At 42.1% G+C, this 576716-nt stretch overlaps 7 protein-coding genes and 1 long non-coding RNA gene across 37 annotated transcripts; 3 read left to right on the forward strand and 5 right to left on the reverse strand.

The window, feature by feature from the left end:
- The first annotated feature begins 24725 nt into the window (after positions 1-24725).
- DOCK9 (dedicator of cytokinesis 9) lies at positions 24726-122153 on the forward strand. 23 transcript variants are annotated; one of them, XM_033147840.1, is made up of 57 exons: positions 39313-39815; positions 58070-58186; positions 62210-62299; positions 63064-63146; positions 64259-64328; positions 65408-65503; positions 65883-66017; positions 68199-68373; positions 69571-69638; positions 72115-72189; positions 72287-72427; positions 72974-73177; positions 73271-73393; positions 75173-75255; positions 76003-76125; positions 77065-77144; positions 77226-77413; positions 77556-77621; positions 78905-78997; positions 79662-79785; positions 80176-80297; positions 80871-80957; positions 81437-81526; positions 82225-82340; positions 82478-82547; positions 82652-82777; positions 84028-84099; positions 84707-84853; positions 86167-86250; positions 87413-87524; positions 87843-87884; positions 90012-90190; positions 91243-91359; positions 91470-91590; positions 92562-92695; positions 94986-95100; positions 96407-96473; positions 98163-98210; positions 100650-100786; positions 104269-104384; positions 105715-105852; positions 106328-106510; positions 106965-107078; positions 107709-107924; positions 108728-108785; positions 111658-111764; positions 112294-112416; positions 113249-113362; positions 113589-113594; positions 113998-114033; positions 114717-114863; positions 115186-115396; positions 117051-117241; positions 118327-118427; positions 118524-118662; positions 120118-120125; positions 120990-122153. In XM_033147840.1, coding segments are annotated over exons 1-57 (6291 nt in total). In that variant the 5' UTR covers positions 39313-39653; the 3' UTR covers positions 120991-122153. The 23 variants fall into 23 exon arrangements, with proteins under 23 accessions (XP_033003718.1, XP_033003722.1, XP_033003734.1 ...); XM_033147827.1 differs by lacking the exons at positions 39313-39815; positions 120118-120125 and adding an exon at positions 24726-24971; XM_033147825.1 differs by lacking the exon at positions 120118-120125 and having other exon boundaries at positions 39314-39815.
- Positions 122154-135994: 13841 nt separating this feature from the next.
- Positions 135995-171218, forward strand: SLC15A1 (solute carrier family 15 member 1). Its single transcript, XM_033147849.1, has 23 exons — positions 135995-136118; positions 142356-142384; positions 144530-144614; positions 144719-144860; positions 148424-148543; positions 149386-149485; positions 150270-150360; positions 151668-151751; positions 154427-154509; positions 155456-155542; positions 156432-156521; positions 157054-157098; positions 158256-158288; positions 158396-158484; positions 159660-159741; positions 161593-161718; positions 163001-163147; positions 164408-164457; positions 165208-165315; positions 167461-167560; positions 168734-168880; positions 169685-169792; positions 170853-171218. The coding sequence occupies exons 1-23, from the start codon at positions 136115-136117 to the stop codon at positions 171042-171044; spliced, it is 2142 nt and encodes a 713-aa protein (XP_033003740.1). The 5' UTR covers positions 135995-136114; the 3' UTR covers positions 171045-171218.
- Positions 171219-175954: 4736 nt separating this feature from the next.
- STK24 (serine/threonine kinase 24) lies at positions 175955-211390 on the forward strand. The gene is made up of 11 exons (XM_033147858.1): positions 175955-176080; positions 184024-184254; positions 199300-199356; positions 200864-200972; positions 201162-201319; positions 202177-202362; positions 203584-203729; positions 204841-204964; positions 206696-206764; positions 208890-209026; positions 209877-211390. The coding sequence occupies exons 1-11, from the start codon at positions 176036-176038 to the stop codon at positions 209914-209916; spliced, it is 1302 nt and encodes a 433-aa protein (XP_033003749.1). The 5' UTR covers positions 175955-176035; the 3' UTR covers positions 209917-211390.
- Positions 211391-215660: 4270 nt separating this feature from the next.
- Positions 215661-216604, reverse strand: LOC117046082. The gene is made up of 2 exons (XR_004426511.1): positions 216546-216604; positions 215661-216194 (listed from the first exon to the last, which is right to left on the reverse strand). It is a non-coding gene; the product is annotated as an uncharacterized LOC117046082 (long non-coding RNA).
- A 626-nt stretch (positions 216605-217230) lies between these two features.
- Positions 217231-395897, reverse strand: FARP1 (FERM, ARH/RhoGEF and pleckstrin domain protein 1). Of its 7 annotated transcripts, none has more exons than XM_033147852.1 (27): positions 395836-395897; positions 352007-352201; positions 289937-290041; positions 285734-285776; positions 283145-283223; positions 279055-279152; positions 277242-277356; positions 276095-276242; positions 275520-275615; positions 273610-273773; positions 267793-267861; positions 266739-266814; positions 264255-264498; positions 249965-250155; positions 248090-248179; positions 247285-247418; positions 235302-235383; positions 232386-232623; positions 229962-230092; positions 227600-227668; positions 226371-226460; positions 225344-225426; positions 224835-224947; positions 223518-223681; positions 220583-220690; positions 218748-218899; positions 217231-217833 (listed from the first exon to the last, which is right to left on the reverse strand). In XM_033147852.1, exons 2-27 carry the CDS (start codon positions 352175-352177, stop codon positions 217752-217754), a joined length of 3135 nt encoding a protein of 1044 aa, XP_033003743.1. In that variant the 5' UTR covers positions 352178-352201; positions 395836-395897; the 3' UTR covers positions 217231-217751. The 7 variants fall into 7 exon arrangements, with proteins under 7 accessions (XP_033003743.1, XP_033003742.1, XP_033003748.1 ...); XM_033147851.1 differs by lacking the exon at positions 395836-395897 and adding an exon at positions 395323-395604; XM_033147857.1 differs by lacking the exon at positions 395836-395897 and adding an exon at positions 395066-395186 and having other exon boundaries at positions 266751-266814.
- A 6851-nt stretch (positions 395898-402748) lies between these two features.
- IPO5 (importin 5) lies at positions 402749-438435 on the reverse strand. Its single transcript, XM_033147860.1, is given in 30 exon segments — positions 402749-403477; positions 404180-404321; positions 405731-405959; positions 406142-406361; positions 406972-407094; positions 410264-410319; positions 410884-410995; positions 412764-412888; positions 412891-412924; positions 414213-414258; positions 414260-414318; positions 415158-415279; positions 415360-415389; positions 415392-415491; positions 416516-416528; positions 416530-416597; positions 418598-418816; positions 418932-419105; positions 419186-419275; positions 419356-419480; positions 420646-420752; positions 425901-425988; positions 426816-426936; positions 427063-427185; positions 429585-429689; positions 431147-431243; positions 431627-431729; positions 432278-432470; positions 434418-434498; positions 438282-438435. Coding segments are annotated over 30 exon segments (3291 nt in total). The 5' UTR covers positions 438381-438435; the 3' UTR covers positions 402749-403390.
- Positions 438436-444623: 6188 nt separating this feature from the next.
- LOC117045101 (single-stranded DNA cytosine deaminase-like) lies at positions 444624-450370 on the reverse strand. Its single transcript, XM_033145883.1, has 3 exons — positions 450319-450370; positions 446547-447126; positions 444624-444755 (listed from the first exon to the last, which is right to left on the reverse strand). Exons 2-3 carry the CDS (start codon positions 447087-447089, stop codon positions 444630-444632), a joined length of 669 nt encoding a protein of 222 aa, XP_033001774.1. The 5' UTR covers positions 447090-447126; positions 450319-450370; the 3' UTR covers positions 444624-444629.
- A 27485-nt stretch (positions 450371-477855) lies between these two features.
- Positions 477856-500499, reverse strand: EDNRB (endothelin receptor type B). Of its 2 annotated transcripts, XM_033147861.1 has the most exons (8): positions 500383-500499; positions 498212-498729; positions 489440-489552; positions 487947-488151; positions 485305-485454; positions 481475-481608; positions 479183-479291; positions 477856-478393 (listed from the first exon to the last, which is right to left on the reverse strand). In XM_033147861.1, the coding sequence occupies exons 2-8, from the start codon at positions 498683-498685 to the stop codon at positions 478262-478264; spliced, it is 1317 nt and encodes a 438-aa protein (XP_033003752.1). In that variant the 5' UTR covers positions 498686-498729; positions 500383-500499; the 3' UTR covers positions 477856-478261. The 2 variants fall into 2 exon arrangements, with proteins under 2 accessions (XP_033003752.1, XP_033003753.1); XM_033147862.1 differs by lacking the exon at positions 500383-500499 and having other exon boundaries at positions 498212-498924.
- Between the last annotated feature and the right edge of the window lie 76217 nt (positions 500500-576716).

Here is a 576716-nt window from a genome sequence, read left to right on the forward strand (position 1 = left end):
TAAAGTGGCATCACTTCTTAATTAGAGCTGTAGTAATTTAAATAAGCTCAGAAATCTGGGCCTGCTTCCAAGTCCAACCTATAAATACTTACCCCTTTATATAAATGGATCCTTTTCATAATAGGTGTGAGTTCATTGCAGTTGTGTTGAACTATATTTATTATTCTTGGCTCAGAGGATGAATAATATGTACAAGTTTATCCATGTTAATAATTATGGCCATATTTCAAATTATTTCTTCATTGTACTTGTCCACTGGAGCAAGCACACTTCTATTAATATCACTCGATTCTTCTGCTGTTTTAGTTTAGTGGAATGAATGAGAGCCTTTCTGGGAGCAACCTTTCAGGAATGCAAGGATGGAAAGCTCCCCTGTGGACTTGGTGGTAAAACATAGCTAGTATATTATTAAAGTGACAGGACAAAACAGGCTGCACGAAAAGAATTTTTGAAGGACTACAAAACTCTTTGGCTGCATTCCTAGGCCAACTTAATTGAATTCATTGGATCCTACTTCTGAGTAAATGTGTGTGATCACATGGGTTTATGGGTTACAGAAGGCATGGGGAACCTCTGACCCTCCAGATGTTGCTGAACTACAATTCCCATCATCCCCTGGGTTAAGGAAAGAGCTATAGTTCAGTGGTAGAGCATCTGCTTTGCATGCAGAAGGTCTTAGATTCAATCTCCGGCATATCCTGGTAGATCTAGGAATGTTTCCTGGAAAGCCACTGCCAGCCACTGTAGACAATACTGAGCTTGATGAACCAATGGTCTGACTTAGTATAAGATTGCATCCTATATTCCCATATGTTAATAAGCATAGTACACAGAAAAGGTCACAAACTTTCTGAAAACTGTCCATGTTATTTGTAAGAGAAACATGGTTTTAATATGAGTCGTTATCAAATATATCTTCAGCTACATTCACTTCATAATTCTCAAGCAAGAAGTAAATGTTCTGACGTACATAGGAAGCTGCCTTATACCAATTCAGAGTACAGTACTGGTCCATTTAGCACAGGCAGGGGTCTTTTCCAGCCCTAACTCAAGAAGTCGGGAATTGAAGCTGGAATCTTTAGCACCTGATGCCACAACATTGCTGAAGCAAAGCAGGCGTGGATATGTCAAGAAATCGGGAGAGGAGACTGCTGGGAGCCCCATGTGGGACTACATGTAAGATATAGCTTGCTGTGGCAGGAACTTGAGTAAATAGATGTCTCCTGCTACCTATTGGGAAGCAATGGATGATTGGAAATAAGACAAAGAGATCATAAGCAGTTCGGCTTAAGTGCCAAGGAGCCTTGGCATTGGGCAACTTCCTTTGTATGAGCGATGCCCTACAGAAATTCTGGCCCTAGTCCAGTCATCCTTGCAAATCTCCAATTGATTTCCTATGTTTATTTTTCAGAACGCAGTATTGCACTTCTAATATTGCTATTGAATACTGTAATTATCAAAGGTGTGACAATGTATAATTGAGCAATTGGGAGGATGCTTGATATGGAAGAATGTGCATGGAGCTGAGGAATCAGGAAATCCTGTGACACAAGAAAGGCCTTGCCAATTAGTCACTCTGTCTCCATAAATATAAATAAGTACACCTGAGCTTCATTTTCTATTTGTGTGCCAAGAGGACTGCAGTATTTTATTTCTTTTAATGTGATGGTTGGTTTATTAAATGCATGTACATCAGTCATGCAGTAAATTATGCTTATAACTTCTCTACCCAGTGTAGCCCAAAATAGAAATATATTTGCATATAGTTAACTATAGAAACTTAACAACTTTTTATGAGACAATCAGGAGTCCTTTGTGTCAGACTCTGGTGGTGGCCAGGAAGGATTCAAAGTCTGAGCCATGTGAACCTGTTATCAGTTTATATAACAGGGCCTAAAAGGAGCAGCATAATCCAGTTCCTTAAGCACTGTTTACATATTTATATGGAGTGACTATTAAAATATATATGATCCAAACATTTTGAATTACAAGCAAAAAGGCCATATTATTTTCATCCAACCCAAACCCACTAAAATAAGGATTTTTTATTATTATTATTATTATTATTATTATTATTATTATTATATGCTAAAATTCCCAGATGCATTAAGCTATCTCAGTAATTCAGCTGCTGGTGAATTATGAGAAAGATACATCATTCCTAAGAGTCAGATGGGACTGAATTGCTGCAAAAGTTACTAACATTCCTGGGAATGTCATCATGGCACGTTATTTGTCATATGATCTAGTTCACATAGCATTTGCCCCTGAAAGATGGAAGAAGATTTAGTCTAAAATGACACACTCCCAAAGAATAAAAAGTCCCCCCCCCCCCCGAAGATGATACATTTAGGCTGCACGACACATATGATGCAATATATGCTAAGCAGTAAATAGGCTTGAATACATAACATCAGAATAACTGCAGATATGGAATCTGTTTAACCACATGGATTACAAGAAACTGAGGACAAGCTCTCACATGCCGGAGGAATGCTACACAACAGAGGTTTTAAGGCGAGGATGGGGATAAAAACAAATAAAAGATTATTCATGGGCTGTAGAACCACAACTGGGGAGTGAGTAGGACCAGCTGTGGGATGCTCCTTCCCAACGAAGAAATTTTTGGCTAGTACCACAATAACAATCAGTTTTATGTCGTTAACATGATGTTAAAATTTTTCTGCCTCCACCCCCACACCATCCATTTTGGCAGCGGGGGAGAAACGTGGGGAAAATATTAAAGTAGACAGAGCACTGGGGTGGACAGAGTGTTTTAAACCTGTCTGGCCAGTCCTGATGAGGATGCAAATTGTTTCCTTCCTACTCATCAGATGGATCATTTGAGAAGTGGAGAGAAGGCAATTACCCTTGTATCTTAACTGATCTGTATTGATCAGTGGGGCCGGGGGGGGGGGGCTGTGTGCACAATTCCTCTGTTTGTGTGCTTGTGCAAGTGAGGTGGGGTGCACACATTCTGCATAGGAATGTGGCCCCTGGAGGGTTGGCCATGAGTGAATGTGGCCCTTGGGCCAATAAAAGTTAGTTGTACCTGGTCGAGAAGATGTAGTAGTGGCTCATATATCTGTTACTCAGAATTGCTTTGGAGGTGATTTTTAGCATTCATGTTAGGAAAAGCCAGCTTTCACACTGAAACCTACAATTCAGGTTGCTGCTGCCATGCCATCCCTTAAGCTACCCCAAGTTTAAATGTATGTAAGTCTATCTACACATTTACTGGTAGCTAAGTTGCCTTTCCAACTTGCCATTTACCTCCTTTCTGTATTATAATTTATGAATGCAGGCTCCGATCCTATATCATAAATATGAGTGTGATATGTTATACTGTGAATATGGAGGTGACCTGAATATTACTTATCAAGTTATGTTTTCTATATACAGGGCTGCTTCTGTTGTGAAAGAAAATACCACAGTTGTTGCTACCAGGTCCTTCTACTGCTTTTTTCTCTTTAGAAAGTGGTGTTATTGGGCATGCATGAAAAGCAGGCTCATCTCTGTAATATAATTTTATCCTTCATTGCTTTTAAACTGTTACCACATGCTGTATATTTCCATTTCTCATGCCCTATTGGCCTTGGCAGCAAGTTTAAATTGAACGAATTTTTCCTCCTAAAATTGACTGCTTATGCTATTTACCCAGCATCCCAATAGATTTCTATTTTTGTATGACTGCATTCCTAATGACTTCCCCAAATAAATATTTTTAATCAGTATTCTATTCTCAGGAGGTAAGGCAATGAATGTTCAGGCCTTCAGATTGTTAGTATAGTAATTGTTGAGGGAAAGAAAAATGGAAGTTTAAAAGTTTATGAATTATAATGCTAATTTTAAAATGCAAGGAAGAGAGAATACAGTGGTACCTCGGGTTAAGAACTTAATTCGTTCTGGAGGTCCATTCTTAACCTGAAACTGTTCTTAACCTGAGGTACCACTTTAGCTAATGGGGCCTCCCGTTGCCGCCGCACCACCGGAGCACGATTTCTGTTCTCATCCTGAAGCAAAGTTTTTAACCCGAGGTACTATTTCTGGGTTAGCGGAGTCTGTAACCTGAAGCGTCTGTAACCTGAGGTACCACTGTAGTTAGAAGCTAGAATATTTATTTATTTATGCAACTTAGAATTAAATCTAAAGAAAATTAAGAAATGAGATATTGTCTTTGAAATAGGGCTGCCACATTGGAAGTGTTTATTTATTTTGTGACCCCCCCCCCAAAAGGGAGAAAACATGGATCTTTTGGTGAAAAAAGCTCAGCAGAGTTTTTAAAAATAAAAAACTCAAACTCCCCATATTTTCACTTTTTTAAAATATTGCAACACTATTTTGAAATCCATGGTCCCCCAGCATAATTGTGCAGGCAATAATTTCTGTGTTTCCAAGAGATACTAATCTTCCTTGGCATTGTACTTTGGTATTCTTTAAAATCCTCAATAAGAATTTAAATATTATTTGGGCTGGGGATGAGTGGCACTTAAAGGCTTAGTAGTATCACATGGTTTTAAGCATCTGTATTGACTGCCAGTTCATTTGTGGGCCCAAATTTAAAAGGCTGATGTTTAAAGTCCTAAAAGTCTTTGATCCAGAGTTTCTCAGGTAATCCCTTCTCCTGTATAATAATTTATATTTATATAATTTATATTGTATGACCCCCATAGCACTTAAGTTTGTCTGATGAGATCCTGCTCTGAATTTCATTTTATAAGGAACAGAGGCGTAGGAAGCGGGATGTGGGTGTGGATCGCCCCGGGTGTCATTACTGAGGGGGGTGACAAAATGTCACAAAATGAGGAGACCCCCCCCCCAGCAGGCTCTGGAATGGCCGCTTCAGTTCCTGTGGTAAAAGAGAAGAGAGGTTGAGTGTTGGGTTAAATCTTGCAAGGGTGTGAGAAGAAGAAAGAAGAAAGAGCTGGGCAAAGGGAAGTCGAAGCAGAGGACATATCTCTTTGTCCTCCTTGTTTTCTGTACCCCCCAAGAACAGCCTCCATTGTCCTGTGCAGGATAGCACTGACCATAGCGCAGCTGAAATGGGGTCTCATGAAACTGGAGAGAGAAAGGGAAGGGGTTAGATGCTGCCTCCTCCAAGTCTCCTTTGCTACCTTCTCCCTCCTGCCTGCTCTTGCCCACCCGGAGCTCCCCCTGGAGTTCTGCCCCCACCCACCCCCCGCAACCCCACCCACCCCAAAGACCCCACTCACATCAGCTGGAGAAGGGCCTCCAAGGCCAGGGCCAGGCTCAGGAGGCGATCCCTGAAGCGCTCCAGGTAGCCAAGGATGTCCTGGAAGAGAGAAGAGGAGGAAAGTCAGCTCCTTCTGGGAGGACCTGGGACAACAGGGTTCAAATCCCCACTCAGCCATGAAGCTCCTACTTTGCAGGGCTGCTGTGAAGATAACAATTGGTGGCAGGGAGAACCACGAAGGCCACCCTGAGCTCCTGAGAGGAAAGTGGGCTAGGAATGTCCTAGTAAATGTAAATGATGAGAGGGGAGAGAAAAGGGGAAAGAAGGGAAAGAGTGTGGAGGAGCTCTCTGGAGAAGACTGGCCTTGTCGAGTTCCAGAGAACTAAGGCTATGCAGGGGACCCCAGGACTCACACCCCACCCCCAGGAGACCAAGAGAAAGCAAAGGAATGCTACTTACAGTCTGCACATTTTGTTCTCGAAAAATTCCCACCCTCCTCTCTAAACTAGCTAACTATCTAAAATGCCCACCCAAGCCTAACTCTGGCCCCAACCCCAACCCCAGCCCTAAGCCTAACCCTAACCCTAACCCCTGCCCTAACCCTACACTTACCACCAACTATCCCTCTATGCACAAAATAAATATATACAAAATATATACAAAATGTGCACAAAATAAAAATGTAAAATAAAAAATATGAAAATAAAGAATAAAAATAAAATAAAGTAAAATAAAAGTGTTAAAATAAAAAAGTAAAATAATAAATAACATAAAAATTAATAAAATAAAATGAGTCAAATAAAAGTAATAAATCAAATAACAATCAAATGAATACCTTTCCTTCTCTTCTCCAACCACCAACAACTCCTCTCTCTACTACTCAACTTGCATCACTACAAACCCACAATGGCAAGTCAGTGGCTTTTAAGGGAGAAGCAAGAGATGTCACAAAGGAGGGCAGGTCCTTGTCACCGTGGCAACCCCCCACCCAACAAGCCCCCAAGTTCTGGAACTCTCTCCTAAGGAGATCAACACCACTCCTTCCTGCTAATTTTATGAAACTTAGCAAAAACACTTTCCTGTTAACTGGTTCTTTTTCTGGCCCTTATACAGATTATGTTGCTGCTTCTTTGCAGTTTTTATAATTTGGCTTATTTAGATTGTGTTATTGAGGTTTGTTTCTAAGTTTGTGAACTTTTTTTTTTAACAACTAAAATGAGAAAGTGGTTGTAATAGATTACTCACTTAATCAGAGCCGTCTTAAGGGGATCTGCCGCCCTGGCGCGGCTATCCCTCCGGCGCCCCCGCCATGCCGCCTCTCCGCCGCCTCCCTCCCGCGCTTGCCGCCCCTTGGGAGGGGGGTGGGCGAGCGGGGGGTGAGGGGCGTGGCGCTGGAGTGGCGCGGGGCTCTGCGCGCCCTTCCAGCGCTTCCGGGATGGGAGGCGAGGGCGGCCGGCTCGCGCTCCCGCGCAGCTCGCGCTCCGCGCGCAGCTGGACGGTGCGGCGCTGCTGGGCAGCTCGCGCTGCATCGGGCGGCCGGCCGGCTGCGCGCGGGAGCGTGAGCCGGCCGCCCTCGCCTCCCAGAGCCCCAGCTGGAGTGCTGGAAGGTCGCGCAAAGCCCCGCGCCGCTCCAGCGCTCCAGCTGGGGCTCTGGGAGGCGAGGGCGGGCGGCTTACAGCCCGCCGGCGCGCGAGTGCCCGCCTGCCCGTGGGGGCGGGGGCGGGTTGGGGAGGAGGAGCCCGGTATGCCGGCGGGCTCGCGGGGGCGCCCCTGGGGCGCCCAGCGCCCTGGCGCACCGCGCCACCGGCTTCTATGGATGAGACGGCTCTGCACTTAATTTGAATTTTTAAAGTACAAACGAGGACAGTTGTTGAGCTTTCTTTTTTACAAAAACACAAAAAACCCCGCAATTTTTCGATTGACTTGCCTAAGATCCAGAACAAAGTGCCGCCTTTCAGAAATTCCTCCTGGACGTCAATTCCGCCTTTGAAATCCTGGTCAAGTACGGCAGAAAAGCTGGACGTATGGCAACCCTATTTTAAAAAGCAGTAAACAGCAGACAGATAATTTTGGAAGGAATGGGAATCAAACACACAGTTCCCAAGGACAGCCCAGTTCTCCTGGAGTAATCCAGTACTGTACATAAAAATGCTACTCAACCTGCAAAGTTAAAGCCAGTTTGGGATAATATTTTAGACAATATTTAGAGGCAAACATTAAAGCATAAATGAAAGAGTTTCTGGAAGTGGCTTTCTCAATTTAACACCCCCCCCCCAAATCAGAGGAACTGAAAGCTGAGATAAACAGAGGCTTATTCTTTGAAACATTTATGGCAGTGGATTGCAAGAGCTGTCTTCAGCTGATTGATGGCAACTCCGCTTACTATTGTCTCAGCTACTGAGGTGTTGTGAAATGTTTAGCTTCTCATAAGTTAATAAAACAAACAAAAAACCCGCCAGCACACAAAGCCTAGAGACAGACACAATTAAAATCTCACACTCACAAATATGCACTTACAGAGATCTTGTACCCTTCTGTTGCAGTGGAATGCACCACAGCTTCATCAGATAAAAGGGGTGATAGTCAACTAAATTTTACTCAGAGTAGACCTATTGAAATGAAATAACTTGACTAATCTAGGTCCATTAATTTTAATGGATCTAAATAAAACTTAGCTGAATACCACCCAAGATTTACAGATGGCTTGTAATGTGTGTACGTAGTCTCCTGGAGCTAAAATAATATGGAACGGCAATCTACACAGTCCCTGCCGGTTCTCACTTAATTATTCCAACAAGCGTAAAACTCTTGCAATTTGTTGGGAAACTGAACACACAAACATATAAAGGAGCAAATAAATATACCAAGGACAGGGCCTGTTAACAGAGGCTGCACGGTGGCTTTAATAATGATGGACTCACCACCACCACCACCACCCCCCGATTATAACAGTTTCTGTTTATAATTTCCATTTATTTCAGTGGGGATCGCTTCCAAGTTAGCATCCATAGGACTGCCCTTTTGTAACATACTTTTATTCAGTTACCCTCTCCCCATTTCCCCGAGCAGTGAGAAATTTAAGGGGCAGAGCATACTTGCCTTTGGTTATATTTAGAAGGATTGATCCCCAAAGGCTTATGACCTTTTACAATTAAATTTATTTACCGATATACACTGACCAAAGCTGGAGCCAGACAGCATAGCTCTACTGCCTTTGCAGAATTCAGAGCTAACTCTTTCCCTGTTCCTCTAAAGACTACACCTTCTGAAGTTCTTTTTCACAGTGAACTCTTATTCATCGCTTCCCTTAGCTAGGGAGAAGAGAAGAGAAGAGAAGAGAATGGCTCTGACCTTCCAGAGCTATCTCCAGCTATTTCCTAGCCACTCTGGGTCATTTACCTGTAATTCTCCTAACAATCCTATGGCTGCCAGCTTATCTGCTTACTACGGATGGAAGAGAAATTAAATTCAGTTCACATTTTAAAGGGAATTTAGCTAATCTGAAACAAGATGCAAACCAAAATGCAGCTGTCTTTCGAAAGCCACACTTTTCTGAAGAAGAAGAAGAAGAAGAGTTTGGATTTGATATCCCGCTTTATCACTACCCGAAGGAGTCTCCAAGCGGCTAACATTCTCCTTTCCCTTCCTCCCCCACAACAAACACTCTGTGAGGTGAGTGGGGCTGAGAGACTTCAGAGAAGTGTGACTAGCCCAAGGTCACCCAGCAGCTGCATGTGGAGGAGCAGAGAAGCGAACCCGGTTCACCAGATTACGAGTCTACCGCTCTTAACCACTACACCACACTGGCTCTGAATTTTGCAATGCCGTTCTCCAGTCAAGATATTGGCATCCATCTGTCCTGAGAGACAGTGGAGTGCCCCTCCAGGGGTGGTGAAGTCAAGCCACTGCATTAGCAGCACTGAAGTGTAATCCTTGGGGAGCAAGCCTGTGCAGTGTGTATGGAGGTCCTGGGCTGCCCAGATGACAAGGCCTCGCCAATGTGGTCCAAAGGAAAGCAGAGCAATATGTTTGACATCAGCTTGGCAGCAAGAGTTGCCAGAAAAAGGGGGGGTACAAGGCACCATCCAACCGATTCAGGGACAGCACTCTGAATTTGTGTAGGGTTTAGAAGAGAAAAAGAGTTTTGATTTGATATCCCGCTTTATCACTACCTGAAGGAGTCTCAAAGCGGCTAACATTCTCCTTTCCCTTCCTCTCCCACAACAAACACTCTGTGAGGTGAGTGGGGCTGAGAGACTTCAAAGAAGTGTGACTAGCCCAAGGTCACCCAGCAGCTGTATGTGGAGGAGCAGAGATGCGAACCTGGTTCACCAGATTACGAGTCTACTGCTCTTAACCACTACACCACACTGGCTCCTTATTCTTCACGTCTCCCATATATATCCCTTAAGGCAGTGGAGGTTTGGGATCAGAGTTTTCCTTCTCCTAGATGGGCTACCTTCCTAGGTTGATGGAGCTCCACCTGCTTGTCACTTTCTTCTACAGCACATGCAGAAACCACCTTGACTGTTGAACCCACTATTGGTCTTGTCCGCTCAATCAGCCAGAGTCTGTCTTTGCATAGAGGGGAAGTTCCTAACACAGAGGGTTTGAGACCCATCGGCTACCCTCACTTGGTTTAGCTGGCCAGTCAAAATTGTTTCCCAGGTGTTGCCACTGTTGCATGCTTATAGCTTCTGGGAGCCATAGGTGAGAGCTGAGTGCAGGTTGGGCACCAAAGGTGGACAAACTACCCCAGATGGAGCACAATGTGTCCCCCACCAGAGTTACTACCTCTCCCCTAACACCTCATACAAGTAAGGTGTAGAAAAACATATGCACTAGTGGGAAAATGTGTGTATAAATGCATACATTAGTGAAAACAACATATGAAAATGCAATTTATTAGAGATGCTTCGCAAATGTGTATATTGGGCAACATTCTCCCCAGAATGCTGACGAATTTTCACAAGGGCTTTTTATTAATAAATCACATACTGATGTGGAAATGTGGGGAACTGAACTTAAGATAGGAAAAATGAGAAATTGAGAGAGGCCAAAGCTGTCAGATCTCCCCATCCCTACTGTTGACTGTTAAGAAACTGTTATGTACTGAGCTGAATCCTAGAACAATAGGATCGAGAATGCAGCAGTCTGATTGGTCCTAGAACAATAGGATCGAGAATGCAGCAGTCTGATTGGTCCACAGGAGCCACCCAATCCAGCTCCAGGTGGAAGTGAATCAGCAACCTGATTGGCCTGCAAGAGCAGCCAATCAGGCTCCTGGAGAAAGTGAATCCACAACCTGATTGGCCTACAGGAGTAGCCTGGGATTAGCCAATCACATGGGGCCCATTGTGTAAATAATATATATATATCAGACATTTTGGGGAAAGTTTCATTCATTGCTACTACCGTGTTTCTCCTAAAATAAGACATAGCCATAAAATAAGCCATAGCAGGATTTCTATGCATTTGCGAAATATAAGCCAGTCCCCGAAAATAAGCCATACCCCGAAAATAAGCCATAGTGACGCGGCACCTCCCATTAAAACAGCCTGGAGAGGCGTGGCTATGCAGCATACCGATGCGACGTGGTTAAAATAAGACATCCCCTGAAAATAAGCTATACTGTGTTTTGTTGAGGGGGAAAAAATATAAGACGGTGTCTTATTTTAGGAGAAACACGGTATGAGCTGAATAAAGAGCATGAAATTCACACTTGACTCCGAGTATATTTCAGGAACTTTAAGCAATCTTTCTCCCCACCCCCCACTCCCCGCATAAACCCTCTCCTTTCAAAGCTCTCAAAGTAAGATGGGACTTGCATGTCACAAAAAAGGAAAAATGTCATCAAAAGACATACTTGCATGAAATGTGCATAAAAAATCATATCTGTATAAATGTAACTTTAGAAGAAGAAGAAAATACTATACTATAGAAATGAAATATAGCTAACCCTAGAGGGTAAGACTCTGACAAGGTGCCTAGTGCTAACGGGCAACTTCAAAGCCTTCTTATAGTTCTTTATCTTTAAACGAGTTAAATCCAATAGAGGACACCTTCAAACGGAGGGTTGTTGTCTGTAAGGTAGGATTCTTATCCAGCTTATCACATGCTGCAATACGTCAACTGTTTAAAGATGGTGAATAAAGGCAATTGTAATAACGCTTTAGTGAGAGAAGCAATAAAAGAGGATTACCGGTATGTTTCTTTTTTCAGATGCTCTGTTACACTCATCGTACAGACTTTTAATCTCTGTCATTGGCTGAGTTGTTTCACACACACAACACCAGTGTGGTATAGTGGTTAGAGTATTGGACTAGGACCTGTGGGACAGGATTTAAATCTCCACTTAGGCATGGAGCTTGCTGGGTAGCCTTGGGCCAGTCACCACCTCTCAGCCTAACCTACCTGATAGGGTTTTTGTGAGGATAAAAAGGGAGGGAGAAAACCATGTACACTACCTTGAGCACCACTTCAGAGGAAAAGTGGTAGAGAAATGTAGTAGTAGTAGTAGTAGTAGTAGTAGTAGTAGTAGTAATACATTAATAACTATAATAAAAATTATTTATTTAATTAATTAATAAAACAATTGAGTGAACATCAGTAACCTGAATGAAGAGAGATACATGAAATTAAAACTGTATCAGGAAGTGTACTTGGAAACAAAAAACTTTATCCGGGGCTGATAGAACAAATTTTGAGGATGTGAGGCCCATTTGAACCAACCAGCCATTCTCTGTCTATAAACCTCTTGTACATGGCTGTTCCGATAATTTTTTTTCAGATTAATTCATTTGCTTTTTTCCATGAGCTTCAGAAATAAACCCTGTACACGTTTGCTTTGGTTCACTGCAACTCTGTCCTTTTAAGACTAGGCACAAAGGGATTAAAGCCTTCAGACTTCAGGTTTGCCTGGCTGCAAATTCAGATGTTTGACTTACAGTTCTTGACTTTAGGGAAGTTGGATTTGTTTCTGTATATTTATGTTGCCAAGGAACAAAGAAACGGCCATTATAAGAATTTTCCTGGTGCTGGTTGTACACAAGAATTTCCTTGCGTACAGTAATCATAATTGTCTTCAGCAGTGGTTTTTTTTTTTAATGGGGGTACACAGTACAAAATTGTATGGGTTTTTTACACACATTTACTTATAAAAATGCATTGCAAAATTCTGAGAAGTGAGAATTTCAAAGGATAGCCATGTTTCAGCTCACATAGTGTTTTGGAAACTGCAATTAGGTAGGGATACATCAAACTGTTAAATTAACCAAATTTTCTTCCCTGTCACTACTACTCACAGCAGGGCTTTGATGGCCAATGCTAGTGGAATTTCTGGCTGACTTGGCATTGGAAAAGAGCGACCCCTTCGCAGAAGTACTCTGCGAAGGGGTCGCTCCAAGCAGATCCTTGACTGGAGCAGATGACAATGTCCAGGCCAGAAGGGCAGGACTGCTCTAGCCACCCAGTGCTTTTCTCAGACAGCTCATTTATTATTAATTATATTGAGGATATACTTACTTAAAATGGATTGGACCCTTCTCTTTTCTGCATTGCTCCCAATAATTCTTTTGTTTGAGTGTCTGTAAGTACAGTACAATGAAATTAAAAAGATATCCACAAGACAGTGAAAGAACACTGTTCTGGAAATAACAGAGAATACGGTACATGCTCATCAGATGTTAGATGCTAAGAAGGATAAAAATTAAAGCAGGTGGATGGATTAAATCAAATGAAGCGCTAGGCTTAGGCCACAATAAACTATGTGCTATTAGAGGATATTAAGATAATGATCATTTGGGTTAGCCTACAGCCTAATAAGAATTCTGGGATTGTAAATAACTCTTGAAGGGTACAATAGAGTTCATGACTTCTTTGTTGTGAGAGAGCACCAGCTCATCTTCATTTTGGGAGCCAAAAGTCTCTAATTTATCTGAAAATGTTAGGTGGCCGCTTCAAACAAGGGCCTTGGTTTCCCACTCATATCCTTTATTGCAGGAGGTAGAAAATGTTTTCATCTCAAGGAGCACATTCCCTTTTCCCCAAATGGTGGAACATCCATTGGCATGGTATTGCATCACTTGTCATTCCCTCTCTACCTCTCCCTTCTCAGATGTCTGCGAAAACATGTCCTAAACTATGTGGTAACATCTCCACTTTTCCTCCCAGAGCTTAAAACAGTGTTTCAGTCTCCCTGCTGACAGCCCTGGGGAACAAACTGCTTACTTTGATTAAAAGTTCTGCTGCCCCCCTGCTGTACCAAGTCCTCAGATTTTGGGAAGACAAAATCCCCCACGCTACGACTCCCATAAGCTCTGATGCAATGGGATTTATTCATTTAAGGAACTTATACCCCACTTTCCTGTATAAGTCTCAAAAGTGACTTACAGTAAAAACAAACCACATACAAAATTTAAAATGCAGATTAAAACATCAGAAATAGAAACATTAGAATAGCAGTCAATGTACAAAGGCCTCCAGGGTGGGGGAATGTTTTCACGTGGTATCTGAAACTTAGCAGGCATGGTGCCTACCTGATTTTTAATAGGAAGGAGTTTTACAAAGTTGGGCCCTCTGCAATTGAAGGCCTGAGTCGTGATTGACATGAATTGTGCTTCTGGTCCATCTTGGTGTTGTCACAGCCTGCTTCAGTCCGTCTGGTAGGAAATGGAAAGAGGAAATTATCGTGGGTGATGCCTACATTAAGGAACAGCAGCCCCTGCCCACAATCTGGTGAGCATTTTCAGTGACGCGTTTTCCCCAACAGTTAACATCATTTTTTTATTTACCCAAGTGTATATGAATGACATGTTACTGTGTTGTTGTTGTTGTTGTTCAGTCGTTCAGTCGTGTCCGACTCTTCTTGACCCCATGGACCAGAGCACGCCAGGCACGCCTATCCTTCACTGCCTCTTGTAGTTTGGCCAAACTCATGTTACTGTGGTTGATGTTATTGTTGTGCTGTGTTTTGATACTCGTGTGAAAAGCAGTATATAGGTCTTTGAATAAACAGGGCTCCTTTGGGAGGAAGGGCAGGATATAAATTGAGTAAATAAATAAACTTAACAAAGAAAAATAAATAAAAAGTGGGCAGCCCACACAGCAGGACATGAACACAATACTGTCTCCTTCTGTTGTCCCACAATGACTGGTATTCAGAGGCATAGTGCCTCTAACTCTGGAGATAACAATTTTTTGTTTTTATTATTATTTAAATTTGTTTACCACCCTTCATCTGAAGATCTCAGTATGGCACACAACATAAAAATACAAAATAAAAACACAAAATAAAGAACAAGAAAAAAACAAACCCATAATCACCCTCCCACAAACACATTTTAAATGTTAATCAGCCAAAGGCCTGGTTGAAGAGGAACTAGAAGCAATTTATGGCTTAATCCTCCATGAATTTGTCTAATCCCCCTTTAAAGCGATCCAAATTGGTGGCCATCAGCATTTTTTATGGTAGCAAAGTCCATATTTGCATTACGTTCTGTTTGAAGGAAGTACCTCCCTTTGGTTTTCCTGAACCTGCTGTGTGTTCTAGTGTTGTGAACTTATGTGAAAAACACTTTACATTTACTGTGCATAATTGTATAAACCTCTCTTATATCTACTAAAACCCCCCCCCCCAACTAAGAAGTGTCATCCCTTTGTTTCAAGGGATGAATAAAGAAACAACTCTTCCTGAAGGAGAAGCAGAGCCTCCAAAGATTTAACAGAATTGTACAGAACAAGCTGGCACCATCAGGTCAAAAGACAGCAGCAGGAAACAAGCTTCCCTCTTGCATCTCTGCGACATGCGTAACTGACACATTGATTTTTATTTTTTTAAGAGGAATGTATTTTACAACCTTTTGCCATTACACCATTGTGCCAGTCAGACTTTAGATTTTGTCTGCATCTTTGCCAAGTCACTTAAGCACAGGATGTTGCCAAATTGCTTTTTAAGCTCACCAGAGAGTTTGGTAGCAAGGATTGGGTGGAGGCTGTTGTGGCAAAATTTAATGAAAAGCACTGGACCTCTGCCATTGTTTCAGTCGTGTCAGTCATAACTGGAATGGTTTAGTTAAATAGGCAGGGATTTGTTAAGTGGGGTATGTTGGGTCTATAGGTTAGGTCACTGCGAACCTTAAAACACTCTCTCACACAGAGACACATTCACATGCACACTCTTGCCTTAAAGGAACTGTCAAGCTCTTAATCCTGCAAATTATCTGAGTAAATCCTATTGTTTCTGCAAAGAGATTTATTTGGGGGGGTGGGGGTGGGGCTTACATTTCAACCAGAAAGTAAACAACAAGCTTCCAAAAGAATATTTCCAGTGCTTGCCTCAAGTTAGATGTCAATTGAAACCTTTAAAACAACCAACTGAAGTATCCGTCTCATGATGGCAAATTAAGAAACCTAATATCCATTCATAATTATAGTTTGAAATCCAGTTTTAGCAGTTCTTTTCTGCCATAAAGGGGGCAAGGGTTGGGGTTTTTTTTTAGGTCAGCTACCCAGTAAAATCGACAACCAGCTGAGTCTGTCTGGTGAGTTTAGTTTTATAAGCAAACATGTACCTGCAAACTGATATTAATACTTTTTAATTAACTGCTCCCATTATTCCTGCAACAGGTTATGAGTCAACTGTGCCTAGCTACTACTAGGTGTCAGATAATACACGACAGCCAACGCATGTGCCACATCCTTAAAAAAGAAACAGGGTTTGGATGGAGAAGGTGAAAGAAAAATCTGCTTGCTGGCAGGGATTTAAGCTTACTCAGCTGTTCTGCCATGAAGCACTTTTATGGAGATATATTTATGCTATGCAAACGGCAAGATTTTTACAGCTGAATACCACCCTAACTTGCTCCATCATGCTTTTCTCTGAAGTCAAAGGCGCTGACGCATAGACAGAAGCACAACTGAATATGGGCAGGCATAATGGAAAGGAAGATGTTAGCACTGAGAACTTGCAGAATCAAAATCATCTGTTCAGTTTAACTTCCCTGGCATTAAACACTGTGTTTATCTAAGCTGGTTTGTGTGGTCTGGAAACATTTGACCTTGATAAGTACTGTTGTGCACACCCCAATCTCTGAGCAGTGAGAGACTTTAAGGGTTCCAGCCAGAGGTGTAGGAAGGTCAGGTGGTACCCGGTTATTATTGTTGTTGTTGTTGTTGTTGTTGTTGTTATTTTGCCTGCAAAAATTGTTTTCCATTATTTCATATTTTCTTACAAAGGAATGTGGATTCTGGGCCTCTGATAACAAGTTGGCTACTATGGACAGATTCTTAAATCTACAGGCTGTATTGTGTTTTGGCTTGTGTTATTTTATTTATATTTATTTATTTATTTTAAAATAAAAATGATTTTTTAAAACCTGCAAAGTGGTTTACCAAAACAAAAAACATAACAACAGTTAAAATTAGCAATCCTACTTTAAAACATACAAAAACTAAAATATTAAGATTGAAATTACCGGTACTTCAACTTCCTAAGCATCTAGGTATGCTTGCCTAAAGAAGAATGCTTTTAGCAGGTGCCCAAAAAGTGTCTAGCAAAGGCATGTGCTTTGTTGCAATAGGCGGGTCAACCTTCCAGGGACACACCAGTGTTGGATGGCACCAGAGGCTAAAGTTTGCAGAGCAATAGACACGGATAGGTCACATGGGTAGAACCTGTCAGAACCTAGGATTTACCATATTTTTAGTACTGATTACTAGTTAGTCCTGTATAGACATACTCTTTAAATACCCTCCCAGCTGTGTGGGTGGGCAGCTCCTACACAGCTGAGAGAATTCCAAACACTGTAATATCCTATACTGTACATGTTTACCGAGAGGTAAATTACTTTGAGCAAAATGCAGCTTATCCCTAAAGCAACAGTCAAGATGACTCAACTAGAGTTGTGTGGGTCAACTGCTTGTTGCTATAGCAAAAATCCAGCTCATCCACATCCACATGAATGGCTCATTTAAATGTTCTCCCAGTCTCACGGAAGCTGCTTATGGAGAATAGCTCCCACACAATATGTCTAGGTGCACCTAGCAAAACATGATTTTACTGGTTGGACTAGTATGTGTACTGGGTGGTTTGCAAATTCTTAAATACACTCTAGGCCTTTAGAGGCCAAAAACTACTGTGACTCCAAACTACACAAAGCAGCCTTTGGGCTACTCTAAAATAACATCACTAGCAGGAGAGCCAACAAGAGGCTTTGTTGTCCTGGCAAAGAGATAGGAGTTCACATACTCCACCTTTTACTTACGGTATATGTAATATTTGAACCTTCTACAATGTACAGCAGGGATGGGGAACTGTTTTTCAGCCCAAGGGCCACATTTCTTTCTGGACAGCTTTCTGAGGGCCACATGGCAGTAGTGGTCAGAACATGTTGGCAGGCTTCTAAATACAAGAGGCTGGGAGACAAGTCTACTCTTGTATTTGCATTTATGATTTTAAAAGTGGCTTCAGTATGGTTTCCTGCACAGAAAAAAAGCATGGAGGCTTCTGGAGGCCTGCCTGATGGGAAAAGTAGCTGAAGGGGTCAAATTGGTCACCTCAGTGTAGGTGATGTTATATATCTTGTGAGCAGGACATAGCTTGAGCAATCCAATCCCCACCTTACAAGAAGATTCCCCTCCGAATATGGGTCAGTTTTTCAGCAGTACATATTTAATAAAGTTAACAAAGGAGTGAATAACACTACTGGTTGCTGCTGCCCAGGAGGACCCCCCTGCCTGAGTGCCTGAGGGCCCCGTTCCTGCCACTCACCATCTGGCCCAGGGCGGGGCCTGGTAAGGCCATAAAAGGACTGCTACTGCCTCTGCTTTGCTGCTGGTTGCTGCTGCCCAGGAGGACTCCCCTGCCTGAGGGCCCCGTTCCTGCCACTCACCATCTGGCCCAGGGCGGGGCCTGGTAAGGCCATAAAAGGACTGCTGCTGCCTCTGCTTTGCTGCTGGTTGCTGCTGCCCAGGAGGACTCCCCTGCCTGAGTGCCCGAGGGCCCCGTTCCTGCCACTCACCACCTGGCCCAGGGCGGGGCCTGGTAGGGCCTCAGAAGGACTGCTGCTGCCTCTGCTTTGCTGCTGGTTGCTGCTGCCCAGGAGGACCCCCCTGCCTGAGTGCCTGAGTGCTGCTGCTGTCCAGCTCTTTTTTAAATGTTTTTTTTTCTTTTTTTTTCTTAAATGTTTTAAAATGTTTCTATTATTATTATTATTTCTTTTCATCTTTTTAAGTTTTCTTGTTGTGGGGGTGGGATAGATGTTTAGTGGGGTTTTGAGTTTTGTATAATTTTGGTTACTTGTAATTTTTATAGTTTTTGGTTTGTATTGTTGTGTTTTGTTTTCTGTTTTTATATAGGTTTAATTTTGTTCTTAAGGGGTGGGGTCAGGGCTGCCTGGGAGGGGGTCCCGGCCAACAAAATGGCTGGGGCAGGTTCCACAGGGTGGGATGCACTGGGACAACCGATCTCAGTGATCACGGGCAGGAGGAGGAGTTACGCTAAGACCAGACCATGTCATTGCCGAGGAGGCAGGTTTAGTCGTTGTCTGAGGACTATTCCTGCCTCCGGGTCTGGTCCTGACCGGACGGATACTGGATTCAGCAAGGGATACCCACATGACCTGAAGATGCTGTTGTGCAATGCCAGGTCAATGTTGAATAAAACCACTGCCATCCACGACTTGATTGTGGATGGTGGACTTGACCTGGCATGTGTAACAGAGACTTGGTTGGATGAAGCGGATGGGCCTGTCCTTGCCGCTGCTTGTCCACCAGGTTTCTCTTACGCACAGAAACCCAGGCCATCTGGGCGGGGAGGGGGGGTTGCAGTGATTTTTAGGAAGTCATTAGTTTGCACCAGGCGTCCTATTGGGAAGACCCAGTTCTCTGAGTGCATGTTCTGGAAGTTGGGCAATAGGGGCAGTACAGGATTCCTTTTGGTGTACCGACCTCCCCGCTGCACCAAGGATTCCCTGCCCGAGCTGCTTCAGGTCGTGGCGGATGTTCTCCTGGAGTCACCTAGTTTGGTCGTCCTAGGGGATTTTAACATCCATGCCGACACGACCTTACAAGGGGCCGCTCGGGACTTCGTGGAAAGCATGGCCTCCATGGGGCTGTCCCTGAATAAGTCTGGTCCAACTCATAGCCGAGGACATGCCTTAGACCTGGTATTCACCTCTATGGATGTTGGTGATCTGACATTAAAAAAAAGTGAAACTAAAGAAGTGCCATGGTCAGATCACTTCCTGGTACAACTGGACTTCTCCGCAACCCTTCCCCTCTGCAGGGAGGTGGGACCAATTCGGATGGTCCGCCCCCGCCACTTAATGGATCCAAATGGTTTCCAGAGAGTGGTAGGGGATACTTTATCCCATGTTGATGGCCTTTCAGCCGATTCCCTGGTGGCCCGCTGGAATGTGGAGCTAACCAGGGCTATTGACTGTTTGGCTCCGAAGCGCCCTCTCCGGTTGCATGGAGCCCGGACAGCCCCGTGGTTTTCCCCGGAGCTGAGGGCGATGAAACAATCGTTGAGACGGCTAGAGCGCCGGTGGCAGAAAACCCATTCTGAATCCGACCGAACACAGGTTAGAGCTCAACGTCGAGCCTACCAAGTGGCGATAGCGACGGCGAAGAAGACTTTCTTCACCGCCTCTATTGCATCTGCGGAAAATAGCAGCAGGAGACTCTTTCAGGTGGTTCGGAATCTATCGGAGCCACCTTCGTCATCGGGGCCTGGTAGGGACCCCAAGATCTCCTGCAATGCGTTTGCAAAGTTTTTTGCAGATAAAATCGCTCAGATTCGGAAAGAGATAGACTCCACCGTGGGAGCAGGGCCAGGGCGGGAGAGTGCCAGAGTCCTGTCTAGTCCAGTTGCGTGGGATCAATTTCAGTCTGTTACCTCCGAGGATGTGGACAGGCTGCTTGGACGAGTGAAACCAACCACCTGTCTCCTTGATCCTTGCCCATCCTGGCTTATAAAAGCTAGCCAGGAGGGGCTGGGCGATGGGCTGCGCGGGGTGGTGAATGCTTCCCTCTGTGAGGGAGCCTTCCCAGCCCCGCTGAAAGAGGCGGTCATTAAACCGCTTCTTAAAAAAACATCTTTAGACCCGGCCAATATGGCCAACTATCGCCCAGTCTCAAATCTACCATTCTTGGGCAAGGTGATTGAGAGGGTGGTTGCTGAACAACTCCAGGCACGCCTGGAAGAAGCGGACCATTTGGATCCCTTCCAATCGGGATTCAGGCCTCACCATGGGACTGAAACCGCCTTGGTCGCGCTGGTCGATGATCTCCGGCGGGCTAGGGACAAAGGTGAGAGCTGTTTCCTAGTTCTGCTGGATCTCTCAGCGGCCTTTGACACCATCGACCATAACATCCTTCTAGACCGGCTAGAGGGGTTGGGAGCTGGAGGCACTGTTATACAGTGGTTCCGCTCCTTCCTCCTGGGCCGTGTTCAGAAAGTGGTGGTGGGGGATGAGTGTTCAGACCCCTGGGCTCTCACTTGTGGGGTGCCTCAGGGTTCTGTCCTCTCCCCCATGCTTTTTAATATCTATATGAAGCCGCTGGGAGAGATCATCAGGGGGTTTGGGCTGGGTGTTCATCAGTATGCGGATGATACCCAGCTCTACCTCTCTTTCAAATCAGAACCAGTGAAGGCCGTGAAGGTCCTGTGTGAGTGCCTGGAGGCGGTTGGAGGATGGATGGCGGCTAACAGATTGAGGTTGAATCCTGACAAGACAGAAGTACTGTTCTTGGGGGACAGGAGGAGGGCAGGTGTGGAGGATTCCCTGGTCCTGAATGGGGTAACTGTGCCCCTGAAGGACCAGGTGCGCAGCCTGGGAGTCATTTTGGACTCACAGCTGTCCATGGAAGCGCAGGTTAATTCTGTATCCAGGGCAGCTGTCTACCAGCTCCACCTGGTACGCAGGCTGAGACCCTACCTGCCCGCGGACTGTCTCACCAAAGTGGTGCATGCTCTGGTTATCTCCCGCTTGGACTACTGCAATGCGCTCTATGTGGGGCTGCCTTTGAAGGTGACCCGGAAACTGCAATTAATCCAAAATGCGGCAGCTAGACTGGTGACTGGGAGTGGCCGCCGAGACCACATAACACCGGTCCTGAGAGATCTGCATTGGCTCCCAGTACGTTTCCGAGCACAATTCAAAGTGTTGGTGCTGACCTTTAAAGCCCTAAACGGCCTCGGTCCTGTATACCTGAAGGAGCGTCTCCACCCCCATCATTCAGCCCGGACACTGAGATCCAGCGCCGAGGGCCTTCTGTCTGTTCCCTCACTGCGAGAAGCAAAACTACAGGGAACTAGGCAGAGGGCCTTCTCGGTAGTGGCGCCCGCCCTGTGGAACGCCCTCCCATCACAGGTCAGGGAAATAAACAACTACCTGACATTCAGAAAAAAACTGAAGGCAGCCCTTTTTAGGGAAGTTTTTAATGTTTGATATTGTTGTATTTGGTTTCTGTTGGAAGCCGCCCAGAGTGGCTGGGGAAATCCAGCCAGATGGGCGGGGTACAAATAATAAATATTATTATTATTATTATTACTGTTCTCCACAAAATAAACTAAGAATATCCTGGCAGTGTAGGCACTTGCCCCATCTTGCCACAGATAGCAGAGTTTTACTATGCTGTAGAGAACAAAAGCATGCCCAGGAATTTGTGCCTTCCTTTGTTGTTGTTGTTGTTGTTGTTGTTTAGTCGTTTATTCGTGTCCGACTCTTCGTGACCCCATGGACCAGAGCACACCCTGGCACTCCTGTCTTCCACTGCTTCCCGCAGTTTGGTCAGATTCATGTTGGTAGCTTCGAGAACGCTGTCCTATAGCCAATCGATTTTGGAATGTGCTTTGAAGTTTTTATTTAGGAGGGTATATTCACTCTGGGCTCCACAGCCAAAGTGTTCCATTTACAAAATCACTCTTGCTGCCAGAACATAGCTGACTGTTTCTCCCCTGGCTTTTCCTCCACTACTTCCAGTCACCTGCCTCCATGGATCTGGGCTTGATGAAGCAGCTATTATTGCCCTAGCTGTTCAAAAGCCCTTTTTAGGGATCTACATACTGCTGCCACTATGACTATCCCGCTTCTGTTTTCAGTGTGTGGTGAGTGTTTTTGTGAATAAACCTGACACACTGAGAGCCACCCCCTGTCTTTGTCATTTCCAGTTGATGATGTCAAACACCAGGAATCCTGTTCAGGTGATGAAGTGGAGAACTCCAAAACAAAAGGGGAAGGGTCTGCTGAACACACCCCAGAAACACTGCCACCTGATGACTCCATGGAAGAGTCAGAGTAGCCAGAAACTCCCTTTCTCTACTGCAGTCAGATACTAACTGAGCTCCTTAAAGCAAAGCAGCAGCTTGCAGTACTGGAAGGGCTCACAATTAGGAGGCAACTGTGTTGACCCTATATAGGGCTGAGGCTCAGTTTGTTCCTTGATGAAGCAACATGGGAGCTGTGTGTTCTATGCGGGGTAGAGCACATCATTAAACCTTCTCTAACTAGTTTTGCCTCATCCAGTGTTCCACTTCAGTCAGCTCCAGAGTATGACAGATGAGTCTAAAGATGGTAACAAAAATAAATAAATCACTTCTTCCTCAACATACGACTTGCAAACATGCCTTAGTGAACCAATGTACCACTGTATTAAAATATGTGCCCTAAGTTACTTCGCTCCACCATATTACTCATGATAAACCCTGAGAGTTCCGTTGTTACCCATGAAATTAGGACTGACATGTAAAGAGGTGTCTAGGATTGTTCTACCCCCTTAAGCAATACCTTTTTCCCTTTGAAATTTTCTTATTCTTGCGAATATAATTTTTTGGGAATTTTTAAGAATCTTAACATAAAATGTATATTTGAATCAGTAACACAATAGATTCCAGTAGCTCGAATGTCAATTAGGGCCAGCCCTACTGACAGCCATTCTCTTGGACAGAGGTTCAGAGAATGTGAAACCTATCAGATGTGTCTGGTGGCAATAGTTTCTGGACTGGAGAAGCAGGTTGTCCCCATCTACTTTTCCAGGTTCCCAGCCGTTTCACTTTCTCCTGTACAACTCAGCTGAGAACCACCAGCATAGCCCTGACCTGGGTCTGTCATGCCAGGCTAGAATATCAGCAACTGGCAGATTGCCAGGTGTTGCTTTTTCAAGGCAATCTCCTGCTCATGGGCATAGCCAAGGAGGGGGGGGCAGCTGCCCCCATCAAGTAAAACAATAAAAATACTTAACTAACCAATCACTTTGGTTCTGCCCCCCCCAACAAAAATCCTGGCTATGCCCACATGCTCCTGCTGTAACATTCAAGTGTAAAAACAGTGATGTAACTTAAAAAATGAAAAATGTTAAAAGGCTACCTTTTCCCTTGCCTTTATTCTTTGTAGCATTGCACCATAGTTGTCAAATAAAAGGCTGTGCGGCCTTGATAAATAAAAATAATTCTAAATGAAAGTACTGCTGTACCCCTGTAGAAACGCTACCAAATCTACTCCTGTAATATGGAGACAGGAATTTGGCAGTATGTAGTTGGAATATTTAAAAAATTGTAATTTGTGGGAGAAATCTGGAAGAGTGCTTATGGACTTGGAACAGAATGAGGTGGCGGCCTTTTAAATAAGTAGAGCCTGAGCCATTATGGCTCATTATGGATTGAAGCCGGCACCTGGCCTTGTTCCTGGAGTGTTTTAAGGAGCCAGCACAGATGCTAGAGCTCTCTAGCAACATGCATCACTTACAGTAAAGAGCTTCCTTGCGAAGCCGCCTTTGAAGCTACATGGGGGGAAAGAACTCACAACGCAAAGGTGATTGGAATACAACTGGTCCTTTAAAAAAACCCGCTAATGCTTTAAAAGTAGTAAATCTTATTTATAGAATGTGCAAATCATATTTATACACACGCATCCGCACCGCCGCCCATTGGTTGGGAGTTATATGCATGGCACTTAAGGAAGAAGACCGGCAGGCACATCGCTCTGCCAAGGGCATGCCTTCCACAGCCGCCCGCCGTCATCCACTGGAATGACCTGCTGGTACTCAGTACTGCGCTAGAGAAAGCCAGGAGAGAATAAACGCCGCTCTGGGATGGGATTTCCGCTCCCTGACAGCCACGCCCCCTCCTCCCAGGCACAGCCAATAAGGGGGCCGGGGCCTGGGTGGTGCAGGAGAGCAAGCCGGGCAGGTAACGCGAGGCCCAATCAGGAACTTCGCCAGGGCCACGCAGGTTGGGGAAGCGGCTGGGAACTTCGCTCCTTGTGGGGCGAGGAGGGAGCAGCCGGGCCCCGCCCCTCCCGCGGCGCCCGCGCCAATCAGCTCAAGCGAATCCGCCTCCGCTTCGCTCTCTTCACCCCCTACCGCCCACCCTCTCCCGCGTGCCAGTGTTTGGGGGCAGGCGCGAGCGGGCGCCGTTGGTGTGTGTGTGTGCGCGTCGCCCGGAGGGAGGGGCCGCCTGACAGGAGCGGCGCCGCGAGCCAAGACCAGCTGCGACACTGACTGGCCGGCCGGCAGCTCGCTCGCTCGCGCGGCGTTGTTAGGGGATGGTGGGGGCGGCTACAGGACGCCGCCTGAGGAGCCTCCAGGCAGCGCCCTGAGAGGGCCGGGGATTCCGCCAGGGCCGCCGGGAGGAGCGAGGGCGATGGCAACGATGCCCTTCCAGCCGGCGCTGGGGCCCCCGGAGACTCGCAAGTTCACGCGGGCGCTGAGCAAGCCCGGCACGGCCGCCGAGTTGCGGCAGAGCGTCTCTGAGGTGGTGCGAGGCTCCGTCCTTGTGGTGAGTTGACGGCGACGGGGGTGGGAAACGCACACACCTGACAGGGATATCCATCCAGGCTCTGCCCCGCGCCCGCTTCTTGCCCCGCCATTACTTCTCGCATGGAGGGTGGGGTGGGGGTGGCGTCGTTGAACCTGGCGCCCTGTTCCCTCCTCTCCCCCCCCAATGGACCTCCCTGAGATGGACACACCTCCTCGCCATCTCCCCACCTGGCCTGACAACACCCCCCCCCATCCTCCGCCGGGCATGTCTCCTCTCGGAAGCCTTACTTGCTCCGCATCCCCCCCCCCCTCTGTGGGGGTTTCCTCCTCTTCCAAGTCAGGGCGTATCCAGGGGCCAGATCCTGGCCTCGTTTCCTCGGGAAGGAAACCCTTTCCCTAAAAGGAAAAACAAAACAAAAAACCTGTGCTTCCCTCCCAGGGAAGCGTGCGTGAGATCGCAGCCCAAGGCAGAAGAAGCAAAAAGAGGAGAGGACGTCTTGGGGAGATTTCTCTTCCCCCCCCCCTCTCCCCTCTTGCCTCTCTTTTCTCTCCTAATCCGCATGTCGAAATTTGCATGGCTCAGCTTAACCTAATCAGCTGGGGGGGGAGAGCTCTTGGGTGGGTGGAGAGAAGGGGGACACAGCCTGCTTCCGGCCGGGCTTTCCTCCTTTCGTTTTCCATTCCAACCTGCGTATATAATACTCAGACCCCATTTCCCGTTGCTCAAACCCTTCTGTTTCCCGTTCCTTGCATCGGGATGCTGAGCGCACAGGAACGGGAAGGAGAGGGTGGTCCTTTCTAGCTGCGGCGTCTGTCTCCAGACGTGCGCTTCTCCCTCCCCCCCCCACCTCTTTTCTTTCTCTCCCTGTAAAAACTTCCGTCCATTCACATTGAGTCCCGCCCTTGCTTCCTTCCCCGCGATATCTATGAATGAATGAGTGGCTGGAAAACTTTGGAGGGGGATTTCATATTGCCTGCCCGCACACGAATAAACGCCGGGAAACATTTCTGGGTAATCTGCAGATTTGTTCAGTTCCACCCCACATCAGATCACAAAACCCAACAATACACTCAAATGTTGTGGCTGTACTGATATCATAGTGAATGTTTGATTTAATGTTTAAATATTTTTACCCATCCCCAGTTATGTTTGAAAGTCTGGACTGCATTCTTGTTACTGCCACTGTCCTCAGTTCTATGATTTTCTGTGGTCTGCTGTCTCTTGGTGTATTGTTTGGAATGGCAGATGGAGCACATTCATTTTATATTTCTGTTTAGATTGGCAGCTTAATTGTTGCATCCCTCCTCCTTTTACACTGGGTATAGTACTGTAGCTATATAGTAAGCTAAACTGAAGATTCACAGCAAGGATAGAATTTATTTCAAGCAAAACATGTGTTATAAAATCTTTCATAATCTACACAGAATAGAATTTATATTTTGGCTGCCTTTATTCTAATGCCTACTGCCTTATTATTCACCTTGAATCCGTTGCAAGGTTTTAATGAGATGATATTTGCTATTAACAGTAACTTGGTTTAGTCATTCACAATTAATTGTCTTAAGAATTTGATGCTGCTATCTAATCCTGTTTCTACCTTTTGACAGGACTGGCACTTAAACATATTTTTAGTATCTTAGAATTTTTCAGATAGTTCTTGGCCATGGATGTGTTTATTAATTTATAAAAACAAAGTGCTGTACAGTAAAACAAAAGTTAGACAAGTCTTGCCTGCAAATAGATAAAAAGAGGGAGAAAGGGAGCTTTAGCATTTCATTCAGTGATGTGTATCACTTTGCTAAGGCACTTGGATTTGTGATTAGGACTGGTATGTATCACATGACTATCCTGCTGATAGGGTAAACTTTTTGTGCACATTAATTGCTTGATTGTGATAATCAAGTTACTTTTATTGTCACAAGCAGAAATGCCACTGCATTACCATATTGAGAAGATGGTTGTAGCTGGCAAAGTTTCAGATTCTAAAAAACCTGTTCACTATACATCTGCAATGTGCTGAGGAAAACATGGCCACCATGAGCTGGACATATGTCAAGAAATGTTTTTAAATTCTTGCTCTCAGCATTGTTGACTACTTCATTCTCAGTGACTTGAAGGTTCTTCTGACATACTAACTTGCTCTCCAGTTTGTCAGAAATAAAATGTGATTAAACAAAGAAACATAGAAGTGAGAAAATGTACAGCCTTTTAAAAACTGCTGAAGCTAAATTCTATCTGGTTACAAGCTTTTCCATCACCACATAACTCTTAGTTGTTAAAGGCTGAACCGTAAGTAGTGTACTGATCAGGTTTTAAAGGAATTGCTTTAGTATGCAATGCAATATGACAGACCACTGCTTCACAGATATCTTAGCTGTCTTTCTACCTTCTCTCCCCTCTATGTAAATTTCATTGTATATTTTTCAGTTGTACTGCCAAAACTCTGTATAGTGCATTTTCTTTACTATGTGAGGTATTCCTCCCTCTGTGCTATTCTATATATTTCTTAGAGTTAATGTTGCTTAATATGTTGGAAATACTATGGACGTGTTGGCGAATAATACCACATGTAGTTAATATGTTCTAAAATCTTGCTCTTCTGGGCTTGAGTTCTTCTGTTTATTGTATATTACTGGCTACCATAGTGAAAATGTTTACCAGCAGAGGTACTAGTCAACTTGGATCTGGGAAATACCCTCTGTGTTAGAAAATACTTTTTTTTTCATGCTGGTGCACACTAAATCTACCAGTAGTTGAAGCCCGGTGATAAAATTAAACCACTGTCTCTCAATCTGGTTCTACTAAAGTCTTCAGTCTGTTTTTTTTTTTTTTTTTTTTGAAACATTCAAATCATTTATTTCAAATCTGTTTTTGATCTTCCTTGGATATAGTGCTATCATCTGGATCCTTGTTATCTTTTGTCTTTCATGTTTGTACATATTTGTTCTGCTTGGTCAGTTGGCAAAATATTGCCTACTGAAAAATATTTGGTTCCCCTGATTTTGGTTGCAATACTGGTACAGTGGACATGTGGGTTGCGAACGTGATCCGTGGGGAAGGCACGTTTGCAACCCACAGCATCCGTAACATTTGCGCACACGCGGGTTGCGATTTGGCACTTCTGCGCGTGCGCAAAGAGCGATTTAGCATTTTTGCGCCTGTGCGAGCGCCGAAACCAGGAAGTAACCCGTTTCAGTACTTCTGGTTTCAGCGCGGAGCGCAACCTGAAAACACGTAGCCCACAGCGTTAGTAACATGAGGTATGACTGTAGTATCTTCTTGTCTTTCTTCCTCAAGGTCCTTGAAAAATGAATCTCTTCCTCATCAAGGCCCTTAAGAAGGATCTTAACAGTGCATGGGTTCAGAAATAACGAACCATTAACACACACATGAGAGCTGGCATGAACCTCTGACTTGCACAACTATATTCTCCTATATATTGGAGGGGAGGAGACTTAAAGTTTCTGCCAACATTAGGAACAAACAGTGGTTTGTTGCTTCTTACAAACACTGTAAACAGTGGTCTCTACAGACCAGTTTTTTTTGTTTTTTTTACAATCTAGGATATCAAATCTAGATCTCATCCTGAGTCATGGTTTGTTATACCTGAACTGCATCAGTGAATATAAGTAAATTCCTTTATTAGACCATTTTGAAGCTTTGGGGGTGTGGTGATGCTTCATTCCAAGGTTTGTTTTCTTGTAATAAGGTCATACATATATGATAAAGAACACTATATTAGTGAGGGAAAGCTGTTTGCTTTCAGTTAAAATTCGTTGTGGTCTCTTACACTAACATTATTTTAGTTTTTGATTCATACTAATACTCCCTCCCACCTTTGTCTTCCTTTACCTTTACAATCTAGGATATCAAATCTAGATCTCATCCTGAGTCATGGTTTGTTATACCTGAACTGCATCAGTGAATATAAGTAAATTCCTTTATTAGACCATTTTGAAGCTTTGGGGGTGTGGTGATGCTTCATTCCAAGGTTTGTTTTCTTGTAATAAGGTCATACATATATGATAAAGAACACTATATTAGTGAGGGAAAGCTGTTTGCTTTCAGTTAAAATTCGTTGTGGTCTCTTACACTAACATTATTTTAGTTTTTGATTCATACTAATACTCCCTCCCACCTTTGTCTTCCAAAGCTGCTCCTATTACTACTACTACTACTACTACTACTACTACTACCACCAATACTACTAAATTTAGATTCCATCCTTGTTCCTGAAGGGCCCAGGGCAGCAAACAAAAGAGTATTTAAACAATACAATTAAAAGTTTTTAGAAAATTAAGGGGGGGGTTAAAGTCATGAACTCTCACATCTATTGATGTGAGTCACTACTTTATCTAGCATTGGGCAACCTCCAGCCCACTGGCCTAATTGGGCCCAGCAAGTTCCCTGATTGCTGCTTTTGCTAAACAGTGCTCACTGGGCCCATACCTGTGGCAAAGAAACATTTGCAGGCATTGCCAATCAGTCCTGTTCCTTTGCAAGTACTGTACCAACAATCAGCAGATTGTCAGTGCTTACAAAACCCTTGCCTGACAGCATGTCTTCAAAGTCCATATGCTTATATTAACCAGTAATAACTGTATGTGAAAAAACTTTGTGAACTGGTAGAGGCACTCATTATGGAACTATAGTGATTCCATAGTTTTAAGGGGGCTTGCTTTTTCAACATTCAGTCATTATAAACCCCAAATGCTCTTGGTTGTGAAAATAAGATGATTTATCCTATCAATATGATATTTGCTATGGGTAGTGTAATTTGAGCAAATTGCAGAAAAATTCTATAAAAATGGTTGATTTACAGTAGTTTTAGAAAGTTTGCTTTTTAAAATTACAGGTGCTTCAAATGTTAAGTGTTTTTCTAGTCATCAAATACACCGTAAAGGTAAAGGTACCCCTGCATTCAGATTCTCATTTTTGTCTTTTAGATTATATAATCTAATCAGAGATATTGTGGGAGTCTGCCCTTCAGTGGAAATGCATTGTGTATTTATAAAACTATCAAGTTTCTAAGACCCCATTTTAAATGGAAAACAATGTATGTCAGGAATTCTGTGGGTGCAAAGAAGTGAAGGAAGTCCTGGCAAATGCAGCACATGCCTGATTTAGCAGATGGAGTTGCCAGGGTAGAGCTGCATCCTAGCTGCCATCAAATCAAGCAGAAGGTGGGGATAGTGGCATCTAGAGATGTGAATGCCTGAAAAAAGAGGAGGAAAATGAAGGACCCCCCAATTTTCCTGTCCTTCCCCATTTGTATTTGAAAAGCAGTGACCAACCAGATGCATAGGCAAAACTTGCATAGGAAGGTGCCTTGCACTGAGTCAGACCACTGGTTTGTCTAGCTCAGTATTGTCTACACACTGATAGGCAGTGGTTTCCAGGATTTCAGACAGGGTTATCTTCTGCTCCTACCTGAAGATGCCAGGGATTGAACCTGGGACTTTGTGTATGCAAAACTGAGTCTTTACCGATGGCTAGAGGCTTGGCATGCCACTTGATGGATCTGATCAACCCCACTGACTGTTGGCTTGCCACTTTGGCTATAAAAAGTAAACATGCATTTCAGTCTGTCATAATGATCACTTAGAACTTCTCCTTTTGCTCACACTTACCCTTGGTCTTTCAGCCCAATCCTTTTATCCTCTTGTTTGGAATTTTTGGGGGATAGCTTGCTGAGATTTGTGGTGTGTCAAATTTTAACATATGTTTTGAAATGCTAAACCATTAATTCTGACAATCAACCTCTGGCAAAGTTTACCGGTATTTTAAGTTGAGCACAATGTTTAACCAAAAGTTAAACCAGCAGAGTAAAAGGTAAAGTTAAAGGACCCCTAACAGTTAAGTCCAGTCGCAGACGACTCTGGGGTTGCAGCACTCATCTTGCTTTACTGGCCGAGGGAGCAAACGTTTGTCTGCAGACAGTTTTTCCAGGTCATGTTGCCAGCATGACTAAGCCGCTTCTGGGGAAACCAGAGCAACACACATAAATGCTGTTTACCTTCCCGCCGGAGCAGTACCTATTTATCTACTTGCACTTTGCCGTACTTTCAAACTGCTAGATTGGCAGGAGCTGGGACCGAGCAACAGGAGCTCACCTCGTCGTGGGAATTCAAACCGCTGACCTTCCGATCGGCAAGCCCTAGGCTCAGTGGTTTAGATCACAATGCCAGTCATAATTAAAGCATCCTCCTTGTAGATATGCTCTGCTTAAAAAATCTAAATATTTAATAATATTAAAGTAGAACCATCCTGTGACAGAGCCTAGTCCTGTACAGTTTAATGCATAAATAATGGGTTCACCACCTCTTATTTCTTTTGTGTATCACTAAATAATAATTTGCCCCACTGCCTGTTTGCCTCCAGTCTTGTGTCCTTTTCTTCATCCTTGGTCTACCATCTTTATTCTCTCCCCTGTATATAGGTGGAATCTAGACACTTATAAAAAAACGTTGTGGAAAATGCTATTTTTTTAACGTTTTGAAAAGCATATTGAATTTGCCATAACTCATCATCACCATCTAGTGTCCCATTTGTATAATGCACTTCACAGCACACTTAAAATGTTTTATTTGCAGCTGTAAAGCTGAGTGCTTAGTACAGTATGACTTTTTATTAATGCCTTTCTCTAACTCAAATGAAATAATGTAGGGGAAGCAGGGGAGATTGGTGTGCAGCTATGCCCTAAACTTCATTATTCCCCTCACCTGGAAATAGGAAGATTGGAACTGTAAAGCCTAAGATATGAGGATACAATATGTGGGACCAGAGAACATGTTTATTGCTTATTAGAACAACTTGTCTCTTAAATGAAAGTTACCCATTCCAGGGGAAGTATGTAGCTTCAAAAGTTTGAATTATAAGACATATATTTAAAACTATTATTTTTGTTTTTTAAATACACACTTAAAATATGCTTTGAGAGCCAGAGCTATGATAGACCCTAATCTATTTGTGTTCATACATATTTTTTCCTTTTGAATTCCAGTGGATTATTCTGTAATCTAGGAGCGGCAAGATAAAATGCCATTATAATCCTGGGGCTGTCAATTTGGTTCATGAGATTTATCACTAGCTACTTTACCTCAGTGAAGCTCCTGTGAACACTCTTTGAATTTTTGCAGCCCATTTGCAGTGATGAGAATTTAACAAAATGAAAGTGTTTGAACATATATTTCATTCAAAAATTGTTTTACTTTATGGACATATCTAAGTAAGATCTTTCTCTTAATCAGACTCCTGATCCAATTCTATGGCTCAGGCCAGACAATACAAAAATGATTTGGTGCTATGGGAATTAACTTGTGCTCACATGTGCCTTCCCTTGCTTCAATATATTGCTTTGTGGTTTGTTCAGACCACAGTTTCCTATGCCCAGAGAAGTTTGACATGTGTCAACTTGATTGTCCTTTTGGCACCAAGCAGAGACTGAGCTTTTTAGATACGGTTTTAATCCTGCTGTTTTATGCTGTTCTTATGTTTTAAGCTTTTGGGGGGCACATTTGGTAAATTGCTCTAGGAATACAATTGAATTGCAATATAAACAGACTTATTGCTTGTTTCTGCCTGCTCTGAATCAGCTCCATGTATGTGGATTGAGTAGATAAACTCTAACCTTTCTGTAGTGTTAACTTGTAAAATGTTTGGGAAATGGATTAAGAATTAGTCATCAAAGTTGTTGTATTATTTACACACACACACACACACACACACACACACAATTTAACCTAATCCTTATATTTCTCACTGAAATATAAGTTCTCAGAAAGTAATTTGAGAAATGGGCTGCACAGTCCTATGCACGTTTGTTCAGAAGTACATCCAACATTCACTGTGTTCATAGGATTGCAGCTTTAAGAGAGTGTCAGAGAAGCATGACATTTGAAGTTACTTACATAATATAGTGCTTGTCACCATGCATATTAAAGTACATTTGACAGGTGTGACTCTGCCAATATGCTAAAAGAGAACATGTCACTGAACAAAAAGCATTCTGTCCAAAAAAGAGGGCTTTAAACATAAAGTGCTAATCTGAGAGCACCCATTGCTGGAATATATGGACTGATAGCATGACTAAATGAAACTTGAAGTTAGGCTTGAATTTTTTGATGATCAAGTCCCCTATCAGATTTTATTTGAAAATTTCATTACAGCTATGCCTGTTTTTCAGCCACTACAGGGGTATTCTGATTCAAGTCCTTTACCTGTAGATTCACTAAACGTTTTTTCAGTATACATTGGTGCCCACTTAATTGGTATAAAATTTGATGAGGAATTCTGCATTCCTTATTCCAGTAGAAACTTGTTGAACATTTTTTTCAGAAGTTGTTTGGTTTTACTTACAGTTTAATGCCTTTCGGCAAGATCAGCAGCAGAAAAAATTGAGAGAGCATGCCTGCAAATTTGAATTCCACCCTACTGACTTAAACCAGTTACACATCGTTTGTCTTGTCATTAGTTGAGGATTAATTAGAGCTCATGAAAATTCACAGAATACTGAGTAGGAATTTGAGCTTTGGGAAGCATGTTTCTCTCCTTCCCTCAAATCTTTTGGTTGTAAAAAGGTACTCCTCTCACTCACTAAATGATCCTTAGAGGAGAAGGCACTGAGTCCTCGGAGCCCCATTGGCCACTCCAGCCCCCTTCTCCTAGTCCAAGACTTAAGCTTCCAGTCCTGGCTGGTTGAGGGCTAGTGCCTGCCCAGTAGTTGACAGGAATTCCTGTCAACTTGAGAACAGTGTCCAGGCTTGTATGTCCAGGCTTCACAGAGTACAGTAGTAAATTTAGAGTTAAATGTAATCAGTGGTATCTATCCTTGATACATCTATGATGCCACCTAACCCTAGAACATAGATTGGTTGTAATAGACAAAAATATATGGTTGCTTTCATCTACACAGTGCAATTTACCAAGTCCCTAAAATAACTTTTATCTAAATTGAAAATATGCTTTATTTGAATAATGTACCTCTTCTCATGAGAAGACTCCCTGGAAAAGACCCTGATGTTGGGAAAGATTGAGGGCACAAGGAGAAGGGGATGACAGGATGAGATGGTTAGACAGTGTTCTCGAAGCTACTAACATGAGTTTGACCAAACTGCGGGAGGCAGTGGAAGACAGGAGTGCCTGACGTACTCTGGTCCATGGGGTCACGAAGAGTCGGACACGACTAAACAACTAAACAACAACCTCTTTACTATTATCTCATTTTAATTAACTTCAATATTTCCCCAACCATTGAAATTTGGGGCAACAGTGTACTTTATAATGAGAAAAAGGAACAATACCCTTAAATGAAAGATTTATAATTAATTTGCACTTAAACATTTTAGTAGCTGAAGCACTGAATATTTATTTTGTATTGTGTGAATTCACTTCCATGTTCCTGACCAATACAGCTTGTTGATTTTTAAAATACGGTATTTTTAATATAGTGCTCAGGAAATGCCCCATTGGACTGAGCAACAGTGAATTCACTGTGATGTTTTGAAGTAACATGCATAGAATAGTACTGCACATAACTTAAAATGTATGTACTCCAACCACTAGATGGAGTAATATGAAAGCATTTTAAATAAGATGCATCATACTTTAAAAAACTGTATTTGAAGACTTAAATTGTATTCTTTTGGGTTTTATATGAAATATTTATCACCAATGAGAAACATATTTTTCAAGTCATATCTGTAACATTTTTAAGCTTGTGCATAATAAACCAAAATATTTCTAGTAGAAGGTAGTATTCAAATCAAGAAGCTGCTTACCTTTGCTTTAACTAAACTTTCTAACAGCATAGCTTATACACTACAGAAGAAAAATGCTTTGGTTTACATCTAGGTAGCTAAAGCACTCCTTGATCATATGTACAAACAAATTAAGATCAACTAGTATTAGCAGTTTTCTCTACTGCTTACTCTAAAGGCTGGAAACAATATTTCCAATTTCTAGGCTATTATCAAGCACTGTAAGAAGAAACGCCTGCTTGGAGTGGCTGTAATAATTAATAGACAGAGAAGGGAATACAAACTGATGTTCTGTATAGGGTTGCACTTGCTTTGAACAAACAGGTTTGTTGTTTGGGGGTGCTGCAGGATCCATCTCTCTCACTTGAGGCTCAGGTAGCCTCAGAGGAGGTGGAGGAGGAGTTTGGATTTGATATCCTGCTTTATCACTACCCTAAGGCAGTGTTTTTCAACCTTTTTTGGGCAAAGGCACACTTGTTTCATGAAAAAAATCACGAGGCACACCACCATTAGAAAATGTTAAAAAATTTAACTCTGTGCCTATATTGACTATATATAAAGTAATTCTCTTGAATTTTTCAATTTTTCCCACAGCACACCAGGCAACATCTCGCGGCACACTAGTGTGCCGCGGAACAGTGGTTGAAAAACACTGCCCTAAGGAGACTCAAAGCGGCTAACAATCTCCTTTCCCTTCCTTCCCCACAACAAACACTCTGTGAGGTGAGTGAGGCTGATAGACTTCAGAGAAGTGTGACTAGCCCAAGGTCACCCAGCAGCTGCATGGGGAGGAGCAGGGATGTGAACCTGGTTCACCAGATTACGAGTCCACTGCTCTTAACCACTGCACCACACTGGCTCTTTGACCAGCTATATGCCAACTATAGCCATTCTTGGACAGGGATAGCTTGACCACAGTGATTTATCTATTTATGCATTGGTAACCTCGAACAGAGACTAATAATTTAGCTTTTGTGATGGGGGAGTCTCTCCCTGGAATGTGAGGAATTTGGCAGTCCTTAAGGTATTTGGGCCCAAGTTGTCACAGGTCTTATAAATTAATACAAGAAACTTGAACTTAGCCAAGTAGGTAAAAAGATAAAGTCTAAGGACTGGACAGTTAAGTCCAGTCAAAGGCGACTATGGGGTGCGGCACTCATCTCGCTTCAGGCCGAGGGAACCAGTGTTTGTCCACAGACAGTTTTCAGGGTCATGTGGCCAGCATGACTAAGCTGCTTCTAGGGCAACAGGACACTGTTAGGAGTGCCAGAGCGCACAGAAACACCGCTTACCTTCCTGCTGCAGTAATACCTATTTATCTATTTGCACTGGTATGCTTCTGAACAGCTAGGTTAACAGGCTGGGACAGAGCAACGGGAGCTCACCCCATTGTGTGGATTCGAACTTCCAACCTTCTAATTGGCAAGTCCAAGAGGCTCAGTGGTTTAGACGCGCTCCCCTTACTTTGCCAAGTAACACAGGAGCAGCCAGTGCAAACTTTTAGTCACCAGAGTTATGTGCTGGTAGTAGTCTGTCCACTAGCATGGTGTGGGGGGGCCCATTGCCTTAGGTGCACAACGGAGGGGGCGCCTGAACCAGGTGCCCCCTGCAGAGATCCCCGGCGTGCAGCTGGGTGAGTGTGGAGAGTGAATAGCAGCCTTTGTGCCTTGTCTGCCCAGCGTGCAAGCATCCATTTATCAGGGGTGAGGGCTGGGCGAGAAGATGGTGAAGAGCACCCTCTGTGCCTCATGCCTGCCTGTGGTCTTCACCCTCTATTTAACCCAGCCCTCATTCCCAACAAGCAGTTGGGCCGCAGCCGGCAACTCCACTCCTGGGTCAAATCTGACCCGGGGGTGGAGAGATGAGACAGTGGCAGCGTTGCTGCCTCTCTCGGCTGGGTGACACCAAGTGAGGATGCTTCCAAGCAGCATTCTTGCAGCCGGGCTGGGTGCAGTGGCCTCCCAGCACATCATTAACAGGGGTAGAAGTCAATAGCCCTTTCACCAATTTTAATGCATATGCTAACAAATTTTAAAAGACTCCCTCAAAGACAAAACAAAGAAACTGGGGACAGGAAGCTAGAAAATGAAACTGCATGGGCCAGGTACCAAAAAATAAGCACAGGTGCAACATAGGTGAATATAAGAAACAGGAAATATCTTTTTCAAAAAATTTCTTTTATTAAAGATTTTCATAATACAAGCAGAACAAGTGGAATACCGAGTTCTCTCCTAAAGGCAATTCTCAGCCCCACCAGCTACAGAAGGTAGCAGCCCATCCCAGCTCTCACCTGGGATCCCTCTTTCCTTCCAGCCTCTCATCTGGTGGGACCAACATAACCTTGTCTCCAACCCTGGAAACAGAAAAAAATATCTGATTGTTTTGATATCAGAGTGGGGAACCTCAGGCCCAGAGGCTGAATGTGGCCCTCCAAACCTCTCTCTCAGATCCTCAGAACTCTCACCAGGACACTTCTCTCGTACCAAGGCCATAGCCCTCATCAGCCCTTCTTTGTACAGTGGTATGTCCAGTTACGAACTTAATTTGTTCCGGAGGTCCATTCTTAACCTGAAACCATTCTTAACCTGAGGCGTGCTTTCGCTAATGGGGGCCTTCCGCTGCTTCCATGCCGCCAGCGTGCGACTTCTGCTTGCATCCCGGGGTAATGTTCGCTACCAGGAGACCTACTTCTGGGTTAGCGAATCTCGTTACCCGAAGCGTTCATAAGGAGGATGCTACGTAACCAGAGATTCCACTGTACTCTCAAGTGTTTTTGTCTGACTGGAATGTGCCCTCGAACTCTGATAATACTTCTTGTTTGTCTGGATAGAGAGGCGTTTGTACGTATGTGTGTATGTGTGTACAGAGGCTAGCCTACTGTACAAAGATAACATTTATATGCATTACTTTGTCTACCTTTGCCCTTGCCTGCCGCTGGCATGTGACAGCCCTCACCCAAGAAGGGAATGTGGTACTCAAGGTGAAAAAGTCATGCCAAGTTTAGTCCTTGGAAAAGGAGTCTTTGTCATTCATGAACACCTTGCTTGAAATGGATTTTAGAACACAGAACATTTGGAAGGAAAATGCAGTTTGGTTGAGTAATAGTGATAATGATAATAATTTAATTGTTTATACCCTGCCCATCAGCCTGGGTTTCTCCAGCCACCCTTGGTGGCTTCTAGCAAAATATAAAAAATAATAAAATGTCAGACATTAAAAACTTACCTTAACAGGGCAGCCTTCAGATGTTGTCTAAAAGTTGTGTAATTCTTTATCACATTCTATAAGCACCTAGGGACCCAGGTGGCGCTGTGGGTTAAACCACAGAGTATAGGGCTTGCTGATAAGGTCAGCGGTTCGAATCCCTGCCATGGGGTGAGCTCCCGTTGCTCGGTCCCAACCTAGCAGTTCGAAAGCACGTCAAAGGGCAAGTAGATAAATAGGGACTGCTCCAGCGGGAAGGTAAACGGCGTTTCTGTGCGCTGCTCTGGTTTGCCAGAAGCGGCTTTGTCATGCTGGCCACATGACCCGGAAGCTGTCTGCGGACAAACGCCGGCTCCCTTGGCCTATAGAGCGAGATGAGCGCTGCAACCCCAGAGTTGGACATGACTGGACCTGATGGTCAGGGGTCCCTTTACCTTTATAAGCAATAATATTTTAAATTTAAATTCAGACTTCAATCCTGATATTAAACATATGGGATTGGATTTGGCTAACTGGTCCTGCTAGCAGAAGCCCTCATAATAACATACGCTGGTGCAATGTTTCTTCCCCCTCCCTCTCCTTGCTCCGCCCTGTTGGCTTGGGGGTGTTGGTAGAAGCCTGAGAACAGTACATGGGAAGAGTAGGGTGAAGATTTCTCCATTAGGCAAGTAGCAATGTGCACTAACAGAATGTTTGTTTCAGCATGATGATAAATTCCTCCCATAGGGTGGTATTCAATAAAGTTTTAATTAGAGTAGATCCATTGAACTTAATGGCACTAATGTGGACATGCTCATTTATATAAATGGCTATTAGTTGAACACCCCTCATTGTCTTGTTTTCTGTATTCACTGTGAGTTACTTTCAAATACGCAGTTTTATTCAGAAGTGTTAAATATGTTTGTTCCATTCTGAGAGTGCATAGGATTGCAAGTTTACAGCACATTCCTATACGTGTCTACCTTAAGTCACATGGAATTCAGTAGGGCTTATGACCAGATAATAGAGTTTAGTATATATTTTTTGTTTGTGTGTGTCCCCAGTTAAAATAACAAGGTGTGTCCTCTTTGTTTGGACAAGGGGAAAAACCAAAAACGACAGAACAAAATCTTATGCTCCCTGGTGGTTTTCTACTCACAGTACAAGCGTATAAAGTGATTTGAAATAGGCTTGCACATTAATATGTGTTAAAGTGTTTCCATAGCAGCAGTAGGTGGGACAATTCTCCTGAATTTTGATTTTTATGAAAGGGCTATGGTTCCCTGTCAGTTCCCCCACCCAATGCAGTACTCCCCCACCCTGCAATATTTAGGTCAAGTAAAGAAATGTTGAATTTGAAGCTAAGCATTCTGGGGTAGCCGTTTCTTGCAGCAGATGAGAATTCTTTGTGCCTGACAGTAGAAGCAGCAGCAGCATCTTTGCTTTAATAAGATTTGAGGATATTTGACAAATGGAATTGAGGCAATTTATTTAACAATATTATGTTTCAGTCTATTGTATTAATAGCATTTGAGAGAGCATTCTCTTTGAGAGAGGGTTATATTGTGAGGTGTGGCTCTTGCTGAAACCACAGGATTTTTGAGCACTCAGCTAAGCAAGCTTACAATATGGTCACTGATGGTATTTAATCTGAATAGCTACTAGCTGGACTTGGTAAAGAAGACTGTGCTTGTGAAGCAGAGGAATTAATCTCTGAAGAGATCATTTAGCAAGAAATGCAAGTTGAATTGTTTCTGGAATGGGTTGCACTACTAGCGTGATTTTATTTAAAGGTATTCGTACAGTTATTGAGAGAAACTGTTCATATATTTGCAAACATCAAGGAGAAAACAATGCTCTGGAATATGCAGCAAATAGTTTGACAAAAGAAGATTCTGGACTATTGAGCCATTCATTACTGGTAAATGTTCACTTGTTTCATTAAGATTTTTAAACTGACTTAATATGATTATGATGTTTTTTATATCTAGTGTTTCAGAAATGGTCCAACAACTACTGAACACAATGCTGTTGAGTCTTTATTAGCACTACAAATGCTATTTGGAATGGGATTTTAATACTGCTCTTATTTTGTGGAAAGCAACATATCTTTCATAGATATGCTTACTGTATTCATAATTATAGGAAGCTCTCTGTTGTACAAATGTCCAAATCATATATTTGGATCTATTGGCATTACTAAACAATGATTGGGGTAGATGGGGGGGAGTTATTTCTCTTTCCTGTACAATATATGTGGTTTAATGTGGTTGATTGAAAGGATGAACTGAATGCACAGAATACAAAAATAAGTCATAGCCTCTAAGGCAGGTTTTTATTTATTATAGCCAGGTGTTTTGTAGGTAAGTGTTGATAACCTGAAGAGGGCTGCTTCTTGGTGGTGGTGGCTAGTAGGTACCACTTGCCTAGTAATTCGTTTAGTAACTATACACTGTAAAAGCTCATTTGAATAGTTTTTGGAATTACCTAAGGCTGATTCTTGTTCCTTTGTGTTTAGCACGGCTGTTTTGGGAACATGCAATCCTGTACAAGTCCCATTGAACACAATATGGATTGTACTTTTAGGTTTTGTTGTAGATAGCAGGAAAAAGTAATTTCATTAGTTTTTATGGAATTGATCTGTGTCTAACATTTTCTAATAAAATCAGAAATGTTGAAGAGAAAATGATATAGTGCAGTGGTTCCCAGTTAGCTATCCACTGCGGATCCCCTGTTTTTAAAAGCCAAGCCATGGACCCCCTACTTTTTGAAAATTTAGATGTCTCTATGGTAGTTTTTTGTGTGAATGGTCCCATGGACCCCCTGGGTGGGTTACTGATACAGTGCAAGCAATTTTATTGAAGACAGAAGTTCTGGAAATTAGGTAGCTAATGAGCCTGATTCATATAACCATCCAGTATCAAAAGAAAATCTAGATATAGAATCTTCTTAATTCACCTTTTAAAAATAGCATTGTGCTAATATTTATATATTAAAGTAGCTAGATGCCTGCAGACTTGTGGAGGTAAGTGTCAATCCTAAATCTGACACATTGGTATTTTATGGAATGTGTGTTCATTAGAATATGCTTAAGCTAAAAACAAAAAATCTCATTGCCTTAATTATGAAGACACTTTAGTTTTAAAAGGCTGTATAAGGAGAACTAGGTTACACTACTGAATTTCTTTAATCATTACCACATCAGCGGATGTGATTTCTCTTCGAAAAGTTTGAAAGGAAATATTGGTTAGGAAAACTTGCAAATTTAGACATGAAGGTTATTGGGTGCTGTTCTGAGTGAGGACACTGAAAAATTTCACTTCATGGACTTCCGGCGGCGACGCCATCGCGGGCGGTCGTGGGTTGCCTCGGCAGCGAGGTGACCCAGGCTGGCCCGGCGGTTGGAGCCCCGCTACCGCTAAGCGGGGCTCCGGTGGGGCGCGGGAAGAGCGTCCCGCGCCCTGGGCTCCCCGGCGGGCCCGTTAAAGCTCCGAACTCTTCCCTCGTTCCCCCTGTAAAGGGGGAGTGGGGGTGAAGGGACAACGGAGCTGGGCCATTAGGGGACATGCCCCAACCGGGTCAGCGAAGCGGCGGCCGCCGCTCGCGACGAGCGTCAATGTTCTCCCTGCAAGGATGGAAATTAAGGAAGCCCGGTGGTTGTGAGTACATGATTTGATCTGCATTTCGTTTTTAACGACCCGGGAGGTTACATGAAAAGGAAGTCTTCCTCCCTTCGGTGGATAGAAAATAACTGTCTTAAGAGACTGCTGTTACAACGATGGTTACAAAGTACTTTAATTTTGACAAGTGAGACTGTTTCGATCTCCCTTTGGGGAGCAAGTTAGTGGAGAATATCTCTCTTTAAAATTGTGCTCTTTGCGCCCTGGCTACAGGGAAAATGGCTGCGAAAGATTGTGACTGAGTGGAAATTTACTGGCACTAAGATGGAAAAGTTCTGAAATTGAAACTGTAATTTGATACCTATGCCCGCTTCTGCCATGCTGCGATTTGTTTTTGAGTTGGTTACGAACTATGGATTGACTGATGATCAAAGGATTACTTTCTTGAGACTGGATCTGCTTAATCAAAAATTGGTGATATTGAACCGGGATATGTCAGAAAAGACACTACCCACAGAGGAGACTTTTCAGGAAATGGCTGCATTGGAAGAGAGCCTTGGCAAAGAGCTGAAAGGGATGATTGAAGAACAGAGTAAAATGGCTTGGCGACTCCGGAAAAAAGAAACGTCCTTTGGGGGTGGCAGACCCAGGACGGGGAAGATTTTTATATCTAACTCTCGAGGTGAGAGCTCGGGAGTGTTGGCGAAAAAACTAATATGTCTACAAACAAAAGAAGAATGGTATTTTGAACCGGAGAAGCTGGAAGAAGAGGATGTGCGTACCCTGATGCTCTATGCAAGGATTGTTATGGACTTTGTCTGGATCTGTGGACTTATAAGGAAAGAGGACATCTCGAGGAGCGGCTCCGGAACAAGACGGGCAAAGAAAATGGACAGAAGGGGGATAGGGTGAATTGTATTAAGGGTAAAGCAAAAATGATTTATTATGGTACCCTGAAGCCGGTGTGTTAAGACTTTAAGCTTTTGAATTAGAAAAGGGATATTTGGACTTCTTTTTATTAGCAGCAGTTTAAGGGAAAGAAGATGTTAGTTATGATTTGATTCAAGAATAATATGTTAAGATATTGAATTCTGTGATGAATTAATGCGAAGTTACAATATGATTTGATTTTAGTTAAGTTAAGAACTAGAATAAATACTGTAATTTAGAAAATAAGATTTTTAAGAAGAATGTTTAGTGTTGAATTTCTTAAAATGTATTAAAAAATTTTTTTAGAATATGAAGTTATTAAAAGAATATTTGGAATTGGAACCGAAGGAGAATAGGCAGGGGAAGTCAAAGCTAAAGATTCGACCAAGAACTTTTTTTTTTTGTAGAAGAAGAAGAATTATTGGTATGTTTGTATTTGTTTATTTTTAGTTGGGGTGGGTAAGTGTTGGGTTAATGTTGGGATGGTGTTGGATTGTCTGTTTGTTATGAAAAACTAATAAATTCTTATAAAAAAGAAAAAAGAAAAATTTCACTTCATTTCAAATTATCACTTACGGTAAATGTAAGCAAATATAAAATTTGCCTAGGAACAGATCAGAAGACTGAATCATGACTTTGTCTTAAAAGAAACTCCTTACTCCTCCTCTATGCTCTTGGGAATACATTACCAGGATTAATATTAAAGCTAGTTTCTAATATAAATTTACACTCCATAGTCTTGTGCCTTCTCTTAGACTACTCCATTCCATTTTCTTTCGCCCCCTCCTCCTTGTTTTCTATGTGTCTCTCTTTCAAGCAGACACTCTGTGGCCAGTGAGGCTGCTCATTCCTAACTTATCTGTTTTGGGAATATGCTTTGTTCAAGGCACTATAGCATGCCCTGCCTTGTACGATGCAGAAGATGTTTGCCGTTTGGCTTTCTCAGTAAAAGCACATAGATTATATACTTGTTAGGGGCTGTGGCAATCAACTTCACTTTGTGTGACTAGGTGACAGGTCAAAATGTGTTTATTTTAGCAGACTCCCCTAATATTTCGTGTTGTGAAGAAATAGAATGCCTGGCAATTTGTATTACAGTGGACACTCGGGTTGCGAATGCGATCCGTGCGGGAGGCGCATTCGTAACCCGCAGTGCCACATTTGCACGTGTGTGGGTTGCGATTTGGTGCTTCTGCACATGCGCCGAAATTAGGAAGTAACGTGTTCCGGTACTTCTGGGTTCGGTGCAGTGCACAACCCGAAAACGCACAACCTGAAGTGACCGTAACCCGGGATATGACTGTATGCAGATTTATATGTGTCATGTGTGGAGTTGGTAGTGATTGGAACAGCATTCAGTGCCAGAGTATATTTAATATTCAAGTGCATGCACTTCAGCATTCTGGGCTATTTTATTTTTGAAAAATGTGAATTATTCTGGATCATTGTGTTTCAGCATATGATGCATCTTTGAAGATAGCAGTACCTAGAAGTGGTTTTGTTGCAAGGCCTCCAATCATTTCCCCAGTTACTGGGAAAGAACCACCCACTAGCTGATGGAAACAATAATTGGTTTAAAACAGCCTCCCTCAGCCTGGTTCTTTCCAAATGTTGTTTGATGTGACTCCCAACAAGCCCCGCCAGCATGGCCACTGCTCATGGATGATGAGAATTGTAGCCCAGCAACCTCTGCAGGGCAAACTGTTGGGAAAGCCTTTAAACAAGTGAGTTTTGACATAATTTCTGACAGTGGCCTGGCTACAGGTTCCTGGGATCTTGCAAACATGCAGGCTGCTTCGAGAGAGGCACTCACAGCTGTTTTTCTCTTCAATTGTCATCAAGCTCTCTCATCCCTAAGCACATGTTATAATCAAGAGCTTGTTTGTGTTGTCCTGATAAGCAGTCATTTGGCTTGTTGTGATTTGCAAACCAGGCCAAGATATATGATTATGCATAAAATAAATTAGTAGAAATAATACCTGCGGTTGGTTGAAAAACCTGTGCTTGGTTATCCTGTTTACTTGGCTTGTCCTATATTCATCCTTTGGAAATACAGGTAGAAATGGTGTCTTGTTATTAATTTCATTATATCTACATTGAAAGGTAAATTAATTAAATTCATCAATATTAATAACTCTCCATTTAATATTTTAATTATCATTATTCCACAAAACACTTTAAGATTGCCCAAATGGAACTAGAAACTTTATAAAAAATTTACAATTGAAAATGCCACTGTCATTGTGATTTAAAAACCAGTTTATGGCTAAACTAGTTTGGTTACAAATAATAGTTTTTTAATAAGCAGATATGAACAAAGTTTCTGTTAAGTGCAATAATACACATGTTTCTATATTTTAGTTATGTTAATGCTCATTACATGTCACCCAGTACAATGCCTCAGTGTTTACAAGTGGAGACTAGTGAAAATTTATTTCTTATATTCTGTACCTTCTGTATCCATTCTCTATTTACACAGTAGTAACACACACTGCTAATGCCACCCATTCATAACACTTATTCACGCACAGTCTTAACAGTTGAATATCCATTGTAATAATGGTCCATGTTCCTTTTCTGCAGCCCTTCTCATCAAGTGTAAGTAGCATCTGTTTTTAGTAGGGCCGTGCACCAGATTTGGCTTCTGCCTCAATCTCAAGCCAAATCAGATCTATTCAGAAGGATTTGGGCCTCAGTCAAAGTGAGTTGAGACAGCCACAGACTGCTTAAGTTAGGTTGGATTGCCCAAAGGATCTGAATAGAATAGAATTTTATTTACGGCCATAGGCCCATACAAGTAAAAAAAACACATAGATAACAACTTGTGCAAGTGGGAACAACATCCAAAGGATCTGGGGCTGTTATGGGGTGGGGCATCAGGCAGGAAGAAGAGGCATGCATTGGGTTTCCCATGAAGAGGCAGGGTCCTACCAGATGCATTGCTGGTTGTGTCTTCCCAGGAGAATTGAATGCAGCTTTGTTTACTTCTGAGTTGAATTGTACAGGGTTGCACTCTCAGGCTGCAATATTATGCTTTCACACTTTTTTGGAAGTAAGTTGACAGTTGCACAAAGATGATTTCTAGTGGGGTAGGGTTGAAATGATGAAAGCTTCATGAATAGGACATGAGAATGGGTGAAAGGGCAGGGAAACCAAACAGGTAATTTATATCAGGCAAAGACATCCTCATTCCCTCTTCACCCTCTGGTGTGGACAGACAGCAGGAGATGTGGAAACACATCAGTGCAGAGCATCTGTAAAACAACATGCAAATTTGAATTTAATCAGTGTGGTAATGTGAACACAGGGACGCGGGTGGTGCTATGGGTTAAACTACAGAGCCTAGGGCTTGCCGATAAGAAGGTCGGCGGTTTGAATCTCCGCGACAGGGTATGCTCCTGTTGCTTGGTCCCTGCTCCTGCCAACCTAGCAGTTCAAAAGCATATCAAAGTGCAAGTAGATAAATAGGTACCGCTCTGGTGGTAAGGTAAACAGCGTTTCCGTGCGCTGCTCGGGTTCGCTAGAAGCTGCTTAGTCATGCTGGCCACATGACCCGGAAGCTGTACGCTGGCTCCCTCGGCCAATAAAGCGAGATGAGCACCGCAACCCCAGAGTTGTCCGCGACTGGACCTAATGGTCAGGGGCCCCTTTACCTTTAATGTGAACATAGCATTCGACCTACTGGTTTGGGATAATTGTCACCCAGATTCCAATATTCTATCTTGGACAAAGTGTTGGAACATATGCTGGCTGTTCAACTCCAAACAGTGTTGGAGGATGCAGAATCTGGTTTCTGGCCTGGTTTTAGGATAGATGTAGTCTTGGTTACCTTGGTGAATGACTCACACTAGGGAAATGGATACAGGAAATTCAAGCCAGTTGATTTTCCTGAGCTTCTCGGCAGTTTTCAGTACCACTGCCCATAGAACCCTTTTGGAGCACTTGGCGTTCAGCTTGAAAGGCATGATGTGATGGTGTTTTTGGTCCTTTGTGGATAATTCTTCTCAGGCGGTGCTGAAGAGTGACTTCTGTCCTCACAATGATAATTGACTTAATGACCATTTCAACGTTCTGTTCTGTCACTCATGCTTTTTAACATCTACACGCAAACATTGGGAGAAGTCATCCAGAGATTTTGGGCTGAAGTGTCATCAGTATGTAGTAGTACATTATATTTGTGGTGGTGTCCAAGTCAAAGCAGAGTAAACCTATTGAAATTAATGGAGTCAACTAACTTTTAAATTTTAATTTCAGTGGTCATATTCGTGAGTATTACTAACCCTATGTGTTTTATATGTTAGTTTGATTTTAAGAGTCACGTGTTGATTTTTTTTCTAATTTTGGGGGTATAAATCCACTAAATAAGTTACTTATTGGCATCCCATTATCTCCTGAACATTTCTTTGTTTCAATAGTTTGTCACTTCTTTAATTCTGCTAACTCTTCTGTCTTTTGTTTTGCAGTTTTTATCAACTGATTATTAATCATGTTTTATGTTCCTGTGTTTAATTTATTTTAGCTGCCTTCATTGGTTCAAAGCTTTAACTAGAGAGTTGGAAAATAAGTGCTTTAATTGTATAATCCTTCAGCTTTCTATTTAAGGCTAAACATTGTTTCTAAGTCACTATGTTTGCTTTTCTTATAAATCAGCATTGACAATAGTGTTAGGCATTCAGATCTCCTTTATCTACAAAATGATGCTATTCATTCCAAAAATCCTTATATAGAAATATGACATCACATTTTATCTTGAACTCTTTTTGCACCTTACTGTGGCTTATTGTTGTTAAGATTTAACCCATTTCTGTGACTAAATACATTTGTTTGTCTTTAAAACGTCAAACATAATGTTACATCTGTGTTTTATGTGGGTGTGAGAGGGAGGAGAGAGCAAGCAGGCAGTGGTAGGGTTATCTGTGACATCCTTCTTCTTCCTGTTGAATGTATTATCTGCTTCTGGAGTGAGAACTTCAAGGTATGGAGGATATGAAGTAAACTCATAATTTTCCATATCAGAAACTAACATGTCAACACAATCCCTATTCCTAGTAATGTTTATTGAATACATAATTTGTTCAGACTGTGGCAGAAATCCACCCAACATTCATGGGAGAATGTGGAATGATCTTTTAGAGCAATCAAATGAAACTGTATTACAGTACATAGCATGACAAAGGTCTGTAATTTTATCAGGACAAGTTATTTGTTGTTTACTGGGTTGGGGCACAGTAGAAGCTATTGGTAATTGCGGCTCTGCAGCTAGGAGAGCCATCACCAGAACTCTCCTGACCTGACCTCTACCTTGTCCCTCCCCATCCTGATGAGTGCAACACTGTAGGCAGGAGGACACCACACCAGAAGCCACTACTGCATCCTACTGTAATCTTGTGGCTGCCCTGAACCTTTTGTGATATGCATATATTGCCCACATCCTGTTTAAAACTTGACCACACTGTTGCTTCTCTCCACAGTAGCCACAATACTTTACTCTGCAAAATATTGTAGAAATAGACATATTTGGGTGGCTCAGTTCAGTAATATCAGTGCAGAGGTGCCACATTAAAGGTTCAGACAATTTTCTTTGCATGCTCTTGAGAAAAGTTGGCTATTTCATATCAACAGCAGTGTTAACTGAGAGAACTTTGACTTGAGTTAGTAATTAATTTCATGGTTTAAGTTAATAATTTTGAAAATATACTGAAATGACAATACTGAACTGTAAGATTTTCATGGGAAAAATTGCTTTCTGTTCCTAACACTGAAAGGGATCCGCCTTCTCTTCTCCCACACTCATTTTCTCCCCCTCCCAAGGGGTTGGCCTTCATATGTCATGCATTCCCACCCTAACTTGTCTCAGACTGCCGCAGAGTAGCACAAATACTTGGTTTTCTTTCTAGCTTGAGGGTGGAAGAAGCTTTCATTTCCTTGAGATCACTGGTATGCTGCTGTTGGAAGAGAAAATTGCTGAAGTTTACAATTGTGTTAAACCTTTTGGTTAAGAATGCTGGCAAGAACAAATAGTAAAAATATGAAAAAGGAACTGGTTATAGAATCTCCACAAAAGTGTCCAAATGCAGCAAGTTCTGAGGCAGAAGTGGACAGTCCAGTTGAAGTTTTGGTAAGGTGATATCTCTCTCTCTCTCTCTCTCTCTGTGTGTGTGGGTGTGGGTGTGGCTGTTTAGAAATCCTTGAAGGCTTGTAAAGTTTCTTAATTTTCTTTGTGATAAACAGTTGCATCTTCTAAGATTCACAGTTCTGTTGCAATCTGCTAGTGTGATTTTCAGTGACTAATTTCTGTATGAAACATTTGGTCTCTCTTTATAGTTGTTAAAAACACTTTCTAATTTGTTTTCTAAAAGTCTGCCTAATATTAAATTAATATAAGCAATCTAAAATTGAAACTCTTAATCCTTTGATTTTTTAAATAATATGATAAAGCAAATGTTCTGCTGTCCCCAGTTTAATTTTCAGTGTAGGGTGCATTTAAAATACTTGAGTGTTTGAAATGTACAGATATTGTTGCCTTTGTTATCTTGCTGTACACTTCTTAAGGGAAACATTTTTTGTATGTGCAGACTGAGAAATCTAGTCCTCTTGTTGAGCTTGATTATATTCAGGGGTGAGGGAACAAGGCATGCAATGCACTGCTGAGGAATATTATGCTCTTTGCGACTGATGAGCTTCTATGTTCCACAGGCGACCTGTATAGTTGTACAAGTTGTACAAGAAGTTTCTTGTTGTGTACTCTTTTTGTAAAATCTGCATTAATTTTGACATGTATTGTGTTCATTTGTTTTTGGGGAGGAATGAGAATATTATTTCTTAATAGCTCATGAGTTGTGACACCATAGGAAGTATGGTGGACCTTATTGTGTGCGAGGTCCACCAACACTGCACTCAGATAATTAGTTCTTTCAGCTGTTTGGCAAGACATTAACTAGAACATTGTGTTAAAACAAAACAGCTGCAAGTGAGCAATTGTTCCAGTTGGCAGGCACTCTTCATTAGACCTAGGTGTATTGTTTGTTAATATATAAATGACTAATATCTACTAGACAATTTTCAAACATGCATGTTCTCCATGGAGAAATAAAATAAACATGGCAAATGTTTTGCCAGAAAGAGTTTCATTTTAAGGAGAAAGCAATGAGCAGTATGCTAGATTCCTGCTTGCTTCTGTTTTGAATATCCTTCCTGTAAAATCCTTGTGGATTTTGTATTTGGATGCACTGTACTTTCCTAAGTATTTGGGAAGGGCAGTGGGGGATGGAAAAGGAGACATGTTATGTCTTAATAGCTCATGAGTTGACCCCAAAGGAAGTGCACACTGCTAACAAAATTGAATGGAGATGTGAGCCACATCCCTTGTTTTGAGAAACTTGTAATCAATGGGTGTATAGTCTAAATAATATCCAAGTTTTCATCAGAGATACTCTAAGCAAGTTTTCTTTTTCTCACCCCTTCTTTTGCAATGCTTCTTTGTTTAGACCCATTGCATTTTCACTCTTATGTTATAAACAAATTAAATGTTAAAAGTTAAGTTATTCTGCATGCTGGTTATTGAATTTATTTTGTACATTTCAAATGAGTTAAAGAGGGAGACGAAACATTCATAACTTCATATTTGTTGTGTAACACTGAAGTGGGAACTATATAGAGAGATCTGCAAGTTTGTTACGTATTATGCTTGTGCATCTAGTTCACAGGAAAGATGCCAATTATGGTTGTAAAAAGAAGTGCTTTCTGTTTTCCACCTGGGCCCCAGGAAGACAGAATATTTAGCATGGCTTGTTGCCTTTCACATGTAATTTCAGAATGTCTTGTAATGGTTAAAGGTAGATCACAAATGAAACCGTATCGCAAGGTGGATTTCTATTAACCATAGAAATAATATCCTTGTTCAACATAATAATAAGCCGTTGCTTCACGCTATGTACATAAGTTAGAACGAACCCAAGCAAAGCCTTGGGACTATCCTGTCCCCATGCGACTGGGTGAAGGACTTCTGCAGCATTATGTATGAACCAAAAATTGTTTAAAACACACACAATTTCTAAACAAACCAACTTCAGAACATGGGTTCATTGTGCATGTAGTGCTAAATTACAAACAGTAACATGAAAAGTCAGTCCATTATGGTTGACATTAAAAAAGTGAGTTTTAGGTGGAAAGTTGAGTAGTGTTATCAGTATTTCTTTGTGTATTTTCTTAGAAAAATTATACGGCAGGATTCAACTCATTGGACCTGCTAGCAAAAGCCCACACAACTACTTATACTTCAATCCTACCAAATGAAAGTAAACTTGATAAGGATAAGTCCTGTACGGAAATACTCCTTTTCTCCTACCTCTTCACCATTCATGCTTTTCACGAAGAGAGAGAAGAATGCTCCAGATACTTTGCTTATAGCTTACCATGTTTTTGCAGTAGGGTGGGGAAGTCATGGTGGTGAGGCAGAAGAGACTGGTCTTTAATTGTGTAACTAAGGAGAATGTATATGCTGATTTCCTACATCTTGCTTCCCTTTCTCCTTTCTTCAACTTCCACAGCTCCTTTACTGGATCAGCTTCTGGCTGTAATCCATGTTAAGAGTAAAAGGTAAAGGTAAAGGATCCCTGACAGTTAAGTCCAATCGTGAACGACTCTGGGGTTGTGGTGCTCATCTCACTTTACTGGCCGAGGGAGCCAATCTTTGTCCTCAGACAGTTTTTCCGGGTCATGTGGCCAGCATGACTAAGCCGCTTCTGGTGAAACCAGAGCAGCACATGGAAACGCCATTTACCTTCCTGCCAGAGCGGTACCTATTTATCTATTTGCACTTTGGCGTGCTTTCGAACTGCTAGGTTGGCAGGAGCTGGGACTGAACAACGGGAGCTCACCCCATCACTGGGATTTGAACTGCCGACCTTCAGATCGGCAAGCCCAAGGCTCAGTGGTTTACACCACAGCGCCACCCGCCTCCCTATGCACCCGCGTCCCATGTAAGAGTAGTAATGCTTAAATGCTTTTACCACATTGGACACACAATTATTTTAACCAATACCCTTTTGAGTCCTTAATTATTTAACTTCTCTTGTATGGTTTGTATGAAACAAAGTATTGAGGAAGGAGCAGAAATGCAGATTCTACTGAGACCTTTCAGACTTTACTTCACATGAATGGGTCTCAAATTCCAAATCTAGGCACATGTAGGATTGTAAAGATGAGGACAGAAGTAAATGAAATATAGAAAAATACAGATGGTGGTAATCACAAATGGTGATCATTACCTTGTTAAGAATGGCCATTCACAAAAGTAGTTAATACAGAAATTATGGCGTTGATAAGCCAATTAGCACGTGCAGTGTGGAAAAAATACCAATTGTGCTGATTCAGTCTACTGTCAGATGTAGTATGCTTCTGAATACCAGTTAATAGAAACTGTAGAAGGGCACAGTGTGTCTGAGCTCAGGTCATGCTTGCAGGTTTTCCATAAGCATCTGGTTGGCTACTGCAAGAACAGGATGCTAAACTACCAGTAGATAGGTCACTGGCTTGTCTTATGTTCTTATGATAGTCCAAGAGCTGAACTGCAGACTTACAGAGCCAGAGGGAATGTAGCTCTCCAGGCAGGGGGGGTTGGAGTTGCCCCACACCTGCTGCATGGTTTATTACTTTTCAGTGGGCCCTTTTCCTGTGCTACAAATAACTCTGTCCACTACTTACCCCAAAAGGTCACAAGATGTAGTTCTGAATACATTTAAAGAGGGGAGTAACTACCGTCAAACTTGTGCTTCCAAATGTGTGTGTTTCACAGGGGTGAAGTTATTTCCTAGCATCTTGAGGCCCCAAAATAATCACTTCAGATGTAGTATTGTATTAGCCTATAACTTTTTCCCTGTTAGACAAAGGTTTATAGAATGGAAAATATCTGTAAGAGGGAGCACAGGGGAGAATCTGCTTTCCTGGAAAGTGTGTCACTGTAAGTAGTGCCAAAGTCAATATGTTGTCCTCTATTCTTTTGTTGAGAATGATGAAATATCCTTCCTCTTACTGAGGATGTGAACTCTAGAAAATGTATCAGAATATTCTCTTAAATGAGATGAATATTGTTAGGGCTATGCAAAGGTGTGTAAGGCATTAGTTTCAAGAATAGCATGCAGTCTTAGCGAGGGCCCCGCGGCTAAGGTTAGTAGATTTCCATATGTTACAGTAGGGTAGAAAGGATAGGGATATTGTCCATTAGAGCCAAATGTAATCCATGCTGCTCAAAAGAAGATAAGAGCAGGTTCACTGGATCAGGCCAAAATACCATCTTAGTCCAGCATCTTGCTCTTACAGGACCAGCCATACCATAAGCAGCACCTGAGTGTATGAACACTTCCCACTTAGACAGTGGAAATACAACATAGCCATCATAGCTAATAGGCATCATATGGTTGTTTTATTTATATTTATAAACTGCTAAACCTTACAAAACACCACAGTGACTTTTACAACAATTTCTATTTGTTTGTTTAAAAGTCATAACCCGCTTTCCACCATGCAGGTCTCAAAGCAGCTTACAACAACAAATAAAGCAGAATAAATAAAGCAGTTATCCCAAGAGAAATCAGTTACTGCCCATGAGTCTGTTCATCCTTCCTGTAAAGCCTGTAGAAATAGAGTTTCTGGCACCTGACAAAATATGTACAACCTCATAGCTGGGTTAACTTCAATGGGCAGTGTATTCCACAAGGCAGGTACTCTGTGTGGAGGGACTTCAAGTCACCATGAAACAAATCTCTGGTACATGTGGCACCACAAGCAGGGCCCCCCATAGATAAGCACAGTGAACAAGCAGGGCTTTATATACAAACAGTAAAATATTAAGTTTGGCCCAGTAGCTTATTGACAGTTTCTCAACACAGGTATTATGCCCCACATAGAACTCATTGCAATAATTCAGTTGTGATTTTACCAATGTTACCAATGTCTAGGAATATCTGTAGTTGGCACACCAGCCAAAACTTATAGTTACTACTGTTGGCCACTGAGGCCACTTGAGCCTCCAGTGGCAATTAATGGATTAATAAGTACTCCTAAACTATATAAATATTCCTTCGTAGGTACTATAACCCCATGCTGAAAAGATAACTGACCTATATCCAGAACAGCAGAGCCATTCACCCACAGAGCCTCCATTTTACCAGAATTTGGCTTCAGTTTATTGCTTTATTAATATTTTGGGACCATAAGGTTTGAAATACATTCTTTATTTTATTGTGTACCTACCTAGCAGTTTGAAAGGACGTCAGGTCCAAGTAGAAACGGACAGGGGTCCCTTTACCTTTTTACCTACTTGTGGTTGCAAGATGAAAGGGGAAAATAATCCTATCTTGTCGGCTCAACACGTCAGTACAAACAACAAATAATCTTCCAGTTCTTTGTAAACCTTAGCTTTTTCTTCAACAGATTAACTACTTTGCTAGAACATAGAAGTAAATATGTACAGTGCCTTAAATCTTAAAACATTGTTATGATAGGGAAAAATAACTTTTGCTTGTATTCAAACAACAAATTTTATGGGAAATCTACAGTAAATTAGGAAAGGAGTTTAAAACTGGTTGTGGGTAGAGATAAGGAATATAACTGTCCACACTGAGGAAGAGGTTGTAACTTTTTCCAGGCTTGTCTTTAACAGTAATATTTTTAGCTGCTTTAATTAGTTATTTTTCCATTGGAAATGTGTATTTATTGGGGCTTGATCCTCTAATTTACACTGTGTGCGTATACTTTGCTTGAACTTTTCATGCTATTATCAGTATCTTGTAATCTTACCAGATGCCTTTTTTCATAGGAAACTTTCCATGATATGCCTTATTTTGAAGCTTTCAGGAAATAGAATTTCAGGAAGCATATTTAAAAACAATAGTCTGAGCTGTGTTTGTAGGAGATATTTCCACCTGATACCATAAAACCAGTGTTCTTTCTTAGTGTTGCTAATAGACCTGGGCCCTTGTCCAGAGAACCACAAAAGCAAGAGAACTTTGCATACACATAGATGGGCTTGTTCTCTTACAGTGCCAACTGGAATTGAAGCAGGAACTTAACACAGTGCTGATCCGCTGTTGACAGAGTATAAACAGGGGAAGGGTGTGCCTCTAGTTGTGTTTCTCCTATTGCAGATTGGTATTATGAAGCTTTAGAGAGAAGACTTTTGCATGCTTACCTGTTAGACTGGTGAGGAGAGCACAAATATGGCAGTTGTTCAAGTGTGCACATACAGGCAGCGGTGTCTGTGACACAGCACTAACTGGTTCACCCATAGCCCTCCCCACAGTTGGCTTCTGCACCTGTAGTATGGCTGATCTGGAAGATATCTGCATATGTGAATTGCATTCTCTGGATGTATGCAACTGGAAGCTCTTTCACTAGCTATAAAAGAGCTTCAGTATCATTCTGCATCCCAGTGGTAACAAGTGGGTATTTGATCATGGATTAATAGTCATTATTTCCCCACCCCATAGTATCATTAATCTAAACAGTGGTGTGAAAATTACAAATTACAGAATCTAGCTCTTCTATGTATATTTTCTTTGGTGGAGGAAATAAATTATGGTTAGCAGTTTATGCACAGGGGTAACAGATTCTTTAGGCAGTTTGTTTCCCTTTTGAGATTAACTAAGAACTAGTATTTGTTAATAGCACCAAATGGAACTAATTGACATGAAGGGGTGTGATTGGATCTCAGCTAGAAGAGAGATGCTATCATTGAGCTCTATGTTGTGTCCTTTCCCAAGGGTGGGAGAAGGGATATGTGGTGGGGGTGGGTTGCCAAAATGCCGGGTGGCACTTAGCGCGCGACCTGCAGCGCGCCCAAACCACGCGTCTCTCCTGGGAAAGATGCGGTGGCTTGAGCATGCCCAGGCTCCGTGCTGCCAAAACAGTCCACCTGCTGCCTCCCCCTCAGGATGGCTGAGTGGGAGGAGGCTGGCAGACTCCTCGGAGGCCCCGCGGAGCATCCTGCCCCAGCTGGCCCTGCCCCATGGGCGGTTGGCCCCACTCCCGGGCGCAGAGCACGTGCACCATCCCCAGGCGCCCAATCGGTTTGCTCTGCTGCTGCCCTTTCCATCCTCTGTTTATATGGCAGGCTAATCATTTAAAACCAGAAACAAATTTAGCAGCAATACTGTTGAATTGAGAAACAATTTCCTTTGAAAAAGATTCTGAATTAAATTTAGATTAGGAGTAAACAAAAATAGCTCACCCACAGATTTATTGGCTTTTATTGGCTCAAAAACTCAAATCAGAGTTGATCTGTGTCCTAATACTAGAATGTTGAATCCAAATGGCTTCTATTGTGTTTTACTCCTTTGTGCTGCACTGTTGCTGTTTCGAACACTGAGAGAAAAATGAAGATAATAACTAAACTTGTGTCTACAATATTCTTTTGGGAAAATGTCCCTGGAGTCCTTAATGCTTCTGTCTTAGAAGCAAGGCAGAAAATTTGCTGAAACTCTTAACTGTACACATTTCAGCATTTAAAATCTGCCACCTGGCTTATGCAGGCAATTAAGAAAATGGATGGTCACTGATTTTAAATGTATATGTGTTGTATTATATATAGATATTATTGTAAACTGCTTTCATGTTTTTTATGATACAGTAGTATAGAAATATTTTAATAAATAAATAATACACATAATAAAAATATTTCTGGTTTGCTATCAAGTGTGGTTATTGCTTTCACATACAGTTGTGTGAAATACCTATGTCACGGCAATCTGTTTCTAATAAAACCTGGATGGGTAGCTATATCATATCTGTTAAAGTTTTGATACTTTTCTGCTGTACGCCTTTCTCAGAGTAAGGTCAGTTACCTTTATGTTCTCTTTTTATTAGTGTTCCTTGATTAAAGGAATTTATCTTTCACATTCATTGGCAATGGTCAACTGCTTGTAATAAGTCTCATCCTGATTTGTTCATTTGCAGAAATCATTAGATTTTGCTGGTGGTTTCGGCGAAAATATGACTGTATAACTAGAGATGTAATGATTTAGTTATCTAGCTGTTGAGTAACAAGTGGGATATTATGGTCAAGTTGTATTTCAAACAGAAAAACGCTGTGTGTGCGCGCCTTGTCGTATTTCTTTAGGGTTTGGTCTATTTTATTATGTCAATAACAGTTTCCACGTTTACTTTTGTAGTTAAGTTTGCCTATTCTTTTGCATGTGGGTGTTCTTTTTATTCTTTGAACTAAGTATGCTCCGCTAAACAAACAAACAAAGCATACTTTTCTTTTCTATAATAATGTTCTCTGTAAAAAAAACAATAAAAAACTTAGTTGCACACTCCCAGTTCTCTAGCCTCTCCTTTGATAATGTTTCTTTCCAAATATAACATTTTGTTCTTTTGAACTCCATCCAAAATGACGTTTTATTTAACAGGAATGTTCCCATGTGGTTGATATTAGAAAATCTGAATTAACTTTGACCAACCTATGTGCAGATCAGTGTGCCTCCAAAGAAGTCTTTTTTTTTTGAAGAAAATCTTAACATATGCCGTATCTTCCTCTGAATCCTGAGATAGGAAAAATTGATCTTTGGTAGAAAGTATTCTGACTTGCCTTAATTTACTTCATGCAGTTGTTAAATGTTGGGACTTAAATTCCCACATATTGTTGCTGATACAGAGAAATTTTACATATTTTCCAGTAAAAGGAGCATTCAGGAGAAAAATACTTTATGGGAATTCAAGCAGAAAAGTGAACTTAAACCATTCTAGTACTATTTTCTGCCAGCTTCCTTCCATGGTATTTACACAACTAGAGCCTTTCTAGATAGCAATAAAAACCTTATCAAGACATGTAAAATGTCCTATTGCAGCATAATTAGTATTCACACTTTCAGCTAGAGGTTTACCTGGATCCATGATCCAAAAGTATTTATTTATTTATTTGTTCAGGGATTCTATAAAAGAGAATCATTTGCTCACTTGGAGTTGAACAATAATTTACATAGTTTCTTTATGTTATAAGTAGAGTAATTTTGCTTAAATTGTATGTATGTATGTATGTAAGTATTTTTGTATAATGGCTAGATGCATAAATAGATTAGATAGTGGTATTACAGTGATATCCAAGCCGTTAGAATCAGATTGTTTAATTGCAGCAAAAGATATTAGAGGTGTTTGCCTTGTGTTAAGAAGGGCTGCACAATATTCAGTGATAAGAGTAAAATATGTACCTCATTTGTAAACTAGGAGAATACTTGAGAATAATGCAGCTATTAGATAAAAGTGAAGCATCAGCTTAATGTCATAATTCTGTGCTGATTAAAATGAATGGATTGCTTTATATACATAAACCTGCATAATTTGTATTTTGAACTTAAGTAAAACTTGTATTTCCATTGTGTACAGCCATTTCTCCACACATGTTGGCTATATTATTTTTATACAAACACTTTGTTATCTGTAGTTCAGTTCAAACTCTGTTTCTATGGTATTCTAACTTTATTAAGTCTGCAATCCTAAACACACTTAAATGGAGCTTAATGTGTAGAATTGTGCTGCAGTAGCCCATGGGTATACACAAATCCACATTAGTATATTTATAAATAAATTTGTGTTATCTGATAACTTAAATATTTCTATTTCTTTTTAGGCAAAACCAAAGCTCATTGAACCATTAGACTATGAAAATGTCATTGTTCAAAAGAAAACTCAAATCCTCAATGATGCCTTGCGTGAGATGCTACTTTTCCCTTATGATGACTTCCAGGTAGTGTCTTTAATTCCAACACTAACAATTTTTAAAAAAACGTTATTGTGTATTACCTTGTTAGCTATACAGCATCAAATGCTATTTCCTTTAAACCTAGATTCACGCTATAACCTAACTGATTTTACCGGTTACTATTGCTTCCCCTCCCTATACACACACACACACACACACACACACACACATATAATGGTAAACTTGTGATTTACCATTATGAAGAAACAAAGCTATTGTTTCTTCTTTGCTGCTTACTTGTCTCCAGACTCTGTTCAATGTCTTGGTCCTAATCTTTAAAAAAAAAAAAGATTTTTTTTTTAATTGAGTGACTCCTTGTACATTTATGTCTGCATGCTCAGATCAACACCTGAGGTTCTGTGTCTTGCTCTGTGTGTCTGATGTGCAGGCAGGTACAGATTCTCAGTCATGGAATCTAGCTGCCCTTAGGGGCGCTGGTGTAACTCCCATCACTGTGTGGTTTTGACATATTGTGACATCTTGGTTGTTAAGCCAGGGTCTTTGGGATTGCACAACTTGGCTTTCGGCAAATGGCTGTGTAGCTCATTTCCCCACTGTCTTTTTTGTGTCTTTTGTTTGCTTCTGTGGCTTTGGTCATGTTCATTTTTTTGTTGTAAAACTCTTTCTGATTTTATTGTATTTTGTATCTGTTATTAATTTGATTAACTGTTGTCAACTTTGTATTCTTTTTTGAAAGAAAAATAGAATACAATTTTTAAATAAAAAAGAAAAAGTATGAAATTTACTATGTCTAATCACCTCAATGTAACTATGGGATCCCGCCCCCCAAGACAGAGTTCTTTATTTAAAAATATACATAAACAAATATTCTGCTTCCAGAATAAGGTTAACTCAATTGTGTGCGGGGAACCTTTTTTAGTCTGAGGGCCACATTTTCTTCTCAGCAATTTTCTAGGGGCCACACACACCAGTGGTGCACACAGAAGCAAAAGTATGTGGAGCAAAAAATGCCCCTCCTTTATATAGGAAGCTATTCTCTACACAAACTCATGCATCCGTTTCTATCCCCAATCAAGGCAAGCAAAATGCACCATCAGAGTTCAAGGACACATTCCAGCCAGTCAAAAACACTCAAGGAGGTTGCAAGGCAGGACTAGAGGGCGCAGTCAGAGGTGGTTAGAAAGAATCCCAAGGGCGAGATAGAGAGGCTTGGACAACTGCATTTGTCGCTTGGACCAGAGGTTCCCACCCCTGATATAGAGTCTTCCATCCACTACTTAAAACCTGGTTGTACAGCTAGCATAAAAACACAACCAGCGGTGTTAGTTTGTCTCACAAGAATACTTGGATTTCTTACTGCAGCCATGTGAAAGTATTTTAACTGCTCTGGGATTGACCACTATAACTGGCTGTGGCATGGTGACATTGGTTTAAAAAACAACAACACAGCAAAAACTATTCTGAAGGCTATCCAGCTATCATGAAAGTAACTCAGATTGGTATGTAACCATATTGACAGAGATGGTGCAAAAAATGAACATGTAACATAGCATGGCAGACCTGCTTCATGTGCTTGCTGTATCTTCTTGAGACTTGCAGGATCTACTGGGGTTTTACTATTCATTAAACTCCTTTAAGAAAATGATCATGGTTCTGGCTTTGAGATTTCTCTGTTTCTTGTTGAAGGCCCATGTAACCTGATGCAAAGTAAAATGAGTGATTTTTTGTTGTTGGTATTTGCCTGAAACGTTTGATATAAATACTGGAATGCTGCAATGCTGATTTTTTTTCTGGATATGAGCATGTTACTTCTTTCTCTTCTTTCTCTTCTTCCTTTATTTTTTATTTTTTTCTCTTTTCTTTTTTTGGTAAATGGCCTTTGTTTTAAAGAAGGATGCCCTTCTTCTTTAAAGGGTTTGAACTATGTTTATCTGTATGTTTGGATAATGCTATTTTTAGCAGAACAAAGGAAGAAGTATGTTGAGTATCCATGGAAAGACCAGTATTGAATGCAGGAAGCAGGTGTGACTGCAAACAATAGCAAATGTATTTGTGGCTTAAAGAAAGTTAAACATCTTGGGATTTGTTAGCAATCCAGTAAGACTCCAAATAAGTTTAAAACCATCCTAGAGTGTAGGCCATAATCTCGATAAGAATTATTGGGAATACATCAAAGTTAATATGCATAATGTACTTTACAGAACAAATTAAACTACCAGTTCTGCCACAGAACTGACTTCCTGATGTACAATTTGATTTGTAATACAATAGTAGCCATATTATGTTATTGTACTCCATATAATATGTAATGTCATACTCCATTGCTAATAGCTATTGAGAGAGTCATAAGACTGTTACATCAAAAGAGGCAAATCACTTGGGGATCCTTTGCTTGAAGTTATGTACCGTATATGAAGATTTGTAGATGAGGGATTCTTGCGGTGTAGAAGGTTGGGAGGGGCATGAGTCTCATAGTTCATACACTGATGGGAGGAGGGGGATATAGGATATGCCAGGGGAGGATTGATTTAGGGGAGGAAAGAATTATTTTGACTAAAAATATAGCTGAGACAAAAAGTTATTTCAGTTTGAATTTGAGATAGGCAAAAATGGGGGCTGATTTTCCCTTACAGAATATTTTTGGGGTAACTCCCCATAATTTTGGGAGGGAGGGGACCTCTCAGTAGCAACTACAGCTTTTTCTTTCTTTAAATTGCTTTTCTGTCAGCTCTTCCAGTGCTATGTCATAACATTAGGTGCTGCACCAATCCACCACATCTTTTGAGGGCAAAGTATGATTGCTCTTTTTTCTTTATCTTTTTAAAGCAAATGAGGAAAGCTTCCTGAAGCTTAAATACAAATTAACCTTCACTCCCAGGAATAGTTCCAAAATATTTCCCCAAATTTGCTGCCCCCAAATGGGCTGATGAATTAGGGGAGTGCATTTTTTCATCTGCACTCAGAGAAAGAAAATGAAGGCCATCCGTCTGTTGACCCCAATAGACAAAACATAGGTTTGTGGCATTGAGGAGGAGAAGCTGCTACGAGAGAAATGAGGAGAAGTGACATCAGCGGTGGGTTCTAGTGAGCTCTTGCTGCTGCCACCACTTCTCTGATGTGGAAGGGCTTTAGCAGGGACAAGCAGTGGAAATGGCAGTAGTGGTAGTGGCCGGGTGAGGCAGCACTTTTCCATTTTGTCTCAAGCAGCGAATCAGAGTGAGCCGCCGCTGAGGTTGCTTGTCTGTCTAGTCAGTTAAACTTCCAGCCAGTCCACACCCTTATGAAAATTAGTCTTCAGTTTTGTGTTTGTCAAACACGGCCTTAACAACTGTAGAATAAAGATGCTTAAAAAGTTTAATCTGAGATAAGAGGTGAAAACAAACCGGGACAATTTCTCTTGGCTTTTTTCGTGATTCAAAAACAGGATTGTGAGCACTAAGGGACAGAGTCCTCTCTCAGAATGATATGTATGATGACTAGACTAACAAAATCCAGGCTACAATTAAAATGTGTTAGTTATGAAGTGTGGTGTAGTGGTTGGACTAGGGCCTGGGAGGCCATGGTTCAAATCTACCCTTGGTATTGAAGCTCACTGGGTGACCTTGGACCAGTTGTGCCTCTCAGCCTAACATACCTTACAGCATCATTGTGGGTATTAAATGAGGAGGGGAGTGTACACCACCCTGAGCTCCTTGGATAAAAAGGTGGGATAGAAATGTAATTTATAATAATACTGTAATGACAATTTATTTCCATAGTGTGTATTTTGCTATTTTACATATAGTTTGAAAAAAATATGAATTAACAAATTAATGAAGAACAAACCTTTCCTTGTGAGCTATTTGATTTTAGAAATCATTTTAGTTGAATTTTATATTCATTTCAGCTGCAGTCCTTGCCATATTTATTTGGGAGTAAGCCACATGGAACTCAGTGATGCTTTGTCTGAGTAGACCTTGATAGAATTGCATTGGAGGATGTAATTAGCACTTATAAATACAAGTAAAAACTACTTGCAATTAATTATACTTTAATCTCTCACTAAAGACAGCAGTACTGAAACGACAGCATCGATATGTATGCTCTACAATTCCTGATAATGCAGAGAAAGAAGCTCAGAGTTTATTTGTTAAAGAGGTAATGTTTCTAGTGTATTTGCTACTTGATTTCCATGCTTTGTATTTTTAATTTTATGTTGTAGCAAGTAGAACATGCAGCAAAATGTTGTTACATAGTTATCAACCCTAAAAGGAATGATCCTGTTGAGGGCTCTAGCTAGCTGGAACAGAAGACATATAGTTTTGTTGATGCCTCTTGGGAGTTTTAAGAAGAGTTTTAAAAAGCTTTCACTTTTTAGTGTGTTCTGTGAAATGGTAAAGACATTCTGACAATACTGCTTTAAATCACCTATTCTTGTCTGTTCATACATGTGTTATTTTTATGACAAATTAGTTGCTAGCATAGCTTTAGCTCTTATAACAAGTTTGACCAACATGCAAGATAAGCTAGTGTTGAAGTGAAAATAAGTGAGAATTGTTATGTTAGCAGAGCATGGGTGGAGTAAAAATGTACTTCCTCTGATCGAGGGTTGAAAAGGCTTTGCTGCAATTTTAGCCAAATTAGCAGCAGAACAAGCTAGTTGTATATTCAGATGTATATTCAGTAATATTAATTGTGTTAAATTTTGTACAGTATATGGGTGCATTTTAATTGTTTTACTTTTTCTTACTATCCTTATTTAATGGGGAGAAATGCTTTTTCACTAATAACAAATCTCATCGATTTTTTAAACTGACAGTTTTAAAGGCAAAAATTTAAATAAAAAGCTCTCACACTGCTAAGAAAATCACACTGTTCTATAAAGAATCTCACTCAACGCTATGTTTTCACATTATTTGCAGTGCATTAAAACGTATAACTCAGACTGGCATGTTGTCAATTATAAATATGAAGATTACTCAGGAGAGTTTCGACAGCTTCCAAAGTGAGTAGGATTTTCTAGGATTATATACTACCAATGTACTTGCAAAAAGATGCTTGTAAACTTTGGATAACTAATCTGAGGCTGTGTGGGTGATTTGGTGAATGACAATTCCTTATCTTTGTGCTGCTTATGTAATGTTTGAAATAGATTTGCCTCTCTTCCTTGCCCCCTTCGGATATTCAAGGGCTCCTTCAATGAACACAGAGAGCAGCACTGCAGCAGTAGGCTGTATCAATGTGCTTCCTTATATGCTCACATACTTGGTTAGGCACTTCTGCCTATGACTGGGAACCCTGTTTCTTCAAGATTTATAGGCCTGTTGAAAGAAAGATCCTGCATGCCCCATACATGTTTGGTACATCTTCTTTGGAACTACTGAAAGGGGCTTGAGATCCCCGAATTGCAGATGTAGGTACAAGTTACCGGTACATATTTCAGTGGAAACAATGCAGGGCACAGGAGTCATTGGGCTCTTATGCTATTTTGTTGTACCGCCATTGTATCTGAAGTTGCTATGTGTGGGAACACTATAAGGAATGTTAATTTTAAATGTCTTAGTTTCATTTTTACCTTTACAGTGCACCTCTGAAAAATGGGAATAATTGGAGAGGCAGACATTTTTTGGAAGACAACAAATTCTCCTTTGAGAGGACATACTTGTTGCTAACTCCATTTTATTAAAGAGCATAGAATGTGCCAAATAATGCAAAACCCCAGTAAACATGGGAAGGGGTGAATGTGATCAGTGTGTTAGTATTGGCGGAATATATAGCGAATATGCCCCAAACACCTTAATTAGGATCATTGTAGATTGAAGGAAAGTTCCTTTTAATAGTTTCTTTGCAAATAGGAACTTAGTTTTTTTATATTTTTTGAAGAGAAATAGAATACCATTTTGTAATAAAATACAACTGTGCTGAACATGGAAGGCTAATGCCATGCACAGTGTCTCACCTGCCACTGCCCCCACAAAAGCCCTACTACTTTTACTTCCATTTAGGAAAACTAATAATATATGTTCTTTCAAGTATGCATACTGTATGCATTGACCATTCATTACCCTAGTCATCCTGAACTGATTATTGTGGGATGTGGTATTCTTTTTTTCTTAGCAAAGCGACCAAATTAGAAAAACTTCCAGTTCATGTTTATGAAGTTGATGAAGAAGCAGATAAGGATGAGGTAAGCATATGACTTCTGCTTTCAACTAGTCAGTTCAAACTCTTGTAATGTAATAATTATTCAGATATTCTAGCATGGTAGAGTGTCTGATGGTTATCAGAGATGTGTAAAATCTCCGTCTGAACGCAGTTTTTAGTTTGTGATGCATATCTGCTCCCAGAGTTGGCAGCTCAGTAATCCTAGCGCTATTGTCAACTCCTGCTGACTTCACTGTAACTGGTAGAAATTCTCTCAGACTCTCTAATTCAAAACTAGAGAAAGTGTCATTAAATCTCAGTAGTTAAATGTGAAACAAACAAAAATTTAAATAATAATTTAATATGGCCATTGGCACAACCTATCAGCATTAAGTAGTTTTTGCTTGATTCTAAGGACATTTGAAAACATGACCTGTGTGCAACTTTGATGGGGAAATGACCTGATCTACAGGAACCAGAAAGTCACTTTCTGTTATAAAATTATTGTGTAATTAGTTAGGGCATTGTCTTCTTGATTTAACAGATGGTGTGATATGAGGTACATTCAGAGTTTGTAAATTAATTCTTTATTCTCATATCCTGCCTTATTCCCTCAAGGAAACATATGTTAAAGCCGATGCAATCTTGATCTACCACAGTAGCTTCAAACTGTTGACTACAATTGGCAGACAAGTTAATAGGGTCCTCAAAGATGTAGAAATGTAAATTGAATTTAAGGTTGGAAAAATGAGAAACGGAGAGAAACTGAAATTGACTTATTTATTGATCTCTAGTACAGTTGTACCTTGCAAGTTGAACATTTTGGCTCCCGAACGCTGCAAACCTGGAAGTGAGTGTTCCGGTTTGCGAATGTTTTTTGGAACCTGAATGTCCTCCGCGGCTTCTGATTGGCGACAGGAGCTTCCTGCAGCCAATTGGAAGCCATGCCTTGGTATCCAAATGTTTTGGAAGTCAAACGGACTTCCGGAACAGATTCCATTTGACTTCCAAGGTACCACTGTATATATAGAACCAGCAGCTCATGATAAAGGACCAAAATATGTATCACTGTCTTATTGTAGCCTTTTCTTTTTTTAAAACCAACCAACCAACCAACCCCAGGATGCAGCCTCTCTAGGATCTCAGAAGGGAGGAATTACAAAACAAGGATGGCTATACAAAGGCAACATGAACAGTGCTATCAGTGTTACTATGCGGGTAGGTTTTATCTCTTCTGCTAAACTTTCAGTGGACTGTGGTATTGCACACAGTTGCACATTGTCAATATTACTGATTTCAACAGCACTTCAGAGTGTGTAGTGCATTGTAGCATTGGGGTTGAAATCCGAAGAACTCCCTACTAAAGATCTGTGAAAGTGCATTTTCACTTTCTCCTCTGACAACCACTCTTCACAATGCTACAGGATGTTTCTGAAGCTGCTTTTGGGCCGGGCAATATGACCGTTCCTGTTTGGGGGCTTGCAAGCCCTTGTATGTTCCTAATAGGGTCTTTGGATTATGGTGCATGGAAATTGAGTGCTTTTGTGTGTGTTTTGTTAGTTTCATATTTTTAATGTGACTACTTTTTCATAAATAGTCATTCAAAAGAAGATTTTTTCATCTACTCCAACTTGGTGATGGATCATATAACCTAAATTTCTACAAAGATGAGAAAATATCAAAAGAACCAAAAGGGTCAATATTTTTGGATTCCTGCATGGGAGTGGTCCAGGTAAGTAGAGAATTATACCGTTTAATATGTTGTTTAAGTATTGTACAAACTTAAATCTTTATGTTCCTTTTGTCTCTCTTCAGTACTTTTGGAGTTGATAAATAGGTTTCGGTGGCAGTCATAAATAGATATAGTAGGATGTTTACCTCGTTAAACACACTGTACTTTTGAATATACACGATTGCTCCCTCAGTGCATATTGAATAATAGGGATGATTTAGATAAACATAATGTTTCTATGCTATTAGTGAGCAAATAGTCTAAAATAATGCGTGCATTTTTATATTTTAAAAAATCAATAATGGTAGCACAGTTCATATCAATATTTTAAAGAGTGCTCTGTTTTTATATAAAACAATCAAGAAATATTGCCACTAAGTGTTCTGTTGGTTGCTGCTGTCAACTGATTATTTGTGATTATCTGCTGACTTAAGTTTTATGCCTCTGAGTTAAGAATGGAAAAATAAATAAATCACAGAATGGAATTTAAGATTGCATGAAGATCTAATAGAAGCACAAACAGTGCTGCAATATGACTGTAAAATGTTTTGCATAACTTCTTGTGTGGGATTTCAGTTGTAGGAGCTTCATCACATTCATAGCTGTACTCCCAAATGTTTTCACTTGACCTTTCCGATATTAACTTCTTTTTTTATATTAAAAAAAACCCTTTGAAGCAAAGTATAACGTAAACTCCAAGTCTAAATCTTGCCAGTAACAAATGCCAAAAATGGGTTGTTTGCATCTGTGTTCTGATCAAAGAACACTATGGACTTGTTCTGATAGAACAAACTTGGAAACAATTGGGTTCTTGGATCTCTCCTAGTGATTATTGCATTTCAGTCATAATGGCAATCATACATTCTTACAAATTGCTTTGCAGCAATAAACATCTTTTGCTTATATTTTGTAGTATTCTAGTTTACAGATTTTGTAGACCTGCATCAGAATGTGTGAAATCGATATTTATGTATGTATGTATGTATATATTTATATATGCATGCATGCATTCATTCATTCATTTATAAATGGTCCCATGTGTGAAATTTTATCTTAGGGTTAAAAGAAAATAGTCGTAAGTATTCCTCACCATATGATAAAGTTGGTTACTAATTCCAATTCTTTATCTGTGTGAAAGTTTGAAACATAGCTCAATCACAAAACTTTAAAAAGAGCTGACATTTGCACCTCTGAATCCCAAAGAGTAGTTGTGGCTCTCTAGGTGTTGTTTGACTACAACTCCCAACTTTCCTAATGGCTGGTCCTGCTGGCAGGGGTTGGTGCACCTAAAGGGCTTCATGATGGCTACTCCATATCATAAATTTCAGTGTCTGGGGACTTGCCCCTTTGGGATCCACAATAATTTTCTCCACTCCAGACAGTTGCTAGGTCCCCTCTGCTTACATAGTTGATTCATAGTCCATAGCTTTAGAGCTCTCTTCTGACCTGCATCTTTTTGGCACTCTAGAGTCTCCTACTTCCTGTATTTCAAGTCCCTTCTCCACAGTACAATATGGGCTACAGCAGCACATTTGGGAAATGTTGCCAATGGCCCACAGTTAATTAAATTTACTCTTAATCGTGGTGTCCACAGTGCAGTAATTTTTATTGAGCTGTAAGGACTATAAAAGTTAAGATTTTCAAATGAAGCCTTACACTTGCTTGATGAAAATAGCTGCTTCCCCTCTTCTCTTCTCTTCTCTTCTCTTCTCTTCTTTTCTTCCCTATTCCCTTCCAAAATGTTCAGAGGCATGCACACAGATAATATATACGGTATATTAACTAAATTAGTTATTTATCTTACTATTATAAAACAATTAATACAGTAATTTAACCTAAAAACAATTCTTATGTTGGCCCTACATTATGTATTTTTTATTGTTATATGTTTAGCTACACACCAAAAATTACACCCTGCCTAAAACATATGCTTAGATTTAATTCTGTGAATGTGAAGCTAGAATCCCTTTCCCACTTGCCAAGAAAAAGCAATCAAAAAGGGCTTCAAAAAGTTAACAAGCTCCAGGGATTTATGTTGAACATGTTTATGCACGATACTGTTCTCCACTTCAAACAGTTGCATTTGCCCAATGCTTATATATGTGTGATGACCTCAGATGACAAAAATAAATAAATAAATCCATTGCAGGTAACATGTTAATATCCTTTATTATATTGCAGAACAACAAAGTCCGGCGTTTTGCCTTTGAGCTTAAAATGCAAGACAAGAGTAGCTATCTTCTTGCAGCAGACAGTGAAGTAGAAATGGAAGAATGGATTGCAACTCTAAATAAAATTCTCCAATTAAATTTTGAAGCTGCAATGCAAGAAAAAAGAAATGGAGACTCCCATGAGGGTAAATGCAAGTTACGTTTGCTCATAATTTAGAAAATGTGATTCACTAAAATAAAGATTTGTAAGGATTTCTGGCTACTAAATAAAATATAGTAACTACACACTTCACTTTATTCAGCCACTGCATGAAATACTGTTTCTTTGTGCAGCTGCTAGCTAACATCAATATTCTTGAAGGGATTACCCCTTCCACTGAAGCCCCATTTGTCTTCTTGCATTTGCAGGGGTGGCAGGTTTCTTAGGTTTGACTATTTTTCCTTTAGGTTTGGGATGATATTGCCAACTTTATGAAGGGAAGGGGGGAGGGGTCAGATTAAATCTGTATCTTGTTCAGCATTCAGTTTCCAACAATGGCCAGCCAGATGCCTTTAGGAAGTTTATGAGCAGCACATGAAAGCAGCAGCCCTCCCTTGTTGCTTCTCCCCAGTATCTGGTACTCAGAGTTATACTGTGAACATGAAGATTTTATCTACCTGTGATTACTAATAATTGTTAATACAAATATCTACCATGACTATGTCTAGTCCTTTTAAGATTTATGCTTGCCATCATCTGAGATGGCCTTAAAGAATTATCTGAATGATTTGGTGATGACTAAACTGTGAATCATTTTATTTAGGGAGTGCTTAGAGTATTGGGTGGCGCTGTGGTCTAAACCACTGAGCCCTAGGGCTTGCCAATCAGAAGGTTGGCGGTTTGAATCCCCGCAACGGGATGAGCTCCCATTGCTCGGTCCCTGCTCCTGCCAACCTAGCAGTTCAAAAGCACGTCAAGAGTGCAAGTAGATAAATAGGTACCGCTCCGGCGGGAAGGTAAACGGCGTTTCCGTGTGCTGCTCTGGTTTCACCAGAAGCGGCTAAGTCATGCTGGCCACACGATCCAGAAGCTGTCTGCAGACAAACACTGGCTCCCTTGGCCAGTAAAGTGAGATGAGCGCTGCAACCCCAGAGTCGTCCATGACTGGACCTAACAGTCAGGGGTCCCTTTACCTTTACCTAGAGTATCACGGTAAAAAGCAACTGGTCCATAAGATGGTGGCTAGAAAAAAGTATTGAGGGAATTGCTGATTACAGCAAAAACATCTCAAGTTAAAATTTCCCTTCTCCATATTTCAAGTTAATCCTTACAGCATTTTGGTTATAGCACTTTCCTAAAGTGATCAGTGAATTTTTACAGTTTCACTTTTTAAAATTTCCAGATGATGAGCAAAGCAAGATGGACAGCTCCTCGTCCAGTATAGATAGCTATTTTCCTGAAAGTGCCAAGGTAATGTGCTTTTTAAAATTTTAAAGTTTGGTATGTCAGTAAAGGAATTACACAATCTAATCCTAATTAATGGGAGCACTGCTGACTGTGTTATTTTGCTGAATGTATATCAGACAAGTATTTCTGAAATAGCTATTTAATAGTTTCTAAAACTTACAACGAAGTTTTCCCCTCCATTGATAACCAAAACCACCCCAACATGAAGTTGCTATTTTACACGTTTATACCACTTATACTGAAGAATGTAATGGGTGGACTAGTCTGTCTAGTTTAACTAAAGCAATCTATAGAGGCTCAACTGTAAGACGGATGATAGTTTCCAGTATCAGATCTGTGATTCATCAACTAAAGCCTCTGTGCTTTGCCATCTTCTTTTTTGCTGCTTCAAATTATTCACTTATTTTTAAAAGGTAGCATTCCCTGCTCAAAAACAGACTTCTTGTTCTGTCTGTGCAATGGAAAGACTGAGCTTTTAAGATAAGCTTCTCTGTGCCATCATGAGTGTGCCTAGATAACAATATGCTGGCCTTGAACTTCCTAAAATAAGACAAATAAAAGTTTCTTATCTAACAGTGCTTGGTGATTCCAGACACTAGGTAGCAAGATCAGTGAGAAAGAGAGGGAGGAGAGCCACATTAGTAGCATTCTTCATAGAATTGCACGAGTTCCTGCTACTACAGAAAGTTGCTCCCTTCATCCAGTATCCAGTGATGCTGGATGAATTTTAACAAGCATAAACTAATCATCTATCTGTGATAGATTGGACTACATTTTGTTAATTTATTGAAGTTAAGCTGGATATAAAACTTAAAAGTGTGAAGAATTCTAAAATTTGTACTTTTTAAAGCACATATACTGTGAAATAGGAAATGTTTGGTTTATAGGCAATAATTGAGATTTGGCTCCTCCTTGAAAGTCTGAACACCTGCTTATTATATCTAATCTTGGTGCCACAAATGCAGCTTCCTGTTTCCGTGAATGCTAGAATCTATTTTGGCATGTATGTTTTTGTTGTATGCTGTGTTCCCCTGCCTTCCAGGGGCTGTGTAGTTTTTGTTCCTATTTACAATCAGCTTATTTTGTTTTATTTTCGAACCTCTCCAGAAAAATCCTGAGTGCTGTGAACTAGGCTCTAATGCTCACCATCAATCTGTTAGCTATCTTTTTCTATACAGAAACAAATCTACATTTTACATAGGAATGGAGAACCTGTAAGCATCCAGATGTTGTTGAGCTCCGACTCCTATTCTCTTCTGTTGGCCATACAGAGGATTTAATGGAGCCCAACAGCATTTGGAGAGCATGTGCAGGTGTCCCATCCATGTCTTAAGCATTCTCAAAAGTAACACAATGTGTGCCCTATGTATTTTGAATGCTTTCTTGTTTTGTTTTGTTTTGTTTTTAATAAACTTTGTGGCAGAATTTCCAATGGTAATATGCTACTTATCATATGTCCTCTTCATTTTCATGAACTACCGTTGCAGAGGGTTTTTTTGTTTTGTTTTGCAGAGTTCACTGTGCCATCTTAATTCTTAGCGTAGTGCCAAAATCTCCTGTCAGTCTTCTTCTTTATTTTTGAACCAAAATAATTCTAGACAGGATGTATGTTGGTCAGGAAGGTTGTGTTTTAGTACAAAAATAACTGAAAAGTAGTTCTTGCAAAAATAAACTTTATTCCTGGACAACTGTGCAGAACTGAATATGTTGCCAAATGTGAAAGTTTGCCCCATTGTTACACTATAAACTTTGTCTCAATGACTTAATGCTTCCTTTTCATTTTATTAGTTTTTCTTCTCATAAGAACAGGCAGTCTTTCTGCTCTACTTCCTTAACCTTGGCACTTGTTACGGTGATTCCTTTTCAACTTTTTGTTTTTCAACTCCTCACACTCTTGATATACCTGATATACCTTTCTATACTTTGCAGTGTAAGCAAATATGTATGCTTCAGGGTTACAAAATCTCTGCAGATGTACTTTTGGAAGCACCCACTTGGATTGTGTCTGGGTAATAATAATAATAATTTATTTATACCCTTGACATCTGATGGGAGGGCGTTCCACAGGGCGGGTGCCACTACCAAGAAGGCCCTCTGCCTGGTTCCCCAGGGAGGGCATTCTCTGTGGCATACCCTAAGCCTCAGCTTTGGAACTGCCTCCCCACAGAGGTGCATATGGTGCCTTCATTATACAGCTTCCAATGAATGCTGAAGATGCAGCTCTTTACTCTGGTTTTTGATGCTTGAGATGTACATTTTTAGGATCCACTATGCTGCTGTGATTTTACGTTCTAATCTGTTATATTTGTGAGAACTCTGTGAAATGGTACCAATTATTCACTTTTCTCTAGAAATATTTCATAAGTAAATTATTGTTTACTGCAAAGAAAAATCGTAACATATGTTTACAGTTAAAGAAACAACCTTTTGTGTCTGTAGTAAAAATCCTGTTTTAAAATATTAACTTATTATTTTGCAGAGTTCCAGAGATTCTGAAATCAAATTCAAAAGTGAAAGCAGAGTTAAACTCTTTGCATTGGATCCAGATGCACAGGTTTGATAATTTGGTAGGAAAATTGAAATTTTTAAAGAAATAAGTATTCTTTTTTGGCAAGTGAGACATTGCTTTCTCTCTTCTATTTATCTTAAAGAAACTTGACTTCTCTGGTATTGAGCCAGAAGTAAAACCATTTGAAGAGAAGTTTGGGAAGAAGATTCTGGTGAAGTGCAATGATTTATCTTTCAATCTGCAAAGCTGTGTGGCTGAAAATGAGGAGGGACCAACAACAAATGTAAATACTTCTGAGAGTTCTCAAGTCTCTTGATATTGGAATGATGAATCAATATCATGCCGAAACCCCCCCCCCCTTCATTTACCCCCTTGATGTATTAATGGATGTTTAAGGAAAACAAAAAAATTGAGGGACATAATTGCACCTGTAGATGTTTGTCAAGAGTTTTATGAACCAGCCCAGGAGCAGAATCAATGGCTATTGCCAGCAGAAAGAGAGAAAAGAGGAAAGGCATAAGTTCTGTGGAACATCATGAGTAATTGTTGTTGATTACATAGCAAACATGGTAGTGCCATATTATAGTGTGTGGATTTTTGTTGTTGAATAAAATGCATTTTCCTAAAAGAGAGCATAAAATCTTTAGATATTCGGTGGTATAAGGTATTTGGCTCTCTATAGAGGGTCTAAAATACAATTCTAACACATTGAATTTATGAAGTAAAAGTCACTGTATAGAATAATAACTGCTCTTTCTATGTGCCAATTATCAAGTACCCATTATTTCTTTCCCTTAATCCCATGTTTACTTTTTTTTTTAATGCCCAGGTAGAGCCATTTTTCATAACGCTGTCACTTTTTGATATAAAAGATAACCGGAAGATTTCATCAGATTTCCATGTGGATTTGAATCATAGCACAGTGAGGAGTATGCTAGGTAGTGCATCTCAACAGGTATTAAATGACAGCAGTGATTGCTTACATCGGATTCAGGATATTATTCCAGAGATAATGTTACAATATCCCAAACAGGTAAGGAATAAAGAAGTCACTATTTCCACTTCTTTGCAAAATAAAGACCTCTATTTTCATTTCAGTGTCAATAAACCAAGCATTTATTTTCAGGGAATATTCTCAGTGACGTGTCCACATCCTGATATATTTCTAGTGGCCAGAATAGAGAAAGTCCTGCAAGGGAGCATTACTCACTGTGCTGAACCATATATGAAAAGTTCTGATTCTTCTAAGGTACACTCTTGACTGTTTGACATCCCATTTGTAAGTCTCAGTTTGTTTGTGATGCCATAAACACTGGAGTATTAAAATGTAGTACATATATTCAAGGCAAATGAACTTTTCAGGGTCAAAGATCAGATGATGATGATGATGATAATAATAATAATAATAATTTATTATTTGTACCGCATCCATCTGGCTGAGTTTCCCCAGCCACTCTGGGCGGTTTCCAACAAATATTAAAATACATTAAAATGTCACAGATTAAAAACTTCCCTAAACAGGGCTGCCTTCAGGTATTTTCTAAATGTCGGGTAGTTGTTTTTCTCTTTGACCTCTGATGGGAGGGCGTTCCAAAGGGCAGGTGCCACTACCGAGAAGGCCCTCTGTCTGGTTCCCTGTAGCTTTGCTTCTCGCAGTGAGGGAACCGCCAGAAGGCCCTTGGTGCTGGATCTCAGTGTCCAATCTGAACGATTGGGGCGGAGATGCTCCTTCAGGTATACAGATCAGATTCTGAATCCTTTGTTAAACATGAATGTTCAAAATGTGGTACAATATCTCTCTTGAATGTTATGGCTCAGTGCAGACATCACAAACCAGGTCTTCTCAGCTTTGGTTTGGAGATACACTAGGGGCTTTCAGGTTCTGTTCCTTCTCCCTTTTCTCCCTGCTTGCTTGAAAGTTCAGTCTTTCACTTCCTGGCTTTTTCTAACCATAATTTGCTATGACATCAGAGCTGGAGAACTGTGGTTAGTGCCTTGCTTTCAAGCCATCATTTGCTGACCTGCTTCAAACCTTCCATAGTCAAAGGCACCAACATAACAAAAGTAGTCATAAACAAGAAATAAATCATTAAAAAAATACACAACCAAGGCAAACAGTTTCCACAACACCAAGCAACACCCCAACCCAATAATCTGTTCAGCAGCCCCAGCTTTTGTAGCTGAAATCAGTCAGGGCCCCGCAGAACTTGAACTGAGGTTCATGGTTGCCTTGAACACACATACAAAATTTCACTCTTGATTTCCCTAGCTCAATTCAGACATTATAAACCTGGTCCTCCAAATCATATTTGGAAACTTAAGAACATACCGCTGGCTCCTCACCATTTGTGTGTAGGATTCCTCTTCCCCTTTGATTTTTTCTGCCTATAGTTTGTTATGTTGTACTTTTGTATTTTTTGTGTTGTAAGCCGCCTTGAGCATGGTTGGAACAGTGGAAAGGCAGCATACAAATAATACCATGTATATATGCATTTTAATAATCAAGTAAAGTAACAGAAATGGGAAAAGGAAGAAGGGAACCCAGGTACTTGGTGAGAATAATTATAACACATATAGATGTGTATGTGTCTTGCTTCATACTGTGTCTTGGCTACTATTGTAAGTAATAGTGTTAAAATCTTCACCAGTACCTTCCAATCCAAAATTCCCAGTCTGGGAAAGAGACCCTTCTTGTGGCCTGTCAAGAAGAATACAGTGGTACCTTTGGTTACAAACTTAATTCGTTCTGGAGGTCTGTTCTTAACCTGAAACGGTTCTTAACCTGAGGTACCACTTTAGCTAATGGGGCCTCCTGCTGCTGCCACGCGATTTTTGTTCTCATTCTGAAGCAAAGTTCTTAACCCGAGGTACTATTTCCGGGTTAGTGGAGTCTGTAACCCGAGGTATCACTGTATCATGAAGGATGAGTATTTGAGATAAGTCATTCTCAGTGGAAGTGAGATTAAATAAATAAATAAACCAAATGTTATTTGATCAAAAACTTACGTATTTCTATTATCACTTACAGGTTGCTCAAAAAGTTCTGAAAAATGCAAAGCAGGCATGTCAGCGGTTAGGACAGTACAGAATGCCATTCGCATGGGCAGCTAGGTAAAGACAGGCTTTTTTTCTTCAAAGTGTATTAATTTGTGTGCCTTTTTTATTTTAGTCAAAACTCAGTTTAGTATTTGGGACAGAATTCCTTGCATTTAGTGGGCAAGGCTAAAGTCACTCTCAGCCTATTGTATTTAAGTCAAAGGACTTGGAAAAAACCAGATACTATTTTAGAAAAATACATTGTGTAGGTTAGGAGGTCCCAAACTGTGCTCTGTTAACCACCAGTGGTCCGTGAGCTTTATTCAGGTGGTCTGTGGTGTTTCTGTGAATTTGTGGCTGAGAACACAAATTCACTGTATTAAATATTCATGCTGATTTTTAATTGTGTTTTTATTGCTTCTTGTTGTATTTTATTTCATTACAATCTGCATTCTATGGCATTCAAATTATAATCAATAAAATGCATTATATAAGAAATAAAAGAAGCACTAAAAGTACAATTTATAAAAATCATGCCGCTTCTTGCTCATTGCATTACAGTTGCTGCAACATGCAGAAAAATAATTAAGTAGTCTGCCAAGACCCTCAGCAATTTTCAAATGCTCCATGGGGAAAGAAGTTTGGGAACCACTGGTGTAGGTATCGTTACGCAATAAATTTTGGCTTCCTTTCTTGTGACCATTTATGCATATTTCAGTGAAGCAGAGTTTGCCAATATAATTTCAGGATGTCAAGCATTCACTTACTTTTTTCTCTGTTTCATTTTGTAATGAGATTCTTATATAAGAGTTCATGTTTCAGGACACTGTTTAAGGATGCATCTGGGACACTAGACAAAAATGCACGATTTTCAGCACTCTACAAACAAGACAGTAACAAGCTCTCAAACGAAGACATGCTTAAATTGTTAGCTGATTTCAAAAAGTGAGTACTTGTACATATTTATTATTTAGAATACTTACATCCTGCATTATTGTCCTTAAGGGCTCTTAAAGCAGCACCTGGCACCTTGGTTATATATGTTTAGGCGCTAGGTAGAAAAAATCCTCTTCTCCCAGGCCTTTGGCTAATTAAACAATCTATGGCCTTTTATACTGTGGAGTATTGTTTTTGTTTGCTACTATGTTGTGTATTTTTGTGGTTTTATATTGTAAATTATTAAATTTCTATACCATTCTTCATCCAAGGATCACAGGGTGGTATAGAAATTTAATAAATATTCATAATAATGTGGCTAAGACTAATTCAAACAAATAAAGTAATATCTCTTGAGCTGAGTCTGCAACAAGCTTCTTTCCATAAAGAAAACAATCTGAGTATGAGTGGAAGTGCTTTCTACTAATGCAAGTTCAACTTCAGAGCCAAATCTGTTTTCACATACATCTGTCAAGTGCTTGCTGTTTATCATGGAGGGCGGAGGCACCAAAGAAGGCCTTAATGAATGCCATCATACCATAGGCTCTGGGTTGACCTCTCCTGTTTTAAGGTTTCAGTTAAATGGGTGCTGTGGAAGAATGATTTTTTTTTTTTTTTACAAACAGATTATAGGTGAGAAGTTTGACTGGAGACAGTGGTCACTACAGCTGTTCTTGTCATAAGGCTAAAAAAGTCAAGTCTGTGAGGTTCAAATTGTCAAGGGAAGTTGCTAAATTGGACTTGGTGTGGTTTCAGTGAAAAGCTGCACAAATTTAGGAGATAGAAGTATTGCCAAGGAATGTAGTATTTACCTATCTTTCTGGGGGGAAAGACTTTGTCATGCTTTCCAAGCCTTTTGGGTGTTTTCTTACCTATTTGAGTTCTGCTGTATTATCCATCCCTAGTGATTTTTCTGTTGAGTCACTTTGTTTTTTCCTTCTTCCATAGACCTGAAAAGATGGCCAAGTTACCAGTTATTTTAGGAAATCTAGACATAACAATTGATAATATTTCTCCAGACATCCCAAGTAAGTATAGAAAATTACTTTTAAATAGCTGAAAAGCATTTTTTTCTTCAATTTTTTTATTGGTTTTTAATATATTTTCAGATTTTGTTAGCTCATCATACATTCCCATGAAACAGTTTGAAAACAGTACCAAGACAGTAGTAACGTTTGAAGTAGAGGAGTTTGTTCCCTGTATACCAAAACACACTCAGCCTTTCACCATCTACAACAATCACCTTTATGTTTATCCAAAGCACTTGAAATATGACAGTCAAAAGTCATTTGCAAAGGTGAGTTAATGGGCCACTAATAACATTCAGATTCAAGACCAAATTGAATCTGAATTGAATTTGGTGTTCTTTCTTGGAAGTTTTGGTTGCTTGTCTGGCACTTCTTAGGAAAAACAAAAATCTCTGTATGTGCTCTTTTTAGGCAAGAAATATTGCAGTTTGCATTGAATTCAAGGATTCAGATGATGAAGATTCCATACCTCTAAAGGTTTGTTGATCTGACTTACAGATATTAGAAACAGTTCATTCAAAAACTTGCTGTTTATTATTCTGTGCAGTTAAGGTGTCCTCAAATAGGAACTCAACCTCCCCCTAGTGGTTGAAGGCAGGAATCAGTTTGCTTCAGAATAAGTTTATGGCCTTTTCAATTAGATTGAGTTACATTTCCTTTAGTAGGGCCTTTTGTACTTTTAGCCAAGTATTGAGCAGGTTTCCTCAACCTCGGCCCTCCAAATGTTTTGAGACTACAATTCCCATCATCCCTGACCACTGGTCCTGCTAGCTAGGGATCGTGGGAGTTGTAGGCCAAAAACATCTGGAGGGCTGAGGTTGAGGAAGCCTAGTATTGAGTATGTGATCCTTCTGATGATTTCAGTGAAAAAAATAGAGTACTGATTATTCAGACATGCTTTTCTCAGTAAAGTATTATGCAGAGTATGCTTTAATCACAGCTGCTACTTAATTTTGGTTTATGTGTCCCTTACATTTGAATATAGTTTCTAGATGATGCAGTGTGAATTTATAGAATAACTTAGGCAAAAAGACAGGTTTCTGCCTCCAGGAGCTTATGGTCTAAAATTGTAGACAGTCTAGTTGCATAAAACAACTACAGTTCTTGTGTAGTTGTCATACATTGAGTGGGAGCATTGGTTTATCTAGGCCCAGGACTATCTACTTTAACTAAAATCAGTTCTCCTAAGGCAGGGGTGGGAAACTTTGGGTCCAGGGGCAATGCACTTCAGTATCCCCCTTGGGACTCTTCCCTACATATCCTCAGGCCTTCTCTACATCCTCCTCATATGCTTTTGCCTGGTTGGAATGCGACCTTGAAACATGATAACACTTCTTGTTTACCTAATGGAGAATGGTGTGTGTTGTGTGTGTGTGTGTGTGTGTGTGTGAGAGAGAGAGAGAGAGAGAGAGAGAGAGAGTGTTTTGTATGGCTGGAATGTGGCCCACCTTAAAATATAAGAGTCAGATCACTTACTCCCATATGGCATCTCCTGGAGGCATTCCCAAGAGGGAATGTGACTCTTGGCTAAGAAAGTTTCTCCTGCTATATAAGGTATCAGGCAGATTCATTTTCCAGCCCTGCTACCTGAGATCCTTTCACTAGGCTGTATTTTGGCATGTTGCTGCTAGTGTTGTGTTTATGGAATGATATTGGAAGTTCTCTTTGGATTTTTTAACAGCACATCAAAAAATGTTTCATTCATGTTCTTGACCTAAAATACAATAGAGTAAGTCTTTCTTTTGTTATTTGATTTTTAGTGCATCTATGGCAGACCCGGTGGACCAGTATTTACAAGACAAGCATTTGCTACAGTTCTGCATCATCACCAAAACCCAGAGTTTTATGATGAGGTATCCAATTGTACACTTGCCAGTTTCTAAAAATATAGTGAGATGAAAGTGGAACTGGTTCCTTGAATTAGAGCGCAACTGTCTTAATCAATTTATCAGGTAGCTGTAGGTCTGCCTCAGTTTCCATCTTACAGTCCTGTTGTAAGCATACCTGGAATGTTCTGTTGGATATTATTGTTCTAGTTCAGCCTTGTTGCATATTTAAACTCACATATTCACTTTTGTAATTTAATTAGAATTTTTAAGGGTAGCACTTTACTACTGTATTTTAATACTGTACACTTAAGATTATATTAAGCTGAAATCATGCAAACTAGTCAAAATCTGTATATGCTACCCATTCCATTTTAGATAACCCTGACCTAATTCATTTGATCATGCAATGCACTCCACTATATTGGAGGGAAAGTCCACTGTGTGTATTTTTTGCGTGATCACAGCTGCCATCTCCATTGAAATGATTCTAGAGTTTCACATATATCTGTCTTTTTTTTTAGTGCGTATAATCCACTTTTCACCAGTTGCTCCCAGTGTATGATCTCTTGTTCTAAATCTTACTTTAATTGCATTGAAAATTATTTCCTATATGTACATTTTATGAGGCATATCACAACACTATTAGGGCTATTTTCTGAAGCCAAACTTATATTTTTCTTCTTCTTAGATTAAAATAGAGTTGCCCACACAGTTACATGAAAAACATCATTTGTTGTTTACCTTCTACCACGTCAGCTGTGATAGTTCAAGCAAAGGGACTACCAAAAAGAAGGACATAATTGAAGCACAAGGTATGATTGACTTGGATTTTCTGTGTTGAATTCAAAGTCTGACATTGATTTCATAGTTTCTGAAGATTTATCATTAAATCTACCATTTTCTTGTTGCTGGGTTACAATAAAAAGAGTCCAATGCTAAATATATTTACTGACTTTAATAGCATTTTTAGAGAAATAAGTTGATTGTCAATTGCTTTTTAAAATTGAAATTACAATCTAACTGCTGTAGATAAAAATGTGTGCTTTGTTCCACTGGGTAGAGTCCTCCTTACATGTTAACAGTATTTTAGGAGAGGAAGTATAAGACTCAGCAAGTCTTGCTAGATGAGGCTATGTTATATTACAGTATATACTTAAGGTGTGAATATTATAAATGTTTTTTTTCCTTTGCATTTCTTGTAGTTGGGTATTCTTGGCTTCAGCTGTTGAAGGATGGCAGAGTAGTGACAAATGAACAACATATCCCAGTAGCTGCATACCTTTCATGTGGATATCTCAACAATCAAGAACCTGGCATGATCAAAGTAAAACAACAACGCAATAATGATTGATTATTTTTCATAGAACTTGATAAGGCAGAGTTGTTAAAACACACACACAAAAGCAAACATTAATTTTTGTATCTAGAATATGCAAGATGTTCAAAGTGCTTTACTAAATTTTTGTCATTCTCAACTTTCAAAGTGTCAAGCCTGCTTACTGTATACCTGTTGACTGTCATGTGTTACTGACTGACTGAAATATTTTTCCTTGCAAATAAATGAAAGCACCAATAATTTATTATGGTTCTTGCTACAGAAAGTACACCATGCATTTAGAATCCTTGGTTTGCTGAACAAGCCATAGTTCAGTGTTATATTTAAACCAGGCCAGTATATCCATATTTGGCATTTGTTAACTCAAGAGTAGATGGGAAATCTTTCATTTGTGCTAAAGAAACAAACCATTGTTGGACAACATATGGTTAATTCATGGTTTGCTTTAAAAAAACACATGGCTTTTCTGCATGTGCAGTCCAGGCCAACATGTCCATATTTGGTGTAATAACAATACCTATGTAATATCAACTTTATTTTAACTTTCTTCTCTATATACAGCATTCTGGTTCTGAAATTAAATGGGTAGATGGAGGCAAACCACTGTTGAAGATTTCAACCCATCTGGTTTCCACTGTATATACACAGGTAGGCTATTCCACTAGAGCTTTTTACCACATTTTTTGAGTTGATTGTGCTGTTAGATTGTACATAACTGGAGGGCAGGCTGACAAAAGTCTGTGTTCAGTGATGGTAGGGCTGAGTTGGAGTGCGGGGGGGGGGGAGAAGTGAAAAATAATTTTTGGTCTTCTGGTGCATATTATAAAATATTTGCTGTTAAAGCACACCAAGCAAGCAGAAGCAAACTTCATAAGCTTTGGCTGTGAGATTAGTGTAGCTCCAATAATCGGGAGTTATGCAAAGTTTAAATTGCTGAGAATTCTGTCACATTGCTTTATTCTTTTCAAGCTTAACTTTGATGGATGCTTGAAAGGAGGAACATTTTGGTTGTATTTACAGTGGATTTCTTTTATCTGGAGGTGATGACATTGCAATGGTACATTTGATCAAATCAATTTGAATTATGTATTAATTGACTTAACCTGTTTTTGTCTTTCTTTTCCTAGGACCAGCACTTAAACAATTTCTTCCATTATTGTCAAAAAACTGAGTCTGGAGCTCAAGCCTTAGGAGTTGATCTTGTGAAGTATCTTAAGGTATATAATTTATATCATGGCTTGCTAGTGTAGACATAATACTAAATTATAGTTAATCTTCCTTAATTGTGGCTTGACATGTAGCCTGAATTTGAGTCTTCCTGTGGTATGCCACAACACAACATGGGGGGAGGAAGTGATCACATGTAACTAGCACATATTTTAGACTTCCTTTATATTTTAGCCATACTATTACATTTTGCCATGCAAAATATGCACATTGCAATGTTGCAGCTGCAAAATATTTTCAACATTTAATCAACATTTATTTCACAAATGTCTTGACAAGCATTTTAACATGGCAGCATTAGCCACTATCATATTGAACACATGTCAGCTTATCCCACAGCATGATGCTTTTGTGCTGATTTCAGTATTTGCTGCTGAATTGCTATTTAATAATGTATCCTGTATATGTATACCTTCAACTCCCAGTGCACTCTCTCATTTACCCCATCTGCTTGAAATCGGACAGGCTATGGAATAGCATCAGATGTTGCATAGGAAACAATTTACTTATATTATTAGATTTCCACGTTTCCTCTTAGAATAAGTTATGTATAAGTTCTGTTATTTCAATAGAACTTGCTTCCAAGTAAAGTTTCTGAGGATTGTTAGCTTTACACTTCTGATTTTTTTTAAAGTACGTTTTGCTTCTCATACAATTCTAATTTCATTTTATTATTTTCTTAATTTAGAGTCTTCATGCTATGGAGGGCCATGTGATGATAGCTTTCCTGCCTACTATTTTAAACCAATTGTTTAGAGTCCTTACTAGAGCAACCCAAGAAGAAGTTGCAGTGAACGTGACAAGGTAAGCATTTTGATGCAACAGTCCTGGTACATTTAATCATCTAAAATGCAACTTTGGGGTATTAATTTGTCAAGGTTGTTCTAATTTTTGTCAAAGTACTTTGCAATGATATTTTATGGTCACTTCATTTTATTTAGGGTTATTATCCATGTAGTTGCCCAGTGTCATGAAGAGGGGCTGGATAGCTACTTGAGGTCCTATGTCAAGGTAGGATTCATACAAAGATGCTTTATCAAAAATTGTACCATTAACATCTGTAATAATTACTTCTGCATTATGCAAAGCTAATTTTATTTATTTTTCTTGCCAAGTATGCTTACAAAGCAGAGCCTTACATTGCTACTGAATATAAGACCGTACATGAAGAACTTGCCAAATCCATGACAACAATCTTGAAGCCATCTGCTGACTTTCTCACAAGCAACAAGCTGTTAAAGGTATATATTGGGGGTGGGGAACATTGATTGCTGCTTTTCTTGGTATTACCTATTTAACTGTGCAGGGTTGTTCTATAACCAGATTGGAGTCTTTAGTGCTGCTGAGGCATTGCTTTTCCATAAAGTGGAATTTAAGTGGTGATTCCACACTGTGCTTATTATACAGATATATTATCTGGGATTTGCCCTTCCTCATGGCTATGAACCTTCTATAATGTTTGCTCACAAGTAAATTATATTCAGCAAAGCCCCTTTATAGTGCTTATAAGTGTCTGGTTTGCAGGACCTACCTCTTTTGTTCCTTTCTGATGATTATGACTAGGGGATTACTGTCTATTGGTTGCCCCCGTGTTAGTTTCTTTTCCTGCAAGGAAGAGCTTTAATTATCCACTTCTTCTTTTTTCTATATATATAATTTTTGTTGGTTTTTGCACATGTTTTCCAAACATAACACCTCATCTTATACAATATAACAAACCTTTGGCTATCACAGCCTAGAACTTCCATCAACCTCGACTAATGGTTTTCTAACTTTCTTTCTGATTTTGCATTTTATTTTAATAGCTATTGCTATAAAATCCAAATCCTAAATAAACTCCTCCTTAGTCATTTTTCACAATAATTCATATAGTTCTCCTTACAAAACTTCTTGCAACCTTACAAGCGATGTCAATTGTTTACAATTGTATTTCAAATATATCATAAATTTCTTTCAATCTTTCAGGAAAGTCTGGTCTTGCTGGTTCTGAATTTTCCCAGTTAGTTTCGCCAACTTGGCATAGTCCATCAGTTTCATCTGCCACAAATTATCCATTTATTTACATTTCTTTTCTTATATCCTCTCAGTTTAAGCGAAACTTTTTGAACAGCAGTTAAGTTACTATTCATTACTATTCTGTCAGCCACAATTAACAGGAAGCAATCAACTGAGCAGGGCCGGCAAAGAAGAAACTTTTAATTAAAAGCTTAGGAGACCAAAAAGTCTCAATAGCACTTTGGTTGTACTGCAACTTCATGCTATTGCAAAATATAAAAATGGTGGCAAATCATATATTTTTTTTAAAAAAAAAAAAAACATGAGGAGACAAGACAGAAAAAGCTGGACTGCAGCAATTTGACAAAGTTATCTACATTTTTTAATTCCATTGAAAACCCATTTAACAATAATCCAATTAACAAGAAACATTTTATGTATTACAGGTATAAATGGACTGCTTGTATAATGTGTTGATTTTGTTTTGTTTTAATAGTACTCCTGGTTTTTCTTTGAAATTCTAATCAAATCAATGGCCCAGCACCTGCTAGAAAATGCTAAAGTAAAGGTATGTATAATATTCTTATATTAGTAAATAGCTAGCCTCTTAGTCCCCTTAATTCTAGGCACTTCCAATTTTTTCCTATATGAAAACGGAACAATGCATTAGTCCAATTATTTCTTCCACAGCCTCCCAACCTGGTGCCCATCAGCCCCAGTCAGCCTGGCCAGTTTATTTTTTATATTTTTGTAACATATGAAGGAGTATCAAACATAATTATATCAAAGATGTTCCTGCTCTAAATAATCCAACAGCATGCATTTTATTAGAGCCAATGTGGAATAGTTGTGCTTGACATAGTCTGGAGAGACAGAAGTCCAATGCTGCACTCACCTGTGAAGCTTGCTGGATGACCTTGGGTTGGTCATTATCTCTTAGTTTAACATACTTCACAGGATTGTTGAGAGGATAAAATGAGAGGGGGAAAGAGAGCCATGTGTGCTGGAGAAAGGGCAGGATATAAGTGTAGTTAATAATAAGCAGATGCCAGTGATACTCAGAAACTTTTTTTGTCTTTTCCTCTTGGTTTGAGTTTTTAACTACCAATTCTCAAACACCTGGTAAGGGTAAAATGATAATTCTGTCAACTTCTGTTGGTTAATTTTTTTCCTAGTTGTTACGAAATCAGAGATTTCCAGCATCTTACCATCACGCTGTAGAAACTGTTGTAAACATGTTGATGCCACACATTACTCAGAAGTATAAAGATAACCCAGAAGCTTCAAAAAATGCAAACCATAGCCTTGCTGTCTTCATAAAAGTGAGTATGTTTCTTTGTTGGCCTTTCTTGAAGAAGGCTTCATTTAGTCAACATAGCAATACCTGAAGTGTTACGAAAATTTCTCCTTGGCCCACAAACCAATCTTGGCCTGGTAGGAGGTCCAGTTTGCCCCAAACCATGCCCCTGAGGTCAGTTACTGGGTGGGTGGGAGCACATTGTTAAATCCTGTACGAAACAGGCTGCATGCAGCCAAGGCAAGGCAGGGGCATTTAACTCCCCTGCTCTCTCATGAGTTGATGACCAGGGGTTAAATCCTGTTCAGTTTGACAATATTCCATGGAAACTACTTCCTCATTCAGGAGGAGGGTTGTATTGGACTCTTGCTAAACAGCAGCAGCCATCTCAGAAACAAAACTTTACAAACTCTTGCATTGTGTTTGTGAGAGGAGTGCTTTTTCTCAGCTGATCTGCAAAATGCAGGGGGAAGAAGCCACCTTTTGCAAATTGGCTTTGAGAGGGACCTCTCTTGCACATGTTGATGCCTGCAAAATGCAGCTTCTGTGCCCCCACCTCCTCATGGGGAGGGGAGAAAGAAACACTTTGCTTGCCCTGTGTTTGATGCTTTGGGAAGTGTTGAACACAGGGCTAGCAACCTTCTATGTGCAGTATTCCCAAGCAGCCAACATCCACCAGGCTTGGGAACCCTACGCAAGGGATTTTGACAGGTAGTTGGGTGTGCCCCACCACTGTCTTAACAATTGCTCATGCAGAACGCAAACTGTTCTTAAGCTTTTCTTTTCTCTCATGGTCAACATGATGCAGCAGGTTTAGAAGGCAATAGCTGGCAATTTCTCTCCCCACCCCACCCCCAATAAATTGGCATATGAAAGAAAAGTATGTGTCAAGAAAATAGATAGTGTAAATCTTTGTGATAAAAGCTGATTTGGAATGTTCTGCTATTAATTATAGATAGTACTGAGATAATAGAAGGTGCAGCACTTTTGAAATAATAATCCTGCAGTTTTGGGATATTTTGCCAGTTATTATTGATCCTGGATTGATAGTGAAGACTATGAATTCATAGTCTCTCATCATAAGTGGTTATGTACAATAAAATCTTGTTTGAAATGTGGTGTACAATAAGAAGTTCAGATGAGATTATTAAATCTTTGATTTAATTTAGAAATATATAATTTATGAGTCATGAATTAAGCACCTGGTGTTTGGCATCCAAATGCTGCTTTAGGCTAGTTTAGTTTTTATAGATTTTTTTTCTTGGAAATAGCTATAAAAATATAACTTACTAGCTACCATGACTTTAGAATGCTCTTGTGACTTTTTTGCTTTTGCAGAGATGTTTCACCTTTATGGACAGAGGATTTGTGTTCAAGCAAATTAATAACTATATCAGCTTCTTTGCTCCAGGAGATCCAAAGGTATTGTATAGCTTTGTTGTAAGAAATTGTGTTGCCATTGTCATTTTGGGTTTTTTTTTGGGGGGGGGTTGTCCCAGGTCCCCAGCTTACCCAGAGAACCCCATTTGGCTCACTGTGTGGGCAGAGTGGGTGGAAAAGGCTTGTCCTGGATGCGATCCCCTCTGCAGCACTGACTGACTCATAGCACAGATAAGTCTTCTGCGGCTGAACTAATGTGAGCTTCCATTTGGTTGATTGAGGAGCAGAGCCTGGCAGTTTAACCCTACTTGCCACTGAGCAGCTCTCCTTAAGGGATCTTGGACTATTGCTTTCTACCTAAAACAGAGCTCACAGGTGGAATGAATCCTAGTTTGCCTGAGAGGCCCACTGGACTTTCCCACACCCAGATTGCGCTGTACTCAGGCCAGCTCCTCATTTCTGGTTGAGTTCTGCAGATGGGGCTGTGCGATGGATTTGTTCCTTGTCCCCATGCTAGACCAAACCCAGTTTGCTGTAAACGGTGAAAGTTGTGTCTTTGTTACACCCATGAAAGGTCTGTGTCCGTACCTTTGTGTCCTGTAACTGCAGCCTTCATGCATTCTGATACATATACTGTATATTCTGGCGTATAAGACTATTTTTTAATCCAGGAAAATCTTCTCAAAAGTCGGGGGTCGTTTTATATGCCGGGTGGAGAATCTGCGGTCGAGTATATCTCAAACTCTATATTTTAACTGGGAAAGTTGGGGGTTGTCTTATACGCCCAGTCGTCTTATACGTCGGAAAATACGGGTATTTTATGGGCAGTGATTTTTTCTTAGTTGCAATATTTAAATACATTTCTAAAGCAAAGCTTTGGTTTGCAAGAATATCTCCATCTTATCTCACAAAGCAGGCAAGATTTCACCATGTGTAAGCTGGAAATCAGTTAAACAAAAAGATCTGCTATATTTAATATTTCTAATAAAATTAGAAAAAATATAATGAACCCTCATGTTACCAGAATACGTGTGTATGAAAACATTGTATGGAAATCAGACAGTGTGCTGTTTGTTTATTGGGTCTTAGCCATCCTTTCAAAGAACTGAAACCAGACATTAAAAATCTTTTTGCTTGCTTATTGAATTTAAATACGTTAATTTCGTTAAACAACCAATTTTATGACTTGAACATATTTTTGCAGACCCTCTTTGAATTCAAATTTGAATTTCTCCGGGTAGTATGTAATCATGAACACTACATTCCTTTGAATCTGCCTATGCCTTTTGGAAAAGGCAGGATTCAGCGATACCAAGGTAAATTCACATTTGAAAAGTTAATTTGACATTGTTGTCTTGTAAGAAAAATATTGAAATCTAATGTGACTTGATACATGTATATTGGGGTTCTTTAATTGTGAGATGGAGATTTTATTTCTGTCTCCTCTAATTTTTACCAGTTTGTATAATAAAGTGATAGAGTGAAAGCAGATAGGTAAGTAATTTAGTTCTGGTGTAACACACACACACTGAATGTCTCATTAGCATTGTTTCTTTGTGTTGTCTCAAACAAAAAAGGCTATTTGTTACTTATTGGTTTTGTCCTACTTTGCTTCTTTTTTTCCTTTGAATTAGCTTTTCTTTCACCAACAGTGGAATCCTATGACACTCCTATAGGTAGGTGTGGAGTGTGCTGTTTGATCCTACACTGACTTTCTAATTTAAAAACCATGGTGACTTGTGCAAAAAGGAAGAATGTGCAGTAATTCCATTTGTGAGTCATGCTACACTGCTATAGATAAAATAAAGCTTTTAAAATAAATTTGACGTGCTTATTTGGAAACAAATTGAAAATGCATGAACATGCACTATAAACTGATTGAAAACATTCCAGAGCTTTCATCTTGCTAGTACAAGCCAGAGTATCAAGAAACACTTATTTTATTTCAGTTGTCCTGTGCTTGCATGGATGCTTCAAGCTTGTGTGTATTGAATAGCAGCTCCCCTGCACTGCATTGCAGAATCCTCTTGATACAGAAAGGGTTTTCAAAAGTATTTTGTGATGTGGCCTGCTACTCAGAGGGAATAAATTCCCTCTGGGTATGCCCATGTTCTCTTTGGAACCTGTTTTGTGTCAGCAAGCTTTGCTGATGCTAATTGTGGAGCAGCAGGTGTGGGATTTGTTGTAAACCTTTTTTCAATGAAGACTATGGGGTACTTTGCAATGAATCACATACCTAACTTTCTCCAGCAGTCATAAATATTACATTATCCTTTAAAGCAAAATTTCAAGTTCTCAAAATTCAAAAGGACTCATTCCATCTTTCCACTTACTGGACGTATTCTATACACATATGCACCCTGGTGGTGTCATTGGACCAGCAGAATGGAATTATTATGCATGAAGTGAGGCACACAAATATAAAGACCCAGCCTTCTAAGGATATATTAATTCTGGGGTCTCCAAAAGCTGCCCGATCAGCCTCTTGTTGTCTATAACATGCTGACACAGATGGTAGATGCTCACTACAGCTAGAGTCATGGGGGGTGTTTTCTTCCTGTTTTTCTTATGTTTTACAGTGCTTAAGCAAAATAAGGCCTTTTCCACCATTTTCCAAGTTCTATTTTCATTTCTTTGGATGTATTTCCTGGAAATATCTGTGTCCAATGCATCACATTCTAGAGGCGGTGCTTGCATTTTTTCCAACCAAGGAAAGGAAGGCTAACTGTGTGTCCAGTTCTTGGGCTAAATAAAAAAGTAGTATTAAAAACAATAAGTTTGATAGTACAAATGCCACTGAATTACTAGGTGTGCCATTGGTTGTTTTCTTTTTAAAAAAATGCATGTTCAGTTACCTGACCTTTTGCTTGTAGTCACCCACACTTGCTTGGTTTTAGCAGAACATATTTGTGCGAAAGTGTGGTTGTCTGAAAATTACTTAAAATGCATAAATGTTGCTCTGTAGCCACATAAAGCATGAAAGAGATTGACTTGGACCACAGCAGACCACCAGTTGAGTTTTTTCCCCAAGAGTTCATATTTAGTCAGTAAGCCACCATGTACTCAAGTGTGTAAATTACTGAATTACTGTCAGTATCAGTGACTCTCCATTTACACAGGGCTTCTGTTTTGGGGCCCCATGCGCATATGTGAAATCACGTGAAATAGAGAGCACCCTGGCAAGTCCTCCTGGCTCAGCAGGAGGAGACCTACTCCAGAGCCCAAAGAGGGAGGGTCTCCTCGTGAGCTGGAGGGGCTGCGAGGCTTTGTTGAGATGCTCAGCCCTCCCATCTCATCCGCTTTGGGCTCTGGGAAGGGTCTCCTCATGAGCCAGAGGCTTGTTGAGGCTGCTCAACAAAGCCCTCCTGCCCCTCCGGCTTGTGGGAGCCAGAGGGATGGTGGGGCTTGGTTGACCAACCTAGCTGACATGCGTGGGGAAGCCTCTTCCCCACGCATGTCAGCTGTGGAAGCTCCGCCATCCCTCCAACTCGGTTGACCAGGTGATCCCCATTTCCTTGTACCACTTCTGGGTATCTGGCACTGTGTGTGCGCATAGTAGTGCGCAAATAGAATGTACATAAGCTGGGAATTGCCTGTAATTCATTACTGCTTAAACATATTCATTTTTAGTCTTGGCTCTGGTTATAAAAAGCAAAAGAACAATCTATAGATACTCTATTTTGTTTTTCTAATAAATGAGAGGACATGGAATGTAGTAAACATTGTGGTGCTTCCAAATGGCAATGGATTGCATCTTTCTGTATTAGAATATACCCTTTCTTAACTGTGGTGTTTGCTTTCAGACCTTCAGCTTGACTATTCCTTATCAGATGAGTTCTGCAAGCATCACTTCTTGGTAGGACTGCTGCTGAGGGAGGTGGGAAATGCACTGCAAGAGTTCAGAGACATCCGTCAAATTGCAATCAGTGTTTTGAAGAATTTGATGATAAAGCATTCTTTGGATGACAGATACGTTTCCAGGGTAAGTGTATTTTCAGAAGCTTTTTTAGTTAGATTAAGTACGGAGGTTTTGTGACTTGGGTCCTAAGAAAAGTTCATTTACGGAAGTGAACTGAAGAAATGTTTATTATCCCTTCTTCCTTGTAACCGCCTGTGCCCCATGATAATCCTCTGTGGGGGAGGTTGAGGGGCTCTCCTGAACAATGTGGGATGTGGGTATATGAGACTATTGGGAGATGAAAGAATTATCCCATATTATTAGGCTGCAATTCACAGATGAGTTGAAGTTCATGAAATGAAAGATCACCTTCCCATCCTTCTCCCAACAGACCTTCATGCCCTGTCCCCACATTGTTCAGGAGGGGGCACCACCTCTCAGGAGAGGCTTTGTGGAGGTTATTGGTAACTGCAGGAGGGAGAAGGGGATGGAAATATTTCCCTCTATGAACTTCACTAAGCTAGCCTGTGTATGTTACAAAATACCTGCAGTGCTTATTTACTGAAGTTTCACAAATAAAGTCAGTCTAATCCCAGGGCTCCTGTACTCATGCTTTAATAGTAGATACAGAGATCATAGCCAATACAGGGTTCTAAACTTACTGCACTTCTCTGAATAGGGGGAGCCTGTCTGTGCACCAGAACACTTTTGTCTTTCTATGCAGAGATCCTCTGAGATGAGGTTCAAGAACACTGGGGGAGATGATCAAAGAGCATTTTGCCTGTATTGCCAGCTCAAGCAAGAGTGAATCATTGGGCAAAGATAGACTTGCTCACCTGGCAAAATATGCTTCTTGCACTATAAAATATATTATTAATTCTCACTTTGCCATACTTGTTGAACTTTTTCTTAATTGCTAACATCGTGATTATCGAATTCAGATTCAGTAAACTTGTGACTCCCACCTGACTGCAAAAAGGATATGTTTGAGGGCTTTCAGCCAACATCTGTTCCTTTTAAATATGCAAGAACCAAAAATCAAGTTATAACTCTAGCTCCACAATAGTGAATATCTGAAATGTGAGTGTGTGTATATTCCCATTGAATAATAAGAGAACCAAAATGTTTTGGTACAGAGCCATCAAGCGAGAATAGCTACGTTGTATTTGCCAACTTTTGGGGTGCTGATAGAAAATGCCCATCGAATTGATGTCAAGGATATTTCACCTTTCCCTATTAATGCTTCCAGCAGTGTGAGTGGATATTTTTATTTCTGAAACTTTAAAGCTTGAAAAAATTCTAGTGTAAAAATATACCACTTTTAGGCATATCAAAGGAAGTGAAATTATTTCTTTTTTAACAGAGTACAAAAGATGAATCCCTTAGCTTACCAGCTGCAAATCCACTGGTGACTCCTCAAAAATCTGTGAATACCCTTGATAGCAACCTCCACAAGGACGTGTTTGGAGCTATATCAGGCATTGGTAACCATTAAAAAAATATTTATTTACACTTCTTTTAATTAAAGCTTTTAATGCCACATTGTGAAGAGCAAAATGTAGCCTTCTAAGAAATAAAATTTGATACATTACATGTATATCTTTTATTGGTGAAAATGATCTTTTGAGGGATGTAATGTAGATGTGGCATAGTTAATGGTGTTTGAACTTAACGCCACTGAGACATGGGTTCAAAATTTGAGTCTGTTGCTGATGCCATGAATGGGTTGGGTATTATCTTGTCAAGTGATGGAGGCAGGAGAGCAAAGAACTGTGTGGTCGCTCCTCAGTTTTTTCTCCTGCCTGACAGAGCAGTTCATTTTCCTGCTCTCACTGATCTCTCTTTTCAGTTAGGTTTTTAAATTAATTTTCCATCTAATTTTGATAACTTTCCCATATACTTCTTCATCCTTTACCTTACGGTTGCTCCTTTTTTCAATTTCTGCATTCTATTTCTAACTTCACATCCCTTTAAGCCCTTATATTACTGAAAAATATCAAATTTCCACACAGTTACAGAGCTTGTTCCCATGAAACTCTCTCGGCCGAATCTACTTCATCAGTTGGTTATAAGGAAAAAATGGGTACTCATTAGTTTCTTGAATGGGATACAAAATAATGAAGTCTCTCATATAATCGAGAGAGAGAGAGAGAATGGGATACAAAATAATGAAGTCTCTCTCTCTTTCTCACACACATACACATACTGTAACTAAATAAGTCTGTATTTCTTTGCATTCAGATTATCTCCTACTGATAAATCCAGATGTTATTGAATTCTGTCAGCTGAAACATGCACCCAGCTGGCAATCGCTTTAAAGGCCAGGTTTCTGGCATCTACCTAGCATATAGATATTGGAAGGGTCATTGAATAAAAGAGGAGCAGTTGAATGCATGTTGAATCTCACACCAGCAGAGCCTCTAATGTATCCCTTTTCTACCATCTTATTATTCAGCATCCCCATATACCTCTTCGACTCCAAATGTTAATTGTGTAAGAAATGCAGACTCAAGAGGTTCTCTTATAAGTACAGATTCAGGAAACAGTCTCCCAGAAAGACATAATGAAAAGAGCAATTCCCTTGACAAGGTAAGGGTACTTTTATATATTTGTGCCTGTAAGAGAAGCTTCTACACAATCTAATCTTGCTTTTTTGCTACTATAACTTACTCCACTGAGGGAAAATGAGTAGCCATTTCTAGTTCTTCTCTTATTCTACATTAAATAAAATGTGTGTAGCTGTAAGGGGAGGTCCCTATTGAGTGAACATTAATTTTTAGAGGAAACCATGCAACTGTCTCAATAAATATGTTATATTTATTGTGTGTATTTACTTACGTGTATATATAATACCAACTTATTTTGGCTATTTTTAGACTTAATGAATGCAGGAAAATTCACAATAAATAATTATTTTTAGAAAATATAGTACCATTCTTTGAAGGAAACTCTTAAATCACCAAGGGCTGTCTCCAGTAGTAGCCATACTCAGTGTAAAGCCATTAAAATTAAGGGGGATAACTTAGGTTCATTAATTTCAATGGATCTGCTTAGATTGTGACTACCATTGGATACAGCCCTATTTGTCTTAGTTCACTGGTATAAATCCACATGGTTGCTTTCAGTGAAAGAGTTTTAATAATTAAGTGTGTTTACGTTCAGTTGCATTTGCCTTTTACCTGTCATATTTCTAACATTTTGAGGTTGGATCTTGTGGCAGTCATACCATGGTTTAATGTTTTCTTCTTGACCCTGACATGCCGCCTTGTGGCAGAGGGAGAAACTTCTCAGAAGGCATTCTGCTCATACATTATTTACTAGTGGAGAGGAACGAGAACACTACCATTCATCAAAGAAAAAGCGTGTTACAGTGGATTTTTCACTATTGACAGTTCCATCTTTACCAGAGAGAGATTTCCATGCTGTTGTGTCTCCTCCATTACAAGAAGTATTCATTTTTTTGTGGTTTATTTGGTTAAGTTTCTGAGTGCAGTTGGTTGCCAATTTTGCCCTGAGCATTGAAGAAGCTTCTGCTGGAGAGGAAGCAGTATCTTAATTGTTTGAAAGTATCATGGCATACTAAAATGTAAAAAACCACACCATCAGATTTGTTAATGATTTGCACACTGTAAGACTACTTCTGCTAAATGGCAAAATTGTCATCTAATTATTATTTTTTCTTCATGGTAATGGCTTGATTTGCAGTGTGAAGCAATTGACAGTAGTACTGAAAGTTTAAAACTTGGTGTAGCCTTTTTGAATATCATATGTTCAAGTTATACTCGCTTCTTGCTTGACATAGCTGCTATTTTATTATACAATTCATGATGGTACTTATCCTAGCTGACTTACTTCTAAGCCTTTCTCCTGGCTGATAATATTTTATTTGGGCTGATTGGTTTCAAAGCAAGTTGCCTTTTGGGGCTAAAGTGATGGGTGTAGAGCTTTCCTGCAGCAACAAATATTGCAGAAAGTCTTTACAACTCAGGAATGGAAGTCAGAAGACCTGAGTTGATCTTAATAGGATTGAAAGACTAATCTGCATGTGTAAATGTATATTTTTATCTCAAAATTAGTATGCCTGGGGGAAGGCATGCAGGCAGACACTTGAAAGAAGGCCTGAAACACCTGTAAGGCGTATTTAATTAATTAATGCAAGTTTAAGCATTTACTGTCAAATTGTCTTTGGCTTTTGTGTGATATTCCTGTTTCCTGTGTGTCAGATGATCATGCATGCCTACCAGATATTCTGAAACTTCCATATAGTTTCTCTTCCATTTTTGGCAGTTATGATGGTGCATTATTTGTGTTGGGTCTTTTTCTTGTTCAAAGTTATACCATTACACTTCATTCCTTGCTCATAGTCTTCTCTAATTCCACATTAGTTTAAGCTGTTGTGCGTGTTTGCGGTGTAGTACTTTTGCTATTGTAGTTTGAGGCTCAAAAGTAATAGCTTTATGGTTTGGCATTTCCACATACAAATCACATATTGAAGCATGGCTGTGTCATATATGTACCTTTAGATACTGACCAATTGCCCTAAAGAAGATATGCATTTACTTTAACTCTTATCCTTAAGTAGTTTTTCTTGTTTACAAATTGAAGGCTTGAGAAGAGGTAACCATGGAATGTGTACAAAAAGGGAATTGGATCTGGGCACAATGTACAAATTTAGATCAGTCTATATGCTGGTGTGTCTTAGCAGCTTACACTATCAACATGTGAGTGTTCCTCTCCCCACAAAAGGATCTCGTTTGTGATTTAGGAATGTTCCACCTTTGTCCTTGGATACCCAACTCTCTCGGTTTTGAGAGGCAGTGTTTGTGCCGTAATGCATTAATATGAGCCTCTTGTCCAAGTGTATTCCTGTATTTTTCAGAACCAACAGATTTGCCCTTTGGGAAGTTCTGTAGTTCGATGTGACAAGCTTGATCAAGCTGAAATCAGGAGTCTACTGATGTGTTTCCTTCATATTTTAAAAAGCATGTCAGATGGTAAGCAAAAGCTTTTCACTTCTTAAATTCTGACAGGGAGTTAACACAATAACTTGGTGTTTCAAACCCCTGTTCAGTAACAGCTGTCATGTGTAACTTGGAATGTAATAGCCTCTGTTTGATTCTCTTCTGATTTATATTCCTCATGCTTAATTCTGCAAAAAAGTTTTCTGGTTCTGCTGTTATTTATCAGGGGCTAAAGACTTGATTCCTTCAGTACCTCCTGCTTCCCTGCCCCAGAACTCATCTTTGAATTTGGCATTCTGCCAACCAAATACTTGCTAGGGGATGTAAACTTGTATAAATGAGCAGAAAATGCCCACAAGATGAATGCTTAATCCAGACAAGACAAAGGTACCATTGGTGGGTAGTTTATCCCTCTACAGAAGTGGAGTTCAGCCTGTTCTGGATAGGATTCCTCTCCCCACAGAAGGATGAGGCTTGTGGTTTAGGAGTGCTACAGCTTTGTCCCTGGATACCCGATGTGTGTTAGTGGCATAGAGCATCTTCCACCAGCTAAAGCTCCTTCTGGTCTGAAATGGAGAATCTGGCTCAGTTATCCATGCTCTGCTAAACCTCCATATTAGACTATTGCTATGCATTGTATAAGGGACTGGTTTTGAAGACTGTTCGGAAACTCCTGACAATTGCCAAGCACAATTCAAAGCTCTGGCATATTAAACCTACATGGCTGGGGGCCTGAGGGAATACTTCCTTCCATATAATCCAGTTTACACACTTAGATGATATCTCATCCTAGTTCCCCTGCAAACCTACCTAATCCTTCCCAAATGGGTATCGCCCAAAATATCCTTTGAATTTCACATTTCTACAAATTTTGTAATCCAGTTCTTCAATCAAAAAAAATGAGCAAAAGGTAAAAATAAAATACAGAAATGCTTCTTATTAGGGGGTATTGCTTGCATATTAGGAGAAATGTGCACTGAAATGCAGAGTAATATTCCTGAGTAGTTTTTTTTTAATCACAAGCTAATGTGGAAATGTGGTGAACTGAGTTTAAGACTGAAAAAATTAGAAACTGAGAGAAATTGACAGATTGGCCCATCCTTAGTTCAAGCTATGTAATCTTGAATAGTATAGAATAGAGAGCCTATACAGATGTGGAGTAATAAGCTGTGCACTTGTACCTCAAATGCATATTTAGAAGGCTGTCTGCTGTTAGATGTGTAGTCTCAAACCAGGTTTTGCTTTGTGTAACATACTAGGTTTCCTGCTTCCTGTCCTTAAAACTATTCACATCAGTGATACTCACATTTTATTAATTGCTTTATCCAATACATTTTAGATGCCCTTTTCACATATTGGAACAAGGCCTCAACATCAGAACTTATGGATTTTTTCACAATTGCAGAGTGAGTTGGCTTGGCTATTACTATAACTCTTTGTATAGTATAGTTATTAAAGTCCGTGGTAAATGTTGTATATACTATATAGCATTGCAACTTTTCAAAATGTCCTGGTAATGGAGAAATCTGCAATACATCTCACAAGCTCCCAAGGTGACATGCACACATTTATCTCCACACATACAGCATTAATACCATGTCAACAATTATAAGTGAATCAGCTTGAAGTTTTTCCAGAAAACAAATATTTGAGCAAGTTTTTCAAACAGGATGTAAGCAAACCTTGTGTGTGTATTCTGCTCCACTGTTGTTCACATATAAATTGGAGATAGAAATTATTATTTTATACTTCATGAAAAGGGATGCAAGATAGGGGAAATTAAACCTATTCCCTTTCCCCCATCTTACCTTGCTGCATTCCATTGTTCCAATGTTATTATCATTCATACAGTATATTAATAAGGTCTTGTGATCTGCCTTGAACATTTTATTGTAAACACAGGGTAATAATAAATATTGGTTATACCACTTTATGGAAATGCAGAATTGCACTTAAGATGCTAACAGATTTCTATAAACATTGTTGGGAACTGAAGGTCCTCAGTCAGATACAGATCTAACACACAGCTGTTTGCATCAATCTGTTTGTCCCTAAGAAGGTCAAAAGAGCCCTGCTAGATCAGACCAAAGATCCATCAAATCTGTTACCCAGCTGCCCGCTGTGGCAAACCAGATGGCCCCAGGAAGAGCATGGAGGAAATAGCTCTTCTGCATTATCAGTCATAGGTCGTATCTCTTGATATACCAAATCCCAAATTTGTCTTCTATAAGTGATGAGCAAAGTTATTTTATTATTAAATATTTTGGGTTGCCTGTTCTCTGGACATTTATTGATTACTTTTTGACATTTCTGACTGCCTGTTAATGTTTTCAGTGAAGTTACCTAATAATGTGAATAAAACACACACTACCCCTGCTCCCTAATCTATTAATGATGGGATGCCAGCTACTAGAAACCCAAATAAGTACACAGTTATAGCTCTTTGAGAAGATGCTCAAGGTAGTGAACTTTTAAGGAAAGGTTGCTCCACAGGGCAACAACGTGTTGTGATGCCCCCATCACACAGTATCTGTGTGTGGGAGATGTTCTCTAGACTACCTTCTATAATTAGAGGTTACTATCAAGACCTCTCTAGCATAAGTAGAGCCCAAGGCAGATCCTGGTAAGAATGCATTTTGACCCTAAAGAAGACAACATGCCTATAGGCTTTTCATTCATTACTACTTGACTGATGCTGCTGCCATAGCATTGGCATAAATATTTTTGTGAAGGTGGCAGATTGGCTGTGAACTGTTTCTTCACTGTTGGGGGTTCAGGAATTTAAATGTACTAAAGATCATTGAAGACACAGGTACAATCCTAACAACTTGCTTTTCATTAGACATGGTTTAGATTGCACTACAGTACTAAAGAAAGTGGGGGGAAATTGTCAGTGATAATTGCTATACTGTTTTAATAAACAAGACAGGCATAGAAACTACTGCATCTTGGCTTCACTCTGCATGAGAGCAGAAAGTGTTAAACATAACTTGTTTGGCAGAAAGGTGACAGCTGTAACATGGGATTGAGGTAGAGAAGTTTTTACTGAAATTATGTCTTAGTTTTAAAACTAACTCTCACTGTGTTCTTTGCAGAGTGTGCTTGCATCAGTTTCAATACATGGGGAAACGATACATCGCCAGGTACTGTGTATAACCTAATGGTGTAACTTTGTTGCGGCAGAATGCCTTAAATTCTTGTCAATTGAATAATGTTCAGTTAATACTGGAAAGAGATGTCTTTGTATTAGAAGGTAAGTAAATGGCCTTTGTAGTGCTTGACACATGTTACCTGTGTTGCCTTACTAGCACTGAAAACTCAACCCAAATTGCTGCACTACATAGTTATGGATTTTTGTGTAGACTATTAAAACGGGGGAGGTTTGCCCAAACTGCCTTGCAACATTCTCAAAACCGTGCATAGTACCTGAATGATAGGCTGTGAATTATTCCTACCTCCTGTGCACTCTCCAGTCAGACTAAACAAGGCTTTGTAACACCATATGTATCTTTTCATCCTATCCAATGCTGGCCACACTGGTCTTAGTTCCATTAGCTGCTTGTATGGAAATTTACCCTGGTTGTTGCAATATTTTGATGTTAGAGACAGCCTCCACATGGACTTTTGGCACAAGCCTGTTACATGCTAGCTGATGTTACTGTGACTTACACCAGACACAAATACAGGAAATTATTACTTGGATATATGAAAGATAAAAATACAACATACATTGCCTTTCTTTCTCTCCCAAAGAAGATTATCCTATTGCCATTAGTTGATTTTGCTTTTAATCTTTGACAATTTCTTGAAAGGGAGCATGGAAAAATCATAATAAAGCATGCTCTGTGAATCAAACTGAATACGTATTTGAACTCACCTAAAAGTGTTGCAACACTTATATGGCTCCCCAGCCTACTCCCAGGGGGAAATGCCATTTGGGGTTCTTTGAACCTTAGATATTTTTTTTCAGCTTTAGATTTGTTCTGCCTGCTTCCTAATGTTTGGGCCTTGTTTTCATAAAGCAGCTGAGGCGGTAAAGCAGTGTATGAGCTGTAAATCACTTCAGATGGCAGGTATGAGCTCTTCTGACCAAAAGATCCCTCCATACAATAAATTAGATGTCAGGGAGAAGGATGCTAGCCTAGCCTTCTCTTTGAGCTTCTGATTTATAGGGATAGCCAAGTAGTATCTTCAAGACATTGAACTATAGTGTCCATTATCCTGATTATTGGCTATGTTGACAGGGCTAATGAGAATTGGAAGTTCAGCATCTGGAGGGCGTTGTTGTGCTGGTTACTCTTGAGTAAGACCTCACATGCAGACTGAAGTGATTCAGTACATACATGGTTTTACCATCCAGAATTAAGACACACATTTCTAATGTGGCACTGGTGCTTGTGTTATTTCTCTGGGCTAGGGGTAAAATATCCTTTATTTCTTTATTGTTGCATTTTTCTTAATGTACTACATGATGTTTAACCATTTTATTTAAGAATAATACATGTTGTTGCTCCTGAAAGTACAGTTTGAGCTTTTGTCCACTTGATATAGTTGTATAAGTAGGAATATTCATAATGCATTAAATAGCTCTTGATGAATTTGTTAAAAGACTATTTCACCAATAACATACCACTTGGTTGTGTTGCATGTGAAAACACTGAACTGAAAACTATGCACGTTTCTGATATTCATGTGATTATTGAAGTGATTCACAAATATTTCACATTGAGAGGCACCAAAAGAATGTGCTAGCAAAAAAATAGTGCATGCAATCTTTACACACCCTATGGTTGAGGAAACAGGGATTTGTGTAATTCTGGTATTGGTTTTCATTTCTTGTCAGCTCTGGTGGTGGTACACACTAGGAGGTTAGTCTGTACTGATTGCTAACACAGATCACTTTTCTATTTCCTTCACTTGATTGCTGGCAAGTTTAACAAAGTATATGGCTCTACTCCCTTCCTGCCTCGGTAAGATACAGGCATTAGTATCTCACATAATTTTGCTCTTACTGCATGTGTGCTTACTAAATACTCTCTCAGATCCTCCTTAAACTTTTTATAACCAATTAACATCACACAAAGCTCTCTTAAAAATTATTTGTATACATGGTAGCACATTTACTATTCTGAACTAAATGTTTCTAAAGCAAGTTGTGTGCTGCTGCTTTCAAGCAACTTTGAAGCTTTTGGACTGAGAAGGTACTTGCTGTGATGCTTTCAGAATTCTGCCTATTTTAAGCTAATGTAAAATGACTAAAGTACAGTGGTCAGGTAGAGTTAGTCTTCCTAACTGAGTCTGTCTTCCTAAGACTCTAACTATGGCTGACTACCTCCAGTCTATCCAACTGTAAATAATCCATTGTGGTCAAGAAGTAAATACTATAGTCCACATCCTTTATGTACTGCCTTGACTGACTGGATAAATTTGCCAGAACTTTAACTAAAATAGATAATAGGCTGCATTGTATTTTCATCTTCTAGTCGAGTTTTTGCTTGGCCTGCTTAACTAACTCTCACCCTCTCTTGCTGCAGTGCAACATGTTTAACTTTTGCTTCTGTCCCATTTCACTCATCTTGCAGGAACCAGGAGGGGTTGGGACCCATAGTTCATGATCGAAAATCTCAGACATTGCCTGTTTCCCGTAACAGAACAGGGATGATGCATGCCAGATTACAGCAGCTGAGCAGCCTGGATAACTCTCTCACATTTAGCCACAGTAAGTTCCATGACATAACACCTGAAATCTCATCCAGTACCACAACACCAGAGGCAGGTTGAAACCCACACCAGAGCATGTCATGGACTTTATTTTTCTAGGTCAAGCACCAACATGAATTCTGTTCACAGCTGAGTGGAAGTACCAAATGATGACACAATGTGGAACATGGTTAACTACAGCATTTTAACATGCTATACTCAAAATTTTGTATACGTTGGTATTTGATGTCTGCTACTTCAAATTTATGCACTCTGTGGTGTTCATCTTGAACAACGTTTTCAACTGCCATTGAGAACTTTCATTCTACTCTTTCTCAAGGACATTTTGAAAACTGTGAAATGTGCTTGGTTGATCATGTGACCATGTTTTGTCATAAAGTTTTAAAGGGGAAATACGCTGAAATAGCATAAAAGTACTGTGAAAGTCCATGATTTAGTTTGGATGTGAAGAAGCACCCAGTAATGAAGTGACTTTTTCTGTGTTTTCAGTGTGAGAAAAATATCAAGTTTGCTTGGAATTTCTGTAGACAATGGTAAGACAATCAGGTTGAAGTCAGCTTCTGTTGGAATTCTTGAAATGAAATCTAGATTTGAGTAATCTTTGGAAATATTTCAGCTGCATCATTAAGAATATCACTTGACTTTTGTGAAGCTTCACAGTATTCAAGACTCGGCAGCTTGCTGAAATAAAACCAATAATAATAATAATAATAATAATAATAATAATAATAATAATAATAATAATAATAAAAGCCTGAATAATTTTAACAAATGCATCTGTGTTTCTGGAAATTGGTAGTGAGCAGATTTAAGTCTTGGATACTTTTTCTTCATTATAGCCTGATTGTAAGGCTATAATCTAGCAGTGTATTCCCCATTTTTTAAATTTTTCACCCAGACCAGACACAGAAAAGATTGACAGAGTGACAGCTCTTTCTCAAAAATACGTCACAGAACCTCCAAAATTATTCTCCAGAAGACTTCTATCCCTGACTTCATTTTTTTTGGCGGGGGTGAACAGATTTTCCAAGACACTTTTTAAATATGGACATGGCACTGCTGCATGCAGATTGATTTGACTGAATACTGTCTTTGTGAAATTGGAAGTAATTTCCACTCAAGCAAAGTGGTGGGATTTGCCCCTCCATCTGGAACTCCCACACCACCTGCTCTGGAGGGCCCCAGGACCAGCAGACAGAAGGCAGAAAACCCCTGTTCCACAAGTGGAACTTAGGACCAAAATCATCATTTTTGTTCTATTTTAAAACGCTCATGTCAAATCCCATTTTGAACACAGGCATTTAAAGAGCACTCCAGGAATTTGATTGGAACAATTTTTGAGAAGGAAGGTATTCAGGGGGGAAATGGGTGCATGCAAATCCCCATGTCTCTGCTTGAGCCTTATGAGATCCTTAGATTTCTTCTTCTTATAGCCATATTTCATACTTCTTGCAGCCATATTTTGCCAAAATTCCTTTGCCATTCACCTGATGTTTAAATGAAGGTTCTTCTCTGCTGCTTCCTTTAATGTACAGCAGGGCTGTGGAACCTTTGGCATTCCAGATGTTTATGAACTACCCATCAGCCCTAGCAAACATTCCCAAATGGCCAAGGATAATGGAAGCTGTAATTCAGCAACATCTGGAGGGGCAAAGGTATTAAAGGGTCACCTTTTTCCTAAGTGTAGGTTGATCAATGCTTCATATTTCTGGGAAGAAAATTTGATTTTAAATTTTGCTAATTGGTATTTCCCCCCTTTTAAAATGACTATACCCATTTCTTAGCAGCTTATTTACTGAATTTATGCTCCCCAAGAGTAATATGTCTTTAAATATTTAAATAAATAACTCATTTTAATAGTGCTTTTTATGAAGATAGGAAATAATGGTGTTCAGTTAAGGAAATACAAGAGCTATGTACATTTCTAACATACCTAGTCTAGCTTTTTATTGGTTTTGCAATAGTTTTAGTGCAAATTCAGTTAACTGTATATGAGCAAAAAATCCAGAAATTAATTGTTCTAACAAAGTGGAGATACAGGAATGAAAGGTAGTTAACCTAAAAAAGGGTTAACTCCACTAAGTTGCTTGGGTTTGCAGTGATTTTAGATGCTGGTTTGTGAGGTGCCTAATGCAACACCAAGCCCAGTGTTGCTCGATCAGTTCCAGTTAATGCAATTTGATGATACAGACAGGATACTTGCAATGATGTCCCTAACTACCTATTCATTAGATAGTTTTAATAAGCCAGGATGGATAAGGATCTATCTGGGGTGAGCTGACTGAATGGGTCAGAGGTGCGGTAAATACATCTTTGTGTGATGGGGTGGTGCCCACTCCCCTTACAGAGGTGGTGGTGTATCCACTCCTCAAAAAGCCCAATGCAGTGCAGTAACTGTAGACCAGTCGTCAGCGCTCCTTTCTTGGCAAAGGTGGTAGAGAAGGTGGTTGTGGAGCAACTGCAGGTGTTCCTGGATGAGCCTGATCATCTAGATCCAATCTGGTTCAGACCTGGTTTCAGAACTGAATCAGCCTTGGTTGTCCTGATGGATGCCCTTCATCACAAAAGGGACAGGAAAGTGCAACCCTTTTACTTCTGCTTGATCTCTCAGCAGCCTTTGATACCATTGGCCATGTTATTCTCCTGGATTGACTTAGTGAGATGAGTATCCATGGCATAGTATTACAATGGTTCCGTTTATATATTCAGATAAGAATGAACGTAAATGCACTTGTGAGCCCATTCTATGCAACCATGAAGGAAATTGCCCATTGCATCTCTCAAGGATGCATGCTGGGGACTTCTTTCCTTCTGTCTGTGTTGCAAATGATTAGAGCATTTAAAGACTCCTGATGCAGCAGAATTATCTGCCTTTAGAGGAGGCTAACAGTTGTCTGTCTGCATGAGTCTGCTCAGGTCTTGTCACCTTCCAACAAGCAGGCATATCCTAGAATGAGGACTCATTAAGAAATGCATGGATTGTGTTTTTTGAAGGTGGGTAATTCTTAATCTTACATTCTTAGTATGAGGGTAAAACTTTTTGATATGCTTTCAGTTTTAAATCATGAAAAAATGTGCTTCAGCTATCAGAAGTCTGGAAAAGAACTGTCCTAGACCAAATCTCAGAATTTTTGAAAATTATTTTTCAGTTGTCACTTATCTAGGCTAATTCCACCTATGTGTAGACCATAGGTCTGGGATACAATTAGAATATTACTGTAACTCATTTGTTATTTATGTACTCTCAGCCCTTACTTTTTGCTTTAAGCTATCTGAAACATAAAGCAATCATTTACACGACCCAAGCTTGCAAATATGTGCACATATTGTATACTTGCAACTGCAGCATTCCTGTAAGGCACATAAGAGTTCCAGCTTTGCTACTATTTGATTACTGTAGTAGTGTTGGTATTAAAAGGTTGGAGTTTTGTCAGAGTCTGGTACAGAGTTCCAAGTAACAATTGCCTCAAATTTCCACAGGTTATGGCCATTCAGAAGCAGATGTCCTTCACCAATCTTTACTTGAAGCCAACATTGCCACTGAAGTTTGCCTTACAATTCTGGACACTTTATCTTTATTCACAATGGCATTCAAGGTATGTGCTTAGATACCTGTATAGTTAGGGGTAGCCATAGTTTTTATCCAGAGGTAGCCAACATAGTGCTCTCCAGATGCTGTTGGACTCCAACTCCCATCAGCCCCAGCCAGCAATACTGATAATCAGGAATGATAGGAGCTGTCATCTGACAACATCTGGAGTATAGGCAGCAACCAATTTGTGCAAGGGTTACACCCCAAGGCACCACACACTTACGTAAAATCATGTATAATTGGAACACCCATTGAAAAACCCTTCAAACAACCCCTGTTTGTGATGTTTCCAGGTCACCTCTGAGTTTGACACAATGTGTATAGCCACACTCGTGCTCATTCATCAAGTATTTTAAGGAACACCACTGCAGTTGGGTCCCACCCAGTTGGGAATCACTGTGGTATGTCCCAATCCAGTGGGCTTCATCATCCACCGCAATAAATAAAATGATTGGTCTTACCTGAAAAGTAGATTTGTAAGATGACAAATAGATGAAGACACCGGAGCCCTCCCTGCTGTTGTCTGCAGTTGTGCTAATTTCAGACTGCTGTCAAAGCTTTACTTAAGGGTTCACTTTGTTCCTATGTTTAAGGGGTTATGTTATTTATTTTGGGGGCATGCCATCAGCTGGATGGAGGTAGGCAGGTATGTTCAGATTTATTTTCTATGTACGTACATCGATTACTGCTGCTTGGTGAGCCTGAAAAACAGATTAAGCCTGCCTCCCACAATTCTGTGCTCCTGCCTGTTGAGTTACAAGGTGGCAACCGATGGTGCATGGCGTCCAGCCAGCTTCTGCTGCACACTTAGCTTATCTCGTCGGCTCCAGCAGAGTACAGCAGCAGCATCTTGCAGCAACTTGTCTCTGTGTTAGGAACTTCATCAGGCAATATATCGCCAGTACACAGCTTCTTTCTAAACTACGGAAGCATTTATTGTACAGCGGCAAAAAGACCGGGAGAAAGCGGAGACATTGCTTACTCCCTCACAACAAAACAGAAAGTAAAACAGTTCACATAGCACAGCAGAAAACCCGTATGTGAACACAACACACACCCAGTGGCAGGACGTCATTCCCATGAGCTGTTAACCCTGTAAGCTCTGGGTCTCTTCACACTACCTCCATCACTTGATTACCCAATCAAGTGTCTTCATTGTTCACGTTACCAATCTGCAGTTCAAGTAAGACCAATAATTCTTTCCCAGATATTTTTGTGCAGATAGCCACCAGGGAAGCATTCCACTAACAAGTCTATAAGGTTTCTAATGGCTTTTGAGGCCTTAAAGTAATTCATCTGTGTAGGTATGAAAATAAAATTCTCTTAATTTTAAGAATCAGCTCCTGATGGATCATGGGCACAATCCTCTGATGAAAAAAGTATTTGATGTGTACCTTTGCTTTCTGCAAAAAAATCAGTCAGAAACTGCATTAAAAAATGTCTTCAATGCCTTAAGATCACTAATTTTTAAGGTAAGTAGTCTTCAATTTATAATTTTTTCTCTCTGTATGTTATATTGATTGGGGGGCGGGGTTCTGACAGACCTGAAACACTGAAATCCTGCCTAAGCTTTGGTCTTGTTTTGAGACAACAACTACCTTCTGTCAGGCTGTCAGTATATATTTTCTAGTCACTTTAAGGGTGAAGCTTTACAAAGTTGCAGATTTCTGCACATACCATGAATTACTAGATTTGTGAGGTAGACAAGCTAGCAAACCCTTTGTACAATTACTGTATTTGCAAAGCTGACTTTGGGACTTCTAAACAAACTGATGCACATATCTACACTAAGGGTGTTTGTTTTTAGAGACCCTTTCTAATGTGTTACAAATTAAATAGCCAATTCCCATGTGACATTTTTTTGAACACTTTGCTATTTGAAACTTGTTACCTGATGGTTTCATTTTATCCTACCTTTTAAAGAGTAAATGTTTGTGTGTTCTACAGTTTCCTTCTACATTTTATGAGGGAAGGGCTGACATGTGTTCTTCACTGTGCTATGAAATTTTGAAGTGCTGCAATTCCAAACTGAGTTCAATACGAACAGAAGCATCACAGCTCCTTTATTTCTTGATGAGGAATAATTTTGACTACACAGGAAAGAGATCGTTTGTGAGGACACACCTACAAGTCAGTACAGTTTGTTTTTATGTATTTAAGGGGTTTTAAGGAGATGAAATGCTGACCTTTTCTGGTATCATGTCTAAAATACTGGATTGTGTGTACTTAGCAACATAATCTTACAACAGACTGCAGCTACATAGTGCATTGAGCAGTGCACGCGCACACACACACTGTAAGTTGTGTGTGATGATAAATGCTGCATGCCCAGCAGCTGTGTGGAAGGGTCACCCTTGCTACTGCATATTGTATCACTGCAGTTTTAATGCAAATTATTCATATACAGGTTTGCATTTCCCCCACAAGAGTCTACAAGTCTATTTTTTATATTTGTTTACTTACACAAAGTTACAGACTGCTTAATATTTAGAAAAGTTTCAAAACTGTATACAGAATTTATAATACATACAATATAAACCCCAACCCGAATTCTACAAGATTTATGTTTCTGCTTCTTTACTAGGTTATCATTTCTGTGAGTCAGCTGATTGCAGATGTTGTTGGAATTGGTGGAACCAGATTTCAGCAGTCTCTTTCCATCATAAATAACTGTGCTAACAGTGACAGACTTACTAAGGTTTGTAGTAGGCTTTTTCCATTTCATTATAAAATTATAAAGAAGGTTCTGGATCATCAGCTTCATTCCCATGGCATTGATGCTGAAACCTCAACATGTAAACAGCTTTTGTGGATCAACCATAAGAAGGTTATAGGCATGTATAAGCAGAGAACAAAATGTACAGAAATGCTGTAGAATGAAAAATACAGAAGCAGTCATAAAATGAAGTCTTGATGAAGTCTTATTTGAAAATGCCAAGTTGTTCTTGATGCTTGAGAGAAAAGGGGAAATCTCTGTAAAATCTTTTCAGATCATAATAGTCCATGTTTGAGACACTAGTGTAAATATTCATTGTATAATATAAGTACATACAAAATTAGCTTTTAAAATAGTTACATTTTAGAGTTGTTTTACTTTGAAGGAAACAATGTAACATTAACAGGAGTAGATGCAATTAATAGTCAAGGCCATGTTCATGCAGTTGGGTTTCTGAGGAATAGTCCACACAACTTTACTCTTCTTTCATACTACTTGATTATTCCTAAAGGAATTTCAAGCAACAGGTCATTAACTGGATAGGTACAGTTTAGTTTCCCACTGCTTTGTGTCCCTTGTTGAGCTCATCTTGCCACCCTTTTCACATTATAGCACACGACATTTCCTTCTGATGTCAAGGATTTGACAAAACGCATCCGTACAGTCCTAATGGCTACAGCACAAATGAAGGAGCATGAAAATGATCCAGAAATGCTTGTCGATCTTCAGTACAGTTTGGCAAAGTCTTATGCCAGTACACCTGAACTCAGGAAGACGTGGTTGGATAGCATGGCAAGAATTCATGTTAAAAATGGAGATCTTTCAGAGGTAAGCAAGACAAGTACTCTACTGGTTTTTGAATAGAATAATAGAATAATAATAGAATAATAATTTATTGGCCAAGTACATTTTTCAATATACTTGGAATTTGCTTTGGCTACATTACAATGTAAAATACATTATACAAACAATAGTAATTTACAGAGCAAGAGCCGAGGCTGCCCTTCTTGGCGCCTCTTAAGCTGTGTTGGTGAGTGTAGGCCCGCCTCCTAGGCCCGATGGAGTTGGCCGGAGGAGGGAGCGGTCTTCCCAGACACTCACAGCAGCAGCAGCAGCAGCAGCAGCAGCAGCAGCAGCAGCAGCAGTGTTCCGGAGGCTTCTCTGGAGCCTCTTAAGCTGTGGCGGTTGAGTGTAGGCCCGCCTCCTAGGCCCAATGGAGTTGGCCGGAGGAGGGAGTGGTCTTCCCAGACACTCACAGCAGCAGCAGCAGCAATACTATTCTTAAAGTTAAAAATAATTATATAAATCTATCACACACATATTGAAGAGGTTGAAGAAAAATGTGCCAACACAAATTAGAAAGAATTGCTGTGCTGCTCTAACATTTTAAGTTTGATTCAAGATATACAGTAAATGCACAACTTATGCAGGGGTTAGATTCTGGGGATTGTGCCTAAAGCCAAAACTGCATATAGTCAAAATATAATGGGTACAATGGTAGGTGGGATTGCCAGAGTTTATATATTTTTAAATTGCCAAGCATGTAAAGCTGAATGTTGCAGGCTTGCTGTATACAGAACTTAGTCACAACAAAAAGTGTGTAGTAATGGTTGCTATTGTTCGTATTTTAGGCAGCAATGTGTTATGTCCACGTAACAGCTCTGGTGGCAGAGTACCTTCTCCGAAAAGGTATGTATCATGCACCTAATCCATTGTTGTTGGGATATTTTAAACTGCTGCTTAAATGGTTATATACCAGTCTGCTTTATAGTTTGTGCATTTATGTTTTATCTAGCCAGTTGTAGTTATGCATATTGTGTGGATAAAGGTCCCAAAATAGTTTAATAAATAACAATTAAATTAATAATCTTTGTATTTAAAAAATAGCAATAAAACATTTAAAGAAATATCTTAAGACTGTTACAGAAAGGAAAATCCAATGTAATCTCATCACACTCCATCTGTTAAACTGTCACTCAGAATGTTTGTTTACAGGTGATACTCAAAAAATTAGAATATCGTGGAAAAGTACATTTATTTCAGGAATTCAACTTAAAAGGTGAAACTAACATATGAGATAGACTCATGATATGCAAAGCGAGAGATGTCAAGCCTTTATTTGTTATAATTGTGATGATTATAGCATACAGCTGATGAAAACACCAAATTCACAATCTCAGAAAATTAGAATATTGTGAAAAGGTGCAGTACTCAATCCATAACACCTGCAAAGGGTTCCAGAGCCTTTAAATGGTCTCTCAGTCTGGTTCAGTAGGAATCATAATTATGGGAAAGGCTGCTGACCTGACAGTTGTGCAGAAAACCATCATTGAGACCCTCCATAAGGAGGGAAAGCCTCAAAAGGTAATTGCAGAAGAAGTTGGGATGTTCCCAAAGTGCTGTATCAAAGCACATTACTGGAAAGTTATGTGGAAGGGGAAAGTGTGGAAGAAAAAGGTGCACAAGCAGCAGGGATGACCGCAGCCTGGAGAAGATTGTCAGGAAAAGACCATTCAAACGTGTTGGGGACTTTCACAAGGAGTGGACTGAGGCTGGAGTTAGTGCATCCAGAGCCACCACACACAGACGGATCCTGGAGATGGGCTTCAAATGTCATATTCCTCTTGTCAAGCCACTCCTGAACAAGAAACAGTATCAGAAGCGTCTTACCTGGGCTAAAGAAAAAAACTGGTCTGTTGCTCAGTAGTCCCAAGTCTTCTTCTCTGATGAGAGCAACTTTTGCATCTCATTTGGAAACCAAGGACCCAGAGTCTGGAGGAAGAATGGGGAGGCACACAATGCCAGATGCTTGAAGTCCAGTGTGAAGTTTCCACAGTCTGTGTTGATTTGGGGTCCATGTCATCTGCTGGTGTTGGTCCACTGTGCTTTATTAAGTCCAGGGTCAATGCAGCTGTCTGCCAGGAGATTTTGGAGCACTTCATGCTTCCTTCTGCAGACGAGCTTTATGGGGATGCTGACTTCATTTTTCAGCAGGACTTGACACCTGCCCACACTGCCAAAAGTACCAAAACCTGGTTCAATGCCCATGGGATTACTGTGCTTGATTGGCCAGCAAACTTGCCTGACCTGAACCCCATAGAGAATCTATGGGTCATTGCCAAGAGAAAGATGAGAGACATGAGACCAAGCAATGCAGAAGAGCTGAAGGCCGCTATTGGAGCATCTGGTCTTCCATAACACCTCAGCAGTGCCACAGGCCGATAGCATTCATGCCATGCCACATTGAGGCAGTAATTGATGCAAAAGGGGCCCAAACCAAGTACTGAGTACATATGCATGCTTCTACTTTTCAGAGGTCCAATATTGTTCTATTTACAATCCTTGTTTTGTTGATTTCGTTTAATATTCTAATTTTCTGAGATTGTGAATTTGGGGTTTTCATCAGCTGTACGCCATAATCATCACAATTATAACGAATAAAGGCTTGACATCTCTCGCTTTGCATGTCATGAGTCTATCTCATGTTAGTTTCACCTTTTAAGTTGAATTCCTGAAATAAATGTACTTTTCCACGATATTCTATTTTTTTTTAGTATCACCTGTATTATAAAGCTTAGGGTTCTCTTCTCCTCCCTCCTCCTTTTATTCTCACAACAATCATGTCTGTGCAGTGATTGCATGGTAATAGTTGTTCAGTGGACCGCTCTATCGCACTGGTGAGCCTTTTAAATATATCAGCATCACAGGATGTACCATCAGAAAAACAGCTTCTTCTCTGTAATGTCTAAAGAGCACCTATACAGTTTTTCTGTTTGCTATGAAGGCACCTCACTTCTATTTTGCTACACTGGGTTACTGAAGATAATTCTATCTAATGCCAGCCTGAATAGTCATTAGTAGCCATGTGTAAGAGGCCCTCCTGTTACCCAGGTTTCCATCTTAGGCTTTGAAGGAACCAAGGCTGTGAAAATAAACATGCTTACTATTAACTTGCAATCAGTAGAATTTTGTCCTATGGTTCAGAAACCCAAGAGCATGGTTTCTGATTATTCAAGTCTTTACCAAAGCACTATACTGTTTAAGAATAAAATCCAAACCTGCTGCTGACCCCCTGCATAGTGGTGCTACTGCCACATCTGCAGCCTAGCCACTGGCAGTGGCAGCAGAAGATTTGCAGTGGGGCAGGGGGTGGAGCAGGACTTTGGGACTGGCTGTAAGAGCAGCTTGGAATCCAACAGATTCCAGGCTGGCTCAGGCCTGCCCTTGAATGCCCTATTTGGGGACTGTATGCTGGCAAGGATACTGCCAGTCTGCCTTCTGCCCACACATTCAGCAGGCAGAAAGGGGGGGGCTGCCCCAGCAGAGTGGCACAAGCACTAAGTTGATAAGATGAAACCAGCTGAGATTGCAGAAGTTAGTGAAGGGATGCCTCTACTCAATCCAGTACCCCCCAACCAAGCATAACTTGAAATTAGATCTATTCGCTGCAATTTAAGACTGTTAATTTCTTTCATGCCTTTGTGGGATTTGCTGTTCCTCTCTTCCGTTGATCTACTTCTTCAAGCGTGTTGTCTGCATTTTTCCCATCCAATATAAATAGGAATGTTTAAACAAGGCTGTATAAGCTTCAGAGTAATCACTCCAAATATAGATGAAGAGGCTTCTATGATGGAAGATGTTGGGATGCAAGATGTTCACTTTAATGAAGTATGTAAACTTAATTCATACTTATTTCTGTATCCTTATAATAATAATTTTTTTATTGAATTCTAAAATGTCTTGCTTGCTGTCTAACCCGAAGAGTTCATAACACATTGAAAATATTTTTAACCCTCGGAAACACAAACTAAATAATAAATAGCATACACCATTACTCACTTTATAGCATGTTAAGACAAAGAGGCCAAGTTATGCTGGGGATGCTATTAAACCAAGGCATAAGTTCAGGGCCTAGGGAGAGAGCATTGAGGAACCTTGGACCTGGCAAATTAAATGTTAACCAAACGGGATTTCCACATAACTCTAGAATAGTGTGTGAAGTGACACTGCAGACTGTAGGAAGAAGGGGAAATTGGTGAAAATTGCCTCTCCCTTTCCACTGTCAGGAGTCTTTACTGGATCAGAAACACACTATACTGGAAATTAATCCTTTTTTATGCTGTTTGAGAAAAAATAAAATTAGATTGCTCTAGATTAGTCTCTATCCACATGTGTGTGCTTTTCTTTCTGTAACTAGGATGTACTGATGGAGTTGTTAGAACAGTGTGCAGATGGGCTGTGGAAGGCTGAACGTTATGAACTGATTGCTGACATCTATAAACTTATAATTCCTATTTATGAAAAGCGAAGAGATTTTGAGGTATTTGATACAAATCTATTTATGCTATAATGATTTCATTTGATACCTGTTAATGCTGTGGGACATTGAAATAGGTAATGTTCAGCTAAAGTTACAGCGAAGTCTCATTGAAAGTTGTGAGGATTCATTTGATTGCAACTAACTTCAAAGTGCTGGGGTTTATTTACCTTTAAAACTTTATAAGGCTTGGGACCCCATTACCTTATGGAGCCTCCTTTCCCATATGAATCTAGCCAGCTCTTCAGATCAGCTTTGGAGGCCCTTCTCCAAGTACCTCTTCTAAGGGAGGTGCAGAGAGTGTCTAGATAAGAAAGAGCCTTTTCTGAAGTGGTTCCCATTTTTGGAATGTTCTTCACAAGGAGATGCAGCAAGAGTCCACCATCTTTTTGGAAACATGCTTCTTTAGATTCCAAGGCAATGGAAATTTTGATAGCTGCATCCTGCTCATTCAATGGATGGTTAGCTGTTTACTGGTTTACGGTGATAATAATGTTATGGTAGGATATGTGTATACTTGGGGGAATGTTCACTTTTAGTTATAATTCTTGCATGTTTTAAATATTTATTTACTACTTAAAGTCAACTTCAAATATAAGATGACATCTAAAAATGTAATCATAACTTGTTCCATTGCTTTCAGTGGTACTTAGTTATCCCTAATTTTAGCTAAATTGAGACAGTTGTGTTTTCCAAGCTGTTAAGTACTGGATTGTTTTGATACAGTTTGCTAACGATATATAAAAGCTTCTATTTTTTCTGTTTTGTGTTGTTCAGAATATACTAAATATCTAAGTGCCACCGTTTACCAAAATGTGTTTTCCCATTTTTTTAGAGGCTAGCTCATTTGTATGACACATTGCATCGGGCATACAGCAAAGTTACAGAAGTTATGCATACAGGAAAAAGATTGTTGGGAACCTATTTCAGAGTTGCATTTTTTGGACAGGTGAGCATTGTCCAGTGCCTTTCCTGAACTTTAACTTAGCATATGAAAATTTGCAATTTTTTGCAATGTATCCTTTTTAACAGCGTGCATTAACTGCTTTGTATATTTCTACTTGCATGTATTTGAAACTAATGAACTATTGAACTAATAATTGTATTCTGAATGAGAAATTTCTTCAGTAAACTTTCTTTTTTCCCTTTTTTCCTTTTTCTATTACTTTCTTAAGGCAGCGGTAAGTTTTTCAATAATAGCTATTCATAGCTATTACTTAAACACTGCCTTTGGTGTTTTGATATATTATGTTGGTTCGCTTTCAGATCTGTATTATCTTGCTTTAAAATATTAATATATTTAGTTCCACTTGCAGAAGAAAACTGCACATGTTCTATCTTTGTACTGCATGCTGATACAAAGAATCAAACATTTTCACTTTTATATGTTATTCCATAGTGGCAAAATACAGTGACTGCAGGGGGTGGGTGGGTGGGTGTGACACATGAGCGTGTGTATTCAATGAAGGAAACACAGTTTTAGATAGAAATAGTTGATAAAAAAAAAAAAATTCAGTCAGGGCACTGAATTGTACAATTTGAGTGAAGTAACATTCCATTTATTCTATTGTCTCTTATGACTAGCAATACCAGTTTACAGACAGTGAAACAGATGTGGAGGTAATTACAGAAACTGCTGTCCAAAACAAGCAATGCAGTAAAAACTACTGCATATAAGCTTAGTTTGTTGTGGGTATTTTTGTCAGTCTAGTTTGCGTTTATACATGCTATGTTGTGATCCTTGCACTACACTGTCCATTTCATCTTCAGATAGGAATATTTATTTTTGCAACTTAAAACATTAACTCAGATCTGACATTCTGTATGAAAGCAGACACCTGTTTCACATTCCATGGGACCTGTTTTGGGCTTCAAAGTAAATTATAAAATAGGATTTTATTAAAATTTATCTAGATAAGGTTGGTTTATTTGTATAGAATACTTGGCCATATTTTGTTCAAAATAACACGGCTTTCTCAGAGGACTACCATATTGGCATGTGAAACAGGCATGTGAACAATGAGTATGGAAATAGAGTGCTGTACCCTCAAAACATTAAAGTTGACATATCATGTAATTTACAGCATTCCCTTAATAATATTGTAATAATTTTCAATGCATCCATACTATAATAGCTGTTTTGCTCTCCTTATCTTGATTTTTCAATATCACTTTCTCTTTTTCTTTTTGCTTGCAACCTTTGTGTTATACATTGACCTTGCTTTAATTATTAGGAGTCATTCTTTTTTGGACCTTTGTTTGTTTAGAACTTAACTGTTGTTATTGGTTTTTCTTTTCTAAAGGGATTTTTTGAAGATGAAGATGGAAAAGAATATATATACAAAGAGCCTAAACTCACATGCCTTTCAGAGATTTCCCAGAGGCTACAAAAACTCTACTCAGATAAGTTTGGATCTGAAAATGTCAGGATGATCCAGGACTCTGGAAAAGTAGGACTTAACTAATAATATACAACTGATTTATATATAAATTAACATGAGCTCAAATCGAAATTTTCTTTCTAGCCTGCCAGTTCTTAAGCATAGTAAAATGTGGTTCCACAAAGGATGATCATCTACTTGTGCAGTACAAAAAATACCAAATGAATGAAGCAAGAAGGACCTCGGTGGCATACATTGATAATTTTTATATTGAAGGCACCATAAGAGTTTTTAAATTTTATTAATTATAATCAGCGTATTAGCTCAATTAACCTTTTAATAATGTAACTTTTAAATAATTGAGATTTTAATTCTCTCAAATTCTTTTAAGGTAAATCCTAAGGATTTGGATTCAAAATATGCCTATATTCAAGTTACTCATGTAGTTCCATACTTTGAGGAAAAGGAACTACAAGAGAGAAAAACAGAATTTGAAAGAAATCACAACATCCGTCGCTTTATGTTTGAGATGCCATTTACTCAGATGGGCAAAAGAAGAGGGGGAGTGGAGGAACAATGTAAACGACGCACCATTCTTACAGGTACTAGGTCAAAATTTGCAGTTCTTTGGGACAATGCTTTGATTTCTAAAAACCAACAACCAAAAGAGAGCACTTGACACCTTTCATTGATGTTTTTGGTCTATAGTACCTGTAACATGCTTCCATTTAATCCAAAAAAGCCACAGAGAAATCTTTGCTAAATCCTGCATGTTTTGGGTCCTAATATCAGAGCCTAACTGTTCAGCAGGACACTAACCTATAACTAACAACTAACCAAGTTAAAGCTATTTCGTGCACTACACTCACATTTTGTACATGTAAAATGTTATTAAAATTAATGTTTTGCAACCACATGAATTATACTGCTATACTTACTGGGGAGCTGGAATTGACATAAGGGTACACTCTGACAAATATGGGTTACCACAATATAATGTGTGAAACAAAGACATACAAATTGATGCTCTATCAGTACCTTGGACGTTATTGATACAGTTTCTCCGGTCTGACAGGAAGCTGTTTAACAGCAAGGTCATGTTTTAGAAACACTGGTAACTGTGATCCAACTCAAAGAGAAAGGTCTTGGGTGTATTTTAAATCCTGTATAGAAAGGAAGATATTTTATGTTCCAGGCAGTCAGCTGTAAAATTAGACACAGGTATTCACCTCTGGCAGCAGGTGCTCAGAAACAGGATCCTCCCCATTCATTCCTCCTGAGCCATTCCCTTCTATTGGAGATCAGAGCTATGTGTGCCACAGGCTTGCCATACAACTAGCCTACTACCTTCAGGCTCAGTGGAGTATGCTACCCAATTTTGCTTCATCCCCAAACTGGCCTAGTATGTACTGTTGCAGTCCAGTGAATAGTTAATAGGTAGGTAGGTAGGTAGGTAGATATTTAAGTTTACTCAAACATTTATTGCCTCTCAATTGCCTTATGTTCATGCGCAAATATGTCAAGGCCAGGGTCCAGTTATTTTGCATGCTGACTCATGGGCACTCTTTGCACCAGGATTACTGGTAGCCTAAAGACTGACACTGCATGTGAACAACTGTTATTGCTAATAGCTAATCTCCTGGCAAAGAACCAAGTGGAAACAGTAGTGTTGTCATCCTTCTTTAGATAACAAAATGTGAATTACATAAACTAAACAAACAGAAAAGCATAGAAAGACACATGAAAGCATAGAAAGACACATGCTTAATTCCCCCCCCCCCATCTGTTGGTTTATACAGTTGATACTTAATCATTTGTCCTTTCTGGATAGAGCAGCAAGTAACTTTCATGGGCTAGCAGACAGTACTATACATGTCCCACATAATGAGAAGATACAAGCTAGTCTTCTTCTGCAGATCAGAATTTTCCCAGGGGCAAACAAACACTGGACAAAAAAAGCACACAATCTGCAGAGCAGGGGTAGCCAAAGTAGTGCCTTCCAGATGTTTTGCACTAAACTCTCAGTATCCCAGACCACAGGCGATGAGAACTGGGGCTGATGGGAAATGTAGTTCCAAACATCTGGACACATCACATTGATTAACCTTGCTCTATAGAATTATGCTATTAAAAGATATGATTGTTTGTTTACAAGTCTACTTGTTCCCAAAATAAAAGCATTGACTTGCAAGTTTCTTAGTATTTCAAGATAGCATGAGTTTGTGTAAACATAATTTCATTGTTTTCTTTTCCTAGCTATACATTGCTTTCCATATGTAAAGAAACGGATTCCCATAATGTATCAACACCATACAGATTTAAACCCAATTGAAGTTGCTATTGATGAAATGAGTAAGAAGGTTGCTGAGCTCCGGCAACTTTGTTCATCAGCTGAAGTAGATATGATCAAACTACAGTTGAAGCTGCAGGGTAGTGTTAGCGTTCAGGTATGTTGATAAAATTGATTATAGTGTGGAGTTTTCCTTTACCTTAAAATCGCCTTATAAGCTTCTTCCCGCTTTAGAATTCTGTTTGTGTGTTTGTGTCACACTGATAAAATAATATGCAGTGCCAACAATGCCCATTGAATAAGAGTGGTAGACTTTGATCTTTGAGACTAAGTTTTGCTCAGAAAAACCTATTGAAATTAATAGGCCTAACCTATTCGTGTCCATTTATTTCTGTAGGTCTATTCAGAGTAAAACGTAGTTGAATACCACCACAGGTTCAACACTGCAATCACTTGAGCAACTTGTTAATTCTCAACCTTATTTCACAGGAAGCCCCTTCATTTGTAGTTCTATTTGGGTGTTAACCCTCATGAGATTAATGCATAAGCTTATAAATCACCTGAAGCAGGGCTTTGCTTGTAGAGCAAGCTGCTTGCTACAGGTGTGCCCTCCGGTAAGCCCATGCACAGGGGAGAGCAGCCAGGTACACTTGCCCCAGGCCTTGGAGGGCTAAGGCTACTGGGGAGAGGGCTCCAGGGGCCTGCCATACCAACAGTCATGCCAGGAATGGCCTGTGGCTCCCAACTGACCAGGAACTTAATGGGTGAAACACGCATGACTGTCCGTATGCACTGCAAGGCTTCGATAGTAAAATCTAGACCTGTGTTACTGCATACAAGTGTGTAGCATCAGATCAAATTAGGTGCTGGCGCTGTGGTGGCACATCTCATGGAAAAGACTCAGACAAGCTCTGCATGGGCATGCCCTCCCATGCAGGGTTGGTGCCAGGAGGCACAACCCCACTCTTCCCTCATGGAGTAGTTAATCATATGAAGGATAATGCCTGTGCAGAGCTTCTGTCTAGTTAGTCACTTGTGTGCAACTTGTTCCTTTCAAGGGTGTGAACTCAGTAGTGTTTTTGCACCAGAAGGACAGGATATAAATGTTTTAATAAATACAGGCTATTTTTCAGAAATGTCTTTGACTTGTGTATAGCCCTATTCAGAGGGATGAGCAAAACTGGTTTTAATATTATTGCAGGGGGGTGGGAACATAATTTATAACTGTTTATATATTTTTAGGTTAATGCTGGGCCGTTGGCATATGCCAGAGCTTTTCTGGATGATACAAGCACCAAACGGTATCCAGACAATAAACTAAAGTTACTCAAGGAAGTTTTCAGGTAAAAAATATGAAAGTTTATTAAGTTTCTTTTTGGAACCTTGAGATTAGAACCATTCTCAATATATTTCATTTTATTAAATTATATTTATTTCAGACAATTTGTTGAAGCTTGTGGGCAGGCCTTAGAAGTAAATGAGCGGCTTATAAAAGAAGATCAGATAGAATATCAAGAAGGAATGAAGGCTAATTACAGAGAAATGGCAAAAGAACTCTCTGAAATCATGCATGAACAAGTATGTACTGATCATTAAGTATTTCATTCAGGTCATCCTGTTTTGATTGAGAAGAAACAAATATTTTTCTTGGAATCCTTTATTATTTGAGTATTTAATTCAGAGGATCCAATTCTTTAGTGTATTCCTAAGTGTAAATTGCTGTAAATTGCCAATAACAATTTATTGCTTTGAGGGTGGTGGTTGTTTTTCACACTCAAGTTTCTTTCTGTAAGCCACCTTAGGGGAAAGACGGAGCATAAATAAATGTGAAACAATTATAATATATATTTTTATGACATTAAATAATATAATGATGCTGAAGGAAATGGGTTAAGACTTCCACCCTGGAAGCGTTTTATCTAAAGTTAATATTTATAATAGATGTTAATGGATAATGCCCTTGAAGCTTATGCTATGATTTATTAACTGCTGTAACAGAGTTATCTACCAACAAATCCTTTCATTTCTTCCTTTGTGGTTGGTACAATGCAAACACTTTCATGAATTCAGTTGTATGGGGGATTTCAAAATAACAGAATTACAAAGAAAATCAGTTTAGTTGGTACATGAGTCAGACTTAAATGCAGTAGCCTATCTTGCCTTAAGCCTGCTAGTTCTGACATGAAAAATGAGCACTTTTCTCTCCCTTTTTCCATTCTTGTCCCCTAATAAAACAGCTTAATTGATTCTTATACTGTACTTGGCAATGTAACACTAGAATATGGTCATTCCACAAGTACACCATAAGTTGCTTTGCTAAAAGAATGACTTCTGCTGTGACTGTGTTCCAACGTTGCATGATGTGGGTGAATGTTCAAGAATTAATATATTTCTAACCATTCCTCTACAGCAAGGAGTGGGGAACCTCAGGCTCAGGGGCTGCATGCTTCTGTATTTGACATTTGAACTTTCCTCAGGCCACTTCTCTGAGCCTGCTTTACACCCCAAATATTTTTACCTGGCTAGAATTTGCCCTTGAACTTGGACAGTGCCTCTTGTTTGTCTGGACAGAGCGTAGAGAAGAGGGGTGGGCTAATGCGAATAGAAATTAGCCTACCACGCCAAGATAAAATCAACATTAATTGCTCCACCCACTTTTGTCTCTGACTCTGCCCACCACAGGCTACTTTCCCCTGCCTAGAAGACCCTTGAGCTAAAAGGGTTCCCCATTCCTGTTTTACAGATTTAATTTCAATTTGAAGGTCATGTATTTTTCTATTGGAAAATGTAATCATAATGGAAGCAACTCTTAAACACCAAGGAAACAGTCATTTTATGGAAATATAAGTGCATAGCTTGCATGTAAATTTGGTTGTACTACCTATTCTGCAAACATTGGAATGTCCATTTTGCTTTCTTAAATAAATGTTTCAGAGATCCCCCCCCCCGTTTAATACATTTTATAGAAATCTTAATCGCCATCTCTCTTTCTTCCTTCCCTTTTCCCCTATGCTGCTTTGAAAATGTGATCAGCTGGGATGGTAATGCATTTTTAGTTTCTCTTTCAAGTTCTGAGTTTTGTTTAACTTCGTTTACACAATATATAATGTAGAATTTGTAGTGCAGAACTGAGGGGAGACTTAGATTTGTTTTGTTTTAATGTTGAATAGTCAATCATTCTGCATATACTGTTGCTTAACAGAATGTTCATCAGGCAAAGAATAATGTTTTGCTACACTGCTTCTTACAAAACTAACAGGTCAATCAGATTTTTTAAAAAAGAAGAAGAGGAGGATCTAGTTTCTTGACAGTAGTTAAAGGGTGAATTTTAGCTAAGCATCTTTATTTTCAGAACCAGTCACAAAATTAAACATATATTAATTGAGGTCATCTGACCTATATCTAACTTTTGTGTCACAATAGACTTGCTCCCTATCATAATTCCAATTATCCAGAAATACATTCCATTTAAATCAAGTTGGACTTTGCTTCCAAGTAGAGATGGGGGAGAAATTTAATCCTGATTGAATTTAAAGCTGAATCTACCTAATTCCCACTTTTCGAAACAGTATGCAAACCAGAAAACAGCCATCCTTGGAAATTCACAGTTCTCCCAATTTTGTAATGCGGTTCCCCTGCCAAGCAATATGTAGAAAAATGTGTATTTGGTAAAAATAATATACAAAACTGCATTATATTAGAGAAAATATGCCTTGCACAGATGTATGTGCTAGGCAGAGTTGCATACTAAAATGTCCCCCCCCCCCCACTTGCTGTATCTGATGTTAGGTCCCCGTTCACATTTTAGCTAGAAGCCAAAGGACAAACCCATGGTTACCCCACTCTTTTGAAAAACCTTCTCCTCCCTCAACCATGTGTAAGACATGTGTTTTTCTCTCTTTAAGATTACCGCTATGGAAGAAAAAGCCAGTGTAATGCCCAACTCGCTACACATTTTCAATGCCATTAGTGGGACACCAACAAGCACAACAGTTCATGGGATGCCCAGCTCTTCTTCAATTGCATAAGCATTTTGTAACGGAAAGCGCTCCTTACCTTGGAACACAAATGGATCTTTGAACATTTGCAAACTCAGGATGAAATCCAAATCTGAAAGAGGACTGTGAAGATACTAACGATTGAGCATGCTTAAATCTTTGGGTCAGTCAGGGATAAGGAAATAGTAAGAGGTAGATTTCTAAAACATATACTGATGGTGCACATATTTTTTATATTCTGCTGGCAATATTACAACACAAACACAGAATTGTTCTGGGGAACTTAAACTGGTTCTTCTGCTCTGATAATGGTATTCTAAAATAAATGGCACATTATAGGCAAGTGTTATGGAATGTAAGTTTGCAGACATAAACCATAAAAGTGTTCTTTGATATATGCACATACAAACGGATATAAAGTAAAAACACTATTAGACTTAATAGGCACTAATTTGAGGGGTTAATGTAGGTAGAAGTAGTTTTTTGTACTGTTGACTAACAGTTGTGCACCATTTTATACCTTGTTGGCATTTTGGAGAGCATATGAGCTTAAAATTGATCAAGCAGGTGCATCCAACCAAAGGTTACCATATGTTACTAACTAACTATATATTAAGCAAGACATGTACATATTTGTTAATACAACTCATAAACCCTGTACATAAATGAAATGCATTTCTAAACATTTTTAATATTCATACCAGCTTTCATCCTTCTACAATTGTGATAAATTCATGTTCATTCCAAGTAAATGCTCTATTTTCTTTTACAGTTATTGTATATAAATACAGTAAGTGCAATATGAGGTTGTATACAGTTTCTATAATGTTATGCACTGTTTTTAAAAAGAATACATAATTTTTGCCAAAGTGATGGAGTATATAAGTGGTGATAAACTACTGTGGCTAAATGGTGATGTAATTTAAAGCTTTTGCTATATTGTTTTAAGACATGAATTAGTAATTTTATATTTGAGAAAGATAAAGGGTTTTAATTTTATTTAACTGGAATCACTGGCCTGCTGTAATTAAACATTATGTACTTCATCTATATTAAAAAGGAATTAATTTATGTAGTGTGTGGTTGGATCATTTTATTTTGCTGCTGTAAAGGAACACTATGTATTAAATCAATTTATGGAGGGTGTCGCTGGGCTATCAGGTTGGTTTTAGGATGACAAGAGGAGCAAAATTCTTCAGGGACATGATTGGCTCCCCATCACTTTTCCGCTCCTGCCTGCAATGAGCAGATCACCTCTGCTTCGCTTCTGTTTTTTCTGTCAGGTTTACTCACTTTTCTTTGCTACCTTTTCTTTATTTGCCTTCTCCAAATCTCTTCTTGGCTCCGCTAATATCAGTTGCCCTTAATCTCCTTTCCTTTACTAGGGGAAAAAAGAAAGGAAGGAAGACAAAAATTATTTACCTCAGATTCCCTCTGTGTTCTGTTTTCCCGCCTTTTTTGTTCCAATGCGCGCGCACACGCACACACACACCCTTGCTTTGTTTGCTGGTGGATGGGGTTTTTTTGCCTGCTCTTTTGGGTCAGAAAGAGAGGAAGGCATATTTGGCAAGGCAACCTTTGAAGCAAAAGCAAAACGGAAGCGCCTTAGCTAGGACCGAGGCCTCAGCCCCAGTCGCTCTGGAGTGCCATTTCTCCCGGTTTGTGGCCTCAGGGTTTGTCTGATCCGGTGAGTCTCCTCATGACCTGCTGAGTTCTGTCTCCTCATGGTATTCTGAGCTCCGTTCCTTCCTCCTGATACAGGTGAAACTCGAAAAATTAGAATATCGTGGAAAGGTTCATTTCTTTCAGTAATTCAACTTAAAAGGTGAAACTAATATATGAGATAGACTCATGACATGCAAAGCGAGATATGTCAAGCCTTTATTTGTTATAATTGTGATGACTATGGCGTACAGCTGATGAGAACCCCAAATTAACAATTTCAACTTTGGGGTTTTCATCAGCTGTACGCCATAATCATCACAATTATAACAAATAAAGGCTTGACATATCTCGCTTTGCATGTCATGAGTCTATATCTCATATATTAAACTCCAGTAGCTAATGAAAACAATGGCTTTCATAAATGGACTTTTCAACAGTATTCTAATTTTTCGAGTTTCACCTGTATACTGAACTTTGTAAGCTTTTGTCTTCCCGGGCTACCTGGCCTTAAGCTCTTTTCCATGACAAGAGGTCCAACAGGCCCAGTTAGCCATGACCCTCACTGCCCTGGGAAGCCTCTCAGGGCGAAGGAGGAGGAGGAGGATCAAGCCTTGCAGGCAGTGGCAGCATGCCAGCGGGAGACAGGCCAGACAAACGGAGTTTGAATCGAGAAAGAGGCAACTGTTACGGGAAAGGCGAAGATCTTCCCAACCCTCCCTTGCCCACATGTGGACCTCCTCTTCCCCAGAGGCTTCTTCATTTCTCCCAGCTTAGGGGAGGGATGGTTTAAATTCACAGGATTTTTGCTCTCCGTCTTCGGATGAGGACGGCTTAAGGGGCTTCCTGAGGCATCTTCTCCAATTTATGGCCAAAAAGAACAGCAGCAGACTTCCAACTCCAACCTCATCCTAATAATAATAATAATAATAATAATAATAATAATCAGGTTTGCAGTTGACTCCCCACTTAATTGCTCTGTTGAAGGAGGCTTTGATTGCATCCATTGCCTCTGAGGGAGGAGAGTGAAGTGAAAGTGAGGTCACTGAGGAACTGCAATCCCACTGTCTGTTTCAGGATGTGAATCATATGCCACTAGTGTGCAGTGCCTCTATGTTTGAATTCCTCTCCCCAAGAAGCACCCACCCCCACCCCAACTCATTTTAAGAGATTACTCTGTATTGCTTTGCCAAGTTCTCCTGGCTTAAAGATACACTGTGCAGTGGCGGGGGGGGGGGGAGTATGGAAATTTGTATTGGGCATGTAATTTACTGTACTGACAGAGCACCACACCTCTCCTACTGTCCACTATCTGAAATAGCTGGATTTGAGCAAAATGCTTCCATACTTCCCTCCTTGGCTAAGGGGACAAATGAAATATTTTTGCTATCTGGGCTGCCCTTGATTCACAGGACAAAGGTGGCTCTTAATTTGCTAAAGAAAGAGAAAGCCCAAGTCCCATTTTATCCTCAGCAAACAGGAAAAAGCTCTTCATTGGATATTTATTTCTTTGTTATGTACTAAGCTTGGATCCCAGAACAATGAGCAGGTAGGATCCTAGAAGGCAACACAATCTGATTGGCCTGCAGGAGCAGCCCAATCAGACCCCAGGAGGAAGTTAATCAGCCTATTAAGCCGGTAGGATACTAGGATGTAACAACTGATTGGCCTGCAGCAAGAAACATAATCAACCAATCAGACGTTACTCGTTGTGTAAATAATGTATATAAAGCCTGAGATTGGGGGGGGGGGTCCAATCACTCTTCCTATGAGCTGAAATAAAGAACATGAAATTACTACTCGACTGAGTATATTGAGAGCCTCAACTCATTTGCAACAAAACTGAAAGGAGAAGGAATTTAGATCCACCCCTTTCCTATAGACTGTTTGGGTGTGTTGTATCTCCCAGTCATCCCTCATCAATGACTGAAACCTGTTCTGCAGCGCCCACCAGTGTTACAGTTCATCTCGTATGCAGAGCCTCATACCTGCCCCTGCCCCCCAAAAGGCACCTGGATCAGGATCAGACCCAGAAAAAGGGTATGTCCCCACAGGGCATGATCAATCCAGGGAGACTAGGAGGGCTAGATAGCTGGGGGGGGGGAGTAAAGTACCACCTCCCTCCCTTGAGGCAGATCCCAATTTAAATTTTATTCTCAATAACTGTGCACAACTGTATTCTACACTGTGACTACCATTGAAATACCCGTAAGGCTTAAATAGCTATGTAAAAGGTATGCCCAGTCTAATAAAGAGCAACAAATATACATCAGTGATGAGTTGTCCCCTTCCCATGGTTTACCGTAGCCCCTAGCCTCATTTTCACGCTGAAGTGAGCTGGCTGAGGCATGTTGTACGGTTTCCATAGAATGGTGTCAAGAGTCCAGAAGAAATAGAATGGACTGTGTGCACTTCAAATTGTAAGAGAGGGAATAACATATTTAAATATGGGCCCCCAGCAACAGAAGAGGAGGAAGAGTGATTTGCAGCAGCTGGCCTTGTGGCCAAGACATCTGATTGGAGAGATTTAAAAAGGATAGCTGGGTTAATACTGCTGACTTCTGGGTTTTGGAATTGGTTCTAAGTATAATTTGAAATTCTTGCTACACCAGGATTTTTGTAGTTTTGTTGCCTCTAATTTATATCTCACTATTTCAGTTAGATTAGTTTACAATTAAAATCCATCACAATGGCAATCTCCTCATTTTACTGTTGATCATCTTGCCTACTACAGTATTTGCAGTTTCACTGACACATTTTAAGAATGGACACACCCTCCCAAGTGTTTCACGTTTAGACTGGCAGAACTGGTTTTGTGAGAGTTAACACCTAATATTTAGTTTCTCTAGCTTTAGTTAGTTGTTTCGCACACTGGAAAATATCCACCTAGTGGCAGAAGGTTTGTCTTGTCAACTGAGATGACACTGCATTCTGGAAGCAGCAGAGTTTTTGAATTAATATTTTATCTATTTAGGCCACACAAGGGTAATGGAGGAAGAAACTTCTAATTTCATACAGCTTTGGTAATCTTGCTGATCCCCATCCCCATTAGGAATGGGGAACCTGTGAGACTCCAGATGTTGTTGGACACTGTTAGCATGGTCAGTGGTCAGACGTTGTGGAAGCTGCAATCCACCAACATCTGGTTGGTGTTAGTTTTTGATGTTTGAAGTTTTATTCTGTTTAATATTCTGTTGGGAGCCGCCCAGAGTGGCTGGGGAAACCAAGCCAGATGGGCAGGCTATAAATAATAAACTACTAGTCCCATGAGAGTCCCATGGACTGCAAGAAGATCAAACCTATCCATTCTTAAAGAAATCAGCCCTGAGTGCTCACTAGAAGGACAGATCCTGAAGTTGAGGCTCCAGTACTTTGGCCACCTCATGAGAAGAGAAGACTCCCTAGAAAAGACCCTGATGTTGGGAAAGATGGAGGGCACAAGGAGAAGGGGACGACAGAGGAGGAGATGGCTGGACAGTGTTCTCGAAGCTACTAACATGAGTTTGGCCAAACTGCGAGAGGCAGTGAAGGATAGGCATGCCTGGCGTGCTCTGGTCCATGGGGTCACGAAGAGTCGGACACAACTGAACGACTGAACAACAACAACAGTAGTAGTAGTAGTAGTAGTAGTTGTACTCTCTGTAAGGAGAATTATGCTAACAGATCTCTGGTTTCAACCTAGAGCCAAAGGCTGTTCTCACACCATGCATTTAAAGCACATTGTCTCCCTGCCCACCCAAAAAATATAAAAAATCCTGGGAACTGGAATTTATCCTCCAGGACTACAATTCCCAGGACTGGGGGAAATCAGATGTTTTAAATGTACGGTCTGTGTGCATGCTGTGCAGCCTTAATTCACACATGCACTATACAAAAGAGTTCCCATTCTGCTGACAGTAGGGTCAGAGGGAGTATATGGAACCTTTTTCAACCTAGATTATCTGAAAATACATTAGAATTTTGCATATCACAGTTACATAACAGCTAAAGGAAAGAAATTAATTATACCTTCATAAGGTCTATGTTTGGAATGTAGGTAACACAATCACTTACTCGGGTTTGGCCAATACCTTTATAACCTTTGCCTGAATTTAACAGAGGTGACTCACATTGGTTGTGCTTCCATCTTCAGTAGTTAGGGATGTGTGAAACTCTGATTAAAATCCTTGCACCACCCCTTACAATTTTGCAGATATTGTACCCGAATAGAAATCTCTGGATTTGCCTCATATTTCAAGGTAGGCAAAATCTGGCATTAAGTGGGAACCCATTGAGTTTCCCTTAGTCTTCTTGACATTCCTCGGCTTCTCTCAACATTCCTTTGATGTTTTGCTGAAGCAAGGAAGCTCCACACCCACTTCCAGCCCAATTTGGTGTCAGTGATGTTTGTCTGGAAGGAGATACAATGTGAGACTGTATCTTGTGCGTATGTTTTATTCATATTCAGAATGTGGCAAGCACCTAAATGCTGTCCCAAATCTAATGTGAGAAAAGCCATGTGAGCACAGATTAAAAACCCAGCACTGGAAACCACAGTACAGTGGTACCTCTGTTTTCGAACAGCTTAGTTCCTGAACAACTCGGAACCCGAACGCTGCAAACCCAGGAGTAGGGGTTCCGGTTTTTGAACTTTGCCTTGGAAGCTGAACATGCTCCTGAGATTCCGTTTCTAATGTTGTGCAGCAAATTTAAGTCGTTTTACCCTTAAGCAGCAAATTTAAGTTGTCAGAATCTACCAGTCACAGTTGCACACAGGAACCGCCAGAAGACTAGAAAGAAATCCAAGACAGAATGACACTACCAGGTGAGTCAGTAGCACTTACCTTTGTTTGGTATATTTTTTAATGCCTTCCTCCTCCTCCTCCTCCTCCTCCTCCTCCTCCTCAAATCAGACTTGAGGTCAAGCCTTTTGCCTCCAACTAGGATAGTATAATTTAGATTACAACATAACTGTGGGCAGCTTCTGTTTAGAGGTGTTTAAAGTTTCACAGTGAATTCCAGTATGTCAAAACAAACACAACAGGGAGGGAGCCTGTTGCACTTGGAGCAGGGAAACAGGGCCCGAATCCCTGTTCAGCTATAAATCTCTTTGATGTTGTTGTAGGCAGCTCACTTTCATTCTTATCCTAATTCGCACTGTTTTAAAATAAAATGAGAAAATAGCACCATGGGCCATCCTGAGCTCCTAGGAGCATGGGCAGGGACATAAATCTACACATACATAAATATAGCTGCGTTGTTAATAAATGTTTTCTGTTTTCACTTGATGTTGTATTTAACTGAAATATTGTTTTAGTGTGTTTCAGTGTCGTTCCCGACTCTGAGATTGTGTGAATGATGAAGAGCAGGTTACAAATAATATAAATGCATAAATAAATAGTAAGTAAGTAATCTCCTTTCTCCCTGGACTGCAGAGGGCATTCTTAAACCTTTAGGAAGCAGGCAGAGGAGGAAGGGATTTGTCTTCCTCAGTTGCTGCTCTAAGGAGAGGGAGCCTTCCTTCCAGCATCCCCAGTTATCCCTACCAGAGCAATGGCAGTGAAGCAGAATTCCAGCTAAGCTCAGCATTTGCCATCACCAGTATCATTAGTGTTGATCAGGATGAAGGGGGGGCATTCCCCCCCCCTGTTTCTGCCCCTTGTCCCAGTGCTGGTTTCAGGCTGGTACAGATGAGAGGCTTGGAGCTTCTTAATATCCAGTAGACCAAAGCTCAGCTCTGTTTCACACCATCCCATTATTCACCATTTTAGGGCCCTATACTTGCTACCATTTGTGGATGCACCACCAACAGAAGTGTTCCAGGTGCCATGCTTTCTAGTGATTGGTAGAAGCCAGTAGATGAGCATGTATACAGTATACTATTTCCTAACCTACTCCATCAGCAATAATCAGGGAGTTAAGGCTGCATTCTTTCTATCAACTAGCTTGGAAATTATGTCAAAGAATCAATAAAAAAACATCCTTTTGTTGTAAACTCCCCTATAAGAACAACTAAAAAAAAAAGTTGCCTTTTCCTACTTTGAAATATTGGTGTAAATACAAAACAAAACTTGAGAGCATCCAACTACTATGGGGTACAAATTATCTAATTATTTGTGGAAAATCAAGGCTATTATTTCATCGCTTTTTTAAAAAAAGTTTTCAATCTGACCTGGAAATAAAAGTTTATTGAAGATAAGATTTGAAACATGTACTTTGGAATCATGATGCTTCTTATCTCTCTTTCAGTTTCTATCTAATTCTTCCATTAGAAACAGGATAACACACACGATGATGAAGATTAGACCACCAATAAATAATTGTGGGTCCATCCAATCTGTTGTTTTACTGCAGGAGTTTGCAGCAACGTCACTGGTGCATTAAGACTGCATTCGACGTGGGTGTATACTGCATCCCGTTTTATCAGTTGTTCTGAGATACTTCCCTAATGTTTTCACATTACTGCATCCACGTTAGCTTCACTATTATTCCATGCCACCATATTTTCATTTGTACACTTTTGTGTTTATGTTGGGATTGCTGTGCTAAACCATCCCTTCTTTCACGGGGGGGGGGGGGACCTTCACAGAAGATTCTGATATCTGGCACCAACAAAGTAAGTAGGTGGGGTGGCTATCTTATAAATATGTGGATACGTTTCCTTTTACCAGACAGCAAACTCATTTCCTTGAGCAGAAGGCTGTCTCAAATTGTTAAACACAGAAGAAAAAGAGTCAAGGCAGGAGCAGGGAGCAGGGTTGCGATTTCAGTCTTGGACTTTTCCTAAGGCATGGGTGGGGAACATGTGGGCTCCACTAAAGTTAAAGGCAAACCTTATGCATCTTTAGATAAGAATCAGTTACCCAGTAGAAAAATGTCCCTATATTTTTGTTGGGTATATGCAACCTTGCCTGCCTGCCATCAGTAAAGGGCAGAGTTGAGACTAGCAGATAGTCAATGAGAATACACTTTGTGGTTTCCCACTACAGTGGTACCTCGGGTTAGAAGCTTCAGGTTACAGACTCCGCTAACCCTGAAATAGTACCTCGGGTTAAGAACTTTGCTTCAGGATGAGAACAGAAATTGTGTGGCGGTGGCATGGCGGCAGCAGGAGGCCTCATTAGCTAAAGTGGTACCTCAGGTTAAGAATGGACCTCCAGAACGAATTAAGTTTTTAACCCAAGTACCACTGTAAACGCCTAAGCTCTACCCCTTCCTTCTGCGCTCTCGCTCTCGCTCTCTCTCTCCCTCCCTCAGATGCCATTAAATTAGCTCCAGGCCCCAGTCATATATTGTAGAATCCAAAACCACTCGTGAATATGAAGTGACCTTTTTTGTTTACCAGTGGGACCTTCTGTGTGTTTTAACTTTTAACTGTGGGTACATTTTTTTTTACTACTTACACCTTTAATCAGTGTCTGCCTGCCCATGAGACAGAATGAATCAGCTGTCCTGTAGCAGGATCCTATGGGGCACTCCCCCCATGGCTGCCCTGCCTGTCCCTGCCACCAAAGTCGTGTGACCCCAGTGAGGCTTCAGCAGGGGGGACAGCAACACCTTCCCATTTCACCTCAGGCAGCAAAATGGAATGGGCCTTTAATGCTATGACTCTTTTCAATATTGGTATCTACATTTATGCATGGAAGGTGGAAAGAAAGTCATAAGAACCATGCATTAGGCAACTAATCACAACCTGATTGACAGCCATATAGCACTCGTTTCCTGACCTTGAAAACATCAGTTTCAACACCATATTCAAATGTGCCATGAACTTCCTCAAACCCTAATATGTTCTAAAGAACATCGGGTGGGGAATTCTTATATAATAAATACAATTTACATGGCAACCATGATCTGTCAAAAGCACTTCCCACACTAAACAGCTGTATTTTGGTTTGGCTTCTCAGCTGTGGAGAAGGAGTTGGGAGTTGAGAGAGAGTCCTGCACTTCTCTGCATTCCTTTATTTTTCATATTTTATTTTCAACTTTCAATAATTTATCAATTTAACATCCAAAGTACTTACTTATTCATCCCTTCTAGACTTCTCCACACCCCAGCTTCTCTGTATTCCTAGGGAAATAAAAATTTACTAAATATATAGCGTAACGTCTGCCTGTGGTTTTTTTCTTCCTTTTATTTTACTACCTTACATCACTTATTGTTTGAGGTGAACATAGGAAGTTGTCTTATGCCAACTGAGACTATTGGTCCATGCATGGTTTCCACCAGAAGTCTTTTCCAGCCCTACCTGGAGATATCAGGGTTTCATGTGAGACCTTTCCATGCAAAGTTCCGTTCGTGTTTAGTGAGCAGCCATTACACACATAAAAATAATAACAACAATAATTCTGCTAATAGTAATGGTTTACATTTCCACTCTACCACTGAACTAGCCACTAGCCCTTTTTGCTTTATTTCATAATTAGTAAGCCTTGTATGGAATTTGTAAGTTAATTGTTCCTATATAATATCTTTAAGAATGATACAATTGTTTTGATTCACGTCATTCCCTCCAGATATGGATGTGCATTTCATTCATAGCTCCACAAGACTCATTTCTCTATTAATCATAATTTTCATCATTGCTGAAATTTTCAGGTCATTTGGCTGCAAAACTACTGAAATCCCCTGTACTTGTTTTTTTGCTAGAAAGCATTTCCACATAATCAAACTGCTTCCTCTAAGACTTCTGAATTACTCATCCTTTATCACTAGTTTCAACATAATTTAATTTATTGAGTGGTGTGTGCAATACTTTCAGGAAAGAGAATAATAATTAGCATAGTCTGTTCCATGAAATCCAAGATTTCCAGAGTTCAACATTTGATTCAAGCAGTGGGAATCTTTAATCATCAGTAGTCTTTTCTGCATCTGTGTAACTGTCATTTACTGTTTATACAAAAATTGTTCTTAAATTTTCTCATCCCAAAACTATGAAAATGCATTTTTACAGAGGAGATTCATGTCCACATTTTGCAAACACCTCTTCCCTAAAGAGTCCAGGGATGTTCAAGGCAGCCTCCACAATATGAAGAGAGAGCACAGATATTTTTGTAAAGACACCATAACAATCTCTTTAATTTTAAATGTACAGGCAGAGAAAAAAAATAGAGGTGCAATAACAATTGCATATGTGGGCAAGTAGATTCCAAAGCAAGAAAAATCCTAGAATCTCGAAAACGTATTTCTCCTAACCAAAATAACAACCTTCCCCCTCATACACACACATACCAAACCAACCAACCAAAACCCTCTTTGCCACACCTAGAAAATCAATTGAGTTGATACAAAAGGGTATCTTTAGAGTTGGTATTCTCACAGTGAGAGGCTTTTGGGTATACACTTTAAATACCATGTTTCCTGCTTTAAGTACCATGCCCAGGGATTTGTAAATGTTATGCAAATATCATGTATTGTTTCTGGCCTTATTAGATAACTAGCCATGTTCCTTAGTTTAAACCAATGCTATCTTAGACCCAGTTTCTCATTAGAATGGAGGACCCTTTGTTCCCATGTAGGTCCTGGGTTTATTTTTCTCAACAAGTAGCTACTAGTCATGATACTACCGGTATATACTACAGTATCTCTAGGATCGGAGGCAGCAGGCCTCATCTTAATACCTATAGGTATTGGCATACCTATATTAGGTATATAATATTATAATAATATATATAGTAATAGGTATTATTGGCAGGTCATAAGCATGCCAAGCTGAGCTCAGTGGCTGATTTTAAATATACTGTTTGCAGGGAGCCAGGGTGGCAAAAAGCAAGCATCTGTATCCTTTTTTCAAGGTTCTACAGATTATTTGGCTACTAACTTCAAAAAAATTATCTTCCTTCAAATAGTTTAAAAATATGTTTCTTTTCAGTTTCCACTTTGATGTCACTTGTGCCAGGTAAAAACCAGTGAAACACAACTTTACTTTGAAGCCATGTTAATGAGCACTTACCACTTCAAATACCATAAGCACTATTTGAATGATGGGAGCTAGAAGAAACTTTGGTCTGATCCAGCTATTATTGCAACACTTCTCCTGTTTCCTGTGCGTGTATATTTTGGCAGTAATTCCAAACAGTGCTTAATACCTGGTTTCAAAACAGGACTAACCACCACTTCTCTCTGTAGTGAACCATCTTTGGCAAATATATTAATTTGTTTATTTGTTTGTTTAGTGAGTTTGCCTTAGGACAGCATCAAGCATAAATTGAAATTTTAACCAGAAACCTACACAGTCTTTCATGTAGCCACATAGTGTACCTTTTACTATTCATAGATAACAAGAATAACAAAGCGGATATGAAACCTCATGTTGTCCAAAAATGGGCACATTGCTTCCTCCTGGATAGTTTGTTCTTTCAAGGTTCTAGCTTAACACTCTTTTGCTGTTCAGGAATCTTGAAATTTTAGGCAGCTTCACATAGTTAGGAGGGAGCTAGGATAGGGAATGGCAAACAAGCTTTAAAAAAGTGTTTAAGCTGCATTCATCCATAAAGTTTAGGACTATGGTTAAGAGTACCACTGATGAAATCCAGGGGGCAGGAGGCGTTGGGGGGGATGTCGCCAGTAATTATGACATATAGCAATCTATACCCATATTCTTCTGTTATAGCAATGTTTTCCAGATTGATGATTACACAAGCAATACATTCAAGAACAAGAAGTTGACCCAAGGTTTGTATAGCTTTGTGTGGTGTGAGTATATACATAGGACAGTATATATATTAGGACACTTCCCCACCCACCCACTACAAGTCTGAAAAAAATGCTCCCTTCAGGGGAATATGCCAGCATAGCACCTGAAACATCATTTGGGTTTCTTGCTATTTTGATTTTGTACAAGGTTTGTTTTACATTAAATTTAATGCATAAAGAAATGGTTAAAGGTGTAGTAAGAATAAGGGTTAGAAAATAAAGGTACCTCACGAGACCCACGTTGGGCAAAAGACTCCTGCATTGCAGGGGTTGGACTAGATTGCTCTCATGGACCCTTACAACTCTACATTTCTATGATTCTATGAATCACACTATGTTTCCTTTTACAGGTAGGTAGCCGTGTTGGTCTGCCATAGTCAAAACAAAATAAAAAAATAACAAATAACAAAAATCCTTCCAGTAGCACCTAAGAGACCAACTACCGTATGTTTGTTCTTGGTATGAGCTTTCGTGTCCATGCACACTTCTTCAGATACTATGTTTCCTGTAACTTCCACAACCAAGTCAGAAGCTTTCTTAAAAGAATTTTTTTTGAAAAAAATTAAGCAGTGCTTGTTAAGATTCTGTACCAAGTCTTACCAAGACTATTTCAATGTGAGCAAAAGGCTTTTTTTAAAGGAAACGAAACACTTTCTAGATAACCTGCAGCTTAATCTGCACATGTGTATCCAGAAGCAAATTGCTTCAGAATGCAGACACAAGATGGGCTGCCACCACTTGCCTCCAATCAGCAGAATTGACTTTGTAGTATATTAAAAGAAATACAGTTTGCAACTTTGAAGTGGACACTATTCCATAAAAGCTTGTGCCATTGTTATTTTTTTTTAATCACGGTGCCACAGGGCTCTTTATTGTTTTTCTTGCAGCAGACTACCATGGCAGACTACCCTCTGGAAATCTTTACAATATTACTTTTACTACTTATTACAGTTCAGCCATTTGTTTCTTTAATCTGAGACCAGATGGGACCATTTCTAATGTGAATTAACAGTACTAGGCGCATTTATCTCAAAAGTTAAATCTCTGTGCAGCTTAAATTCCCCAGTATTTATAATTTTAACCATAATATTCAATCCTATGCATATTTGCTTGGGAGTAAACCCCATGGAATATAGTGGGACTTACTTTTGAGTAAACTTGGGTAGAATTCTGCTGTAGTTTTCCTGTTCTGCAATATTCCTTTTAATGTCCTCTACAGGCATCGGAATTGCAATTCTATAACAAAATTCACATAACAAGAAAGTTTTAACATCTTAGCCAGACAATGTTTCTTTCAGCCATAACAAGAAAATGTTTGGATCCATCTTCAATGTTTATATTGTTGTATTAGGATCAATATCTGAAAATGTAATCAAGAAATGTATTAATAATCAAGGTAAGTTACAACTGACATATGTGTGTGGGGGGGAGGGGCTTACCCTACTCTTTTGGTAGTAATTTGTTGTTATTGAAAACAGTTTTTTTTATTGTCGAGAGCCACCCTGAGACCTTATGGTAAAGTAATTGATATCATCATCATCATCATCATCATCATCATTAGAGTTAAAGCAGAAAACTCAACTAGTGCCATACACAAATACAAATAATGCAAATAAATATTAATACTTATCAAACCTTTATTAAGCATTTACATGTAAAATCGCAAGAGAAAGAATCACATACAGGAACACAAATAAATATTGTTGTATCAAACTATATCAATCTTTTAATATAAATATATAATTCAAGTGCTTAAGTAGATTATATAAATGTACACCCATTGTTCCTTGGTATCTGCATTTCTTATCAGTTACCTTTTATTCTGTGTTTGCCCAATGCATTTTCTAGCTCATGTTACTTTCAGTCAGGATGAAAGACCCAGCTGTTAAAAAAAAGCAGCTGGGAGGGGGGAAGGCTTTCTGTTATCCCCCCCAAAAAAATTATTCGTACATACCTTTTAATCCTTCGGTTTAGTCCCCCCCCCCCCTTAAGTCTCTTCCTCTCTCCTGGCACAAGCACATTTCCCCAGTGTCTCCACCTCCTCCTAAAATATTCCTTTTCTCCATCTTCTTCTTCTTCTTCTTTTTTAACTGTTTCACCTTATACACCTCCTAAAACCTTTCAGCTCTTACAGCTAAGCACTTCTCTCCCCTCCCCCCCCCATCGGAGTCTCTGCACGACAGGTGGAAATTCAACAGGTCGTGTCCTGGCAGTGCAGTGAGAGGGAGCGATGGCAACTGTTAGGTTTCTACCAGGATGCCAGTGAAGGCCAAGGTAAAAAGGTGGTGGCGTGGGGACCTCCTCTCTACTCCTGTGAGAGGTACTAAACCTCTTTCTTCCTCTTTGACCGCTTCCCTCCCTTTTTGTGTAACTTAGTGGGTCGACGAGGTCAACGATGGCCTTGGCCGATTGTCTCTGTGGTGATGGGGAAAAGTGGTTCCTCCCTCCCTCTCTCTCTCTCTGGGCGCGCGTGTGTTTTCCTTCTCGGGAGCGAGGGCGGCCCATGATCCCGCTTCCTCCCCGCCTACCACCTCTTCAGCTTCCTTGGCCCAGCCAGGTAAGTGGGGGGTAGGACTTGGCGCCAGGCCAGCGGCAGAGGCTTTAAAGAACAAAACCCCGTCCGCGTCCTCCTTCCCTCCGCAGCGTGCGCTCGCCCGCCTCAGCAGGACCATCAGTACCATCCGCGGGCGCCCCGATGGGTACGTATGTGGGAAGGGCTGGCTCCAGGCGCTGCAGCCGAGGCACCTGTGTGGGTTGCGCGCGTCGGCGCACGCGGGAAACGCGCGTAGCCCTGAGCTGACCCCGGTGTTCGTGCGCGTGTATGCGTCTGCGCGCGTCTATATACCCACTTTCCTGGGAGTCGTAACAGGGTAGCCGCTCGTAATAGGATGGCAGGGCTGCAGTCGTCTAGGGCTACGACCTGCAGCGCACGGTGTCGCTCAAGCAGCATCCTCGCCCGGTGCCTGCTGAGCCTCTGCTCAAACACCACCTCCAGCCCAGGAGAGCCCAGACAGAAGAGACGGGCGCTCTCCTTGTCAGGCGAGAGGTGGCCGGGCGGGAAAAGAGCCGTGCGCTCCTGCAAGCTGCACACGCTGGAATAGCCTTTTCCACACAACCGTCCGAACTGCCGTCTATCAATGCGGGTGCCCGTGTTAGTGTTACCAAGCGCTCCTGCGCGCCCTGAATGAATAAGTTGTCTTTATCTGGGGCGGGTGGGGGGCGTGAGCAGCCCTAGGCACTGAGGGGAAGACTTCCTTCAGGAAAACTACGAGCGCCGTGTTCTGACTCAGGCCCATTTCAGCTAACAGGTCTCTTCTCCCCTCCCCAAGAAAGGAGAGGAGATGCAACCCCCGCAGCTGTATCCCTGACTGATCCACGCTCAGTCCCACCCCAACAAGAATCCTGGGAACTGTAGTTTGCCAAGCTTTCTGGGAACTGCAGCTCTGCGAGGGGCCAAACTACGGTTCCCAAGATTCTTTGGGGGGGTGAAGGCGGGAAACGTGTTTGAAATGGTGCGGGGGCGCGTTCGCTGAATCCGTGAGAAGGGACTCGACTCTCAAATGCCTGGGAGCAGCGCGGAAGTGCCCCCCGGGATATTGGGGGCGGGGAGCGAAAGAGAGACACCCCACAAAAAAAGTTCGTTTCTGAGCGAGCCAGCGCTCAGGTTGTCTGCGGGCCAGTGCAGGCTTCCAAGGGCAAGGAGAGGAGTTTGCTGGGTCTCGGTTCTCTTCCAATGAGGGTCTGCTCTGCTTTCTAGGTGGCTGAACGGTGCTTTGGAGCCCCCACAAGAACAGCTCAGTCGGTAAAACATCAGACTCTTCACCTTAGGGTCGTGGTTTAGATTCCTGCATTGCAGGGGGTTGGACTAGATGACCATCGGGATCCCTTCCAACTCTACAGTTCCATGAGTCTAACATGGTGCCCTCCAGATGTTGCTGGACTACAATTCCCACCATGTTCGGCCATCAAGCATGCTGGCTGTGGCCGAAGGGAGTTGGAGTCCAGCAATATTTGGAGAGCACCATACAGTCTAAAGCCAGGCATGCTTCTTAGAGGCCTGGAGGTGTGACTGGAGAGGTGGCTTGTGCTTCTGAAATCTAGGACAGTAGCTCCCAAACTGCTTGAATATTGCTGAGGTTCTTTTTTTGGAGGACTGCTTAATCGCTTATCCGCCTTTTGTAGCAATTGCAATGTGCCATGCCGGACACTCTATGAATTATAATTGCATTTTTAATGCTGCTTTCATTTCTTATAGTGTTTTTTGTTGCATTAGCATTCCAAAGACTTTGAATTGTAATGCAATAAAATACAGTTTGAGAAATAAAAGAAGCAGCAACAATGCAGTTTTTAAAAAAAATCAATGTGGATATTTAATAAGGACATGTTGCTGAATAAAGCCTGTGGACCACAGCTAGCAACTTCCTCTCACATAAGTGGCACCTTTAAAAGATTAACAGGTTTATAGCTTTCCCAGATTAGAGTCTGATTCAATGGACTCTGGTCCACAAAGCTCAGAGGCAGAACCACTGCTTCTTATGCAAAGGTTTAGCCCCCAACACTGCTTGTCAGTTGGCCAGTCACTGCAGGCAGTACTGAAAAAGATGGGCCAGTGATCTGGCCCTGATATAAGGCAGCTTCCTATTCCTAAACTCATATCATCGCAATCTATTGTCAGTCTTCAAGGTGTCACAACATTCCTCTTCCTTGTATTTACATGGCTCTCTGGCAGCTACTCCCAAATACAGGTTTGCATTCCCGGTTTTCACCAGAGCTTGGGCGCATCAAATTTAAACTCACTCTTGCACTTAGAGGCAACAGCCTATAATGAAATGCAGAAAAGGGGTGTGTCACATCAACATATTTAGGTCATTGGTATTCATGTATCCAGAGAGAGCTATTTCTTGTTCCTTTATACTTTCAGTTAAGTGAGTTGTTTTTTCTAAAAAGAGCAACACAAATACTGATTTGGCATGAAAACAGATGGGTTAAGTAAATAACCAAGTGAAGAAACTGGGCTGATGAGCTTGTTGTCCGGCTAATGTACTGGTCTTAAGATAATTAGCTTTTAGTGCATGCAACTGCTACCACCTTTCCTTGGCAGGGCTCCTATGCACTTAACAGCTGCAAAACAGACTCAGATTAAATGAGTGACACTTGTTTCAGTCACTCTGTTTCCACAGGGAAGGGGTGGAGAATCAGTTTCATTCCTCATCTTTGTAGCAAATCAACTCTCCTGTTGCTATTCCTTTAAGAGCAGCTAGGCCTCCTGTAATAAATAGGTGGTGATGTTTAGCCATGAAGCAAGAAGGTAAACCTGATGGTTTCTGCATAACAAGACTCTGAGAAAGAGGCCAAAGCAACCTAGGTTGTCTTTCTTTCCCTTCCCCCACCCCACCCACAAGTAGACAACCCTAGGGGTGAGTTTAGCTTCAACAATTGACTCCAAAAAGACATCTCAGTTGTGTCCAGTGAAGCCTTATTCTGACAATGCATGTGGTTTTAGAAGTGCAACCAAATGTCTTGTGATACATACTTTTTATTAACTCATATCATTAGTGTTTAAAATACTTTTTAATAATATATTTTTTAAAACAGATGCAGTGTGTATTTTAAAAACCAGAATGTATACCTTTATGGTGGGTGGGTTGGTGGGTGCATCCACATGTGCCCAGAGAGAGAAGTATTTGGACCATATTACTATTGAGTTAAAGCTACAATCTAAATAATACTTTTAAGGCAGGAAGCTCCACTGAACTTAGAGGGACTTGCTACAAGTAATTCCATGTCAAGGAAAGACCTTTATTACACCAACCCAAACACCATGATATACCGGTAGTGTCCAACCTTTTGAGTTCTCTTAATCAGACTAGATAGTAAACAAAGCACAGTGGGGATTGAAACTTTGGCAATAATAATATCATGAATCTGCATCTAATCGGAGTCTTAAAAGAGAATGTGGGAGAAGGTAGTAAACATTTACGGTAAATCTGGCTCTTTTCGGTACCGGACACCAAGCCAATGCTTACTGAGAAGAGGCGTGACAAACCTGATCTGCATCTCCTGAGGGTGGAGAATGCTTGCTTTTACCCATGTCTGTTTCCATCCTTAAGTGAAACTGCAGCTTCCTTGCTAATTGCAACAGGAATAAAGAGAAACTAGGCAGCCTTAATATTAACAAAGTTAGAAATTAGTTTTTCTGATCTTGGTAACAGCAAATGCTATGCCATTGCTATTCCCTTTGTGGCTAGTTCTATCCATTTGCACAGGAATACTTAAATCCATCCTGAATTTCCCGTATCGGTGCAGTAGTGTTGCACTGATTCATATTGTGCATGTTCAAATATTGACACTTCCATTTGCAAGTGCAGAAAAGGCCATTCACCCCAGAGGCAAACTGTTCATCTGTGGTAAAGATGGAAACTGGCAATCAGTGATGTATCTTTCCTTTGTACACAGGAACAAACTTTTGTTTTGTTGTTTTAAGTAGAAGAGGTGATTGTGTGCTTGAAACATTTATTGTACATTTAGGTCCCATTATCTGAAAATCAGAATTTGCCTTATAGGATGCTCAGGAGTTATTAAGTACCATCAGTTTTGCATTATCACTTAAGTGTGTTCCAGCTATTTGTTTTTATCAGTTTTTGCAACTTCATGCAAAAGCTGGTTGTTGCATCTATGAAGGGATGTACAGAACTACCTTATCATGGACCAAATGAGATGGAAACAGAATTGCACAGTTTTTCCAATGGGCACCATGCACTGAGTAGGTTCTTAGTCCCACCAAGGTTGTTGGGTTTTTTGCTTCTGTGTTATGTCTGAAGATTAGCTAACAGTACTGCCAGTTGTTTATGAACTCTGGACCACATGTTAATAGCTGCAATAGCTTTCTCTTATGACCAAGCATATAGCTGTGATAGAAATATGCTTATTTCACAAATCAGGATGCTAAAGTACAAATCCTTCTTGTTCTAGAGTCTTATCTTCAAGATAATGAAGCTGGGTACATAGTAGCACAATAAGTGCTGACATTAGTCATGCAAACTTTTAAAAGCCTGAGGTATAGACTTTAATTTCTTTATTCCCATGATATTTACAATGGGCAAACTTAGCTAGAAGTTGAGAAACTTTAGAAGTGGGTAGCTAACCCATGGCTTTTCAGATGTTGGACTGTAACTCCCATCATCCCCAATGAGTATTGGAACCTAATGCCATCTGGAGTGCCACAGGTTCGCTACCCTGCTTTAGAGGTCTCACTTTCAGGAAGCAAAGAAGTCATTCTGTCACAGGTACATATTACCTGTACTTAAGACATCGGAATTCTAGGGGCAAGTTCATTACCGCTAACTAATGAAAACCCGTTGTTTGATTCCAGCGGTACTTAAGTATAACTGCTACGGTTAGTTGGATCAGGGCCAATGCGTGGCAAGAGATAGCAATCATAAGAAACTGCACAGTATCCAGCACAGTTAAGATTCAGGGAGCTAATCCCATTTTTCTGTACCCCCCAGTACAAGGCTATATAATTAATTGTACATATCTCTGAAGCACCAAGTGTGTACTGATAAAAAGGGGAGACCATTCCTTGGAGCATTCCTGGAAGGGCAAGTTTGGAATAAAAATAAAAATGGAATAAAAATGTAACATTGAAATTCCAGAAGTGAAAAAGTGCTTAGGGCAACCAAATTTGACTATTGCACTCCAAATATCACACATTAAATGTGAAAAGTGCATCATAATCTGTGTTCTGCGTGTCCATACAACCATCTTCTTTTAAAATTTTATTATGTCAAAACACCTTTAATCCCCCCCACTTGTGGACTGAGCAGATGAGACCAATAGTGGGTCCAACAGTCAAGAAGGTGGTTTCTGCAAATGTTGTACAGTAGAGAGAAGTGAGGGGCAGATGGGGCTCATCAACCTGGGAAGGTAGCCCAAGATCAGAGACAACAACATCAACAACCCTGATATAACTATCACTTATTTAAAATTGAAATCCCTAATATAAACAAACAATTTAAAGGTTTAATGAAAATAAGGAAGGGTGGGACCACTGCAGTTGGAATGAAAGCAGAGAGCATTGAACTTTGCACATATGGTGACCACTTACAATGCCTTAGCAGGTCAGGAAGACCAATCAGATCTGTTCTCCGGTCTCTAACTTCTGTTTAAAAATTGGATTTTCTTTTATTGGCAACCCCAGTAGATTCTACTGGGCACCATTTCAGATATTGGAGTGGAGTTGCAGGGGAGTGAGTCTCAAGCAAATTGGTAAATTCACAAGGCTGATATTTGGTTACGTACAAAATTGAACGGTGGGAATTCAGTCTTGGATAATTATTTTATATGTATGTGCTTATACCTCTTAATAAATATTGGAATATGAGCTTGGCGTAGATACTTGCACATTTGTTTAAGGTAAAGAGATTTTGAGCTCTTGATCATGCATGCCTGCTATATCTTTATAATAGTGAGTAAATGTGGAAGCCACATTGAGTTGGCTGAAGGGGGAGATAGAGAGGATTACCTGTACTTAGAGTTGATCAATGGTGGATCACATTCAAAAGTGTGTGTGCTATTTCTGCTGTGTAGGAACACTACACATGAATCTACTGTGCGCTCCACATATTTTACAAGATTAATGTGTGAATTATGAGCGAATCTACTTATAACAGACCTCTGCATCTTTTAATCTTTTGCACCCTTTTATCCTGTGATATGGAACCTGTGGCTAGATGGCATTTATTATACTTCATGCCTTTCATAGGCCCTTAATTTCATATTCGGTCCTTATGTCTCTATACAAAAATGTGGCTAAAATCCAGTTTCCTCAACAGTAAATTAAAATAATGTATGTGCTCATTCTACTATTAGGTAAATTAATTCAGGCTACTTATTGTTTTTTCTCCACCATTCCCCTCACCCCTGTCTCATTGCAGAGAAAAATACAGGACTTCAAGGCCGTTCGGTAAGTGTTTGTGCTGCACAGTTTGGCAGCTTTAGTTTGGGTGAGTTGTGGATGTGCATGTGTTGCGAATACACTTGAATTTTGCCTAGAACACGTCTAGAAAGTCTTAAGTAATTTAGATTCCTTTTTTTAAAAAAAGCAACTGCTTCCATCACTATTTCCCATTACTGTTTATATGATTTATAAAGCTCCTTGCTCATGCCTCAGTGCTACAGGAGTTGAGTGGCAAGCACAGATAAGATGCTGTTCTTGGTGATTGCTCCACATATCTGAAGTTCTCTTCAATTAAACATTTGCTGACATTTAAGCACAATGCTCTTCTAGAAGAAATAGAACACATCTTTAAAAACCGTAATGGAATAAGGAAATGTTGAATGAGCTGGGTATGTTTAACCTGGAAAAACGGTGACTGAGAGGAGATATGATAGCCATCTTTCAACATCTCAAGGGCTGTCACATGGAAGATGGAGCAAGCTTGTTTTCTCCTGCTCTGGAGGGTAGGACTTGAACCAATGGCTTCAAGTTACAAGAAAAGAGATTCTGACTAAACATCAGGAAGAAATTTCTGACAGTGAGAGCTGTTTGACAGTGGAACGATTTCCCTCAGGAGGTGGTGGACTCTCCTTCATTGGATGTCTCTCAGCAGAAGTTGGGTGGTCATCTGTCAGGGATGCTTTAGCTGAGATTCCTGCATTGCAGGGGGTTGGACTGGATGACCCTTGGGGAACCCTCCCAACACTACAATTCTGTGACTCAAGGATAAGCACAATTTAGTTTTGTTCTACATTTAACTGTTACATATCTGGAAATGAATGGAAAAGGCTACTTAGAACCAAACAAACAGAGCAGCAACCACAAATCTAAATTGTGTTTGTTAGATGAGCATGTCACGATCTTTTCCTACGAAGTTCAGAGCAGCATGCATAGGTAGTTTGTTTTACCATCCAGCTACTCCCTAGGCCTCTAGGTCAGCCTTGCTCCAGGGGTGAAACTGCACCTCACACTTTCACATCATTTTCTGGGCCCTGCCCACACGTTTTTCATATTAATGGATGAGGAAGGACGCTGTGACAATTCCTGACAGCCAATACCTCTTCAGCTTATCAGTTAATGTTTAAGCAATGCAACCATTGTTTGATGTACCAGAATTTCTGGAAACATTATTGTATTGATGCAAGCTTGTAACTGCTCTGGTGTTTCATGTCTGGCCCAGGCTTAGCCATGCAAAGCCTAACACGTACATTGGCATGTGGCCTTAGAAAGTATCATGAAAATTGTGGGTGTGGCAAAACAGGGGATCCTCCAGTTGTTTACACAATATGGCATTTAAATATTTAATTTTTTTAAAATAAAAAAGTCATAGTATTTTATAGGTTAAAAAATTGTCTTATAATTTTCCATCAATTAGTATTCTGTAGCTTATTCTTTTATGATAAAAACAAAACAAAACAATTACCGGAGCTGTCAAGGGAGGAATTGCATTATTTTTCCAACAAGGAAAATACTTGCCCACAGACTCCAGCAAAAAGTACATTCTTTTACCACAATCTAGCTGAGTTGAACACGTTCAGGCCTATTGAAAAAAAAAAAAAAAACCAAAACCAAAACTTTAGTATACTTAACCAATGGGTTTGATTGTAGCCTCAGTCATTAGTTTATCCAGAATGCCTGACATCAGCCCTACATCTCTGAGCAGCAGCCAATGGGCTGATGCCTGCTGCTCTCCCCACCCCCTATGTTCCCCTTTAGAAAATTATCTGGGGCTGGGGGCTGGCATCTTCATTTCCCACAATGGGCTACATTGTGGGAAATTAACATGGCTGCTCTTGGACTCAGCTGCCTGATGCTGACCGAAGGTTACCTGGAGGAGGCTCACTGAGGTGGGTCCCCTCAAACTTGGACTCTGCTCTCCAAAGACTCATATGAGGAGCAAGGCCTAAGAGGCGTGTGAGTGAAAGAATCCATATTTTCTGTTTGTTGCAGAAATAGGTGTGGGTTGTGTTGTGTTGTTTGTTTTTTGCTCTCCATCCAAATCTGTTTCTGTTATGTTGTTCTGCTGTGATGTTATGTATGTCAGTTGCCACCTCTCCCATGGAATGTCCTAATTATTGATGCTAATCTTCATTTGATTTTCTGTTCCATCAGCCCGGTTGCTTTGGCTACCCGCTCAGCATCTTCTTCATAGTCATCAATGAATTCTGCGAAAGATTCTCCTACTATGGAATGCGAGGTGATTTTTGCCTTTACTTCTGCTGGATGCTTGTGGCTATAGCGACAGAGTGCTTTCTCCCCTCCCTCCTTTCCCTAATTACTCTCCTTGTTTTCTTTCCATAGCCGTGCTTGTGCTCTACTTCAAGTATTTTCTCAACTGGAGCGACAATCTTGCTACAGCCATTTACCATACATTCGTTGCCCTCTGCTACCTCACACCTATCCTTGGAGCGCTTGTAGCTGATTCCTGGCTGGGAAAGTTCATGTGAGTGCAATTTTAGAATACCAGAATAATTCTGTGGAAGATGCAGCTGAATTGCGTGAAGAGAGTCAAGCTGTTTCATTTGAAGGGGCATTACTTAAAAGAACTCTGGGCACAGAGGCCTGTGACATTGGTTTATATAAAATGTACACGTATTAATTTATATGTATAGATGCCTGTGGGCAAATTAATGGGGTGAGTAGCTGGGGTCCCACCAGATTTCCAGTGTCAGCAGTTTGAATCCGTGTGACAGGGTGAACTCCCGTTGTTATGTCCCAGCTTCTGCCAACCTAGCAGTTCGAAAGCATGCCAGGGCAAGTAGATAAATAGGTACCACTGTGGTGGGAAGGTAAACAGCGTTTCTGTGTTCTCTGGCTTCCATCATGGTGTCCCGTTGTGCGGTTGAGTCATGCTGGCCACTTGACCCGGAAAGCTATCTGTGGACAAACGCCGGCTCCCTTGGCCTGAAAAGCGACATGAGCGCCGCACCCCATAGTCGCCTTTGACTGGAGTTAACTGTCCAGGGGTTCCTTTACCTTTTTACCTTTTTACATATACACACACGTCTTAAAGATGGGAAAAGGAGCTTTTGTGGAGGTAATTAAAGCTTTGGTCTAATACTAAGATGAAGTTGAGCTTCTACTTCTCCCTATTAACCTCCAGGCAGATGCTGTGCGCTAATGACAACAGCAAGGCAGGCAGAAATCCACCAAACCCACCTCTCCTTGGGATGGAGACAACAATATTTGAATTTCTGCCTGTTTTGCTTCTATAAAGATGTAGGCATTGGCCTGGGCACATCATGCTAAGCTGTCATGCAAATGTGCAAATATGCAGGCTTCCATAGAGGAGATGGCAGATGCTTTTACTCTTTCCTGGATGTTTTGTTGCTGCACTGAGCGAAGCCATGGCTTGACAGGCTGCATACACAGCAATCAATTTGCAGCACAAAAATGTAGCTTTCCTCAAACTTAAAATCATTCATGTTTGCCCTCAACGTACTGCTTTTAATGTAGGTCCATTCTAGAACCTGCCATTCACAAGGGTTGGTGTGATTATTCGATACACAGTTTGAAAACTCTCCCCTTGATTAGGTTATCCATGTCTTTTCCTCTGTGCCCCAAGTGAATGAAGCAGGACATGGGAATTGTGTTCTTAGTACGGTATATGCCGATGCTGCATATATCTGTTTTCAAAAGGACACACTGGGGCAGTGCAATCTGCTATGAGCTTGTATTTTCAGAATGAAACCAGTTTCTCAAGAAGCACTTTTAATGGGCAAAAATATGCAATGGATTTAGATTGCATTTGTACTTCATAGAAAAAACAAAACAAAAAACGTGCTCCATCTCCATTGATTCGATAATGAATGTGTATATGTAGCCTTAGTGTCTTGTCTGAAACCAGACTAGCAATGAGTTGTTTTAATTAGGGTTTGTCTTATGGTTGATGGTTTGTGGTTTATCCAGGGCACCTAAACCACAAGCCTAGATTCAGACAACATGCCAAACCATAGCTTAGTTTGGTACAATGGCAGAATGACCGAGAAGCAGTAAGATGGCTGAAACCTTGAGTCCTGAAGGCTACATGCCAGTGCCATGGATTAGCATGACATGCAAACTAGGCCAATGCACATTTTAAAAAAAAGTAAGCTGCAACTTTGTTTTGTTTTCTTTCCTACATGGAAATGAAATCATGTAACCTTTGAAGTCTTATGAGAATAGTTACTTAGTAGTTAATATTATTTGTAAAACCTTTTTATAAGCTCCACAATTCAGCTTGCATCTCAGACGTGTATCATTGTTGGTTTTGTGCATTTGGGATGTGGCATAATCCTTTTGTTTTACAGTACTTATAAAATGTATTAGCTTATTTATTTATTTTTTAAAAAGAATGCATACACAGTCATACCTCGGGTTACGGCCGCTTCGGGTTGTGCGTTTTCGGGTTGTGCACTGCGCTGAACCCGTAAGTACCGGAACGGGTTACTTCCAGGTTCGGCGCATGCACAGAAGCACTAAATTGCGCTTTGCGCATGTGCAGAAGCACCGAATCGCGACCTGCACATGCGCAGACACTGCACTGCGGGTTGCGAACACTGCGGGTTGCGAATGTGCTTCCTGCACGGATCACGTTCGCAACCCGAGCGTCCACTGTATGTATCTATCTCTATCTCTATCTCTATCTCTATCTCTATCTCTATCTCTATCTCTATCTCTATAAAATCTTATACAAATAGATACTGAAGTGTAGATTGCCAAACAATTCTATCGGAGAGAGGGTGTGTACAAGAGCTTGTTAACTATTCTAATGAGTATCAGGCAGGCTGGCCACAACAATTAAGAAATGTTCAGGTCTCATGTTGCCAGTCCCTGCTCGGTTGTACACTGTGTGTGCCTTGAAGTTCCTCTCTACTCGGTTAGACTGGGCATTCCAGTTTTGTGGGAGAGAGTAGATGCCATGGGTGATACTTGTTGCATGTACAAATTGGACAGCGCGAATTACCGGTACGTAAGATACAATACGTTGTAGGTCATGTGTCATTACTGTAGCACTGAATAACCTACAAATAATAATCAGCACATTTTTCTATCCCTTTTTCCAACATGATGACCCACCTTGGTCAGGAAAAGGGCTGTAGCTCAGTGGTAGAACACATTGCATGCAGAAGGTCCCAGGTTCAGTTCCTTGCTTCTCCAGGTAGGAGTGGGAAAACCTGGAGAAGTGATGCCAGTTGGTGTTGTCAAGTCAACACGATGCTAGATGGACCGTAAGACACATTCCAGTCTTCCTGAAATGTTTTCCTGAGGAAAGAAGTTTCTCTTCCCGAATTTAGTCAATGCTGTGTTTTGCATTTTCTTTTTGAGCCAGCTTAGTAGGATTGCTTAGTAAATCCCTAGATGTTTTTCTTTTAATTGAAGAAAATTGCAATGCAGCAAATGTAATCTGAAAGCAGAAAACGGGTTTTGCACAGAGGCCTACTGCTCTTGCTGCATAGAAATTTTGAGTCCCAGGGATATGCGTAGGCACGGTTATTACAATTTATATAGCAAACACAGTTGCTGCACATACGTTGCTGCTTTCCTTAGTGAAACCATAAAGCAGGAGCAGGACCCTAGTGCCCTCCAGATATGGTTGCACTACAGCTTCCATCATGCTTGATCATTGGGCAGGCTGACTGGGTCTGATAGGACTTGGAGTCCAAGCACATCTGGAGGGTCATCCCCTGCATTAAACTGTGGAATTACCCTTAGTTGGAGCTAAACCCCATTGAAATCAACTGGACTTACTTTTGAGCAGATGTTGATAGGACTGAGCAGTTAATCGTTCACCGTACTTTACATATTTGGTATATTGTTTTCACATACAGAGCAAAATAGGATACTGAGCATGGAAGCAGTGCAGCAAACAAATGTTGAACGGACATGGAGTGCTCATGTTCAACAACAACATGCTCACCTCTTTGTTGTCATGCTTTAGTTGTCTAAGCAAAATGCAGCATATTCAAGAAAGATAAGGGATTGTGTCATTAAAAATACATATTTTGTCTGCTTTCTTCATAACAGGACCATTGTTTCCTTGTCGGTTGTGTACACAGTTGGGCAAGCGGTCTTGTCGGTAGGCTCCATACATGATTTGCTGGATCAAGACAGGGATGGTCAAGTAGATAATGTTGCGATTCCCATGTAAGTTGCAGCAGTTACTTCTGCTCTCCTTGTAAATGCAGATTGGAATCGAGTGGTTCAATGTACCCACAAATCCTTTGTTTACTGTGGTTTGAACTGTTGCAGCCTTTGTTCCTTTCTTTGCATAATCATATGACTCCTATCACATGGCAAAGTCCAAGGAGCTTTATTTTGCTATCTCAATAAAACTGCAGCTATCCTTTGGAGGAAGTGTTTCAATTATTGTATTTTGTTCGTGCCTTGAAAACTGCGTGAGACATGTTGTTTTTGGCATAGAACTGTCAGATAATCCTATCACCTGCTTGAAAAATAATTGCATATGCATGAAAACTTATTGCCAGATACACAACATGGAGATTCAGTTGAAAACTGACTTTAAATTTTGCCCCTTGAGGCACCATAGGTCAGCAGAAGCTCTCTTGTCAGAGTAGAGACATACAAAAGGAGGAAAAACTTGTGCATTCAACAAATCAGCAACAGCACACCAGAGAACAATATGGGTCAGCGGCATTATTAGGTTGTGACTCAAGGAGCTCAGGCATGGAGTCTTCTGTGCTAGGCCCCAGATCTATTGTCTCTCCACCCTATATATCTGTATACTTACGGAGTATATAGTATGTTCACTTATGGAGAAGCTCAGCATGTTCACATTTACTTCTGTTACATGTGATTGCTTTGCATTTGGATTGCCTACCAGCACACAACCCAGTTTCTTAAAAGATCATTCTTTGCTGTGAGCATATTTGTATATTTAAAATAGTTGTAGCATACCCAGGGACCTTATGGTGAAGGGTGGGTAATAAACTGAAACAACAACTATTAATCTATTTCTGCTATTGCAGTGCTTTCTCTATGATCGGTTTGGTCCTTATTGCTTTTGGAACGGGAGGAATCAAGCCCTGCGTATCAGCCTTTGGTGGAGACCAGTTTGAGGATCATCAGGTAAGAAGTTCCAGAGGAGAGGCACTTAACTTGGGCTTTATTTTTATTTGGAGGAAGGTCACTAAAGGCTTATCGGCATTTTGTAATTTATTTACAAACATACTGGTTGAGCCACATCAGATCTCCAGAGACAGGCAGGTCCGCAAAGGCACTTTCCAGAGCTTGCCTTCTCATTGTTTCATCTAAAACTCATATCTGAAAATGTTCCTATTGGGTTTTTTTCCACTTACACCTACCTTGTCCTCTCCATCTCACTGGAGTATTGCTGTGCGGGAGGAGAACGAATGAAGATGAGAAATTTTCTCCAACCATTTCCTAGCCTAGTTCCCTGTAATTTCCCTAACATAAGACGTAGGCAGTTCTACCAATGGCTATTATGGAATATCAGTTTGTAGTCATTGAAGCTCCATTAACCCTGTCCTGTCGAAATAATAATAATCCACCCAAGTCGCAACACTATATTGAAATGTAGAATTTGCTTCTTAAAATCTATCATGGTGGTTTTGCAAAAGCATGATTTATTTATAGAAGCCCTGCATGTATGTATGGCTGTGTGTGTGTATACATACACACAAACACAAACACACACACAGACACACATATACAGATGGACATTTGTCTCCTGAGACAGACAGATGCCAGTGTATATAAAGCCCACACAGTCAAACACTTGGCATTATTCTCTGACCATTAGCTGAATTAGCAATTACTTTGCAGTTTGTGCTTTTCAAAAAATAGGCTTTCAAAAAGATATTTTACGCTAATTTTCTCCTTTGTATTTCAGGAAAAACAAAGAAATAGGTTCTTCTCTATATTCTACCTGGCCATTAATGCTGGAAGCCTTCTTTCTACTATAATCACACCAATTCTTAGAGGTAAAAATTGCTTTTCTAATTAATTTGTGTGTGTGAGAATATTAACCATCCAACATCAGGGTCAGGGTTCTAAGGGTGTGTCCAGACTGCTATTGCCATAATTACTCGAATGTAATGTACACTTTTTTTGGCCAAATTACATCACGGAAATTAGGGTGCACATTGGATTTGATGGCACATTTACATTCGCCAGATAATACTTTTTTGGTTTCAAGGTTTTGAAAACTGGGGTGCGCATTAGATTCGATGGCTAGATTAGATTTGCATAAATAAGATATTTTCAGATGGGATTCAATCACATACCACCAAATTCAGGTTGTGCAAGCTTAAATTTCCCTACAAATCTAGACTTTTAGCAATAAGGAAAGCGACGGCACTGGAAAACGTGAGATAACTTGCTTGATACAATGTCATCTAACCTCCCCAAAACAAATCAAAGTGAATTCCCAATAAATAGCCTGTGTCGTCTAACCTCCCTAGAAACGTAGTGCAGCAAACAGGTTGTCTGAGAGCAGCCTTAAGAAATGATGGCAAGGAGACTGGGCAAAAGTGTACACAAAAGTTTCAGTGGTGCCATTTAGTGATGACACAGCAGGAGTTATGCCATTTTTTTATTGGTAGGATTATTCCTTTAGGAGCATCTCAGCCTCTGGCCCATTCACTGAGCTGCATGAACAGAATTCCACTGCTGCTGCCCCTCTACAATTCCTTATCTCCACCCAAAAAGACATTTTTGGAGGGTGAAGGGACTGCCTAGCAAGTGTGTGGTGCAGCATGGAGATTTGTGAGGCATAAAATGGAGACACACCTCTTTTGTCGGGCGAAGATCTCCTTCCACTTCTGCAGGGTCCTGTTGGATGCAAGCCACCGGCTCTGTGTAGTAAGGAGACCATCATTAGCAACATTTGAAAGGGCCTATGCATGCCAGAGGTACAAATCTTTTGGTTGGAAAAAAAGAGGATAACTTGCCTGTGTTAGTAGTATCAACATTATGATTTTGTAAACATAAAGTCATTGTACCAAATGTTCATAAAATACAGGGCTTTCCCCCCCTCAATGTAATCCTGAATATATGAAAGAGCATGTCTCCATACCTCACTGGGAAACTCTGCTCTCTCCCATCCAAATCTGAAATGAGACTCCTCCTGAGAAATATTTATAGTGGTTACTCTGAATATGTGTGAGAAAATAAATAAATAAATAAATAAATAAATAGGCAGAGGTAGATGGGTAAAATGTAGCCTACACAGGCTTCTGCTTGAGGAAAGCGTCATGATAATATATACTGCTTATTTATTTTGATTTAGGGGTAGAATGTGGAATTCACGTCAAGCAAAAATGTTACCCTCTCGCATTCGGTGTTCCTGCTATACTAATGGCCGTTGCACTGTGTAAGTCAAATGCTTTTTTCATTTTCCACTTACCTGTCATATTTGCTTTAACTCTCATTTTCTGCATTTTGATGTAGTCTGGGTTGCAGAAGGAGAAATCGTGCTCTTTCTTCATTGATTTTTAGCGTGTGTTTTTTACCTGCAGGGCAGCAAGGGTAGGATGGACAATGACAGGAATATAATTGCACTGCAATTTTGAAAAAGAGGGTTTTTTTTAAAAAAAAAGATTTTATTTTTTTTAAAAAATGTAGTAGTACTATTAAAATAGAAATATCAGAAATGGGATGCAATCTCTCTGTTGATCATCAGATCAGATTTACTCAGTGTAGACCCACCGAATTTAATGGACATGGCTTATGTCCATTCCAGTGGGTTTTTTTCTGAGTAGAACTTAGTTGGATAGAACCCATAGGTTTTCTGGTACTCACTTCTTTGTTTCATCCTACCTGGATCAACTGTGTATAGCCTATGGAAATGCAAGCCTTATTTTAGACCCACATCTTTTCCGCAGCTAAAGTAAAAGCAACTGGACCAGTTTCTCGACAGAAAGGATTAGCAACTCCCTCATCTTCCCACCTGCGTAGGTCTTCCTCATCAGATTGCAGCCTTAGTCTGTAATATGAGAGCTGTTCCTCCAGTGAGGGAGTGCTCAGTAGCTTGTAAACTTTTTGTGACTTTTAGAGAGCAAACCCTAACATTACACTAGGTTCTGGAGCAGCACGCCAGGAACCTGCTGTTCTTAAATTAATGCTTGGGAAGCTGTCAGAGCTAGTAGGAGGAATGTGGTGTTGAAGAAGGAGTGGGTGGGAGAGAGGAGATAAGAACTTGGGTGGCTAAAAATGAAACGTGTGTCGTTGGGAAGGAATATGCAATATCATGCTATGGTGAACTGAGAGGAGATGGGGAAAGAGTTAGCAAACAAAAACAGCTGTAAGTAAAGTGGAAGGATGATAAGGATAGGACTTTATTTGGAGGGGGGAAAGGGTGTAAGAAGGGTGTGTGGCTAGTCTTACGTGCTCAGGGGCACACATTCCCTCTTCACTTCAGCAACCCAGGTAGTGATGGTTGGTGCCTATTGGTACCATAGCTGTCAAGTTTCGGATTTGAAAATAAGGGATCAGCAGTCTCACCTATCCTGGGGACAGTCACATGTCAGTGGTGGGCGGAGCCAGAAGCAAAAGTGGGCGGGGCTCAGGCTCGGAGTGGAGGAAAGAGGAGGGCAGCCAGCAAAGAGGAGGGCAGCCATGTGCTCTGCGCGATGGAGCCCCATCGCCTTCTTGTCTGATCCCATCAAAACAGGACAGGAAGCAGCAGCTGCTCAAAGGCAGCCAGGCTCCGCCCGCCAGCTAACCCTATTGGCTGGCTGAGGGGCTCGGCGGCAACGGATAGGGGCTGATGCAGGGGGAGGAATACACCCCCCTGTAAGCACGGGAAATGGCTCCCTCTTGCTTTGATGGCGGAGGCTTTTCTCTCCAAGTAGGCGAGGTCTTCCCACCCAGTCCCTGGCCAGCAGGGGAGGAGCTGCTTCCATTAAAAACGGGAAATTTAAGGGAAATAAAAAATAAGGGAGAGCAGCGGGAAACTGCTTGAAATAAGGGAGAATCCTGGGGAAAACGGGATACTTGACAGCACTGATTGGTACTAGTTGGGTACAAGGTGGGGGTACCAACAGTAGGTGGTGCTACAGCCAACGAGAAGCAGAGGCAACTAATTACAGTTTTGTCTACATCCTCCTCTGCTTAATTCTGCAAGGGCCGCACAGAGCTGGAAGCAGTGCCACCCCCTACACTAGTTGTAAGAAGGCAGGTTGAGATTAGTGGTCCCATTCACTCTAATGGACCAACCTCCACTGAATCCAGATACTAGTCACAAGGCCTGATGCTTCGGCTGCCAGTGGAGACCTAAACCTCTGTATTTTGCAATGGTATCCCTTGCTGATGCTTGCGGGCAGTTACAGTGTCATCCTGTGTGAAGTTTTTGGTGGAGAAATGAGTTAAATGTCAATGAGGAGGAACTCCTTTGCCACAGCTCCTACCTGAGCTAAGTTGTGGAAGTATTACACTCTGAACACTGTGATTGCTGTACTAGATCTCGAAGTGACTTCTTCAGCCGTTACGAAAATTTGATTTACCAGACTGCCTTTTGGCGCTTGAGAATTTGTCCCTGTCAAAGTGTCACAGTCGAAATGTTGTTGCATATCTTTCCCTCTACTGTAATTTGCACAGGAATATAAGCTATTGTTTTATTTCCTCAATGCATTCTTTTCACCTGGAAAACTCAGATGAATTCTACATATCAGTTTTTATGGCAGATTCCAACCCAGAAAATAAAGGGCTCCTCCCCCTACCTGTAACCATCAACATTCGGTCAACAATAATTAAGAGGAAGATGAGTTCAAATTGTTTGCATTTTACTATTTTTGATTGTGTATGGGTTTTGTTCAGTCTGTGGACATGTGCCATCCCTCATATTCTCCCTCTCTGTTTCTTGCTGTGGTTTTTCTTGATAACCTACGCTGTATTTGATGTTTTTATGGCCTGTGGCCCAAATAAACTGTGACCTTGACTTAACGTAATGTTCATGCTCTCTGGATCTCCTTGCATGGCATGGTCTTGCCCTGTTGCAGATTGCTACAGCCTCAGCAAATCTTGGGTGTTCTTTATTTTTCTCTGCAGTTGTGTTCATAGTTGGAAGCACCATGTACAAAAAAGTTCGACCTCAAGGCAACGTAATGGTCCGCGTTGCCGGATGTATTACGGTAAGCGATATACAATTCATGGCTAGCATTTTCAAGGACAACTGTTAAGTGTCACAAAATTAAGTATCTAATAATTTATTTTTTTTATTTCATCCCCCCCCCCGAGTTTGATCCTAGAGAGAGAATGGTTTGTTACACTAACTTCAGTTTAAAACTGATGTTAATGTGCTTGTTGAGTGGTCATGCCACTCAAATGCTGTGTACACACTATACTATTTCTCCCCTCGAAGGATTCTAGGCACTGTACAGTAGTTTGTTTGCTGAGAACTGTAACTGTGAGGGGTGAAATACAGGGCCCAGAATTATTTGAGGAAAATAATTTCCTTTAAAGATATGTTGTGTACACAGTCAAACATTAGGATTACATTACCTGTATAAGTCCCTACGATAATTCTAGATAGATCAGGGTTTCCCGAACTTGGGAAACTCGCCAGCTGTTTTTGGACTACAATTCCCATTATCCCTGACCACTGGTCCTGCTAAGTAGGGATGATGGGAGTTGTAGTCCAAAAACAGCTGGAGACCCAAGATTTGGAAACCTTGATCTAGATTGCCTGGAACATTGTGAAAAAGTGATCTTTAAAAAGCAAACAGCTGCCAATAGCACCTATGTCTAGACATATATATATAGAGTACAGAAAAACAGAGGTTTTGAGGTCTCTGCTGATATAACTCTGTGAAGTACAACATAATACATTTGCATTTAAAATGCAGCAACTTATATTCATAAACCAACTAAAATAGCTCAGTTTACAGTAAACCCATTGAAAGGAGGGGGAGGTGGGCAGTGATGACAGTTGCCACATCCTGTTGGCAGCGTTTCTGTCTTTGCTTCATTTTGCATTTCGGGCAGCTGGGAAGCATTTTCCTTTCCACAAGAATTTGTGAACTAATTTGGGGGAAAACAACAACATTGTTTAACAATTTGTAAATGGTCTCTTTGCAGTTTGCTATTGGAAACAGATTTAGACATCGCAGCAAGCAATACCCCAAGAGGGAGCACTGGTTGGACTGGGCCAGCGAGAAGTTTGATGTAAGTTGTGCTCTTTGTCTGTTCAGAGAGCTTAAAAACCTGTCCCCTTATATGACATATTTGCCTTATACTTAACAATGCAAAGTTTAAGGAGATTCCATGACTTCTGGCACCTTTTACCCTTTATAAAATCTCTCTGCCTGTCACTTCCAAGTCCAGTAGATCACGCAGGGATTTACAGCTGATTGGAAAGGCAACAGCCATCAAACAAGATCTGAATCCACAGAGTTCAGAGATTTAAACAAGTGCTTGAACTAGTGTCAAATTAAAAGAAATAGCGCTCTGTGTGTAAGCATCGCTTAAGACTTTAAACAGTGTAAGGCAGCATTCTATGTCCAGTAAGTCACTAAGCTGATCTAATGGAAGCAGATCAGAATCAATAAATGCAATTGACACAGTTGTGCCTAATCTGCAATGGAAATCAGGTGTTTAATTTACCGATTCACTTCTTTGGCAGATAAAGATACTGCATTGTTTCTGAAACAGAACCAGTAGTCTCCTCCTTGTGCAGCCTAGATTATGTGTGGTCCAAATTGGCTGCATTTGGAAATGTGCTTCCTATATTCTGTATCTTAGTTGTGTCACCTCATCAGCCTTATTGTTCTGGCACATTTGGGCTCTGCCTAGGCTGAGACTCAACCCTCTGGCATAATTTTAAGCCTAGGATTACCTTTCTCTGTATTCCAATAATTTTGATCATGGCCCATACATCAAGAGTTACAGGACGGTCGCTTTGTGATAAGGGGATGGGCCGTTTTGTGATAAGGGGGTGGGTCGCTGGTATTTCTGAACAGCATTGTTACCTTCTCTAATCTATATATGGAAAACCTCATTCTTAAAAAGTTGGTATTTTATTATCATTATGATTCGTTTCACTCCTTTGTTACAGAAACGACTTATTGCCCAGACAAAGATGGTCTTAAGAGTGCTGTTCCTGTATATTCCTCTTCCCATGTTTTGGGCACTTTTTGATCAGCAGGTAACTTTGGAAAGAAAATTGTTAACAATTTATTCAGGTGTTTAAAAAGCTCCTATCCCCACCCCACCTCATCTAAGTCATGATACACTGTTGGATATGCACTGTTTATTTTTTCAATGTTATTGTTATAATACTTTCCATTATTATTTGTACCGGTAGGTGTTTTAGCCAGCAGAACAATCTTACTCGTAAAAAAATTAATTAATTATGTGCCCACTGATGTAACATATGTGATTATGTGTGAGAGAAGGCACAGCAGATTTTTCACCTATGATTGTCCACTTAGAAGTTATTTTTATTTTCGGTATTCCTTTGGCTGGCAAAAGCTTCTAAAAATTAATTGTTCTTGCCTTTTGGCATTGTTGATAAAATTACTTATAAGGTTTCTTACCCATTGTTCTTTACAACATGGACACAAGGTGTCTTATTAGTACAGCAAATACTTTTGGTATTCTGCAGACACTTACTGTACCCTGAGGATATTTGGTGACAATAGCTTTTTAAAAGAAATTTCTAATGTTTTGTTTCAAAGGGATCACGATGGACATTGCAGGCCACAACAATGGATGGAGATTTTGTAAGTTGTTTCTTAAACTTACAAACCTGCTTGAGCTCTAGGCAGATCTTAGTTTGTATGTTTGGATACACACCGCTGGAAGCGTGCCCATTTTCCTGGCCTAGCAAGTGATATTTGTGTGCTGGCCTGCTTGGATGCAGAGGAGGGCAACAAATATTGCCAGGGAGTCAGACCAGCTCCCCTACCAGTAAAGTTTACATTATTCAGAACTTTTTAGTTTAGATGTGATATTGATTTACACAATTATGCATGGTGAGGTGAAAACAGAGCAAAGTTTTTCTCGTAATAACTCAAGGTTATCCAAAGAAGCTGAATAGTTCAGGACAGATGAAAGGAAGTACGGTGGTACCTTGGTTTATGAACTTAATCCATTCCATAAGTCCGTTCTTAAACCAAAGCGTTCTTAAACCAAGGCGTGGTTTCCCATAGCAGCGGGGGACTCAATTTACAAATGGTACACACTCAACAGGAAGCGGAACATGTTCTGCTTCCAAGGCAAAGTTCACAAACCAAAACATCTACTTCCGGGTTTGCAGCGTTCTTGATCCAAGTTGTTCATAAACTAAGCTGTTCCAAAACCAAGGTACCGCTGTACTTCTTCAGACAATGTCTAATTCAACTATGGAATTTGCTTCCACAAGATGTGGGGAATGGCCACCAACTTAGAAGGCTTTAAAACAGGGTTTCCCAAATTTCTCCAGGTGTTTTTGGACTACAACTCTCATCACTCCTGACTGCTCGTCCTGCTAGCTAGGGATGATGGGAATTGTAGTCCAAAAACAGCTGGAGACCCAAGCTTGGGAAACCCTACTTTAAAAGAAGTTTAGACAAATTCGCAGAGAATAAGGCTTTTGAACAGATATAGGTCATGTTGGCTATATAACTACTTCCCTAACTGGAGGAAACATGCCTCAGAAATGATACCAGTTGCTGTGGATCAATAGTATGAGAACGCTGTTGCTCTCATGTTCTGTTTGTGGACTTCCCGAAGGCATCTGGTTGGCCACTGTGAGAAATAAGATGCTAAATTAGTCAGAATTTGGTCTGATCCAGCTGTACATGCATGGATGCTCTTGGCTAGATTGGGCAAGGATATTTTAAGTTTCAATTTACAAGTACCTTAAAAGTAAGATACACATCTCTCTCTTTCTCTCCAGGGCCCTGTTCAGATTCAGCCAGACCAGATGCAGGTGCAGTGAGCTTTTACATTTATGTTTTCAGCTATTTCAAGTGACATTTATATAAGCTGTTTGAAAGTTATTAACTTTCTCGTGTTTTCCCCCTTTCCTCTCAACAGACTGTAAACCCAATCCTCATTGTTATAATGGTCCCAGTTGTAGACGCTGTTGTTTATCCTCTAATTAAGAAATGTCACATAAATTTCACGTAAGTGAATGTGGTGAAATTCAGCAAGTTAGGTGGCAGTGGGGGAAAGATACAGACAAGGTGGGGTTGGTATTAAAAAAACATTTTTAATATGACAATTGCTCTCCGAAGTTTAGGTGGGACCGCACAAAGAAAAAAATTCCTGGAAATTATCTTCAGATAAATTTTGGCCTTACCCTCAGGCAAATGGAAAAAAAATGTGGCTTCATTGCTGAGCATCAATAACTAAAACTAGAGCACTTATTCTATGGGCTATTATTGCATATGCCCAGGGAAGATTTTGTGATGTCTGAAAGTGGCCGGAATGAGCTTTGAGCCTGCCATTTTCCTTAAGTGCTATAAATAATGTAGTGAAAAAGCTATAAACAACGTGGCTTTCTCGAGAATTTAGGCTAGTAATTAGTGTTATAGAGACCCTAAAACAGGGGTCCCCAAACTAAGGTCCGGGGGCCGGATGCGGCCCAATCGCCTTCTCAATCCGGCCCGCAGACGGTCCGGAAATCAGCGTGTTTTTACATGAGTAGAATGTGTGCTTTTATTTAAAATGCATCTCTGGGTTATTTGTGGGGCCTGCCTGGTGTTTTTACATGAGTAGAATGTGTGCTTTTATTTAAAATGCATCTCTGGGTTATTTGTGGGGCCTGCCTGGTGTTTTTACATGAGTAGAATGTGTGCTTTTATTTAAAATGCATCTCTGGGTTATTTGTGGGGCATAGGAATTTGTTCATTTTTTTTTTCAAAATATAGTCCGGCCCCCCACAAGGTCTGAGGGACAGTGGACCTGCCCCCTGCTGAGAAAGTTTGCTGACCCCTGCCCTAAAAGCCATGGGAATACTTAACAAGTTGCATCTTTGCAAGTAATTTTTCCATGCGCTACTGGAGAATACTGCTAATATACTCACAGGGATAATTCACAATGTGCAATCATTTTCAAAGGCCTGTAAGCAGCAGTGGGTTTAATGACAGCTTAAAGTTTCAAACTGTGGCAGGGAACCTGTGGCTGTTCAGATGTTATTGGGCATCAGTTCCCATCAGCATCATCCAGCACAGCCAATGAGCAGGGGTGATGGGAGTTCTAGTCCAACAAATATCTGGAGAGTTTCAGAGAGTTCCCTGTCATTGTTCCAAGCCAAGTATGCTTCTGAAGATCTGCTTGCTCCTTCTTCCTTCACCAGGCCTCTGAGGAAGATGACAGTTGGCATGTTGCTGGCTGCTTTGGCATTTGTCGTTGCTGCTGTGGTGCAGGTGCAGATAGACGTAAGTAAAATAAACAAAAAACAAAAAAACTAGCAAGGCCTAACCATTTAGCTTTTTGTCTTCATTTTTACCACTAAGGAAAAGAACAGAGGTTTGATTTTGAAGTTAAAAAACAACAAATGTTTATACAAATCAGACAAACAGAAATACCAAATCCTGCAAATGAAACATACAATGAAAATTTGAAAATACTTAACATGCTCCCTGCCCAACATCCTTCTTAGTGAATTTTTATATGAGGGAATGCTGAAAAGATAGGATGAATTATATTTATGGGTACAGGTAGGTAGCCATGTTGGTCTGCCATAGTCAAAACAAAATAAAAGATTAAAAAAATCCTTCCAGTAGCACCTTAGAGACCAACTGAGTTTGTTCTTGGTATGAGCTTTCGTGTGCATGCACACTGCACACGAAAGCTCATACCAAGAACAAACTTAGTTGGTCTCTAAGGTGCTACTGGAAGGATTTTTTTTTAATTTTTTATTATATTTATGGGGAAAGCGAGAGACCACTTTGGAGAACATGCAGTTGAATAGGGTCAAAATTCATCTGAGAAGGGAGGGCCACAATTCAGTGGCAGAGGACATACTTTCCTTTCAGATGGTCTCCAGTTACAGCACCAGTATATCTAGTTAAATGAATATAATGTACTAGGCATACTGACAGATGACCTGTCTTAAGGCAGCTTCAGGTTTTCATGCGATGATATAAAATGCTACAGAGAAAAGGGGTGGAAGGATCTGCCAATTTTGGTTCTTTTGGGTTCTCTTTCTTTTCCAGTCAGGAGAACCAAAAAAGGGGCTCTGTGGGAAACGGGAAACGGTTGAGGGCCCCTCTTTGAGAGCCAGTGTGGTGTAGTGGTTAAGAGTGGTAGACTCGTTATCTGGTGAACCGGGTTCGCGTCTCCGCTCCTCCACATGCAGCTGCTGGGTGACTTTGGGCTAGTCACACTTCTTTGAAGTCTCTCAGCCCCACTCACCTCACAGAGTGTTTGTTGTGGGGGAGGAAGGGAAAGGAGATTGTTAGCCGCTTTGAGACTCCTTTGGGTAGTGATAAAGCGGGATATCAAATCCAAATTCTTCTTCTTCTTCTTCTTCTTCTTCTTCTTCTTCTTCTTCTTCTTCTTCTTCTTCTTCTTTCAACTTGTGAATAGTTAGTAAGAGAGAGGCGCAGTTTGCTAGAGGCAAAGCAGTAAGATGGAAAGAGACAGAGAAATGCGTGATTCCTGTTTGAATCCAAGGCTGCGGCTGTTGGGGAAACAGGCCCTCTTGGGGTTTTGATGCTGTGAAACCCTGCATCGTAGACTCAGGTTGTATATATGTGTAAATAAAGCATATATCACAAGGACACCATGATCTCTGCTTCATTTCCAAAGGAAACACAAACCCTGGCCTAGAATCCCAATAACTTCTGCATTGCTTGGAGACTGGGGTGGTGTGCAACCTCCCTTCTTATTTTATATGTGATTAAATATTGGCCACACTTGCAGGGCAGAATTTAAGAATTGTAGGGTGAATTAGTCATTCCTTTCTCCCACCCATTATACTTCCATGCAAGTTTCCTCCTCAGTTATGCAACTTAGCCTGAAATGGACTAATTTGCTTTTGCCAGCGGAGAGGGGTGGGGGCCGGGGCGGAAAACACCTATTTTAAAGGCCTGGGGATTTGCAGGAGAGAATCAGTAGCAGTGGGAAGGTTTAAGCAAATGACTTGACTTCCATATTAGTATGAAAAACAAAAGATTTGGAAACCTTAGGTGTTTCATTTAATGTACGGTTTTGCCCTGGGAAAGAAAGAGGTGCTTTTAAAAAAGGTGACCCTTTTCTTTTTACACATTTTTCTTCCTCTGCAGAGAACTATTCCAGAATTTCCTGCGGCAGGCCAATCCCAAATCAAAGTAATAAATATGGGGAACAGCAGTGCAACAGTTCGCTTTGCTGGTACCAATCAGAATGCTGAAGTGGGTTCTGCAAATTCAGTAAGTTTTGAGAATTAATTTTGCATTTAATTTTAACTTTTATATTATTTGAATCTGTGGCATGTGCGTTTTGGGAAAGAACAATTCCATTTATTCATATTTTGGTGTTTTCACTGGTGGATGGTTTGCGATTTAAATAGTCCAGAAGCAGAATTAGTACACTGAAATTCCATTTAGACCCCACTTTAACATCCAATAGGGTTCTCAGGACAGCTTCAGTCAGTGCTTTCTTTAAGAAAAAAGGAAGGTGCTCACCATGAAGTTGTTACTGTAATTGCCACAACATCTGGAAAAAAGGTGCTGGTACTATGTACCCTTGAGTATCCTCAGGAAAAAAGCACTGGCCTCAGTAGCTAGGCAAATCAATTTTTCCCCATATTTTCTGTTGCAACAAAAACATTTTCCTTCATTCTTATTTTTTTCTAATCTAAGGGTGGTTTTACTAATCTAAGTTTTACTTAGAATAAGCCCATTAAAATGAGTGGACTAAAGTCCGTTAATTTCAATGGGTCAGCTTTGGGTAAAACTTATTCTGTAGAGTTGTTGCTTATTGCTTATCCTTCTTAAAATGTGATAGTTTGTGCAGAATATCCTAAATGGAGTGTAATTTCTTACATCCTGGAACTGGTGCTTCTGTTATATCCCCAAATATTGTTTTAGGTTTCTTGTTTTATTAACAGCATCCACCTTAGCTCCAGGTCTATCTCAGTTGGATTCAGTGGCGGAGCAAGCCGATTGGGTGCCTGGGGTGGCGTGTGTGCCCTGAGCCCAGGGGTGGGCCTCTGCAGGGCCTCCAAGGAGTCTGCCTGCCTCCTCCCACTCAGCCGCCCTACAGCTAAGGGTGAGGCCGCCGGCGGACTGTTTGGAGCAGCGCGGAGCCTGTGGGCGCCCAAGCCACCGCATCACTCCCAGGAAAGATGCGTGGCTCGGGTGTGCTGCAGGCCCCGCGGTGAGTGCCACCCGGCATTTTGTCAACCCCTCAGTGGTGACACCCTGGGCAGATCGCCCCACCGCCCCCCTTCTTCCACCACTGGTTGGATTACCATAAAGGTTGTTATACTCCAGTTTTACATGTTATGAAAGAAGGAAAAGGTTACATCAGTGTTGATTTACTACCTCTTTTGAGAGGGAGGGAAAGAAACAAACACCCTATGAACCTCACATGCACTGTGTGTAGCTGTAATTGTTGCGATCTGTAATATAAGAGGCAAATAGAGCTTTATCAAAGTTCTTTGGTGAAAGGAATGTTAACTGTTTCATTGTATTTTATCTTTGTTTATAGACAGGCTACTTCACTTTTGACACAGGAGAGTTAAGCAATATTGAAATAAACTATGGGAATGAATTTTCAAATCGAACATTTGTTTACGTGGGAAAAGAACGCCACACCCTTCAAATATCAAATAGATATGGGGTCCAAGCTGAGCTGGTAAGTCAGTTTAAAAGCTAGTTAAGAAACCAGCCTTTTAGTTTCTGTTGCGTGTCAAAATAATACTCAGGAAGTCCAATGCCAGGTGGATACTTCTGGCAGCTTTCTGGAAAAAAATTGTATTCGTTGGAAGCCTGAGAGAAACTGAAGCACAAAAAACGGCTAATACACTATTAGCACTTCAGTCCTGGGACTCAGCTATACAGCAGCAAATAAAACATTTTAAGTGTGTTGTAAGTGCATTATACAAATGTGACACTAGATGGCAATGGTGAGCTATGGCAAATTCAATATATTTTTTCCAAAACGTTTTTTTAAAAAAACATTTCCACAACGTTTTTAAAGTATGTGTCTAGATTCCACTGACATTAATCTTGGTTAAGGATAACCAGAGTACTGTATTCACCAATGTTGATAGCTGACTTCAAATCTTTGTTAAGAGGGCAGTCTGTTGTCCTCAACGGTGATTAACACTGATGCTAATTAACACTTGGCTTGTAATTCTATACAGAGGTGCAGCCAGGGCCTGCAAGGCCCTCCCTCAGGACCTCCATGACCCTGAGAGTTGCAGTTGTTGGGGGGCAGGGACAAACAGGCCCAACATCTGCACTTGGTCAGGAGGCAGCCAGCTAGGCATGTAACTGGTTACAGGTGCTCACATTATTGTTTTGAATTTAGAATATATTACCCTTTTCTAGTGGTGCTTATTCCCAGGTAAATGTGTTCGGCATAATCACGATGCTACGATGATTGAAATGTTTTCAAAATGTAAAACCACACATGATCAAAGTACTGGTATTATTATTATTTTTTAAATGGGCTTGGCAAGCTTTGTCCTGCTCTGACATATCAGGAACGAAGAAGCATTTCTAAAACATGGAATAGCAGTGGTGGGGCCAGGGAGAAGGGAAATGTTAATGATGTGCTTCACAACTAAAATATCACACATGGCTGCCCGAAGAAGACCTTGTGAGACCATTAAATCCAAGGTCTAAAACTGCCTATGATGTTATGGTCCATAGAGGGATATCCCAGGATCCATAGGTCTCCATCTTCACCCATATTTCAAAGGGGGACACAATCCACCCCCGTTTTCAGTTGCATAAGCCTTTAATATGGGAGTATTGATTCAAAGTTGAACAAGAACTGTTTATGAATGCTGAACTATTATTTGTTCAAAGTACAGTATTGGTTAAAAATGAATGGCATTATAAAATAGCCATTAGACTCCTCTAACCCAAAATCTATCTGTTCTCTAAGCTTGTGGATGGCATCACAGAAAAACCAGAGCAAGGAAACAATGAGATCAGGTAATATATTCGTTTTTATGTTTTTAAAATTTATTTTAGAAATTGACTTCCGTTCAAAGGGAAACTAGTCCTGTGTCATTTCCCCCACCTTAATCACTAGTGATTTTCAATACATAGGGCATTCTGCTGCAAGTTCCTCCGTTCTGCCCCACACGGCCATTCCACCTATTGCTGCCTACTTGTGGGTACAGAACAACTCGGTATAGTGATGTGTTGACTATCCCTAGGCATTACTTGAGCCTAGTGTAGTGGGGCTGAACTTTTTGGCAGTATGCATGCATGGACTATAATGTTTCATTCCTGTATGAATGATGCTTCAATAACAACGGGATTTCATAAGCTATAACAATTTCATTTTTAAAAAAAATTGGAGCAGAGAAACTGAGCTTTTCAGCTACATAAACATTTCTTAATCTTTCTTAACAAGGTTGTTTAGCAACATCTGGAGGGCCAAATATTCACCATTCTTGAGTTATCCATTATATAAATGAAATAAGAAATATGTTATTTCACTTAAGATGCACAAACCTTCAGTCTTGGTTGTCACAAATTCATATTACCTTGCATGGAGTCTCCGGACTCCATAGTTTGTATTAATAGTTTAATACAAACATTTGGGAATGCTTGCAAGGGCCAAGGATGATGGGAGTTGTAGTTTAGCATCAACTGATGGGCCAAAAGTTCCCCACATCTACAATAACTGATAAATTGTGCTGTTTAAAAACACTTCATTTAAATCATGTCTTAAAGGTTCATAAACAACATGGATTCAACTATTAATATCACTATGGGTGGAGTTACCTTTGGATATGTGGATTATTTTTCTCCAACAAACTACACGGCTTTCCAAAGAGGAGAGTAAGTATTACTGTTTGTTTGCCAGATTTTTTAAACCTGTCCTTCACCAAAAGGTCGTGGGGTGGGTTACAACCATATAATATATACCATATTTTTCCATGTATAGGACGCCCCTGTGTATAAGTCAACCCCTATTTTTTTGAACCCCTAATTAAGAAATCAGTATTTCTGAGTTTTTTGGGGGGGATATTAAAGTTGTTGAGCTACTTTGGGGTGATTGCCCTCAAAGTTATTGATCGCCACACCAAAAACATTGTTTATGACGACCCCCCATTTTTACTCAAAAAATTAAGAAAAAAAATCGTCTTATACACAGAAAAATACGGTGCAAGTAAAAACTTTAGTTATAAAACAAATTGTCTTATTGTAATTATTTGTCTCAGTGCCAACATTTGTTTGATGAAGTGGGTTCTAGTCCATGGAAGCTTATGCTACAACAAATCTGAGTATCTTTAAGGATACTCACAGGATGTCTGCTAGGTATATTGGGCAGGAAATCTGTGATTGGATCTCTGAATGTGTTTACAGTGTTTTTCACTGCAATAGAGCTATGAGGCCCGGAATTTGATTGATACACTGGTGGTGGTTGAGATATTTTTAGCCCCTTTTGCGCTGTACTGTTTGCCCTGTTCTAAATAGCCCCTTCTAACTGCTGTTAGTCTTGTGAGGGAGAAAATGTGTACACTTTTTGTATAAATAAAGATGGCAGCCACCACAAAAAAATGCTGCTGCTGTCAAGGGCTGCCATTTTCCCCACCGTGTCCTGGAACAAATGGCAAAGTCCAAGGTAATTATGAGTAAATAAAATGTTGGCTGCCAGAAGACAGGTGGGGGGGGGGAGTCAGCTCGAAAAGAGAGAAGATGATCCAAATGTGAGAAAACACATGCACGCTTGACCAATAAGTGCTGAAACGAACCATGAGTTTAACAACAAAAACAAATACATCTTACACACGCCTACAATATTTATGATGCCTGGTAATGAAAGTAAATGGGAGGTAGGATGGCTGCCCAGTAGCAGCAAAATAATTTGCCCCCATTAATTGCTGAATTTAGAAAGCCCAAGAATAAATAAAACCCAGAGGTGTACTGCAAACTCAGAAAACCTTGAAAGCTGGGTGAGTTTTGGAAGATTGCATTGGGGTTGGCAAGAGAGAAAGCTGTGTAAAGCAAATGCTCTTTTTCTAGTATGGGACCCTCTGGCTTGTAGGTGGATTTTGGCCCACAGAGCCAGTGTGGTGTAGTGGTTAAGAGTGGTAGACTCGTAATCTGGGGAACCGGGTTCGCGTCTCCACTCCTCCACATGCAGCTGCTGGGTGACCTTGGGCTAGTCACACTTCTTTGAAGTCTCTCAGCCCCACTCACCTCACAGAGTGTTTGTTGTGGGGGAGGAAGGGAAAGGAGAATGTTAGCCGCTTTGAGACTCCTTCGGGTAGTGATAAAGTGGGGTATCAAATCCAAACCCCCCTCCATTTCACCTGCAAGGCCATATTCCCCAAACCACACCCACCTGCTCCATACCTGACATCATATGTAATGTCAAGTACGGGACAGGTATAGATATGACTAGATCGACTGCTTGCAGAAAGCAGGATTAAACTTTGACAGTGACTCCCGTTTACCTTTGCAGGCCATCTTTAACAGGGCCTGCCAATCATCATCATCATCACCATAGTGTTGGGTTATTGGCAGGTGGGTACTCCTACCCACCTGTCAAAGCTGGGGTAGGGGGAGATACAGATTTAGCCTGCCAAGCTGAAAAGGTTGCCCGTGTTGTTCTACAGCCTCATAGTTCCTGGTGAGAAGTCATTAAGGAAAGATACATTCATTGGGGTAGCTTTTACTTTTAAAATGCTATGGAATAATATAATTCATTCTGATCACTAGTAACGATGGTGCACTGGGAGCGTGGTCAGAAAAACTTCCTTAGACAATATCCTACCACAGCAAGCTTTAGAACTGGGAGTAAGCAGTTAACCCGAAATGCACGTGGTTAATGATCGTAAGCTGAACAAATAATGCTCAGGCTGTTGCTCTCAATACTAGCAATTCTTCTTCTTTCACTATAGCTTCATATAAGTGAATTAAATTGGGTAGGTTGTGTAGATCAGACTTCATTTCCCCCCCCCCCATCTTTCCCCTCAGAAAAGAAATCACCATTACCATTCTCAGCGATCTTCGTAACTGCAGTGGCAAGTCTTTGACATTTGGGTATGGCAGCGCTTACACTATTGTAGTAGAGGGGGTAAGTTGTTTTGCTCATCTTTAAGGAATATTGAAACACCGCTGGCAGTTGCATGAACGTTTCTGGGTACCTGTTAACAATGGCGCATGAATTATTCCACATGAATTATAATGGTGTTTTTTTTATCCTCGCTATGGCTTGCTATCTGACCATATATATCAAGATTAGGGAGTCTTTGACCCTGCAGCTGCCATTATCCTTGACCATTCTCAATGCTGGCTAAGGCTGATGGCGCCCAACAGTATCCAGAGAGAGCTATAGGTTCACCAGTACTGATATATAACAAATATCATACCATAACCATACCAAAGTTACCAAAGCAATATATATATATATGACTAGAAGTATACTGCTGTTGTAAACACATGTGCCTTCATAAAAGATTAGCACTGAAGAGTTGGTATAGCTAATGATGGAAGTCACAGTAAATGTAAATAGGATCTGTTTAAACTTAAAATACACAAGCCACTTTATAATTTGAAGGCTTTTGGTTTCAAATTAAAATATACCCAGATGATCTGCTATCTGTTGAAGATTTGGTTGCTATAGTCTGATAGACTATCTGACTTTTAGAAGACCTCTGAATGCAGCCCTGTATAGGGAAGTTTTTAATGTTTGATATCTTACTGTGTTTAGATTTGTTGGAAGCTGCCCAGAGTGGCTGGGGCAACTTGGTCAAATGAGCTTCTTCTTCTTATTATTATTATTATCTGGTAGCCATAATGTACAAATTCCATATTTAATCCATAGTCATGTGCTCTTCTCTGCACATTGATCTCTTTATATGAACATGCTTTACCATTCACTTTAGCGGAGACTGTATCTCCCTTCAAGCATTCCCTTGTTTCTTCTGTTGAAATGAATGGGGAGTCTTTGGTGACATGGAAGCTCTGTCAGTGTGCACAATGGAGATTTTGTAGCCATCAGAATCTCTGGACGAGTGCACCTGAGATCATTGTATTTCTCATTGTTCATTTGCTTATAATAATCTTTTTTAATGTGAACAACTTAAAAAAGAATGTTTCCTTTTGTAAAGGTGTAGTCTTTTGCAGTTATTCATATTTTATGTCTTCAGTGCCAGTTTACGCTTTGATTAAAGTTATTTTTAATTTGTGTTGCCTATTTAAAATGCAGGGCTTTGTGTGGATTAATGTAATTTGGTTTTCCTTTCAGTGCAACAGCAGCGAAGTACTCCTCAACTATGTTGAAGACATTCAACCCAACACAATCAGTATGGCCTGGCAAATTCCTCAGTATTTCATTATTACCTGCGCCGAAGTGGTCTTCTCAGTCACTGGACTGTCGTTTTCATATGACCAGGTAGATTTCTTTGCTTGAGAGATATCTCTGTTGCAACGGTAGCCTTGAGATGTTATAAAGTAGAAACACATACAGACTGCTCCCAAGGAAATACCGGCAGTAGGGTTTGCAAGTGAGCTTGTAGAATCTGTGTATTTCAGATGGATCCCAAGCCATCTGACCCACATAGCTTAGTTCTGTGGCATAGTTCTTTTAACTCAGATTTGAAATTTTTCAATGGTGTTCTCATTATGAATATTTTTCTAGTCTGCACAGTACTTCCCATGTAGAAACTGATACAGTTAGAGCATGTGATCCAGTAAAGCCAAGCTCTGGGTTTTTTTGTGACTAGGTGTGATCAAAAAAGAACAAGGAATTCTACTCTGTTCCAGAAGTAATTTCTTAGCTTGCAAATGATTACTAGCTACATCCAACCACCAGGAGGGCAAAACTCATATAGCAATCACATCAGGATTGTTAAAAACAATTAATAGAAAGCTCAACAACAGGGTGGGTGGGTGGATGTTTCTTGACATTTTTTCCTCCATGGGAACTGCAATCCCATTGCAACCCCAGTAATACCCCCTACGTGTGGATGGCATTCATCCTAGTAAGAGCAAAAAACAAGTGTAGGGGTGATTTTGGTTGGGACTACAGTGGGGAAGGAAAGTGTTGCACCCTCTGCCTCCTGAGTTTTGTATTTAATCCATCCCCATAGCCTTAACATAATTGCTAAATATGCAATTGGCCCTTGAAAAGCCAATTTTGGATAATAAATATACTGTACCTTAAAACAATGTGCAATTAAATAACTTGTTTCGGTAGGCTCCTGCAAACATGAAGTCTGTTTTGCAAGCTGGATGGCTGTTGACAGTGGCTGTGGGAAATATCATTGTTCTTATTATAGCTGGAGCTTCAAAAATTGAAGAACAGGTAAAGTAAACTTTGTCTTAACATCAGGGCTACAAGTTTTTATATACAGATATACTGGTGAACAGTATTGCATGGGGAGAACAGTCACTAAAACACAGCTCTGTTACTATGGCAGAGTTGTAGTTTCAGTAGAATACTGAGCATGCAAAGATGTCAATAAGATGCACAGTGAGAAATACAGATGGCTTTGAATCCTTGATCTCTAATGTGTTGGAATCTTTGGTATAGGTTCCATGAAGTCAGCAGGGGTCCAGTACATTAACAGCGCAATCCTATGCATTCAGAAACATGTCTTGCTGTGTTCAATAAGGCTTGTGTGTTCATATGGGCTGTATATCCTGTATCCTGTATGGGTGGGGAGGGGGGATAAGTCACTGGAGAACCATCACACTCAATCTCTGGAACTTTAATTTTTGTACAAAAGCATATGGTTAGGTCGGAGAACTTCAGAAAATCTGGTGATTCTGGATGGTAGCAATTGTGACATGACTTGCAAATCTAAAGATGGAAGACTTCAATTAAAGACTCAGAAGTTTTAAGTTTTTGCAGAGCACAATTTTGTAGCCCATAGCATAGCCAAGGTTCTGTTAAACCTATAGAAATGGAAATCTCAATGAGGTTCTCTGGATACCAGAATTTCCATGTTAAGCGCCAGACACAATCCTACAAAATTACCCCTGTTCCTTATCCACTGCTTTTGTGCAGTGCAAGGAAATTTGTTCCCCATCAGGCTGCAACCCCAGTTATCTGACAGTAAGCCACATTCAATTCAACAGGACTTATTTCTGAGTAGACACAGTTAGGATTGCAGTCTCAATTTTCCTGAACCATGTGTTACTTCCTACAAGAGGTAAGCTGGACAGTTTGGATTCCCAAGGGCATCTCATGTGGCTGTGCTAATGTTTGAAGCAAGCCTTAAAATAATGTAAAGACTTCTGCTAAAAATGCTCTGTTCTTTGAATTAATGCATAAATGCTTATTCGTTAGCAATAGCATGTTGTATATATGAATATAAATATATATAAATCTAAAAACTTTCTTTTTAACTTTTATTTTACAGTGGGTAGAATACGTTCTGTTTGCAGGTTTACTAGTTGCAGTTACTGTTGTTTTTGCCATCATGGCCTATTTTTACACTTATGTGGATCCAGTTGAGGTTGAAGCTCAAATGGTAGAGGATGAAAAGAAGAGGGAAAAGGAACTGTCATCTTATGAAAATGGAAATGCACCCGTTTTACAGACTCAGATGTGACCATACACTAAAGGCTGAACGGGAACATAAACTGTCATCGGGACAACTGCATCTCTAGTCCGAGACACATAATTGCTGCCTTCTCACTGGGCAGGGATGGTTAGTGAACACCGTCAAAATACACCCTCCCTCCCGAGGGCGAAGATTAAAAAATCTGTTCTCCTGTGAAGAAAATGAGGACAACCCCACCCCAAGTTCTTTTCCAGCAGATTTTGCACTTTTAAAAAGGGATCTGAACCTAATTGCACCTGGCCACCAATGAAAAGACATTCAAAGTATTATTTTTTATACAGAACTTTAATTTCATGTTGTAGCAGAAGGCAAGTGCTCCTGTCTCACAAAACATACAGGCTTCAGAGGCTCTTTGATATGCTGTCCCACAGATAATGATTGCTATTATATGTATGTAGGAGGTTTTCCTCCTGGAAACACGTATCTGAGCCAGTTGAATGTTCATGACTCTGGTATTGCACTACACACCTCTTCCTTTGTTTTCTGCCAGAGGACTGCCAAATCTAGCTTCAGGTGCCTACTGTGGTAGAGATGAACAAAGAGGAATTGCATTATAAAAGAAGCAAGGGGAAACGAAATAAAACTGTGACTCCAAAAATTAATAGTTTGGTTTACTTTCTCAGAGGAAGAAGAGAGCTGGGCTTTCTGTTTCATTACTGTTGAGGATCAGGATAGTGCAGGAATTGCCAGCCTTTTGTAAATCCATGGCCCCACTACATCACCGCAACCAGGAACGCACCATATTCATTACAATGAAATGCTAATTTAAGGGGGTGTAGGAGGCTCACAGCCTTCGCTGGCTCTGCCTTGAGTGATTCTGCCTGTCTGAAACATGTCTGTGAGCTCTGACAAAGCTCCTTGTCTGGGTGGAAGATAGAGAGGAATGTGAATATAACCTGACCTGGTGTACAAAGGTAAAATTACATCTGTTGCTTTGCCCACTTTTACTTTTGTCCTTGCCCTCCACTCTCATGTGGCCTTTGGAAGATTGTCCGGAAGGGAATGTGACCTTTTGCACTGCAAAGGGTTATTTATTCCTGGTCTCTATATAGTGCTATTTTTCTAGAAAAAAAGAGGTGCTGGAACTCGCCATAAACACCTCCCTCATTCTCTTAGAATGGCAATGGTGAGGTGCCACTTGAGAGGTGCCAACTGAGTTCTGGCAAGTTCCAGCTTTTTTTTTTTTTAAAGGCCTGTCTGTATGACTTACGGTAGATACCACACCCATTTTGGACTGCCTTATAAACAAACCAAAAAAATCAAACAAGTGACAATCTAAAGAGATTTCTTAAGGTATAACAGAGAGGGATTGGCAATTGATGGTCTATGGTGAGGCCCCCTTTTTGTGGTAACAGACCAGGGCTCTCTTCAGCCACATTACTGCAAATTCCAGGACACATGGATGTTAAAAGGTAGCTGGAGTAATTATACACTGCTGCTACCGGGACCATAGGAGTGTGTTAAAAGTCGGAAGCATCGGTAGAAGGATTTTGGGAGATCCATCTTTATGTGGGTGGAAGGAAGGATCAGATCAAGTAAAATAAATGATTAAATCATCCACTGGCTGTCAACATAGAAACCTAAAAGCCTATAAAATCCCTTAGACCTCCACTTAAAAGGTGAAGGGACCCTTGACCATTAGGTTCAGTCATGTCAGACTCTGGGGTTGCGGTGCTCATCTCGTGTTACTGGCCAAGGGAGCCAGCGTACAGATTCTGGGTCATGTGACCAGCATGACTAAGCCGCTTCTGGTGAACCAGAGCAGCGCACGGAAACACCATTTGCCTTCCCGCTGGAGTGGTACCTATTTATCTACTTGCACTTTGGCGTGCTTTTGAACTGCTAGGTGGGCAGGAGCTGGGACCGAGCAACGGGAGCTCACCCCATTGCGGGGATTCGAACCACCGACCTTCTGATCGGCAAGCCCTAGGCTCTGTGGTTTAACCCAGAGCGCCACCCGCATCCCTAGCCCTCCACCTAGTTGCATAATAAATATGATATATATTTAGAAACAAAGAGTGGAAGGCCAAGGGATCACCAGCGATATGGCAGGGAACAATACACCCCCAGTCCCCTTCCACCACATTAGATTGGCTTATATGAATCTATGAGCCATGGGTTCTGAATTTATGCTTTCAGAAGGGGTATGTATTATTATTATTATTATTAAAATCTGTATACTGCCCTATACCCACAAGTCTCAGGGTGGTTACATCATAAAATCAAAATATGAAAACACAAAATACATAATAATAATAAAAAAACACGATATGGTTGTGATCCCTTTAATAGTTTGGGTTTCTAATTGTACCCACCTATTGGTATCATCTAATGTGTGGGAAACAAAATGTCTAATTGGGTTTGCTTGGCAATACTTAGTTAAATCAGGAAGCCCCCATTTCCCTCCCCCCATTTTAAAGGTAAGCACACCAGCTTTCCACCTTTTCTAGGTCATTTGCAAGCAAAAATAAAATAATTCAGCTGCCGCTGCCAGCTCCAAAGCTGTTTAAAAGAAACTGAAATTGGTAAGCTCTGAGTAAGAAAAGTCAGCTTAGGAGGAACAATCGTTTTAACCAAATCTAACCTTTCAGGAACCGTCAAAATCATTTCCCTGCACTTTTTTTTGTCACAAGAGATTGCTTGTCAAATGGGTTTAAATTAGAAATATATGGACGTATGCCAGAAGAGGGAATTTCAGCAGGTGGAGCTTTTACATAACTATGAAAGTTGCTGGAGCCCTGCCCTCTTTGCCAACTGGCCACTCTATGTTGAGGCATAAGCACTACACATTCTTGAGACGAATTATCTTGACAGCCTCCCTTGTGAAACCAGTGAGGTTGAGTGTGTTGCTGTAAACTCATCCAGCCCTCTTGGTGTCATTAAGCATCTGCAACCTCTTTTGATTGTGTAAGCGTTGAGGTTGTGGGTGTGGCGCTTTTATTGCATTAAAACAGAAACTTCTGATAATTGTTAATTGATCATCCCAAGAAAGGAATGTATGCCATTATAACCGCATGAAGAGTTGTTAGGAAATTTATTGGCCGTCTCTGTCAAAGCCTCACACAGAAGAACAGAATGGATAACCTGATGCAGATTCATGTTTTTGAACTACCTGAGATAACATACCCTCCAACATTTCTCTGATGAAAACAGGGATGTCCTATTCCATAATAATAATTGTGTTATTTATACCCTGCCCACCTGACTGAGTTGCCCCAGCCACTCTGGGCAGCTTTCAACATATATATAACAACATATTAAACATTAAACACTTCCCTATACAGTACAGGGCTGCCTTCAGATGTCTTCTAAAGGTTACTTATCTTCTTGGCTGGGGGGGGGTCACTTAACTCCATATCTTCCAACATTTCTCCAATGAAAATAGGGACGTCCTAAGGAAAAGCGGGACATTCTGGGATCAAACCAGAAACCTGGATGACTTCTGTAAATCTGGGACTGTTCCTGGAAAATAGGGACACTGGGAGCGTCCGAGATTAGCATGACTACCTTATCTTATTTTCAGTTTGTGCCCCCCCCCCCCTCTGTTGCCCTTGCACCAGAGCCTTAAGAAATCCCTTTGAGCATGAAACACACAGGACAGTTAACTGAAGTTTGCTTTTTGTAAGGCAGACTTGCAAGTAGCCTCTCTCGCTTAGCTGGCTTGGGCTGAGAGAGAAGGAAAACAACACTCTTAGCTATGTAGACAGTGGCACTAGAAAACCTGCACGACTTCTAAACCGCTAGCTGGACCTAAAACAGCCATAACTGCGGCAGTCCATTTCCACACAGCAGAGAGCTGAAGAAGCCATGCACCTGCTCGCCGCAGATGCCTCCTGAATCGAATCTCAAGGTCAGCGCGTGCGAATTCCTGCACCGATTTCCCTCCCCAATCCGGGGAAAAGTGCTGGGAAGGTTGGGGGGGGGGGAGAGAACAAGAAGAGGAGGACGCGCGCCCGGCGCGCAGCTGCACCCTCTCCCCCCCCCCGCCCTCCTCAGGATCCTGGCAATTACCCAGTCAGCTGCGCCTGGCTCCGCCCACTTCCGAATCGCCCAGGGTCACACGAGAGGGAGGGGCGAAAGTGGAGTTGGTGGGGATGTGGGAAAACACACGACACAAACGGAGACATTTGTCATTAGGAGTTCGATTGGATTGGGATATATATCGTCGTTGGCATCCGTCCATCTGAGAAACATCGGAAGCAAGGGGGGGCCAATCTGAATAAAATATAGGGAGGGGGCGGGTAAGCACCACCCCGCAAAATCGACCCCAAGACGCCACACACACAATTTGAATGGCAATGCCCATCAACTTTAGGGGCATATATTTTATTTGGGGGGGGGGCGAAGGAACCTCGGCCCCTAGGAGTTGGCTCCTATGATTGGAAGAGTGCGCCATCTGGGGCGAAGACATATCTATATATCCATATGAATAGTGCATCTAAACATCTACAAGCGAGTTCGCTTCCCGAGTTTTCACAGAACTCTTTCGGGGGAGGAAGGGAGGGGCGCCCACCTTGTCCGCCCCGTCGCCGTGCGCCAATAGGCCCGGCTTGGCTGCGCGAGAAACGTGGCTCCTCCTCGTGGCCTCGTCCTTTCCCTTTACGGACCCGTGCGCGGAGGAGGGTCAGGATTCGCTCCTCCTCCAGGTTCACCGCCTTTCCCAAACCCGGCTGTGTTGTGCGCCTGCCCGCCCTCTTCCCTGGCTTGCGCGCGCGCACACAGGCGCACAGAGACCCGGGAGTCCTCCGCCCGCCCGCCCGCCCGTCCCTTCCGTAGTCGGCTGGTAGGCTAGCCTAGCCCTGGTGGACTGGGGTTGTGAGGGGGGGAAGGAGCAAGCGGGTGATGGGGCTGAGGTGAATCCTTCCGTTCCTGGAACTGCTTCGAGAGAGAGAGAGAGAGGAGGAGGAGGGAAGGAAGAAGGAGAGGGGCCCGCGCGCAGTAGGGGCGGTAGCAACTCTGCCTCTGCCGCTTCCGTCATCATGGCTCACTCCCCGGTGCAGCAGCCTGGCCTGCCGGGCATGCAGGTGAGAAACCAGCCGCCGCCTCCTGGCTCTCCCTCCATCCTAACCCACCTCCCTGCGTGGGCTTCGAACTGCACTCGAGAGGCCCCCAAAAATGGGAAAGCAGAGGGGGAGGTGGGTGTTTTTTTTTTTTGAGGGAGCAACGGTCCGTTACACACAGACACACACACTTCCTCCTCGCCCCCCCCCCCCCGGGTTAGTTTAGTGGTATGCAGGGGTTTGTTTCATCCTGGGGGGTTGCTAACATTGGGTTGGGTGAGGGTGGGGGCTGGGTGAAGCTGACTAACTTGTAAAGGAGCTGGAGGGAGCGTCTAAATGAGCAGTGTGTGTGTGGGGGGTGAGGGGACAGACTCCTAGCAATGCAGAGTCGAAAGGGGCTACGAGGGTCAGAGCTGACCCCCTGCTGGGCAGGAATCTCCTGGTCCAACGTGGGGCTCGAACCTACAACCCTGAAATTTAAGAATCTCCTGCTCTGTCAACTATTCAGGCCGCCTTTTGCAAAGGGAGGGGGTTGGTGCCTTGCTCAAGGTACAATCCAGATAGTTTGCTGTTTTAAATTAAGGGGCAAGCCTTAATTTGTTTTGGGTTCTGCTGTCACCTGGGGTCTTGAGAGCAGCTAGCAGTAATGCAGCTGTGTATCCTGTGGCCAAGATCTTTTAAAGGGCTCCCTTTAGAAATAACAACATTTCTCACAAAAAACCTACCGGTATGTTCTAATCCACTACAATTAAGGCACATAAATGACCATGGTCATCACATCTGGGTAAGGGTCAAGTACTGTATGAGGTTTATTAAAAGGTACAAAGAGGTAACTTTTTGGCTGACTTTGGCTGGTGTGTGTGTGAGATAGAGAGAGAGTGAATGAGTGTGATTTAGCGAGTTTTACCTTAAGTTTTTCTCCCCCTTTTTTGTTTGTTAGCAAAATCCATATATGGCCTCCCTGAAGTAATATTTGGGTGTGTGTGTGAGTGAAACTTAACTGTAGAGTATTTAAAATACTAGCCATTTCAGTAATTGTTTTCATGTTTTAAGGAAGGAGTCCATCTTCTGCCTCATTTATTGTTACCTGTGAGTTTTCCATCTCTGTGGAAAACTTCTTTGAAACTTGTTTTTCATCTGTAGTGTCGTAGCATTTGCATTAAGTAGTACAGTATAAAATAACACCTCTTTGAGTGTGCATAGCAAACAGGGGAGAAGAAACAAAATAAAATAATTCCTTCCAGTAGCACCTTAGAGACCAACGTTTGTTCTTGGTATGAGCTTTCGTGTGCATGCACACTTCTTCAGATACACTACTTCAGATACACAGCAGAGAAGAACTCTGCTGTGAATTCGGATGTGCATTCCTATTTTGTATGTTAAGACGCGAGTTCGGTTTTCCAAACTCAAAAGCACTGCATTTTGATGGCCTGCAGGATCCCAGGAAGTGGTGGCACACATATAGGGCTTCCTATTCTGGCCTGGTGTTGCTATGGCCTAGCAAGGAGAAGTACCAGTAGTGCGAGGGAAGGACTGTGATCCACCAGACCAAGAGATAAGTGACTACATACACACAAGAAGTGTGCATGCACACGAAAGCTCATACCAAGAACAAACTTAGTTGGTCTCTAAGGTGCTACTGGAAGGATTTTTTTTATTTTTTATTTTGTTTTGACTATGGCAGACCAACACGGCTACCTACCTGTACATACACAAGGAGAGAGAACTTTCTTCTCAGCCAAGCTGAGTAGCAGAACTAACCCAGACTGCAGCTTTCTGTTCTTTGCAGGCCGCAGTAGATCTGAATGGGTTGCATTTTGCCTTGGCTAGAAAGGGGGCCCAAGAGTTGAGCTGCCTTTTCTTCTGTAACTATGCCAAAAATGGGAAGGAGAAGCTGGGGAAAAGTGTGCTTCCTTGTTCTGTACTTGGAAACAAACAGGTATATTTTATTGGGGCACAGCTGAGACTACAAGCCCATCATTATGAGGTAAAGTGTTGAGGCTGCATTACATATCATGCTTGAGGGTTTTTATGCAAACTTATTTCCAAGTACACTGGAGTTTCTGGATCTTGTGAGGCTCTGGAGCCAATCAGAAGCTGAAAAGAGCAAGCAGCGTTAGGAAGAGTGAGCTACTGCCCTCTAGAATGGAGGAAGCCTGCTTCTACAGGAAACTCCAGTACTGGTACTCGTGAGAGGCAGATCTGAGCCTTTTTAAGCGACATGCTCAAAAACGACATGGCCCAGAGTTCTTTTAATTCCTGCTTGGCATTTCCTGGGCACAGACACTTAGGAGTTAACAGGGGTGTAGTAGGTGACTGATAGCAAGAGAAAAGCAAAGCACTAGAACTATTGTGACAGTCAGATCCCAGGGACAGGTGAGACCAATAAATAGATTCCAGCACAGATGTGAGTTGTAGCTGTGATTGTTACCACTTGCACTCAGGCGCCTCAAAGCAACTTGCCCACAAAACAAAAAACAGAAGGGATTAAAATAATGTAAAACCAGCAATAAATAAAACTTTAAACACTCATTCCAGCACTGTATTTAAAACCATCAAGCCCTACCCATACCACTTAAAGGATAAGTCCCACAGAGGCTACGGTAACTGCCTTGGCAATTAAAAACCATAAGCCTGGGTCAATGAACAGGGTTTTGCTTGGCAACTAGAAGCGCAGCAATGGCTCCTGGCATGCTTCGTTGGGGAGAGCCATTCCACAAGTGGAGCCATTGTGGGAAATGACTGTTCTCATGTTGCCACCCTGCACACTTCCTGCGGAGAGTAAGCCCGAAGAAGGGCCTCGGGTGCAGGTTCTGGGTTGGTTCATGAGGAGAGAGGCGCTCCTTGAGGTATGTGTTAGACTGCTGGTCCCCTAGAGCAGTGTTCCCCAACCTTGGGCCTCCAGCTGTTTTTGGCCTACAACTCCCATCATCCCTGACCACTGGCCTTGCTAGCTAGGGATGATGGGAGCTGTAGTCCAAAAACAGCTGGAGGCCCAAGGTTGGGGAACACTGCCCTAGAGCATCTATATACGAATAGAGATTAGATTCTAGAAATATAATCAGCTCTAAAGGGCATTTGCCAGTGCATTCGTGGTTATATATGTGCATCCGAGCACAATTCAAAGTGTTGGTGCTGACCTTTAAAGCCCTAAACGGCCTTGGCCCAGTATTCCTGAAGGAGCGTCTCCACCTCCATCTTTCAGCCCAGACACTGAGGTCCAGCTCTGAGGGCCTTCTTGCGGTTCCCTCACTGCAAGAAGTGAGGTTACAAGGAACCAGGCAGAGGGCCTTCTCAGCAGTGGTGCCCGCCCTGTGGAAAGCCCTCTCACCAGATGTCAAGGAAATAAACAACTATCTGACTTTTAGAAGACATCTGAAGGCAGCCCTGTTTAGGGAAGTTTTTAATGTTTGATGTATTACTGTGTTTTTAATATTCTGTTGGGAGCCGCCCAGAGTGGCTGGGGAAGCCCAGCCAGATGGGCGGGTATTAGTAATAAATGATGGTGATGATGATGATGAATGCAAGTCAGGTGGTCAAAAATGCAAGGGGGACTAAAAGAAGCTGAGGAACAGCAGTCAGTCATCAAGTGTTTTCAAAATGGACAATAGATTTTGGAAGGGAGGAGGCATTTTCTAAACAAGTTTGTGCTGGGCCTATAGAAATGATGTTAGGGTGCTGCCTTGTACTGCTTTTGCAGAGCTGCTTCATAAATGGTTTGTTGCAGGGAGGGCAATATCTGTTTCAGAAAAGGTTTTGGAGGTTGCTGACATCATGAATAACAAGGGATTATTCCTGACCAGCTACTGGGAACCACTGGAGAGAAGTCATTTGAAGCCCTGTAGGGTTGCTGACATCATGTGATCAGCTGGGTTAAAGGACACCAGGGGATTAGGCAGGATATGGTTCCTCCTTTTGAAATCTGGTGAAGTTCTTGACTAAAACAGGTTAGACAAGAGTTGCAGGGGCCCCGGTGCAAGAGAGTTGCCAAGGTGCAACACTAGAATTTCCTGGTTAAACTCGGAGGCTCTGTTTTCTAGATTTGTGTTTTTTGAAACCCTATCTAGATCTGCAAAACATATATTTTATAGTTCATGGGCTGGCGCATTGGAAAGGGAACCGAAAATAGTGATAACTGTAGACAATATAAGCACATTTTCCCTTAAATTAATCATCCTGTTTTGAATGGCAAAAGGAAATTTTGCCTCTTTTAAGATAACAGTATTTCCATAGGAACATTTTGATTATATCTATTCCAATACGATTACAGTTTTTACTGTAACAAGTCTTAATCTTAGCATTCTCATTGCCCTCACAAATACTGTAAATTTCACCGAATGTAATGTACCGGTATCTCTTTTCTAACCAGTCCTCAGAAATTCCTCTTTATACACTTGCTGCTATAATCAGATAACAATAATAATCTTGTTTGTGTTTTGCTTTTCTATATGCACTTGTAGGTATTTCACTTGTAGGTATTGAATTCACTGCTAGTTTTTGTTGGTTACCTGTTTGTCTTAACCCTAATTTATATTGTCAATTATCCATATCCCTCTAGGGTTGGTAACACTAGTGAAACTATGAGTCTTGGAAATAAGTTTGCAAAAGCTAGTTTTACACACTCAAACACTCTCTCTCTCTCTCTCTCTCTCTCTCTCTCACACACACACACACACACACACACACATACACACACACACACACACGCTCATTTGTAGTTGGGGGTGGGGAAACAAAAAAGAGCCCCAACTTTTAGAAAGTTTTTGGGCCTGGTTGCCTGGGAGTAATTCATATGCTCTGCTGGCTAATTATAAGCTTGAATAAAGCACACACAGTAAAGGATTACATTCTCATCAATTTTAATAGCTCTTTCAGTTAGTTCTGCAAATCTGGTTCTGTAGAGCTCTGCTGTAAAGCTGAAAATGTAAAACTTTATTGCAGTTCGTAATAGAAAACTTGCCTCCCCAGAGAAAGCACATATGCTGCCTTCTTATTAGCATGTTTGTGTGCAGCTTTGTTGCTCTTAGCTAGTTATTCTATAGTTAAACAGGAATTTTATGTTGTCTTATGTTCAGTTTGGCATTTATATACAGTACATACTGTTATGGAAGCCACTTGTAAAAATGAGTGGGAATATGAGGGGGGTGTATATAGAAACTTCGCAGGCCCAGTCTTGTGCATAGCTGTCAACTTTTCCCTTTTCTTGCGAGGAATCCTATTCGGAATAAGGGAATTTCCCTTAAAAAAGGGAAAAGTTGACAGCTATGGTCTTGTGGTACGTTTACATTGCTGGGGGAGAGGGAACAGGCCGTGGGACTTTTCTTTGTGTGGTTAGTGCTTATATTGTGGACTTGATGGGCCCTTGTTATTTTTAAACAGGGTAAAAGATTGGTCCCAGGGTATGGTCTAAGAAGGCCTTGCAGCAAGTAAGCAAGCTTTGTTAGTGCCTAGTACACCACCTTGAGTCCCATGATGTGGAATATAAATGTCCTAAAATGTCTGAGGGCCTTCTGGTGGTTCCCTCACTGTGAGAAGCGACATTACAGGGAACCAGGCAGAGGGCCTTCTTGGTAGTGGCTCCTTCCCTGTAGAACACCCTCCAATCAGATATCAAACAGATAAACAACTACCGGGATTTGACTTTTGGAAGGCATCTGAAGGTGCCCTGTTTTTAATGGTTGATGTTTGTATTTTTAGTATTTTGTTGGGAGCTGCCCAGAGTGGGTGGGGCAACCCGGTCAGATGGGTGGCTAATCATCATCATCATCATCATGCATTTAGTCATACTCAAATTTGACACTTTTAGAAAATTGGTAGAAAACAGACTCTGTTTCAAAGCTAATCCTAGATGCTTCATCAACACTTTCTGTTACTGCTGAGTTGTAGTTTGCATGAAATTTAGCACAATGTTCCATTGACCTTCTAGGAAGAACTGAATTCTTCTCAGAGACAGTAGTTTCGATAATGTGGCAGAGTTCTAATAAATTAATTAGTTAAACTTTTGACAGTTGCCCTGGGTAGTTGGGGTGTCTGCTACTAGTCAACTCTAAACACAAGCTAACAGGGTGGATTTGATTTAAATCAAACTGATTTAAATCACTAAGTAAGGCTCAGGGTGGATTTAAATCAAAAAAATCCAATTTAGATAAAAAAAAATCCACCCTGAGCCTTACTGACTAGTGATTTAAATCATGATAGATAATATATAAAATATATAAAAGGATGTGATATAGAGGAGGGAGAAAGAAGATTCTACCTAAACATTAGGAAGAACTTCCTGACAGTAAGAGCTGTTTGACAGTGGAATTTGCTGCCAAGGAGTGTGGTGGAGTCTCCTTCTTTGGAGGTCTTTAAGCGGAGGCTTGACAGCCATCTGTCAGGAATGCTTTGATGGTGTTTCCTGCTTGGCAGGGGGTTGGACTGGATGGCCCTTGTGGTCTCTTCCAACTCTATGATTCTATGAAATCAAATCCACCTTGCAAGCTATACATACCTATGCTTGATCTCAATTCATCAACCCTCATCTCGCATACTGTGATGCCTTGAGGTTAGTTTGGGCACCATGGAAGCCAGTCATTTGAAGGGGGGGTGATCCAGATCGTGCTTGGGGCTTTGTTTCTCTGCATGCATTATGGCCAAGCACATGTGGCTTTCTTAAATGTGCCTTGTAAGCGATGTCAGCCATTTCTATGCTTTTCTGTTATTAAAAGGTGGAATTGTATGAAACTGCACAGCATGCATTCATGGCACAAAGTTCTCATGCACACATGCACTGCATTACAACTGCAGCAACAATCCTATATGTGAGGCTATTTCGGCCTTCCTCAACCCGATGCTTTCCAGATAGCCAACATTCAGGGTTGGTGGAAGTTATGTTAGCTGTGGTTGATGGGAGTTGCGGTCCAGATTATCTGGAGGTCACTATATTGAGGAAGTGTAATGTATATTATGTAGTATGACAGCATACATTGGGAGTGTAAGCTAGACTTGGTCCCTAGTAACTTGGCGGATGGAATTATAATGAGTAAGATGGAATTATTGCCTTTCTAACACCCTTGCCTTCTTAAGATCATCCTTTCTGCCCTATTACTTTTTACCAGCATACATTTTACTTGCCCAAATCACCTTAATTTTTCAACCCCTCAACTGCAACAGCTCCATAAATCCAAATTCTTAAGTGTAGATCTTCCTATTAGCTTGTGGTTGGCATAGAACTTGGTTTTCACGGTGCAAATTTTGGGTTCATTTAGACATTGAGGTTCTGGCACTTCATTTAGGGACACCCCTGCTTTTGCTGGTAGATCACATGGGACGCGGGTGGCGCTGTGGGTTAAACCACAGAGCCTAGGGCTTGCTGATCAGAAGGACGGCGATTCGAATCCCCGTGACGGGGTGAGTTCCCATTGCTTGGTCCCAGCTCCTGCCCACCTAGCAGTTCGAAAGCACATCAAAGTGCAAGTAGATAAATAGGTACCGCTCCGGCGGGAAGGTAAACGGCCTTTCTGTGTGCTGCTCTGGTTCGCCAGAAGGGGCTTAGTCATGCTGGCCACATGACCCGGAAGCTGTATGCCGGCTCCCTCGGCCAATAAAGCGAGATGAGCGCCGCAACCCCAGAGTTGGACACGACTGGACCTAATGGTCAGGGGTCCATTTACCTTTACCTTTACCACATGGGGCTCAGTATCTAGGAAAGAGAATATTACAAAATTACATACGAAAACTTGTTTGCAGATAGTTTGAACATACTGTAGAATAGGCCTTCCCATGTTTGTTTGAAACAATTCTTTTAAAACTGTCAACCTACAATATTTGTACTGAACTGAGATCTGCAGTATAAATTAAATTATTTGATGGTATAATCCTGTGTATGCTACTTGGGAGCAAGTCTCACTTCTGAGTGGACATGCCTTCAAGAACTCAGAATCATAAAATGAAAGGTGTTGTTTTTCTTTTCTGTATTTCTGCAGAATCTGAAAGCAGATCCAGAAGAGCTCTTTACAAAGCTGGAGAAGATCGGCAAAGGTTCATTTGGTGAAGTTTTTAAAGGAATTGACAATCAAAGTCAGAAAGTTGTTGCTATAAAAATTATTGATCTTGAAGAAGCTGAAGATGAAATAGAAGACATTCAGCAAGAGATTACAGTGCTGAGTCAGTGCGACAGTCCATATGTTACCAAATACTATGGATCTTATTTAAAGGTAAGAGGTTTTATGTTGAAATGTCTTATTTAAAATATGCACGTTTTACAAATCAATATATGTGTGAAATTGCAGAATAGCTTTTAGCGGAAGAAGGATGTTTTGAATACTAGACTAAATGGATTGTTTATCTTTTCCATATGTTTTTTTTGAAAGAGTTACATAGTATCTCTCTATTTAGATATCGAAGTGTTATTAATTTATGTGTTGAATATTGATAAAAGTAAACCTTTTTGTTGTAAAACTGAACAATCCTGGAGGCTGTGTGTGTGTGTGTGTGTGTTACGTATGATATTATACATACACACTCTTGCTTGTTTTTATACCAGTGCTAAACTTCTGCCAAAGAGAGGGCACTGATTGCTTGATATCCTTGATGCCTCTACTTTAGTGTTTTGTTTAAATTTCTGAGGTTTTGAATTTCTGAGTTTTGAATTTATCTTTAAATTAGTTATTTTGTATGGTGTTGCTGTTGTAAGCCACTTTGAGACTTAAATGGTGAAAAGTGGGTTATAATTTTTTAAAAATATATATATATGTTACCCAGGGTTGCCTGCATGGCACTGGAAAGTGGGCCAGTAAAATTCCATTTGCGCAACGGAGAATGCCTACCTGCTTCTCCAGTGGAGCTCCCCAAGTCCCCTTGGCACCCCAAGCTTCAGGTTTTTGAACCGCCAGAAAGGCCTGGGATGTAATGGCAGGAGAATTGGAGAAAATCACATGAAAGCAGCTTTTAGGCTCTGGAGTCTTCTCTGATTTCTACTCATGTATTTCAGTTAGAAAATATGTAAACATGGAAGTCTTAACTAGATTGCAGATACTAGTTGGTCGCCATTAATAATATAATATCTGTTGCCCACCCTCCATTCCAGGGTCCCAGGGCAGGTTACAGCGATTCAAAACACAACATTAAAAACAGTTTAAAGTAAGTTATAAACTCTTACAAGGTGGATCCTAAAAATAAAAATTTCAGGTGTCAAAGGCCCAGATAAAATAAGTGCGTCTTCCGCGTTTTCTGTGTGGGGAGGGTATTCCACAATTTAGGGGCTACCATAGAGAATTCCCTCACTCAAACCACCCTCACCTGGGTAGTGGCAGTGGAACTACCAAGACACCCCCCCTACTGCTGCTGATCTTAACACCTGAGAGAGTCTATAGAGAAGACCGTGATCTCTCAGATACTTTGGAGCCTATGTTATTTAGGGTTTTGAACACCAGTGTGAGCACCTTGCTCACGTTGGACCCAGAAATAAACTGGCAGCTAATGAAGCTGTTTCATGAGTTGCATATATGAATTCTGAATGGAACCTGAGCTAGGAATCTGGCCACCGCATTTGGGACCCATTTAATATTTATTTCACAAGTTACATACAGGTACTTGTATTTGAATGTGCAGAAATTGGTTTTCTTTGATGCTAGCAAACCAGAATGAGGGACTGTTTCTGGCAAGGTTTTCTTTTTGTGTCACAGACGACGATTACCTCAGACTGATACAGCTTGGAGACATATTTACTCAGGCCTTCATGCATGTGAAACTAGAATATGGCCGTGAAGTTTTTCAAAGCATAATGATAGTGTGAAAATAGAGTGGAAATATGGTTGGATGGCGTGCTTTTGTATTTTGTCTAACCTACTTCTGGCTCTTAGATGGTGGAACGTCTAATAGTGAGTTGGGTTGATGTGTTGGGTGCCATGATCATGGAAGATTAGAGCTGCATCCAACAGATAACTGGCTGTTTTTATCAATCCCTTCGTCTTAGCTTTCCATAGAGTGATTAAAACAAATAGACTTTACTTTACTCAAATACGTGTTTCTTCTAAAAAGCAGAGCAAGTTCAAAAACAGGAAAACGAAATCTTGCTGAAAAAGGGAGAAGGCGGCTCATGTATTGGAAAAAGAATGCAATAAAATTGTTTCCTTGTCCCGTATTTACTGCATTCTTATTCTATCTTTCATTAAACCAAAACCAAGGAGGCTTACAAATAATACACAGGGCTTAAATTCTCAATGTAAAATCCAATATTGGGGGGGGGGGGGAAATGAAACAAAGCATTTAACAAAGCCACAGACCTCTGTAGGCTTAGCATCGTCTTTCCTTCCTCTGCAGTGTTTGAGTGGTTTCTACAACACTTCCTAGTTCAGTATAATAGATTGTGCTTATATCTCTTTTTCCATTTTAATCTGCTGAATGATCATTTGTCATTCCACTGTATGTTCTGTATTGGTGAGAATGCATCATATGCTGTAGATCAGAAATGATGATCTTGATCAGTCTTCTCTGTCTCAAGTGAGTAAATGTCAGTGATATTCTTGATGGCTTAAAAAAGAGAAAAAACCCCAGCAATATCATAGTTGCGTTTTGTCGTCGTCGTCGTCCCCCAAATCCCAAGGTCATTTTATTTAAACATTTAGGTTTACATTTCACATTAATTCCATGGCTTCTGGAAGCTTACACAAATATGTGTAATTTTATATTTTTAGAAAGGAAATAAAAGAAAGAAACACAACCCTTCTTTGAAAACATTCCAGAAAGAGGCAGCAGAGCAATTAGTAATTGTGATATAGATCTTCGTGGGAGGAGTGAGAGCACAAACTTCTAGTAGTTTATGGTCTTAATAACTCGTTATGCCTCGAATGTGTCTGTCCTCCTGTGTCTGGTGACGCTCAGACATTGCTATATCCCATATATTATTTTCCCATATGTTCAGGGGTAGCCCTCCTATCTCTTTCCCAAAGCTGGGAAAGTGCTAATTTGACTTTGGGAAGGAGGAGGCAAAACTCTGCCCCCCCCCCCTTCTCAAAGCCCAGCACTTCACCCACCCATCTTGGGGAAGGCACAGCAAGGGTTGGAGGCATCAAACATTGTTGAGGGGCTGCCAAAAAGGCCCCAGGGGTCGCTCGTTGGGCCATCGTCCCATAAGTGATTAGGAGTCCCCAATGCATACGTCCATTTGAATGTCATGGAAGTGATCTAGGTATCTGAAGAAGTGTGCATGCACACGAAAGCTCATACCAATAACAAACTTAGTTGGTCTCTAAGGTGCTACTGAAAGGGGGAAAAATTATTTTGTTTTGATGGAGGTGATCAACATGAGATGAGGAATATAAGACCAGTTATGAAGTTTCCAAAATGATTTCCAGCCAGTGGACAATTGGCTCGAACAGGTTCCATAGCCACACTCATAACATCTTCCCTGTGGGCCCTGCTACCTGTCACGGGTGCCACTCCCTCTCTGTGGACTGAATATCTTAAGCAGGGTTCCAGTTACAGGTAGGTAGCCGTGTTGGTCTGCCATAGTCAAAACAAAATAAAATAAAAAATTCCTTCCAGTAGCACTTTAGAGACCAACTAAGTTTGTTCTTGGTATGAGCTTTCGTGTGCATGCACACTTCTTCAGATACACAGGGTTGTTTCTTTGCCGGGAACCTTATGCTATGAATTGCATCCAGAGGTGCTGGGGCACCGGTGGAACGTTGCTTGTGCGATGGAACAAACAGTTCTCCTTTCCCCCATCATGCATTGTTGAAATCTGCTCCAAACTGTTGGGGGCCCCCTCCAGAACAGATATTGGAGGCATGGGGAGCCTGCAGGGAGGATTTGAGTGAGAAAAGGACAGCCCCATTGCTTGAGGAGTAGAACTCCACCCACACCATGTTGGCTTACAAACCTCTATACTATTTGTTTATTTCCCCTATGGAGTCATTGGTATCTTGGGTGGGGAGTGTTTGGGTTGGTGGTGGTTCTGGCAGTATCTGTGTTGGGCTGTGCAGCAGACTCTTCCGCAGCATTAGGATGTGGAGTCACAAGTCCCCTCAGAGCTGTCTGGCATTTTCTCTTGATTTGGTGACCTAGTTGCTGCTCAAGGCCAGGGTTATAAAAGTTGGGCAGTTCCCGCAAGGCCAGCTGATAGGCTTGATGGAGTTCTTTCAGCGAAATGTAGAGAGAGATTTGTTTTCGCTGATAGCTCTGCTTGCTGTATATACACAGGCATGTTTTCTTCGTTCTTTTTCCAGCTCAGCTCTGAAAGTGCTGGTTGACTGCAAAGCAGACATTGACTCAGAATATACCAGATCAGTATATGCACTTCTGGCTTGTAGTGTCCCTTTTCCATTTCACATGGGTAGTCAGGGCTTACATAAATGTTGCCAGTGTTAAATGCAGCAGCTGCAAGGATTCCTTTGTTTAGGAAGCTCTGGGGTCCTTCTGGCGGTTCCTTCACTGCAAGATGTGAAGCTACAGGGAACCAGGCAGAGGGTCTTCTCGGTAGTAGCGCCCAGCCTGTGGAATGCCCTCCCATCAGATGTGAAGAACTATGAAGGCAGCCCTGTGTCAGGAAGTTTTTAATGTTTTATTATGTTTTTGTATATGCTGGAAGCAGGGCCGTCTTACCCATAGGCACTAGGGGTGCGGGGCACCTGGGTGGCAGGCTCTCAGGGGCGCCAGGCCGAGGGTCCGGGGCCCAAGAATTGAGTCTGGGGAAGAGCCCGCCCATTGGTCAGAGTGCTGTGAGTTCGGGGGCAACTGTCCAGTGAGACAACTGAGGCAGCCGGCCGGTTCCGCTCTCCTGTGCGCCTGGGACTGCGCAACTGGGAGGGCGCCAGGCAGATCTTTGCACCCCGAAGCTGCATATGCTTAAGACAGCCCTGGCTGAAAGCTGCCCAGAGTGGCTGCGGTAACCCAGTCAGATGGGAGGGGTACAAATAATAAAATTACTGTTATTATTAACATGTTCCCAGCTTTAATAATAGGTAATAGCGCTTGAATGTCACCAGCTCTGTCTCATAGCACCATGTGAATGCAGTGTGCATTGCATTTATTGCTTGAGTTTCAATTTGCATTATGCTGGATGTTCCACGGTCTTTTCTCCGATTTAAGCCAGAGGTTGGCACAGAAGTGGTATGGCTAGAACAGGGGAAGTTGGGTATTGCACAAGCAACCTTAATCTGTCAAAATTCTACTCCCATTGCATACCTTTTGAGCAGTAGAGTAGAAGCCAGAGCTGTTCTGGCAATGAAACCTGTTTTTTTGTGATCACCTCCCTGGCTCTTTCCTACGCCTTCATGAAAGGCCTTTTGAGGCCAGTTCTACAGCATTCTTGGGCGTTATGCTATTTTGAAAACTCGGCGAGCTTCATTATTTAGAAGCGTCTAGCCTTGGTATGCAGAACCTCTTGTAGAAAAGCAGAATCACAGTCCCTTATTGCAGTGGCTTTCAACTGTTGTGCAGTGGCACCCTGGAATGCATTGAATGATGGTCAGGAGTGCTGTGGGAAACAGTGGCCTCTGTCCCTCATTCCTTCCCTCTCTCCTCTGATGCCCTCTTGTGTCTCTGCCTCCCAAAGGCTTGCATGGCTATTTGTTGCAGCAGCCCTGGCTACAAGCTCCGCAGGCAAATGGTGCCTCTGGTGCTGGCCAGGGGGTGCTGGGTGCCAGGAGCTGAGGTGGCCTCGGAATAAGCAATCAAGTGGGTGAGGGAGCTCAGCCAGCCAGCCCTTGGGAATGGACAAACAAGTCCCAGGCTCCTGTAGGGCAGTGTGAGGAGGCACCTCTCTTTGGGGGCAGGGGTGGGGCAGCTCAGAGACCAGGGGCAGCATCAGTGGCTGCCCAGAGGACTCCCAAGGAGAGGGGAAAGGAGACTGAGGGAACACTCCGCAAGGGAGGGTGTTCAAGAAAGGGTGAGAGGCTTCCAGCTCTGCAGGCAAGGGGTGACATAACTGGGCCCCTGAGCTGCTCAGGGGTGCTGCAGAAAGAATTTAGTTGGTCAATGGAGCCATGGACTCAAAAAGGTAGAAAAGTTCTGCCTTATTGCATGCCTTCAGATCATTGCTTTAGGCTATGACATGGAATCAGTGCCTGCTCAGCATTCAGGCTTTTTGTGCTGCAGAAGGGTTTTTCATTTAGTACAGTAGGTGAGAGAGACAAGTTGGTCTAATGAAAAAGACTGCAGTACCTGCTCTGTACTTGCTAATCTCTAGAACCACCTAGATGACCAATATTTACATCATACTATAGGTATGAGGGTGGCGCTGTGGTCTAAACCACAGAGCCTAGGGCTTGCAGATCAGAAGGTTGGTAGTTCAAATCCCCGCAGTGGGGTGAGCTCCCATTGCTCGGTTCCAGCTCCTGCCCACCTAGCAGTTCGAAAGCACGTCAAAGTGCAAGTAGATAAATAGGTACCGCTCTGGCGGGAAGGTAAACAGCGTTTCCGTGCGCTGCTCTGGTTCGCCAGAAGCAGCTTAGTCATTCTGGCCACATGACCCAGAAGCTGTCTGCGGACAAACGCCGGCTCCCTCGACCTATAGAGCGAGATGAGCGCGCAACCCCAGAGTCGTCCGCGACTGGACCTAATGGTCAGGGGTACCTTTACCTTTACCTATAGGCATAGTTCTGGAATCAGAACAGTGACTTGCTTTTTAAAAAATAAATACAGTGTATCTGTGTCCGACTTTGATCCTTGGTGCAAGTAGTAGTTGCTTCTCAGTTAGGAACTTGTTGCATCATTGAGGGAAGTTGAGTCAGGAGGCATTCCACTTGGCTGATGAGTAAGAAGAGCCACCTTTGCCATGTAGGTGAGCTGAGGTACAGGTTCCCTTTGCTGTTGTGTGATTCGGGGAATGTATCCTCTCTTCCTTCTATAACATCAATCTGTGTATTTGAGTCTATATCATGTCCCAGTAGGTAGCCCTGAACCATTTGGCTTTTTAAAGCAAGGCTATGAAACCCAAGTTATACACCCTCCATGGGTCATAGAGTGTAGTCACACAAATCCCATGTACAGGTACCATCCCTCTTAGTACCGGGGTTAAAAACTCAGATATATAAGCTAGGTGCTAAATTTCAAATCGTGGGACTATCAATCTGGCTAGTTCAGATGACAACTTTGAGCTAGGTTAAGAGCTTTGAGAACCTAAAGAAGAAAAGCCACTTGATCCATGGACAGTCCACATATTTATTGGCCTATTCCGGCTTCTTTTTCTTAATGGTGACTGCTCCTTCTCAGGCTGCACGGAAAAAGCATTTTGGTTCCAGAAATTCATTCTGATTGTGCAGATAAAATACAACTGATAGAGTTCTACAGGCTGGGGTGTTAGTGTGTGTAAGCTGTCCGCACCCAGTGATCCCCGGATGGTGGAGATGTCAGGCACCATCTTGGCGACAAGGCATCTTCACTTGGCCACAAGTGGTCAAAAAAAGCAGGTGCAAAGGTGCCTGGCTAATTTCGAACGCCGCTAAGTACATTCCGTTTGGAATGTTGTGTGGTATTGAGGGATGTACGCAGGATCAGTGCTGTTCCATTGTTCCTCTGTTGACCTTGTTCAGTAACAGCTCACTAGTTTGACTGTTCATACCTTTGGATCTCCAGGGGGGGGGAGTTGTTAACACATTGTAACATGTTTTAGTGCCTGCATTTCAAAAACCAGTCGATATCTGTAAATGTCTTTATTTATCTGCACTACAGAATACTCTATAATTGTATACAGTCATACCCTGGAAGTCGAACGGAATCTGTTCCGGAAGTCCGTTCAACTTCCAAAACCAAAGCGCGGCTTCTGATTGGCTCTAGGAAGCTCCTGCGGCCAATCAGAAGCCCCATCGGACATTCAGCTTCCAAAAATAGTTCGCAAAGTGGAACACTCATTTCCAGGTTTGCGGCGTTCAGGAGCCAAAACGTTCGAGAACCAAGCTGTTTGAAAACCCAAGGTATGACTGTACTGAATAAACCTGCTTCTGCTGTATCAGAATAGGAATACTTTTTCACCACTAGATGGCCCTGAATTATTAGTCTATTTTGTGTAAGGAAGGTTTGTGGTCCCCCCCTCAAACTTACTGGCAAGCCAGCTTTCTTTTAAAAGTCTATTTAAACTCAGATGGAGGAGAGGAGGGGAAATATACTGCTCATTCTGCCAACCTTTACGGTTTAGAGTAAGTAAACTACTTTAAACGTAGGGATGTGATAACAAAGACTACTTACAAAAGCCCAGACTACTTGGAGCCAAATGGTGGTTAATGGATTGAGATTGAATCCTGACAAGGCAGAAGTATTGTTTCTGGGGGACAGGGAGCGTGCAGGTGTGGGGGTACATTTCCAAGCACAATTCAAAATGTTGGTGTTGACCTTTAAAGCCATAAACTGCTTTGGCCCTGCATACCTGAAGGAGCGTCTCTTCACCCCCATCATTCAGCCCGGGCACTGAGATCCAGCTTCGAGGACCTTCTGGCAGTTCCCTCGCTGCAAGAAGTGAGGTTGCATGGAACCAGGCAGAAGGCTGCCTTGGCAGGCAGAATGCCCTCCCATCATATGTCAAGGAGATAAACGACTATATGACTTTTAGAAGAACCTGAAGACAGCCCTGTACAGGGAAGTTTTTTAATGTTTGATGTCTTACTGTGTTTTAATTTGATGGAAGCCGCCCAGAGTGGCTGGGGCAACCCAGTCAGATGGGCAGCATATAAATAATAAAGTATTATTATTATTATTATTATTAATTAATTAATTAAATGGGACATCTGTCCAAGAGGCTTACATAATGGGCCTGAGACAAGGTGGAATGGCAACACGGTTTTTGACAACTGAAAATGAGCCAGAGGGAGGATGAGATCTTGGGGAAGTGTTTGTATACTTAGGCAAATACTCTGTTTCATAACCAACTGCAATGTGTCAGTAACAATACAAATAACATGCAGATATCATCCAAGTGGCAGTTCATACTAGAAAGCAGCTGGAAGAGAAGGGAGGCAGAAGTTGAAGAAAGACCTGTGAATGGAGAGGAGAGTGTTGTCCTTTTCCCATCCTTGGAGTTTCCTCTGGGAAACTCGCCAAACCTGCTGCACCTGGAACTGGGTACGGAGAGCGCAGCCGACTGCTCAATGGACATGACTGTGATGGACAGCCTGAGGAAGCTCTGCCCACCTTGTCCATGAAAAAGCAAGTCTAGAGTGAGAGACTAGGGTTATGTCCGCAGCAACCCTGCTCTTTGTGAGACGCTTGTGGGTGGGCTGAGAGTTTGTTTGGACTCTGGGTGAGTTCCAGGGTGGAGCCCTGGGTGAGAGACAGGAAGCTGATAGGGAGGGTGTGTCCAGAGGCAAGAGAACTAATATTGTCTTATATTTATTAGTAATGTTGTATTAATGGGAAATACTTTTATATGTCAACTCTGTGTTTTTGTAGTATTTGTTGCTTAACCTGTCTATTGTTGCTTTAGTTTTTTGTACACTGCTTAAGAGATATCTGTGTCTGTCTGTCTGTCTGTCTGTCTGTCTGTCTGTCTGTCTGTCTGTCTATCTATCTATTTATTTATCATCTATCTACCTATATCTGTCTCATCTCTATCTATAGTGGTGCCTTAGTTCTCAAACTTAATCTGTTCCGGGAGTCTGTTCGACTCCCAAAACCGTTCGAAAACCAAGGCATGGCTTCCAAGTGGCTGCAGAAGCTTCCTGCGCTTAATTGGAAGCCACAGAAGCAGCTTTGGATGTTTGACTTCTAAAAAACATTTGCAAACTGGAACACTTACTTCTGGGTTTGTGGCATTCAGGAGCCGATTTGTTCGGGAGCCAAGCCATTCAGGAACCAAGGTACCACTCTATCTATCCATTTAATCTTAAGCGATAGAGAAATGATATAAATAAATAAAAACCTTCACTTTGTTGGACATTGCTTTCATGTCAGGGAATACCTATTTGCGTTTCAGCTCCTTTGTTGGCCCATGTTTGAGTAGCATCAGTCCTCAGGTGTGAAATTGTTTCTGCTTTCTTTGCTTTCTGCTTTGGATTCTCTCTCTCCTCCCCGACCCCCTTTGTGGTTTACTATTTTGGATGGATGGGGATCTTCCAATGAAAAGCGCAAACGTGCTATGTGCAGAACCAGAATAACTTACCGGTATCTGATAGCAGGGATCTTTGGGGCAGCTTGCAGTAAGAACTGGTTGTTTAGAAGATAACATTGAAGCTCAGTATTTCTCCATTCAAAGGGATGTAGTCCAAGCATCCATCATGATACGAGGGACTTAAAAAGAGGTAAGCATCTTAGAAATGCTCACCAGCCAATGGCTTCTAATCAGTTCTGCAGCCTGATTTGAGAATGATCTTCAGCCCAACATTTTCATCTCTCAAAGATTTCCTTGTGGAATTATAGAAACCCTGAGATTGCAACCTTCTGATTCCAGGCCTTTTCGTGTTAAAGGTGGTACACTACAATTGGCAAGGTCAATCTAGTCAGCACAAGGAAAGAGAGGAAGCTTCTCGTATGTTAAATCATTAAAATGTATTATTGGTACTTGGATCTGAAGCAAAACTAGAGCTTCGGTGTCTGGGCTCATCTCTGAAGTGGATACCACGTTGATTTGACATACCACAAATGAGTATTTCTGCTTTATGCTCCCTCTTATCTTTACCAGTCCTTTTCCGCAACGTTGGACCAGTTGCTGAAGTGGAACTCAGCAAGAACAGAAGAAATACAGCTCACTCACTGATCTAGTGAAATCGGCTCCTGCCCATAAAACCTAGGCTTCAGTAAATCAGTTAGCCTTTACGGGTTTTCGTTGTCTGCATTTCTTGCTGCATGAGACTAATGCTGTAATTTTTTTAAAGAAACATCTTCCAACCCTAGTTTTCGTTGATGATGCTACATACTTTATTTGTAAAGGTGTTTTTGTTTTTCAATGCTTATAGTGTTACCTGGAGAAGTGAGATTTTAACAACTGGAAGATAGTGATGAAAGGAAACCTAGATAAAATGGTTGCTGAGGTTGGTCTCTGAATGTAGGAATAAAATATTTGGGCGACTTAAAGTACTTAAGTCTCACTTTCTTAGTGGACGACTTCCAAGCATTTTACTTGTAGAGGCCTTTAGAACATTGTAGGTTACATCGTTTATTAGAACTAATACAGAAATGGAAATGAAGGACTTTGCCTGCCATTGTTTAGTTCCCCAACCATAGGCCAAGGATCCTGTCTAAAGCATCTCTGTTGCAAAGAACGGTCCACTCTCGACTTCAGTGACAGATTCCCTTCTTTGTAGGACTTTGATCTTAAGAAGCTTGCTCACTAACGCCTCCTGCCTTGGGGATCAAGTCTTCTTCAAGACATTTAATCAGTATTTTTGGACATATTCTATTGGGCTAGAGATTTCATGTAAGTTCAGGCAATTGAGTCCCATGCTTCTTCACTCCTGGAGTTCAAAAATTCTTCCTAATGAGAGTCTTAGCCCTTTGTGGGTGCAGGATGTCATCATCTCTTATATTGGAGAAAAGCTCAGCCTTGTTTTTAAGAAGTGTTATTTCCCACTTTTCTCCTCCAAACTGAACAAACATACTGGTCTTTCCTCCTGCTTTTTATGAGCCGTCAGTTTTAGGCCTCTAATAATCTTTATTTCGTTTCTATGGATACTTCCAGGTTTTTGTCCCAAATGGATGTGACAAGAGTTGAATATGACACAGATATCATCCATTTGAATATACAGTCATACCTCAGGTTGTGCTCGCTGCGGGTTGCGCATTTTCAGGATACGAACGCGCTGAACCCAGAAGTACCGGAACGGGTTACTTCCAGGTTTCCGCGCACGTGCAGAAGTGCTAAATGGGTTGCGAATGCACCTCCCGAATGGATCGCGTTCGCAACCTGAGTGTCCACTGTAATGGGGGAATTAGCATGAATCACCTGTCCTTTCTTACTTAATGCAGCACATGTGATATTGGCTTCCCCCCAAACTGTTTCTTTGGCTCTGAAACTTGCGTTCATGCCCACATATTTTAATGTTGTAATTCCTCCTTGTGCCATTTGCGGGATACAGGGCACTTTCCTGAGCTCTTCCTCCATAAATATCAACTTCCACTTTTGAGAACAAAGTAAAGAGAAAATCTATTTCTAGAAAAGGGGCAAAGAGGCACCGTTGATCTGAAAGTGGGCCAAATACTCAAGAATCTAGTGAACCCCCTCCCCCTTACATTCATTGAAATGATGGTAAGACATTCATGGGCAATACATTTGGATAGAGATATTAGGTGGTGCAATGGGTCAGTCCATCTGGCTTTGGACCAGAAGGTTGGTGGTTCAGTTCCACCAAGGGACAGCTGTGGACAGGATTGAAGCATTGCAGTGGCTTGAACTATATGACATTGGGGGGTCCCTTCCAACTCTACAGTTCTGTGATTCTGAGAGGGGGAGAATTGATGAAAAGCAGTTGCAAATAGCATTTGCTATATCGACTAATACTGTGTTTGCAGAGTAAGAAGACCCTCTCCCCAGGGTTACTATGTTGGCCAAAATGTTCATTCAACTGTCAGAGAAGCAGAGTATAAAGGGATATTTTCCTTAGTAAATAGTTTCACTTAATTGAGCCAGCAGTTTTGCAAGCAAGGCAAGTTTGGCTTTTTGGCCTTGAAAGCGCATTTAAATACACAAAAGAGTGCATGTAGCAATCAGAGCTTTCCATTTATTTTTTACAATTTACAGCCTTGCCCCTCTCTGCAAACTGCTTTTGCAGCTTCTGGGAATTTAAGAAGCGGCTTCGATGGCTGAGGAGGCGAGACTGTAGTTGCCTTAAAAAGAAAAGTTAAAATCTCTTATGCTCATGTTGAGTGAGCTGCAGACTCTTTTGGATTTCATCCATTGACTCTTTAAGAAACTGTTTGCTTCTGTATTTGGAAGGAATGAGTCACAAGTCCTCAGAACTGCTAATATTAAACAAATTGATTGCTGGCAGTGAATTGTGCTTGGATGGTATTTAAGTGTAGGGTTGCTGAGGTTGTGCACCGATGACTGTGCTGAAAAAAAATCCTAAGCCTGAGATCCATGTATGGTAGAAATGCAAAATAATGTTAATGGTGTAGTTGTTGTTTGCTTCATTTATGAATTGTTTATGTTGAAGCACTTTGAAGCAATTTCACAATACAATAAAAGCATGTATAAGACAACAGCATATATAAAAATTTCAGATCTAACACAGGTACTGATTAGGATAAAAATCACTGCTTAGCAGACTTGCTGAAATAGGAAATGGCGTCTTCATAATAACCTTTTAAAGTTGAGGAACGTTTTCTCCTGGAGCCTGAAAATATATAATGAAGGCGCCAGGCGAACTTCCCTGGGAAGAGCATTCCACAGACGGGGAGCCACTGCAGAGAAGGCCCGTTCTCGAGTTGCCACCCTCTGGACCTCTTGAGGAGGCGGCACATGAAGGAGGGCCTCAGAAGATGATCTCAGGGTCCTGGTAGGTTCGCATGGAAAGAGGCAATTCTTGAGTTATTGTGGTCCTAAGCCACTGTAGACAAAGATTGGAATAATGGGCAAGCTGTCCTTTGAGGAACACTTGTCAACCATTATAGATCTTTGGTTTGAGGGACCCCTGAAGAGTTTTTGGACAACCCTAGGGATCCTTGGAACATAGCTTGAAAGCTACTCTTATTCAAGTATATATATAGTTATGGATGTGTCTACTCAAGTATATATATATAATTATGGATGTAAAATTTCTGGAATTTTGAAGACAATTTGCCCCTTTTGGAAGAAAACTGAAACCTTTGGGGAAATTGAAATATATCTGTGAGGTTTGCGTGATGGTGCTTCACGAGTAACGGAGCAGGAACCCAAACAGTCTTTTGGCAGTTTTATTGTGCAAACTATTTGAAGTGCAGAGCTACAAAAAGCATGTCTGTCTCAGTCGCTGGCAGAATCCGGGAGTGGCCCCTTCCGGCTCCTTCCCCAGCATAAGAGCTTTGGCACCCCAAATCTCCTCCTACCCTCCTTGCGTTTCACCCCTCTGCGCAATTGAGGCGCCGGAAATGGCATGCTTCCCTCCTGACCAGCCAAGCGAGGTGAGCGCAGGGTCTCAGCAACATCCCCAAGCCATCTCCCATCTCCCCGCCAGATTCCCTGTTTGCTGCTCCTGGCTGGCTGAGGTGCTGGGGCTCTCCTCTCCCGGCTGGCCCCTTCCCTTCCCTCCCCACTGGAGGTGTGGCCGCTTTTCGCACTGGAAGAGGTGCTGCTGCTCAATTGGCGTAGTAACGGACCCTCCGTTTCCCTCAGCAGGCCAGGTGGCAGTTCCCTGACAATATCCATTAATTGTTTTCTTATGAAACCTAAACTTATTTCACTGCTTTAACTTGAAACACATCATTTTTAAGTTGACATACAAAGTGATACTGTTTATGTTTACGAAATGGGTGTTTACTCTGAAGACTCGCTCGGTTTAGTAGAGCTTATTTTCCAGGATAAGGGCCTCGAAAGTATATGTTCCTTAGTTTTGCAGAAGCAAAATTGCAGGAGAGAGCTGTGTGTGTGTTTATATATTTCCCTTCAGTCAAAACCAATTCCCAGAGTAGCTTATGAATATTTGTGGTAAGACAATGCTTGCTCCCCAGGCCTACATTTTAAAAGGTAGAGCACAAAAGGAAAAGGGACTGGGCACTAGTTTTTACTTATATATAAAATATTAATGAAAACTACGCACCTGAACATAAGACGCGCCTAGTTTTTAGAGGAGGAAAGGGGGAAAGCCCTTTTTTTTGAGGATCAGCTCAAAGTGGTGCAGCTTTTTTGCAAAGGGAAAAGCCCTGTTTTTTTGAGGATCAGCTCAAAGTGGTGCAGCTTTTTTGCAAAGGGAAAAGCCCTGTTTTTTTGAGGATCAGCTCACAGTTCTGCAGCTTCTAGTCCTACAGCCATTTCTACAGTTTCCAGACAGATAATCTAATCAGCCAGTCATATGTTGCTGGGGAAACAAACAGCCTCCCTCTGCATTCAACAATGGAGGCCTGGGAAAGGGGGCAGGGGCTGGAAAGGGAGCCTTATCTCTCTCCTTGATCACTTGCTGAACAGCTGTTCAGAGGCTTCCCTTCAATACCCCCTTCTCTCTTTGTAAAAAAGCCCCTAGGCAATTCGGCTCCAGGGACCATGCATTTGCTCCATAAGACGCACAGATATTTCCCCTTACTTTTCAGGAGGAAAAAAGTGTGTCTTATGGAGCGAAAAATATGGTATGTAAAAAAGTTATTAAAATTCTTATGTTTTTTTGGTTGATATTTAGATAATTATTTTTCTACCTTTACAGGATACAAAATTATGGATAATAATGGAATATCTTGGCGGAGGTTCTGCTCTTGACCTTGTAAGTAATCAGCTTATAGTAATGGAACTAAAGGGTGTTTATCTGAATTTGCAGTTGTTTCTATGTGCATCATAAATTCAGAGTGATGTCCAGTGATGTCCGATTGCGCCTTAAACAAAAAGACACCCAGCATCTTTTCTTTCCTCTCCAGCACTCCTGCACCCCAAAAAACTGCTCTGGAGATGCCCCAATCCTCCAGGTCAGATCTTAAGAGTGCAAGGGGGAAGTTGGGAAGAAGAAAAGTTGTTGCTACACTGGATCTCACCAATAGGAATTTATTTATTTGTTGCACTTATTCCCCACCCTCACTTTGATGATTCCAAGCCAGCTTCATTTAAGCTTCATAAATTTGTGGTAACTAACTTTAGTAAGAGGGTAAATGTATGTACCTGAACCATTAGTTCTTGGCTTCACAATATAGGAAAAAGTACTTTTGATTGTGTCATTTGATTTTTATTGGAATAAATGCCCCATTCTTAATCATCTTCCTTGGATATTGCGATTCATATGTGACAAGGAAAACTGTGAGCCATGATCTGCTGTACAACAACAATTTATTTATTGCATTAGCCCTATGGCCATAGCACATAGTAAAAGACCAGGCAGTAGCCTGACACGATTATGCAGAGAATACAACAGATACAGTTAAAACAATTGGGAGTAAAATCGTACAGGTTAAAACAAATAAAATAAAAATAAAAAGCACTAGCAGGCGTGACAAGAGTGTCCATGTTGGGAATATACATAAGACTAAGGCTAAGGGAAGTTGGCCAAAAAGGTGGTCCTGAGTTTCAGGGCCTGTAATATGTAGATGGCCACTCCACGTGAAACCAAGGGGTTGGCATCCACCAGTAGATAATTCATGCGGTCATCGTCTCTGGCGATAGTCGGCGGGATTAGAGAGAGAAGCCTGGATCTTATTGAGGCATATAGTGGGCAGTAGAGGAAGAAGTGAATAAAGTCCTCTATCTTTCCATTGTTGCATGGGCAGAGTCGAAGATTCAGAGGGGTATTGGAAAATACACCCTGTAGGAATGCTGTGGGAATGGCATGAAATCGAGCCAGTGTAAAGGCTGTAATAAAATTGGAATAATGATGAGTTAGCGGAGGCTGTTTGCCTCAAACGGCCTTGTCCTCCTAGAACAGCCCAGTCAAACACTGAAAACTCCATAGGTATTGAACTGAGTATTGATTTGAGGGGAGCAGATTCCCTTCCAGCTGATTCTTCTGCATCCTCCCTCCGATTCCTCGCACCCCATCCCAGTTCCCAAGGGGAAAAGCTTACACCTCGAGTTGGCATTTTGTAATGCCACTGCCTGAGAACATGAATGTGCAGAAAATAAATACTTCTGTAGTTTCGTGTCATTGCTGATTTCTCACGTTTTGTCTTCTATTGTGCATTACTGTCTTCAAATTATTGACTTCAATTCGCCCACCCCCAAAGGTTTATCAGCTGTATTTGTGCGACGTTTATATTGGAAAAAATAATATGTTGTGTTTCTCCTAGTTAGAACCAGGGTCTCTTGATGAAATCCAGATTGCTACGATATTGAGAGAGATTCTGAAAGGCCTTGATTATTTGCATTCAGAAAAGAAAATCCACAGAGATATTAAAGGTAAAACTTTGTAGGGTATGTATTTTAAATGCTTTGGGTTGGATCCAGTCTTAGTCATGGTTAGAGTAGTCCCATTGAAACCAAATCACATAAGCTAGTCCTTATTTCTGTGGGTCCTTGACTAAGCCAACCTATTTAGCTTAAACATTCGAACTCAACATTCTTTCTCAAAAAATATATATTTTCCAGCTGCTAATGTCCTGCTGTCTGAACAAGGAGAAGTCAAACTAGCCGACTTTGGTGTAGCTGGACAACTAACAGATACACAAATAAAGAGAAATACCTTTGTGGGTACACCGTTTTGGATGGCACCAGAAGTAATAAAGCAGTCAGCGTATGATTCAAAGGTAAGATTAAAGTAGGACCGCTTAGGGTTCAGAGTTGGGCCTGGAAATCTTTTCTTCTGTTGTCTTCGTTAGGTGAAATAATATTATTCTGCCATGCTGAAATACACACGCGCGCACACACACACACACACACAGTGGTACCTTGGTACTCAAACGACTTGGCTCCCGAACAAATCGGCTCCTGAATGCCGCAAACCTGGAAGTAAGTGTTCCGGTTTGCAAACGTTTTTCAGAACCCTAACGCCCGACACAGCTTCTGCAGCTTCCGGTTGAGTGCAGGAAGCTCCGTTTGTATATATACTGTATGTTTTATTATCACTTTTCACAGTACAATAAAAGACAGGCTAGTTACAAACACACACACACACACACGAAGAGAAAGAGAATAAAAGAAGAAAAGATAAAAGGTACAGGATCCTCTCTCCCCAGTATATCTTATCTTTTTTCCCATACCGAAAAGGGCGTGTCCTCCCAGCCCTCACCTGGGGGTGTTCCTCTCTTCTCCCAGCCTCTCATCCTGAGAGATTTCTGCTTCCTTGTCTCTCGCACAAGGACCTTCGGACTGTACATTATGCTGAAATTTTCTGAGGAGGATTTACCTGGATCCCTTTTGTATACAGCCCTTAATGCTCACGCAGGTGTTTAGGATTATAATATTTCCAGAATTGTGATGTAAACGGGTTTAAAAAAACAGACCGCTCATGTTTGAGTGCTTATTTCAAATACCTAAAATTAAGATGCAGAGCTAAGGGTGTGCGTGAATGATCAGTCAGTGAAATGAATGAAATTTTGCAGTTGGTTTCAACTTATCCTTTGCCTCCCCCCCTGCTGTAAGTAAGATGGCTTCTGTGTTACAGGCAGATATCTGGTCACTGGGCATAACAGCCATAGAGCTTGCAAAAGGTGAGCCTCCACATTCAGAGCTGCATCCCATGAAAGTTCTCTTCCTGATCCCAAAGAACAACCCACCAACATTAGAAGGAAACTACAGCAAACCTCTGAAGGAGTTCGTTGAAGCCTGCTTGAACAAGGACCCAAGTTTTGTAAGTTGTTTTGGTTCCCCCACACCCCATATAGCTTTGCTCATGTTGCTTAACGCACAAGTTTGAAAATGGAAGGCTGAACCGTCGACAACATTTTAATGTTGTGTGTATTGTATGTATGTTTTTACAACACAAAATGATTTTATTCTGACACACCCCTATTTTTTGTGGCGCTTTATCCTGAAAATGTCTGCCTTTCTCCTTTCCATGTTACTTTTAAAAAACAGATTACACATTGAATTTAACAACAACAACATTTGTACCCTGCCTATCCAACTGGGTTGCCGCAGCATTTCATTCAAAACAGCCTCTTTCAGTTAAGATAAAGGAGAATTGAGAGGGTTTTTTTCAAATACAGTGGTACCTCTGGTTGCGAGAGGGATCCATTCCAGAGCCCTGTTTGCAACCTGAAGTGCCGCGTCTGCGCATGCGCGCAACGTGATGTCATTTTGCGCTTCTGCGCATGCGCGAATTGCCGAACCCGGAAGTAACCTGTTCCAGTACTTCCAGGTTGAGTGCATTCGTAACCCGTGACGAACGCAACCTGAGACAATCGTAACCAGAGGTACAACTGTAAAAATCTTCGCCAAAACCACGTTCATTTCATGTGAGTTTCACTTTGTCTATTCAGTCCACATTTTGTTCAGGCTGATGACAAACAGGTGTCACTTCCGCAAAATTGTTTAGCTTTCTTATCTTCTCTAGGATCAAAATATTTTGATGGAGGTTTACAAGCTACCTACATTTTAAGCTGTTTCTAACTTTTTATGATCCATCTATACTACTGATTAGCAGCTACTTTTGTCGTGGAAGCACTTGGATGGGGCAAAGGGTTTCAGCCAGTGCATTGACCACCTTCCTGTTGTGTGCAGTGGTTGTTTCTGGAATGTGGAATAGGGAAATGCTTGATTGGCAGATAGGGATTTAGGTAGCTGTGCATATATTGCATTGATGAGTCCATCTAAAAGTATTAATGAATCTATGCCTAAAGTCTACTATGTATATTTTTATTGAAATCTATGAGAAAGGAATAAAAGTAATACAGGAGAATTAAGCATTCATTAGCCACAAAGACACATTTCTTAGACTATACCAATGCCTGATGTCTGTCTTCAGTAACTGTATGTTTAGCATTTTGGTGGACTTCAGTTTCTTTTTCTGTTGTCTCCTTGTAAATCAGCTGAAGTGTATTAAGCAAAGAAACTTGCTTTTGTTTTTAAGAGACCAACGGCAAAAGAACTCCTGAAGCACAAGTTTATAATACGGAATGCAAAGAAAACCTCTTACTTGACAGATCTCATTGACAGACATAAAAGATGGAAGTCGGAGCAGAACCATGATAACTCCAGCTCTGAAGATTCAGATGGGTAAGCGTGAAAGCAGGAGAATACTGCAGATGCAGTGGGGCAAGCTTCGAAAAAACAATGTATCTTGGACATACTCAAAATTAAACTGCTAAAAAGTAACGTAACTTTAAGAGTACAGACGTACCTTGGATTCCGAATGCCTTGTGAGTCGAACAATTTTGCTCCTGAATGCCGCAAGCCCAGAATGAGTGTTCCGGTTTGCAAACGTTCTTTGGAACCCAGACGTCCGAAGCAGCTTCCGATTGGCTGCAGGAGCTTCCTGCAGCCAATCAGAAGTCACGCCTTGGTTTCCAACTGTTTTGGAACTATTTGGGGTAGCATCATAGATAAATGAAACCGTAAGTGGGATTTGAGAAAGAAATACAACAATTTTATCAAAGTTTTGTAATAGATTTTTTTTTTTTTGTATAATTCAGCAGGAAAGGGCGGGTGATAAAAACACCATGAAGATAAGGGTGGGAAGTCAATCTCTAAGGTTTTATTCAGTTGGAAATTAATTTTTATTTTTTGAAATTGTTAATCTAAGATTTGTTAAATTCGTTAATCTGGTTGTTGCTTTTTTTTAAAAAAACAAACTTAATTAAAATAATTCCCCCCCCCCAAAAAAAAATGAAGTGTGGGAGGGATACTCTGAAGCAAGCATGCCCCAAGCCTTCACTCAACGGCACCCTCGTGTGTAAGAGAGCTGTAGGACACAATGAAAAAGTGCTGTTTTTAAAGGCTACGTTGCTGAGATTGGGAAGCCTCTTAAGAATCTCTCTTTCAAGGACAAACTACTGAATTGTTGTTTTTGCAAAATAGTTACTGCTGGGTTGTAGAATATGTATCTGTGCATTTCCTTTACAATTCACAGTTACTGATTTTCATAATGTGAATTAATAAAGCTAATAATGTAAAATTAATGAAGTCCAGCACCTCCCTAAGTTCTGAAGGGCCCCCATCCAATTATTAAAAACTTATTTCAGACCACTTTTTCATCTTATAATAACTTAGAATTTTGGTGATGGTGTTGGTTTAAAGTACTGTAATCATGTTTGAGTTTGCCAGCTTAGTTTTATTAAAAGCAGATGACAATCATATGACTAATGTGGTTATTTTCTTTGCAATAAAGGGAAACAGATGGCCAAGCCTCAGGTGGCAGTGATTCAGGTGACTGGATATTTACAATCCGAGAGAAAGATCCCAAGAACCTTGAGAACGGAGCTACCCAGCTACACGAGTGGGAAAGGAACAAGGTATTTACAGACACTGGAGGAAACAAGAAACTGAAAGTATTTTAAGTTGCAATGCATGCTTTTCAACTTTCATTATCACAGCTTACGGCTCTGTGAGGTTTCTGTGAGGTTTCAGGTTGTACCCAATGCTGCATGAGCAGTGTTTCTCTTGCTTAACAGGACTTGCTCTTCCTCTCCATACAGCCACAAAATTAGCTCTAGGAAGTGCCCTAAACCAGGGGTAGGCAACCTAAGGCCCATGGGCCACAAGCGGCCCACGGGGGTCGTTAAACCAACCCACGAGCCGCCCCCGAACCGAGCCGCCCACTCAGCGAGTCCCTGCGTGCTGCGCTAAGCCAGTGCAGCTCAGTGCAGGTACTCGCTTCTGCGGCACTGAAAACCGTGTCTCTGCAGACGCCAGGCATTGTGGGCGCGTGTGCTTACACACACACGTGATCCGGCCCACGGAGGGATCTCCACTGGAGTGAACCGGCCCAGGCGAGGTAAACCTTGCTGACCCCTGCCCTAAATTTAGTGGAGCAGTCGAGAAGGTGTGCAAAGGGCTGCAGGAGGAGAAGAGGGGGACCTTCCATTGCACAAGCAGGTGTTGGTTGTGGAAGCAGAACAGCAGCATTGGGTGCAACCCTTTGTAACTCTCTGCACATTCAGAACTCAGCGTGCAGACTCCTAAGTATAGGTTCCATAGAAATCCCCGTGAAACGAAATGGGGTTTGGGAACCTCTGGCCCATGGGCCAAATTTTACCCGGCAAGGGTCCCAGTTTGGCCTGAGAGGCAATTTCCCCCAAACCATGCCCACCTACCCCAGTGGTGTCAGATGTGGGGCAGATAGACACAGCTGGAACCTGATCGCACAGCCGATCTTTGCAGAAAGCAGCTTTGCCAGCCCTTTGGAAGTACAGAAAAAAGGGCTTTCAAAGCAGCAGTTTCCTGTGTACAGCACTTCCCATGTGCCAAGTATAGGGTTGGCAAAGCCCCATGCACTGTGGTTCCCCAGTGCCTGACAACCAACCAGGTGTTGGGCATTTGGGAACAACAGTGAAAAAGGGGCTTTGCCAGATCTCTGGGACGAGTAGCTGGCAGATGGGGTATTTTTTTTTTAATGCTATCTCTATCACAGAGTCTGTCTAGCCAAACGTGCAATTCCTTTGTGCAATGCTGCATCTGATGATGCTAGCAGCAGCCACTGTATTAGTGCCGCTGAAGGATATTCCTGGGTTGGCATGTGGCAGTGATGCAGCAGTTGTTTGCCATCCTCAACACTCAGTGTGCTGGTGCCCGTTTATGCATTAAACGTGCACATGTGTTCCTCTAATGTCTTCCCTTGCTTTTGTTTCATATTCCTGCAAATAGTAAACCAACTGCTTCCTGAAGTTTTACCAGATATATACTTCCCACCCACCCCAAATTTATTTGGTATTGCACAACTGAAATATTTCAGAATCCTAAAGTACACTTTGCTACATAAAGTAGTTAATTGTCTGTTTAACTACATTTCCTTGCTATTTGTAATACAGCTTTTGTTATGTGATATACAGAAGGAGTTCCACTTGTTCAAAATTGAATTTCAGCTTGCAATATTAGTTTCAAAGATGCATTAATGAATTCTGGATGTATTTGTACTTGGAAGTGTGTTGCATAAAATGTAGAATATAGGAAAAGAATTAGAAAAGGTTCAGTATATGCACCTCGCTTGATGTATTATGGAATTGTTTATTTTTTTTCTCCCAAAGGAAAATACCATTCAGAGGCGTCCTTTATCTCGGTGCTTATCAACAATCATAACGCCATTATTCACAGAGGTAAATTTCCATCAGGTTCAATGTTTTCCAGTCAACGTGAGGACCACATTGCCTTGTGGTCAGCCTTCCTGGTCGGGGGACTCATGCCCATGGTGGGTGGGGCCAGGTACAAAATGGGCGGAGCAACATATATGATCCCCCCCTTTTGTACAGGAGGCTACATTCCTGACATGCAAAAGTCTCTCTATATACATACATTCCTCCCTCTTGGCAAGCTAGAGATGCTTTCGCCATTTAAGGAACCATTCCAGCCAGGCAAATGCTCTCAAAGAGACTGCGGAGCCTGGCATAGTGAGGGTTGTGGTCTGGGTAGGAGATGCAGTGCCTGGGGAAGCGTCCCAAGCACCAAATAGACTCTGTGTATTTGGCCTCTGAGCCTGGCGTTCCCCACCCCTGCTTTAGAAATGATGGGAGAAAATACAGGAAAACAAATGTAATCAGTTTTGCTTCTTTGAGTACATGTAGGATAAATGCAAGATTATTTTTTTTAATGAGAATTAGAGCAGGGTTTCGCAAACATGGGTCTCCATCAGTTTTTGGACTACAACTCCCATCATCCCTAGCTAGCAGGACCAGTGGTCAGGGATGCTGGGAATTGTAGTCTAAAAACAGCTGGAGACCCCAGTTTGGGAAACGCTGAGTTACAGTGATGTTTTGATCCCTTCATATTGGAATAGTAGTAGTAACAGTTAAATATCTATATAGCCCTGTTCAGAAGCTCAAAGACTATCCTGTCTTAGCAATAACTCTGCAAAGAAGATCAACAGCATTCTTGCTGCGCAGCAGATGGGAGGCTAGAGCTGAGATAGAGCAGCTTCCTAGCCTAAGGCCTAAGGGGATTTTGGGAGAGATGTAAGTTTGAACCGGGACTTGATGCTGAAAGGCACTCTGGCATCCTTTCCACCTTTCCTAGCGATGTTTGGGGCTGTAGTCCAGCGATATCTGGCAAGATCCATGTTGGAGCAAGGTTACACCATGGTAGCAGCAGGGGATAGACTATCGAAGCTTGAATATAATATGCAACCAGAGTTGGGAGTATGCATTACTGCCTGCAGAGTACTTCATAAAGCTGGTATCTGTCCATCCTCTGGTCTTCAGGAGTTTAGAGCAGTTTCCCAAACTCGGGTTCCCAATCTGTTTCTGGACTACAATTCCCATTATCCCTGACCACCGGTCCTGCTAGCTAGGGATGATGGGAGTTGTAGTTTAGCAGCAGCTGGAGACCCACGTTTGGGAAACCCTGGTTAGAGAAACGCAGTGGCTGTGATGAAGCGGCATTTGTTCCTTCTCCCTCTCCTCCCTGTTCCCTTCCTGGTTTTAAGGGCCTCGTGGTGGGAGGTGGGGATATTAGCAGTTATGTTAGTGAGCCAGAAGGAGCAGCAGTAGAAGTCCTTCTCCCACCTCTATTTTGAAGAGGGGGGGGCAGCTGCTGTAGCGCAGCCCACATTTCTTAGTCAATGGGCAAAGAGAAGCACCTTGTGGTGTGAGAGGTGCCTACTGTTCCCCATAACACACACGCATGGCTGCTTTTTATATATTAGCTGTGTATTCAAGCTGTGTAAACTGTTAAGTCTTGGGCATGGAGTGGCAAACTCCTATTAGGAGACGAAAAAGGCCTCTTTCCCAATGAAAAGGCAGCCTGGTGATTCACTAAATGCGTTGATTGCCATTAGAGGCAATTTATTTGTGCAGTGAAATTACCTTCCTTTTTTTTGGCACAGCAGCCTCCTGGATACTTCTGTGAGTTCCTGGTGCTTTTAAAGGGAATATATCGTTCAGGGAGGGAGATCAGGATGGGAAAGGCTATTGTGCTGAAAATAAGGGACGTGACCCTGCTATACATGTGTCTGTGTAGAATGTTGCCCTGCATTATGGCTCTTAAATCATGCATTTATAAGCAGTTGTCAAGTTAAAGCCCTGCTCATGCTTTTAGAGATTCCTATCTTCCTTAGCTGAGATTTGCTTGATAACATACAATAGTTTCAATTTATGTTGTAGATCTCCATGCAGTCTTTAGAACTAAAGTGTGGTGGTACTTGATTTATTTATTTTTTTAAAAAACCTTTTAGATTGTATATGCATTTCAAATGGTTACATGGCTAACACCCTTTTTATTTTGATTCAGCTGAAAGAGAGGAGTCAAGCTTGTGGGGGGAACATGGGATCCATAGAAGAACTGAGAGAGGCTATCTATTTGGCTGAAGAAGCATGTCCAGGCATTTCAGATACCATGGTGACAGAGCTCGTGGAGAGGCTTCAGAGGTAATAGTAAAGTCAACTATCAGGAAACAGTATTACCCAATTCAGTGTGATTTCTTCAATGGTATCCTAACCCACATGCCCAAAGAGTATGAAACCTGAATTCTCTGCCAGAAGATGTGAATTCTCCTAGCAGAAATCCCAGCTTGTTTGATCTCATGCATATTAGATAATATTGTATGATTTAGTAAGTGGGGTCACACTCCTACAATCAAGGATGTCACAGGGCATAAGTTAATAGCAGAACCATTGACTCTTTAATCAAAGGAATAGTCTTGAGTTATTCACTAATTTACTGTTTGCTATCAGATTGGATATACAGTGGAACCTCGGTTGCCGAACACTTCGTAAGTCGAACGTTTCGGCTTTCGAATGCCAACAACCTGGAAGTGAATGCTTCCATTTTCGAACGTGTATTGGAAGTCGAACAGCTTCCGAGGCGGGTTTCTCCATTTCCCCCCAATGCATTTTGCCGATCCGCAATTGTCAAAACATTTCGGAAGTCGAACGGTCTTCCGGAACAGATTACGTTTGACAACCGAGGTTCCATTGTCGTGGCAGGTTTAAGACATGGACAAACTCCAGATCTGAGCAAATGTATTATGAGAGCATAGCAAATTGCAAAGAGAGTAGAATTAACAGAGCATATGAGGGGCAGGGGAGGGCCAGCTGGACACTTTTTAGAGCAGTGTTTCCCAAACTTGGGTTTGTTTTGGATTGATTTTGGAATCTTCTGAGATTGCCTCCATCTCTAGAGCCATAGGCTTGAAAAGATGCATGATCTTATCTGCCATCTCAAAATAGCTTGATCACCGTTTTTGCTTTCATGACACCATTTCTCCCCCCCCCCCAGGTATTCAGTAACTGGAGGAGGAAGCACACCATCCCACTAAAGTATTGTTTCATGGCGTTTGCTTGTTCGATGTGGCTCCTATAGGCACCTCCTCTAATGCTGGTCTGCCACTGTTTCTCTCAGTGGTGAGCTCTCCAGTATGTGGACATTCCTGAAGGTGCAGCAACACAAATGGACAACTTAGCAAGGGCATTGTTTTTCAGCTCTGTATAGTTTTTTTTTTTAAAGAAAAAACAATAATGCACATATTCAAAGGAGGTATCTTTTTAAATTTCTGAGATGTATATTTAGGATTGCAGTTAGGAAACTAAAGCTATTGTGAAATCTCAGGTATCTTGCTTTAAGTCATTGGTCTTCAACTCAACGATCCAGATCCAGAAGCGATTTACGTCTCAATCTAAAAGTGGGTGCCCCAATGGTACGGCCATTGTTTTCTTTCAGGGTCTTATTTTAACAAAATGCGTAAGATTGGGAGATGAAATAAAGGGGTGGGGACTAAGTGGGTATCATATTTTAGGTTGGGATTTAAGATGGATCTCGGACCTGAACAAGTTGAAGACAACTGCTTTAACTCGATGAATCTGTGAATTGGAAAACATACCATTGGCTCTGTGTACAGATTTGTATATAGTCACTTTTTTACTCAAAACTTGCTCAATGTGCATATAGAATCCCTCTGTACAAATGGCCAAGTTCTCTGTAGATGATGCTAGTGAGGTAAATATTTTGGCAGGTCACAACTGATTATTGGCTTGCCTTTTGTTATATGAAATTTTCGAACCGTATGACAAGACGTTTGACTTGACCTTGTATTTGTAGGTCAAAAAGCTGTGCTATAAAAAAATCTGGTTTGTACCTCAGGTGCAAAGTTTGCTCTAGTTTTGTTACACGGTGTTATTCTTTTTATTAATCTAGAGTTGGGTTTCTAATCATGGTACGACATTGATTATTTCAGTTTCCTGAATCACTTGGTTTGAGGTTCTCTAATACTTGTTTGCTTTAGTGGGTTTTTTTTTTTTAAATCAGTCTAAATTGTGCCAATCCAAAGTCTGAATTCAGTTTTATTAGGTTTTGTTTTTTTTAAACTTCCTTGTAAAATCGGAACATCTCATACAACTATATTAAAGATATTTTTTCTCTTGAAACACCACTTAAGAGATTCTGGCTGGATAATGGCAATTTGTAAGGCGGTGATCTTATAAACAATATAAAATGTATGAAGCTTATGTATATGAAAACTTTTAATCATGATCATTGAGAGATACATTTGATTTAACTTGGTATCCAAGATCCATTGTTAAGGGGGGAGAATACTTGAAATTTCATCAAAACTTAAAATAGATATTCTCACTGCTGTACTTTAGTTAAATATCTGTATATTTGCTTGTTACATCTTTTGTGGTTCATCTTCTGAACTCAGCCTCTTTTATAATGGGCAGAAATCAGTAGAATGTCAACCTTTTGCCTATTGGGAATATTTTTTTGTAAATGCTGTATAAATATCTGATAAGATATTCCATTGACTCTATTTCTTTTCAAGAAATTCCTTGAGGTGAATGGAATACATCAGTGTGAAGATGTAGCTCTCAAGAATTATTAAAAGGGGCTAACAAAAGAAAATCGGTTGCTGACAATGACTTACATCACAATCCAACCATGTCTAGTCAGGAGTAAGTCCTATTGATTTCAGTGGGACTTACTCCTAAGTAAAGGAGGGTAGGCTTGCAGCCTTAGTCAACATTTTTAATATTTCACAGTTCTGAGTGAACATGAAACCTTTGTTTTAGTCTTCAATAATATTAAACATGTTAAAGTCCAACTTGAACTCAGAACCTATCCTTTTGAGTCCAACCATGCCTGATCACACCTCGAGTGAGAACTTCCTATGCCATATGGACTAAAGATGAACCAGGTGTGAAAATGCACTTCCAACACTTATACCGCATTCTGCCTGCTAAAATGGTCTGATGTAAACTGATTTTGCCACCACCTCCTCTATAGGGTTGCCCCTAAGGCTCCCTGAAAAGACTTGCCTGAGGGTTGGAGCGCTCTAATGATTGTGGTGGGCTGTGACACGAGGCACAGAGGGAAGGGGGGGGGAATCTTGTAAAACACAGAGGAGGTAACCTCTGGAAGTGAGACCAGCCTGCCTGAATCATATGAGTCGAGTACTGGTGAAAAAGAGGAATCTTTTAGTCTGAAGTGGGTACTCTGTGGAAAAACTCCTCACAGACACGTGATCCAGTTTTCAGGTATGTCTACATGGAGCCTAAGACCTAACAGCATTTTCCAAATGGAGCTTCTAGAAATTATTTGTGAACTGTTACTGTAAGAAAAATAATTGCAATTCACTTTGTTAGGAGTATTCAGTTTGAGATTGAGGCAGAAAACACTTTTGAAGATTTGGGCATCGGACTTCAAGAGACATCTTGACTTCTTCTTTTTTGAATTGGTAGGTTTTTTATGCGGTACTATATTTGCATAATTGGGCAGATCTTATACAAAGATGGCTTTTAACAGAGGTGTTTAGTTGAAGACTTCCTGAAAAATTTAGGGATTTGCACCCCTTTCGTATGCCTATTTACCAAAGTCTCACACTTTAATTCAGTTGGATTTGCTCCCAAGTAAACATGCATAGGATTACAGAACAATAATTTTTGTGGGTGAGGATGTGCAGTCGTGGTGTCCCGCTTATGCAATGGACTGTACTTCTGCGGGGTTACTCCTTCTCCTCCTGTGCACCTCCAAAATTTGCTTGCAGGTGGGAGGCTGCAGGAGGGAAACTCCTGTTGCGTTTGATGTCATGACATTCGCTCTCACCCTCCTGTTAGAAGATAAAGTAAAATTGCAGTTCTGTTCTGGTTATGATCAAATTCGGATTGTAGTTCCAAATCACCTCTCAAACTTTGCTACGTTTTTTACTTTGACCTTTTAAGTTAATGGGTGTCACATTTTAAAGGTTAGAATTGTGCTCTTCTAGGGAAATGCAGCATTGCGATGTATGATATCTGCATTTTCTGTGTGCATGGTGTCAGCAGGGCCATTGGCTTATGCTTCCTGGTACTGATGGGAGTTGCACTTCCAAACATCTAGAGAGCACCATTATGGGAAAGGCTGGAGTAGCTAATACAGCTTTTCGTCCCTTGTCCAGGGGAGGTTTTGGTCTTAAACAATTCCTGCTAGTGAGCACCAAACACTTCCACAGTCACTCTAGAAATTTCCCACTTTTTCAAGATTTAGTATAATTAGGGCGCTAAGTGAGCTGTAAAAATAAACCCAAGTCTTTCAAACAAGAAAGGCTTCCCGTTTGTGTGGGTCGGGTCACTTTTCATGTGTTTCGTTAGAAATCTGCTTCTGTTGCTGTTGCACTCTTGTAGTTGGGTGTAGGAGGTTAGGTGGCTGTTGTGTTGGTGCACAGAACTTCTGGTGAAATAGTGAAAGTCTCCTGTTTTCTGATTAGGTGCCATGGGCTCTTTGGTTCCCCCCAATAGTTGGTCGTTTTGGGAGTTGCATCTGGTCTTGTTCTGTTCTTAATCGTCATGTAGCGTTTTGTGTTTTTGGTACCTTGCAGCACGGGCGTTTTTGTTAACTTTAGGAGAAGTTCGGAGGTTTATTCTTCTAGTTGTCCCCTCTATGCAGCACACCCACCTCTGCCTATTGATTGGGGCGGGTAATGTGTGTCTTGGCTTTTCTACATAATGATGATTTAACATGATTACCACTTCCGTCACCCGTTTTCAAGAGGAAGGATCACGGGCAGCTGCAGGAGATCCTGAGATCTATTCCTATACACCTCCTTGTTGTAGCCATTGCAGAAGCATCTGAATTGGCCCCACATTTTCTTTATAGACATTTGCTACTGAATTGAAGTTGCAAATGCACAGTGGAAAAAAGATTGGAAAAAAAGGATTACCCTGCGACACCTGAAAGATAAGATTTGTTGTGGTGTTTTCATTGGCTAGAGTCCTTGATCAGATGGCATGTAGGGTTAGAAGTTAGCAGATGCACATACATGTAACCAGTGTGCCCAAATGTAAGAGACATCAGGTCTACAAAAGCCCTGGTGGTGGGTCTTGTATCTGCCTCTCGTGTTTCGTGACCTTTTGGCGCCACTGATTACAACTTTTCTCCGGTACTTGCGTGCATCTAGATCACCCTTTATGCATCTGATAAACACTGCCATAATCAATTTAAAGAAGCAGCGTAAGATTTAAATTTTTGTAAATGAGAAATCCAGAAATCTTTTGAAACAGAAAATTTTCCACTTCTAAAAACAAGTTGTTCCATAAAATTAGTAACATAGTAAACAGATACAGAACTAGTTAACTTATGCAGTATCAGAGTTGAAATTATTATTAATTATTATTATTTTAGGTACGATCCCTTGGGATAATGCATGCATATATAATATAAACACACAGTTTTTGGGTGTGCAGAAAATTAGCGTTGACAGGTTTCAGTGCCTTCCCCTAAAATTTAAACCATGTGAGGTGATATATGTTATTAAGTCACAAATATTTTTTATTGTAATATTTTATGTAAACCTTTGAATTTGTTCCGACTATGACGTTTAAACACATTTGCTTTATTGACTCCCCCTCCCCATCAAATATTTCACTTAATACTTTGGGCTGTGGGGGGAGGGGAATTGTGATATTTATACAGCACATAAAATCATCTCCTTTTACTCAAAATGTAAATTAAACATGCTAAAGCAGATCTCCCATCAATTTAGGGCATCAGAAATTTCTCTGGAATTTTTCTTCTTCTGGGAAACCTAATTGAAAGTCTTCCAGTCACTAAGAACATAGGAAGTTGCCTTATACTGACTCGGATCATTAAGTCTGTCTAGCTCTGTATTGCCTATGTCATGATGGGGAGCCTGCAGTCCTCCAGGTGTTTTTGGAACAACTACTCATATCATCCCTGACCAATGGCTCTTCTGGCTGGGGCTTATGCACTTCCAACAACTTCTGGAGGGCCTAAGGTTCCCTCCCCTAGATTGAATTTTTCCAGAGGTTATTTCCCCCCCAGCCCTACCTGGAAACGCCAGGGATTGAACCCGCAACCTTTGGGCACGCAAAAACGTGTGCTGTACCCTACGTAGTCCAGGAGAGCTTACACCACAATAAATCAAGATGTGACAGTACTCTGTTTGCTACAGCAAGCTTAAGGCAGCTACCCCGTTTGAATCCGTTACAATATAGTAGAGTTTATCTTTAGTTCGTAAGCAAAAGGTACAGTAAGCAGACATTGGACATCTTTCCGTATAAAATCAGTTTTGGTGAGGAAGGCAGACCTTAACATATCAGACCAGGGTGTCTATTAAACAAGTACATGCTAAGGATATGTTGCATATAATCAGGAGCAATCACTTGGCTAAGGAATTTGCTCATGTGGTTGCTGTCCTCCTCAGCATGTGTTGGATTCTTTTTACAGGTAATTAAAAGAATTTCCTGGCTGGATCAGATCAAAACCTAGTCCAAAGCCACCTGCCTTTAAGAAATGCACAAGCACAGCAATCTGTTGATAACTAGCCGTTCTCCTCCCTACCCCGAGTGTCTGGTAATTGGGTATCTATTGTCTCTGTACATGGAGGTCTCATTTTTAGCTATTGTGAGAAATACCCAATGAATAGCCCCTTATCCTTTTATCAAATTCTATTTTCTTCTGTAATGCTGTTCTCTATTTATAAGCCTGTATAAAAATTGCTTATGGTCACACATCAAGCTCTTCTTCAATTCCTTGTATGTTACATGACACAGAAATAAAGAAACGCAACAATTTTGGGTGTGCGAGTGTGTTTATGGGCAACATTTTCTAGGAAAACAGTTTCCAGTATTTTAAGGAACACTGAGAGAGAAGGGACAGCATAGAGGGGATTCAAAGCAGCTCATTTATATGTGTATATGAGAATTTCGAAACTTTATTTATAGCCGTGATGCGCAGGAATTTTACTTATATACAGGGAAATGTACATTAATTTGTGGTTGTTTGTTCCTGTAGGTTGCTGTCATATGAGAAGGTAAGAAACAATACTTGTCTGAATTAGGTGGGAGTAGTAAACCCAGCACGAGGTGAAGGTGAGGGTTTCACACATAGCACAATTACAAACTGCAACTAGATGTCCCTTGTTTTGCACTCCTGGGATGTATGTTGGTTGTTTTTGTTATACTGAAAGATGGTGCCTAGTTAACCTGGACTGAATAGCTTGCAGGCATGTTTACAAGACAGTCACAATATTAGTTATGCTAAATTAGCATGTATAGGTTGAAAGTAGTAAATAGCAAGATCAAACTTCATTGGTTTTGTTATTCCCTAAAGGACACAGGTGGTGCTGTGGGTTAAACCACAGAGCCTAGGGCTTGCCGATCAGAAGGTCGGCGGTTCGAATCCCCGCAACGGAGTGAGCTCCCGTTGCTCGGTCCCTGCTACTGCCCACCTAGCAGTTTGAAAGCACGTCAAAGTGCAAGTAGATATATAGGTACCACTCCGGCGGGAAGGTAAACGGTGTTTCTGTGCACTGCTCTAGTTCGCCAGAAGCAGCTTAGTCATGCTGGCCCCATGACCCGGAAATTGTATGCCGGCTCCCTCGGCCAGTAAAGCGAGATGAATGCCGCAACTCCAGAGTCGTCCACGACTGGACCTAATGGTTAGGGGTCCCTTTACCTAAAGGAATACCACTGGCAAGTCATGTATTTTGCATTTCTTAAAAATGAGATTTTCTGCGTCATACTGTTTTTTAAAGTAGGGATAGAGAAATTTGACAGCTTATTACCTTAAAACTATTGGGTGCTTTAAGATGTTGATATACTTCATTCCCTTTTCCAGTAAACTACATTCTGAACCATTTTTGCACATTGTGAAAAGGGCAAATGTTGCGCTTTCCAGCTGGGCTACATTGGATTCTAACATAGCAAATGCAAAAACATTTAAGGATGTTGTGTCTGATTGCTTTCAAATGTATATACACAAAATGTGGATTGATTTCTAGTAGCATTTCTAAATAAAGGTGTGGAAACATACCACAGGAGAGAGATAAAACGATTCTTCCAAAACTCACGATGCATTACATCTGTTACTGTCTTTACTGAACCACAAATTAGTGCAACAATTCTTGTACCAGACAGCTGTTGACATGTTAGACCAGCTTTCAAATTCCCCTTCTCAACCTTCACAGGACATCAGTGTTCTAAATATTGCACAGGGTAATCATGTAAACTGTTCACCTTGCAGAATTTCATGTACTGGAACATAATTTGTGCCACGGAAGTGTAGCCTAGAGAGAAACTTCCAACCATATTTGACGCAAATGCTCTCCGCTTCTGGTAAGATGAAATGAGCAGTCTACAGCCTTGCTTGGTAACTTTAATTTTTAGAAGTAAAATGTGTAGAAACACTGAATAATGTAATTAAAATTACCCCTCCTTGCTTTGAGACTGCCCCTTATGAACATTTGAAGGCTGTTAATGCATACATAGGAAATACATTATTATTTTTTAAAAAATGGCAGTTTACTAATTAATCACTTTGAGGGTTTGTCTGAAAGAAAAGGCATTTTGCTTTCCAAAAATTGTATTATTTCTGGTGCAAATCTTTGAGGCAAGGAAATCGTCTTTTGGCACTCTAAGGACAATATTTTAATACTGGCACAAGCTAAAAAAAAAAAAAAACACACCGAAGGACAAATACGGGACAGTCACTTGGCCGATAATAGTAAACAACCCTGCTTGAGGCAGTATTACAAAAAGCTGCTCCAAAACAAGTTTTTAAAAAAACGAATTTATGTTTTTACTGAACTTTAAAAGGAGAAAGAATTCAAATGTCCTCTAGAAAAGCAGCAATTGTTGGAATGAGCAATTTGGAGTTCAGTCATCAATAAGCATGGGATTCCTCGTGACTTAAAACGTGGACGCGTGAGGCTGGGCTAGTGGCACTTCGGATTACCTCCATCCATCTAAGCAACACAAAAACAAAAACGAATCCTTAAAACAGTGCATTTCTCCTTAGATTTGGTTGTGTGCCTTTATTGTACAACACGCATACACCTCAAGTATTTTAATCCAGTGGGATATTTGTATGCTCATTCATAGAGGCCTCTATTTATAGCATGGAGTGGGGACTTCCATACATACATTTAATACCATAGACCACTGGTTCTCTTAACTTTTTCCCCCTCTGGCCCACACTGTATTTTTTACTGATGGGAAATACAAAGAAACAACTCCAAGCAGTGCCTGATTTATAACAAAAGACACAACTACCACATTTTTCACTCCATAAGACGCAACTAGTTTTTACAGGAGGAAAGGGGGAAAGCCCTGCTTTTTTGAGGATCAGCTGAAAGTGGTGCAGCTTCTTTTTCAAAGAGGAAAAGCCCCATTTTTATGGGGTTCAACTCACATTTCTGCAGCTTCTAGTCCTACAGCCATTCCTACAGTTTCCAGACAGATAATCTAATCAGCCAGCCACATGTTGCTGGGGAAACAAACAGCCTCCCTCTGCATTCAACAATGGAGGCCTGGGAAAGGTGGCGGGGCTGGATCTCTCCCTGATCACTTGAACAGCGGCTTCCTTTCAACACCCCCTTCTCTCTTTGTAAAAAAAAGAGCACGATCTGCTTTTGGCCCCTAGGTAATTCGGCTCCAGGGACCATTCATTCGCTCCATGAGATGCACAGACATTTCCCCTTACTTTTTAGGAGGAAAAAAGTGTCTTATGGAGCGAAAAAATACGGTACTTTATAATAATAGTAGTTGTCGTGTTCTATGTTATAGCTCATGGGACAGCTGCAAAAGGACACGAGTAATTCTGCCTTGCAGTAAAGAGTTAAAAAGCAATGACATTTCAGCTCACGGAAAACTGACATACCTTTCAAATGTGTATTCGCTCTCCGCCCTGAAATAGTACACATGGGATTTGAAGTGTAGCTTAAAGACATAGTCTTTATGAATGTTCTCAGATTCGGAAGGAATGGTAAGTGAGTAACCCAGCAGAGGGAGGCTAGCTAAAGGATGATTGTCCTAAAAACAAAAGAGAAATCGTTCACCAAACAGACCATCACCTGTAGAAGTCACTTCTCTTTATCCAGAATACTGCGTCCCCACAATTTTCACTGACTCTTGGGACCTAAACAGAAAATGCCTCTCATATATGGCCCTTGGTAGGCTCACAGCTGGGAGGGAAATGAGGCATCTGGGTGCAAATCCAAAAGCTATAGTCGTCATCAGATTGACACTATTTGAAGTGAGTCACTCAAAGGCCCTTCAAAGCTCCGGCCATCGGGTGGTTTTTTTTTTGGGTGTGCGTGTGTGTCTGTCTCTTTCTTCGGGCTCCTCCGACCCCCTATATCAGTGATGGCCAAACTTGGCCCTCCAGCTGTTTTGGAACTACAACTCCCATCATCCCTAGCTAACAGGACCAGTGGTCAGGGATGAAGGGAATTGTAGTCCCAAAACAGCAGGAGGGCTAAGTTTGGCCATCATTGCCCTAGATGGATGCTGTGAAGTGAGTCTGCATGGAAACTATTCACAAGAAGGCTGCATCCCTTGTTGAAGGAAGTGCTGCTTCCTCTATCCCTCTACCCCAAGAAGCCTGTCATCCTATTATTAATCAATTTCTTACCTCACCCTTCACCCAAGGCACCGTGTGTGTATGACAGCAATTTAAAAGTCAGTGTTAAAAATAAAAAATAGAGCATGTACCCAGATGGAAATCTGTCAGTGCTCTTGATGAATGGGGCAAATGGACAGAAAAGCCATGCCAATCTCCACCCACAGTGGTCGGTCCACTAGGAGTGTGCTAATTCCCTTGATTTTCTATATACACCTGTCTGCACTATTTTCAACAGTCATTTTTCCTCTCAGCAAAAATATACCAAAAAGGGAAGTTTTTTGTGCGGTTGTTTCATGCAAATAAGCAGATGTTTGCATTGCAGAACTCTGACCTCTTAAAGCAGTAACCACACCATGGAATAATTCCCAAGTTAAACACTGAAGTGATTTTTAAATAACTGCAGCGCCTTTCAAGTGCCTTTGGACTAAGCAGTAATGTTGAATGCTAATGTTTTCTTTCCCAAGTGCTCAAAGTAATGGGGAAGTGGCCTCAAATTAACATGGTGATCTTTTTTATTCCCCTCTGCCCCATCCTAGTGAACAAATGTTGAACTTTTTGCAGAGGACAGTGGCTGGACCGTTTGTCTTATTTAGCCCCCATGTGCCCCTGACCTCACATTTCTAGGGAAAGTGTACGAGTCAAAGCATCTACTGATACGGTAGCAGCTTCCAAGCTGATCACAGTCAGGGCCTAGCCCAATACTTTTTGCACCAGAGGCTGACACTTCGCCATTCCAGACTGGACTGGCAGTGAAACTTTCCTTTGACATTGGTGATGGCATGATATCCACCACCACACCTGAGGCAGCAGGCCAGATTAGGGGACCAGAGGCTGCTCCTGAACATCATCTGCCTAAAGCAGTTGCCTTATTAATATTAGGGTGGAGCCTGAGCCTAGTTAAGCATTTTCAATTTTTCTCTCCATGCATGGAAGAACTTGGTCTGTATCCATGAAGTTCACAAAAGCTTCAGTTATCTCTGCAAATGCATCCTTTGGGACAATCAACAGTGTACAGCAAGGAACATTTTTTGTAACATGTGAACAGTTAACAGTTATATTCATCTCTTGACTTCCAACAATCAGTTACCTACCTGGTGGGATTTGTAGAAAAACATGCAGAAATTGGTGAATACCACCCAGAGCTTCTGCCAGCCATTGCTGTTTTTGAACTTTCTCAAAAGGTTTCCAGAGAGTTGATTCTGAAAATGAAGAGAGATAGTGCAGCAAACTTGAGTTAAGTCATATGCAGATGGGGAAAAAACAGGCTGATGGAAAACAGGCAAGCCTCATGTAAAATCATACTTTTCTAATAGAAACTGGCTGACTTTTTACTCCATTGGTCATTTACCATTATTAAGAGTTCCAGATTCAGAATTCCCTATCATTCTTTAAATGAGGCTTGCTTGTAAATTGATTTTCTAAGGAAAGAAATCATCTGCTGTTACCTCATTCCAAGAAGAAGTTCTATATCTATATTGGGGTGGGAGGATGTTAGCTTTAATATTATACCAAATTAGCAACCTTGTTACAGGAACAGGCATCTCTACACAAATGATTTAAGTCCTGCGCACAAGCGCAGATGTTTAAAATTACTAGGAAAAATGAAAGCACATCCTTTAATTAACTGAAAGCACCAGATATAATGCATGAACAGAAATAGCCCTAGGAAATGGGCTCCCCTGCCTCCCCTCCCCCCCGCAGGTCTGGAACAGTTTTACTCTTGTGCAAAAACCTGGAACCTGAACATTGATTATAAGGGTTTTGGCTGAGGTATGAAATGAGCAAGTTAAGTTGGCAGTCTTCAAACATAAGCACCTGTAAACCTCCTCTCTGGGAAGGAAGGAAAAAAATGACAGCTAATTTGAGGGATGGTGTTCTGCTAGATGCAAAAATTCAATTTGTTTTGGTGAGCAGGATATACTGAAGTTTTTATCCAGAATCCTAAGGTTCACCAAGCAGTGATGAGTATAAAATGTTCAGGGCCATGTGGACTTGCGCAATGAATTAAGGACAGGGTGCCTCTGTGAACATGCTCAGTCCTGGACAAAAACTTAGGTCTAGTTCCTTCCATCCTTGCCCCAAAGCCTTCTTTGTTTCATAGCCTAATCTGGGAGGGGCTTTTAATTGTTGCGATGGTTAGAGATTTTGGAGTCCAGAGAGCTTTGCCAATCTGCTGCATGTCACCCAGAGATCACTGCCTTCTGGCCACCCCCGATTTAATTGATGTGCTTTGACAAAGGAGTGATAAACACACGTTTTAACTTGAAAATATTCACTGCCTCTGCTCCCTAAGTGGAATATATTAACCATTGCTGATATATTTTATTCTGCTTCTGGTTTAATAACATAATAAGCTGTCCCCACTAGAATTTCCCAAAGGGACAGACAAACAGAATGTTCCTCATATCACCAGCAATTATAGCAGTGAACTGATAAGGTTATTTTATTTTATTTTAGAAACCAGCTGAATTCTGAAAACCCGACAGGGTGTTGAGTATGCTGGAGTACAAACGTGCCTGTTCTCCTTTTACTGTTCCTAATTTCTGTTTCCGTTACCTCAGCACTTTGGAGGGTATCATAAACGGACAGGCTTTGCATTCGGTACCAGCAGACATATGAAATGGTAACAGGCCGCTGATCACTGATCAGTCCAGCAGGTAGGGAAGAACAGTCATTGACAGTGAGAGGATCTTCCACAAGAGAGAGAGAGAGACAGAAAGGAGGGAGAGACACAGAAAGAAAGCATAAACTACGATACTGATGTGACATTACCCACAGACCTAAGAGACAGTATGACTGCGACTCTGCCTGCCAAGAGGCAGTTGCGGAACGGAAGACAGATGTATAAAGTGTGTGATCTGCTTCTAGGCTGCTCAATAGTTCATGCCGATCATTTAAACTCAAAATAAATGATGTTAATGAATAGGGGCGGGGGAGGGTTAGCAATGCTAACATGTCCACTGAAGTACTCATTTAACTAAGTTCCAAGGAGATGCACTGCTAACTAGGTTTGTATAGAATTGCAGCCCAGGAGGAGAATTTTGTACCTGCACGATTTAGTTGATAGCTCTGGTGAATCAGTGCAGGGGCACTACAGCTAATCGGTAAATCTCCAAATGGTTGTTAGCTGCCCCATTACACATTGCAACTTAAAAGCAACCTAGAGGCATTCTTTCTGAGAATGGGTGTCTGCAGGTACCTTGAAGAAGCTAAACCAATTTATAGTTTACTTCAAGTTCCGTGTTATCCTTTCGTCCAGAACCAATTTTACTGAAGATTTATTTGCTTTACAAGAACTGTTTGCTCATTCTGTTATTTTCCAGCAACACTGAGGCAGTATTATCTTCAAGGAAGTGACTTTCAAAAGGCTCATGATCTCTTCAAATAGTCTCTTTCTAAAGTGCTGGAATTAATTGTGGAAGTTCCACAAGAAAGCTGAAATTAGCTGTCATTAAGATGCAATACTGTTGCGTGTATTCTGCATTTCAATGAGCTGAAGCATCCTGATTCAATAGCCAACTGATCTGTGTAAAATTGGTTTAGCTGTAGTCAAATACATCATCAAAAAACACACAGAGACTTCCTGTGATAGAGAGAACACAAGTGGAGGGAGGCAGATGAGACCGAGAAGAGAACATTTCAAGAATCCAAATGGAAGAAAAAAAAAACGGCCTAAAACCAAGTTGCATTAAAATGCAGCAGCCAGAGTCAGGAACAACATCCTTTCCGAGATTAAAAACAAAACGGCCAACAGCAACAAAATGCTCAGAGGAAATACTATCTCAATATTTGGAAATTAAATTAGAACTGTGAAAAAAATGCAGAGTTTTAACCAAAACGATTCATAATTTGCTAAAAAAGGAATTTGTTAAAATTAGGTTTAATATGTAATTGAATGCCAACTCCCCAGAAACAAAGGGAGGCATATGGTTGGTTGTTGTTTCCTCTGAGAGGGCGGAAAGGAAATTGTCCCTGAAGAACAGTCCTCTCCAGGGGCTGCAGACCAGGTTGTTCTGAGGCAGATACCTCCACAGCAATACTAAAGTCGACCATGGAAACGCTGGTATTTCTGTGCCAGCAGACGTGCACCGTCGTGTTGCCACGGTGAGGTGCCTGACGTTCAAGGGAGGTGCGGGACGCATTGAGATCGTCTTCCGATTCCTGGTCTACAGTGGATTCCTCGGGGGATTCTATGAAACGCAGGGAGAAACCATCTCTTTTTCCCCCCTTGTAGAAGATACAAACTATGAAAACATTAAGCAAAAGGCTACTTCTGGTAAAGCTTAAAACTTTCCAAACCTGTGAAGTACAGTGGTACCTCTGGTTACGAACGCTTCTGGTTACAAACTCCGCTAACCCGGAAGTAGCTGTTCCTGGCTGCGAACTTTGCCCCAGGATGTGAATGGAAATCGTGTGCTAGAGGCGCGCATGCAGCGGGGGTTCCCATTAGTGAAAGCACACCTCAGGATAAGAACGGTTTCAGCTGAAGAACGGTCCTCCGGAACAAATTAAGTTCGTAACCAGAGGTACTACTGTACTGGGGAAAGAAATAGGTTTTTTTTAAAAAAAATATTCCATGTTCTATAGCAAGAGAAAAATGATGCCACAATCCAACATGGAATTTGTATGCTTCGTCTATTGCTTTCTTTAGGCTCGAGCACACTTTTAATTCACTGTTGCACTGTGACCTCTGTAAGTAAAACAACTTTGCGTGCATTTTGTTCTCCTGACCCTCTTGAGCAGAGCCTTGGAGGAGGAGGAGAGGGGGAAAGGTCACATTGTGCAGCAGGTCGCATTCCACTGGTCAACAACTTAGTTGAATGTGTTCAAAGGTGCATTGCTATGCACACTTGCATAGTGGGAAGTATACCACATTGGACACAGCGGGACGTATTTGCAAGTGGAAAAACCATAGGATCTGGGTTTTTTTTGGATAAGCTCACCCAATTCTGTATGGAAAGCGATACATTCTCAGTGGCAATGTTCTGGAGCACTAACGGTATTTTAATGCAATCCTGTACATCTCACTTAGAAATAAGTCCTGTTGAGTTCAGTGGAGTAGGTATGGGATTGCAACCTAACTGTAGTTCCTAAACTTTCTTAAAATGCACCCTTGCTAGGGTTGCTATAGCTGAATAAAAATAGTGATTCAAGGCACTGTAAAAAAATATTTCCATGCATTCTATCTGAACTAAAATGAACTAGGGAATAAAGGTAATGCTGATCATACATCTTTAAATGTGCAGTCAAAAGAATTATTTATAGCTACATTGTCATGCAGTAGACTACTTCATACTACGTGGTTGTGTTTTCTGCAAACTGCAGCCTTAAGTCTGTACTTACTAGTGTCTGGTGGGCTGCCCCCTAGGAATTCAGGAGTTGGGCCATTACAATTCTCTGCCAAGTCAATAGCCATCTGTATGTCCTCAGTCCACTTGTCCATTTCCGTGAGGCTGCTAGGAACAGGAAGGGAGATCTTCATTTTACTGCAAGCAGCTATGAGTTTCACAAGCTGGTCAGTTTTTTTTTTAGCTGAATGCAAGTTTTCAGCCCGTTTCCTTAAGCTACACCAGGCATAGGCAAACTCAGCCCTCCAGATGTTTTGGGACTACAACTCCCATCATCCCTGACCACTGGTCCTGTTAGCTAGGGATGATGGGAGTTGTAGTCCCAAAACATCTGGAGGGCTGAGTTTGCCTATGCCTGAGCTACACACTAGTTTTAGTGTGTTCTCATATGTTGAAAACAACTGATAACAAATGTATTTACAGTGAACTATTATAATAAATTGCCTAGAATAATAATATTCTTTTGACAAGTTGCAAAAAGAGAGAGCGCAAAGTTGAAATTACCTTGCAGCCACAACAATGGACTGGTGTTGACCTCTCAGTGTGAAGCAGTGAGGAACCCCCCATTCTTCTTCGCTCTCTTCAATCTGAGGATATGGACATACAGATACCCTCACAAGACAGGAAAGGAGACAACGATCTGCAGAAATGTTAAGGTGCAGAATGCAGCATAGTTCTGCACTATATGAATAAATACGTGGACGGTTTTGTTTCTGGAAAAAAACTAAGGTTGAATTCCCATTGCAATGCTCAGGAGAATCTGGCAAAAAATGCAGTCCCTGTTAGCTTCACAATTCCAGCAGTACACGCTCACTTCAATGTCAGCAAATGGGAGGAAATGCACGACTTGGGCATAGCCTACCTCAGGCATAGGCAAACTCGGCCCTTCAGATGTTTTGGGACTACAACTCCAATCATCCCTGACCACTGGTCTGGTTAGCTAGGGGTGATGGGAGTTGTAGTCCCAAAAAATCTGGAGGGCCGAGTTTGCCTATGCCTGGCCTACCTCTTCATGACCACAGGAAATATTGCATTTGGATTTTGAGCAAGCCTGCATGGATTCAAAATCACAACTAAAAATAATTCAAAAAAGGTAACTTGATGGATGTTTGTGTGGATCAAAATAGTATTAGCACACCCCTGGCAGTATCACAGGTCACCTCTGAGGCTGAAGCAGCGGTTATGTTTCAGTGGTCGATGCCAAATGCAAAGTTTCTATTTTGAAAACTATTATTTTCCATGTTCCTAGAGAATCCTCTTGTTTTAGGCTTTGGTTATCATCTGATTTCACATGGTTCTCAGCCAACAGAGCCACTGTGTACCAACACAAATAAAAAAACGGCTATGATTTAACCCCAGGCCATTTATCACAGTTCCCTAGAACAGCACGCATGCATTCTCATTTTAATTTGCCTCAAAAATTCCAGAAATGGCTTTCATTTCATATAAAGACACAAAAAGTATCAAGTGCAACGTAATATGATTTGAGATGTCCAGCAGCTAAACTGATCAATCCACAGCTCCTACTTACCATCATACCATATAGCGGAAGCTGCCCGTGGACTTTGAATTGATTTGATGCTGTTAGGCCTCTGCTTGTGTACAGCAAAACATCATTGAACTAAAAGGCAAACACAAGAAGGAATGTAACTTTGGCTGAAAAACAGGAGATCTAAAGGTTTGGTTCATAGGTCTAGCCATCTGGAGGTAGCACACAGAGCCTACAAATGTGTCCATCACTCTGTGTGTAATGTATATTGGATCATCAGTATGTACCTGTAACCGTCCCACTATTTATGCCCAATGGGCCCACATTCGAGAGCACACACTATTTCAGAGGTCTAATCACATGATCCAACAGTGTGCAAAACACTTAGACATGCTTCCAATATTGGGCTGTTGTCCCCACCCTTGGCATTCAATAGCCCAAATATATCTCAAGTGTTTCATGATGTCTTAAGATCACAAAAATAAGTAAATAAATCTTGAGACACACAGGACGCAAAGGGACAAACCATCCCCAAAGATGGTTTGCTTTGCTTTTTAAGCTGTGTATTGGCAAGGTAGCAGATTCTGGTATTTCAGGAGCTGGCTTTGTTGCATTCTTGAACCAGGTGCAGACCCTTGAAGTCATGTATCTGTGGCCTTTGGGACTCAAAGATGACGCACCAAAGGTTGAAAATATCAGTTGTTTTATTGTAATATGTACCAGATCACTAGTACACATTTATGCAAATAAAACAGGAAGACGAAAGGAAAGGATAGCGGACCAGTTCAGACATAGATCTTGTTTACAAATCACAGTGAGCCGTAGCTAATGGTTTGCCATGATTCTTTCTTGTCCATTTGTGTGCTACCCATGCTGTTAAGACCACATCCATGAAAGATGATCTTACTTGGCTATGAGCGATCGCCAGAGACGATGAGCTACCCATGCTGAGGAAACCAAACATGATCCATCATGTCTGAACCAGGGATCATGGCTTGTTTCACTCCCAACAAAACAATATCTGCAGTCAAGGTTTGTTCTTGGCTTAGCGATCATGGTTTGTTGGGAGTGAAACCACCATCCTAATTTGGATGAAACTCTATGCCAGGGGCTGTGATTTGTTTCCCCTGTGTGTTAGTGTAGTGTTGTTTTCTTAAGATTATTTTACATCAAATTTCTTCTGTGAGCTTCTCCCTCCCACCACCTTTTCCATCACTTGGCATTTATTGCACGGTTGTGTTTGATTACACACAAACATTCCTGCCACTTACCAGGAAGAACATCCGCGGCTGTAAGCCTTTTCCAGACAACTTACTAAGGCTACCCAGTCTAATAAACTCCTGTGCAGGAATGGAAACAAAACATGCCATGTCAGAGCAGTATTCAAACATCTGGCTGAAAGTCTGGGCCTAATTAATCTTGCATCACTTGATTTATTATGTTATGCCTGCCCACCCCACTACACACAGGAGGTTTCCTCTAGGCCACTTCTGCTGTTCTGCCCATAAGGCCTCGCTCCGACATTCAGAAGTTATGAAATGGAAGTTGGGTGACACTTAGGAAATCGTCGGAACTGGTTGCAGAGCAATGAGGTGGTTAAGTGGGATTGTCTATCATGGTGGGCACTGAGCAAAAGGGGAAGGGGGAATTAGAGGACAGGATGCAATTAAAAAAAATAAGAGCCATGGTAATGAGCAATAAACAGAACCCAGGAACAGAGTTATTACAGCATAACGTCATTTAACGAACTTAAGTCAGAGGGGAACCAAACATCTCTTAATTCCTTCTGCACCTCCATGAGAGGCTGGCAATATATTAGCCAGGAAGGCTACACAGAGAGCCTTGTTGAGCAAATGCCAGCTCAATGTGGAAAGAAGTACAACTGGCTCATCCTCAAAGTGTCCATTTATAGCAGGCTGCTTCCGCATGTAACTCCCAGCAGCGACGGCACAAAGACAGGATGTGAGACAGGAATCATTACATGAAAAATATATTTTACAATGCAAGGGCTTAGATCCCCTAGGGCAGGCATGTCCAACAGGTAGATCATGATCTACCAGTAGATCACTGGACGTCTGTGGTAGATCACCAGTAGATCAGTGGCTGCCCCCAAAGAAGCTAAAAAAACTTTGGCTCCCCTAAAAAAAGCTCAACACCTTTGCCCCACACCCCTAAAATGACCTGAACCACCAAAAATAGGGCTTTCCTTCCTAAAAAGAAAAGCTCAGTGTCATTTTCCTCTTCCCCAAAGAAGCTCAACAACTTTTACATGACCCCCCCCCCAAAAGGGGGTAGATCACTGCCAGTTTTTAACTCTGTGAGTAGATCACAGTCTCTTGGAAGTTGGCCACCCCTGCCCTAGGGTGAAGGTATACAGTGTTGGTCTATCTAGAACCACAGCTCTTGGTACAAAATCCACCTATGGTGCATTTATTTTCCTAGTCCAATTGATGCAGAACCTGCCCTCCCTTAACAGTGCCGGTAACTGGTGCCCTAATTCTGACTGTCAAGTCACCTGCCTCCAACATATGCAATCTTTGTATTTTGTTTGTTTCTGGGAAGTAGTGTTTTGAAGCAGTGGCTGAGAAACAGGATCCTTTTATGCATTAACCAAATGAAGGGGATCACTTGTACAAAGGAGTCCTGTAGTGCTAAGGTAAGAGAAATGCCTTTTACTGTCCAAGAGCAGACAGGATTTATCTTATTCCTTAATGCTGTGGGACCAAATGTGTTAAGATAAAGAGATAAGCCTCTGCCGGCTTTTTCAGAGGAAAAGGCTATGGGGAAGAGGTTTATCTCCAGTTTTAGTGCTATGGTCCAACAGATGCTTTGCATGACCCCAGGTTCAAATCCCTGGCATCTCCAGGGAAGGCTGGGAGAGACTCTTGCCTGAAACTCCAGAGAGCTGCTGCCAGTCAGTGTGTAGACAGAATCAAATGGACCAATGATCTGAGTCGAGGGGGAAATAGGAAGCTGCCTTGCGCTAAGTACGCAACCAACATCATTTGTGAATTGGTAAGACAAGCTCTCAGTTATCAATCTGGGGCAAAACTCTCAGGAGAACTTGTAGAAGCTTAAGTCTATCATCAACTTATGGTTGAAAAGGTACGTAAACCACAACCCCCAACCCCACCTGAAACTCTCCCAATTTTAGTGAAACCACAGCCTCTCAAAGCCATTCAGAAACAGTGGCTATGGGGGCCATCAAAAAAGGGTAAGGAGGTCTGCCCCCCCTTGCTTCTCACCCCTTTGGTTTAATATCCTCCTTTTTGGGCAGAGCCATATTCAAACAACAGGTAAGTAGTCGTGTTGGTCTGCCATAGTCAAAACAAAATAAAAAATAAAAAAATCCTTCCAGTAGCACCTTAAAGATCAACTAACTTTGTTCTTGGTACTGAAGAAGTGTGCATGCACACGAAGGCTCATACCAAGAACAAACTTAGTTGGTCTCTAAGATGCTACTGGAAGGATTTTTTAAAAAAAATTATTTTATATTCAAACAAGACATTCCAAGCTCATATAAGGAGTGTAACAACTTTCAAGACACTTCTCCTTCACCCCAATTACTGTACAGTATTTTTAAAACACCGACCCCCCGAGGGATATGCTCCCAAATGTTGTTCTGTCACTTACCCTTCCTGGGATCACCAGATTGTCAATACCTATCAAATCTTTCTTCAACTCGTGCAGCTTCTGGAAATTTTCCATCTTCAGCATACTGCTGTGAAGCTGAGCGACCGCTTCTGAAATCTCTGCCAGAGCAGCTGCGAAATGGAACACATACACAGAAGAAGGTGACAGATGAACTACCTGGGCCGGAGCTGCATTCCATGGGTCTCCCTCTGCCAAATGCACGCATAATAGGCAAGGTTCGTGCAATGCAATAACGCACCTGGGGAGCCAAATAGTTGTTCTTGCAGGCGCATTTGTAACCTCGCTGATGCCTTGCCCCTCTCCTTCCTGGGAAGCCGCAGCAGTGAAGGGAGGTCATACAAGGGCCGTCACTCCACCGACCATGACTGCACGCAAGATCTCATGTTACCGCTCTGGGGGCAGATTTAGTCTTGCCAGCTCCCGCAGCCAGATCTTTACTCAGGGGTGGTGCAGTTTTGTTTTCAAAAGCGCCAAAGCAAGGAAACAGTAGGCAACGGTGGGGCCTCCTGATTCTCATCCACCATTCCCTTTGCCCACCCATTTCTCTCGGTGACTGATTCCCACCCCCCCCCCCATCCCGCTTAGTAGGTGAGCCAGGAGAAGGTAAAGGACCCCTGGATGGTTAAGTCCAGTCAAAGGCGACTATGGGGTTACGGTGCTCATCTTACTTTCAGGCTGAGGGAGCCGGCGTTTGTCCACAGACAGCTTTCCATGTGGTCAGCATGACTAAACTGCTTCTGGTGCAACGGGACACCGTGACGGAAACCAGAGCACACAGAAACGCCATTTACATTCCTGTCACAGCAGTACCTATTTATCTACTTGCACTGGCATGCTTTCAAACTGCTAGGTTGGCAGGAGCTGGGACAGAGCAACGGGAGCTCACTCCATCGTGGGGATTTGAACCGCTGACCTTCTGATCGGCAAGCCCAAGAGGCTCAGTGGTTTAGACCACAGCTCCACCCGCCAGTCCTGCTACTGGTGTAGCGAGCACGGCATGAGTTCCAGCAGGCTCCATCTTGGTGCGAAAACTTAGCAACCCGCAACAGCTAATGTAAATAATTTCAGGTTCTACTTTAGCTGTACTTGCCCCATGGGTCTGTATAAACACATTTAAGTATTATACTGTATAGACTAATAGCAAGTGCAACATTTTGTTATAAGATTCTCTTGTCTCCTTTTATTATACTGGGATTCTTTCAAGGAATGTTATTTCTGATTAAAAAAAAACATGGTTCCTCTGGATTTCAAGATAATTAAATAATCTTAGTCTTCCATCAATTGATTCTTTTATCTTGTGGGTCTTTAGTGCACACATTTCCTTGTTTTAAAGCCCCTTTCATGCAGTATTTTGGGCATGTTTCAATATCAGGCATTTTTGCTTCTCTATTCTGTATTTAAAACCACACATTTCAGCTACCTTTTACACCCTCTGGTCATCACATTATTCTGGATGGCTGCCCAGAAATGTCATAAGAAGCTTGAAAGACTGAAATGCTAATACCCATAAACGACGATTGTGTTGTGTTTGTCTGTGTTTTTAAATCTCTCTCTAGAGGCTCTACCTAAGGAACCTATTGGAGTGCCATGATTTCCAGTGCATCGTTACTTCCAATGAAGCTGTTGTAGTGAAATATAAATTATTAAGCATTTCCACCCTCGTTTCAGCATTTTGCACAATTGTTCAGTTGTTTGTGAAATGGACTCGTATGGGAGAGTTGGGCTGAAATCCTATACCTATTTATCCAAGATCCAAGCCCCACTGAACTTAAGGGGAGAGATTTACCTGGATCACTCTGTTAAGGACCCAACTATGCATTACACAAAAATACATACTGGTATAACTGAACTCCACCTGTCCTTTTCTCAAGAAGCAGCTCCTGCAGAAGCCAGTATCATAGAACCATAGAGTTCTGGTCCAACCTCCTGCAATGCAGGAATCTCAGCGAAAGCATCCATGACAGATGGCCATCCAACCTCTGCTTAGAAACCTCCAAGAAAGGAGAGTCCACAACCTCCCAAGGGAGACCGTTCCACCGTCCATCAGCTCTTACTGTCAGAAAGTTTTTTCTGATGTTTAGTCGGAACCTTGAAGCCATTGGTTCGAGTCCTACCCTCCAGAGCAGAAGAAAACAAGCTTGTTCCCTCTTCCATATGACAGCCCTTGAGATATCTGAAGGTTGCTATCATATCTCCTCCGAGTATCCTCTTTTCCAGGCTAAACATACCCAACATACCTTAGATTGGTGACACAGCACAGCAGGTTACTGCTTAACCTCCCTTCCCCTTTTCTACTCTAGATCACCTCCTTCTAAAGCAGCAGAATAAAAAAATAAAATAAAGGGCTGTCGGGGTTCAGTCATGCACATCTGCATGCAATATGTCCTTAGGAGCTCGACTCACCTCTGGAGTCCCTGAAGTCCACGTGATTTGGTGGATAATGTTTACAGAGCCTTTCCATTATCTGCTTGTAGTGCATAAGTCTGTGCAGAGGCCTGAGAAGGAAGGTGTTGAGGGGTAGATAACAGACTTTCTGCAACTCAAAGTCTCTGCATAAGGTTTCCAGCTTTCGAGAATTCTTGATCCCATTCTCCAGCTCAACCAGGACCTCGGTGTGCTTCCGCAAATGAACCGTCAGTTGCTAGATAAGGAAAGGGGTGGGGGAGAGACGTAGTCATTATTTAGTACATCTTTAACTCTGCATCTTCAGCGCAAAGACGCACAGTAAAAAGCTACGATGGTGTAACTATACAGGTGAAACTCGAAAAATTAGAATATCGTGGAAAGGTTCATTTCTTTCAGTAATTGAACTTAAAAGGTGAAACTAATATATGAGATAGACTCATGACATGCAAAGCGAGATATGTCAAGCCTTTATTTGTTATAATTGTGATATTCTGGCATACAGCTGATGAGAACCCCAAATTAACAATTTCAACTTTGGGGTTTTCATCAGCTGTACGCCATAATCATCACAATTATAACAAGCAAAGGCTTGACATATCTCGCTTTGCATGTCATGAGTCTATCTCATATATTAAACTCCAGTAGCTAATGAAAACAATTGCTTACATAAATGGACTTTTCCACGATATTCTAATTTTTCGAGTTTCACCTGTAAAATCAAATGCAACACAATGCAACATCACGAGAAGATAATGCGCAGTAGAGACAAACACATACGATAATAACACCGCTTCTGTAGTGGCTTAAAAGGTTTTTACAAGGCTAGGAGAATAGAAAGATCTTTGCTTGAAACAAAGTCACGAGTTGTTTGAGGTGGGGTGCCACAAAAACTCTGTCCCTGGTTGCCATGTGCTTTAGCTCAAAAGGTGAAAGTACCTGGAGGAACGTCCCTGTCAGTGATCTCAGTAACTAGGCAGACTGGAAATAAACTGCATGTGAGACTGAAAAGGGGTGGAGCCGTGTTGTTGCCATACTGAATACCACTATTCTTTCTTGTTTTCATGCCAGCAATGTAAAGGGTTTAGACCAGGGATAGGGAACTTGTAGCTCTTCAAGTGGCACTGGATTCCCAACAACCATCTGCAGCCCCAGACCATTTAGGAAATGGGCAGGGACAATGGGAGCTGTGGTCCAGCAGCAGACGAGAGGCCACAGGTTCATTACCTCTGACTGACACCACGGATATCTTAGGGAACTCCTAGCCCTACATCAGTCTTCCTCTGCTGGTACTCTTGACAAACCCAATGAGTTTCTTCTCTTGAGTGCCTTCAAAAATCTGTCTTGTCACTTCTCCGTTGTGACATCCTCCCTATGGAACGCTCAGTGTCCCAACAACACCCACTTTCGGAAAGGCTGTGAGGAACTTTGGCCCAAACATCTGACCATCTTGGACACTGGTTTGGAGATGCTTTGCGGAATTTCCCTCAACCTCTGAGATGGGAAGCTTTTGAATATTACACTCACCATGTGGAGGTTATTACAGCAGCAAACACATGGGGTTGTAATGTTCAAATTAAATGTTATGGTCAGCCTTGGAAAAACAAGAGTTTTGTACGCCCTGTGTACTATCCATCAGCACAGGCTAAGGAGAGCTTGGAGTGTTATGGATAAAAGAGCACTCCACAAACTGATGGAGCAAACCCAGACTTGAATATTGCCTCAGTAGCTTTTCCCACCCAGTTAACTTCCTTGTGGTTGGAGTTGGATGCTGCTCACATAGCCTCCAAACTTATTTACCTACACGCATGTGTGGACCAGAAGCACAAACAAATGGTGCTTTCATACAAAGATCTTGGTTCTGCATCGCAAAAAAATGACCCTTATGATACCATTAAAAAAAAAAAAAAGGTTTGAATTGGTGACCCTGCGCTTCTACTTGCAGGAAAAGAAATACCGGTACATTAAAACTTACCCTTGTGTGTTTGAAAACCTTATGGCAAAAAGGTGGCCTACAAATTTTAATACTATTGTTTCTATGATGACTTAGACATTTAGACAATCCAGAGTTTGCAGCTGTGGAAACCCCAGTCTAATCGCTCAGAAATTCATTGACTTGTTTTTGTTCCAGTGAGCAACTGCAGCACAAGTCACAATTTTTTATTGCTTAGCCAAAGGCCACCACCAATCACACAATACAATACAATACAATACAATACAATACAATACAATACAATACAATACAATACAATAAAAAATATGATTAAAGGCACAATTTATTGAAAGATCCAGTATCTTTTGCAATTATCATGATGATAAAAGTTGTAACACTCACTACAAAAATCGATCATATCCTTTTACAATGTAAGGGGTTCACAGCCCTCTACTATTTCACATTCTTCATCTACCTTCATTATTCTAAATCATGCTGGCGATCCATCATAGGGGATTTGGCCCAGATCTAGGAAGCTAGCTAAGTCTAATACGGTCCTATGGGTCTGGTTTGTCACCAAGATCAAAATGTCTTTTCCTACTCAGTCCTTTTTGACTTCCAATCACTTTGCTAAACACTTATGTCTAAGACAATTATATAGAGTGCACTGCATCCACTCTATGTTCCAGCTTTTCCACGGCTGGTTGTTCACACCGACACTAGCTGTCTTCTGGGGTAAACAATCTGAGCCAACCAGACATAACTGTAGAAGGGAACCTATTAAGTTTTCCCAAGTAATACAGCAGGGACTGTGTGATGTTGTTGTTCAAAAAGAGAGCAAGCAAGCATGGCTGCATGAACGCCTCTGTGTGTGTGTGTGTGTGTGTGTGTGTGTGTGTGTGCATGCGTGCGTGCGTGCGTGCATGCATAAACTGGTCCTATATGATCCACACTAGGGTTTAAAGGCTGTGCATAATTCATACCTTCATATTCTGGATGTTCTTCAGCATAACGTCCCCAATTCTTTGGTAATCTCCTTTCAAGTGGGCATTAGAGCGGCCTTCCCTGCCAACAACAGAATTATCCCATGTCAGTCAAGCATTATAACCGTATCATCACTCAAAGAGAAAAAGGATTTTCTACATTAAAAAGAAAAGAAAACCCCCAACATTGCTCTGTGCTGCTATTTAGGAGTCGTATTAATGTGCTGTTAATTCCCACACGAGGTACATTCTTCCTTTGCAACAGCTTGAGTTTCTGACAGTGCCGAGGCCATGAACTTTGCAAACCTATGAAGTTTTGAAGACAAAAGGGCAAATGCATCCTTTTGAAAGCTACAAGGGCCAACAGCTGGAGGGGGTGGAAAAAGAAATACTGGGATAGTATCAGAAAGGAAATTTAACACGCAGTGGGAAAAGTGACACACGCATTTGACAAATACTTGTAATGTTCGATTCTAAAGTCCCAGCCCACAGTATCCTGGGATAAACTTAAAGGATGCTAACTGAAACCCTTGCCTCCTTGGACTGAGCTGGAAATAAATCAATTTTACCCCCCTGCCCCAAAGCGGGACCCAAAACCAACAAAAAAATTATAATGCTATAAGAAATATAGCAACATATTGATATTTGCCTGTGAATACTAAAAGCTATGCTTTACAGCAACAATTCCACTCTCCACTTATCGGCATCTCAATATTCAATGCTAATTTTATTACACTGGGAGAGCAGTAAAGAATAAATACCTGTATTGACTTTTTTTTTTTTTTTTGCTAAGGGGAAAAAAATCTTAAGCTGGTCCTGTAGAAATCAACATAAAGCTTAGCCAGAAATTAAGCTTTGAATATAAGGAGTATTCAGATTTTGGGAAAAGCTCTGAGCAGCTGTACATATAAGAATGATGATGTGACCATTCAGTTGCAGCAAAGGTCATTTTACCACTACACACCTTTGCTGTGGACTGAATTGATTTCCTAGTTTTGCTCTGAGTGCAAGTAGGCTGCCTGCTGAGGTTCAGAGGAAAGGAGAAATTGTTGGATGCTGACATGCTGAAGTAATTTTGCCCCTTAAGTCTTCTTGAGTGCAGGACTATACCCAAAGGTTGCCTTAGTTCAAACAATGGCTCAAAAGGTTCATGCATTCCAAACTACAATAAGGAAAAGCAAAATGTAGAGGATTTACACATAGCCCCCTCAAAACAGAAGGCAGTCCTGAAATAACATGAGGAATGACTGAATTATGGCATTTTTCCTGGTAAGGGAATATCGCTCTTGTCCTGACATGAAAATGGAGACCAGAACAGAAAAGGATAAAGCCCAAGGCAAAACATCTGATCGCCACTTGTTGCTATAGTCGATAGGAAGCCATAAGGAATCTGCTGCATCTTTACAAGAAAACTGATCTCCAAACACAGGAAGAAGACAGATGAAGCAGAGGGGATCAAAGATGATAAAAACCCAATAATTGTTTTTACAACCTAGGAATTCTTTTAACTACCTTCTTTAATCAACTCAGATTTCAGGAACCAATCTTCATCAAATGTGCCTCTGAGATAAAACAAGCAAGATGAAATGTAGTGGCTGGGCATCTGCAGTATAAATAATACTAGCTTACTGTTACTGTTTCTTGCGCTGACACCCAGCTGTTCCTCCAAGGCGCTCAGAGTTGATTGCACACACGGTGCCCAGCTGGCCTCTCATTCATTTGGCACCGAGAGCCAGGCATTTTAGCTTTGATGCCTTCAAGACCACTCTTCCGAGTTTATTTTACAGGATTTTTATTTGGGGTGGGTGGGTAAGGATTACTGAGATAACGTGAGGTGCTTTGGGTGAGTATAGCTAACGCCAAGAGAAGTTAACTTGCATCACAGTCTTACACACGTCTACTCATACACAAGTCCAATTGAGTTTATTATTTATTTGCTTACTATATACAGTCATGGGGGAAAAGGAAGTACACTTTCTTTGATTTCTATGGTAAATACAACCTCAGATGAACAACAACACATTGGCATGTAACACTGTGGCAGGAAGAATCAGCCGCACAGATATAAGATATTTGGGGGGGGGGCGCCCAGCTTGCAAGTAGTACATGTGAAAAGGATCTAGGGGTCTTAGTAGACCACAGGCTTAACATGAGTCATCAGTGTGATGCAGCAGCAAAAAAACAGTTAATGTTCTTCTAGGCTGGGGGTTGGCAAGGTTTACCTCACCTGGGCCGGTTCACTCCAGCGGAGATCCCTCCGTGGGCTGGATTGTGCGTGCCCCCACAATTTTCGGTGTCTGCACATGGCAGACGCAATTTCCAGCGCTGCAGAAGCGAGTCCCTGTGCCACACTGCGCCGATTTAGTGCACGGGCAGGAACTCACCAAGCGGGCGGCTTGGGGGCCGGTTAAATGACTCCTGTGGGCCGCTTGTGGCCCATGGGCCTTAGGTTGCCTACCCCTGTTCTAGGCTGTATCAACAGAAGTCTAGTGCCTCAATCAAGGGAAGTAATAGTATTGCTCTATTCTGCCTTGGTCAGACCACACCTGGAGTCCTGTATCCAGTTCTGGGCACCACAATTTAAGAAGGATATTGACAAGCTGGAACGTGTACAGAGAAGGGTGATCAAGATGATCAAGAGTCTGGAAACCAAGCCCTATGAGGGAGTTTAGCCTGGACAAGAGGAGGCTGAGAGGAGATAAGATGTTTATCTTCAAATATCTAAAGGGGTGTCACATGGAAGATGGAGCAAGCTCCTTGTCTCCTACTCCGGAGGGCTAGGATGTGAACCAATGGATTCAAGTTACAAGACAGAAGATTCCAACTAAGCATCAGGAAGAGAGTGGAACAGACTCTCTTGGAACAGACTCTCCATTGGACAAATTTAAGCAGAGGTTGGATGGCCATCTGCCATGGATGCTTTAGTTGAGATTCCTGCATTGCAGGGGGTTGGACTAGATGACCCTCGGGGTGCCTTCCAGCTCTACGATCCCTGAACAATGTGGAAAGGGGCACTGGTGACTGCTGAGGGGACAATGGGACAGGGGAACCCCCCCCCCCCCGGTGAATTTCCTTAATGGAGCCTTTGAATTAAGGGGAACACAGTCGAGTCTTTGTATATTAAAATGTTAAGACGAGAAGCCCCTTGAGGTCAAGCTTTTCCTTCTTATTTCAGACTCTAATGAAGACAAAATAGACCACATCCAGCCTAGGTTAAGTAATGAGCCATGGCCTTATAAATCAATCACAAACAGTCTTTTTAAAGAGGGAGAGAAGGCTAGGAGGAAATGTATTCATGACCTCCTTTTAAAAAAATTCATTCATGCCAAAAGTGGGGGTTTCTTATGTGCAAATTCAATTTTACTAGCTCTGTTCTATGTATGACTACTCAGAAGTATGTCCCATCCCTATATACACACACTTGCTTGGAAATAAACCCTAAGTAGACATGGCACAGTAAAAATGGGAGGAACAATCTGGCTTTCTACAGCTGGTGAGACTAATCTGACATACAGGTTATATTGTATATGCTGAAAGCAACTAGCAAGGCTTACTTGCAGAAACTGCAAGGAGATAAAAGTCACTCTACATATTTTACTTGCCTCATTATTTTCAGTCAGCTTATTGTTCAGAGCAATGGGTAAAAACTAGTAAACCCCCCTGCGGTGTTTTAGCCTGCCTGGGAAAACTAATACATTAGAATAAAGAACTCGCTGTGCAAAGGAATAAAAAATAATCTAGGATAAATCTTAACGCACAGGATTTCCTCATGCGAAACATAAAATTTAAATCACAGGCCAGAGAAGCAAATCTGCAGTTTGTTACTGACCTTGCTTTCAGTCAAAACCTCCCAAGACAGACCTATAAATTGTTATGAGTTTGGGGTTAACACATTCCCCTGGACTAGTACAAGCTTGCCAGAACACAATAAACAACAGTTTGCAAGCGCAGTCTCCAGAGGGGCTTCCCAGTGGCCTACTTACTTGGCATTATGGAACGACTGAAGAGTTTCTATTGCCTATGAATGCACAACGAAAGTAACGGATATTTGAATGCACAACAAAAAAAAGTGTGACGTTAGATAAAAAACAGGAAAAGGGTGAATATGAAACAAGAATACAGCTTCCAGGACTAGATCAATATTGTTCTTTCTTAAAAAACGGCCCATATTGAAATCATTCACCATCTCAAACAATTCTATGTCCATGAGCAGAAATGCCTGTCTAAGGCCTCCTTTGAACATTCCTTAAAATGCCAATAGATGAAGTCTTAATCATGTTTTTGTAGTATCTTGTCACAGGAGCCTGTACGCCTTCGTTTTTTCAAAGTAATGAGTTTTGTTATCAAAATTGTTTAGGTTAGCTAACCTGAGTTCAACTAACATGAAATAGTTTGGGAGGATTCTCCCTCTACTGCTCTTTATTCTTTTGGTTTGACTTTCGTAGCTTTCTGTAGTTTCTATAATTAATTTCCCTCTGAGGAAACAGACTCTATCCAGTGAAACGAGGAAGAGCCGGCATCTCGTTAGGGTTTTTGTTAGGAGGGTTTTCATTCGAGTTGTATATATTTTTTGTCTAATTCCATTTAGTTGTTTAGGGGCCCTCACCCCAATTTTTTGGAGTTGCGTTTAGTTAAGTTTGGGTTATATCTTTACTACATCTCCATCTCGTTTCAGGGATAGTCACGGCTGAGTATTTTATACTTTTTTCCTTGGTTATTATATCCCGTGACTGTCTTTCTGTTTTTTTCGCTTTTTTCAATAGATGAAGTCTTAGCAAATTATGCTTTCTGCATCCCCACTACTATAGAACGGGCAGGGTGCTTCTGCCTAATTAAATCTGAAAGAAAGAATACTCCAAACAGAAGAAAGCCTTAATATCGATTTGGCTCCACTGATTTGGAAAATATATTCATATGGTGACTACCCCTATCCCTTTTGGGCACAGGCAACCCTACAAATGAACTCATTCTAAGGAAGGGCTTAACTCACTTTGCACAAATATAGGGCTGGAGGAAAAAAATACGTCTGGTGCAAGAGGTTAATTTTCCCCACCGCAGACAAAACACTACATGGAATACCTGCTCAACACAGACAACCGCTGTTGCCACTACATGTAGAGAATAAACCTCTAACAGTGGAAGCAAATAATTGGGTTGTCATTGTGAAAATGAGAGTGACTAAGGCCCGGATTCAACTAACCCAGTGTGCTAGCAGAAGTTAGTGCTAAGGAGCAGTACCAGCGCTTCCACTGGTCTACTCCCTAAAATCCGCGCTAGAGGGTCAGGAAACTCCCAGAACAGCACGCGAGGGGGAAGGAGAATGGGGGTTGTCCCATTTCGCATGCAGAAGAGTTTGTGCTGACAGAACAAGAGTGCAATGTTGAATTCCTCCCTTAAAATATGGCTGGACTTTAAAGTGCTGTGGTTCAGCATTCATGATGGACAATTGTGTCCTTTAACTGAATGCAGCAGGATCCCAACCTTACAGATGTTTACAGATAGACTTGTAGAGTTGGAAGGGGCTATGAGGGTCATCTAGTCCAACCTACTGGAATGCAGGAATCTTTTGCCCAATGCAGGGATCAAACCCACAATCATGAGATTAGGAGTCTCTTGCTTTCATCACCTTGTACCCTCGGTTGGAGTTACAGTCCAACAACTTTTGCTGGGCATCAGATTGGGGGATACCACCATCCATAAAAGCACGCCCTTAAGAATAAGCAAATCTTAAAATAGGCTTCCACCTCTGGTAAGATTTAGGAATAAGTCAGAGGAAGCAAGAAATATTATATCATATATAAAAATTTATAAAATAAGCTAAACAAGTCCTACTACAAGCTTCAGCTCTGCCAGCTACATTATTTCCAAGGCATATTCACTCGAGTTGTCAGGCAGACGATTGGTGAAATCTTAGAGGTTAATGTGCCGTACAGCTGAGTATGCTCAGTATAAACCATTTATATTTCTGCAAGTCTATTTGTAAACTGAAGTATTGGACAAAGAAAACATAGCAGTTCAAATCTTTACAACTTACCTATTTTGTGGCAGAATAAAAGTGCCATTAAATAAAGAAACAAGCCTTTTGGTCTCAGCTTTTTTTTTTTTTTTTGTTTCAAAAAAGCTTAGTAGAAAGCTTTTCGTTTTTATCCCCTGGCACTTTTACAGAATATAAAAAGGGGTGCAAACCTTGTCCTGCCTCTTATTATTTCTGCTCTTCAGCTCAATACTACTTATCACATTTGGCTCATGCCCAGCAAGCCATGTGTAAAGGAAAACTGATTTCGTTTCTGTTTGATCGCCACCAAATATAATTTACTCTCCTGAGTAACACTACTAAACTCCGGGTTTTCTAGATATGTACTATGCCAATGATTAAGGAGTACATTAGAATTTAATTCCTTTTTCTTCTTTGACTATTGATGAAGAAAATTAAAGATGCCAATAGAGAGGGAATAATTCATTAAAGATCAGTGGTCAATTGAAAGAGTAAGGCTACCAGCTGAGATATATATTAATCTATCTATCTGCTCAAGGGCACAATGTGGGAGGGGAGGGTTTAACAGGGATGGAATAGCAAAACAAACACATTTCCAAATTACTCTCAATAGGTAGGAAAAAGGTTTCTTAAACGGTTAGCCAATTCTGATAAGTCACCATATCTGCCTCTTATTGCCTCTGTTTTTAATAAATCAGGATTAGCTAGAATCACACAGTGGGGAATAATCTTATAAAAACCATTAGCTCCTTCTGGCACCATTCCACCTCTCTTTTGAAAAAGGGCTTCTTTGACCTTAGAGCTGAATCCCTTCTTGTCATCGATCTCCTGCTCAGAGGTTTAAATATATTGTCTACATTAAAGATCTAGAGGGATTTAAGAAGTTGATGAGCTGATTTGGCTATCAGATTGGTGAAGCTTAATACCAACAGTAGAAGCTGTAAACTTGGAGGTGCAAACCTGTAGGTGCCACCACAGAAAAAGTGTGCATAACTCAGGAATAACGTTTATCCTTCTCATCAATAAACTCCAATCTCCAAATCCAATCTCTGGGTTCCATCCAATGTTGCACATGCAGGAAACAGTTTGTGCAGTCTCTCTTTCCTTTCCCATACTACTGATATCCTCCAGCCCTCTGGACATTGGAACAGCTGGGAAGGGGCTACTGAACATTCTGGGATGTGGCATATGGTGTGGCAATTTGAGGGGGGGGGTTTGCCTAAAATCAGGCAGAGGAATCTTGTACTACTGTCACGATTCCTTATTTCAGGTGATTGCTTCCCCCCAAAAGATAGTTCAGAAGGTTCAGTAGGCTCCACACATCTGTTGCTGCCTTGGTCATCCAAATAGGTTTTTCAGGAGGGGGAACTGAGAGCTGTAGAAGCGTTAAGACTGCTGGCTGCATGAGCTGCCTTCTGCTTGTGCAATGTTGGCTACAGCCCGCCATGTTGAAAGGATCTCATGGGTAACAGGAAATAATCTTTGCCTGAGACCTTAGGGAGCTGTTGCCAATACTGGGATAGAGGACAGAGCAACAGAAGAGGGGAAATTAATGCAAGTGCTTTATGTGCTTCGTTGAGTTCAGGGTCTGGTCATGAAACAGTGGATAGTTAGGGCCATGGTTTCCTGACATTCTGCCTCCAGAATACTCTTTCCACATAAGCTCATGTGCCTAACCCAGTGGGGGCACCTGCTACAGAATCCCATCCCTGCATACTGTAAATGACAACATTCTAGGCTGCACACTGTTCATACAAGGTGGTACTGACAGGTAAGATGCCACCTGACTACATATTATAGAGGGAAAGTGGGAAATCATGGGAAACTGGACTGCTAAGCAGCTTGCCTTCCTTTTCATTGTCAGGCCCCGACAATCTCTAAGGAACACAACGTTTTAATGGAACACAATTTCAAACTATGCTTGGGGGTACTTGACAGCTATGGCAGGTTTAAATATAGCTTTTGTTACTTTGTGGGCCTTTCGGCAAGGCTGTGGCACCATGTTGTACGTTATGCTTTTGGAAGGCTTACAAACCGATGCCTGGCAAACAGATCACATCTGTCAAACGAACACGTCAAAAAAACCTTGCTTCGGAGACAGTTTTTATCTACCTGCCATTGCCCTAGTTCTGAGACTATGTAACAGCAAAAATATCATTTCTGGAGAGGTATTTATTACACCGTACTAAAAACTGCATAAGTTGGTGAGATCTATCGAAGCTTACTGTCTCGGACTGCTGAAAAGACCAAATTGTACTCCACATTCTTGCAACGGAATCCAACCAGGTCTCAGCACAATCAGCGTCAGAGAAGTATAACTCCAGGGTCCTCCTTTATATCGCTGTAGCGTAAGACATATGGCTACGGTTAATCTAAATCGCAAACCCTCATCTATCAGCAGCTCTTCTTTCCTAATACTTGGGAAATCCTTTGTGGATTATGAGAGCTAACTCGCTGAGAAACAATGCCACCTCTAAATGAAATTACACATTAGTACAACCAACACAATCAGGCACACGTTCATAAATTTTATTAAGTTTAGCCTACTCCTGCTATGGAATCTACTTTTTATTTTGCAGATAATGGACACCTTTGCTATAGAAATGGCGTGTGAGGCATCAGAAGTGGGTGTCTTCTCTGTGAAATAACTTTCTTTCAGTAATATAGTGAATAAATATTTTGCCGAGGTTGCTGAAGTACAACTGCCACTTTATGTCACTGCGTATTTACAAAAAGCTGTCTAACTTGCAAAGGGGCTTGCCTGAGTAAAGTTGACAGCATTTTTTTTTTGTCTACTGATGAAGTAGACTATGACATACAAAAACAAATGAGCTTTACTTGCTTACGTCACTTTATAGATGACGTAAGCATCTCCATTATTATTATTACACCACCCATCTGACGGGATACAGACAAGAATGCAGGCAAGATTTGGAGATCAGCTAAGAGGGGATGCATTTTAAATCTGGGAAGCTTGAATCCTACTGCAATGCTGCAAGTTGAAATAAATGATCCTGGGAGATCCCATGAGTACCACACATGCAATTCTTTAGCTGCAGACCTTGCTCTGAATACAATTCCCTTTCTGTCACAGCATCCAATAAGCCAGTGTTTTTCAACCTTTTTTGGGCAAAGGCACACTTGTTTCATGAAAAAAATCACGAGGCACACCACCATTAGAAAATGTTAAAAAATTTAACTCTGTGCCTATATTGACTATATATAAAGTAATTCTCTTGAATTTTTCAATTTTTTCCCACGGCACACCAGGCAACATCTCGCGGCACACTAGTGTGCCGTGGAACAGTGGTTGAAAAACACTGCAATAAGCAAACAACTGGTTTGGTTGTTCACCTACTTGCTGCGAGGGGACTAAGGAAGGCAGGGTCACTTCTGATCTTTCCTTGGGTACAATGGGGATAGGAGTTGAGACATAATCTAAACACATTCTCAACAGCATTCATGATAAGAGGAGAGAGCAAATCCTCTGTTTTGTGCTTAGCTTTCAGCGGTGCTGCTAAATCATTAATTCAGAAACAAGGGGAAATATCATTTACAGCATTGTTCTGGAGGAGGAATGTTTAGGAGAAATATTCCCCAGGGAGAACATCTACAGACTTAAACACTTTTGTTCGGCATCCTAATGTTTTGCTTCCATAAATACTAGACTCCTCCAATCTCTTGTTTTGCTTTTGTTTCGAGTGACTGATTAAAGCAAAATTAAATTGATTAGCGCTCGTCAGGTCTGATTGCACGATTACAGTTCCCTCATAGTACAATTCACTTCCGAAATGAGGTCAACCAGCTTCTCCTATTGCACAGAGATACCAGAGGCAAAAGAATAAAGGTTACGAAGAATGATAGAATTCTGAACATGCTCAGATCATTGATTAGGTTTCTGCCAGCAAAGAAACGTCTCCTTTGATGAACATTTCTTTCAAGTGGCATGTCTCTCTGACTAAGTGTTATTTTATTTCTCCTAAAGCTAACAGGTGTGTCCCTCTGTCCCACCAGCTGATTAACTGACTTGCTTTCATCCAATACAATAAACAAGTACCATATTTTCCAGTGTATAAGACGACTGGGCGTATAAGACGACCCCTAACTTTTCCAGTTAAAATATAGAGTTTGAGATATACTCGACCGCAGATTCTCCACCCGGTGTATAAGACGACCCCTGACTTTTGAGAAGTTTTTCCTGGATTAAAAAGTAGTCTTATACGCCAGAATATACAGTAATTAAAATAACAGTACCTTTTAAAGGCTACTATGCAATGTAGGTAACAGTTTTGGCATGCAGGTCATTATTATATATTTGTAAAATAAATTTTGTCTGAATTAAGAGGTGTACAGGTTCAACAAGATCGGTTCTGAAAATCATTTACGGGGCTTTGAATTCAGCAGCCCACATTTTATGATCCAGATGAACCAATTTTACGGATTAATCAAACAAATGAATGTTTTCGGCCATGATTGAAGTTCTATTTTATTATTTTATAAAGCTTTGCAGCTTGTTGCAGGTGGTTCCACTAATTTCAGTGGGACAAAAGCTTTAGCACTACAATCTTCTAATGCTTGCATCTCATTATTCTACTCCTGGTGAACATCACACAAAAGAGAGAAAATAAAACATAACATTAAGTTTTGCTACCAAGCATCTGTAGTTGGTAAGACAAATCTTGAACAAATCAAGGCGATCCAGCTTTGTAATATACCTGTATCACAATTGAAGTGGGTGTGTTAAAAGATGGAGGGGAAACAGAGACTTTTCTACAGCTGACCTACACCAAACCATTCACATGACCTTAATGCACATATCCCCAATATGCTCTCCCAACCCGGATTTTCAAAGGGTTTGGAACCCCAATATTCTGTTTGCAGAATATTTTAAAAATAAGGTAAAGGTAAAGGGACCCCTGACCATTTGGTCCAGTTGTGTCCGACTCTGGGGTTGCGGCGCTCATCTCACGTTACTGGCCGAGGGAGCTGGCGTACAGCTTCCGGGTCATGTGGCCAGCATGACTATGCCGCTTCTGGTGAACCAGAGCAGTGCACGGAAACGCCGTTTACCTTCCCGCCAGAGCGGTACCTATTTATCTGCTTGCACTTTTGACGTGCTTTCAAACTGCTAGGTGGGCAGGAGCTGGGACCGAGCAATATGGCCTCCCAGCAGTCTGATGAACTGGTAGATCAGGCCTGGGGGAAAAGTAAGAGATAGACAGAGGTGGAAGCATCTGGTGAACTGAAACGATAATGGAGTGTCAGTTACGGCAAGATATTCGAGAAGTTGAGCACGGCATTGCCCTCCTCTGATAGAAAATAGTTTGGGGAGGGAGACCCGACTCAGCAGAAACAGAGCACGGCCTTTTATGCCCCTATTCCACTCCACAGGCAAAGCAAACTTTAAAAAGATGAACGAGAAAAGGGTATATTTAGGCAAACAAGTGGATCTGGCTGACTAATACCAAAGTTCTTTTAACTGAATAGGTTAGAATGCAACATCTAAGGGCACAAACAGAAGCAGTGCAGGATATCTGATAAAAATCTCCTACAGGGAATAAGAAAATTAATAGCAGCTTTGGGTTGGAGGAGATCAGATTGGGACAATGATCCTGACAGTGCAGGGCTTAATCCTTTCTTTCGCATGCTGTATTCTCACTCAAAGATAGATTCTCCACCCCATGATCTGGTTTGCTTTTTGCCATGTGGAGGAAAACCTTCCGATTTTATTCATTTATTTGTACATTTACAGTGTGAGGGAATTTGGAGCTGGAAAACAGAACAGGACAAAAGGGTTAGATCCCACTGCTTTGGTATAAATCCAGTCAGTGCCCCTCCCCCTTTATTAATCTTTCAAAGTAATCAAGCACCTCCTCTTGCTGGAACGGACAGCCAACCCATTCTGCCGTGAAGGAAGGCGTAACAGAGCATGAACCTATTTAGCACGGAAAAGGAACATTAATAAAAACAAGTAACAAAACTGCTTACCACAGGGCAAGCCGCTGCTCTATTTCCTTTAAAAAGTTGGTGTGAAATTTGTGCAAAGGTTCAAAGTTGGAAAAGATGAGATTCTTCAGTGCTTCTGGCATGCAGTCTTCTTTGCTAACTGCGCTCTGGAACCACTACAAAGACAAAGAAAAGCAATAAGGCAGGCCACCCATGGGACCAACTCTGTTGAGTAGCATAGCCTTTCCATGGGGCTAAAATAGCCCTAGGTTCTGCTTGGTGAATGACTCTCCCCAGCAATATCACACCACAAATTTGCATCTTGGCTCAGCCAAAGGGTGCCGTATATAACGGAAAAATAGACACAGCATGCCTTATAAACAAAGTAAATTAGCTTCTAGAATGTGTTTATTGAGAATATATAAAATGTTTAAGAGTTTACTGTGTTGGGGGCGGCGGCGTTATATGAAGGGTTAAGTTTAAAATAGCATGTATATGTTGGTGACCGGTGACTGGCCAAGAAAAGCTGGGTTCTTTTTACTGTGTTAAAGGATTGTAAAAATTTCACTTCCGATTAGCTTGTGGCATATAAATTCTTGGTCACTCGTTGGATGAGGAGAGGCCGCTCAAAGTGGGGGAAATCAGGAGCCGGCCATTGCCTCACCTATTCCCTATCTGGTAGAGAGAAGGCACTGAGCAAAATATATCAATTAATTTTCAGTATTTTTTTTCCCCCTACCAAGAAGAGGGTTGCGAGAGAGGGAAGGCACAACCCCCTGGAATCCCTTAAGTTAAGTTTTGTCCAGAAAAGCTCATGGTTGCGTGAGTAATGCAAAAGCAAACATACCGACGTGATAACTTCAAGGTCTTTCAGGTAAGTTCGTTCTGTGGTGGAAACTTCTTTAGCAATGAAGTATGCTTTGTCAGTTGGAAACCTCTGAAAACAGAAAGAAAGAAACATAGGTTTTGGTCTTTACCCAAAGAGTAAGCTCACAAATTGAAGAAAAATAATAAGGAAGGAGGAGTGGGCAGAGAAGCAATCAGGAATTGACTCTCCTTATCCATTTCTGGATCAAGATTGGTTTTTGGCTTATATGTACCTAGTATTTTCAGTATTAGGACACAATAGGGGGCATATACTGCTTCCTCCACATATGGAAATATGGACAAGAACTGTTTGCATGCAGGACAGTTAGCACTCCATGTAGTAATTGACCAAGAATGATTTCATATCCATATTCCAAACAAAGCAAGAAGTACATGTCATACCTCTGAGAAACCTAATGAATTCCGTGATTCACAAATGGCAAAGGAAACATCTAAGGCAGGCATCCCCAACCTTCGGCCCTCCAGATGCTTTGGATTACAATTCCCATCATCCCTGACTACTGGTCCTGTTAGCTAGGGATCATGGGAGTTTGTAGGCCAAAACATCTGGAGCGCCGCAGGTTGGGGATGCCTGCTCTAAGGTTTACATATAAAGAAACTGCATTCAACTAATGGTGTGGTGTCCTACTACCTTACCCTAAAGACATAAACTCTTCCAGGCAACGCAACAACTTTTATTGCCTTGCCTCCATCCAATGATCAGTGATGTGTTAAGCACATCCTGAAGCCATTTCTAAGCAAGCTTACGCAGAAGTAATCAAGAGTTCACTGGCACTTGCTCTCTAGTAAGCACAAAGCAGAATTGCAGCCCAGGTTTTCTTCATTGTGATGGTTGTCAGTGGGGCCTTGTCAAACATGGATGTATTAAGATTTGGCTGTCTACAAAGAGCAAGAAAAAAAGCTCAAATCTGCTGTACAGCCAGCCAGCCAGCCAGCCAACCAACCAACACATGGAATGGAAAATCAGCCTCCAGGCTTTTGACTTCATTCTTCCTGCACTTTGCCTGCCTTGTCGAGGAAGGCAGCTGAACCCTGCTGTGTGCTCCATTAGAACAATCAAGGTTAAGAGCTGCCTAATCGTGCCTTGCGACTGAGAGCAAGAGCAGAAAGAAATACAGGAGAGCAGAGAGTTGGATGTTATTGGGGTGGGTGTAAGCAGCATCAGACCTAGTGAGGTGGTACTAGGAAAGAGAAAGGCATTGAATCCAAGGGATTTGGATTTGGGGTGTGTGGGAGCAGATAGGAACACTGTTCCCTAACGTGTACAGAAAGCTTTTCTTTGCATCTATGGGGAAGCATTCAAATACGAGCAGACACCTTTGGTCTGACTGACACATTGCATCAAGAGCTCAACCACATGAATCTGCTGACGGTGCAGTTCAACATCAGAGGTAGGTGGACAATATTTGCGGTAGATGTGGCCTCCTATACATGTGAATCACTATCAATTTAACCACAGAAATTCATTGCATCACCTACTTTGTGGTAACAGGAATTTATTTTTCAGTTTTGGTTTTTTTTAAGTTAAAAAAGAGAAGTCATTTGTGCAAAGGAAATGCCGTCTCTCCATGGTAGAGCACATGGCGCAAATCAAAGGCTCGCTTCCCAGCAGCCCAGTGACTTTGAAAGATCACTGCTTGAGCCTTTAGATCTGTTAAGTGTTAAAAAAAAAAATCAGTAGCAGACACTTATGCTCTGTTAAGCATATGCTAGTTCCTTGTATAAAAAATGGAGGTTGGCTAGACTGAATCTGATAGAATAATGAATGCAGCTATAATCCTATGTGTTTTAGACATGCCAGATATCGTAACCAAAATGGTAAGAGCATCAGTACCTTCCTCCTGACTTCCTCTTCATCATCAGTGCGGACACCAGTTTGGTCATTCATCAGAGGACTGACTAATGGAGAAGCTTGCCTGTTATCAGGACTCAAATTAGGAGACAACGTTGCATTTGTCATCGTTGGTCCGCCTTGGGAATTGATGGACAATTCTGAAAGGTGGGGGCTGCCAGTGAGAGAGCCTGCTGAAGGAACAACAGAGTAAAATTCAGAATATGTTAGAAATATTACTCTTTAGCATATATGAAAATTATAGCCAAGAACCTCAGCCTGTGTAAATGAGATGGTTCCAGCTAGTTAAATTGAGCTACTAGTTATCTGAAGAGCTAATCTGCCTATTTAATGCGTATGGAGAATGGACTTGAATAAGATTCACATTGTATTACAGCAGTGAAGAAAAAAAGAATGTAGCCTTGCTTTATCATCTGCTTCTTTCCTAGCATGTGATGAATCAAGTTAGAACAGCTTTGGACTTTATAGGGGCGCAGCTTTGTGGGATGTATGAGTTTCTGTTGTTAGATCTTATTCAACTCACACATAGGCGTATTTCAGATGCTACAATAAAGTATTGTTGCTCCATCTCCCCCTTCATGAACAAAAGGAAGACGTTTTCAAGCTTCTTTTTTTAGTTTTAAACAAACCAGCTTCCCACTATACAGTATCTGACTATAGGAACTGGCTTTTTCAAGTTAGTTGAAGCAAACCGGGATCAAATTATGGTTTCAGATCCCAGATTAACCAATTAACCATGGTTAAAACCAATCACCGTTTCCTGCATTCAGGCACAAGAGGAAACTGCATTTTGTTCAAAGCCATGACAGGAAGTTTTAAACCTCCTCCTCTTGCACACAAATGGGGGAGCACATGAATCGGAGGCTAAGACCTGCTCATCTTCATAACTTTGAATTGGGCCATACGGTCAAAGGACCTTGGTGTTAGCTCCAGTAGGCAATAAAACTGTCCGATCTGCAGCCAGCTCAAAAAAAGTAAAGCTTGCAGCTTTCACTATAAATTCAAAATTTATGGTTTTTATCATCCATTAGTACTAATACCCTATTAGTAGCACCCAAAGAAACAGAGACAGTGAGTGTCCCTGTTTGGAATTTTACTCACTGAACTCCAACCCCCATCACTTGTTATGCATAGAGATACAAGCAAAGTCTCCTGCTTTATCCTCTCCCCACATTTTTATTTTAAAAATCCATCATCTTCCTCATCACTTAATCTAAATAGAAACGAATGGGGATAGGGGTGGGGTTCAGTTCAGATAGTTGGGGAAATCCTGTAATCAGGGGGGGGGGGAAATCAGATGTTTAAGAAGCACCCACTCACCCTGCAGTCAGGTTTTGTGGGAGAGAGTAATACTGTCCAAAGAGGACATTGTCAAAGCTGTAAATTTTCTCAGTGCTCTACTATTAGTTTTAGTAAATGTAGAAACAGTAAGAGTTACCCTATAGTTAACTGGCGTTTTATTCACCCTCCTACAAACTTAAACTCCAGAAATGCAACTGATTAAAATTATTTCACAGGGTGCTAACAGAATAAGCATTAGAAAGAGCAGAATCTAGGAGGAGGAAAGTGATTTTCTATGTCAGTGTCACATCTAGAACAGAGGGAGCAAACTACTCAAGGCCTCTTGCTACGTACAACATTAATAAGTACAGTGTACCTTGTCAAGTTATTCCACGCTCCTCTGACTGTTTTGGGGTTGAAATGCTATCATTACATTGATACAATAGAAGTTATTTTTTTTAAAAAAAGCATGTGAAAGGACCACTTCAAAATGTTCGCTGTTGTTAAGCCGAAGAAGAGTGTACAAAAAAGCGTGAAAATGTACAATTGTACACTTTGGTGGCTACGTGGAAGACAATGGCCCCAAAGGGCTTTAAATGCTATCCTCCTTTCTTAGATGAAATCTACCATTTCTTTTTGACATAAAGTAGTCATCAAGCTCACATTCACTATATATTTCCAACCACATATTTCTGCAAGCCATTTATCTTCCTTCACGCTTTACAAAAGCATCTTAATTTAGGGAAACAAATATGCTGTCAGCTAGTACAGCTAACAATACCCATCATGTTCACACACAAATGATAGGCTCTTTATTACAAACATATCAAGAAGTTTCATCTGAAATTTATCTTGGAAGCCCCAGTAAAATATAGCACAGCATCAAAAATTCACAGAGATTATGATCAATTCATTTTTCAGCAGGACCTAAATAGTGTATACATTTTTGAGCTGCACTAGCAAGTTTCATATTTATCTCATCATCTTTATCAGCACCAAAGCAAATTATGCAGAGCAAATGGGATACTTGCCTGAAGATAGATTATATAAATATATGCATGCCTCAGTGAAATAAATTTACCCACAATTCCAGGCTATGCAGATGCTCAGGAAAATGTGAGAGAAAGCCAGAGCTTGTTACACAAATGTCAATTTTATTGACACTAGTACACAACTGTATACAGTAATTTCATAATAAAATTAATGCAGTTATAAGAAAAAGAAGAAGGGAGGGGCCCTAAAGTCATGAAATCGTATTTTCTAAGTTTACAACTGGTATGTTTTCAAACGACATGTACAAAAGACCTACAAGAATCATAGTATCACCTCAAATATGTAGTAAAAACACAGAAATTCTGGCACCGTGCCTGCCCACATGACAGAAGATAAGAAACATTAGCATCCATATGTGTAGTTTTTCTGCTTCTCGGACATTTAAGCACCTGAAAACTAAGTTTGCGGACTGGCCACAGCTAATCGCAGGAAGTAGCAGCTATACATGACCAACGACCTTGTTTTTATTTTTCTAGATCTTCAACAACTGAAGTGGTGTATTTGCCATTATTCAGGAGGGCATCTGTATGGCAGCCTGATGCAAATGCTTGGCCTGCCCCATCAAAACACTTACTATAGTGCTGGGGGTTCCTGTCTGACTCGTGGCCCAGCTAAATTGCATGGAAGCTCCAAAGGCATCAGCAAAGAGTCTCTTGTGTGCAGCCTTCTGCAATTCTGAACTGATGTTTCGCAGTTCTCTGAAATTAAACTCCACCAAGGTTTGGTTGGGAGCAGTTCACAGCAAATAAAGTCTGGAAGTCTGATTCCCTTGAGCGTTCTTAATTTAATAGCACCCAGTGACCACCAAATGTAAGATACTGTAGTTGCGTTTCCAAAAGCTTAATTAATACAGTGTTTTGCCCCTGTCAAAATATCCGGGAAGAAAAGACCAAACAAATATAGAATTGAGATCTAATCATTTCCTTACTTGCAGGTGCATGTGTGGAAGTTGCCACACACATTTTATGCTACAGGGTTGGTGGACTGGAATCTGGGGATTAGCAATGGACAGGCTATAGGAGTCAAAATGCAGAAATATTTCTCCGTTACCCCTTCGCTGCTTATAAGGACGAAGATGATGATAAATTGCTCCTTCACAAAGACCCTATGTGGTCAGACGCAATTCCTAAGCATTCATGGTCGGTTGATTGATAACAGCATAACCTAGGCCTGCTTTAATTTATGCTACATTGCAAATTCTGTCTCAGTTGTGAGAGTTATTGGATGTCATATCTGTACCAATATTGACAAATTATCTATCTTTCTATTTACTGAAGGCCAAAGGCTAGGAACTAAAATGGAAAGAATGCTTCATAGCATTTTATTCATGCTGTATGTCATGATCGAGATTAAAACCAGCCTCGCCTTTTAAGCAGAACTCTTTTTGCTCCTTGCCTGCCAAGCAGATGCACTGCTTTGAACTTATCACAATGCATACCAAGATACGTGATAAGCTACATCCTAGAAATGCTATGTAACTTCCAAGAGCTCATACGAGAACAAAGGTGGAAGTCTTCTCTCCTTAATAACCATCTGTCAGTCTTCAAAGTCTGCTGTTTCCTACAAGGAGTTGCAGAAAATCACAACACGTTACAAACATACTGTACGATTTGAAGTTCACTTCAGTCACATTAGCTTTGGGGGAACGGTCCACGTGGTGCCTTTCTGTAAAATGGGGCACCTTTGGGAAATGCTTCCCATGAACACATATATAATTGCCCTGTAGAAAACAAGTGATATTTCAGGGGGCCCTAAGGTAGCCAAAGAAGTAACTCTAGCCTTGAAGTAATGAATGCAGTATTTTCCTGGTATAAGGCTTATTCGTTAGCCAAAAAAATTAAGATTCCCTGGAACTCTTCTCTCTCAAAACTCATTTCTCCACACAAGCAAGGACTCAGCTGATGCCTTGAAGGGTGTCTTTATATAAATATTTAACCCCAAGCAAGCATTTGGATTGCTAAACTTATATGTAATTACACATAGGATTGTACTGTCTTTAGATCTATGTCTGCATAGCTCCCAACCCCAATCTGTTTGATGCCCAGCTGAATAATGTAGATGACGTGTAGTGCGAACTAATCCCTAGAAGGATTCATAGCAAGTCTATAAAAAAGGCTTTCAAATAAGATTAAAATTTCCTTTAGACTTATATAACTAAAAAATTTGCATCACTGAACTGGGACACTCGTAAAATTGCTATTTTGGACCTAAAAAATATTTAAATGCTGGTTATTTAGTTTTTTTTCCTTGGTACACACTAGAGTCAGAAATGCAAAATGCCTCTAAATCAAACTGATGCATTCCACATTCCTCATACAATAAAATGGAGGGCGAATAGTAATTTTAGCTTCATGTCAAAGCATCCAGATTGACTTTAGAACCTGAAAATCAAGTGGTGTTCTTGTCATTCCTCAGATCATCAACAATAAAATATGGATTCCCTCAAGCAAAATTTGAGGTGGAAGTGCTGGAATGGGGTAGGGACAGGTTGGCTTATGTATAGCTATTTTTAAAAAATTAAAGAACCACCACCAAAAAATCTATCAACCTTTTCTTCAAAAAAGAAAATGAAAACAGACAACGTACTCAAAAGACTGACAGAAAGCAGACACATTCAGTAAGAATGTGCTAAAGAAATGTAGATTTATAACTAGCATTCAATAATAATGAATAAAGGTATTACCGACAGCTATAGCTAAGATACTTGAGTTCATAAACTCCTCACCAGTGTCAAGACAGTTAAAACAGAATTAATTCTGAGTTTTCTTTTATTCCAAAGATCCCCCTTTCCCAAGTTAAAGAAAAGGAGCCTGTGAAGATTATAAGGAACAGAGAAATGGCTGATTTGTGTGGCCCCATGTCTTTGGGGGCAGATGAGTATTCCATTTCTGAATCAGGAAGATCCACCCTGCGTCCTGCACAGAGCTACAATTTTCCTGCTACAGTTCCTAGGATTCTTTGATGGTTCAGAGAGGGATGATATTGCTTTAAATGTATAGTGCAGAGGGGCCCAAGGAAGTCATGCATCCCCTCTCAATTTCTATGGAACGTGCAATGCCACAGCTTCCTCTTGAGCAAATTTATGGAGCAAGAGGTTTTCAAAGGGGAGATGCAGCAAGAGGTTTCAAAAATAACATAAAATAAAAATAATGCAATTTCAGCAAAGATATGGGACAGAGGCTGCCTTGCTGAGATAAACAAAAGAGGAAGGACAAAAAGGTTTTCTTGGGTTCTTAAGGCTTTAAATGGATACCTGTGACAGTGGTGATAGGGCATGATTTGAGAGTATGGAGCATCGTACCAATGAACATGTCGCCCTGCACTTGGGTCAACAATTTGAGCAACAATTAAGCAAGGAAAGGTTTTACAGCAAGATACCAGTTAGAAAGGGTAAAGCCTTCAGTACAGGTAATAAAAAAGCAAAACAAAATTAATGTCATGCATACATAGGATAACTTCGGCCTGACATGCTTACAAACAGTCACCAAATTCAGCATTAGGTTTAGTAGCCAGGAACCCCTTCCTCTTGGGTACAGAATCCATGCTGAAGTGATATATAATAGTATTAGACAGTGGCAGGTACAAAACTGGACAGTAACTGCAGCAGCTAGCCTTTGATGGAAAATAATGTACATCATGATAAGTCTAATAGCGATATGGGTGGGGGGACTTTTAAAGGCATGAAGCATGTCCCTTGTCTATCTTTCTTCTTTCCATCGCTGAACTAAGCAAAACAAAAAGGGACAGGGAAAAAATAGTAGTCTGAATACAGTTCCTTAAAGCACACATGCATGTAAAAATAGTTGCTTATTCTAAATAAGATGCATATTAAACATTACAGAATATCTGTGTATCTGAAGAAGTGTGCATGCACACGAAAGCTCATACCAGGAACAAACTCAGTTGGTCTCTAAGGTGCTACTAGAAAGAATTTTCGATTTTGTTTTGACTATGGCAGACCAACACGGCTACCCACCTGTAACTATTACAGAATATGTTTGCCTGCACATTCTAGGACATTGGTCCAATCCACATGTGCAAGCAAGCATGTGCTGCAGCTACTGTCCATTTTGGCTTCACATCTCCCTAAGAAAGCAGTGATCCTGCTAAAAAGCAATTTTGTAATGGATTCAATCATTTTAAGTGCTGCCTTCACTGGAAAGTGAAGGGCATGGTGGCTCCATATCATCACCATGGTCCAAATATTTGTGCAGAAGGTCACATTCTTTTACTCATCAGTTTCTCCATTTTTATTTATTTATTGCAAAGTAGGATCTTTGCAGTAGGTGACCACGAAATAATGAATTTTATAGATGAGTGCAGGATCACTGTGATAGGAGGATATTTCCATTTCCAAGTGGGCTATTTCCCCCTCTAGCAAAAAAGTCATTGGGGCAGCGTGGCAAACAATGCAAGGAACAGAAGATACACCATGCTTTGAGTATAAAGACAGAACAATGGGAAAAGGCTTTTTCCTCCCATAGAGGTACATGCTGAAAAAACATACAGTGGAATATTTCTTTTTTAAAAAAACAAACAAACGAACCATTGTTAAACAAATGACAAGAATGAGAATGAAGATCCCAGCAATTTTTTAAATTGGTATTTTCTTAAGTTTTGAATTTTCAAGCCTATAATTCAATGTGTAAAATATATCAGGGAAGTGCCAATGGTAAGAAACATAGCCGAAGTTTGTATATTGGATCAAGTCACTATCAGAACAGCAATAAGGGGTGGGGTGGAGATAAGAAATTGGGAGTGGAATATTTCGTGCCCTTTCCTGAAAAGTGAGCTCTGAAATAGATAACTCTTTCCGAGCCCAAGATTGATAATTATGTTGGAAATTCTCCATAAGAAGTAATGTTTGTATGACATCACGAGCATTTTGCTGCAGCTGCTGTGTTACGGTTGCCAAACGTCCATAATTTCCCGGATATATCCGGAATACTGCAGCCAAAAAAAGCCCAACAACTTTTCTGTCTGGATTTGTACTGTTTGAAATATGGCAACCCTGTGGCATGCTCTCCGTGTAAATATAAAACAGAGTGTTTGCTTTTCATTCACAAATGCTCTTTTGCACGGATTCCTGACGTGAGCTTTATTCTCCTTGTTGGAAAAAGTAAAATGCTAGAGCTGCTTTAATGGATAATTAGATAAAACTGATCTTTCTATAAAGCACAACAGACAAGTAATCAAAATGCTCCTTCTCATCAGTGAGGTGAAAACCCATCGAAAGGGTGGGTATACCAGACTGCTTCGCAAGAACCAGAGAAACTACCGGTATTCCTAACCTTTGCAAGAATCTTATGGGGGGGGGAGACCCACATCTATAGAACAGATGATTGAGAGTGGGTGGGTTCATTAAAAATAAATACTGCTGTATTTAGAAAGCGAACCCTCCAAAAAATGGAGACACAAAAAATATTGATCGCCACACACTACTAATACTACATTAATTTTTAAGAGGAGCCTTAAAAGGAAGTGCAACTTTTTTATTTAAAAAATAATAATCTAAAGTGAAGATCAATGTATGGACAGCTACAAAGATTCTGTAGATTCTTAGGACTGATAAGAAAACAAATCTGCAGGGCATGTCCAAGTACCACAGAGCATGTGAGAGACTTAAAGGGGAAACCATGTCATTCTTTGGAAATTATTTTTGACTTGGGTTCACTTTGTATGCCCCACAGAAGTGACAAGGGAACAACTGTTGGCTGTGCCTCCTCTCCCAACACTTCTCACTCATGTGAATGGGCAACCTATTCAACCTCCAAATGAAGAAGACGGAATGTGCACCACTCTCTCTAGGGTAAATGTGCATCAACTCTCGCCCCATAAGAGCCAGAAAAATCGACAGAAAGACAGGAAGTGTCACTCCCTTAATGGTTCCTCTTTTGCTTTCATGGAATGGATTTGCCCCACCATCAAAAATGCCCATTTTACTTTGCTTTAGTAGCAAATTTCCAATTTACTCTTAACTCTATGCACAACACAGAGAGCAGACACAAAGGAAGTAGTGAATACTAACAATAACAAATTCTAATTGGCAACAGGCTTGTTGTTTTCATATTTACAAGTTACAATTAGGAATCTGATGTGCTTAAGCTACACAATTCATTTTTTAAAAAAATCTGAGCTGCGCTGTTTAATAGGACTGTAAATTTGAAAACAAACAAGAGCATGATTTTATGTGGCTGAAACGGCAATACCAGCCCTATGGTTAGTGGTAAAGCTAAATTGTGCCATTTCCTTTGAGGATATTTCAGTGATGGAAAACACCATTATATAATTAAGTATTGATCAAGGTAACATCTCTGTTACTAAAACAAGGACAATAATCAGGAATCATTAGAAAATAAATCATAATAAAAAAATAGAGCTGCCTATAACACGATGCCTTTAATGCAAATCTAGTGTGAGAGGGGCAAATTTCACGACATTGATTAGTAATATCTCTCTACAAATCGATGGTGCAACTGTACTCAAAATACAGCCTACAGTTTTGGTTCCCACACCTCAAAAAGAGTATTGCAGTGCTAGAAAGGGTGCCAAAAAGGGCAATCAAAATGATCAGCCGGCTAAAACAACTTCCCTATGAGAAAAGGCTACAACATTTAGGTCTTTTTAAAAATGCAAGTACAAAGAGAAGCATGATGGTGGTCTCTAGTAATATTAGAACCCAGGGTTGTCCAATGAAGTTCAATGATGGGAGATTTTAGACAGAAGGAAGGAAATACTTTTTCAAACAGTGGCATATTTAAACTTTAGAATTTCCTGTCACAAGATGCAGAGACTTTAATATGGCTTTAAAAGGGGGGATAGACAAATCCGTGGATGACAAGGCTATCAATGGGCGCAAACCCTTACGGCTATATATTGCCTCCAGCATCAGAAACAACGGTCCAGTTTGCATGCAACTCTTAAGCGATATCGTGGCTTAGTGAGAATGAGCAAGAGTGCTCGTACCCAGAGAGAAACCGCTTTGCTTCTCTCCTGCTCCTTACTGATGATGTACGACCTGGCACAAAGCCATTCATTTGGCCTAGCATCACACATGAACTCAATAGTTTGTCTCACTTCCAGCAAACCACAAACAACCACCCAAGGTTATTTCGGTTTCCTGCTTGTAGTTTGTTTTGGGGAAGACAAAAGCACTAGCCCAGGTTTGCACATAATGGTAATCCAGACCATGTTTTATGGGTAGCATGGCAGCAGCACAACCGGGAACGGGAGCAAAATGGCTGCGATTTTCTCTCTGGGTACCTGCATGCTTGCTCACTCTTGGTTAAGCTCAGCATTGCATGAGAATGAGGCCCAGTATGCCCCTGAATAGCACTTACTAAGGATCACAACCTGAAGAGGGCTATATTGCACTCATATTCTGCTTGTGGGTTTCCTATGCATATTCATTGGCAATGTATGGAATACCCCATTTCTCTTTCCCCCCTCCCTGGACCCCAAACACATCACGCGGAGGCTATGCACTTGGATTGGGTAATACAAAATCCCATTTATGCTGTTTCGTTTCTGCACGTTCTCTACAATGCTTAGTGAATGCGCACACAATGGTAGGTGGTAATGCACATTCTCCATTGAATCCACATCATCACCACAACATAGACATTTTGTAGACCAATGGCCACTTCTAATCATAACATTAAGATGCTTTAGCTTAAGGAGGAAATGAACTATCATGCAATCGGCTTGAGAATGCCGGGGGGTGGGGGAGACCATTGAAACAACTAGTGCTTTTGTGAAGCACCTACCAAGCCAGTGCTTTACTCCACAATACTTTATTTCTATGCTATAATTGCCAGAAGTCAGCACATGCCAATAAAGGACACACTGTGTACATTCTATCTACACTTTCAAGTGGGTTTTTGTTTAGTTATGCTTTAAATTAAACATTCAGTAGTTAAAGGCAATGATTTGACAAACTATTCTAAGCCCAAAACACAGATCACCTTCTCAGCACAACATTAAATAAAACCTTCCCTTATTAGCCCATGCTGCCGCCTAACCACAAAGTCACAGATTTGATTACTTGTTCTCTTGTCTACCAACTAAACAAACATCTGAACTGCATTTACACCTGCACTGAACTTCACATTAGTATAACAAAAACAGGAGAGAGAGGAGGTTAAATATTCCTATACATATGTCAGCATCCCAAAGGCCTTTAAAAAACAAAACCCTAACCCTTTGGATTGTTAGAATCCTGTAAATTCCAGTTCCCCTTAAATAAAAAACAGCCCTCACAATCACAGAAATAAGTTTGCTCATGCAATGGCAACTATTTCCAATGCAATCTATAGTGCAAACATGTTGCCCAACCTTGCTGTCTACCCTGTTCCAGGAATATGTAAAATACTTAAGAGGACTAGGCAACTATAGATTGAGTTCTGTTAAAATATTCTTACACTCAGAGTTCCAAGATGGCGGCACGCACAGACGCAGCGGCTCAGTGCTCTCCCTTTTTCTTTTAACGTTTTGTATGGCTTTTATTGTTGTTACTTGTTACTTGTGTGAGTACATTAGGCTGGAGAGCAAATGTTTAAATGAAAAATGAATAGATTTGTCACTTTAAGAGGGTAATAGCTCATTCCTGAGGGAATAATGGCAGTTATGGCAGTTATTAAGACCTAAGATGGCGGCGCGTAAGATCTGTACAGCCGGCAGGAACTCCTAAGGGTCGGGTTACAGTGCGAATAAGCTGTAAGAGCTGATTATTTTCACCCAGACATTACGGTGGAAGTAGCTAAAATATCAAGCTCTCCATGGATTACTATTCCCTTAGGGAGGAGTGGAAGGTGACGCAGAGAGAGGAAGCAAAGGTGGGGCTGTCAGGCTCTATAAGCAGCCAGCAAGACTACTGTGAACATCATTGCTAGAGATTTTTAACCATGCTGAACTTAAAACTCTGCTCTGAACTTGACCGACCATAGGTCTCTTTTCCTTGTACCAACATACATCCCCTCAGGAAACGGGCTCTCACTATAACAAAGACTGTTAAAATCTGGCATGAATGTGCTACTCACCAGCTGAAGGACTGTTTCAAGAGATATTTTCGACATCTATGCTATATCAATCGCTGCACAAGTACTGTTTTTGTGTTGGTTTTTTATGGGAAAGCATCCAATTTCATTGTATTTGTACAATGACAATCAAGAAATCTTATCTTATCTTATACCACTTAACATGTCTTGGTTCAAGGCATCAGAAAAAGGTTATAAAACGTATCGATTTTGTTCTATAAAAATCTAAAACCATCAAAATATAGAACTGCTCAGGCTTAAAAAATGTCCTGTAACTGGCTCGTTTGCTTTCATGAGAATGAATAGTTGGAATCAACTGTACTCAGCTAAAGCTGCCCTCTATTATTTAATTCTGACACATTCATTTGAGAATACTTTCCCCCCATACTTCCTCCTCTGACCCAGCTAAACACATTTAGCAATGGTGGTAAGGTCACTGGGTATAATTTGCTACTTTTCTTTACTCAAGAAAGTTTCCTGAAACACAGGGTAAATTATTTGTCTTACTCCTTATAGATTTTCTGATTCCAGTGTTGTTTATCTTATTACACTGTTAAATGAAAAATAAAGCAAGATTGGAACATTCCATGCCTTGCTAGATATGCAATATTCAGAGTCTACCTGACCCCCATGTCCAAGAATGCAGCAGCTGGCAGGGTCTGCTTGTGCAAAACCATTTCAGATATTCACAAAAATGCTGACCAGCAGTTGGGTGGTGTGTGTGGGAGACTAACTCTAGTAGCCTACTGCCCTCCCAATCAGATAGATGATTGCTTATTTTTCAGAAACGGCTTGATCAGGATATGAACCATGTCTGAAAATGTATGTACACTTGGTTTCTCAACCAGCTAGGGATGCACGTGTAAAGCCTGCTTTAACACAGCATCTAATCTAGATACACTGGGGTTCCTGTTTCGAATTGGCCCCGTGATTAATGATGACAAAATACCCAAGAAGAACATTTGCAAGTAAGATCTACTATGCTGAAAGCAATCTTACAACCAATGTACTGTATAGAAATTATGATTTCTGATGTTTAAACGAGCCCAGTAATAACTACAGGAACATACCACTGAGCTTCTTTCAAAAGACTGCTTCCACACACACACACACACACACACACACACACACACCCTATTTAAAGTTTGCATGTTCCATATTCTTCAACATGTTCAAATGGGAAAAAACTTGTTTAGCTCACAAACGCAACTTTTCATACTTTCAGCATAAGAATGGTCTGTGGTTTTGTTGGGCAAAATATAGTATTGCTTCCTTCAAAAACGTGTCATTAAGCTTTTTTATTATTATTTTAAAATATGCCTAGATTTGATAATACCCTTTTTTTGCATTTTGATTGCAATGTAAAACTTTAAACTCTAAACTGAGGCACTGGATGGCAAGCTCTCCTTTAGAAGGAGAGAAAAGCACATGTGTGTACCATGAACTCAAATCACATTGCTTCTTGAATAACGAACACTGCAATCCTATGTACATTTTACTTGTGATTAAGTTCCACTGAAAACAGTGGGAGATGCTTCTAAGTAAAAATTAATAGGTTGGGGCTACAAGTCATCTCTATCTGGCCTATACTTCATTAAATATGACACACAACTAGAGTACAGATTTCTTCTTAATGAACAAATCTACTAACAGGGTTGTTAGGTGAGGAATCGGGTCTCCTTCCCGCCCCCCTCAAAATCCACATGTCACTAGTAGATTTCACCACCTCTCTGTATAGCAGTAGCTCCTTCTAACTTCTCAAAAGGAGAAGGTTTAAGAGGTTGACATGCTGCTTTGTTTATGCACTCAATGAACAACCCTCCAACAAATCACTTTCCTGTTAGGTTGGTCTATTCCTGGAAGCGCTGCTTGGTTTTCTCAGCAACTGAAGACATGAACGCCATCTTCATCACTGAGACCCAAAGACACATCCTCTACCTCTTCCTCTAGTTGGAGGCTGCCAAATGAATACTTGTTCCTTGGCATAGGGGATGAATTGAGCACTATGGGATTTCCAAACACAAGAGGGTGGGTGAAAGGATTGACCATTTCTGAATCCGAGTCACTAGACTCTGTTCCACTGCTGGTAGAACCTTCCAGTATCTGGATCGTAGACATATGGTCCATCATGCCCCTAGCATACAAGGACTGTATAACTGGGCTTTGCTTCGACTGACTAGCAGCTGGCACACCGTTTGCCATGTTTTTACCTTGTGAAGGGACCATTCTAACCGTCCCTCCTTTATGATACCGATCTGCTCTGTATTCTTGGTTTGGAGAGGAAGATACCTGGCTCAAGATAAATGGGTCTGTTTCAGATCTGTTGCACGCATTTGAAACCACTTGCATATGTGGCCTCTGCGAGACTGGGGAACGCTTGCTGTAACTGTGGCAACTACCGGTATATGAACGAGTGTCATCATCTTTACTCCTAACCCTACAGTCATGCCCGTTTTCGGAGATGTAACTCTGGGAGCCTGCTCTACTGAAACTCATGTGAGGACTTGATCCTTTGCTGCTGGAAGGCAAGGGAGTAGCCAATGGACTACGGGTATCTGGACCCCTAAACATTTCATCAACTAGAGTGCTGTGCCGTGGGACTCTGGGACTCCCACCAACATAGAAGGACATACTAGAAGGGCTGCCATCATTGCAGTCTTCAGTGAGATGGTAAGATGCCTTTATAGAGGAGATGGAAGAATCCCTATATCTAATTCTATTACGATTTTCACCTCTATAATCAACGTAGGCACCACTGGTCGAATCACCCTCATAATTGTCATTTGTTTGGGAATGTGAGCGGGTTATCTGCCCTCTGAGGAGGTCATATTCACTATCTACATCACTGCAGTCAATGAAAGGAATTGATGTGCTACTGCCACGAGCAGCTCGGGATGCAGGACCTGTGCTCGGTTGCTGCGTCTGAGATCTACTGTGCTGTGATCTGTCCTTTGTGACCTCCTCTTCTTCCTCCATGGCTTCCATCACAGCACCGTCCAGCCTCCTGCCTTCTTTTTCGGGGCTCTTTTTCAGGGAAGGGCTTGTGTGGTGTCCACCATCTTCCACTGAAACTTTTAGTTCCTTCCCCTGCCGGCAGCTTTGGACTGCTGGGGAATCAGCACCGTCTCTATATGTAAAACTACAGCTCTGGAAAGAGAAAGGAAAGAGATGAGAGGCGACAGGAAGATGACAAATCAGCACCAATCTCAACATCAAGTGCTTTACAAACGCATCATACAACACAGTGCTACAAATTTAAATATGCCTTCAAGCCTAGAGAATAGAAGAGAGGAGAGCTCATTCCTTTGGTCAACTTCTGCAGCACATAGGACCCCTGATAGAGAAAACCACACCTACATGCTTTGCAGTTGCGTGCGTGAAAAGTACCAGATTCAGTCCCTGCCACCTTAGGAGAGGTTAAACAGGTGATGTGGAAGACCTCCACCTGAAACCCTAGCCTAGAGAGGCACTGCCATTCACCACGGACAATATTGAGCTAAATAGACAAAACAGTCTGACCTGGTAGATGGCAGGCTGCCTATGAGAACAAAATCTAATGTCCCACCAGAGTTTTGTGGATTGTCTCTAGCTTATGGTACATTATCAAAGGAGCTCATGAGATTAAAAGGTTGTGAAATGCCATCGTTTTGTTTCTATTATGTGGTTGGGGAACCTGTGGCCCTTCAAATGTGGTTGGACTCTAACTCTCATTAGCTGCAACAAGCATGGCCAATTGTGAGGGATGATGCGAGTTGTAATCTAGCAACATCTCTGGAGAGCCACCGATTCCCCATCTCTAGTATAATATGGATCTCTAAGTCATGTACTAGAATGAATACAATACAGGAGGACATGCTTGTTGGGGGACGGGAGAGGGCCTTCTTGGTGGTGGCTGCTTTGAGAAGTCTCTCCCTGGAGAAGTTACGACTGGCTCCCTCCTTGCTGTGCTTCTGCTGGCAGGAGAAGACTTTTTTTGTTCCTACAGGCTTTGGGGAACTGACTGCTTTTAATGGAAAGGCTGGTGCTGTGCTGTTTTTATTGTAATTATTTGTATGTTTTTAAACAGATTTTATATATGTATGTTGTTTTAATTCTATTGATGTTTATTTTTAAAAAATATTTTTTCCTATGTTTTTAGCGATTCTTGTTTTATATGTAAACCGCCTTGAGACCCACCAGGGAAAAAGGCAGGGTATAAATAAATATTATAATATATATATATATCTCTGTCTGTCTGTCTGTGTGTGTGTGTGTGTCAAAACTACTGGCATATACAACAAAGAGGCAATACAATTACCAGAGGGATTCAAACAAACATTTTTTAAAAATCATTACATGCCATAGGAAGTCATACCAGCCAACCCAGCTTAAGGGAAAAATTATTTATGAATTGAGAACTTTTAGCCAAAATGCTTATAAAGACCATTACTGTTTCTTTTCTCAGCAAGATTATTTTTTCTTCCACCTAGCTTTAACTGGAATTTCACCAACAGACATTCTCTTCTTTTGAGCTGCTTCTAGGCAACAGATCAAGCTTCTCTCAGAAGGCAGCCTTGACCACAAATTAGTAACAGGTTTCCTTGGCTTGGCTTTATTTTTACCCTTTAGATTTCTGAAAATCGGGATTGTGTTGGGGGGGGGGAGTATTGTTTTATTCCCTGCGCTCACTGAGTGAAACCGGGTTAATTCTGGGGTCAATTTCTTCAACATTCTCAGAAAGTAGAATGGAACTGTTTACATGGATCATAAAATGACACATTCAATCCAGGATTCTCCCCGAGGACCAGCCTTTTATTTACTCCATGCCTCAGGGGCCAAGTTTTACAAGTGGCCAGTGTCACCCACCTGCCAATCACTACATGTCACAATGTCAGGAAGAACTTCATCTATGCTGGCAGGGGTAGGGCATGTGGGCATGCCTTGGCTCAAATGGTAAGCCCTGGAGGACCTAATTAGGATGGCAAGTTCTCCAAACCTGCCATGTCCTCTTCCTCTAAACCTTGGAAAGAAGCCTACCCTGTGTAAAAACTATCCGTAAGTGCACATGCAGATTATATACAGCAATGCATATCTGCATAATTTATTTAATCAACGAGTGACATATGAACTTGCTAGGCATGCAGTTTAAATATTTTAATGTGTGTAAGGCTTGCCTAAGAAGTACAATTAATAAACACAAATAAAAATACTGCTACTGCTTTCTACTTGGCTTGGAAACATTCCAAACCAGATAAAAGGACGAAGTTGCTTAAAGCTGCAGTGTTGCCATTAATTTGGCCTCTCCTGACTGTGAATTATGGTACAGTGCACAATACTAAACATGGCCTAGGCAAGAAAAACAGAACTATTGGACATTTTTGCTTACAAAAGTATGAAATATAACTGACTTGTTTTGGCACCTCTGAATGCTGTTCTGAAGGCTTTGTTGTCAAGCTCCTAATAGAGTGAATCTTGCTGTGTTTCCTGGAAAGGGGTAAAAAAAAAGAGGGGGGGGGAGCGAACATATTTTGCAACAAGTTAAAATGCATGTTATTTCCCACCCCTGTGAATAAATCAGTGGCAGACAATCATTTCTCTAAGCACAGCTTCAAACAGACTTCTTGTCCAAAAACAGATTTCCTCTCTGCCGTCGTATATGTATGCGGTAATTCAGTGAAGCTATGTGTTATATAAATGTCATAAAAGGAAAGGACAAGGAACTAAAAAATAAATCCTCCAACTCCAAAAGATGACTCAGAACACAAACCTGTCGCTAGGATCATTCTACAGTTTAGCAAAAACATTGAACTCATCATGTCGCAGACTGGCTTAGAAACACATCTGGCAATAGCATGCAGCAATCCAACCTTCTATTGTCTCAACATTTTACTGCCTGTAGCCGGTTGCGCCAATTTGCTCTCCTCATTCTGTTTTGTTTATTTAATTAAGAAATAACTGTCTACCTATCTACAGATCGCCTGAATTCCTATGATCACAACACCAGTAATTTGATCAGGTTTCATGGACCTGGGGTCAAGATGCAGCAAGCCCTGTAATACCTCCCTGTTAACAAGCAGGAACTATTTTGCAGGCCATTCGTTATAGTCGTGACCCAAACACAGGGGACAAAAAGCAATAGATAGCTAATTAGAAGGCGAAAACAAATAAACAAAAAGTTCCAAAACTCCAAAACACCTTAGCACAAAACTGGGAAAGCAGAAAGCAGAAGTCAGGAAGTGGGGTGGAGGGAAAAGAAAAATCTATGTCACACTGTTTTTCTTCTTGTGTATATTGCCGTTTTCTTCTGGGAAGACTATTCAAGCCAAGCACACTGTCCCTATTTTCCTGCAGCTGTGTCATTTGGCTAACTGGGCTGAATGAGCATGCATGAGGCCTAAGAAAACCCTCAAAAAGTAAACAGAGCAATTTATTTTTATTGTTGTTGCAAAGACACTTTCTAACCTTTCAAACTGTACTTTTTTGTGTCCTCCTTCTTTGACATAGTCCAGAACCTGCTTCTGAGTTCGGCCACTGGGAAGGAAACAAAACAAAACCAAGAGTTAAAACCATGAAAATAAAAGGCTGTGGAAGTACATTCTTCTAGTATTAGTGCATCCATAACTTTGGACAGTTTCTGATGCCAGGCATGGTTATTAGTTACCAGGGACAGTAAATAAAAGCTGGAGAATCTGCTGCTATGAGAATGCCTCTGAAAATGCTCCCTCTGATGTCATCTCATCCACAATGCCTGGGAGTATTCATCACTCTGAATCAGCACCATCACTCTGTCAAAGACTCTGTCCCCACCGGCTGCAGATTCTTGGAAGTGTCACGGAGAGGCAAGGAGCCTCTCAATGTGGTGGCACTGATTTATCGCTTAGCATGTTTTGGCACCACAAAAGCTCCTGCTCTCAGGCTACTGCTAAAACCATGCATTTCTTGCAAAAAAAGCCGAACTGATTTTCTACCTACATGCCTCGGGTAGGAGGAACCGGGCTTCCAAAGGTTAACAGAACCATTGTGTTACTTTCTACTTCTTTAGCATAAAAATGTTCCTTCTACATTACATATATGAGTGATATTATGTTCAGCTGCTCATGACATGATTGCAGGCATTCACAACTGGTACCCATTAAACTGAATGCAGTCCTCTGGTCATATATGGTGGGCCATGTGGCCCCCAGTAAGCCTCTGGCTTTTGCTGCCTGTCTGAGAATGCAAAAATGCTGCGCTACACCACACATCAGCTGATAGGCAGGGAGGCTGAGCAGCTTAAAGAAAGCCCCGCTGCGCCTTAGGTCGCTTCAGGACTTCCTCCACCCTCATTGATATCCTTTTGGGGCTCCAGGGAGGGTCCCCTCAACAGCCACAAGGACTCTCAAGCTCTCTCCTGCCATTTCTGGGTTTGAATTGAATTAATTTAATTCTTTCCTGGCACTGTGCATATATGTAGTTGCACGCAAGTGAATCGCATTTTAAGTGGGGTGTTGGGGCTTTTGCTTTAACTGGAAAAGCCTCAAAAACAGTTTAGCACTTGGAAAACACCAATGGCGTCCAGCAACGCTTCTTGCTGCCTTTCCCTCTGCTTCTCCAGTGCTTTTGCAGAGTTGTTCAAACTTCTCCTGTGCAACGGTGTGTGTGCCTTTCTTGCCAGCAATAACTTCCACAGAGTCCAGCTTGTTTTAAGCAAGCGAGCTTTATTTACAAGCATAAATCACAGACCTTCTTTCCCCGGAGATACGGACGACATGTCTCTCTCCGGTTAAAAATGAAAGTAGACTGAATAGAAAAACAGTGCGTCACAAATCACACAGACATCCTGTATACAGCAGATACCCCGGATGTTGTGACACATCTTCCCTATGGGCGGGGCGAACTGTTGAGCTTATTTAACCCTGTAAGCTCCAAACCTCACATGGGGGGGGATGCCTGCACACCCACACCCACACCCCTATGAGTTCCATAAGCTGTAAGGTTCTCCAAGAGATCAAATGGTTTGTTACTACAAGCCAAGACGACTGCCCAGTCACTCTTAAGAGCAGAAAGATTTGTCAGACATTGAGAAAACTCGTGTTCCGTGCCATTCAACCTAACCTATCGCAAAGACTAATGAATTCTCTTGTGGGAACTGTTTCAACAACCTCAGTAATTTACTGGTATGTACCTGCATCAGGCAGTTCTACACTCTTATACCACTTCTAAGGAACCACCACCACAATGAGTTATGAATTTTTAAGAATACTGTTGTTGAAATTCCAAATTTTAATTGCCCAGGTGGAACCAGTTCAGAAAATTTGGTGGGGAAAGCTGCTGGTCGCTGCTATTAAATGTCATATTTATTTGATTCCCACACCCCTTTCCCCAGAGAGGGAACACTGAATTATGCATTAGGCTGCATACACAGAGGCACTGAAGCTGGAGCTATGAAACTCTGTCCTATTAAGCATCTAAGGAAAACTCATATCTGGCTTAAAACTATGCTCAGCTATTCAAAATGGATGAAAACATTAATAATTCAATTTAATGCTATTTTAACATTAGAAATACATAATGCTAGTCATACTATCACCTGCTTCACCACATCTACAAACGTGTAGTAGCCAGCTAGTAATCAGTGTCTCCTGCCCCGTGTGCATATGCCACAAGAGACATGTATGTGTCAATCATACATGATGCCATGCATGCAACTGCTTGCACATAGGCAGTATTTGTGCAAGAAATCTGCCATGCGTGAAACGTCTCAAAAAGTTAGCTCTGTGGATAAATAAAGCAAAACACACTCTTTGCTATCAAGAGTATGCATTATTATCCGAACAATATATTTTCCTTGTGAACTAGGCAATCAGCTGATAAACTATGATTTAACATGCCAATTTAATTTTCTGCTAGGAAGCTGTCCCTATAGATACTAAATGAAAGAGTACTAAAGATTCAAATGAAGATGGTTCTGTCTCTATGTGATATTTTTTTTTAAAAAAAAGATTAACAAATAGGGGATGCCTTTAGACAGAAAGATGTCAATTTTCTATTTGCATTAAAATAAAAAGTACCCGGGGCATTGCTACTGTCAGTCTCTTACTAAGCTCTTCAGAATACTTGAGGATACCATGGTTTTGCTTTTATTAAGACTCTTCAAGCAGGGCTGGGGGACGTGTGGCCCTCCAAATGTTGGAACTACAACATCCATAATCCCTTACTACTGGCCCTTCCAGTTGGGCTGATGGGACTTGGAGGACCACATGTTTTCCATCCCTTTCTTAAATACAATCCAAACATATAGACTAAAACAATTAGGCTAAAGCTGCTTCTTAAGACAAGAGGAAAGGCAAACATATGATCAAATACGAACCCCAAAAGTCAGACTATTGGTTGGCCCTTTTAGCCCAGAGTTAGCCAATGTGGTCCTCTCCAGATGTTGTGGAACACAAATCCTATCAGCTCCAGCTATTGTGCCAGAGATGACTGGAAGTTGCACTCCACAACATCTGGAGAGCATCACACTGGCAACACCTGACCAGTGTGTAGATATTCAGTGACTAACTCTCCAAGGCCTCCAAGGTTGGGTTTGGGGTGGGGAGAGATATCTAGGATGAAATGAAATAGCCCCTAATTATTAAAGATGCTTCAGGCAGACTTTTACTACAAGTCTGAATAATTTCTAGGACATTCAGTGAGTAGTGTGTAGATCAGCATAAACGACCACCGCAAATTACATGCTTGGGAAACTGCATCCCTCAGCTATCCTGAAAATAAGCATGAAAAGCTTGGTATGCAGAGGAAACATCACACAGAACTCAAGCAGTCGAGATAAATGGGAAAGCAACATATGTGATGAGCCACAGAGCTGAGACAGCAAAAGAAACAGAGGAAGTCCCAATTCTGGTGCATTTCTCTCACTTTAACTTAATTTATCTAGGTCATAATGTAATTAAAAAAGCAACCGGACTATAAAAAGTGAATCTTGAAATAGCCATATATGGCAGGGGTCAGCTAACTTTTTCAGCAGGGGGCCAGTCTCCTGTCCCTCAGACCTTGTGAGGGGCCAGACTATATTTTGAAGAGGGGGGAAAATGAACGAATTCCTACGCCCCACAAATAACCCAGAGATGCATTTTAAATAAAAGGACACATTCTGCTCATGTAAAAACACGCTGATTCCCAGACCGTACGTAGACCGGATTTAGAAGGCGATTGGGCTGGATCCAGCCCCCAGGGCTTAGTTTGCCTACCTATGACATATAAACTCTCCTTGATAAATATAATAAATTTAAATCCCCAAATTCCATCACCCAATTGAAGTTCAACCCTAAAAAGGAAGCCTAAACATATATATGAGAAGGAAATTGCTTTTTATGTAATGTAGTTGATAAATAAACTTCCACAGAGAGGCTTACGTTAATCTGTTGGAGTAAAACCAGTAAAATATTGCAGCACCCTAAATACTCCCCCCGCCCCGGAAAGCAATTCAATATTATACAATAACAACCAAACATTGATGAAATCATATCGTCATATAATCTTTGATAATATTCTTAACAATATCCTGCCAACTGGGTGCCCTGTAGATGTTTTAGACTACAACTCCCACCACCCTTAACAACTGGTCGTGCTGGCTGGGGCTGATGGGAACTGTAGTCAAAAACATCCAAGAGGCTCCAGGTCTGTGAAGGCCGTTTTATGACACACACTGTTGAAGACTGCAAGGCAGTAAGATTTCACTCAGACACCGTAGAACCCTTCACAAAGCATTACACATCTTTCATTGTCACATTTGATTAATTTTATCATTTATTTATTTATTGAGTTTCTTAACCAGGCTATTTTTTTAAAAAATGATTCTATCTTTTTGCCAATTCAAAATCACTTTTCTATTATTTTCATATGTTCTGCCTTCTCTGGTTCAAAACAGATGGCTTATGTTTCAGGCACTTTATTAGAGGACCAAAAATTTATTGCCAAATTAGCGCCGGTGGAATTTCTCCTTTTCCTACAACCGGGCAATTGCAATACCGACAGCTATTAGGAGGTATTATACTTTCTAATTTTGTCAAGTGAGCAGCAGTCACCTGGTTGCCTTTTACAGCCAATAATGTCCATGTGTAGGTGGTGGCCTACCTTTTTAATCACATCATAGCATTATCTCCTGTGCCTTTCACTTTGCTGAGCATCAGAATTTTCCTATCCCCTGCTGCCAAAACTGTGTCCCAATTCCTCTTCAAAAGTATCTCAGTGTATCATATCTTTGAGGTGCTAGCTTGGATGTTCCCCTGGGTCAGTGCCTCCTTATGACTGGGGCGGAGGCCTAGACTCCATGAAATGAACATGATTTCCTAACAGGCCTCAGATATTTTGTGAATTACTATGCTGGTTCCAGGGTACGGGGCTACCTGCTTAGCTGAAGCTGGCTGTAGCGGAGACCACCTAGGAACATTATGTACGCCACCTTAATATTCCACGATGGGCTTTTTAAATGTAAGAAATAATTCCTCAGTATGGGCAACCCTTTGCAGGTATTTTCAGCATTAATCCACAGAGACAACTGAAGGGCTATGATGCCTCACTGTCATAGACAACGTCTACTTGATTCCACAAAGAAGAGACAGAGAAATCACCAGTTGCATCTCAATGTCACTTCTAGCTTTTAACCCCACTCGCAAATTTCTCAATATTTCGCCTCCCCTAGCATTCAATAAACCTTTCATCAAGCCAAGAATGACAAAAACTGGGCCTGATGTGCACTGTTAAACTGAACATTAAATTATAGGTACTGCCATTTTTGATGTGGCTCTCTCTGTGTTCATGCATGTACGCATTAGTACTCAGGAAGACAGAATACATGATGCCTTAATAAGTCTAGTCCTTAGTCTGAAACTGTTCAGTATAGAAATGTTAAATGCAAACTGAACCATGGAAAATAAATACTGTAAATTTGCCTCTATTTCAGTAATTCTGTCAATACATAATGCTCCTGCTCCAACAAACCATGGGTTGTGCAAAGGGAACTCACAAGAAACTCAAGTACCCCCTCTTTCCTTTATTTGCTGGTTTATTTCCTGTCTACAAACTTGGAGGGAGTTTTGTATGGAGCCTTTAAACTAAAGTTTCTGGGGTTGGATGTCAGGGAAGGAGGGAAGAGGGTGTGCTCAAGTTTATTGCTTGTTTCCATTGCAACAAACTATGGTTTGCTGGAGAACATTATGTCCGATCTGAGCCAGTACCTCAGGGTGGGTGAGCACACTCTTCTCATGGATTACTGTAGCAAATAAAAGTATATTTTACCTGAACCTAAAGGATGAACCTCTGGTAAAGAGAACAGGTTTAGGCTTTGGTTTAGGCTCCTCAAATAATCTGAAGAAGGCATGGTGCTCTACACAGATCTTCCAAAAGGCTTTGCAAAAATCCCGACTGGCCATCAGGAATTCTAGGGTGTCCTGGAAGGAACTCTGAAAGATAATGGTGGTAGATTTAACACTGGAAGGAGGGTGAACATCGTCCAAGTGCAAATGTGGACATTTCCCTCCACTTTCATCTGCACCAACTTCTTGAATAAAATGCAACACATTTCCATTAGAATGTAAAAAAGGACATTTATATTGCATAAAATTAAAGCAAGCAATAACAATGATCCTTTTATTTTTACGATTATTTATTTTAAGAATGATATGGCTTTTGAATCTACCCAGCATCTACTATGCTTTTCTATACCATACAGTACCTAGACAGAAAAGGACCCTACTGAGAGGCTAAACTATTCATTTTGTTATGTATAATGTAAAACAAGGCACGTGGTTAGCTCAATTGGTTAGAGTGTGGTGCTAATAATGCCAAGCTCGCAGGTTTGATCCCTGTAAGGGCCAGCTGCATATTCCTGCATTGCGGAGGGTTAAACTAGACGATGCTGCTCAAGGTCCCTTCCAACCCTACGACTATGATAATGGAACGTAACTTTCCTGAAAAGTCATTATAATGGAATATTATGAAGCCCTCCACCTATATCAACATGACTATCTGTTTCCCTAAAGTAATCATTTCTCTTGCTGACCCACTTCATCTGCCTCAAAGAATTTAATGCCAGCATCAAAACATTCATTTTGTGAATGCTACAGGAGAAGTGACAGGCAATATTTCAGAACGGTGAGAGCTAACTGGAAACAAGAATCTGCTGAACTGTCAGTTCCTGATATTCAAATCTAAGAGATAAGACACTAGCTTCCACTCAAGTGGTAGGACTGCACCATTTTGGACCACAGGTTTGGGGGTGGGGGACTCCCATGACTAAACAATTCCTCCCACGCAGAAAACTAGTTTTCAGGGTTCTAATTAAGGCTTACTTAAGTCCTCACCTGTAGTCTGAAGTGGCACAGCCCAAAATGCAGGTTTACCAGTTCAGTGAGAACTAGGACTAAGCCTAGTGAACAGAACAGAGTATTTGGAGGTAGTCAATTGTTACGTTATTCCCTAGGGAGATCACCAAAAGGGGAAAGGATAACATACACCGGAATCTGATAGGCAGAATCGGAGGCTGATATATAGTGACTTTCCAGGGCTTGACTTTCATAGCCAAGCTGAGATTTAAACCTGGATGTATTGGAGATCAAGTAGAAGCCCTATAATATAGAAATAATAATAATAATTTATTAATGTGTCCTTTTGTCTTAATGATGATGCTCCTACGCTGGAGCGGCAATATTCTCTCATCTCACTTCCTATCTCTGCTCACCCTTCCCCCAATCCATTTTACCATCTTCACTGGCCCATTCCTTTCATAATTTTACGACCTCTCCCATCAATCCTCTTCTGAATTTACCATTGGCGGCCTATTTCCAAACCAGGGTACATTTTGTAAGAGGTACTACCAGCAACTGGCTTAATGGGGCAACACCCAAGATCAGTTTGCGATGGAGGCAAGCAGAACATCCAATGAGCTCAGCAGCTATGATTGGACTAGCACAGAAATGGAGTGTCCCAAATGAAGTCAGCATCTGTCAACGCGGGAAAAACAAATGTTCATTTCCTATGTCACAGTTCAGAGCCCACTGAATTGGGCAAGGTATAAGCTCACAACTTTATGCAGAGATAAAGGTGGTTTAACGAATCCAGTATGAAAAAGCTGAATGGAAATAATACATTTTATGCTTTCGTCAGGCATCTGCCACTTCAAACTGCCTTGTGCCATTCCAGAGACTTACGTTTGCATCTGGCCTCAACTTAATAAGAAAACGCTTCCTCTTAAAGCTCAGTTTTCGAACTTTAGACCAGTTGAAGGCATTGATTTTGGTGTGACCCTGAATATGAAGAAGAACGGAAAAGAAAAGGTATGAATACGTTTCCTCCCCAACAAACAGGCCTTCATTGATCTGCAAAATTAATTTTAAAAACTAACAAAAGGTGCAGTTCACTACACTCAAACTATTTTAATTTAGTCTGCCTGCTTAGCTGCCTAAAACAAATAAGGCAATTCCACTGTCAGTGGCACAATAAAGGAAACTGACTATAATGACCTATTTCTACTTTCTGCTCAACTAGGCAATTATCAGTGCCAGCCCAACTACCAAAGAGTTAGAACCAGGTCCTTAAGGCTTTAACATCCAATAACTATCTGCAATGGGGCAACTGCCCTAGGACTTCCCCATGGGAGAGGCCATCTCTACACTGGCAAACAGTTACTATAGGGTACTAGCAGACTGGATCTCACAAGATGGCAGCTATGAGCTGACTCCTTCTCATTTGCAGTCTAGACTGAACTATGATTACAGCTTCTCACCTGAAACACCAGAATGCCTGTATGGGCAACTGCCAGGTTTATCTTAGTTCCTTCCCTGTCCTTGGCTGGATGCAATCGGATTCCATACATTTCCAAACGACGGGCAATCTCAAGCAGCTGGAAATCTGACTCTGCTGGTGTCTGTCCACTGAAGGAATGATAATTGATTTTACACAGGACAAAGAAGGTTTAAAAGAACCATTAGAGCTTTTCACGGCAGATGTTGTTTCCTGCTCAGACTTGCATATAAAGTCACTGTGAAACAGACCCTAGCACCAATTTGACGGTTTGAGAGACCTAGTACAAATAAATTTCATAGCAATTGAATGTCCTTGCATGCTTTGTGACTATCTGCTGGAGCAACAACTGGCACACTAGACAGCAACCACTCATATGTTAAACATTCAAAGAGTAGTTTCAGGTGTACCAGTGAAGCAAAATGAAGACATGCAACCTTCTCACACTTCCTGTACAACACAACTTGGTGTATCTTCTCAAACCTGGAATCTCCCATTTAGGAAATGAACCATTTCCCAATGGTGATAAACAAGATTTCCCATTGGCAATTGAATATGATTTTGTAGTTGATGTTATATATAAATCCCACCCCCCAAAAGGTGATGAGTTGATACTATATCCAAACACCTCTGTGAACACCCAGAGAAAAGTTGCACCACGGTTTGTTAAGTTTTGACACACACAAGTAGTTAAAACAACACAAAAGGTTTTGGGTGGCTCTATTCACAAACTGGATAAATAAATGTAAAAAAATAAAAATAAAACAAAAGAAGAAACAAGCAAGCTGAGCAAAAACAAGCTCACCTTCTTTCCTTTGTGTCCTACTCCAGAGTCTAGTTTTTGTGCTTTCTACTACACAGGTACTTATACATCAAACATTGTCTTTCTCCCTTTAATTTTTCATCCATCCCCCAAACCACTTCTGCAATGCCTTATTGGAATGCAAAACTTCCGTTCTCTCTGCTATTTGTTAACCCACCTCTGCCCTCTTTCTCTACTCTGTTATGAAGCCCTGTCATCTCCTCAAACCTTTCTGCTGGTTTTCTTAATTATAAATCCTAAAGACCAAAGCCCTGCTTTATAAGACAACAGCACTAAGAATACTTAAGCATTAAATAGTAATACTTACATGTGATTACGATGAAATTCCATGATTTTGTCTTCTAATGCTTCTTGCTGAGGTATATACTTGTTCTTTGCTAAGTGTTCACGATCAATGGTTTCGTCAAAATCCCCAATCTCAGCTAGGGAGAGGGGGGGGGGGAAAGTGCACTCAATAGATGAAATGTGTGTATTCCAATGCATGTTTATTTATCAGTAAGCTCTACTGAGTTCAATAGCATGCACTATTAAGTTGTATGGATGCTTATTCTCAGGGTGGAACAAACAGAAAATCCTGAAAGATGCAGTGAGCGGTGAATAACAGAGCACTGTACTTGTGGCCCTGAACATTTCATGCAAAGGAATGAAAACAGGGAAGAAGGATACTGAGCTGTAGGGTCTGCTGTCAATTAGCAAGGATCCACTGGGATCAAACCACAGCAGTGAGATTTCTGAGGGTTTAGCAAATTACACAAGAACCTCTTGGAAACATGCAGCACTTTCCAACTTATCACAAAGCATACTGTTCTTTACAGCTGCTTTTCTCAAACTGCCTGTTTTTCTTCTGTTAAAGGTAAAGGGATCCCTGACCATTAGGTCCAGTTGCGTCCGACTCTGGGGTTGCGGCGCTCGTCTCGCGTTACTGGCCAAGGGAGCCGGTGTACAGCTTCCAGGTCATGTGGCCAGCATGACTAAGCCGCTTCTGGCGAACCAGAGCAGCGCACGGAAACACCGTTTACCTTCCCGCCAGAGCGGTACCTATTTATCTACTTGCACTTTGACGTGCTTTCGAACTGCTAGGTGGGCAGGAGCAGGGACCGAGCAACGGGAGCTCACCCCGTTGTGGGGATTCGAACTGCCGACCTTCTGATCAGTAAGCCCTAGGCTCTGTTGTTTAACCCACAGCGCCACCCGCATCCCTTTTCTTCTGTTACAGGACCTCTATGGGAATAGTAGATGGCAATGTGATGCCCAAAGTAGAAAATCCAGAGGGTGACACCCCAAACAGTGATTAAACTATGATAGTAAATGAAAGAATTGATAATTGGGTGCCTTGTGACAACAACCCAACTTCTGCAGCCTCATCTCACCCTGTCCGTCTGCATTTCTATCCCTACCAGTTTCATCTTACTCGGATGACACATATGAGACAGGATAGGGAAGATTTGGCACAGTAGATGATAACCAGTTAGAGATACTCTGGAGCGAAAATGCACTGAGAAATGCAGGAACTTTGATGAAGAAAAATAGTGGCATGTGGCTCTCACTGTAGTTCTCTTTCAGGCATTTTTGCTGGCACATGTCACAATTACACTAATGAGGAAAGACGTGTATAAGGTTCTAGTCACACATCGGAGAGCACAGAAAATCACACGCAGGCCCATCAAAACCACATGAAGGTAACCACAATAGAAAATGCCTCACAACAGATACCACCATGAATTAGCTGCTAATCTAGCAGACAAATTATGAAGGGCAAATTCTTCCTGCGCTAACAGAAAGTGAAAGTAAGTAATACTCTAAATCCCACCAGGTGTGTGTTTGTTATGTTTGTGTGTGTGAGATTTATTAATCTCATTTCCATTACACATATCCCAGTGACAAGCAAACAGCAATTACTTCCTACTTCCATTTTCGCCATAGTATTTTGAAACAACCTGAAGAAAATGGATGCCACTCAGATACTAGCCCAATGTATCTTTGTGAACATACATTTATGGATATGGCCACTGACCTTAATCTATTGAAAATGTATTTATAAGTCAATATTCTACCTGGGCAACAAGCACCTTATTCTTCAAAATGCAGGAAGGGTTTGGAGATGAGCTAGTTTTACTTACACTGTACGATGTGTGAGATTAAGAGAGCAGCACTGGTGTCGTTACAGGTTAGTCTTCCTTGGGCTAAATCCTGCTTTACCTGCAGTGCAAATAAGTACCTGAAAGCACAAAAAGAAAAAGCAGTGGAGGAACAAGGCTTCCATGGAGTGGCAAGGACATGGAAATCGAAATGTTAACTCATTACTTGATAACACGGGGAGATTTAGCAACGATCCCTTCCACATCACTAACAAGAGATAACTGCAAAATAATGTGGCGGTTGTACAGTCTTCATGGAATTAATTATCACCTTTCAAATTATGGGTGTCTGAAATATAAGCACTATCTGGATTTCCTAAACTTGCAACTAACAAAACAATTGTCAGCAGAGTGTAGTGGTTGGACTAGGACCTAGAGTCAAATCTCCATTTAGTTATGACATTCACAGGGCAACTTCAGGCCATTCGCCACCTCTTAGCCTAAACTACCTCACAGGGCTGTTGTGAAGACAGAGCAGAACCATGTACTGTATTTTTCGCTCCATAAGACACACTTTTTTTCTCCTGAAAAGTAAGGGGAAATATCTGTGCGTCTTATGGAGCGAATGGTGGTCCCTGGAGCCGAATTTCCCAGGGGCCAAAAGAGGATCATGCTTTTTATTTTACAAAGAGAAAAGGGGGTGTTGAAAGGACCCACTCAGCACCTGATCAGCAAGAGATTGGAGAGAGATAAGAGTCCCCGGCTCCCTTTCAGCCCCGCCCCCTTCCCAAGGCCTCCATTATTGAATGTGCTGCAGAGGGAGGTTGTTTGTTTCCCCAGCAACATGTGACTGGCTGATTAGATTATCTGTCTGGAAACTGTAGAAAAGGCTCCCTTTTCCTTTAGAAGCTGCAGAAATGTGAGTTGAACCCCATAAAAACGGGGCTTTTCCTCTTTGCTTTTCCCCCTTTGCAAAAGGAGCTTTGCTTTTCCTCCTTTGCCAAAAAATGCTGCAAAACTTTTAGCTGATCCTCAAAAAAAAAAACCCAGGGCTTTTCCGTTTGCAAAAAAAGCTGCAAAACTTTTAGCTGATCCTCAAAAAAACAGGGTTTTTAGAGGAGGAAAACCAGGAAAAAAATATTTTTAGCCTTGTTTCCTCCTCTAAAAATGAGGTGCGCCCTATGGTCTGGTGCACCCTATGGAGCGGAAAATACGGTATACAAGCTCCTAGGAGGAGTGGGGAGAGGCAAAACAGGTAATAAATAAATCTAGTTGTTGCAGGAATTTCACATTTTTAACCACCAAATGATACCCCCCCCCTTTTTTAAACAAACTCATAAACTATGCAGGCTAACAATCGCACCAGAAAACATTATATCCTATTTATGTTGGATATAGGACTTTTTTAAAAAAAATGAAAGAAAAAAAGAAACCAAAACTCTACCAAGTGCTTAAGGCAGTGTTTTTCAACCACTGTTCCGCGGCACACTAGTGTGCCGCGAGATGTTGCCTAGTGTGCCGTGGAGACGGTTGGGATTTCCCCCCCTACTTGGGTGCAGATGTCGCGGTATGGCCGTTACGGTGGAGGTGAGTGGCGCGGGTGGAGAAGAGACCGCAGCGACGCCTCTCTTTGGCTCTTTTCGAGGCCCCGCTTAGCTAAATTCGCGGCGCCTAGGAGGGGACTCCCCTCGGGGTAACGGCGGGCGGGGCTTGTGGCCGGACCTGGCGGGGTTTGTTTTCCCGCCCTTCGGCGCTACTGACGCTGCGCGGGAAAAATGGAGGCGGCGCCAAAGATGGCGGCGCCCAGGGCTGCTTCGCTCGCCTTCTGCAGCGATGAGATGGGCGGGCTGGTCGAGGGAAGAAGCCGCGAGGGCGGCACCGCGGCGGTGCGTTTGGCGGAGCCGTCGGCGGAGGGAGGGCGGTGCGAGGGCGGAGAAGCGGCGCCGGAGGGCGCGAAGGGCAGTTGCCGCTGCTTGCTCTTCCTCTGCCGGCTGCCTGCTCGTTGGCGCGCTTTCCAGGAGCCTCTAATAAAGGGAGCGGTGGCCTCCCCCTTTCTCCTTCTACACGCGCCTGCTTAAACTTTTGTGCCCCGAAGTATGTGAAGTGCGCTTCCTATGCAGTTTTTTTTAATTAATTGCTTTGAGTATCTCGGCTATAACATCCAATTAGATTGACAGAAAAACTAGGCGAAATCTTTTGCGTTGATACAGGGTGTCGGTATAATAGTATTATTTTCCTCCTTGCCGTCGCTTTGACGTGGGCCCTTCCCCGCCCCCTCCATAAGCTGCCAGCATGGATGCTGGAAACTTGCGTTTATGATGGTTGCAGCCCTCCTTTTGCGGTTCAGTGGGAGTGCAGTTTGGCAAGTGAAGTGAACATAGCCTGAAATTGGCTTAAGACTATTAAGGACGTGTATTTTCTTGGAATTTTCCATAAAAAAATCTTTTTTCTTTTGCGGGCACCGGACTGTGTCCTGGGTATGGGGGGTATGTGGATTTTTTGACATCATCTTCCGACTTCCTTCCCGCCAAAGCACAGTGTGCGCAGCAGCGGAGAGAAGAATTTCTGTTTACTTACTATTTCATAATAGAGTAATTATAAAATACTTTCTTTGTGTTTATTTGATTCCTATTCAAGAGAATTACTTTATATATAGTCAATATAGGCACAGAGTTAATTTTTTTAACATTTTCTAATGGTGGTGTGCCTCGTGATTTTTTTCATGAAACAAGTGTGCCTTTGCCCAAAAAAGGTTGAAAAACACTGGCTTAAGGCACTGTTAGATTGGAGTTTGGCTGACTTACTAAATTAAACTTAAAAAAAAAAAGTTTAGCATTGCATAAGAATGTGGCCACTCTCTCTGAGATTTCCATTTTAAGATCCACCACATTTTTCTTATTCAGAGAGCAAGTGAGAGTTATCTTCTCAGAAGAGGGTATCAGATTAGTCTGGTCTTTGATTTTGATTTTTTAAAGAACCTGTGCTGCCCTATGTTCCATCTGCTAGTTTCTTCCATAACTTTCACAGGTTGCCTATACCTGAAAACCAGCATATTAAAAAAGCAAATGAATAGATGAATAAAAACGAGTGTTTTCCATTCACTGTCCTTCCTTTTAATATTTGCTCCAGGACCTTGCCTGCTACTTAAGATAAGTTTCCAGGACTGTTGTTACCTGTCTTTATTGTCTTTCAGGAATATAAACACCATTCTCCACCCATAATCCTACTACCACCAACCCTTATTAGGACGTGTTAGTTTAAGAAGCGGGAAATCATGGGGGGGGGGGAGAATCAGATGAAACAGAAAAGGTGATGCTAAAACTTCAAAGAGGTGCAGATAAGCGAAAGCAATTAAAATTACTAATATGCATTGATGATTCAAAGGTCTATAGTACTGAAACTCAGCATTTGGCAGCACTTGAAGCTCGCTATAATGCTAGGAGAATTTGAAACAGTAAAACCCTCCCACTAAAGTATGTCATTTATATATTCACTAGAGTTGCACACCCTGCAGTTTATACAGTTATGATCCTGTACACAAAAAAAATCACACACACACCCCATTTTAAAATAGAAAACTCATCACTGAACTGGAAAACAGAGAAGCACAACTAAACTTGTAGGAGGAGGGAGATGTTTATACCTACAACTTGGGCCAGATACTGATACCATGGTCTCTCAGAACTGGAGAGCACAAATAGGCACCAAAATATAGTGTGAAGACCACAGGTGCCCTATAGCCCTTGAACAGCCTTGCACATGAATTTTATGTCTACAGCATGTGGGTGTCATGGAAACTGCAGTTACAATGGACAGCCCACACATTTACAGAGGCATCCAAAATGTCACTGAAAGCTGAAGCCACAAATGGCATCCTCCTGGCAATCCAGGAAAGAAGAGGGCCAATCTGTTAAGGTCTCTAGGCCCTTTCCTTGCTATACCAGCCAGTGGCCCCATCCAGATTAATGTCAGACCAGGCACTGGAATCCAATTCAAAATGAACTCCTAACCCCCTGTCATAATCTGGTTTATTTTTTTTCTTCATTCAGCAGTATATCTACATGCATGCTTCCAGTAGCTGTCAATCCCCTGCTTTAATAAGGAGCAAATGAAAACGGACGGCAGTACTGACCTTGTTAACTCCTCTTGCAGTTGAGCATGATCAGGCGGGAAGAATTTCACCACGAATTTTAGAATCACATGCTTAGGCCCTATGGGGAAGGAAAGGGGGATGGGTGAGAAGAAACCTAAAATTCTGAATTAAGTAGTTTCCTTCTGCACACACAAACACCTTTGTCTGAACTCAGGTGTGACTAGTACCCATCAACCACAATTACCAATGGACACCCATTCGCTTTGAGCCAAGACTTCTTTTGCCAAAATAATAGCACAAAGACAGCTTTCAATTTTTCTTATCCTTGTCGATCAGAATGGCCACTGGCAAGTGTGTGCTGCTGTGTTAAGAACATAGAAAGTTGCCTTATACTGCCAGTCTGTTGGCCCATCTAGCTCCCAAACCTGGTGCCCTTCCAGATTACACTCCCATTAGTCCCAGCCAGAACGATTCTACTTTCTGCACAGCATGACAATGCAGCAATCTCAGACCAGAACTCCAAGCCTGAAAGCCCTTTTATTTTTAATAAAACTAAAGGCAGTGTGGACATTTGTGGTCAGATGATCTCTACGTCCACTTCCAACCACATAATAAAACAATGGCTAATGGTGTCCCCCCCTTCCCCACACTTCTTCAATTATGGTAGCCATTGCCTGATTAAATGCGGAAGCTGACCGACCCATGATGGTGTGAGTATCCCAAAATAATTTCTTTAGAACTATGTCTAGGGTTGTTCAAACCTGGGTTCCAAATGGGAAGGTGTCATCTCTGTAGTTGACACTCCAGAAAGCTCTGGAAACTACGTGCTTCATGAAACCATTTTATTTGAAACATGCAGGCAGTAGCAAAATGTGGAGGTTGTGCATAGGCTGCTTGAGCAGCCTATAAGACAGGGGTCCCCAAATTAAGGCCTGGGGGCCGGATGTGACCCCATCGCCTTCTAAATGCGGCCCGCGGACGGTCCGGGAATCAGCATGTTTTTACATGAGTAGAATGTGTCCTTTTATTTAAAATGCACCTCTGGGTTATTTGTGGGGCATAGGAATTCGTTCATTTTCCAAAATATAGTCCAGCCCCCCACAAGGTCTGAGGGACAGTGGACCAGCCCATGGCTGAAAAAGTTTGCTGACCCCTGCTGTAAGATCCTATTCTTGTTACAAGTAACATACAACTCATGATTATTGCATTGTTGTGCAACTGTTATGCTTTATGTATGTTAAGAACACAATATTGGTTTGTGTTTCGAAAATTGCAGGGCCAGGTTTATCCCACCATGCTGTCTTATGTGTGTTTTTGTACTTTATGTAGTATTGCTGACGCTGATTATTTGTATGCAACTATTATTGTTGTACTGGGGGGGGGGGGAGAAAGGCCGCAATGAAGACATGGTTTTTTTAAAATACTCTTCCTTAAAGGAATAATTCACTTCATGTGGGGAATGCTGGGTGTATGTGTGGGAACATTAACAAAATGCAACAACCGACAAGTGAAGTGTATTCAGCCACCCCATCTGCAAAGATAAGTTCTTAAGGACTGCAGACATAAATTGCCAGACTTGCCTAGCTTCTAACCTTCTTTCTGAAACCACCCCTTGTGACTTCCTGCATTGCTCAGAGAAAGAGAGAAGAGAGCAAGCACAGACGCACGGGAGTAAACAAATGGTTTCAATCATTATAGCATATTCTTTTTCAAAGCCACATTGACAGGCTTTGAACCAGGAGAAACTAATGCAATATAAATTAATTCAAGGTGTAAGGCAGCATTCACATCCATGTGTCTAGCTTGTTTTGCAACTGGCAAATAAAGCTGAAAACATTTCACCATTGCAAAGTCAAAACAATACACGGCATTCGAAAGGAACTAGTAGTCCCCTGGTCCAGTTCAAATAAACTATGGTCTGTACTGTGAAGGAAAATGGTTTAATTTCCTGAAATGGGAATGTTTACTTAGGTTGAATTGCTGTGTATTTTTAGCTTGGGTTTTTTCCTTTGACAGTAGCTCTCATGCAATTGGCTGAAGGTGAGTCACATGAGAGAGGCATTCTATTCTGTTGTGACTATTATTCCTGTAACTGTCGTTTTAACTGTTTTCTTCTCCCCCCCCCCCTCTCTCTCTCTCTGTGTGTGTGTGTGCTGAGAGAGACTTCTCAGGATACTGCTGAGGACAATGTGTGTTAGTGTGATCTCTGTGTACACACACAGAAACACCATGGACTAGCTACCTTTCCCTGGATCTGTCCTGTATGTGTAACGAGAGGTGAGAGTGCACCTTGCTTAGCCTGTCCTGCCTCCAACATTCCTGGACTTCTACATAGTAGAGGTGCAATATCTGAACAGGACCTGCATATATAAAGTCCAATTACTGCATACCCACTTTGCATGCTCAGCAGCCCAGATAAAATCTTGGCACTGACCATGCAATCAGGGCCTACACATGTTGAATTTTCATACATAGACCCTATTAGAATGCTACCACCTTAGCATCCATGGAAGAATGTGGGTAAAAAGAGATGTCATGCTCTTGCTCTCCACAAAATATTGGAAAGAGCTGAGGTGTTTATGGATTCACGCTTGTCTTATCTATATGAAGAAAACTGTTGGTACGTACTTCTGATCTGTTTCACGATAGGTTTCAAAAGATCCAACCATACCTAGGGGAAGGATGGAGAAACGCACATGATCAGCTCTGAGAATATAGCAAGAAATATAGCAATGCAGTGTAGACGACAACTAAATTATGAGATACAGCATGCAGCCGTCTTCACCACATTTTAACAGCCAGCCAGTCATCCAGCACACATTTTCGGTTTTCAGATTCCTCTTTCTCTGCCAAGGGAAACTAAAAGCCTAAACCGCCATTAAACCTCAACCAAAGGGCCTTGAAGTGTATGTAACAAGAAGTATTCAACATTTTAAAGACCATGGCAAAACCTCAACTAGTAGTGGAATGAACAGTCACAAAAACCTCCCATTGAAAAACGGGACAAGGCTGTTAAATTGCTTAATGCTGTGAGGGTGGTACAGCTGCTATTCTCCTGTAGCTCTATTCCATGCTTCTTAGGTAATTTGGGGATATAGAAAGCACACACAAGGGGTGGGGATCATGGCAGTGTTAAGACACCCGGAGTAGTGACCAAAGAGAAAAGCTAAATGATCTTATCCTTCCATTGTGGCTTCTGCCACTCTGATCAGTCCCTGGGCTGGGTGACTTTCTGGTTGGCCAGTCAATTAGATGCATTGCTTACACAAGCTGGTTCTAGCCTTCCCTGTTGCAGGAGGCAAGTAGAGAGCTGTGTTATTAAAATACTCATGTGGAAATATGACTATTAGTCATGACTATATGACTAAGTGGAAGTATGCCCCTGAACACCAGTCTTGGGGACCGACTATCAAGAGAGGGCTACTGCTTCTGGGCTTCCCAGATGCATCTGGTTGGACACTGAGGAAAACAGCATGGGACCTTTGGCTTGATACAGCAGGGCTCTTATGTGAATTCCTCTGCTATCAAAGTAGCATCCAACAATTCCATAGGGAGAGTAGTAAACATGCAGCTTCCATAATATAAAGGCTTTTTGGCCTGAGCAACATTTGATGATGCTTCCACAAATTCCTGGTGTATGAATGAAAGTGTGGGAGAAAGCTGAGCACACATGGAAAGTTAAGATACAGACGAAGCTGACCATCTTTACAAGACAGAGATAACAGGTTCAGTCTTTAATACTATGCACAGTTAGCAGGGAGTAAACCCCCACTGAATTCAATGGGACTATCTTCTGAGCAGACGTGCACAGGACTGTGATATCAGTAACATGCCATATTAATATTAATAGAATATAGTATGCTTGGTTGTGTTTAGATGCAACTTTTATATCAAAATCCAACACATGTCTACTCAGAAGTAAGTCACAGTAGCTTACTTACTCCCAGATAAAAATAGGTATAGGGCTGCAGCATTAAATGAGCATGCATTTATTTAAAAATAAATAAATATATAAAATATATCTCTTACAAAAAGAAAATTCACCTTTCTCCTGGAAATGAACTATTAAAAAAATAGGCTTTAGAAAGGAATACAGATGACTCTCCGGGGATAGTACATAAAGCAAAAATTGCATACAGTAAAAACACAAGGGGTTCAATGGTAGGTGGGATTGCTGAAGTATTTTTTCTAAGACACCTGCCCCCTTTCCCTTTTATTTATTTTTTAAACTTTGCGAAGTATGTAAAGCTGAATGCACAGAAGTTAAATACGCATAAGCTGCAAGTTATCTGTACGCATATTTGGTTTTTTATTTACAATCTTATAATTATTACAATACTTTTCATACATCAGAATCATACAGTAAAATACATCACACTGTAATTCTACCTTTCACAATAATTTCTTTATCCTACCACCATAATCCCCTTATCACACCCCTCTGACTTCCCTCCGTCACCAATTTGACTTCCATAAAAAAAGAACGTTGTAAACTTATTCTTGCATTCCAAATTTTCCTTTTTATTAATTTATATATTGATTCACCTGATTCATTTCTAAATTTTCTATCTTGTTTACTTCATATCTCTTAATCAAGGCATGATAGTATATTAGTTGTTGAGCAATATTTTACCATGTAACCCTCATAGCATATCCATTCATCTTTTAGCTTTCGTTTGGATTGATTATTGCGGCCGTTAATTTTGCCAATGATAAATACTCACTTAATTTGCAGATCCATTCCTCCATTGTTGGGACCCTCTGTGCTTTCCAATTTGCGGCTATGACTACCCTAGTGGCAGTGCTTGCATACAGGACCTGTACGCATATTTGTCAAGTGTGACCTTGAGCAGCTTTAAATTATGCAAAGGCAAAACTCATTTCCAGTATCCTTGTTACAGAAGCATAGCCCCAGGAGCCACATTTGAAGAAAACCCAAAAAACCTGCGAAATATTTAAATTATTCAGCCTCCCCCCTTCATTTCTATATTATTAAAAGAGCTAAAATAGCAATTTAACAAAGGCATTTTTCATTTCAAGGTTCTCTTCTTAAGCACATGAAAATGTACAAATAATTCCTTTGAGATGCAATTTGAAAAGCAAGCTTTTTAAAAAACCTTTAAAGCGCTGGTCATTTATTTGTTAGCAACATCTTAATGTTTGACGGCATTCCATTAACTCTACATCTTGTTTTTTTTTAGCTTCACATTTGGCACAGTGAAGAATGTCGTGCACTGCCAATTTCCAAAAGAAAATGAGTAACTAAGCTACAAATGACTGGGCATCCTGCACAGGAGGAGGTAACTGTGCCTTGTTATTTTTCGCACAGAAATTACAACTGGAAATGGATAAGAAGCAACTCAGGTCAGAACCTCCTTGCCAGCAATATGTGATTTTTACCCCAGTCAAAAGGGTAGTATAGGAAGCCGTTGCCAAGCTACGATAGGTGGTCCAATTTTTCTAGCAATACTCTGCTGGCAGAGATAAACAAATGAATGGACAAAACAAATGCCATTTACTGGAACACAGTTTGAACAAAAACATTGCAAATTATATGAAGACTACTTAGCATTCATCACCTACAGGTGAAACTCGAAAAATTAGAATATCGTGGAAAGGTTCATTTCTTTCAGTAATTGAACTTAAAAGGTCAAACTAATATATGAGATAGACTCATGACATGCAAAGTGAGAGATGTCAAGCCTTTATTTGTTATAATTGTGATGATTATGGCGTACAGCTGATGAGAACCCCAAATTAACAATTTCAACTTTGGGGTTTTCATCAGCTGTACGCCATAATCATCACAATTATAACAAATAAAGGCTTGACATATCTCGCTTTGCATGTCATGAGTCTATCGCATATATTAAACTCCAGTAGCTAATGAAAACAATTACTTACAAACAGGGCAGTCTCATCATAGGGCCTGGGTGGCGCGGCGTGCCAGGGCGCCGGGCCCCCCAGAGGCGCCCCCACGAGCCCGTCGGCATACCGGGTGCCCCCTCCCCAACCCGCCCCCACCTCCACGGGCGGGCTGCAAGCCGGCCGCCTTCCGGAGCCCCAGCTGGAGCGCTGGGAAGGGCGCGCAAAGCCCCGCGCTGCTCCAGCGCCACGCCCCTCATCCCCCACTCGCCCACCCCCCCTCCCGAGGGGCAGCCAGCGCGGGAGGGAGGCGGGCGGAGAGGCGGCATGCCGGGGGCGCCGAGGGATCGTTGCGCCACGGTGGCCGATCCCTTTAAGACGGCCCTGCTTATAAAGATGGACTTTTCCACGATATTCTAATTTTTTGAGTTTCACCTGTATGGATAAAGACAGCAGCTTTCTTGTTTTAACCAGCTTTTTTTTTAAGATATGATTCTCTGTACACAAATCACATGCAGTTCTGAAACATGTGGAAGTTAGCACTAAGGAGAGGGGCTTTTCTGCAGAGGTATCACAACTCTGGAATACCCTCCCTAAAAAGGTAAAGTTAGTGCTAATTTCACGATATGTTTAAGCAGCAGGTTATTTTTCTAACCATTAAAAAGGCTGTGCAGTGTGTCTGCTTTTACTTTATTATTTTGTTGCATCCCTGTTATTGTTTTAGTACTCTGAATAATGTTGTGTCTATTGTACACTACCCTTGTGTCTTTGGAAGACAGTTTAGAAATACTTTAAATAAATAAAATTTAAAAACTACAACCAGCTGCATATGCCCAATTTTGTTTTTCTTCTTCCAGTACCAGAATAAGAAAACTGGGAAGCATTTTAAATGCAACTGCAAACAAGCCCACTCCCATGTTTTTGTTACGATGACAAAATATGCATATAAAATGCTTCTTCACATACCATGATCTTTTTATGATCCAGATACTCAAGGCCAAAATAGTCACCTTCAACAAGGTTCAGGTGAGTGCAGACTGCATCCAGCAAAACCTTCCCTGGTGCTCTTTGCTGTAATTAAAAACAACAAAAGGTTACACGCTGTGCATCCACATGAAAAGAAAAATAAGTTAGAAATCCCGTTTCCTTGGTGAGCACAAAATGCAATTAATTTATAGTTAGGCGTTCAATTGAAGGAAAAGCAGTAGCTAGTTTTATTTGGGTGCCAAAGTGTTGCGAGTACTGACTCAGTTGTGGATCTTTTTCTCATTTGTATTGTTGCAAGGATTTATTATTATTATTAAAAAATTTCTTGATTTACAAAAGTGTGTGCAATGTCTCTCTCGTATTTTTCCGTGTAACATTTTTACAAATCAGTTTTGGTTGTTGAGACATTAGGGAGAGAAGGGGGAAGGAGGTGGGTGGGATGGGTGAGGTGGGGTGACGATGTTTCTATTTTCCTTAATATATGTAGGGTTTGGTGTCAGCGTTGTTTGTGTAGGTTCTCTGTTGTTCGCTTGTGCTTCTTTGGCGGTGAGAGAGGTCGGGGTTGGCGTAGGGTGTGATTGTTCATTTGTGGTTGGCTGTGGTGATATTTGGTTTCCTGTGTGAGTGGGGTGTGTGTGGGTGTTTTTGGTGTTGCAAGGATTGTTGAAACTGAGATGGGCAAGAAATGGCCCAGAACGTTCATTATGTGTGCAACTTCTTTATAGCAAGCCACTCTGTGCTCAATATTCATTTCTGCACTTATTCTGATTAAGCAAGGTAGATGATTACTGTTAATAGATTTGTATGGCCATTCTCAAAGTTCAACTTGTAACCATTTCCACAAAACCGCACTGCCATTTTTCTTTACAAATCCATATCTTAGTGGTTTCAGAAGCCACACCAGTCGAGCTGAGTAAGATACACGCACTGGACCGAATCGGAAGCTTCACCTTCCTGTTCTGCCATCCCTCAAATAGCAGCATCAGAATAAATTATCCAAAACAGTAAAAAGAGCAGAGTAACTACTACATTGTGGGAAAGGATGGAGGGATTTAGGAATCATTTTTGATCCGATTATGCATGCAGCCTTAAAAAATAATGAAAAACAAGACCCACCACCACAGCCAGCTCCTGGGAAAGCACAAATTCCACACAGAATCAGGCAACCAAATGGTAACTCAGGCTGGACCTGAGTTGTCTGTTCGCCCTGTGCTGGTGTCTCTGTGACCTAGGCAACAAAGGTGACAGCAGCAGCTCCGAACTGGACTGAGCACCTGACTTCTCCTGAGAGGATGGGCTGGGGTGTGCTGAGGAGGGGTACTGAGATGGGAGGTGAAGAGAGAAACGAGCTGGGGTGAAGTGGGTGGGCAGAGTGCTGGGTGACTACCCCGGGATCTGACTCATCCATAACTCTCTGTGACGCACCCCATCCCCAACCCAGAGCCTCTCCCCAGGGTCACCAGCAGTTTCAGGCTCGAGAAACTGTTGACCTTTCTGGCTTCAGTTATATATTCCATTCAAGTGAGGGGACTTCACAGTAAAATCCTATGCATGTTCACTCAGAAGAAAGTCCCACTGTGCTCAGTTGGGCTTAGTTTTTTTTCCTACATGTGTTTAGTGTTACCGCCTAAGTTATGTGTTCAGCATTCTTCATGTCTGCTAGTCACTTCCACTTTGCTCAGTCACAGTCTCTCTCCCCCACCCACCCTGCCAAGGAACAAGGATATTTATTCTTCTTTCATTAGAAAAAGCTCAGGGTCTCCAATAGCTTTAACATTTGCTTGACCCTAAAGAAGTTCTCAATCAATAAACAGATGATCTTCTTCTATGGTCAAGAACTGTGTGTACCTCATTCTTTGAGATGACCTTTCAATAAGGAAGTGGTTGAAGGAGAAAAATGTGCAGCAATGTTTACAGAACCCATGTCCTGGAAGATTTTCTTTCTTTCTTTCTTTTTAATCCACTGCTTCTTTGAGCAAATTGATCCTTCTAAATTTAAAGAGATTCTTCATCAGCCTAGTTAGACACTGCTATCAACACAGTTTTAAATCCAACCCCAAGTGATTTTGGATTATGATTTTGTAAGCAAAGTTTCTCATAGGCTACTTGCACTCCAATAAAGCTCTAATAACAAAATAGAGGTTTCGTGGGGTTTTTAATTATCTCAGTCAGTCATTTTTCTAAATAGAAATAAAATCTAATTGCAGGCATTAACATTGATTGGCTCAAAATATTTCATTACTTGTTCTTTCAACATTATCTGCTACTTTCATCATTAATCACTGTGCCTTTTTTCTCACTGTGTCTTCCTTTTCTCTCACTGTGGAATAATGTTTCTCTTCTTTCTTTACCCCAAGCACAGAACCTTAAGAGTCGTCTTCAACACCTCTCTTTCTTTTTCTTCTTTTCTTCAGTCTTTCCATGCCTACTTTTTAAACATTAGGCTACAATTTCTTTCTTTCCTCAGCGTTTGATTACTTCAGTTCTCCCCTGCCCTAGTTTGCTTCTTTCTCTGCTTCATTACTATTTAGATGCTAGCAATGTAAAAGGTTCATTAATGGCGCTCCCAACACACAAGTGAGCAACGGGTTTTCTATTATTGCAAGTGAAGAGAGGGCTGGGAGAATCAAACCCAAACTCCATTCTTAATTCTACTACTCGGTTGGCTTTTTCTGAATCTCATTTTGATCACACTGATCATTTTATTGTGCTTCTTACATTTGCTTCTCTTTGCTTGCTGGCTTCTATTTAACTTTGTACAGAATCTAGTTTTGAGGCAGTTTTGATTATTATAAATATCGTTCAACCACCTTTTTCGGGAATTATCTTGTCTGTAGAATCATTTTTAAATATAAAACACCAAATGTCTCTTGTTATTAGTAACCTGAGAATGAAAATCATTTGAAAAGAAACAAGTTCTGTTTGTTTATCTACCCATGAGTGCATTACATTGGGGGGGGGGTCCCAATGAGTTTTTAACAATATTGCTTGGAAATGGAAGTTGTACGTAATGAGAAGTGAGTTTTTCCTCTCTTCTCCTGAACCTTAAGAACTAATTTTCAGGTTGATGAAGAAGTCCACAAACATGAATTCAGTAACTGTGTTTTTCTCATGAAACTGGTCCAGGGAAATAATATTGACTCTGGAAATGAAGGTCCCATTTAGCTATCATTAATAAAAGCTACTACAGATGCTTTTTTAAAAGCCAGCTAAGCTGGTGGCTTTATAACATATTGTAGTAATGGATCCCATGTTTAAAGAGTAAATATTGAAAACATCTTGCCATTATTTTGAAGTAACATGCAATTCAAATGAACAAGCAAATCTCTGAATGCAACCAAGTGGAGGTGATCCAGCATGCCAAGTCAGTGTGTGTGTGTGTTTGTGTGCGCACAGGGAATACTTTTTGTATGTAATAGAACTCACTGACCCCCGAAGTGTCCCTATTTTCCAGAGACTGTCCTGGATTTACAGAAGCCTTCCCAGTTTCTGATTTGATCCTGGAATGTCTCGCTTTTCCTTAGAACGTCCCTATTTTCGTCAGAGAAACGTCAGAGGGTATGGAGTTATGCGACTCATGAGCCAAGGAGATAACTAGCTATACAACCTTTAGAAGACACCTGAAGGCAGCCCTGCCTAGGGAAGTTTTTTAATGTTTAATGTTTTATTATGTTTTTATATGTGTTGAAAACCACCCAGAGTGGCTGGGGCAACCCAGTCAGTTGGGTGGGGTATAATATTATTATTATTTTGGAACAGGGCATCCTTATTTTCATCGGAGAAATGTTGGAGGGTATGAACTCATTGGTGTGGAGTACCATCACCCTTTCTTTTGCTATCCATAGCAGCCATTTTGTGTTGGTACCCACAGCACTTCTATCAATGTACAGTGGTGCCTCGCAAGACGAAATTAATTCGTTCTGCGAGTGCTGTCGTCTAGCGAAAATTTCATCTTGCGAAGCACGGACGGGGGAAGAGCGGTTGGAAGGGGGGGAGTAATTGCGAAAATTTTTCGTCTTGCGAGGCGAGCCCATAGGGAAATTCGTCTTGCGAGTCAGCCTTTCGTTAGCGAATGCCTTTCGTCTAGCGAGGCATTCGTCTAGCGAGGCATTCGTCTTGTGAGGTAACACTGTATGAGTACTGGCACCTCATTTATTTTTTTAAGCACTGTGTGTGTGTACTCAGAAACACCTGAGCTGCTTACAAAGCAATCTCTCTCTCTCTCATGTGTGTGTGTGTGTGTGTGTGTGTGTGTGTGTAGAAGGGGAGTTTGTTATCACTAATGGCTTATACATTACAAGGAAGTAAGGAACAAAGCTTGGCAGTCATTTTGATGTACCTTGTAGATGTAAAGGTATCATCATAAGCTAAACTACTGACAATTTTTTGTCTTTAACAGTACCCCCAAGATTGGCACCTGAGGCAGGATGCCTAACCTGCTAGATGGTACTAAAACAAGTACTGTACAATGAGGTTAAGCAACACATAATGGGTGTATAAAGTTTAAACAAAAAGAACTGGCATTATTTCCTCCCCACCCCCTTACAGTTTTTGCAAGTAATGAATGAAGTGCATCTCCCCCACCCCCAAGCCTCCAAGCTATTCAAAAGCACACTGTGTCCCTTGTTTCTTCACAGGGGTTGAAACGAGGTTCAGAATGCTCATTAGAAGTACTTCAGATTGAATTTCATAGTCCACAATTTCTGCAGAGCAGCATAATAGTACCATTCAGATTAGTTTAGCTATGCAGCAAACACTGTGTAATGAGGTATTGGCAAACTCTACCCCTCCCCACTCCTGCTCCTAAGATGTGCCTCCAAAGTTGGAAGGGAGACAAAGTCCAGTTTTACCACCATGGATTCATTTTATAGGCAGTTTGTGACTTGACAGCATGCTCACAAATAATCTCTGCAAGTTTTGGTGTTAATCTCCCCCCCCCCCTAATGCCTGAGTTTTTCCTTTATTCAGTTTTATTTTCAAACTACAGTACCCTTTACTGAAATCATCAATACATAACACTAATCAAATTATCAATGGAAGTATAAGGGCATTTACAGTCATTTAGTTCTATAGCTACAGACAGACACTGTGCAGATAACCTGACGGCCACTGAAAGTAGTTGCCGCCATGTGACTTCTGCTCTTCTCTCTCCCCTCCCGTGTTAACGTCCAGTAAGTAAATAAGAACCATGATGTGATGCCCCTGTCTGTTGATATCAGGCAGCCGCCTTTTACTGTTTCGTTTTGACGCCTGCTGAAGACATTCTTATTTAGCCAAGCCTACCCAGATATTTATGAGTTTGTGTGCTTTTAAGCAGCTTCACCTGTTACTCCTTATTTGAACCAGTTGGGTATGCATTGGTAATCTCGACGCTGGACTACGTGGGGCTGCCCTTAGGCCCAGCCTGGAAGCTCAAGTTGGTGCAGAAAAATGCAACAGCTAGACTACCGATGGGCTCAAACACCTGGTGGTATGTGATCTCTCTGCACTTGCTGCTCATATACTACTGGGTCAGGCTCAAGGTTTTTATATTAATATAAAAGGCCCTGAAAAATTTGGGTCCAGGATACCTTAAAGCACGGGTTGGCAAACTAAGGCCCGCAGGCCGAATCAGGTCCAAACTGCCTGCTAAATCTGGCCCAGGAATCGCTGTGTGGATCACCAGCACACATGTTCTTTCCCTCTCCCTCACATGGCGCCGCGTCCTCCCTCCCTCCTCCTGGCTTCTCCCAACCCTGCCTAGAGGCGGAAGGGGACTAGGCTTTCTTGGTGCCAGCCCCTCCCCAGAGTCCTTTCGCGTACCACTCGTCCCTCCGCCGCCAGCCCCTGCCACTTGCGAGACACAGGAGTTGCAGTTGGCTGAACGCCTCTCTCTAGCGGCCGCCATTTAAAGCAGCCCCTCTCCAGAGTCCTTTTGCTCATCATCCCACGTTCCTTTCCCCCCCCCCCAAATATAGTCCAGCCCCCCACAAGGTCTGAGGGACAGTGGACCGGCGCCCTGCTGAAAAGGTTTGAGGACCCCTGCCTTAAAGACTGGCTGCACTAATATATCCCAATTCAACAACTGCAATCAGGAGAAGCACTGTTCGTTCGAGCCCGTGCTACAGAAGCCAACCTGGCTTCAAGGAGAAATGAGCTGCTTAGTGTTGCTGATCCCAAACTACATAGTACCGGTACTCTTCCAGCAGAAATTCAAGAGGTATCTTCACTACTGACTTTTAGGCATCTCTTGATGAACTTTTAACACAGACAGGTGAATGTGGTTGTTTATATTAATAAAACAGAGCAGTGTTCCCTTAGAAAAACATGTCTCTGCACGCAAAAAAAAGGCATTCCTTTGTGATTAAAATAATTGCTTTTGTTTCACGATGTTACATTTAAAATGATTGTTAAATTATATTAACTGTTTTACAAACTCTTTTCTTCGTTCAGATGAAATTAAGGGGTAAAAGGATCTGACAGCAGAACACACACTGCGAATTAATCAAATTATTTCTTACCTTTCCCCACACACATGAGTTTCATATGCCTGGAATTAAACTTTGAGAATTGACCTTTTACAGACTGCAGGCTGCTGAACAAGAACTCAAACTTAGAATCTGGATTTAAAAAGAAAAAAATGAAGGGTTGGCTAAAAAGCAGGTTTCCTCATGGAGGCTCACAACTGGCAATTAAAAACAAACAAACTGGGCGGTACTAAGGATGCAATAATCCAAGTAATTTCAGATGACAGAGAATTAAGCAGTTGATTGATTTCTTTGCAGGCTACTACGGTTAAACTGTGTGTTTTAATGGCATTCCCAAGTCTAGAAACCCAGCTTGCCATTTGACAGCTGCAAAGCAGTGTGAGGAGGACACAGTTTGGAATGAAGGAGTGCCAGGAAAGAAGGGGGAACCTTTATCATTCTCCACCTAATGCTTTACCCTATGCAACCCCTTCCCCCAGCTGGAATTGTGGATGAGGCTTTCCTCAGAGAAAAGCAGATGGGGTGAGGAGTTTAAGAGGAAAAAACTGGACATAGGGAAATATCTCTAGTACAAAGTGTGCTTCTTTCCTTTTCTCTGAAGCTTTGCAAATTATTACTGCCTACTTTGGCCCTTGGCTCTAAACAGAGACAAGAGGCATGATGTTGCTTGCTTGCCAGGCTTAACGACTACTTATTCCTGCTAATGCTCCTACAATTCAAAGCAGAGAAATCTCTTTCCCCTATAAGGCCTAGCAGGTTCCTTCCATGCATACTAAAACACTGAGGCACGAAAGATATTTCATACCGAAAGTATGAGTTGCCGAAATAGTTTTCACAACACACTGCCATTTAAAAACCAAGGAATCAGAAGGGAGGATTGACCCCCCCCCCCAGTGCTTCACATCTTGGTTGGCATCAGTTTGTCTCGAGACGCAATGGAAGAGACGTGTTTGTTGTTGTAGATGCACCATGGCGATTCTTCTCGCTACACACCTCCCAGCGGCCATATCTCCTATGGTCACAGTTGTGGATGCTTCACATATTTTGGGAATAAACCCAACACTGGGTACTGAGGTCTGATAATAAAATACTGGGGGGGGGGGGGGTGCCACTCATGAGACCCTCTGTGGGACTGACAACTTTCACTTCGCCTTGCAAGCTCCTGTATCTACTGAAATTCTGTTCTTGAGGCTGGGGGACACTGGAACAGTGTGGAAAGTAGCAGGAGGGGGGCTACAAAGGGAAGAGAGAGTCAGCAAAAGTTGCCTTCTTCAGCGGGAGCTTACACTGAATTTTAGTCTTTTCTGTGAATGAAAGGATACTGTGGTAAGGGCTTATGGAATCTGTAGTCCATGGGTAGGCAAACTAAGGCCCGGGAGCCGAATGCGGCCCAATAGCCTTCTAAATCTACACCGCGGACAGTCCGGGAATCAGTGTGTTTTTACATGAGTAGAATGTGCCCTTTTATTTAAAATGCATCTCTGAGTTATTTGTGGGGCATAGGAATTTGTTCATTCCCCTCCCAAAAATATATATAGTCCGACCCCCTCACAAGGTCTGAGGGATAGTGGACCGGCCCTGTGCTGAAAAAGTTTGCTGACCCCTGGTCTAACAACAGCTGTGGTGACATTTGTTCTCCATCTCTATCCTAGGGCCTATGAAATAATAATGAATGATAGTTAACAGTCTCATGGAGTACTGCAGGGAGTTCCTGCAGGGTTTTCCAGCTGTTGGGGAACATGAGGGAGTGGGGGAGTGGTTGCTGCTGCGAAAGGGAAGTTAAAATGTCCCCCTGTGGATGCTAGCTTAGATCCTTGTCCCTGAGCCTAGGCACTCAACCTCTTCACCAGCTCTATAGAATCCTAAAAATAGCTACCTGTCCACCAGCCTAACACAGAAATGTGGGCAGCTTGAAAGCTTATAAACTATTTCAGGAACAGGGTTATCTTATGCCCCTTGCACAGACCTGGCAATTGCTCTTTGTTGTATTGGATGAAGTAGTATCTACCGTAGCTCGTGATACAAATCACAGTGTGTTGTGGAGAGGAAGTTGCCTTTGGCATTCTTACTAGAGAGGAGAAGGGGTTACTGCATCCAGATGTTGCACTGTGGAATGCTGCTGTCAGGATTCCCCCACCCCTCTATTTCCCTGAATTCAGTCAGCAGTCTGTGGCCACGGAGCCTGCTCAGTCGTTTTTTGGGATCCTCCTTTACTCCAAACTTTCCCCAGAGTCTGCTGAAACCTCCCCAGTGTTTGTTTTGGCTAAATAGCAATTGCTTTCACAGTCTGAACAATGGAAAGGAAGAAAATGCGAGGCTAGCCAAGTATTCCATTGATTAAAATATTTCATCCATTTCCTTTTGTTTTGCTACTGTGAACCTTTTAGTAACTTGAAATGAAGAGTGCTTGGAAGTAGAAAGAAAGAACACCCATGGGTAATAATATCAAAATAGCAAAAATACTCTGCTAAGAGTTATGCATTTTAGCAGAGGGGACTCACAATTATCTATACAGAATACTCCTAGGATTCCCTTTGAATTCTCCACATGGAAGAGCATTGACAACAGTGGAAACTGAAGTTCAGAACAAGTAAATTAACTGTAGATTTGGCATCACATCTACCCAGCTGTCACTAAATAGCAGTGTATGTTTCCCCATTCTTCTTCATCAAGAAAGGATCTGATTACAAGATAAAGGATCGTGTCTTTACTCCTATCTTGCCTACAATCTTCTGTCAGTTATATCAAGATAGTTTTGCAACTGATTGCTAACATCTCATTTCACACAAGATATAAATAGTCAAGTCAATACCCAAGGAGTCTCTGTTATCAACCTACTTGTATAAAACTGAAGCTATGCAAGACAGACTTGATAACCAGACAAAAACAGCAGTGTGTCTTGTGGTACCTTAAAGGCTAACCAATTTATAATTCCATAAGTGTTCATGGACCAGAGTCCCCATTTATCAGACTTTGGTCCACAAACATTTATGCCAGTGTACATTGTTCGCCAGAAGCAGCTTAGTCATGCTGGCCACATGACCCCGGAAGCTGTACGCCAGCTCCCTCGGCCAGTAAAGCGAGATGAGCACCGCAACCCCCGAGTCGGACCTGGACCTAATGGTCAGGGGTCCCTTTACCCTTACATTGTTTTAAGTCTTTAAGGTGCCCCACAAGACTCTTTGCTACCGGTAATTTCGATGCAACAGACTAACATAGCTGCCTCTCTGGAAATTGAAAACGGGGGTTTGTTTTGTAAAAACAACAACAAAAACCCCACGTAAACAGAAAACAAAAGTAACTGGCAATGCTGTGAGTTATCAAGCAGAAAGTTGTCAGGTCTCTATATTTTCTGTAAAGTTCAAGCTTGCTCCACAATATAGGGCCAATACAGAATACCCAATATATATGTTGAAGAACATCTGTGAAGTTTCTTATTTTCCTGGCTTTTACTAATTGTTTCGTCTTCCCTCCAGTTTACACAGTTTCAAGGCATTACAGCATTACAGGGTATTCTATGGAATGAACAATCTCAATAGCCTCCTTTATATCAAACATTACTCCCTGCCACAGCAGCCTCAGTGCAAGGGGATCACACTTTCAAGTCCTACTAAAATGAAAGGCAACATAGTTAAATTGGTGGTTGTTTTTACTCTTTCCTACTACATTTGAAAATTCCCATACATTGCATTTCATGCATTCAAAATTTTTTATTTCGTTAGTTAATGCCGCCCAGTCTCTGTGGCTCAATACAGCTTGTAATATAAAACCACTGGATAGAATACTTAGTTAAAGAACAACCAAAATCACTAAAAACTTATTTCCAGTTAACGGATTACCCATGATTGCTGGGAAAGCAGCCCAGACATTTCTTCCAACACTTCAAAAAGACGTTCAGGCTTTGGCAGGAAAAAGATTGCCATGGTTCAAGGGTGATCACAACAAGCATCATTCACAAGCCCTTACTGTATGAACTTTGCACAGAGGTTGGTTAAGAAGCGAAAGCAAAGAATGAAGTGCTTTCTAAGGTACCAACGGTCTATTTAGGCTTAAATCGTAGATTGCAAAAAATATTAAGGAAACAAACTCTCAAGGAAATCTCCAGCATAATTTATAGGGAAGTAGTAAAACATATGTACATCTCTGGCAAAGTGAAAGCCATGTATCCACATGAAGAAATGGCATAGGGCACACACACCACACAAATACTCCTATGAGGAACTAGCAAATAGTAGCCCACACACAAAATCTGGTGCACAGCCCAAGGACGGATTCAACTTTTCAGCACTGAGAAATAGTCAACACCAGATACGAGAGAGGAGAAAATAAGTGGTTGCTAGGATACTATGGAAGCCATCCTCTGTTGCTCTCCTTGATCCCTCCTATCCATAATTACTATTTCTCAGCTACCATGAAGGTAAGCTGAAAAGTTACATCACTGAAGATGATGCCTCTTAAAGGAGAAGTGGTGGGAACAGCTGCAAAGCAACTCCTCTGCTACCACTTCCCCTCACTAGCTGGTAGTCTCCCGCAGGTCAGAAACCAACACTAAACTAGGCATGCCTCAATCTTTCACCGTAATGCTACTTCTGTGTAAAGTGACGATTAAAAAAATTCCTCTGGAAATACCAGGAAATTACAGTTGGTTGTTTTTTTAAAAACTATCATTCACTTCTTACTCACCCTAAATGGGTCCAGTTCCAGTCTGGGTGGAATGCTAAAGATACAACTGGCTGAGTGATTAGGCAGTCAGCAATGCTTGTAAAATGCTCGTAAATGCTGTCCACAGAAAGCAGAGTCCCCATAATGTCTGTCTGGTAAAGTGGCATGAAATCTGTCCAAAACGCTTGGGGATTCTTTAGCACCGCAATAGATGCTCAAATAAAATGCACACCGCAGAACAGGATATGAACCGCTAAGTCCAAGAGGACGTCAGGGGCAGTTAATAAGCAGAGTCAATAAAGCTATCAGAGGCAAGAAGTCTTCTTTCAGAAAAGGGAAGTATTGCCAAAATGAGGGGAACAAAAAGGAACACTGCAAGCAAACAATAATGGGAGGGGTGGGGAAATACTATGTTTTGGGAAATACTATGATAGAGGGTGGGTCCTCTTATGGATCGGCAACTGATTATGTAACAGGAAGTGTACAGCAGGAATAAATGGAAAGGTATAAGAAGTAGAGTTGTATATCCCATTGATATTAGCCGTGATGGCTATGTACTATCCTCCAGTTTTGCCAAGTGCTGAGCATCACAAGTGGGCAGAGTGCTTAGAGCTCAGGCCCTGCTGATGGCCTTCCCAAGATGCTCCTGGTTGTCCACTGTGAGAAGAGGGTTCTGGACTATATGGGCTTTTCGTTTGATACAGCAGGGGTTGTGTTCACGTAAATCACACTAAAATCAATACAGCAAAAGCCACAATAAAGCATCAACAAAATAGTAACGCGTGGAATGGTGAGACTTCCTTGGACTATGTCTAGTGGCTTCCGTTTCAAAGTCCTTTATTACGACATCACTATCTGGCAATTCTCTTTGCGGCAAATTGAGTTGATAACAGAATATAGTATTATGTCAGAGAGGAGGGGAGGTTCGTTCTTAAGAGGAAGAAACAGGGTAACTAAGATGCTGGCCACACATTAAATACAAATGAAGCATGGCTCAAAACACGTCAGTAGTATTTCAAAAAGCAAACAGATGCCTATTTAGAGTGAGTGCTGCTGCCAGGATGTTTTCTTTAAAAAAATAAAACCAGGAAGGGGAAAAACAACTTGCTTAGAAAACACACACCTACATACGAAATATTTATACAAAGCTCTTATTACAGTCTCCCAAGGCAGAACAATAGAACCACTATATCCATAGCCAGCTTACTTGGTGGCCCACAGTGGTCATATTTTCATAACTAGCACTTTTCAACGGCTCTATAATACACGTATTGCTTTTCTTTCCTGCTGAAGGGGAGGTGTTGGAGATAAGAGGCTAATAAAAATGACAGGTAGGATGTGTTAGAATGGTATAAATTATGCCTTACATCTAGAATCCTGAAGTATATTTATCTTTGCTTGTCTGGACTGCCAGCTGAAGTTCGGCCAGGTTCACAAACTTGACTTTAAGAACATTGTGCCACAAAACTACCACAGAAGAGTGGTAGTTTGTTGGTTCTCTTCTTCCCAGAACCAAACAACATTCCTTCCTTACCTCAGACCTTTTCTTTGGAAGGTGTTTCACATTAACCTCTCTCTCTTCAGGGAAACTGAACTTTTGAGCTATACAAACAGAGCCCAGTTAAGCTTTCAGTCAACTAATGAAATGCCACAAAGTTGGCAGAATGTTAGATCATTGCTTGGATTTAGTTGATGTAAGTGGATTGCAGTTTTACCTTTGATGTTTGCCTGGCTAATTCTTGAAGAAAATATGGAGCTATAATGTAATCCAGCAGATGCTTTTGTTCCTCAGAGCCCTAAAGGCGTGTGCAATTGTACGCTTAAATCACCTGTTTAGTTTTGATACTGTAAACTAGCTGTCCTGAGATCATGCAGCTTAGGAGGAGCTTGTTATCCAAATCTTGATAATCTGAAATTCTTTGTAATCCAAATCTGTTGATTTAGAAGTTGTTGCATTCAGTCTGCCGAGAAGCAAGTAGCTCCTTCCTAAAGTCCATTCTACAAGTGTATCCTAACCAAGTTAGGCAGCACCTCTTAGCCAGCCTGTACTCTATTTACAAAATCAGTTTCCTTTAGGGTTCCAACACTTGAATTCACTCCAGCCTTAGATTTGATTACATGTTCAAGGAGAAAATTAGGAAGTTGAGCAGAGCAGAAAGTGACTCAATAAGCGCTGGCAAGATTAGGATTATGAATTAACCTCTTTTTCACCTTAGGATAATACTGATCATGGAAGCAATAGCAAAGTCACCATTGGCGAGCCAAGTTCACAGTTCCACAGAGAAACTTGGTAACCTCTAAATTACCCCCAAATCAGTCAACGGACAGAAGTTAACTATAATATCTTGCAATCTCTTGTTTGTATAATGTAAGGGTTTGTTATATCGGAACAACCCAAGTGAACCAAATCTGGACAAGGTAATACTGTGTAACACCCCCCCCCCCACTTGATTGTGCAAACTTAATAGTTCACTTGTCTATCAATGGAATTTCAGGCACACATTTTTCGGGGGGGGCAGTTACCTGAGAGCACCTTGAGCACCTGAACAAAATATTACGCCACCTCTGCTCCGCCTAGATTCTATCATGTGTAGCAGCTCTTAGTGACACTTCAACAGACTAAGCTAGAGAAGTCTTTCAGTTTAACCAGTAAACTTTGCATAACTTGCTGCATAAACAGACAATAGGTACTAACAGAAGCACGGGAGGGAAAAGTCCCGGAAGGATGGATAAGCCCGCAGCAAGACATCCCCTTTTCACCCTTGGCTTCAACCATTATTCCAAGATAAGTGCAAGAGGCAGCATGATATTTTCAATGGCAAGTGGTGTCACGAGAGAACAGATTGTCTGTTTTATGAAAACTGAATCTTTAAGTAAATTAGATAATTAGCATCACAATCCTACACATGTCGACTCAAAGGCAAGCCCCACTGAGTGCAATGGGCTTACATCCAGCATTATTACACATGACTTAGTACAACTTCAACATCATCATGAACTATTTGTCATTTTAAAAAACTATACACATGCTTGTATGGGGGCAAGGCTTGTGCAGGCAACCCAGCACCTGCTTTCAAACACTGTGTGTTCAGACAAATACCCATTATGACTAGGGTAAAAAAAAAAATCACATAGATCACATAAAACAAGCTAGCACATGTGTTTCCATGGACCACAAGTGGTCTTTGAGCTTCATTCAGGTGGTCTGTGGAGTGTTTGTAAAAATACCAGAAATAAACTAAAGAACATCTAGCACAGTGCATTACAATTGCTTTAACATGCAGAAAAATCATTAAATGATTCACTGAGACCCCCAGCAGTTTTCAAGTGGTTTGGAAGTTGGGAAACCATTGGGATGGGGCTTTCCCCAAAACCTAGCCAGATGGACGCTGTATGTATGTATGTATGCATAAATATTCACCAAATAATTAAGTCACATTGTTTTGCTACTATCAGAACACATGCAAAATATACAGAACACCAGCAATACATACAGAAGTCACTGCAAGGCGAATGGAGTTAAACGAATTTTAAACAAAACAGGACATGTCTGTATTTTAGAGGCACTGCCAGATCTCCAGTGTTCTGGTTTGTAGCTGGCTTGCTGTCCCAGTATCTCATGTGCTGCCAAATTCTAACATACAATGAAAACCTGCATTCGCAGGGCAAACAGATGGGCGGGGTACAAATAATAAATTATTATTATTATTATTATTATTATTATTATTATTATTATTATTATTATTATTATAAACATGTTGTAATCCTGTCAATAAATACAGACGTCTGTTACAAGCTTCAAAGCACTGCTTTCTTAGGAATTAGAGTTACAGTCATATTTTGTCATTATACAGCAGTTTGTCTATTTTATGATAGGAACCCTAGCCTGGAATTGCAACCATACAACTGCAATAAAAAACAAAATACCCCCACTCCAATTAAGACATTTCTTCTGGCCATACAGTTACTTTAGAGCGGGTATTTTCAACCTTTTCAGACCCAGAACCCACTTTTAACCCAAACATGCTTTAGAGACCCATTTCTTCATCTATTTTTGAATGGTGGTAGACATACTCCTTTAAATCAGTGTTTTTCAACCTTTTTTGGGCAAAGGCACACTTGTTTCATGAAAAAAATCACGAGGCACACCACCATTAGAAAATGTTAAAAAAAATTAACTCTGTGCCTATATTGACTATATATAAAGTAATTTTTCAATTTTTCCCACGGCACACCAGGCAACATCTCGCGGCCGTGGAACAGTGGTTGAAAAACACTGCTTTAAATCTCCAGTTGAAGTGGGAGAAAGCTGCCATGGCTTTTTCTGACTGTTCCTTGCCCTAGTCATGACACTTGTCCTCCTGCCAAACCACATCCTGTGGTGACATTCCAGGCATTCTTTACTCTCTTTTTCGTTGGGAAAACTAAACAAGTCCTTTCCTCATGATATAATAATTATTAATGCTCAGGAGGAGGCAGGTGTGGATGTTCCTTTCCAGAAGAGCCTAGGTCTTGGGCCAAAAATTATACGGCCATGCAATGTTGAAGCTCTGGGACCAATGTATATATAATCTAAGGCAATCAAAATGGAAACCCACCCATAATGCTAAATGGGTAGCTGGGGTGGGGGAAGAAAGTTCAATGCATTGTAAAGAGGAAATGTCACTGAATATTTATTTATTTGTTTGTTTGTTTAAAAAGCTCATTTGTTCCCATACCCTCAACTGTTGGGATTTCCCAGGAGTCTGGCTCTAATGCAAATGCAATTATTCTCTTTTACAAAAATTTTGTTTTATATTTTCATATGACAAGAATGGACAGAAGGGAGCCTACTATTCACTTAAAAGTTTAACGCAGGTCTGCAGCAGGAGAGCTCATAGCATGAGCCAGATTAAGCAGTAATATAGAGATAATTTCATATTTGAAGGTTGGAAAGGAAATGGATGTGCTTCCACTTAACACACATCACTGAATTCTAAATGCCATCTATATGGTTCTTCTATTGTTTTCCTAACAAGAATTATAAATCTTCTGAAACTGATAAAATGTATCTAGGAACAATACTGGCAGGCAAAGCACTGAGAGAACACTGCACACACGCTGCTCAACTAAATCCCTCACTTTTGAGATTGCAGCTGAATAAAAATTTCCCAGCTAAATATAGATCTGGAGCTATGTTGCTTCTAAGCTGTGAGTTGAATTTCAGAACTTGCAAAGCAGTTCCCAAAAGATGAAAAGAAACCAAAAGCTGTCTGATGCATATGGAGAGAGAGCATGGGAAGTTTCAGGAGAAGGCACATGATCCCATGGTCTCCTGAGTTTTACAGCCTTCCTTTCTGCCAAAATATGTACCTGAAAACGGTGGTGTTTCCACTATTAAATGAGTATCTTTGGAAAGGACAAGGGAGACACTCAAGACTTTGATGTGTACCTTTCACTGAAACTTTATGAAGTGTTAACAGATTATCATGCTCTACATTCGATTTAGGTTGTGTCCACACAGCTGTCCCATAACTAAACATGATGTTTTTGACTACCCTTCTGGTCCCTGCTCAGTCATTTAGGTATCAACGACGACTGCAACATGGTTCCTTCTTACATCATTTTGGTGATGAGGTGTCTTGGGTCAAATAGTGAATAGAAACTGAGCAGGTGCTGATACAGGTGCTACAAAACATACAACCCCAAGAGAATCCATGGTTGTCCATTGCTAAGCCTGAGAAATTTGACTGATCCTGTGATAAATTTTAAACCTCCTTGGGTCAGTGCGAACTGTACATAAAAGCTTGGGGCACAGAGTTTTTGGCTGACTCGGTGTATTTGGCATTGGTACTGAGCCCACTGGAAGGAAATGGGCTACTCCACAGTTACTAGATCCTGCAGCCTGGGGAAAGTTATGGAGCTTTCGAGAATGAGCTTATCAGTGCTTTTCAGGATCCCTGCAAAAGAGATAATGACCTCAAAAGCCTGCTGAACTTAAAAGCAAGGGCACCGGTCTGAATCAGATTTCACATCTACTTTCAGACTGCTGTCCAGGGATATGGGGTGGAACGAAAGAGCACTACAGGATTTATACCAGCATAGTTTGAACCATGATGTTCTGAATGAACTGGTAAACGTTCCCACTACAGTGGTACCTAGGGTTATGGACCCGATCTGTTCTGGGGTGCCTTCGTACCCCGAAAGGTCCGCAACCTTTGCGCCGCTTCTGTGCATGCGCGATAGAGTGCTTCTGCGCATGGGCGAACCACGCAGAACACTTCTGCACATGCGACGAAACCCAGAAGTAAACACTTCCGGATTTGCCGCGTTTGTAACCCGAAAAAACACAACCTGAAGCGAACTTAACCCAAGGTATGACTGTATCCAGTCCTTGCTGGATTTCATCCAAGCTTGCCTCAAAATTGAAGGGAGATTGGAAAACCAGTAGAGAGCAAAAAGAGATCATAGTGAGCCATTGGCAAGGTTGCAAATATGGCTAAAAAATGTACAAGAGCCAGGAACGTGGGATAGGACCAAAGGAGAGGAAACTGTATTTGACCATTGGACTTGCGTCAAGGTATGTCAGAGTTCAGAACACTCAGATTTCCAGCATGCCCTATTTATATAATAATATTTTGGGAGTAACAGTAATGAAACTTAAGTCTCCAGACTATTCTTTCCCCCTCTTCCGTTCAATCGTTAAGGCAAGTATAAAAGGAGCTTATATTCTGCACATTATCATAGTCACGTCGCTAGGGCTTCTATAAGCTGTGTTCTTCCTCGTTTTCCATTTTACAACTACCACCCAGAATATGCCTTCAGTACCCTTTGCAGGTTGCCTCAGCTTGAAATACAAACTGTCACAAAAGATACATCATGCCAGCTCAATTCACTATGCAGCCAGCTGAATAACTCTCTTCACTGGTGGTGAATAGTACATTTCCAGGGTATGAAAAGGTGGCCTTGTAGCTTCAGCTCACCTATCACTTCCAAGCTGCTAGGAGCGTTTAAACATGAATAGCACAACCCTGTCTCTCTTGTTTAAGGTTACCTATACATAAACAACACATGTTAAATCTATCCTCCCCTCTCCCCCTCCCTAGCTTATATAATAAAAGTTCCAAATTCCCTTCTAATAGTCACAGAAAGAATGTAGTTTTGGAAAACTGAATTGTGTTAAATGTCACTGAATCACAATGTTGGGTGCGGGGGTCCTGTAAGCCATGCAGTCCAACCCCCAGCTCAGTGCAGGAAATTCAAAAGTGGAGGATCCTGTTAAGGAATGCAGTTAATGGGCTGATTCTCCATGAGTCAGAAGAGATGACTCATTCCCCACAATGCACCTGGAGGCATCTTGTGACTCTTTGTCTATGTTACTGGGCAGATTTGGCAAGTAACTACTGTACCGTGTTTCCCCGAAAATAAGACATACCCATGAAATAAGCCGTAGCAGGATTTCTATGAATTTGCGCAATATATGCCATACCCCCAAAATAAGCCATACACCGAAAATAAGACATAGTGACGCAGCGCCTATCTTAAGACATTGTGGATAGGCATGGCTATGCAACGTACCGACGCAGAGTGGTTAAAATAAGACATCCCCCGAAAATAAGCCATAGTGACTGTGAAGAAGTTAAACATGGAGGGGAGGAGGGCTACCTATGAGGAAATATTAATGAAAACAGATAGAGGTTGGAGATTGAAACCATATAGCCAGATCGAGGATGCTTTTACAGGATGGTTGCAATATCACCAAGTTAATGATATGCTTATGAGTGATAGGAAAGTTGGATTTGAGGATAAAAAAAACTAAGTTTCAAATCGAATTGCTGGAAGGTGGAAGCAAACTGCTAACTAAAATGTATAATTTTTTGTTAGAATGGTTTAGAATCATAGAATCATAGAGTTGGAAGAGACCACAAGGGCCATCCAGTCCAAGCCCCTGCCTTACTAAAGATGAACAAACGAAAGAAGTGATAAAATGGGCAATAGATTTTGGATACAATATTGAGTATGATGCATGGTTGAAATTGTGTAACGAAAGTTTGAAATTTACTGCATGTGTCATGTTGAAAGAAAATGTAATGAAAATGATGTATAGATGGTATTTAACACCGGTTAAGTTGGCTAAAATGTATAGGATGAGTGATAAATTATGTTGGAAATGTAAAAAGAAAGATGGAGATTTTTATCATATGTGGTGGACATGCGAGAAGACAAAAGGGTTTTGGGAATTGATCTATAATGAACTGAAAAAAATGTTTAAATATACCTTCCCCCAAAAAACAGAAGCTTTCTTGCTAGTCATAATGGGTGAAGAGATTGCAAAAATAGATCAGAGATTGTTTATGTATGCAACAACTGCAGCGAGAACATTACTAACCCAAAAGTGGAAGTTACAAGAGTTACCAACGATTGAGGAGTGGCAGGCGAAGATGATAGATTATGCGGAACTTGCAAAACTGACCTGCAGGGTCCGAAACCAGGATGAGTCAAAATTACAAAGAGACTGGAGTAAATTTATTGACTATATAGATAATAACTGCAGAAGTTTGAAAACACTAGCAGGGTTGAAGTAAGCCCTACGGCATGGACTAGTTGAGATATTAAGAGACTGTGAGAATAGACTTGTTAAGAAAGCCTACTGTCGGGAGGGGGGGAAGTCACAGCTCGGTGGAGCTAAGGGAAATAAGATTGTAAAAGGTTGATTAAAGAAGAGTTATTGTTCGTTTGTGTTCATTTATGTTTGTTTTTAAAGGAAAATTTAATAAAAAAATAAAATAAGCCATAGTGTGTTTTCTTGAGGGGGAAACACACACACACACACACACACACACATATGTTTATCAATATCAGTGTCTTATTTTCAGGGGGAAACGGTATGTATAAAAGGAACTGTGTATAAAAGGGCTCAGGTTACAGTGTGCTGTGTGGGCTCTAGGAGAACCGAGAGTTGTTGAAGGCTATCTGTTGGAACTGTGAATTCGAGTGAAGACTTCTTGATGAGATTGTCTGAGGAAGAAGTTGGAAAAGTGGTCAGACTTCGGAAGTCAGAAAACTATCAGTTGCAGGACTTTGAGCAACTGAACTTAGGTCTTGGCTGTGGACGTTGAAGCAAAGAACCCTCTCTGGTTCAGAGAGAGAGAAAACTAATTGTAATATCTGTAAACAGTGTGTGTATGTTGATGTTGGCCTAGAAAAGACAACTCTGCTAAATGGCTGGTTTCTGTGGTGAGCTTAACCAATTGACTGAGCTTCTGCAGCATATACACCCAACAAATTCCTGACCAATGGCTGTTCAGCTTTTTGCTTGAAGACTAGCACTGAATGCTAATTGTTTCCATTGTCAAAATGCTTTTACTGTCAAAAAGTTCCTCCAAAGTTTCACACAAAGTCTACTAAACTGCAATTTAAGCTTATCAAGACTTAGCCTTGCCCCTCTGAGGCACTGGACCATTTTATGCATTCACCCTCTTCAATGTAATAGCCCATCTGATATCTGAAGAATGCCATCAGTCTTCTCTGCTCTAGGCCAATTACCGGTATCCTTTTCTACAAAAGCAATTGTGCATATGTCCAAATAAATGTGTTTAGCACCACGACAGCAGAAGCAAGCTCCATTTTATCCCTGTAATCATGGCGGTGTGAGTAGTCATGATAAGTGAGTTTTAAAAAGCAAAAAGAGTATTTACTTTTTATCAGTGGCACACTTTTTTGTTGGCGGGGTTTTTCTCTCTGATATATCAGGGATGTAGAAGAAGCTGTCAGACATGGGGTGGTGATGTGGGTGAGAAGATAAGTGTCAACCATGTGCTTCACAGCTGAAGTAATGTACATAGCTGTCTAAAGTGTGGCCCCTGTAGAACCACTAAGTCTTAGACAATGGACTTAGCTGCACCACTGAGTGCATATGAAGCCCAGTAAGTTCTGCCACTCAATTCTGGACCTCATTATTTCACCTCATGTTTGATTTTTAAACATTACCATCTGCAGTGTATGTATCAGACAGACTCCTTTTCATGTGCAGTTTTTTAAGAGCTAACCGTAAAGTAATGAGACATATGTGAATGCTTGCAGCGATAAGACGGAAAGAAATAGAAGGGGAGATGAAAACAAAACAGTATGCTAAAAATGTCTGATTGGTAATAATATGGAAAGCCCAGCACTAACATCCACATGTAAAAATTAATAACCAGTCACATGGTTGAACTCCTTTTTAAAAAAGTATAAATCATTTAAAGGCTCCAACTCTTTTCAGTGCAGGTAGCTTTTAATGATTAGCAATCACTAAGCACAAACACACGCTGTTAACACTTAATGTGGAAAAGTATTAAACGAACAAAATGCATGAATTATGAAGGCACTGGTTGTCAATTTCAGGTTTAAATTATGGCCAGTTTGCAGGGTCAGGAAGCAAGTTTAGGAGATGAGCCATGGATGAAACACAACTTCCCTTGCAATCTAATGCTGGGTGATGATCCTCATCAAGAAATAAATTTAAAATACTGCTCTTGTGTTGGAACCTCATGCCAGCCCCACAGCTTGTGAAGCCCCACATGTGGTGCCCTTAATTGACAAGAGCAGGGAGAGTAAATGAGGAAACAAGGCCACAGATGACTCTGCCCGGATTAAAGGACAGTCATCTCAGGCCCGCACATTTCAGCTTTATGGTGTGCTGCTGCTATAGCGAAATCCCACAGCATGAGGCTGTGGTAAGGGCAATAAGAAAAGAAGCGGAGCAATTTAGTATGCAAATAGTTTATTTTATGAAGGCATCACTGCAGGCTTTCTGAGTTAACAGCCTATATCCACCCTGAATGTAATTTCTCTCTCGAATAGTTCTCTCTCAGTAAGAGAAACTACTTCGTGAAATGACTATTACATGATCTAGTTGGTGGGTACACACAAACACAAATGAACCAACAGAACAATTTTGCAAAGGTTTCCGCACATTGAGTACTATGAGACTGTTAGTGCTGCCGTAGAAGCACTACCCTACGGAAAGTCAACAATATTAGTAAGGACAGAAAGGAGGTATGTTTCAACCCCCCAGGGACTTAGTCAGGGCAATTAGTCTGCATTGCTGAATTTGCTTTGTGCTTCAGCCCAAAAATAAGGAGTTGCTTTTCAAGGCTAAACGCTGGTGGCAGAAGCTTTGTATGTGGGCCTTTTCTCTTCCATTTTTATCAAATGAGAAGAGTCTGTATCAAACCCTTAGAGGTAGTGAATTTTGGCTCATGTCTTAGACTTCTGTGCAGAAAAAACTCAGTGCAGTATTTCCTCCCTTAGCTTTGAATACAAATTATAAGAAATCTTTGTTTCATTGTTCCTGTTTTGGTTTTTTCCACTTGTTGTCAGGTTTTACCTGTTTATTTAGGTTTAGGAATCTTAATGCCATCAAGATGTTAAAATGGTTTTTTTTTAAATTCCATTTGATTAGCTCTAAGCATTGCATCTGGTGGAAGTTTTCTCTTTAGAATTCTGCTTAGTGGTAGCATCTGGCTGAGCAAACTATTGGTTCAAAAGGATATAAAGTGTTGTATCCAATTACGTTTTGTCAGAATAGACCAACTGAAATTAATTAATGGACATGACACAGGTACATTAATTTCAATAGGTCTATTCTGAGCTAAACTTAGTTGGCTACAATACCAAAACTTTCATTTTGTACCACAGAATACCTTGGATATGAAAATTATATCTAAAAAGAGTTTTATCTTCTATATATTTTGGGAAATGGTCTGTTTGTTCTCAAAAGGCTTAGCCGCCTCTTGTGATATTCATGCCAAATTTGGCATGAGGGTTTATGAGGTGGGGGTGGCAGTTTTTTTCATACTGGCTAATCAAGATGGGTCAACCCAAATGTGATTTGGATGCCAGTTTGCTCAATTTTTGGTGTGTTAAGTTCAAACTGCACCAATTTCAAACTTGGCCCAAGGGTTCCCTAGATGCAGGCAGAGGTTTTGTTGACCCTAGGATGCTGGCTGCCATTTTGAATCAAGATGGCGGACTAAAATGTCACTTCAGCATGATGTTGCCCAATTTTTTGGCAGAGGTTCGGCCGCCTCTCGAGATACTGGTTGTATTTTTTGTCTGGTTATATTTTGTGTCTCACTATCAGGCCTTTTGTTGGTTTGAAAGACCATCAAAATATGTTTTGAGAGGGAATTGTTTCTCTCCTTCTGATTACCGGTAGTCTGTTTTGAAATATTCTTATTGATGTTTTATATCATTACATTTTAAATTTTACCAATAGGGCACATGGTAATATACATTAGTTTAATATCAGTTTAAGAGGACATGTTCTATTTCTTTACGTTTTGTACCTTATCCTCTATCTATTGTTGTTGTTTCAATTTATATTTATGCTGTTTGTATATTTACAGTGATCTTGAAGAAATAAATTTCCAGAACTGTATTGTACCTGCAATAAATTGCATTTCTAGCACCTAGAACTCCTATCTTTCTCTCTCTCTCTCTCTCTCTCTCTCTCTCTCTCTCTCTCTCTCTCGCCTGCCAAGTAAAGAACAGACCATACTAACTCTTTAGTATAACAATGCTTTTTGTTCAAACTCTTGATGGAAACAATTATGCAAAACCAGAGCTACATTTGCACAGTGTAGTGAAAATACCTGCGTGTGCACTGGTGAACGCCAATAACCCTCAGCTTCATTTGGAATTGGCTCTGTATTTATCAGTTCTCTCAGCTAAATGAAAAAGGTCATTTGTTTCCCTTTCCCCCTTGGGAGTTCTTTCTGAATAACAATTTATGCATGTGAGCTTGCCCTTACTGTATTGCCTCTGATATTTTTGCAGTTTCCCCCAACAACACCACTGCTAACAAAACAAGTAAATTGGGTTTGCATCTGGATAGAGAAAGCCATCATCAACTGCTTGCAAGAAACAAATTGGGATTAATTGAGTCAAATATACTCGACAAATAAAATACTGCTTGGTTAGGTGGATGAGTGTCAATGAGAGTTAGAATTAAAAGTCTATTGCAATTATAAAATTATTTTCAAGCAGCAGCAGGCTTTGGGTGCCTGGTCTACTGAAGTTGGACCACACACATTTTGCCCTTGGAGCTGGAGAAGAAAGCATTTCTAAGAGGAATGGCACTTGATTTACAATACATCCAAGTTGGATTCATTAGTCTTATAAACTATGTAAACTATGAACCTTAGTGATATCACTAGGGTTGATATCATTCCACTGGATGGAATGCAACCCGTGACGCAATTCAGCACTTCTGCGCATGCATACAACCCTGCAGGAAACTGATGGAAGTACTACTTTATGTAAATCACTGTAGGTATGAACAGTAAACTTCCAAATGAGATCAGGTTGCATTATTTAGATTCTACACATTATTTTGTGTCAATAGTAGCTAAGCAACAACAGCACTCTGCTTTGAATGCAAACAAGTTAAACACACACTAAAATAGCAGCAGCTTTCTTAAAACTTGTGTGTGCTCACAAGCACGCTCTTCTCTACTCGCTGGTCTTCCTTTGAGGGCTAGTGATAATTTTATCTCATCTGAACTTCTCTTTAATAACTGTTGACAGCCACAGATGCCAGGCCCTTGGTGAGAGCATCTGTTTGCCTATTGAGGATTAAGTTAAACTACTTACTACTTAGCCTTCAGTATAGTAAATCCATCTCGCCTACAGACCACAGACTGCCGTAAGTATGCTAATCATATAGAAAAAGATACGACAGCCAAATTGTAGTGAGATCAAAAAAAATCAGGCATAGGTAGATGTTCAGCTCCTGTCCCCCAACTTTACTCCAAGCTTGGTGGGGGGCGAGAATTCACGTACCCACCCCTCTAACAACACTGTTTCTCAAACCCTCATTGCTGCATTTCATCTTTCATTAAAAAAAATGGTCGAAGCAAAAGGATTGTGATGCACGGTAAAAAGTCCTTGGTTATCTCAGACCAATGCACAGAAGCAGACAACTTGGACTTACCTTGTCTCTCATGCAACTTAAGACGGAGATGAATATACATTACTTGGGTGAATCAAGGGGAACTTTTGCCTGGCACTGTTTTAGAATGTGTAGGATAAAACCATAAAGTTCAAGGATGACATGTGTTGGACAAGACACAAGAACGTATGCCTGGCAGCCAAAAACTTGTTGAGGCACCCTACTCTAAGCATACATATTCAAAAATGCTCATTTATTCCCCATAATTGGTGTTGTTGCCCTAGGAAAAAATAAATATATAATGAAGAGTTCACCATTTGACCTGTATACCACCACTGCACAATTTTTGCAATGTAATTAATTTTTCCTTAGGTTTTTTTTTAATCCTTTGTCTCTGAATGAATAAACAATTCAGAATTAAATTCCTGTGCCACAGACATGTAAGTGGATACAAAACAGGCCCCCTTGTTCCTCAATGGTTAATTAAAATTAATTAAACTCATTGATACCTTATCTAACAGCTCCCAAAGCACCATTGTTCATGTAATCCAGCTAAACTTTATATTAAAGAAGGATTTAAAGGAGATGACTCTTATGGCTTTGTAACAAAAATGCATATTTATAAGAAAATGGCAGTACAGGGCCCCCATACCATCTTTGAAGATATTCACATCTGTGACAGCTGCTGTAGCCTAATGCTTAAAAAATGAGTTGAAAATCAGAAAGTCATTGATTTAGCTCTCACCTCTGCCCTGAACTCACTAGACAAGAGAGGTCACCTTCTCCCTCTCAGCTTCAGTCCCACTCTCCAGCATGGAGGTGGTAATGTCAACCTCGTCAAGCTGTCGTAAGAATTACCTTTCAAAAGAAGGTTACTATAACTGAAGTACTTTGATTACACAAGAGTACTACAAAAATATTCAGATCGCTTTCACACTGGGTAAATGCTGTGGAATAGTTACACATTGTTTTTACGGGGCAACCATGCAACCCTGGGAACAAAACAGTCTCCTCTTGTTTCCCCCCACATTCAATTTCTGGTGTGTGCATCTTCAAAGCTTTGTTGTTGTTGTTGTTTAAAAAAAACTTGATGGAAAAGCTGCTCAATTTCTTCAGATAAAGATGATCCCATTGTTATTCCTGTAGGGTTACAGACGCACAACCAGTGCTTCCTAAACTCCCTAGGACGCTTGAAAAATTGCTGCAGGTTTGCAGATGACTTAATGGTTTTCCTGCCTATTATAGCAATTTTCTGCCACCAGTGGAGAAGCAGCAATGGCAGCAGATTCCGGCGAGATCTTGTGCACTCTGTGAGCTCTTGCTGGAATTTGCCGCTGCTTCACGGCTGCCACACTGCAGACCAGGTAGGGAAGGTTTCAGGAGTGGTGGGGTGGCAGCATGCCAGCATCTTCCCGTTTTGCCTCTGGTGGCAAAACAGGACACATTGCTCCTGGCTATGCTAGATGCTGAAGGATTCTTACTTGTTTTTACTGCTTCTCTTATCATTTATTGTATTAACATTTGAATCACAAAGAATTCAAACTGCAATACAATAAGAAATAATAAAGCAATAAAATTCAATTAAAAATAAATATGAGTATCAAATATCTCCAACTGCAAATGCACATTCCCTGAATGAAGCTTGCAGATCGCTGGTAATCCATGGACCACCGTTTGGGAACCCCTGGTATACGCTGTTCAGTCATTTTCTAGGCTGTGACTTGCAGGATATAAATGTGATTATCATCACATTTATATCCTGCTTTTCCTCCAAGGAGCTCAATGGTGTACATGGTTCCCCCCGTCCTCATTTTACTCTCACAGGAACTCTGCGTGGTATGTTAGGTGGATATATTTACTGGCCCAAGGTGACCCTCTTCCAACATTTGAGATTGGGGAAATAACAAATGTATACTTGGCTGGAAGTGGAATTCTTCCTTCACCTGAGTGGGTAATCCCTAATGTAGAACACCAACGGCAGGGTTCCATGCCCAGAAGCTGCTTATGTATTATTCCTGCATTAAAGGTATGATTTTCACTTCTCTAACTGCGGCATTAACTGCTGTAAGGAAGAGCAGATCTAAAAGTCAACCTGTGCCTTTTGGTTTAAAAAAAAGAAAAAATTTAAATCACAAAAGGAAAAAAAACTGATTTAAAAACAAGCTTCTCATTTTGCGATGTATGCATTTCCTGAACTGCCTTTCTCTTTATTTGTTTAAATTGTATCTGGGCCTTTTGTGCTTCCGTATCAAATCATTAATTGCTTTTTGCCATCTCTAATAAGACATTGTCTGGAATATAGATTGGAATGTTCTGAAATAGGAAATTAAGCTTTGGAAGCAATGTCAATTCAGTGGCGGTGATCTTCTCAAATCCTGGAAAGATGTTATTTCATATTGCTTCGTAACTAAGAAATTGTTATTTCATATTGCTTCGTAACTAAGAAATTGTTATTTTTAACCAGGTGTTTATAATTTTGTGTGTGATGTTGATGCTTAACTATCCCCATGGCCTAGTTAATCTTGCTAAGATGGTTTCCTCTTTGGCCATCCATATTTGTAGCCACTATTTCTTATTCTTCCATAATTAATTTCAGAGCATGAAAGTTTACTAACTTCTTTCTCTTTAAAGTTATTGAAGTCACATTTCAGGACAATTAGTGATAATGTTCATGTCTAACTGCAAACTGATGTATTTTGTGCTCTTGACTACTGATAGGGACACCAGCAATTTTTTCTATTATTTCTTAATTAAATTTCAGGCAGTTCAATAGAGCTGAGAACAGGGGCCATAAAGGACACCCTTGACTTCTTCCTTTCTTCTTAGCAATGGTGAATGAATCCAATCCATTTGCTCAAGTTGCTGCTGTTGACCGTTTGCAAACTTGTCCAGTTGCATCAGAAATCACTGTTCCGTAACCATTCTAGATAGCATTGGTTTAATAAAGCTCTGTATCTTAGCTTTGGGACTTTCCAAAGTAATGCTTCTTCCCACTGGCACCGTTTCACATCCCCCTTGGGTGTGTTCTCCCGCCATACATCCGGAAACTGTGTATGTGGAAATTGCTTAAATGTCCAGGAAAATCTGGACCTATGGCAAAAAAATAATGTGTTTTTTTTTTTAAAAAAAAAGTTCAACACCTTTGGTAACCAGACTATTTGAAACATGGCAACCCTACTTATACTGATTAAGATTCCCCAGGGGATGAAACTCTACTTTCTAGTTTCTTAACCTTCATTTAAAATGCCTTCTCCAGTCTTGAGAAAAAGTCATGTATGGGGGAAAGTGAGAGAAGAGTTTTCCAGGATCACCATAACTTTTAGGAACAAATGTCTTGCAACTACACCTACAAAGAACTGAGCTGAAAAAGAACTTACTGCCAGGCTAAAGGCTTTCTATCCAATTATTTCCTGTCATGCGTGAATGGACGTCTTTCTGTACACAAACAATGCATGGCATTTCCTCTACATAACTCACAAAGAAAATAATTACAGGAAAAACATGACACTTTGCATAATAAATTGACAGGTTTGCAACAGAAGCCAACCAGTCTCCCATTTGTTTTCTATTTATAAATTGCATTTTAAAACCTCCAAAAGCTTCTAAGTGGCTAACCACACAGGAACCATAAAAACACACCGAAACCTCCACAAATCAGGATTCCAAGAAAGTTACGGTATCACCCTGGCAGCCAGGGAGATCACTATTAAGTGAAAGATGTATCATACAGAGCAGGCATTAACAGTGGAGTCCTGACCATGTTTACTCAGAAGTAAGTCCTACTGAATTCAGGGGTGCTAGGCCTGCAGACTAAACCAAGGAAGATTTCTAACGCTTCAAGACACACAACAGACTGCAGTGTAATTCTTTACAGGTGGCAGGAGGTCCGAAATCCCAGAGACAAGAGAATAACTTGAAAACCTAAGGATGTGGTGCAGATAGGCCTACATAATTAAGATGTGTTTACAATCAACTTGGTCACTACTACAGTAGAGAGTCAGAGGTGTCCTCAGGCTTCCAGCCAGAACAGACACTGCTATTTACCATTGAAACTTAACTGTTCAGTTTATTATAAAACACAATTGAGGCTTCTAACAAGGTCAGTTATCTTATCAGTATCATAAATAACCACCAGGGGTGGTTCTTCTCAAACTAGAAGGCAGATGGCCACACCAACAATTATTAACTCGTCAATTTCCGCAGTGCTGTAGCAATTATTTTATCGCATTCTCCTTATAAAATTAAATCCAGTTTCCAGACACACAATTCATTGTACAAATGTAACACCTTTCCCATTCGTAACATATTTATGCATAAAGGCATGGTAGCGAGCTGACATGCACCACCCTGTGCCTCATTAACAAGCCAAAAATGTCAATTTTGTGTGTGTGCTTTTTCTGTTATCATGCTGCCCACACTAAAATCACAATCTGTTGGCAAGAAATTACAAAAAAAAGATGCTTGTAAAAGCAATTGGTGCTTCAAACACACAAGTGCAGATATGATACAAGAAAATACCGTATTTTTCCGTGTAGGCCTACTGGACGAGGGTTTTTTTGACTCAAAAATCACGTCAAAAAACTGGGGTCGTCCAATACACGGATAGTGGCATGGGGGGGAGGAGCATTGTGCCGCCAACCAGCTCGATCCCGCAATGCCACAGCGAGCGATCTGGGGGGTGATTCCTGCCTGCAGCTACATGGGGGGAGAAGCAGCTTGCTGGCGGGAGCGCAACTTCCCCCAATGCCGCTGTGCGCGGCAGGTGCTCCCTGTGCTGTTTTCCGCGCACGGAAGCATCAAAGAAGGTTGTGCTCCTGGAGCGCAACTTCCCCCGATGCCACCGCGCACGGGAAATGACCCGGGGAGTGTTTCCTGCCCGCAGCTGCGTGGTGGGGGGGTGGGAGAAGGCTCAACAACTTTGGGCCATCTCCCCTCATTTCCCCTAAAATAGGGGGGTCTTATACAAGGGGGAATCCTATAGGCGGAAAAATACGGTAAACACCTTATTGTATAGTTTTGGAAAACAATCCTCTGATGTTGATCTTGTCAACCAGATACAAAAGCCGAGGCTGCTGAACAGACTCTTGGGCTGGGGTGTTATTTACACGGGGTTGTTGGGAAGGGGTGTTGTTGCCATTTGTATTTTATTTTAGAACTTATTGTGATTTATGTGGAAATTGTTTAATTTGGTTGTGTACTTTTTGATGTTTTATTTATTGTTCATGGCTACATTTGTCATGTTTGTAATTATGGTTCCCCCCCCCCCATGCTGTAAGGCAGCTTAAGCATGGCTTGAACTATGGAAAGGCGGCATACAAATAAAATGGATGTTTGCATGCATGTAACCAATAATTTGAGTGGAGGAACCCTTCAGTTTTAAAAGAGAAATGTGCAAAAATTTTAGAACGGCGCAGAAATTAATGTTGCAGTCTTGTGAATTACAGGCTTCCCACCAAATTCCATACGACTTTTTGCATAAAATTGCTGTTATCAGCCTGACAGTCTTTCTTGGGGGTGGTCTTGCAATGAAAAATTATCCCAGATTACCATTTAAGAAGTATTCATGATGAGACATGTTTTATCATATTAAAATGTAATCTCCATTAGAATGTATTGTTCAATGGGGATTATGAATGCTGGACAACTGCTCTGCTTTTTCCCTGGAACAGGTTTAGAATTTTTAGAGTGATAAGAATTGTCCTCACAAGTATTTCTCTCATACACACATATTCATTCCATGTGAAAACTCAGCAGTTCAAAATACAGTTACACGTTTCTCAGACTTTTGCCGTTCATCGCAATGAAACAGATCCTAAGGTCAGGTTTTCTGTCACAGCGGTTAATGAACAGTAGAGTCTTCCGCAACATTTTTTTTTAAAAAATCTCCCCTAGCCAGTCATTAACCAACAGGAAATTCCAGACTGGGAGATTCTCTTTCAAAAACCCTGAGTAGTTTCTGAGCAAATTTTTATTCAGACTAGCAGGGTAATTTGTTGAGGTTGTGACAAGCTTGAAATCATGAAAAAAAATTGTCCCAGTCAAGAAGTCTTAGGACATCAATAGATATTGCAGCCCAAAGGGCCAAACAAGTAAGGATACAGGAGTACTTGTTTTGTTTGTTTACCTTTAAAAAAGGCACAGAGGAAATTCAATTTGATCAGAGTAGCAACAATGGCAGATAGGCTGTTGAATGTCTTCTCCATATTCCATTTCTTCAATCTAACCTCCCAGCGGCAATTGACTCCATGGGATTGGCAGGGGGATGTATGTGAAACGCACTATAATTTCCCCCTCACAATGCTATTAGCAAAAAGTCTAAATACAGCACACACATACACACCCATTTCGCACATGTGCAAAGTACGATTTTCGGGTTACGAACGGCACCCTGGAACCAATTACCGGTAAGTACGTAACCCGAAGCACCACTGTACAAGTTGCCGTAAGCCAGTAGTTACATTTCATTTTCCCTGCAGCAGGAGGAGTGGGTTAGAATCCTGTGGATCTCTTCCTGAGAGGTTCTCACCTCAGCAGAATATACACCGGCATTATCTTCCCCATCCCAACTGAGCTAGGACCCAGCAAAAATGATGTAGTTGCTCAAACACTATTTTAAAGGCTCATTTTCCCTCTGCCAGGCTTAGTTAGGCTGGCTCAGCCAGCAGTAGTCCCATGGCTGAACCGAGTTTGGATCTGGTTTAACTTTATGCTGTCTTAATTTACACTGGTTTATGTCATTCCAGCTTCTTGTGTATATAGGATTGCTCCCTTACTGGATATACAAGAACAAGTCTTAACTATGATTAACTAAACAAGATATGTAGAATGTTTACCTGCTTAATCATTAAGCTTATTATTTTAATTATCTGAATGTTTTAAATAGCAGTTTTATTGATGTTATTGTTTTATTATTTTTATAAACAGCTTTGAGGTTTTCCTTTCCAATCAAATAGTTATATAAGTTTTTATGGCGTAAATAAATAAGTCTGTCCGCGACGTTTCATGTATTGCAAGTGGGTTACACTTTCTCTGATTTTGACTGTTGTGGGTAATGAAACAATTCCATTTTGGGCAAAAGTCATTTTGTCAATACAACTGGGATTTATGGAAGTTGTAGATTTCCAGTTCCTGGCTAGAATTTGTATAGTGACAAGTTAAACTAGTCTGCGCATTGTCATTTTTGTATGAAGCTCTTTTCAAAGATAATACTATTTTAAAACACTTGCTTTATGCTTGAATAAAGAGTGTTTTGTTCACAAGAAGAGAAGTTGTGTTTAAAGTACCATAAAGGAAAAGGTAGGTGTTCTGAACAGCAGGTTAAGTACTGAAATGTTCAATGCACAAACGTATAGATATGAGGAGTCACAATGGGTTACTGGATCTATGCAATTAAAAGAACTATCATAGAAGTAAAATAGAAAATTCTTTCCAGTAGCACCTTAGAGACCAACTGAGTTTGTTCTTGGTATGAGCTTTCGTGTGCACGCACACTTCTTCAGATTCTTCAGATACAGTATCTGAAGAAGTGTGCATGCACACGAAAGCTCATACCAAGAACAAACTCAGTTGGTCTCTAAGGTGCTACTGGAAAGAATTTTCTATTTTGTTTCGACTATGGCAGACCAACACGACTACCCACCTGTATCATGGAAGTGACTCGCAGGACACACACAAGTATAGCAAAGGAATTATGCGAATAATAAATAATATCCACAAGGGGGGGAAAACCCCAAGGGAAATTTTGGACAAAGTAACATAAGAAACTAACGAGATAATAAGGAACTACAGTCGTACCCTGGCTCCCAAACACCTTGCAAGTCAAATGTTTTGGCTCCTGAACGTCGCAAACCCAGAAGTGAGTATTCCATTTTGTGAACGTTTTTTTGGAACCCGAATGTCCGACGGAGCTTCCTGCAGCCAATTGGAAGTTGCGTCTTGGGTTTCTGAACGTTTTGGAAGTCGAACAAACTTCCGGAACGGATTCCGTTCAACTTCCGAGGTACTGCTGTATAAGAGAGAGGTTCAGAATGGGGGGTGGGGAGTATGTCATCTTGAATAAAAAGCTCTCTAATGTTTATCACAGCATCATCCTTCCAATCAGAATACATACATTCTTTGCCTCTTTTCCCCGATCAGTGCTAGAGGTCATGGACTTCTGTCTCCGCTGAGGAATATAGTTCTTGCACGCTCCCAAACAGCATCAAACACGGCCTGAATTCTTGAGAAGAAATTTGGAGCTGTGATGAGGAGCTTTCTCCCCCCGCACCCTTCTAAGCCCTGCTGACAACCTCCCATTAAATCAGATTATTTAATAATTTAGTGAGCTGATAAGGCATCTTTGTGTATAGTCCAACACAGAACGCGGAGCTTCTGAGCAACTGGCACACTCCGTATTAGCACATTAACACGAACGGCATATAAATAGGAAATATCCCCTCAGCTGAAGAGGCCAGATAGTGAGGTAGGTGGCATCGGGATTCACTCCCAGCCCTTCTCGTCACATTTTTTTTTGCTGTCATGGCAACTAGATCCAGCAGCAGCAGCAGCCTAGTTAGCTTGGTTTTCAACTTCACAGCAGCACTGCTTCAGAAGAAAGAGCAGGATGCCGCTGGCAGAAAGACCAGCAGTTCCCGTGACTGCATGTTTTCTGCTTTCCCTTTGCTGCTGATCTTGAACTGATTCTTTAGACAAGGATTCCCGTTTGCCCAGATTGAGGAGCTGCTCTGTTTATCAAAACCTTGGTCTGCCTTTAATAAAAACAAAGAAAACACTAACAACAACCAAACTGTTTTTATTTATTTTCATGATACAGAAGATCAATGTTGAGGAAACAATTGTTACAGCAGTAAACAACATGTAACGTGCCCTGATAAAATTGCAGACTTTTATCATGCCATGTGTTACAAGTTTTATTTGATTACTCTTATGAGGTCTGCTTTGAGACAGTCCATGACCTGCCTCATGTTTCTGCAGAGATTTTTGTTGAGCCCCTTATGAAGAACACTGGCTTTAACCCTGTGTTTCACTGGAGTAAAGTATCTTGTCTACCCCCCCCCAAAAAAAAAGCTTTAAAAAGGAGTTAAGTGCTCAGTATAGATGGGAAAGTGTTGGTAGCCAAGGTTCCTGATAGGCCCATCGCTACTGACGCAGGTCTCTTAAAACCATTTAAAATAACATTTTTTAAAAAATTGACTTGGAGCTGTGAGGAGAAATGCAGGGTAGGGGCTGCCATCTACCTTAGCCGCAAGTGCCTCTGGGCCCTGACCTGGGCTGACCCAGAGAGCCACTGCCTCACCTAGCTATTCTTTTCACAACACGGTAGCATGGCTTTCAGAGGCATCACCTATCCCAAATGCTGTCCTGCTATACTTCTTCTTTGGCGATCACTCGTACCCAAGTAAGAAGAAGAAGAAGAAGAGTTTGGATTTGATATCCCGCTTTTCACTACCCGAAGGAGTCTCAAAGCGGCTAACATTCTCCTTTCCCTTCCTCCCCCACAACAAACACTCTGTGAGGTGAGTGGGGCTGAGAGACTTCAGAGAAGTGTGACTAGCCCAAGGTCACCCAGCATCTGCATGTGGAGGAGTGGAGACGCAAACCCGGTTCCCCAGATAACGAGTCTACCGCTCTTAACCACTACACCACACTGGCTCTCTGTAACTGACTGTGGAGGCCAATTCTGGATCCACACGTTCTTCCACAGTGGGGACATACGTTTCCGGGCGGGAGTTGATCACGGTGAGGGTTTGCCAAGTGTGCCTTCCTCTTAGCTCATTTCTCCCTTTCGTCCTGAGTTCGAGCGTCTTCAAAACCCATGACACCTTTGGTAAAGGCTGTTCTCCAATTGTCCGTGTTTGTACTACTTTTTTTTTTTAATTTGCCTTGAGAGAGTCTTTAAACCTCTTTTGTTGACCACCAGCATTACGCTTTCCATTTTTAAGTTTGGAATAGAGTCGTTGCTTTGGAAGACGATAATCAGGCATCCGCACAACATGACCAGTCCAACAAAGTTGATGTTGATGTTGAAGAATCAGTGCTTCAACACTGGTGATCTTTGCTTCTTCCAGCACACTGACATTAGTTCGCCTGCCTTCCCAAGTGATGTGTAAAATTTTTCGGAGACACCATTGATGGAATCTTTCGAGGAGTTGGAGATGGTGTTTATAAGTGGTCCATGTTTCACAAGTATACAGTAAGGTTGGTGGTACAATAGCTTTGTAAACAAGCATTTTGGTTTCCCTGTGAATGTCCACCTCAAACACTCTGTACTTCAATCAGGAGAAAGCTGCTTTTGCAGAGCTCAGGCGATGCTGGATTCTCTGGTAACCTGGGCCAGGTTGGGAGTTAGATACCAGGGTGTGGTACTGAGGGCCCTAGTGCCCAGAGCCCCTCAAACTTTGTGACAGCCCAGAAAAATGACATCGCTTGATTAGCCATCAATCCTTCGGCCTATATGTACCTGCATAAGACAGTGAATCATAAATTCCTTGGTTCAAATTTTGTCTGTGTCATGAAGACACAATTTCCTCCTCCTCTTCTCTTGCCCTGCCCCAAGCTTTTTATGCTACATTTTCTAAAGCAAGCATAGGCACTGGTCCTGTTAGCTAGGGATCATGGGAGTTGTAGTCCCAAACATCTGGAGGGCAGAGTTTGCCTTTGCCTGTTCTAAAGTAACTTAAGGACAGACACACAAAGTTTTGTTTTGTTTTTCTTAAAGGATCTACACATTGTGCTGTGTTGCCAATCCAAACTATAACTGTGCAGCTGGCATTAACATTAGATTCCTAGGCTCTCTGTAGCAGTAGCAAGCAAGAAGCAAGCACCAAAGTGCAGCTCTGAGGTATTCTCCTGAGCTTTCCAGCTTTGTAGGTGATGCCTTTTCAACTTGGTTATTTGTGTTCACGTCTTGAGTAGCGACAGATTTGAATAATGGCATTAGATCTAAGCAGCAGCTATTGATAGCTTCACACCGACTTGCACATATCACCTAATATCTTAAGTGGACCTACAACATACATGCAGAGAGAACAATCAAAAGAGAACAGGATCGCAGGAGAAATTAACAGCACAAGAGGCTATGAATTGTCCATTCTTTTTGCCATATTTAATTGGAATTCGCTATAACCTTGAGAGAGCAGTTTAGAAAAGTTGAAATTCAGTGCCCAGCAAGTGTTACTCGAAATGCAAAGCAGATTTTTTTTAGTTCACTATGCAATTTCGATACGCTCAGAACAAAATTATTAAAGAGTGGAAAAGTTGTCTAGACAGTTAAGCTTTCTCTCCTATAATTCCCAGTCCATTTTCTCATTACTCATTGTTCAGTTAAACATAGATATTTACACCACCTCTACTCTGCTAGCACAACACTTAGCTGTTCCAAAAAAAAGGAAAAAAGCAAACTAAGCAATTCTTTATCAGTACCGGTACATAGTGGTTCATTAGGCCGCTCATATAATCAAAATCTTCCCTCAGGTTTTTATAACACAACTAAACAACACCTTGCCACTACAACTAAGCCACATGGTTTAGTTTTCCAGCATCAGATTAGAATGGTTTTTCATTTAGACACAAGTCTCCTTGTCTCTCTTGAATTCTTGATGCTCAGAGGATTACTGATAGGGGAAAAAAACAAATCTCAAGAGAACAATGTATAGGAAATCAGTGTAATTTCTACCAGGGTGATTTATGCCGGTGTAACTTACCCCTATTCCAAACTCCATTCAGGAGAGTCGCTACCGAGGCAGCAATCCTTTGAAATTGGGTTGGACTTGCAGCACTGTTCTTGCAAGTGTAACTTCTGCGGGGTTGCTAGGTCATGTGACCAAGCTGAAAGGAGTCCGGAATATGGAAAATTCTCCCCCTGACTCATCCATCCCAGGAACACGCCTTTGGGGGGGAGGCTTACGCTAGCTATGGGTCAGCCGAGTCCCAGCTGAGACATGATGGAGAGTTTAGGTGGGCAAATCTGAGCCAGGATGAGGGACTTCAGCCAGCTCAGAGGGAGACCCACCTGTTCCAAATTCTGCTCCTCACAGTGGATCTTGGGTTTGGATTGCTCCTTAAAACTTCATTTTAGTTTTATAAATGATTTTGAAATTGTTTGGATGTATTGGCTTTATTATATTGCAGCTCACCGCTGCAGGAGTCTTTTTATTTTTAAGAACCTCTAACACTAAGTAAAGAGACCATGCACAAAAAGGAAGGGGTGTTGAAACTGTGGGTTGCTTCTTTAAGGGGAACGGTTTGGGAAGTGCACAGGGAGAACTCTAAGGGGATATCCGTTTATCTAACTTCCACTGAACAGTATGAAAAGTGAAAGCAACTGGGATCTCCCACTCTTGGTTTCCTCCCTTTCCTTCATAGTTTTGTACAGTAATACCTCTGCGAACATCCACCTTGTCTAGCATCCATTCTGGCAAACGTCCACAGCAAACCCGTAAGTACCGGAATGGGTTACTTCCGGGTTTGCCATTTGCGCATGTGCAGAAGCGTAAAATCGCGCTTCACACATGCGCAGAAGCACAAACTGCTCCGCGTGCGTGTGCTAGCCAGGGCTCCGGAATGGATCCTGGCCGCAAAACAAGGTACGACTGTAAAAGCAGAATTTTGTTTGTAATAATAATAATATTTATTATTTATACCCTGCCCATCTGGCTGGATTTCCCCAGCCACTCTGGGCAGCTTCCAACAAAAATCAAATACATTAAAATATCACACATTAAAAGCTTCCCTAAACAGGGCTGCCTTCAGATGTCCTCTAAATGTCTGGTAGTTGTCTATCTCTTTGACATCTGAAGGGAGGGAGTTCCACAGGGCGGGCGCCACTACCGAGAAGGCCCTCTGCCTGGTTCCCTGTAGCTTTGCTTCTCGCAGTGAGGGAACCGCCAGAAGGCCCTCGGCGCTGGATCTCAGTTCGTCAGTTAATAAAATAAATTCTGTCAAGCTTCTGAGAATCATAATTCATGTTAAGATAACCTTGGCTGCTGCAATAGGTAAAAACAGGTAAAGGACCCCTGGACAGTTAAGTCCAGTGAAAGGCGACTATGGGGTTGTGGTGCTCATCTCACTTCAGGCTGAGGAAGCTGGTGTTTGTCCACAGACAGCTTTCCATGTGGCCAGCATGATGACATCGCTTCTGGGGCAACGGAACACCGTGATGAAAGTCAGAGTGCACGGAAACGCTGTTTACCTTCCTGCCGCAGCGGTACCTATTTATCTACTCGCACTGGCATGCTTTCGAACTGCTAGGCTGGCAGAAACTGGGACAGAGCAACGGAAGCTCACCCCATCGCGCAGAATTGAACCGCTAACCTTCTGATCAGCAAGCCCAAGAGGCTCAGTGGTTTAGACCACAGTGCCACCCGCATCCTTGCAATAAAGGGTGTTGGGGAGGACCCCAGCCTTCTCCTAAGCTTCCTTTAATTCCTTCTAAATTCAGATATGAACCTTTCTCAGAGTGCAGCACAGAAACACAGCTTTCCAGTGTTGACTCAATCACAGCCCCTCTTCCCTGCTGTTAAGCTGTTTTCCCTGAGCAGCAGAGAGAGATGGGATATCAAAGCATTTCCCACCCCCCTTGCTGGCACATCTGATTGAAGGGCAACAGTCAAACTCAGTTGAATTTAATAAGCAACATTAAATATACTTAACATGGAAGCCCCAAGGTGTAAAGTGAGTAAAGGCTGGTTAGGCTTTTAAAAACAAGTTCCAGTAGGTTAAAAAAAGAAACATAACATAAATAGATTGTTTAATTACAAATCAATCATGTAAGACTTCTAAATTAGCTCTGGGATATTTATGTGGGGAATTATTTCTGTATGTGTAATTTATAAGGAGATTCCAGTAGATTGGAAGTGGGAAATATATTGGTTTTTTCTATGCCAGTACAAGTGTATAGTAAATCTTAATTAGGGCCAGAATTCTACCTTTGGAATAGCCCAGAGAGAGGCTGGCAGGGCAAAGTTGCCCCACCTCCATTTTAATCAAATATATTAAAAGCCCCCACCCCGCAATTCATACAGCTGAAAATACTTTTTATACAAATCTAGCAGGATAACCCAGCTCAGTGGGTTCAATGAGGAAATAACATTTTAACGGGATTTTCCCTTAGTTCAAGATTGTGTCTTCACAGAGCCATATGCCACACAGAAACATTTGAAAGGCAATTAGCAAACAGCAACAGCTTGCTGTATTAATTATTAGTTTATTTTCAAAATAATAATAATGAAACAATCCTGCTTCAGAGGAAAGTAGTTTAGGTTTAGGAATTGATAATGAAAATGTGTTTCACTGCTTTAAAAAGGAAAAGCAAGATAAATCAGAAATCAACCCTGCCAACAGATGGATCCATGCCAGGCTGGCTTCAGGCTGGCATTTTATTTAGACCTCATATAACCCATGTTATAAGACAGCAGGGGCACTGGTTGCCAGTTTAAACACTCGTGATGATGTTTGAAGCCCTAAACAACTCAAGTCCCAAACCTGTGAAAAACCACCTCCTTCCCTTGCTGAGATCACCAGAGAGTGTCCTCTTGTTCCTCCACCCTCAGCGGCCTGGAGGATGGTGGCCCCTGAGCTGTGTAACTCCCTCCCCACAGAGGAGCACCTTCATTCTACAGCTTCCAGAAAATGCTCAAGATGCAACCCTTATCCATCCTGGTAAAGGTAAGGTACCTCTGACTGTTAGGTCCAGTCGCGGACGACTCTGGGGTTGCAGCGCTCATCTCGCTCTATAAGCCGAGGGAGCCGGCGTTTGTCTGCAGACAGCTTCCGGGCCATGTGGCCAGAATGACTAAGCCGCTTCTGGAGAACCAGAGCAGCACACAGAAACACTGTTTACCTTCCTGCCAGAGCGGTACCTATTTTATCTACTTGCACTCTGGCGTGCTTTCGAACTGCTAGGTGGGCAGGAGCAGGGACCGAGCAACAGGAGCTCACCCCATCGCAGGGATTCGAACCGCCAAACTTCTGATCGGCAAGCCCTAGGCTCTGTGGTTTAGACCACAGCACCACCCGCGTCCTCATGACATTTAACCTGCATATTTTTAGGAGAGATTTTATTTTTGTGGTTCTAGGTTGTTGTTTTCTTTTATAATAACATTTATTAAATTTTCCATTCTAGGTTGTTTTAAACAGTTTTTAAAACTGGGACCCTAGGATGAAGGGTGGGTTAATAATAATAGTAATAATAATAATGATGACTTTTACTAAAGAAACACTTTCTTGGGTTCCCCCTTGGGAATGCAGCAAAAAGCAGCATTCAAGTAAAATCTTTAGATTTCTCCATAGCAGGTGAGTCTCGACACAATCTCAGCTACATTCTTCTAATTACAGGTAGAATCAGGAGGAATAGACAAAATAAGCCTACACAAGTTATAAATTGTAAGGTATTCTAAGGACTGAAGGCTTATTGAGTTTCCAAAAATATCTGAGCTCCAAAATGCAGAACAAATTTTATTTGCTCACTGAATTTCTGGCATAAAATATCCAAGACAGGCAACAAAAGTGAGCACATGAGCTGCATAATTTGGCTACCAATCTTCTTGGTAGTGCTTGCTAAATGGTCTGGATTTATACCAATGTGTTTAAAACAGATAACATATAAGCACATGTAAATATACAAAACTTCAGTGAGGGGGGGGGGAATAGCTCTTCCTCCATTTTAAACACCCTGCCAAAATCCAGAATTCCTGCCTGACTCCAAAATTTATTCCTGGTGCTAGTTATCTTGCTTTTAATATTTGCACACTGTGAACTCTGATGTAAGCATACAGTTTGCTGCAGACCTTTAGCTGTAAGTGGGAAATAGGAGACGAGGAGAAAATAATGGAACCAGATCTTGGGTTACAAGCAGTTTGATTTAAAGGAGAATGATAGACAACGTACTGGAGCTGACCAAGTGGGACTTACCCCCCCCCCCAGGTAAGATTGCACCCTTAGTCTAGACCACTCATTTTCTCCAGTGGTTAAAGACTGCCGTTGTTTATAAAAAGCACTTTGATTTCATGGACCACAGTGCTTCTTTGGGTGTCAAAACATTATAAAGATGGCCATTTCCTCATTTCTCCTTTCAAACATGCCTTGAGCAAGTACCGTAGACTGAAAAGGAGATTTGTTTTCAGAAACAAGCTGGCTTTGCTAGTCCTCCCCTGGGAAAGGGAACAGGGGGCATTGGAGTGCAGCACTTGTGAGCAGAGACAGGCCTGTATCGCCAGCAGCAAACCGCCAATTAAGGCAAGTATACTGCAGTTATGAGAGGAGATAATTGGTGCTGGTGAATGCAAACAGCAAGCTAAACACTGCTTGGAGTTGCAGTCCATGGTTTTCAGCAGCCTCAGTTTATTTGAAATACAGTTTATTTGTAACGGACCATACATGTCTGCAGTTGGGATTCTCCCTCCTGGATAAGAAATGTTTTCAAGGCATCAACTGTGGTCAAGTATGTTCAGCCAAGAGAGATGTTCAATGTAGCTGACATTAGCAACATGGTGTTTGCCGAGAGTCTGGGGAATTGTTTTGTGCAGAATCGTGTAAAGGAGCGGTTGGCAACTGGAGGCCCTGATCCTAACTATGACACCCACAAGCATGCATTCTGTTGCTTTTTCTTGAATGGGGCTTTTTCTGCCTCTACAAAAAAGTTGCTGATCAGGGCTATAAACCAGGCATAGGCTATCTCGACCCTCCAGATGTTTTGGGACTACAACTCCCATCATCCCTAGCTAACAGGTCCAGTGGTCAGGGATGATGGGCGTTGTAGTCACAAAACATCTGGAGGGCCAAGTTTGCCTACGCCTGCTGTAAACAATACTAGAAAGAAGGATTTGCTCTGTTTCTGTCCTCTCCTTGTCCTCAATGCTAAAGAGAAATCAACTCCCTGCTGCTTATTAGAGTGTGAATGAGAGGTATTGAGTATTCATTGATATTTTCTATAGGGTGCCACAACCCAAATGGGGAATTTCCTGATCCTCATTATTCCTGCAGGCTATTAATTATGTTAACAGTGGTTTCAAGAGAATCAGGGGTGGGAGTTGGGAAGTAAAATTTAACTGGAAGATTGTATTCATTGGTTATACAATTATTATTATTAATAATAATATTTTCGAAAACTATCAAAATCAGCTTATGTCACATTTTAGTGCAGTGGTTTTCTGCTTTAGTGTTTCAACTTAAAATCCACGGATTTGTAATATGTATTCGTGCTTCTAGTATCATTTTAGGAAAATGCAACAGAGAACAAATTCTATTTGGTACCATTTCTATAAAATGACATCTGGTTTGGAGCAATACTTTTCTTTACTGCAACTCTGTTAAGAAAACAAGTCGTAGTTTTAGGGCTTCAGTGCATACTCTCTGCCTATTTGGACGGAAGGTTTAACAACATTCCTGCTCACCAAAGGCTTTGTATCTGTGAGTCTGGAGAAGTTGAGAATATATCACACTACTTTTATTAAGCTGTCCCTCGTATGAGTCCCCCAAGGTATAAATTTCTCATCTGTATCCTCCGCTCCTTGCCAAACAAGACTCTCCGTTCCCTCTGAACAGGTTTGTAAACTGCTAGCAGGCAATGACATATTGCTATCCAGGCTGCAAAATTTGCTCTGGCTGCTAGAGAATGAAGAGCAAGAGATAACACAATAATGCCCTAGTTGGGTGAGTGAGATGTGGTTTTGCTCCTTCATATCTGCAATACCTATGCACTAATTCATAGAGTGTCCGGGGTTCCCTTTGTTCCACGAGGAAGTCTTTTGTTGCTGTTCCTTTTCTTATGTGTGTTACTTCAAATATATTTGATATAATGTGTCAAACTGATCTGTATTTTCATACGTATTTTGCGTTTCTATATGTATTGAATGGTGGTGGCCTACAGCTCTATGCAATAAAGTTTCATTTCAGTTCAATATAAACTTTGATGAAAATGAATATTTTGTGTATGTGAGGGAGTTTGTTTTGCAGAAGAAATGAAACATTTTAATGCATGACATAAAGAATCATACTGTAAAATGCACCACTTCTTTAAAATTGCACGTGATAGGTTCATATGCATTCCTTTCAAAGAAATTCACAATAGTAAAGGTAAGCCATGCTTTCAACATGCTACTAGAGAGTAACACAATAGCTGGGTTCTTAAAAGGTAAAGGTACCCCTGACCATTAGGTCCAGTTGCCAATGACTCCGGGGTTGCGGCGCTCATCTCTCTCTATAGGCCGAGGGAGCTGGCGTACAGCTTCTGGGTCATGTGGCCAGCATGACTAAGCTGCTTCTGGCAAACCAGAGCAGCGCACAGAAACACCGTTTACCTTCCCGCTAGATCTACTTACCTATTTATCTACTTGCACTTTGACGTGCTTTCGAACTGCTAGGTTGGCAGGAGCTGGGACTGAGCAACGGGAGCTAACCCCATTGCGGGGATTTGAACCACCGACCTTGGCAAGCCCTTGGCTCTGTGGTTTAACCCACAGCGCCACCCGCATCCCTTTAGCTGGGTTTTTAGTGTCACATAATTTGAAAGAACCATCTGAATTAAGTAATTATATTAATGGCCCAATCCTGAGCCAACTTAGTTATTAGGATGGAACATTCAGAGTGTTGTCCCAAAACACAAAATAAGCCCATGATCACATAATACTGCCATCCTGCCATGTTGTTATCTATGATTTTATTATGGTTTGTTTTATTTTAAGTTATGGGATATGACAACTCCATATAAGTTAGCTTGATTTATTCGAGACAGCTAGGATGTGAGGTGTCACATCGGGTGTGAGGAATAATAGAATTGGTTTAAACATTTCAAAAAATAGTATTCGTTCATTTCCATTTCCGTTCTACCCTTCATATAAACCCCATAGCAGGAATTGACAATATTAAAACACCCAGAATAAAATTACATGAAGCAGCGCTACCTCAGATACCTGGTCCCCAAGTTGTTTAGTGCTCTGAAGGTCAGTATCAACACTTAGAACAGGGGTCAGCCAACTTTTTCAGCAGGGGGCGGGTCCACTGTCCCTCAGACCATGTGGGGGGCTGGATTATATTTTGAAAAATAAATAAAAATGAACGAATTCCTATGCCCCCCAAATAACCCAGAGATGCATTTTAAATAAAAGCACACATTCTACTCATGTAAAAACGCGCTGATTCCTGGACTGTCCGCGGGCCAGACTTAGAAGGTGATTGGGCCAGATCTGGCCCCCAGGCCTTAGGTTGCCTACCCAAGATTTAGAATGTGCCCAGAACTGGACAATTAATCTTTCAGGATTGGTGCTGCATGATTTGACAGCTGTTCCTTTCGGTATTCAGAAAGCCACATTTTGCATTTTGTAATTTTGCATTTTTCAAAACTCTGGTTTAATGTCAGTTAAAAAACCAGGGTAATAAGACATCTTGGCTTATGATCCTGGTATGTCAACCAAAATTAAGCCAGATTTCTCCAGTTTGGATGCAGTGGGAAACCACAGTTTAATGCAAGCCAAGATCTCCACCCCCAAACCAGCACACAACAAGGAAGTTCATGGCACTGCAAGCCAAAAACCAGAGCCAGCATGTGTTCATTCATTACTTTCTCCAAGAAACCACCGGTATATACTAAGATGTTTCTCTTTTCATTTATAAATATTTTACTCAGCTACTTAATTGCTAATTAGCAGACAAATCCTTAATTAATACAAAGTTAGTAGCTTACCACTGAATTGATTTGCAATTAGCATGTTTTATCCCAGAACTGCTCAAGAGTCATTAATCATTTTCATGATCTTTCTCTACCAGTATTTTCATCGGCCACAGTAAGTAGGTCGCAAGGAAGGGGGCAGGCCAGGTTGGGGGAGTGATAGTTAACTTTCAATTTGTTAATTTCCATAGAAAATGTAAAATTCATTCATAAAAGCACAAAACGTGTTATTTAAATTCAAATTAAGAACATTAATTTAGTAGTGCTGGATTTACTGACATGGAATCTTGTGAACAGGAACTTGCCTGGTTGGCATTGGGAAAAGCTTGAAGCTCAGTGATAGATGCTTCCATCAGTGGCAAATGGCCCCAGGTTCTGCCACTGGTATCTCAACTTAAAATGTTCTCAGGAAGCAGGGCTGAAAATGACAACTGGCTGAGACTGTGCTGAGGTGCTGTCAACGGCGTGACTCTGTATATTCAGGAATCAATGCCATATGGCAAGGCAAGGATGCTTCGCAACAGGAGAAAACAACATGGCGTTGTGGACTAGAACTCTATTGTCAGCCCCAACCAGTATGGCCAACAGTCAGGGACAATGGCAGCTTTAGCCCAACAGATTCTTGGGGGGGGGGTACCTAATTGGCTAATCCTGATTTATGAGGTGGGTTTTAATACAACAAATTACCAACAGGTGATCAGAGAGACTGGTCAAAAAATAATAATACAGTATGTGAGTTTTTTGATCTATTGAGGAGACTGGCTTAGCCTCTACTCCAGAGTTTTGAGAGCTCGTGGATGTGTGTGCGCACAGAAATCTCAAAGGAGCAGATTTATCAAGTTCACTCCAAGGTATGGGGCAGCACAGTAGAATGTGCAAAGGTAGAGCCATGTAACAACATAAGGTTTTGCATATACACAAGAAGCCCCTGGACTGGGGCAAATGGGCAGCACAACGTTTTCCATGAAACTGGTCTCAATTTAGCTCTCCAAGTACTTGCCAGCACTGAGATCAGCTGGCAGCTTCCCAGTGCTCATGGGAAGAGGTCAACAGTGAATACCATGAGCCACAGCAGCCCTGTGCCACTCAGATAATTTGGTTCATATTGTCATCACTTCCCTTTAAACACACATACAAAAATTCCCCTCTATTGAATGCTATGTTTCAGACGTTTAAATATTGTACTTCTAGCTCTTAATCAAATTGTTTCCGTGCATTCTATTTTACAACTGAAACGCAGCTTAAAACCTAAGGCATCTACCAAGCTTCTTACTCAGCTAGGTTATCCGTTTATGAAACATTTATGGCAAAAGTATTTGTAACATGACAGACCTTCCATCAGCCCAGGTAGTTTGGGTACAGTAAATCAGGTGGTGTTGACATGTTTGCAGCGCTTATAGTGATCTGAAAGCAACACACTTTTTCCTCACCAAAAATATAGTCAACTGATATCCTAGCTCAGTGGCAATTTGTATGAAGATGATCTCAAGTACAGTCCCTAAATCTCCAGTTAAAAGGAACCCTCTGCAGCACACCTTGGAGAGTCACTGCGAGATCAAAGTAGAGCTAATACGAGTTAGATCAGCAGCATGACTCAGTATAAGGTAGCTTCATAGTATATATAAATACACACACACACACACACATATATCTTACTAATGCATAAAACACTCCAGCATTTTCAGGTATAATTACTTGCAAATCATGTATTTATAAAATGCTGTGCATCAAGCTTTTGGAATGCTACCACTATACATTTTCAACTTGCAAAAAGCCTTTTAAAAAATGAAGTTTCACCAACACATGTAAAAAAAGCATGTAACCACAAGCAGCTGGTGAGATTCAGTCCTGATATAAATAGACTCAACATGAAAACATGAATTCCTAAACTGCTGAGAATTCAGAATCTTGCTTCACTGCTGGGATTAATTTCTTTCCAACAGACTGGCTGTCTAGAGAGTTCCCATGATTCTGTAAATGAAAACATATGGATGTGTTACAGCCAACAGTGGGAGTGGATGCACTCTAACTGATGGGTATTCAAGGGACAGCTCCATACAGAGGAAATTGCTGGTTTGGCAGCTGTTGGGAAACCTAACAAGGCCATATAGTGGAAGTTTTCCTGCTTGCTGCTGTTCTTGTCTGTTCATTCTGGAACTCAAACATACTTGCTTATTTTCCAGAGAGAGGCAGACGAGTAATGGTTATCCTTCCTAAATAGAAAATCCTTTTTGGATATAAACAACAAACTAATGGGGGAGAAGACTTATTTTTATCTACCTTGAGTCCCAGAACAGTAGGCTTATAACACTTTTCTTCTTGCAAAACAATGAATTAATTAAGAGAACTGAGGGAAAAAAAGCAGGTGTTGAGTGTGAAATCAATGAGTGTGAACTGAAGCAGCATAGTAAATTAGATTATATGCCAGGAGTTTAATTCAAATCTTCCTCCAGTTTAAGGCTTCAGGGGTGGGAGGTAGGGGTGGGGGTAGTATCCTGTTTTGCTTGTTCCTTGATGACATGTGACTGAGGGATACATTTCTTCACAATCACAATTTCCCTAAGTTTAAATGTTTGAGAGGTTTATAGTAACTATTGCATGGCTGCCTTACGCCTGGAATTTCCTGGACATAGCCAGGATTTGTCTGTCAAAAATGGTGTCCTGGCGGAATTTGAGGAAACTGGTTAAAATGTCCGGGGAAATCCAGGTGTATGGTGTTTATTTTTTGGCGAATTTCTCCCCAAAATAGCAACCTTAAACTATTGTACTGCTCTGCCACAGTTGTGTTATCACAATTTTTGTAGCAATTAACATGAGCCTAATCAAGTCCTTAAACACCACACCTTCACACCCTCAGTGAACATTGCATTAATTTTGGTGTTTTAACAATGATTTGCCTAGCTGAAATGTGAATCTCCTTGAATACTTCATTCCGGCATTTTACTACCTGAAAATGAATATAAGTGCCCCATTGGTAAAGTGGGCAAGGGGCACTGTGCCCAGCATGTGTGTCAATCTTACTGGGGCACATCATCAACAGTGGCTTCTCTCCAATATACACACAAACAGATTGCAACAGTTTCACCTTCCAGATGCTACCCCATTGTCTAGATGGAATTCCCCTTCTTTCTGTCTGTCTCCCAAATTGCCCTAAGGACAACCCTCTTTTCTGTGGTATCTTCCAATAATGTAGACTGCATCTTTGAAACTAGGCCGCTCAACTCATCTGCAACACCAAAAACTAAGGCTTCGAAAGGCTCAAGACCTCTGGTAGCTTTCTCCTGAACCTGCCTGTTGGAAATAAAACAATTCATCTAATGGATATTAAGATATTCAACTTATCTAACTGAGCTCTCATTTGTTTTCCCCAAGAATGGAAATCACAGATGTTGACACAGAAGTCCCAAAACTAGTACAAACCCTCTCCTTAGTCCCAAAACTCTCTCTGTGTGTGTGTCTACACTGTAGGAGGGTGGTATTAGTGGTGGGGGTGGGGGTGGACAGAGGTATCTAAGATTAACTTAGACTGTCATGATTTCCATTAAATAAATGTGCATCATGAATACATTTTGCAATTGTATGGAAGTTTGTTGGAAGGAAGTGTTGTGCCCAGAGTGAAGTCCTGTGATCCTCACAGGGCTTGTCTTTATTGCCCAGTACCAGATAAATTAATTGGTGCAACGAAAAGCTTTGTAATTCTTTTCATGTGGAAATTCCTCAGCCCCACCCATAGAGTGCCCTTTTTGCAGTAAATCTGACCCCTTTTATTCTAAAAATAAAGTAATTAATGGAAGTTTGCCATTTTCCAATAACCTTTTTTTTGGAATTAAAATAGGAAACACCTGAAACAAAAACAAAAAATGCAACTATTCTGCCTTAAAGTGATAACTTTAAGCTTATCCAGATTTTCATTTCATTCCTAACTCTGGGCACAGGCTTAAAGGCATACTGTTTGTTAGAGATTTCTTGGAATCTGAGCTCCGGGATATCTGACAGGTTTAAAAACAAACCCAGGGTTTGTGTTTCCTTTTGGGAATGTGGCACCGTGGATACTAAGGTATATTTATGATATATGGTTTATTTACAAATATACACAACCTGAGCCTGTGATGGAGGGGCTCGCAGCATTAACAGCCCAAGAGGGTCCTGCCTCCTCCAAAGGCACAGCCATGGATGCAAACAGAAACCAAACATTGCTCTGAATCAGTCTCCAGCTTGCTGCTTTCCTTCTAGCTCATATCACCATCACCTGTGCTCCCAACTCTTGGCTATTTCCCGGAATTAGGCAGCTTGATTAGCTTTTAACACTTGCTGGATGCAGGGATGAGGGTCTCTCTGCATACAGCCTGCTTCCCTCCACCCCAAACTCCTAACACCATGATGCAGTCCAAGTGAAGCACTTTAAGTCATATGTCTAACTTGCTGGGAGTTGAAATCTTTCACATTGAAATCAATCAAATTTAAACAATGCTTCATTTTTACCAGATCATGTGCTCCATAAAAATTCATTAGATGTTTGGAATGGCACCATGCTTTTGGAGCACACTTTTAAAGGTTTACTCACATATGGTCTATATAAATCCTTATTTATCAAAGCAATGGGAGGCAGGCACTTTACTAAAACTGGGTAAAAGATGATCATTCTCAAAGACTGAAATGCAAGCTGATTTCTCAATTCCCAGTGTTGCTATTCAGAATTAAAAAAACCCAGAAACAACCACTGACTGTTTTTCTAGGGCTAATCAATGAAGTGAACTTTTCCCAAACTGGACAGGAACAATGCTCGACATGTTTGGCATTTCACTGTCATGTTCTGTTGTGCTTAGAGATTGTTTTGTTCGAATGTAGCTGTCAAGTGTTTACATGTTGAAACTATATTCAACTGTTTTACAGAGTGCGGTTCAAAGTCAACACACTGGCAACTGTGAAAATTTAGTTTATCTGTCTTTGCTTTTTAAGATGCTGTCTAAGCAATGACAAACCTAGACAGCATCTTAAAAAGCAAAGACATCACCTTGCCGACAAAGGTCCGTATAGTTAAAGCTATGGTTTTCCCAGTAGTAATGTACGGAAGTGAGAGCTGGACCATCAAGAAGGCTGATCGCCGAAGAATTGATGCATTTGAATTATGGTGCTGGAGGAGACTCTTGAGAGTCCCATGGACTGCAAGAAGATCAAACCTATCCATTCTCAAAGAAATCAGCCCCGAGTACTCACTAGAAGGACAGATCCTGAAGTTGAGGCTCCAGTACTTTGGCCACCTCATGAGAAGAGAAGACTCCCTAGAAAAGACCCTGATGTTGGGAAAGATGGAGGGCACAAGGAGAAGGGGACGTCAGAGGATGAGATGGTTGGACAGTGTTCTCGAAGCTACTAACATGAGTTTGGCCAAACTGCGAGAGGCAGTGAAGGATAGGTGTGCCTGGCGTGCTCTGGTCCATGGGGTCACGAAGAGTCGGACATGACTGAACGACTGAACAACAACAACAACAACAACATCCACAACATAGCATGCAAAGAGGTTCCTTGGAAATGAATATAGCTCATGCAACACAAAAGCTACAGGAAAAGGCATGCTCTATATTGCTGACCTGGATTTTGAGTACAGACTCTTTGCACCAAGAAGAGTAATTAAAAACACAAGTACATATGGTTGCAGAAGATAGACCCTTGTAAACTATTTGGCTAACTGCATACTTTGTATATATTTGCATCTCTTTCCAGGATTAAAGGAAAGAACTACAAGCAAGAACAGACACAGAGGACCACGGCAGTTTTTCTCTATAGAGAATATGCAAGATATTATATTCCGGATCAGCCTTGGTGTGAGAAATTAGAGAACTATTCCTGCTGCTCCTTGTGTTTTCTACAGATCTATTTGATCCCTATATTACTGACCATGGGGTCACGAAGAGTCGGACACGACTGAACGACTGAACAACAACAATTATTACACTATCCCCATCTTAACAGGATTTGAGCACAATAATTGCCCGCAGGACTTAAACCTTATATTCACAGGCGTGAACATATTCTGAAGATGCTGGATTCTACAGTCAGTATCAAGTTCTGCACGAACACAGGGAAATTACGGAACAGCAGAACCCATGAGCTGTGACCCTAGCAGCAGCATAATTTTATTTTATTTTTGAACCAACCTTTTAGGAGCCTGAAGCCCAGCTCTGTGTTATGAAATTGATGGGAGTTTTATAAGTGCTGTAATTCCAAAACGTCTGCCACTCCGGGTTCTCCTTTACCGCAAAGATACTAATTTGTACATGTGGGATCTAACAGGATGCGTTAATCCCTTTTAATAGTTTGCGTCAAGTCATAGATCAAGATGTTGCTAAATATTTCATTACTCAGTGGGAACAGGGAGGGGAAAACCCTTCCACAAAATAACACACGTTTTCCAAGAAAGCTCTCTCGACAGCAGTTGTGCTTTCATTTTTTCGGGCAATAAAGTAGACTATAAATTCTGCAAAAATAAAAGGCAAAATTTGAGATGGGAAAGGGGCATATTATGTGAAGGAGAATACACTTTCCATTGGGTGCTAGTTTGGGTGGGATCCAATTTGCTTTCAAAGCTTTGGAGAAAGAGAGACTCAAACCCTACCCCCTCACACAATTCCCTTTGTTGTTGTTGTTGTTGTTGTTGTTGTTGTTGTTCAGTCGTGTCCGACTCTTCATGACCCCATGGACCAGAGCACGCCAGGCACGCCTATCCTTCATTGCCTCCCGCAGTTTGGCCAAACTCATGTTAGCAGCTTCGAGAACACTGTCCAACCATCTCCATCTTTCCCAACATCAGGGTCTTTTTCCAGGGAGTCTTCTCTTCTCATGAGGTGGCCAAAGTACTGGAGCCTCAACTTCAGGATCTGTCCTTCCAGTGAGCACTCAGGGCCGATTTCCTTGAGAATGGATCGGTTTGATCTTCTTGCAGTCCATGGGACTCTCAAGAGTCTCCTCCAGCACCATAATTCAAAAGCATCAATTCTTCGGCGATCAGCCTTCTTACAATTCCCTTACTTTACTTCTAAAGCAAAGCCAAAATATATATGCAAATTTATCTTATTAAAATCAGCTTTTCAATTTTTTTCTCTTCTCAGTTCTTAAAATACAGAACAAGAGTCAGGTGTCTGAGGTGCTATAACATTTATGCTCCTTTCCTGAAGCCAAAGATCAGCCAAAATTAAACAGAAGCTTAAAAACCACTTATTTTACTCTTGAGAATTCTTAGGGATTATTTGAGCTTACCTAACAGTATACCGTAGTTCCTCTCTATCTCAAGTTGCTTCTTTCTTGCAGAAAATATATATCCCCAAGAGAACCGTAACATTTGGTATTCTGCTTTAATTCCCTTTTTCATTTGGGAGTCTAAAAATATTCACAGCAAGAGCAGGGGAGGAAAGCAAAATGCCCCACTGTTCTCATAATTTGAATCTGATATTTCCTGAAAGGGAGAAATATCTCCCTTAAAAAAAAAAAAAGTCCTTTCATTGCCATGGATCCCAAAAGCAAGCAAGCAATGTTCAAGGAAGTAAAATGTAGGTTCTGTAAACTTCAGTAACCTGGTAGATTAAAAATAAATAAATTTATAGTCTACTTTATTGCACGAAAAAAATGAAAGCACCCCCTTTTCAACCTTCTTTTCGTCATTTCTGGATAGAAAATTCAAAAGTCCGCAAAAAACAAGTAACTAAAATCGCACTGTGAACATTCATATTAACTATGCAAATCAAGCAGATGGGTACATGTTTTCCCCATACAGTATATGCATACATCCTTTTGAAAACAAGGGTTTGGGCAGGATTTTTGCACAGAGTTCCTGAGCTCACTTCATATGTCAGACTATTTCAAGCTAAAAAGAATGCGGTAGGAGTTTGTTCTCTCCTTTTCTCAAGTGAATGCTCAGCTGGCTTGTTCCCAGTCCCTCCTTCCTAGTCAAGAGTGAAAAGGAAGCATATCCTGCAGTTATCAACCAGCTGGCTGCCTTCTATCCTCTCAGACACTTGGGCTTAATGCACTTTCAAAAAGTGTTCAACTGCAGAGCTTGGACCAGGGACAGCGTTTTGGCAGGACATGTTTTCTCCTTCAAATTCATTTCTCTTTAGCGGGTCCCTAAACATGGCATGACAGCAGAACTAGAGAGAGCCCTTTCTACAGGGAGAAACAATAGTGTTTGTGCCAGTGAAAAGGTTGGGTCCACTTCCAGGAAAGTGTTATATAATATATCCTTAAACATTCCTCAGCAACAGGAGGAAGGAAAACCAATGAGTAAGACCCCGCAATGAATTTCCGGCCAATGGATTACAGTGGTACCTTGGTTTGCATACGTTTTAGATTACAAACATGTCAAACCCAGAAGTGCGTGTCCCGGTTTGCAACTTTTTGGGGGATTAAGCTACAACCCTTTTTTTTTTATTACGAACAAAAAAATTTTGGAGGCCCCATTGGCAAAAGCGCAGCTTGGGTTACAACCTGTACTTTTGTGGATGAGAACAATGGTAACCTTGCCAGTCATTGCCCCCCTCCCCCCAGATATAATGATGCACTTCGTACAAGCCACATATAATAGGGTTCTGGTCATAATATCAAACGCCTTTATGCTCTGCCCAATGCAAAATCAAGACAACACTGAGCACAAAAAAAGGCCTTGTCATTCAATCTGACAACAATTGCTTTTCACATCCTTCCTTGTGCTACATACTCTGTCCTAAACTGGGTTGTTGTTTTAGTGGGAACAGCTTACCCTTTGCCAACTTTCCAGCACCTAATTTGGTCCTTGAGTTTGTCTGTGTGAAATAAAACCACCAAGCACACCAAATGATATGTTATATATAGTTAGTTGCAACTTAAGCTGAATAGTGGAAATGCGAGAAATTGTGACTCAATTTGATAGGCATATACCGTAGTTCGGTTGCATGGCTCGGTCCAGACTAATGCAAACCATCTCTGGGGACTTCATTCATTAGATTCTTATGTTACATGACAGGCCATTTCAACCTGCCTTATCTATGGCAGCCCAAACAATGGATTGACCGGCAGCAGCTAAATCTAAATACTATTATTGGCAACTGGGATGGAGCCAAGTGTCTTTGATCCCTGCCAGGGAAACCACCCAAGCATTTACTGCTGGGAAAGCCACGCACAGGATTGCATGGGATTTCCTTTGATCAACGGAAGAAAGCATCATTTGTGCACAGGCATTGTACCAGCATTAAGACCCTTCGGCCGGATCCTAAAGAGTTCCCAACTGAGTGTCACACAGCAAGGTCAGAATACAACATTAAAATTGCAGGCACCTCTCACTTGGACCATCAGGCAATGCTGACTTTCTTACCTCAGCAGAGATCAAATTAAAGTATGCTAATTAACAAAAATAGATCCATGCTTTAAAGAGCTGGTGCAGGAGGCAAAATTATTTCTGTTCAATTTGCTCAACAGCTCCGTTCTATATACCTCTAAGCCATAGCTGTCAACTTTCCCTTTTTTTGCGGGAAATTCCCTTATTCCAGCGCCGTTTCCCAATGCAAGAAAAAGGAAGGCTAACAGCTATGCTCTAAGCAGAAGCGTCTTTTTTAAAGTCTAGCATGGGCTTTGCAGCACAATCTCATGCATGTTTACCTAGAAATCAAGCCCCACTGTGTCTTACTCCCAGAGAAATGGGTAAAGAACTGTGGCCTCATAAATTTCTGGTGCAACTTTTGGTTTATTGAATTGCTTAGTAGAGTTGAGGGTCCAGGAAGACAGGCACATACACATGTTTGCTAACATCTAGGAATGTGAAATATTTACTTAGCCCTGCACAGGCTTGGAGTCTAAAAATATGACGCTGGCATCTAGGAATTTGAACTATTTTCCCCCAACCCTGTTGTAGATATTTTAAAATACAACCATGAGCTGAGAAGTAGCAGAGATATAAAGCACCATCACAAATTAACAAAAGATTTAAAGTTAAGAGAATGTATTCAAAACACGCACAAATTTATTAAAGTGTTCAAGCCATTAAGATTTAAGGAGACTGAAGGGAAAAGATAGATTAATGACTAGACTCAAAGTCCAAGCAACTCAAGTACAGTTGTGTTAGCAGGATGGGTGGGGAGAGTTACATAAATTAAATTAAACTGAAATGCAGTAAGTCAATTGATGGTTTTCACTAAATAGTGTCTAGCATACACATAGGCCAATTCCCTTTACAAGTTCATAAAATAACGCATTTAATGGGAACCACGTGAGTCAGGAAACACAAAACCAAGCAGGAGAATCCACTGGTGAAAAGACACGGAAATATCTGGCTGACGTACAGGTCACTTGAGAGGAAAGGTTACAATGGAAAGAAAATGGAAAAATATAGCTACTGCTATCTCATGTCAAACTATGCAAAAAATAATTATTATTTGGCACTAGGCTACTGAAAAGCAAACTGGCACACAACTACCAAATGAACATTTGCTATTTGTTTTAGAACAGCGACATTGTTTTTGCAAATTGTGACAAATCGGTGCTTCAGTTTCTGTTAAGCATTACTTATTTGATCACCTTATCTCTCCACATTCTCCCATATACAGACGTTTCCAGATATTAGAGCAGCCTCTCTCTATCCCACTCTTAAAAACAAGTCTCCTGTTCTACAGGACTTCATTTTGCAAGGTAACTGCATGATTTTTGCAGGCTCTTCCCTGTATAATGCCCATACCAGTAGAAACAACTACTCGCCAAAAGAGATGGCCAAAGACAACATGAAATAGAAAATCAGCCGGGGGGGGGCAGGAAACCTTGTTTTTTGGGTTGAAGAAACCACAAATAAATGAATATGCTTTGAACATTCCGTCATAATGCTGCTTTTAACCATGCAGAGCTGTTTCAGTGGTGGTTTACATTACTGGGAGTACGTTGATTGCATTAAATCAGTTTTGAAGCTCGTATGCCCGATATAGAAAGGTGGGATCTAAATTTCAGAAATTACTGCTGTTGCAAAATGCTCCTGGCATTACATGATTGCAATTGTGGGCCATCACATCATAGGCGAGTTCCATATTCACCTGGAACTCAAACATCTCACTCTAAAGATGTGCCACTGCCCCGCGTGTGCAGCACGGAAACCCGGAAACTCGTTTACACTCCCTCCTACACCAGTTTGCTTGTAACACACAACGCTGCTTTCTCGTTTTTTTTTTTTTTTTTTAGTCAGAGCTTGCATCACCTTGTTTTTACATCAAATATTGTGCCATTGCCCCCAACTTTACAGCAAGTGACATCTTCTGGAGGGAATTTATTTGGGGGGGGGGACGACGACAATACTGGGGAAAAGATCTAAAAAAGGTCATGGATCCAGTATGGTTGGTGGGCCAACAAAGGTGGAGTAGCTTTGTGCATTCAGCTTCCAGGTGACAAAGAGTTGCAGCCAACAAGAGTGTTTCGATACTGAGAACCAACATGACCTAGTGTGGCATAATGGTTAGAGTGTTGAGCTAGGACCTGGGAGGGCAGGGTTCGAATCCCCACCCGGCCATGAAGTTCACTGGATAGTAGTAAGTAAGTAAGTAAGTAAGTAAGTAAATTTTTATTTATATCCCGCCCTCCCCAGCCAAGACCAGGCTCAGGAAGGCTAACATTAAATATCAAATACATTGAAACACAATCAAACGATTGATTAAAATACACCTTAAAAATTAGAATCGGGATAAAATTAAATGACTTCCCATGTAATTACAACCACAGGGGTCGGGAACCTCAATTATTCATCAGGGCCAGCTATCCATGTTGGTTCCACATGAGCCAATAAAAGGGCCAAAGAGATAACAAAGAGATGACCCCACAGAGGGGGGGTCAGACCGAAGGCCAGGCGGAACAACTCCGTCTTGCAGGCCCTGCAGAAAGAGGTCAAGTCCCACAGGGCCCTGGTCTCTTGTGACAAGAGTGTTCCACCAGGCCAGGGCCAAAGCCGAAAAGCCCTTGGCCCTGGTTTGGGCCAGTCGCCATCTCTTAGCTTAACCCAATTTATAGGGTTGTTGTGAGTATGAAATGGGAGTGGCTTTGTTGGGTGTTATATTGGGAGTAGATGAAGTGAATATGGTTTATATGCAGCAGACAGACAAGGACTCGTTTTAGTCCCTTACCCTCTGAATTTTATTTCTCTCTCTCTTAACCTTCCTTCCTTCCTTCCCTCCCCCTTTGTTTTTATTGCGTTTAGATCACAGTTTAAGTCTGGACCAAAAACAGAGAGGAAAAGATATTTAATATTAAGTTTTGTATTTTTCCTCTGTAAGCACGAATAAAATTTATTCAAAAAAACACTAAATCCATGTTTTATCATTCTGAAGAAAACATTACTATTTTAAAAGATGAGGCACATGACCCCCTACATTTCAACAAACGCAATGTAATTACACTTTGGCTAAAAGTCTTCCGTCCTTTTAGGATTCTGTGCCAAATGTGTTCTGCCAGGAATTGAAACTACTGCAGTTCCAAGTTACTGAAGAGAAATGTCACTTCCCTTTTCTTAATTCACAAGACTCGGCTTGGCTGTTGGGACTAACTACTCGCTGAATATTTAAATGCCCTACTTTCCATTTGGGAATAGTTTTGACAGTGACGACCACATAATTTCAGGCATGGAGAATTTCAGGCACGGAGAAGAAAGCCTCAGAATGATGAATAGATGACACTTGACTTGCTGTTCATTTCTGAAGTTGGAAGGAAGGGCAACTTGCCTGAAAGATTGCTTTGTGGTTTCTGCACAACTCCCTCGAATGACGCTCCTCTCCCCCCGCCCCCAAACCTAGAGCTACAAATCTTGCAAAGGGGCAGAGAACAGAACTGTACGATACAACAAAATAAGCTCTTTGGAGGGTTACTTTGCCCATTTACAAGCTGCCCGGGAATAGAGTTTAGAGGACTCATCAGTGTGATGCACCATTAAAAAAAAACAGCAGACACTGTAAAATCAAAGAAACACAAAAGCAGAGTGTCGAAGAAGCTGCTGCAGCAGCAAGAACAACTGCGAAAACCCAAGCTATAAAAACGTGTTTGAAAGCCCTGGCAAATGAAGAGAGAATCTTTGCCTGGCACTGAGCTCGGAAGAAATTCATTCTACAATTGAGGCCCTTATCTGTCTTGTGGAGGTTGGGTGGGGAATTATTTGTGTTCAGATGATTAAACTGGGGTTTTTATTTTTTTTTAAACACAGAGGCTATGGGTGCTTCATAGAACTACAGTGTGTTTTCAGTCCTGGTGCAGGTTCCATCCCCCCCCCCCAATGCCTTTTTAAATAATAGAGCCATAACTATCAGCCACACCAATCCTTTCCTCTATTCCATTTAGCATCACAGCATCTCGGCTGCAAGCAGGGGGAGCAGAAACCCCTTTGTTTTATTGCCTACCCTAACTATTCTGCATGTAGGCCTATCCACCTTTGCTGCCCAATCCTCGCCTGTCCTTTACCTCAGCTGGTGGGTGAACGGACAGCTGCAACTGCTGGATAATGCCAACCTCTGGCACAGGTTGTGAATAGAAGCACACAGAAAATAAACTTTGCTGAAGCCTCAGAAGACCGAGGGGGAGGCAGGCAGGCAGGCAGGCAGGAGATGCTAGGAACACGTTTATTTATTATTATTGTATTTATTAAATTTGTATACTGTCCTTCATCAAGAGATCCCAGGGCGGTACAATATCCTCATTAAGTGTTTCAGCCAACACAAACCCCAGATGAAATTGGGAGAAAACTGTATACTGCCTTGACCTATCTTGGGTCCAAATTGGACAGTCCAATGCCTATATTGGAGGATGAAGAGTACAAATGTCTCCAACATGAGCTATGCAAAGAAGGGAGAAGCTATGCAAGAGGGTGGAGAAAGCTGTGACTTTTTATTGGGAAATAATTTCTATTGAATTTTTAAAAATGTTTAAAAGTACTTTTCAAAAAACAAAAAACAGAGTCCTTTTTGTTGGGGATAATTCAAATGGAAATTCCCTGGAGTTAAAAAAAAGGCTATTTATATATGTTACTACTGCGGCCCGTGTTTCGTTAGCCCAAAAATGGAAAATGAGCGAGGTCCCAACTAAAGAAGAATGGCAACTTAAACTGATAGAATATGAACAGCTTGCTGACCTAACAAGAAAATGTTTATTGAATATATTGGGGGGGGGGGACTGTATACTTGAAAACGATGGCAGCATTAAGATAAATTCAACAGTAAACAAGTTTTGATGGATGTATTAATGGAATACTGAATGGTTTAGTTCGGGGGTCAGCAACCTTCGGCTCTCCAGATGTTTCGGACTACAATTCCCATCATCCCTGACCACTGGTCCTGTTAGCTAGGGATCATGGGAGTTGTAGGCCAAAACATCTGGAGAGCCAAAGGTTGCCTATGCCTGGTTTAGTTTATGTAAAATATGCAGTGATTTATGATATGCAAATTGAACCATGGAAAGAGAAGAAGAGAAGTCATTAACATCTTAAGGTTGTTTAATGAATATTTTAAATTGTAAAATAAAATATTATACAGGGGGAAATAGAGAAAGCTGTGACTTTCCTGAATCTTAAACTTATTTTTTAAAAAGAGCAGGGATGTGGAGGAGAGTAACGAAGATCAACCAGCCAATGTATTTAATAATCTACGAGCTCCGTGAATCCCTTTATTTTACCCATAAGCAGAATAAAGAAAATGTAATTAACTTTCTCTCACACTCAGCTGTAAACCCCTGGAACAAAATAATAATTAAAAACCACCCGTATCCGACAGGAAAACTAGGAAACTAGCACTTCTGCTATTTCTTTTAATACAATTTAACATCTCCCCAAGCTTTAATGAAAGGAGAAAGCGTTGACCTCGGGTAATGCATTGCCATCCTACTTCCAATCAAATCAGTGTCAGCAAGTCCATGGTGTGTAATACAGTCTGTGAGGAAGCCATCAGTGAAAACACAGGCTTCATGCACTGAATCCCTGCGTGGTAGTCAGAACTAGCAGTCTGGAGGCAAGCAAGCAGAGTTCAAAATCAGCAGGGCGCCAGGTGCAAAGATTCTCCATTTGCGAGCACCTCAGAAAATCTGGGTGTCCTTTTTTTGTGCCTGGCTGACACTCAACGATTACTGAAATGTATGTGCTTTGAAGCCCCGAAGTACATGTTAAAGATAGACAATATGTTAAGGAGTTTAACAATAAAGAGTAGAGTGTTTTGAAAACTGAAGTATGGTACCAATATTCTTATTGTAAACACCAAATTAAACACGTATTAACAATTTCTGATATAAATGTGATATTGACCATGTGTCTCTTATGTGACTTGTGTATTAGTTCATGCTTATCAAAATAATAAATAAAAATTGTTGCCGTCCCCCCCCCCAAATGGCGACTCGACATTCTGTTTTGGCGCCCACAACCCAGGTCCCAGAAGCCATTTGGCTCCTAGCTTTTCTATCCCAGTTCCTAACACTGCGAGCAAGCAAGCCGAAATGTACAGTGAGAGAGCAGCTCCATCTGTTACTGAACAACAGGATTGGACTTGCTTTTCAGTCTGAACAGTGTGAGCAACTTCATAGGCCTCGTGAAGCCATATCCTGGAAATCCTGTTGTCACTGCTATATTAGCTTTCATTTCTACAGTTCTTGTGCTGTTGGTTCCGTTGCTGGTTGAGACTGGGTGTTATCAGCCAACTGTGTAACGGGACCTCATGGCTGCTCATGTCAAAAATGAGGAGGAATGCCTTAAAACGACAGCACTGATACAGGGCAAATCCCTCCTTGAAACAGATGGAAAGTCAATCCTGTAAGGCTAATCAACTGCCCTAAGGTCACATCGTAAGCCAGCTAAAGAGAGAGTGAAAGAGTTCTCTTCTTAGCATTCCAGACATTCAGAACCATGCTAACCAATCTGAAAACCGTACACTCCATTGGTTCCTCGAACCAAAACATTTAAGGAAGGCATTTATCAATCTGTTACTAGCATGCTTTCACCATTTAGACATTATTAAGGAGACCAAACTTGCAGCCATGCTTTTATATCATTTACCCTATCTAGTCAACACAGGTAGTCTAGATGTGAAGTGCTGGGAAATATGGAGGGTGTGTGTGTCAAACTACCTTTGCAGAACATGTTGGGATTAACCCAAACTCTCCTGAACTAGTTCAAGTCAAGAGCATTTCCACAGGGCAATATGTGGGACTAGTTCTATGCAGGAGCGAGTTGATTTGAGTTGGCTGAGCTCAGCTGAGACAGCACAAGAAACTGCAGCTCCTCCCCAACCCTGCCAACAGTTGCAGTGCGAGGGAATGGGGGGGGGGTACATTTCTCCTTTTTCTTCACTTTTTCACTATGACATGATTGGGGAAAGACGGAGAAAGAGAAACAAAGGAACAAAAAAAAGTCCTCTGCTTCATCATAAATTCGCACCGCATCCAATGATTTTTCCAGGGTTCCCCACCTGTTAATCAGAACTGTGCTTAGAATGATTCTGTAGAATTCTCTGTATAAATAACAGTTACAGGTGGGTAGCCGTGTTGGTCTGCCATAGTCAAAACAAAATAAAATAAAAAATTCTTTCCAGTAGCACCTTAGAGACCAACTCAGTTTGTTCTTGGTATGAGCTTTCGTGTGCATGCACACTTCTTCAGATACCTGCATGCACGCGAAAGTTCATACCAAGAACAAACTCAGTTGGTCTCTAAGGTGCTACTTACTGGAAAGAATTTTTTATTTTATTTTGTTCTGTATAAATAACGTAATAGAAGCATATTTGGCCCCTTTACATATAAGGACCACACATGACTTGCAATCACCACTTGTCTTCATGAACGGCAAGGAAGCAGGTCAGTCCTTTCCAGCTCAGCGCATGTTTCATTCAGAACTAATTCGTAATGTGTGCGCTTTGTTATCAGTGCCCAAATAACTAAGAGTTTTGTAAGAAGTGGTCCTCAGATAACCGAAGTGTTATGTAACCACCTTTGTCGAGGCAATGGAAACAAACAAGCCAATTTATGAACACAAAGTATTATATTAAAAAGAACAGGGATTCCACTCCAAGATTGTCAAAGGAGCTAATTGTGTGGGGTTTTTTTAAAGAACCTTTTCATTTAAGATAATTTAATTAATTTGCATCCTAGTATTTTGGTGTGACTGTCTATGATTAAAGTGTTGGTTCCTAAAATGGAGGACAATGCAACATAATACCAACCTTTAAAATGTACACTTTTCTATGAGAAATACAATGGGTAACTCGATCCTCATTGCAATTTCAACCCATGTGTACATTAAACACAAAATACTAAAGTAATATTGTGCGCTATAAAATTGTAACCAGGCAGCAATAAACCACAGGCAATGAAAATCATCTTACCGGAACTTCAAAAGCTTCCTGTGCATCATCCAGCATCTGGACTTTGATAGAAATAAGTTTTCCTGTAGGGGTTGTGGGCAATTTTTGTCCGTGTTCCAAAGTACTGATCCCGGCATTTTCCTGAACTCCTAACCGGGATCCTGCTGTTGCTCTCTGCTCCAATTCACCCATGTTTGGAGGAGCTAGTTTCTATATCTGTTAATGGGAGAGAGAGAAAGAAAGAAAATATGAAGCCACATTACATAAAACTGTTCGAAGACAATAATGCACACAGGAATGTACTACTTCACACCATTTTGTATGGTATCTGTCCTCATAGCATATTTTTTAAAATGGTGTTTGAACCCCCTAGTATCTTGCTGTTGTTGTACAATCCACTGTAGGTTTAATCAGAAGTAAGTCCCGCTATTTTCAACGGGACTTAGGAAATGTGTAATGACTACAGTCTTGGTTTATTCATTTTATAAGTACAGTGGTACCTCGACTAACGAATTACTCGACATACGCATTTTTCAACTTATGAATGAAAGAAGTGCCCGCATGCCTACAAATTTTTCGACAGCCGAAGGACATCCGTTGCCGGTTTTAGATGGGGTTTACTTGACTTATGAATTTTAGATGCGGTTTACTCGACTTACGAATTTTTCGTTTCCAATGTATTCCTATGGGGAAATCGCTTTTTTCGACTTACGAATTTTTCGACCTACGAATGTGCATTCGGAACGGATTAAATTCGTAGACAAGCTAAGCAGTAATTGGAGGGAGGAAATATCTTCACTTTCACCAATTGCATTGTTTGCAATTCTGTGTGGCCAAGTTCACTCATAATTCTAGATGCAACATGTGCAAAAAAATTAAATGAGCAAAAACTACTACTTGTTCAAAATGCGATTTAACTAGGAAAAGTTCCATGTCTTCACTGATCAGAACCTGAAACAATTAAATGATATGCAGGTGAAACTCGAAAAATTAGAATATTGTGGAAAAGTCCATTTATATAAGCAATTGTTTTCATTAGCTACTGGAGTTTAATATATGAGATAGACTCATGACATGCAAAGCGAGATATGTCAAGCCTTTGCTTGTTATAATTGTGATGATTATGGTGTGCAGCTGATGAAAACCCCAAAGTTGAATTTGTTAATTTGGGGTTCTCATCAGCTGTGCGCCATAATCATCACAATTATAACAAATAAAGGCTTGACATATCTTGCTTTGCATGTCCTTGAGTCTATCTCATATATTAGTTTCACCTTTTAAGTTGAATTACTGAAAGAAATGAACCTTTCCACAATATTCTAATTTTTCGAGTTTCACCTGTATATGCCGAACAGGTCCAACGGAAAGGTAGATGGGATACAACTAGAATCAAACTGCACCAGACTTGGAATTAGTTCAGAAAAACTTAAGCAGTAATGGAAATAATCAAACTTGCCTTTTTCATGCCTTCCCCCCTCACATAAAGGAACATAACCAAATAAGGAAGATTGCTACATCACTTTGGAAGAAAACGCCCCACCTTTTATTATTGCACACTTGAAAGCAAACTCAAGGATAGGAAACTATTTCAAAGACATAACTTTAAATGAACTTCTAATTCTTTTGCAATCTCACATTTTTCTATCTTCCATGGAAAGGCCAATTGTCGATGCAACAGATCTTGCCTTTTTTAAAAAATTCTGTTGCTTTATTGTTTGATACATAATGCAAGGGCCCTTAGTCTGATCTGTCAAACTATATATATTATTATTTTTTATTCCACTCTTTTCTTTTGTTCTTCTAACAGCCTGAGTCCTGAGACTGAATCTGCTGCTACCATCTATTTATTTAGCTGGGTAATTGCCTTTCCATCTCTCCTGGACTTGTATGCCCTGATCAATGATCATTAACAAGCATGTAACAAAACAGGAGGAACAGGAATTTAACTTTCTGGCTGAACAAACATACAGTAATAATAGACCCAGCCATTCCAGTCATTTTAAACACAGTCATATCTCCAGGGATCAGAAGCAGGGGAGAACGGCAGAAAGGAAATGTCTTGTTGCTGTTTTTTTTAATTCAATGTTATTCAATATTTCATATTAGCATGTGAATTTAACAGCCTAAATAATGCAACACTGAAAGCACTAATGCCACCCATGCTGATATGGGAATCCCTGGCCACCAACAGACCAGTGGTTTGTTTGTTTTACAAACTGTTTTCCAATGAACCTTAACTCTCCTGTTCAGAGCAGGACCTGTGAATTGGTAGAAAGTCAAAGGTTCCAGCTGGCTACCAGGTACATCCAAATTTTGTGGACCTTGCTACTGTCCATCCTTTGTATAGTCCTAGAAATTAGATGTGGCAACAGATGCTTATTTGGTGTAATTCAGCACACACAGATTAGTTCTGTAGTATGCACCAAAGTCAAGAATTCTGCCTTAGTATACCAAGATATGTAGGACGATTTTTAAAAAAAATCTTATTACAGAATCTCTTTAGAAATACTTTCAAGTTTTGCATTGTTTGTAAACAAATCAATTATTAATTTGGAAAACTAAGGAATGCTTTCTATGGGTTATTTTGTTCTCTTCTGCTTAATTAACACAGACAGAAGAGACTCCTGGTCAATTTGGTAACAAGCTAGAATGAACTTCTGCCTTGCTATTAAAGCTGATGACACACAAAGCAAAGGAATAAATATTTGCTTGTTTTACTGGGGCAGCAAATAAGGTTATCACTGGAACAATGGCATGCCTATCAAGGGCCAATTTGGTGCCCTCCAGCTGTTTCGGACTACTGTACAACCCTCATCAGCCTCAGCTGGCATGGCTAATGATCAGGGATGCTGAGAGTTGGGCCTCAAAATGTCTGGAGGGGAACAGGTTGAAAAAAGCTGCACTATATAATCCCCAAAACCTCCATGCTTCAGAATGCTCCAAAGACAGGCACTTAATGGGATAGGAGTTTTTTCTTCCCATATTGTCCCTAGGGAAGTATCAGGTGAAGGCTACAAATTCATGCAGAGAAAAGTGAACAACTGACATTTATATTCCTTGATCCTAGCAGATTTAATCCTCTCTTAAGGTCTGGAGTAGGCCAGATCAACCACCATGTACAAAGAACCATGGAATCAGAGACTTCTGGTTGATCTTCCTCTTCCTATAATTGAGAGGGTTGGGAGAGAAAATGCATGCCCTCCCAGTGGCTACTGTTGGGAGAGGACCTGAAGGGAAGCAAGGCCCCAAGTCTTGGGTCTGGTGGCCGTGTGGCAACATGAGATTAAAGAGCAGCATTGTACAGTACCAATCAGCTTGGGTGTGGGTGTGGAAAACCGGAAACTAAACCGGAGAGACAGTGGCCTCACTCTGCCCTCCGTAGAAGGGGCACAGTTTTGGCTGCAACTACTTACTGCAATTGCCGTTCCGAGTTTCTTTGCCACCAAATTAAAAATAAGCAAAACAGTCAAGTAGACAATTACGTAATACCCCACTGTAAAATAAAAGGGTTCAGCTGATCTTCTATAGGAGTCCAATGCTGGGTAAAGACAGAATGTTTCCTTCAAGAGGAAGGCAACTACAGCAAATGCTGTTTCTACCAGATTATTATCTCACCTGCAATAGGGATATCTTAATTCTTTGGGTAGTTCATGGAGTAATCGCCTCAAATATTCCTGACGCAGGCCATTTACGGCTTTAAAGGGTCAATATCACCACCCTGAATCTGGCATTGAAATGAACAAGAATCCAACAGAGCACTCACAAAACTGGTGTAATATGCTCCGTGCCTAGGGCCCAAACAACAACAAAATATTCTGGACTAGCTGAGGTTTCCTTCTCATCTTCAAGTCCAGCCACACAAAGAGCGCTTTAGGGTAGTCAAGTTGAGAAGTTGTTACGGCATACAAAATGAGGACCAGTTTCTCTGTCCAGTTTCTGCACAACTTCGTTTCTGCAAAGCTAACTCTGTCATTGGCATCAGTGCCTGGGCCATTCATCCAATGCTATGGATCAAATCAAGCAAAGGGGGTGCTCTGGTTGAAGTCCCCCCCCCCCGGCAGCTTGCGGTGCTTAAGGGTTTTTTGGTGTAGTTACACAGCCTTCAGAAGTCTCCTAATTTCTCTCTCCTCATTTGAGGTTTCAACCTCAAGGCAAACAATGGATGGATACTAATAAATTTCCATCAGAGCAAGTTTACATTATAAAGATCCATTATGCAAGGGCTGCTCTCCCCAGAGGCGTTCATTTTGTCCAACTAAACAAAGAAAGGATTCTTCAGGAGTTGATGTACTGGAATAGTTATCCAGCTCAGTATGATGTTAAACACATAGGAGAAACACAGGGATAGAAAGAACAACAAAGGTCTGTAGCTTAGCAGCTAGAGTTTTTTTATATATATTGCCCAGAGGAAAAATACTAAAAGTGCTTCTGAGCACATACAGAATTCCCTTCCCTTTCCACAGAGCAAGATCAGTTCACCACCTACAGAATTACAGAGAACTGCTTAACAGCCAATGGATTGGTTTTCCATAGGCTTAAGTCCCTGTCCTCCTCTTTTTAGAAATAATACACTCCCCCCCAATCCCTTGAAAGTATACTGTAAACAACTACAAAACACAGCCTTTCTGCCCAAAGATTTCAGTCCTGGTTTATACCCTCCAACTCCTATCCAGCCGCTTTTCACAAAAAACGAACGCACCCCCCTCAAGAACAAAGCAAAGAGGAAAAAATTCTGCACAGAAACTAGCAACTTTTGTTCTACATAAACTGGTTTTTTGCTTTGGGTTGTTTTTTTTGTAACTGGATCTCAAGCAACTGGAGCAAGTTTGGTGTTTTCTCAAAGTAAGTGGTGGGGAGAGATTTCATCCAGTGATGGAAGCCAGCTGGAAGCCGTCTCTGCAACAGACAAGTCCCAAGGAAACGGAGGGAGTGGGGGAGGTTGGACAAGGCAAAATGGCTTTCCTGAAGTGGAGAAGTTAGGAGAGAGCAGCAGAGAGCAGCCAACAAACACTTGCAGAGAAATGGGAAGTAGAAACACTTGCCGGCTCCTCTTCAGACATTCAATTGGAGTAAAGCAAGGGAGTGGGCAGAATTAAAGACACAGCAGTCTTGCAGCACAGTTTAGCGGAGCTTAATGGGGAAAGCTGCTAGCAGTTTCAAAATACAGAAGGGCAAAATACTGACTTCTCTTTTCTCAGTACTCCATCCCAGCTCTGGCTGCCAGGATTACATTCCTGGTCACCATGGCAACTGTGGCAACCGTATTTGTGGGTTCCTGGATTCAAGCCGAAAAGAAATTTGAGGAAGACAGACATGCAGGCAGTGTTAGAAACTGGGATAGAAAAGCTAGGAGCACAATGGCTCCTGCGACCTGGGTTGCGGGCGCCAAAACAGAATGTCTAGTTGCCATTGGGTGTGGGTATGGGTGTGGAAAACCTTTTATTATTTTGATAAGCATGAACCAATACGCAATTCACGTAAGTGACACATTGTTAATATCACATTTTTTAAACAGAAATTGTTTAATACAGGTTTAATTTGGTGTTTACAATAAAAATATTGGTACCATGCTTCAGTTTTCAAAACACTCTACTCTTTATTGTTCAACTCCTTAACATATAGCCTATCCCTAAAATATACTTTGAGGCTTTCAAAGCACATACATTTCAGTAATCATTGAGTGTCAGGCAGGTTGGGAAAAAAAATGGCACGCAGACTTTTTGAGGTGCTTGCAAATGGAGAATCTTTTAAGTGCGAAATACCCCTGGTGCCCTGCTATTTTCAAACCCTGCATGCAGGAGAAATGTAAGACACCTGAGGCCTTAATTAATTATTGTCCAAGGTTTAAGGGTCATTAGAAACAACAAGGAAAACTAAAGAAGCAGTCATGCTATGAGCAAGTGGAATAAAATTTAAGTAAGGAAAGACAATGATTGTGCTACTTAAGAATTTTTAAAGTAATCCAAAGATTGTATTAAAATGTAATGAGATTTGAAGTGCTGCTGTTAAGAACCATGTGCAGGAACATTTCTAATACAGTAGTTGCCTGTTAAATTATTTAAAATTTAATTTAATTAATTCATTTAAATCTAGCTTAAAAGCAGGGAGAGAAGGCAGGATTAGATTCCCCCCCCCAACCACTGGACCAGCCACTGGTCAGATTTGCGCATCACTCTGAACATATGCTTAAAATGATTTAATGTGGACACATAGTGTGCTGATACACACTGCTGAAAAGTTCTCACTCCACAATTTCACATCTGTTGTTGTCACGCTGCTAGGAAACAAGCCAGGGTCCAGCTTGTTGCAACATTTGTTGTTGTTTTTTATAAAGAATTTATTAGTTTTCCACATAATACAAACAAAACAAAACAACAATACAACAACAAATACAACAAAACAAACACCAATATTTCTTATTCATCTTAAAAAAAAAAATTCTTGTTTCAAATCTTACTAAATGACTTCCCCCGTCCTCTCTCCTTTGTTTCCAATTCCAATCCACTTTGATAACTTCTCATCTTTAAATTTAGAATCATCAAAATTATCTAAACAAACTTCTTAATATTCAATTATTACATATAATGTTCACAATAACAAACAAACTTCTCAATATTTATTTTTAACTTCATGATATAACCTATTACTTCTTAGCTCCAATCTTACATCTAACTTCTCATATATAAATTTAAAATCATCAAAATTATCTAAACAAACTTCTTAATGTTCAATTATTACAAATAATGTTCATAATAACAAACAAACTTCTTAATTTTTATTTTTAACTTCATGATATAACCTATTACTTCTTAGCTCCAATCTTACATCTTATTTTCTTAAACTGCTGCTAATAAACATGTCCAATATCTCTTCACTAGTTCAAAATCTTAAACTCTTAACACACTGACTTCAGGGTACCATGGTGAGCCGTCCTGTTTATATTTTAAATAATCTCACCCTATCCCTCTTCTAACCATTTTCCTTCGCAATCTCGGGGTCGCTTCCCCGACATTTCTCCATCTTTTTACCACAACATTACCCAGAATGTCCTCTTTTCCTTTGAAACCAACAGACCAGACACAGTCCATAAATATCCTTGCAGGGGGCTCCAGGAAACTCATATCTTCATCTTCCAGCATCTCCATTTCACAGTTGCATTCATCTTGAAATTGTAGTTTCACAAGTCTTTTGCCCATCATTTCCGGGCTCCCACCCCAGAAATTGGATATAAATTGTATTCCAACCCTAGGTCTCTCACACCAATAGGGTCTTTCAGCTTCTTGGAGTTGCGCAGTCACTGTACTTTGTTTCTCAAAAATTTCCTCAAGTTCCCCAGCAAGATTTTTTTCCAATTTAGCAAAGGTCTTTCCTGTAATATATAACTTTTCCTCAAGATCCTGGTTCAGCAAAATTAATTTCTGGCTTAACAGTTCTAATTTCAAAAGAATAATCCTTTGTTCATGAGTCAATTCAGAGTCTAACGCCAGTTTAAAAACGAAACCAAGCATGGTAGAAGTAGGCATAGGGTATCAAGTTTCAGTACTTTTCCATCTTCAACTATAATTTTCAGCCGCCATTTTCCCCCGGGTCAGGGTAAAAAGAATGCAGTCCATCATTTTCCAAAAAGAGATATTTCCGAACTCTTAATTTCCCCAACGGGGATTCAACCAGTCTCACTTGTTAAAAGTTCCATAGAAACTTTGTATCCACTACTGCAGCAGCAGCTCACAACAATGTTATCTTCTCCGATCAGCAAAGGGAGGAGGAACGGGCTCCTTTTTTACGATCCTGCTGGAGTGCCAAATGCCATAAATTTTAAAGCCAATTAACTTCGTACTCACGGCCTCCAGTTTCCTTCTTTTAAATGCAAAACAGGTAGAACGACGCGCTCATGCAGGCGGCAACCGCCGCATCGCCGCCCGGTTGGGGCAATGCCTCCACAGCCCGACGCTGTGGACTCTTCACTCCTTTTCCCCTTTTACAAGGGGATCGGGAGAAGAGTTCAGCGCCATAGTGGGCTCGCTGGAGAGCCCAAGCCGTGGGACGCTCTTCCCACGGCTTATCGGAGCCCCGCTGTGCGGTAGCAGGGCTCCAACCCCCGGGCTGGCCTGGGTCGCCTCGCTACCGAAGCAACCCACGACCGCCCAGCATGGCGTCCTCGCCGGAAGTCAGCTTGTTGCAACATTTGAACCTTGGCTTGTAGTTTGTTTCCATCCAAACAAACCATAAACGATTAACCATGGTTAACCCGTATCTATAGGTGCCCACAAAACTTTACCCTGAGCACAGCTTATGAATGGACTTTACAGTTGAGATACATAGAGCGTTCCCTCCATTTTCACCTCAGAAGCCCAAGAATGAGTCTGTCATGCATAAACCTTTGCTGCTTCATTCTTAAGAGATCAGGATGAGACAAAAGGGCAAGAGGATTTTCAAGTTAAACAAAAATAAAAAAAGCTCCTTGTATTGTGCCTGAAACACATAATTCACCAGAGAACCACAGCTCTGCTAGAAAATGCTCACAGTGGTGCTCACCTTGCCAAGAGGCAGGTCAACATGTTCCCAGCAGCTGAAGCTTCCAGGCAATAACAAGAAGCCCTTCGACAAATGCATTACAGTACTTCAGCCTCAAGGTTACTAATGAGACATAAATAACAGAAAAGGTAAGGAGCCCTTGCTAGTCACTTCCAAAAAGTGACATGATTAGCTTCAATACCCAGAAAGATTTTGCTTGCTCATTTATTGCAAATATGTGTATCCCACCTTTCTAGTATATATGTAACTAGCTGGCCCAGCCACGCCTTGCTGTGGCTCTTTCCCCCCCCCCCATTCTCACCTGGTTTCCCACAGCTTATCCCCACGAACTTCCGTGTGCCCCATTTCAGTCTCCCCCCTCCCGTTTTCGCCTGGTTTCCCACAGCTTATCCTGATGAACTTCTGCATGTCTCCTCTCAGTCCCCCCTCCCCCCGTTTTTGTCTTCCTCCCACTCACGCGGATTTATTCCCCTCCCCTGCACTATCCGTGGTCACTCCGAAACTATGTTGATCTCCTACCTCCCTTCTCTCCGGTTCCTCCCACCCCCACCCCCCGGTTTCGCCTGGCTCTCCACAGGTTGTTCTGTTGAACTCCTGTGCTGTGATTTGTTCCGTCACCTCCACACTCTCGTGTCTGTTGCTCACTTGTTTTAAAATGGGAATTGGCCGAGCCTGAGGCAAGGAGTTGTTATGGTGGTGGTAGCTAAAGGTTGATTCAGCCCCTCCCCCGCCAACAGCCTATTGACTGAGGCGACCTCAAGTTCTGCTCCCCCTCCCCCCCTTCTGAAGTCTGTTGTTGTAAAGCATGTGTTCCTTTGACATCCACTGGAGGGTGCTTTTTTGCACAAATTCGCAAATTTACCGGGGAAAGGTGTGCTATTTTTGCAACCTAGTTACCTAAGAACCTTCCCATACGGCCAAGGAATGTTGTGTCCAAATTTGAAGGCAACCGGTCAAGCGGTTACAGAGCAAGGCCTTCGCATCCGCGCACCCATCTTGAACATATAGATCAGGGGTGGCCAACTTCCAAGAGACTGTGATCTACTCACAAAGTTAAAAACTGGCAGTGATCTACCTTATTTTGGGGGGTTCAGGTCAAAGTTGTTGAGCCTTTTTTTAGGAAGGAAAGACCTGTTTTGGGGGGTTCATGTAAAAGTTGTTGAGCTTCTTTAGGGAAGAGGAAAGCGACATTGAGCTTTTTTTCGGAAGGAAAGCCCTATTTTTCGTGGTTCAGGTCATTTTAGGGGTGTAGGGCAAAGATGTTGAGCTTTTCTAGGGGAGCCAAAGTGTTTTAGCTTCTTTGGAGGGAGCCACTGATCTACCGGTGATCTACCACAGACGTCCAGTGATCTACCGGTAGATCACGATCTACCTGTTGGACATGCCTGATATAGATACTCAAACTACCCAAGTACATGGCATATTACATCGCCATTATTAACGAGAGAAAGGAGCACATATGAATGTAGCACGGCCAATTCTGTCAATTCAGTTGAACTCAGTGTTGGCTGTCATAGTCTTCTGCAGCAAAGCAAGCAATCTACCTCTTTTTGCTGGCCGCACACCAGTGTTAGGAACTCAGACATGTAAGCTAAGTGCCAAATGGCATCTTAAATCTAAGTTACAGTCGCCACAACGGAATGGCTGTTCGCCAGCGGGTTGGGACTAGGTGACCCTCGGCGTCCCTGCCAACATTACAATTCTATGATCTCAACTACATTGCTTGACTGTAGCTTGCTCTTGCAATAATTCACTTGTCCCGGTATGCAAAAAGGAGAAACGCACACAGTGGAAATGGTACTATGGACTAAGGCAGAGGTTTTTAAAAGGTGGTCACCAACCTGGCACCTGGAAATCTCCCATGTAGTCGCAACTGGGCCCACGCCAATAGCCAATTCCTAACACTGCCACACAACCATGCATTCTATATTGACCCAAACTGGAAATGTGACTACTGTTCACTGTACAACACGGATGAAGGAACAGGTAGCTGCCAATATATTTTGAGCTTCATGGAATTTTTAGAAGATTGGGGCAGGGGGGGGTCACATAGTAGACTGGTGCTGCCAAGGCAACCTGCAAGTCCTCTGGAATGGAATATAAATGCAAAACACAACTCCGGCCCCTTCCCTAAACCTCAGACCTTAGTCACCCTATCCTCTGCTAACTGGGGACTTCATGGAGGGGGGTGGTGGATGGAAGTTTCTCTCCTAAAAAACATTTGCCCTCCCTCGCTTCGTCATGAATTCTGTGATAGAAATTAGCCAGGTGCCAGGCACATTTAGCGAGTGGCGTGGATGCAATTGCAACCACATGGAGATCTCTGGATCTCGCCATCTGGCTGGCCCCTCCAGTTTCATTAAACAGGTAAGCAGAAGAGCTTATTTATGGCATTTGTATCCCACCATTTTCTCCAAGGAATACATGGTTCACCCCCTTCCTGCAACAACCCTGAGAGCTAGGTTAAGATGCCATGACTGGACAATAAACAACAACAATAAACGTGATGGGGGGGTGGGAAATGGTACCTTGACATTCCATTGTGCCAAACATAACCTGGGGTTGGGGTGCCATTAGCTTCTTGTTGTTTAGTTGTTGTTTACTCTTCGTGACCCCATAGACCAGAGCACGCCCGGCACTCCTGTCTTCCACTGCCTCCCGCAGTTTGGTCAGACTCATGTTGGTAGCAGTTTGGTCAGACTCATGTTGGTAGCTTTGAGAACAGTGTCCAGCCATCTCATCCTCTGTTGTCCCTTTCTTGTGCCCTCAATCTTTCCCAACAGCAGGGTCTTTCCCCATTAGCTTATATATGTGAATATCTAACACTGGTTAGCCAGTGTGGTGTAGTGGTTAAGAGTGGTAGACTCATAATCTGGGGAACCGGGTTCGTGTCTCCACTCCTCCACATTCAGCTGCTGGGTGACCTTGGGCTAGTCACACTTCTTTGAAGTCTCTCAGCCCCACTCACCTCACAGAGTGTTTGTTGTGGGGGAGGAAGGGAAAGGACAAAGTTAGCCGCTTTGAGACTCCTTCGGGTAGTGATAAAGTAGGATATCAAATCCAAACTCTTCTTCTTCTTCTGGTTGGTGACAGGCATTTCAGTACTCATCAGTGCTTAAGGCAGGCATGTCCAAGGTCCGTTTTTGGTGCCTAATCCAGCCTCCTGGCAGGTATTATCCAGCCCCCATGGCAGTTTGTTTATTTATTCCATCCTAAAAAGAACTCAACAACTTTGTGGTAAAAGCTCAACAACTGCAACCCTAAAAAAAAGGTCGGGGGGAGGGAGAAAAACTAAACCATTTCAACCCTAAAAAACTTCAACCCTCTTTGAAAAAAGTTTGGGCACCCCTGGCGCTTTAAGGCAAAGCATGCAAAACCTTAGATTTTTTATTATTTTTAAAAAGAGTCATAGAGGTAAAAGATATTGTGGTGTAATTGTAAAGCTATGCATTTGGGTGGCAACAACGATGGGAGAAAATGAGTGGCAAACAGCCAAGCAGTGTTAAGTGAAGGGACTGATTATCTGTGCAAAAGACAGCGAGAGGAGAGATAAAGAACCAAAATTTATCAGCTAAGCCAGTGTCATCACTCATCATGTAGGAGCAAATATGAAAGGCTTGACAGATTTGCCTTTATAAAATAAAAAACTAAAAAACAGATGCTTTAGAAGAGGCTGCATAAAGAATCCCCGCTGGGTTTTGATTGGCAGTATGATTTTAACTTCCACATTTGCTTGTTTGGATGTTTCAAGAATACTGCCCTACTTTCCTACTGTGCACAGCATAGAACATTTTTCATCGTCTAATTAGAAAAACGGCATTCGTCCAAAGTTAGACTCTGGTTAACTCTGAAATGAATCCACAAAAATAAAAATAAAAGCTATTTTAAAACGTATTGGCACCTAGGATCAATATTTAGTAGCTCAAAAGAGGAAGTATTTTTAGTTTCCTATCTCTCCAGAAACATTGAACTCTCACTGCACTTACTGGCTGCTTCAAATCCAAATGATTTCTGGCACTTATTCAAAGTATGTCTATGCTTGTATTTAGTTCTAGTTACAGATAGGTAGCCGAGTTGGTCTGCCATAGTCGAAACAAAAAAAATTCCTTCCAGTAGCACCTTAGAGACCAACTAAGTTTGTTATTGGTACTGTATGAGCTTTCATGTGCATGCACACGTCTTCACAGTGTAAAATCCAATTGACAACAACATTGAATCTCTACAAGTGCAATGGACCTACAAGAAAATGTATTCATCTGAATCTTACAGTTCCACTTTCAATCAGCTGAGTAACCAATATTACCCATGTGCTATCATTGCGAAGATTTGACTGATTCACCATTGGTTTGTGAAAACCAAGGTGTGCCTTCTGTGAAATCTTAGGCAAGCTTCCCGTCCCCCCGTTCCCCCAAGTCAGCCTCGGTCCTGTATACCTGAAGGAGCGTCTCCACCCCCATCAATCAGCCCGGACACTGAGATCCAGTGCCGAGGGCCTTCTGTCGGTTCCCTCTCTGCGAGAAGCAAAACTACAGGGAACCAGGCAGAGGGCCTTCTCGGTAGTGGCGCCCGCCCTGTGGAACGCCCTCCCATCAGAAGTCAAGGGAATAAACAACTACCTGACATTCAGAAAACACCTGAAGGCAGCCCTGTTTAGGGAAGTTTTTAAACTGTGATATTTTAAATGTATTTTAATGTTTGGTGGAAGCCGCCCAGAGTGGCTGGGGAGACCCAGCCAGATGGGCGGGGTACAAATAATAAATTATTATTATTATTATTTACACCAGTGTTGGCCAAAGTTGGGTCTCCAGCTGTTTTTGGATTACAACTCCCATCATCTCTTGCTTGTAGGACCAGGGGCCAGGGATGATGGGAGTTGTAGTCCAAAAACAGCTGGAGACTCAAGTTTGGCCAACACTGAATTACAAGAATGTCTTAACACAGGCATATATTTTTTAAATAAATAAAACTGTTGTACCAGCTGGAAGATTTTGTACTCACTCTCTCTCACACACACACTCTTTAATGTGAAAGCCAAGTAAGATGTGCATAATGAGTAAAGTAATCAGATTTCTTTCCAGGCATCAATGAAGGAATTGTGGAAGAATCTAGACAAGTGTGCCCAGTCCCCAAGGAGAATGTGGACAACAGTGCAATGAGAGAGAGAAAGGAGAAAATGCCATGTTCTGCTTGCAAGCTTCACATAGGGCTCTTTGAGAACAGGATACTGAACTTGATGGGCCATTGGCGTGGTTCAGCAGGCTTTTATCGTTTGCATGGAATAGAGCCCATTTCATTAGATACAATATGGAAAGTCATCAGATGTATTGATAAAAATGCTCATACAGGGTTCCCCCCCCCAAAAAAAATCCCTCCTATTTTAACATATAGCCAAAAGACAAAACAAACAACATGTATATTCCAGTACTATACAAGAGCACAAATGCTCTTATTCAATATTCAGGAAAGATACTTTCATTTCTTGCCAGATGGCACAGGTTGTACCAAATTCACAATGGCATACGCCCACGGTGCTATGTTTTAACTTGGCATTGCTGCAGATCTAAGTTTACAGTTGTTTCAGGCAACGGAAACGGAAACCAGGATCTTAAGTACCAAAATTAGCTGCTAGCTAATTGAGATGGAAAATAAACAGCTTTCAGTTATTCTTGACTACATTACAATACTGCATGCTAAGTGGGATATTTTTTGGTGAGTTTGAGTGTAGGCTACTGAGGTTCTGCTGATTCAACAAGGCTGTAAAGCAGGGAGTGCGAATCACTGCTGCTAGAACAGTGATGCCAAATCGCAGCACATTTCAAAGGGTTAATTTGATATATTAGATGTTCAGGTCAGCCACACGACGTGTAACTCAAACAGTAGTCCATTTTCATTGCTAATGGTGCGAAAGAATTCTTGAAGTGGAGAGCAAGAGTTACTACGAATGGACCATTTTAATGCAGCATTTAAGAGGAATAAAGCTACCGTAATCCAAAATGGCAACGTGCTATCTTTTATGTTGAATTTGTAGGAAACCTACATATACAGCTTCAGTGAGAAATATCTCCTAAGATGATAGAGGAGTTGTTGTTTTTTAGATGTGAAGCACTGTAAAAAAAATAAAAAATAAACCTACAAGGGTGGTTGTTTCTTTACATGCTCTACTACTGTCCAATTTTGCACACATAAATGTTGCAACATATACAAGGGTAGATGATCAATTTAGTCCAGGAGTGAACTGGTTTTAGTTCAACTTTAAAGGTAAAGGTACCCCTGACCATTAGGTCCAGTCGCAGACTACTCTGGGGTTGCACGCTCATCTCACTCTATAGGCCGAGGGAGCCAGCGTTTGTCCGCAGACAGCTTCCAGGTCATGTGGCCAGCATGACTAAGCCACTTCTGGCGAACCAGAGCAGCGCACGGAAACGCCAGTTACCTTCCCGCTGGAGCGGTCCCTATTTATCTACTTGCACTTTGACGTGCTTTCGAACTGCTCGGTCCGCAGGAGCAGGGACTGAGGAATGGGAGCTCACCCTGTTGCAGGGATTCGAACTGCCGACCTTCTGATCGGCAAGCCCTAGGCTCTGTGGTTTAGACCACAGCGCCACCTGCATTCAACTTTACAAACAAGCAAAAAGTGCTGCTTCTCCCACTGCTAAGCACTCGCACTGGCTTTGGCAGGGCACTTTACCTTTCTGAAAACAGATTCAAGTTCAGAAAGCATAATTCTAAGGAAGCAAAAATTGGCTACTCCAGCATAATCTAGGGCCTTTCACAGGATTCTACGGCACACAATGGCCTCATTAGAGTCTCATCCTCTAAAAGGGTTTAGAAATAGCACTCAAAAGTAACATGGAGATCCCTACTGCATCTCATTGGCTCCATTTGGACCTCATGCTGAACTGTGGTATAGCAAGACATGAACGAACCTAGCCTCCTCCTAGACTTATTCTCTTCCCTTCTCATATAGCCAAGAGGAGAAGCTTAGAAGCTTTCGTTTCTGCTTTTAGATAACTGTGGCTTCAGATATTATTGAACCTATGGAACTATTGTTAACATTAATTATGGTTAGTTTAAATAAGCCAGCTTCAGAAACCATGGTTGGCTTGTTTTAACCAGGGTTAACTAAAAGCAAATGTGAAAGCTTCCTAACTCTTCCCCTTTGCTGCATAGGTTGAGGACAAGGAAGCACTTCAAACAATGAGGTAAGCCCCCGGTCCTTAAATTAAATGTTCCATGTAGTCTGGTATTCCATCCCACACACTGTGTAAAACAAAATGTCTAATCAGGCAGAGGCATCTAGCATTCCCTTTGGATTCCTGGAAAATAGCACACATTTTACCAGCAATATTTGACCTCAAAATATGCCAGCATCCTTTGGATAAACACAGCTGTCATACTACAGACTAAATAGACAATTATTTTTCTCAGTACTCTAGCATCAAAGTTGTTCTCCACCTTCTGATCTATACCCACCTCCCACCCATGCACAAAAGAACAAAATTAGACAGCGCAGTTCTCTGAACATTATAGAGACAAAGCCAAAAGAAAAATCAAGATTCATAAACTCACAGGCCAAGAATGTAAAGCTGTATACAGATAATAGTTTTCAGAAAAGTGAATGTGGTTTGAGAAAGAGCATGCTATAGATCCCTGTTCAACCAAGTTTCCAAAATATAAAAACTACAAAATATATTTACTAGGTATCATGGACTGGTTGGACGAAGAGGAATGGTGGGAGGAACCAGCTGGGGAACTCCCAAGGGAAGTGGTCAGAGGAAGAGGAGGGAGAAGACTTGGAGGTGGTGTCGGAAGCTGAAGAGGTAACAGGGCTTGGTGAGCTGGGAGAGTTCGTGGCAGAGGAAAGTCCAGAATCAGAAGCAGGAGATGAGAAGGACTGAGAGGCAGAGATGAGTCAGACTGGTGAAGAGGCATGCGTGTCTCCCCCTCCTGCTGCAACAAGTTCCCCTCCCCCTTGGTCTCCCAGAACCAGAAGAGGCATAAAGTGAGAGGAGCAACGACAGACATGCAGGCACAGTCTCAGATTGCTTGGGAAAGACGCAAGTGAGGAGGATACTTAAGGCAATTGTGCGAAGGTGGGGACCTTCATTCTCCACAGCTGCCTCATAGGGGCAAGACTAACAAAGAAGAGTTGCTGTGCTCATTAGGCCTGGCACTCCTGAGCAGGCCCTGTTTTGGTAATAAAGAGTTAACTTAGCGTGATTTACTGTTGGCTCACTCTTGACACTAGAGGGGTAAAGTTGGACTAGCACGCATATCATGAGTAACAATCCTCCTTTCAAGCCACCTTCTTCAGCTCTAAGGAAATATCAATCCATCCTATGGAAGCAGTTTACGAAAAGCATTTTTAAGTTTAGGACAGGAATTTGCACATAATGGCAGAAGCTTTCAACTCCTGCACATTAACAGAGCTTGTATTGTGCAAGTGAGATACAGACAAATAGATATAGATATAGATGATACAGATTGATAGATAGATAGATAGAGATAGAGATATAGAGATAGCTATATAGATGCTCAACATGGTTCTTACTTTATGGATAGTTTCAGGGTACAGTAGCTATGAATGAAGTCATTAAAAGAGAGGAGGCAGAATCTGGTTCAGTGTTAGAAATAGGTATGAAAGACAGGAGCTAAATGGCATATTAAACCTAGGTTATGGGCACCACAATGGAATGTCTAGGCGTGCTTTTTATAGCAAGAATACAAAGCTGAAAATGAACAAACTGCAGCTAAAATCTTATATTCATTTTTCACATGGTCTAGTCCTCATCTGAAGACTGCAAAAAAACAAAGCCATACTTCCCCTGCCCAACCCCGTAATAATATTTTAAGGGTCACTTCTCTAGTCCTTAGAGTGTGGCTGGAAGTGGGGAGGTAGAAAAAGGTCCTCCTTTCGTTCCAGCAGTGGCAGTTTTAATCTGAAATCTTAGGCTCAGTACTGCTGCTAGAGCTAAGAAACCGCTCACACTAATGAAATTCCCTGTCGCAAAATGCGCCTAGAACAATGGGAGTTTCAAAGGCTGATCTGGGTGCGGGGGAAATGAGGGTCTCACAAGCAAATAAACCAACACATATATTCATCCTGTCAAGCACGAGAGAAAAGGTGAATTAAAAGAAGAATAGCCGTGGAGACAATTACCAGTAAATAAGAAACGAAAGAGAGGGCGGCAAAGGAGGAAGGAGTTTGAAGAATTGAAAAACGTGGAGTGGACCCAGACTAAGTCAGTTGAACTAACTGGCCATCAAAATCAATGGGATTTCAGTGAAGTTTTGACTAACTTGGTCCACTAACTACAATGGGTCCTATGTTCAACAAAGTTAGTCTGCATCCAACCCGTATATTTCTATGCACCTCTGACTCCTACAATTCCTCTCTTCAACCCTAGGTGGTACCCACTTTGGAAAACACATTTTTTAAAGCTAAGCCTCATCCCCCTTTATAAACAATCTTTCCCCATTCAATAGCCAATGCCATGGTGATACTATTTTTCTAGAATCCAGTCTGCAGAGGAGGCAGGAAGAATGAAGTCACCATTAACATATTCCAGTAAAAAATTGACAAGTGGAGGAAATCCAAACTTCATGCTCTGGTGCCGCAAAAATGCTACTTTAAGAAAAACGAAGCACACACAATATTCCTATTCAGTTCTCAGATACCACAGTAATGCCGTGGGAAAGAAATGGTAGCACACAAAGCTGCCTATAACTTGTTGCAGTTTCAAAGTCTGCCAAAACAGTATTTCAATTCAGTAGTATTTGTCAAAGGCCTGCTCACTAAGGAGCCTTGTTAAAAAAGCTTGGAAATAGCGTAAAACTGCAAGAAGCCAAAGCAGTTAAGTCAGTCCATTCATTTAGATTTGGAAAAACAAAGGCTTGAACCCTGAGTTTCCCCTCCATTCATGTAAAAGGTAGGCAGGGCCGGCCCATGCACAAGGCAAGGTGAGGCAACCACCTCAGGCAGCAGAATCCAAAGGGGCAGCAGGTCCCGATTTAGATCTTTATCCCCTCCCCTTATTCCCAATGTTCGAAATTAGCCAAGTGCCAGGCACATTTTGCACCCCTTCTCCTCTGGTGACTTCTGTTTCAGTGTACCTGAAGAAGTGTGCATGCACACGAAAGCTCATACCAAGAACAAACTTAGTTGGTCTCTAAGGTGCTACTGGAAGGAATTTTTTTTATTTTTTATTTTGTTTTGACTATGGAAGACCAACACGGCTACCTACCTGTAACTGTGCATGTTATGTACATCTTATGTAAAGGCTCACCCCTTCCTCCCTGGTGAGGAGGGAGGCACCATTTTGTGGTTTGCCTCAGGTGCCAAAATGTCTTGGGCCATCCCCTAAGAATAGGTATGATTTCTTCAAACTCCCCTTCCATTTGCCGTCCTCCTGACTGCCCACTCCCCCCAACAAGACAACAATCCCCAGGATTTGATTTTAGGAAGCCCAGGAGCATAGCTGTCAACTTTTCCCTTTGCTTGTGAGGAATGCTATTCGGAGTAAGGGAATTTCCCTTAAAAAAGGGGAAAGTTGACAGCTATGCCCAGGAGGCCGCAGAGGAGAGGGAGGTTGGAAAGGCCTGCTCCATTCACAGAAGGAGAGTTGGGCTCCAAGCCAGCATGCCTTTTCCAGGTGAGGAGATACCAAGATACAAGTTTTTGACATCCCTTTTTGAACAGCTAGGCTTATCTGAAAAGGCGTCAAATGATCTCATCAGCAACAAATACAACCACATCATAAAAGGGACAGATCTGTTTGCAAGCCGCTCATACAACACAAAAGTGCAAACCTTAATGGCATCTGACATTTTATGAGTAAAAAGCGCTCCAGCATGTACTTTCTCTCCTCCATATTCCACAGTTTAACTGACCTGCACTTTTAATCTCCGCTGGAAAAAAATAAAATAAAGGAACCCATTTATAAAGGTAAATCATTGCTATAAAATTTATAGATTCCAGAGGGGAAATAGCCTCACACTCTTCAAATTCCTATCAAAAGGAGAAGATTGAGGACAAAAGAACAAAGCAAACCAATAAAGTGGTTATTGGGGGGGGGGGGGAGGTAGAAAGACTTCCTAAAAGATTTAAGGGAAGAGATAAATTGTAGCTCACAAACTGAAAAGAGAGAAATCATTCAATTAAAAATGGATGGCCGAAGAAATCGCTTTCAAGAGCCCCATAAACTCAACCCATCTGTGGATAAACTAACTCAAATACTACATATTGCATGACAAAGCACTTAGAATGATGTCGAGAACAGAAGGTTTCCTGCAAACATTTATGAGGGAGTGGGAAGTGATACATGTTAACAGACACCACAAGTATTTGGAGGATGTAAGCTCTCAGGACAAAAGATTAAACAAGGAAGTGGCATGGCTGAAAAGAGGAATGGTTTCAAGACAGTGAAAAATTACATACAGAAGAGGTTCCTCAAAACAAAAATGCCTTTTTTTTCTTTTTAGAAGATTAAATGCCAGGGGTTGGGGGAAGAGTTTATATTTATGAAACGTAAATGTTGCCATTTTATATACGAATGTTGGTAACTCAATGAATGGTCGAAAACTCAAACAATACATTTAGGTGACTTATCAACCAACATCCACTGGAATGGCAGCCAGAATTCAATTGTCTGTATTCTGAACCACTAGTGCATGTACAGCATATGTATTTTCAAACTTTAATGCAATTCAACATTCCATTCTGGCTCCTTAAACCAAGGTTACAGTCACTATATCTGAGTTTCCAACACTGGTTCTGAACTCACTCATCCCAGTGGATCTTGGGTTTGGGTTGCACTGTAAGGCTATTTATAATGATTTCAACAATTGCCTCCAGTCTCATGTTTCCTGCCCACCAAACATTTTGATTCACAATTTTTTGTGTTGGAGCAACAAACAGCATTTTTACGTAGGATGCCTTGTAAAATTTTAGCTAGTTATAAATCCCCACTATGGAGCTGCTAGAAATAGCTGGGGATTTACTTCCTGAAACCAGCTTTTCTTTCATGTTTGTGGGCTAATATTTTCACAGCTGAATTAGCTGATCATACACCAGACAATCTCTGGTACAGAGTCAAGAAGCACGTTTCTGGCCTGCCACTGGCATTTGTAAACAAGACTTAGTAGGATTCCTGTTGGTCAAATGCACGACTTCAATGCCCTGATTAGCTCTCTACTGTTCCTCATTATCAGCAGAAACAAAATAAATCATGCAAAATAACTACCGGTACATACAGATTTGCCTAAGTCAGTATAATTTTACACAAGTCACTGAATTTGGGTTAACGCAGAGTACACTACTCAGGGTTCATAATATTCAAGAATGTGGGGGGAAAACATACTTCTTAAAAAGACACTGTTGATTAATCCATACAGTAAAATTAAACTATTGAAACCACAATACTGGAGAACATATTTAAGAGTCATCAGTAAGCATAATTGTATCATATCCACAAATTCATTCATATGTTACACACACACCCATCAATGCAAAAATATTTGTTTAAGCATCAAATCACTGCCATTCCTGTTCCCATAAACGTGAGCTAATTTAGAAGCAGATAATCCCTAAACAATTTCAAATATTCAGAGGTCGAGACTTTTACCTCTGCTTTTCAGTCACGACTGCGAATTGTCATTCTCTGTAGAAAGTAACGGAGCTCCCGCAAAGCACAAATGTTTTCCTACCTTGATTTGTGAGCACACACATTGACACGGCAAGACTGCATCAAGAATTATTAATCCAGTTTTCCAGAATGTGTTATGCAATATATTCAATACATCTTAAAGTGAAAGGCAGAGCTTAAAAGACAATCCAAGTTTTAAAAAGACAACTCGCTGACAACAACTGTGGCCTGTTTATTAAAACAAGTGATGTTCTGAACAAACAAACAAAAACTACTAGAATAATTCTATGCCAATAAACAACATTTTTCTGACTGCCCATCTTTATGTAGCCAAAACACCATCTATGTACAAGAGAGGTGACAACAGGATCAGGGAAACTGCAAGGTTTGCAGAAGTGGACACACACACACACACACACACACACTTAAGGGAGTAAAACACACACACCAAAACCCCCCGCTGAGCATGCTGCAGAATACTTATGGCCCGTGGGGAGGAAGGGGGCAAAGGGATGTAATATGCTAGAAAAGGAAATGGCTGATGGGTTGGCATTTAGAATAGGAACATTCTACACTGGAACATTCTGTTGCAGGTCCCACCTGTTCTGCTAAGTATCCTTTCAAACTACAGAGTAAGCAATGAGCACTTTGTGATGCCACTTTAAGCAGAACTGATTTACTCATGCATTAGTAAAGGGATTAGTATATTGCAAAGGGTGGGGTTTTGGTTAGAGTGCTGAACTAGGACCAGGGAGGTAAAGGTAAAGGGACCCCTGACCATTAGGTCCAGTTGTGTCCGACTCTGGGGTTGCGGCGCTCATCTCACATTACTGGCTGAAGAAGCCGGCGTACAGCTTCCGGGTCATGTGGCCAGCATGTCTAAGCCGCTTCTGGCAAACCAGAGCAGCGCACGGAAACACCGTTTACCTTCCCACCGGAGCGGTACCTATTTATCTACTTGCACTTTTACATGCTTTCAAACTGCTAGGTGGGCAGGAGCTGGGACCAAGCAACGGGAGCTCACCCCGTCGCGGGGATTCGAACCGCTGACCTTCTGATCAACAAGCCCTAAGTTCAAATCCTCTCTCATCATCCATGAACCTCAATGGGTGACTGTGTGCCTGTCACATTCTCTCGGCCTAACCTAACTCACAAGGTTGTTGTGGTATTAAAAAAGGAAGAGTGGGGAGAACTGTGTATGCCACCTCAAAGTCCTAGGAGGAAAAGTGGAAGATATACCAATATATATATCACCATTTTCCTCTGTGCTGAAAACTAAAGCATTCAAAACATGATGAATTCAGCATACACTAGACAAATAAAATACTTCCCAAGAGTCACACTGGGAGTTCATGCAAAGATCACACTTCTCTACAAATCCAATGTTCATGTTTGCACATTCATGCGCATACCAGGAAATGTGTCAAATTAACATTTAGGCGGTCAGCATCAATTTTCAAGATCACAGTGGCTTAACATTTTTTTAAACTACAAGAGCTATCACAGAAACTTCTGACAAATACCTAGCTCACATGCTACGCTTCCCCGTTCTAATCCGTGTCTCGAAAATACCAACTGTTCACATGGAATATGTATGAAATAATCATACATCACACACAAACACTACTATTTATTATTATTAGGTGTATAAAACCCCACCTTTCATCAGATGACCTAGGGCGAGTTACATAAAATTTACAAAATCACTGTGTACAAATTTAAAACATCAGTACCAATGCACATAAACACAATGTATAATCTTCATCTATGCCATATGTACATGAAGAACAATATAGAACAGCATGCCCAAAGAGCATGAGAGATATGAATAAGCTGCTTCGACAGAAGAAAAGCAAACACCGTATGTTAACACAAAACTAGGCTGATGATCTTGCTACAATTATTTCCAATTGACTGGAGTCTTGGCTGCAATCCTGTGCCTTGTCTGACTGTTTAACCGCCAATGAAACTCTTGATATTTAAATAGCCAACCATACCTCAAGTTTCAAACCAGAGATGGTTCCAGATTTTTATGGACCCCTGTCCTAGGGGCCGATAGCAAAGATCCAGTGTTCAAAAATAGGCACATTTTGTACCTGGCTATCAACCATTTGTGACCAAGTGAGGATGTCTGGATGGCGCCCGACAACTCCACTATCTGAAGGGTCATGCCTGGGGATCATTGGATCTTGACCGTTTTCACACACTAATGCCACATCCTGTTGAATTCTATGAGTTATATAATATGGCGGAATGTACTGGAAAATATCTGAACGAAGTAGAATTGTTTGATCTACGTTCAATAATAAGAGAGGTAGACGCATGGGGATTTGACAGGAAGTCTGATTTGTGAAATGAAAGTTTTGTCAAGTTAAGTTTGTTATGTAGATGTAGGTAAGAGAGTCTAGGTATATACCGGTATAGGTATGTATAAGTAAGTGGATGTATGGACTATCTAATTATATGCCTGGCTGAATTCCCCCCCCCCTTTTCTGTTTTTTTCCCTTTTAGTTTTCTCTTAAGATATAAACAATAAGACACAGACTATGTGGGATGTTAAATTTTATTCAGTAATATTATATAATAGCAGTTGTAATACTTTGTTACTTTTTTTCTTTTTTTGTTAAACAAAATGAATTAATAAAAATTAAATTTTAAAAAAGAATTCTATGGGTTATATTTTACCTGCACAATTGGAATGAATTTCAGGAACCAAAATGCTTTTTCTAGGCAGCCTGAGCAGGAGCAGTCACCATTAAGAAAAAAGAGATCAGAATAGGGCAATATATACCGGTATGTGGACTGTCCCTGGGTAAAAATGACCTTTCTTCAAGTTATCAAAGTTCCTAATCCAAGGCTCAAAGTTGTCATCTGAACTAGCCAGACGTTTAACTGATAATCAATCACAGTCCAGTCCATCATTTGAAAGATAAGACTTCATAGAGCCATCTTACTCAAAAATGGCAACTAGATATTCCATTTTGGCACCCTGCAACTTTAAGGAGCCATTTGGCGCCTAGCTTATAGATCCGAGTTTCCATCACTGACAGGATCAATGTACAAACATATTTTCCAAGCACATCAATATTAGCCACTCAAATACCCCAGCCAGTTAATTGGTAGTTCTTTCATTTTTTTATTTATTTTTGCCAAGCTAGGAACTTGTGAAAAGGAACAGGCATGCATTCTGTAACAGCTATCCCTACATGATTTGGTTTCCGCTAACATAAACACCCATTTGCAATCTTCATTCCAATAATAATGCAACCTAGAAGCAGATACATTCCTTTTTTTTTTCAAGCATACCTTAGCCACATTGACCGATACATTATGGAAGGCACAGAGAGACACCGATTATTCACACATACTGAATGCGGTGAAGAGAAAAAGGATGCAAGGGCTCAAAGGCAGGTGCACTTTGAGAACTGGTCTCAGGTGGGTTTTTCCCCCTTCCTCTGCTCGCTACTATTGTGGTCTACCATCCACCAAACTTTTGCCTGATTGCCTTGCCTCTGGAGATGGCAGCACTGCAGACTTCATAGACTAAAAAAGCGAAGCTGGGCTTTAGTTGGGAGGCTATAAAAGCTTCTCCCAAACGCAGTGGATTCTTTCATCTGGCAGCCTAGTACAAATAATGACTACTCTAGGATGAGACGGCAAAAGCCATTTTATTTGTATACTTTAGGGACCCACAGCTGGATTTAATATAGGAACAACAACAACAGCTGTGTTGATCCTAGGAAAACACAGTGGCTTTTGAAGCGAATTCCTCCTCAGCCTGGGACACCTTGGGAGGCTGGGAAACCTGTCTGGAATACCTATTCTGTGGAAAATGCAGCAACTGGAGACACAAGGTATGTCCAGAATACGGAAACAGACAAAGGCAGTAATGAATCAGGTATAGGTACCTCCTGAAGACAGGAAGCATCAATATGCAGCACCTGACAGCTTATGCTTTTCAAGGTTTTATACTTTGGGTGTATTCTTTACTCTTTTCTCCTTTGTCTTGAACCTCTCACAAGTACAGTCCGGTCACAAACAAGGCATTTAGTACTTCTTGTATAGTTCCAGTTACAGGTGGGTAGCTGTGTTGGTCTGCCATAGTCAAAACAAAATAAAAAAAAATTCTTTCCAGTAGCACCTTAGAGACCAACTAAGTTTGTTCTTGGTATGAGCTTTCATGTGCGTAGGTACCCTTAGCTTATTGTAAGCCCCACCCCCACCCCCACCCCCGGTTCTTTAGCTCCCAGGATCTGGGTGGTCAGAAAGGCACCAATGTAAAGAGGGATATAAATAAATGAGGACATGAGCGATGCTGCAGTGCCTTAAAAGGGGTTTGTTATCTAATTGTGGTGATTTGCCAGCCCATTTCAAGGGCTCAAGGTCTGCAAAGTCGCTGGAAGAGCTGAGAAGCAAAGGGCTTCCTTTAATCCTCTAAGGAAGTGCCCAAAAGTGATTTCATAAAGTTTTACAGATTTCTATGGAAGATGTACTGACAGGTTGGGTAGCATCCCACTCTTTTACCTCTACCCAGAGAACTTGCCATTTCCCTCTTAAAGCGATGGGATCCTTTTTCAGCATGAGGGCCGCATTTACTTCAGGGTAGCCTTCCAGGGGCCACATGGTAAATGCTGGGTGGAGCCAGAGCAAAAGCGAGTAGCGCAACAAATGGTAATTTTGCTTTTGCGCTGTAGGCTAGTTTCCATTCTTCATCCAAGCATGAAGCAAGGACCCATTCCAGGTTGGCAAAAAACAAGGGCTATTAAGGGATGTGACCTTGGGAGAATCCCAAGGGCCCGATAGAAAGGCCTGGAGGGCTGGATTTGGCCCCCAGGCCTCAGGTTTCCCCACCCCTGCCCTATAATCTAGAGCCCAAGACACATTTCTACCTTGTTAATGAGCAAACCTTTCCAACTGAGATAGCTCAGTTGGGTAGAGCATGAGACTCTTAATCTCTGGGTCTTGAGTTCAAGTCCCATGTTGGTTGAAAGATTCCTGCATTTGGGGGGGTTTGGCTAGATGATCTTTGTGGCCCCTTCCAACCCTACAATTCTAAATAAAATAATCCTTCAAAGTCTAATGTATATTTTGTGCATTCCTTTACTTACACTTTTCAGTCATTCTGTTCTTCGCACCGGTAAGTTGCTTTAGACTCCTCTGAAATACTTCATTCAGAAAGGTGGCCACATTAGTGTTGTAGCCAAAACAACCAGGAGTCTTGTGGCATCTTAAACAGTAACAAGTTATGATGACGTATTCTTGCTTGTTTTTGGAAATACATTAGTCACCTACATTACAAAAATGAACGAATGCTAAGATTTACAAGCTTGGGTTGTTATTATTTAATTGATTTAGTTGCCAGGAATAACCTTTGAATAATGATGCATTACATTGATGCTCTTTGCAGTGGTACCTTGGTTTACGAACTTAATCCATTCCGGAAGTCCACTCTTAAACCAAAGCGTTCTTAAACCAAGGCGCGCTTTCCCATAGCAGTGGGGGACTCAATTTACAAATGGAACACACTCAACAGGAAGCTGAACATGTTCTGCTTCCAAGGCAAAGTTCACAAACCAAAACACCTACTTCCAGGTTTGCAGCGTTCTTAACCCAAATTGTTCGTAAACTAAGCTGTTCTTAAACCAAGGTACCACTGTACTCTATATAATACAATGACGGAATTCAGAGCGCACGGAAATGCCGTTTACCTTCCCGCCACAGGGTACTTATTTATCTACTTGCACTGGCATGCTTTCGAACTGCTAGGTTGGCAGGAGCTGGGACAGAGCAATGGGAGCTCACCCCGCCGAGGGAATTCGAACCGCCAACCTTCCGATCGGCAAGCCCAAGAGGCTCAGTGGTTTAGACCACAGTGCCACCCGCGTCCCCTCTACTCACTTTATTGAAGTTCCTTTTAAAAGGTTCATTAGCTTCAGCTCAGAAACAGGCGACACATATGCAAGCAGTAAGAAATGATGGTGTGGTTTTTTTTACCATTGCCTTGTCAAACTACCTTTGCCATGTTAACTATAGCATGCTCTTTCCCTCTGCTGATTAAAAATCTATTGCTAGAGAATAACCTATAGAAACCTATGCTCACACACATTCAACTGAAAAAAAGAGTTAAATTAATGCAAAGCACACCATGGCCTGAATACAAATAACTTGTCCAACCAGTTTGGTGTATCTGAAGGTGCTCCGGACAGATTTCTTGAACAGTAGTAACCCCACCATCACACAAAGGGCTTTTAAGAAAGGAACTGTTAAAGGAGTTGTGATATAACATGGTGATCTACTGCTCAAAGGAAAGCAAGAAGAAGAAAATCTGCTGGGTGAGCACAAGCCCTTGGGGTAGGTCCAAGTAGCTCTTTGGATCCTAGTCAATGTTTCTCCTTTGCTTTCCTGTCCTTCCATGGTTCAGGAACATTTCACACACTGCATTACAGCAAACCCAGGTCTCTTGCCAAGTAGACACTTAGTATGGAACTGTACTCAATTGCAGCCAACTTCCCTGATAAGTTCATCAATATTATACACAAGTTGGACACACTTAAGTCATATTCATATTTTACATGTCAAGTGAACATTGAATATGAGAACAATCTCTCAATCCATAAAGTATGTGCCACACCACTTATAAACTGTAACCATTTTTGCAAGATTAATTATTACCAACCAAATCCATTTGTGCTGGCCCCAAGGGTTTGTCCATGAAGCGAGGTCCAAGTCCAGTCCTGGGTCTAGGGGTCCAAAGGAGGTCAGTCCGGCGGGGAGCGAGGCAGGGAGCAGGTCAAGGTCCAAGGCAGGTTCAGGCACAAGGTTGCAGGTTGAGCACACGCTTGCAACTATGTTGCTCACGCAACTTGGGCTGGGTCTGGCTGGCTTTTATCTGGCCCTATGCTTAGGGCCGCCCCGATCCTCTGGAGACTCGCCTCTCCTCCGGGCCTGGAGGCGAGCACTCCTCCTGCAGACACTTAACTCCCTTCGCCTCTCTGCCCTGAGCCTCTGTAGCTCAGGAGAGGCTGGTGGGTTACTGGACCCAGGGGATGCCTCAGCTTCCTCTGAAGAGGCTGGGAGTGGAGCACCTGCAGGCAATGGGTCCTCCCTCCCATCAGGAGCCAGAGCAGACTCTGCTGATGCCTGCACCTGGGGATCCAGCACAGGTGGGGATCCTTCAGGCTCAAGCCCTGGCCCCGGCTCAGCTGGTTCTGGAGGCGGGGAATCCTGTGCAGGCTGGGATCCCTCAGGTTCAGCATCAGAGTCTGACTCCCAGGCCATCACACCATCCCCCCTCCCAGGCCTCCCCCTCAACTGAGGGGCCGGACCAGGCTTGCTGGGGTAAGCTGCATGGAAATCACGGAGGCAGGCAGGTGCGTGGACGTTTTCCACTGGTTCCCATGAACGATCCTCAGGCCCATACCCCTTCCAGTCGATGAGGTATTGGAGCTTCCCCCTGCGGTATCGTGAGTCGAGAATGCGCTCCACCTCGTACTCAGGCTCCCCCTCAACCAAAACTGGCTGCGGTCGTGGATTGTCTGGGTGGAACTCGTCGGGCGGGGCGACTGGACTAAGTAGGGACCGGTGGAATACTGGGTGAACCTTGAGTGATGGAGGTAACTGGAGGCGAAACGCCACCGGTGACACCTGCGCAGTGATGGTGAATGGGCCGGCAAACCGTGCATCCAGCTTTCGTGAGGGCCGAGAAGGATGCAGGTGACGGGTAGAGAGCCACACCCGATCGCCAACATGGAGTTCTGGCCCCTCCTGACGATGTCGGTCAGCTTGGGCCTTGTATGCGTCCTTGGCCTGGCGCAGTTGCTCCATCAATAATTGTTGCTGGGACTGAAGCTCCTGAAGCCAGTCTGTCACTGCGGGGACCGCGGAAGCTGGCAGCACGTCCGGGAACAAACGTGGATGGTAGCCGTAGGAGGCCTGGAACGGGGTCTGCTGGGTGGAGGCGTTCACTGCATTGTTGTAGGCGAACTCCGCCAATGGCAAGTGATCGACCCAGTCATCCTGCTGGAAGCTGCAGTAACACCGGAGGTACTGCTCCAGCACCGCATTTGCCCGTTCCGTCTGGCCATCGGTCTGCGGGTGGTGGGCCGAAGATAGACAGACCTCCGTCCCAAGGGTCTGGTGCAGGGCTCGCCAGAAGTGGGATGTGAACTGGACGCCGCGGTCAGAAACCACACGCTCGGGAAGGCCATGCAGGCGGAAGATGTGCTGCATGTACAGTTGAGCCGTCTCCTTAGCTGTGGGTATGGACGGGCAGGGGGCACAGTGCACCATCTTAGTGAAATGGTCCGTGAAAACCAGGAGGCAGGTACAGTGACGAGATGGGGGCAAGTCTACCACAAAGTCCAGTGAGACCGTGTGCCAGGGACGTGGTGGGACTGGTAATGGCTGGAGCAGACCGGGGGGTCGCCCAGTAGGACCCTTGGCCCGCCGGCAGACATCGCAACCAGCAACATAGCGTGCCACATCAGCCTTCAGGCGGGGCCACCAGAACTCCCGGCTTACCAGATGAGTGGTCCGGTACCGCCCAAAGTGCCCTGCTGCTGGGGCATCGTGGGACATCTGGAGAACCTCAGCCCGCAATGGTCCTGGTGGGATGTATAGACGACCCTGGTGCAGCAGTAGGCCCTGGTGCAGGGCCAGCCCTGGATATCGAGGGCATGACCCGTCAGACAGTTCCCGGAGCCGTTCCTGAGCCCAAGCGTCGACCCGTTGCTGTTCTCGCACCCGAGCCTGCAGTGGCTTGGCCTCCTGAGTGGCCAGGAATGTGGCTGGTGGTAAGATAGTCGTCGGTACTGCCTGCTGTACGGTGTCTGCGACGTCCTCGGGTTTCCGGGACAGGGCATCCGCTTTCCGGTTTTGGGAGCTAGGGATGTAGCGGATCCGGAACTGGAACCGGGAGAAAAACAGCGCCCACCGGATCTGCCTTTGGTTCAACTTGCGGGTGGTCTGGAGGTACTCCAGATTCCGGTGGTCCGTTCTCACTTCCACCGGGTGTCGTGCCCCCTCAAGATGATGGCGCCAGACCTCAAAGGCCACCTTGATGGCCAGTAGTTCCCGCTCCCACACGGTATAGTTACGCTCCGCCGGAAGGAGCTGCCGGGAGTAGTAGGCGCAGGGTAACAGCGGCGCATCGGGTCCGTGTTGCTGAGACAGGATGGCACCGAGAGCCGTACTGGAGGCATCAGTCTCCACCACGAAGGGACGAGAGGGATCAGGATGCTGTAAAATCGGCGCCCTCTGGAAACAGGCTTTCAACCCCTGAAATGCCACTTCAGCCTCCTCATCCCAGGAGAAGGGTGTCTTGGGGCGCAGCAGTCGGGTTAATGGGGTGGTGCGATGAGCATAATCTGCAATGAAGGTCCGGTAATAGTTGGCGAACCCTAGGAACCGCTGTAAGTCCTTGCGGTTCCGGGGCGCTGCCCACTCTCGAACCGCAGCCACCTTCCCAGGGTCCATCTGCACCCCGTCAGGGGAGAGTCGGTGTCCAAGGAAGTCCACTGACCGCTGGTGGAACTCGCACTTGCTGAGCTTGGCATACAGGCGGTGCTCCCGCAAGCGCTGCAACACGGACCGAACATGACTCTTGTGACGGGCTGGGTCACGGGAATAAATCAGAATATCATCTAGGTACACCACCACGTATTTGTCTAGCAAGTCCTGGAACACGTGGTTGATGTACCGTTGAAACACGGCGGGTGCGTTGCATAATCCGAACGGCATAACCAGGTATTCAAACTGCCCATACCGGGTCCCGAATGCCGTCTTCCACTCGTCCCCGGCACGGATCCGAATCAAGTTGTAGGCCCCTCGGAGGTCCAGTTTGGTGAACATCTGCGCCCCCTGCACCCGCTCCAGCAATTCTGCAATAAGGGGCAAGGGGTACCGGTCTGGGATGGTGATCTTGTTCAGGGCCCGGTAGTCATGGCAGAGGCGAAGCTCCCCACACTTCTTCTTAACGAAGAGTACAGGAGCGGCAGTGGGTGAGGTAGAGGGCCTAATGAACCCGCGTTCCAGGTTCTTGCGAAGGAAGTCCTGCAAGGCTTCACGCTCTGGCTCCGAAAGAGAATATAGGCGGCTTACAGGCAGGGGCGCCCCAGGCTGGAGGTCTATGCCGCAGTCGAAGGACCGATGAGGTGGCAGCTGGTCTGCTCCCTGTTCCTCGAACACGTCTAAATAGTCCTGGTACACGGCAGGGAGCGTTGACACAGCCTGCCCCATGGGGGCAGCTGCTACTAACTCGGACTGAGCATGGGAACCCGGGTCTGGGAAGCGTACAGTCCGATTGACCCAGTCGATCTGAACATTGTGCGACTCCAGCCAGTCCATCCCAAGCACCAGGGGAAACCGGGGCATGGTGGCAATGTCCAGGGTTCGCACCTCCCGGTGCTGCTGGTAGCACAGGACCAAGGGCTGGGTCTCCCGAGTAACCGCGCCCGAGCGTAGGAGCCGTCCGTCAATTGCCTCCACCTGTACTGGTTCCGGCTTGTTCTGAAGCGGCACCTGATGCTGAGTGGCGAAGGCAGAGTCCATATAGGAGCGGGTTGCCCCCGAATCCACCAGAGCGTGGGTGAGAATCCAGGGCCCACCGGGGGGGTATAGACGCACCGGTATCATGAGGTGTTGCAATTCCACTGGTGAGGGCCCATCATGCGATGCTTGGGGCCCCAGGTAGCCTGGGCCATCGGCTACTGGGGTTGGCCGTTTCACCTGCGGCTGGCGTTTCTCAGGGCAGGTTCGGGCGTAGTGTCCACTCCCACCGCAGTAGAGACACAGGTTCCCCTCCCGACGCCGAGTCTTTTCCGAGGGGGAGAGGCGAGGCCGCGCTGCCCCGAGCTGCATCGGCTCCTCCAATGACTCAGCTCTGGCCACGGAACTGCAGGGAAGCACCGGCGCTGGGAGCCCGGAGTGCCGGCGGCCCCGGGCCTGGCGACGGTCCTCCAACCGATCATCTATCTGCAGACTCCGTTGGATGAGGGCATCCAGTGTGGCAGGGCGATCCAACGTGGCCAGCTGATCCAGTACCTCGTCTTAAAGTCCCTCGAGATACTGGTCCCGCAGTGCAGAGTCGTTCCAGGTCAAGTCCTGCGCCAGCAGCCGAAATTCTGTGGCGTAGATGGCCACTGTGGACTTGCCCTGTTTCAACCGCCGAATTGCCCGATTGGCTTGACTCCCCTTCTGAGGGTTGGCAAACGTGGTTTCCAGAAGATTGCAAAACCCCGTATAGTCTGTCAGCAAGGGGGAGTCTTGCCGGAGCAGCGGCAACGCCCACTTGGCCGCCTGGTCCTTCAGCAAGCTGATCAGGAAGTGCACCTTGGTGCGGTCGTCGGGGAAATCCCGAGCTCGCCCCTGAATATACAGCTTGGCCTGGGCGAGAAACATGGGAAAGCTGGCTGGGGACCCATCAAATTTCTCTGGCAGGGCCACGGGGTACTTGCCAGGAGCTGGGGCGGCGGCCCCAGGAGCCGGTAAGGCATCCAAACGCTGCTGAAGCGCCGTAACCACATTGCTTAGCTGCTGCACGGTGTGGGTCAAGGCCTGGTTCTCCTGGGCCAATGCCACCAGCGCAGCCGCCTGGTCAGCCATGGCTATTAGTTCCTCCCGAACGCACCCCAGCGAAGGGGGAGTGCGGGTGTGGCGTGAGCAAACTGTGCTGGCCCCAAGGGTTTGTCCATGAAGCGAGGTCCAAGTCCAGTCCTGGGTCTAGGGGTCCAAAGGAGGTCAGTCCGGCGGGGAGCGAGGCAGGGAGCAGGTCAAGGTCCAAGGCAGGTTCAGGCACAAGGTTGCAGGTTGAGCACACGCTTGCAACTATGTTGCTCACGCAACTTGGGCTGGGTCTGGCTGGCTTTTATCTGGCCCTATGCTTAGGGCCGCCCCGATCCTCTGGAGACTCGCCTCTCCTCCGGGCCTGGAGGCGAGCACTCCTCCTGCAGACACTTAACTCCCTTCGCCTCTCTGCCCTGAGCCTCTGTAGCTCAGGAGAGGCTGGTGGGTTACTGGACCCAGGGGATGCCTCAGCTTCCTCTGAAGAGGCTGGGAGTGGAGCACCTGCAGGCAATGGGTCCTCCCTCCCATCAGGAGCCAGAGCAGACTCTGCTGATGCCTGCACCTGGGGATCCAGCACAGGTGGGGATCCTTCAGGCTCAAGCCCTGGCCCCGGCTCAGCTGGTTCTGGAGGCGGGGAATCCTGTGCAGGCTGGGATCCCTCAGGTTCAGCATCAGAGTCTGACTCCCAGGCCATCACACCATTATTTCTGAGGATTAAGATAAAAGTATAAAGCACAACAGAACTGCCTGGCACATTTTGCAAATTTAATTTTCAATCTCTCTGTCTACATCCTTCTAAAACTGAATTATCAAGGTTTTTTAATGGAATGAGCAAGAAATATTACAAATTGCCATGCCAAAACAGTATCTCTCTGAACCAAAAGGAGCTGCCCTATCCTTCGATGGAAATGATGTGTCAATAATTTTGTTTTGTTGTTGATTTTTTTTATAATAATAATAATATAATTGCCCTCTACAGATTCTTTTCTTATACACTTTAGTTTTTTTCTTTCCAACCCCAAATATTGAGTTACACCCACTAGGCATGTTGTAAAACATGCAGAAAATTAAACCCAGTGGAAAATCAACAACTGGGCGGACCTCTGCTCCATAACAGTTAGGATAACCTAACAGGGTTGGGGAACCTCAAGGCCAGGAACATAATGTGGTCTTTGGTCTCTATATCTCATGGGTCAGCAACCTTTTTCAGCCGTGGGCCAGTCCACCGTCCCTCAGACCATGTGGTGGGCCAGACTATATTTGGGGGGGGGGGGATGAACGAATTCCTATGCCCCACAAATAACCCAGAGATGCATTTTAAATAAAAGCACACATTCTACTCATGTAAAAACACACTGATTCCCGGACTATATGCAGGCCGGATTTGAGGCGGCGATTGGGCTGCATTTGGCATACGGGCCTTAGGTTGCCTACCCCTGCTCTATCTGGTCCTTGGGTCTCTCTCCAGGCTATAATCTTCTCCGGACCACACCCCTTCCAGCCCCTGCTCTGCACCCCCTCCTTGAGTGCTTTTGCCTGGCTAGAATTTTGAACTCCATTAATGCCTTTTTTGCCTGGATGATGGACAGTGAAGAGTTTGTGTATGTGCAGAAGCTAGCTCCACCAATTTTGACATTGGCCCTACCCACCACTGATATTTGACCCGGAATGAAATGTGACTCTCAGACTGAAAAAGGCTTACTATGCCTGTGTTAGCAGGACAACGGAGGAGGGAGAAGGAGAGGGACAGAGAGAGAGAAGCAATCTCAACACGATCATTTGGCTTATTTTCTGTCATAAACCAGGATTTTTTTTTCTCTTACAAGAAACTTGATGCACTCACTACAAAGCGTACCAATACCAAAAAAAGAGGCATAGCGAATATTGTAACATAAGCCATCCTGGTATCTAACTTGTATTAATGCAATACTTTCTCACCTGAGGTGTAATCGGACTTTGTACTGAAATCAGTTATAAGATAAAATATATATACAATTGCCAACAGCAGTAGGCCGAAATCCCAAGTGTACTCAGGAGTAAGTTTGCAATCCATAAATAAAATGTATATTCAGATGTGTGCATGTTTAAAGCTTAAACTCACAAAGACGTGCATTTAACACACAGTAATTGGTTCTTAAGGGATCTGAATGGCTCTAATTCTATCCAGTTCCACAGAAAGTTACTTTACAAAGGAACATTCAAATCCCATTCTAACAGATGTGAAGTCAGCTTTTTCAATGAATAACATATTCCTTCAAGATAGCAGGGAATCCCAAGTGTCAAGTACTACCACTGGAATTTTGCGCTGTCAACTGGGTGGCCACAGAAAACTCATTTGAAAGAAAATATTTAGCTCAAGAACTGCAGTTCTCAGCATGCAATTCCTCGTTTTTGAAACAGCAACTGCTATGAAGTACAGCTTCATATGCCGGTAGATTGCCAACAGCAGTCTCCATGTGCCAAGCTGTTCTTGGCCATTTCAGTTGTCTCAACTCAACTCGAGACATAACATTACACTATGGTTTGTGCTAAAACACTTAGGAAGCTCAAACCACGGTTTCAGTTTTAAAAATCAGGCAAACTATTGTTTAGTGTTTGTTTACATTTACTTGGCACTCCCATTTCTCTGATGCAGCAACCTCCTGAGGTGTAACTATGGCGTACAGATTTAATAAATTAATGCAAAGCACAGATATTACAAAACATACTTTGAAAATCCATTTCAAATCATGGTCTCCAATTCCATTTTATCTATACAGACATAGCTCCAAGAAAGCTTTGCATCTAACCAGGGCCGTCTCATCCATAGCGGCTAGTGGTGTGCCGCACCAGGGCGGCGGCCCCCCAGGGGCGCCCCCGCCGGCATACCGGGCGCCCCCCTCCCCAACCCACCCCCGCCCCCATGGGAGGGCTGTCGGTCCCGGGCTTTGGCTGCAAGCCGGCCGCCCTCGCCTCCCGTCCCGGGAGCACTGGAAGGGCGCGCAGAGCCCTGCGCCACTCCAGCACCACGCCCCTCATCCCCTGCTCGCCCACCCCCCCTCCCAAGGCGCAGAAAGCGTGGGAGGGAGATGGCGGAGAGGCGGCACGCCAGGGGCATCTAACACTACAGCGAAACTTCCTTGATATCCATCATTGGGCATGACATCTGAATGGAGTTAATATGACTATCTGTAAACCAAATATGTTCTCTGTTGTCTGGTGGCAAAGTTTTATTTTGGATACAAACACACTATGACTGGCCATGTATTTGTTGGTGGAAGAGTTAAAACACAGCATAACATTACTTAAAATGGATTTACTCCAATATCAACAGGTTATCCAAAGATTTATATTGGATATGTTTCAAGACGAAACGCCTATGCACCTAGAAGAAAAAAACACACACACTAAAACAACCAACTAGCCCCCGTGTTTAAACAGTAATTTCCTCATTCTCAGGAGAGCAATCTACTTAAAAGAAGACCTAAGAAGATATCATGGTTTAATAGCATATTACTTTCGACATATCATGCTACACTTATACAATTTGCAGTGAACAACAACAACATTTCTTAACAAAAGGAAAGAAAAATTGAAAAGTCGCTCTGTCTTGCTTTCAATTTATAGACTGGGGAACTCCAGATTTTTAAAACTTCTATTTATTACTAGCAAGGAATGCCAACTGATTAAAGACTCTCAAATCGATTTGCTGTCAAGCTTCTCAGCCAATTAAATCTAAGTCAATCAGCGACATTTTGTAATGTACAGAAAGGACTCTGAAGTTCCTGAAAGAGTACGTTTTCCTTAAGGACAAGGCAGCATAAATTGCAATAAATAAAGGATACTATTCCACATTAAAATGACAGCATCCGTAATATTCCCCCAGATGTAGTAGCATGCGTAGACCCAGACAGCTTCCGAGTTTAACATCTTCAAGATTCATCTATACCAATCAAAGATCAAGATATATCGGCACAGAGTTCACCCTCATGCCTATCAACTGCTTTTGGTTCTTATTTTTAGAAGGAGAGAAAGTGTTCCATGAAAACTTTGCTAGCTATCGATAAATCTTATGGGAAAAGTTATCCTTCAAGGAGTTCTATCAGTTTTGGCTCATTGAAAAAGGAAAATGGCATATCTACATAGCCCCAGCCATTGACATGCCCTTCACATGTCTAACATCACAGGTTAGTTGAGGGGCAAATTTTAATCAGCCTCTGAAACTCAAGTTGACTAATCACACTGATTAAAATTGATTAAAGCTTGCAGTCCTAATTACACATAACCCACTATGGGTACTTCCAATCCCGATGGAAATTAACCTTGGAGAGAATGTGCACCCTTAAAAAGAAGAGGAAGAACATCAGATTCGTGTTTCTGCCTGGTAAGGGACATGGACAACTGCATACAAATGGTCAAGTACACTGGCTGGCAGTGCAAACTAGGGCAGACAACAAGGAAAAGAAATAGGTCAGGGGGAAAAAAATCCCCATGTACACACTGTGTTCTGCCACAGATCCCTCTGCCTTAAGCTGTAGTTCAGTTGTAGAATGCCTGTTTTGCACACAGGAAGTCCAGGTTCAATCCTCGGCATCTTCAGTTTCGAATAACTCAGGTACCTAGTAGGTCTGTAAAAGACCTGTGACTGATAGGCCAAAGAGTCACTAGCAATCAGTGTGGAAAATACAGCCGTACCTTGGAAGTTGAACGGAATCCGTTCCGGAAACCCATTCGACTTCCAAAACGTTCAAAAACCAAAGTGCAGCTTCTGATTGGCTGCAGGAAGCTCCTGCAGCCAATCAGAAGCCGCGGGAGTCCCATCGGACGTTCGGCTTCCAAAAATAGTTTGCAAACCGGAACAGTCACTCCCAGGTTTGCGGTGTTCTGGAGCCAAAACATTAAAGAACTAAGCTGTTTGAAAACCAATGTACTACTGTGTAAGTTTGCTTCTAGTCTCCATAAAAAACTTTTGCAGGTGCCTTCAGATCCTCACCTCATTTTTGGGTTAGCCAATACAGGTAATCACTCTAACTCTCTATTTTTACATCAATCTTTCTTACTGTGGATTGTTCTGTTGGTGGGTGGGGAGAGAAATTTAGAACTTTTCAACATTCCAGAATAAACCAAACTTCTTCCAAAGTATTTTGTGTTTGATCAGTTTTGCCGTAAATATTTTACAGTACAGCTTTCAATTTTAAAAAGGAATTTTTAAAAAACAAAAAACTAGAACATACTGCACATGTAACACATGCTGAAAGCTCTTTCCATGATTAAGTTTCTCAGTGACCATCAAATGCAATCCCAAATTAAAATACCAAAAGTTATTTTAAAAGATGAAGATTGGGAAAGGTTGTGGAAAGTAAAGTTTACACACAGTTCTTTATTGAAGGAAAGCTATATGAAAATGATGCATAGATGGTATATTACACCAGTCAAAATGGCAAAAAATGTATAAAACTGGGTCAAGCATATCTTGGAAGTGTAAAGAAAAAGAAGGGACTTTTTATCATATGTGGTGGGAATGTAGAGAAGTGAAAAGATATTGGGAAATGATATATAATGAATTGGAAAAAAAATGTTCAAAATGACTTTTATCAAAAGACCAGAAGCATTCCTATTAGGAATTTTAGGACAAGATATCCCAAAGAAATTAAAGAACTTATTTATGTATGCCACAACTGCGGCAAGAGTTTTGTTAGCACAAAGATGGAAGGAGGAAGAATTACCAACAAAAGAACAATGGCAAGAAAAACGGATGAGTTATGCAGAACTGGCAAAATTAACAAACAAATTGCATGAAAAGGACAAGCAGGACGTTAAAGAAGTTTGGGAACTATTTACAAACTATTTGAAAAACCAACAAACAGACTTAGATTTGCTGGCAGGATTTGAATACTCACACACAAATTTTATTAACAATTGAGATTTGGAACAACATGGAACAAAATTTTAAATGGACAATAGGCAGAAAGAATATTTAATTAACGAAGCAGTTATGGAAGCTGGGGCTAGTCCTGGGGGGGGAGGTAGGGGGAGGGGGGAAGGAAGAAAAAGGGGGAGATGTTTGGGATTGTATTTTTTGACAATTTGTGTGGAATTTAAAAGCTTTATAATAAAAATATTTTTTATTTTAAAAAGTGGTTTTAAAAGAGATTCTGCATGTCATCAAGGTTCCAGAAAAACAGAAGGGCATAAAATGGGGAAGCCATTGTTCTTGCATCTCCTTGTTGCCTGAACTGGGATGTTCAAAGCTGATACAAGGGAGCATAATGAGACATAAGGGAAGAGCTAGCCTCCAAGGTTATGCAAAGGTCATGTCACACAAGGTGCAGAGGCAAATCCGGGTCTCTCACTGAATATACCAGTAGTTGAAGTCCACCCTGAGACATGTGCCTGTATGACATACATGTTGGTGCACATGCATTTCTGAGGACTTATCTATGTTATTAAAGGCCTTCTATTTTTAGGTATACATCAAAACATGTAATGTGTGAAATGGTCCTTCACAACCCTTTTGGACTTCAATGCTGTGAAATGAATTTCACTGTGCCCAGGGGTAACTGTCAACACATAAGGGAAGCTCCGTTTAAGCACCACGAGAATGCATCACTGTGGAATGGCATTATGGTTGCAAAGGCAAGAACGAGAGATGATGCCACTCTGGCAACACATGAGGTATAAGCAAGGCAGCTGCACAAAGTGCTCCTCAGATGCTACTGCTAAACACCACCAAACCACAAAGGCAAAACCCTTGTCAATGTTGTGAATCCTTAGCATCTTAGACATACAGGTCTTGTCAACCATCATTATCTCAGTCTTCTCCCTGTCCCCTATGTGGACAGTCAACAAGAACCAAAACAAGCAGAGGCCAGTTCAGATGGAAATAAATTAAACTGTATCTGTATATAATTCCTTTATGACAGCAATAAGATTATCTGGAAAGGGCAAGACTGACTGAAGGAACCACAAATGTGGTTGCTTGGTAACAAAGCACACATTCCCTCTTCCAGTCTCATCCAGATATAATATATTACAAGTATTTTTATACTACTCCTCAATTAATTTCCCAGGGCAGTTTACAAAAAGAAGAAAAGAATTAAACTGTAAGCAACAAATGGTAAAAGTAGTGTTAAAGACAGTGGGATTGAAATTGTCTTACAAGCATGGAAGATTTAAAAAAGGTCTCTGCCTGGTGCTGAAAGTCCAGTTTTAGGCACCAGGTGGGCCTCTCTAGGAAGTGTTCAACAATTGGGGTGCCAACACAAAGAAGGCCCTTTCTCTCATCAGCCCCTGACTCAGCTTGGGTGGCAGAGACACCTGCAGGAAGAACTTATTTTACAGAAAGGTACATAGGGAGAGGGTACCGAGAGTACCCAAGGACAGTGATGTTTCCTTAGCACCTCCCAGGTAGTTCCTTCTAAAGTAGTTCACATGCTGGCATGAAGTCAGCTATGAGGCTGCAAAAGCAGAACCCAGTCAGCCAGTGTGAAAACAGGAGTGGGAAGATTGAAAAGAAGGGGATTCCTTGGCCACTGGGTCATCTGGAAGCAAGCAAGTGGGTTGAGGACTATCAGATTTCCAGAACTGCATAATGCGCATTTGCCGGAAGGCAACCTATAGGGATCTGAGCTAGAGCTACATAAGGGCTCTGGAGGCAAGATGAGATATAAATGCATTGATCAGTTAATTTATATGATAGCTCTGCTTCTACCACTTCTCTAGAAGGTTCACAACTAAATACAGTACTATTCCAAATGGCACAGAAGTCCCCCCCCACAACAAATGCAGTAGACTCAATGTGCACCTGTGACTTGTGTGCATGTGCACAGTTCCTTTCCAATGGAGAACACTGCCCCCCCCCCAAAAAAAAGCCTGATGGGACAGTGCTCCGGAGCATGTTTTATTTGGGAAGAAATTACTTCTTCTGCACCTATCTAATATTGATCCTGCATCTCACCCTCAGGGTGGTTGTGGCCCAACAGATGGCTCATTGCATTAGAAGTGATCTAGACATGGCAGGCGACCCATTCAACTGAAGGAAGAGAAAGCCTGCAGCTCTGCTCTGTGCTGGCTATCGATATGCATGGTCTCCCACATGCCATGTAGCCTTATGGAATGTAGCTGCTAATTACTACCAGCCATTGCATGTTCTCCGTTTACTAAGCAACAGGCTGCACATGTATTTGCATTCACCGTTCATGCATGTAAAAAATGCAGCCAATACCTTCCAAAATTCTGTTGTCTTGTTTCATTCTCTTTCCTATACTTCTGCAGTGAGATGCATGTAGTTAATCAAAAGCCCAGTAGAGTTAAGACTATGTAGTTTAGCTAGGAGGGGGAAAGTCTTCCAAATGAACCATAGGACAGGGGTGGCCTGCTCCAAGATGAGGTGAAGCAGGGTGTCTCCTGACCTTCCGGCATGGGAAGCATGTGCCTTTTATCCCTTGCCACTGCTGTCAGAACAAATCATGATTTAGGAGACCACAAAGGCTTTCTTGACTTCATGGAATGTTTGACCCAACGACCAGCATCTCAAGCTTTGGCCACAGTGTGAAAAAGTCCCCAAAGATCATAACAAATTTTGTACTGCCTCCCATCACCTCAAGCACTGTTCTTTTCAATGCTGAGTCAATTCTCACATTCAGCTGCGAGTCATCAGGTGTTGAGCAATTAAGTGATAAGAAAGCAGCTGATGTAAACATATCTGTGAAGCAGCCCAAATAGACCATACCATGTCTTATTTTGGTTGCACCTGAAACTATGTGATCAAGGCAAAAGAAAAAAAGAGGACCACTTCCATGGGACCAAATAGGTCATGTTAACTCCTGATCTTGGGACTTCACTTCTTATTAATTTAGCATGATTGGGTCATGGAGAGTGGGGTAGCATGTCACATATTCTTTAGCATTTTCTCCTTTGTTGACTCAGTTGAGATCTGAGGTATCAGCTGCAACTTAGATCCAGGTTTTCAGCCTGTTGTGTGTGTGTGTGTGTGTGCGCACACACACAGCACCTGTTGTGTGTGTGTACACACACACACACACACACACACACACAGAGCTTAAGTCCAGAGGCCCTTCTTGGTAGGTGGATTCTTCAGTTCCCTTCCAATAACTTTCCCCTCTTCTCCGTTTTCAAAAACAATTCACTTAGCTTGTACTACCATATTTACACAAATCTAATGCGCACCTCAAACCTTGAAACCAAAAGGTTTTGGTTTGCCGGCGCCATCAAATCTAATAATGCGCTCCCTGATTTTCACGACATTCATTTGGCCAAAAAAAGTGCACATTGCATTTGAGCAAATACGGTAGATAACAAGCAATACCTTTATGAGGCAGCAGTTGCACTCTGGATTTGTAAAGACACTGTGCATTGTTCAGCTGCAAGGTCTGATCACGGGAGCCAGAAAAGGGTGTGTTTCAGTCAATTCAAAACCTAAAACACCTGGGTACCTGTCAAGAGGCTGGAAAGCCAAATGGCACCCCTTCCAACTAATTAACTTGAGGCACAATCCACCAGCGGGGGAAACAACAACCCCTCCTTCAAAATGAATCACCAGGCTCTTGCAAACCCATCCTCTCACTTGAACGGGACACACTTTATTGTGCCCAGTAGCTCAGATTTGATTCCCCACCCTGCTTAAAAACACCAGGTATCTTCCAGCTGAGGCGAATACCACACCTTGGTCACCAAGGCCTCCTTTGAATGGCACCCCCTACCTTAGCTGCACACCCCTCCCCTGCCCATATTGAGCAACCCTAATAAATGCTCCACGGTCCCCTACCCCACCCGCTGGGTCGAGACCCGACCTTTCGCGGAGTTAAACGGTTCCAGATGAGAAGCAAAGCTGGCTGCTCCTCCCCACGTCTGTCCGTCCCGTCCGTCCATCCCAGGCGCTCCCTCGGCTTCCTTTGTGCGCAGCCAGCTCTGCCTAGATGCACCGCCCGGCCGTCAAGGCATTCAACAGAGAAAGGCGAGCCGGATGGTTCTTATTCTTATATAAAAGGGGGTGGGTGCGGCGATTTAAAACACACACACACACACAAACATTTCAAAGACCCCCAATACGAAAGATCACATTTGAAGATTAGGGAGGGACTGGGGGTGGGGGCGCGGGCCTGCCCCACCGCGCCTCCCACGAGAGATACTGCAAAGCGAGAAGGGGGCGGGGAGAGAGAGAGAAGTCAGAAGAGGAGCCCTTCGCCCCAGCAACTTCCAAATCGGATCGAGGGAGACAAAAGGCAACTTCTGGAAGTAGCGGCGCGCAAAACCGGAGCGGGGGCGTGTGCCATGGAGGCGGGAAGGGGGGGGGGAGACCGCACAGCACAGCACAGCACACACACTAACATACACACACCTCTCAGCCTGGTCCAAGCGGATTTCCAGGGCTGGCGCCTCACCCCCGCAGAAGCGTCTCCGGCGGCGGACGAACATAAAAAGGGCTGCTTCTCCTCCTTCGCTGCCTCGCCGGAGCGGCCCCCCGCGCTCTGCGCCCGGACTCGGGAGCCGCCGCCCCCTCAGCCCCGCAAGCGCCCACGCACCCGCCCCCTCCAACCAACCCCTTTCCCCCATTGTTTGCTCCGAGGTCCGCGCGCCCGCCCCTGCCCCCCTCACCGTGCGCGGCGCTCCTCCTGGGGCTCGCTCTCTCGCTCGCTGTGGTGGCGCAGGACGAGTCGGCTTGGGGCCGCCGAAGGGTCCGAGCCATTAAAGGATCCGGGAGGCGGTGTGGTGGCGGGGAGGAGGAGGAGGAAAGCAAGGGGAACAGCAGCGGCGGCGGCGAACGGGCGACGGGAACGAGGGCGCCATGGCTCTCCAGCTTCGCTCGCCTTTGCGCGCGGGGAAAGGGAAGCCAAAGGGTCAGGGGACCGGAGCCCCGCCGACCCAGGAGCGGGAACCAAGCGCTGCTGCTGCTGCTCCTGCCACCGCCGCCGCCGCCTGTTTCCCCTCCCACTCCCACTCCGGCCCCCGCCTCGAGGAAAGGCGCGGCGGCGAAGAGCCCCCTCCAGCGTCTGCGCGCCAGTCCTGCCCCTGCTGCACAGGCAGCCCCCGCCCCGGCCGCCTTTCTTCTCACGCGGAATAAGCTTAGCGCGCGCGCGCAAAGTCGTCGTCCCCCCCGCAAAGACTCACCCTCCGCACAGAACGCGGGGCGGGGGGAGCCTTTTTCCCGCCTTCTCGCCAAGGGTCAACTCATGCAAGTCTCTCGTTTCGGACGCTGCCCGAAGAGGCGCGGCGTGGCGGAGGCCACAAGCGTCCGAAGGTCTCGAGGCGGCGGCGCGGGTTCAAGCCGAGCCACGAGGCAACGCGAAGCTCAGCTCAGGCTCAGTACCTGTGAGGGGTACCGCCGACTGGAATAAAATATTGGGTGGGGGGCGACCAGGTAAGCCCCGCCCCACACAATCGATCACATGACATGGCACACAAACACACTATTCGAATGGAAACGCCCATCAACTTTTTTTGGGGGGGGGGAACCCGGGTGCCATAAATACTTTATTTTGGGGGGCAGGGGAGCCCGAAGGGACGTCAGCCCCTAGGAGTTGGCTCCTATAGTACCTGGCTTGCAAAAATTAAAAAAAAATCCAGGTTCCTTTCAAACCATTCTTGTCTCCAGGGCATAGCTCCCAACTTCCTGGGGGCCCAAGCACCCACAAAATTCCTCATGAAGGGGCCAGGGTCCCACAAATTTTGGTGCCAGGGCCATGCACACTGTATGGCACCCACAGTCATGGGGAAGTTGGCACTCCTACTCCCGGGAAGTCAGATTCACCACTATCTGGAGACCTGAACCATTGTCCCTTTCCCACAGTTCTCCGTTACTTACATCTTATGATGGCAACACATAGAATGTGTGCAGCACAGAATCATAGAATTGGAAGGGACTCCACGGTCATCTAGTCCAACCCCTTGTAATGCAAGATTCTCAGTTAAAGCATCCATGACAGATGACCATCCAATCTCTGCTTAAAAACCTCCAAAGGAGGAGAGCACACAACCTCCTGAGGGAGACCATTCAAACACCTCTTACTGTCATTAAAAAAAAAAATCTTGGTGGACCAGGATTTGTACTTTGCACATGGTCGTTGTGTTTTCCATTTCATCGTCTCTAATGACTCACAAAAATGATGCTACAGTACTTGCAACATCCTGCATGTCGCCTATGGCATTGTATTTTTCTTCACTATGCAAGCTGATGATAGTGTTACTTGGAGCTGGTATCTATGGGAAGGAGGCTGCTGGATTTTGTAATTTATTTACAAATATGCAGGTTGAGCATAGGTGGCGGCACCAGCAAACTTCACATGATTATTCAGACTGTGATGGTATTCACCTAAGCTTTACTCAGATTAGACCCATTGAGCTAATATGATCTTTAATTTCAATTGGTCCACTTTGTTGACTACAACCCTATGTTTCCTTGAGCCAACTTTGCTCCCAGAGCGAAAGACAAATAATATTATTGGTAAGTTAAGAAGAGGCAGGGTGTGGTCCCAGGAGGTCTGGAAACCTCCGATCACCTCCCCATTCTCCTTTTACCCCACCCCCTGCTTACACAGTGTCCTGAACCCCAGACCTACCTAGCCAAGCCAAGCCAAGGTCCATCAACATGGACAGTTGAGCAAAAACAGCACCTCATCTCTGCTTCCCCTTTGTACTTTGCCTGCTGATTGCAGCATCTGGGCTTGATGCGGCAGGTGACCCACACCTGTTCCAAGCCTACTCCAGCTGAAGAATCACAAACCTCCTCCCAGCACTGTACCAAGGAGACCACAGTCACCTGCCATCTTAATTTGCCCAGAGGCAATCTCCTCCATCAGAGCTGCTGTTATCCAAGGGAAAACAAATGGATCAGAAGTTTGCATGAAACAAAGACAATAAAAATAAAGGAGGGGGGGAAATGGATTACACTGTAAGTAGAAAAAGAAAAACGCTTCATGGTGGTTTTTGTTTTGCTTTGCTTTTGCTACTAACCCCGCACCTTTTTCTATTTTAATTAAAAGCTTAAAAACTGCTGAATAGAGCTACTGTAGTTATTTAATTAGCCATCACACCATTATTCTTCTAAGCTAGAGGCTGATGCTCCTGACTCCATTTCTAATCAGGAGACAAGTGGGATGCTTTAAAAATTAAATAAAGGTGTTTTGATGTCTCGTCTGCTTCACCTTGAAGATCAGAACCTATAACAATATTTTGAATGGAAAGATCTTGTATTACAAAATACAGACCATAAATGGTTAACCTGATGATGCTGTTGTTATGATATTTGCACAATTATGATGCCACCACCAAATTTGCCTGCAGGTATTGTCTCATACCCTCCAGACTTCTGTGTTGGCATCATCACTGAGTAGTTTCTGCAAATTCATAGATCTCTCCTGACTAAAATATGGTTTCCCCGTGTACAAAATCCAGAAAATGAACTATGCCTCCATGTAAGTCTGTCATTTAGTAGAAAACTGCCAACAAATTTGTTTTCTGGAGTCTGACGCCTAGCTGCAATAAATTAACCTTTGCCATGCAATCCCAGCTGGTGGGCTGTGGCAGTGTTCACTGTGGTTGTGTGCCTTTTCCCAAACCCACCCTGTTTTTGAATTTTATTCCTTTGCATTCTTCTCCCCTCTTAGTTAAGCATGTATCGGATTCATCAGCAAACCTCCAGACCCGGTATATAAGCACAGGGCTGCTCAGCCGGTTAGTCGAACTTAATCTAAACTGAAATACATTTAAGTTATCATTTACTAGTCCCATTGACTTAAATGGGAAATGAATTCAACTCAATCCAGACCTGTGTATGCAGATAGAGAAACTGCTGTGGCATGTCAGCAAAGATGGATGATGATACAGGAGAACCATCTCAACAAATGTGAATAAAATAATACCGACTACTGTGATCCTAATTTATTATCTGCATTCTGTATTAAGACACATTAAAAAAAAACTGCATCACATTAAAAATGCACATTTTATGTTTAAAAAAATGGTTAGAAATTGTGAGCATCTCTTCTGCCCATTCTCTTCGGTTCTGCTCTTGAGTTTTCTCATTCTACCCTGCAGTCCTCTAAAACACATGCCTCTTCCTAAGTTCTTTCAACTTCTATGTTTCCTGCATTTATCCATCTTTCTACTCAGTCCCTCTAATACCACCGCAGTCCAGAGTATGATAGCTAAAGGCTCTCCTGTGACATCAGAGCAGCTCATCCAATCTGTGCTAGTGTGTCACCACCCCCACCACAAAATGCTTTAGTAAACCACCGTATCTAGAGGTAGGTAACAGGGCTGCAACCCCCTTCCTCTCCTCACAATATATTTTGCTCCTCTAGTAATCTATGTTCTTCTTCATAAGCTTGACTGCTGAACAGCAGGATATGGTCATGTACTGCTTTGAGCATGAGCTAGATTTGCCAGGGGTGTGTGTACGTCCACTCAATCATCCCGTAAGCATCTGTCTGAATTACAGAGGTTCCAAAGAAGCAGAAAAGGATGGATGGGGAGGTTAATGGTCTCATTATTTCTGCTGTTGGCTGGTAACCTATTTCTGCCCCTCATTATGTTCTCCCTACTAAAACACACAGAGTGGGGAAGTGTATCAAAATAGCTGTAATGCACATTACAAGGATGGTTAGGAAGGGAATCCAAATGCTGCATGGCCAGAGCATGCTTGCAACGACATCAACGATTTAAAGAATGCACCTCTTGCAAGTTAAAATGCACATGCTATACACACCAAGTAATTGAAAGGAACCATGGCCCATAGTCATGAGTGCTACTAGAAGAAAACCATTGGATTTCAGTCTGTACACGAGGACTGATGCAAAAAAAAAGTACTAGGCAATTCTTAATGTGGGTAGCTGTTAGGCAAACCCCTAGCTACAGTGGGACTAGCCAGGGTTTTTTGGCCCTGGGTGAAACTTCCAGAGGGGCCCCATTGAGACTCCCAGCCTATTGTGTGTGTACGCAAATGCGTTTGGAGGGGGTTGCCAAACTGGGTCTTTGACCCAAGTGAGATAAAGCCTGGTTTTGCCCCTGCTTTAAGGAATTCAGGAGGCCCAAGTTTCATAAAAGTGGCTGTGGAAGAGCAGTTGTGCCTCAGAGATCAGTTGCTTGCCTAGCAGAGAGAATTTGCTTATTTGGATGTTTTCATGCTCTATTTTATTCTGTGAACCGCCCTGAGATCTTCTGATGAATGGCGGTATATAAATCTAGTAAATAAGTGAAATAAACTTTAGCTTCCACCTCCTGGAAAAAGTGGGAGTGCTTTCCCTCTTGACCCATGAAGCACATCCCTTCTGCCCCTTTCAGAGCCAGAGAAAGATGCTTTCGAAATGGTAAGGTGCAGAACTTTTTTTCCAGCCAGAGTTCATGGCAACTCAGTTCCGGCCCCTCTCAGGTGGACACCACTGCATTATAAGAGAACAAGGGAGGAGTTCATAGTGAGTTCTGGCACCTTTTTTTCTAGAAAAAAAGCACTGGTAAGGTGATATTGCATTCATCCTCATCCTCCTCCCAGCAGTGTAGCAAATGGGCTTTCTATTCTCAGGGATGGTGGAAATGTGTTTTTCCCACAAGACAGGGCCCGGCTTCTGTACTTTACCCCCAAAATGCAGTGCCTGTTATTCGTGCTTAAATGTAAAGAAACAAGGTATACTTGCTGACAAAACTGGAATGAACTAAGCCAGTTCCCATTCCTGCTGACTGCAAATATTGATATAGCTGTACCCCATTTTCACCCCCTTCATACTACAGGGTGAAGGCATGTTGGTGGAAATCATCTGTGGAAGAAATATTCTCAAGCAAGATTATTCCTTTACAAAATTCCTGTTTTCCCTATCTGATCACAGTATTGCATATGCATGCTGGTATTTAAGGTGTAACTCTCTAAAATTGCCTCCCTCTAGTGGCAAGAAAAGATACAACGGAAACGTCTTTAATTTCAACAGTTTTTAAGACTACTGTAGTACAATTTCACAAGGAATTTCACAGCTGGATATTTCTCAGGTATTGCTCATTAACCATCCATTTATCACACAGACTGTTTTCAAAACATGTGCTAGGATGGCCTATTTTTATTGATCAGAATAGCCTTTGGAAGAAAAAAAGAGCTTCAAAATCAGAAATGATTGCCATTATATGGAACATACAGCATTATGAACATGGATATTTGGATCAGAAAATGCTTCATTGAAATGGTCTCCTCAGATTATTCAATCCTTGTATATAGTAGGTTAGGCTTATTTGTGCTGTGTTTTGGGCAATACAAAGTGTTTAACTAAGCATTCCATACAAGTCAAAATTGGGAAAAGGTGCCTCACCATTAATTTCTGTTGTAAGCCAGGGAGAGAATGCATGTACCAGAACATGGGAGTTGCATGAAAGTACAGGAACTTGAGGACCATTTTGAGAATTTTTGAAGAAACTATGATAAGTTATAAAACACACAAAAAGCAGCAGGACAGCACCATGACACTTCCTTCTGAACCTATAGCAGACAGATTTTCAAGACTCCAGATTATGCTCCAAGTGGACAGCATAGAATATAAAAATGCTTTGTTGTGCACCAATATTTTTGCAGTGAGATTTAAGTGCAATATTAAATAACAGGGTTCAAGTATAATATGGCAAATAATATGGCAATTTCTGCAACCTTTGCCCATATACGTTTTGAGTATTCATTTTTAGTGAAAGAAAATCATAATGCTGAAGCAAGCCATAGCTATGATATTCTTGCTTCCTGTGTAGCCCCAACATTTAAGATGACAAACAGTGCTGATCACACTGGTACTTTGTGCCATAAAGAATCAATCCATTTTCCTCTCCATAATTTACCGGTAATCTTAATCTTCAAGAGCATTTGAGCAGCAGTATGGATATAAAGATTTCTGTATGGTGTAAAATACATACTTTTAAAACAAAAAATCCACTGTTGTAGCCATTATTAGAAGAGCCTAGCAGCACTGTCTACTCCAGAGAGGAATGAATGAGAGGTGGGTTGAACCACCCAAAGCTCAGTATTTCATGTGTTTACACAGATAGGAAGTAGCTCAATTCTGGAAGTTTTAGTGAAATTACAATGCAATCTGCATGGCTCCATGAAGGAGCTGGCATGAAGGCAAATAGTAGCTATTACATATACCAAGTGGCAGCAGCCTGAAGCGACTATGCAGGAGAGATGCCCAAAACGAACAATTATTTAAAAATATAGTCTAAAACAGAAGACACAGGTGGAACCTTTTCTTTTCTTAGAAATAAGACTTTTCCTTCCTCAAAAGCACAGGAATTAAATAGAAACATTTCTTTTTCATCATGGTACCAGATGATTAACCATGAACTAGAAAAGTCCATTCTTCAGGCCTTGACAAAAACAAGTACTGTGAATTTTTTTAAACTTAAAATATATTGTGGCATGAGTTTTTGTAGGTCAGACACAAGATCTAGACACACCTTCTAGATTCTATACTACTGTAATCCCTTTATGTAGTGTTTCAACTTTTCAGTTTCAGTTGTCAAAGTCAGATTGAATTCATTTACAGTGCAATCATATGTGTATTACTCACAAGTAAGTCCTAGTGGTTTTGAGTCAAGCATAGCCCTTTCCTGTTCCTTGGGACATCACAGAACAAAATCAAATACTTAAACACTGAAGATCTCATATTAAAAAGGGCCATAATGAAGCACTACGCAGTATAGTGCTTAAGTCACATCCCCTCTATCAAAACATGTTACCAATTCCATTTTGAAATGAAACTTTGTATGTGTGCCGATTTACAAAGACTGGGCAATTCTATTCAGCGATCATTCTGTTGCTAAAATGCACATCTCAGAAAATATGGAATCAGGTTAAAACAAGCAAACAAAAAGACATGGAGAACATGGAAGTACCCTAAGAAGTGGATTCTTAAATCTCTACACACTGAAATACGAAGACTGAAAAAACATGATTACAGACCAAGCATTCTGAGCGTGACATGTTGTACTTAGAAAAGTAAACAATTATTTCCACTGAAGGCAAACAAGAGACCACACAGCACTGGACTTTTACACAAGCTTTGATTGTATTTCAATGTCATTTATTGAAGGAGTGGATGAGATACCGTCAGACATGCCAAAGACACTTCACATTCAAGGGCTGAGAGCTCAATGGCTTTCTTCATTGAGTCGCTACACAAGCCTGTTTCAGAGAACTGAATGTGTTATCGATGAAGTCTTCATGCTCGATGTGCCGTCAGTTAATAGTCTCTTAATCTACTTGGTTTGGTGGGCAGAAGGGTGTTTTCTACCCTACGAAAATACTCACACTCCAATACATGTTAACACTAGAGGGTAAAAATGCCTGTAATCTGTTATAATGGGTGTCTACTGAATACCTGGTCTTAAAAGCTGTCTTAATTAAGTTTATGCTTAATGGAAATTCAACTTGTTTCCCTTTCACCATCATGTGGTTGGTTCATACCATTAGAAAAATACTCTTCAGTGCTACTGCAGGTTTTACAGGGAGCTCCTTCAGTGCTGATGGGTAGAAATTCATTGCAACACCATTTGAAACCGTTTCTTCCTGCTGCCACTGCTTGTAGGTTGCAGAATGGCCTACATGCACTACAGTTTTCTCTCTTAAAAACAAAACAAAGAAACCTAAACCGAAGGGTAAATGTTTATTTGGAGTTTTCTTGTGGATGATAATTAAGGCCCTTTACGCAGAGTTCAGGAGCTCCTGTATGGCTGCCTGCTGTTCTGCACTGAGCTGAGATATGCATTCTGTCCACAAACCTCCAGAAGTCTACAGAATGAAGGAAAAATAGTGGGTAAGTTAAACATGCATATTAATAAGTACCCAGTAGGAGCTTTAGAAGACACCCTTGCACACAAAATCTTTTCCACTCTTAAAAACAAAAACCTTCAACTTCATTTTGCTAAGTGCGTGGAGGTAAGACAACATTAAAAAGTTTAAAATAAGTGGACTGGAACACAACAGGTAAAAAGTACTAAATACAGCTAAAATAATAAGCATTGCTAACATTCTTTTAGAGATTCACTTTCTTCTGGAGCAGGAATGAGAATCAGAGGCTCTCTAGAAGATGTTACTGGATTTCAGCTTCCATTAATCCCAGCCAGCATGCCCAGTATTAAAGGAGCATGTGAGCTGGAATTCAACAACATCTGGAGGGCCACAGATTCCCCATCTCTGTTCTAAAGAAAGTGTATGGTGATTCTTAGACACAAGACTGGGAAGACAAGGAATAAATTAACCAGGGTAAGAAGGACAAAACAACAGCAAAAACGTGGCAAGCTACTTTCCAGAACCTCCCTTTCTTTTGGTTTTTGCTGAATCGCAAGATCTGCAATCTTATTCGTCTTGTTTATCTTCTCCCAGTAGAGTAGATTATGCTTTACAACCCTAAGATGTGTGCATTCCTTCTATTTACTGCCTGTAAATTGTGTTTATATGCCACACAACATCTTAATATTAATTTGCATTTACCTGCACTTGCCGAACTACGTTAGCCAGTCGTTTGGTGCATGGATCTCCACGCTTCATAGCTTCGTTCATTTCACCATCCGCAATTATACTGAATATTTTGGGCAGATTAGAATTGTTGGGGCCCAAAACAATGGGATGATTACTATTGGGAAGGCAAAAGAAAATTAAAATTAGCTAGCATTAACACTATAAAGGTTTTTAGGTACATAACACAACAGCTTTAATGGAGAGTATTATATTAAAATTTCAGGCTGCCATCATTGGTGTCCTAAATCTTTTCTGTTCTTCCCTCCTCCTTTTTCTGCTTCTGTCTTATTTTCTAGCACACCCTGGAATCTCCCTAGTTTGCCCTTCCTTTTTTCCTAGCAACCAGAAAGCATCTTTTCTGTGGTGGGCTCATCTGAGATCAGGTACTCCCTAAGAGTTATTTTCTGCAGATGCTGCTACACAGTAAGTACGGGTGGATGTTATTTTCTAAACATATTCAGGATTTTGATCTCTGGCTGAAGGAAAATAACTAATCTAAACTGGGTTAACTACTCTAAATTTAATCTACCTTATTAGGACTACCAAAACAGTATAATAAAGGTGCAATAAACATTTAGGGGGCAGGTTTGTTCCCTTTGATATCCAGCAACACGTTAAACTATCACTCTCTACAGATGTTCCATAAGAATCTACCAGGTTGTACTAATATTGATTACACTACACACGCATACAACATAAACTCAAGATAACACATATATGTAATATGTTGTGTGTGGAATTATTAACCTGATAACAGCGTCAAATATGTTAGTTAGCAGCTATTTGTTGCTTAGTTTTTTTAACAGTAACTTTATGTGAAGCCCCTCTAGGAAACTCTTTTCTGCTGTACATTTTTAAACTTTAAAAAGGCGTCAACGTTATCATACAATTATTGTGTTACCATAGGCCAAACAAAGACATGAGTGGAACTCTCATCCCTTTATTTTGCAACTGTGGCACTGAGGAAGTTAATCCTTTTGCTTATGGGTACACCATGGCAGCTATTTGCCAAATAGAAAGAGAGGTGGGCAAGATAATTATTAATCTCCATTGCCTCGACTTGTTTGATTAAAAGTATGAGTGTTCACTTTAAAAAAAAATTTGAGATAATACATGAGGATTAAAACTCTGTATCAAGGGTTGTTTCATTTTCACATTTGAGGAGTATAGTCGTACCTTGGTTCTCAAATGGCTTAGTTGCCAAACGAATCGGCTCCCAAATGCCACAAACCCGAAAGTAAGTGTTCCGGAAGCTGAACGCCCGGCACAGCTTCTGCTTGAGTGCAGGAAGCTCCTGCAGCCAATTGGAAGCTGCGCCTTGGTTTTTGAACTGTTTTGGGAGTCGAATGGACTCCTGGAATGGATTAAGTTTGAGAACCAAGGTACCGCTGTATAGGGAAACTGAAATAAAATCTAAAAATGTAATGCCTAAAAATAAAAACCATGGCCAAATGTTACACTTCACGCGCACACACGTAGAAATCAGTCTTAGCCTTTATGGCTCAAGCAGCATTTTCTTCTTACCTCTCTATTAGGTCACACAAATAATTGAAAGTATGAACAGCTTCTTCTTTGTCTTCATGCAGTGGCAGCCATGATAACCAATGAGGCAGCACTTCTTCAACATTTATACAGTCAGGCTTAAACTTCATGATCTTCCCAACTGCTGAAATGCAGTTTTCTGTTGCGTTGATATTTTCTTTGGTTTTGGCATCTGCTGATTGAATAACTCTCACCAGCAATGGAAGGGCCTCTGGTAATGCCATTTGGGGGGGGGGGGGGGAGAGAAAAAATACACTACATTATAATACTTGAATTTTTTTGGCAAAATTACACTTTCAAGTAGAGCTGTCAAATTGGCAGCCTACAGGCCTGAATAGAAGGTTACATATGCAAAAGATAAAATATGTGCCAGATAAATAGCATGTAAGATACCTGTGCAGAAAGGCCGATAATTGTCCCCGCCAAATTGTGCCATGACGCCAATACCATATGCAGCTGCTTGTCTAACCTCTGGGCTGTTGTCACATATTGACTGTAGCATTGGTCTCAAGAAGTATTCTGCATATTTGAATGAGGATGGGCTGCAGTGCTCTATGACATCATCAAAAATGCATAAACCCCACTGCCTGTCTGGCCACGGCCTATGTGGGCACTGTAAAGGGAAAAAACCACATAATTAGCGTTACCTCCACCTATTTGAAGGTTGTCCCTTGTCCTCCACCTCATTATATCTAGAGCAGGTAGCTTGTTGCCTAAATACCACTTCTTTAGAAACCCAGATTGCCCTACATTCCTAATCTACCAATATTATTTAGTATTTGCCTAGCCCTAAAGCATTGAAGAGGCTTCCTATACATATTTTGAAGGTTTACGGGATCCATCACCCCACAGCAGTTTGACAATTAATTGCTTCTTGAGAAAAACTAAAGTACCATCTCACTGTAAATATGCCAACACTATTTACAAAACAAAAGCCTATCTTCACTGCTCCAAGTTACTCTTTACCCTTAATATTTTGCTATCCTCTTGTTGCAGTGTTTGTCTCTGTGCAAATGCATATACCAGCATTACATTTAGTGTCAAGGGAAAAGCTGCACAGAATTATAGCCAATCAGCTATTGAAATAATTTCTTATAAATGTTGTACCTAAGCATCATTGTACAAGGAGACTTCCCTGACCCATCCTCCCATAGTTGACAGTATTAATTTGAGGGTCCTCTGTGCCATTCCAAATCAGTCTTGAGGAGCTCCAGGATACTTACAATTAAGTTGACGATTTGTGGTAGTAGCTGTTCAAACCATGGTAACACCTTTGACTTGTAGCTGCTGAATATCGAGTGCAAAATATCTGACACTTTAGTCAGAATGTAGACATCACTGTCGTGCTGATAAAGGGGGAAAAGGCAATGGAATCAGTATCTACCATTTTGGATGATGTTGAATGATGGATCTTAACATCTTTACAATTTCAGGGTGGCGTGCAATGCTGTCTGCCCACTTATACAATGGGACTTCTGCAGATCCCTGCAGCTCCACAGGGTCCCCCCTCCCCCAAAATATATGCTTGAAGGTTCATCTACTTGATGGAGCAGATTAGGGGGCTGTAGGGGGAGGTGAGGAAGAAGCCCTGTTGTATGGCCACATGCCTGCTCATGCTATGTTGGCTCTCACCATCAGACTAGAACTAACTTGGTATTTTCCTAGCAATGACATCTTATGGAAACGGCAGGGAGAAGAGAAAATTCTAGGCTAAAAGGTATTATATCACTCATTTCATCTAGGTCAGTGTTAGGTTTTTTTTCCTTCTCTCCCACCCTCAACAGACCCTGTTTCTCACAGCACTATTTGTCATAGCCCTTTCCCCCACTCACACAACTTCTTCCTATAGCCAGCCACCTGCATTTTCCTACACTGAAGCCCAAGCCCAAGATGTTTGATTTCCTTGCTTCCACAAGGGGTCGCTGAGCTTCTACAAATGCTTAAACTGCAATAGAGTAAGCTGCACTCCAAAGAAGAATGGTTATTGGTATAATCTTGCCAAATGGGAAGGAAGATCTTGCTACACATCAGGTGCAATTGTGAAAAAAGTTTCATCTGTATTCAAACCCCCCCCCCCCACATTAAAGTAACTGCCATTTCCTCAGTCATCTCACCAATCTTTTCAATCCCAGTACATGGCTGGGAGGTGAAGAACACATCTATTGTAACCAACAATATGCATACTCGTGAACCAGCCAGGACATGAAATTCAGTCACTGCTTATATAGTAATACTAATAATTTAGAATTGACTGCTTTGATTTTGATACTCACTGCTAATAAGACCAGTTAGGCTTTCCATGAGCAAATAAAAGTATCTGCATCAGTTTGTCCAAACATGAGAAGAATTTAAACTACAGCTGAATATTATTCTTGCAGAATGCTTGCCCAAAATGTGACTAAGTATCCTTCTTTGAAATTAACTGAATGTCTATCCAATGAACCTTCCAGACCTCAGTGAAGGCTTGACCAATGTAAAGGAATGCTGGTGGTACTTGTCCTGGTTTTTTAAGGTTTGTGACTCGAACCCTAGCCCTTCCAGTATAGACAGTCCCTCGTCCATCAGAAGAAAATGGGGGAAAGGGGAACAGCCCTTAGAAAGAAAAGGCCACAGGACAGCTCCCACCAGCAGCTTTACATTGGAAACCAATGAAAAGAAGAAAAAGAAAACAGCCAAATGGATATTCACTTGGGAATTTCTTTCAGAGACCACTCTGCAAGATGGGTTATACTCCTATCAAAGCTGTTTATTATTTTGCATTTACACACTAGTGTGCTAACATTCTGAAATACTGAAAAACTGATCAAAACTGCATCTAACACCTGGTTTGGAAGAACTCACCTGGAAAACACTGGGTTAACTCTATTCCCCCCATTACATAACCCCAATCCCAGTTCAGCTAAGAAATCTGTAGAACCACCGATTGAGGCAGAACAGCACAAGCTGCCCCCTCACCCAAAAGCAGTGCCATTACTGTACCCTTTCACGACAACTCCCTGGGCCACAGAAAACAAAGACCCAACAAGTGCTTTTTGGAAGGGAATAAATGTACCCTGACAAAAACCAGGGCAAGCATTATGAAGGAGAGCCCTGCAGATACTGTGCACAGACTTACACTTGGAAATAAATGTCATGGTCATAGGCTTCCGTAATGCATGCCTTAATCCACCATGGTAAAGGTATCAATTTTTCTGTCATATTAATCCACAACCGGAAAGTAATTCATTATCTGATCTGAAACAACTTGTTATGGACTTCCAGCACAACCTTATGCATGCTTACTCAGAAGTAAACCCTACATCTTACTAAGAAGTCCCCTAAAATACATGCTGTTGGCAGGGCTGCAGGGGCAGCATCTGCCGGATGAGGCTATGTCATACAAACTTGGTTTCTAAGACTGCTTACAGCGATGTATAATAAAATCTAAATGTAATATTTTAATGGATACCAGATAGTTGCCACAAAGATGGGGATGCTGCGACCGCTGGCAGATATCAAGCAAATTTGTGGTTGCCAGATCCAGAGTCTCATCCTTGACATGCATCTCAAGGCAAGGGATAATACCCCTCTTCCTCAGTGTTACATTTCAAGACAGGGAGGCAATACACACTGACAGCCTAACCCAATTACAGGGGCATTCATCTGTTCAAAGCTAGAGAGTAGTCTTGGGCCGTATTTTGGTGCAGAGGCTTTCCAAAGCGCATCAGAAACACAGCAACTCCCCAGGAAGACTGGGCTTTATTAATTTGCTTCTGTCTCTCTGAGGCGAAAACAAGCTATGCTTCTTCCAACCTTGGAAGTCACTGGAATTGTGCAGCACTTTGAAGGTGCTTTGAGTGCTTCCAGGGTGCTGCGTCAACAGTGGGGACGATACGCGTCCCTATTTTCCAGCTCTTGAAACTGGGAGAAAGTCTGGTGCCTATCACTCTTGCCAGATGATAGTATAATACTTGCCACGACAAGTGGAATTGTGGAACCCTGGGCACCAGTTCTCCAGTACTGGGCCCCAAGAACAGTATCAGGAAGAGATGGCCATATTCATGTGTGTGGTTGTGTTTGGTCAATTTCCTGTCATAAGATCAGTAAGCACTGGCTCCATCAAATCAGGGCCAGTCCTACATTGTTCCCAACATGATCTGGATGTTTCTGTAGATTCAAGGTCGTTGCTAGGCCTAGAGTCCTACTGAAAGAAACAGCCTGTGATCTACTGCCATAGATGACGTTTGGAAGCATGCCTGAAGGGTGTGATGTTCCCCAAAACAGTCTCCCATCAATAGTTACTACACAATCTACTTTCTTCTGGCATGTTGTGGAGTGGCACCTGAGAGAATCTATAAAGTTTGTCTCCTTTGCACTGCCTACCCAAGACTATTAGGTATTTACTTGATAGAAGCTTCCCAAAGAACATGAACATTATCTGCAAATCGGGCATAAGAAAAAATGATAGCACCATTTCATACTATTATGTAATATGAAATGGCTTCTATTTGTGAAGACAACCAAGAGAAGACTTACTTCATCTTGCAGTGACTCTTCAACTTGCTCATCGTAATCTTCATCTTGCCTTTTCACTAATTAAAAAGCAAATTGTTAATGTATTAGCATGGCTGCTTTCAGAAACGTTTAGGCTTGCTGCAAGAAGAAAGCTGTAGAAAAGGAGCAGAGGGCAATTATTTGGTAGATCAACCCAAGGGACAGGAGATTTGCTTTACAAAAGGATAGACCGACCCTTGGATGATGACGTGCAGGAATAAATGGCAACCTATTCCAAGACAAGTTAAGGTAGTTTCATGTTTCTAGAAGGAATTTTAATTGTTTTTATTCAGCTTTGAAATTCTAAATATTCAGCAGCATATTAAATACCTGAAATAAACATACTAGAATAAGAAAAAAGCTGTATCAAGCTTTACTAGAAAATATTGCTGTAGCTACTGAGATAGATATAGAATTATCATCTTGTTTAAGGAATTTAGTGCTTTCTTGGGCTGGCACTTGACAACAGTGTTTAACAATGGTATAGGCTGTGGTTCACCATACATTACTTATTTACCTATTTTTTGTGAACCATTGTTAGTAAAATTTAGAAGCTGTGCCTTAATATTTGGATGACATTAAGCACCCTTAATTAAGCTTACCTTGCCTTAATTCTTGATTTTTAAAGTGCTCTTCTAGTTTTCCTTTCAATATTCCCCCAAGTTCTTCAAAGTGTTCATTGTTAAGGCAGCCATCTCCCATTACATCAATACACTAATGAAATAAAAGTTCAGCAACTTGAAAAATGATGTTCAAACAATTTCAAGTAACACTTTCCAAAACACTCTATATATAATAAAAAATAACTAATCATATTGTTTACACCCCACCTTTCCTCCAAAGAACTCAAGCTCGTGTACTTGCTTCTCCCTACTTCATTTTATTGGCTATATTACAAAGCTTGTGTAAAATATTAATAGCATGAGCTTTAAATAAATGAAAATTTCCCTTTTATTGCTTTTGAATTTTGAACAAACACTGTCACAGGCATGATCTTAGAAAAGTCATTCCTTCTTGTGAAAGAATTGTCTTCTCAAAGATGACCTGCTATGCTTGTGGTCTTTTGTAAGTACTTGCATTAAAAATAAATTTTAAATCAATCAATCCCCAACAGGGACTTTCCATGCACTAATCTAATCACTTAAATTACAAACTAAATAAATATCTAAATCTACCTAATTTGGATTACCAGTTTTCAATGCAAGGCTAGGTAAAGGTAAAGGGACCCCGACCATTAAGTCCAGTCTGGACGACTCTGGGGTTGCGCCATAATCTCGCTTTACTGGCCAAGGGAGCCGGTGTTTGTCCGCAGACAGCTTCCGGGTCATGTGGCCAGCATGACTAAGCCGCTTCTGGCGAACCAGAGCAGCGCACAGAAACGCCATTTACCTTCCTGCTGGAGCGGTAGCTATTTATCTACTTGCACTTGATGTGCTTCTGAACTGCTAGGTTGGCAGGAGCAGGGACTGAGCAACGGGAGCTCACCCTGTTGCAGCGATTCGAACCGCTGACACTCTGATTGGCAAGCCCTAGGCTCTGTGGTTTAGACCACATTGCCACCTGCGTCCCAATGCAAGGCTAGATAGGTTTATATTCTTGTACGGTAAGAAAACAGTTGGAACTAGGAGTTTTTGTTCACTAACCATTTAACTTTTAACAACCTTTTGCTGTTGCATCAGTTTTGTAAGAAAACTGGCAAGTTTGTTTGACAATTAGATGTCTTTCAAAAGAAATTCACAAACAATATCATCTCAATCACAAGGCACCTAAAGTTGATTGCTAAATATACTCTGCTTCACAATACTAATACTGCTCTGCCTTTGCAAAAAAATTCTTAAGACAATAGTTGTATTCTCGGTTTGAAAGATTGGGTATATATAGGGATCTCCAGGTCCATCTTCCCTTCTTCCTTCGTCTCCATTAGAGCCAAGTAGAACTTTTCGCTTTTAAAACAAATAAAAAAATTCCTTCCAGTAGCACCTTAGAGACCAACTAAGTTTGTTCTTGGTATGAGCTTTCGTGTGCATGCACACTTCTTCAGATACACTGAAACAGAAGTCACCAGACCCTTATATATAGTGAGAGAGTGGGGAGGGGTATTACTCAGAAGGGTGGTGGGAATGGGTGATTGGCTGATAGGTGTGGAAAATCTGTTAACGACTGCAATTGGGCTTACATGAAAGCAATGGGTGAGATGGCTAAAGATAGCTTGTCATGTATAATGAGATATTTTTGCTTTTAGTTAGTGGTTAGTGCTTTGCTACAGGAGGTGAATATTTCTAATTGCTTCTTGTAAGGAGGGGGAGTGTGAGCCTAAGGCTTATGGCTACTTGCACCTGCGTGTCCAAATTCAGACAAAACACGAGCACTAGGACAACATGAAAATCATTAATTTAAATTCTCTTTATATCTCCTTACTGAAAATATAACATTTTCTATTCAGAGAGACAGGAAATGTAGCTCATGCAAAGTAAAATATTACCTTGGCAAAAGAATGCATTATTTCTGACAGTACATCTGAGTCAGGTTCTGTCCCTATGGCCTTGATAAGGGCATCACACATAAAATGCCACATCTGGGTGAGGTATTCTGGGCCACGAACTCTGCACATTCCAGGAGCAAAGGCATAGATTCTGCAGCGCCACACGAACACGTTGAATTCATTAAGGTAAATGACTGTCAAACATTTTTTACCAGTGTCAGAGAACCACCACCACGTAGTTTCCTTCTTGAGATTATGATCGAATCCCACTTTTCCCAGTTCAGAATCCTAGGATTGCATTTTAAATTACAATTAAGCATCGAACATTATTACCTGTTAACAATGTGATTCCACTCAACAAGTAAAAAACAAACGAAGTGAAGCACATTTTAAAAAATCTGGTAAACATATTCGATTCCTGGATTACATTTGGACAACATGGAAGGATAAATGGTATAGTGCTTAGCATTTTACATTTGAAAAGGTGTTTAAATATTGCCCATCCTTTCAAAATGAAGGTAAATTAGTAAAACACCTCCCTAATGTTCAAAACTGGTGGTGTGATCCTTCAGTGTTGCCTTAGCTGAATATAGGCCTTTGCATCATTGCAGCTAAATTAGAATCTTATACACCAGGGGTTGGATAACGCCCCCCCTTGAGGACCACAACCCTTTTGGTGAAATTTGTTTGGGCTGCATGTCAACACTGGGCGAGACTCAGAACCACTCACCCACACACTCCCTCCCTCTTACAAACAACCCCTCTTCCTGGCCTAAACAATTAGGATTAAAAATCAGTTTCCACCAGCACAAGGTGTTTTTGAGCCCAACTAGTATATGTGGAGATGAATGTGTGTATGTTGCAATGCATGGAGAAGGAGATTTAACTCTTCCATTCTCAGCTGTGAAGGCCCCCTCCCTTAAAATCATCCCATGTGGCAATCAGGCTTACAAAAGTTCCCAATGGTGGCATTAAGGAGTAGTTATTTTGGAGGCTGTGGGCTGGATGGCAAGATCTATAGGTCACATTCAGCTTGTAAGCTGGAGATTCATCCCTAAATATGGAAAGCAAGGCAGAATTATGCACATTTGCCACGGAAAAGCCTTAAAGAGGGGTACCATTCTAACAGCCCTTGTAAGATTCTAATATGCTGATTCTGTAGGAGTTCTATCCGTCTCAATGACAAGATCTTGCAGCTCTTCCAAATAGTTTACAGTAGTGGTTCCCAACTGGTGGTCCATGGATGTCGCCGGGGGGGGGGGGGGACACGTAGCGCCATTCACAGAGATATAAAAAAAAAATTAAATGGGGGGTCCATGGCTTGGCCTTTGAAAAGCAGGGGTTTCAGTACTTGGGAACTGCTGGCTTACAGGATGACATCAAAGTACTTGTGAACATTTTGCAGGTTATAATATAAAACTTCACAAGGCATTTACAGACACATTCTTGTAAAAGGATATCATCATGGAAATAGAATTTTAACAAAGGAACCATCTTTTACAACTTGCTCTGTGTACTCCACAAATCCTTCTTTCAGCTCTTTGGCATAGCAAACCTAAAACAAAAATGTAAGCAATTTAGAAAAGGAATAAAAAAAAGGTAAAGGACCCCTGACTCTGGGGTTGTGACGCTCATCTCGCTTTACAGGCCGAGGGAGCCGGCATTTGTCCGCAGACAGTTTTTCCAGGTCATGTGGCCAGCATGACTAAGCAGCTTCTGGCGAACCAGAGCAGTGCACGGAAATGCCGTTTACCTTCCCACCGGAGTGGTACCTATTTATCTACTTGCACTTTGACATGCTTTCAAACTGCTAGGTTGGTAGGAGCTGGGACCGAGCAACAGGAGCTCACCCCACCACCACCAACCTTCCGATTGCAAAGCCTAGGCTCAGTGGTTCAGACCACAGCGCCACCGTGTCGCACGGAATACTGTTGCACAATTATTAAATGAGCATCAGGTATAATGAGAAACAATTAAGCAAACAAGAAAACTATACCGACTAAGATAAAAGAAAATGGGACACTCTTGTGTGCTTGTGATAAGCTGGTGCACTTTGTCTGATTAATTCATTCCTACATGTCTTTGACTTCACAGAAAAATTAAAATCTTTTAACAGCAATAACATTCCACAAGTGTTATCTGGTCTGTCCGTACCTTCCTTCACTAAAGTTGGTACTTTCTTTCTCTATTCCCAAGGGCAAATGCTCCCCATCTTTAATATATGAAAAAGCCTACAGAGTCACCAGGCTATTCAAACCTTCCGGCTCACCCTCCTAAATTTTAATTGCCCATGAGCCAAATTCAGCTCCTGAGCTGCAGTCTATGCCAGCTTCAGGGCTCCATACTGCTGAATACTGATTTCAGTTCAAATCACGTGGTCAAAATACTACCCACCAGCATCTGGCACGCAGTTGCTTTTTCTTCAAGGCCTGCAGTCTTGATACCAAAACTCTGCTGGTCACCCAGATTTACAAATTCCCAGCCATCATCGTCACTCATGTTCTCCATATCTTGTGCTATCAAGAGAGAAAATGATTAGGAGAGCTGTGCCATTCCTTACAGCTAATTTAAGAATGGAATAAGTCTCAGAACTTACTGTCAAGGAGAGCCACTTCGGGCTTAATGATGCAGTTTTCATTAAAGGACCCATCACAACAGGGAGGTACTGCTGGAATTCCTTTCCAAGGATCTTGCACATTCTAGCCCATGCAGAAATCATATACGAGATCTGAAAATTAATAGCCTTTGTTTACTTCCCCCCCACAAGAATACTTTCTAAAAAGTTGCATTACTGCCTGTGCTGAGCAAAAATCAATCAAAAATTAAGTCGTACAGATGTTAGGAATTATTTTCTACAGGCAACAGCTGAGCAGTAATCCTTAGCATTTCAAAATTGTAGTTTTGAAGGTTTCTAGGGGAAGCATTCTAAGTCCCATACTGTAGATAGGGCTGAGGCTGAAAAAAGAATAGCTTGCCCAAGGCCATCTAGTAAGTTCATGGGCAGAGGTAGGATGAGAGGGAACATTAGGTAATCCCGTTAGGTAAGAAAAACTGCAATCAGCTGGAGCCACAACACTCTGCAGGAAATAAAAAAGTCAAAACTTTTGACTCCAGTCAAAAGTGGTTTCTGAATACTGCATTGATAAAAGATGTAGGAAAGTACCACGGAACTGACACCACACCAGTGTTTTAGACAAAGCACATTCCTTATCTGGCTTCCCCAGTGAATCCTATTTCCGTATACGAACTGTCCCTATAGGCAAGGAAAGTGACTATAGGAAAAAATGACTCCAGAGAGCAGTGGGACAAGTACAGAATGCAGAAGCTACTGAAGATTGGAACTCACCAATCACCCAGTACAATGATGAATGGGGTTGGAGAAAGGTCTCAGATTTTTTTCCATCTCATCTCCGCTCTGTCTATCACACAATGAGCCTTTAGCTAGTTTGGTATAAAGCTAGCATTAGTTCCGCAGCTTTTCCCTTCTCCAAATACTTCAAATACAACCAACTGGAAAAAGGCAGATTTGGGCCACTTACGTACAGTGAAATCTTGAACCAAGCTAAAACTAAAACAAGTCACATTGCCACAGAAACCTTTTAATCTACAGATCCTATTAAAAATGCATATGGTAACAGAAATTTTGGCCAAAGTATAGATCAGCTTTCTAAACAGCCACCGCCCAGACAACAGGCATGAGATACTCTAGTAAATAAGGTGCTTTCAAAGGTAAAAGCAATGCTTTGACATACCTGAGGGTCGTCATTCCAAGTCATTGAAGTCAGTCTGTGTTTTCAGCAAAAGCTGCATCACATCTGATGCGTCCTGCATGAACTATAAATAGGAAGAACCAAGAAATCATGTCAGGGCAGCTAAATAGTATTTTCTAAGTAAAAAGCTTAATACTTTGAAATGAGTAAACTGGTTTCAATCAAAGAATGCAAGAACACTGCAATGAAGTTATGAACATTTGAAGAGACACCGAAAGCAGTGAAACCAAGTGCACTCAGATGCTGCTTGCTGCTAACTTATATAGTTATTCAAAATTTCAGAAAAGAACTGTAGAGCCAGATGGAAACAGAGTTATGTAATCCAAACACCTGCACAAATGCAACAGTCGCCACACCAAAGCAGCCTGAATGGATTACATTTCAAGACAATAGTTTCTTATAAGAGACCAGAAAGGATATGAGAGCACCACAGTAGTGTTGCAAATAAACATGGGTTCACCATCCATACTGAACTGGAGAGTCCAGATCAGCTATAGAAATCTGACACCACAGGGAAGAAACAGGATCTTTCTAGTTGGCCTCTAAGAACCTACTTCATTTAGAATGCCAGTTTTAGATTAGTCATTTATGCTATATTAAAAACCCTGAAAATCCCAGGAGAAAATGTGAGTTCATGAGTTATTACAGAGATAGCCTACTACATATTGAAATACAGCAGAGAACAAGGTTCTAACAGAAAATCATAAAATAATAGCCAAACACATAAAACAATCAAATTTATTTTCAGTTTCTGTGTTGAACCAAAGATGAACTGTTACAGAAGTTCTGCTAATGCCATCTTGGTAGTCAAGATAACCCTACAAGTAATTGGTAGTTGTTGTAGCAGCAATGAGCTCATATATGCTTATATTCACTTGCTTTGATATAAACGAATTGGCTTGCTTTGATGTTATCCTTATCGGTGGGCTTGGGGTCCTGGGCTCTAGGCCCAGAAAGGGGAACTATCTGTAATAGTTGGGTATTTGCCACCGATGCCCTCATCTGGGCAGGGGGAGCAATGGGAGGTCCTGGGCAGCATGATGCATGTTGTTTTGTTTATAAAAATAGGCACTTTTGCTTAGGTGCGGACAAGCCACCTCCTTGCTGTGAACTCCGACCCATGTCTGCAAAGGCTAGGAGATCTGGCAGGCTGATTAGCTGTAAGTCTATACCTTTCTTAATAAAGAATTAGAACTGGTTGTTCAGATGTCTTGGGCAGGGCTGCCTCCTGATACCAGTGTTGCTGCTGCTCACTAGGAAAGGTGGTTTTGGGCTAAAAGGCACATAGCGAGAGCTATCGGTGCATCCACGCAGCCCTTACTCTGATGCGTGACAGCGATGCCACGTGTGTGGCTTCACAGCACTGCCTCACCATGCCAGCTCCTGGCGTGAATACAATACTGTTCAAAACACAATGAAAGAGCCAGAGGATGACTTGGGCTCATGGAATCACATCCTCCCCACTCCTGCTGTGTGACTAAGGACGAATTTGGGAACTTTTGCATCTTTTCAGAACCGTGGTTTGTTGCATCAACTATCAGCAGCTAATACCAACTATGGGCAGTTTAAAACAAGACAACTTCAAACCATAGTTTCTGGTTTACACTACACAGGAAACTGTGGTTACATAAAAAATAGATCAAAAGCTTCAAGAACCTTCTCCTAGCTAAGTGGGAGGAGAAGAGGGGAGCATGTGAACTTTGGGCTGAGGCTTGATCATGTTGCACTAAGATAGGGGTACAAAACCTTTTGGGGGCTGGAGGTCACAATACACAAATGAAAAACGGAGGGCGCCACTACCAAGAACGCCCTCTGCCTGGTTCCCTGTAACTACTAGGAGTAGTATTAATAGTCAGCATACATTACTACACAAGAGCTTGCTACATCAGGTCAATGGCCCATAGAGTACCAGATGCCTATGGGAAGCCCAAAAGCAGTATCTGACCACAACAGCACTCTACCTACCCCCTTGTGATTCCCAGCTGTTGGTATTCTGGGGTATTTGCGCACACAAAGCTATCTCCCATGAAAACATAGGTGCTTATTTAATTCTTATCAACTTACCTTTTCTTTACCTACTGCAAGGCCAATTAAACTGATGCATTCTATAGTTTTCCCTCTCAAAAGTCTAAGTTCCTTCTGCACAGCATTCTCAACAATGTGTTTAAGAGAAGGCATAAATAAATCATAGTATGGAACAAACTTTTCTTCTGCTGTATCAGCAACTGATGCAATGGATGTAACGACCTGTTCCAGAACCAACTTAGTGCCTTTTTCAATCAGCTGTTGGAAGAAAAAAAAATTATTATTATTTTTAAAAAAACTTCATGAAATCTCAAAGCAGTGTTTTAGTCAAACCAATTCTGCTTTCAAACCATCCTCCAGTTGATTGTCTTACCTCCTGCAATTTTAATACCATAGTGGAATGAAGATGCTTCACTAAGTTATCTAAGTAAGGAATAAGCAGTGATTTGGGACAGTCTTCAGTAAAGTTGATCAGGGCAGCGGCTGCATGAGCCTGAACTCGCTGATTGCCTTGGTCTTCCATGGTCTGCAGAAGAGCTGCAATTACCTACAACACAGATGGCTACTGTGAGTGAATTGTCTCAGAATGAATTTGGTTGATATTGAATTACATGGCTTTCTACTTGCCTTCTCGTGGAATTTTTTCTGGAAGCCTGGTGCAAAGTCTGTAGCCATCTGACCAATTGCATTGCAAGCTGCATATCTTACTCTTGGGTGCTGAAATATTTAGCTTTGATTAATAAATTCATAAAAGAATCAAATGCAAACTTTGAAGAAGCCAAGCGCTTTAAACTTACAGGGTCCTGAAGAAAAAGCAAAACCAGGTTAACTATTTCATTCAGAATCCCCTCCATCTGTTGGTGACAGCCTTCGCCAATAGCTGAGAGAGCCATCAAGCCAGCATGTCTACACTTCCAGTCAGCTGCATTGAAAGATATTGAATAGAAGCAATATTGTTTAGTAAAAAGCATACAGAAACTAGGAATATATTTTTACATAAAATGAATCTCTTCAAGCCAATTTCAGTGGCTCTCTCTTATTCTAAGCTCTGAATACAACCTTCATCCTTTCTCTCTCAAGCTGCACATTGTGGTTTGAGATCCTGGTTAGTAAGCTGATATTAAGGAACCAAGGCCTGCCATATCAAAAGCCACAAGCAATGTGAATTGGGAAAGGGGAGCACATGCTTCCTTCCAGTGGTTTAAAAACAGATTTTTTTTCTTTCCAGAGGAAAAGTGCTCCACTTTTAGCAGTATTTCCCCCTCTACAGATTTCAAAGTATATTGCTGTAAACAAAGACCAGCTGTTATAACAACTTCCATTGGACTTTGAAAGCTGTCAATCACATGTCATAATTATGACATCAGGTAACAGATTGGTGGTCTTGCCCACATGCTGCAAGTTAGCTCACAGAAGCCAGGAAAAGTACAGATTTGACTCTGTCTAGTTCTCCACACCTGCATTACAGCAAAGGTTAGAATGCAAGGCAGGCAGATGAAATCCTACTACCCATTTATTTGTTTGGCCAAATAAGGAGAATGGCACATTGATGAAGGGTTTGGATTTGATATCCCGCTTTATCACTACCCGAAGGAGTCTCAAAGTGGCTAACATTCTCCTTCCCTTCCTCCCCACAACAAACACTCTGTGAGGTGAGTGGGGCTGAGAGACTTCAAAGAAATGTGACTAGGCCAAGATCACCTAGCAGCTGCATGGGGAGGAGCGGAGACTGTTCACACACTTGGGACACTCCTTGAATTGGAGGAAGAGTTTACAGTCACAACAAAGAACAATCTTGGATTGCAGAACAGAATCAATCCTGATAAATCCATTCCCAGAACCTTTAAATTGTAGGAAAAATTAATAGCTCTCTCCTCCTACAAGCAATAACTGCACAAGAAGCTCCTACCAAAGATCACTCAGAACTGTTGCTGAAATAGCAAATTGCACCTTGCCACTGGCTTCAAAGTTACTTAAGCCTGTCTTTGATGACATTTTTCACTTGTTTTAACAGCTCAGCACCAGAAGCATTACCACTGATTAGCATGTTGTAACATCTGCCTTGAGTCCAAAATTAAATTACTTACGATTCTGAAGCATTTGCATAATATGTTCTTTTATCATAGGCAGAACAAGTTTTCCACCAAGGCCACAAGCCATTCTGTCCAACGCACTCTCACCAGCAACAGCATTGCTAAAATAAGTTTGTAAAAAAATAAAAACCTGTAAGTCAAAATTTAGGATAATAGCCAATGCATTGCATCCAACTAAGTCATACTCAAAGCAGACCCTATGAAATCAATGGGATTGCAATTTAGTCTTGACTGACTTTAATCTGCCAATTTCAATGCAATCTCCTCCAAGAATGACTTAACTGGTTCCAACCCAATAAATTAAGTACTCAGTTCTATTCCTTCAGATATGCTTCCTAGTATTTTTGGTTTCTCAGGAAAACAATGTGTACTTATCCATTAGATGCCAAGGTATTCAGAGGCACAGCTTTCATGACACATTTTAAAATTGAAACCTATTTGCATAGATTTTGCATTAAACCCACTCCTGTTCATATAAATTCATCAAGACACTTAATATACTGAATTTTATATTTCATACTGGGAGATGGACTATGCCCCCAAAGTCAGCATATAAATAATAAAATTTGATTTCCGGTTTCAAATGATGGCATAGTCAGATACTCTTCAGTTACTCCTGCAACTGTGGGCTTAAACATAGCCTGATAATTCCACAAACTGAACCAGTGGCCTTAAAGCAGGTGATTATTTTTCTAAGAGTGATTTTCTCTGTGAGATCACAGCATCTAAAACTCAAGTGCATCTGCCACGAACTTGCAGGCACCAGCCTCTCACCAGGCTGCAGGGACAGTGGGAATTGCTGAAGATTCTAGAATCATAGCATTGTAGAGCTGGAGGGGACCACAAGGGTCATCTAGTTCAACCCCCTGCAATGCAGGAATCTTTTGCCCAACATGGGGCTTGGACCCTCAACCCTGAGCTCAAGCGTCTCATGCTCTAATGACTGACCTATTCCAATAATGTCAATGGCTGGGCAATAAAAGCTATAAAAGCCTATTAAAGAATCTGTTGATCAGCTTCATGATTCTGTACAGAGCACTGCAGCTAGCCTTGATCAAGCAGAATCCAGAATGTCTAAATTGGACAACAGTGCAGCAGCATATGACACATCAATGGTGGCACTACAAAAATCTACTTATGTGATGATGGCTAGAATGTTTCAACTTGAAAGCTGCACACAAAAATGCAATATGGATTCTTGGCAATCTAGGCAAAAGTAAGATCAGCCTGTTAAGTTCACGTAAAATGTTTTATGAAAGATACTGGCATTCCCTGAATATTATCAACTTGGTAGAGATCGGGCTCCCCAAATATCAGCCCTCTCTTTAAGGGTTACAGATAAACTTTGCCAATTTATTGACTTTTTAAAACATTTTAAGTTAGAGAGTTTCTGCTGCAATGTGCCAGAAAGGGGGAACTTTGGTGCGGAATGAAAAAGCACTATTATGCTATTTGCAGATTGCATTGCACAAGAGAGACTCTAATCAACAGACATTTTTAATGAAGCATGGCAGCAGGAAATTATTTACTTGGTAAATTTCCCTGCTACTTTTTGCTTTTGTATAGGTGATCAGCAACATTCATTTTTCATCCCAGTACAACAGAGGAACAACACATCCTTGGAAAAAATCCAACATTGGATGCAGAGTGAAATGTTCCAGTGCTTCAAGGCCTTCTCTTCTGCTATCTCTGTTGGACTGGAGATACTAATTTGAAGTGACTATCGTCATTGGGAAGGCGTACGTGGCATTAAATTGTGGTGTGACTGAGGACGTTCCTCCAACTTAGAACTGTGGCCTTTTTATTATGCTCTTACAGATGGTTACGTATTATTAAAGTTTGTATTCCTTTAAAAGAAAGGGATACTTTATTATGAAGTTAAAATAACAATGAAATAAATAAATAAATAAATAAGCGGGGGGGGGGGGAAATGGGTAAACAAAGGAAAGGTTCACTGCCATTATCTCAAAACAAAGTATATTCTCAAGAGACTACAGAATGAATTAGATGCTACAACAGAAACCGACCCGATACAGATAAAATACAGAACAAATGTTATGAATACCAAATAAAGCCATATCTCCTCAGGACTTCCATCACTCTGATTGGCCTGTCATATGAGCGGCAAATGCCTGCCAAATGGAGGCAAATGCATAGGTTAAGCTGCACCCCGAGATACCCTTAATTTAGGAGTCCGCTTCTCAGAAATAAGAACAAGCATTACTTTATTGAACCAATATTTAAAGAAAAACCTAAGGACTCCTTCCACCAGCCCCGCGATATATTCAAACAAGCACCGACTAATAGAAAAATTATAAGTGGTTTGCATATTACGTCTGTAGCCAGCCCATACTTTTATCACAGTATTGGATTCTAGTGTGTTCTATTTTTTGTGTGTGAAAATTCTAAGGAGACAATGGGATGGGAGGCGGGGATGAGGTATGCTGCTATCAAATATTGAAAGTTGTAGTGGGGGTTTTTGTCCTCCTTTTTCTTGGTTTTTGGATAAGCATTTTCTTATCCTCCTGTCCTCTCTTTTTTTTGATTGGCCTTGCAAGTTTTCATAAATGGTGCTATGTCAACGTTTACACAAATTGCCTGTTTAATCTGTTTGCTCAGCATGGATACATACTATAGATATTTACGTTATAAGGATCTTGTGGTTTCTACACTGTAATATAGATGCCTGGAAAGTGTCCTCCTAGTTTATCAACAAATACACTGTCTTTGTGATTTATATGGATTTTTAGTAGTGTTACATGCCTGAGCATTAGGTGATTTTACAGATGTTGTGGGGGGAAGAGTAATAAGTGTTCCAAAACATATTGGTGACAAATATAATACTAGTACTGTAACCATCACAAGACTTTAAATTTTGCACATGGAATGTGAAAGACTTAGGTTATCCTAAAAAAAGAGAACAGGGGCCCTAAAACTCACCAAAAACTTAAAGCTTATCTTGTGGTTTAGGGCACTTGTGCTAGTGGCCATTTTAAGAATTCTCGGGATGTGGCTAATTTTGGGATCTAAGGATTAAAGAAGAAAAAGACCTATAACACCTAAAATTTTAGCAACTAAATAGACATAACATACATTGTCTTCTCAGTTACAATTTGACCCATACGCACGTGACAAATTATGGGGGTAATTCAAATTTTAAGATAGCAGTCTTTTTGTGGAAATAATAGGTTGACTGAGGAATTTATACAGCTGAAAGGTTCAAATGGGAGAATTTTTGTCTTTTTCTATACTTTGGTTTATATATCATTCATTGGAGAGTGCTGAACAACAATATCTTCAATTACAACACCTGTTGTGTATCTATTTATAACCAACTGCTTTGAGTGCTTTGGCACCTCCTAAATTGTTGGAAGGAATTACTGGATCTTCTCAGAAAGTTAAATACACAACTACTATTTATAGTTGCTTATTGGACCTTTGTAAAGTAGATGCTCAGAAACTTTGGAGTCTCAGTCTAACCTACACCACAGGGTCGTTGCTGGGATAATATGGGGAGGGAGAGAAGATATGTGCCATTTTGACCTCCTTGGAGGTAAAGTGGGATATAAAATGTAATGATATAATAAACAAAACCCACACAATGGAAATTGCTTCAAAATCTACACAGACTGTTTCTTTAGATTTATAACCGAGGTGGATGCAGCAAAAATGTTGTTTCAGGTATATTAGATTCCACAACATTTGTAGAGGAAGGCACTAATACAGCTAGATGCTGGAGGTGCAATGCTGAAAGACCTCAGTGATATATTCTTTTTAAGTCTAAAGCTGAATTTCATATAAATTTTGTACTGGCAAAATCTTTGATAATCTGCAGGTTTTTTACTGCAGGTGCTGTACTTTTAAACTGCATTCCTATAGTATGAGCGTTAATAGCAGGACAAGAAGTGGATATTGTGAGCACTTATGGTTGTCAAGAGACATACACCTTGATCAAGGAAGGATAAATGCTCACTGTCCATTGTGCAACGGTCTGAGAACTTACAAGGCCCTTGCTACATTTGAACTTATTTTTAAGCATTGCCAATTTCATGCAGATAGCTATTTGAACATCTGGAGGGTTTATATTGAGTTATGTTTCATTTTAGAGGGAAGTACTAACGGCCATTGAATACTGACAGTGTATTGTTAGTGCATTTTCTGTCCTTCAAAAAATCTTTCTTTTCTTTGTTACACATGACACTTAAACAAAAGTTGAGTCCTTTAACAGGAGTTCAAACACAGTCCATGTCTTACTGTTTGCAAAGACTGCTGTAGTCATAAAGTAACCAGTCCTAGAAAGTATCTTTATTCAGTTTCCTGCTCCTATACAAATTATAAATGGTTGAAATCTCAACATAAAATTACAGTTAGTCTTTAAGTAAGCTCCAGTACATTCCAGCATGTGAACAAACTGCTCTAGTAATATGCCATTTATTTTTGGTTTCTGGCATACACATAATTTACTAAGTAGCTGCCAAAAAGCAAAATATATGTTCTAAATATAGCAGAGTGCTCCTGGCACGTTGTAAACTATATTTTGATGGCTATATCAATAAATGCGAATAAATCACTTAAATAAAAGCTGATGTACAAATCGGAAACATGAAACAGATTGCTGATATGCACCAACACACCAATCTACCTTATTGTATTCTGAGAGTTATCCCTTTACAACTAAATTCTATGCTTCTGAAAACTCTGATTTCAATAAAAGGAATGATTGAGAAGGAACATGCTTGCCTCTAGAAATCACGTACAAATGATTTTTATAGAAGCATCTAGTAAGAGATTACTGTTATAAGATGTAATCACATTGCCTTGGATTTAACAACAGCATGTACAACTGGGGCTTTTGTTCCCCCCTCCACTACGGCCCCTACAGGATAGGAGATCTTCTCTACAGACAGGTAGGAGAGTTCTTCCTCAATATTTGTTCTCAGCAAAGTGTGTTTTGTAAGAAAGGATTGTCTATGCAAAAATCTGGGGTTTTTAAGGTGAGAAAAGTTAAGCACCATTATTTTCTTACCCGCCTCAACCTAAGGGCTAATTATGTATCCCATTAGCTCGCATTTGAACACCTTTGCATGAAGGTGACATTTAAAACCTGGCAGCTCAGTGTGGGGATGTTGCATACACAGGTAATGGTATGCAAGCCAGCAGTAGGTACCAAAGAAAAGCTTGCAATGAAAGGGAACCCTTGAGAATGGCAAACCATATTTTTTTTTCTTTTTTAAAAACAACTCGTTTACCTGTCAAAGTCATCGTCTTCTAACTCATCAGAATTTGCCCAGCCTTCATCTTCTTCTAGGTCAACCATCATTGTTAACATCTGAGGAACTAAGGAAATTAACATTGCTCAATCTACAGGATAAGGTCTAACAGAACTGACTGCTAATAAATAAACAGCCACCTCACATCCCAGTAGAATTCATGAAGCAATGTGGCACTTGTCCATATTTCACTCTGCCACAACACGTACCAACAGAGTAATTTTGGATTGTGAGGCACCAGTTCCGAATTATATCTGTGCAATTGCCCTACAGTGAAGGATTATTATAGCACATGCTTTGCATGCAGAAGGCGACAAGCCAAATCCCTGGCATTTCTACCTAAAAATGGTAGCATGGTAGGACGTGGGCTAGATGGACCGTTGAACTGAGTCAATATAAACTAGCTTAATTATTAATATTATTAGTATTATTATTTAAATTTGTATATCACCCTATACCAGCAGATCTCAGGGAAATTCACAACATAAAACCGCAATACAAAAATACAAAACACATAATAAAAACAAAATCAAGAACAACCTATTAAGCTGCTCTTGGGTCAGAAAAAATCAGCTCACAGGCAGCACTGAGAATACCGTCTTAATAAGCATGTGGCTCCCATATTAATAAAGTTAATGAGTATTTTATTTTTGCTTCATGCTGGCCCCATTTTAGATTCAACAGTCAGGGTTGCATACTTAAGAGAGTCTTATAAAAAAGATAAAACACCATCCTTCTGGTTGTTTAGGGAGTGGACTAGAGTAGAAACAGCTCTGTGCCTACTGTGTAAGACCAGGGCGTGTGTCTTTTACCTAATCTACAAACCTATGCCACATTAACTGTTTTAATTCTAACTAAGAAAAATATATAATGAAAGACAATAAATTTACTTACTAGCTTGTGCAACAATGTTGATATGCCTTCTAAGCATAGCAGCTGCGGTCTCAGATAATGTAACTATTACTTCAAGAGCCAGTTGACGTTGCATGTTGCTGAGATTAGTATCTGCACACAACTGAAAAAGAACGATATTTAAGTACAGTACTAAAAATCAGCCCACCTATCTAATCAACCAATCTATCTAATCAAGCCACCTATCTAATCAACCAAAACATGAATTGGGATGGGACAATCAACTTACCTTCAAACTTAGTTGCAATGTAGGTTCTAAGTGTGGCCGTAGATACTTTGGAACCGTATCTGCAATCTCTACGAGGGACTTCAGTACCGAATCATCATTTTGGTAACAGGAGTCATTTACCGCCTAAAAGAGAATTCAGATAATACATTTTTCACCTGTAATTCACATTCAAATCCAAGCACCGTGTTAAAAGGTAAGGGTAAAGGGGCCCCTGACCATCAGGTCCAGTCGTGTCAGACTCTGGGGTTGCGGCGCTCATCTCGCTCTATAGGCCGAGGGAGCCAGCGTTTGTCCGCAGACAGCTTCCGGGTTATGTGGCCAGCATGACAAAGCCGCTTCTGGCAAACCAGAACAGTGCACGGAAACACTGTTTACCTTCCTGCCGGAGCGGTACCTATTTATCTACTTGCACTTTGATGTGCTTTCGAACTGCTCGGTTCGCAGGAGCAGGGACCGAGCAATGGGAGCTCACCCCGTTGCGGGGATTCAAACCGCCAACCTTCTGATCAGTAAGCCCTAGACTCTGTGGTTTAACCCACAGCGCCACCTGGGTCCCTAAGCACCGTGTTAGGAAGACACTATTCAGTGCTTCAAGATACTGCAAGCAAAACACAGAACCATAAGACTAGAGGACATACTGGAGAGCTCAAAAGGTGGAAAATGTATCTTGTCTCACCAAGTTATTTCAAATAATTTCAATAGGCGCTCATCTACTAAGACATCTTTTATTTGCTTACATTGCTCTTCTCCCTCTCCCTCTCCTGCCTGAAGATGCAATACCGTCTGATCTCTTAACTATGATCAGGAGACTAAAAGCTCCTTAGCTCTCTCACCTCCCACCTCTTGTGAAAAATGTTTTTATTGAGTACAACACTTCAATGGCTCTATGCTGTGAAGTAGTCTACAAATTGGTGTAGTAATAATAGCAATACTAATTTGTCTCCATTTTCAGATGTCCCTTGGGGCTAAAGGTCTAAAGAAATCATTGCATCTTAGTAAAAAGATATACACTTCCTGTTTTTGCTTGCAATAACTGGGATTTTTTGTGTGAAATGTAACATATATTGTTTTTTACATTCGCTGTAACTATTAAGACTAACATCCTTTACTCCATTATCTGGATGGAACCCCACTGAATTCAATAGGACTTACGTCTGAGTAGAGATGCATAGGATAGTGTTGTAGATCTATTCTATAGCCTATTTTTTAAAAAAATAAAACCTAGGCCAGGGTTATCTACTTCATTTTTGACTTAGCACTAGGTCATATTGCTTCAGGACCTCAGATTATTGTTTCCATCTTGCATGTTACAATGCCTTAAGAGCTGACTGACATATAGGAAACATTCCCTGACATGGCCAAAGCAGGTACAAAATCCATCAGTACCCACTAAAAACTTGGAAGAATAACAAGGGTTTTAACAGGCGTCAAAAGAATGCCAATCATATAATATTTCAAAATCTTCCATTCCACACTGGTAACAATCTTTTATATTGCAGACACTATACGCCATGAATAGCCCATGTGGGGTCTTCCAGATATCGTGGACTGATTGGGGTTAATGGCTGTTGCAATTAAAATATATCTATAGGCACTGTGTTGGCTATCATTGCTATACATTATGATGTTTGACTGGAATTGTTAAGGGTTACATTACATATTGCATTAGCAATAAACAAGAAGATAGATTGTAGATATATTATATTTATTTCCCCCTTATGAAAATTATTATCAAAATATCTCTTTGGCATAGGACCATATATTTTGTGATATTATGAAGCAAAAAGGCAATATGTTACACCAAGTCTTTCGGTTAAGACTCTCTCAATAAAAACAAAGGTCCAATTACAGTCGTACCTTGGTTGTCAAACGCTTGGTACCCAGACGTTTTGGCTGCTGAATGCTGCAGACCTGGAAGTGATGTGTTCCAGTTTGTGAACGTTTTTTGGAAGCCAAACATGCAACGCAGCTTCTGCTTGAGTGCAGGAAGCTCCTGCGGCCAATCAGAAATTGGCCTTGGTTTTCGAAACCATTTTGGGAGTCGAACGGACTTCCCAGAAAGGATTTAAGTTTGACAACCAAGGTATGACTGTATTAAAAGACTTAGAGGTTAATTTCAACATTCAAATTTTCAGATTTGATGCTTAGAAAAAATGCTGATATGGCAATGGAGGATCACAGTCTCACATGAGGAACTTATTCTTCTGTTCTCCTACACCACAGAATCTTAACTTCCCTGTTACAAAAATTAATGCTTATAGTGTTTGGATATAGTCTGCTGCCCTTGCACTCATTCCGGTAAAGCTCAAATTCAGGAAGCACGTAATCTGTATTTTAGGCATTTACAGTGTATTATTTATTAGGCTATGCCTTGTATTTAAACTTTTGCTACCGACAACTAGTGTACTTGATGCTCACACTAGAATCATGTATATTGACATGGAAACAGCAACACTCTTAAAATACAAGCTGGAGCCTATAGGAGGTAACATACTCGGTCAACTTGATGGATGAGTTTTTACCTGCAGGATTCCTGGAAGTAAGTCTGCAAAATGTTTTAGAAGAGGAAGATTTGCTCATTAGCAAGAACAAAATGCAGCCGCAGCCCTAGCCGACAGTGTCCTGATCTAGAAGGAATATAAAGTATCAACATCAGTAAACATACAGTGTCCTCAAACTTTTAAATTCATACTTGTACGTCAAAGGTATCATAACTTTTGCTCTCACACCCACTCCCTCCTCACCAGATATTTATTTGTTCATGCCACAGGTATGCGTACAGAGATCTAATACATAGTATCAGTACTAAAACTTTATGCTCAAAAGCAAGACACCTTGTCCTCCTAAAGCAGTAAACTAGAAAACATCCTCAGAAGAAAGGATATGCTCATCCTGAGCTTCCTTCTTCTTATATCAGGTTGAGATGATGCAGTTTTGTGGGGACACCGTGACCTCACAAGTCCAATTATGTTGGACAAATGCAACATATTTAGTGGTTATAATACACCAGCTTATTAGGTCAAAAGGCCTGTCTGAATAAAAATGTACTTGCCTGTGGTGTAAGGAGATTAGAGAATCGGCTGAACAGGTCCCTCAGAGACTAAGAGTAGCTAGTTAGAAAAGTTTTCTCTTAATTCTTGCCAAACAGGCTTCAGGTTATGGCAGGATAAAAAGAAAGGTCTCTCAGAAAGATCTCATATGGGAAAATATGGTAATTAAGATAGTTTGGTCTCTAGTTGTGTAAGGGTTTGTAGGTCACAACCAGTACTCTGAATTGTGTCCAGAAACAATGGTAGCCAATGGAGGTTTTATGAAGATGGGAGTCACATGCTCCTTATAAGTGTCCCACGTCAGTCTGGCAGCAGCATTCTGAACCAATTTTCTAATGCGCTCCAAATGCAGCCACATAAAAATAATGTTGCAGTACTATAAGATATAATTAAGATGAAACCTAAGCATTTATCACCTTGGCCAGATCTAGTTGGCACACTAGCATTAGCTGTGCAAAATAATTCTTGACCATTGAAAACCTGAGCATCCAGGTTCAGGGCTGAGTTGGGAAAAATATCCAAGTCACAAATCCAACTTTTAAAGATAAGTGCATCTCTACCCAAAGCAGGCAAAATCTCTCTAATTTGATCAGGAACACTTCTGTTTTGCTGAAATTAAGCTTCCATTTGTTCTCTCCAATTACCAGTGTTGGACACTATTTCAGACTTTAAACACAATCCTTGAATTTAGATGCAAAGGAGAGAGAGAGCTGGGCATCGTCAGCACATTGTGACTCCCCAAAAACTCAGATGTCCACATCAATGGTCTCATGTAAGCTTGAGACACAAGATGGGACCCTGAAGGGCTCCACAGGCCAACACCAAGACAAGTACAGTACAAGAAAATACCAGAACCACACTCCTAAGGAGAACAAAAACTACTGTAAAACAATGCTTCCAAGTTCCATCCCAACCAGATAGTCTATCCTTCTGCAATGATATCAACTGTTCAACAAAAGTGGCATGTTTTCATTTCAGACACTCTAAGATTAACAAAGTTTTTCAGACAAAAGAGGAAATGAGTTTTGAATTACCGTGGGATTCTCCTGATCCTGCATACATTGTACCAACATCCGTTTGATGACATCCAAATAATGCTGCTGTTGATTTCCAAAAATACCAGGAAAGTTCCTAAAGGGACAATACAAATGTGCATTTAAGCATCCACGAGGCCTTAAAAACTTTATGCAGAGCACCATACATCAAACTGCCTGCCACTAAGTTTTTCTGAGTTAAGTCAGAGCTCTGATGCAATGTCTAAAGTTCATACTCAGCTCATACAGAGCCATGGTAAGGCCAGTTAAGTCTCACTGTTGCCCCAAGTGAATTGGAAAATGCACCAGAATACACTCAGTAACTTCCCTGAGGATGATCACCCACCATTATTCAGTTGCTTCTAGGAACCTTGCAACCCAGTCAGAAAGCCATGTTTCAAGATGTGGCTCCTAACAGAAATGTTAAAACAACCTGACAATCTTGCATGACCATGCACTTGTCTGCAAATAATAGTATACCAGAAGATGTGCAGTGCAGCTTCACGCAGTCCCACATTCTGAGAGCTGACAGAGTCAAACAAAAACTTCAGCCCTTCAGGCCATTGGTTATTGCCATCTTCATCTAAAAGAGATAGAATACGAACATGAAGACAGGAATTTTTGAAACCACAATAGTCAACCAGAAATAATAATTTGTTTATTCTCTTAAAGGGAAAAACTGCCAAAATCGCATAGCATTTCCTTATAGGCTGTGAAATGTGAGGGTATTTTATTTTTGCATGGTTGCCAGGAGTATTTTCTAAAGTCCCACAGCACTTGGAGGAGAGATGGGAAAGCTCAGGCACAGTGGAAGATTAGAGAAGATGCTAAACAGGCCGTGTCTGAAATTGCACCCACATTCTAGAATAACCCACTTGCCTACTTCCTTCTCTTGATTTTTTCTAGAAAGTGACAACATTTCTATTTAGGAAAACGTCTATGAAAAGATGGTCAAACATGGTCATGTTTCTAGCCTATGATGATTCTGCTAGTTGTTCACCCTTTAAAATTATTATTAGTGCCTGTTTGATTTACTGTATTTTTCATTTAAGTTTACATTGCTTTTAAATGCTTTAAATGCTCTCAGACACAGCCAGCATCACAGAAATACAAATAATAATAATAATATACCTATTAGATTCCTGGCCAGCTCAGCTACGATATCACATATTTTTCTCCTCATACTGGATTGTGTTTCCAGCTGAATAATCAACAGCAATTCACTTTTGATAGCAGTTTGAACTTCAGGGGGTAACGTTGGATAAACTTCCTCAAAAGAAGCTGACAAAAGTCTTCGTAGAAGCACAGCAGCCATTTGTCTAGCCTATTAAGACAGATATACATTAAATGAGGGAGAATTAATTTCAACACAATATATTCCATTTCTGTTCTTTGTTGTTATTTTCCTACATAGCATAAACAAAACACCTAGAAGTTGAGCCAAAGTCCTGACTCTGCACACCTATTTTTGGCATCTTTAGTCACATAGCTATTTTTTACTCAACTATTTCATGTCACAGATGGTATAAGAACTAAACTAGGTGACTGACTCTATGTTAGAAGAACTCTGAACTTAAGAGGCATTTAGAAAATAGTTTCAGCAAATTAAATCAAATCTTTTCTACCATATATTAACATTTATATGGAAACATCATTTGTGAACAGTTAACTTCATGTTAACATGAAAGAATAAAGTGAATTGTGTACAGATTAGGCATATATTAAAGACTATTGAAACATATTAATTCAAATGTTACTTCAATTAAGTATTCGTTCTTTCAAGCAAGTTATAACTGCAAACTCCAAACCAGAAATAATTCCAGAATGAATTCCTCAGAAGGGGGTCAATGGGTATACACCAACCACAGTAATATGAATTATCAGTTATTTCAATTCAGATATTGACAATTAGTACAAGGCATATGAATCAACACCTGCGGCATGTTCTACTTGAAATACTGTGATGACTGACATAGGATCACAGCAATTTGCCTTATATAAAGTCAGACCAGTGCTTCATCTAGTTTAGCAGCTCCCCTCCAGGGTTTCAGGCAGGATATTCACAGCCCGACCTGGAGATGTTGGGGATTAAACATGGGAACTTCTGCATGCAAAGCTACATTACACTATTGAGCTATAGCCCTTCTGTAGGGAATAGGGAGATAGCGAACATGCAATCCTACCAAATGAGCAGCAACATTGTAGTGGACTAGTATGCTAAGGACAACAGAAATAGAATGTGTGGAAGACTGAACCACTTCCATTTGTGTTGTGTGGGAACATCTATGGCAGTGTCAGGCAACACAGGCATTGTACAGATTTCTTGATGTATGTCAGATGCAATGGTTCCACCTGCATACATGCCAGAATGCTCACTGTGATTTATTGCAATATTGATTATATTTGGTCTTAATTTTGCATAGTATAGCAACACATGTGCATCTTATACACATAGCATTTTCAGTTGCCATGACTTACTGATTGCAAATGCTTCTACAACAGTTGTTAAGTTAATAAGTGAAATTAAAACCTAATGCACAAGCAATAATAGAAGGTTTGGGCAGCAAGTGTGTTAAGGAGCAATGCAACAAGGAGTAGATTCCAAGACATTACGTGCCCAGAGGTGCATATTAGATAGGCTGCTTTCAGAAACTCCCCTGAATGTCCCCTCAAACTATATGTTTAAGTTTCTTCTGAGTGAAAAGCAAAATATAAGGTGCTTGGCAAAGGAAATCCAAAGGAAAAATTCATTAAACACACAACAGCTGGATTCTAACCTTGTTCCATTGTTCATGCAACCTAAAACCATGTCCCTCACGGTTCCCACCCCCTGCTCATAAAACAGAATTTCAGATGGCACCAGGAGTCAGAGGGAAAGGGAGAATGCCTTAACTCATGTACAGAAGGGAATTTAGGATCCAAGCCAATGGGTCTATCAAACCACTGAAAAAAACCAATGGTTTGCCACTAAAACGGGAACTGAATCTTCCAATCTATGGTGCAAAGACAGGAAGCAACCGTATGATCAAGCTTGCTTCTTCCCATAAAACCAATCTGTGGTTTAGCATTACTGCAGTTGTGTTTGCTACTAAGACAAATTTCCAATAATTCTTCTTTAACTTACTGACATTGCTAGTAATATATTTCTTTTCAGGTGCCTATTACAGCTGATAAGATTAAATACAACGTTAATTCATTTTACCACAACATGAAACAATGCTGCAATTATGCTATTATAAATGTTCTGTAGGGATTACTTCTTAGAAAATACCTCTTCAGCAACCGTAGTATTTCTGACAGCTTGTAGAAGGAATGTAATTTTAGATTGGCCTGGTATGTTCTCATATGTTTCCTATGAAAGAAAAGAGAATCATTAAAAACAAAAACCATGAGGCATCAGTTTGACCCTCAAATATGCTCTAATAAGTTCAATTTTTAAATTTACTAGAAAGCATATCACAAGAAGCACCTATGTTGAGATTAACTTTCAATTTAAATAAGTTTGATTCACAAGTTCTATTGAACAAAAATATAATTCTAAACTAAAACCTTGAAAGTTAACTTTATTATTTCCTTTAGAAAGCAAGACTAACTTATCTATCAACATCTCTAAAGAGCTTAGCGCTTGCTGTGTTTTTAACTCTGTTCTCCCAAATAGCGTTAGTTACCGGTACTTTAGCCTATGAAGTACTGCTTATTATTCTATCTAGCTCTATACTTTTTACTTTGATTTGCCCTGTGTCAGTGCTTTCTGTTTTTAACATTAGAATGACTGAGAAATGGGATTTTGTGGGAGCTGGAATTGGCTGGAATGAACAATTACCAATATTCCTTGCTTCAGGTATTAAAGTATACAGTTGACTTGCAATTTGCATTATTGCAGTTTTACAAACTTGATGGCAGGTCAACCAACATAGCATAAATTAAACACACACAAAGCGGAAAGCTTAAAAGTTATTTTGGTGTGGAAAGAGCTTTTAAGCTCTCGGGCTTGTTTACCGGCCTCAGGGAAGGTCTCAGATGGGCTCTGGATCTCGCTGGAGCTTCCCAGAGCCCATGCAAGACCCTCCAAGAGCCCAGTAAGGAAGGCGGGCAAAGCCCACTTCTCACACTGGCTTCAAAAAGGTAGCGATGGTCATGCAAAGGTGGTTCCAGGGCTGTTCTGACGATCCATGGTTTCGACTTTAAGCACAAACTCCCCACCCCCTCACTGCAACTGCTGTGCAAGTTGTGTGTATTCACTTGATATTCAAAATGCAAAGAGCTTCAAGTTGGCAGACATCCCTCTTGCACAGGTTCCAGAAAACAAACACAAAAAAGGCTCAATATAGCGTTGTGGACATTTTCAAAGAAAAATTGAACTCTTCAGCCTAGATCCTGCTAACTCTCCAAAGTAAGCACAATGGAGAAGTAAAAAGAAATCAAGACTAAGGACTGCCTAATTCCATATGCAAACCTACTACTCCAAAAACTAGTGATCTCAATCCTCTCTTCTGATTTAGTGACATCATTCTCATTCATACTCAGCAGTGGCTGGTAAGGTGACTCGCCATGAAAAACTGCCACTGCACTCTGACAAAGGGCTGAGAGTGATTTCCTTTCCTTACACTTTTTGTGCTGGTAGACAGTGACACATCCTTCAATATGCAAATACCTAGTGATGAATGTGGCACCCTACTCCCATCTCCTTGTGCCAAGAAGAGCAGGAGTTCCCTTTTCTGCTCCCATACACTGTCTACCAGCAGCTTCACCTACCTAACACATTGGCTGTTGCTATTCAGACTACTTTCAGGACCCTAACCCATGTGGACTTCCACTTAAAGAGCTTTCCTCAACTGGTTGGCTTTCCAACAGGGGTTGGGTTAACTTTTTTCAGCATTTCATCCTGGGTAACCTTCCAGGGACCACATGCCACCACTGTCTACGTCAGGCATCCCCAAACTTTGGCCCTCCAGATGTTTTGGACTACAATTCCCATCATCCCTGACTACTGGTCCTGTTAGCTAGGGATCATGAGAGTTGTAGGCCAAAACATCTGGAGGGCAGCAGTTTGGGGATGCCTGGTCTACGTTCAGAGGCAAAAGACTTTCCTCTTACATGGTCCTTACAACCTGGTCACATAATGAGCAGCAGAAGAGAATTTATTTTTGCTCAAATACACTGTTTGCCTCTTCTTTCATCCATGTTTCAGAAAACATACATGTATGTCAAGCTGCTTCACACTATTTAAATTTTCCAGCTCAAAACCTTCAGATTGTGTTGGTATGTACAATGTTGAAAAATAATCAGACTGATCTGTTTTACATTAGGGTACTAAGAGCAGATTTTTTTACCCTATTGTTCCCAATGAAAGAATGTGCTGAACTCTACTGACTGCTCCAGTGATGTAAATGATAAAAGCCCTAGCACAGCCATCCAATGAGAAAATGCTAAGCCAGACGCTGGTATTTATTTCAATGGAACAGAGATTCCCCACTAGGCTTTACAATAAAGGATGTAAAGCACTCCTGTGGGTGGAAATAAAGGACTATCCTGATTTACTAATTACAGAGAAATCCTGTAGTTCAGAGTTTTCTCTAATAATAAGACACATACAACAGAAAAGGAGGAAAGCTTCATTCATACCCTATTGAACACTGAAGCTACTTCACAGATTAGGAAACACAAAGCTTAAGAGACAGGCTCATTATCTCACGGTTCACGCAACAATCTCTGCTAAGTTTTCAAGAGATCTACATCCCTCTGGCCACAGTAAATTAGGGGAAAGGAAAGCATGCATGACACTTATTTTAAGAATCCCTCCCTGATTACCACACAGCAAATTAGCTGAACTGTGGACTCATTCTTCTTCAAGGGTGGCCCCATCCCTGCCCAGTGTCTTGAAAAGAGATCAGAACAGACCCATCTCCCCCAGGTGTTCCAGCACAGCCCACAATGGCTCATGCCTATGTAAACAAACGAATGACAAAACTTAGATCAACACAGAAACATTGCAGTTGAGGTCATAAGCGGTATTTGCAGCTACTGTGCCTACCGATTAGTTTGCTATATGTCGCCCAACTTACCACAAACTACTCAGGTACAGCAAACTACTCGGGTACAGTACCCCTCTATCCCTCATCTGACCCTCCCCTGTAAATCTAATGGGAGGGTCGCACCTCCTGAGCCTGTCCCTATAGAAAAGGGAACTGCGACCCCCAACCCCTTTCCACCCAGGGACGGCTGCGGATTCGTGCACTGCAGGGGGTGGAACTAGATGGCCCTTGGGAATCCGTTTCCAACCCTACAACGCTATGGCTCTATTCCATGTGATATTCCATTCTACATTTGTCCCGAGGGGTAGTTCAGCCAGGAAAGCATGAGACTCTTCATCTCAGGGTTGTGGGTTCAACCCCCCCCCCCCACGTTGGGTGAAAAGACTCCTGTGTTGCAGGGGGTTGGAATGGATGATCCTCGTGGTCCCTTTCCAACAGTTCCATCCTACTAATCTAAGGGCTTGATGGAGGAGGCCTTGGTGGCTCCAGCCTCAGGCGCTTATCTCCACGACCAGGGTCAGGTTTGAGGTGGAGAACGAGGAAAAAGAAAAAGAAAAAAGAATGGGGGGGGAGGAGGGGAAAAAAAGAATACTGAGAAATCGTGGCCAGCACTAGAAATGTGGGGTCGCGCATTAAAAAAAATAAATCAGGGGACGTGGAAGGGGAAAAGGTCAGGGTGGATGGGATGGGGAAGATCCTCTGAAAGGCCCATGTTTAGAGAAAGGGAACAAGGGGCCGATTTCCCAAGCTGAAAGAGGAGAAAATAGATAGGAGCCGGTGCGAGGGATGCGAGGCGGAGGTGCCGCCCGGGGGGGCTTGGGGGGGGGAATTGGGGGAAAGGACGGTTGTTGGCCGAAACGCCCCCCGGCCAACGGTTCTAACGGCCGCCGGCCCCGTTTGTGGAGATTCCGGCTGGAGCACGTGGGCCCAGCCAGGGCCGCCCCGCGCGCGCACGCCGAGACACACACACACACAGCGCTGGGAGGCTGACAGGGCAAGGCCGGGTCCGGACAGCGCGGTCGGCCGAGGCTGTAGCCGGCGGGAAAGGGAGAGCGGGGAACGGAGGGGGGGGTGCTAAACAACGCGAAGCCGCCAGTCACCTCGGCCTGTTTCCGGACGACATTGTCCGGGCTGAGCAGGTTGCCTAGGAGAAGATAGAACTGCTGCTGCTCCTGCTCCGCCGCCGCCGCCGCCGCCATGGCTGCCTGAGAGAGAGAGAGAGAGGCCAGCCGGGCAGGGAGGAGGGAGGAGGGAGGCAGGAGGCGGGGACTCCAGGCCGCGCACCGACCACAGGGAGGCGGAGCCGCCGCCGCCGCCGCCGCGCTTCTGGTGAACTTCTCCCCTCCCCTGCTGGCGACACAGAAACCCCCTCCTGCCGGCGCCGGGCTGCTGCTGCGGCGCTCCCATTGGGTGCAGGGCGAAACGCGGCGCTGCTCCGATTGGGCCGCGGCTGAGCCGCCTTTGTGATTGGGCGGGAGAGCGCCATTGTGAAGTCACTTCCCTCACGCCTCTCTTAGTCCATCTCCCTCTCTCTCTACCCACTTGCAGCGGGGGGCGGGAGCGGGAGGAGGGAAGCGGCTTGCTGGGCGCCCATTGGAGGGAGGCCCTGACAGTGGTTATCTGACTGGGCGGGAAAACAGTCGGGCGGCCAATAGCGAGGGAGTGGGGGGCGGGAGAGAGAGAGCAGGAAAAACGCGGGAGAGTGTGCGGGGACTTGGCCGGCGGGAAAAAGCCGGCGCGTTGCTCCTGATCTTCGTTGTGGGAAGCGAGCGCGCCGGCTTTTTGTTGTGACCTTACCGCCCCGACCCCGAGTGGGAAACCACCGTGTCCTATAAACACAAGTGCCTCCAAGTGCCCCTGTTTTTCTAGAAAACGTCCCGGTTTCTGATTTGTCCAGCTTTTTCTTAGGACGTCCCTGTTTTCATCGGAGAGATGCTGGAGGTTATGGTAGAACGTCCCTATTTCCCCTATTTTCATCGGAGAAATGTATGCGAGTTATGCGACCGCCCTAGCCAAGGAGACCTTTAGAAGACATCTGAAGGCAGCCCTGTATAGGGAAGCTTTCTAATGTTATGGTTTTATATACATATTGGAAGCCGCCCAGAGTGGCTGGGGCAACCCAGTCAGGTGGGTGGGGTACATAGCTGTCAAGTTTCGGATTTGAAAATAAGGGATCACATGGAGTAACACATGGTTGGAAAGGTTTGCAGTTCCACAAACATAGGTGTGCACTGCCTCGAAATAAAAAGAAGTGAACAAAAGAAGGCTCACTGGGGGGCATTGCTAAAAAAAAATGTCGGCCCAGCCTGGACAGGCCGGGTCGTCCTCTTATATACCTGCTGGGATTGACAAGTCATCTGACCCTCACCCTCACCTGAATCTCATAGCTCTCCGGTAGCTGCCTCTGATCAGTTACAGGCTGTCAAATGATCACACAGCTGAATGTGTGTCAAGTAGTCCTCTTGTGAGGGTAAACTTGTTTAAGGTTTTTGCTCCTAGGAAGTCGTTGCAGTCAGCTTTGTTAACACATCTCACCCATGAAATACATGTTAAATGAATGCTGCATATAATGGATGAATAAAAACCTTCTGCAATTGGGTATTTGAGTGTGTATGGTGAAAATTATACACCACAATATGAGAACATACTTGGTATGATTACACAAATATCCTTATTTTTATAATCTGTGAAATGCACAGTGGTGAACACAGAAATATTGGTATCCCACAAAACTTTGTAGAGTCCCAGACCATTATTGAATATAGAGTTCTGAGAGTATTATGGAAAATATGTAATCCAGTCTTAGCATTTGATTTACATGTTAAATCACAGAACTGTACATGATTTCATATGATGACGGTATGGTTGTGTCCTAGCCTAGTGCAAGTAATCTTAGAGCACTTCTATGGCAAAAGTAGTTTTTACTTTCTTTTGAGCCATCAAAACAACTTGTTCCCATGTGTAAGACAGCAAGCCTTTCATTACTGTCCTTTGCTTGTCTACTCTGGCGTAAGTGCCATAGAGTTAAATGGAACCTACTCCCAGGGATATGTGTGTGTGTGTGTGTGTGTGTGTGTGTGTGTAGGCTTGCAGACTTTAGCCAGTTACACTGAATCTAGAGTTGCTGTCTCCATGTAATTCCCTATCCCCTCCCAGCTATTCTAAACTCCATTCAAATTTTGTTTTCAAAAATCAAGGTTATTCCATGGCTGTCTTAAGGGTTAAACATGAGGTGCATCATCATAATTATTGCATCACCACTTTGTCACAATGGTGACAAGTTTTTCAGTCCTCTTAACCCCTATGATTGGAAATGCGGTAAAATTTGATTATGTTGCTGTTGCTAGTGAGAGTGACATACCTGTAAGACCTCCAGTGCTGTTATTCTAGAAAAAGAGGTGCCAGAACTAATAATAATAATAATAATAGTAATAGTAATAATTTATTTGTACCCCGCCCATCTGGCTGGGTCTCCCCAGCCACTCTGGACAGCTTCCAACAAATCTTAAAATACATTAAAATATCACAGATTAAAAATTTCCCTAAACAGGGCTGCCTTCAGGTATCTTCTGAACTTGCCATGAATGCCTCCCTTGCTCTCTTATAATGGCAATGCTGCCCAAGTTCTCGCTGAAAAAAAGCCTCGTGAGGAGATTTGTAACTAGCCCTAGCAATATTCTGCTCCAACTCTACCTTATTTGGCTTCTTTGAATGGTTACAAACCACCACAGCATGGACATAAGAAAAGGAGCAAAATTAAATAAAAATACTGGAAGCCACCAGTGGTGGTGGCTGAAGTTTTTTCTACCATGATAGCTGCTACCCAGGCTAAAGGGGGCAAAGTCAAAGATAAAACCTGCACACTTGTTTGGGATGTAATGATACTGGCTTCATAATTCCATGAAAATTGGGAAGAAGAACAAGTTGAGAAATGTTTTGGCACCTTCAAGATTATTTGGGTTAGGAAACTTGAGAGAACCCCAAGGTTTGCAGAAGTACAAAAATATATTTAGGGGGAAAGTCCTAAGAAGGGACTCCCCCCCCCCAAAAAAAGCAAATTGAGGACTGAGTGGATATAGAATGCTGATGGACTGCTGGAAAAAAACAGTGCAGGGGAATAATGCCCCCCAGCCATGGAAAAGTGCATGGCTGGTTGGCATTATTCCTGAGCGGCATCACCCCACACAGGACCAATTAGTTGCAGGTCTCATTTGTTAATTTCAAATATCAAGCTCATGATAAATATTTTATAAAAAAAACAATTCAGAAAAATCTATGATGAATGCACAAGCACAGATAGCATGGTGAGGAGCTGGGTCTTGCTACAAAACAAAGAATTCCATCTATTATAAAGAATTGCTTTATTCCTGCAAACCCAAGTTTTAAAAAATTACAATATATATCAAAAAACAGGCATACAAAGAAAAATATGAGGGTATTATAAAGCTGTTATAGGAATTCTAAGGTCTTAAATATAGAACAAATGTTGATGATTGCACAAGGTAAACGCACATACTGTATATTCTGGCATATAAAACTACTTTTTAATCCAGGAAAATCTTCTCAAAAGTTGGGGTCATCTTATACGCCGGGTGGAGAATCTGCGGTCGAGTATATCTCCAACACTATATTTTAACTGGAAAAGTTGGGGGTCGTATTATACGCCCAGTCGTCTTATACGCCGGAAAATACAGTGCATAAGTATATAAGCCACATGCCGTACAGGGGAGTAATCCAAAAGCCATTTTGGCTCTCCTAAGGATTCTAAACCTTTCCTCTGCCTCCTTAATCCCCCTTGCCTGAGACCAGGTAGGCAGATAGCAATCCGGGGAAATTCCTGAAGGGATTCCTCTCCTATATCTATGGACCTCCTTTGTATTAATTGTCTTTGTCTGCCCAGATGCTCTGCATTGAGGGATTGAGGGATGTCTTGGCAGGGCATCCTGATTATCTTATCAAATGTTAATTTTTTTGGTAAACTGTGTCTGGAACTATGTAAAACTTGCTAAATCCTCAGGAATATCACACCTTGGCCTGCCTGAGGCACAGTAAACCCATCTTATGTGTGATGTAATTTCTGGCTGTTTGTAAGGGGGGGGGGTTTCCCTTCTCCTCCAAGCCAAAATGCAAACCCTTAAAAAGAGATGTTTCTTCTTGGTTCGGGGGTCTCTCTTGCCTGTTGCAACAGAACAATAAAGATCTGCCTTGATTTCACTGCATCCTGCCTCCATTCATTTCTGACTGATCATGGACTTAGGGCAGGCATGTCCAAAGTCTGTTTCGGGGGCCTAAATTAGCCTGCCGGTTGATTTAATCCGGCCCCCGTGGCAGTATATGTCCTGGGGTAAAATGGTAAAATCCTTTAAAAAAGCTCAACAACTTGGGACGGCCCTCACGGCATGTTCACTTCATCAAATCTGGCCCTCTTTGAAAAAAGTTTGGGTGCCCCTGACTTAGGGGACTCAGTCCCTTGGGGAGTTGGGCAGCAAAAGCCAACCACCCCTATATTTTTTATATCAAAGCCAAATATAACCATCACTTTCTATTCATGTATTTAAAATTTGATACATGAATTGTAGAGCTGGAAAAGGTTCAGAAGAGGGTAACCAAAAATTATTATTAAAGGGCTGAAGCACCTCCCCATGAGAATAGGTTATAATATTTGGAGAGGACGGGCATGTTAGAGGCATATAAAATTGTGCATAGTGTGCAGAAAGATGATAGAAGTCCCCCCCCCTGCAGTAATACTAGTTAACCTGGGGGTATCCAGTGATGCTGACTCTGGAAGATTCAGCAGACAAAAGGAGGTTCCTCTCCACACAGTATACAAGATTTGCTATAGTCGAAACAAACAAAAAAAATTCTTTCCAGTAGCACCTTAGAGACCAACTGAGTTTGTTCTTGGTATGAGCTTTCGTGTGCATGCACACTTCTTCAGATATCTGATGCTTAGGTCTTGCTTGTGGTCTTCCCATAGGCATTTGGTTGGCTTCTGTGTGAACAGAAGGCTGGACTTGGATGGGCCTTTGATCTGATCCAGCAATTCTCTTATGTTCCTATAACAACGTACTGTATAAAGAATCAGAATTTAAAACCGGACAACATACCATATTTTTCCGTGTATAAGACTAGTGTTTTTTCCTTTTTAAAAAAAAGAGCTTTAAAATTTGCCGTCGTCTTATACATGGGTGGTGCAGAGGGCAGTCGGGCGATTGGTAGCAGCCACGAGCAGATTTTCTGCGGCGACAAGGCGGGTGATTGGTGGTTGTGTGAAGGGCTGTTTGCGATTGGCTGCCTCTGTGTCAATAGCGGGATCGATTGTCAGTGGAGGGTGAGTGGTTTTCAGCAATTCCAGCCCCCAAAAAGCTCAATAACTGGGCAATCCTCCACAAAAGAGCTCCAAAACTGTGGGCAAGGCAATCCCCTCCAAAAAAACCTCAGCTACTCTGGGCAATCCTCCGCAAAAACAGCTCAACAACTCTGTGCTATCTCCCCCTCATTTTCTTAAATTGGAGTCCCCAAAAATATACATCTTATATACGTATATAACATGGGGGGCATCCTATAGATGGAAAACTATGGTAAATACCAACAAGAAACTGGTAGTGATTGCCAGTGGCAACATTCAAACAGGACTCAGCCCAGTAATACTAGAAAATCTAAACCCATCTGTCTGTCATGCATCCATTATAGGTACATCAGGGAAAATGATGGCAAGGCAACCCTATCTTGCAATGCCCAACATATATTCTTAAAACTTTTTTTTCTTAGAACAAGGTGCAAAGGTTCTAATATCGAAAGGGAAATCTTACATCCACGTCTCTAGTCTTCTGGGAAATCAAGTTTCCTTTTAATTCCGGAGACCGCTTCTCTTGTTCCGGGAGAACGGTTCAATTTCCGAGGAGTTTCTGGTTCTGATAGCTGATTTCTTTCCATTGCTGGTGATTGACAGTGACCATCCAAAGGATTATCTGGTTTGGAATTTTCTTGGGCACCAAGTTGTGTTGTACGAGCTAAAATTATTTTTTAAACAACCTGTTACAATCATGTTTTGAACTTTGGGAAATATAATATTCTGTAGGCTTGCTTCTTTAAGTTTAATCAAACCCCAGTGTCCAGTGGTGTCCTCCATACCGACAGCTCTTTGATCTAGTAGAGCAGGCATGGCCAAACTTGGCCCTCCAGATGTTTTGGTACTACAATTCCCATCATCCCTGACCACTGGTCCTGCTAGCTAGGAATGATGGGAGTTGTAGTCCCAAAACATCTGGAGGGCCAAGTTTGGCCATGCCTGAAGTAGAGCGTTCTCTCAGTGTAACTCCCTGCAGCACCCAATTTCCCCCTAACATGAACTCAAGAGGGTCAGGCAGGGGAGCTGTCTGGGAGAGAGGGGGAACTGGCAAAAATTCTCACCCTCCCCATTGTTCTGAGGAAAGTCATCACTGGATCTAAGAACTGTTGTCGGCTCTAAGGACACCACTGGATACAGCACACTGAGTTTCTATTAGATTTAATATACTGTTGACATTACCTGAAATGATGTCTGAATCAATCATTTTGTTATTTTCTTCCTCCTGGGGAAAAAGAAAACACAAGTTGGGGCAGAGGACTATATAAGAGACCACTGGTTAAGTTGAAGCATTTCTGAAGATATATGGCTAGCATAGGCTAGATCTACAGCTATAAAAAAACACTCTTTAAATACTCTGCAAAAAAAAAACAACAACCCATTGTAAAGCTCACAATTCAAAATATCATTGAGTTGCAATTTCATCTGGTGTCACTGTGTTATAACACATTTATGATGCTGTATTTTGACAAACGTCGTTGAGTCCATAATCTCCTCTGTATGTTACCATACATGCAACTAAACTCTACAGTATAAAATTGACTTGTTGCTGAACATTAAACAGATTGATATAGTACACACATAAAAGCATAAATAAGCCAAGACTGTAGCACAGGGCTAGCTGACATGAAGCCCTCCAGATGTTTTGAACTACAAATCCCATCATCTTTGACTAGGGATGGGAGAGAATCTATTCAGTTTGCATTTAAAGGCCAGTCTATCAAATTCTCCTGAAACATGTAATTGTGGTTGCTCTGTTTCCAGCTGTCATTAAATTTGCTGTGGCAAAATCCATGTTGTAGGACCTGTTCATGAGCATGCATGCAGTTTAGGGTTGGCCAGTTTTGTTCATGCATATGAAAAATAGATTGTGGGGGAGAAATTAATCTGGTTCACTTTGCACATCCCAAACTGATACACAAACCTCAACATTCCCACATATTGAAATCTGCAGTGCAATTCTCCAACAAAAATGCATACATGGGGGGGGGGGGAATACACACAAATGAGTATATTAGTAGAAATAAAGTACAAAAATGCATTATATTAGGGAAAATGGCTTGCAAAAAATGCTTATATTAGGCAGGCAAAATAGAAGAAACACACATGGAAATGTATGGATATTGTGTGGACTTTAATTATTTAAAAGCAAGCTGATGCACGTATGGGGTGAACTGAGATAAGATTTAGAAAAATGAGAAAGTAAAACTAGCAGATTTGTCCAGTCCTATGGTGAACCCTCCCTTTCCAGCTCTAATCCCAGGAACCTTATTCTGCATCATTTTAGCAACACTGTATACTGTATAAGGAAACTTGCCACTCTCAAAATGTTTCCTGTACTTTATATGTACTGCTTGCATTTAATTTATAAATAAACGGCACTCTCCATTGCTTACAAAACTTTAGGTACTTTATCACTGATAACATAATAATTTACATTCAGAGTGAAATAGATTTTCTGTTTGTGTTTTATACAAACCTGGTTGAAATTTAAGGCAAACTGATAATAAACTTAGTAAGCTTCCAACTGCGTTTCCAAGCAAATTGTAGATCTGCACCTACAGGAAATATTGTACAGTTGTACCTTGGTTTTCGAACGGAATCCATCCCAGAAGTCCGTTCAACTTCCAGAATGTTCGGAAACCAAGGCGCGGCTTCCGATTGGCTGCAGGAAGCTCCTGCTGCCAATCGGAAGCTGCGGAAGCCCCATCGGACGTTCGGCTTCCAAAAATAGTTGGCAAACTGGAACAGTCACTTCCAGGTTTGTGGCATTCGGGAGCCAAACATTCAAGAATTAAGCTGTTCGAAAACCAAGGTACAGTACAACTGTACTGTATCAGGGGACGATGCAGAACCATCAGGTTCTTAGAACTGACTGGAAATCCACTTGGTGGATTTCCCTTAGAACAAGCATTTGGAAGGCCCTATGTTCTTCCACAACCCAACAAAATTTGTGTATCATTTTATCATTTATGATCTGGGTCAAAGTTTTGCAATACCTTCACCTCCCTTTTACCTGTTTCAAAAGTGTGTCCAGATCATTTGCATTCTGCTTGCTTTGTTCATCCAGATATGACCATGGTGTAAAGTATTCTGATGGGTGTACAAACAGATACACGCATTTTCTGTAATCGGATATGTTCATCATTTTAATCGAAACCCCAGAGCTCTTCAGAAGGTGTAGACCTTTTCGTTCTCCTTCTCTGTCAAAAAAATATGGCTTCGATGCTCTTATTTCCATGCATATTCCACTTCTTTGTGCCATAAAAGATATTATCCTGTCACTGCATTTATGGCAAGGGGTGTATGACACACAAAAAATCAGTTCATATTTTCCTTTGGTTATGTTTTCTGCGATATGGTCTTCAATATAATCTAAAACTAAAACTTCAGCATGCTTGTTGCCAGGATCATTGTACGCGTAGCCCCATATTTTCCAAATCAGGTTTTCTTTCTTTTTAAAACTAAACAATAGTAATGTTTTTTTGAGTCTTTTTGTGTTGTCAAAATTTTCTAGGAAGTCTTCTTTGGGCAATAGTTCTTTGAGGAAGATGGGCATTTCCTCTCAGAGTGCTCAGCCAGAAACTTTCAAAAGACTGTAAAGATAAAAAAGGGCATTTAAAAACGAAATAGATCACTGATTTTGTTCATCAGAACTGCAAGCACCACCCTCAACACATGGCTGGGTGGGGGTATTCTTCATTGGTACTGACCTTCAAAATGTGTGGGTAGTTGAGAGGCCAACTGACATTACCTCCACTTACAAGGGCCAGCGGAGAACCCCCAAAAGTCAGGGAAGGAACAGAGTTGAGCCAATCTCACAGCTGTGGCATGACTGTATTGGAGTCCAATTCAGGTCCACTTGTCCCACCCAACCACCTTCCACCATAACTGCGATGAGTGGCAGAGCTGTTGATGCAACTGTGGCTCTGACGGTCCACAAATTCCCCCCTGGTAGGTGGAGAGCGCAAAATATGGTCTGAAGCTCAACATCAAAAAAACTAAGATCATGGCCACTGGTCCCATCACCTCCTGGCAAATAGAAGGGGAAGAAATGGAGGCAGTGAGAGATTTCACTTTCTTGGGTTCCATGATCACTGCAGATGGTGACAGCAGTCACGAAATTAGAAGACGCCTGCTTCTTGGGAGAAAAGCAATGACAAACCTAGACAGCATCTTAAAAAGCAAAGACATCACCTTGTCAACAAAGGTCCGTATAGTTAAAGCTATGGTTTTCCCAGTAGTAATGTACGGAAGTGAGAGCTGGACCATCAAGAAGGCTGATCGCCGAAGAATTGATGCTTTTGAATTATGGTTCTGGAGGAGACTCTTGAGAGTCCCATGGACTGCAAGAAGATCAAACCTATCCATTCTCAAAGAAATCAGCCCTGAGTGCTCACTAGAAGGACAGATCCTCAAGTTGAGGCTCTAGTACTTTGGCCACCTCATGAGAAGAGAAGACTTCCTAGAAAAGACCCTGATGTTGGGAAAGATGGAGGGCACAAGAAGAGGACGACAGAGGATGAGATGGTTGGACAGTGTTCTCGAAGCTACTAACATGAGTTTGGCCAAACTGCAAGAGGCAGTGAAGGATAGGTGTGCCTGGCATGCTCTGGTCCATGGGGTCACGAAGAGTCGGACACGACTGAACGACTGAACAACAACAACAACAACAACAGGTGGCAGGAGTTGGGGCTGCACTCAGAGTGTCCATTCTAACCTGAGAGTTCCATTGAAATAAGAGTGACTTAAAGGTAAAGGGAGCCCTGACCATTAGGTCCAGTCGTGGACGACTCTAGGGTTGCAGCGCTCATCTCGCATTACTGGCTGAGGGAGCCGCCGTACAGCTTCTGGGTCATATGGCCAGCATGACTAAGCCGCTTCTGGCGAACCAGAGCAGCGCACGGACGGAAACGCCGGTTACCTTCCCGCTGGAGCAGTACCTATTTATCTACTTGCACTTTGATGTGCTTTTCAACTGCTAGGTGGGCAGGAGCTGGGACCGAACAACGGGAGCTCACTCCGTCGTGGGGATTCAAACCGCTGACCTTCTGATCAGCAGCCCTAGGCTATGTGGTTTAATCTACAGTGCCACCCGCGTTCCAAAAGTGACTGGGTGGTGCTGTGGTCTAAACGACTGAGCCTAGATTTTGTTGATTAAGCTGCATATACATCTTGTTAAATAATAAATAAAATTAAAATGTATATGTAAAATTGATCTCAACTAGCCACATCCTTTTCTAGCTGGCTTTGGTTATCCAGCCGTCCTGGCTATTGCTTCCACCTTCTCTGTTGGTTATCTTTCCGAACAGAATGAGACTTTGGGGGAAGTGAGAGCAGTACAGAGGCAGCCCCACCCTAAAAAGTATCTCTTTGTGACTTAAAATAGTACTGCATGAACAACAATTCCTAATGTTTAATTAAGCCAAAACGAATTTATAGAGTACCAGAATAAACACTGCCACGCGGCAAGAAAATGGAAAGATGTTCATGCTAGATGTGTCAACTTCAGTATATTCATATAAATTGTGTCTTGCACAATAGAAACAGGTCCTTGCAGAGCCAGGCAGAAGCCCGGGCCAGGTAGATAATGTGCCTCCCCTTTTTTACTCTGGGGATCTCCGAAGTCTTATAAATTATATAAATAATAGTGCTTTTAAAAAATACACAGGGAAAAGGATTATTTTACTTATTTACATTTAAATAATGGTGAGCGATTGTGAATATGCTGACCGAGGCCCCCTTTGGAATCGGAGGCCCGAGCCAAGTGGCCCATATGACCCCCCCTCTGTTTGGGCCTGATTAGAAAGTGGAAGTTGGGGGGATATAAATGGCAGCAATGTGATTGCCTTGGCTGGCAGAGAGGACAACCCTGCCCAGACTTTTTCAGGTGGAGGGTAGGGGGCCCCACTTTCATGGTCATCTACGGGGCTAGTTCATAGCTGTCAGCTTTTCCCTTTTCTTGTGAGGAATCCTATTCAGAATAAGGGAATTTCCTTTAAAAAAGGGGGAAAGTTGACAGCTATGGGCTAGTTTAGTCTGTGCAGACCATGTTGTTGTTGTTGTTGTTGTTGTTGTTGTTGTTGTTGTTGTTGTTGTTGTTGTTGTTGTTGTTAATTGAGCGCTCACTCCACCGGAGCCACACAATCACTTCCAAAATGCTTCCATGCTATTTGTGCTATTTGGGGACCTGCTTGTTTTGCCTAAGGCTGGATACAAATGTGGATTTTACCTTTTCAAAAAAGGAGGGATGGACCATTGTGTATTTCTATCTGACGTTTAGAAGACATCTGAAGGCAGCCCTGTATAAGTAAGTTTTTAATGACTGGTATTGATATATATAATATTTCTTCAGTCCAGCAGTCTTATGTGCAATCTGAAACCTGCACGCCCCCCACTGCTGAAATCTATTTTGAATGATGGCTGCCCTCTCCCCCCGGTTCCATTTTATGACTCACATTGATTACTGTCTAGCCTGATTAAGACTTCTGGAGAACTCTAAAGCCTGCCATCTATTCTGTGACATTTTTGTTGACTTAATAAAATGATTGCCCTCATGGATTTTAGAATACATCAGCTGCGTTTCCAGAACAACAACACACAAATACGTTAGAAACAGCTTGGTTGGGAGTGAGGGCAGCAGATTCAATAAAAGTTCTGTCGGCTCTTCTGAAACGAAAACAAGCGAACAATCTAAACAAGTCGAGAAGACAGTCAAATCACATTCCAGACTTGAATCCCCAGCCATACTATTTATATATTACATATTCCACCACATGTAAACTTACCAAAATATGTGCACGTACGTTATTATTTAAGCCAGGTTTTGATGACATTTTTTAGAAGCAGCTCTTGAGAAACAGCCACGAGTTTCCGTTTTTGCAGGAGATTAAAAAAAGTAGAATTTTATCCACTATGCCACCTGGTGGCATTTTAAAAAACTGTTAAAGATTTTTTTTCCCACTGCCCTGGTAGCTTATTTGCTATCAGGGCAAACTTAGCTAAGCCTTGGGCTTCATTTGCCCTGGTAATGTTAAGCAATTAACTCTTTCCCCCTCTAGAGATTTCAAGTCAAGATCTTGCTGCCTCTCTCATGAAAGCTGTTGGTCCCCCACAGAGGGAGGATCATAAGCAGCTGCCAGGGACATGTCATGAATATGGGATATGTCTGTAAACTCTAGCTCTGTCTGTTCTCACAATATACAGTGTTAGGGAAGAGCAAATAAATGGAGAGTTCTTGCTTCCTATTAATGTGTATTCAGTTCAGTGTGTGCGCTGGATACCACTTATAAACGCCATCTCCAACTCCTCAAAATATTCCATCAATGATGTCTCTGAAAATTTTTACACATCACTTGGGAAGACAGGCGAACTAATGTCAGTATACTGGAAGAAGCAAAGATCACCGGTGTCGAAGCAATGATTCTTCAACATCAGCTTTGTTGGACTGGTCGTGTCGTGCGGATGCCTGATTAGCGTCTTCCAAAGCAACTTCTCTATTCCGAACTTAAAAATGGGGAATGTAATGCTGGTGGTCAACAAAAGAGGTTTAAAGACTGTCTCAAGGCAAATTAAAAAAATATATTGTTGTTGTTGTTGTTCAGTCGTTCAGTCGTGTCCGACTCTTCGTGACCCCATGGACCAGAGCACGCCAGGCACGCCTATCCTTCACTGCCTCCCGCAGTTTGGCCAAACTCATGTTAGTAGCTTCGAGAACACTGTCCAACCATCTCATCCTCTGTCGTCCCCTTCTCCTTGTGCCCTCCATCTTTCCCAACATCAGGGTCTTTTCTAGGGAGTCTTCTCTTCTCATGAGGTGGCCAAAGTACTGGAGCCTCAACTTCAGGATCTGTCCTTCTAGTGAGCACTCAGGGCTGATTTCTTTGAGAATGGATAGGTTTGATCTTTTTGCAGTCCATGGGACTCTCAAGAGTCTCCTCCAGCACCATAATTCAAAAGCATCAATTCTTCGGCGATCAGCCTTCTTTATGGTCCAGCTCTCACTTCCATACATTACTACTGGGAAAACCATAGCTTTAACTATACGGACCTTTGTCGGCAAGGTGATGTCTTTGCTTTTTAAGATGTTGTCTAGGTTTGTCATTGCTTTTCTCCCAAGAAGCAGGGAGAAAGAAAAATATATAAACACCAACAACTGGGAAACACTGGCCTGCAAGTGCTCCAATTGGAGAACACTCTTTACCAAAGGTGTCATGGACTTTGAAGAGGCTCGAACTCAGGACGAAAGGGAAAACAAGCTAAGAGGAAGGCACGCTTGGCAAACCCTCACCGTGATCAACTCCCGCCTGGAAACCTATGTCTCCACTGTGGAATGATGTGTGGATCCAGAATTGGCCGCCACACAGTCACTTACGGACTCACTGTTAAAACCGTGTTTACGGAAGAAGAAGAAGAGTTTGGATTTGATATCCTGCTTTTCACTACCCGAAGGAGTCTCAAAGCGGCTAACATTCTCCTTTCCCTTCCTCCCCCACAACAAACACACTGTGAGGTGAGTGAGGCTGAGAGACTTCAAAGAAGTGTGACTAGCCCAAGGTCACCCAGCAGCTGCATGTGGAGGAGCAGAGACACGAACCCGGTTCCCCAGATTACAAGTCTGCTGCTCTTAACCACTACACCACACTGGCTCTACGGAAGGCAATCTTACTCGGCTACAAGTGATCGCCAAAGAAGAAGACAGCTGTGAACATGTATAACACTTTCCCTTTCACCTTCCCACCCCCACAGTCATGAATTGATTCAGGACTCACTGATGATAAGCAAATGGGTTATTCAGATTAATTTTTTCAGTTCTCCAAATATGTTTTCATGGCAATATCAACAGTGAGCAATCCTGGCAGAACTATACCGACAACACTGGAATCCAACTGAAAAAAGGTTGGCGGGGCAGGGGAAATAATCATTTGCAGCTCCAGAAATTAAACGATAATTTAAAATTACCTCAATCTGAGTTGGAGAGACTGCCGATACAATCTTGTGTCTTCTCAGGTGGAGTGGGCTGGAGACTTGTGGAGAGGAATACCTGGTTATGATGACGCTGTCCAATGTGTGCTCAATGTCAGAACAAGATGGAACTTGTTTTGACATAGTTGGAATTAGCACTGTGTCACCTATGTCTCAAGGATTTTTCAGTGCTTTATAAGGCTCACATCTATATGTAATGCCCAATCATGAGAAAGCAAAAACTTACCCATACTTTCTCACTGACATAATTAATGAATCATCTGAGCCAATGCCCTCTGTTTATTCTGGGCAAGACCTTGGTAAGATTACCTATTTATCTACTTGCACTTTGACGTGCTTTCAAACTGCTAGGTTGGCAGGAGTAGGGACGGAACAACGGGAGCTCACCCCGTCACCTATTTATCTACTTGCACTTTGATGTACTTTTGAACTGCTAGGTTGGCAGCAGCTGGAACCAGGGGCGTAGCAAGCTGCTTGGCTGCCAGGGGCGGCAAGCCAAGCGGCACCCCTGGGGGGCGGGGCGTCGCTCTGTGTGCATGTTTCGTGACATCACGATACCTGCGCATGGAGCGATGCCCTGCACGGACATGCACTGGCCCGGGCAGAGCCGCGGAGGCAAGGGGTGGGCCAGCGAGGAGGGGCATCATGCCAGCCTGTCACCCCTCCTCACTGGCCCACCCCTCGCTTCTGCGGCTCTGCCCGGGCCAGCACAAAAAATAGCCCTTAAAAAAAGCAAAGGAAAGCAACCTGCTTTCCTTTCCTTTTGCTTTTTTTTTATAAGGGCTTTCTTCAGCACTGGCCTGGGCGGAGCCACAGAAGCGAGGGGCGGGCCAGCGAGGAGGGGTGACAGGCTGGCGTGACACCCCTCCTCGCTGGCCCGCCCCTTGCCTCCGCAGCTCTGGCCACCCAGGGCCAGCCCCAGCTGAGCGCTGAAGAAAGCCCTTAAAAAAGGCTGGGGCTGGCCCTGGGTGGGCGGAGCCGTGGCGCGGAGGCAAGGGACGGGCCAGCAAGGAGGGGTGTCATGCCAGCCTGTCACCCCTCCTCGCTGGCCCGCCCCTTGCCTCCGCCTGGGCCAAGCAAGCCAGCCGCCGCTGTGCCACACGCCGCGCTATAGGCTTTGGAGGCGCCAATCGCGGGGGTGGGGTTCCACCCCGAGTGTCACCCCCCCCAGGGTGCTGCCCGGGGCGGACCGCCCCCGCCCCCCTTGCTATGCCCCTGGCTGGAACCGAACGACAGGAGCTCACCCTGTTGCGGGGATTTAAACCGCCGACCTTCTGATCGGCAAGCCGTAGACTCTGTGATTTAACCCACAGCGCCACCTGCATCCCTTATTTTATGGTTACTGTAGAGCAATTTGTACAGTGTTAATGCCTGCAAAGGGCTGTTGCTATCTAATCACAGTGTGTGTGCGTGTGTGTGTGTGGGGGAGACAAGATTACGATAGCCTGCTTTAATGTAGTTAGCTTCAAATAGTTTACATATGAAGAAAGTTGCATTTGTAAAATTATTTTTAAAAAGCCAGGAGTGATTATTTTAAAAATATTATTTCAAATATTTATATATGGCTTTTCTTTCCATAAAGGATTTACAACAAGGCAGCTAAGCACAGTATAAACTTTATACAAAACATTTTATACAATAATATAAATTTAATAAGAAACAAGCCATAATCAAACAACAACAACAACAAAATGGTTTCTTTCAAGGGAATTTTTTTCTCCCTAAAGGATTATGTATTTCTAATCTTATGCTGGTTTCACTTATGTGGTCGCAGCTTTGTGCAGATTGCCATAAAATAAATAAATGTCAAGAGTAGGAGATGGAGAAAAAGCATCCTGCAATCCCATGGGCGAGTGTTTAGGTGTGGTTGGAGAGTTGATGGAATGTGGAGAGAGAACGGAGGAGATTGCAGAGAGATCAGAGGTCTTCAGAGAAAGTTTGGAGAAATGCAGGGGAGCCCAGGGAGAGTTGCAGAGGAGGTTGAAGTGTCATTGGAGGAGGGATTTGTGGAGGGGATGGAGAGAGCCATGGAGGAGTTTTGGAGAGTCATCGGAGGAAGTCGGAGAGTGATTGGACGATGCTGGAGAGAGTTGCAGACTGCAAAATTGCCCCAAAGTGCAAGGCACCATCAACAACCATACCACCCGACGGAAGTAACCCTAGATGTCCTGTTTTGACCAACAACCGTCACTGCTGCACTATGGCCTACCTGCAGGCAGTGGCGCAGCCCAGAGCCGAGGCTGCTGGCTTTTCTGATGATGTTGGAGCATACACATCAACTGCTGAAAACCCAAAGAAGAAGAAGAGTTTGGATTTGATATCCCGCTTTTCACTACCCGAAGGAGTCTCAAAGCGGCTAACATTCTCCTTTCCCTTCCTCCCCCACAACAAACACTCTGTGAGGTGAGTGGGGCTGAGAGACTTCAGAGAAGTGTGACTAGCCCAAGGTCACCCAGCAGCTGCATGTGGAGGAGTGGAGACGCGAACCCGGTTCCCCAGATAACGAGTCTACCGCTCTTAACCACTACACCACACTGGCAAAGAGTGGTTCCCATGATTTAAGAGAAAGTGGCTGTGCTGGATTGATTAAGGTTGACATGTCTTTGTGTGCTCTGGCACTCAAATGTGGCCAGAATGAGTCCAGCATCAGTGTGCCGTCTAGGTATGTGAGAAGGAAATCCGTGCGGCTGCAGCAGCAAGCTCATCACTAACTGCAGCCGGCTGCAGGGCAAAGCTTGGGTATTCCTGGTTCAGGTCAGGAACCCTGGAGAAACAGCTGCCAGTCATTGTAGACAATACTAAGCTAGATGGACCAACAGTCTGACTCAGTATAAGGCAGCTTTTGCTCATTTCTACAAACATTGGACAAATTGGCACGAAGGCACCACACTTGATAGTGTCTTCTGCCCAAATGCAGCATCATGTTGGATGCCCTGTTGTGACATCTCATAGATGTTGTAAGAAAAACTGCTCCCTTTCCCTTTCCGGAGCCTGTTAGAGCCCTTAAGTAGGTTCCCTATCGGTAGGAGAAAATAACAGGCCAGCCAGAGTATATTGAGAAGCAAAGTGGCTAGTAAGCCTGATTTTTATTAAAGGAACAGTTGCAACAGGGTCCCCACTCACCACACGCAGGAGGGAGGACAACCCTGAACAATGATGCGCAAGCCCTTAGAATTTTGAAATTGCCCACCCTGTTGCCCAAGACCACCCCCCTAAAACATCAAACATACATCACAGAAAGAGGTGGTCTACAGCAGAAATCCTGTCTGTCAGGATACCTGATAATGGTCTCTGATTGCATTACCTGGGCAGCCTGGCCATTCTTTTGTGATGGTTAATACTTTAGTTCCTGAATCCAGGTCACAGGCTCACCAAATACGCCCGTAAGACAGGATTTGTAAGTGGGAAAGACAATGGGAAGGCTTTCCCCATTTGCCTCCCTTACTGCAGAGGAATATTTGAGGTCATTGGGAGAGTCAAAATGGCTTCAGGGTTGCCCTCCCATACTATTTCAGACACGTGGTTCATATATTTAGATATGATTGCATTTATGAATATTCTATATTTGAGACATTAAAATTCCTATAACAGAAGACATTGTCCTGAAAGTGTCATTATATTATTTTGGAGTGACCAAAAACTTAGCTTGAGGTGGACACCCCCAGCTCTTCCCATTCCTCAGGGCCAGGCTGTGCGCAGCATAGCAGCAACCACCAGCTCCTTTTTGCCACACGTGTGTGCCACAGAGAGGTAGACCAGGGCAGGGGTGCCCAATTCTGTGGGACTACCAACCCCCCCCCCCCTTTTCAGTTATTAAAATGCTCAGTGCTGTTGAATGACCAAACATGTCTTTTTTCCCTTGTGGTTCTGGTTGCAGAATGTAGCTGCTTGGTGGTGGTGACGGGTGCTCAATGTTGTTGAAATGTCCAAAAACGTTGGGGTGGCGAATGCCATTTTGTGGTTCGCCTCGGGTGCCAAAATGTCTTGGGCCTGCCCAGGAAACTCTGGTGAAGCCTTTTGCAGTTTGGTGCAAATGGTTCCAAATAAATGCCAAAGACGAAGCCTGATGTCAGAGCTCACATCAAGGCAGGAGAAAATAACAGCAACAATAACTTAAGGTTTCAAGGTGATGCTCCAAAATAGTAATTTATCATTACAACTGAAAGCTCCAGTTGAAGGCTTTGCCTCTTCTTCTTCTTCTTCTTTTTACACCTATATCAAACTATTCACGGCGCGTCTCTGTGGATCTTGATTGCAGTTTATTGCAGCTTCACAGTGAGAGAATTGAATTGTATAAATGAACATAAAGCAGTTTCAATATGACTACTCCCCTCCCGGCAACAACTTTCACGTTACTAGGAATAAAGAGACACACTTTTTTTAAAAAAATAAAATAATTTCATGCGGTTTTAGAACACTAGATGGCACTCTTTGTGTGTTTAAGCTAATACTTCACCCAACTTCTATAGAGAGAAAAGGTATGTTTTTTTTGAAGCGAAAAGCGTATCTATTTGTACCAAGCATGCCAAAGAAATAACAAAATATCCTATGGTGCCTAAATTTAACATTTGCAGAGACAAGCAGTTTCTGATCTTGTCTGCATCAGTCATTTTCAAACTTCCTCCCTTCAGAGAACCCCTTTTCTCTGTATCCATTTCCCCCCTGCTGAGAAACCTTTGTGAATCCTTTACTGAATCTTTGCACATTGCAATGTATATGGGGGAGTATTCTAGAGCCACGGCCGTCAATTTTTCGATCTTTAGAGAACCTTTTCCACACATGTTTGCCACGGAACTTCTGCATGTGGCAGAAGATTCTGAGGAGCGTTTAGAGGGCACACACCCTGTTCACGTGGAATATGATTTCAGAGTAAAAGATACGTAAGACTGCATCTTCTGTGCAGTCACACCTGCCGGGCTTCACTGTTGCCGCATCTGAACTGATCATGCATCTTTGGCACATCCAGTAGTTGTGCGATGCAGGGGGAAATGGGCATTTCAGGGGAGGCTGTCAACTCTTACTGACCTTCTCAGTAAAGATGCCCAGTTGAAACAAGGCTCCTTAGAACATGGCACGAAAAACATAGTTCTGGGGCAGTGGAATTCACTGCAGCCTTGTATATCGACTGAGTATACATCTCAGTGGCAATCCAAGCCCCGAATCCATTGTATCTCTCTGCCCAGTTCTGCCATCGCCCACCATCAGGGGGCCTCTCACTGATGGGCCACTGACATTGGTTAGCAGTGCCCCAATTGCCAACACACCCTTGTCTGTCAGGTAGAAACTACAACAGTAACCATTTGTGGGGGGCGGGCACAGGGTCTACTAGAAGGACCCTGCTGCTAACATAAATTGTAGAGTTGGTCCAACCTCTTACCAGGGGTGCCAACTTGAATAAAATATTGTGGGGGCCCAGGTAAGCACCGCCCTGCATAACTGATCACATGATGCAGTGCACACACACTATTTGAATGGCCCATCAATTTTGGGGGCCCCGTCCCCCTCAAATATTTTATTGTGGGGGCCGAAGCCCTCCACAGCCACTAGGAGTTGGCTCCTATGCCCCCTACAATGCAGGAATCTTTTGCCCAACGTGGGGCTCGAACCCACAACCCTGAGATTAAGAGTCTCGTGTTTTTCTCGGTCGCTCCCCACCTCCTGCCCTGGCTACCAGCTTGTACCAGCTTGGCAGCTCCCTCAATCTCTGCTGCTGCAATTCATGGGTTTGGATTTAGTCAGTTGAACTCAGACCACATTGATTTCATTGGTGCTTTTTTCTTTGGCATGGCTAACTTTTCAACCGTTCAACAGAAAAGTTTCCACTGACTGAGGCTGCAATCCTGTGTGTACACAACAACCTGGGAATAAGTCCCGTAGACCTCAACAGGACTTACTTCTGAGTTGGCATGAATAGGCTAGCACTGGATCCATCCGACTAGTTTTGTATAACTACCGACATGGCTTCCACCACAAACTCTGAGAACTTCAGTCTGATGGGGATACTGGGAAGAAATAGGGGCTCCTGGTAGACCCTCTTAACCAAAATGCAATTCCTACGCTTCCCTTGACACTGAAACCAGTTTAAGGCTATAATCCTATGAAGAGTTATATGGGAATAAATTCAGTTGAACACCCTTCAGAGTGGACATGCATAAGCTTGTGCTATTGAGTCTGACTTATCTTTGCACCTTGTACGTGTCACTAACAGACTGGAAGAACACAGCGGGAAAGGGAATTTTTCAGAGAGCAGGAACTGCTCAGCTAGTAAAGTGGATTTCTCCGAATGCTTCAAACAACATGTCCGAAGAGTTCATCAGACATGCTTTCCCAGTGTTATGCTTCCAGAGTTCAAACAGCTTTATCAGATGCTAACAAAATACCTTCGCTAGTCAAACAGGAAATTACCCCGAGGATATGGTTTTTGAACATTTATTCAAGATGTACTCTGAGTGCCGTTTCGGCTTTTACTTTGAGTCACCGGTGGAGATGGAGCTGTTCTGCCCTAATCGGAACTTCTCTAATCGTTCTGAAATGTAGCTCTCATGCCACAAAAATAAGAACCGCAAAGAGAAACCGGCAAAAACAATTCCGAATGCCTAAAGAACCGTATGCGAATCCTGAAATGTTCCAATTTCTGCAAAGGAAATCTTAGTGCTTTTCAAAGGGGTTATAACATTGCGTTGTTTTACTGCAAAATAATGCACGGCCCTAAAACCTGAATAGAGTGTTTTCAGATTTATGTTTAGCGGCATGGGCGTACCCAAGGGGGGGGCAGGAGGGGGCACCTGCCCCCCTAGAAGCAAATAATAATAATAATTAAATGATTATCGGCAGCCTAAAAGGGAAAAAAGCTCTCCTAAAAAGTTCAACTACCGGTCTTTCTCCCCCTCCCAAAATCTAAATAACAATTGAGCTCTGCCGGCCGGCCACTGTGTGTGTGTGTGTGTGTGTGTGTGTGTGTGTGTGTGTTGCGGCTGATCGTTGCAAAGGAGCTTTGGAAACAGTTCCCTTGCATGGTGAGTTGCGACGGCTGAGGATCCTAGGAAACTGAGTTTTTCAGCCATTTGGGGGCTTTCTGTTCGGGGGGGGGGGAAAGTTTTTCTGTTTCTTGAAGCTGTTTTTGTTTGCTGTTTACATAATATGGTCAGTAATCTAAAAACGAATTGAACCCCTAAAAACGGGGCATTCCTTATCCCCAAAAAAGGTCACCAACTTTGAGCTGAACCCCCCAAAACGGGGGTAGATCACTGCTGAAAGTAGATCACAGTCTCTTGGGAGTTGGCCACTCCTGGTATAAGACATGTAACTAGAATAAAAAAAAAAAATTCAAGCAAATAATTGTAATAATTACTATAATAAAGCACTGCTATAATTATATATAATTTTCCTAAAATTTTGGTTTCATTTGCCTTTCCGTGCTAAAATGTCACAACCTGAACGACCATGGTTTGCCCCCCCCCCCAGTTTTGATCCTGGGTATGCCCCTGTTTAGCGGTACCATCACCCATTGCAAGTGATGTTTGTTCTCCATTTACTTTACTGGGGTGTGTGAAGGAATGCATGGCTATAATACATCTTTGCCTGAGTTGAACAAGTCAGCCCATAGTCAATGCCTAGAAGGATGTAAAAACGTAGCAGCCGACTGGATCAGCCCAGTCGGTCATCTAGCTAAGCATACCTGTTCTCATACCGGCCAGTTTAGTGCCTGTGGGGAATCTGCAAGCAGATTGATTCTGTACCATGAGCAAGGTAAAGTGTAAATCACACTGAGAGGTTTTATTTACAGCTGAACGCTGTACAAATTTTGTTGAATAAATTTTAAAAGGGGGCTGCTGCCTCAAGCAAAACGTACACGGGGATATTAAATGCTAATTGAATGTCATAAAGCATTTGACATGTGGGTGGTAGTGGTATCTGTGACTTGCTAGTCATTCAATGTCAGAGTGTGTTGCCTCTGTAGGACTAGATTGCCCTTGATAATAACGTTCCCTGTTGCAGCTCCACATTTATGGAGTTCATTACTTATTGAGATCTGCAGCATCTAAGAACTTTTTTCGGCTGCGTGAGTTATTAAGATATTACTGGTTAAGCAGGGTTTCAGCCTCGGAGTACGATGATGCTTAGTTGAGTTTGTGTGTTGTTCTCACTGCTGTTGAGACAATACAGTGGTACTTCGGGTTAAGAAGAAGAAGAAGAAGAAGAAGAAGAAGAAGAAGAAGAAGAGTAGTTTGGATTTGATATCCCGCTTTTCACTACCCGAAGGAGTCTCAAAGCGGCTCACATTCTCCCTTCCTCCCCCACAACAAACACTCTGTGAGGTGAGTGGGGCTGAGAGACTTCAAAGAAGTGTGACTAGCCCAAGGTCACCCAGCAGCTGCATGTGGAGGAGTGGAGACACGAACCCGGTTCCCCAGATTATGAGCCTACCGCTCTTAACCACTACACCACACTGGCTCTTCATTCCGGAGGTCCGTTCTTAACCTGAAACTGTTCTTAACCTGAAGCGCCACTTTAGCTAATGGGGCCTCCCGCTGCCGCTGCGCCACTAGAGCACAATTTCTGTTCTTATCCTGAAGCAAAGTTCTTAACCTGAAGCGTTATTTCTGGGTTAGTGGAGTATGTAACCTGAAGCGTATGTAACCTGAGGTACCCCTGTATTGCAGCTGGTTAGATTGTATTCTTGTTCGGATGTGCATGTGTTTGTTGGTTCTTAATATTGTCCTCTGTTTTTCGAACGGAGCACAGAAAAATCTGACAGTAAAGAGCTGATTCCTTACTCAGGACATTGCTTGCCAGTCAGTGCCATGATAAGCAACTTCCTATGTCTTTTAAATGTTCTTCTGCCTCATCAATGAGTAATTTATAGAGGTTGGTCCTGGGAGACTGTACAAGGCGCATTCCCAAGGGCAACAGGAGGGATCCCATATACCCCTCTGATACCAGTCCTGTATGAAAATTCCAGGGACTGAATCTGGGATCTTCTGCATCCAAAACTGATGCTCGATCACTGAGCTACATCCCTTCCCCCGCAGTTGAGGTTTTTGCACCAACCCAAATGATCCCCTTCGCTTCAACAAGGTTAGTACTGAAGAAGTGCCTGGAAGATATGCTTGCAGTATCTGCACGAAAAAATAATTGTAATGCCTTAAAAACATATACCATATTTTTCCATGTATAAGAAGACCTTTTCCCCTGAATTTTTTTGGGTGATAAATTGAGGGTCATCTTATATGCTTAGTTAATAGGCTTAGTAAGTGAGGGCTGGTGCTGCGCCAGTAGCAGGGAAATGTCGGAGAGGAGGAGGCTGCTTACACGCTCTTCCGGGCTTAGGATGAATATTCGGTGAGTGCCAGTATGCGGTGTATTACGGCACCAATTCCGTCAGCCAGAGCGGGGGATTGTTGAAAAGCTGCTCAACAGCTCAGAGAACTTGCAAAAGAAGCTCAACAACTGTTGAGGGCTCCCAAAAAGAGGGGTCGTCTTATACATGGGGTCATGTTGTACACGGAGAAATACGGTAAGAAGACGAATCTTTGTGTGCAATGTCCGGCTGCTCAGATGCAGCTTGTCCGTGAGCTTTCTGTTTTAGCCACACAATTAATTCCCATGTGGGTACTTAAACTTCTAGCAGAGTCAAAGTTTTCACCCTGAGATATTGTAATTAAGTTATATGGGGGAAGCAGAAGTAAAGGCAGCAGCAATGTAGGTATTCAGATCACCTCCGAAATTCAGAACTCATGGATGAGGCCTGTGGGGGAACGAGGAATCCACCGATCACACTAATTAAGCACTAACAAGACGTTTGTCCTTGGTTTGCCAAATTCAGCACGTTTCCAGTATTAACTCCCTGCACAATTAGAATTTTCGTTTGCAATTGTTGAATTTGTCATCATTTACCACTGCACATTTGCACAGCAGGGGACACAAGCCACATGCTCCTTCCCTATGCCTGTGGTCCTCCTTCAACCAGTAAAAGTCACTCATAGTATTTATCTACAGCATCAGAAAAGGCACTGTATGCATTTCTTGCTTTTTTCCACTTGGAAGGAAAAGAGAGGGAGTTGTGCAATTGGCCTTGCCCATGTGGCTGCTGCAATGGAAATTTGGAGTTGACTGTTGAATCCTCATTGAGCAGAGGGCCTTCTCAGTAGTGGCCCTGTGGAACGCCCTCCCATCAGATGTCAAGGAAACAAACAACTATCTGACTTTTAGAAGACATCTGAAGGCAGCCCTGTTTAGGGAAGTTTTTAATGTTTGATGTTTTATTGTGTTTTTAATGTTCTGTTGGGAGCTGTCCAGAGTGGCTGGGAAAACCCAGCCAGATGAGTGGGGTATAATTTATTTATTTATTTATTTGAATTCAGGCTCCTCTGCTCTTGCAGACTTAACTGGTTTATTAAAAAGGGTTCTATGCAGTTCTCTGGCAGAGTTTTTATCCTGGCCTGCAGCAGCACCTCTCTTCCTGCCCAGCCCAAAGGAAGAGACGGAGATAGAGGAGGTTGAAGACTGGATTCCGCATGAGGTGATTAATTCACAATCCAAAAGGGGGTGGTAAATGTGAACAAGGCCTCCACATCTCACCAGCCACCACGCAGTGGTAGAGGGGTTTGGCATCAATTTTGTATGTTTCCCAACAGCACACCCTCCAACGTGTTGAGACCGTAAACTGAGATGCATGGCTCCCTAGCCATGCTCCTGCGTGAGTCCCATGATCTGTGCAAGATCACAGAGCTCCGTGATCTCATGTGAGGTCACGATCTTGTGTATTTTGCCCCCAAGTGTGTGTTCTGGGGCTCCTTGATCTCTCACGTTTTTGGGCACCTTGCTGAGATCTCTCGGGATGTCCCCATTTAATTGGGGCAGTTGAGAGGGATGCAATAAGACCTTTGAGGGCCCTAAGCACGGAAAATACTATGGCAATAGCAAAACTTAAAATTTAATTTTGAAATACAGCAATAAAATGTAAAGCAAAGATTTGTGATGACAAATAACAGGATCTGATTTGCTTCCCTCATTTTAATCCACTTTAGTGGGATGCCCTCTGGTTGACATGGGGATAAGCAATAAAAAAGAACAAAAAATGTGGGAAGAGTGTTGTGGACTGTAGGAAAGTCTTACAAAGTTTTTATTTTCCCCATGATGAGTCCTTCAATGCTTTTTTTTTTTTTTTTTAAAAAAGATCAGTCAGAATCTCTCTTTTTTGTGTGTGTCCCTATTTTGCTGGTGCCCTAAACATGTGCTTCATTTTGCCTATGGGAGATAAGCCAGCTCTTTTCCCCAGGCATTTTCTTGAAACCTTTAATTGAGATGGTTTCATGGACTCTTCTTCCCGTCTCCTTCCATTTCACTTTGATCTTGCTTGAGGAAAACTTTACCTTAAGAGAGCATTGTTGTTGCTCCAACAAAACAGACTTCTGGGGGCGGCTTTCTCCAGCTATTTCTTTTGCCAGTCACAGGGAGGTTCGCTGCAACAAATCCTGAGGATCCATCTTGGTAAGATAGCATGAGTTGGTTTATTGTGAGGAACAGTTTGCAATATTTATCCTCCCCAGAATTAACTACTCTCCAAACTTGGAAAGGATCTCTTGTATCTGGCTGCAGCGTTTTGATTCATCTGCCCTGTCATCTGATCTTGACAAATCTCTGAATGAATTGAGTGTGTCCGTGTGTGTGTGTGTGTGTGTGGAGTGGGCGAGGAGGAGAGAAATGGCAAGGGCTTAATGGGACCCCTTTCCCTTTATTAACCCTTGGTTAATAATGTGTGAAGAGCTAACGACAAAAAAGGCTCCAGTGTTCTTTTGTCAAAGAGCTTGGAGGGACTACTCTTGAAAGGAGCTATTCTTCCCTTAATACATACTCAATTAGTGAGGGAGCCCCGTGCTAAGCGACCACGAGGCTCTAGGATACAACGGAGAGGAAGTCTTTTCTTGGATGACTTTGCAATGACTGTCAAGAGATTTATGGGCATCGCACAAAAGGAAGCATTGTAATGACAACATACGAAGCATTTCTTCAAAAATCTCGATGCGCGGGACCTTGCTTTGTGAGCGAGGGAAGCTTTTCAGCGGTGCCGCTGCTGTGCTTTTTCATAATGTGTTAAAAAAACATTTTTTTTAGAGGACGACCAAGTGTTAAAATTAATTAATATTTTGCGCTTAGCGGCAAAACTTGCCAAGCCGTGTCCAAGCAGGAAACGTAGCGATACATAGTGGTTGTCAGCACTTGTTGAATGATGAATGTGCATCTGTGTAGCATTACAAATATGACACCAAAATAGAAAATTCTTTTCAGTAGCACCTTAGAGACCAACTGTGTTTGTTCTTGGTATGAGCTTTCCTGTGCATGCACACTTCTTCAGACCGTGAGAATATGACACCGTGAGACTCCTCCTGTGTTGAGCCAGGACCCCTTTTTGTTTTTGAAAGTAAGATTCACGGTCAAGTTGGAAGAACCTGAGTGAATATTTTTTACTGGGACCAGCCTTAACTTGGCATGTGACTTGTGCAAGCATAGCAGTAGCACATCAGCATGGAAGTGTTACAGTAGGGCTCATTGCAGCTGGATTTCCCCTCTCCCGCTGCTTGGGGTGCGCACATGCAGTGTGATAGGCCTTTTCAGAAACCAGGAAGTCTGTGCACACTTCCTGTTCCCTGTACATGCTGTGTGCAGATGAAGGGCTGGCTATGAATATTTTTAATAAATAAATTAATCTTCATTCAGCTCTCCCTCTCACCTGATCCCAAAGGAAGGGCTAGATGGGGATGTGGAAAGTGTGCGCAGATGTGCTAATCTCTACTATCTCCTCGTGCACACATGCTGTGAAGGTAGGAAACAGGGCTCTGTTGTGTCCTATGAAAAACCTTCTGGTGGTTCCCTCACTGCGAAAAGTGAGGTTATAGGGAACCAGCCAGAGGGCCTTCTCGGTAGTGGTGCCCACCCTGTGGAAAGCCCTCCCATCAGATGTCAAGGAAATAAACAACTATCTGACTTTTAGAAGATATCTGAAGGCAGCCCTGCTTAAGGAAGTTTTTAATGTTTGATGTTTTATCGGTATATTATTATTATTATTATTATTATTATTATTATTATTTGTTGGGAGCCACCCAGAGTGGCTGGGGTAATAATAATAATAATAATAATAATAATAATAATAATAATATCCTCACGCTTTCAGTGCACTCACTGCATTTCCAGTGCTGGGTTTTTAATCCGTGTTCACAAAACGTTATCCAAAATGCATATGTGTCCTGTACTCTGTTGCAAAGCCCTACTGGTTGATGTGTTGCTTCTCTAAGCAGCTTCACACCCTCAAGCCATTCCTAGCTCACCTCTAGCCAAGGTATGAACACTTTCACAAGGGGTAAAGACATCGCCACCTGTCAGCAGCCCCTGGTCTGTGCACAAACAGAAAGGAATCTTGACAGTGATTAAGCTGTGTTGTTGTCATGGACTGGTTGGGCACAGAGGAACAGTGGGAGGAACCAGCTGGGGAACGACCAAAGGAAGAAGGCTCAGAGCCCAGGGAGTGGTGGTGGGACAACGATGAGTGGTCAGATGGGGAAGAGGCAGTGTCAGAAGCTGAAGTGACAACATAGTTTAGTGAGCAGGAAGATGCTGGGGGCAGAGAGCAGTCCTGATTCAGAGGCTGGAGATCAGGAGGGCCAGGAGACAGAGATGAGGCTGGCCAGCTCCTTTCCCTGTGGTCTCCCAGAACACACAGAGAAACGAAAAGAGCAGAGGAGGGATTTGTTGTGTGCAGGCGCAGTCTCTGCCTGCTTGGAAAGAACCCTGAAGAGGAGAGGACCTTCTGCCCTCACAGCTGCCTCATTGGGGGCAAGACCTACTGGGAAGAGTTGCTGGAATCACTAGGCCTGCACTGTTTTGGTTTCTTTGAATAAAGAGTTAACTTTACTGACACCAGGTTTTTCCATTGCTGACCTCCACCTGACTGGCTCCTGGTAGCGTGAAACTAGAGGAGCAAAGACAGACAGACAGGTGTAGTCTCCGATTGCTTAGAAAAAGCTGTGGGGAGGAGGAGACAGGAACCTTCAGTCTTGGCAACTGATTTCATGGAGTAAGACCTATGGGGAATGAGCTGCTCTGCTCATTAGGCCTGACACTCCACCAAGCCTGTGGAGATAGTGGTTTTGCTAATAAAGAGTTAACTCCAACTTCAAACTGTGTGATTTGCTGGACTGGCTGGTTCTGTGACAGTTGATGTGAGCAACTGCAGTGGGGGCGGGGGAAGTGCTATAAAATCTGGATGGTAGGGGAACAATTTAACTGCACTGTGTGGCAGTAAGGTAAACACACCACTAGAAGGGACATGCTCCAAGTTCTTGTGTTAATTGCTCCAGTATATCCCCAGCCCCCACTTCTAATTTCCCTTCAGCGGTAAATTTGCATTATTCCCTCAAAGCAAAGCTAATGAAATTATTTAAACCTGAATGAGTTTTGGGTTTTATGTGACATGCAATCAGTTTATTGCATTATTTCACTGGATTGTTCCATTGCTGGAAGCAGCGCAAGAAATTCCTCATAGATGACTTTTGGAGGTAACCCGTGTCTCTTTCCAAGCGCATCTCAATAATGCTGTGTTGCGATCCTTGAATAATTAAATTAGTGGGGTTTCATTGGAAAGGGGATTTAGCATTCTCCACATCGTCTGCTGGGCTAATCCACATTACAGGAAAAGCAAAGCCTCAGTCGTTTGGCACTTGTTTATAGGAGTAGTCAAGTCAGCTAAAGTGTGGTCATGCCATTGAATTTGGATGGCCACTTACAGATTTTTTTTAAAAAAAGAAGGGGGGTACACCACCGGAATAGAGGATAAAACAACAACACTGGTTTACATAAATTTTGCATATGTTCCTTTAGACCAGTGTCGCCTGCTGTTTTTGGACTGCAATTACCATCATCCCTGACCATTGGTGCTGCTACCTAGGGATAATGGGAGTTGTAGTCCAAAAACAGCTGGAGACCCAAGTTTGGGAAACACTGCTTTAGACAGATAGATGCAAATTCAGAAGTAATTACTGTAAATACAGTAAATGTCTCACCATACCGGAGAACACTGTGCAACTTCAGCAGTAAAAATGAGGTTGGATAATTTTAGGGACCAGTTATCTAGGAGATGTGAGTTCCCTTACTTGCTTAATCAGATGCTATCTGTATATTCTGCGATATTCAGAACAAAGAGAATAGGTTGTTGTTATTTTTTGCCTCTGCAGTAACACCAGCATTACACCTGCTTTAGAATATGTTGATTGCTTAAGCAGTTGAAGTCAGCAGTATTAGTAAATCCCAGATTGCTGGTGGGGAGAAGGTTGAGAATGAGGATGAGGACTAGCTCCTTGCCTAAGGCCAGCTAGTGAGTTCACAGCAAAGGTTAAGGTTAAAACCAAGGACTTTTGATTCACAGCTCAGCTACATAGTCTACTATATTTGCATTTCAGACCACTTGCAAAGCATAGAGAATTCTTGTAAGGAATTCTCATGTTCACAGAACTACAGCTCCTGAGGAAATGGGAACAAGGATTAAATCAGCAGTATGGTACATCTTTTAAGAAGTGTTTAGGGTATTCTTGAAGGGCATAAAATAAGCAGTGTCCTCTATAATGGTCACATCTGTCCTGGAAATATTAGAAAAGCAGGAACACGGTGCTGTAATCCTAATTGCCCCCTTTCAACATCTCTTCAAACATTATTTCCCGACTTAGAATAACTTCAAGTGCCCAGTAACAGGCTCTTAAACATAGATTAGGTTTATGACATTCAGTGTAAATGTTTACGTTTCTGGAAGAAGAGTCTGAGCTCAAGGCTGTCTGGAAGCCATATCCTGAGGCCACATAGACCTGTCCTTAGTGCCAGATGCACAGATGCCGATGATCGTAGTTTCTTTGTGATTATTCTGTGTGTGCTCAGAGGCACTGGTTATTGTATGAAGTCGATGTAATCCTTCGACTGAAAACTGGTTCTAGTGCTAAGTGATGCACCAGAGCTTTGTTTTTTTAAAGGCTGCAATAAAATGTGCAGCAATTTAGAAATAAAAGCATCAGGGACAAACTCTTCAGAAATCCGCTCCTCGTGGGGAGGAGTTGCGGTGGACCGCAGAGCCGCTCTCCACACTTCCTGTGGGCGGGGGACTTTGTCCCTCGCTGCTCGGAGGAGTCCCCGGCCGCGTCAGCAGGCAACCGGCCAATCAGCCGGCTGGGGGCGTGGCCCCCCAACCGACGCTTTGGTTTTGCACCTGGGAGAAAACTGTTGGCCGAGTCAAAAAGGCCTGGACTTGCTCACGAACATCAAAAGGACTTGGGCTTTATGTCAATGAACTCTCCAAAATGACTCTTATTTGATCGCAGCTTCTGGAGAGACGTATTTGGCCTGGTAGTAGTTCCCCAGCTGCAGCAGATCATACCCAAAAAACGCTTGAATCGTTCAGTGGCACAGAAGGTGCACATGCTGGGTGGCCGGTTGATTCTGCATCCCACTATACCTCACAGCAAGATGGCATTGTTTTGAGATGATGGCTTACACCTTTCTGAATGAGGAAAATGACTTTTGGCTGGCCGATATAGCGGAGGGATTGAAGTATTGGTTGCAGCTGTGAGGGTATGTGGCGGCGAGCCCCTTTCGGGACTCTTGTGGCGGTTAGGCATTGAGTGACCTAATGTTGGGGGAGGGAGGCCTGGCCATCGCCTGCCCCTCCAAGCTTAAGGGTAGTCCGTTAAAGGAATCCGGGGGTGTGGGATCTTGTCCGAAGCCCGGGGCGGGGCTAGGGCCATGCCACAACCCCATTGGAACCCAAGGGGAACTCGAGTTGGTCTGAATTGACGGGGCTCCCCTTATCAGTGGTTTACCCTTACTGGACTTCGTGCTCTGCGGGCAGGAGTCAGATATAGTCAGTTCCACTCAATGCCTAAGCCAATACCGCTCACATGCTGTAACCAATAAAGTTGTGGCCAAATTTTTACCCAATCACATTAACCTTATATTCTGTGTCCTGGTGTTTTTATTTCATTCCTGGGAGGGTGGCTTTGGGGTCTCGACACGCAATAATTGCACCTCAAATCTTTTCTGTCAGGAATTAAGCATTTCCTCTTAAATGCCTTGATTTTTCCACACAAGGAGATCATACTATAAAGTATAAAGTATGCTCTTTCTTGAACTGGCCAATCTAATGCTAGGACCTATGAATTTTGGTTCTTTCAATTACCATTTTTTCCAGTCTTAAAATTCTGTTTTTTACATTCTACAGTAATTTGTGATTCCCGCTCCCCCAAACCCCCCAAACCCCATAATGAAAACTCTTCAGCATTTTAGTGCAAATTTCTCCTAATAAACACATTTTTCGACACAGTTTCCACTACACATTTTCGCATCCAGTTTCTCCGGATAGGATATATTTGCATATGCTATTTTCGCAAAAATGTCTGTGTGTGTTTAAAATTTTTTAAAGGAGAGCTGTGTTTTGAGTTCTCGTTTCATAGACTGTCGTTCCGACAGGTTCGAGCTGAATCGATTCCCGTCTCCAATGCCTGTTGCCAACATGGACCAAACCTGAGACCAACGTGTTCATTCAGGACTAGACCAAAAGTGCCGAAATGGAAAGGTATCGCTTGAATGTTGTTGTCGCTGCAGCTTTATTCTCTCCACCCCCCTTTTAAGTAAACTATACACTGGTTTCTCGTCAACCTGGTAATTCCAAGGCACCATCTGCCGTCAAAGGAAACTCCAGTGTATATATGTGGCAGTAGCAACTGAATGGAGAGTTGGGCGGAAGGAAAAGCATCACTGAGGATGTCCTGATAACTCCGAAATGTTTGGACCCAGCCGCTAGGTGTGGCTCTTTCAATGTCCTGCTCATCTAAAGGCAGAGAGGATGTTTGGGCACAGAGCAAAAAGCAAAGGCTGTTTCCTTTAGGTAATAGGAAGAACACTGGGGTGTGTGCTAAAGTACCGGGTAATTATGAAATGCTAGAAGAAGTGGGGTGGGGGGGGGTTCGTTTATTTATAATGTTATAAGAATTTTAAGGTCTTAGATACAGAATAAATGTTCATGAATGCACACATATCTAAATATATGAACCACGTGTCTGAAATAGTATGGGAGAGCAACCCTGAAGCCATTTTGACTCTCCCAATGACCTCAAATATTCCTCTGCAGTAAGGGAGGCAAATGGGGAAAGCCTTCCCATTGTCTTTTCCACTTACAAATCCTGTCTTATGGGCGTATTTGGTGAGCCTGTGACCTGGATTCAGGAACTAAAGTATTAACCATTACAAAAGAATGGACAGGCTGCCCAGGTAATGCAATCAGTGACCATTATCAGGTATCCTAGTATGTATGATGTTTTAGGGGGGTGGTCTTGGGCTACAGGGTAGGCAATTTCAAAAGTCCATATAAGGGCTTGTGCACCATTGTTTGAGGTTCTACCTCCTGCGTGTGGTGAGTGGGGACCCTGTTACAACAGTTCCTTAAATAAAGATCAGGCTTGCTAGCCGGTTTGCTTTTCATTTTACTCTGGTTGGCCTCTGTCATTTCTCCTACTGATAGGGAACCCACTTAAGGACTCTATACAGGCTCTGGAATACCCCATAAAGGAAAAGCAGGTCTTTTTCCTTATAACAATCATATCACAGCAAAACAAACCATAGAATTGTAGAGTTGGAAGGGACCACAAGGCTCATGCAGTACAACCCCCTGCAAAGCAGTTATCTTATGCCCAACATGGGACTCGATCCCACAACCCTGATGTACCTGATTTGCAGGATAATATATGATAAACCTTTTCCTACATGGGGCATGTGATGTTGCCACATGCATCTGTATCTGAAAACTTACCACTGTGTATTGGTCCACAAACGGTATGAATTGGTGCTTTTATGAAGAATATAAGATTCGCTTGAAGTGCAGCCAGAGATGGCAAGTGATCATTTTAATGAAAAACTCTCTTCCAATCATATACATTTGTCAGGGGTCGTGAAGCCCATTCTTTAGTTATTTAATAAAAAAAACAACAGCTATAAACAGTGGCTGTAAACAGATCTATAGTTTATCTTTTGAGATACTGAAGTAAGGGTAAGGGTAAAGGTAAAGGGACCCCTGACCATCAGGTCCAGTCGTGTCCAACTCTGGGGTTGCGGCGCTCATCTCGCTCTATAGGCCGAGGGAGCTGGCGTTTTTTTCTGCAGACAGCTCCCGGGTCATGTGGCCAGCATGGCAAAGCCGCTTCTGGCGAATCAGAGCAGTGCACGGAAACGCCGTTTACCTTCCCGCTGGAGTGGTCCCTATTTATCTACTTGCACTTTGACGTGCTTTCGAACTGCTAGGTGGGCAGGAGCTGGGACCGAGCGATGGGAGCTCACCCCGTGGCAGGGATTCCAACAGCCGACCTGATCAGCAAGCCCTAGACTCTGTGGTTTAACCCACAGCGCCACCTGGGTCCCTTGAAGTAAGGGTAAGGTCACCTAAATAAATGAAAGGTGAGGGCAGAAAGAACACCTTATCTAAAGAAACAATGTACAAATATCTTTATTGATAATTCAGTTTGCTTACATTGTAGTAACCATAACAGTTGGTTTTTAAGTATCCATAAAAAGCAAAATACACAAATATTTTACATGTTCATAAAACTATATTAAAACAAAGAATATTAGCTGCAACAAGCAGCCTAATTTACCTCTCCTAATCCACCTGCCCTGGTATGAGCAGCGAGGGGAAGATAAAACTCTCCATGAATGTATACCGTTTTGCTGAGAAAAAGGGAAAAGCATTTCAGTGGCAGTGAGGGGCAATCCTGAAATATGAACCACATGGTATACTGTATACGTAAACCTCTTTTGTGTCCATCATTCATTGGAGAGCCGAAATATAGTTTTAATTAAGAACCACAACCCAATCCACACCACACAATTTATATGACCAGCGTTTACACATGTAGGCCATGATCAAACACAGAAATTCATGGGATCTTCACAGTTTCCAGAGGTCTACTTGTGTTAATCTGTTGCAACAAAACCAGCAAATGGTTCTATGTCACCTTAAAAGACTTAACCGATTTATTAAGGCATCAAGATTTTGTGGGCTAGAGTCCACTTTGTCAGACAAATGAAGGGTTGTTTCCATAAGCTGGCAGGTTTATATTTTACATGGGATCAAACGGCAATGGAATGCATTAAGCACAGTCTGAAACAATTCAACTAAAGGATGCAAAGAGAGGAAGAGACCCAAGTTGTTGGGGAAGAACTCTGTATCCAGTTGGGATGTCTAAACGGGGAATTTAAAAACAGTCGGACCTTTTACTGCCTGTTTAATTACCCTATGTTTGTATTGTTTCAGAGGTAGTTCCTTATTATGGCTACATTTTAAAAAAGAGCTTATAGCTAGATCTGTTAGGCTTGCCTGGCTCATCTCTTCCACATCAGCCTTAAGGTTTCCAGCTGACCAGAAGAACAGCAACATTCTGGTCAGATGTTAGCAGTCTGATCTGCAGAAATCAGCAGTTTGATCTGCAGAAATTCACATGTGATGTTTTTGTTAGCATGGAAGTAACCGTTATCACTTGCTAGTGTCTGCAGCATAAGCTGCTTTTAAAGGCACAGCAGCAGGGATCAGTATACAGTGGTACTTCTGGTTATGAACTTATTGTTCCGGAAGTCCATTCTTAACCTGAAACCATTCTTAACCTGAGGTACCACTTTAGCTAATGGGGCCTCCCGCTGCTGCCGCACGATTTCTGTTCTCATCCTGAGGTAAAGTTCTTAACCCGAGGTACTACTTCCGGGTTAGCGGAGTCTGTAACCCGAAGTGTTTGTAACCCAAGGTGTTTGTAACCCAAGGTACCACTGTATATATAAAAAGTTGGCAACCCCAATCAGCGTACATTATTGCTGAATTTTATTAAATGGAAAACCACCATTTCTGGAAAGGTTACTATTCTCAAAAATACTGGACAAAATGAAATGTGAGGATAATATATTTAGAATACACAATTGTCTAAAGATTAGAGAGCATCTATGCTCTTGATCCGTAATATATGACCAACGCATGTTCCACAGGTGACCAAATTCCTGCACGGAAGGCAATTTGTTAAAAACCCACACGTGGATTTTGTTGCATGTCAGGATCTGCCCAAGATGCTTTCCACAGAGGAATTTAGGATCGAGTGTAACAGCTCTAAGACACATTAAAATAAACTCATCAAGGGAAAAATACCCCCATACATCATACAATGAAGACTACGTTTTAAATAGAATTACAAATATCATATACGTACAGTACTGAAATACTAGAAACAGTAGCAATAATACTGAGCAGATTCAAATAAACAATTTATTTGGCTTCCCATTGACTTCAGAGGTTAAAAGTGCTAGTCGACTGTCATTGGTAAACAGTCGATCAGAACCAATGTTGGATTGACCGTGCCAACATTAATACTTTCGCCTCTCAAACTAACTGCTAAAGAGCATGGCAAGATGAAGGTGAAAGCAGTGAGTGTGTGTGCGCACATGCACACAGAGTTTATGGCTAGTACTAAAGCACACGAATACATTTCATATCTAAGGCATTCATCCACGCATTTTACTTTTTCTATGGTATTTTTCACCAGAAATAAAAGTGTGTACAGCGTATTCACTACGGTTTAATTATTCAATCTCTTAAGACCTAGGACACAAGACCTTTGATTTCTTACGCATCTGCTTTTCATCCTAATTGCTAAAGAATCATGGGAACTGTAGTGTTTGTTAAGGGTGCTGGGAGTGGTAGCTCTGTGAGGGGTAAACCAGTTCTCGCGATTCTTTGGCGGAAGCCATGAACTTTAAATGTACACAGCCTCAGAGGGTGATAGAAAACAGCCCACAAGTGTTTCATTATAGTTCTATTTAACATTCCAATATAGTTTGTCATGATCTCAAAGTGATGAAGGCAGTTTTACAAAGCCCCCATCTATGGTGACACAACATGAGGACAAAACACATTGGCAACATGGTGCACAATTCTTTTTGCAGCTTTCATTCATTTTTGTAGGTGCTTGTGCGGAGAAACTTCCTGGTGGAATGTCCTTTAGTAGTCCATTCAGAAGCATATCTCCTGCCTACCACCATCAATGAGGCTTATTCTCTACTACTTTTATTTCAACACCTTAGAGACCAACTAAGTTTGTTCTTGGTATGAGCTTTCGTGTGCATGCACACTTCTGCCTAAATGATGTTCCCCAACAGCAAGGGACTCATTTAGTGCCTTAGAAATAACACCCAATGTTCTGAACTCACCTGTGGTAAAAAAAGATTACCATATTTTTCGCTCCATAAGACGCACCCTTTTCCTCCTAAAAAGTAAGGGGAAATATCTGTGCGTCTTATGGAGCGAATGGTGGTCCCTGGAGCTGAATTGCCCACGGGCCAAAAGAGGATCATGCTTTTTATTTTACAAAGAGAAAAGGGGGTGTTGAAAGGACCCCGCTCAGCAGCTGATCAGCAAGAGATCGGGAGAGAGATAAGAGTCCCCGGCTCCCTTTCAGCCCCGCCCTTTGTTGAATGTGCTGCAGAGGGAGGTTGTTTGTTTCCCCAGCTACATGTGACTGGCTGATTAGATTATCTGTCTGGAAACTGTAGAAAAGCCCCCTTTCCTTTAGAAGCTGCAGAAATGTGAGTTGAACCCCATAAAAACAGAGCTTTTCCTCTTTGCTTTTCCCCCTTTGCAAAAAAACTGCAAAACTTTTAGCTGATCCTCAAAAAACAGGGTTTTTCCCTTTGCAAAAAAGCTGCAAAACTTTTAGCTGATCCTCAAAAAACCAGGGCTTTTCCCTTTGCAAAAAAGCTGCAAAACTTTTAGCTGATCCTCAAAAAAACAGGGCTTTTAGAGGAGGAAAACCAGAAAAATATTTTTTTTCTTGTTTCCTCCTCTAAAAACGAGGTGCGCCCTATGGTCCGGTGCACCCTATGGAGCGAAAAATACGGTACGTATTCTAGGAATTTGCCATCCTTTTTAACATTGCCTCAAATCTGCTATCTGGGGTGAACGTCTCTCTCTACCTCCCAGTAAGGGCTAGCCAGGGATGCTTTAACAACAGTGGATCTCGCCACAGGACCAAGGATCTGACTAGCCTTGAAGCTGCCAACCTTTATGGGCCTGGTTTGGAATTTGGAGAAAGTGCCATGGATGGGCACCAGTCACAAAATGGCTGCCATGGGGTGAAGGGCATAGCAAAAAACGGTTGCCACATCTAGAGAAGCAGAAAAGAGAGACAGAAATGCGGAAAAGATGTAGACGTGCCCCTCAGTCAGTGCCTGCACTTGCTCATAGAAAGAAGCTCATTAACCCTCTCTCATGTTTAGAATGGGTGGGTGTTCAATCTTTGTGTGTTTATGGGGGCTGGTGTAGGGCAGGCTAAGTCAGCGGAAGCAAGAACCGCATTGAGGATGTGGGTTTTTGAGGGGATATTTACTTGAGATCCTTTGCAGGCACCATGAAGGGTACTCGCAGGCATCATATCGGTGATGCCTGGTTTTCTAGCTCAGATTATATATAACCCAGAACAATTTTAATAATGTCTATTACCGATAGTAAGCTTTTAAACCTATTTTAACTAGCAGTATTATCTTTCGATGCACACACACAAAAAATGTGATCTGCTCCTGGCAATGCACAACATGTTTATTACAAACACATTTTCTCTCGCACGCGCCCCATTCGTACAGGCATTAATGGGACCTGCCCATGTTTTATGATTTACTACTCTAGGTTTGGTTATGTCTGAGATTTATAAAATGCTAACTGAGTGCTCCTTAGATAAACATAGGTGAAGACTGGGATCCACCATTTTTGACACCTATAGGTGCTAGACCTCTAAGAATATGTGGGTAGTTTCTTTTGCCATGGAAATAGTAAGAATGACCTCTCAAATGCAGGAAATCATTTGAAAGTTAAGCTATACTCTTCTCTGTAATAGAGGTGACAAACACCTAAAACTGAGATGGTATACTCAGGGCTGGGAGTACCAGGTTCTAAAAACAGATTTGATGATTTGCATAGTCTTATTTATATACAGGTATTTCTCAAACTTGGGTCTCCAGCTGTTTGTTGGACTACAACACCCATCATCCACGACCATTGTTCCTGCTAGCTAGGAGTTATGGGAGTTGTAGTCCAACAACAGCTGGAGACCCAAGTTTGAGAAACACTAATACAGCCGTACATTGGTTGTCGAACGGAATCTGTTTCGGGAGTCCGTTCGACTTCTGAAAACATTCCGACAACCAAGGCGTGGCTTCTGATTGGCTGCAGGAGCTTCCTGCGCTCAATCGGAAGCCGCGTCCGACGTTCAACTTCCAAAGAACGTTCGCAAACCGGAGCACTCACTTCCGGGTTTGTGGCGGCGCTCGGGAGTCAAAACGTTCGAGTCGCAAGTCTTTTGAGATCCAAGGTACAACCGTACTTGGTGAGGGAGAAATATGGTAGCGTCTTTTTAAGAGCTCCAGAGTCGTAGCCAGTGATGGCTGGTTAACCCAGCATCAGACAGGGGTTGTTATGGCAGAGGTAGGAAATGGCATCTCCAATATGGGCCCCCAGAGTGCAGCCCTGATACCAGAAGTGCCTTAGGGTTCAGAAAATGGAGTACCAGATAATGACCAGAAATTCGCCACTCCTACTGTTTGTTCTCAGGCAGAGCTGTTGAATATACATTTTCCCCATGGAAAGAAGATCAGTCTCCAAAGACGCATTCCTCTCTGCTCCTGCAAATTCCTCTATCATCCTTACCTCAATCACTCTACAACTTGTGGCTCACTAGGCCAAACACAGGCCCCTGTTTATGTAAACTGACTTGCCAGGAGCCTGATCAGCCTTCTTGGGTTTGCTGCCTGCCTGGTGGGATGAATGCAGCTTTGTAGATCATGAGGCTGTGCAGGCCTGATCGGATCCTCTGATGAGAAATTGGTTTTACTTGCCATTTCCACCAGAGGAATGCAGCTGAGTTCCTGCTGACATGCTCATGGCTTCAGGACTCTGCTGGCGTCTTAAAAAAATTAGTTGCGTTGCTTTTCCTTGCTGCTCCTCCTCCCCACATGGACATGTTTGCATTTTTCTTACTTAACAGCAGATTGTTTTGAGCCTGATTATGCTTTTAATTTTGTTTCTAGCTATGTGGGTAAAATATAGATACATTTTTAAAGCTGCAGTGGTGTTTGGTTTTTACTCCATGACACGATGCGACATGCTTAATGCATCATGATGCAATTTGCACATTTGATAAGGGATTATGTTTTGGACATGCCTGTATCTTTTAATCTCTCCCGCCAAAAGAAAGAAAGAAAGAAAGAAGGAAGGAAAGAGAAAGAAAGATTACAGTAATTTATAGACAAAGCTGGCTTTGTCCCAAACAATAGCCATGGTATACTATATACAAAGAGTTATTACTCAGGCTCCCAGGGCTAGTTCGTTCAATGAATACAGAGTTGTTTCGTTCACAGGATTTGAGGATGATCTGGAAGTGCTCATTCCAAAGAGTTTAAGTGCTTTCAACAAAGGGTTTTCTTTTTTCTTTTTTTGCGTCTCCTGGTGATTTTCATGTGTTCAAATAGCTACGGGCACCGTGCGTAATCACAACTGCTACAGATTGTAAGCAAAGTTTTACAATTTTGATTTCCCGAGCAAACTCAAACTCGTTTCTCCCCAGAAATCTGCAGTTTTTTTCCATCGTTAACAGTCTTTTGCCGCAGTAGCTGAGGGTACATTTCCCTTTCTTAAGACGAGCTGTACTTGTTGCTGGAGCGGAAATTGTCATAACCATGATCATTGGCTCTGAACTTTAAGCAGGACTGTTTCTCTTCCAGGGACAGCATATCTTTCGAATGGCACCAGCAACACAGACATGACTTGAAAGAGAGCAGAATCCCTTATTAGAAGGCTTGGCACAACACTTCAATATAGAGAATGCCTACTCCCTATTTCTTACCAAAAACTCAGAACTATTTTTTGGCGTTACAATTTATTTATGTTTACATTTCTACCCTACCTTTTCTCCAAGTTGCATGGTTCTCCCCTCCTCCATTTTATTGCAACCACCCAGGGAGGGAGAGTTAGGCTCAGGGCCCAAGGTCACCAAGTTGTGAGGACCTGAACTCGGGTCTCGCAGGTTCTCATCCAACACCCTTAACCACTACACCCACTTCAGTCCATGGTCTCTCCAGACCATGGTCTACCTCACTGGTCCTCAAAGTAGGAGGCGGACATGCTGGAGAACTAGAGCCAATTGCTTCTGTGGCTCTTCTTTCTCCTTGAATTTTCTTATCCCAAGTTTTGAAAATGTGTGCTCCCAATTGAGTTAGGAGTCCCCTCTTCCTAAGCTGTAAGTTGACAGTGCTAAGGAATCAATGGGACAATCACAGTTGCTCACAACACAACTGCTTGTAGTACTTAGGGATGCCCCTAGAGAGCGGCTGATTCATGTGGAAACTGTGCAAAGAAGGAACTCTTTTATATAGTGAATTTGCACTAGACACCTTGATAATTTCGTTTGCCAGCGCCTTTAAACCTGTCCAGTTCATTATCCCAGACACACCTCAAGGTCTCATCCCAGGGTGTCTTGGGTTTAGATTTCTCCCTTAACCTGATGCTGCCAAGCTTCATTTCTATAAAAGCACATTTCAACAAAGACTTCTTACCTTAAAGCAGTTTTTGAATCTTTTGCTCACCCAATAGAGAGCAATTGGATTAATGCAGGAATTCAGGGATGCCATGTTCATAGCAATGTAGTTCCATATGAGCAAAAAGCTGCATGGGGAAAAAAGATACGAAAAATAGTTGCAATTCTTCACTTAAAGATAGCTAAGCATCAGGACGTTTTAGGCAGTCTACTGCAACTAGGGAGCCCGTGGGATATAGATGTAAATAGTGCTGGTCTAGGGACAGGGAGAAATAGGTTCAATTCCTCACTCACCCATGAAGCTAGCAGGGTAATCCTAGAACATTTCCCCCTGTAACTATTTTGAAGGAATTCAAAATAAGGAATTTCCCATTTGTGAAGCAGGCTGCTAATCACACTATGTTCTGAAAGCAGGGGGTTGGGAGTCCTAGAGGTGTAAAATTTCCGGAAATTTTGAAGCTCAGAAAACCCCCCGGTTTTTTTCGGGGGGAAACGGAAATTTTCAGAAAAATTGAAAAAAATGCTACATTAGCATTTCTTTTTTCTTTTCCAGATTGAAAGTCATTCTGTTACTTTAGAAACATATAATATAACTATGGACAATTTTAATGGGCATAAAATTATCACAACTAGCATATTAAAAATATAGTGTATCCAAACAATTATTACAAACAGAATTTACTTTTAAAATAATATTTATTTGTATTTGTAACAAATGGAGCAACAATCTCCTGAACTGTTTACTAGTTTATGTGTGTGTGTGTGGGGGGGGACTCCACAAAACAATTTTTAAAAATCCAGAAGTAACAATTATTCATATTTCCTCTCCACAGTATTTTAAAAAAAACATTCTCATAAAAAAAACCTGAAGAAGGAAGTGGGGCTAAATTTCAATGAATGGGCATGAAATTTAATCAGAATCATTTTCTGAGCTGTAATGATGAGTATCAGTTTCAGTCTCTGCTTCTGCATCTACTCTGTTGTGTCTGTCATTATCACAGTTATTATGGACTTCTAAAAACTGAAGGTTTGCTTGGATTGAAACAATTTTTTCAATTTTTCAGGAAAAAAAAGGCTTCAGGAAAAAAATGGAAAAAACTGGTTTCCCCCCCGAATTTTTCCGGTTTTTCCCCAGGCCTTCACATCTCTAGGTGGGACTTGCTTTAGTCTTTCCAGAAGAAACTAGCTATTTTGATCCAGTGTGCAATGGGAGCTTCCCATAAAGAGTGAGCAAATACTTCTACAGGTTGGGTGTGTCTCGTTGGGAATTTAGGGCTTTCATGCAGGAGACAACAGTTGGAGGACCGTTGGTTCCTTCCCACAACAGTAGTCAGATTAGGAAAAGATTTCAGGTAGCACTGCCTGACTTCTTGGGGTTGTTTTGGTGAGGACATCAAGATCATAAATAGGAGATAGGTCACAAAGAAGGAAGTCTGGTAGGATGGATGGATGGATGGAAGACAGTGGAAAAAAGGATGAATTCATTTGGTGGTGGTGAATAAACACAGTGCAAAGGAGGACATTGTCTTCCCATGCTTTCAGTCGGGACTACACTGCTTTCCTTGCCATCACTGCCGCACTATTCTCTCCAACTGAAATTTAACTGCCACTTCGTTGCGTGTCAGTTATACGTACCCATATAATGTGTTCTGATAAATTTCCACCCCCATCGTTCAACCCGGACACTGAGGTCCAGCACCGAGGGCCTTCCCTGCGAGAAGTGAGGTTACAGGGAACCAGGCAGAGGGCCTTCTCGGTAGTGGCGCCTGCCCTGTGGAACGCCCTCCCATCAGATGTCAAAGAAATAAGCAACTATATGATGTTTAGAAGACATCTGAAGGCAGCCCTGTTTAGGGAAGTTTTTAATGACTGATGTTTTAATGTATTTTTAATCTTTTGTTGGAAGCCGCCCAGAGTGGCTGGGGAAACCCAGCCAGATGGGCGGGGTATAAATAAAATAATAATAATAATAATAATAATAATAATAATAATAATAATATTTCATTGATTCAACCGTATACCTACTTTTGAACCACCTTTATAATGGCTGAATCTGAGTAGTGCGGATGCAACACATATATAAGAACCACATAGGGGTTTTACAAACAGCCACAATCATTTGTGATTAGACTGGGCACTGGAAGAGACAGACTTGCACCCCTGCATGTCCACTGGCTGCCATATACCCTCCTCACAATGATCTCCAGGGGCCACTTGCTGTATAGTTTGGCTCTGCATAAATGCTACCTTTGGGGGAGCAATTCAAAATGGTGGCACTACCTTGGGAAGCATTTCATCAGAGGAGCCCTACCTTAGTAGTTCGCATCTGTTTGGGTCGCTCCCATCGTAAAGAGCAAACTTCAGTATCCTACCAAGGTGGAGAGGAAGCCAACACACAGCAAAGACAAGCACTAAGAAGAACACGGTTCTGGCCACTTCACGTCTCTGAAAGCAAAGAAACACCCATTGAAAATGGGGGAAATGGGTCATACTTAACGAAGCTGAACATTTCAATTTGAACATGATCCTTGACCAATCTCTGCATTATGTTTATCCTACACACACTGGCACGCTTCCAGATTACGGCTACGAAGAAAACAAGGGCACTGGGCAAAATACTGCGTGAAACTTCAAAAGAAAAGTCTGCGCATTTTGCTTTTGGTTTTTTTTTGACTGTTGGGTCTTTGATCTACTTTGAATTCTTCCAACAAACAAACCAGCAAAAGCGTAGAACGGCAACTGCTACTTCTGAAACTTTTCACGTTGGTGACACACTTTTTAGACATGCATCATTTTGCAGCAAAGTAATTAAAACTTTACTAGAAGACCGGAGGTTAAACCAACCTCTTTCCAGCCCCGGGAGGAGCGTGGGGAACGTTCGTGGGCCACACCTATGCACTGCAGCCGACACACTAATGTGTTGCTCCACACGGTTTGGAAAGCTGTGGTTTAGACAGACTTTTTGTAGTTCAAGGGCTCACATACATAACCAAAATAGCACCAGTGAAACAAGACGTGCTGTTGTGGACGCTCCCCAGCCAAAAAAATTGCACATGGCAGAGTGTTAACGCTTTATTGTCAAAAGTGGACACTTAAAGTAGTTTCTATGGCTCTGAATGCCCCCACACTAGTCTATTCAATAAATAAAAATAAAATAAACAAATAGTGCAATGTGCGCTCTATGGAGTAGTTGCAGCAATGGCCCTCCCCACCTCCACTGCATATACAGTCGTACCTTGGAAGTCGAATGGAATCCGTTCCAGAAGTCCGTTCGGCTTCCAAAACGTTTGGAAACCAAGGTGCGGCTTCTGATTGGCTGCAGGAAGGTCCTGCAGCCAATCGGAATCCCCGCCGGGCGTTTGGGTTCCAAAGAACGCTCGCAAACCAGAAAACCCACTTCTGGGTTTGCGGCGTTCGGAACCCAAAACGTCCGAGTACAAAGGCGTTTGGGATCCAATGTGCAACTGTGCTTTCCCCCGATGGGCTGCGAACACACAGCCAGAGGCCGCACCTGTGTGGAAGCCACCTCTGCTCTTCGCTCTCCAATCCTCTCCTGGTTCTAGGAGACAGTGGTGGCACTTGGCCTTGACCTGACCTGCGTCTTTCTCCGACCCCTCCTGTGCTTCATGCTCTGAAGCTTCCCTCCCTCTGACTCTTGCTTCCTGGCTGATACAGGTCCCCACAAATCACTGGACCCCTCTCCTGAGTCAAAGACTCCAGCCTCCCTTCCTCTGGTGCGAGCTTATCAGCGCCCTGCCAGTCCCTGACGCACGCCTGCCATTACTCGGCTGCATGCTATTATCTCTAGAAATTGCCATTTTGCCTATGGAGTATATTAAGCAGAAGGCACAACTCTAAACAGCTCTGCGTGGTAGTGCGAGAGCCCCAGGAAATGCAAATGCCAAACCTCTCATCTAAATCAGCCATCCAAGGCCCATATTGATTTGGCCTAGTCAGGGCTTCTATGCCTGAGGCTACCCCATAGTCACATGAGCACCCATTAGCATGACTGCGAACCGCCCCGAGACCTGTGGCTACAGGGCAGTATAAAAATTTAATAAATAAATGATGATGATGACAAGGATTCGAACCCTCCACCAGACCTATGCACGTATAACCAACCCTCTTGTGCACACCGCATACATTTGTATTCATCAACTTTGGTGGGAAACCCACTTGCGGATCCTCCTTCCGCCCTTGTGGCTCTCCCTGATGTAAACAATCCATTTCTCTGGTTTGTAATAAATTGGTATATTCTTTTAGGCCAAGTTTTAACATGCTGCCTGTTTACTACTTCTTGTCTGGTATTAAGTATAATTTGCTTGGTGGTGTGCCACGACTGTGAGCTCAACACCTCAAGCGTGTGTTCCTGTACAGAAGAAAACAAATTTTCTACTGACGAGGAACATGCCGTAACAATATATACAATGATAAAACATTTGCCACCGGGAGATTGGTAGCATTAACTATGCTGGATCAAATGAGAGGTGTTAACTATGGTTATTGGTATTCTAGTTTGGGGGAAGACCTCTCTGTGCTTTCCTTGATCCCAAGAGGGTGTGGTATTTCATCTTCAAACTGTGGTTAGCTTGGAAATTGTGTGTATTTTTTCCTTGTTTCCTGTGTATTCCAGGCGGCATTCATCTAATAATGGCAGGAGCATAACAACAACTGCTTGTGCAACAGGACTCCCCACACCCCTCTCCTCCTGCCACACAACCCTTAAATCTATCCTGTGGGATCCTCCAGCCCCCCAGAGCAGATTTGGGGATAGTGCAGGGTGCGTGCGGGGGGGGGGGGAATCCTGTTGCACAACTGGAAGCCATTCCACATACGCAATCATTTTGTTGAATACCACCTTTTAAGGAGCAACTAGGCAGAGGATGCAATGTTATCACTGTATCTAGCAAAGTTAAGGATACCCTGGGTGCAACCTGGTGGTTGATGCTATACTTTTAACATGTCCCAGTGAAGATGCCAAAGCCATAGCTTCTCCTGTCTCATTTTCCCATATTGCCTATGTAATGAATCAGATCTAAGTTAGGGGATGTTCAGAAACCCATGGTGCTTTAGGAGTTAATGGGCACTCCAGTTTGAGTGGCAGATACCCCTTGGGAGGCGGGACCTTCCGCTCTTTAAAAGGAGGGAGGAGCCGTTAGTGTGAGGAGAGTGGTGACTGGAAGAAGGAGGGTGTGGGGCCAGGTTAGGTTTAGGTTAGGATCGTTGAAGATGTGTATATGTTGCTGAAAGAAAGAGTTTACACTGTTATGAAACCAAGCTTATGAACCATCACTGAAACCGTTATGTTCTGTAAGAAATAAAGACCTCTTATTGTTGAGCTAAGAAAATATCGTCGTTCATTTGGTCCAGCGAGTTATATAGGCTCTTGAGGAGGTGAACTCAGGGAAAGGACAAAACTAAACTGAAGGGTAATAGTTTGTGTCTTGGAGTTCCCTCAGGAGGGGCTAGCGGGCGGAAACCCTGGTATTGCCACAGAGTTACTAAGAGGGCTTAGCTAACTGATATAGTGAGGGATCTAATGAAAGAGAGACCCTGAACTGTAGGCAAAGGAGAGGTTAACCCCCGAAGCCCTGAGCAGAGGATATAACCGGCCACAGCCGCTGGACAGGAAAACTCCCGTTACTAAGGGATCCCCAGATTATAGATAAAAGGGGATTGAAATAACAGACGGACCTCAGAGGGACAGGTGGGGTGCATTGTAATTTGACCCAGAACACCTGATTAAAAATTCACTTAGTAACGAGGGGAGAGTCTGAAGTAGAGGTTCGTCGCAGCCTACCACCTGCATCTTTACCAAAACCCTGGAAACAAAGCCTGTTTGCTCCTATCAGCCTGCTTGTCATTCATCGGGGCAAACGAAGACCACCCTTTAGCCTGCTTGAGCGTGCTACGAAAAGCATCTAGAGAAAACTTCCCTGGAAAACTTCTTTTCGTCAAAATAGGATGTACACGGTGTCAGGGAGAGAGGCCAGTGTGTCTGGCTGTTAACCAGAAGGTTGTTGGTTCGAGGCCACCCAGTGACGGCTGTAGGCAGGATTCCTGCATTGCAGGCGGGTTGGACTAGATGACCCTTGGTGCCCCTTCCAACTCTACGATTATATGATTCTGTATGATCTTCACCTGCTTTAAGTGGTCGTTTAAAGCGATCTGCATCCCACTCTTCTTCCTGAGCATCTCGCAGGTCATCAAAGTGTAGAAAAGGCCCGTGGTGGCCAACGGCAAGCAGAAATAAAAGCTGAAGAGCCACCAATCTTTAGCGTCCTTGTAAAGCTAAGAGGAGGAGGGAATGGAAGAAAGAAAGAAAGAAAAACGCAGAACCATTAAATAAGTTTGCTTTCTATTTTTTATGTATATTTTTTTAATTATTATTTTTTCTGTTTCACATTTTAGAATATTCATTTAAACAACCTTAAAATATAAATGACTTCCCTTCTTCTCTTTCCATGGTTCATTTTACATACGGTAGAATCATAGAATCATAGATTTGGAAGAGACCACAAGGGCCATCCAGTCCAATCCCCTGCCAAGCAGGTAAATCCCTGCATATTTTAATAAACTAAACCATTCAGTATTCCATTATTACATCCGTCAAAACTTATTTACACTGTTGTATTTATCTTAGTGCTGCCATCGTTTTCAAGTGTACACAGTTCCCCCCATATATTCAATAAACATTTTTCCAATCTTCCTTAAATGCATGTTCTTCTTGTTCTCTTATTCTATATGTAAAATCTGCAAGCTGCGCATACTCCATCAATTTAAGTTGCTATTACTCACAATAAGTTTGCTTTATAATGGCAGTCAAGGACACATGCATGTCCACGATGTACACAGTATCACATGCCAAACCTAGCAGACTGGCACTCTCAGAGTACCTTCATGAAGAAATCGGCCCACTGGAGTCTCATAAGAATATGTCCTTGTGGCAGCAGGCAGGTTGGCCGGTGTTATAAGAAAAAAAATCTGCCCTTATTCCCTTATGGTGTACACAAGAGCCCTTGTAAAGTCCTTTGCAGGTTCTCCATCGGTAGGAGTAAAAAACAGAGGCCAACCAGAGAATAATTAGAAGCAAAGCAGCTAGTAAACTTGATCTCTATTGTTCTGTTGCAACAGAGTCCCTTCCTCACACACAGGTGAGCAGGGAAGAAGAACCCCAAACAAAGGGCTGCCTGTCCTTAAAAAGACATTTCAAAAAATCCCCCCTTCGAGTCCGCCCCACCCCGAGAAACCTCACACATACACCACAGAAGAGCTGCAGCCCAAAGCCCACCCCCCAGATACATCACACCTACACCACACAAAAGGTGTTGTCTGATTGCCTTTTCTCAGTAGCCTGGAAATAAGGGCAGATTTTTTTCTTACAACACCGGAAGAACTGGTGCCCAGGAGAAAAGCGGCACCCCACCTGACCATGGGAGTCCTACTCCATCACCACTCGGACCACAAGTTCTCCATCCTTGCCACACAGGTGAGGAAAAATGAAGGGACTCAGTGCACTCACTTGCCCCATGCCTTCCTCTCTGCTCTGAGGGACATGGGAGTCCCAGCTGAACTATACTCACAAGGAAGGAGGAGCCAGCAACCCTACTTCCTTCTTTTCCTCTTCTCTCAGGCAGCTAATCTTGCCTGAGGGAAGATTAGCTGTATGAGAGATAAACAATGGAGGGGGGGAAGGAGCTCTTTCTTGCCCAGAAGGGACGAATGTGAAGGGAAAGGAGACTGTACTGGCTGCCAAATCAGCTTCTGGGCCCAATTCAAAGTGTTGGTTTTGACCTATAAACCCTTTGAGGGCTCAGGACCGCAATACCTCAAGGACCGCCTCTCCCCATATAAACCATCCGGGACTCTGCCTCCTCCATGTGAGATCCAGAGGATGGCAAAACAAGAACAGGCCTTTTCTGTAGTGGTTCCGCGTTTGTGGAATGCTCTCCCCAGGGAGGTTTGCCCGGTGCCTTCATTATATATTTTTAGGTGCCAGGCAAAAATGTTCCTCCTCACCCAGGCCTTTGGCTGATTAATATCCCACAGCCTTTTCAATGTATCTGCAGGAAGGTTTTGTTCTTGTTTGTGTTTAATTATTTACTGTGTTTTATCTTGTATTTTATTCTGTGAACTGCTCTGAGATCTTTTGATGAAGGGCAGTATATAAATTTAATAATAAAATAAAATAAAAAGGTCAAGGTTAGCGAGCAGTTGACGCTCATACCAGCTGGGTCCACGTATTAAGGGGACCAGACTAAGGCTGGATCTAGATGCATCAAAGAAGCGTTTCAGTTAAACGCATTGTGAACTCATACTGGGAAACCCGGATGGAGAAAGACGAGACTCAACAGCGCCACCTGGTGTCACAGTGTTATATCGCATATACAACGCATATAGAACGCTTTTTCTTTACCAACCTAGCTGAGTCCTAAGTGTTATATAGCTCTTCCTGACAAATGAGAGGGAAAATAACTTGTAAAACACACAGTGGGTTGTAATCAACGGACTTTTACTCAAGAGTAGGCCTTGAGTAAAATTAATGTCCATGACTAAGACCCATTCACTTCCATGGGCCTATTCTGAACGAAGGTTAGTCAAATGCAACCCTGTTAAGTCAAGCCAAAGGTTTTTTGTGTCTTGTGTTTATCGTTGTTCTTTGTCTGCAAGTACACAGACAGCTGCATCATTTGTACCCTCCTCAGTTGTGTAAAGGCCACACCTTTATTAAATAAACACATCTCTTAACACGGAAGCAGCTGGCTCACGAGAGAACACCGTACCTGCATGAAATAAGTTTCCTGGCGGGGATTAAGTAGACACACTTTAAGTTTCTGGCCGTGGTATGGGAGGGTAATCAAATCGAAGCCTAAAGCCTCGGGGACAGCTAAAAGAAGAGACACGGCCCAGATCAGGACGATTTCGACTGCCGTCCACATTGGGACCCCAATGCCCTTGATACGGCTCCACGAAGCGACTGCCCGATACCTAAATGGAAGAAAGGATGCTGATTAGATCAGATCGCACACTATGCTGGGACTAAAAGCCCCCCCACTCCCGCGTCTATTGTGATTATTTATGCCCTACTTCTGTCCTACACCACTGCAGAAACGCCTGCAGTGTGGAAGCTGAAAGCATGACATGTTTGGGAAGTGAGCAATAACAGCAGCTCTTGCCTTCATCTGAATCTGGTCAGCAGACAGCTCATGAGGAGACCTTCTCCAGAGTCGGAAAAGGATATCCTCTATGACCGTGGTTCCCAACGTGAGGCACACGCCCCACAGGGGGGCAATTTGATTTTTAAGAGGGGCAATTCGAGAATGAGTTATTAACAGTGAATGGCCTTTTAGGCTTCCTCCACGTGAACAGGAGTTCAATTTTTGAATAATAAGAATTATATGTCACGGGCGGGGGGGTGGGGCACCAGGATTTTAGAGATGCTTAGGTGGGGCATGGGACGCGGGTGGCGCTGTGGTCTAAACCACTGAGCCTCTTGGGCTTGCCGATCGGAAGGTCGGCGGTTCGAATCCCCGCGACGGGGTGAGCTCCCGTTGCTCGGTCCCAGCTCCCGCCAACCTAGCAGTTCGAAAGCATGTCAAAGTGCAAGTAGATAAATAGGTACCGCTCCAGCAGGAAGGTAAACGGCGTTTCTGTGCGCTGCTCTGGTTTCGCCAGAAGCGATGAGCACCGCAACCCCAGACTGGACTTAACTGTCAGGGGTCCTTTACCTTTACCTAGGTGGGGTATGGCCAAAAAAGGTTGGGAACCACTGCTCTATGGGCTCCAGTGAGGTTCAGAAGGGCAGTGGGGCTTTGCTGAGGCTTTTCAGCCTCCCAGCTAACAGCTGGCATGCAGAAAAGCCATGCCTCAGCTGGGCAAGCCCCTATACTGCTCCAGCTCATAGGAGCCAGAGAGGCGGTGGCGGGGTGTGTGCATGTGATTTTGTTAAGCTGCTCAGCCAAGGCGAGGTAGTTTTTCTGCAACTCAGCGGAACAACCTCAATAAGCCTCTGGCTGGCAGGGAAACACTCCCCACCCCCCCAAGCCTGAAGAGATCCTCTTTGGGCTCTGGGGTGGGTTTTCTGGGGGAGGTACGTTCCAGCACACTTTTCTCTAGGAAAAAAAAATATTGCCCATACCCATCTGTTCCTTTAAGTGTCTCTTCCCTAACATGCATCAGAATTAAAAAAAAAAAATTCTGGATCTACTATTTAAAAGATTATTTATACCAAATGTTCACACTGGGTAAAGGTAGAATGAAGATCTTGATTTCTCACCTATCAATACTGAGAGCACATAAGCTTAACACGGTGATGCCCAACGATGTCTTTTGAATGAAGGGGACCAGTTTACACACGGCAGCCCCAAAAGGCCAGTTTTCCGCATGGAGCTGCGAAGAGTGAACAAACAGCTAAGGGTCAACAATTCTATACCGATCACAATTTGTGCCTCTATGCAGCTATATCTGCAACCCCCCACCAGCAATTTAGAACCTTAAGAGTAGAAGATATGCTAATAGAATCAAATGGAAATATGTCCTTACAGCACAAGCGAATACTTACCTATTACTATAGTCAGGTAAGCGGTTATAAGACTGCAGCCAAAGCTAAACTCTTGCACCTGAAAACCAGGCCAAATAATAAAGCTGCTAGAATACGCTCAGGAAAATTGAAATGAAAAATTGAATGCCTAATCCAGGAAAAATTAATCACATGGAAATCAACAGAACTTAAGCTAGTAATGAATGAAGTCTGGCTTGTATAACTTCAGTTGGCCAGAAATATTATATGTGTGGTGGAAAAGTGGGCACTGGTCCTTTCTGAATGACATGTATCAAATTTAAAAGCTGCACATTTGTAGTACGGTAAGTTACGTTGTCGATGCAATCCTAATCCATTATTTTTTCCACCATACATATGGGGTCCTTATCTGACTGAGTAAACATGTACTGCTCCATTCCACTGATTTTTAATGTAACTGATAATGTAACTATGATTGGTTCATTCCAATCATGTATGCCTGGCCTAAGCAAGGGAAACAATATGAAAAAGGACTACTGTATTTAGGACTACTGTATTTTTCGCTCCATAAGACGCACTTTTTTCCTCCTAAAAAGTAAGGGGAAACTGTAGCAGCTGATCAGCAAGAGATCGGGAGAGAGATAAGAGTCCCAGCTCCCTTTCAGCCCCGCCCTCCATTGTTGAATGTGCTGCAGAGGGAGGTTGTTTGTTTCCTCAGCGACATGTGACCGGCTGATTAGATTATCTGTCTGGAAACTGTAGAAAAGGCTCCCTTTCCTTTAGAAGCTGCAGAAATGTGAGTTGAACCGCATAAAAATGGGGCTTTTCCTCTTTGCTTTTCCCCCTTTGCAAAAAAGCTGCAAAAACTTTAGCTGATCCTCAAAAACAAACAAACAAACAAACAAACAAACAAACAAACAGGGTTTTTCCCTTTGCAAAAAAAGCTGCAAAAATTTTAGTTGATCCTCAAAAAAAACAGGGCTTTTAGAAGAGGAAAACCAGAAAAATATTTTTTTCTTGTTTCCTCCTCTAAAAATGAGGTGCGCCCTATGGTCCGGTGTGCCCTATGGCGCGAGAAATACGGTATATTACTAACTGGAAGTAATAGCTATCAAGAACCATTAGGATGATGCTCTGTGCTTCAGTCTTAACACAAATAAGACACTGAACCTCAGCAATAGGAAAATAAAATGTATGTATGCATGTCACTCTGAACACCTAGGATACAAAAGTGTTGGATGGATGGATGGCTAGATAGACAGGTAAGGGCTGCCAACCAACTGGCATTATTAAATTGATTAATAACCTACCTATTAAGTTTAAAAAATAATCATGAAACCAAAATGCCAATATAAATGCCTTTTTGAGATGTCGATGCAAAATGTGAGACACCTTAAAAGTTATTAAACAAAGACTACCACTCATTATTGGGTGGAAAGGCTGCCTTTGATATTCCAAAATTTCAAAAATGCAACAAGTGCTTTAAAGCTCAGCTCCCTTATTAAAACTGGCCCTCACTGCTTAATGACTTCATTAAAACTTTAGTTGATTAATGCACTGATTAAGTTAAATAAAGCTTGCAGCCTGGATTTTAAAAAAAACAAAACAAAACTTGCAAATGTAGCTGAATGCATATTTAATCTGATGAGAAGAGGCAATGGAGGTATTCAAAAGCAAGAATTAGTTTCATGCACTGGGGTGCAGAAAAAACTGAAGTGGAAAGAGAAATACTGTATAGTCTGATATGAAGGCAAGATTTGATCCTCCCACCCACATAGCCTAACTAGGAACTGAATCAGTCCACAGTAAGAGAGCTATGGCTTTATCTGCCTGGATGATAAGATGGAGACATGATTCATGAATGCTCTGGAGCTCAGAGGGGTTTGCAGATCCTCCAGGCTCAAATTTCATGGTTTGAGTGAGCCAAGCAAGTTAAACAAGTTAGAGATTTCTCCATAGGCTGGTAGAAAACGACAACTTTTCTTTAAAACAGAAATCACTACTTTTAGGACTCGGTTTGTGGATACTGTCACGGATAATCCCCAAAGCATACTAACAACCCAGATTTCTCAAACCCGAGTCAAATTGTTGGGGAGACGGAGTAGGGTGTGAGCAGCAACAGCAGCTAGAACCAGTTGACCCATTACAGTCTGGAAGAGCAAAATGGATGGATCTTCAGAGTTTATCATCTTGGCATTTCCTGGCAAGATAATATCAGCAGTATGGAATGTGCAGACCTACCAAGTGCCTTGGTTCCCCCCCCCCAAAAGAGAGATGGCTACAGTGATTTGGGTATGTATACAAACTGCAAGAGGGATTTACTCTCGATTGACATATTTATGGTGATATCATCAATGCCAATAATCCTAGAGGTCACTCAGTATTTTGATGTAAGGCTCCCTTTTCAACAGACCTTGGTGATGTGGTTGCCACCACTTCCTGCAGCTTCTCTTATATTGCTTCCAGGAATGTAAAAATTATTCTGGCTACGTAGCCAAGCTTTCAGTAATGTCTAAAAACCTTATAGCCATGTGGTTGAGCTTTGTCACATGCTTACATGATAGCCAAGGGCTGCCTTTGCCTTCGGAAAGCCTATTTTGTGCACTGTTTACAAAGATGCAAGGGAGTTCGAGCACATGGCTATAATGTGTTGTATATGTCTGGGAGTGACATGGGAACAATCGTACAGAAGGCTGCAGCCACGTTGGCCAAGTACAGTGGAACCTCGGGTTACATACGCTTCAGGTTACATATGCTTCAGGTTACATACTCAAAAATAACACTTCAGGTTAAGAACTTTGCTTCAGGATAAGAACAGTTTCAGGTTAAGAATGGACCTCCGGAACGAATTAAGTAGGTAACCAGAGGTACCACTGTATATGTAAAGGCAGCCAGACACATTTCCAAATGTAATTTGGATGCCAGCCAAAACCTTCTCATTCAATCTACAAATGTGACACCTGCAGTGGGTCTGGCTCATCCTGTTTGGCACCCTTCACCCGCCAGAAGAAATGTAACCAGATGAATCCAAGCCATCCAAGGAACTTACAAGTCCATCATCTCATTAAGACAGATGGTTAATTACAGGTACTGTACTTGGTTCTAGCTCTTGCAGCATGGGAGCTGTCGCTGCAAAACTTGGAATACTATGATTTATGCAAATCAAATCCAGAGAAGAAGAAAAATTACATAGCTAATTACATAACGCAACCACCTTATTAATATTCTCGGTTACTGCAACAATCAAACCAGTCGGCCTAGAATTGTTTCATAGAACTTGTCCTGGAGAAAAACAGATCTGATTATTCACAGTCACATTTGCTGGAAACAACTGCACCTTCCTAGGAAAAACTGCTTTACACTATAATCTGAAATGCACGGCAACCATTTGGGTCATGTTAAAATCAACGTTAGAGAGGCATGATGCAAATTATTTCAAGCTGGAGAAGGAGCCAGGCACTGAGACTTGACAAATTCTAGAGAGGATGGGATAGGGAAGAAGCTTGGCAGCAGTGAAACAGAAGAAAGGAGGAAGCTAAGGCAGTGTTAGAAATACTGTGTTGAAGATATGGAACTTGGGAAGAAGAAGGAAGGGTTTTGATGGACACAGAGAAGTGGGAATTTGGCAAAAGTCTAAGGGCAAAAAGCATGGAGACAGGAGTGGGAGGAGGAGACGGAAGGGTCTGATAAAAGACAAGCTTGTGTGGAGTGATATGCAGATAAGGGATGCAGAAAGATTTAAGGGCACTGGATAATAACCATAAAGCCACTACAAACAAGTATAGCTACACACTTTATGTAGCTGCAAACACATGATTTCCAACATAACAGTCTGGAGAAATCCAGACTGGAGTAAACTTCCATTCCTGATAGATGTGCTTTGAAAAACGTAGGCTTCACACACGCCAGCTATCCTGTTTGAATTAATTGTATGTGTATACCTTTCAAAGCTGTGAAGTGCTCATTTAAAGAGATACTGATGTATATAATGAATAAAAGGTTGAATTTAGCAAATCGGTTCCGAACTGGTCAGAGAGGATAACAGGAATGGTCTGCACACACTGCAGTACTCCACCATATTCTGAAACAGGGATGCCCAGAAGTTAATATAATGAGCAAAAAGAAGGGGGGCAGGGAATAAATCTATTCTGAGTCTCCCCAAGATAACCGATTAAATTAATAATACAGAGGTCTCAGCTGAAAGCACTCATGATAATCTCAGGTGCGGATCGGTCCCGTGAATGAAGACTGGAGGGCAACATCAAAAAGAAACAGACTCATAAAAACTCATGGAAATTCAATTAGCTTTTGCCAATAGAAGGGATGATGGGAGTTGTAGTCTAACAACCCCTGAAGGGCCACTGGTTCCCCATTCCTATTGTATGCTGCAGAAGAGGGAATGTAAATCTCTATCCATCCTGGGATTCTTCCCAGTCTCTGCTCCTTCTCCAAGGCCTCCTTTCTCATTGGCTCTGCTCTGCCTCAGTTAAGTGATGGCCATCCAACCTCTGCTTGAAAACCTCCAATGAAGGAGAATCCACCACCTCCCGAGTAAGTCCATTCCACTGTCTAGCAGCTTACACCATCAGAAAGTTCTTCCTGATGTTTAGTCGGAATCTCCTTTCTTGTAATGTTTGTTCCACCTGTCCACTTCTGCCTCTGTCTCTCCCCGCCCAACAATAATATGTGGCCCTTGGAAAATTGTCTGTAAGGGAACCCCAGGGATTTAATAATAATATAAAAATGAATTCCTATCTCCGGTGTAGAAATACATTAAAAATTATCACCACTTTGCAAATAATGCAGGAAATGGTTTTACCAGTAAGTTGCAGCATGGGAGAAATGGTAATCTGTATTTGATCTCTACTCCAAAACGTCATTCAGGAGAAATACAAAAGCATTTTTGTGGCACTTTCTTCCAATTCTGCCAATGTCTGACTATACACTTACTTACTGTACTAACACAATACAGTTGTACGTTGGTTGTCGAACGCTTTGCTACTCGTACGTTTTGGACAACTGAAACCTGGAAGTTAGTGTTCCGGTTTTCTAACTTTTTTTGGAAGCTGAATGTCCGACGGGGCTTCCACAGCTTCCGATTGGCTGCAGGAGCTTCATACAGCCAATCAGAAGCCGCGCTCTAGTTTCCGAACATTCTGGAAGTTGGAACAGACTCCCAGAACAGGCACAACTGTAAAAATGTCGCACTGAATGGAATGTGAAGCACCCTAGTCAGTGTGAAGTGTTCCCGACACCCCAGAAGTCAAAGGATGCTACGCTACTCGCGATGGATGCTGTGGCTGCAGATTGCCTGCACCAGCAGGGGGTTGGACTAGATGATCCTCAAGGTCCCTTTCAACCCCACGACTGTTCTATGAGAAGTTCTTCCTCGCCCCCTCCACTTAGCAGGTCCCCACTCCTTAGTCACTGCCCTAGAAAAGTGCATGAACGGATAATGATGACGCTGCTTTTCGAGAGCTCTGAATGAGCTCTGCAGCGATGGGAAGCCAAGGGGGGGTGGGGGGGGGTGGAATTTGTGAGCGAAGCAAGTCTGAAGTCTTACTGCTTTTGCACAGGAAATTCAACATGCCGCTGGTGTCGCAGCGGTGCCAAACAGATCTGCATAGATCTGTGACAACGGGAGCGTTATCTGAAGAAGTGTGCATGCACACGAAAGCTCATACCAATAACAAACTTAGTTGGTCTCTAAGGTGCTACTGGAAGGATTTTTTTAATTTTGTTTCGACTACGGCAGACCAATACGGCTACCTACCTGTAACGGGAGTGTTTGTTTTTATTTGACAAACAACGCTAAGCATCAGCTAGCAAGCGAAACGAACTTGATTTCTGGGAATTCAACAACTGCAAAAGAAACTACAAGGGCAACTACTGAAACATAGTTTCAGGATTGGTTTAGGAAATAGGATGCTGCCTGCTGCACAGGAAGCCCCCATTAGCCGCTTGAGGCTTTTTTGGGTGTGCATTAAACCTCTGTCAAATGTGGAAAGGGCTGGGAGCAGGAATGAAACTGGCAAGCTTTGAATTGTGGCTGGGGCAGTCACTGGGGTCAGTGACACTTCCTTTGCACACATACTGAGGATCTGTTCTATCCCAGCAAGACATGAGTCAACCAAACTGTCCAATGCCACCAGCTGAGAATGGGACGGACTTCAGAAGGAAACGTCCAAAGAGTTGTTGGTCAAGGAATGTGATTAGTATCATGGTGGCTCAGTTGATTCCAAATGCTATGGGGCAAAGATGGGGCAGGCCGATGGTCAGTGCATCAGGGTCATATATCCTACCATCAGCCAAACTGAACCTCAATGGGACCTCATAAAAAGATTGATAAAACACAACTTCCACAGACCAGGATTGTCCAAATGTAGCTCTCTCCCTCGTCAAACGAATCAAAATTGCCGAGGCCATAACTGACTTGAGCCAGTGAGCCAAGCCACATGCCTCTAGGCTTGCTGCCTCTCCCCAGGACCCCAGCCAATTTGACCCGGGGATCCTAGCGTGAAGCTGACCCCTGCCCAATTATTCATATTCAAATATCTTCAAATACTTAGTATTAACAAGGGGCAGTCCAGTCTCAGCAGATCACCTTCATTGCCTGGGGTATCAGATAAGGCTGTGTATATCTCTAACAGTGTAACTCAGGAGTAAGTTTAACAAAATGCAATGGGGCTTACTCTTGAATAAATGGGATTAGGACTGCCGTCTAAACTCCAGGGGAATTTGAGTTTTTGAGACAATATTCAGTGATATTTCCGTCTTTCATGAATTTGTCTACTTTTTTTAAATTTAAGGCTCTTAAATTTATCCTCTGCCCTGAAATAAATCCTCAATATGAATAGTCGTGTTATTCAATATCACAGCAGAAAGTTCCTCAGTTCTGTTTTGCATAGTGTGAAATACAGTCCAATGTGAATGAAATCCAACCAGAGTTAAGCACTCTTTAAGACCCAGTGATTACAAAGAATTATACACTCGTCTATCTCCCGGCTGAGTTTCTCATAGTAAAGTCAAAGGGGGCGTGAAAAGTGAATGTTTCTGCACACCTCATGAAGCGCACCTCAGTTCTCATGACAATTCATATCAGCGCCCATTTACTCAAAGGTAAGCCCCACTGGGACTTACACCAAAGAAAGTGTGCACAGGATTGCAGCCTAAGACAAGCAGTTGTTACCAAGACTCAGAAACCAGGTTTCAACAGCAGGGTTCAGACCTAGAACCCCTGAAGAGATGATAAAGTAGATAATGCCTCTGACCGTGTGCAGAGTTCCTTTCTCTTACTACTAAGTGCTGCCAACCCCAACATATCTGTCATTAGACAAAAGAGTTTCCAGGGCAGAGTGTAAAACCTTTCGAGTGCTCTTGAGTAGCACCTCCCACTGTAAAAACACTTTTTCCCTGCTCATTCTTGTTTATAAAACTAATACTGTTTTTATTTATTTTCATGGCACAGAAGATAAATTTCGACAAAACAATTGTTCAAAACCTCTCCAAAAATGGTTGTTTACTCATTTTAAGCCACTTGCAACCCTTAGGAGCCACGTAGTTTCTTTTTAGAGCTTAAGCATTTTATGACTGAGACTCTTTAGAAGACTCAGGCTGCAATTCTGGGATGTAAACCTCAGTGAATACGGTGGAGCTTTCTTCAGAATAAGCATGCACAGTACTGCACTGTTAATTCTACTTAAACTGCTCCTCTATTTTAATGGATGCAAGGATCCTGTGCGTAAACCCCGCAATTCTCCGCCCGAGAAGCTCTGCCCTTTCAATGGCAAGCATGCGTGGGTCGGTCACCATTAATGAGTAAGGCCTGTGGTGTACTCTGCACTCTGCACATGCTCAGAGGCCACCCCTTTATTACCACCCGAGTCCCTGAAACTTAGATTACAGAGCGATTTCAAATTGAAGCCCAGCATCCTCAAAAGGAATCAATAACTTTTTTTAATGACTGCTAATTTCTGATAGCGCTCTTATGAGTAATAATATAAATTTGTATAAATGAAGCTACATACAGAGAGATAAGTGATTGTTAGAAGAAGAGAGGAGCCTTTGTGGAAGACAGGCAAGAGTGGGCTTTTCTGAGGATGTGAGGCTAAGGGGAAAACGTGGTTGGGCTGTAAGTGGATGGAAGATTAGAGTATAAATAGAATAGAGGGAGAGGGAGAGGGAGATAGATCTATCTATTATCTTTCTTCTCTCTTTTCTTTTTTCTTTACTTTCCACTTTCTTTCTTTCTTTCTTTCTTTCTATTTCTGACTTCATTTGTTCTAGACAGTGCTTTTTTCTGGGGGTACGCATCACACCCCTAAACATTTTGTGAAACTTTGTACTTTTGTCCATTTGCTGTATTTATTTTTCCCAATTCAAACTATAAAATGGTGGGGGGTTTTTTTTTAGTCAAAATGAGAGTACCCCTAAATATAGAGAACGGAAAGAACAAGCCGCCTGCTTAGGTCTGCCCCTTTGCTGCTCCCACGCCACCAACCGCGCGCCTTGCTGTCTGCAGCCGCTTACCTTGTACAAATTGATGGGGATGTCGATGATGATGAGCAGCAGGTCTCCCAGCGCCAGGCTGGCGATGAGGATGTTGGGGCCGTTCCTCATGCATTTGTTCTTGTAGATGATCCGCAGCAGCGTGGAGTTGCCGATGATGCCCAGCACGAAGACGGCGCAAGCCACCACCGTGTTGACATACTTGAACGCCTCGGCGATGTCCGTCTTCCTGGCGCACGGCGGGTACGACGCTCGGCCACCCTTCCCGGGCGCCACCGCCTTGGAGAGGTTGGAGCTGCCGGTGTCCTCTTCCTCCAGCTGCTCTCCGGCGGCGATCGGGGCGACGCTGCTCTTCCCAGCGGCAGCGACGGGGCTGCTGCGCCCGGCCTCCCCCTCGAGGCGCGTCGGAGAGGCGCCGCTGGGCTCCAGCGCTGCGCCGTAGCGGAGCAAGAAGAGCGCCAAGACCCACAGCTCCCAGGCGCTGCGCCTACCCATGACCGCTGCCCGAGGAGACTGGTGCGCACGCCGCCGCCTTGGATCTAAAAGGACGGCAGAGAGAGAGAAATCCTCCGGATACGGGATCAGCTCTCTAGAGGAAGCCCGCCAGGTGGCAGCGCCCGCCGGTTCCCCGTCGCGGCCAATCCCAGGCAGCCCCAAACACGTGCGCCCACCCTGAGCGCGCCAGGCGGCGAAGCAGCCCAGCCGTCTGCTGAGCGCAGCGCTATGCGCTGTCGGGAAACCCAGGGAGAAGTGGGAGGGGAAAAGAAGAAGAGGAAAACACACACACACGTCCGCGAGCCAAGCAAGCGTGATTTGCGGGGTAGAAACCCTGCCAAGCCTCTTCACTATATCTTTACGCTCTGCTTTGATCTTTTCCCGGGCGCACTGCCAGGTTAGGTGCAAAACAAACAACGAGCTGCGTAAAAGCGAGGGTCTCTCCTGCTCCCACTGAATTAATCGCTCCAATTTTAATATCAAAGGGGGGGGGGTCCTCTAAACGCAAGGGTGAACCACGACGTCATGGACATAGCCAGGATTTATGTTGGTGAGGAGCAGGACACCCACCTGTCATCTTCCTCTGCCTGGCTCTGGCTAGCAGATTTGAAACGAAATGTCTCAACCAGAGTTGTTTAAAATTGCTTTTCCCAAATTCCCCAATGCTCAGAAACATCTCTCAAAATCTTTCTAAACAAAATAAAAAATAAAAAAATTCATTCCAGTTGCACCTTAGAGACCAACCGTGTGTATGAAAGCTCATACCAAGAACAAACTTAGTTGGTCTCTAAGGTGCTACTGGAAGGAATTTTTTTATTTTTTATTTTGTTTTGACTATGGCAAACCAACACGGCTACCTACCTGTAGCTAAAATCTTTCTACAATTTCTTTCTTTTAGTTAAGTATTTTTATTTATTTACTTGAATGACCCCCAGCTATACCCATGCACGATAGGAACAATTTCTGGGGAATCTCTGCGGACAATCTTTGTTAAAGGGAAATATCGCAAGCCACCCAAACACTGGGAAAATAATATTTTGGTTAAGGTACAGGTAGTGGGTTGATTCACAGCACGTCATCCTATTAACATGCCTATTCAGAAGTAAGTCTCACTGAGCTCAACGGGACTCATTCCTTGGCAAGTGTGCATATAGGATTGCGGCTCACCCAGGGAAAACTATGTGTGATGGGTTATTTGTTAACATATGTCCACTCAGGAGTGACTTGCATTTTAATTGCTCCTCTTTTCCCATTATAGTCACATCCCCATACCTGTTAAGGTATATTGATTGCATGCGGGCATCTCTTAACTGCTGCTCTTTCTTGGGCAAATTTATGAGACATTCGAGATGGCTCACAAAAAGGATCCCATAAACAAATCAGTAGAAGTATGAAAACCCAAAGTAAAAATAAATGCAGAACTGTTTTTTTAGTATGGGGCAAGACCCTTGGCTGCACTATTTAAAACATGTTTACGGGGATGCTTCTGATTGACTTCACCTTGACTTGAAACACAGTATGCAGAATCAAGTCCTATTTCATTCGGCGAAATAAATCCCAAGTAAGATTTCATTGAAATCAAAGGGACTTAAAAAAAACCCCCACGTTTTTAATAAGAATCAATTAAAAAGAGACATCCTCTGGTTTTCTCATAAAAGCTTGCGTTCATTCTAAAGCGACTTGAAATAGATCTTTACCTTGCAAATTGTCGAAGCAGAAAAGTCCTTGATTTAGTTCCAACTGCTGGAGAAAACCCTTTCTCGCTTGAGATAGTTTGTCTGCCCAGTGCTTGTCTGGTACCTACAGTGTACAGGGTTTTGATAACGGAGCATTCTGAAGGCAGTCTCCCTGATTTATTTATTTTTTTAAACCCACTTGTATCTTTCCCATCAGTCACTGCTAAACTCCACCCCCCCTTCCACCAGACCAACAGCCTTTCCCGCTTGTCAGCTCTAAAGGCCTGGAGAACATCAGCCCAAAGTTTCCTGTTAGCTGAGACATGTCACAATGCCCCTTCGTGGAAATCTGAAACATGGGGAAGGGGAAGGCGAGAGGCAGAGAGAATCTTCTGGCTGTAAGATTATACATCCTTATGGAAATAATAAATAATTTGAGAGCCAGGATGGTGTTGTGATTAGAATGTCCTCAGACTAGGATCAGGGAGAAGAATGTTCAAATCCCAATTTAGCCATGAAGCTCACTGAGTGATCTTGGGAGAATCATAGAATCATAGAGTTGGAAGGGACCCAAGGGTCATCTAGTCCAACCCCCTGCAATGCAGGAATCTCAGCTAAAGCATCCATTTTCTCTTGCTTCATAGACTTCTTGTGAGGTTAAAACAGGGGCAGCCAAGGTGTTGCCCTCCTGATGCTTTTGGACTGCAACTCCCAGAAACAATGCCTGGCTCAAGGTCATCCAGTGAGTTTTGTGGCTAAGTGGGGATTTGAACCCAGGCCTCCTTGGCTCAGTACACGACACTGCCTCTCATAGGTGGTGAGAGGGTTAGGCTGTACACCCCTCTCCCTCTCAATTGGCAACTGGGGATTTAGTCCTGAGGTCTCTAGTTGTTGATCCCTGCTATGAATCATATTAGCATAGTCAAGTTTCCCAGCAGAATGCGGAAAACTGATATCCCATGGTATCGGATTTAATGATCACTTATATACTTGCATATATTTTCAAGATCTGTTTTCCTATCTGTGTGTTTCACCTGCACAGCTGATAATAAGAAATGTCCACAGTTTTAAGTTTGTGTGATGTCTTTCTAGGTGATCCGTAAAAGTCTTCCATGCAGGGGTGTCTTGCCCATAGAGTGCCAAGTTTGTGCCATGTTCTGGAGGGCACCTGGGAAGAGGCGGAGGCTGGACACGGCGCCTCCCAGCATCAGCTCACTGCCCTCGCCCGCCACGCCAAAGCAGCGCCGCGCCCGGAGCCTCCGCCTCTTCCCCGCCGGAGGAGCCACCCTCCAGCCACTGCCCGTCTCCTCCAGCCCCGCAAAGCTGCCGGCAGCGCTGTAAAAAGGCCATCAACTCTGGCTGGGAAACAGGAGGGGGGGCAAACCAGAGGGATTTTTGAACCATGGTGCCGGATATGCTTAAGACAGCCCTGCTTCCATGCTCTTAAATCTTTGGGTTTGATCATATACCATGTTGTCGTTAAGAAGATCAGAATTAGAGGAATCTCATGGTTTATCATCCATGGGCATATGGATGGTAAACCAAGGCCTATTGGGACCATTATCATAATATAATGTCCTTAGAAATATAGCCATTCAGGAGAGTAGCAGCACTGTACTGAAACACTTGTCTGCTAAGTGGTTGAATTTCCACTGATCTCTCTTCTATAGTTCTGGCAGTTCCAAACCCCACAGAGAGAAAGATCAGTTTGCAGGGAGGGTGGAAGTGAATTTCAGGAGAAAAATCTGCTGGTTAACAACTCACTTCCTTGATGGAAATAGCCTCCTCTAGATGATGATGATGATGATGATAACAATAACAATAACAATAATTTTTTATTTGTACCCCGCCCATCTGGCTGGGTCACCCCAGCCACCCTGGGTGGCTTCCAACAAATATTAAGATACTGTACATTAAAATATCACAGATTAAAAACTTCCCTAAACAGGGCTGCCTTCAGGTATTTTCTAAATATCAGGTAGCTGTTTATCTCTTTGACCTCTGATGGGAGGGCATTCCACAGGGCGGGCGCCACTACTGAGAAGGCCCTCTGCCTGGTTCCCTGTAGCTTTGCTTCTCGCAGTGAGGGAACCGACAGAAGGCCCTTGGAGCTGGATCTCAGTGTCCGGGCTGAACGGTGGGGTTGGAGACACTCCTTCAGATATACAGGGCCGAGGCCATTTAGGGCTTTAAAGGTCAGCACCAACACTTTGAATTCTGCTCGGAAATGTACTGGGAGCCATTGTAGATCTCTCAGGACCAGTGTTATGTGGTCCCAGCGGCCACTCCCAGTCACCAATCTAGCTGCCGCATTCTGGATTAATTGCAGTTTCCGGGTCACCTTCAAAGGTAGCCCCACATAGAGCGCATTGCAGTAGTCCAAGCAGGAGATAACAAGAGCATGCACTACTCTGTTGAGACAGTCTGTGGGCAGTTGGGTCTCAGCCTGTGTACCAGATGGAGCTGGTAGACAGCCGCCATGGACACAGAATTAACCTGTGCCTCCATGGACAGCTGTGAGTCCAAAATGACTCCCAGGCTGCACACCTGGTCCTTCAGGGGCACAGTTACCCCATTCAGGACCAGGGAGTCCTCTACACCTGCCCGCCTCCTGTCCCCCAAGAACAGTACTTCTGTCTTGTCAGGATTCAACCACAATCTGTTAGCCGCCATCCATCCTCCACCCGCCTCCAGGCACTCACACAGGACCTTCACCGCCTTCACTGGTTCTGATTTGAAAGAGAGGTAGAGCTGGGTATCATCCGCACACTGATGAACACCCAGCCCAAACCCCCTGATGATCTCTCCCAGCGGCTTCATATAGATATTAAAAAGCATGGGGGAGAGGACGGAACCCTGAGGCACTCCACAAGTGAGAGCCCAGGGGTCTGAACACTCATCCCCCCCCACCACCTTCTGAACACGGCCCAGGAGGAAGGAGCGGAACCACTGTATAACAGTGCCTCCAGCTCCCAACCCCTCTAGCCGGTCCAGAAGGATGTTATGGTCAATGGTGTCAAAGGCCGCTGAGAGATCCAGCAGAACTAGGAAACAGCTCTCACCTTTGTCCCTAGCCTGCCAGAGATTATTGACCAGTGCGACCAAGGCAGTTTCAGTCCCATGTTGAAGCCTGAATCCCGATTGGAAGGGATCCAAATGGTCTGTATCCTCCAGGCATGCTTGGGGTTGTTCAGCAACCACCTGCTCAATCACCTTGCCCAAGAATGGTAGATTTGAGACTGGGCAATAGTTGGCCATATTGGCCGGGTCTAAAGATGTTTTTTTAAGAAGTGGTTTAATGACCGCCTCTTTCAGCGGGTCTGGGAAGACTCCCTCGCAGAGGGAAGCATTCACCACCCCGCAAAGCCCATCGCCCAGCCCTTCCCAGCTTGCTTTTATTAGCCAGGATGGGCAAGGATCAAGGAGACAGGTGGTCGGTTTCACTCGTCCAAGCAGCCTGTCCACATCCTTGGAGGTAACAGATTGGAACTGATCCCATGAAACATGACTAGACAGAGCTCTAGCACTCTCCCGCCCCTGCCCTGCTCCCACGGTGGACTGGAGTCTACCTCCTTCTGAATCTGAGCGACTTTATCTGCAAAAAACTGCAAAAGCATCGCAGGAGATCTTGGGGTCCCTACCAGGCCCCAATGACGAAGGTGGCTCTGATAGATTGCGAACCACCTGGAAGAGTCTCCTGCTGCTGTTTTCTGCAGATGCAATAGAAACGGTGAAGAAGGTCCTCTTTGCCGTCGCCATTGCCACTTGGTAGGCTCAAAGTTGAGCTCTAGCCTGTGTCCGGTCTGATCCAGCATGAGTTTTCCGCCACCTGCGTTCTAGAGAGCACTTCTTGCTTTGCAAAAGAGGAGGCGGCTATTGTGCTAAAGCAGAGGTTGCCAACTGGTGTGCTCCAGCTGTTTGGGATTGCAGTTCTCATCTGCCCCCAGTGAGCATGACTCTGTTGTCTGGGACTGATGGAAGCTGTAGTCCCACTCACCCAGAGGGCACCAGGTTGGTGAGGTTCTGTGCTAACGCCGCACCTAACAGCATGGCGAATGTGCCCTTCCTTACCGATTCCAGTCATGAAACGACTTCCTTTAAAAAAAAATTCAGAAGTGTTCAGACCCTAGCTGTCAACTTTTCCCTTTTCTTGCGAGGAATCCTATTTGGAATAAGGGAATTTCCCTTTTTTTTTTTAAAAAAGGGAAAAGTTGACAGCCATGGTTCAGACTGCTGTGGGTGTCTTTTCAAAAGTCAGAGCAGCAAAGAATTTCCTGTTTAGGTATACAGGGACTCAGCTGAAAAATTCCCGTTCTGAACAGAATTAGGGGCATATCATTTTGAGAGTTCCGGTAGCACAAGAAGGATGTGTGAACAAAGCAATTTCAATAAATGATTCATTTCCCCCCTGGTTATATTGAACCTGCGTATCGTGAGGTTGTGGGAAATCTGTGAATTACCACCTCAACCTGTGTGGGCTTTGTTCTTTGAGGGCTTTGGCGGCATTCTGTGCTTAAAGTGTCCCACTTCATTTGATATTGAGCATGCTACTGTTTTCTTTTAGCCACTTCTCGTCTCAAAGAAATATTATAAGCTCTGGTTTGAAAACTTGGGCAGAGCTGTGTCCGAGAGCCAAGCATATGTGATTTATAAAGGCTGGAGAAGAGACCTGTGCTATGTATAATGTGATTCAAAGCTGTTCTGGCACAGGCATAGAAACTTAACGGGGGGGGGGGGGGCCAGCGGGAAGCCTTTTGTTATTCCACTTCGCCACTAATTGCATATACAAAGATGTCTACAAAAACCATTACAAATACTTGAACTTCTTCATGTGTCAAAGGGGAAGATATTGCTGCTTTTCTTAACGATTTGCTGCTGACTAATTGGGAGTCATTGGTGGGTGCCCTAAATATTCCTAGGTATTTTAGTGTAATTATCGTCATGTATGATTTCTTGAGGGACGCGGGTGGCGCTGTGGTCTAAACCACAGAGCCTAGGGCTTGCCGATCGGAAGGTCAGCGGTTCGAATCCCCGCGACGGGGTGAGCTCCCGTCGCTCGGTCCCAGCTCCTGCCAACCTAGGAGTGCAAGTTGATAAATAGGGACCGCTCCAGCGGGAAGGTAAACGGCGTTTCTGTGCGCTGCTCTGGTTTCGCCAGAAGTCTTAGTCATGCTGGCCACATGACCCGGAAGCTGTACGCTGGCTCCCTCAGCTAGTAAAACAAGATGAGCGCGCAACCCCAGAGACATTCGTGACTGGACTTAACTGCCAGGGGTCCTTTACCTTTTTACCTTTATGATTTCTTGAGGCTGCAGTCTTACTTGGAAGTAAGGTCAGGTAAAAAGATGTAGAGGATTAGGCTAGAAAAGCAAACCAAATAAGCTTGGTGTTGTACATTTTAGGTTTGCAATCCAACCATCTGAAACCATCTAAAGCAGGGTTTCCCAAACTTGGGTCTCCCACCGTTGTTGGACAACAACTCCCATCATCCCTAGCTAGCAGGCCGAACGATAGGGTTGGAGATGCTCCTTTAGGTATACTGGGCCGTTTAGAGCTTTAAAGGTCAGCACCAACGCTTTGAATTGTGCTCGGAAACATACTGGGAGCCAACGTAGGTCTTTCAGGACCAGTGTTATATGGTCTCGGTGGATGAGGAAGTGATGAATGAGGAAGTGGGAGAGATTGGGAAGGGGTGGAGATTCAGCCAGGAGTCGACAACACCATTATCCAAGAGGCTGGGTTCTATAGCCTCTCTCTGTAAAGATTGAAGTAAAAAAGAATGGTAAGAAACTTTTTCTTGTCTTTATGCTTTCCTGGGCAACCAGCCAGGAGCCACTGACAGCATCCTGACAACAGGGTTCTGCATTGTGGGGCTTTTGGTTTTAACTGGAAAAGCCTCAAAACCAGTTTAGCACTTGGAGTGGTGTCCAGCTACGCTTCCTTCTGCGTTCTCCTGCTTCTCCAGTGCTTTAGCAGAGTTTGTTCAAACTTCTTACTTCTTACTTCTTCTTGCGCAACGGTGTGTGTACCTTTCGTGCCAGCAATTAAATTCCCACAACGTCTGGGTTGTTTCAAAGCAAGGTACGCTTTATTACAAGCATATAAATCATAGCCACTTTCCCAGAGAATGGGAAGCCATCATCACTCCGGTCTCTCCGGTTCAGAACCGAAAGTAAGACTGACCAGAAAATAAACGGTGCGTCACATAAATCACAAAGACATCGCATACAGCAGATAACCCGGATGTTGTGACACATCCTCCCTGTGGGAGGAGCGAACTGTTGAGCTTCTTTAACTCTGAAAGTTCCAAACATCACATGCATTAATGGCATTTTAGCCATTAATCCCACTACACCAAGCATTTTTGCTGTCTCCTACTGATACATGCTTAATGATGTTTCCCATGGATTTTCCCCTATTGACTTGTAAGCTGCCTTCAAAGTCTAACAATGTAAGCCTTATCTAGTCCAGAATCCTGTTTCTGGCTGTGGTCTTGTTCAATGGGAAACTCGTATATAGGACATTGGGGCTATTGCCTTCTCCCAATCTTGTACCCCAGCCTCTGATCCTGGCAGCAGCAAATAGGTTCCATGACTAGTAGCTGTTGATAACTTTATTGTCCATGAATCTGTCTGATCCCCTTATAAGCTATCTAAGTTGTTGGTCATTGCTGCCTCTTATGGAAACCTAGTAAAACTGTGATTGGAAGATAGGGTAGAAATACCTTTAAGTATCTAAATAAACAGCATCACTTTTAAAAAACAAAATCCAGAAAAGTCCAGCGTTCCAGAAGTCAAAATCTGAAATTTTGCTAAGTTTTGAAATTACGCAAAATCAGTTTTTCCAGTGAATAATTTCATAAGGAAAAAAAAAACTTTATTATTTAAATGCCACCCATCTTGACTAGGTTGCCCCAGCCACTCTGGGCGGCTCCCAGCAAAATATTTAAAACACAGTAAAACATCATCCATTAAACACTTCCTTGAATAGGGCTGCCTTCAGAGCCAGTGTGGTGTAGTGGTTAAGAGCGGTAGTCTTGTAATCTGGTGAACCGGGTTCGCGTCTCCGCTCCTCCACATGCAGCTGCTGGGTGACCTTGGGCTAGTCACACTTCTTTGAAGTCTCTCAGCCCCACTCACCTCACAGAGTGTTTGTTGTGGGGGAGGAAGGGAAAGGAGAATGTTAGCCGCTTGGAGACTCCTTCGGGTAGTGAAAAGCGGGATATCAAATCCAAACTCTTCTTCTTCTTCAGATGTCTTCTAAAAGTCAGATAGTTGCTTATCTGCTTGACACCTGATGAGAGGACGTTCCATGGGGTGGGCGCCACTACTGAGAAGGCCCTTCTAGTTTCTCAATAAATTCAAGTTTCTCAATAAATTTGTTTTCTAGATTTCCCCAACCCCTCTTTTTTAAACCACAAAGTCAGCACATATATGAAAAGTACTTTGCATATGTATCGTGTGTGTGTGTTTTAAAGGAAACTATATATGATGTAAAGAGAGCTTCCGGTTTGGTGCCGGATAATGGCGGAGTGGAGCTGAATCAGCTCCAGTCCCCGGGGGGTTTTAGGGGTCTCCTTGTCTGCGCCAAGGGCCCCTTAAAGCCACGGGAAGAGCGTCCCGTGGACCGCGGCCTCATGGGTCCCAGACGTGCCGTCTCTGCTCTTGATTGACCCTCGTAAGGGGGGAAAATCAAGCGAGCGGAGCTACCGACACGGGACTGGAGAGGCGGATGCACCCCCCCGGGAGATCAAAGCAGCGATTCTGCCAGACCTGAGCACCAAGCTTTTCCTGCTAACTTCAAAGAAAAAAGAAGAACCCCGGCTGCTGTAAGTACGGGACTAATTGGATTTACATTTGAATAATTGGCAACCGGGAGGGATGTTAAAAGGAAGCCCGTCCCTCTCCTTTGTTGTGCAGAGGAGGTAATTAAGCTTCAAGCGGCTGCAGCTGCATCACTAGACACAATGTTGCTACGAAGCATTTTGACAGAGAAGATGGATTAAATCCCAATTTGAGGGATTGAAGATTTTGGAAATATCTCTTCTGTGGCTTTTGGAATTATTTTTGGCACCCTGTCTCAGGGAAAATGGCGCTGGAAAACTAATACGCAAGATGGAAAATTACTGACATTTGACACCCTTTGTTTTCTCCAACCATGCTTGCTTTCGCTTTTAAACTGATTCTAGATCCGGGTATTACCCAGGAACAAAGAACAATCCTTCTGCAATTGGAGTTTGTGAATCGGAAAATGGACTGGTTAGGACGTAATTTCAAAGAAATTTGTTGTGGAGCAGGAGAGACCAGCCAGATCTGGGAGAATTTTGATAATCTGGAAACAGACTTCTCCAGGGAACTGGGGGAGGTGCTGGAGAAATGGGACGAATTGATTCAGCAACCCCAGGTAAATGGACGGCCCTGGTGTAGTGAGAAACACAGGGCTGATGTTTTGACTGGAGCTACGAAATTCAGTCTCTGGAGTGGGAGTCCAGAGATGAAGGTGAGAAGATTTTTGAAGACACAAGTGGAAGGAAACCAAAATTGCGAAATGGAGTTGCTGGGAGAGGAGAGCTGGTGCCTCTTGAGGCGCCCAAGGAGGAGATTTATAAATTTTAAGATGATACTGAACAAGGACAACAGAGGGGAATGTAAAGATGAATGGTGGGGGGGCATGGGAGAGAGCAGAAAAATGGTGAGAAGGGGAATAGGGTGAAAATGATAAAATTTGAATTAGGATGGATTTATGGTACCCTGAAGATAGTGTGTTAAGATTTTAGGATTTTGATGTTAAGTTTTAAGATTTTGATGTTACGATTTTGGGAATCTTGAATTAGTGAAGAGATATGTAACTGATTAATAGCAGCAGCTTAAGTGAAAAGAAGTATAAGATTGATTTAAGAATTATTTCATGATACTATAAGATGTTAAGTTTTTATGATATTACAAAAGGTTGGATAATGAATTGTAATGTTAAAAATGGATGTTACCAAAGTATATTAGTATTGAAGGCAGAGGAGGGAAAGCGGGGGAGGTCCCTTTAGAAGATCAGAAACTAGATTTTGTTAAGTAGTAAGAGATAGATTGGTGTTCCAGCTTAGGTATGTATTGGTTTTGGTTTTGTTTTAATTGTTTTCTTTGTCGATTGTGTTTATGTAATGTGTTTTTTATTGTGTTAATGTTGGTGTTTATGTTATGTTATGTTTTTCTCTTGTTTTATTGGAAAATAATAAAAATCTTATAAAAAAAAAAAAAGAGACTCTTTAAATGAGATTCTCTTCGTATTTATTATTTCCCACAGCAGAGAGGTTGAAGCATGGCTATGTATGGCTGTTGGCATCAAAGGAGTTTCTGACACAATCTAGTTTCCACCGAGAAAGCAAACATGATAATGCTGTTACACCTCCTTGTCCCCTTGTATGGTAAAGGCTCAAGCTGCAAGTGTGTGCTTTGCACACCACACACACACACACACACACACACGCACACACACATCTATATTTAGTACAAAAGGGACAACACTTTCTGAGCCAAATTGGAACAGGAATTCTGTCTCCGGATGATGTTTTTACATAGAATGATCCCCGAAGGCAAGCTCTAAACCTGCAAGGGAAACGTTTTGTTTTCAGTACTGCTCTTTTGTGTGAATGCATTTCTGTGAAAAAAAGAGAGATGTTTTAATGGTAAAAATGGAAACACCATAAATGTGCCTTCAGCAGCCGGCTGTGGCAAAAGGCAGCCTGCAGCCTTTCCTTTGGGCTGATGGAAACAGAATGGAAGTAGGAGACCATGTAGGGAGGGAGGGCACCCAGCAAAACATCACCACAGGCAGGGCTTTTTTTCCAGCTGGAACTCACAGAAACTCAGTTCCGGCACCTCTCCGGTGGGCACCATTGCCATTCTCAGAGAACAAGGGGGGTGTTTGCGGTGATTTCCGGCACATCTTTTATTATTATTATTATTAGGAAAATAGCACTCGCTACAGGCATATATATAACAGGCCTGGCCAGAACACAGGCACCTATACTGGTACCTAAATCAGCACCTATACTGGCACTGCTGCTCTGGCAGAGGTGTGGGCAGACAGGAGGCATCCATGAGGGTTAGCGGTAATGACGGGAAGAATGAGAGGTCAATTCAATCAAAAGACACAAAAGGAATGGGAAGGCTTTATTGACTATTTAAACCAGCACAATAACATCAAAATTTCCTGGCAATAGAAAGGTGAAATCTATATATACGTATTGAATATCAATATATTATTAGAAAGTAATAGAAGATCAAGTTGGATGTAACAAGACCTGTGTGAGAAAAAGGGTTAAGATAAAGAAACAAAGAGTGCAAACGGAAGTCAAGTGTATGTAATTGTATTGTAACAATGTTGTAAATAGTAACCTCAATCTAGACTTTCTACTTTTCTTTTCTCTTTTCTCTTTTTCTTCTTTTTGTTCTTTTCCCAATTTCTCTTTCCTCCTTCCCCTCTTTCTACTTTCTTTATTATTTTTTTTATAAGAATTTATTGGTTTTACAACAGACAGCATACAAATATAACACCCACATTAACCCACCCCCAACTAGAAATAAACAAATACACAAATACCAATAATTCTTCTTCTTATGCTGTAAAAAAAAAAATTTCTTGGTCGAATCTTGGTACAGACTTCCCCTGCCTTTTCACCTTCGGTTCCAATCCCAAATATTACTTTAATAACATCTTATACCATCTTGATCTTAATCCAAATATCTAAAAATTAAAATCAAAAGCTTCTTTTTAACAAATCTTGTTTCATAATAAACAATATTTTCCCATTCTTGACTTAACATAGATCAGATCATGTTATAACTTAATATTAATTCCATACAAGATTCTGGTTCTTATCCCCTTATTTTCAAAGTAAATCATAACAAATATCTTCATTCACTATAACTGCTGTTAATAATAAAAATTTAGAGTACCTCTTTTCTTTCTCTAAAAAACTTAAAGTCTTGACACACCGGTTTCAGGTTACCATAATACATTTTTTTCCTTTATACCTTAATATCATTCACCCTATCCCCCTTCTGTCCATTTTCTTTGGTCGTCTTGCTCCAGAGCTGCTCCTCGAAGTATCCTTTTTCTTTACATAACCACAGATCCAGACTGAGTCCAAAGTAATCCTTGCATAGAACATCAGGGTGCGCACCTTTTCCCCCAGCCTCTCCGGTTCATCATCCCATTCTTCTTTTATTTGTAGATATAAACATAGAGTTCTCACCTTCGCTCCCAAGCTCTCACCTCGGGAGTTAGTTATAACAATTTTCTCCGTCCTGGGTCTGCCACCCCCAAGAGACGATCCATTACTCCGGAGTAGCCATACCTTTTCATCCTGTTGTTCAATCAGTCCCTTCAGTTCTGTGCCAAGGCACTCCTCCAATGCAGCCATTTCCTGTACAGTCTCCTCTGTGGGATATAACTTTTTTGACATATGACAGTTCAATATCTCCAATTTTCGGTTGAGCAGTTCCAGTCTCAATAAAATAGTCCTTTCTTCATGGGTCATTTCACAGTTCGTAACCAAGTCAAAAACAAAGCCGAGCATGGCAGAAGCGGGCATAGGTGTCAAATTACAGTTTCGGTTCTCAGACTTCTCCATCTTGCCAGTAACTTTCCATTCAATCAAAGTCTTTCACGGCCATTTTCCCCGAATCCGGGGTGCAAGAACCAAAAATTTTAAAAAGAGATACTGTCCGCCAGTTTAGTCCCCAAAGGGGAAAACCATAAGTCTCACTTGTCAAATTTTAAGTACTTTGTTGCCATCGCTGTAACAGCAGTCTCTTAAGCTGGTTATTTTCTATCTCCCGAAGGGAAAGAGGCAGGCTCCCTTTCCAAATGTCCCCCAGGTCGTCAACAAGGCACAAAAACAAGTCCAATCCAATACTCACGACACCGGGATTCTTAAGCTCCAACTTTGACAGGTAGAACGTTAACGCACATCGCGGGGGCAACCGCCGCTTCGCGTCCCGGTTGGGGCTTGTCCCCTGAAGCCCGGCTCCGTTTTTCCCTTCACCCCCACTCCCCCTTTACAGGGGGAGCGAGGGAAGGGGACGGAGCCATAATGGGCATAGCCGGGGAGCCCAGGGTGCGGGACGCTCTTCCCGCACCCTATCGGAGCCCCGCTTAGCGGTAGCGGGGCTCCAACCCCCGGGACGGGCTGGGTCGCCTCGCAGCCGAGGCAACCCACGACCGCTCCGCCATTGCGTCGCCGCCGGAAGTCCTCTTTCTACTTTCTTTATAACCTTTTTCCGTTTGTCTTCTGAACCCCCTTTTAGGATTAGTTTTCCTTTTTAAATACCATCAAATTATGTGTGGGCTGTATCTTTTTTTTTTTTATGTGTGTTTCGAAACTATTGTATATTTTGTCTTTTGTTGTTTAATAAAAATATTAAAAAAAAAAAAAAGCACTAGCACTGAGCTAGCCTTGCCCCAAATGCTTTCTTCCCAGCAGTTACAGAAGGGCGGATCTTCTGCTTTGCTGTTCACATCTGATGGTTTGCTACGCAGATATCATTTCCTCGGGCATCTTGTTTCACATATGCACGGTAAGAGAAGCACATACACCCCTCGGCTTCCGCTTGTGTCTGTCATACCCATTGCTGCACATTGTTTTCTTACATGGACGGGATAAATTACTGCATGCAAAGCAGTGCCATCGAGAAAAAGGGAAGCAGATAAGGCACCCTACGTTATCCTGCCAGGTCGGCACAAATTGTGACCCACAAAACCGTCCGTAGCCTGCCAGCCAAATGAGGTAGCCCGCCAGGGGATTAAAAAGCATCCGGAGGTGGCTACATCCCATAAGCTATGAAAAAGAAAGGCATTGTGATGCACTTGGCAGGCATCCATAAATGCTGGCGGGCTGCATGTAGCTTTGTTGCACAGACTGTGGTCCTATTCAGGCTCTGGGAAGGTCACAAACAGAAACCTAAAGCACTCTTCCCACCTGCAATGGTCAGCAACTGGTACTCAAAGCCGTGCTGCCTTTGAGAGCAGAGCTGGAACATAGCCATCAGGGCCGTCTCGTCATAGGGGCTGGGTGGCGCGGTGCACCAGGGCGCCAGGCCCCCCAGGGGCGCCCCCGCGAGCCCACCGGCATACCGGGCGCCCCCTCCCCAACCTGCACCCGCCCCCTCGCCGGCGGGCGAGCTGCAAGCCGGCTGCCCTCCGGAGCCTCAGCTGGAGCGCTGGGAAGGGCGCGCAAAGCCCCGCGCCGCTCCAGCGTCACGCCCCTCATCCCCCGCTCACCCACCTCCCTCCCACGCTGGCCGCCCCTCGGGTGATGAGGGGCGTGGCGCTGGAGCGGCGCGGGGCTTTGCACACCCTTCCCAGCGCTCCAGCTGAGGCTCCGGAGGGTGGCCGGCTTGCAGCGCCACGCCCCTCATCCCCCCTCGCCCACCCCCCCGAGGGGAGGCCAGCGTGGGAGGGAGGTGGGCGGAGAGGCGGCCCACTGGGGGCGCCGAGGGATCGTCGCGCCAGGGCGACTGATCCCATTAAGATGGCCCTGATAGCCATTGTGGCTAGTAGTTACTGGGAGAGATTTCCCAACAATTATACGCCACCCATTCAACCAAGTCCTGCGTGGATGGACCGAGAAGGTATCTGTGAGCATAGGTACAGATGTTCTCTGAGTACAATGGCATACCCTCCAAGTGTCCCTATTTTCCAGGGACAGTCCCGGAATTACAAAAGCCACCCCAGCTTCTGATTTGATCCCAGAATGCCCCTATTCCCCCAGCCAGTGCTGTCGCCGCCAAGCTCAGGGAGGAGAGTGAGCCGGCACTTCTCTTGAGCGGCGTTGGCAGTGGCAGCTGAAAAGGGAGCACCCCGTTGCCTCTCCATGGTTTCTCCACGGCAGCCGCTGCCAGCCTCCTTCATTGGCAGCTCATAGTGGCTGCTGGAGAGGGAGAGGCTGCAACTGGCTCTGAGGGGCAGGCAGAGGGCAGGGAAGAAAGGGGGAGCAGAACACAATGCAAGGAGTCTTGTTTTTTTTTTTTAAAAAAAAATGCTATGTGCATCCAAAAACTCAGCTATATCAGTCAAGAAACAGCAATTTGAATGCGCTATAAGCATGCAACATCAGATGGCGCCAGAGAGCAGGACATTTTAAAACGTGATTTTCCATAGAGGTTTTTTTCCCTTTTGCTATAACAATCTAATTTCTGAATTATTTATAGCACCCCTCCTGTGTTTACTCCAAGTCTATTCTTGCCCCATTCTAAAATTTAATTATTGGTGTGTATTTTTTCTACAAAAAGGGCTGGGAAACCTGTGGCCCTCTAGATCAGGCATAGGCAAACTCGGTCCTCCAGATGTTTTGGGACTACAACTCCCATCATCCCTAGCTAACAGGACCAGTCGTCAGGGATGATGGGAGTTGTAGTCCCAAAACACCTGGAGGGCCGAGTTTGCCTATGCCTGCTCTAGATGTTACCAGCCTGCAATTCCCACCATCCCTGACCATTGTCCAGGCTAGCCAGGGCTGATGGAATCCAACAACATCTGGAGGGCCACATGTTCCTCACCTCTGCTAATATGTGGGCTCGGAGATGCTCAAGTGGGATTTGAGTGTGCACCATGCTTTGCTTCCTCATTCCTATCCATCCAGATGTTTCATTTCGAGGGGAATGTCCCAGCTAATTGAGTTATCCAAGGAAGGAATATGCAGACGATGATCTTTGCAGCTTTCACTTTTCTGTGCCCCCTGTCGGGGTTCCATGGCCCCAAATAAGCATCTCTCATGCTTCCCATGATGGAATTTAAAAATACCAAAAACAGAGGCAACTAAAGGCACGAGAACTGAGCTGAAGAAGATAAGCTTGGACACCATAATGATGAAGGATCAAATGTTTGGAATATTTCTGAGGTTCAGTGATACAGACCTTCTTTTTTTGGGAAATAACATGTCTGTCAGGGTGGTCCAATACGCGGCCAGAGGGTCACTGGCTACCCCCCAAGACCTTTTTTTTTGTGGCCGTCGGCAACGTTTGATGCCCCCTCCAGCCCTCACACTGCCTTGTGAAGTTTGCACAATTAAAAGAACAAACTGATCTGCAAGAAATAAATAAGAAACTAATAAACTAAAGAAAGAAGAAACAGCAAAAAGAAACTACAAAATCATCTCTCATCCCCTAGAGCAGGGGTGACCAACTCCTAAGAGACTGCGATCTACTCACAGAGTTAAAAACTGGCAGTGATCTACCCCCTTTATTGAGGTTCAGGTGAAAGTTGTTGAGTTTTTTCAGGGAGGAGGTAAAATGTTGAGCTTTTTTAGGGGAGCCACAGTTGTTCAGCTTCTTTGGGGGGAGCCAGTGATCTACCAGTGATCTACTGCAGGTGTCCAGTGATCTACCAGTAGATCACGATCTACCTGTTGGACATGCCTGCCCTAGAGGAAGGTGTGGTTTCCCATCTCTCACCTGGGCTCACCCCTCTCTTCTCACAGCATCTCACCCTGTGGGATCTCCCCCTTACCAGAGGTCCTCAAACTGTTTCCCCCCTTCAGACTAGATGTAATTCTCAACTCTGGGTGTGAATTCTGGGTGTGAAGGGGAAAAATGTAGAAGTTGGAGTTAAATGACAACAGAATGCAAACACACACACACACACACACACACACACACACAAAAACCACCCAGTCTTCAATTAGAACTTGTCTGCAAAACAAGCACAGCGAAGCTCCACAACATCCGTGATAAATGATAATGCAAACAGCAGCGAAGAGTAAATTAACACCTGTAACAGGACAGGAAAGGAGAGTCTCTATTCACACCAGATAGAGTAGAATAGAACTTATTGATTAAGTTCCAATTCAGCAGTTTTCTGCTGGAGCCTCCTTCTGACAGTGTATGCCATAATAACTGTGTGAGTCTTTAGGGGGCTACAGATAGATGCATGTATAGGCTTCAGTCCAGGTGAGCCTAGGACTCAACTTTTGCACCCTGGTGCTTGCGGCAGAGACTTGTTGAAGCCAAGTGTGAGAAGGCTGCAAAACAGGTAGCGGTGGAACTAATCAAGCCAACAAGACCATCTTTACTATTTTATAGGGATGTTGGTGGCGCTGTGGTCTAAACCACTGAGCCTCTTGGACTTGCCGATCAGAAGGTCGGCGGTTCGAATCCCCGCGATGGGGGTGAGCTCCATTTGCTCTGTCCCAGCTCCTCCCAACCTAGCAGTTTGAAAGCACACCGGCGCAAGTAGATAAATAGGTACCGCAGTGGCGGGAAGGTAAATGACATTTCTGTGCGCTCTGGCTTCCGTCATGGTGTCCTGTTGCGCCAGAAGCGGTTTAGTCATGCTGGCCAGAAAGCTGTCTGTAGACAAATGCCGGCTCACTCGGCCTGATAGCGGAGATGAGCGCCACACCCCTTAGTCAAGTTTGACTGGACTTAACCACCCAGGGGTCTTTTACTTCCCTTTTTACTTACTATTTTATGCAGAACAGATTCTAGCTAGAATCGGCTCCCTTTGAAGCCCCTTCACCTTTTTAACAAAATCAGTCTGATGAAAGAATTCCTAACAAGTGAAAATGCGTCGAGCGTATCCAAGTTTATTGGCTGCTGTCTTTCAAACTGCCAAAAAGATTAATCCCATCCCAGTACAAGCATCTTGCCTGAGAATTGGCAACATCCTTGGCATTTCAAGCTGTCTGGAATGTCTGCTGGTCTGTGGATCAAAGTATGCACGTTTTAACTCAAACTACTGGGGAGTTGTGCGAGATTTAGAAAACTGGGAACATAAACAACAGCACCAGAGCTGTGTTGAAGGAGCTTAAGGCATCTGGCTCATGGAGGATACTTTCCAGGGCTGGTGTTGGAACCTATGTTTGGTTCATATTCTAATAGTTTTCTCCTTTCTCCAGGACAAGATTTGTCCCTGGACAAAGCACACGCATGGCAGACTTTTCAAAGTGTTAGACTCTAACCTGAAGTCAGCTTCTAACATCTGTAGAGTCCTATGGAGATACTATAGCGGCATCTGATATATGAAGATGAGGACTTAAGAGCAGTTCTGCTGGATCAGGCCAAAGCCTCATCCAGTCCAGCATCTTATTTTCACAGTGGCCAACCAGATGGCTCTGGGAAGGTCACAAACAGAACCAAAAGCACTCTTCCCACCTGCAGTGACTGGTATTCCTACATGCAGCAACTGGTATTCAGAGCCATGCTGCCTTTGAGAGTGGAGCTGGAACATAACCCTTGTGGCTAGTAGTTATTGGGAGAGATATGTTGTTGTTGTTGTTGTTGTTCAGTTACTCAGTCATGTCCGACTCTTCGTGACCCCATGGACCAGAGCATGCCAGGCACCCCTATCCTCCACTGCCTCCCGCAGTTTGGCCAAACTCAGGCTAGTCGCTTCGAGAACACTGTCCAACCATCTCATCCTGTCGTCCCCTTCTCCTTGTGCCCTCCATCTTTCCCAACACCAGGGTCTTTTCCAGGGAGTTGTCTCTTCTCATGAGGTGGCCAAAGAGATATACAGGCATGAAATTGATATACAGGCATGAAAATGATTTCTGAAAGAAACATTGGTTCAACATAACAGTGGTTGCTTCCAGTCCAGTGGTTCCCCCTCACTCCTTTTTGGTCTTCAGTTGCCATCTTTTGTACACTTACTTTCTCTGTGTGTGCAGCATACAGAAGATGCCATTGTCAAAATATTGAATTCCTCCCCCATGAGTGGCCATCCACATATGCCAACTCTTAATTTTTGTTTTTACTATAAATGTGATGGCCATGCAAAGTCTTTCCAGTACGGTCTGGCCAAGTGCTATTGAGACACACATGCACAGAGCATGGGTGTTTGGGATGGGAGGTGGGGGGAAGAAGTCTTCAGGCACACTGTGGTGTAGCACGTAGCCCCAGGTGCAAAATTGTTAGGGGCGCAAAATTTCAACACCCGGTGCTGCCTCAATACAACTGCACGCTTCCGTCTCTGGGCTCCATTGAAAATGGCTTTTCCATGCAAACCAGGAAGTGACTTCTGGAGACAACAGAACAACTCTTCTTTTCTTTTCTCTGCGGCTGTGATCTCATGGGTGATGCAGACCCCAGTAGGCAGTTGAATGCGTATACGTACTCCATCCGTTATCCTCCATCCCACCTCTCCGTGCAGCCCCGGGCACTGGCAACCCACGCTACGCCACTGCAGGTGTGAATCCGTTTCTTAAGTTTCGGTTACAAGAGCCTCTGCCTAATTAGAAAGGGCTCAACCTGGGCACCCAAAGGCAAAAATGAACATTACAGGATTTCATCAGGAGCTACCAGGAAATGCTCTGATTGGAGTTGAAGCAGAATGTTTGCCCTAAATATTTCGCAGGCACAAATAGTATTGAAATCTGGATTGTGTATGACCACCCTGATAGCATTATGATAACGAATCATCATATACAGGAATCTAGAGGTGCCTGTATTAGATCTCAACATTTCTGCCTGTTAATACCCTTCCCAACTCAGCTTTAATGTAGAGACTGTAAATATTCTATTTTGTAATTGACCATAGCACACTTACAAACAACATCTCTGGTATGAGATCTGAAGGCAGCCCTGTTTAGGGATGTTTTTAATGTTCAATGTTTTATCGTGTTTTTAATATTCTGTTGGGAGCCGCCTGGAGTGGCTGGGTAAACCCAGCCAGATGGGTGGGGTATAAGTAAATAATAATAATAATAATAATAATAATAATAATAATAATAATAATAATAATTTCAAGATTAACAGGCTGATCAGTTTTTACTCTGCTAAAACAAATTTACACAACAAATCCTACATCAACACTGCAAATCTATATTGGTTTTCTAACATCTTAACTGTCATGGCTTCCCCCAAAGAATCCTGGGAATTGTTTGGGGTGGGTGCTGGGAATTCTTCTCACAGAATTACATTTCCCAGGGTTCCCTAGGGCAGGGCTGTCATACGTCTGGGTTTCCCCAGACATTACTGGGATTTCAAAGGTGGAAGTGACGTTTGTCTTGGATGTTTGGAAGTAAAACCCATAGTAGCGGTTTTTTGGCGTTTGCATATAAAAAGCCCAATAACTTTTTGGGGTCTTCCTAAAAAAAAAGCTTGGGGTGTCCTGGTTTTTACTTTTTGAAATATGGCAGACCTACCCTAGAGAGATGGAATGATTGATAAAGGAGCTGAAGTTCATCGTGGCACCTTACCTATCAATCAATCAATCAATAACAATTTATGCGACCGCCAGTCAGAACACAATCATCCATACAAATTTTAAAACCTGAGACAACTCAGAGGGGTTTACACTAGAACATACACTAAAAGTAAATTATACATAAAAACCCATAGGCACCTGACCTAAAGGATCTAATATTTAAAAGTTTGTTGGGAACACACTTCAACAAAATGATAGAAGAAGAGGTAAAAAGGAGACTCGTGTTGTTAACTCCCTCCTGACCCTCCTCTATGGCACTATTTCTAGAATGATTAGTGAGACATTATGAGAAGTTAATGTCCTTCAAGGACTTGGACATTTGCCATCAAACCAGCTATTAACAGAGCCCCTCAAGATTTTCTCAGGAAAGCAATGGGAAATAAATAACCTTGTCCCTTTGAACTTGTGTACTTGTCCTTGAACACGTTTGCTCACTTGTTTACATTGCCCCCAAAATTGATTTCTGTGACAATTCTAACGGAAACGACTTTGCTCGACGTTACTCCTCCGTCTGTCCTAAGAGAACTCCTAAAGATAGACTGGCTGTTTTCTGTGCCCTTATTTTGTCTGAACAGAACTGCCCATCCCTTGTTTGCCTTTGGCATTCCCGTCTCCCAGCAGTGCTCTCGGGCGTGGATTTTCCCAAGCGACAAAGGCCTGCTCACACCCACAAAGTCACAAATATTTGTTTCACGTAGTCCGACAATTAGATTGACGTAGCTTCACCTAAACAAAAACAGGCAATTTTAAAACAAAGGGCAGGTCTTAGCTGGATCAGAAAGGATCAGGATGAGATCAACCACATGTTTGTTTGCATAGGAAGGAACTTCTCAAGAACAAAAGGTAAATCCTATATATTGAGATAGGCAGACAGGAAGATTGGTGCATACGGTTGCCAGCCAGCCAGCACATTCCTGGTTGAGCCAATCAAACTAAGGCTATTAAGTATTGACGTTTGAAATGCCAGTATGCCTTGCTCCTACCAGGCTCCATCCTTCTCACCATAATCCAATAGGCTCTCTCTATAACCTCCCAGATGCTACCATTTTCCACCCCAGCTTGCTAGATTATGCCTTAGCTCCATTCCAGAGCCACCAAATTTGTCCAGACTCCATCCTGAACCTACTAGTTTTTTTTGTGGAGGCAGGAGCTGTTGTGTATTGATTCAAGGGTTATCATATCTGTATTACAGTGGTGCCCCGCTAGACGAATGCCTCGCTAGACGAAAAACTCTATGGGGCTGCTTCGCAAGACGAAAAATGTTCGTCTTTTTTTTCGTTTAGCGGAGTGTGGCTGTCATTGCCGCTTCGCTAGACGAAAAAACCGCAATACGAAAAAATTCATAGAACGAATTATTTTCGTCTTGCGGGGCACCACTGTACTATTGTCTGTATTCACATTAGGGGAAAGTAGCTGCCATCCTGTTCCAGAAGGAACAGCTACTATTGGTTCATTCAAGTTGCTGCATTTGGATCCTCAGTCTTATTGGTTCCCACCAAAAGGCAGCTTTGTGATTGCTTGAGATTGTTCCCTCCAAAATGTATCCTTTCTAGCCAGTCTACTGTCCCTATAAATGTAGCTTCCCTCTCCTCAGTTCCCCAGTCTTGTTTACCTGAATAAAGAGTGTTACATGAAGAAGCTGTCTCCTGCCTGCTATGTCAGAGAGCTGAAGTCCCTTGCTGAATCACTATCCCCACGCTACAACAGGAGCCATAACTCAATGGTAGAGCACATGTTTTACATGAAGTTTCGTTCTCTGGCCTCTCCAGTTAAAACAGCAGGTGGAAGCTGATGCGAAAGATCTTCTCTGCCTGAGACTTTGGAGACCACAGGAGACCGTGGCCAAGGTGGACCGCTGGCCTGCATTGGTACAGTGTTACTTTTTGCATCCTGCAGAGGACTTGTTGGGTGAGCATTCATCTTTATTTCCTTGCACAAAACTGGCACGGTGGTTATACAATGTCTGCTCGCGTTCATCCCGATTTGTTTGCAGCGAGGCCATATCTTTAAATGATTGCTATTCCACACTTTTCGGTATATATCCTCAGCCCCGGCCCCTGTATGGCACACCCTCCAACATTCCTCAGATGAAAAATAAGGACATTTCTCACTCCCTCCCAACGGACCCTCCTTGACCTCCCAGTTTTTGTTGTTGTCGTCTCTCACAGAGCATTTCCTATCAGAAGACGGGCAAGTATCGACACCACTACACCAACTGGGCACAGCACACACACCCTCCACCGTCCTGAGAAAACCCATTTCTTTATTTTAATCATTAGTAGTTTTGCAAAAACAAAACAAAAACAACAGACACCAAAAAATAAATTTTAGAAAAGGGCAAGATAAGACATGGACACACAAATCATTCTTATAACAATAATAAAAGACTCATTGAGCTCTGCTCTGCTCTCCCTTTTTTCCTTCCCATGGCAGCCCTACCCTCTGCCTGCCCCCCAGACCCAGTGTCACACGGGGCTGGGTCTCAGCGGCAGGGGCAACCTCTCCTCATCTTCACTCATAGCAGCCGCTACGAGCTGCCCAAGGGAAGATTCCAGCAGCAGTGGCCATGGAAAGGTCATGAGATGCTCCCTCGCAGCTGCCACTGCCTCCATCGCCATTGCTTGGGACAATCTCAGGCTCCTCCTTCCCTGAGCTCAGAGGTAACAGCACTGGTGGGGGAAATAGGGACATTCCAGGATCAGATCACAATCTGGGATGGCTTTCATAATTCCAGGACTTTCCCTGAAAATTTGGGGACACTTGGGAGAGTATGGTATTGCAGAAAGTCTTTTAAATTTATTTATTTTTTTAAAGTGGGTTTGTTGTGTCAGAGCGCTTTCATGCACTTTACATTGCACAGCCCTAATTTTCGACTATGTGACTGAATCCCTCCTGCAAAATAGGAAGGGCCTGGCACAGACCTTGTTGTGGCTCTGCTCTCTGAGCCCCAAAGTAGGACAGGAGGCCGGTATTTCGAAAGCAAAGAGTTGGTGCGTCATGACAGGCTGGGGGAATGGGAATGAAGTTTGCCTCCTGGCAAATCCTGACCTGTCGTCGTCACGTTGAGTGAGGAGAGGACTGCCGGGAAACAATGGCATTTATCAAAGTACAGTAAGGGCTTCACATCCAATCCATCTTCCGGTGAAAAACCGCTCGCGTTCTCACTGTGTTTCTGCCAGCCGCTGGGCTTGTCCGCCCTGATTTATGAGCAGTTTCGCCCTGTAAAAATAAATGCCTGTAATTTCAGGGCTTGTGAATGACCCCAAAGATGATAACCTCGGGCTTCTCTCATAGATTGCAAGCTGCAGCGATACAGCCCCAAAGCACAATGACAGGAATTAAGCTAGTAAAGACAAGAGCCTTTTATTTCCCCGGAGATACACATGGGAATATCATGGGAAGCACGGTGACGTTCTTCGTGATGTATTTATAACTGCTGGGAGTCCCACCCTCATCTGCATTGTTTGAAGTGCTGTTACTCTTTTGCCATTAAAAATACCCACGTTAAGTACATACTAAAATGGGTCAGTGGGTGTGAATGACCAGTTTGGGGAAATCTATGAAAATAAAGTGCCACCCTCATTTGTGCAAGTTTCTTTGGGCTAATGGGTTTAGATTTTTAGAGGACTGGGCATATGTAATATGCGAAGTATTAGGGATCAATCCTTACGGCAGCGAGACTGGTAACTGGGGGCAGCCGCCGAGACCATATAACACCGGTCCTGAAAAATCTCCATTGGCTCCCAGTACGTTTCTGAGCACAATTCAAAGTGTTGGTGTTGACCTTTAAAGCCCTAAACGGCCGCGGTCCAGTATACCTGAAGGAGCGTCTCCACACCCATCGTTCTGCCCGGACACTGAGGTCCAGCGCCGAGGGCCTTTTGGCGGTTCCCTCACTGCGAGAAGCAAAACTACAGGGAACCAGGCATAGGGCCTTCTCGGTAGTGGCACCCGCCCTGTGGAATGCCCTCCCATCAGATGTCAAAGAGATAGACAACTACCAGACATTTAGAGGACATCTGAAGGCAGCCCTGTTTAGGGAAGCTTTTAATGTGTGATATTTTAATGTATTTTGATTTTTGTTGGAAGCCGCCCAGAGTGGCTGGGGAAATCCAGCCAGATGGGCGTGGTATAAATAATAATAATAATAATAATAATAATAATAATAATAATAATAATAATTACAAAAGAAGGTGGAGTAAAGCAAGCCTGGCATAAATGAAGCCGGATCCAACCTCCATTCGCTTGGCAGAGGGGAAACAACCCGTCAAAATAGTATTTAAGTTGTACAACCCATTACATTGGTTTCACCAGGTTATGTGACTGAGCTTAGGATCCGGCCTAATTAGGTCCCTCCTCAGGTCCTGCCCCTAGCATGCTCCCTCAATGCCCCCCTTTCAGGGCTTATGGCGGCTTAAGATTTGCTGAGTCCGGCTCAGCCAGATGGAGGAGATACACCAGTGTATATCCGACTGAGCCAAGTTTGAGGGAGTTAAGACAATGTATCCCAGTTGCATTGGGAACCTCCTGCTGGATCAGCTGGAGATCTGCTAGATCCTCACCCCATCTGTTTGGGCAGATCCTGCTATAGGGTAGCTCCTTTAACGTGTGTCTTGAGGAGCATATTAACTTCACAACCTTTTTTTCAGTTGCACGTGGGGGAAAGATCTGAAAAGGTATAAAAGAGATACGGCATAATGGTCAAACCACTTGTTCTCTTTTACTTTATTTATTTAAAGTATTTATAGTGGATGCCCTCCACACTAAGAACGCTGGGTGGGTGGAGAAATCATATAGGATAGAAGTATTGTTTCTGGGAGACGGGGGCGGGTGTGTGTGGGGGACTCCCTGGTCCTGAATGGGGTAACTGTGCCCTTAAAGGACCAGGTGCGCATCCTGGGAGTCATTTTGGACTCACAGCTGTCCATGGAGGCGCAGGTCAATTCTGTGTTCAGGGCAGCTGTCTACCAGCTCCATCTGGTATGCAGGCTGAGACCCTACCTGCCTGCGCATTGTCTTGCCAAGGTGGTACATGCTCTGGTTATTTCCCACTTGGACTACTGCAATGCTCTCAATGTGGGGCCAGTGGCATAAGAAGGGGGGTGCAGTGGGTGTGGGTCGCCCTGGGTGTCATCCCTGAAGGAGGTGACAAAATGGCTATGGGCTATGTGCATAGCTGTGGATCATAGATGGTCGCTGTTATGATTGGGCCTATTGGTGTTGTTGGGGAGAAACTCATGTTGCAATTTATTGATGGACAGACAGAGGGTTTAAAAGCCTCGGCATGCCCTGCATTATTCCTCTTTGCTGTGTGCAACGGATCGCCCGCCCTCCCCTCCCTTGTTTTAGGCCTCTGCGTTGACCTTGCTATGCCTGTCATGGGGTCGTCTGCTTTTGCGGCAGGTGCCTGGTAGGAATTTTTCCAGTTGGCTGATTGGCTGGTGCCTTCTGGTTTTCGCCTACTGTGTAGCAATTAGTCACAACTTGTAAGGTTGGCGGTTAGGCATTGGTTTTCGTGTGCGTCGCTGGAGGGGTAAAGATTGGCTGTGTCTGCCCCTCCAATGCTGCTGCTGCTGCGCGGGAATTCCGTTAAAGGAATCCAGGGGCTCGCCATGCTTTTGTCCGTATCCCCCGGTCAGGGGCCAGGGCCACGCAAGAGCCCCTGGGAGCATTTGGGGAGAGTCGTTGGGTCTGTCCCCCGGCTCCTATTCTCTCCCCAAAGTGTTTTCCCTTACTGACGGCCGTCAGTTCTGTCCCCAGTGGGACAGATAGTCTAAACCAATGCCTATGCAACCACTCACATATCTTGTACTTTAATAAAGTTGTGGCCAAAATTTATGCCAAAAACGAAACCAAAATTAATGTCTGAGTCTGAGTTATTTCCTGGAGGGTGGTTGGGGACCTCAACATGCAACAATGCTGGCATTGGGAAGAGCGGCGGCATGGACTCCTTTTGGGAAGCTGAGGCCTGCCTGCTGCAGCCGCCCTGCAGTGGGTCATTTGACATGCATGATGGGTCCATCGGCATGGCTTTAATTTGCTGGGTCAGGCGTGCTCATTTATTCCTTCTCTGAATTATATCCTGCTCCCCAGTCACTCTCTCAAAAGCAAAAGGAGGGATGACAGCAGTTCCTCTCTGAATGCCCCGGCTTTTTCCAGAACCCATGACTTCCTTCTTCTTCTTCTTCTGTTACCCTTAGCCAGTCTATTCCCCTTCATCTCTGAGTAAGAGTCAGTCAGCTACGACCCTTCATGGCTAGTTGGCTGATGGTCTGTTTGATTAAATGCCATTTCTGAAGGATTATTATTCCTATTATTTGCTCATTTCTACAAGGTTATTGAAATGGTATTATTAAAATACCATTACTACTGCGGCCCGTGTTTTGTTAGCCCCAAAATGGAAAATGAGCGAGGTCCCAACTAATGAAGAATGGCAACTTAAGTTGACAGAATACGCACAGCTCGCAGACTTAACGTATAGAATAAAAGAACAAAAAGAATATACGTTTAAAGAAGGGTTGGAAAACGTTTATTGAATATATGGGAAATAATTGTGTACAGCTGAAAACGTTGGCAGCATTAAGATAAATTCAACAGTGTAAACAAGTTTTGATGGATGCAATGATGGAATACTGAATGGTTTAGTTTCTGTAAAATATGCAGGGATTTATGATATGTAAATTGGACCATGGAAAGAGAAGAAGGAAAGTCATTGATATCTTAAGGATGTAAAATGAGTATTTTAAATTGTAAAACAGAAAATTTAATAAAAATTATATATACATATAAAATAAATAAAATACATTGCTTTGTTTTTATGCTTAGTCTTTTTGGCTCTTTTTTGTATGTCACTTAAAGATATTTCTTGCAGTAAGCAATTAATAAATGAAATTATTATTAATAAAAATAATAATAGACACCTACTGCATTGGATGACACGAACACTTGTCTACGAAAGCATATGCCTCTGAGCCGTGACTCCCACAAACCACTATACTGTAATAATAGTAATTCTTCAGTCATTCAGTCGTGTCCGACTCTTCGTGACCCCATGGACCAGAGCACGCCAGGCACTCCTATCCTTCACTGCTTCCCGCAGTTTGGCCAAACTCATGTTAGTAGCTTCGAGAACACTGTCCAACCATCTCATCCTCTGTCGTCCCCTTCTCCTTGTGCCCTCCATCTTTCCCAACATCAGGGTCTTTTCCAGGGAGTCTTCTCTTCTCAAGAGGTGGCCAAAGTACTGGAGCCTCAACTTCAGGATCTGTCCTTCTAGTGAGCACTCAGGGCCAATTTCCTTGAGAATGGATACGTTTGATCTTCTTGCAGTCCATGGGACTCTCAAGAGTCTCCTCCAGCACCACAATTCAAAAGCATCAATTCTTTGGCGATCAGCCTTCTTTATAGTCCAGCTCTCACTTCCGTACATTACTACTGGGAAAACCATAGCTTTAACTATACGGACCTTTGTCGGCAAGGTGATGTCTTTGCTTTTTAAGATGCTGTCTAGGTTTGTCATTGCTTTTCTCCCAAGAAGCAGGTGTCTTCTAATTTCGTAGTATTTTTTATTAAAGATTTTCTTGATTTGCAAAGGTAGTGCAATGTCTCTTGTATTTTTTCCATGTAACATTTTTACAAGTCAATTTTGTTTGTTGAGACATTAGGAAGAAAAGGGGGAAAGAGGTGGGCAGGATGGGGTGACAATGTTCTTTGTGCAGGTTCTCTGTTGTTCTCTTGTGCTCCTTTGGTGGTGAGAGAGGTCGGGGTTGGTGTAGGGTGTGATTGTTCATTTGTGGTTGGCTGTGGTGGTCTTTGGTTTCCTGTGTGAATGGGGTGGGTGAGTGTTTTTGATCAGGCTAGCCATATTGATTTGTATGCTGTCAGTAGATTTTTGTCATTGTCTTGTTGGGCTGAAGGGGAGCCATACCGGGGGTGAAGGCATTTTCTTCTATTTGTCCCTGTGTCAGTTTCAGCTTACTGGTTAGTTTTTCTAGTAGGGCTGTTTCCCATACTACTTGGTACCATTGGTCCATGCTTACTCCTGACAGGTCTCTCCAGTGTCTGGTTATGGCTGCTGGGAGTAAGTGCGTTATGAGTTCTTTGTGGTGTACGTGGGCATTGTTGTCTTGGAAGATGTTTAGTAAGAACAATTCTGGGGTGATTTCTAGCACTTGCTTGGTTATCTTACATATTTCTCGTATGGTTGTGCTTCAGCCAATTAGTACCTTCATGGCCAAGCCCCGAGCCCTGAGCCATCTCCTGTGCCAACAATCACAGACCTCACAAGATCAACTAACTTTGTGTGTTGTATTTGGCAAGCTGTGTTGCCAGATATCTCACTTTATACATTGTGCGAGCTAAACTGGGTTGTTTTTGTTTCTTTGGCCAATAAGTGGACTGGATTATGGCTCTTCTTCTGTGCTAAATACCGTTACGGCTACCAAGCAGTCAAAACGCGCGAGTCTTCCAGAAGTGAAATAATGAGCCAAACAGAGACATTCCCCACCCTACCTCCAGTTTGCTTTCTCTGAATGTGAGCCAAACAAACAGCACTCATTTGTAACACAGTCCTTTAGGGTGCATCTGTTTGGACTAAGCGGCAGGATGCAGGAGAATCTGAGTCACTGTACCACTTCTTCTGCAACACCCCCTCAAAAAACTCCCACCACCCCCTACTGTTGTTTGGCATGTGATGCTGAGAGCTCTGTTGGGGATCCCTTCGCATCCTCTCCAAGACTCACATTTGTGAAAAGGGAAAGATGTTAGTGTGGCTGCACTCTGCAAGTTCCTCTGAAGCTGTTACTCAAATATTGGTTCTGGAGCAGGATTCAGACACACGCAATGGGAATCCTGTGTGGATTTGGAGGCACTTCTGGACAGTCATTTTTTTAAATATACCGTATTTTTCGCTGTATAAGACGCACCTTTTTCCTCCTAAAAAGTAAAGGGAAATGTCTGTGCGTCTTATGAAGCGAATGTGTGGTCAATCGCTGGCTCCCTTTCTGGCCCTGCCCCCTTCCCCAGGCCTTCATTGTTGAATGTTCTGCAGACGGAAGCTGACATGTGACTGGCTGATTAGATTATCTGTTTGGAAACTGTAGAAACGGCTCCCTTTCCTTTCCTAAAGAAGCTGCAGAACTGTGAGTTGAACCCCATAAAAACAGGATTTCTTCCCTTTGCAAAGTAAGCTCAACAACTTTGAGCTGGTCCTCAAAAAAGGGGGCTTTTCCCCTTTGCAAAAGAAGCTGCACAACTTTGAGCTGATCCTAAAAAACCCGGGGCTTTTCCCCTTTGCAAAAGAAGCTGCACAACTTTGAGCTGATTCCAAAAAAACCAGGGCTTTTCCCCTTTGCAAAAGAAGATGCACAACTCTGAGCCAATCCTCAAAAAACTGGTAGAAGTCAGGACCTCTTCTTCTTGTTTCCATGCTTCTGATTTATTTATTTTAAAATTTCTTTCCCAACCCCGGTTGTTTAGGCAGTTTAAACCTTTTTAATAATAGTTTAAATATTTTATGCAATAAACCTTTAGACCGCATAAAAACAGTTTACAAAGAAAAAAAATAGCATTAAAAAGATTCCTGAAAATACCGCAGAGAGGTGTAAGAGGGACAGGCTAGTGCTATGGTCCTGCTATCTTAGACAAAACCTGTATATGCACTGTGCTGGCTTGGTGTCGTCACAACAATCATCTGCACTCCCAGCAGCAAAGCACTCAGTAGTTCCAGTAAAAATAAATACCAGCAACGCAGCAACAACAGTCTGGCAACTTCACCATTGCTCACAGTGATCCTTAATGACAACAGCCTCATTTAGCCATGCATGGAAGGCCAACAAGTAGCATAATAATGGCTGGGACACCATCATGACATCACAGAACCCGGTTCATACCCGAGTCTGACGCACAGAATATACTTCTTCTTCTTGATGTGTTTATCTGGAGTGAGGAGAAACGACTTGCCCAAAGTCACCCAGACAGTTCACAACTGAATCCCTGAGGCAGAGGATGGAACTGTGCAGTCGCAGCAACATGCAGCATCTCCACTCAGAAGCGAAAAGTCCGCCCCCATTCCATTTTTCAGTTCTCCAACAAAACATTTTGTAAAGGTCTCATGAACATTCACCAGCATTTTAGTGTGGATGTACACATGCTTGCACGCGATACGGACATTTTTGCAAAGCAGATTTCCCACAATATTGGTATTTTCCCTAATGCATTTTTGTATATTGTTTTCACTAATAAATACATTGTTGTGCACCCTTTGCTTATGTTACACATAGCTGTCAACTTTCCCGTTTTTTGCGGGAAATTCCCTTATTCCAGCGCCGTTTCCCACTGCAAAAAGGGGGAAATTGACAGCTATGTATATGCATTTTTTTTGGCATGTATTACATGGTTGGGTTGGCCTTGCCAAATTCAGGGAAGTCCCCGTTTCAAAGGATGTCTGCGTCTCAGTTCACACATTATTTCAGAGAATGCGATTTAGGTAGATTTGCCTTAAATGTGAACTGAAATGAATTTCTCTCTCATCCCTAGAGAACAGGGGAAGCGATTTGGTCGATTTGGCCATATTTGCATTTGGGTGACCCTTCCCATGAATGGAGGCTATCCGAGGCATTGTTATCTGAGGTCTGAAGTTATCTCCTGGTTATCGCTCCCATCTGTCAAGGCAGCGCAGCTGAATGCCCTGCCAGCACAGCTAGCAAATCTTCAAATAGAATTTCACCTGCAAGCTTTTTGTTTTAACCTTTCTATGCCCTTAAAAAACAATGTTTGCTTCTATCTGCCTGCTGGAATTTGTTGCTGATTTTATTGTATTTTATCTCCTTCTTTCTAAGTCACTCTGAGAGCTGCAAATGAAGAGGAGTCTAAAAATGCAACGAATGGATAAATAAAGGAGCTTCGGTTTGGGAATGGAAAGTGATGAGATACCACTGAACTCCTACGTACAACGGTTTATGTAATCATGTTAAGGGGTCCCATCATTTACTTAGCATTTATAAACACCCCTTTGTGGTGCTGAAGGACCCCGTAGCTCAGTGGAAGAACATCTGATTTGGCTGCAGAAGGTCCCAGGTTCAATCCCTGCCAGGTAGGGTTGGGAGAGACCTCTGCCTGAAACCCTGGAATGGCACTGCCAGTCAGGGCGGACGATACCAAGCTAGTTGGACCAAGGATCTGACCTTAAGGCGCATTCCCATGTTCCTGTTTCTAAAATAGCTTTGTGAGAGAGGTTAGGGTCCGAGATAGTGACTTACTCCTTTGTCCTCATGGCTCAACACAGGTGGTGGTGGGGAACGTTTGGCCCCTCCATATGTTGCTGAACTACAACTCCCTCAGCTTTAACAAAGCTGCCCAATTGCCAGGGGTGATAGGAGTTGTAGTTCAGCAATATCTGGAGCCTTGACACACTTGGCTTAACAGGAATTTGGACCCCAGCTTTCCCAGCAGGCAACATGGGGCCCACCACATGTTCTTGGACCACAACTCCCATCAGCCTGAGCCGGCATGGCTAATTGTTAGGGATGATGGAAGTTGTAGTCCAGCAACCATGGACTACTATGCAATCTTTGAGTGCTACACTGTATCTAAATGCAACTGATTTACAAAATTCAGCAGAAAGCTGGATGTTGTTCACTTGTTCAAGGAATTTTTAAAAGGTTGTGCGTTTTTGTTTCTCAGTTTGATCCTTTCACATGGTTCTGTATGTATCGTGGTATTTTATTGATCATAGTTTAGTAATTATTTAGTGTAATAATAATATTATTAACAACAATAATTTTATTTATATCCCACACATCTGGCTGGGTTGCCCCAGCACGTATAAAAACTTAATAAAACATCAAACAGCTCCCCGGCTGTGCCCGTTGTGGCTCCGAACCCTTCCCTCGCTCCCCCTGTAAAGGGGGAGTGGGGGTGAAGGGACAACGGAGCCGGGCTATAGGGGACATGCCCCAACCGGGATGTAAATGCGGCGACAAATCCTGTGATGAGCGTCTAAGTTCTACCTGTCTTTAATGATCTGAAAGAACCCGGTGGTTGTGAGTACTTGATTGACTTTTATATCTTTGGAACGATCCGGGGGGAAGAGGAAAGGGAGCCTGCCTTCCTCCCTTCGGGAGAGAAAGAAAATAACCAGTTTAAGTGACTGCTGCTACAATAATGGATACAAAGTGTTTGGAATTTGGAAACTGGGACTGCTGAGATTTCCCTCTGGGGATTAAGTGGGCAGAAAATATCTCCATTTAAAGTTTTGGTCTTTACGCTCTGGCTTCAGAAAAAATGGCGATGGAAAATCTGGACTGATGTGGGAAACAATGGAAACAAAGGAAGGAAGAGACAGGAACTGTAATTTGACACTCACCCTCTCCCCCAAAATGCTGGACTTTGTGTTTGAACTTGTTTTGAATTCTGGACTAACGGATGAAGAAATGCTTACTGTCTTGAGGCTGGAACTGCTTAATCGGAAATTGCAAGTCTTGAGTGGGATTATAAATAAAAAAAATCTATTTTCCACAGAGGAGGCTTTTCAAAAGTTTTACACAATGGAAGAAAACCTTGGCAAAGAGTTAGAAGGGATGCTTGAAGGATGGTCTGAAATGGCTGGGCGACTCCGGGAAAAGGAACTGTTCTTTGGGGGTGGCAGTCCCGGAACGGCAAAATTTGCAATATCCAGACCCCGAGGTGAGAGCTCGGGGGCAAGGGACATAGAATTAAGATATCTACAAGAAGAAGAAGTATGGTACAAAGAAGCGGAGGAGCCCAGAAAAGATGTGATGTGTATCCTGAAGCTCGATGCAAGGTTTGTTGTGAATGCCGCCTGGATCTGTGGACATTTGGGAAAAGAAGACAACTTGAAGATTGGTTCCGGCGAAAGACAGAGAAAGACAATGGACAGAGGGGGTGTGGGGTGAAGTATTAAATGCAAAATTTAAATGATCTGTTATGGTACCTGAAATCGGAGTGTGAAGGTTGTTAGTTATAAGTTTATCTTGAATAAGTAAGGGGATATTGGATTTTAAGTTAAAAAGCAGCATGATAAAGGACAGAAGAAATAAGTTTAGATTTGATAAGAATATTTTGATAAGATTTATGATACAATAGGATGATTAAGATAATTGTGTTATTTTTAATTGAAGTTAAATTCCTTTTTTTAGAGAAAAGCTGTTAAGAAAGTAAAATATGGATTTAAAACCGAAGGTGAAAAGGCAGGGGAAGTCAAATGTCAAGATTTGGAAATAGAATTTTTTTTTTGGTAGGTATATAAATAAGAAGAAGAATCCTGGCAATATATGTATTTGTATTTGTTTTGTATTTGTAGGTGTGGGTCTGGGTGTGTGTTGTGTTATGAAAATGCTAATAAATTTTTCATAAAAAAGTCAAACATTTTAAACTTCCCAATATTGTAATCGTTAAGAGTGAATTTATGTTTAATTATTATTTGCTGGTGTTTTGAGAGTTAATTTAATGTGCACTATTATATTCTAATAGGTTATTGAACATTACTTTATTCGATATAAGTCTTATTATGACTTTCTGTATTGGATCAGACCATTATAAGGTGTGTGTTCTTTGTTGTATATTTTGTTGCTGCAATCCACCTTTTGTATAGTAATATAAAAAGTCTGTATACAAATTAAAAGTGAAATGAAATGTTGCCTTGAGGAACGGAATCTAAACTGTTAAGTGTTTGTCCTTGTATGCTTTTATTGCAAGAGGAAGATGCTGCTTGAACACAGGAAAATAACAGTCTTTTTAAAGGATTGTTTATGAACAAGGAGTTGTTAAATATGATTTATGAATCAGAAGTGCACTGTCCTATCATGTTGTTTCTTTGGGAAAGGCATTAAGGGAACCAAGCCTATAGCAACAATCTTTATCAGATGCAATTAATGAGCACGCAGGAGCCTATTAAATTTCGGCTCTCACGTCAAAGTGTAGCTTCTCATGAATGGACTTTTAAAGGATGCTCTCTCAGGGCTCAAATGGGCTGCATTCGCTCCACGAATTCACTGCCAATTCCCAGCAGTCAGGGTTCAAAATGGCAATTGCACAACTGCATCCTTTGAGAGCGAGAAAGAGTGGGTTTAAACTCCAGCCTTTTCAGGTGGAAGGACATTCACCTTTATCTCCAACCTGCAAAATGAAATCCCTTTTTAATGTTGACTTTATACGTCTAATCCATTTGGTTGACCAAATTAATAGAGGCAGGGAGCTCGTCTACATTTAACAGCTGGGTTAGGGGAGGTTAATTTTTGTAAGCACTTGTATTAAAAGCAGTTAATCACCTGTGACTTTTTAATGAATCCACGGAGTGTTAATCAGTTGATCAAACCAATTACTGGATTACACATTGCTGCAAATAATAATAATAATAATAACAACAACAACAACAACAACAACAACAACAACAACAACAACAACAACAGTTTTGTTATATATACTCCACCCATCTGGCTGGGTTGCCGCAGCCACTCCAACACATATAAAAACGTAATAAAATGTCTAACATTAAAAATTTCCTGATACAGGGCTGCCTTCAGATGTCTTCTAAAAGTTGTGTAGTTCTTTATCTCCTTGACATCTGATGGGAGGGCGTTCCACAGGAAGGGTGCCACTGCCAAAAAGGCCCTCTGCCTGGTTCCCTGTAGCTTCACTTCCTGCAGCGGGGGAACTGCCAAAAGGCCCTCGAAGCTGGACGTCAGTGTTTGGGCTGAATGATGGGGGTTATGCAAGGCTGAGAAATGCTCCTTGCCTCTTTCCTGATTCCCCTTTCCGCACAAAATGAATTTGCCTTCATCTGCATATTGCTGTCCCCCTTCCACATCTTCCTCCTTCAATAGTGATGATGGTGATGATAATAATAAATACTCAAAGCAACTAATAATAAATACTCAAAGCAACTAAATGAATAAATAAGCCGCTATTCTCTCAACATCAGTCTATTCCCTCCTCTACAATATGAGGATGGCTATAATAACTGTGCCCATTATTGTAATAACTGTGCCTGTACAGGTCCGTTGTAAGCAGTGCTATTTTTCTATAAAAAGAGGTACTGGAATTCACAATTAATATTTTCCTTATTTTATTATGATGGCAATGGTGCCCACCTGAGAGGTGCTGGAACTGAGTTCCGGTGAGTTCTGGCTGAAGAAGAAGAAGAGTTTGGATTTGATATCCCACTTTATCACTACTCTAAGGAGTCTCAAAGCGGCTAACATTCTCCTTTCCCTTCTTCCCCCACAACAAACACTCTGTGAGGTGAGTGGGGCTGAGAGACTTCAGAGAAGTGTGACTAGCTGAAGGTCACCCAGCAGCTGCATGCGGAGGAGCGGAGACATGAACCCGGTTCACCAGATTACGAGTCTACCGCTCTTAACCACTACAACACACTGGCTCACTGAAAAAAAGCATTGGTTGTAAGAGTGGATGTAGCGCACGTAAAATACACCGAGAAATGATTCATAATGAATTGAAGAAAATGTTTAAGATAACTTTTAGTAAAAAACACCAGAAACTTTTCTTTTAGGGATAGCAGATACAGAGATACAAAAAGATTTTTTTAAAAAATTGTTTCTGTATGCTACAACTGCAGCTAGAATGGTTTTTGCCCAGAGATGGAAAGAAGATGTAGTACCAACCAAGGAAGAGTGGCCAATAAAATTAATGGATTATGCTGAAATGGCAATGATAAGAGGTGTAATAGGAAACCAAGAAGAAGAAGAAGAAATTATTAAAGATTGGGGAAAATTTGTGTAATATTTGAAAAATTCTTGTATGGAAATAAGTTCCTTGGCAGGGTTAACATAAAACAAGCAGTTAAATGTACTATCAAGAGAAACTAAAGAATAACTTTAAAATGGATTTATGTGGAAAATGCAGCATAAAAAAATTAAAATTAAAAAGAAACCACAAAAGGGAGGGAGGGGAGTCAAACATATGTGTGTATTGGAAATGCGATTTGCCTGTTTGTGATTTGTATGTCTGCATGTTTTTTTTTAAATAGAAAAATAAAATTTATATTTTATATTTAAAAATGCAGTGTACAAAAATGTGAAGTGGGGAAGGCTACAAAGGCAGAAGGAGAAGAGAGGCATGCTTCTTGAAGCCCCTGATCTGCCACCCCCCCCTCGCTGCCCCCAGCCTACTGCCTGAGGAGACTGCCTCACCATGCCTCCTGAGCAGCCTGGTCCTTATGGAAGCACCCAGGAAGGCTGCACAGTGCAGACCACTAGTGGGATGGTTTATATACAGTCGTTCCTTGGATCCTGAATGCCCTGGAACTCAGTCGTTTTGGCTCCCACAAAGTGATTGTTCCAGTTTGCAAACGTTCTTTTGGAACCCGAACGTCCGACGGGGCTTCCGCGGCTTCCAATTGGCTGCAGAAGCTTCCTGCAGCCAATCGGAAGCCGCGATTTGGTTTTCAAACGTCTTGGAAGTCGGACAGACTTCCGGAACGGATTCCGTTCGACTTCCAAGATACAAATGCAGCATGAAAGAGAGGACATGCACCCTTCACCAAATTGAGATAAACCCAACCAAAAAAAACAAACGCTCCACCCCACTCATGACAATTTCACAATTTCCCTTTGATAATTTTTAATGCAATTTCTTTCCTCCTTCGTCACGCTGGGGTGCTGGGAGGTGCAGGAGATATCGTTGGCACGGCAGGATTAAGAACAAAGCAGCCACCAGGATCCTGTAGGCGGACTTATATCCTGTATATTCCTTTTCCGATAGGAAAAGAAAGTCAAAGGGCAGAGTGCTTGGTTTACTAATGTCCTGATGGCTGCAAAGCAAGTTCACACCAGCTCTGTTGTACTGTTTATGCAAACCTCTATACTACTCCTCCCAGAGTAGCTATCTGGGGAACAGAGATTAGCCATTTTACACGACCCACTTGAGTTGGGAGGACTTTTATCTCGGAGGGAAATCTGTGAGCTGGTAGGCAGCAGTATATCCTTTATCTTCCTGTTTGGTAGAGGATGCCCTCTTCCCACAGGAGCATGCTTAAAATTCGTTTGTTAAAAAGAAAGCAAAGATTTGGATTGCTGTGGACTGCTGTCCGTTAGCTGTGTGCAAAGGAAATTTCGCTTTGCTATTTTAACCAAAAATTGTGTCCAGGGCAGGGTATGCCAGCTGAGACCCTACCTGCCCACAGACTGTCTCGCCAGAGTGGTGCATGCTCTGGTTATCTCCCGCTTAGACTACTGCAACGCACTCTACGTGGGGCTACTTTTGAAGGTGACCTGGAAACTTCAACTAATCCAGAATGCGGCAGCTAGACTGGTGACTGGGAGTGGCCGCCGAGACCACATAACTGACTTTTAAAGCCCTCAGCGATCTCGGCCCTGTAAACCTGAATGAGCATCTCCACCTCCATCGGTTCAGCCTAGACACTGAGGTCCAGTTCCGAGGGCCTTCTGGCGGTTCCCTCACTGTGAGAAGTGAGGTTACAGGGAACCAGGCAGAGGGCCTTCTTGGTAGTGGCTCCCGCGCTGTATAATGGCCTCCCATCAGATGTCAAGGAAATAAACAACTACCGTGTTTCTCCTAAAATAAGACACTGTCTTATATTTTTTTTCACTCAACAAAACACAGTATGGCTTATTTTCAGGGGATGTCTTATTTTAACCGCGTCGCATCGGTACGCTGCATAGCCACGCCTCTCCAGGCTGTTTTAATGGGAGGTACCACGTCACTATGGCTTATTTTCGGGGTATGGCTTATTTTTGGGGAACGGCTTATATTTCGCAAATGCATAGAAATCCTGCTATGGCTTATTTTATGGCTATGTCTTATTTTAGGAGAAACAGGGTATCTGACTTTTAGAAGATATCTGAAGGCAGCCCTGTTCAGGGGAGTTTTTAATGTTTGATGTTTTATCGTGTTTTTTATATTCTGTTGGATGCTGCCCAGAGTGGCTGGGGAGGCCTGGCCAGATGGGCGGGGTATAAATAATAAATTATTTTTTATTATAATTCACCAAAGAAGAAAGAAGAAGAAGAAATGGGAGTTTTAGTTCAGCAACACCTGAAGATTCCAAGGTTCCCCATATCTGAATTACTGTGATTCTGAACATGCACAGTGGGTGGGTGGGTGGGTGGGTGAGGGGGCGGGAATCACAGAGGATACAGATGCAATTCCCCATTTTTGTCGCCCCCCAAGCACATATTTGCAAATACACATTTCAATCCTAAATTCACTTATTAGGGAGCAAGCTCCAATGAACAAAGTGCAACTTAAAGGTAAAGGTAAAGGTACCTCTGACCGTTAGGTCCAGTCGCAGATGACTCTGAGGTTGCGACGCTCATCTCGCTCTATAGGCCGAGGGAGCCGGCGTTTCTCCGCAGACAGCTTCCGGGTCATGTGGCCAGCATGACTAAGCTGCTTCTGGTGAACCAGAGCAGCGCACGGAAACGCCGTTTACCTTCCCGCCAGAGTGGGACCTATTTATCTACTTGCACTTTGACATGCTTTCGAACAGCTAGGTGGGCAGGAGCAGGGACTGAACAACGGGAGGTCACCCCATCGCGGGGATTCGAACCGCCGACCTTCTGATCGACAAGCCCTAGGCTCTGTGGTTTAGACCACAGCACCACCCGCATCCCAAGTGCAACTTACTTCCAAGTAAAAATTTCATAGTTTAGAGTGATACACAACAGTGAAATCTGCATGTTTGTGCAGAAGTAAGCCCCCCCCCCCGCAGCTCAGTGAGGCTTGCTCTTTACTAAGTGTACTTAGGATTGTGCCAAAAGCTCAATGTTTGTGTTGAATAAGATTTTCAGGGATCCCACCAAGCTTTCCTTGTAAGATTACGGCTCAAGGAGGATCAAACAACACCAGCAAGTACCCAGCCCCCACTCTGGAAGGCAGCTTTGTGGAAAAGAGTTTATGCCCTTTATTTCTAGCATGTTTGAGGTTAACGCTCTAGGGATAAAACTTAATACAAATAATTTAAGGCTGTTGGCAACTGCTCTGTGTAACATCAATTCAAAGATTACGGCTAAAAGCTGTGTGAGTCAAATAGGCAGAGACTTTCCTGCATAAATATGTTTTTGCAAACCAGGGCAACTGATGGAATCATGAGTGTGATCTTGGAGATGAGTTTCCAAAGGCTTTGATTTATTGAGAAAGTTTCATCCCTTGAAAAAGGAGTTAACTCTCAAAACACATTGACAATAAAGGGAGGAGTCTTTCTTTCTACACAGCTGCCTGCAGAGCTTCAACAGTAGCAAAAACTGAACACATTCATCTAATAAGAGAAACAATGTGCATGTGAATAATTTGTATCTCACATCCGGGTTGCAGAATGCAGCTTTTCTTGATGCGGAATAGTTCAGGCACTTGGTTCCTGTCTATCCCCCACAGGGCCGGCCCACCCATGAGGCAGGCTGAAGCAGCTGCCTCGGGTGGCAGAATTTTGTGGGGCAGTGCCTCTGTGGAGACTCTGCCCACCCCTGGGGTTGCACAGCAGCAGTTTCTTCCAGTGAGATCTCGCCTCAGGCGGTGAAACAGAATGGGATGCCCCTGTGCCCCACATACGGCTCTGAGGAACATGGTAACCCAGTGCATTTTACTGAGTTAATAGCAAGACGTACATAACGTACTCCTCAAGCAATGCGTAAGTCTAAGGGACTTTGTATGTATGGTGCAGGCTGGATTATTTTAACTACAGACCCTCCAAGTGTCTCTATTTGCCAGGGACAGTCCTGGATTTACAGAAGCTGCCTTTGTTTCTTATTTAATCTGGGAATGTCCCACTTTTCCTTAGGACATCCCTATTGGAGAAAACATTGGAGAACTGTTGAAAAGTATGGTAGGATGTCCCTATTTTCATTGGAGCAATATTGGAGAGTATGGAGTTATGCGACCCCTGAGCCAAGGAGATAAGTAACTATACAACCTTTTTAAGACATCTGAAGGCTGCCCTGTATAGGGAAGTTTTAAAATGTTTAATGTTTTATTATATTTTAATAAATGTTCGAAGCCCCCCCCCCCCCGAGTGGCTGGGACAACCCAGTCAGATGGGTGGGATATAAATATAATAACAATAATATTAACAACAACAACAACAATTGTTCAGTCGTTCAATCGTGTCCGAATCTTCGTGACCCCATGGACCAGAGCACACCAGGCACGCCTATCTTTCACTGCCTCCCACAGTTTGGCCAAACTCATGCTAGTCGCTTCAAGAACACTGTCCAACCATCTCATCCTCTGTCGTCCCCTTCTCCTTGTGCCCTCAATCTTTCATCAGGGTCTTTTCTAAGGGGTCTTCTCTTCTCATGAGGTGGCCAAAGTACTGGAGCCTCAACTTCAGGATCTGTCCTTCCAGTGAGCACTCAGGGCTGGTTTCTTTAAGGATGGATAAGTTTGATCTTTTTGCAGTCCATGGGACTCTCAAGAGTCTCCTCTGACTCACTGTTTTCATCTGAGAAGTGTTGGAGGGTATGTGACTATGGCTAAGATCAGCTAATTTGAAGGCCCTCCTAGTACCTGCTCCTGCCAACCTAGCAGTTCGAAGGCACAACAAAGTACAAATAGATAAATAGGTACCACTCCGGCGGGATGGTAAACGGTGTTTCCGTGTGCTGCTCTGGTTTCGCCAGAAGCGGCTTAGTCATGCTGGCCACATGACCCGGAAAAGCTGTCTGCAGACAAACGCCGGCTCCCTCGGCCAGTAAAGCGAGATGAGCGCCGCAACTTCAGAGTTGTTCACGACTGGACTTAACTGTCGGGGGTCCTTTACCTTTTATCTAGTACCTGCATTTATTTTGGTGTTCCTGTGCTGGGTTGCTGCAGGGAACACATTGTAGATGAATGATCGGAGTGGGTTTTGGGGGCCTTGACAGCCCCTCAATGAATCAGCTATAGGAAATGATGGATGGCAGATGTGAGCATGAAATTGGAGTTCTGAACCGCATTCAAGATCTGTGAATGAGTCTGAGCCTGCAACTCTTTGAGGAAGTAATCCCAGCGAAACCTGGTGTTTACAAAAGTTTAACTCTAATCAGTTTAGAGCCTCTTTTCTCCATACTAACAGGAGTGAGCCCCTGCGGCACACATGCCAAAACAGGAGTTGTGTGCAGGTGGCACAGATGACGATCTAAAAGCATCCCTTGTGCTAGGCAAATCTCCAAAGTCAGCGGTTTATTTTCACTGAAAGCAAAATGTAATCTGCAAAGTGAGGACTCATTCACACTTACCTTTTGCCCTCATGTTCTTTGATTTGTATAACTTTTTTTTTTTAAAAAAGTGGTCCACAAATACCCCCAGCAATTATCAGGTGGTCTGTGGAGAGACAGAAAGCGCCTGCAAATCACTGATCTGGATACTTCCAGAGTGTATCCACAGGGATAGCCAAGCACATCTTGGAAAGAGTGTTTCAGGTTTGAGATATTTGGGGCATTCTTGTCTAGCGGTGTGGCCACTACTTTGTGTGTTTAAGGCTGCTGAATCCAACAAATTTCACCTAAGCAACATGGTGACATTTAGGACTACAGCTCCCATCATCCTGAGCCAGCAATGGTCAAGGCTAATAGGAATTGTAGTCCATAATATATGGAGGGTGCCACATTGGCTACAGGTCGGAAAAGAGATGGCTACCTTTGGACGCTCCTTTATGTTAGGCATATTTATGCTTTTATCACATGGGTTCTTTCATCGACACTGGATCTGTGTGATTCCCCAAGTCTGCTGCTTGGCCTACCAGTGGGGTTGAAGAGAGGTCTTCAAGGATGCTGTATGTGGATTGCCGAGACTGTCATTCTGATACACTCAAAACCCTTGGTGCGTAGCACGAAAGACAGAAGTTTCTCCCTTATGACCCAAGAAGATGTGGATGGGGGAGCAAGAAAGAGGCACGAAGTGGCCCTCAGGCAGAACTGATATGATATAGTACAGCTCTATCATCCAACCCCAAAGCAGGGCAATGCCTCCTGAACACAATTGAGGCCATAGAGAGAGACAACACAGGAAAGCTTTATTTCACCCCAGGACCAATACGGTGCAGTCAGCACTTGTCAAATGAATGGTTCCATCAATTAGTTAGTTACCTCCTCCTGACCTTCTGGAACTAAAGGTTACTTGTTCTGCATGGTAGCTCTGAATTCTGGGGCGACGAAGAAAAGAAGCCAACAATTGCCCGTTGTTTCTTGATAGTCCTGCAGCTGGAATTCAAGACGCTGCAGCAGGGACTTTTGTTTTTTTTTTTTTAACAGAATTTATTGACATTTTCACAAAATAACACAAACCCAACCCCCACACCTACAAATATCAAAACAAATACAAATACACATAATGTCAGGATTCTTCTTCTTATCTGTATACCTTACTAAAAAAAAAATTTCTAGTTCCAAATCTTGACGTTTGACTTCCCCCGCCTATACACCTTCGGTTTTAAAACAATACACTATTTCCTTAACAACTTTTCTCTATGAAAATTTAACTTTACTTAAAAAAGAAAAAACACCTTTGTCTTATTCTTTGCATTATAACGTAAAACTTAACCAAGTATTCTTACAGCTAAACTTATTTCTTCTATCATTTATCATGCTGCTTTTAACTTAAACTCAATATCTCCTTACTTATTTAACATAGACTTGTAATTAACAAACTTCACACTCCGATTTCGGATACCATGGCAGACCATCTATATTATACATTAATTAGTTCAACCCACTCCCCTTCTGTCCATTATCTTCTCCTGTCCTTCACCAGAACCAGATCTCCTATTATATTCTTCTAAATGTCCACAGATCCAGGTTGCAACCACAACAAACCCTGCATCGAGCTCCAAGATGTTCGTCCTCTCCATTCTGAGTTTCTCCGTGCCTTTGTGCCATGCTTCTTCTTCTTGTAGAAATCTTAATTCTATGTCCCTCGACCCCGAGCTGCCACCTCGGAGTCTAGATATTTAAAATCTTTCCGTTCCAGGGCTACTGCCACCCCCTGAAATCGGTCCCTGTTCCATTCGGATTTGCTCAGCCATCTCCAACCATCCTTCCAACACATCTTCCAACTCTTTGCAGAAGTCTGTTTCCATTGAATAAAACTTTCGAAAAGCCTCCTCTGTGGAAAACAAATTCTTTCCATTTATAATCGCACTCAAGGCTCTTAGTTTTCGATCAAGCAGTTCCAGTTGAAAGACAGTAAGTTTTTCCTCCTCCTCCCAGTCCTTCAATGCCAACATAAGCGCAAAGTCCAACATCTTCGGGGGGAGGTGGGTATCAAGTTACGTTTCCTGTCTTTTCCTTCCTTTGTCTCAATTTTTTCCTACGCAAGTCCAAATCGCCGCCATTTCTTCCGATCCCGGAGTATAAAGACCAAAACTTCAAATGGAGATATTTTTTCCTCAGTTAACCCCCAAAAGGAGATCTCAACAGACTCAGCTTTCAAATTCCAAATGCTTTCTATTGATTGTTGTAGCAGCAGTCACTTAAAGAGTTAATTTCTTTCACCACCCGAAGGGAGAGAGGCGGGCTGCCTTTCTTCTTAATCCCAGAGCTTTCCCGGAATACAAAGAGTCAGTTAATTACTCACAGCTTCTGGTTTCTTAGCAACTCCTTAATGACAGGTAGAACAGAGACGCTCATCACGGACTTTGCCGCCGCATGTAAACATCCCGGTTGGGGCATTTCCCCTAAAGCCCGGCTCCGTGGTCCCTTCACCCCCACTCCCCCTTTACAGGGGGAGCGGGGGAAGGGTTCGGAGCGCAACGGGCACAGCCGGGGAGCCCAGGGCACGGGACGCTCTTCCCGCGCCCCAACCGAAGCCCCGCTATGCGGCTGCAGGGCTCCTAACCCCCGGAATGAACTGGGTGCTTCGCAGCCGAAGCAACCCACGACCATCCATAATGGCGCCAGCCGCCGGAAGCCTGCAGCAGGGACTTTTGGACTTCTTAGGGTAGAAAAGAAGTCACCTAGGTGGCAACTGCCCTCCTTCCCTACGCTCAGCTATCATGTGCTTCTTGGCCTCCTCCCTTGTCCCAAGGACCACAGATGTAGCAGTTACTAGTTGGCATTGACCAGAATGCTTCTGTCTCCCCTTCACAATGGAACGGATGAGTACCAGAGTATTTTGTGGCACTCACTTTAGTCGAGGTGAACTGCAGGGCAACACGGCTCTGTGACTCCCCCCCCCCCCCCAAGAGCAGGAGCAATGACGTTTTCTGTTGACAGCACCAGGGTAAAATCTTTTTGGTTTCTTCAGAACAAATATATGATGTCTTTAAACTTCTTAGAAACTCCTCCCACCCCAATTATTGATCAAAAACATTCTGAGAAACATTCCCCAGCTCTTTTGAGAATCTGAACTCATCTAAGTTCTCAAGTGTGTGTGTGTGTGAGAGAGAGAAAGAGAAAGAGAAAGAGAAAGAGAAAGACAACTGCATAGGAGATGGGTAGACATCATCATCATCATCAACGACAACATCATTATTATTGTATTTGTATGCCACCCATCTGACTGGGGTGGGTTCCCCAGCCACTCTGGGCGGTTTCCAACAGAGTATTAACAACAGTTAATAATTTGTTGGGAGCTATGTAATGCAGTTCTATAGAACTGGTGATCTCAAATTGCGGTCTGTGGACCACCAGTAGTCCACAAGCTTTATTCAGATGCTCCACATGTCAGCCAGTTAGGGTATAAATAATAACATTATTATTATTATTATTATTATTATTATTATTATTATTATTATTATTATTATTATTTACCTAATGACTTTTAAACTTTACAGTGGTGCCCCGCTAGACGAATGCCTTGCTAGACGAAAAACTCGCTAGACGAAGGCATTCGTCTAGCGGAAGGCTGCCCCGCAAGACGAAATTGTCTATGGGGCTGCCTCGCAAGACGAACTTTTTTTTCATCTAGCGAAAACCGCGGTTTGCATTGCCACTTCACTAGACGAAAAATCCGCTAGACGAAAATATTCGCAGAACGAATTATTTTCGTCTAGCAGGGCACCACTGTATTTTATTGCTTTTCTTTCTTATATTGTATTTTATGATTTTAATACAATGGAATGCAAATAAATAATAAATTATTACTATTATCACAAATCATTGTTATAATTTATATATATAATGACTTTTAAACTGTATTGTATTGCTTTCGTTTCTTATATTGTATTTTATCATTTTATGATTTTAATACAATGGAATGCAAATTGCGACGCAATAAAATACAATCCAAGAGCTCAAAGAACTGATTAAATGCAATTAGAAATAATGCAGCATTTGGCACAATGCAGTACAATCGCTACAACAGGCAGAGAAGCCATTAAGTGGTCTGCCAAGACCCTCCCCATTTTCAAGTGGTTGGGAGGCGGTGGATAGTTTAAGAACCACTGCTATAAAGCAAAAGAAGATCCTGAAGCAGATTAAGTATTTTTTCCAAAAAGGCAAGAACTATTAAATGTCGTAGTCCAAAAGGTGAGTTGACTGCTGCACAAGCCAAGGACCCTCATTGATACATGTTAGAATTGGAGGATATAAGCACAAGGATTTTTGATGTGGATAATCATCCAAAAACAAACAACTCCACCCTCTTATTCTGAAGTGTTTCGCCTGAATATATTGATTATCTGTTAATGTTTCCATTCTGCAGTATAGTTGTTTTTGCAAAAGATTGTAAGCATTCACAAGGCTTTGCCTTTTATGACCAAGGATGGCAGACCTGTGAGCTTGCAGTATTTTTGTGCACTGCCTTTACAATGCCTGTTAGAAAATGTCTACTCTAGGTAATTCCTGAAAAGACCTGAAACCTTGAAACTTGAGGCTTCTTCCAGCAAACACTGAGAGGTGATTTACACCACCATAACATGATGAGTTCAACAACAGTTCATTTTCATTTCACTCTGGCACATCTAGTTTGTTCTGTGAAAGGTTGTGACATGTCCAATGATCGTGCAACATGCCCTGGTTGGTATTCCCCAAATTGGTTCAGCCATGATAAGACAAGTCACAATCAAATACCGGTACTTTATTTCACCCTCCATCAGCCACACTTGACTTCCTATGCAGTTAGAAAGCAAATATCTGCTTTGCCTGTTGAAAAACATACACACGAGAAATCTATTCAGGAATCGAAGACCATAACAAGTATTGGAGATGTTGTATTTTATATGCAGCAAACTCTGTTTGCTTTTGAAGGACTGCAGCGATGGGGAAAAGGGACCTGATACTAATTTGCCAGAAAAGAATAAAGCAAAATCTCTACAGCACCTCGGACAACGTTAAAGTTTACTTATTTTGAAAGTATATGAAATAAATCGTACACTCTGATCTCAAACCCTGGGGCTGGCAGGCACGGGGAACAAATGATATACAATTAAGTTCTTTGAGTCTGACAGACCATGAAATCCGAGCAGACAAGATGGCACAGATGTCTGTCTTTTATTCTTCCTATTCATACTACACGACAATACACAAACCTGCAAAGCACAGACACAGCCGCTATGGCTTGTGATGCACAGGAATGTGATTCTCCCATTGCTTATGGTAATCACACTGGGCAAACTGCTGTACAAGGTACTCCCCCCCCCTCTCCCGAATTGCTAGAAGCTGACCCTTTATGTACCTTTGAATGTCAGACTGAAATTCTCCATTTTTAGCAGAGTCGTGCCAGGCAGAAGATTAGCACTGCAGTAGTTTGGGTTCGTGCACTGAGAGGGAACCAATTCCATAACCAAATACGGGTAGTTCTGTGACTGCTTTTCAGTCTGCGAGGCAAAGGCCATTGTCTGGTTTTTTTTTGCTTTACATTACTCTGTTTATATTACTTCACTGGTATGGAAAAGTTTAAGGCAGATGTGTGCTTTAGCATAATCCCGTGCTTTGCAGAGCCATTTATGTAGAAACCAAAGATAAATACGCTTGCTACAACGAAGCTGTGGCCTCTGGAAGGGAGCTTCCCGTAAAGATAACACAATAGTGGAAATCACTGTGGAAACTGCTTGTGGAGGACAATTTTGGCTACTTCACACATGTGTGGAATAGAGGTTGCCCTCTTGACACCCGAGTTGCTGCAGCACTGGTCCTGGCTGGGGCTGGGTACCAGTGAAGCTGGGGCTGCCTAGGCACACCAACAGAACCCATCATTCCAAATGTTATCATCACATAATTTTATTATTTATACAAGCTCTCTGAATGGGTTGCCCCAGCCACTCTGGGTGGCTCCCAACAAAATACAGTGGTACCTCGCTAGACGAATGCCTCGCTAGACGAAAGGCATTCGCTAGCGAAAGGCTGTCTCGCAAGACGAATTTTCCTATGGGCTTGCCTTGCAAGACGAAAACAAATTCCGATTCCCCCCCGTCAAACCGCTATTCCCCCGTTGGTGCTTCACAAGACAAAAAATTCGCTATACGACAGCACTCGCAGAATGAATTAATTTCGTCTTGCGAGGCACCACTGTATTAAAAACACAGTGAAACATCAAGCATTAAAAACCTGAACAGATGTCTTCTAAAAGTCAAATAGTTGTTTATCTGTTGGACACCTGATAGGAAGGCGTTCCACAGGGTGGGTGCCACTACCGAGAAGGCCCTCTGCCCACTTCCCTGTAGTGAGGGAGGGAAGTTTTGTAGTGGGGGAACCCATCAACCCATCAATCGTGAAGGCATACCCTCCAAGTGTCCCAGTTTTCCAGGGACAGTCCGGGAATGATGATAGCCATCCCAGCTTCTGATTTGATCCTGCCACCAAGTTCAGGGATGAGGATGAGCTAGCGCTTGCCCTGAGTAATTACGGCAGTGAAGGAGCATTCTGTTGCCTCTCCATGACCGCTGCTACCGGCCTCCTCCCTTGGGCAGCTGCTGGAGGGCGGGCGGGTGAGGAGGAAGAGGAGGCCCAGCCACATGTGATGTGTTGGCTCTGAGGAGCAGGCAGCGGGCAGGACTGCCCTGGGTGGGAAGAAAGGGGGAGCAGAGCACCAGGAGTCTATATATATATATATATATATATATATATATATATATATATATATATATATATTTAATGCTTTGTGCGTCTGTGTCTAATCTTGCCCCTTTCTAAAATTTATTTACTGGTGTGTGGCACTCAACCTTCTTCTGATAGGAAATGCTCTGCAGGCTGGGGGGGGGACAAAAAGGGTGGGCATTGATTATATAATTAACTTTTAAAAGAAGAACATGGCCAACTAAAGTTGAAAAGCTTCAAAGAAGTTAGACAACATTGTACCGACTTGGTTACAGTACCATCAATTAAATGATGCATTTAATCTGGATGAAAAGGTCAGCTTTGAAAAAGAAGAATCAAAATTGCAAAAAGAATTATTACAAAACACAAAGAAATTATTATCCAAAACTTATAATTTGCTGTTAGAGTAGGAACTAAAAGATGAAGAAATAAAAGAGGTGGGCCCAGGATATTGGATATCCCACCCAGATGGAACAATGGGAAAAGCTATGGAAACAAGAGATAAGATTTACCGGTACTGCGTGTTACACTATAAGAGAAAATCTGATGAAGATGATGTACAGATGGTATATGACGCTCACCAAGCTAGTTAAGATTTATAAATTAAAAACCAACACTTGCTGGAGATGTAATTTGACAGAAGGAACAATGTACCACGTATGGTGGGGATGTGTAAATATCAAAAAATTCTGGAGTAGCATACATGAAGAATTGAAAAAGATGTTCAAAACATCATTTGAGAAAAAAGTCGGAAGCATTCCTACTACGTATTTTACCAATAGACATCCCCAATGACAAGAAAAAAAAAGTATTCTTATATGCCACTGCTGCAGTCAGAATATTAATAGCTACAAATGGGAAAGGGGACACTGTCCCATCAAAAACAGATTGGCAAAATAATCTATGTGAATTTTATAGAACTGGCAAGAATGGCTGCAGCCATTAGATCCCAGAAGCTTAGGAAAGTATGGGAATGTGTAGAAGAATACATGAAAAAGCATTGTTCCAAAACAATTTTTTTTGATATGCATTGACTAAATTTTGTAAAGGCAAAATATGGCTAGATGGCTTATAGGGAAAACTAAAAGCAATATTCACAACACAATCAAAACAGAATGTTAAACAGAGGAAGCTGTTAGGTGGTAGAGGGAAGTCACAGGGGGAGGAATAAGGAAAAGTTATTTAGATACATACACATAGAACTGAAAATAGCTATAATTTGAACTGTACTGTAAAGTGTGTTATGAAGATGTAATGGAACGAAATAATTTAAAATAAAGAATATCAACTCATAAAAAAGGGAGGGCATTGAGGAGGGTCAGTTGCAGGAGAGTGAGAACTGTCCCTATTTTCAACTGAGGAATGTTGGAGGGTACATGAAGGATCAATTGGCCCATACCAAAGTTTTGTATCGCCTTTCATGGAAGATGAGACCATCAGTGGCTGCTTGTCATGATGGCCATTACCCTGCCTGTGTCGATGACAGTTTGCCTCTGAATACCCCTTGCCAGGGATCACAAGTGGGGAGAACGCTGTCAACACACACATGGATGCCAACAACCAGTAGAAACAAGAAATAGTGTCGTGACACTGACAGCCACTCTCTCAGCATGGCCGACAACTCTGCTGCCACCCATTGATCATGACTTTTCACACAGATGAATGCCTCTCCAGCAATGCCACAATGCCACAGAACCCATCCTATACACACTGCTGCATAAACACATATCCACAAAGAACCAGCATTATCTACCCCATCTGAGCCACCGACGGCCCATTTGGCTGCAGGACGAAAAACTTTGTTGTTGTTGTTCAGTCGTTCAGTCGTGTCCGACTCTTCGTGACCCCATGGACCAGAGCACGCCAGGCACGCCTATCCTTCACTGCCTCTCGTAGTTTGGCCAAACTCATGTTAGTAGCTTCGAGAGCACTGTCCAACCATCTCATCCTCTGTCGTCCCCTTCTCCTTGTGCCCTCCATCTTTCCCAACATCAGGGTCTTTTCTAGGGAGTCTTCTCTTCTCATGAGGTGGCCAAAGTACTGGAGCCTCAACTTCAGGATCTGTCCTTCTAGTGAGCACTCAGGGCTGATTTCTTTGAGAATGGATAGGTTTGATCTTCTTGCAGTCCATGGGACTCTCAAGAGTCTCCTCCAGCACCATAATTCAAAAGCATCAATTCTTCGGCGATCAGCCTTCTTTATGGTCCAGCTCTCACTTCCGTACATTACTACTGGGAAAACCATAGCTTTAACTATACGGACCTTTGTCGGCAAGGTGATGTCTTTGCTTTTTAAGATGCTGTCTAGGTTTGTCATTGCTTTTCTCCCAAGAAGCAGGCGTCTTCTAATTTCGTGACTGCTGTCACCATCTGCAGTGATCATGGAACCCAAGAAAGTGAAATCTCTCACTGCCTCCATTTCTTCCCCTTCTATTTGCCAGGAGGTGATGGGACCAGTGGCCATGATCTTAGTTTTTTTGCTGTTGAGCTTCAGACCATATTTTGCGCTCTCCTCTTTCACCCTCATTAAAAGGTTCTTTAATTCCTCCTCACTTTCTGCCATCAAGGTAGTATCATCAGCATAACCAGCATTATCTACCCCATCTGAGCCACCAATGGCCCATTTGGCTGCAGGACGAAAAACTAATCTTGTGATTTAAAAGGAATGCCGGGAAGTTCAGATATCTAGGGGTACAAATAACCTAAAACCTCAATAAATTATACCTCCACAACTACAAACCCCTGTGGCAACAAATAAACAAAGACCTAAAGAGATGGAACAACATGAATTCCACTCTCTCAGACAAAATAGCCATGATCAAAATGATCACCCTTCCAAAACTAACCTACCTGTTCCAAACCCTCCCAATCTGGATTCCCCCAACCCAACTCCGCAAATGGCAGAGAAAACTACACTCTTTTATCTTCTCTCTCACACACAAAAACCAAGAATAAGCACCAAATACCTGCACCTCCCCACCTCAGAAGGAGGATGGAGAATCCCCAACACAGAAGCATACTACAGTGCCAATGAAATACGTCATATAATCCCATGTATACTAGAAGATGAGACAAAACAACGGATACACCTAGAGAGGGACACAATTGAAAATATCTGCACCACAGCATATCCACTCCTCCCAAACAGTCTAAGAAAAATCCCCACAACACTTAACAGATACACACAAACCATGTTCAAAGCATGGAAAACAGAAACAGGCAAACTATCCCCAACACCAATTACATGCCCTCTTAAACAATCCAGCAGTAAAATCAGCAGCAACTAGACCCCTGACAACCTTCGAAAACCTCATCCTAATGACAAAGGGACACGGCAGAGGGATGGTATCCGCAATATACAAAATACTGCTCAATAATCCCATGAGCTCCCTAGACACAATCAAAAAACAATGGGAGGATGACATAGGATATGAAACCAACCCCACCCAATGGACCAGAATGTGGTCTAAACCCCCCTTTAAATCCATAACAATGAAAAGAAAAGAACTCACCCTAAAACCAACCTACAGGTGGTATCTAACGCCAAGAAAATTAGCACTAATACGCCCAGGAACCTCACCAAAATGCTGGAGAGGGTGCACCTCCACAGGCACACACTTCCACATGTGGTGGGAGTGCCCCAAAATCCAACCATCCTGGACAACAACCATACGAGAAATATGTAAGATAACCAAGCAAGTGTTAGAAATCACCCCAGAATTGGTCTTACTAAATATCTTCCAAAACAATAATGCCCACTTACAGCACAAAGAACTCATAACCCATCTACTCTCAGCATCCAGAAACATCATAACCAGACACTGGAGAGACCTGTCAGGAGTAAGCATGGACCAATGGTACCAAGTAGTATGGGAAACAGCCCTACTAGAAAAACTGACCAGTAAGCTGAAACTGACACGGGGACAAACAGAAGAAGACACCTTCAACCCGGTATGACTCCCCTTCATCACACACACAGCCCAACAAGACAATGACAAAAATCTACCGACAGCATACAAATCAATATGGCTAGCCTGATCAAAAACACCCACCCACCCCACTTGCACAGGAAACCAAAGACCACCATAGCCAACCACAAATGAACAATCACACCCTACGCCAACCCTGACCTCTCTCACCGCCAAAGGAGCACAAGCGAACAACAGATAGCCTACACAAACAACGCTGACACCAAACCCTACATATATTAAGTAAAGTAGAAACATCGTCACCCCACCCCATTCATCTCCCCATCCCACCCACCTCTTTCCCCCTTTTCTTCCTAATGTCTCAACAACCAAAACTGACTTGTAAAAAAGTTACATGGAAAAAATACGAGAGAGACATTGCACACACCTTTGTAAATCAAGAAAATCTTTAATAGAAAATACTTTTTTAAAAAAGGAATGCCGGGGATGGGTGGAGGTGGGGGTTGGAAGCCCACATTCCATCTTCTGCCAGACTGAACTCCTGCAGTTTAGAGTGCCAAACTGCTACAATAAATTAAGTATGTTAAACCCATGTAATTAGATGATTGTATAATAGATTTTGCTGAGAGGGAAAGCAGACTAATCCCCTAAATGTCTGAATCTCTGGGATTTAGGAGTGAGTCTCATGTTACCTTTCCAGAAATGTGATGAGTCCCATAAATCATTTCATGTGCTGGCCTATGTGTACAAATCTTATTGTGTGATGGAGACTGGATTGGCAGCCTCTGATTTCTCCATTTCTTGGGGAATGTGTAAGCTGGATCTGAATTATAAACACAATTGGCCACAGACTGTTGTATTACAAGACTTGCTGTTCAATGGTTTGTTGGTAAGCTCTGTATTAACTCTGTATTAACCCTCTAAACCAGGCATATCCAACTCCCAAGCTACTCCCGGTATTAAAAAACTGGCAGTGATCTACCCATTGTCATTGAGGGAGGAGGAGCATGCGTTGGGTGGGTGGATTGCCCAGAATTGTTGACCTTTTTTGTAGGAGGGAAGTGCCCAGAGTTGTTGAGCTTTTTTGGGGAGGATTGCACAGAGTTGTTTTTAGCTTTCCCTCCATAACTTTTTGTACACGATAAGGATCCTGTGATCTATCAGGATCAGCTGGGGATCTACCAGTAGATCATGATCTACTGGATGGACATCCCTGCTAAACAATGCCACTACCCAAGAGCCTTTTCAGCAGTCTCAGTTTTTGTAGCTGGAGTCAGTCCAGGTCCCTCCTCCCAGGCCAGGTGGGGTGAAAACCTGCAAAGCAGGAAACAGGACTTCCAGGACTCACAGCCAAGATTGTCCTAAAAGGAACTGAATGTGTTTTGGATGACATTAGTACACACATGCTGAAAAATACCTTTCCTGCCATTACAGGCCAGAACTTCAGCACCACATTCAGAACACCCTCCAGTGATATGAACCTGGAGATGATGTTTCCTTGTTCTAACTACCAATAATGCTTTTGTACCAAAACCTTATGCTTTATATGCTTTACACTGATGTGTTGCTGAAAGTGCGCTCAATATTTTGGACAATGCACACCCCTTTATAAAAGTTCTTCTTTGTTCCGTTTTGGTGCAGAGTTGCCTTCAAAAATAATAAAAAAGAAGGCTTGACAACTCTGATCCTATCCTCCCCCAACATCACATCCTATGACTGAGATGTTTAATTGCTTACTGTTCTCTGAACAAAGTCCAATTTTACTCCTTGTGCAGCAGGAGGACAAGAAGCCTGGCTGTTCGGAGATTGGGGGTCGTGAGACAAAGTTCAGCGATTGATCCACAGCATGGAGGGCCCAACTTCGTGATTTATGAGGTCAAAAGTCTGTCAAGAACCCAGATTGGATGCAGCTGCTGAAGTCTCTGTTCAAACACAATCATGCATGTTGGGAAAAATGCTAATTGTCTTGTTTCCTTGACTCCAGTTCTCACTCAAAACTATAGCGTAATAATTTTGGGGCCATGATCAGAGACCACCTTCCCAGCTTCCTTCTCAGATGCCGAGACCTTGACTGCAAGAATATTCTGGGGAAAGGAATCTGCTTTTCTGCCAGGGATGTTTCTGAGCCCATCACAGACTGACCCGAGGCAGTTTTGGTGGCACCCAGCCAAGTTCTACTCACCGTTGACCCATTGGAATTAATGGACCTGAGTTAGTAATGTCTGTTAATTTGAGTGGGGCTGCTCTGAGTATGACTAACATTGGATGCAGCCTTATTTTCTACAAGAAACTGTATTAGGTTTAGCCCTAGTTGCTTTGCAGTGTTGCAGAGAATGTGTAGACATTTAAGAGGTGATATGATGACCATTTCAAAATATTTGAAGAGATGTTACATAGATGATGGAGCAAGTTCGTTTTCTGTTGCACCAAAGTGTAGGATCTTAATCAACAGGTTCAAATTATAATAAACAGGGTTACATCAGGAATAAATATCAGGAAAGACTTTCTGATGGCATATGCTGGTTGATAGTGGGAACTCACTGGCACACTCTCCCTGCATTGCAGTTTGAATTCCATATATATTGTATTTTGTTGCATCACAATTTGAATTGCGTAGAATTCAAATTGTAGCACAATAAAACACAATATAATAAATTAAAGAAGCAATAAATTTATAACCAAAAAATAAATATGAATATTTAATGTAATGGATGCACCATCTTCAACCTCAAATCCATAGACACACCACAGACCATCTGAATAAAGATCAGGGACCACTGGTGGCTGATATTTTGGGGACCCCTGGGCTAGAGAATGGAGGTGATTCTATGAACTAGAAATTGATGCAAAGACGCAGACTCATGAATAAAGGTGATGGCTGCACAGCTTTAGTTGTATCTACTAATTTAAGCAGATTAAAGCTTGCAACCCTACTACTGTAAATAACTCAAGTTATTACAATGATCTCATGCTGCCATCAGAGCTTGGGCATTTTTTCCTACACCGAGAGTTAGAATTTTGCCTGCTTCACATGTTACTCTCTTGTCCTATCTTGCCTGTTAAAATACCAATGCCAGCAAAGCAGAAGTATTGTAAACTCCTTCCTTCCTTCCTTCCTTCCTTCCTTCCTTCCTTCCTTCCTTGCTGTTGAGAATATTTGATACTACAAGAAGGTGTGCCAAGAAAATCCTGTCAAATAAAAAGAATGCAAAACGGTTTTGCTCACTTGGGGATAAACCACAGAAGTTTTGCAATTACGTCGTGGCGACCTCTGTGAAAAACTGGACTGTCAGAATGAAAACTTAAAGGCTGTTGTCTGGTTAAACTCTGGAACTCACTCCCACATGATGTAGTGGTGGCCACCAACTTGGATGTCTTTAAAAGAGGATTGGATAAATTCATGGAGAATAAGGCTATCAAAGGCTACTTAGTCATGATGGTTATATGCTCCCTCCAGTATTGGAGGCGATGTGCGTCTGAATACAAGCTGTTGGGGATTGCAACTGTTGCATTCATGCCCCGCTTGCAGATTTCCTGCAGGCATCTGACTGGCTACTGTGAGAACAGGATGATGGACTAGATCAGGAATCCCAAATTGTGGTCCACAGACCATCATTGGTGTGCAAGCTTCATTCACGTGGTCCGCAGTGTGTCTCTGTGTGTCTGGGAGCAGCAGCTGTGAATGGCGGTCGCCGTGCATTGAATAGCTACACTTATTTTTACATGTGTTTTATTGCTTCTTTGATTTCTTATGTTGCGTTTTACAACTACACAACCTTTAGAATGCATCTGAAGGAAGCCCTGTATAGGGAACTTTTTTTTTATTTAAAAAAAACTGTTTTACTATGTCTTTATATATTTTGGAAGCTGCCCAGACTGGCTGGGGCAACCCGGTCCGAAGGGGTTGGGAATAATAATAATAATAATAATAATAATAATAATAATAATAATAATAATAATAATAGAATAGGATGTCCTTAGTTTCATTGGAGAAATGTTGAAAGATATGCAAGTTCCCAGGATGCTTTGGGGGAAGCCACATACCTCAAATGTGATCGAAATGCCTGTGTACACAGCCTGTAGTGGTGAGGAGAATCAGAAAACTATCATTCATGGCTCAATGTTATACTATTGTACTCGGGAGAGAAGAAATCTTTGTCAATAGACAGGGACACTGTATATCATGTGATGGGAGAATTTACCCTTGAGCAACCATCTAATAATTTCACAGGGAATGAATCTGCCTCTTTGTTAGGAGTCTAGCAAGCTACACACAGTTGTCTAATCCACTTTCCCCAATGTAGGGTCAATGGTGTCAAAGTCTGTTCATTGTACTCAGCTTATCTCCACTATAAAGAGTGGGGTTTATTTAGTTGCTATTTTATGGTCCTTCCAGTTAGGTCGGTTTGAGCCAGACTCACAGTTATGTGCATCTTAACAACCATTTCAGGAAAAATGCAGATGACCAATGGCAAAGTGATGTGTCCGCAGCTGACATCCTGCTAAGCAGAGAGGGGCCTGTTAGCTTATGCCTGAACCAGTGTGTCAGTGGAGTGTTAGTATCCTTCCCACCAGTTGGCAGAACATTACAGAGGACTCTTACCAAGTGGTTGCACACATTGTTGCAATTTGTTGTTGTTGTTCAGTCGTTCAGTCGTGTCCGACTCTTCGTGACCCCATGGACCAGAGTACGCCAGGCACGCCTATCCTTCACTGCCTCTCGCAGTTTGGCCAAACTCATGTTAGTAGCTTCGAGAACACTGTCCAACCATCTCATCCTCTGTCGTCCCCTTCTCCTTGTGCCCTCCATCTTTCCCAACATCAGGGTCTTTTCTAGGGATTCTTCTCTTCTCATGAGGTGGCCAAAGTACTGGAGCCTCAACTTCAGGATCTGTCCTTCTAGTGAGTACTCAGGGCTGATTTCTTTGAGAATGGATAGGTTTGATCTTCTTGCAGTCCACGGGACTCTCAAGAGTCTCCTCCAGCACCATAATTCAAAAGCATCAATTCTACGGCGATCAGCCTTCTTTATGGTCCAGCTCTCACTTCCGTACATTACTACTGGGAAAACCATTTTCCCAGTTGCAATTTACCACTTGGCAAATGGTCTAAACCACTGAGCCTCTTGGGCTTGCCGATCGGAAGGTCATGGTTCAAGTCCCCACAATGGGGTGAGCTCCCGTTGCTCTGTCCCAGCTCCAGCCAACCTAGCAGTTCGAAAGCATACCAATTCAAGTAGATAAATTGGTACCTCTGCAATGGGAAGGTAAACGTCGTTTCCATGTGCTCTGGCTTCCATCACAGTGTTCTAGCCATGCTGGCCACATGACCTGGAAAGCTGTCTGTGGACAAACGCTGGATCCCTCAGCCTGAAAGTGAGATGAGTTTTAAAGCTATTCCCCCCCCCCCCTGACCCCGAAAATTGCCAAAAATTCAACACTTTCGCTATGGGCTGTCATACGTCCGAGTTTTCCTGGACATTTTAACCGGTTTCCAATGGATGAATCCCTATTTCTAGGAAATTCCGAATGAATGGCAGCCCTAATACAAACAGCTGTCAATACACAATAAATTCCAATGTGGACAAGCCCTATGTCTTTAGCCTCTCTTCAACTCAAAAGAAGAAGAAGAAGAAGAAGAAGAAGAAGAAGAAGAAGAAGAAGAAGAGGAGGAGGAGGAGGAGGAGGAGTTTGGACTTGATATCCCGCCTTTCACTCCCCTTAAGGAGTCTCAAAGCAGCTAACAATCTCCTTTCCCTTCCTCCCCCACAACAAACACTCTGTGAGGTGAGTGAGGCTGAGAGACTTCAGAGAAATGTGACTAGCCGAAGGTCACCCAGCAGCTGCATGTGGAGGAGCGGGGAAGCGAACACGGTTCACCAGATTACAAGTCCACCGCTCTTAACCACTACACCATGCCTTTTGCCCTTCACAGGTACCTAGAAAGGACATCCTTGGCTGAAGAATGGAGGAGGGCCCCTGTTCTTCACCATTGTGGGCCAATTACCTTTAATTTCCACGACAATGGAGATGTATGGCAACTTTATCAAGACAAGGAAGGCAGCCTGCAGCAGTACTCCTAGATCTATTAATGCTCTCCTGCCCAAACTGCTATTCTTGAAACATCTAAAAGTTGTTCTTGTTAGTAGCTAGCTTCCCTCAAGCAGAAGACACACAAAAGACTGCGGGACAAAATTCCTTAAAGTCACTAAGTTGGTCAGCTGTTGCTGACTTTCCCAGGGACTTAGAGAAGGGACACAACTGAAATGAAGCCAATAGCAGGGGAAACGTTCTGCAGTTGAGGTAGTTCATTTCCTCTGTCAAAGGTGAGGAATGAAACTCCATTGTAGAAAGTACTGTTTTCCTTGCTGAGTAAATATAGAGGATTAAAGCACTTTGTAGGGAGAGATGGGCCATGCTGTGTTATTATCTAAGCTTGTACAGCTGCTTCCTTTAAAACCTTCCCCTTAGCCTGTGGTGAGAAAAGGTAAACAAACTTTCAGCAGGCTTTTTCTCTCCCGGTGAGTTGAGAATCTAGCAAAGGGCTATCAAATAGCATCCTCATAAAACCAGTGAGAAAGAGGTATGAATAGCCTGAAACCTGCATTCCTAAGAAAAACGGCAGTAGTCAAATGTTTCTTGAAAGCTGAGACCCAAATAAACTTCACTGTGGCTGTGTTTGCCCATAATGTTTATCTATGGTTTGCTTTACCCTTAACTTGCTAAACAAACCAGGGTAAGCCTTGCAAAGGAACTGGCTTGTTTTGCCTGCCTTATGTTGGTAAGACAATGGGTTTGGGTGTAATGAGAAACCATAGTTAGTGCAAGATCTGAAAGCCAGCTTTGGCTATGATTTCATGGTCTGCTCCCCACTTAAAAATGGTTGTCCAGGGGCCTAGCAAAAAGACAGTTGGGTGGTGTCATGGCCATATGACATAGCCACGTGAAATTCAGGGAACATGTTTATGGCTCTTAAGTGAATTAATTATCCTGTTGGTAACATGGTTGCTGGTAAAATCAATATATATATTCAAGTTGAAAAACATGGAGGACCAACTCTGGGGGTGGGGAGCATGAGAATGACTTGTGTGTTTGGGATCAAAGCAACACATTTGTATGATTTGTAGTGAGTAACTGTTTAATTTTGGAAGGGGAAGTCTCCTGTGATCACCATTAATTTGCAACGAATTGCTATGACAGCATGAAAGACATTGAATTTTGCAACACAGCATGTCTCCTAAAATCCAGGAAGTGTTTTCTGCTTTCTCTAAGAGTTTGAAGCTTAGTCATTTGAACAGTGAAGATCAATCAAGCATCCCCCCCCTCTGCCCCTTGCCTACTTCCCCCCCCTTCCAGTCTTATGGAAAGGAGTGGGGACAGAATCAATCTCTAGGTTGTCCAGAAATGTTTATTGACACCATTGGTCGTGGCCCTAACCAGTCCTTCAAAGCCATCTTCCTGAATGTCCAGCTATCATTTTAATTTCTATTCTTTTTTAAGTGACTAATTCTTACACTTACAAAGAGGAAAAGGCAGCGCTGACCTCAAATTCTCACCAGGAAGTATACCTGATTCCAGGGCCAGCCCTATCATTAGGCAAAGTGAGGCAGCATACCACCTCAGGTGGCAAGTGTTTGGGGCTGGAGAGTGGCAGCTGTGAGGGGAAAGTTATTTTTATGAGATGGAATGAAAGATGTGAGGGGCTAAAGGATGTAGCCTGCTGTGGAGAGGAAGTGAGGCAGAACAAGCTACCAAGGTTAATCAAGATAGAGCTCTCTTGAATTAAATCACAATAAAATGTTCATTACCTTATAATACATGCTAGCTTTGTTCCATAATATGAGGTGTACCACATGGGCAAGGTACTGGAGGACAGAGCATGCAGCCTTATTACCAGTATCTTTGGCTGTCAATCCATCATAGGACGATAGGAGGCAACCTTATGTCAGTCCATCTAGCTCAGTGTACATTGATTGGCAGCAGCATTCAAGATTTCAGCCAGGGGTCTCTATAAGGGCAAGACTAAGATGTCGAAGAGGAGGCTGACCGTCAGTGGCACTCCCCGTGGACTGGTTGTAAGGAAGTAAGTAGATGGGGGCTGGCTGAGGACAGACTGAACTTGGTGGAGCAGTGTCTCCCTCACTCTGAAGACTTGCCTCCATGGGGTAAGACAGGTTTAACCAGGGCTTTGTCGGAATGCACCATGAAGTTGTTACAGTAAGTTGTGGGGCGACTCAAGACAGCCCTGAACAGATGCTGGTGCGCCTGGGTCTGGTGCAGGTCAATAAAATGTACCTCCCTCATTCTCTTAGATTCAGTCAGATGGCTAGGGCAGCTCAGACTGAAGGGGGGGACGCCTCATGCAAATGTGTGTGTGTGTGTGTGTGTGTGCAATGGTAGAGGCTTGGCTGGAAACACAGGAGATGGACTGAAGAAAAGGAAATGCGAATTGACTCTGCCCCGTAGCTTGACTAATCGCAGCTAGGAGAGGCTAGGAGCTAGGTGGAGTCCTAGATATTTTTTAAAGTGTAGACTCGCACACGCTGGCCATCATCCGTTCTGACTTGAAATGTTCATTTGGGGCTTCTTAAAGGTAAAGGGACCCCTGACCATTAGGTCCAGTGGTGTCTGACTCTGGGGTTGCGGCGCTCATATCATGTTACTGGCTGAGGGAGCCGGCGTACAGCTTCCGGGTCATGTGGCCAGCATGAAAAGGCAGCTTCTGGCGAACCAGAGCAACGCACGGAAACGCCGTTTACCTTCCCGCCGGAGCGGTACCTATTTATCTATCTACTTGCACTTTGTGCTTTCGAACTGCTAGGTGGGCAGGTGCTGGGACCGAGCAACGGGAGCTCACCCCGTCGTGGGGATTCGAACCGCTGACCTTCTGATCAGCAAGCCCTAGGCTTTGTGGTTTAACCCACAGTGCCACCCGCATCCCACTTTGAAGTCCCCTTCTTAGAAGTACGTAAAAGCAAGAAGCAGGTGGGAGGAGCCCACAATGGCTCCCACCTGAGAGTTGCCAGAACTGTGCTCCAGCTGAAAAAACCCCCACTGCTCTAAAGATTTGCCTCCATGGGGTAAGATAGGGTTAACTCAACTTAAATTACCCTCCCAAGCTGCCATTATCAATGGGGAAAAGAACCCGCTGGTGTCAATCACATAATCATTGGTGCCTTCCATCATAAGTGGCAAACGGACCATGTCACATGTCCAGGAAGGAAACTGTTGACGTACCAGGTAGTTAATCTGCAGAAATACACTGCGCGAAAGAGGCTCTGTTGAGCTGTTCAGCTCACTTTAATGTGGCAGCTGCAACTGGGATGAAATTCAGTGGTGTTTAGTATCCCATTTGGGTTCAGATACACAGATAGGTTGGTAATCAGAAGCAATTTGCTTGGTGTATTCCCCCCCGCCAAGACAACTTTAAAAGAGCCTGTCCGTTATGCTTTGGAGAGCTGATTTGTTTGAGGAAAACCACTGATTCCCTGGCTCATTTGGAATTCCAAGCTAGGCACTGATCCAAAAGGATCCGCTAAGATTGTGGCATGCTTGAGTTTACTTGTAATGAAGCATGCTGTGTTTTGATTCCCACCAACTCTGCATCCTTGAAGGAACAATGTGGTGTTTTGAACAGTCGTTATGGGCAGTTCAACTGCAGGCTGCAGGTGTTCCAGGCCAAACAAGTGTTTCCCACTGTGATGTCAATTTTTCCATGCAAGAATCCAAAAACCATCTGAGACATTTATCTGAAGTCAGAGTACTCTCTACGAACACACAGGCAAAAATAAATTTATTATACATGTGTAGTGGTGGTACCAGGGGGGAAAAAAACGGTATTTGGGCAGGGGATACAGAAGGGGTGAAATATATTTGAAAGGACTGCATTCTCTTGCATGTTGTGTTTGTGAAAGAGAAGCAATGGTACATTTCACATGAATGTTCCCCAAGATGCTTTTTTAATGATTTAGTTACAATTTGTAAGTAGCCACAAGGATCCAGCAACTGGTCAGGGGCTGGTGATGCTGAGGTCACAAATTGTAGATTACTGTATTCCAAGGCATAAATTGCTAACGTACTTTAGGTGTTTGGTGCATATGCATTAGAGCTGCATGCAGATGGTAAACTCGTGTGTAGATGATCTCTGGATCAGGCCCGCTGTGTAAAAAGCAATGGAAAGAAAAGCATTGCAAACAAGAACAGAATTACTAAGCAGAGAAGCTTCTGGAAATTTGGTCTCCCTTTCCTTCCTTCCACCTTGGCATAATTTGTGTGTCTTCCAGCGGCCAGCTAAGGGTGTGTCATTTATTTCGAAATCTCTTTAAGATAAGCTATTATATGTTTTAAATTTACATTTATGGTAACCCCACTCCCTCACATCTAATATAAACAAATGAACCATTAGATCAGGCACATAAAAATGGAATATAGCCCGTAAAGTTTTCCTGTTATGTCAGCAAATGGCAAATGGAGTCTTTATGCTGGAAAACATTGAACCCTTTACAGTCCGCTTTGTTTATATTGAGAACAATTTAAAAGGCAGGTGCATTAATCTGAGTTCTTATAATAACCATTTACGGAATGAGGAAAAGCTTGAAAGTGGCAGTGGAAACAGCCGCAGACTCGTTCTAAAGAGAGAAGTACAATCAATTTTTCGCAGCAGTATTGGCATGTAACTGTTGTAAGAGGGTCCCCAGTGCCTTAGATTGCTGCCTAGGAATTCTTCCGTTACCATTTCTGTCTTTTAAAATCATTGCTTTTTTCTGTTAAGTGCTGCAATTCATAGCCAAGGCTGTATGTACTCTCCAATGGAAAGAGAGAGAGAGAGAGAGAGTAAAATTCTTCACTAAAGCAATGCAGGCTGAGTTCCAGGGAAAGGAAAAATTCAGTGATCTGTAAATCACATGATCTATATCTTGTTATGAAACTTCAGGCAATGGGCACGGTTCCTTTTAATTTAAATGATTTGTTCTACATTTTTCCTAATTTGCATAATTTTGTTTTTTTGTTTTTTTACTGCTAGCCGAAAGGAAGGACATGGTGACTATTGCAGGTCAGCGAAGCCTCACAGAAAATCTTATTTATCTAGTATGGGTGGCCTCTTGTTTTACAGTTCTCTCCTTGGAGGAGCCCTCTATTTGAAGGAGTGTCCGGTCCGAGCCTTGTTCCAAGAAACCGGTAAATAACCGTAATAAAGGGAAGGTTGGGCTTTGAAATTGCCCCTCAACCCTTAACATCTGACCAGCAGACTGAGCAGGCATGCAGTTCAACTGATCACAGTTTCCCCCCACTACAGTAAGATGTAGATCTTTTTAATTTATAGTAATTATTTCTAAATTTACATCTCTTCATATAAATTGGCATATGCATCTCGTGAAAATAAAAAAAATAAAGGTTCGTAATGGCGAACCCTGGGCATTGTATTTCCTTTATGTTTTTCTGTTTATGCATGCTTTTATTTACTCCTTTTACAGTCAGAACAGTTATGAAAATCCAGAGTAGATAGCAATACACTGTGAGGCAGCTGACAACTGGTTACTTAGCCAGGACCAGTTTCCACTCATGGTTGCTAGCAGTCGGGCAGGGAAAGAAGGAATCTGACCCACCCATTGATAGATACAAGGCCTTGGCTGCCCCTGTGATGCCCCTGTGACCGATGAGACCCAATGTGTACTGAAACAGGGAGTTGAGATGCAGGCTACATATTGTCGGGGGCTGAGCAGAGGAGGAGGAGTGGTGGAGCCTGGCTTCCCATCCTGACCCTTCCAGGGAGGAGGAAGAGGAAGACAGTAAAGATTTACAGTAGGTGTGCAGGATCAGGGAGAAGGACCAGGTGAACAGCCTGGGAGTCATTTTGGACTCACAGCTGTCCATGGAGGTGCAGGTTAATTCTGTATCCGGGGCAGGTGCCTACCAGCTCCATCTGGTACGCAGGCTGAGACCCTACCTGCCTGCGGACTGCCTCACCAGAGTGGTGCATGCTCTAGTTATCTCCCACTTGGACTACTGCAATGCGTTCTGCGTGGGGATACCTTTGAAGGTGACCCGGAAACTGCAATTAATCCAAAATGTGGCAGCTAGACTGGTGACTGGGAGTGGCCACCGGGACCACATAACACCGGTCCTGAGAGATCTGCATTGGCTCCCAGTACGTTTCCGAGCACAATTCAAAGTGTTAGTGCTGACCTTTAAAGCCCTAAATGGCCTCGGTCCTATATACCTGAAGGAGCGTCTCCACCCCCACCATTTAGCCCGGACACTGAGATCCAGCACCGAGGGCCTTCTGGCAGTTCCCTCATTGCGAGAAGTGAGGTTACAGGGAACCAGACAGAGGGCCTTCTCGGTAGTGGCACCTGCCCTGTGGAACGCCCTCCCATCAGATGTCAAGGAAATAAGCAGGTATCCTATTTTTAAAAGACATCTGAAGGCAGCCCTGTTTAGGGAAGTTTTTAATATTTAATGCTGTATTGTTTTAAACACTTGTTTGGGAGCCACCCAGAGTGGCTGGGGAAACTCAGCCAGATGGGTGAGGTATAAATAATAAATTATTACTACTACTACTACTACTACTACTACAGTATATAGTGGTGCCCCGCCAGACGAAAATAATTCGTTCTGCGAAAATTTTCGTCTAGCGGGTTTTTTGTCTAGCGAAGCGGCAATGACAGCCGCGCTTTCGCTAGACGAAAAAAAGACTTTTCGTCTTGTGAGGCAGCCCCATAGACAAATTCGTCTTGCGGGGCAGCCTTCTGCTAGACGAATGCCTTCGTCTAGCGAGTTTTTCATCTTGCGAGGCATTCGTCTAGCGGGGCACCACTGTAGTGGTTTGCGGGAGTCACAGCTCAGAGGCAGATGAGGGGAAAAGTTGGGAAATAATGGGAGAGCTAGAGCAGCAGCTGGCTGACACGTTGTCACTAGAAAGCATTCCAGACCCACCATCTCCCAGAACCCGATGAGCCTTAAAAGTGGGAGAGCAAAGAGCTCAAAGACAGAGGGCACTTAGCGGTACCCGTAGAGGAGATGATGATGATGACAAATGAAGAAGTGGGAGAGAAGGGGGTTGGCAATTCACTTGGGACAACTCCATTATCCAAGAGCCTGGGGTCTATAGCCTCTCTCTGTAAAGTATGAAATAAAAAAGACTGTAAGAAACTTTTCCTTGTCTTTATACTTTCCTGGGCAACCAGCTGGGAGCCGCTCTGACAGCATCCTGACACCATACATTTTAAGGACATTTAAGAGGCCCCCAAGGTAGACAGACAGATATACAAGTTAACATTAATTTTATATGGTAGTTAATTAGCTACTATTTTTTTTAAAGGCTTTCAAGCTGCTCTTCTGTCCAACTGGAACAATATATTTCAGCCGGCTACTGCAATGTCCTCAATATTAGGACGATTAACTTAAAATTACCTTGTTCTAAAAACACATTAAAGGCATCTCAAGAAAATAACTATTTTAGGGTTCCTTATCAAGAAAAGCCATGAGATAGCCTTAATTTTCAGCAATCTAACCTCTTGGCCCAAACTTCACCGATGTATTGTGTGTTCTAAACTTGTCATCAAAGTAGTTATCTATGACGTACGGTTAGAGTTATATATAACTTCAGGTCCTGGTTCTCAGGCTCTAACCATGGGTAAGTGTAGGTTCAGTTCTTCTTCCTCAGATAAATCTCCCTGGCTGTCATTAGAAAACAATACAGCTGCCCAGCCAATAAATGCCCCCAAAGATATAGGAGAGGCCTCTGCTCCATTGTCACGACCGAGGAAAACAGTGCTATGTCAAAGGCAGAAGGTTATCATGAAATGTTTTCCCCTTTTGCTTCAAATCACTAGTGTATAAACTGTGTATGAGGAACTTGTAATAAACAGTGTGGTTGCTTTTACAGGAATAAGGTGACCAGATTCCTTCCCTACTACATAAAAACAGCGACAGTATTCCAAACATTCTTGTTTTTTGTGTGTGGTGGAACAGTATTTCTTCTAAACTTGGACCTAACACACAGTGACATGCAATAATATTTTCACTGATTTTTAACTTTCTCTTGATATCAGTTGGTGGAACCCTTCTCACCAGACTGTATATATGTGGTGATATTTTGCAGCTTCAACACATGAAAACACACCCATCATGTGGTTGGGGAATTCAGCTTCCTAATGGCCAAACTACACCTTACACTTAAAATGCTGATATTGCAAGTTTCTTTGTCCTTAGAATCCCAGGACATACTCATGCTTATCTTTTCCACTCTTCATGTCAAAATATTTGCTCTCCTGAAGTGGCTTTGAGGGACAGAAAGAGATACTGTGTCAGATCAAGAACTGCATCCTAAACAAAAGCTTGGTGGCTTGGTGCAAGCAGTCTTGTAAGAAAACAGGGTTATCAACATCTGTTGAAATACTTGGTTGTGTAGGTATGGCTTACACAGTGAAATGTGGATAAGGGTTTTTTTTAATATAAAAGTAGTGCTTTAAATATTTCCTAGTATTAATAATAGCATGCCACTACCCAAAACCACTACTAGATTGATCTGTCTATCAATTGTTCAAGAGCTGTAGTTTCCTTGGCCTCACATGGAAGAAACCAACACTGCGCAATTCTAAAGGAAGGATGATGAAGCCATGGCCTGCCAAACGTTGAAGGACTCCAACCATGGGCGTACCCAAGGGGGGGCAGGTGGGGGCACCTGCCCCCCCAGAAGCAAAAAAGAATAATAATTAAATGGTTATCGGCAGCCTAAAAGAAAAAAAAAAGCTCTCATACAAAGCTCAACTACCGGTCTTTCTCCCCCTCCCAAAATCTAAATAACAATTGAGCTCTGCCGACCCGGCAGCCGGCTACTGCGTGTGTGTGTGTGTGTGTGTTGCGCCGGCTGATCGTTGCAAAGGAGCTTTGGACACAGTTCCCTTGCATGGTGAGTTGTGATGGCTGAGGATCCTAGGAAACTGAGTTTTTCAGCCATTTGGGGGCTTTCTGTTGGGGGGGGGAAAAAGTTTTTCTCTTGTTTGAAGCTGTTTTTGTTTGCTGTTTACATAATATGGTCAGTAATCTAAAAACGAACCGAACCCCTAAAAAACGGGGCATTCCTCACCCCCCAAAAGGTCAACAACTTTGAGCTGAACCCCAAAAAACGGGGGTAGATCACTGCTGAAAGTAGATCACAGTCTCTTGGGAGTTGGCCACCCCTGGTATAAGACATGTAACTAGAATAAAAATTTAAAAAAATTCAAGCAAATAATTGTAATAACTACCGTAATAAAGCACTGCTATAATTATATATAATTTTCCTAAAATTTTGGTTTCATTCGCCTTTCCGTGCTGAAATGTCACAACCTGAACGACCATGGCTTGCCCCCCCCCCCCCTAGTTTTGATCCTTGGTACTCCCCTGACTCCAACTCCTATCACCCCAACCGCTTGACATGCTTTCTGGGGCTGATGGGAATTGGAGTTCATCAACACCTAGATGGCCACAGGTTCCCCATCCTTATTTTAAAGCAAGGTTTCCTCAACTTGGGTCGCCAGCTGTTTTTGGACTACAGCTCCCATCATCCCTAGTGAGCAGGACTAGTGGCCAGGGATGATGGGAATTGTAGTCCAAAAACAGCTGGAGACCCAAGTTGGGGAAACTCTGTTCTAAAGCTCCCACTCCACTCAGTTTGCACCCCTCAAATCAATAGGTTGTCTCCGGGTCCATGTTTTCGTTCTTCCATATATTTTTATTTAGATGAATGCACACTGTACTCTCAAAGTAAAAACTGGAAAGTTATTTTAATTTATTCAGATAACATTGGTGGCTGAAGTTATGGGAACTGTGTATCACACAGATGTTCAGCAACGGCTTCCAGCAGCTCATAGGATGATGTCAGACTGTTGCAAAATACATAGATGTTTGTTACTAACGGGAATAAACAGTCACTTGTGCCTAATATGCATTAGTGCATGAAGTCCTTCTAAGGCCGATGCCCAATAAACCAAGCTGTCGTTTATATCTTGCAATATAATCTCAGTGACCTTTCAAGCATCTGCTTTGGTTGCACAGTCATTGCAGAAGATTGTGGCAGTTTAAGCAATGAGATGAGCAGGTACAATGGCTTATATTTTCTGCTATCAAGTCCTAAATATCAAAAGCAGGCCTGTACTTTTAGGTTTCAAATTGGTTTGATTTCATTACTGTTTGTCTTAGGGCAGAGGGCAATGAAACATTTCAAGGACTGAGTGCCCCAAACATGCTCAGATTTGAAAATGGCAAAAATTTCAAAAACCTCCTCCCGGACACTCTAGGAATATCCCAGAATGTGAAAGCTCCAGAACTATATCAAAGCTTTTATTGTGAGCACAGAGCTTGCTTAATATCTTACCCAAAATGTGTTTTCTTCCTCACAAATGTTTTTAGAATTTGTTTCTGAGAGAAAATAAACGTTTTCATTCTGGATTAATGAATGCACTAATTTGCACTACATTGGGTGCAAACAGTGCAAGAAGAGGGAGAAGGGAATTTCACCAGGCCCTCAGACTTCGTGATAAAATGTAAAAGTCACAAAGATTGCAGTTAGTAAATAAAACTGAATAGTTTTTCTTGCCTCAGTTTCTTTAATGAAATCAAAATGACCATATATCAGTAGTATAGACCCCTAAGGCTGCAATCCTAAACCTACTTATGGTGAATAATTAAACTCCACTGAATACAGTGAGATTTTCTCCTAAATAAGCATTGCTGGAAGTCTTTTGCGAAAGAAAGAAAGAAAGAAAGAAAGAAAGAAAGAAAGAGTTTGGACTTGATACCCCGCCTTTCACTCTCCTTAAGGAGTCTCAAAGCGGCTAACAATCTCCTTTCCCTTCCTCCCCCACAACAAACACTCTGTGAGGTGAGTGGGGCTGAGAGACTTCAGAGAAATGTGACTAGCCCAAGGTCACCCAGCAGCTGCATGTGGAGGAGCGGGGAAGTGAACCCAGTTCACCAGATTACAAGTCCACCACTCTTAACCACTACACCATGCTAAAGAGACTTAGATGTATCAGATCCAGAGGCAATAGACAATACAATGTAATAGGTTTGTTTTTAAGAAATCAGATCATTTGGAATAAAAAACATAACATAATACTTCTCAGAAGTTCTGCCCCATGAGAGTAGGGTTCAGGCTTGTACCAGTTACAGCAGGGGCCAGCAAACTTTTTCAGCAGGGGGCCAGTACACTGTCCCTCAGACCTTGTGGGGGGCCGGACTATATTTTGAAAGAAAAAAAATGTACGGATTCCTATGCCCCACAAATAACCCAGAGATGCATTTTAAATAAAAGGGCACATTCTACTCATGTAAAAACATGCTGATTCCCAGACTGTCCGGGAGCTGGATTTAGAAGGCAATTGGGCCAGATCAGGCACCCCGGGCCTTAGTTTGCCTACCCACGAGTTACAGGGATGTAGAAAAAAGTCTGTTTCCAAGGGTTTAGCAGCAGACACTCAGCTTCCACCGACCCCAAGCCCATGGAGTTCATCTGAATGAACTAACAAATTTACTGTGACAGTAGACTTTTACCTTTTAGCGAGGAGGAAACTGCTGGGAATCAGGACACGGGCCAATCAATATTTTTAATTCCTAGAGACCACCGAGATGGGAGTTCTGAAATGCCAACCCGGAAAGCCTAGAGAACGAGCAGCAAGAGCTGTGTGCTGTTTTCTTTTCTTGGTGACATATCATTTGGGTCATTTGTTTTCGTGGTTTTTTTTTTTTGGTTTTTTTTGGAGGATGAGCGTGCCTTTAGCACACACATCGTATAATCCAGTTACAGGTAGGTAGCCGTGTTGGTCTGCCGTAGTCGAAACAAAATAGAAAATTCTTTCCAGTCGCACCTTAGAGACCAACTGAGTTTGTTCTTGGTACGAGCTTTCGTGTGCATGCACACTTCTTCAGATACCATTGTACCCAATATCCCTTACTGGGGGACTCCGTCTCATGGAGAGTCAGTGTGCTGTAGGGGTCAGAACAGGGGTAGGCAACCTAAGGCCCGTGGGCCAGATGCGGCCTAATCGCCTTCTCAATCTGGCCCACAGACGGTCCGGGAATCAGCGTGTTTTTACATGAGTAGAATGCGTCCTTTTATTTAAAATGCATCTCTGGGTTACTTGTGGGGAATAGGAATTCGTTCATATGTTTTTTTTTTCAAAATATAGTCCGGCCCACCACATGGTCTGAGGGACGGTGGACCGGCCCACAGCTGAAAAAGGTTGCTAATCCCTGGGTTAGAACATTAGACAAGGACCTGTGAGAAGTGGGTTCAAAAGTCCACTCAGACATGAAGCCCAGTGGGTGACCTGGTGTCTGCCACTGTCTCTCAGCCGAACCTACCTCACAGGGTTGTTATGAGGATGAAACGATGAGATCATGCATGCTATCTTGAGTTCCTTGGAGGGAAAGTGAGGTATAAATGTAATAATAATAATAATAATAATAATAATAATAATAATAATAATAATATCACATGCTAGCTATCTGCCTGTCCGCAACACATGGTAGAATACTGCTGGCATCCGTCCATCTCAGGAAACAATGGAGGAGTGAGCCTTTAGGGGTGAAGTCAAACTGTCGGAAGGTTGCAGAGTTTGTTGTGGCTGTAGAGACCGATATGGGAGAGACATGTTTTGTCGCAGCTGGGGCAGATGAAGGCATCTGGTTGTGCTGCTGCAGATGCGCCATAGTGTTTCTTCTCTCTGTGCTCCTCCCATATATTTTATACTCCTGGTATTCCATAGTAAAAGAGCTTCACATGACAGGTTGCAGAAGGAAGACACTTGGCTTCTTTTAAAGGTGCCCTCCTCCCCACATTTTCTTCATGCCCACTTTACTGCACAAGCACCGAATGAAGAGCTTAGGAAATTTCCTCTTGGAATTACTCCTAAAGAAATTGAAATTGACCATCGCCCAAGGGCTGGGAGTTCAGTAAGCACCGGAATGAGATTAGTTCATTCCACTGCTTTTCAGACCATATGCCGAATAAAGGAAATTAAAGTGGAACTGTAGAGGAAGGAGAGGCAAGGAGCAGATTTGCACAGCCCTTTATGTCTTCTTAAGTGATGCCAATTTAAACACAAGATAAGGAAATCAGCCGCACTTGGCGTGCTTGGATATTTCAGGAAATTATTTTAGCTTAATGCTGAATAATAAGAGTTCAACGTGCTCTGGATATAAATTACCGCATGCATTAGATTGCACAGAGCGGACCTTGCCAAAAAATACAAAGAACAGAACCATGAACTTAGATGAACTTACCTTGTTTAGAGATAACTTAGGAAAGCAAGAATAAACAACTTACGTTAAAGTCCATTTGCACATTAGATGTGGACGTCACCGCTCTGGCACTCCTCCGTTTGGCCAAAGTTACCATATCCAATGTTATTCCTTCATAGAATCTGATCTGAAGAATCGCATAAGTATAAATATTGCTGTTAGATGTAATTAAACTCTTTCCCGATATCTCTTGAAATGAATATGGCCAGCTCTTCTGTGCATGGGAAACAAGTTTCATAATGACCCTAAACAAAGTGAAAACACTTTCTCATCCCTTCCTTTAGAGGAATGATTGGCAAAGTATATTCAGCCACACTTGCTTTCCACTGGTTAACTTGCCAGACCAGTTCATAATTTCCCAGATCCCTTGTTTTTTTTAATTATTATTTATAATGGTATCATTTACGCAAGCTGCTTTCCACTCTTGGTTCTACTGTTGGTCAGAACAAGGCAATCAAAAGTACAAAGAAACATGATGCTGGGTCAAAGAAGCCAAAGCCTCTTGCCAAAGATATTTAGAGAGAGATCCTTTATTATACAGTTGCTTATATGGTATGCCATCAGGACAGGAGACACAATTGTCTCTGGATACAAACACTATAGGAAGCGTGGGGAATGGTGAACTGGAGGTGGTGTTGGAGGCCACTACCAAGTTGCACCCTGATCTAAGGCAATCTAAGGTGAGTATAGGTAGAGGTAAAGGTAAAGGGACCCCTGACCATTAGGCTAGGGCAGCTCAGACTGAATGGTACCTATTTATCTACTTGCACTTTGACGTGCTTTCGAACTGCTAGGTTGGCAGGAGCTGGGACCGAGCAACGGGAGCTCACCCCGTCATGGGGATTCAAACCGCCGACCTTCTGATAGGCAAGCCATAGGCTCTGTGGTTTAACCCATAGCGCCACCCGCGTCCCAGTAATTTTTTAAAAAATTCTTCCCCACCCCAGATGGGTGAGTATAAACACCGACAATTGGGAAACACTTGCCTGCGAGAGCTCCATTTGGTCCAAAGGTGTCATGGGCTGTGAAGACGCTCGAAATCAAGATGAAAGGGAGAAATGTGCTAAGAGGAAGGCACCCTTGGAAAACCCTCACCGTGATCAGCTCCCACCCGGAAACCTATGTTCCCACTGTGGAAGGATGTGTGGATCCAGAATTGGCCTCCACAGTCACTTACAGACACACACACTGTTAAGACCGTGTTCATGGAAGACAATCTTACTCAGCTACGAGTGATCGCCAAAGAAGAAGAAGAAGAGTCTCAACAGCAGCACTACTAAGAAAGAAATATATTGCAAAATATAAAGAAATGGGTCCCCAAATGCATGTTTGGGTTAAAGGTGTTCCCTGGGTTGGATAAGGTTGAAGACTAATATGTTAGAGGACCTAGATTAAAGTAAGCTAAGAGTTGCCAGTTTGTAGATGATTTTTTTTTTTTTTGCAATCTGAGTCTTGGTTGAAATTTCTGATGTGGTGCAATTACTGTTAATACAGCCAAACGCTGTGTTAGGGCTCCTTTTCCATTTTCATTGACTCACAAACATGGATGTGCCACCTCCTGAAAAATGCTATTCATAGCATGCCTTGAAGTTACTAAACACTGGAAATTTTGAATTGGATATAAGAAGTAATTTAGCCTCCTTTTCTCACCCTCTACCAAGCTTCCAACTTTCCCACCAGTGCTATTTGCCAAACAGAAGCTTTAGAAGTTATTTTTTTTAATTTTTTATTAAAGATTTTCTTGAGCAGCAAACAAGCAAATAAATAAACAAAAAAGTACATATAGCATCTCCACTTTCGATTCATTGTCCTTTTCACATTTCTTTTCACATGTTGTGCCTGCCTTAGATGTTGATGCAGCAAAGCAGGCTTGTGAGAGGATAGAAAAGCAAGATAAATTTATAGTAATATAGTTCCCATAGCTGTCTTTTAGGTAAGTAATGGGGCAAATAGTTTCCATCCCCTGAGACTCAAACGTATTTCTGAAGAGACAATTACTTGAATAAAATCAGTATTTGTTACTTTCCGTTTGGAGGGGAAATCTTTACAAATTTGGTTTTAATAAGCTGACATTAGCTATTTTCTGACAATATCATTGTCTTAATTGTATTCAAGAATGAAATCCATCTCGTGCCCTTGTGCTCACGGAAGCGCTTTTGATGGGGAGAGACTCCATCGGGCAAGGCCTCCTTCCACCTGCGTTGCCCCACCCTCTAGTCTCTGCTTCTCAATTTGTATTGTATTCTTTTTTGTACTGTGGCTTGCCATTGTTTTATTGATTATGGTTTAGAAATGATTTATTATAACTGCTGAGTGGATTTCTGTTTAACTTTTATATGTTGTTATTATTATTATTTAATACCATTCTAATGATTGTTGAATGATACTTTTTGATATAGGTTACCTATTTTAAAGTTATGTTTTATGATCACGTTTTTGTATTGCATTAGATTGTTATAAGATGTATATTTTTTGTTTCTTCAGCTTGTAAACCGCCTTGAGTATTGTGAGATAGAAAGACGGAGTAACTTGATACAAACTAAGAAAACTAAGGGGTGGGAAGGCAAAATTCAAGTCCCAGGACAATAAGAATAAAGCCGAAAAGAGAGTTAAAAATTTTTCTTCTAGTGGCGAACTGGCGAAAGACGGAGAGCCCCTCGAGAGAGTGAATACTAATAAAGTAAAGGGATTGTCAAGTATCTTTTAAGAAGAAAAGGTGGAAGACAAAGGTGGAAGATTTACTGCTATTTTCCGTTTTAGAGCCTTGGAGAAGGAGTGTTCACTACTGTGTGGGGGAGACTGTTGGGGTGGTATGTTAATGGAGATTTAAAATCCTAAACTGGAAATGTGGTGAACTGCGGCAAATTGTGTAATAGCTTTGAAGGTGAATCTTAAAGTGGGAAATATAGTTAAAGGTTTGGTAAACATCTATATAGAACAATGGCACATAAACCCCAGAAAGTGACGACGCCAGGAGATAGAAGACCTTCCAAAACAGATATAGAAGGGGAAGGAGAGTTGGCAAAAATCTTGGCAGAAATAAGGGAAATAAGAAGAGAGGTTAAAGAGACGGTGAAGGAAAGTGAAAAAAATATAGGAGAAAAATTGGCAGAATTAGCAACTGATTTATCCGGGCAGATGAAGGAATTGCATAATAAGGTGCAGGTAGTCGAGGAACAACAAAAGCGGGTACAGAAGGAGATAAAGGAAAATAAAAAAGATAGAGAGAAAATGAAAGATCAGATTGAGGAACTTTCTAAGGTACAAGAAAGCACACTAGACAGTCTCGCATTTTTGGAAATGAACCAGAAAGCTTTGAATCTAAAATTCAGAGGGGTACCTGAAAAAGAGGGAGAGGATGTCAGAAAGAAACTTATAACAGCGTTGGCAAAAATGTTAGATACAAAGGAAGAGGATCTTGACTATGGAGTAACAAGTGTATTCAGAATTAGACTCCCTCCCCATCAGAATAGACAAAAAAACTCTACCCAGGAGACTGTCTAGCGACCTTTAGCTCAATAGAGGTAAGAAATACAATACTGCAAAAAGCCAGAGAGGGCAAGTTAATCATAGACGAAAAGAAAATAATAGTTTTTCGAGACATTCCGAATCGCTTCTTGAAAAAAAGGAACGGCTACAAAGAATTAACTAAAAACTTAAATGCAGAGAAAATTAAATTCCGTTGGGAATATCCTGAGGGCGTGTCTTTCTACTACAAAGAGAAAAAACACAAAATAAACTCCGAATTGGAACTAAAAAAATTTGGAAGAAGGTACAAGGAATTCCGCAGAGAGCTAGGGGAAGAAGAGGATGAGGAAGATGAAGGAGAAATTATTGAGGAAGAAAAGACATTAAAAGAAAATGGAAATTAAATATTTAATATCGAAATAAATATATTTAACTAAGCAAAAAATGGCTATAAAGTTTATATCTTGGAATACAAAAGGCATGAACGACAAGGTTAAGAGGAACAGGGTGACACATGTATTAAGCAAATTGAATGCAGACATAATTTGTTTGCAGGAAACTCATATAACAAGAAAACACAAGAGGGTATTAAAAAATTCCAGACTAGGCAACGAATTCATATCTTCAGATATACGGAAAAAAAGGGGAGTGGTTTTGTATGTTAAAAGTAAATATACGGCACAACAAAAATTTAAAGACAAAGAGGGTAGGATAATAGGTGTGGAGGTACAGCTAGAGGGTCAAAAGATTTTAGTGGTGGGGATTTATGCCCCTAATGACAAAAAAGCGGAGTTCTATGAAAAATTAAAAAAAATGTTGTTGGAATATGTGGATTACAAGATTATGTTAATGGGTGACTTCAATGGAGTCCCATCAACGGAAATGGATAGGTCAAGCAAACAACAAAAATTAAACTCAGGAAAACTTCCAAAAGTATTTGATCATATAATCGACCAGAATGAACTAGTTGATATTTGGCGTTTTAAAAACCCAATGGTAAAACAATTTACGTTCTACTCGGAACCTCACCAAAGCTGGAGTAGGATAGATCAGATCTGGCTAGCTAAAGAACTATCAATTCAAACCAAAAAAGTTGAGATATTGCCGAAAATGCTATCAGATCATAACGCAGTTATATTAGAGTTAGAAGTTCAGAAACCCAAACAATTTAGATGGAGATTGAATGAGAGTATTCTAAACAATAAAGATGTTCTGGAAAGAACTAAAGAACAGCTGAAATCTTACTTTGAACTAAATATGAATAAGGGGACAGATATAAATATAGTCTGGGATGCCAGTAAGGCAGTCATGCGGGGCTTTTTTTTGCAACAAAACTATATACTTAAAAAGAAGCGAGAGAAAAACAAGGAGGACTTACTATATAAAATAAAGGAAGTGGAGAAACAAATGACCCTGAAACCAACTGACTTAAAATTAAAACAAACATACAAGTTATTACAAATACAAATAAACAATTTGATAAATCAGGAGGTGGAATGGAGGATTAAAGCATTAAAACAGAAAAACTTCGAGAATGCAAACAAGGCCGGAAAATGGCTCTCCTGGAAATTAAAAAAAAGACGGGCACAGAGCACAATTAATAAATTAGTAGAAAACAATGTAACAGTGGACAAACCAAAAGAGATTAAGAATAGTTTTTTAAAGTATTACAAAGAACTTTACAAAGCCCCAAAAGAATGTAGCGGAAAAATTAAAAGCTATCTAGAGAAATACAAGTTAAAACAGTTGACCCAGGCAGAAACAGACTTATTAGAGAAACCGATTACAGAGGAAGAGATTACAGCAGCGATAAAGCTGGGAAAAAATGATAAGGCGCCAGGACCAGATGGTATCTCCATAAAATATTACAAAATATTATATGAACAGCTGGTCCCGCCATTGAAAGAGGTGATGAACAATATTATGGAAAAAGGACAATTGCCCCAGTCATGGGAAGAGGCGTATATTACGCTTATTCCGAAACAAGATTCAGATCTTACAAACGTCAAAAATTTCAGGCCAATATCATTGTTAAATGATGACTATAAGTTATACACAAATATCTTGGCCCAAAGAATGAAAAAGATCTTGACCCATTTAATCCATCAGGACCAGGCAGGTTTCCTTCCAGGGCGACAAGTGAAAAACAATATGCGAATGATGTTAAATATTATTGATTTTTTGGATTTGAGGATAGACAAACCAGCCGTGTTAATTTTTCTGGATGCTGAAAAAGCATTTGACAACCTGTCTTGGTCCTTTATGAAAATTAATTTGGAAATTTTAGGATTCGGCACCAAATTTAGGAGGGGTATAGAGGCGATTTATAAGGCACAAAAGGCGAGCCTAATAGTAAATAACGATTTGACTGACAAATTTAATATAACTAAAGGAACAAGACAGGGATGTCCACTCTCTCCTTTATTATTTATCTTAACTTTAGAGGTGCTTTTGCAAAGGATTAGGTCATCGGAAGAAATAAAAGGCATAAGATATGGGAGCAAAGAATGTAAAATTAAAGCCTTCGCC

The sequence above is a fragment of the Lacerta agilis genome, chromosome 4, assembly GCF_009819535.1.
Source record: "Lacerta agilis isolate rLacAgi1 chromosome 4, rLacAgi1.pri, whole genome shotgun sequence".
NCBI lineage: Eukaryota > Metazoa > Chordata > Lepidosauria > Squamata > Lacertidae > Lacerta > Lacerta agilis.

Coding starts and splice junctions, on each gene's coding strand:
- DOCK9 (XM_033147825.1), top strand. CDS start 39,654: ATGGGTTGCACTACTAGCGTGATTTTATTTAAAGGTATTCGTACAGTT. Junction 111,765..112,293: donor AAGATGTTCACTTTAATGAA/GTATGTAAACTT, acceptor TTCTGTAACTAG/GATGTACTGATGGAGTTGTT. Junction 112,417..113,248: donor AAAAGCGAAGAGATTTTGAG/GTATTTGATACA, acceptor CCATTTTTTTAG/AGGCTAGCTCATTTGTATGA.
- SLC15A1 (XM_033147849.1), top strand. Junction 157,099..158,255: donor CAACAATGGATGGAGATTTT/GTAAGTTGTTTC, acceptor CTTTCTCTCCAG/GGCCCTGTTCAGATTCAGCC. Junction 158,289..158,395: donor TTCAGCCAGACCAGATGCAG/GTGCAGTGAGCT, acceptor TCCTCTCAACAG/ACTGTAAACCCAATCCTCAT.
- STK24 (XM_033147858.1), top strand. CDS start 176,036: ATGGCTCACTCCCCGGTGCAGCAGCCTGGCCTGCCGGGCATGCAG. Junction 203,730..204,840: donor AGCTCTGAAGATTCAGATGG/GTAAGCGTGAAA, acceptor TTTGCAATAAAG/GGAAACAGATGGCCAAGCCT. Junction 209,027..209,876: donor CTCGTGGAGAGGCTTCAGAG/GTAATAGTAAAG, acceptor CCCCCCCCCCAG/GTATTCAGTAACTGGAGGAG.
- FARP1 (XM_033147852.1), bottom strand. CDS start 352,177: ATGGGTGAATTGGAGCAGAGAGCAACAGCAGGATCCCGGTTAGGAGTT. Junction 285,777..289,936: donor TGGATCATAAAAAGATCATG/GTATGTGAAGAA, acceptor TCCTTCCCCTAG/GTATGGTTGGATCTTTTGAA. Junction 230,093..232,385: donor GGACTTCAGGGACTCCAGAG/GTGAGTCGAGCT, acceptor TCCATTTCGCAG/CTGCTCTGGCAGAGATTTCA.
- LOC117045101 (XM_033145883.1), bottom strand. CDS start 447,089: ATGCCCATCTTCCTCAAAGAACTATTGCCCAAAGAAGACTTCCTAGAA. Junction 444,756..446,546: donor TGGACACACTTTTGAAACAG/GTAAAAGGGAGG, acceptor CTTTTTCCCCAG/GAGGAAGAAAATAACAAAAT.
- EDNRB (XM_033147861.1), bottom strand. CDS start 498,685: ATGGGTAGGCGCAGCGCCTGGGAGCTGTGGGTCTTGGCGCTCTTCTTG. Junction 481,609..485,304: donor TAAACGACCACTTAAAGCAG/GTGAAGATCATA, acceptor CTTTGCTTTCAG/AGACGTGAAGTGGCCAGAAC. Junction 479,292..481,474: donor AACAGATGCGAACTACTAAG/GTAGGGCTCCTC, acceptor TTCCCCATGCAG/CTTTTTGCTCATATGGAACT.